This window comes from Aptenodytes patagonicus, chromosome 1, assembly GCF_965638725.1.
Source record: "Aptenodytes patagonicus chromosome 1, bAptPat1.pri.cur, whole genome shotgun sequence".
NCBI classification, from domain to species: Eukaryota; Metazoa; Chordata; class Aves; order Sphenisciformes; family Spheniscidae; genus Aptenodytes; species Aptenodytes patagonicus.
The window spans coordinates 62,135,096-62,633,846 of record NC_134949.1 but is presented as its reverse complement, the minus strand read 5'-3'; the positions used below and the strand labels follow the sequence as shown (position 1 = coordinate 62,633,846).

Sequence of the window (498,751 nt, the reverse complement as noted above, 5' to 3'; positions counted from 1 at the left end):
TAGTGGGGTCGCTGACCAGGCGCAGCTTTTCCCCGGGGCTGTGGTAAAGGAAACCCTGGGAGGTGGGTAACGGGGGAGAGAGTGGCCTTCCCGGCTGTGTCCAGCTGGCCTCGTCCCTGTCCTCTCCCCCAACCGCCTGAGTAGCGGGAGTCTGCTGTCGGTAGGGCAGGCACCGTTTTTATTGAGGGTCGAGAGGTTCCTCAGCTCTATTCAAAGCTGTCCTACACCTGTGTCTAGGTTCACCGGTTGAGAGGAAAACACATCCTCCAGTGACTTCCTAGGTCTCACATAGACTGAGAAAGCAGAGGCTGATGAAGAAGAGGAGGTCGATGAAGGAGGAGGATGGCCCTTGGGACCTAGGTCCCAACCAACCATTTAGTGGAACAAAGCCTTGGGTGAGAGGATTTGTGGTTCTGTGTTGTCCCTTCCCTCTACGGAAATAAAATCTCACTGCAAACCTGAAAGGATCATTTCGCCCTGGTGATACAGGGCCTAAAGAGCACATTTTCCTTCCACTTTTAGGCTTTGTTCTGAAGAAATACGGGCTGCTGGGTGAAGATGATAGCTAGACTGACTTCTCCACTGAGACTTATAAACCTCTCTTATGAAGCGTTTATATGAAACACTTCATAATCTACCAATCCTGCCATTCACTAGAATCGGAGAGAGGGATTTTTCTTCTAGGTGAAAGCAGCCAAAGGCATTCCACACATCTGCCATCAACACGTGTATGTGCAATCTCCACAATGGAGGTAACAAGAATAATTTTGTTTTGTGCAGTTCTTAATAATCTATAGTCATTCTTTATTACTTGAGGGTCTTAAGTATTTTACCTAAACTGGTATGAAACTCATGTTTCATAATGGCCTCTGCTAGCATTCTTCTGGTTAATACTGATACAGTACATTCCTCTCCTAGCTTTCTTCTGGCATTTGGATTTAAACAAAGGAAAACTCAATAAAGCTTACACATTTCACTTGGTTTCACATAACAATGTTAGTTTCATGTGTTTCAATATATCTGTCATGGTCTAACCCCAGCCAGCAACTAAGCCCCACACAGCCGCTCGCTCACTCCCCCCACAGTGGGATGGGGGAGAGAATTGGAAGGGTAAAAGTGAGAAAACTCGTGGGTTGAGATAAAGACAGTTTAATAGGTAAAGCAAAAACCACGCACTCAAGCAAAGCAAAACAAGGAATTCATTCACTACCTCCCATCGGCAGGCAGGCGTTCAGCCATCTCCAGGAAAGCAGGGCTCAGTCACGCGTAACAGGTACTTGGGAAGACAAATGCCATCACTCCGAATGTCCCCCCTTCCTTCTTCTTCCCCCAGCTTTATATGCTGAGCATGATGTCATATGGTATGGAATATCCCTTTGGTCAGTTGGGGTCAGCTGTCCTGGCTGTGTCCCCTCCCAACTTCTTGTGCACCCCCAGCCTACTCGCTGGTGGGGTGGTGTGAGAAGCAGAAAAGGCCTTGACTCTGTGTCAGCACTGCTCAGCAATAATGAAAACATCCCTGTGTTATCAACACTGTTTCTGGCACAAATCCAAAACGTAGCCCCATACTAGCTACTGTGAAGAAAATTAACTCTATCGCAGCCAAAACCAGCACATTCTCTACTCCTTATCCCATACCATTTACGTCATGCTCAGGTCCTACACTATCCAATACATCCTCATTAACCACCACCACCCTTCCCATCCTTTGATATAATACGCAGATATCATTCCCTTAGTCTATGGACCACCCTTGTTGATAAATCATCTAGTATAATGCTTGTTGGTTTGTTATCTAGCTGCTTCTCAGTTACAGTCTCAAATTCCCCATCATGTCATTTAGATTTTATATTCTCTGGGTTCATATATAATTTCTCCAGTCTGCAGCGTGTTCCTCATATTCTGTACCCAATCTACCTCTCCTTTTAGGTCAGCTCAAATTCTGTCTATACAAAAAGAGGGGAAGAATGTTCAAGAGCAGGTGGAGTTAACTGCAGTAAGATGTAAGAGAGTTTCGTGAGGTTGTGATCTATTTCATGAGGTTGTAATTTTGTGTCTGAAATTTTCAGTAAGGAAATCAAAATCTTCAGATATCTTCTGTTCTACTTAGTAGGTGTTAGCTAAGAAAGCTGCCAAAGGAGAGCAAGTGTGCTTCTTTAAACCAGAACAGATATATTGGCCTGCTTGAAAATGTGCCTTACTTGTGGTCTGGACTCTGTCATTTGGAAAAGTATGTTTTTGAAATAAGAAATTACAATTTTTGTAGAAATAGCACTGGATGTAGTAGGGGGTTCATCTAACATTCTCCAGAGTTCTCATTACTGTGAAATTCTGAGTGTTAACAGACTGGAAATAGGTCTGTTGTCAAACTATGAACTCCATGGTGCTTCAGGAATTTATTTTCATTATTAACAGTGATGTTTCTAATGCTCGTTATCTCTTTTTTTGTAGATTAGAGCATTCTTATTTGTATTAGACAATCCTAATTAAAAGATACTTGGAAGATGCTACAGAGCCAGGCAATGTTATGTGAAAAAAGATTGAATGCAGAAATCCAGAAGAAATTATCTACAGGTAATTAACCAAGTCACAGTAGGATGAGATCAGATGGAATTAATTGAAGTTCAGGACATTTTTTATTTTTCCAAGGATCAGTAGCTCTCAGTTGTGTTGAAAAATTCTTTAGCTACCCAAGTGTACCTTGCTTTTAGATAGTACTGCCTCTTTAACAGTAAAATTTCTGCTACACTTGGAAGGAGCTAGGTGCTCAGGTGGCCTTCATGCTGTATGGTCCCACAGCTCTGAAAGGGAGTCCTGTATAGGGTCTGTGCTGTGACAGTACGCCTGAGAGGCAGAGCTATAATAGTAGCCAGCTTTGACATCCACACCATGAGGACCAAAGGATGTGTTTATTCACAGCAGACTGGCATCTAGCCAAAGAGGGGGCTGGGCAGAGTGTGATTCTGAAACTATTACAGCTCGTTTGGGAAGTATGGTCCAAAGAGCAGGGTGCAAGCTTGGATTCAATTTGCAGGTCTACTGCACGCTTCTTCTATGACCTTGGGCAAATTACTGTAAAACCAGGCCATCAGATTTCAATTGAGAGGTGCGTAAATACCTTTGAAAGTCTGAATTTTAATCATATTTAATCATATTGTGCCTCAACTGAGGCACACTGAGCTGTGTGCCATCTCTAATAAGAGCTGAACCCATTTTTGAGCCTTTTCCTCGCCACTGCTCAACTGCCTTTCTTTCACAAGACATACAGAAATGTGGTATGTTGAGACATATTCCACTAAGTAAATTTGATTAAACTTGGCCAACGTTTCCCAAGTTATTGGGGAGGTAAGACAGATAGGCAGTGCATGAATGCCTAAGTCTTGTTCCCTTAGATAAAAGAAAAATCAACTTACTGTTTTCACCAGTGGAACAGGTAGTCAAGCAAGTAGATTCAAAGATACCGCTTGAAGTTTAGATGTGCTTGTTCATCTCAGCCAGGTGGGGTTAAATGTGGCTAGCAGCAATTCCTTTGAAATGTACCTGGAGCAGAACTGACTTGTAATCAGGTAACGTATATGTTAAAACATGTCTAAAACATCAAGTATAAACATTCCACAACAGCAACAAAGAACTTCAAAGTACACGTGCAAGATGATGGTCCAGACAGAACCATTTCAAGGATTGGAAGAGATCTTGGCAAAAGCCTCTAACTTGTCCATGAATAATACAGCAACAGTTGGAGGTGAAACTGTAACAATATATTCTCTGCTTTGTTTTCAACAAAGCAATGCCACAGTTTTGAGATGCAATCTGACAGGAGCCTTGCTTTGCAATTGTGCCATTACAGCCTCCTGGATAAAAACATTTGCATTGGTTTTGGCTCTTTTCAAAACACAGGGGGGAAAAATCAATGCTCATTTTAAATAGAAAAGGATTAAATCATTTAGCTTTTTCAAACCCTGTGACAAGTGATACAAAGTATAAAATGAAAAACCTAAGTAGCTCTAGTAAAATTTTAACTTAATTTTTTGTAGCTAAATTTATGACACATTTGCAAGTGTCGTTCACATGGGTTTATTTGTTATCAGCTGCATTCAGCTGCATTCTGGTTATGTGTTTTGGGTTTTCCCCTATTATCAGCTACATGTGGGATTGAAATTTCTCAGTAGCACAAGTAGGGTGAAAGATGTCTTACCTAATTCTGCTGTGCAAGAGGACAAGCAGCTGCTTAATGGCTATGCAGTGAAACCCTACATCTCCCATGGGTGGGGAAGCTGTGTTCCATTACGGTTCTGTTTTGGATACTGCAGAGGGAGCACAGAAGGCAGGTCAGATGAAGATGGGAAGTGGGGAAATGTGGACTATTGCCCAGTTCAGTTCTGATTACAAAGTTACAGTTATGAAAGCCCTGAGGCTGTCAGTGCTGATATACTGGCGTTATGGAATAGGGGCTCTGGAGGACTACAGAACTAAGTTTTGCTCTGTATCATGGACATTTTTTCATAAAGCCTATGTTCTCCCATTTTGCCTACATGGTTGAATTGCACAATGGTAATAGATGTGAACACTTAGTTTTGCTTGGCGTGACTGGAGGAATTCAGGATTTTCCTGAAAGTATCAGAGGTTTCCAGAGGCTGTGGCACTTGTCAGTGTTTGTAGTTTCCGTCCTGTAGAGGTGATTCTATGGGATTCCAAACTGCACTGATTCAAAGGCCTGTGTACGTTACCACTGTGTCAGCGGCATCACTAAACCAAAATTGTTCTCTTAGAATCTGTTGCACTGGGTGGATCTTAACTGTGCCCCTTAACTGTCACCAAGATACTGAGAGACGCTGTCACATTTGCAGTGTAGGCAGAGACATAGATTTCTTCTGTCAACTTCAACATGAAAGCTGGAATTCTTCTCACTTGAATTTGTCCAAACGAAGGGCTAGGGATAGGCTCGCTCTTTAGAACTGCCTGTCTTTGGAAGGATGAGTTACCATCTGGACATGCCTGTCTTTCTCTGTTGGCTACAGAAGGAGCTTAGATCAAGAGCTTACACGAGAGGCCAAACCTTTAGGTGGCTGATGTAAGGTAAGGGGAATCTAAGCTTGCAAAAATGACTGGTGGTATTTCAATGACTTTAATATTCTGAAAAAGCAAGGACTGTGTCAGTTTTAATAATGCTAATAGTTAGGTGACTTTGCATTCAGCCCCAAGAATCCTGTACTTTATAAGAAGGTGGCACTGTGGGCTCTTCATTTACTGAGACAGCCTTCCTCCCAGTTTATATATAGAAGGAGTATCTAGAAATCTGTGTGGGAACAGAAATTCCAATATTATTTTAATGATCACTCTTATAATAGCCACAGGGAGCTGGGAATCAATTATCTCAGAAATAACTGAGGGACTGGTCCCGTTGACGTACCATTGAGATTATTGCAGCTCTGTTACAGGGTTCTTCAGCAGCAATCATGCACCGAATACGTTTGCTATAAAATATCTTTATCGAGATTTCAAGACAGAGTAAAACACCTTACATTTCATCTTTATAAAGAACATTATCAGTTAAAATCTTAATGCAATTACCATTTTTATTAATAATTCAAGTATTTTAAAGACTTTTTAAACATAAATTGAATTTATCACAGCTGATCTCTTAATCCCAATGCTGGTAGCTTATGCAGTCTATGCCTTCTAATAGTCCAATATTGAAAACAGGATGCAATGTGACAGATTTTCAAGGCTTTCCTTTGTTCTGCAGATATTTCTAATGAGACAGTCTTTGCCATCCTGCTTCTTAACACAGCAGTTCTGAAGGTCTGCACTAAATTTTCATGTAGATGAAACTAACAGACAAACAGACAAACCCAAAGCACATTTAAATCAGTGCTTTGGAATCGGGCTGGAATAGGCTTTCAGCCTCCCAGTGACTTCAGTACACAGACTTATCTCCGACTCCAACAGGGGTTTAAGTTGGTGTCTGTATCAAGGAAATATTACAGGATCCAGGGTGTCCTTCAACTTTATGATCCTGAAGACTGCTTTCCTATGTGTGTCCTTGCTACTGGAAAAGGACAGCATGAAGATTATTTATGAGGAGGACAGCAGTACAAATTGAAACATCGAGTGTTTTCTAAACACAGAGGAAGATAAAGTCTCTCTCCCAAAGAGTCTAAACAGGGAGAGAAAGGCAAAGACTGACAAAAAAGTACATAACATACAGACAAGGCATCAGGAGATCACATGAGTAATAACTGGAATATTTTTCTTCCATCCTCTTCCTTCCACTTTCCATTCTTCTTGTCATCATTTTCTGCTTACACTTCAGTGGTCCAACACTGGACCTCATGTATGTGTGCAGTTCAGTCACCTAAGAATAAATTATAAGATAAATTGATGTACTTGGCTTTTCAGAAGCCTCATAAAAATTTCTAGGCAAAATTTAAATAGAAAGGGGGCAAGATACTTTTTGGGTCTGCCCAGAAAACAGATTTAACATGGGGAACACTGTAAGAGCAAACAGAAGACCTCTATGGAGAAGCACACAAACAAGGTAAAGAAATAGGTAAAACTGGAGAGAGGATGATCTGGCAAGATAATAAGAGTAAATCAGCCAAAACAAAAGAGTTCTGTAGGACCTTGGAGTTGATCACAACCGGTGATTCAGGAGAAAGCATGAAGCCTGTGGAAAAACGGGAAAGGAGTTACCTTTTAAGAGGCCAAGATGAGAAGTGGTCTGATTAAAATAAGAGTTAAGGGATGTAAGTTCTCAGGCTGTACTTTGAATGGCCTGAAGGTAGTATTAGTGAGGAGTTGTGATAACTAACGTAAGAGGTGATGTGAGCCAGTAAAACTGGGAAGAAGCAACAGATTTGGAGGAGTGGGGTAAAGAAGGTGAAAATGAATGCTAGTCTTCAGGTGCAGCATCAACATTCTGTTCTGCAGTGACAGACCCCTTGGTTACTGTGCTTACTTAAAACTTTTAAGTAATTTTGGATAATTCTGATTTTTTGATGCACTGGTTTCCAAACTTACAGAACATCTCAAGTGTAGAACTTCATTTTTTCCACTGCTTCAATGGATCTTCACCACAGCAACCTTTTCTTAATGAAAGGGAATGGGATTAGAACATAATTGCAAAACAATAAGCAACATGAAACATTAGGAACAATTTCAAGGACAGTAACAGCACTCCAAGGTGTTTTTTTAAACTTGATTTTTCTCAGATTGACTGAATTGCCAGCTGGTAGTCCCCATTCAATGAAAGTATTGAGATGGGGTTTGGTGGAATAGAGTTCCTTCCCTAAGCTTATTCAGCAAATTACTTTAATAACTTTATTTCTGAAGCTATAATAATCCCTGAATGCCTGTAACAATTATTATCCTCATTATCATAATAATTTTTGCTATTATAGACATCTATATTGAAGACATATTTCTAAAATCTCAGTGATCATTCCCACAGAGAGTTCAGAGACTTTTTCCCACTTACAGTCTTAAGTTTAGTTGTGGGGTTTTTGGTATTAGAAACTCCAGCTGGCACTGGAGATACCACTGCGGAGTGGAAGAGCCATGCAGCACCAGGTATAGGAACTGCTGACGTCCTCTGTGCAAAAAAAGCTGAGGACTGGGAGGCAATGCCTCTCAAACCTCAAGACTCGAAGTTACTATCCTGTTCTCTTCCTTCCCTTTCTTTTGGTCCTTTGCTGTCGCTCGTTATTACTATCGTGGCAGAGTACTGAGAGCCGATGTGGTTGGGGTCCTGTCCTAAAAGCGTTATTAAGATAATCACAACTCTAAAGGGCAGACATGGCATTTACGTTTTACACTGGGGGACACTTAGCGTGAGTGACTTACGCAGGACCAAAGAGCAGCCCGATGGTCGTGTTAGGAACTGGACTAGGAGCTCCTGAGTCTATAGCATGCGTTTTGTTGCAGTGCTTTAGCGTTACAGCAGCCTTCACGCTCACTCAGCCTACAGCCCAGTAGTCAATCTGTGCAACTGAAAAGAGGACCCATCCACCAAAAGCATTAACGGTTGGTTTAGCGTCTTTTTAAAACCTTTCAAACAAATGTCAGTATTTGCTGTAAGCGAGAATACTGATCAGATAAATTGCCATGTTTGGTATAACAAGAGTGAAGGAAGCTCAAATTGGAGCCGACAATAACAGCAGACATTTGTGTGCGGGTTTGTCGGTGGTTTATAGGGTCATGGCTTCCATCTCAGCCTGTCTGTCTTCTCGGTTTATGCCAGAAATCCTTCTTGTCAGGCACTCCTCTTGCCACATATTCGTGTGAAAGCCACCACAATGGGGCCACGACCTGGGTAGCACTGCAAGATGATGATGACAAATAATGTCCAGAGCCCAGAAGGGAGCAGCGTGATAAGCCTCATCAGACTTTCTGCCTCACACACTTAATCTTTCAGTTAGAGTGTCTTCTTTATAGATTTCTTAGCATGAAAGTTGTGAGAAAAAAATATTTCTAAAACACCTCCTGGACGCTTTTCTAACGCCAGCATCCCTTAGATCGCAGCGGGCAGGTCCGCTCGGCGGTGGGAGCCGGCAGCGACCTTCCCCCGGCCGTCCTGCGGCTCCGCCGAGAGGGTCAGCCCCTCGCCCCGTCCCCGCTGCAGAAAGCGCTCTCTTCAGGCAGCATGTCAGTGCTGGGAGCCTCCCTCCGAAGCGCCCCAGCCGGTGCTTGGCCGGCATCGCCCCCTTGGTTGCCCGCCTCACGGAAGAAATAAGAAAAACGAAGGGAGAACTCCAGGGTGAAACTCGCCCGCTCCCCACCCGCGGTTCCGGCTCGGCACCGCCTCAGGCGGCACCGCCTCAGGCCGCCCGGCCTGGCGCCAAAGGCCGCCCTCGGCGCCCCGCCAAAGCCCGCCCGGCCTCGAGAGCCGCAAGGGGCCGCGCCAGCCCCGGAGCTGGGTTTGCGCCCGCGTCTGTCGCCGTCGCCACGGAGCCGGGCTGGGCGCGCCGAGGGCCGCGGGGCTGCGCGGGCGGCGGAGGAAGGGGCGGCCGCGGCCGCGAGGGGGCGCCGCCGGGGAGGGGGTGGCTGCGCGGCCGCGGTGCTGCGCGCTGAGCCGCGCCATGGGGAGCGCCCTGCGGAAGAGCAAAGCGGTGCGGCAGGCGCCCGGCGGCGGCCCGGAGCGGCGGCGCCCAGCAGGTAGGCAGCAGACGGCTGCCGGCGGGCAGGCACCTGCGTGGTGGCGCTTCGCAGCGGGGCGATGAGCTCCGGGTGCGGCCGTGCGGGAGGGCGGTCGAAGAAAATCACTTTGGTTTCCTGGTAAAACACCCGGGAGGTCGGAGCAGGGCGCAGCCGGGCCGGGCCGGGCCCCCCTCCCCTGCTGCCGGCCGGGCGCCTTCAGGTGCGTCTTCTCAGTACGGAGTACCGCACTGCAAAACAACTTCAGTGTGCTTTCAGCTGGTGTGACCGTAGATCCGACCGCGCGTGTTCGTTACATGTTCCCAAACGCAACCTCAGACGCTTCATTTTTCTCCCGACTTAACTTTGTTTGAGGCCGACGTAGATGGCTGTGGGGCTGCGCAGGGCATTACGCATCATCTCACGTACAGGAGCAAGGGGAGATGCCGTGCGGCGTCAGTCAGGGTGTGGGACCCTGGCCCTGAGGATGTGCTGGCAGCAGCGCTGGGAGTGGGGCTCCCAGGGCATGAGGGTCCTTGTCACAGCCGCTGCCCGAAGGGAGACCGCGGCTTGCGTGAGTGTGCGCTGCAGAGGGAAAAAGATGTGGAGTTAGACGGGAGCTGGGTGGCCCTCTGGTCCGTGGAGGTAATTTCTGTCTACTGGGATTGAGGCATGTTGCCACAACAGCAATGGGGAAATTTCTGTTTCGGCTGTCCACTTTGTACCTCTGTGGAGTCAGAACTTCAGTCTCCGATGCTCTTTGGATAGAGTATTAACTGTGCTCTCACTGGGTCTCTAAAACCTGACGGAAAAAAAAGACCCTGAAGTAATAAATGCCTGAAAATTAACCTATGCTTACATCTGGCACTGTACAGCAGTCCTGCATAAATGGAAAAGCACTCTTAGGATGTAGTATTTCCTTGACCGTCTACTACTGGAGGAGTGTTTTCAGCTCTACCAAATCCTTGGGAAAGGGGTCTATTTTTAAATGTATTTTTAGATACGCAATAATTGGAGAGCATCAAAGCTAAAACGCCTTGGTAACTTTAATATATAATATAATATATATTGGCAAACAGAATAAAGATGTCTGTGCTGTAAGAATTTGCATAAGGTGGGAGCACAGCAGGAGCTGGCAAATATGAAGATGAGGTTTATAACAGTTAAAACTCATGAAATAGGCCTATCGTTATGGCTCCATATTGCTTAGTATTTTTCAATTATACCAACATAAAATCCTCCGATCTGAGTTAAAGGCCTGGTATTGGAAGCACTGGATGTTCCTTGACCCTAGCGGGAAGGACTGGAAAAAACCCCAACTCTCAAACCGCTGTCAAGAGAGTCCAGTTGTCCGTGTACTTTCAGGGCAGTGCGGCGCCCTGAGACCAGTTAGGGTTAACCAACAACAGTTCCCTTACCTAATGCTGGCACTACCACAATATGATTTAGAAATACCCAATTTAGCTTTAAGTCAGACACTGAAAGCTAGGCAGGTGTGATAGCACAGAGTTTGGGGCTCTGGAGTTACACTCAAACCTAGTTCCTCTGAACGATGATGTATCTGCTGACACAAGCTCAGAAATGAAGCCTGCATCTTAACCAGCTTTTTCAGCCTTGTGAAGCTGACTCACTTAGGCTAAATGACTTAAAAGAACATATTGTTTGGGCTTCGGTTTATATGCTCTACTGTATCTTTGGTTTTTCAGTTTAAGACATTGCTACTCCCTGCAGCCCATTCTGCAACTCTGGTAGCGTCTTAAAGTAATTCTCCAGGAAAGTTGGTTTAAACTGTGATGTCAAGGTTTATATTGCAGCATCTAGGCGGCTTTGCTTCTGGGATGGTCGTGTACCAGTGGATTATTATCTCAAACCCAACGTCCATTTCCCGAAGGAACATGTCAAATTTTTTAATATCCATCAAGGACAAGAGATGAGGAGAGTTGTGGGTGCTGTTGAAGAGGTTAAATAGAAGATTAAAACCAAATAATTGCAGAAATACAAATAGATACACATAATTTACTTAAAAACGTAAACATAATTCAAATAAGCTAATTACTCATTGTTTAACTGACTGTAAAACATGAACCATTTTAAATTAACCCCTTTCTATAGTTAGTCATGCCAGGCAGTGGTTTGGTTTTTTTTTTATATCTACATACATCTTTTGGACAAGGCATATTTAAACTTCTGAGTGTAGTAGGAGGAAGAAATTGGGCTGTTCCTAGCTGTAAGAATTTCTTAATTACTCTCTGGATCTGTTCCCACCCTTCCATCATTTTGTCAATGGGAATAATAAATTCAGAGTTATTAATTCACTGTAAGATCGAAAAGGATGTTTAAAAAAGCAAACAGTAGCAAGCTGGTAATGAACAAAGCTGGCAAGGAAAATTATGACTAACAGGAAAAAGTAAAAATGTTAAGATTAAGTGCTTATATATATTTTGCATAACATAGCTATTAAGACATTCTCTTGTCCTTAGCTTGTGCTTTCAAAAAGGTTATCCTACAGTCTTCAAATAGCATTCAGTTTACTTTACCAATTGCATTTTGCATATGCAGTATTTATGACATTTTGTGGGTGTAATGGTATGAAAATTGGAAATAACTCAGAAGATAATGCTTTTCCTGACTTCTTGTTAATTTATCTCCGCACTACTTTAGTTTTCTGTATTATAAACATGCATTTTACTGCAAAAAGGATTAATGAAAAAAGTCAAAGCTACACAATAAGGGGCTAAACCTACACTAAGACAGCCTGGGTTGCAGCTTTTGCTTTATAAAACATATTGTTTGTTTCTGGGGGACTCTACCTTGGTATCACCTCAAGTGCTGCTTTTTTTCCCCCAGATCCTCTTGCTAGATGAATTTTATGAGCAGCTGTGTTTTCAGTTCAGTTTGACTTTCACGTAAGTTGAAGTCGCTCAGCTCCTTTCAGGACTGGGCACTCAGGCCGTGGCACACGCTCACTGGTGGACCTGGAAAGTTACAATCGACTTGGAATGAAATTTGGGTTGGATTCAACAAAGTGAATTAACAGAGTATTGTTAAAATAATTGCTCCTCATTTTTAGTGCTAATACAAGAGCCTCTGAATACAGCATAACCGTGAGGTAGAATAACAGGGGATCCACTTTGGTGGTCCTAGTTCTGTGCTGGAGTACAAACACTGATGGTGGTTAAGTTGTGTTGACATTTACGTCTGGTGAGTGTGTGAGTAATGAGGCCCCAGATACTTTTATTTTTGCAGTATTTCCTGCAAATGTTTTGACCATATAATTTACATGTGAACTGCTCGGGTGCAACAATAACAGATGTGTCATAGCACTCTTTGTGGAGAAGAGTAGAGTGGACTTGACTCCTGGAGGTGGTGTCATGGTTGCCCAAGTTCTTCCTCTACCCTTGTTTACAGTTATGCCAACCCCTTGATTTCTGCTGTGAACAGGAACAGTGCCTGGCCCTTACAATGTATGGTACTGGTGCCTTTTTTTCCAGTCCACTGTTACAGTTTCTCTATTCTCAAGACTTCCATGGAGATAAAACTCACCGCTTGTTCCTGCCTGAAGGTTGTTCCTCCATTAAGCCCATCTTGGACATCCTTTGATAGGGTGTCTTGCTATCTTTTTGGTTGTGCTTGCAGAAAACAAAACAAATACCAGATAAAATCATGCACTTTGTCTTATTCGGTATGCTGAATTGGTAACTTACACTCCTTTTTCCACTGGTTTAAAATGAGTGCACTTCACCACTGCTATCTCCTGAGAAAGTTTTTTATCTTTGGTACCTCCTCTGTTTTTGGTATCTGGTTTTGGTATCTGCCTGTTGTAATGCAGCTGCCTTCTAGTCTGTAACATCTTGACTCATGTATTTCCTGTGAAATTCTTTTTCAGTGCTGTTCAGGTTTTTGCTTGTTCATACTTTTCAGTAACTTCCTTTTTTGAATGTGGCATCACATTGTAGGTCTTCCTCACAGAGCCATCCTCTGACTTGCCAAGCTAGATCTGATACCATCTCTTTTTCCTCCTCTTCAGCTTGGTATACCTTCTATTTTTCTTGCAAAAAGGTCACAGCTGTTGCTTTCCTTCGCATATTGCCTTTCCTATATGTGCTGTCTGTGCCTTGCACTGTTGACTATGTAGTCGGACTCATCTATAGCAAACCCTGTGGAACTGTGCGACCCCCCCTGTAATTTTTGGCTGTTACAACGCTATCTGACCCAGCACTTTTATTTACATAAAAGAGATACAAATGCAAAGGGAGGAAGTAAGTAAAGTATGCCAATACTTCTGTTTCCATAGAAAATAATAGTAGCTTAGTCTAGTCTAGTCCTAAGCTTTTCTTAAGAATCTGCTAATGAACTGGTTTTATGTAGTGAGCTGAGATATCATCTCATTTCATCTTCTATTCTAGCAAACTTGCCTGTTTTACTTGTTGAGTCAGCTGCTCGGAGAAGAAAGTGTTGTTTGGCACGGTCACCTCGCCTGTGTCCTGGCATTGCATCCCCAGTATGGTGGAAGGAAGCTCTTAACTCCCTTAACTCCTCCACTGTTTGGACAGCCTGACGCAAAGCAAGCACGTCTCCAATTCTAGCTCACAAAAGCGTAACGTATTTACTGTTTTCCACCCATCTTTCACAACCGTTTCCAGCTAGACCTTTGTCAGAACCTGTATGCATCAGATTCGTTTGTTGTATCACTTAGGTGGCAGGACAGTTTGGAGGGCAATGACCTGTTAGGTTATCCTGCTTCGCTCACCTCGTAGAAATGCTATGTCATTGTTTGCTGGGCTGCTACAAGCAGGATTAGATTGTTCCTCCCAAATCCTTTTGTTTTTCAAAGACAAGAAACTTTGATTACTCTGGACTAAAATAAGTGGTTACCCCCCCCCCCCCCCCCCCCCAAAAAGCCCTGCTTGGGGGAAAAAAAAAATCACAGGCTTCTGAGCCAAGTACCCAAGTACTTTCCACGGTGCAGTACCTGCCTTAAACTTCATGCCCATTCTGAGAGATTGCCTGCAAAAAACTTGTTTTCCTTTAACCATGTTCACTTTTAATACTGGATTGTTTGACAAAAAAACTGATTGTGAGCTGTTTTCCACCGGTTTTTTATGTTCTCTGTGACTCAAATGCAACCCTGATTACAAAGAGACATGTGGGAATGAACAAATGGCTTCAGTTGTGGTAGAGACAATAAAGGCATGGCCGATGGTGGTAGGGACTAATGAATGGCACCAGCACCAGGAGATCCTGTTCCAGCCCTGCTGAGTACTGTTTCACCTCTGTGCCTCAGGTGCCACACTTGTTCAAGTGTGGCTGGTGATAACTTCCTCCTCTTGTCAGAGAGTTGTTTATTTACTGACCAGGAAAAAAAAAGTAGCATGAGAGTATTAATCACAGTTTGTGGGAGCCACAGGTTTGTGTTGGCCGCAGGAATTTCAAGAAAAAAATCAGGAAGCTCAGCTTTTTCACGTCATCCCAAATGAAAGGTGAGCCAGTATGGATGGCACTATGAGCACGATAGACCTACAGGTAGTCATACCAGAAATCAGCTTCCTTTGTTTTGGTTTGGATTAGACAAAGCATTATACTAATAAGGGTAAATCCAAAAGCAACAGTGACTTTTGAAGGGAATAGACAAAAATCCATGTTAAAGTTACCAGTATTGTAAGATGATGTTTCCATAAAGATTGCTATAAATCTTTATATGAGATGTTACAGCTTTTACTACAGTTCCAGAGGCAGAGAAGCTTTATATTAAGTTTTTTGTAACCTAGTTAATTTAGTTCACAATGAAATAAAATGGAAGATGGAAGTGGTCAAAGATACCTAATTAATTTAGCATTACCTGCCTTTTTACTGAAGAAGAGATAATCTGAAGTTTACCTTTGCTTAACTTATACAGTTTGTTCTGTTTAAGCCAATAGAGTTTGTATTGTAGATGTTCTAGAAATATTTGGGGTCAGCATGTGATGTTATGCTCACAGAAAACATCCCTATTAGTGCTAATTAGAGCAACCTGGCTAATTCCTGTATGGTTTACAATTACATAAGAAAAGAGTAAAGGCTGAAGACTTTCTAGGGCAAGTTCCAATTGTCAGATACTGCTAAGGACTTTGGTGAGAACACTACTAGGAAAGTCTGCAAGAAAGCCTGGGTCTTGTTGGAGTGGAGTTTCAAGTTCCATAATTATTATGGCAGAAACATGTCTTGTAGGACTTTTGATTAATGAGCCAAGGAGTACAATGATGTCCCTGTTGAAATCAGTAGAGTAGAATACTTTTTTGTATTATGGTTGGACTTCCGTGATAGCTGCATGGATAGAAGAGCAAAAGGAAAACAAATGCCTGGAAGTAGGAATTACTTCTTTTGCTAGGAACTAGGAACTGAGGCCAATTTCAGAACCCCTTTTGCAGACTATCAGGGTGTGACAGCTTGTGAGCTTGAGTGTCTGGTTGTGTAGAGGCTGAGAAGGAGGTATTTTAGTGTTGAACTTTGTCGTGGTTGCCGAAACCAGGACAAGCTTCTTGCCCTATGTTATCAACTCTTCTCATTCTTCTTGGATTGCAGCTCTCAGAACACAGTGCTGACCCATCTTGAGTGAAGAGTAGATTGGAGGATGTTGCTGAGTCAGTCCGCAGATGTTCATTAGAAAATTGAGCTGAAAGGGGTGAATTTTGTCACTTCAGGCCTTCATTTGGGTGGGAGCTTTTCCATTGGGTATAGAGAACTTTGAATCAGGCCCTCAGATAGACGTCACTTGAAAATTTGTCTTTCGTTTCATCTGGCATTTGTCATTCCTCTGTCAGTATTTCTTCTTTGGCTTGTCTTGGTGTTGTAATTCCTGCCCTGCTATGTAGAGGTTAGATTACAAGTTCTCAGTAGACTTCTATTGTCCTTTGAGAAAACAGCGAAGCTCTCTGTCATTTTCTGCCTTTTTCATATGTTAACTGCATTTGATTTGCTGAGAATGATGAGGTTTTTTTCTCCTCTGGCTTAGAGAACTTAACGCTTAGGTTGAAAAGTTCCCAGAAGAAAATTTGTATCTACATGTTTTGCCACTTATGAAAATGCTTTTAAATGCCTTTTATACTCAAATAGTTGTGGTAAAAAAGAATTTATTATTTCATGAAGGAGATAGGAGTAATGTGGAGTAACACTACGGATTAGAGTCCAGGACTCTGTTAACAGAAATCTGTGCCAAAGTAGAGCCCCCCAGTTTCTGTTCAGGTACCCTGCTTCAACTAAGTGCAAAGTTAAGTTATTCCACATTATGTCTTGATGTCGATCCCATTTAAGCTTTGCTTTATTTAAATGGAAGAATTCTTAAGCTTTTATATGAAAAGCGGATTAACAAGAATACAATGAAAACTAAAGCAATTTGCAGCAACACACTGAATAAATATAAGCAATAACATAGTTTGGAAAACTATTTCTTAGGAAAACGCACTTTACTCTTTTACTTGTCAGTCTTGAAGCTTGGTGGTTTTTGAATTTGAGAGTGAGTCAGAAGCAAACTTTGTATGAAACACCCTGTTCACATTTGTTCGTGAATTTGGTAGACTTAGGGAAATGAGTGTAGAAAAGGACATCAGTGACCCAGATTACACAACCAGTCTCTTAGTGAAGTCAGGGCTGGTTTGGATCAGCTCTCATTTATATCAATAGTCAGGGATTGCTAAGAAAAACGCAATTAACTTAATGAAGTAACTCTCACCGATGGTTTTAAGGGCTTCTTGGTCAGACATGGAGAGAGCATAAAGCCAAGACAACCTGTGTATCTACTTTCTGATGGGATGCTTCCTATCACAATCATTTCAAACACTTAAACGCCTTTTGGACATTTCAGCAATATGTCAAGCAAGTCAGCGGCAGAACCAGAGGATCATCAAGGCTGTTTTCTGGGCTTATGCATATGGTGCTTTCTTTGTGCTACGTGAAGACTGCATGCGTGGGAAGCCAGCAGATAAGAAAACAGACCTGTGATCCAGGGAGAAAAGGATGAAAGTGATTTCACTGTTCAGTCTCCTCTGTTAATGTTTATGCACTTTGCAGGTGAAGGAGCTATTCAAATGCCCAGAAGTTCTTTGTTTTTCACTTGAACTGCACCAAACAGATAAGTGAACAAGGACTCTTAAGGACTGAGTGCATAGCTCAGTCTTTCTGAACTTCTCCTTCCTCAGTGCTTACATATGCAGACAGTGAGATTCTTTGAGGAAAAAAACAGCCTTTAGCCCTGGGAAAGTTGCATGTTTTTGTGGTATTGGTGAAGTGGTTTTGTTTGTTCCACTCACCATGGAACTTTTTCCTTGCAGGCTGAAATTACAAACTATAAGGAGTATATACAACTGTTGCAAGTTTCTGCTTATATAAGTAGGTGCAACAGATGCTCCGAGGTAGGTTTTTTTCACCTTCTGGGTTTTGTTTTCTTAATATTTGACAATTAGGAGGGAAAGTAAAGATTTTACTCTAGCTATATAATTTCTGTGCAGTGATTGCACATGGTGCTTTACACATAGTTAAGGACAAGTAGCTATTTCAGATTGAAGGCTTGAGGTACTTGTAATTGGGTGTAACATATATCTTGGTCCTGTGTGTAGACAGCAGGATTCAAGGCTCACATATACCATCCTTCAGAAGTAGCATTCATGGGGCATCAGTGGTTCTCTCTTGATTAACAGTGCTTGTCAGTGAGCATTGAATTCTCTGTGTGTAGGTAATGTCGGGTTGGCCTGTCTTAACATTAGTGACTTGTTATGGGTTCAGACTTTGGCAGAGTTCAAGTGGGGAGGCAAATGTACCTCTAAGCTATCTTTATACTTCTTCTGACAGGGCAGCCAAATGCTGAATCAGCACTTGGAAAGAAAGAGAATAGCCACAGGGCTGTGCTAGTTTATCTTGTCAAAGGTACCAGTGGTTCTTGGCCAGGATCACTAGAGCACAGCTCATGCAGCCCTTACCTAAGCAAGCCCTGACACATCTCCTATAGCCAGCTCTGTTGCTTCTCTTGATTAGCCATAAGGCTGCATGGTGTCTCTGTCACAGTAAAAAATAAAGTGTATGAGGTGGGTTGAAGGTCTAACTTACATCCACTCATCAAAGTACAGTTTCTAAGTATTTTTTTTTTAATTTCCCACCCACTGATCCTGGCGCTCTGGGATTGTGCATGCAGGTGCATTGTGATTCCTCTAGGGGCAAAGGCAGTTTAAGAGGTTCTCCTCCTTCTCTGCATCCTGCCCCAGGTTTCCATTCCTTCGCAGTTTTGTCAGTTCAGCTGATAGCAAGGCACGTTGATAACGTCCTGCAGTGTGATACAGAAAATCTAGGTAAATCAGTGAAGACCTTTGCCTTGAAGTGCCACTTACAGACCTTGATGGCAAGTAGTTGAAGGGCAGGTGCTTTCCGTGGGTCCCCACGTCCTGCCTTGGCAGCCCGTTGGATCCCTGGGTGGACACTTTTGCAGAGTAAGGCAATTCTTATTCTGGAGCAGTTCTGCTCACAAAGCTGGTCCGGGCTGTTGTGTTGGGCTGGTCACGTTCCTGCCCGGTCAAGGCCTTCTGAAACCAATCATGCCTTCTTTCAGCCCAGCCAGAAGTTACACAACCGACAGTCGAAAGTTCAGAGGCCTCAGTACCAGGGAGGACTTCGGTTCCTGAAGAAGCTCACTCCCAATAAGGAAGGATATGGATTTAAAACACCATAGTTGTTTCACTGTTTGGTTTTTGGGTTTTTTTGCTCTGCTCAAGAAGTGGCAGTGAGGCTTAGTGTAGTCTGTTTCAGAAATGGATTCAGGTAAATGCTAAAAAGGTGGGGTTTTGCTGAGCAAATCTGGCAGTTTTGCTGCCACCAGGGAGAGAAATGTTGCTGCCTTGTCTTCCTTCACCCTGGTCTTCATGGATATGCCTTCTGCCTGGCACTGGCTGCGGTGCTCATAGGATCCTTCCCTGAGCTGGCTGAACTTGTTAGGCTGCTGGGAAACTGTCCTCGTCTTTTCTTCTCCTGTGCTAGTTTTCATCGAGGTTAGTGAGTTGATTTAGCTCATTTAAGGGTCTGTTGGCTGCCAGAGCTGGTGCCAAGTACGCAGACAGGGTATTTTGTCAGCAAGAAGAAGGAAAAAACAGTGTGGTGGAAGAGAGTAGGCTTGTTCCCTTTTGATAGTAATGATTGTTAGACTGGTTCATCCCATGTGAAGGAGCACTTGGCAGGTCATAGAGGAGGTAGCACTCAACAGCCACTATCTTCTAGATTGTGACTAACAAAAACCAAGGACAGTGGTAGTGCGGGGTAAGAGCCTCACTGGATCTTCCTGCAGTGGCTGTGAGTTGCTACAGACTTGCTGAAGTAATGCTGATGCTTATGGGCAAAGAAAGTTGTCCTCACTGCTACATCTCTGAGGATTATCCAGAGCGGCTCTGTGGTCCAGGTTCTCCTGAGCAGTCTCGCTCTGCAAAAAGGTACCTGCTGATTGATTTCTGGAAAGTACCGATTCACCAGGACTGTGCGTTATTGTAATTGCTGTTAATGGATGGAATTTTTATGGAGAGCAAGCACGTGATGCACAGAGCACTTTTTGCTTTGTCATCCTGCCTGTGGCAGGTTGCCCGAACCAACAAGGGAGAGGCTCCTAGCAGCAGCAGCCTGCATGCAAACTCTTTCAAGTCTCTGCCAGGGGTTATGGTTGCCTTTGGGGTTTGGGGCTGTTGGTAAAGCTAGGCACCTCTAGCACAGATCTACCTGACAATAATTAGAGATGTTTATATAAATGCCTGTGTTGTCTAATGACTAGATTTTTTATGTCATTGAAGATAGAGTTTTATGTGAACATTCCTGAGGTTGTCCAAACTTGTTACAGGAATAAAATACAAAGCTTTAGTTGTCTCAGGTACCCACAGGACTGTAGCTTTGATAATATATTGAAGAAAAATTTCTCCTTTGTGCAGATTGTGACCGCTGTTCAAAACCTGTGTTCTTGCTTTTCCCAGGTGCGTGTGTATACACGCAGATGAATTCCTGCGTTCCTTCCCCAAACGAGACTAGGCCAAGTGTTATCCATCACTAATATTGCGGTTAACTATTACATAATGATTCTGATCTTTAAACCCCTTTACCAACATCAGCAAAATACTCTTCCCAATACCTTTGTGAGATAAAGGAATTTTATCACCAAGTGTCAGAGAAGAAAACCGAGACAACAAGATTACAGACCAATTTTCAATGACTGCCTTTTTGCATTTGTGTGCATGTGTGCGTGTGAATGCTCTTCAGGTTTTTGGGCTCATTGTCCAAGAAATGTATATGCATTCAATATGGCTGTTTGTCTAAGTATGTGCACGTGTCAGAGTTTGCTAATTAATGCTGGTTGTGCAGTGCAAAGTATGTATGTGATTAAGTACAAACAAATGTGTACTGACCCATTTATTGGGAATTAAGCTTAATGTAACTCAGAGTTATGTGGAGGAAGGCAGAGCTGATAATGGATTCCAATCAAGTATTAGATTTTCTTGTCTTTTCTTTTTGCATGACATATCAAATAAAGTATCACCATGTGTAAAGATGTTAATTTTTTCCTTTCCACTAATATGCTTAACTTTTTCTATTATTATTTCTATTATTAACTTATTCTATATCTCCAATATATATATAAAATCAGTTATGAGCAGTGGGCAAACAGATCTTTTCCAGACTTTTGAATACATTTATTTAGAGGATTTCATAGTATGAGCAATACCATATGGCAGAAATTATTAGGGGGGCGAGAGTTACCTCGAAAAACCAATTATATCAACAAATTGAACTGAAAGAAGTTTCTGGGGAACTAATTGCAGGAGAAAAATAAAAACTTTTAGTTCAGTTTAAAAAGTACGAGACTAAAAAAAATGACAGCACATTAGCATAAGAAAAATCACTTTCTGGGCAAGAAAGGTAAAAATCATCATTTTCCTTTAAGACTGAAGTTTCAGGCTTAGCCACAGAAAATCTTATTTCCTTGCTTTGTTCCAAGCATATTGTTAGATTGGCAAAAAGTACTGAAATCCCAGCCAACTCTCGTATGGGTTTTTATTAAAGAGAAAAATATAGCAAGTCATCCTAACGTTGCAAATGAGTCATTGGCCGCCTTAGGAAATGCTCCCCTGAGACAGGCATGCCGCTGATGAGGAAGCGACAAAGCCACCAGGCCACTCCCCCAGACAATTTCACTTGAGGAGCACAGCCTTCATAAAGGAGGTCTCTCCAGACACTACGTTATTTTATCCTTTATTTCACAGAGGGAGCACAGAAGCTGCAAGAAGGGCAGTGCGAAGTAACAGCAGAAACTTCACAGCCAGTTGGTTTTGTACAGGAGAAGCAAATAAGAGATAATGAGAAAACTTTAAAGGTAGGGGGAGATACATTTTAAACTCTATAATTTAGTTTTGACATTGCAAAATGATAAGCATGTAGGCTTTCTTTTAAAAAGTGTAGTTCTTGGGAGAAGAATGGAGATCTGTTCTCTGGATGGGATCACAGTCCTAATTCACAGTCATGAACAAGTTGCCTTGGTAAATGGGAAGCAGAGCTTGACAAGATCCGGGCTGCTTTGGAGCAGGGTTTTAGGAGATGGTTTCAGAGGGAAAGGTTATAATCTACTTTGTGTGATCTAAACTTTTAATATGTTTTCATGAAGAATGGTTGTGAAGAACTGATGAAAAATGAACCAAACAGTAGGGAACCATTGATGGAATGAAAGCTGAAGTTTCTTAATCCACAGGTGAAAATATAAATTGTTTTTCTTAAAAGAAAAAAAAGAGTAGCATGATGTACATAGTGATCTAAACAAACTTCGTGAGTAGGTATTGTGGTTTCTTTATACTCTAAATGCATCAAAGAGATACCGTACTTGGTAGTTGGGTCTGATGACTGTGTGGGAGTTTGAGTCTGCCCTTAAGCTTCACACCATCCTGTTGCCACTGAGCAAACAAGAAGGTGTGCTTTGGAAAAGAATGGCGCGCTTTCTCTGTTTTATGTCCCTAAATACGAATAAAGTGAAACTGCATACCATAATACAATATATGCTCCTTTTTCACGCTTACTCTCATTGCAGTAGGAAGTTTGAACCGGGCCAATGGCCGTGTTACAAAAATAGAAAAAAGGGGAACTAAGCGCAAACTAGATTTAGTGATAGGGTTATAAATCGGGGTGGCAGAGTAGGAAGAGAAGAGGAAGGAAGACGAGGTATTTTTGGATGTCTTCACAACAGCCACGGGTGTTTTCTAGGTTTTGTTTCTACTGTTAACATGCTACCCAGGGTTATGAAAGATTACTGAGATGTAACTTGCTACAGACAGATGCACAGTCTGAACTTCTGCTGACATTGCTGTGTAATTTGCTGGAGGGATAGGGGATTTTTGTCACTGATATGGCTGCACTGGCAGCAGTTGCTAGGGTAGACACAGGTATGCTTGCAGAGAGGGAATTATCTAACCCCAGAGGAAGGTGACAGTAGAATGGTTTGAGCACAAAGGGCTGCTTAATGCAAAACGAAATTAAGATGAAAAGAGAGGGGAAACTTATTTGGCTTTTTTTTTTTCTTTCCTTTTATTTACCATGACTATTCTGGTAGTACTGAAGCAACTGCCTAGTTAGGCAGGTAGAAACACTTGAATAAAAGCAAGCAGATTTGTAAAGTGACTAAGTATGGGGTTTTTTATTTACTTTTTTAGTCTTAAAAGTTTTATCATTACTTTAATTGATACTCACTGATTTTACATCAGCTGAGGAGTCTGATGCTTACTGACTCCAGATCTTGTTGCCAGCAACTCCAAAGGCTTGAAGGTCTGAAGCCCTGATAAATTGGAACTTCACAAATTAAGTACAAAGGCTCATTTTAGAGTATATGAAGACAGTGCAATGTTCTTTGTGGCATACAGCTGTCAAAATGCATTTTAGGACTTCAGGGTTGTTTTTCTGTGGTAGTAGTCGTCTCATCAAAATCCCTGAATCTCTTGTGAAACTGTAGTGATCACACTTAATCCATTTGACTCCAAAGTTAGTTACAATGCTAAACCAAAGCAAAAACACAGGCATGTTACAAAAATGTAGTTTTCAGAAATTGTTTTCTTCGTTCAGTTCTGTTCATTCAGTTTGTAAGGCTGGTGATTGCAGATTATTACAATGTTGTATATGGTTGTTGCATTTTCCTACTAATATATGCAAGAGGAGGGGAAGAACATTAATTAGGAGAGCCCAGGGCAGACGAAAAGAATAAAAGAAATTAATGGAATGCCTGTGTCAGCAGGTATGTGTCTCATCCTGGAGTACACAGTATGAGGAGGCACTGGAGTGGCGTTGATGTGGAAAACTAAGCTCTGCAAGGAAACCCAGGGCTCCAACGAACAAGAAAATTCATAGTTCAGTTTCTAATAGGTACTGAGCTATTCAAGGATGGATTAAGAAGATGAAATTTAAAAAGCTAATTAAAAGCAGAGCTCAGAAAATCCAGATGCACTTATGTTCCCTTATCACAATATTTGCTGCTGAAAATACCAATTTTTGAGCCCTATGGGTAATGTTTCAATGTTCTCGAATCCTTTTCTTTTTCTCTGTTCAGGCACATAAGGAAGGCAAGCCACAGAAACTGCTGGAAATGAACGGGCATACGCTGGTGCCGCATTCCTACAACTATGATCTCATTGTCATTGGTGGGGGCTCAGGTGGCCTGGCAGCTGCCAAGGTATGAGAGAGAAAACACAAATTTATACTTTCCTTGTAAGTAGGTGGGTGACATCCTCAATGTCTTGGATCTGGGTATCTTTAACACTGTAGGGGCATAACATTTCTGCCTCATCAGTGGGATTTCTTTTGAGGTTAGCCCCAGTTATACAGTATTCTTTTCTTTTTCTTCTTCAGAACATAAGCATAAAAATGTCATTATATACTTCTTAATAGAATGAAACTTGGTTCCTCTGTATCCCCACTAATGGAAGATGATGCTGTTGGAAAACAGCAGGTAGATATCTCAACAGTGTTTATTAGTAGTTGAATTAAAAGTCAACTCACGATTGAAAAAGATTTTTAAAACTATTCAAAATTAACACCAGGAGGTTTCTAGTTTTATTTGAAAGTAATATCTGTTCAGAAATAGTTGCGTATGTTGTTTTAATTCTTGACAATGGGGGAGATTTTGTGATTTGTGAGCTTATATAGTTGCATAAATGGAGATTTTGCCTATACTTAAGTAGAGTTGGGATCTCACCCTTCATTTCTAGGGTCTGGTACTTCCTGCCTGTAGCCAAATAATTTATGACTTTTGGTTAGGATATTGTTTTTAGCAGCATATCTAGAATAAATTAAAATAATCCACAGCGGTGCAGAATATACCAGCTCTTAGAGTTGTCATTATCCCAAATATTTGAAACTTGCCAAAATTTAATGTCAGTAACTCTCCTTTTCATCAGTAGTTAGATGCATTTTGCCTCTTCTCGCTGTGGTAGAATTAACTATTTAGAAATGAATTGAGCATTCCTAGGAATAAAACTATTTTGTTGCTCAAGACCTTGAGCTGGATTATTCCTCCAGACAGGAAGCATTTCTTTTGTTCTCGAGAAGTGAAGGAGGTCATTGAGGAGTGAAAGAAAATGAGGAGAAGATATTTCAGCATAGCATTGGATTCACACTAAACCTTGGTCCCTTAGAAGAACTTCTGTTATAATGGAAGAGTGCAGTGCTGAGTGGTGGATTGTAATGTGCCGTACGTCCATAATCTATTTCAGTAGTTTACTGCTTTCCTATTGATAGGGGAACTATTGTCTTGGCATAGGATGGAAGATAAGATAAGATCTGTAAAAATTCTGAGAAGCTGCTAAGAGAAGCAGACACTGGTTTTCAGAGGATAGGGATGTTTTAGGACAGAAGAGAGTAACGAGTGAAAGGGAGCTTGCAGTAATGCAAAAACAGTTTGCAGTAATACAAAGCCATCTGTTGAAATTTCCATAAGGAGACTGCTCTGCTTTGTTGTATACGTACGCTAGGTTGTGAAGCTACAGCAGTGATGTTTATTGCATCACTTTTCAGCTGTGGGACAGAAAAGGTGTTTAGCTAGGAAGATAAATTTCCTTATTCCTTCAACTCGGTGTATGAAGTATATTGCTTCTTAGTGTTCTCAAGTGATTGTAGAGTAGAGCAGAAGATGGTGGATCAATAAAGTCAATATCACTATCAGTAGTAATGTGTGTATTTCAAATCAGTTTCATGAAGTTGAGGTGAAACTGTTTTACACGTATAAGCTTCCGACTTACACTTAGGTTATTCAGGTTTTTTTAGTGAATTAACAAACAGTGCTTTAAAAAGCAAAACAAAACAAAAGGAAAAAAAAAAATGACTACACAGCTCTCATACCACGTTCCAGATATCTACACTCAGGTTTGCAGTGGTTTAACTAGGTTGATTAAATGCATGCTTTTCACTATGACACATACAGCTTTGCGTGCATGTCTTCCTTTTCCTCTCTATATTGTGCTCAGAGCTTGTTATTTTGGAGGCATGTCTCCACGGTGAGTGCAAACGCTGCCAAGCTGACTCTGTGCATCCCAACTGCAGACCCAGACCAAAGTGCCAGGCCACTACTGTCAGTTCATGCAGAACAGCTCCAGCCCTAAGCAACCTTGTTGTGTTCATGCAGCACCGCACTGAACCCAGTAAGGTTTGAAAGCCTACAGGGCAGGTTTTGTCTGTGGGCATATCACTCTGCAGAAGTATTTATATCTGTTTGTGATCTCTACTGAGGTGGCAACGCAATGCTGTGCTGTATTATGTGAGTGTATAGCTGAGTGTAAGCTTGGGAATCCATACATTCTAGTTAGCTAACACTAGTAAAGCTCTTTTGAGCTGTGTATAAGAGTTGTCATTATAAAGGAGCATTAATAACGCATCTCAGTCCCTGAGCACCTTTCTGAGGAACTTTCTCAGAGGTGCTACTAATGGATAGAAATTAGCTTCTTGGCCAACCTTGACCTTTATCAGAAGCAGAAATCCAGTACATTAATATTTTCCAAAGGTATCTACAGCCTACGTTGTTTGAAATATGATTTGTATTTTGCATGAAGATACACTTAAAATTGAAATTCTGATTGTCAACTATTTGGATTAACAAGTATTACTGGTAACATAATGCTGAAGGCTGTGCAGCTCCTCCCAAACCAAACCCAAGGCCTTAGGGTATCCTGTGCCTATAATTTTCATAGCTTACATGTCTAAGAACTCATCACGTGATGCAGCACAGTTGTGGTTACTCCAAGTATCGAAGTTATTTTGCTGCATCTCATGGGGGAATCGGCCGTTGTTGTTTCCCAGCTATGTAGTGCTTACTTAAGTGTTTTTCTTTGGTACCAGTTATCGCCATCAATTTTTGCCTTTTTCTTAAGAAGCACAAAGGGAACAACGGAATCAGTATAGAAATTCCAGTTCTCAGTATCATTTACACACATTGATTGTAGATTTGCTAATGAAACTTCTCAGGGGAAATATAATGAAATAAACCATCACTTTTCTAGTCTGGATGATATCTGCACATTCTGACAATAAAGTCAACTTGCCGCAGGCTGACTAGCTTGAAGAGCAAGAGCTGATCCTGACAACTACAGATTGTACTCAAAATCGAATGTTCCCTTCTACTACAAGAAAAAAGATTGGATAAGCACAGTTGTAATGCTTGTCCACGTGACTTCTTACGTCATTGTGTGATGTGGTTTCAAATAAATGTTTGAGAAACCATCTTTGAAGGGAAAACTGGATTAATGAAGAATTTGTTAAATATGTTAAAAGTAAATGGCATGTTGGGAAATAGTGCGAACAAACTGACAGGATGGAGGAGAGAAGAGGAGGTTTAACTCCCAGAATCTTCTGTGTATCAACTCGTGCCATGCTGTTGTGTAGCAGGATGAAGGCCTATTTTTTTTCCTTTCATCTTTTTTTCCTACTGAGTGCACAGATTAATTCAGAAGATTAATGACTGTCTGGCTGTTCACTTGCAAATCATTCATTATTACTTAATTAAAAGTCACAAAGCTTTTCAGCAATGCATGATGTTATCATCTACTCCAAATTTAACTTCTAATATTTAGATACGTGTCTTATTTAATTTGTTTTGCAGGAGGCTGCCAAATATGGAAAGAAAGTGATGGTGCTGGACTTTGTCACACCTACACCTCTGGGAAACTCATGGGGTAAATTTCTCGTCATTGCAAACCTGTTATAAAGGAGCTTTACTCAGAGACTCTGATTCTCCTTTGAGATCAGACACACTGATGTGAAAAACACATTCTGTTCCTTTCTCTCAGGTCTTGGAGGAACATGTGTAAATGTGGGCTGTATACCTAAAAAGTTGATGCACCAGGCAGCTTTACTGGGACAAGCCTTGCAAGATTCACGCAAATTTGGATGGCAGTTTAGAGAAGAAGGTAAAGGAGGAGAACTTTTTTTTACTGTTTTGTCATTTGTGCTGAAAATCCAGAGGTTCTTTTCACAATCAAGTGCTTGTTGCACTTAGGCATGTGCTGGCTTTAACAGTGTGAGGCAACTTCAGAGAGATTACACATAAACTTAAACGCTTTTCAAGTCTACAGCCATGGGGCTTATTGCCTTGCAGTGTTTGATCTGTTTATTAATAGCTTCTGATCATGTTAGTATTTGATAAGATTGCTGTGTGAATAAAAGCAATAAGGTACTACTCCATTTCTGAATGTAACACAATGTCTAGGGGAATACCCCAGAATGTCCCCTGTTACAAACTTCCTCATAATTGCAGGCAAGGATTTCCTTTCCCTCAGTCTCTGTCACTACTACATAGGAAGATGAATTTTACTTTATATGAGCTCTAATGTGCATGGTTATAGGATTGGGATTTATTTAGGGTATAATCCTGTAGTGGGGAACATGCAGAGGCACCTCTCAAAGATGCATCCTTCTATGACACGGTGACCCGCTTAGTGGACAAGGGAAAGGCTGTGGATGTTGTCTACTTAGAGTTTAGTAAAGCCTGTGACACGTTTCAAACTGCATTCTGCTGGAGAAGCTGGCTGCTCATGGCTTGGACGGGCGTACTCTGCGCTGGGTAAAAAACTGGCTGGATGGCCAGGCCCAAAGAGTTGTGGTGAATGGAGTTAAATCCAGTTGGCGGCCGGTCACAAGTGGTGTTCCCCAGGGCTCAGTACTGGGGCCAGTTCTGTTTAATATCTTTATCAATGATCTGGACGAGGAGATTGAGTGCACCTTCAGTAAGTTTGCAGACGACACCAAGTTGGGCGGGAGTGTTGATCTGCTTGAGGGTAGGAAGGCTCTACAGAAGGATCTGGACAGGCTGGATCAATGGGCTGAGGCCAATTGTATGAGGTTCAACAAGGCCAAGTGTTGGGTCCTGCACTTCGGCCACAACAACCCCATGCAGCGCTACAGGCTTGGGGAAGAGTGGCTGGAAAGCTGCCCAGCAGAAAAGGACCTGGGGGTGCTGGTCGACAGCCGGCTGAACATGAGCTGGCAGTGTGCCCAGGCGGCCAAGAAGGCCAATGGCATCCTGGCCTGTATCAGAAATAGTGTGGCCAGCAGGAGCAGGGAAGTGATTGTGCCCCTGTACTCGGCACTGGTGAGGCCGCACAGGCTCAAATACTGTGTTCAGTTTTGGGCCCCTCACTACAAGAAGGACGTTGAGGTGCTGGAGCGTGTCCAGAGAAGGGCAACGAGTCTGGTGAAGGGTCTGGAGAACAAGTCTTATGAGGAGCGGCTGAGGGAACTGGGGTTGTTTAGCCTGGAGAAGAGGAGGCTGAGGGGAGACCTTAGCGCTCTCTACAACTACCTGAAAGGAGGATGTAGCAAGGTGGGTGTTGGTCTCTTCTCCCAAGTAACTAGCGATAGGACGAGAGGAAGTGGCCTCAAGTTGCACCAGCGGAGGTTTAGATTGGACGTGAGGAAGAATTTCTTCACCGAAAGGGTTGTCAAGCATTGGAACAGGCTACCCAGGGAAGTGGTTGAGTCCCCATCCCTGGAAGTATTTAAAAGATGTGTAGATGAGGTGCTTAGGGACATGGTTTAGTGGTGGACGTGGCAGTGCTAGGTTAACGATTGGACTCGATGATCTTAGAGGTCTTTTCCAACCTAAATGATTCTATGATTCTGTAGTCTTCATTTGTTGAGCAATGTCACCTGCTCACAGCATGTGTCAATGGAAAACTATCGATAATGCAGTAAGTCTAAATTTTCCATGTTTTAAGTCATATGCGTTCCACTGTGACCTCTCATGTTGTCTACGCTGATGTAATTCTTTGAATTTCAGTAGAGTTACCCTGGAATAAAAAATGAATGACAAAGGTGACTGGGTCATGAAAAAAATCTGTCTGAGAATACAAGGTTCGCTATGGAAAAAGAAGAACTCACAGACTGAAAGATGAACCTTTCTCTTTTGTATCTAACAGTCAAACACAACTGGATGACTATGACAGAATCTGTTCAGAATTACATTGGTTCACTGAACTGGGGCTATCGGGTTGCACTGAGAGAGAAGAATGTCACGTATGAGAATGCATACGGAGAATTTGTCGGGCCACACACAATTAAGGTACTCCCTAGCCATGTTTGCTGGGTCTTCCTATAGACCTTTCTGAATAGAGATGCTTTTCAAATAGAATAATTTTTCCCTTGGCACGACTGCGAAATACTCACTTTGGAGTAATACTTTGTCCACAGGCAACAAATAAAAGAGGAGTTGAGAAGCTGTACACGGCTGAGCGATTTCTCATTGCCACTGGTGAACGACCACGCTACCTGGATATACCTGGAGACAAGGAATACTGCATTAGCAGGTAAAACCAGGGAGAAATATGAAGTCATTCACCGTGTGTAAATGTTTCATCTGTAAGAGAAAGTGGTGAAGCATGAACAGGGCTGCTTGGTTGCTGGTTTTCTTTCCTATGTAACTTTTTGTTAGGGGAAAGTAAGCACAGGAGAATAGTTATAGACAGATTTTAAGGTGCCAAAAACATTGGTGTCTCATAGACACCACAACACTGTGGGTGGCTGGCTAGGATGATTCTGTTTCTGACTGATAACAGCAGTAACCGAGAATACCGTAAATCATGTGTGTGTCCATCATAAAATTATTCATCAGCTCTGCCCCAGTTACAAGTACACCCACTTCCTCACTATTCCTTATGGTCTTTCAGTTCATATACTGAAGTTTTTTTGGTAATGAAGAACATAGTCTGCTTGGAAGAAACCTCCCTGCTCAAATATCAGGGAAAGCGGGAGTTGCAAAGCAGTTGATGTTGTGAAGCCGGTAGAAATCTATCTGTCTTCATGCATTGGGGCAGTCTTCATACTCAACCTGATTTTTTTTCCAGCTACTCAGTGAAGTTAATTCAACCAGTTTCAAATGTCTGGTTAATTAATAAGACCAAGCAATTCTAGCACAATTTTGACAAAAACATGTGATGTGCAGATGAAATGTGTTTTCATATCAGGGTAACTTTTAACTTACTTAGTGTAGAAACAGAGGTTGGAATTACAGGCTTGTGAATCTACAGCAATGAAATAAGTAACTGGCATAATCCCTGTGAAACCAAAACACCGTGTTGTATGTTTCCCTTCTAATAAGTAGTAGTGAAATTAAAGGTAACAGATAATATAGCCTGTAAAGTGGTGCTTTAAAAAACATTAAGGTGGAAGAGTCAGGAATGCCAGAGTTAAAGACTATCAGATTGAGGCTGTCTGTGTAATCTTCACTGGGTTCCCTGGGGGATAGGAACTATGATGTAGCCTTTAATTACACAAACACATTTTGTCCCACCACAACATTTGCAGAGAGCATCTTTGTTTAGCCTTTGCAGTTGGTGCCTGAGAAAGAGACACTTATTTTAGATTTAAATCTTTGTAGAAATGCATTGCCAACTCTGCCTAAGTCTCTGCTGAGCAAGCGTGGTGCCTCCATGAGTCCCTGCTTCCTTGAGAAGCTCTGGTTTTATAGTCTAGGTCCAAAGCATGGTAGAACTGACGTAGCTTGATGAAGCAGTTGAAAGAAGTGGGAAGCAGGCAAATAAACATGTTTTCCATAATTTCATACTTCTATCTCTGCCTGCTACTGTGGTTTGCATTAATTTGTTTTATTGTCTGTGTATATTTGGCACTATGTATAATGCTTTAGCAAAAGAATGTCTTCAAAGAAGTGAAGATGGTATTTTTATCTTAAAGCTGAACCCCTTCCTCTTCCTTTTAGCTCTCAGGAGCTAAAATTTGCAGCAAAATATTTGAAGCAAGATTCAGAGGAAAAAAAACACAACTTACCTTTTTTTAACAATTTGTTATAAGTTTCTGTAAAAAAAAACCTCAAAATTTTTGTGGTGATCAAGAATTTTCATACTTTTTTTTGTGTGTACTCCTAATTACAACTTTTTAATCTGTCATGTACTGATCTTGTATTCCAGCTGAATTTCGAAAAGATTAAGTTGTTGGGTTTTTTTAGTGAGCAGGAAGAGGAATAAAGTCCTATTCTTACAGAAGAAATTAGATAAATATACAGCACAATACATTCTTCTGGTTGTCTCTAACTTTCTTTTCTTTTTTCCCTCTTCTTTTGCCAGTGATGATCTTTTCTCTCTGCCTTACTGTCCAGGGAAAACCCTGGTGGTTGGAGCTTCCTATGTTGCCTTGGAATGTGCAGGATTTCTTGCAGGTCTTGGATTAGATGTCACTGTAATGGTGAGATCCATTCTCTTAAGAGGATTTGACCAGGATATTGCAAACAAAATTGGCGAATATATGGAAGAACATGGAATCAACTTTATTAGGCAGTTTGTGCCGATCAAGGTAGGCTCAAAGTGGTATATGACTACAATTGATTGCAGTATACCTATCATAATGTTTTAAGATGTAAATTATTTTAGTGAATACAAAAGTTGAATTTGCAATACAGGATCTGCTACGATATAGTATGGGTTAGTTTCTGTTTTAAACTGAATAAGTCCATGAATCTTATGTAATTGAAAGGTACAATTTAGTCTTAGTATTAAAATTTTGTGAGATTTCAGAATGCATTGTTTTTATCAGAATTAGATGGGTTAGTATATGTTGCATTAAAAATGTTGTTACTCCTGCTCATCCTGGTCCTGCAAATGTTGAATATACTTAAATTCAGCAGCTGTCCTGAAATCTGTGAAACTTCTTGCAGGCTCGTAATTAAACAGATATATAATTTCCTGTAAGATCAGGGCCAGTGCATCACGAATAGTCATATTTTTCATTGTCAATTCTCAAATTCTCAGCCAGCAAATACTGCTTATGTGCCCAGGGCCAGTGGACTATCCAGAAAAGTAAATGGGCTTTATAAGTATCCATCTATATCCTTTGCTGGGCAGGTTACTTAAATCCTTGCTCAATTTTCTTTGAATTCAGTAGGAGTACTGGTGCAGCTATTTATATACATGTATAGGCAAATTCAGGTTGAAAAGCAGATTAGATAAGCTCTGGAGCTTTTCTAATGTAAAATTGCCTTATGAAAGACTTCAGAGGGTGCTAACAGTATTTTTCTTGAAGTTTTTTCACAATAATTACTGCTTAATTATTATGAAATAGGAAATAATGTATTAAGCAGTTTTCAATTTCGCGTTACGCCAGCGTGTTACCGAGTTTAACACTTTGCGGATTAAAGCATTAAATTGAGTGAAGACTGTTCATTTTCACTCTTAGCAATATCAAGAGTAGCTTAACATCCACCACACTGTGGATCTGACCCTCTCTCACAGAGTGTAAGAGATTTGCTGTGAGAAGTCAAAGTGGAATGTTTCAAGGAACTTTGGTTTTTATGCTTGTTTGCGTTGTAGAAATCTCACGTTGTATGAAAAGCAGGGATGATTATCTAGCTTTTGTTTCAGATGTAGCTTTTTGTAGGCTCTTCTGGGGGATGTGAAAGGAGGAAGTTGATCTTAGAAGAAACGGATCATTTCAACGAACTAGTGAGTGGTCTCCTCCAGATGCACCCTGCGGAGAGGAATCCACCACCCTAGTCACAAAATGCACTTTTATATATTTTACCCTGCTCCTTCACTGCATGTCTTTGATTTCAATGGGAATAAAATACTTGTCCCTGTTTTCAGTTGAGCATATCCTTAAATTGCTGGATATGTTTTTAGCAGGTCTTCTCATCTCTTTCAAACATTGTTTTTGAAGTTATGCATGTTGCGCTTATTAAAACCCTTTGCTGGGACGTTTGAAGATGAATTATTATAAATAATGCTGCCTTTCAATAGGAGCAGTTTAACACAGTGATCCTTTAAAGTTGGTAGGATGGCAAAGAAGGTTTAGGGTTTTTTAAATTAAAAAAGGGGAAGAGAACATCAGAAATTCTGCTTTTTCTGTCTTCAGATACTGAATATGAAGTAGGAACTAGGGCAGCTGTTGAAAAGTACTTTTTCTTCTGTAGAACGAACACTAAAAAATTCTCAGAATTAAGCTAAGTGTTGCACACGTACATGTCTCTTGTATGTACAGCCAGCCTTGGGAAGCAGCTGGGTGCCTTGCCGTTCCTGGGAGGGTAAGGGAAGGACTGTAGCTGAGGATATCCAGTCCTTTCCTCGCAGTCCAGTGAATGTTCGTGAGGACAAAAGAGAATCCACCTATGTAGCTTCAAAGTCCATTCACTTGTTTAGTTGATTTATTTATCAGAGGAAAAAGGAGTTTTTGGGAAAAAAAGCCAGTGGTATTGCTCTTTCTGCTTTTTTTTTCTGGTTTATGGAAGGATGGGGTGTGGAAGGGGGAGTATTTTGGGTTTTGTTTTGTTTTGTTTTAAACAAACCTTTATTTTTTATTACTCTGAACAAAGAGCACAGTTGCAAAAAGATTCACTTTTTTTTTTTTCCTTTGCTGGAATAGGCAGTATCCTGCTGCATTACTTGAGAGAGAGTGCAGCTGGATCCATAGCTAAAAATAGGAATATTCATTTCAGCTGACTCTGGGGAACTCTGAAGAGGTTTGTTTCTTAAGCTGCTGGTGTTTTTTCAGCCATTTAGAGCCAGCTGCTGCCCTCTCCTGCAAGGCCATGGCAGCTTTACATGTTGGACTAATATCATTCAAACAGGGCAAAGGCCTGTACTGCTAAGGGCTGGGCTGTGACTGTGGCTTCCCATGGGTGGAAGGCATGGCGGTCCTCAAGGTGCGGTTGAAGAAAATGTCTGATGCTGTTTCCAGGTTTTCCAGGAGTTCCCTTCCTCCTCACCTCCTCTGTCCCCACTTGATACTAGCAGCTCACGTGGTGGGCTTGGACAAGAACTCAGCTATAAATCAACTTTTACGAACAGAAACAAAGTCTTACTGTGTTGTTCATAAGAATAAGTGCGTAGAGATAAACCAAAATGTTTAAACGTGCAAGTAGTAATCACAAATCTAGAGAAAGGTGAAAATATCTTTGGAATGAATGCATGAATTTTAGGTCATGGTTAAACACTCATTTTCAATGATAAGGTATGTGGTGGGACAAACATAAATTTGTATATCTTTATTTGAAACTAAACCCTTTTTTTTTTTTTTCCCTAATGTTGTAGGTTGAGCAGATCGAGAAAGGAACTCCTGGAAGATTGAGAGTTATAGCCAAGTCCACAAAGGGGAACCAAATAATTGAAGGGGAATACAATACTGTGAGTCCCGTCTACATACATAAAGAATGTGAAATAGCCTTCCATTTAATGTTAAGATTTTGTGGGGTGTTTTTATCCATAGTTTAGATTTTTTGAAATTATTTTTAATTGTTACAGTATGCTAATTGCACACAATCAACAGGTAATTAATGTGACAAAAGTCCCAGAATCCATGGGCATGAATCCCATGTGCCTGACCAGATCACTTGCATGCTTTTGAAACCTGTTTTTTAGCTTAGGGATGTAGATGAACTTGATCATGTGCAATCAGTTGCAGGATTTTTCCCCAGTGGGATATTTGTCATGAACTGTAAGTAATGATTTATAATAACTTTCATAGTAACTAAAGCATGTTCTGGAGTTAGCACAAAGCAGTGGTCTGTGCAAGAGCTAAACAAACAGGTGTCATGTCTTCTCAAGACCTGTTGTTGATGCAGCATCTTCACAAAAACAACTAACGCCCCGTGGCAAGTCAGTCAGGGAACTTCATTACACACTTAAAACAGTAAAATTGCAGTGTGCAGGTATGCCATTATATGTTTGATTGACTGTTTGCATCACCACTCACCCCACTCATTTTCTTAGGCCTTGATGCTGAAAGGAAAAAAAAAAAAGGTTGTGAATAAAGTATTTGGAACTACACAGAATGCATCAAGACAAGCATTTGCCAGCCTGGGATTTTAGACTGCAAATACTGTGTGCCAGTGACCTCATTTACCTGTATAGTGCATCAGTCATCCCATAATAAGGACATGCCTCAGTGCATCTGAGGGCTAATATTATGAAAGTTTAACAATAACAACAGTGCTGTTACACAGTGTTGTAATACTATTTTTACTGGTCCATAGTAGTGAAAGCTTTTCAGCTAGCAAATCAGTGCCATCTTTTCAGTAAGGAAACTTCTGATTTCTTATTGCTACTACATCTTTCACTGAAATGCTGTCACTCCTCATAGAAGCTATGAGCTGTGTGTGATGCATTTTAAGGCCTTCGGCTCTGAAGATCTGGCATGCTTGGTCATCTAAAAGACTTGAAGCAGATCTCTGATTCCTTCAGCACAGTTCTTAGTTGTCCTGTGAGAAGCATTGTATAGTTACCTGGGCGGTTGTCCAAGACTTGCAGAGCACATAGCACTTTTCCTTGTGATAGTATAGGCTGGAACTTGTTTTGCTTGTTAAGGTAGCCAGTTTGATAGGATGAGTAAGAATTTGGCCTGGTCTGTCCATCATTCTGAACAAATGTTCAAACAAATAATATTCAACAAATAATATTCTTTGGCAGTGACGTGGCTGAGAGCCTATATAAGTAAATTATGTTTTCTGATTAAAACAAAGATTATCTTATGGTCTTTTTATTTGCCTAAGTATCTGAGTTTCTTTCCTGAAGAGCCGTTTCCTTCTGGAGCATTTCAGGGTCATCTGCTCTGGTAGGGATATGGTATAAGACTTCGGTGTAAAAGTGCGAGGAAATAAAATAAAGAATCTGACCCTAACGAATTTGTTTAGAATACTCTTGGTATATTTTTCCAGGGAAGGCTATTTGGCTGTATTTAATCGTATCATTAAAACCTGATATTGTTAGGTCATGGTGATGGTGTGGCTTGTCTTGAACTCTATGAATGTACAATGGGTAACAAACGTATTCATCTTAATGTGACCGAGCCTTAGCTACTAATCCTTAGCTTATAATGAAAATAATAAATAGCCACATGCAGACGCACTTTTGAGGTTTTAAAAAATGAGTAACGTGTACATTGCTGTTTTGCAGGTGTTGTTAGCAATCGGAAGAGATGCATGCACAAGGAAAATTGGTTTGGACAAAGTTGGAGTGAAGATCAATGAAAAGTAAGGACAGATATCTGTACACCACTGACTACTGAGCTTGTGTCATTTACTATTGCAATGGTAGTGGTGCATAGATATTCAAATGCTTTGAGGAAAAATTTGTTTCCTGTTTGCATATGCTTGGATAGGAGACTGTGTAGCAGACAGCTGCGTTTTCTCCCATAGTACTGTCACATTTGCTTTTTTGATACTGAAATGTCAGTTCCTAAATGCTGGGAGTCAAAAGTGTCTGTTCCATTCTGTCTAGGTTCACAGGTCAGTCTCAGCTTCTTCCAGTGACTGGGTTTTCTAGCCTCTGTCAGTTGTTGCTTGTACTCTTATTCCCGTCTCCTTTTTTTTCTCTCTACCACTTCTTGGGCCAGAGATCTGCTTGTTCATACAGGCTTTTAGTGTGGTGGGTTTTGTTTAAATTTTTAATGTAAATACTACTGTATGTTTATTTTGAAATACAAGGTCAAAGTAGCATTCCTTAAACTCGCAGTTGGAGTTGGTGATGTGTTTTAGTTTTTGAAGGAGTTTATTTCTTGCCTTAGAGCAACCCTCGGGAACAATCTGTCTCCTGTAGAGGAGCATTTCATGTTTAATGTAGTGAGGTTGTTGCACCAGGGAGTGGAGCTATCAGTAACATTTTCAATATTGGTAACTAAAACATCTTCTAGGCATGTGGGGCCTAGATGATGTTCCCGTTGAAGAAAAGACACAGGACCATGAACTTGACTTGATAGTCTATGGAAAAACAGTGCAGAGGGCAGCTTATATATGAACGCAGTGACTGATGTTGCTGAATGAACTGTTGCGATGTTCTAAATAAGTGGAAGTTTTGGTCCACTCAAAATTCACAGATCCATGTTGTCTTGTAGAACAGTACACGTCTTTCTGACATCAGGACACCTATTACTAGCTTAATAGAATGAACTATAAAATTAAGAACGTAAACTGTAGATTTGTTAACAAAAGCAAAATTGAGGGAGTTGGATTTTAATACGAGAATCGCCGCTGGTCCCTCAGGTAACTGTATGACTGTTTCTGTGCCTGTCTGATTAGGTTTCCCTGTTACATATGTTTCCTGCAGTGATTACTGCACTATCTCATTTATTAATGAAGTGGGAAATATTAATAACTAAAAACTTCCATTAGCTCAGTACAAATATAGCTAAAAAGCTTGCTGGCTGTCCCTTAAGTAGAGTGTCTAACAGCTTGACCCGTCTCTGTGTAGAAGCCTGAAGGGTAAGTTTATAGAAACTGCTTCAGCCACTGGACTGGAATTTCAGTAGTGGAGAAATTCTTTTGTCCGACAGCTTGAGTGGGATAATGTCTCTTCCTGTCATTCCTCAACGTTGCCAGTACACAGCTCAGCTGGTAGTAGAGGGTGTTTGAGGAAATGGTTTATGCCTCACCAAAGAATTGATTCAGGAGATGAATTGCAACTTCACAGGCTACCTTCTTATCCAGTGTGTAAATTCCCATAGTTTTGGTCAAATTTGCACACTTTACATTCTTGCCCAAGATTGTAAGATTGTGAATATGACTTCTTTCTCTCATACTTCAAATATGTGTCTTTCTCTTAAAGCTAAAGGGCCTAACTGCTGCAAGGTTATTTACATCTCCGGTCTTCACAGCAGAACACTTAGATCTTTTTTCTTGCTAATTCAAATTGCAGAACAGGAAAAATTCCTGTCAACGATGAGGAGCAAACAAACGTGCCGTATATCTATGCTGTTGGAGATATACTGCAGGACAAGCTGGAACTCACACCACTGGCAATCCAGGCAGGAAGATTGTTAGTTCAAAGGCTTTATGCTGGGGCAACCAGTAAGGTAAGGAACCAGTTGCCACAAAACACTGTCATTGCTCTACTTCTTAGTGCAGAGTGCAAGTCTGCTTGTTTATGGAAAACTCAGTAGGCTTTTAAGGATTAGCTTTGATGATCACTTTCATTTTCCCCTTGCAAAGATATTACTGCAGATATATTCTGCTAATTGTGTAGGATGAAATTAATACCTTATGGATTAAGCAGTAGTCTCTTTTTTTTTTTCCTATTAAGAGGTTTTATTTTTCTCAGAGTATAATGATAATAAAATTAACTGAGATCATGTAACTTTTTTTTAACTCTACCGCCTTCCCTAAAAGTCAGCAATCGTTCCCATCCCATTAAATGCTTTAACTCTAATTCATAGGCAGTTTGCTAAACCTACCTACGGTCCCTAAATAGAGTGTAAAAGGGATTTGTGATGCTCTTCATTTTCAATGTTATTTCCACTAATTTTTTCACTTCTCATCCGTATGTTTTCAATGTAATACATAGTTCTGCTTATAATTGAATATAGACACAAAGGAAGATCAAACGTACCTATAAGTTAGCACGTACTTATACCTGAGATGTTGAGTTCCTCAATTCAATGTTTACGTTTCATACTATTGCAACTGTGGGTTTCAGCCAAGTTATGCTAGTCCAAATAGGAGTAGCATGGGTACTCATTTACACCTTATCTTTAAACCAGGAGGAAGAGAGAGTGCCTTTAAAGAACTGTTATCCAAGCACCATTGATGTGGGTGCTTGTCTCACCTTCATAACCGTAGGGCATAAGCATAAATGTTTTTCTCTTTCACAGCCTGCTGCATTCATATCAAGTTCAGCTGTCGGTCACATTTAGAGCTTGATTGAGTTGTTTATTTTAGGTTGGCAGGTACTGCGGTAACAGAATCCTGAATCAGTGTGCATAATGTCATTACATCAGCCAGGCAAAGTTTAAGAAAACTGTAGCCGAAGCCAGATTTTTTTTTCTTGCTGCAATACTATGGATATATCTTAATTTACATTTCATGCCAGATAACTGTCTCTCTAGGTATGAAAATCCTTAGGCTGCCAAAGAAAGCATCATCTCTTTCAGTGAATCCAAGAAATGAGTAACTACTTAGATGGGATCCTGGCTTACGTTGCTGTTGTAACAAATCCGGAAAGGGTGATTGTGTGAAATATAATGAGGTGTTATGGATAGGTGGGGAAAGAATGGTAAGCAGCATCTTAGTTGATCCCCAGTCACAAAGGAAATTAATTAGAGTGTAAGTCCACAGAAATTAAAATTACTGGAAATTAAATAGAGCTGACCAGCCTGCTAGTCTGCTATGGCACAATGACTATTTGGTGAATATGGGGAGAGCAGTGGATGTTGTTTACTTTGACTCTAGTAACGCTTTTGACACTGTTTCCCATAACATTCTCATAGACAAACCGATGACGTACAGGCTAGATAAGTGGACAGTGTGGTGGACTGAAAACTGGCTGAACTGCCAGGCTTAAAGGGCTGTGACCAGCATTGCAAAGACCAGCTGGAGGCTGGTCACTAGTGGTGTGCCACAGGGTTGGATACTTGGTCCAGTACTGTTTAACATCTTCATTAATGATCTGGATGATGAGGCAGAGTGCACCCTCAGCAAGTTTGCAGATGATACAGAACTGGGGGGGAAGTGACTGATGGACCCGATGGTTGTGCTGTCACTCAGAGGGACCTCATCGGGCTGGAGAAATGGGCTGACAGGAATCTCACGGAGTTCAGTGAGGAGAAGTGCAAAGTCCTGTGCCTGGGGAGGTGTAACCCCGTGCACCAGCACAGGCTGGGGACCCACCAGCTGGAAAGCAGCTGTGCAGAGAAAGCCTCGAGGAGTCTGGAGGACAAGTTGGCCATGAGCCAGCAATGTACCCTTATGGCAACGAAGGCCAGTGACATCCTGGGCTGCATCCTGCAGATGCATCCTGGCAGACCATTGCCAGCAGGTGGAGGGAAGTGACCTTTTCCCCTCCACTTGGCTCTGGTGAGACAGGTCTGGATTTTGCGTCCAGTTTTGGGCTCCCCAGTACAAGGAGGACAGGGCAAGTCCAGCAAAGGGCCATGACTATGATAAAGGGACTAGAGCGTCTGGCATATGAGGAGAGGCTGAGACAGCTGGGAATTTTTATACCCTGCAGAAGAGATGGCTTGGGAGGCTCTCATATCAATGTGTATTTATACCTGATGGTAGAGAGTAAAGAAGATGGAGCCAGACTCTTTTCAGTGGTAGAATGTGCAAGGACAAGAGGCAATGGATTCAAGCTGAAACACAGGAAAATTCCATTGAAACATAAGAAAAAACTTCTTTACAGTGAGGGTCGTCAGGCCCAGAGGTTGCCCAAGGATGGAACTTCTAGAACCCTGTGAAGCTACAGTGAAGTCAGGGGTTATTGTTTGTCTCTCATGGTATATGATTAGGCACACAGTATCAGTTCTAGTTCTAGCTGTCCCCCAAATGGCTGTAGTTCATGTCTGTGGTTCTTTGGCATTGCCTAGGCCACAGTTGATAAAAAAGATGATGGGTTTTGATGGTGGTGGTGTCTTTGCAGCATTCCCAGCTAAAAATAGCATGCTTTGTAGAGACAGTTGAACAGTCTACTTTTTATCTGTTTTAAAAATGTACCAGACCTTTGATCTGGTACATTTTTAAAACAGACACTGAATTTCCTCTTCCTTTTAATCTATGCATGTTAATGTCAGTGTGGCTTTAAATTGTCTTTCTGTTCTTGCCCTAGTTAACGCCTCTGAGAGGGACAACACCAAAACTGTAGTTTAATTTAAAACAAATTTTTTTATTAAAAAAAAAAGTAGCTTTCAGAATTCTGAATAATCCAACTTTTCTTCCTGTCTGAATTTCAGACTGCTGAATCTTTACCCATTGTGCTGATTTTATTACTGATGTTGTGTGGGTTTTTTATTTGTTTTGAATGCCACACAGTGTGACTATGCGAATGTTCCAACTACTGTGTTCACTCCTTTGGAGTATGGAGCCTGTGGGTATTCTGAAGAGACTGCGGTGGAGAAGTTTGGGGAGAAAAACATTGAGGTAACTGCCTTAGTTTCATCTGGATTTTAAGTTCCCAATTTGTAATTTAAAATAATGTTAAGAGTTGATTAAAACAGCATTCTGTGTTCTGATGTAAGGGCAGGAGGTGACTAGGTACATTTTTGTCTTCCTTGGCAGTTTCTAGGCACGTTACAAAAATAGTCCCCAATTCCGATAGCTCTAGTTGCAAATATGTTCTATTTTTGGCAAATAGGGCTTGAAGGTGGAATATTTGGTTAAAAAAACAAAAAGGTTTCTTTGTGTCTGCAAATATTTCAGGATAAATTAAAGCTGGTTATGTGTTGGAAGCAATACATTGGTTTTAATATCAAAGTGGAGCTTTTTGTAGCTACAGTGTGGCAAATTCCTTGCCATGATGATTTTTACTTTATAAAGCCAAATGTTGTTACGCTCATTTTTCCTGTTTATTTTGACTATGCAAGGAGGTATGTGCTTAAGTTTACTCATGTGAGTGATCCCTTTTCATTCACTGGGATTGCTGGTCAAGAGTGAAATTAGACGTATGTAAGCACTTAGTGCCTAAGGCTGTTCTTACAAAATACTGTACAGACCACATTACAGAAAGTGTGAGGGGACAAAGTCTGACAATAAACTGAACTTTCACGTCCCATGAAGATCACCCGAGGAGCATTATTTGGGGAAATAAGCAGGTAAGTGGTGGCTCATAAAGTTGAGAATTTGTCTCCCTCTTAGCTTTGTCAATTATATTTTTTGACTTGGACTGTGGAGAGAAGAAGTAAATATGACTTAAAATGGCAGCGTGTCAAGTACTGTTAACCTGACTACAGGGCAGGGGTTTAAATTCTGTTCTCCCCACAAAGTTTGTACATACGCAGCCAAATTTTTGTTATTGAGTCAAATTCTTGCTGTTACATGTGTAACACTGGACCTGTCTTTGCGGAAAATGCACTTTCCATTTTCAAAGCCATTTTTGAAAATGTGCATCCAAAAGCATTTGTCTCGTGGCTAAGTCCTAATTTAGTTTATTCTGACCTCTCTATCATGTCACCATATTGGCTTTTGCAAGCTTCAGTAGGATTATTGAGTTGCATCTGTCATTCAGACCTGTTAAATTTCAGTTTCAGATAGCGATGCTTATAAATGCTTTGTAACCCCATTAATATGGAAAAACATTGAACTGTCTCTCCTAGTTTGTGAAGGGACATATTTTTACTGGAGTTGTGATCAGTTAAAAACGTCTTTCAAATAGTAATCCATTTGAGGTTAGCTTGTAATGGGAGCTGTTGAGAGTTCTGGGTAGAACTGTGCCTCGAAACACCCTGTCGTTTTCTGAAATATGTGCTCTACAGGTGGGTGAGCAACCTTGTCTGCAGTTAGGAATCTGTCCAGTGATGTTGGCTGGGGCAGACAGAAGAATGTGGTTTTGGGGTTTTTTTTGTTTTTGGTTTTTTTTTAAATGTACTTTCCATTTTGCAGTGATACGTAATCTAAGAGAGCATGCAAAAACAATGCCCTCATCTTTCCTAAACCCGGGCTCTCAGGCTATTTCTTCCCTTTTTCTGCTTTGAGAAATATTTTTGCCTTCATCCCGGATAGACCCAGAGACAATACAGCCTTCCGTGAGGGAAGCTCATATTTGTCTAGTTTAATGAGAGTGTGATGAACTGCATCCTGGAAGTGTAATACACTTTTATGGCTTCTTTTTTTTTAATTATTGGATGACACTAGCACTTGTTTTGTAGAGGCTTCCTTCTTTGGCGTTCATCAAGGGGAAAGAGTCTCACCCTGATTTCAAGTATTCCCAATTCTACGTGCATGGCTGATTGCTAATGAAGAGTTATTAGATAACGGTTCCTCCTTGTGCTGCGTCACAATTATTGAAAGTTTTTACATGTGTGATTTCCAAAAGCAATTGCAGTCAGTAGTAAAGCTCCACCTTTGGAGGTAAACGAGGCAAATTTAAGATAATCTGGCAGTTTTTGGAAGGTCGTGCTCTCCACTGTGAAATTACATAACTTTTTTTTTTTTAACCTGTGTTGTATTTCCAGGTGTACCATAGCCATTTCTGGCCACTGGAATGGACTGTGCCATCCAGAGACAACAACAAATGCTATGCGAAGATAATCTGCAATATTCAAGATAACGTAAGTGCATCTTTCCTTCCAGGGAAAACAGCAGCCATATATTCATTATAGGGACTGTTGATACCACAGCTATAAATAGGTTATTTTTTAACAAATTAAAAATTAATTTAAATTTTTCTACCTTTTGAAATTTAATAAATATTAATAGTGATGCAATACTTTTGTTTATACAAAAATGGCCCTCAGTAAAATAGAAAATTCTGTCATTGCCATTGGTATATGGTACTTGTTCATATATGTAAAATAAGAAGTAGAGATCTCTAAGACTGTTCATTAACTTTGAAAAGTGAACAAATCAATGCATGTAAGTCTTACGTGTTTATCTTATTCTCCCCTCCCCAAACTGGGACATTCTTTTCTGGGAGATTCTTCTCTCTGAAATTGAGGTCACTCAGAAACCATCACAACTTGTAACTTCTGCAAATCCACATGTGTCTATAAAACTCTTGAGCTCATTCTAACAGGATTAATGTATCTTGCCTGCACAAATCTCATTTAGGGTGATAATGCCAGGATTATCCTTGGACTAGGTTAAAACTTTTTTTTTTTTTTTTTGTACATTTGGAAATGTACAGTACCTGCTGAAGCACAAGCAAAATTACTAATTGGTCAAAAGAATTGGTATGCCCCCCTCTGAATGATCATCATCTGTTTAATAAAAATTTAGTTGATTTTAATAATAGGAATTATTATGAAAAATAATAGGTTGTAAAGATGTATTCCTGCTAAGATAATGGCATGGAGTTACCAGTCCTAATAAAATTTTGGATCTACTTTATCTATTTTCTTTTCTCATCAGACAGATTTATCTTACTGCAGCCTTTCTAAGCATCACGTCACCATTTTGTAAAATTTGAAAACCTGTCTGGTTTTGCCCATCTCCTCTTTCTGGAGGAGTTTGCACTAGTGTGGATGCTATTTTGGAACCCATGGCTATGTTCCTAATCCAAAGTTACTTAAGAAAATGAAAAGGCTTAATGGTGATTTAAAGTGCTTCATTAATTTGTTTCCATTTCTTGTCCTGAAAATTGGGAACGTGTTTAAACATGTAGAGGTAGAGCTGAAAGTTAGCCTGGATGAAAAATTCATTCAGTAACTATTTAAAACTGTAGTTTCCCCATTTTTTTTACTATGGTTTTATTTTTACATATGTACATATTTTTAAAGGAAAATAAGGATAATTCCATTTTAGTTATTACCTAATTATAGCTTTTCTTATTTAAATAAACCCTGTGGTAAATCTCAGTCCTCAGGCTTACTCAAAGGAAAATAACCTTTCAGTGTAGTGAGTATCCACACTCCCTTATATGTGATATTTAGCGGGAGGAGCAGATAACTTTTGATACCCAACTGGGCTACATGTATGCTCAGCAAAATCTGATTAATGCCCTGAAAGCCGCTGAAGCCCACAGCAGTTGGCATTTGCTAAAGGAGACTTGCTTTTCTTAGAGAAGCAAGCTTTTCTTTAAGAAAAGCAGGTCAAGTCAGTACTTCTGTTGAGTGTTTGCTGAGGATATATGTGCAGTTTCACGTATTTTGCAATTGAACAGTAGTATAGATGTGAGAGGTGTGAAGTAATAGTATCTTCCTTGTAACTGGATGTCTTTCAGTTTGTTTTGCCGGTCTCTAGGTATATTCTCGCCCAGTGACAGCAAACACCGCAACAGGAGTAGTTGTCAGTTATGATGCACCTCTTGCTACGTCTGTTAGCCAAACCTTTAGCTTGCGGCCCTTTCCTGTAAGCAACTATCAAACTGAAATGTCTTTAATAAATACGCACCATGTGCCCGCCCAGCATAGGCCTTTTGTTGCAAACCTTTGTGCAAGGTGCTCATCTTTACTTAGGCAAGCAGTCTGTTGAAATGAGTGGAATAGTTTGCCTGAATAAAATTTAATTTAACGTAATTTAAAATTTAAATGCATGTTTGCAATTTGGATATACACTATAATCAAACATAGAACATGGCGTGTGTTAAATTTGTATGCTGTTGATGTAAACAGAGGACTCCTGCACAAAACTTTGTAAGGAAGCTGATTCTTGAGTTCTTAGTTGAATCTTTTCCTTTTCGGAGAGAGAACAAAATTATACCCGCTATCTCCCGTCTGTTGGTGCTAACGATAGTTCACATTTGTGTGGTTACATTAATTTATGGTAAGTTTTGTGAACTGATGAAATTATACCCTCTGAGTAAGAAAATCTTACACGTTATCTAAAGAGAACTGAATGCATGACTCTGCTTGTATTTGATTCCCTTTGGTATTTAGGAGAGAGTCATTGGTTTCCACGTCCTTGGTCCAAATGCTGGAGAAGTCACCCAAGGGTTTGCAGCTGCTATGAAATGTGGGTTGACAAAAGAACAGCTGGACAGCACCATAGGAATTCATCCTGTCTGTGCAGAGGTTTGTATATGAAGTCACCTCGTATCTCGGCTTTCGTAGTATTCTGGGCTTACGGTGTTGGAAATCTGAATAGCAGAGCTCTATGAAAGAGGTCAGAATTTGGGGGAATGTAGGAGGGAGGGAAGGACAGGAAATTATCTGGTTTTAATATTTAGAAATCTAACATTTAGGTTTAATCTGGGATTTTATTTTTTTTTTAGTGTGTTCATTTGTGAAATGTTTACGGTCTCCGCTAATCCAGTGCTCCCTCTACTGGGAAGTACAGAATTTTCCTCCCACTCAAAGATCCATTTATGAAGGCTTCAAATACTATTTCTGCTAAAGTGGTTGTCAAAGCTAATTTTTTTTGAGATACATGTATTCAAAATAGGCTCATAAACTGGTGCTATGGAAGGGGACCAGCTACATGACAATTATTTCTATTAAATTCTACCCTTTTAAAGATCTCTTCTTTACTCTCCAGGACTTCACTTTTGAAGTGAAGTACACGAGGCCACACAACCATTTTTTTTCTTGTGTTTGTCTTGCTGTTCCTCTTTAACGAAGAACTTAATTTTCTCTAGAGGGCGGGGGACAGCTCCTCCCAGGTATAAATCAGAGCTGCTCCACTGATTTTAATACTATTGGGACGAGTTATATGAGCTGAGGATCCCCGTGAAAGCTGTATATCACCTTTGTAGGGCTTTGTACAGAATCTGTGTTTTTACCCGCATGTGTTAGCTACAGAGTTTAATAGAGAGCACCAGGATGGTGGTCTGCAGAAGCGAAGTCCGCTTCTCTTGTTTTGTGTTTCCAAAGTGATACAGTATAAGCGTCATAATATGAACTCCATTAATGGAATGGACTGCTAGCAAGCTGAATCATCTTCAAATGAGATTCTGGGTTTTTTTCTGTAGTATCACCTAGTGGTGTTCTTGGAAGCCCTTGAAGAGGGGTAGCAGGTCCTTATCTTACCAGGGGCCCTGTGGAGGGGGAACTCTGAGTGAGGCATTCAAACCTGTGAACTCAAGCGGGATATTACCATATGCAGTGTGAAGAGAGGATGATAATCATAATTTATTCTGGACATCTGAGCTGCTAAAATTGAAACTGAATAGAATGATGATTAGACATAATTTAGGGAGGTAATTTCAGATAATCATATTTGTTTGAGTGGGGGAGGAAGAAATTGGCTCAGGAGAAATACACTATTTAAAAGCTCCAGGGAACAGCAATCATTTTTAGTGCCAGTCTTCAAAAGGTTTTTTTATGCCTGTTACTTAATTTAATCTCTTCAGCAGTAAACAAAAATCAAAGTGCAAGATGGTACTCTTTGATTTAAAAAAAACTCTTAAAAATTGTTTGGAATTTGTGAGGACTGCATATATCTGGATGAATAGAATGATGGATAATATCAGCATTATTTTTATCTTACATCCGTGTAAAAACTAAGGCAAATGAAGTCTGATCTGAGCAGGAGGGACAGTGTTGCAGGGTCAAATGCTGACTTCTTCACTGGCATTAGTGCTAATTCATTGCTCAAAGAGTCTCCTGTGAAACATGGTATTACTCAACTTGAAGAAGACTGTAAGACTGAGGGTCCCATTTCTCACTGCTTACAATTTAGAGCCAGATTTCACTTCTCTTATTTGAGCAGCATTTTATTTTGCAGAAAGCCCGAACTCTGAATGGAATTGCTTGCAAGGCAAAGTACAAATAAGTGCGAGCACAGATTGGTAGGACCTCAGCCTTACAGAGAATTTCAGCTTAGACTGTACTGCCCTGCTTGAAATACAGGAGCATATAATTGAGCATCTGTGGTGAAGGGAAGGTGTCTTCTGAAAGCTGGAATGATTCTTCGAGTTAGCTAATGATGGCTTTCCAGTCATTGGATCTAAGGTTTTGTCTTCACTTGAATAACTAACAAGTTCTGTCAAAAAACTCATGTTTCCAATAATTATGAAATGACTCCCAGCTGGCTTACTGGAGTTAGGGAGCTGTGTGGTCCCCGCAGCCGTTGGAGCTGTCTAGCACACCCAGAGCTTGCAGTCGGGCCAAGAAGAAAGCAGATAGATTTTGCGCTTTTTAATCTTTGTCTTTGAAAGTGAAATAATAATAAATGTTGTCAGTCTGTGGATCAGAACCGAAGAGTTAGAAACCCTGTGTCAAACTATGCATGATAGTTTAAATATATTGCTGTTCTTCTGCCATATATATTAGACATGCATCTGTCTTCCTGATTTGTCCATAATGCTTTACATGCTTACAGAAAGTGGGAGAGGCATATCACTTATTGATGTTGCTCTCTGAAGAGCTGCTAGCAGCCTTAATGCAGCAAAGCTGCTACTTAGAGAGCTGTAGGGTTTCAGATCCCCGTTATCTTTAGATACTTCAGTATTACTTGCATAACTGAAACATGTATATACTTTATTCTGTGCTAAGTTTATTCCTCTTGAGAGATGGCTTTGATCGCTAATTATTGCAACTTTGAACCATTTAGATAGAAGTGGTTTTGATTTCCTTTTTTCCTTTCTATATTATATCTATGCAAAACTATGCAATTATTTGCATAGTAAAGTTCTAATATTAAACAAGGTTTTGTCGAATTTTCCTTCTTGAATTTTGATACCTTTTAATTTTACAGTAATTATTCTTGAAAATGTTGTTTTCTTTAATGTGACTTGAAAGCAGTAAAGATTGGACTTTTTCAAACTAGATTTACTAAGTGTTTCTTAGCTACTGTCCAGAGGATACAAATCCCAGACATAATACCTACATCAGCAATCAGTTCCACATTTCTATAATATCTAGAAGGGTACAGAGGCAAAATTTATGTTCTCTCCAAATGCCGTAGCCTTGAGTTAACTTCACTTTCCCAACAAAGAAGTTATCTTTGAGCCATAAAGACACTTATTCATTAGGTGTACAGACCGGAGTTTATTACTGCTGAGCTCGTTCCCACTGTAAAAACGTAGGAGCGTTAAGACGAAAGGTGGTAGAAAGCTGTGTGATTTCCTTAATTCTGTCTTTCCCACTGTAAAAGGAAGACCATAAGGTAAATGAAGAGAACAAAGGGTATTTGTATGCGTGGGTGCTATTTAGTGGCAAGGATTTTAAATGTATGTTTTTCATTATTATTTTATTACTTTACGAAATGGCTGTGGTTTTGAAGCATTATGCCCAAGTTGATCTTCTAGAAGAGAAGATTCATTCTAGCCATACTAAAATTTGTCTTTCTTTCTTTCTCTTAAGATATTCACCACTCTGTCCGTGACTAAGCGTTCCGGTGAAAATACCCTTCAGGCTGGATGCTGAGGTTAAGGACCCCCATTCTTGTTATTGCCAGAGACTGACTTTCATCGCAGTGTCTGACTTGTGCAATTCAGAAGAAAGGTTTGGGGAGAAGTCATCCTCGGTCCTCTGCAGGAATGTGTAGATCTTAACCAGAGCGTTCCCTCAGGCAAAGGGGAAGAGCACTGTGGGAGATGGTCACTTGCGGTGATGGGCTGGCAATTAGCAACGCAATGGGAATATGGACTATCGAGCTGTTGCTTAGCAGGGCATTTAACGAATGCTTTCATGAAATCATAGCCTGAAGCCTGCATTGTCGGGTGGGCAGTGATGGAAGAACTGCTGGCACAGCTGGACAGCAACTGTTTTGGTTTGGTTTTATTCCTCTCTAGTTTCTTACCTGAACAAAGAACTTCCGAACTCAAGAAAATTATGACAAGCTCAGATAGTTGTAGAGTGCCCCTGTGTACTAGGTTGCAACACAGCAACTGCAAGGTCTCCTCATGAGCGTGCATTTTACCAGCTCGCATGCCTATAGAGGGGAAATTGTATCTACGTGTTTGATCGTGAGGAAGAAGATATCCTTGGAAAAAAGTTTAGTACCATCTAGAATAACGTATTTCTTGGCTTCCAAACTGACTCTGTTGTGACTTTTTATTTTAGAGAAACTTATTTGTGAAAACGATCTCCTTGGTGAGAAAGGAAAATACTTTTTATTAAGGCCTTGTGATACAGAAAGGTGGTTTTTTTTTCCCTGACAGTAACAACCGTGCATATAACACAGATGTGGTGATCTTAGCTTTATCTTGCAGCTTACGTGATTATAATTAATCCAGTTTGGAACTGACAGAATTCCAATGTGGAATTAATTATACTTCCAAGAGCTCTGAACTTTATTCAATTTGAATACATTCTTCCTTTCCAGGTGAGCTATCGTACGCTGCACTGTTTCAGGTATGAATTGGCCACTTTGAACCACTTTGACTTTCCTTCAGATTAGTGGGCCTGTAGAATAAAAAGAAACAACCAAAGACACACCCCCCACCCCCCCACCCCCCCAAAACAAACAAGCAAACACCTCCAAAAACCAATGGTGAAAAATCTTCTATGTAGGTACGGCCTAAAAGCTGTATTTAGTTCTATGTATGCTTTGTTTTATACTTAATTAAGAAAACAATACTTTTAAAACAGAGTTTCCATGGAAAATAACAAATGTACTTTCTTGAATGTTCCTCCTCTGCTGGATAAACTGCATACATATTTATCAAGAAATGGTAAAAATGTCTCTTTGTAATGGAAATGAATGTGCTTTTTGATCTGTTTTTTTCATTTCCCTCTTTTTAGCAGAAGGGTTCCGATTACTTTTATTAAATGGTTCTCAGGAGTTTAGTAGCGTGGTGTGAGTAGGGGGTAAATTCTCCAGCCCTCTGGGCAAAATGCCTTATGCCTAAATTTCTACCCAGTAACAAATTCATGTATTTCTACTGAGATTTCTAGAATAGTGTTGTAAGTTATTTTTATGAACTCATATGTAACTGAAGGATTTTTAAGTGTTTTGTATGGTATCAAGAATGGTCTGTGGTGGTATTTTTCTGGCCAGTTAATTAAATAAATGGAACATTTGCACAGATGCTCATTTTGATGCCTCTCCCAAGCAAAGAAACCAGGTGACAGCAAGACAATGGTTTTTTTAAAGGCTGGAAGAGGGCACCTTGATAAACCCAGCTGTGATTTGTTTCCGTCTTTTGAATTTTGAAGGTAGATATTTCCCTGAGGGGGACAGGGTTTGGGGCTATTTTATGTGCATTTTGTTAAACATATGAGAAGGACATACTTAAAAATAAGGAATGGATTAGGAAACCAACCTTCCACCATTTGCTCTAGCTGCCATCTACATTAACTTCTGAAAACCCAGGAGTACAGGTTCCTGAGCTGTTCGGCAGCGTAGCCGTTCATATTTAAGCACGTGCATAGCAGCATTATTTTCAAACAAGTATGTAAGGAAGTCAGATCCTGGAGCGTAGGGAATAAAGACATGTATGAGCTTGGCTTTGCAAGATGGACCCACATGTATCTGTTCCTATGGGTCATGTCATCATTAATAATGTGCATTTTTACCCTGGTGACTTTACAATTCAGTAGTTGTTTTTAATTACTTCTATTTTTACTTTAAATTTAAAACTGGGAGGCTTTTTTTTTTTTTGGTAGGGCTTTTTCTTCTCTTTCTCCAGAAGGAAAACATTTTCTGGTGTGTATTTCTGTGTCATCCGTGCATGATGATAGAGATATATGATAACATCACATAAGGATGTATTAAATGCCAAAGCAAAGTATTTAATGTTTATATCAAACTAAACATACATTTGGTGATGCATGCTTTGGAAGTATATACTAGAAAATGTAGTAAGTTAAATGGTATTTGTATTCAGCTCATATTCATTAGTTATTAACATTTTTTTTTTGGCACTCTTACCAGAGTGTAAGTGAGAATCATCTTAAGGTACTACAGATAAAAATGCAGACAGCAGATTTCACTAACTTCAGCAGGGAATTAGTAGAGTTTCACTGACAGCTCCAAGAATTACTTGTTTCTGGCTTTTTTTTTTAAGCTCCCCCCCCCCGCAGCTGATCATTCCCCTTTTAACCCCTCTCCCCTTGGTGCAAGTTGTTGGCGCAATCCTAACTTTCCTGTAAGTCTTGTGTTCAAACTTGCATCCTGCCTTTCCCTCCTTCAAGAGCTGCTGCCTGCCCGGAGTCCCAGCGCAGGAGGCTCTGTAGCTGTAGAGCCGTACGGAGGGGCAGGAGCAGTTTCGGACAAGGTGGATCTCCTGAAGATGTCGTGGGCGCTGGCGGTTTCACGGCAGGGTAGGTGTCTTGCTGTGCCTTGTGGGAAGACCTTGCACTCGTAGAGCCTGCTGGGTGTGCCACTGCAGCACGTCTCTTGCTCTACGGTGCCACGTGGCAGCTGGTGGATGACTGTAGGAGAAAAGCCACGGCTGCGTGCTGCCGGTGCACGCCGTGCCGATGCAAGAGCGTGAAGAAGAAGGAGCCAGATGGATGAGTCTTTTACATAAGACTTGATAGACTCCTTTCAGGTCAAAATACGGTATAAATCTTTGTGGTAAAATGGCAGCTCTGCCGAGAGTGAAGTTTCAGGAGCCCTTTCTCTTTGAAAACTGGCTTTTCTGATTGCTCGGTTGTCCTGTGTGTGGGATGGTGTGAGACTGCTTTCTTGCCAAGGCCTATTTGGCCTCCAAAGATAAATTAAACCTATAAAAAACAGAAAAGAAGGCACCAAGGGATCAGCCACACCACTAAGCCTCCCTTCTGCATGTGCAAAAGGGTCCCGAAAGATTTCCATTTTGGTTTGGGGGCGGTGGGGAGGTGGGAGTGGAGCAGGGGCTTGGGCATTTATCAGGCAGGGTGGGAAGGCATGTGTGGGGCCGTGGTGTGAGGTGGGAAGGGTCATACGTGGGGAAAGGAGAAGGCACAGTGCAGAGCAGCAGCTGTGATTGTTGTCTGTGAGGGGAGTAACAGAGGGCTTGGGGGGGTGGGGGTGCATGGCTGAGAGCCCTCCCCAGAGGCCACCGAGCTTGGGAAATGCGGAGGGTCTCTGCAGTGACGGGCTGCCTTTCGGCTGAGCCCATCCTGCGGGGCGTGTGGGAGCCTGTGGATCTGAGCCACGCGTTTTGCAAGGCTGGGGTGTTGGGGACCGATCCCAAAGGTGGCTCCAGGAAGTGCTTGTTGCTGAAGGGTCAGGGGACGCTGCTGGCTGCGCTCACCGGGACACTCCTTTTCCTCCCCATGCCGGGTGAAAGCTGCTCTTTCAGGGGCAAGGGGGTGGCTTTATTCTGAGGGACTGCAAGGCCTCGGGGCCAGGCGTCTCGGAGGTGGCATGGGCAGATGGCTGATCCCAAGGACTTGCCGCCAGTGCCCAGAGGAAGGGCCGCGTCCGTTGAGGCAAGATGTCCGTGACCTGCTGATCCACCATCTCATCCCAGTGAAAGGCATGGCCCGTGGGCTCCCAGGCCTCGCTCAGCCCCACATGGCGAGGGCCCGGCTTGCCCATAAGGGTCACCCCACCACAGAAACCGTGTGCTGGGGGCTGCAGGACACTGCTGATGGGTGAGTCGCACCTCAGTGGGGGAGCAGCTGCACCTCCTTGCAGGGACCTGGGGAGTCACCGGGTTTCAGGGACTCACTTACCCCTGCATGGTCCCTGTTTCCATCCCTCTTGCTCTGCTCCCACACTCCAGCCAGAGCTCTGCTGAGCTGTTGGGTTTTTTTTTTTCTTTTTATGTTAGGGAAAAATTACATGCTTGTTTTCCTTATATTTGCTAAATGCTCCTGACCTGTGTTCTGTTGGGCGGAATTTGACTTTATGCATACAATTTCTTTTTCATTCAATCGCCCTTTTTATATCTCTCTTCCCATGAAACTTTCCTCGTTACAGACTTGTCTGAGGGAGTTCTCCCACAGCGTTTTTACCTCTTAAAATTACAAACTAAGCTGACACACAGGGGGACATATATCAGGACAGAGAGGGAAGGCTTTCCTTCCTCTAGCAAAGCTGTGTGACTGGCCTTGCTCAGGACCACCAGTGACTCCTGACCTGCCCCACCGCATTGGCTGACCGTCAGGTTGCCTGCAAGCGATTGCCTTCTGCCAGGGAGGCCGTGCTGTGGCCAGACCGCTCCACGGAGCATCCTCTGCTGCTGAGCCCATCCTCTGCCGCAGCCGGCCACTGCAGGCCCGGACAAGTGTCCATCCCCATCTTTAGACTTTAATGGGACCTGACCTGGGCACACAGTGGCGAATCTGCCGCTTAAAACCAGTTTCTTCTTTCTTTTGTATATACTTGTCTCAGCAAGCACTTCTTTTCTCGAAAATAGGTTTCATTCTAGGTTAGGCACAGAGTAAATTGAGCTCTGCCTATTGCTTGCTTTCAAAAACAAACGGTAACACCTTTAGCCTAAAGATCTGATCTCCCTTTTAATGTAAATTGGCAGGCAATGCCACCCACGATGAGAAGCGCACGTGTGCCATGCGGTGTGACATGAGGCAAACAAAAGCAGTGACTTGCATTTGGTTTTGACTAAGTTGATCTTCCTGCTCTGGGGCTTCTGCTCCATTACATGCCCATGGTTGTGGACTGTGGGATGGGGCAACTCAAGGTCTCTCCAGGTAAATTTTCCCTTGGGTGGCACTTCGGGGTCGCTACATCACGGAAGGAGGGAAGATCCCGGAGAAAGGAACTGCATGATGTAGGTGAATGCTGTTTAGTGTTGTAGTGTAATCGCCTCTTGCGAGGAGGCTGGTTATCCCAACACCACCAGCATAGTTGAAAATCAAAGCGCGTGACTTTTAGTAACTTCCCCTGCAGCGCAGGGGGGCCGTGATGGAGCCGTGTGTGGCAGAGGGCACGGCAGGTCAGCGCTGCGGTGGCAGCGGCAGGAGGGATGCAGAGAGACTCGCACTGTCCTTGTTTTTGTTTTTCTTGGCTCTGCCAGCACTGTTTCTCCCTTAGCTCTACAGCTGCTAAAAATAACCACCTTAGATTGATGGCTTATGTTTGCATTAAACTGTTAAACTTGCATTGGTCACTCCAACACCACACAACAAAACTGCTGCTCATTGCGCATTTATAGCCTAAATGAGATTTCTCGAGGTTTCTTTTCAGTAGCTGAAGTCAGACAGGTAATACCGATTGCACAAGTGTTTGCTTTTTTGTAGGGCAGCGTTTTCTCTAATTAAAAAGAACCTCAACTTAGCTGAGCTGGATTTCACAGCTTGCGAATCCCAAGCCTTGTGTGTCTCCCAGAGCTCTGGCAGGAGTCACGGATCTGGATGTCCTGAAGTCAGGCTGGCACCTGCCCCTCGGGGGCTTGATCCGCTCCTGGCCCGGCCCCCCAGGGCTGCCGGGGGCACGGGGGGCTCAGTGCTTTGCAAGGGGCAAGAGATGGTTCTTGATCACGTGGGCTGAAAGTCCCTATTTCTACACCTTGTTTCTGTGCTCCTGAGTGGTGCGTGTCAAACTGAGGCGGGAAATGCGAGGTTTGGTTCCAAATGTTTGCTTCCAGCAGCAGGCTTTAATTCCCTCCTGCCGCGGAGCTGTCATTCCCCCCGCTTCATCATTAGCTTGTCATTTAGACAGGTTGAGTAACGGCCATCATAGTTGTATCCCAAGTACATGCCGTGTCCTGTCTGCTTGACCCAACACGGTGGAGCATTTGTGGAGGCTGGGCCAGGAACCTGTGGTGCCCTTGGCCAACGTGCTGGTCTCACTTGGCTCCATCTCTCCATCCCCACATCTGCAGGCTGCGTCACGTCTCCTGTGTGTGGCAGGAAGCTCCCCTTGAAGGGATGTGTTGGAGCAGGGTCAGCTCAGGAAGGGTAGAAAGGTGCCCACGTCTGAGATGAGAGGTGCTCCCTGAGGGCTTCAGTGCCAGACTTGTGGGTTACTTCTGGAGGATGTTTGGTGGGCAGAACCTGTCCTGAGGCTGGCATGGGTGAAGGCAGCTTCTCAGGGCTATCGCTGCAGATAACCTCACCTCAGGATCACTCTGAGCAGCTCTCACTGCAGAGCCAGAGGAGGAAACGAAGCAGAGATGCTGCTAACCCCATTAAATGTGTTATTTTAATCGGTCTGAGAGATGGGTATCAGCCTATGTTTATTTCTCCACTATCTGAGGTACAATGTTAGAAGAAAACAATGGAAAATGTATGTGAGCTGCGGCTCTGTGCTCAGACAGACAGCTGTTGGGCTCAGTTTAACGCCAATTAGAGCACAGTCATTAGGCTGGGACACTAGATGGGAAATACATCAGGGTGTGTGCATGCGTGCCTTTCAGTTTAGGAAGATAAAAATGAAATATGCGTGTCAAAGCAAGAGCTAGACTCTTGACTAGGCTGGGGACGTGTACACGAACCATCAGCTGGGTATGCTCTGAAGTACCTTTGAAGGTAAAGTCATGGTGGAAATCAAAGCAACCTGAAAAGAAAACTGGTGGGGAAGTTGCCATAAAGCACCTTAAAGTGATGTCTCTGTTTTAGACATGCTGCCTCTTACAAATTAGAAGAAAAGAGATGCACTCAGGAAATGTGAGATGCTACTGATTTTCTTAGAACAAGAGGAATGGTACCGACTCCTATTTAAATCTTGCAGAGCTTTAAAACTCTGTGTTGATACGTATTTACTTTTGCTTTAATCTGCTTCTCGCTTTTCTCCCTTTGTTTCTTTACCAGACTTGTCTTGGGGAGTTCTCCTAGCACATGCTTTTGGAAGTCCTAAAATCATAAAACGTGTGGGAAAGGCAAACAAGGAGCAATGAGTCACCGTTTCTCGCCATATGAGAGCTATGGCTAAAGCAGTTAAGGAAGGCTGGGGGTTTTTCTGCATTACACGTAACTAAATGGAAGTCACTGCCACAGGATGCTACAGTCTAAAAATACACCTATGTTGAAAAAGAGATTAAATGTATGCACGCAGGGTGGGAGGTTAGTAAAATAATGATCTGGCTGTAGCTTACGGTGCAGGATGCCCTTAAACCACTGAGGGCTGGAAGCTTGAGTGGGAGGAGAACCTACAGGAAGCATCACTCTGTATATTCAATGTGGGTTTTTTATATAACCTTTAATTAATCATCTTGTCCTGGGAAACAGGATATCACGTTAAAGGGACCTATGGCATAGGCTCTTCACGCTTAGTATTCCCCTCCTTGGGGTCTGGTTTACTCAAGCCTTCCAAAATGGATTTATAATTCCTTGGTCTTTTTGAGGCTCAAACTTTTCATGCCTCAGAGCTTTCCCCCACAAGTTCTGCCATGCTCTCTGCCCTGGGGGTGAGTTGGAGGGAAGGCGATGTGACGGCTGAACCACAAAGGTTTCTGCTTGGGCCTGTTCCCCAGAGACACCTGCAGTCCGCTCAGACCATGCTGTCCCTCAGACGGCATCTTCACTTTCCACTTCCTAGGGTCAGCATTGAACTTCCCGAGTTGGGGCATTGCCATGGGAGAGCCCACCTTTCAGCCTCTCAACCGAGCCAAGAGCATGTCTTTTAGATTCTCAACGAGCAGCCCGAAGTAATAAGGGATGAACTTAAACTAAACCTCTGCAAATCATATTGAAATTTAATTAAAAAGCCTCCCAGGATATTTTTAATAGTTGAACTAAATTGGATTGAATGGCATCTTTCATTCAATCTCTGCAATGCGCAATACTGACAAGGTGTCTCTTGCTTTTTCTTTTAAGTATAAAAAGAAGCATTTTTGAGTGAAGTGTTCGAGTTTACAAAAGATTTGCTTCCTACGAGAGTTATTGTCAGCCCTGCAGTTTATGCGCAAGGTGTTTTGTTTCCATTTTGGAGTCGTTCTGGTACGGCGCAGATGTTGCAAGGTGTGTTTGTACTGTTGCTAAAGAGTATTCAGTTCTCCTCCAGCGGCGCCATGAGCTGAATCGATGGTTCTGGCATGCAAAAATGGCATTATCCAGCCTAAGATGTTTCAGCCAAGAAAGTTGTAACACTTCCTCTACATGTGGATGCTCTTGTACGTGGCTGCCAGGGAGTCCCCCGTGTGTCTGCCCTGGTTGTCGACATCAACCACGGTGGACCCAGAAGGATTGTAATTGTCTCTGGAGCGTAATTTGTACTGGAAACCACAAGCTCAGTTACCTACGGAGCTCACTGCCAACACACTTTTGTGGAGAAAGGGGTTGTCCCCAGCTGGCCCTGCGTTCACCTGTTATTCAGTCTGGTGGGTTTTCTTTTCAGTCCTTCTCCCCTTCTTTCTGAAGATTATTCCTGAAAGGGGAAAAAAACCCACCAAAAAAAAAAAGATAAATAGGTTAAGAGTCAAAACTAGGAAAAATACAAATTGTTAACAGAGCTGTGTTCTGCGCTTCTTTTCCCTCCCCCAGGTTAACTGAGGACTGAAATGGCTCATCAAGCAGCCACACGAGCAGTAGAGGGAGTGATGGGGTGGGAGGAGAGGAGAGTAGGGTCAACCCTTTTGGTGGCAGAACTAATCTAACAGATCAGCTCAGCCTGCTTCACCTCCAGAGAGGACAAAATTCAATGCCTAATACCTGGTGGAGTGGGAACTTTCTTCTTGAATTCCCCTTGTGCGTCCCCTTGTAATTTTAGTTTTAAGGGAGATTTACTCTGTCTTCCAGTTCATAGTGGTTTGGAAGCAAACTATTTAACCTGAACACTATTAACAAGCTCTTTGTAGCTCCAGGATAGCGTAGGTGGGCTAGACACAGAATGACTGTCTCTCCACGGCCTGATAGCTCAGTAGCTGGTTTGTTTGAAAGCTTTTCCACGCAAGGTTCTTGACTCCATAAGGTGTGAGTCTCTAAATCTGCACTGCTCTAAAATAAAAAACAAATAGGAAATCTCTACTGCTTGCGATTAAGGCCCCATCTGTAATCAGCACATCTACTGTAGAGCAGAGGCCCTCATTCTTGAGTGTTGGTTTCCTACCACTCAACCAAGGGACAGGTAGTAGTTTTCTTGCTGACTTGGAGTTAAGGAGACGGTGGCCCTGTCCCACAGCTTCAAAGAGATGGTGGTGGTGTTCACAGGTGGGGCTGGCCATCTCTGTTCTGGGCCACCAGGCTGCAGGGCAGGCAACCACAACAGCAACTCAGTCACTGCAGAAATTCTGTGGACGTTGCACATTTGTGGAGAGTTGTCAGAAATTTCAGCAGCTTGTTTCCTCATGATTTCTTCTCACACTCACGGTTGAGCCTAAAATCCCACAGATACAGTCTTTTGGTAGCATTTGACCCTTTCTTTGTGGTGGGTGGAAGTGTAGAGATTTGTGGATTAGTGAACAACGGGATAGAGACAGACATATCTTGCCCTTGAAGATCTTTGTTGTTACTTCTTAAATAAAATTTTATCTGAATTTTACATGGCGTAGGAGTTTAGCACAGAGAACCAGCTTTATCCACCTGATTCACAGCCATTCCTAATCACCAGACTTGACAGCAAATACTCAGAGGACAATGTCATTTAGTAGAACGTCGTACTGAGACTCTCACATTTTCTACTGCAAAACTGCTTTTTCTTTCAATGAATGGCACCAGTGGTATAAAACTTACACAGCTGGGAGAGGGCTTCTCTCCCACTGAGGTGAGTCAGAAGTGGAAGCCATTTAAACACAATGCAGATTTTTGTATTATTTTTGTTGCGAGTCCAGTGTCAGCCAAGACCCAAGTTGGCTTGGCATACGGCAGTACCAGTAGCAGTCCAAATTTCTAGGTCATCCTGTGCTCTCTGCACCATTTGGAAACTGCAGATGCAAGTGTCTAAGGCAGGTGAGACGTCTTGCTGTCTGGAGATACTGGTATCTTTCACGGGTTATAGCAGAAGCCACCACTACCACTTAAGATAAACACCTACCTTTTAAATGGCTAAAGACAAGACAATTCCCACCCCAGGGGATGTGAAGCCTTGGCAGAACTGACTGCTCTGGACTGTGGTATAATGATACATATTTCAGTGGAGGCGGTTTTCTGTGCTCTGAGTGGAGATGAGCCGTCTCCACGGATCAGTTACTTAATCCTGTTAATATAAATAGAGAATTTTTGTTGCGATGGCAGCAACCTCATTCCAGCTGGCATTAAAAGCTGTCACTCTGGTAAGCAGACAAGCCAAGTTAGGAACAGCTACAGGAATTGATTTACCTCTCATGTGAGGCAAAACTATATGTCACAACAGAGCATCATGCAGAAATACCCAGCTCCCTCTAAACTACACCTGCTTCTCAGCCTGGGCAGCGTGTTCAGCCAGCGCGGCTACACCACTGCTACCACCCAAGTCTGAGGCTCTCAAGGCTAACTTCAGCATCTCCGCTTGGTGCTTCACTGTGCTGTGTTGTTTCAGAGCACAGGCGGAGCGGGAAGAGAGGAAGGCTGCGGTGTGCTGCAAATAGGACAACCACATCCTCCATCAGGCAAATCAACGTATTGATTTTGCTCTCAGCTACATCAGATAGGGGATCTGACTCTCGCTCAGTCCTGCCCTATGGTCAGTACCCAAGGCTGACCCTACATTGATTTCTTCCAGCCTTTCTTTCAAAGCTTGTCTTTGTAGGAACGTTAGTTTGGTGTTGCTAGTAAGAGACAATCTTTTCTTTTAATGGACTTTGAAGACCAAACGGTCTAAGCTCGTATGACTTGTTAATTAAAATCATAGTCAACAAGCATAAAATTGTACACAGCCACCCAAAAAGGGTGAGACTGTACTTGCCAGTCTGTGTGATTCAACACGCATTTTAATTCACATCTATTAATAACCAACTTGTTTACAGAAAACAGACCAGTAGAGCAGTTTATAACTTTAATAAAACTTTACAGAAACTTTTTCTGGCTTTTTCTTACCTTTCTCTTAACAAGCTACTCTAGGAGCACAGCAGAGCTGTCATTATTAACTTGCCTGAAAATTGCTGAAAATCACCCGTGGTACCCGACTCTCTGGTATATTTTTTTGGTGTGTTTCCTACAAGAAATTCCCAGTTTAGTACAAGTCCAGAGTGTTCCTGGTTATGCAGCTTGGCATACAGACAAAGCGTTCTGGGAGTACATAGACATTGGCTACCAAAGGCAGCGTCCCACAGGCAGCGTCCTCCTCTCCCTCCAGGAGCTACGTGGAATTAGAGCTTCATTTGCTTTTGCATGTGGAATCGGAGCTTTGGTTACAAAATCTACAAAATAATTTTGTTTGAGTATTAACTTAGCAGAATGGAATCTTGTTTTACGGAGGATATATTTGTACGCTTTAAACAATGCTGCTTTTTCAAAAGACAAAAAAAAAATAGCGTTACTATTCAAACGTGGAAAATGACATTACTTGCAGTGGAAAATGTCATTGCTGTGCTGATAGCTGTTGACAGATACTTGTCGTGGTTGCATGCTGTGATGTGCTAATTATTCTGAAGTTCAATCAGATGGCATTTTGTGTTTTCATTTCAACTGTAAAAACACAGTGTTTGTGACATGTTGACAAGCACGTGTTTAATTGCTCCATGGATATCTTCCAAGCTCCTGTGTTTTCCACTTACTTTGTGAAGAAAGATGCGTAATTAGCTCCAAGGCTACAGAGTATGTTGCTTATTATTGTATTTTCATTTCCTCTGCACTGGTAAATACAGAATGGTGACAAATATGAAAGCCCATCTTTGATGGTGAACGCTACCTCAACCGGATTGCAAAGGTGGAGAGTTCTGGCTGATTTTGCAAACCAAGGTCATGAACCACCCATGGTGAGACCCTGTCCTCCTCAACTTCTCTCTGCCTCACTTCCCATTACAGGTCTAGAGTCAAAAGAAAAGGATCCAAATTAATTAGACATTGAAAAGGTCACCTGATGTGTCTGTGGGGACAGACTTTATCATTTGTACTGCTCCGGATTATATCTGTTGTCTTCCTTGCTTATTTCTTTGTGACTGTGTTTGTTCATCTCATCAGTGTCAGGGTTATGGTGTTCAGTGATGAAACAAGCCAAATGTTACAATTGCTCCAGTCCAGCTGAAAGCACATGAATTGGGCAGGTGTAACTAGAAATAGAGTTAGGCCATCTCTAAGTCGAATGTGGCATTTCCCCGAGCTCAGTGGAGCCTGGATCTAAATACCACAGCTATTGACTCTTGCAGGTACAAAATGCACATCCATGTTTAGATACTGAATCTTGACCCTAGAAGGAGATCAGGATAGATGTTTTCTCGATGATATATGAGCTGCAGCTGTACAGGCCTGGACTCGGTGACCGAGGAACTGCCTTCTGGTCCTGCCTCTTAGGGACCTGCCCAGTATTGTAAAGCATGGTAACAAGGCAATTAACAGAAGACTGAACTCAATGTGAAAGTTATTTATGGTAATTCCAGTTTTCACTGGTGCTGAAAGCTGCCATGTTGAATCCTAGCAAGGAGAGCTTTGAATAAATCTGGTAACCAGAGAGAGATTCAGGAAGAAAAAAAAAATCAAGATTACTTACTCTTCTTCCCTTACAAGGATATTCTTCCATTGCTCCTACAAATCAGGCAGAAGAAAAGGGCCTTTGGGTGCACATTTGCATTAGGTTGGCATCAGTCAGGACTCATTATATGCAATTGTACAGAAATGATAATTGTGACCCTTGGTTGTTTTTTTTCCCAAATGCTTTATATAGATTGTTTTAAAGACAGACACATAAATCTCTTTCCTCAGTTAGAAAGTAGTCTAAGTGCAAATTAGGTTAAGTTTTTGTTTGCTGCTTGGTTAGCAGAGCCCCTAAGCCAGCCCTCCAGACCCAGGAGTATTCAGACTCATAGGCACATGAGACCAGCCCCAAAGCTACTGCTCTGCAGCCTGTCTTGGTTTTGTCCTTTCAGAAACTGTCTAGATTGGAAGCGTCCATGTCCCTCACGAAGTGGTTCACACTTGTTGAAAACCTATGTATGTGACAAGGAGAAATGATGAGCTGGTGGTAAAAGTCATTGTTGTGGTCTTTCCTGGAAGAACCAGGTACGTGGTTATGACTCAAAAAACTTCCTTCTGCTCTCCTTCCCGGTGCTGTCATCCCCTGTTGGCTTGGTTAGCTGCTCTCTGGGTTCAACCTGCCTGTTCCTTGCGACGGTACATCAACATGCTCCATCACAAGTAAGTTTAAACATACCTGTTTGAAAGGGAGACTGGTTAGGTATGGCTATGTGAAGGTGGGTGCAGGAGCTTGCCTTGTGTTTCTTCTGTGGTGTTCAGTGACAGAGCATTAACAATTCTAGGGCAATTTTAACGTTGAAGGACAGTTCTGCCTCATTAATTCTCGCTATATTTAGAATTCAGAACAGCCAAAGTGTCTGAAGGACCAGTCAATCAAGCTGTTCTCTTCTCCTTCTTCCCCTTTAACCTTATAGGTCCCTGCCTTTCCTTGGCTAAAACTCTTACGCTCCAGGCAAGCTGGGAGCAAAGCAGGGGCTCATCTTAAAGGGACAAACTTTGGGCCTAAATTTCAGTATGCCTTCCCTGAAACTTGAGCTGGGGGAGGAAAGAATCTGCCACTCGGAGGGGAGGAAAGAATCTGCCATTTGAGTTACAAGCTTATGCAACATCACAATGAGCTTGCCAGGATCCTCCAGCGAAGAGTATGCAGCCAAGGTTTAATATTTATAGCCTACATAAAAGTACAGGGGAAATAATTTAATTAAAAACACAACAAAGAAGAAATCGGACATATTTCTCCTGTTTCTTTCTTTGCTGGTGCAAGGACCAGCCACTGTGGTATGAGAGTTATTCTCATCTGAGCCTTCAGCTCTTCTTTTGAAATGACTATAAAGTTATTCTGTTCTGCTTTTCTGCCTCCTAATGCTATTTCTTTAAAAATAGCTTTTCTTCTCATAAGACTAAGTCAAATGGTTTTGATATGTAGGCTCTTACTCTGATACTTGAGGGAAAATGCATTCATTTGTTTTCATACACTGATATATTGGCAGTGATCACATTAAGGATATACAATCTATTCCCTGCTTCCCCCTGTACTGTGACAATTTTTCAGTATAATAGCTAGTGAAATGAGTATCTTGTGGTAGAATTAGGAAACATGAAAATAATTAGCAGTGCCATTGCCATGTCTCTCATGTGGCACGTGCAGTTTAATGCCTTTAGCTTGTTCAAAACTGTAATATAGTCTTAGTTCCCTGTATTGTGCATTTGCCTGTATTTATTAGACAAACAAGAGAGTAACTCTTGTCATCTGTACACAAGAATGGCGTTTTCCCTTCCCTCCAGGCTGATGGAAGCGAGCCAGGTCAGGAGTTGTGGACTTTTGTGTATCTCTGTTTTGCATTAGGTTTGTTTATTCCTATAAGCTTGTGGATGTCTTGTGTCCTTCTGAGCAGCACTATGCACAAAAACAGACAGGCAAAGGTGCTGAAGTTTCTACACCACCACCACCACCACCCCCCGCCAGAGCCAGAGCAGGCAAACAAGCTGGAAATTAATCAAATTTTATCTCCAATGTGCTGCAAGGGAAGAAAATGTTACCACTGCTTCAGAGCACCTGGGGGGACCTGCCATACTCTAGAGATGGCGGGACCACAGATATAGATAAATTGAAGTTTGTGTTGCTACAGCTTGTACTATACCTGTTCTGCATATGAATGGAAAGCTTGAGTCCCTGCACTTATCATTTTGGCACCCTTCCTGCATTTAAATACTACTGTGTCAAGCCTTTCAGCTTTTTAAAATACAGTGATTGCTGTTCTCCAAATGGCTAAGGAATACGGGGGAGAGATGCCTCTTTCAACCAGTTCTTGTGTCAGTGTTTTGAGGCTGTACTGGCATAGGCACTGATAAATATTTGCTCTTTTGAAAGTGGTCTGGCTGGTTATGGACTTGCCCTCCTCCTTGCTGGGGTGTTTAAGGAGTCAGTGAATCGCCCTGCTCCTCCATGGTGGTCTCTGGTCTTTGTGGTTACGACCTGGCCTGGCTGCCTTCGTGTTATGAGGATTCAGCAGTCCAGTGATGCGGTGGATGCTCGCCAGCCCTGAAAACCATCACGTCTCCTATGAATGACTCATACCAACCATCCAATGTGCAAGCTGGCTCTTTCGAAAAACTGAAGGTACAGGCATTACCAATATTGTTACCCACAGTAAATCAGTATTATTTGGTCTGTGGGTTTTACTGAAAGGGAAATAACCTATACAGTTGGTCCTTGGCCTATATACAGGTCACTGGAAGTACTTCTGATGTGCCAAATCTGGCATATTTGAGTGATATTCTGCCCCATAAATAATTGTTCTGTAGTAACTCAGGGTAGTTACCTATGTATGCTCATAAGATTTACAGTATTTCCCTACGGAAGGTTAGGAGACCTAGCATATTTGTAGTAAAGGCTGGAATATTTTTCTTCCTCATAAATATTTAGATTGTTTGCTTAATGGATGCAGCACTAGTAGATGCATCAGCTTACTTTTATCTATATTCTGTTAACTCAGGCTTAACGGAAAAGGTCCTCATTGACTTTGGTCTGGAAAACAACGTTTTCTATGCAAAGTAATTTCAGTTCCATCCTCGTTTTATCAAGAAACACGTTCAAATTGCTTTGGGGGACTGGAAGATAATCCAGCTGTATCTCACCATGGAGATATTGAAACAGAAAGGTAAACTCAATAGTGATTGTTGTGGTTTGTAGCAAAAGGCAGCTATACGTTTAAGGGTTCACATCTGGACTCTCCCATCCTACATCCTTGCAGTAGAGCAACTCCAGAAATGCTTTCTTCAAGAGAGCTGCAAATGGCAAAACCCAACCTTAGCTGCGGTTGTGACTCTGGAATAATGGGAGATGCCTAGAAAATGTTAATGTTGATGTGGCCCAGAGTTTTAGCTGTGAACTCCAAGCACGGGTAGGAGTTGGGTGAAAGAAATGCAGTTAAGCATGAACCTAAGCATGGGCTTTCTCAGAGGATCATTCAGCTGTTGTCAGTGAACCAACACCAGAACAGTCTTTAAAGTAGCTGGATTGCATTTAACTAGGAGCCTATTTAGTGTTGCAATGTTCACAATTAACTTTTTCCAGTCCTATTTTTTAATAAAGATCTCAGCTGCACTTATGGTAATGGCAATATAACATGTTGTTGGTTAGTGATATGAGGCCTGATTTTTATTTCTTTTTCTCAACTTGCTTCATTTCATTAGTCAAAAACAAAACAAAGATGTGCTTATTAGGATACGAGGTTCTTTGCATAGATGTAACTTATTTCTCTACATAGAGTCAAAATAAGGTATGTCAGGACAAGCCAGCCCAAAGCTGAATCAAAGGGTATAGTTACAATGATACTGTGGTCTTTTGGCTTAGTCTTCTGAAAAGGTTCAGACTGAGTGGTAATGGTTTTACCAATCAGGTTAAAATGTGGATTATTGTTAATGAAGGTCGCTGGGATCCTTTCAGGCCTACCAGTTGTACCTGGTCAGAGTTACTGGGTCAAAGACTTGTACTTCAGAAGAGGATTCATGTCCCCTTGCTTCAGACATCTAAAAATGTGCTTCAAATCTAGGTTAGGCATCGGGCTCCCTTCTACAGTTGATGTAGAGAGAGAAAGGTTGAGAGAGAGGCACCTACAAAGGACAATTCTTCCCACTTTTCTTAGACAGAGTCTTAAAATGGGCTGCTGGATGAGGTGACTCCCCTTGTTCTGCTGATGAAGCTATAGGCAGCCTCTTGGAATCTGCTCCAAATATAGGCTAAGTTTGATAAAAAGCTCAACTATAGCATTAAGCAATCTCTGGACTGTCTTTCTCAGGCACGAACAATGTCCCAGGCTTTTGAGGCAGGATGACACTTGTGCTGATCTTGTACAAAGTCACTATTGCCTGGTATTGGGCATTGAATGCTTAGAGCATCACTGTAGAGGGATCTGGCCCCATCAGCGAGGGTCAGTAGCACATCCACATGTCTGCATATTTAACCTTATTCAAGATGTGACAGTGAGGAAAGTCACGTACCTGTTCCCTGGTGTGGCAGCTGGGGAACGAGCTTGTGTCTTCTGTCATCTTTTTTTATTTTATTTTATTCTCATTTTCCCACCCTCCACACCTGACTGATGCTGAATACAGTCCATCCCTTGGGGAATGTAACATTCATTTTTAGTAGGGAAATGGTCTTGCAATCATAAAAAATTGATGGCTGTCTGAAGCAGCAGTTAATCTTGCTTGAGAACCGCATCATTAACCTACAGCACAACGTACACATTATGGACATATTTATAAATGGGAGAGAGTGTAGACTTCAGTTTCTAATTTCCTTCTTGCAGAGACTCATAAAAATCTCAGGGAAAACACTGCCTTTGACATACTGCCATGACAGACCTCTCCGCTTCTGTAGTTCCTTTCAGAGGAAGGATGGTTCTCTGTGGCCATGTCAGTGGACTAGGACAGAAGAGAGACCTTTTTGCTCTTCCTTAGGCAGGTGGGTGACTTTCGGATCTCTGTAGTCATGCCAGACATCATGTGGACATCTGACTATCACCATGCACAGCAGCCCAGAGGTAGGTGCAAGCAATCTGTCAGGCTCAGCGGCGTGAATAGCTGGGATCCCAGGCATGAACCGCCCAGCCTGTCAAGCTTTGGTCACCAGATGTCTTGGCTGGACCTGGACACCCTGGAAAATATTGTTTCTCATTCTCACAAGTTTCTGAGATGCTATTTTGTCCCAGATTTTCAACCGGGACATGGCATTTCCTGTCTGACCCTCTCAGCCCTCACAGAAGGCATTTGCCAACTCGACCATCTCAGTCAAGTAACTTTGTGAGTCATAGCCATGATGTGACCTGAAACAGTAGGTGTGTCCTGAGCCTCACGTGAGGTCACATCACTCAACATGGGAAAAGAAGGTGGGGAACATCCAACACAATGTTGGGTTCTCCCTGCATTGCATTTACTGTAAACAGTGGTTTAATATCTTCACCCACAGCAGTAAGCCCACACATGTATGTCCAGAAGCACCAGGTGCTCTGTCCAAGTCAGGAAGAGCTGGTCCATGTGGATTTCCTAGCTCAAGAGAGACCTGTCATCCCTGTCTTGATGCTCCATTTCTCCACTCGTGAAAAGACAGCAACGGTTTTTCCTTTGTCCACCTTTTTGTTCAGATTGAACAAATTTTATCATTTATACATTATGTAAACTATAAGTTAAGCTGATAATAAATGAGTGAACTTAGACCAATTTGCCCTAGCCAATGACTGAGACCTGCTGTTTGTTATGAATTGGTAAACTTTTCTGTAAGGCATTTCGGGTTTGGGGTTTTTTTGAGTGACAGATAAAGAATTTTTCTGTATTTTTCAAGTGAAAGACATCAGTTTAAAGAAAAAAAAATCACCATTTCACAGCATCCCACTTCTCAGGTGTGTTCAACCCATTTCAGTAGCGCAGTGGCAGAAACACAGCTAAATTTGTCCAGCTATGAATTCTCTCCAAGATGACCCTATATTTCCTTCCCTTTCATATAAATGCCAACCGCAGATATCTTTGAAAGGGACTAGAAGGTCACAGCTAGCAACCTGGTTCTCAGTTACTCCTAAATACAATGGAGTTAGGGTTGCTGAAGAAGAAGTTAGAGGAAGAAGTGGAAAAGGTTCTGATCTGTGGCAAAAGAGAGGAGGACTCCCAGTTTTACTGCAGCTGGGTACCTCAAGCAATATACTTTGTCGTCTTCTGCCTGTTTTTCAAAGACAGTGACATTGGCTGGAACTGTGAAGAGTGGAAAGCGGTAGCTGAGAGCTTACTGTCAACAAACGTCTTGTCGAGCTGTGTGCATGTGTCATTTATATATAACCTCAGAGGTGTTTCCTGATAAGACACAATCTGCCTGCCGTTCTCAAAGTTTAAAAACAATGGCAACAGTACTCTGGTTATGCTGTGGCCTTATATACTTTAGAAACACATAGGTGAGTGGACAAAAAAAAAAATTTTCCAGGGCCTGTTGAGAGCCTATAATTGAAAGTCTTATTTCTCAAGCATACTCCTAAAATTTCCATTCCCCCTTGTACCTTCACTATGGAAATTGATGTGGTACAGAAAATTTATTCTTGGCAAAACAGAGATCTGTCTTTGGGAAGTTTCATAGTGCAGCCAGTCACTAAAACCAGACTTTGCTGTCCCAGCAGCATAACTGTAAACAACTGGGAGTGAATAGAGAGCTTAGAAATATACCTCTTCCTAGTTTTTATTTTTTGTTTAGAAAACAAACAAACTGGAAAGATTTCTTTGCTCAGGGAAGGAGAGCACTGAAAGTTCTAGTGAGAGCTGAGCTTAGGGCTGGTAGGAAACACGTGAATTACATTCAGTTCTACTGATGCCCTGTGTACCGAATGTACAGAAGCCTGCTATTTAGCTGGACCACTCCTAAGCTGTAGGATAAAAGTAATTTCCTTACACCCCCAGCATGCCCTCTTTAACCACTGACATACGCATCTTAAGGGACTTACATATTAAAGAAAGAATCCTACGAGGCTGTGCCTGTCAGTAAACAGAAGGGAGGACGTTTCAGGCCACAGATCCACCCAAGCGCCCTCACAAACTCCGAGTGTTGCATTCAGGATTTTGCGTGTCAGCACCGGTGCCGTTTGGGGCTTGTCTCTGGGGAAGGCAGTGTGCAGGAAAACTAAGCTGCTTTGCTCTGCATTTGTCTCCTGTGCAGGCACCGCGTACGCTCTGTGTTTGTGGGAGGCAGGTTACTTCACTCCTCATGCAGTTCAAGCGCAACCATGTCGGAAGTTAATATGCTGTGCACTGTAACTCACCATCTTGCTTGCTGCACACAAACTTCTTCTCTGGAGGTGCTCTAAAGGTGATATGGACATCCTCTGTGAGGGCAGAAAGTGCCTGTTCCCAGCATGTGCTTGTCGGGAATATTCTGGAGTCCTGCTGCGGGGCTGAAGGTTGTATGTACTACAATAATACAAACTGTAGTGGGTGACCGGGGCTTTTCTCTCATCCCGGTCACTGACCTGCTAGGTGACTGTGGAGAATCATCTCACCCTGCCTCCATACCTTGCCTTGTCTTTGTCTGTCTTGTCTATTTAGCTTTTAAGTGCTGCAAGGAATAATAAATATTTTTTATCATGTAATTATGGAGAAAAAAAAAATTCAAATTGTTAGTAATGAGGGTCATGGGGGATTCTCCCTTTGGGGCAAGCTTATTACAGTTGTATGTAAGTGTCAGAAATGGAGCCAGCCACTCGCAGGTGATGGCGTCAAAGCTGTGCTGGGAAGAGAGGGAAGATGTCACCTGAGCAGAAAGAAAAGCCCTAATGTGTTTGCGTGCTGTGGGTTTTCTCCCATCCATCTCTGCTTTCAAAGTAGCTGAGGACATCTGAAGCTGAGCCTAACTTCTGCCTTTAACATGCTCTGCACTCTACATCTGCCCTAGTATAGTAAGCCATTATCAGAAATATTGGCATCCCAAGGAAATTTAGAGCTACTAATCACGTGAGCATGCTCTGTGGACCAGGGGCTTACTATGTCGCCAGCACAGTTTGTAATCTCCATAGGTATGGATCAAGTACTTTTGGGCTCACTGTTCCCCACTGCACCCATTCTCCAGATCCTAAATATCACAAGAGGATTAATTCCTCTTCCATGTGAGACAGATCCTGCCATCTTTCACCAGCAGTACAAGCCCCACAATCCGATCTCGGTAGAAGCGGTATCTTGGTCAGATCTGTGGTAAATGGCAAGTTAGTGGGTCCTGACCCTCCGGCCTGGTGATTCTCTCCAGAGAGCGAATAAATTTGCTGTTGGCAAGGGGGGCTTCTGTATCGCAGGTGAATGTCTGTTAGAAACCAAACTGGGACCAAGCCAAAAATAATTACTAGAGGTTTAAGAAAGTATGTCAGGATTTTGCCCTATGGACCTTAACAAGAAAGCGAAAACTCCTTTACCTTGCTTTAGATGGAAGCTTATTTTTCTTGTTACAAATTAAATAAAAATGACAGAAGAAAGTATAGTGAGTTATTAGAGCTGGTAGCTCAGTCTGACCTTTTCCACTCCAAAATCTAATCCCAAAGAAGCAGGGTTCCTGGAAATCTAATTTTGCCTTCGAGGCTGATTAATTATTTGATCATGCAAGCGTTGGCCAGCCAAACAGTTTACCTTTCCTGCATGGCTGCTGTTCCAGTTAACAATGTAGCCTCAGATGATAATCAGTTTAGAGTTTAAACTGAGAAGCTGTAGAGAATTTCACGCATTATAACTGGATCCACTCCCACACCTGTCTCTCAAGCAAGCAAAAATAGGTGTCTGTATAAACACAAAGAAACATACAGCTTTTGGAGGGGTGGGATATTATAAACCCCAGCTAGTTTGATTGCTGGTGATAAGATAGAAATTTTGATGTGGTAGATATTTTACACAGCATCCCTTGTTTTTAGGTGATGTTTGTTCAGGACCTACAACCACTCAAAATGTCTTGGTGACAGGATGGCAAAGCCAAGTAGCTCCAAGTGCTGAAGGGAAAAGGCACTTTAGGCACAGGTCACTGGCAGAAGACCACTGTTACGGCTCTAACACAGGGTGAAATAAGGCAGAGCGTGAAGCTGGGGGCCAGGGTAACCCGGTGATGCTGGCAACAGGAGCTGCTACTTGCTCGCTTCCTCCCACTGCTAAGGCTTCAGCCACACAGCAGTCCTTGCACCAGCCTCGAGGAGTCCTCTGCATGGGAGCTGTGCTGTGCGGGTAAGATGCACTACTGTGCTTGCAGTCCGCAGGCACTCAGCCTATCCTGCAAATGCAGAGTCTTGTGAAAATCTCTTCCTTAAAGTGGGTAATACTGGGTAAAATGGCAATTTTGTTTTTTACTTGGCATTGTGGTTTTCCGCAGTGCCAATGGAAAAGTGCAGGGATAGGTATGGCATGCATTTGACATCCTTACAGTTTCTGTGCCCAGAAATTTTGCCAAGTGGAATTTGAAAATTTTGAATATTTGTTTGGAGTTTTGAGATGGCCAGCAGCCTTGCTGGGTGCAAGACCATGCACCACTACTGGCCACACCACGTATGTGCACTTATTTCTGTCCCAGGAATTGTGCTTAGGCATCTGGAAATACCTGTCCCTGAAAGGATAGTGAGGCACTGGGTTAGATCATCCAGGAAGACTGTAGTATCTTCAGTGCTGGAAAAGGTCTTTAAGTAACAGGTAGAAAACTGTCCGTCAAGCATGGCATATACCTAGTTCATCCCTGCAAGGATCAGGTCCTTTCCAGCTCTGCATTCATGAACTCTATGTACAAAAAATTCCTAGAGAAATGTGGGGATGCCCACTGTAGCACGGACGTTTGCCTTGCAGCCTCCCTGCAAATAAAATCTTCTCTGACAAGAAATAGCAATCCTGGAAAAACCTCCCACTCTTCAGAATAACCCTCTTCGTAACTTGTCACACATCCCTCTCAATGACATTTCTCTTTCTGCTGAGACAAGGGCTCGTCTGTAATTCTCAGTAGAAGTCCACATTATAAATACTACCTCTCCCCTGGGTAGTCCACCCAGGCCAAAAGGTAAAGATGGGAAAAGCAAACTGGTTAAGAAAGGCATTTGTTAAAAGCATATTTCTCTGTATGACAGCGTGGTTTGGAGAATGTTCTGTTTATGAAGAGGGCTTTCTCCCAAAGGTGACTATCTGCCAGGGAGACTAAAATACTCTGGTGTGGGTTTCTCCCTCACCCCTTTCCATATCCTGAAGTCACTACATATCAGTTCTCAGTGTTGTCCGTTTCCCCATGCTATCCTGCTCTGATTGTGGCTTGTGGGCAAAGCTTGCTCACCTGCTCTGAGCTCAAGCTGACTGTAGCAGAGCATACAGCCCCAGCACAGATTGGAGACATTCCTTATCTTATGCACCTCTTCCTGATCTCTGCAGTCATCCCCTGCGAAAAATGCAAAAAAGAAAACATTTTCAAAGGATTTGTAATATCTGGGGCAAGAAGGAAAGTATTTCCAACCAACCCCCTCATCCCACCTCCTGTCAAAACTCCCAAAGGCCACATGGGTGATCACATTTAAAGTAGTAATAGAAGAGAACGTTTACTCTGAAATTACAGGGAATACTCGCGATTCCTTTTTCAAGCTGTACACGTGGTAGGAAGCCCCTTACTTCTAAAACAATGTCACAGTACCTGTTGAGGGGTTTGGTAAGTGCCTCTGTGCCTTTGGTGTGGAGCAGCTGAAATGTGGTGTTGATGGTAGTCCACCCAGGTCAAGGCCTGGTTTTAAGGTTCAGGTGAGCATAAGATCATTGGTGCTGTGTCCGCTCTGAGATGTTCTGATGTGACAGCAAGGACCATCCAAGTGTATTTATCAATGGAAAATGACAAAAAGAAAAAACAGACTAAAGGAAGCTTCTACTGTAAAGCTTTGTTTATACAGACATGGTCACCTTCAGCATAGCGATGTTATACCACTGCTTTAGCAGCTTCAGCCTTTGTCCAAGCAGAAAAAAGCCCTCAGATCTTCCCCGCCATAAAATACTGCTTAGGTAAAACAAGCAGACAAAGCTCCTGCATCCCTGAAATAAGCTTGAGGTTGTGGATAATTATTTTGGGAAGGAGTAAGGTGAAAGCAACTGAGATTTCCCCCGCCCGCTCCCTTTTTCATTCTTTCATTCTTTTTGCCCAGCAGTTCCGATTTCAGGAGAAACCTTCAAGTGAATGACACTGAATTACTTGCTCTTCTCTCCGCTTCTTGGTGGGACCGACATGAGTTTATTGCAGAACAAAGTGGTGGTCACACTCGACCGCCAGCCTCCCGCCGCAGGCGGTTATCCTATGCTGATGAATGTCTGGGAACAGAGGGTGCCCAGAGCTTCCTTGCCATGGGCCTTTCTCCCGCAGCTGTGCGGTGTCCTTTGTCACGTTAAGTAACCCCGCTCCCACTGAGAGGCCGTCAGAAGACCTGTCATGGTTGCCTCTGCCTGGACCTCAGAGACCTGTCTCTCACAGACCTGACCTCTGTCACCTGCTGCCACAGCGCACGGCCAGGGCTAGCGATGGGACTCAAAACCCAGCTGGCAGTTTTGGGGTGACTTCCAAGATCCGGATGGGGACCGGGCTGGCAGCAGGTCTGTTTCAATGGCAGGCTCTGATGCGGGTGACCAGAATATGTGGTGGCAGTTGGCCCTGAGGGGGCCTGCAGCTCCCCAGGACCCCACTCCCCCCGATAGGCACATGCAGCATTATCGCCGCTATTAAATCGTCGGGCAACGTGACTTTACATCCGAGCTCTGCAGCCTGCAGGTGGTCGCTAACAAACCTCCCGCCGGGGCAGAGCGGTGCCTCGGTGCCCCGGCCCGCAGCGGGCGGCGCGGGGGCAGCGCCATGAAGCGGTACCGGCAGGCGGCAGCGCCGCCCCGGCGGGCCGCCAGGTGGCGCTGCAACCGCGCAGCCCCGGCCCCGAGGCTTCCCCGGTCGCCTCCCCGGTGCGCCGCGCCCCCGAGGGCTTCCAGCCCCGCCGAGGAGCCGGCAGCCACCCGGCCTGCCTGTCCTACCTTTCCGGCTGAAAGGTAAAACCGAGGTTGCGTCTTTCCCCCACCCCAAAGGTATTTGGGTTATTCATCACTCGCGTTCGAAAGGTTGCCATGATCCTGCGCAGCCGGCCCAGTTTATTTAGAATCCAAGATGATAACGAAGCTACTATAAATCTAGAGAGGAATGGGGTATCTTGAATAACTCCTCCTGAAAGCTCGTTTATCACCGGGGAAGGAAAAGCCTGGAGAGCTCCTGTGAGGGGGGAACATGGCGAGGAAACCAAAGGGAAGCTGCACCAAAGGGAGAACGGCAATGGGAGGCAAATGGTTAAAAGCACCCCTGCCACAGGGCTCACCCACAGCTCTTTTTAGAATCATAGAATCATAGAATCATTAAGGTTGGAAAAGACCTCTAAGATCATTGAGTCCAACCATCAACCCAACACCACCATGGCCACTAAACCATGTCCCTAAGCACCTCATCTACACGTCTTTTAAAAACCTCCAGGGATGGGGACTCAACCACTTCCCTGGGCAGCCTGTTCCAATGTTTCACCACTCTTTCAGTAAAGAAATTTTTCCTTACATCCAATCTAAACCTCCCCTGGCGCAACTTGAGGCCATTTCCTCTTGTCCTATCGCTAGTTACTTGGGAGAAGAGACCGACACCCACCTCACCACAACCTCCTCTCAGGTAGTTGTAGAGAGCGATGAGGTCTCCCCTCAGCCTCCTTTTCTCCAGGCTAAACAACCCCAGTTCCCTCAGCCACTCCTCATAAGACTTGTTCTCCAGACCCCTCACCAGCCTCATTGCCCTTCTCTGGACACGCTCCAGCACCTCAACGTCCTTCTTGTAGTGAGGGGCCCAAACCTGAACACAGTATTTGAGGTGCGGCCTCACCAGTGCCGAGTACAGGGGCACGATCACTTCCCTACTCCTGCTGGCCACACTATTTCTGATACAGGCCAGGATGCCATTGGCCTTCTTGGCCGCCTGGGCACACTGCCGGCTCATGTTCAGCCGGCTGTCGACCAACACCCCCAGGTCCTTTTCTGCTGGGCAGCTTTCCAGCCACTCTTCCCCAAGCCTGTAGCGCTGCATGGAGTTGTTGTGGCCAAAGTGCAGGACCCGGCACTTGGCCTTGTTGAACCTCATACAGTTGGCCTCGGCCCATCGATCCAGCCTGTCCAGGTCCCTCTGCAGAGCCTTCCTACCCTCGAGCAGATCAACACTCCCGCCCAACTTGGTGTCGTCTGCAAATTTACTGAGGGTGCACTTGGTGCCCTCATCCAGATCATCGATAAAGATATTGAACAAGACCGGCCCCAAAACTGAGCCCTGGGGAACACCGCTCGTGACTGGCCGCCAGCTGGATTGAACTCCATTCACCACCACTCTCTGGGCCTGGCCGTCCAGCCAGTTTTTCACCCAGCGCAGAGTACACCTGTCTAAGCCGTGAGCCGCCAGCTTCTCTAGGAGAATGCTGTGGGAAACAGTGTCAAAGGCCTTGCTGAAGTCCAGGTAGACCACATCCACAGCCTTTCCCTCATCCACTAGGCGGGTCACCTGGTCATAGAAGGAGATCAGGTTGGTCAAGCAGGACCTGCCTCTCATGAATCCATGCTGGCTGGGCCTGATCCCCCGGTTGTCCCGCACATGCCTTGTGAGCGCCCTCAACATGAACCGCTCCATAATCTTCCCCGGCACCGAGGTCAGGCTGACAGGCCTGTAGTTCCCCGGATCCTCCTTCCGGCCCTTCTTGTAGATGGGCGTCATATTGGCAAGCCTCCAGTCGCCCGGGACCTCCCCCGTTAACCAGGACTGCTGATAAATGATGGAGAGTGGCTTGGCGAGCTCCTCCACCAGCTCCCTCAGCACCCTCGGGTGGATCCCATCCAGCCCCATAGACTTGTGAGCATCCAGGTGGCGTAGCAGGTCGTTGACTGCTTCCTCTTGGATTACGGGGGGTTCGTCCTGCTCGCCGTCCCTGTCTTCCAGCTCAGGGGGCTGAGTACCCTGAGGATAACTGGTCTGCCTGTTAAAGACTGAGGCAAAGAAGGCATTAAGTACCTCAGCCTTTTCCTCATCCTCGGTGACAATGTTCCCCCCCGCATCCAATAAAGGATGGAGATTCTCCTTGGCTCTCTTTTTGTCATTAATATATTTGTAAAAACTTTTTTTGTTGTCTTTAACGACAGTGGCCAGATTGTGTTCTAGCTGGGCTTTTGCCTTTCTCATTTCCTCTCTGCATGACCTAACGAGATCCCTGTACTCTTCTTGAGTCGCCTGCCCCTTCTTCCACAAGTGGTAACCTCTCCTTTTTTTCCCCGAGTCCCAGCAAAAGCTCCCCGTTCAGACAGGCCGGTCGTCTTCCCCGCCCGTTCTTCTTATGGCGTACGGGGACAGCCTGCTCCTGCGCCTTTAAGACTTCCTTCTTGAAGAACGTCCAGCCTTCCTGGACCCCTTTGCCCTTCAGGACCGTCTCCCAGGGGACTCTCCCAACCAGCGTCCTGAACAGGCCAAAGTCCGCCCTCCGGAAGTCCATGGTTGCGGTTTTGCTGGCCCCCCTCCTTACTTCACCAAGAACTGAGAATTCCACCATTTCATGGTCGCTAAGCCCAAGACGGCCTCCGACCACCACATCTCCCACCAGTCCTTCTCTGTTTGCAAACAGCAGGTCAAGCAAGGCACCTCCCCTGGTAGGCTCACTTACCAGCTGTGTCAGGAAGTTGTCTTCCACACACTCCAGGAACCTCCTAGACTGCTTCCTCTCTGCCGTGTTGTATTTCCAGCAGATGTCTGGGAAGTTGAAGTCCCCCACGAGAACAAGGGCTAGCGATTGAGAGACTTCTGCCAGCCGCTTGTAGAATGCTTCATCTAACACTTTTCCCTCTAACTGTGCTTCATATAAAGGAAAAAAATAAATAAATAAAGCCGGAGATTTGGGAGCTTCTCCTCCCACTACCAAAAACATCCAGCTGAGGTATCTGTTACCTTATTTCTGCAGGAAGCCTGGTTCTGCCAGAGTTTTTTTGTGCTGCCAGTTTGAGCAACTCCTGACCACAAGCAGGCCATAAACTGGGAAATGGAGCAAAAAAAGGCAGGTTTCTTATCAAATCGTTGTTACCTGCGATACCGGCAGCTGCCAAGGGCAGGTGGCCCAGCCACTGGAGGAAACGAAATGGCTGTACTTTGGTTCCCCCCTCAGCGTGTGCCTGAGACCCAGGGAGCCAAATGGGCTACTGCGGTGGTGAGGGTGTGTGGGGCACGGGGGACCGGGGTCTCCCCCTCCCTGCGGGCTATATGCCACCTCCTCTGTGCCCCACAGCACCTCCAAGGGCAGGAAACCCCGCTGTCCCCTCTGCCTCCAGCTCCTCTTCCCAGGGCTGCAAAATTCAGTTTTGTCCATGCCGCTGCGGAGCCTTGATCTGACCCTGCTGCACTATAGTTGCAAAGGAGGAGGAAATTGCAGTTTAGCAAAAGGCCACCCAGTTAGCTGTGATCCAGGGCCTCCCTTCTGGGAGCAGCTCAATGTGAGGGAATTCCTGTCCCTTTCCCAGCGGATCTGGCTCTGCGTAGGCAAGAGGGCAAAAAGAAGTTCATTTTCAGGCCTGAGTGCTTATTTTATATTCATCCTAAGGGTCTCTGTTTTTCATTATGATTTTCATTATATGTAGGACTGCCTCTGGGAGCCTAGAAAAATCCCAAGTGCCTTAAGGGTATAGAAACACCAGGCTCTCCTTCCTTTGTGGGGATCTCTTTAGTAAGCCAGATTTTCCAGCTGAAGTTCAGCACTGATATCTCCCTAAGACCCAGAAGCAGCACTCAGAACTCTTCCCCCCACCCCACCCCACCCCCCCCCCCGGCCCCTGCAATTTGTAAATGTGTATCTGCTTGGGGCTAGAAGACGGAAGCTGCTCATTTGGTCATCAAGAGTTAAATGAAGGGGCAGCACAGCTCACCTTACCTCATCTAGACCTAACATAGCATCCCCTCAGGTTGCATGGGTATTGCTGCCCTGCAGGTCTCGCTTTCCTCTCTGGTGGGGAGAGACGGGCAGTCCCTTCTGTCTTAGTCTGCTTTAATCCTAGGTGATGCAGGCTGTCCCCGTACGCCATAAGAAGAACGGGCGGGGAAGACGACCGGCCTGTCTGAACGGGGAGCTTTTGCTGGGACTTGGGGAAAAAAAGGAGAGGTTACCACTTGTGGAAGAAGGGGCAGGCGACTCAAGAAGAGTACAGGGATCTCGTTAGGTCATGCAGAGAGGAAATGAAAAAGGCAAAAGCCCAGCTAGAACACAATCTGGCCACTGTCGTTAAAGACAACAAAAAAAGTTTTTACAAATATATTAATGACAAAAAGAGAGCCAAGGAGAATCTCCATCCTTTATTGGATGCGGGGGGGAACATTGTCACCGAGGATGAGGAAAAGGCTGAGGTACTTAATGCCTTCTTTGCCTCAGTCTTTAACAGGCAGACCAGTTATCCTCAGGGTACTCAGCCCCCTGAGCTGGAAGACAGGGACGGCGAGCAGGACGAACCCCCCGTAATCCAAGAGGAAGCAGTCAACGACCTGCTACGCCACCTGGATGCTCACAAGTCTATGGGGCTGGATGGGATCCACCCGAGGGTGCTGAGGGAGCTGGTGGAGGAGCTCGCCAAGCCACTCTCCATCATTTATCAGCAGTCCTGGTTAACGGGGGAGGTCCCGGGCGACTGGAGGCTTGCCAATATGACGCCCATCTACAAGAAGGGCCGGAAGGAGGATCCGGGGAACTACAGGCCTGTCAGCCTGACCTCGGTGCCGGGGAAGATTATGGAGCGGTTCATGTTGAGGGCGCTCACAAGGCATGTGCGGGACAACCGGGGGATCAGGCCCAGCCAGCATGGATTCATGAGAGGCAGGTCCTGCTTGACCAACCTGATCTCCTTCTATGACCAGGTGACCCGCCTAGTGGATGAGGGAAAGGCTGTGGATGTGGTCTACCTGGACTTTGACACTGTTTCCCACAGCATTCTCCTAGAGAAGCTGGCGGCTCACGGCTTAGACAGGTGTACTCTGCGCTGGGTGAAAAACTGGCTGGACGGCCGGGCCCAGAGAGTGGTGGTGAATGGAGTTCAATCCAGCTGGCGGCCAGTCACGAGCGGTGTTCCCCAGGGCTCAGTTTTGGGGCCGGTCTTGTTCAATATCTTTATCGATGATCTGGATGAGGGCACCAAGTGCACCCTCAGTAAATTTGCAGACGACACCAAGTTGGGCGGGAGTGTTGATCTGCTCGAGGGTAGGAAGGCTCTGCAGAGGGACCTGGACAGGCTGGATCGATGGGCCGAGGCCAACTGTATGAGGTTCAACAAGGCCAAGTGCCGGGTCCTGCACTTTGGCCACAACAACTCCATGCAGCGCTACAGGCTTGGGGAAGAGTGGCTGGAAAGCTGCCCAGCAGAAAAGGACCTGGGGGTGTTGGTCGACAGCTGGCTGAATATGAGCCGGCAGTGTGCCCAGGCGGCCAAGAAGGCCAATGGCATCCTGGCCTGTATCAGAAATAGTGTGGCCAGCAGGAGTAGGGAAGTGATCGTGCCCCTGTACTCGGCACTGGTGAGGCCGCACCTCAAATACTGTGTTCAGGTTTGGGCCCCTCACTACAAGAAGGACGTTGAGGTGCTGGAGCGTGTCCAGAGAAGGGCAATGAGGCTGGTGAGGGGTCTGGAGAACAAGTCTTATGAGGAGCGGCTGAGGGAACTGGGGTTGTTTAGCCTGGAGAAAAGGAGGCTGAGGGGAGACCTCATCGCTCTCTACAACTACCTGAGAGGAGGTTGTGGTGAGGTGGGTGTCGGTCTCTTCTCCCAAGTAACTAGCAATAGGACGAGAGGAAATGGCCTCAAGTTGCGCCAGGGGAGGTTTAGATTGGACGTGAGGAAAAATTTCTTTACTGAAAGAGTGGTGAAACATTGGAACAGGCTGCCCAGGGAAGTGGTTGAGTCCCCATCCCTGGAAGTATTTAAAAGATGTGTAGATGAGGTGCTTAGGGACATGGTTTAGTGGCCATGGTGGTGTTGGATTGATGGTTGGACTCGATGATCTTAGAGGTCTTTTCCAACCTTAATGATTCTATGATTCTATGATTCTGTGATGTGATGGCTCCAGGAGCTGCTGGTCCTGGAGCTGCCGTGGCCTGTCTGCCCTGATCTAAGCAGGCTGAGTTGGTGTCAGGAACGCACTGAGATGATCCCTTATGAGGAAGCCAGGACTTAAACTGTCTGGTGTGTTGTATGCATCAATCTAGGGCTGATATTCAGGAGGAGAAATGGGTTTCACAATTCACACATGAGATATGGAAGCAGGAGGGGAGAGCCATTTACCTAATCATCATCTTTTACTCTTACCTAGAACTCTGTGCATCCGCATATTGACCCATGGTCACCTGCAGATTGTATACCCTCTGGGAGAGGGGCTGTCATTCAAGGTATATCCAGTACAAGATACTGTGGTGGCCTTTTTCACTGATGAGAGATCTGTAATGACACCATGGGTAATGAGCAATGATAAACATTGATTGCAAAAGCAAAAGTGCAGAAAACAGCCAGGAAACTTGTTCTGTTCCGCATTACTTGGAGAGTAGATGAGACAGACCGTAAAGAGCTTTTAAGCTGTTACTGATAGTGGGTGTACTGAAATAGTGCAAGGAGGCTGCTGTAGGAGAAATAGCTAAGGTTAACGTGAACAAGTTCATTGGGATGGAAACATTTAAATGCTGTATTCTGTCTTGCTCTTCCACTTCTGGTTAGTCCAGAAGTCTTCACTCTTTCCTGAGGCATCGGTGGCCACATATGACAATACCCATGTTATCTGTACTTTGGAGGTAAAGGAGCTGAGGCACAGAAGGTGAAGCACTGGCCTTACATAGCATCTTAGTAGTAGAGGTAGAAGCAGAATAAAAGTGTGCTGATGACAGTATTAGCAATACTAGCCTACTAATGATACTTCTGTAGGGAAGAAAAGACAGTTCCTGGAGGGCATGGTGGTAACATCTCACTCTGTGTGAAGGATAGTGCTAGTCCAGAATTGGAGATCCTCTTAGTGTGTACTTGTCGTGGTTTAATCTCAGTCGGCAACTAAGCACCATGCAGCCGCTCGCTCACTCCCCCCCACCCGGTGGGATGGGGGAGAGAATTGGAAGAGCACAAGTTAGAAAAAGTCGTGGGTTGAGATAAAAACAGTTTAATAATTGAAATAAAATTATAATAATAATATGATAATAATAATAATAATAATACACAAAACCAGTGATGCACAGTACAATTGCTCACCACCCGCCGACCGATGCCCAGCCAGTCCCCGAGCAGCGGCCCCCCTGGCCAGCTTTCCCCAGTTTATGTACTGCGCATGACGTCACACGGTATGGAATATCCCTTTGGCCAGTTTGGGTCAGCTGTCCTGGCTGTGCCCCCTCCCAGCTTCTTGTGCACCTCCAGCCTTCTCAGTCAATAGAGCATGGGAAGCTGAAAAGTCCTTGATTTAGTGTAAGCACTGCTTAGCAACAACTAAAACATCAGTGTGTTATCAACATTGTTCTCACCCTAAATCCAAAACACAGCACTGTACCAGCTACTAGGAAGGAAATTAACTCTATCCCTGCCAAAACCAGGACAGTACTGAACATAAATAATTTGCCCGCGAATCGGACGGAGAAAGAATTACACCTACTTGCCTTTGAAAAACTGCCTTTATTAGACCAGTCTTGCTAAAATTGCTGGGAGTAACAGATTCTAAAATTGAGCTACTGAATTAGTCTCAAATGGAAACTGTGACAGCCAGCCTTAAGTAGAGAAAATAGGATTTAAGGATTGGACCTTGGGCATAGCAGGATGTCTAGGAAATGGCTGTGCTATAGCTGATGAACTCATATGGAGCATGGATTTCATGCTGGTGAATAGCAATGTTCTACAGAAACATTAGAAACCCAGGCTGGAGAAATTCCCTTTAAAGAGGTGAGAAAATGCTTTGTAGACAAGTAATCTGCTGTGAGCAAACTGCAGCCCTGGAGGGCTACAGTCACACTCACAACGGTGTGTGGTATCTTCCCAGCGCATGAAGGAGCAGAAGGAAATGCTCTTTGAAACAGAGTAGTGAGAGCGGAACGGGCAAATGCTTTTGAGTGATTTCATGTGTGCAAAAGCATTTCCAGGGTCAGGCCTCAGTTACAAAGACTCTTGAAGGACAGCACCTCTGGTAGATCAGGAAGCCCTGTAGCAATAATAACAGCTATGCCCTTAGAGTGTAGTAGGTTCTGGTTCCAGGGGAATGGATAAGGAAAAGGTGAAGGTAGGTGTAGAAAGTTTTGAAAGGGGCTGAACACTTAGATAGGTTAGGTCTGAAAGGCTTTCTGGAGAAGACAGTAAGGTTTATTAATCTCCTCCTAATATCAGCTTGCTTCATTCACACAAGGCAAAAAAAATCCATTACTATTACCCAACTCACAAATCATAGTTTCTAGTCTTGAAGAATCCAATTCTGTAAGTATTTTACATGGAAGAAGAATCTCTTTGAGGTATACTTGTGAGCACCTTTGCTTGTTGGGTGTAAAAGGGTGTAAGGGTTCATAGGACTAGCGCCTTGTCCTGGTTTAGGCTGGGATAGTTAATTTTCTTCCTAGTAGCTGGTACAGTGCTGCGTTTTGGATTTAGGATGAGAACAATGTTGATAACACACTGATGTTTTAGTTGTTGCTAAGCAGTGCTTACACCAGTCAAGGACTTTTCAGTTTCCCATGCTCTACCGACTGAGAAGGCTGAAGGTGCACAAGAAGCTGGGAGGGGGCACAGCCAGGACAGCTGACCCAAACTGGCCAAAGGGATATTCCATACCATATGACATCATGCTCAGTATATAAACTGGGGGGAGTTGGCCGGGGGGCAGTGACTGCTGCTCGGGGACTGGCTGGGCATCGGTCGGTGGGTGGTTAGCAATTGCACTGTGCATCACTTATATTGTATATTCTTTTATCATTATTATTATTATTTCCCCTTCCTTTTCTGTCCTATTAAACTGTCTTTATCTCAACCCATGAATTTTACTTTTTTTTTTCTGATTCTCTCCCCCATCCCACTGGGAGCAGCGGGGGGGAGTGAGTGAATGGCTGTGTGGTGTTTAGCTGCCTGCTGGGTTAAACCACAACACGCCTAAAAGGCATTAAGGATAAACACCCCCCCCCCCCTTAACAACTCTACAAAACCATTTTTCCAATGGACTTTCCTACTGATATGCTGTATAAAGAAATACAGCAGCTTTGTGGTATTAAACTAAAGGTTGTTGCTGGTTTCTTAGAGACCCATATTGCAGTTCTCCATCTGCTTGCTGGTTTCCATATTTATATCTGGTATTAGGACTCTCTCTAGAATGCAGTAGTCATTCTTGGCACTAGCTATCAGTATATTCCTTAAAATAATCAAATGAGGTCATGTGTTGTTTTTTTAATTCCGGAATATAAATTCATAGTTTCAGCTTTTTGTAGTTCCTCTGTGTAAAGAGTCCACATCCATTGGCAAGCGCTGAGCAGAATCCTGGGTTAGCTGTCAGTTCTAGTGCAGACTTTCTACGCATCTGGGGTGACGTAACTTAATCCATCTCCCTGTCTCAACTCCTTATCGGCAAGATGGAGGTGATAACACTACCCCATAGGGGTGACATGGGGATAAATGTAATCAAGAGATTGTGCAGTTGTTATTGTACTAACAACCACAAAATACCTAAGATTTCTTATCTAAATATTAAGGTTAAGCAGGCGCTAATACAATTGCACCCTTGAGAGGTAGCTGGTTTGCATTCTTTTTGCTGATAAAAGGGAGCGTGCTTTGTCCAGTTTCAGATTACTCATCAAGAATGCAGTCATATATTACTGGACTTCTTTTTAGCTGCAAAACGAATTGCAATGGGCATAGCATGTGGGTATGTAATGCTATCCAAAATGCTAAGGATCGGATTTCCAACAGAGCTGCACTCTAAATGGAGATTTGGCATTTTCTAAAGGGTTCATCTCCCATTAAGAACAAGAAGAGACTCTGGGAGCTTAAGCACTTTTGAAAAAAAACTGGCCTCTCTACAGGAGCTGAGCTTTCTTAAGACTGAAAAAGTGGAGGAGGGGTGTGTGGAATCAAACCATAAATGAGCTCGGAGCAGCAGCACCCTGTGACCTGGCTGGCAAATGGAATAGCATGAGTGTAACGTGCAATGCTGACGGTGAGAGAGAGAATTATCACAGAACTGATGAGACACCTGGATCAAAGCTTCAAAAGGTTAATACGCTTGTCACAAGACAGAAGTTGGTCTCTACTGGCAGCAATAGTTCTTCAAAGGTCTTCTGACTATTTGTTTTATCAGTGCTGTATGCATCAGTATTGTGCTTTTCAGCCGCCCATGTGGCCTTAAAGTCCTAATCCTGTTCTGACTAGGGTCAAATTCAAAGGCTTTTCCCTGTCCCATCCCCTTAAGCTTCTGATATGACTTTTATTGTGAGGCAGTCAGGCATTATACTGATTCCTGGGTATAAAAATGCACACCTACATTTTCTTATGAGAGGCATCCTGCTCTGTTCACACACAATGACCACTCTGTAGAAAGCTTTTTACTTTCAGTTGGACTGAAAAGCTTTGAAACTATCCAAATAATAGTATTTTTTTCTGTTTCTCAGTCACTCCTTTTTTGCTCCTGTCCTGAAACTGCATGTCACAGATGTGCTGGAATACAAGCACACATTGAAGTGTAGCTGTCGTTCTTTTGTAGCACCCTTGCCTTGGAGCTCTGCATGACAGAAAAGGACGCCCATCATCTTCTTCTAGATGGTCTTCTATGGAGGGAGCCAGCTTGGATTAGTTGGAATTAGTGTGGTATATTATGCCTTCTATCAGATAATGGGTATCTGTTTCTGTAGGTTTTCAGTGGACTTTCCCCAGAGTTCCTCTCAGGTCTGTATGGATCCTCCCTCCAGACACTGCTGGGTTATGAGTCTATATACTTTTCAGGAGAATGTTTGCTATTCTCTGTGCTGCCATGCTTCCTTCCATCTCTGCATCTTGCCCTGAAATTCTGACCTTCTCGGCTGTATAGTGAAAGGCTGTTTAGTACTGGTCACTGAGGAATTTGAATCCTCAATATATTCCTAGGTGAGCTACCTGTCATAAATGGAGGCGGCCTCCCAAACACCTTCTTTGAGGGGATGAATTCTGGTAGAGATTAAACAGTGGTAATGGCTGGCTTTTTCATGTAGATGAAAACCTTAGCAACTGCTTAACAAGGTGATTTGCAGCAACATCCACACAGTCCCTTTCCTCCATCCATGTTACACCTGTGTGCAACCCCACCTTATACAGTGCTCCTCAATGTCCACTTCACAGGCAATACCATGGATGAGAAATCAAGCTATGAAGAGCTGCTATATTCCCTCTGTGGAGCAGGCAAACCAGTTTCATCCGAGAACACTGGCAGTGTGGTTGCATTTCTTACCCTCTGTGCAGATCAGCTACCAGAGCCAGGTACACCCCTTGCTTGTGGCCTGGAGAAGATCCAGCCCAGCGTGCATATGGGGATTCTGAATTCACTTTCTTGTCTTTGTAACTGAAAGGTTTTAAACTGAAATGCCAGACACCATTAAACTGACACTTATTTGCCTTCTGTCTAGGGTAACTGGTAGATCAATATTTTGGTTGAGAATATATTTTATGCTAAATACAATATTTTACAAGATAAGTCACTTGAAAATATAGAAGATTTTAAATGGTTTGCTTTTCAGGTTTTATGTGCAATAAAATGATGACTGGTATCAAATAGGTGTAATTTAATTTTTATGTGACTGTTTCTCCCTCTCCAATTCTCAAATAAAATGCTCAGCACCTTTTAAAAAGCCCACCTGCACTAAGAGACTGGTTTTTGTTGGCCTCTAGAGCACTAGTTTTAATTTGCTAACAGGAAAAAATCTATTGAAGGAGGATTATACAAGCTAAGAGACATTTTTAGAATGGGAGAGAGAAAGTGAAATAGCAGGCAATGAACTCCAGGAAACAGACTCAAGCATAGGACAAATGGGTGCAGCCTTAACTGTGTGTCCTCTTCTGCAATGTGTGTTCAAACTGTTTAAATTCTGCCCCTTTTGCTTGCTGCACAGGGGAGGTCCTCCAGCCGGATTGTCCTGCTGTCCCTTGTGTTGCAGCTAGCAGGAAAAGCAGAATTGCAACTGCTCTTTAAAAAGGTGTTTCAGCTTCTTTAAACCATTTGGTCCCGCTCAAAGGAATCTCTCTGGCAGACTGTATTACCTCGCTCTTCATTCAGTCCAGGGTGACCTTCCTCCCCCATTTTCTTCATCAGCATGTCCAGGATGCTGTGCACAGAGGAGTCAAAAAAATATATATCTGGAAGTGCAGACGTGGGAGATGTTCTCTGAGCTCAGCAAAGGGAACCCACTCTGCTCCTGGAGCCCTCCCTTACTGTCGGTGCCCACATCTGTACCATCCATGAAGTCAAGCAAAGGTGGCAGGAGGCCTGCATGGATGAACGAGAAGCTCCAGACAAACCCCAAATATAAAAAGGAAGAATACAAGAGGTGGGAGCAGGGACAGGTGACCCAGGAGGAATGTAGAGACGCTATCTGAGTGTGCCAAAGCCCACCTGGAGTTGAATCCGGTGAGGGCTATGAAGGGCAACAGGAAGGGATTCTACTAGTATATCTGTAGCAAAAGGAAGAGTAGGCAAAATGTGGGCTTGCTGCTGAATGGGACAAAGGACATGGAAAAGGCTGAGGTATGCACTCAATGCCTTTGCCTTGGTCTCTACTGGTAGAGATTCCTGAGTTGCCTTCAGGAATCCCAGGCCCCTGATACCAGAGGCAGAGTCTGGAGCAACAAAGACTTACAGAGGAGGATCAGGTTAGGGAACGTGTATACAAACCGGGCACATATAAGTCCATGGGACGTGATGGGATGCATACAGGAGTGGTGAGGGAGCTGGCTGATGTCTCTCCAAAGCCATTCTCAATGATCTTTGAAAGGTCATACTGATCAGCAGAGGTTCCTGAAGACTGGAAGAAAGCAAATGTCACTATCTGCAAGCAGGACAAGAAAGAGGATCCAGGGAACTACAGGCTGGTCAGGCTTACCTCGATACCTGGGACAGTAATGGAGCAGCTAATCCTGGAAACCATCTGCAAACATATGAAGGATAAGAAGGTGATTGGGAGTAGTCAGCGTGGATTTATGAAGGGGAAAACATGCTTAACCAACCTGGTAGCCTTCTACGATGAGATGACTGGCATGGTGGACAAGCAGAGAGCAGTGGATGCTGTTTATCTTGACTTTAATAAGGTTTATGAAACTGTCTCCCACTGTCCATCCTCACAGACAAACTGATGAAGGGCTGAGACTTCCAACCCTGGTGTTCAGAGCTGACAGGTGTCCTGAACTCCAGTCCTGGCTGCAGGGGTTGTTAATACCTACATGACTATTGGATAATATACTTAACTGCGGGCTCCCAGGTGGACGTGGCTGCAAAATGAAGTCACTGAAAAGGACAAGATATAAGATGCAGCCTCCCCCACAGCACCCTCTGAGGACGGCTCAGCACTCTATTCCTTGTCAGTCTTGAGCATCTCTCTCTCCCCTGCGAGCATGAGGATCCCTCTGCAGTGATAAAACGCCTAATTCCTTTCACAGGTTTAGTCCCCAGAAGCTCCTGGTATACAGCTGTGGTAGCATTGTGTTACTCGTACGTTACCTGGTTTTCCAACATGAGGATTTGCGGAATGGAGTGTATTTCTTTGTTCTTTGAACAGTAAAAACCTGGAAGCCATCTTCTTTATTCTCAAAGGATGTATGCCCACACAATTCTTACCAATATAAATAAGGTTTCAAATAGTTAAGGATTGCTGAACTGAGCTCATAGTGTACTACAAATAGTAAAAAAAAAAAAAAATCTTACATTTTTTGTTGCTGTTTAAATGGCTCAAGTAGACCATCTGCTTCTGAAACAGCTTGTGTATTTTTTGATTTGGTTACGACCTGACCACAGCATTGCAAACAGCACTCATCTGTGAAGATATCTGTTTTTATACACAACATGAGACTGACAAGAGAGATGTGTCTACTCAGTGTTTTAGAAGTCAGACAGGAATGGTATGACTTCAGATTGGCACAGCCATGTCCTTGTCATTTCACTTCACTACCACCTAATTTGTATAAAACAGAGAAAATTTTAAATGGATGTTACCGTAAGAGGAGTATCCAATGAATCCCTTATTTGTGGCAAAGAAAAGCAGTCTTCTAAGGTGACTTCACTTACCGTTCTGTGATTCACATAGGATGTAGAATTACAGCATTTGTTCTTAAGCAGAATTATGGATGAGACCCAAGACTAACTGACAGCTCAGTTATTTCTTCCTGATGCGTTTCATTAATAGCTCCTGCACCTCTCACCTCTATGAAATTGGCAGCTAGTGAGGTGCCTGTAAGAGGCTAATTGCCTCCAGAGTCAATTGTCCTGGAGCCAATTGTTAATCTCCTGGTGTTAATTGCCAAAAGCAGGAGTAATCAAAGTAGGCAAGGGGCATAGGAGCTGCATGCATATTAGAGCTATGTAGCAAAACATAGAAGGTGTTCAACTCTGCTCCATGACACCACAGCAGAGCTTAGCAAGTGGAAACATGATGAGGCACTAACTAGGTGTAAATCCTGAATGTTTTGCTGCATTTTTCATTCATCGCCTTCAGATTGCTATTCTACTTGTGAGCTATAAAACAGGTGGGGTGAAGTCTGGGCCCTGAGGAGGTCAAATAAAAAGTGTCAGAGATCTGACTGGGGTGCCTGTACTACTTGATGTTGGGATGACACTAGCAACGTTGTGATGGGTTTGGAAAGAAAAAGAATGGAAGTGCAACAGTTGTATAGTTTAATTCTCTGTTTTGCCCTGGCTTTTCAATTTGGTGTTTCCAGACAGAAGACTGAATTTAATCCTAGGGTTAAATGAATCTCTGGAACTCTTCTAGTAACTTCCGTTGAGTTGATCCTGTCTCCATCAAGGTATATCTATAGTGTGTTTGACTCATGCTGTTGGACCTGGTTTCCTAACATAAGCTGACTGAGTACCTTACTGAGAAAGAAAGAGAAAACTGCTATTTTTTGGATAAACTGAGATGCATAAACAACTATGAAATTATACAGATTGTAGTGTGGGCCAAAAATCTGACCTGTATTTATTGTTTGTGTCGTGGTTTAATCTCAGTTGGCAACTAAGCACCACGCAGCCGCTCGCTCACTCCCCCCCCAGTGGGATGGGGGAGAGAATCGGAAGGGTAAAAGTGAGAAAACTCATGGGTTGAGATAAAGACAGTTTAATAGGTAAAGCAAAAGCCGCGCACACAAGCAAAGCAAAACAAGGAATTCATTCACTACTTCCCATCGGCAGGCAGGTGTTCAGCCATCTCCAGGAAAGCAGGGCTCCATCACGCGTAACGGTTACTTGGGAAGACAAAGGCCATCACTCCAAACGTCCCCCCCTTCCTTCTTCTTCCCCCAGCTTTATATACTGAGCATGACGTCCCATGGTATGGAACATCCCGTTGGCCAGTTTGGGTCAGCTGTCCTGGCTGTGCCCCCTCCCAGCTTCTTGTGCACCTCCAGCCTTCTCAGTTGGTAGAGCATGGGAAGCTGAAAAGCCCTTGATTTAGTGTAAGCACTGCTTAGCAACAACTAAAACATCAGTGTGTTATCAACATTGTTCTCACCCTAAATCCAAAACACAGCACTGTACCAGCTACTAGGAAGGAAATTAACTCTATCCCAGCCTAAACCAGGACAGTTTGTTAAGTTAATGGGAGGACAGTATGTTTGATAAGATGCCTATTTTGCACACAACCTGTTGCAAAAATCCTGCTAGGCTCCTCTTTCAGTCTGTCAGACTGATGGCTTTTGAGCATCCCAGTTTACAGCTTCTGTCTAGACTGTGGTTTGACCTTTTGTTCCTGGTGTCAGATGGTGACTTTCAAGAGCCTCAGTCTGCTGCTGTTGGGCAGAGATGGAAGTGGGTATTCCACTAACCTAAGCAGCTGGAACATCTGTTGGGGGGATAAAATGATCAGTTTTTTGTCTGGATGGTTAAGTGATAAGAGACTTTGGCTGGGGGGGGTTGTCAGTATGCGTGATGAATGTTTTATCTCCCAGTTTACGGTATAATGATAATTCTTCTAAATAAGTACAGATTACTTTAGACTTTTTTTTTTTTTTAAATCCTTTTTTTTACCTGCACCTGGAGGAGAAGAAAACAGAAGTCTTCTGTGACTACTGCATATCGTAATGGACATTTTGCAAATGAATAACAACAGTGATTAAGTCAGCTTATAAACTGTGGTCTGGAAACTCCCTGCATAACTCAAGGGACTGAGAAACACTTGAAAAAAAACCTCAAGATTTTTGTGATGCTGGTGACACAAATTGGGGTGGGGGGGAAGAAGGAGGTAAGATTACTGCATTGATAGCATTAGGGTTAGTGAGCAGCATAACGATAATTGATTCAAAGAGCACCTCTGTAAAATACACTTTGTTTTGATTCAGATTTCAAGTTGGCTGCAAGCTGTACTTGTAACAGCCAGTGTAGATATGCTGAAGAGCCATCTACAAAGTCCTGCCCTTCAGTGTATTTTTTGCTCTGTGTAATAACACAGCACTAACATATATAGGAGCTATGAAGGAGGGTGAGGGGAAGAGGAAATAAGCTTTGTGACCCAGTTTTATAGACAAATTAGAAGGCTTAATTTGAGGTACAATCATTTCATCAGGTGTGTGTTGCAACTTAAGCTGGCAGGATGATTGGGTCCCTCGAGAGAGAATTTATTTTTAATTTTTTTTTCCTGCCCTAAATGCAAAGCTACTTGATATTTGCTTTAGTGCACACAGATTTGGCACCTGCTGCTAGCATTGTGACAGATAGAGGTAGTTACAAAAATTAACATAAATTTATAAATAAAGTCATGAAAAGCACATCTGCAAAGGTTAAGCTAAAGGCAGGGCCTGCCACTGGACTTAGTTATTAAAGAAACGACCTGTTTTTTCCTTTTTTCCCTCAGCCCTCTACCTTCTGGTGAGTCTGAAACTACTGAGTGTGACATCAAACCGAAACAACAAAGTTTTTAGGGAAATCTCCCCCACGGAATGGAGAGGAGACCCTCTTCCTAGGGAGCTTCTCTAACTGTCCCTGAAAGTGCAGTAAAGGGAAGTGTAGTCACAAGCCTTCACTTGTTGCTTTACTCTCGCTTGCTACCAGAAGAGGAAAGGCAATCCCCAAGCATGCGACAGTATATTCCCTCCCCACTGAGGACCAAAGCCCATGAGGTCAGCTGCCTGCAGAAACATACCGGTGGCTGCCCGTACTTGAGTACCTGTGAGTGCGTTTTACCATAATGGCTTGTACGCCTTAAAGATGACTCTCTGCCTTCGATGCTAGAAGAAACCTGTGATTGGCCTTCAAAGGGAAGAGCTCTGCAAGGAAGCAGCCAGCCTGAAGAAGACCAGACGCACTGGTTGCTAGTGCTGAGCCCTTCTGGAGGAAGGGATGGTGTGGTTCCTCTGCCTCATGTGGGATTTGTGCCAGTGGCACGGATTGCTACTGGTTCAGCTCTGTAAAGCCTCAAATCTCATTTCAGTAGAAGTTATGTTAATGTGTATCCAAAGCTGTGCACACACTGCTAAAATCCACTTCCCTAAAGTGCTTTCTGGTCATGGTTTACATTCTCCTTAGAATGAATCACAGATGGTTTGCATTTTTTTTTTTTTCCTTAATCCCATCAGTTACATGGTGGGCTAGCAGACTGTGGTTTGAACTAGGTCTGTTTAATTTTTTACTTCACAAATAAACTGGTGGTAATGTAGGAAAGGGAGAAGGAAAGGTTTATAGTCCAAACAACCAAAGGATGATCATATCTACTTCCTCAGTGTATCAGACTTATGTGTCCAGGTTTTGGTAGCAGGAGGGCTGCAGGGGTGGCCTCTGTGAGAAGAGACCAGGGGCTGCCCCCATGCCAGACACAGCTGGCTCCAAAACAGACCCACTGCTGTGCAAAGCTGAGCCCATCAGTGAAGCTGGTGGCACCTCTGTGGAAAGGTATTTAAGAAAGGGTAAAACATGCTGCTCAGTTGTGAGAGAGAGGAATGGGGGGCGGGGAGAAGAAACAGCCCTGCAGACACCAAGGTCAGTAAAGAAGGAGGGGGAGGAGGTGCTCCAAGCACCAGAGCCGAGATTCCCCTGCAGCTTGTGGTGAAGACCATGGTGAAGCAAGTTGTCTCCCTGCAGCCCATGGAGGACCATGTCAGAGCAGATATCCACACTGCCGCCCGTGGAAGACCCCACACTGGAGCAGGGGAACAGCATGAGGAGGAACTGTTATGGACTGACCACAACCCCCACTCCCCATCCCCCTGTGCCGCCTGGGGGAGGAAGAGGAGGTAGAAGAGTCAGGAATGAAGAAGTGAGGTTGAGCCTGGGAAGAATGGGGTTTGGGGGGAAGGTGGGGTTAGTTTGTTTGGTTTTTTTTTTTTTTTTTGTTGTTCTGTCTTTGTTTCTCACTGTACTACTCTCTTTCTAATTGGCAATAAATTAAATTCATCCTCCCCAAGCAGAGTCTGGTTTGCCTGTTACACTCATTGGTAACTGATCTCCCTGGCCTTATGTCAACTCATGAGCTTTTCCATCTTATTTTCTACCCCCTGCCCTGTTGAGGAGGGGGAATAACAGAACAGCTGGGTCAAGGTTAACCTACCGCACTCAGTTACAGTATGGCCACACAGAAAGTTGATTTGGTAAATGACACACACAAGGGTAATAGAAATCGCCAGTCTTGGTGAGAATGAACAGCTAGCAGCATGCGGAGACACAAACATCCATGAGTGGATCTCCTGACAACACAGCAATCTCTCGGTCCTTCAGTGGTTGATCTCCTCTAAGAAAATATCACACTCCCTGGTTATGCCAAATGCTGGCTCAGTTGTGTGGTGTGATTTACTGCAAGGGTGGCACTCTGTCAGTAGATCAGTTTGCTTTTCAATAGTCTGAGTTTGAAGTTCTCTCACTCAAATGGACACTGTACCAGTAGTTGTTATTTATAAAGCGATTTGAAGTCCTTTTTGTGTCATTGGAAAGCATGGTCTGCAGTTGCATTGACAGAAGACTTTATTCTCAAGGGTCAGCTAAATTTTTTTTGGGGAAAAACAATGTGTTTTTCAGGATTCATTTGCAACATTATTTGAGACCAGTGAAAAGGGAATTAATGCAGGTTTGAAAGTCATCAAAGTTGTAAACTTCTGCAGTCCAAACTACGTATATGCATTCTCTATTGGTTTCACTTAACTATTGACTACAACAAAGTAATGAGGCAGCATGGAGCCTCCAGAAAGCGCCTCTGAATTTTTTTTTTTTACAATGAATCATATATAGCAAATGGCCATTCTTCTTCCTGTGCAGGGTCAGACAGACGGCTTAATGGTATTCATTCCTCATCAGGCTTTGATAGAGGTTGTAGAGTCAATATGGATATGTTATCCTAGCCCATCTCCAGGAAGAGATAAGCTTTGATAGAATTATGGCTCATGTTTCATAAACCAGATCTGAAACCATACCAGAATGGATAAGAAAATGTGCTGTAGTTGCTGCTGTTGCTCTGTAAGAAGTTGTTAACTTGCTGTTCAGAAGAAAGGTGACATAAATATCCCTTTTTGCCTTCTAGACTGCTGAAGGAAGACTTATCAAATTACTAAAACTGGGTAACCTTTCTAATTGTGCTAATTTTTCTTAATATGGTTAAACTAGTGGTAAACTCAAACCTTTTCCTTAGGTCAAGATATGCTTCACCATGTAAGCCGTGGCTTTCCATAGTCATCTATCAACAGGGTTTATAGATTCTCTTTGCTGGAGCTGAGTTGTGTTCTCCTTCGCAGAGACTTCATAGCGCAGTTGGAATCGTAACTCCAGTGTAGGCGGTTCACAAGAATGGGGACCCACACCAGAGGGGAAAGGTAAGGAGTAATTCCTTATGCAGATGCAATACTGGTGGAGTGACGAATGTGTGAAGTGATTTGGAAAAATGTCTTTACAGGTTGGATAATATTATTTCAACAGCTGCTGTGTGATTTATTATATCTGTTCCCTCTCCTGTAATATCACCTAGACATCCTTTAAATAGAAAGAGTCCCTGAAGTCACACCTTTTAATTGAGGAGGGATGGTGAAAAAGAAAAAAACCTAGCATTTAATTAGCTCTAGAAAATGCTTTTCTTTTAGATGTGTTTCTAAACTGCTCCTTATAATCCCATAGTGCTTTTCAGTTAAGCACCTCATAGCACTTCTCAAGCCTAAGGTCACTGCCATGCAGACAGTGAGAAAAGTCCTACCTGTAAGTATGAATTGCTGCCTCTCCTGTTTAGTCTGATGATTTTCAGTAGTGCAATTGTCCTTTGGGCACAAAAAAACTTGTTTTCAACCTTGGATCTGTTTTTTACACCTGTACTTCTACTGGCTTCAGTGGATTTTTTTTCTCCTAGTGCAAACGTTAGAGGAATGAGACATAGGAAAAGCGTAACAACATAAGAGGTATGTGACTTTCCACTTAAGACTATGTTGACTTGCTGTTGATTTTGGAAAATCTTCAACACACATAAGTACTAAGGACTTTAAGCATACATTTAAATCAAATATATGCGTAAATTGAACATGTAGTAGTTACACATGTAAACTAGAATGAAAAACTGCACAGAACTTGTTTCACCACTGAAAAATAACAAAGGATTTTCTCCCAAGTGCAGCCATTTGCATTGCAGGACAAAAGCCAAGCTCTAGCTAATAAATGTCGCAAGCAAACATCAGTCTTTTGGCAGACTTGACCACTGCTACCTGTTGCGGGGCTTACTGATGTTTCCTCTGAAGCCAGTGACATTGTCCTGGACAGTGTTGGACCACTGGGTTTGATCCACAGCTGTTGATCACAGTGGGCAGAGGTGTAAGCGTCCATCACCTCTAGAAATTGCACCCTCCAAGGAAAAGCTTAAAAAATTGCTTCTATGCCTATCTCCTCCAAGTCTTTTAACCAAGAGCTTTGCAATTAATATTGCAGTGGTCTTGCATCAACCACAGATTTTGCTTGTAGGTCCTACCTTAATCTTGAAATACATCATATATTGCTTCTCCTGATTGCTTCTCCTTATGAATTTAGTTAAGCCAAATGTATGCTTGTCCTTTGATGTACCTTGTTTAACTTAACCATGATCCTGTATTCTGCCACCTTTAAATCAAGCCAGTTCTACAACAGAAACTTCTGTCAGTATTGTGAAGTCATTTAAATGAACAGCGTTGTTCTTGGTTTTAAGAGACACAAGCATGTTCATCTAGTCTTGTCAGCAAACTGACATGAGCAGCACAGTTTAGTGTGCTTGCAGACCAGGTATGTACCATTCTGGCAAAAATGTATCTTGCAAGGGTCTGCACTAGAGGGGAGCTTCCTAAAGCTTGCCTGCATATTTTTCTATTGAGGATAATAATAACAAATAGTTAATAATAAAGGTAATAATAAAGATTACTAATAGATAATAATAAAGGTACCGCATGCATTTCGAAGATGGGATCGGCTCCATATTTAGCCCTGGAAATGCTGTCCTGCTCCCTGGCTTCTCAAACTCTCCTCAGAGAAGGGAAAAATCTGCTCCCATCACAGGACAAAACTACTAGTGAGTTTTGTGAGGAAGGGAGGAAGCTGTAATTCCTTAATGGATAAATAAAGCACAAAACTAACCTGTGGTCTATCAGTACAGGGGAGGTGGAGACAACAATGCCCTTAAGATATGACTGTTCAGATAATACACATTGCATTCTTAGAAATGCTGCCTCTCATCAGTCTGGTTTGCATTACCTGAGAGGCATGCAGTCCAAGAAGCCATAAACTTGTTCCATCTAGAATGAAGACAGATGAAATCCTCTCTGAAATATAGGAGGAAGCCGGCTGGGGAGCAGAGTGACGTCTAGTACAAAGTATTTTAAAATCTGAAAAGGAAGATAATGCATATATTCCTGGAAAAGGACACTGGAGATCTATCTGGAACCAAGAGTTAGATACTGCAAGAACGTGGGCTTTCCTTCTAATTCAGTACTTCGGGTTGCACAGGGTGTAAAGGCATTAAGGCATTACCTAAGGCATCACCGTAGAAAATGCAAGATGCAGGACAAGGTATTTCAGAAACGCAGCAGATTCTTCAGCTTTGGGAACATGTTAGGTGTGGGGGTTTTCTTATTTGGAGGGGAGAGGAAGGGGGCAAGACATCTGCTTAGCTCCAGAAAGGATTGTGTTTCAGTTTTCTATGGTGGTATCTTCCTGGAGGTGGGTGGCCTTTTATTCATGCGTACAGTGAATTGCTGACTGAGAAATCTGTGTAGGTAAATGAGCTTTGTCCTACTTCCACTGAAATCAGCTGCGGTAGGGAGGTTCTCAGTGACTTTTTTTAATGGGATCAGAATCAGTATCTTAAAAGACTGTTATCATAAATTAATAGAATAACATTGCTAAACACATTTGGACTGACTAGGTTGCACTACAGGGCCCTACAAGGTATGAGGTAGGGGGGTGCGTGCCCATTAACATGGGTCTTTTTTTGTTTGACTTCCTACCTTCAGACAGCACAGTTCAGGGCAGCTGGTCAAATGAAAGGTCCACGGACTGGCTGGAATCATTAAAGCAATGTGCTTTTTCCCTGGGGGACAAAAAACAAGACCTGGTCTCTTTATGGCATGGCTAGTTTAGGCAGAGGAAATTAAAAACTATCCCCACAGAATACAACCAGAAGACATGTCCAGAAGATTTTCTGATCCACCTAACTAGACTGCTTCACCCTATGGTGGTAAGAGTCGTGTTGGGACTGGACTCATAATGGTCTAAGGATAGACAGGGAGTCTGAAATTTGCTGTTTCTGTTTCAGATCTGAAGACGGCTTACATGCCTAAAAGCTTGTGCATATTCCTTCAATAATACTAGTTGCCCCCCCTTGAAGACGTTCTCTAAAAATTTCACCTTCCGTTTTTAAGAGGATGAAGCTAATCAGTGTAAACCACAGTAACTTTTTCTGAGATTCTTTCATTACAGATGTCTCCCACAGATACCTCTATTTTCTAATGGTTTTCTGTTTCACATTTCAACGTGCTCTTCAATATTAGCCTGCTTGCCATTTTTTGATAAATTGCACCCTGAGTTTACTACACACTGTATTTGTGTCTGTGCTGTTTTTCAACTGCGGTTTTGTTATTTTTAGAGCTTTATCAATAAATAGTGATGTGGGTGGTTTTGTTTTGTTTTTTGTAAAGCTTTTTTGTTATACAAAATAATCTACAAAACACTGTCTGGACTTCTTTTGATGTCACTGGCATCTGGTTCTTAAGAGATTAAGTCTTTCTTTCCAGAAGCCTCTTGGATGACGAGACTATTTTTATTCAGAGATACTGAACGCTGGTTATTATCATGGGAATGGTAGGTGATCACACCTACAGTACTATCCGGACTCCCTACTGCTCTGCAGCTGCTGAAGTTTCCACTCAGAGGTATGCTTTAGAAGAAGTGCCTGAGCTGTTCATGTACCTATTCCGTAACTTGGCACTCGTCTGGAAAGACAACTGCGTTTCCTTGTGTTCCCTCGATTATGCTCTTTTCTGTAGGAAAACCAAAGCACAGCTGTCTCAAATCTCTAAAAAATAGGCTGCTGCACCAGACATTAGAAAGGTTGTCATAGTTTGAAATTTGCAGAGATGCTGCATGCGTGCAGGTGGATGTTAAGTTTGTAATCGCCAATGTCTGTAATGCAAGTATCGTTTTATAATCTTCTTTTAACAGTTAATGGCAACGCAGCTGGTGATTGTCTTCCTGCTGCTTTAAAACGCTCCATCGTTCCGTCAGAGGATGATGCTCATAAAAAAAGAGTAACTATTGTTAAGCCACTCTGAGCAACTGACCACCTTCTCTAGCAGCGTAAAGCGTTTTCTTGTGTTACTTCACTGAGTATTGAGTTCGAGGCTTTTGCCCTCATCCCTCGGTGTCTGATCCACGTTCCTGGATACAGTCCAGTTCTTTCTGTTAAAATACTGCAGCTGCTATTGTGCTGCAGCATATGCGTTGATGGATGGATGCTGAAATGCCAGGCTGTGCTTCTGGTTGACTTTTGTTGACTGACTTACAAGATTCCCCACCTTGATGCGTTACATATTAGTACTTCTCTTTATCTAGTGTTTTTGATAGAATGCTTTTGCATTTGAGGTTTGGATTTAAAAGAGAAAAATCAATGTAGACTTTCCTTTACATTAGGAAGACTAGAAAATAGTCACTGCATATCAAAACTGCTAAAAAAAACCCTGGAAAAAATCTACAGAAAGTAAGCAAAATTAATATTGTGTAAAACCTTAATGAACAATGGAAATTATTTCTAATAAAAGGAACTCTAGGCCAAGCCTAAATAATCTACTCTGTTACAAATGTCTACCTAATTATTGGTTTACCCTTGAGGTAAAATCATTTTAATTGGTTTTCGGAAAGTCTGAATGGAAAACCCTGATGACTTTACAAGTTTCTGTCACAATTACCCACGAAGGAATACTCATACCTTTTGGTTTTGTTGGTTGTTTTTTTTTTTTTTTGGGGGGGGGGGGGCGTTAGCTTAAAATCTATTTTACCCCACTTGCTTCCCAGCTTTGGGCTGAGTGTGTTTAGGGCTATTTTAATTTTAAAGACCCCTCCCCCCAACCACATTGGAAGAACAGACCGAAATCTGATGGAAAAAAATCCTTACACATGAAGATGGTATCAGCATCACCAAAATGATTTTCACTTTAGCAAAAAGAAAAGCAACAGCAAACCAGTATTTGGGTGCATCAGGAGAACAAATAGAACAGTTAACACAGTGCAAGGATAAAAGGTGTGTTGTTAAGAAGCTGATTTCATTCAGCAATGTACTTTTCAACATCTGTCTAGTTCCGAGCAAGTGGATAGTCCCAGTTTGGGAGCTCTACTGTGTGGTTAATGGTAGAAACCTCGTTCAGGACTTAGCTGACCTGCAGTTGCTCGTGCACCCCCAGCTCACCAGAAGCCCCAGCCCCAAACCCCGATGCACGCGTGGACAAGGCAGATGCCTTTTGTTCTGTTGCACTAAGCTCTTCTGCATTCCTCCCACGTACGGTCTCGTATCTCATTGCCTGTTGTTGCTTTCTGACTACTGAGAGGTAGACTTCGGTGGAGGAACCGTGGGGGAAGAACCTTTTGTTTTCCACAGACAAATGAGCAATCAGTCGGTTAATTCAGAAAACTTGGAAGTCTTGCACTTAAAAACAAAAAAGCCTTTCATTTCTGGCATGCCAGGTGGCACTGTTTTCGTTAGGGATGATTCAGTGCTACTGGAAGTCAGTGTTTACACAGATTATAAATATTAACAGCTACCGGTCGGGACAGCGCAACACCAAAGAAGAAATGACAGGGAGGACTGGCTATAAAATTATGTCTTGCGTAACACTAAAGCGAGAGAGGACCTGAAGAAGGCATTTAGGATTAACAGAGTGACAGGCACCCCCCCCCCCCCACACACACACACACGGCGGGGGGTGGGAGAAGATAATTTCTCTCCACAAACGGGGTGCGGGGAGAAGCCTCCTTCGCGCGGGGCGACGGCGGGCCGGGGGGCAGCCCAGCATGAGGTGGCGGCCCGCTCCTCGCCGACCGGCGGGCGGGCTGGCGGACCCAAAGCCCCTGAGGAGGGCGAGAGTGACCCGGAGGTGGTCAAGTTCACAGGCAGAGGGGCCGCAACGACAGCAGCCCCCGGCCGCCGTCTGGGAGGACGACCGGGGCCGGGAGGGGCCCGAGGGAGCCCCCTCAGCCGCCGGCGACGCCCGTTAACTATTGCGGCGCCCGCACGCGCCCCGCTCGGCGCGCCCCGCCCCTCCCCCAGCGGAGCGCGCCCCGTGGCGGCGGCGGCCCCTCGAGGCAGCCCGGCGCGTCCCCGCCCGCCGCCGCCGCCGCCGCCGGGCGGGACCATCTCTCCCCTTGGCGAGGGGGGGGGCGCGCTCCGCCCCGGCTCCCCGCCTGGCCCGCCTCCCCCCCGCGCCGCGCAGAGCGCCCCTCCGCCTGGCGCGCGGCGTGGTCACGCCCAGCGCAGGCATTAGCGCCCCCCGGTGCGGGGCGCGGGCGCCCGGGCATCCTCCGGAGCGGCGGCGGCGGCTCCTCCCCGGCACCTCGGAGCGCCGCGGGCGCGGAGCGGCTCTCAGCGCCAGCCGTGCGCGCTCCGCCGCCCCTCTCTGCCGCCGGACAACGCCATGAAGCCGGCGGTGCTGGAAGTAATGAGGATGAACCGGGTGTGCAGGATGGTCCTGGTCACTTCCGTGGGCTCCTTCATCCTCGTCATCTTCTATTTCCAAAGTATGTTGCACCCAGGTAGGGCACCGGCACCGCCGCACCGGCACCGCAACGGCATCGGCACCGGCACTGGCCCCGCGGAGGGTAGCGCCCAGCTCCGCGCCGGTCCCGCTACCCGCCGGCGCAGGTGGCGGGCGCCCCGGGAGCCCTCGCCGGCTGCCGCCGGCCCCGGCTCTCGCCTCCGGCGCCGCTGCGGCAGGCGCGGGGCTCGGCGGCGTCGGCGGGCGCAGCGCCCTGCGGTCCGGCCGGCAGCCCCGTCCCGGCCGCCGCCCGGGGCAGCCGCGGGAAGGTCGCCTCGCCCACCGGAGGAAACTTCCCGCGAGAGGGAGGAAAGTTGTTTTCTTTATAAATTTTATTGTTTTCTGCCTTATATCGTGCGTTTGGGGGAAGAGGGACGGGGGCCGGCACTGGCCGGCGAGCCTGCCGCGGCGGAGAGCGGCGCCGGGAGCTGCCCGGCCCCCGCGGCTCCCTCCCCGCCGAGAGAGGGACTCCCTCCGCCCCCCCGTCCGCCGCCGGGACTGCGGGTCCTCGGCTTCGCTGCTTTTCGTTTTTGGGGGTGTCGGGGACACCCGCGGCCGCGGGCGGGCAACTTAGCGCCGGCTCGCCCAAGTTGGCCGGAGCGGCGGGGGCGGCTGCCCGGCCCGGGCCGTCCCGTCCCGTCCCTGCCCGCGGCGCAGGGGAGCCGGGCGCCCGCAGCGGGGGCGCTTCTGGCCGGCCCTGCCTTACCCCTGGGTGTTTGGGCGGCTGAGGCGCTCCTGGTGGTGCTCCTGGCTGGGCACGGGCGTCCGCACAGACCCAAACTGCGGGGTGGCATGCGGGGGCGTGATAAAGCCCTGATCCAAACTCCTGACTACCTAATGCGACTTGAATTTTCCAGTTTACAAGCGCAGCGGACGCGAGGGATATAGCTATACTGGGGGTAGCGGATACTGGCTCCCATGGAAGTCCCTGGTAGGTCGGCTATTGATTCACACAAAGGTGGGATTGGGCCACGGAAACTTCGCGCGGTATCTGCTGCGTGCACAGATCCATCGTGGACTGCAGTGAGACTGCTTTGTGCAGCTTGGCTGCAAAATTTATCCAGCATGGCAAAAAAATTAATTTTGATCTGTCTGTCTCACTTTTTCCCCTTCCTGCCTGAGAAATGAGGTGGAAATTGTACTTGCAGTGTCTTTTTGGAGGGATCTGACAGCTGGGCAGCGGAGTGAGGCTTGTAAGAGGGAGTGATGCCTCTTAGCATACCAACAGCTGTTGCTGGCATAGTGGCCGCACTTCTCGGCAGGCGAGTCTTCTCGGCCGTACCTGTAAATCTCTCCTGCCAGCTCTCGAGAGCTGACATAGCTGTAGCAAACAAGGGAATCGCAGCTTGGTAAAAATAAAAAGGACATACGCAGTTTGATTTTTTTTGCCTTCCTTTCTTGTGGCTACCAAACCACAGTTGATGCAAAATGATTTTTCCTTAAAGTTTTTGGAGTCAGAAGGTTGAGGCTTAGTGCGCTGATAGGATTAAGAATCGGTAGATCTGCTGTTCCATGGTGAAGCCAAGTCCCGTTTGGCGTTTTTCTATCAGCTGTCTGCTCCTCCAAAGTTGGTATCGTTTGCTTGATGAATGTGTTCTCGTATGGTGCCCATCTGTGCTAATACCTGCCAACTCCTTGGAAAAATTAGCATATTTTTACTTTCCTGCTGTGTCTGCTCCATGCTTACTGGTTTCACAAGGAGTGCTCAGCCCTTAGCAGACCTGGGGAAGGCTTTATTTCAGGGCGTCAAGGCACCATGTGGAATTGTTGGTGGTAACACAGCTTCAGCAATTTAATAAAAGTACGATATTTTCACTAGTTGCGTTCCACAGGTAGTATAGTTTGCATACATACTCAGAAAATTTGGCCAAGTGTTATTTTTTTCCCCCTTGTTTCAGATGAATTATACTGCTGGAACACAAACTCAGCGTGCAGTAGGTGAGAGATTAAATTAAATATTCTTCTGTGAATTTTTGAATGTAGAAAAATCGCCTTTCAAGAATTCTCAATGTGCTCTATAGCTAACTGCTGGAGATTATGGCTTTATATTCGTGCTATTGTGAAACTATAAATAGGTTGAGATTTTAGTACAATTCAAAGGATTTACCATAAACTCCGAGTAGAGAATGCGATGCTGTGAAATCACTGGGAGGATAATCTGCACCCTTTTTCCGTTTGACACGTATTTAGGTTGTTAACGTGAGTAGTGAAGTAGGTCTGGAAATAAATGCGATCACAACCTGTCCATTTTTATTGTACCTTTCTGATCGTAACTGATTCTGCTTTTTTTTGTGGGCTGTTTCTATAGTGGAAACTGCTAAAAAATCTATGAAACTCATCTAGACCCATATAGAGTGGGGTCATTCCGTTTACGTGCAGTTTGTAAAGCTCAAACAGCTATTTTCACCAGGTATCTATTACGTGATTCTGTGTATTACCATCTTGGTGGTGCAAGTGATAGATTAATGTGGAGTTCTTGAAGGGGCAGGAGAGAGGGAGGCAGCAGACCTGCCGATGCGATATACGTCAGGTAGCAGATCATTTGAGGCATTATATCCTTATTTTAAGATATGTCAGTAGCCCTTCTTGATGTATGTCTGAACTCACTGGAGCTGAACCCTGGGCAGAGTGCATGTCAGGTGGGATGGGGCTGGAGGTATTAAGAGCTTTCAACATCTTGACCGATGCCCTTTTTGTTGTGGAGGGTGTTCTAAATTTTAGCTGGTCTCTGTCGGAGTATGTGTCTTAGGATGGCTACCGGAGGGAGCTGTCTCTCATACCCTGGCATGCCTCCTGTCACTGTAGCTTGCAGTGCTCTGTACGATAGGCACTGTGCGATTGGAATTAGCTGAAAAATTCCCACCCAAACCTTTTGGATGGAAACTAAGGTTAAGTTCTTTGCAAGAAGTGTCAGCTCCTCATTCAAAATCTGGCAATTTCTTCACCCACCAAGTTCTCTTGGTGAATTTCAGGAGAATTGTTCTCTGCCTACAGAGCTTTCCAAACAATTTTAGGTGTGACATAGAAGGGGGACGATGCTGGAAGGCCATCAAGTGATGAGCCTAACCCCCCTGGGGGACAAGACAACTCTTCCATCTGTTAGATGAGCATTTTCCATTTTAGGAGGTCTGAATGTGGATCTCTTGCTAGAAACATTAGAAAAACAAATTTCTGCTGCCAGTTTTTTTTTCTTTGGGATAAATAAATAGGAAAATGATGTAGTTAACAGAAGCCTTTCTTAAAAAAAACAAACAAAAAAACCCCCTAACAACAAAAACACACCCAAAGCCTGAAGTGGGGAAGGTGAGCTTAGCCTTATCTTCGCTAAAGAATGTGATGTTGTGTCCCTTGCGCTGTATCTCAGATACCAGCATATTGGAAGGAGATCAGGTGCTTTTTACTCCTTGTTCTTTTTGGCTCCATACCTGTTCTTTGTTGGGAAGCCGGTGGTAAACGTGCTGTCCGGTTAATGCACCTTTGCATTGTCTGAATTTTGGCAGAGCTTGCCTCTGTGCTGGGGGACCCACCCTCCCAAATTAGGTTCCCTGACCAGTTGTTGTTGGGGGAAGGTGAACGGTGCTGCTCTCCGGTGCTCAGGAGCACTGTAAAGAAAACTTTGGAGATGATCCTGGCTTTTGTGGCTGATCTGTGGGTTTGGGGGACTGTTCCTGAGGGAGGAAACGGCAGTGGGGAATTCCTGTTGCCTGTCTAGCCTTTTCTGAAAAGAAAAAAACATTCTGCAGTGTTTGCTATAGCTGGATGGAGATTTTCCCCGGCTCTTTGCTCAGAGTATTTCCCCCCTTCACGCTCCTGCCATGTGTCATCCGCATAACTGAGTGCAACCTGATGATGGCTCCATGCTCCTGGATCTTCTGTCTGCGTACAACGGGTCAGTTTTGGGGTTTTATATGACAGCCCATCATAGTTGTATCTGCTGCCTTTCCTGTGAAATCAGTTTGCTCACTAGTCTTTAGCCTGCCTACACTTTCCCAGATGTGTTTGCTTTCTTCTGTAGACATCCCGGCTGCAGTGAGCAGGTGACTGTGTGTCCGTAAGTGCAGGCAGGAGCTGCTCTGCTAGGCTGGGGTCAGACTGGCAATGTGCTGGCATCCTTCAAGATGAAAAATTCCACATAAAGGTAGAATAATTAATACTGTCTTTATCTTACCTGAGACAGGTTTATGAAACTAACTTCTTATAAACCTGATACTATTTTTTTTCCCCACTGCAGACCAGAATGTTTTTGCTCCATTTTTCATCTCCTGTTTTAGACTTCTACTGTTTTCCTATGGATGCTAACAAAGGATAGATCCTCAGACTTGCCTCCTGTCCACGATCATCTCAGTTACGCATGCAGCACTGTATGACTGATAGCTGCTTGTTCCTTACAGAAGGCTGATGTCTACCTTTGCTCAAATGTCAGAACAACTCAGATCACATGAGATTTTTTTCCTTATGTCTGAAGATAAGCTCACCGTTGGTTTTGATGGAAGATTCTGTTTGAAAATCAAGGCAGCAGTCTCCCATTTTGCAATTGATCCTTGCTTTCTCCCCTGCTTATAAAGGGGAATGAGATCTGCAAAGCAGTGGGTGTGTGGCATTCCTTTGTAGGACTCCGTATACTGGTTTTAAATTATTCTGTTTGGGATACTGAGAAATGGAGTTCGTTTGACAGCCACAAGAATCTGGCCCTCATTTAATTGCATGCGGTGAAATCCATCCCCCAGTCGCAGGCAGAAACCCTGCTGTGTGCCTGCGAGGGGGCCGTGCTGTATCCTTCTGTCGGTGTCCTTATAAGCTTTTCATTGATTTCCTTGGGACTGCGTCATCAGTGTGAGCAAACTTATTCTGGTCCCTCTTCTCAAAGGTACTGGTAGTCTGTAACTGCTTTAAGTTGAGAGTTAAACTGCTCTTTGAGTCTTCTGAAAGTCTTCATAGTTAGTGAATATTAAACTTACTAGCAGGGCATCTTTTTCTGTCTTAGTACGTATGAGCGTAGCTTTTTGCAACAACTGCTTGCTGACCGTAAGAAATAAAAATCTGTTTCTGAATGTATTCAAGCAAAAATTACCTCGCGCTGTCAACAGTAATGTTTTAATAAATTTTAATTTTTCAGAATGCTTATTGCTCCACAGTTACCATTTCTACACTGTAGATTTTCATAAGCTTTTAATTTTTTTGTTACTATGAATCAATATTGGGAAACTGTGTGCTGACTTCCGTAGCATTAACACTCTGTATTCACAGCTTTAAGTGTCATGACTTGGCTAAAGTCTAACTTTTTCAGGTATAAAGTCAATGTGAATGGAAACTTTCTTTTTCCTTTAGAAATAAACATACAGAGCAGAAATGCCCAGTGCTTTTTATGAACAAATTTATACAGTTGATAGAGTGCAACTAGTATGTCAATTTTATCTCTGTATAGGGTGAGCATATTTCTGAATTCTTAAATTGTTTCCATTACTTTTTAGAAGTGACAGGTAGTTTATCTTGTACTGTACCATGTAGCTAACTCTAAAAGCGGTTCAGAGATTTGGAAGAAATTAGATCCATGTTACTTTTCCCAAAGCCAGCACTACTGTATTTTGTTTGACTCTGTTGCCAGATGTACTGTATCAAATCCAGCCTGACAAAGCTGCTGCAGTTGTCCTTGTGTGAATGTCATTTCAGCACAGTTTTTTCCTCTCAAGCCTTTTGGGCTGATGCATATGTATTATGTATCAACTCTAAGGTGATCCTGAGGGAGTTAAGGACAGGGTTGGGGGATGCAAGGATTTGAATCTGATGGTTTTTCTTGCAGATTGTTCATGTTGTTCAAGGCAAACTTTTGAGTTCTGTGTGTGACTTGTCTAAGTGTCAATGTATGTAAAATCAAGTGTGGATGTATGAGTGAAGGGCCCAGTTCAAATCAGTAAACAGAGCAGGATTTTTCCCCTTCACATTAAGGAAATAAAATTAAGTTCAGGAATTTTGTATTTGTGTAGACCTGGTGTGTCTGGGATAAAGACAGATGTCTGTGGTGGGTCATTTAGATGCCACCTACTGTATTACAAGGATAACATTTCAAAGCACGTTCGTGTTTTGTTGGATGTTCCTGTTCCCTGTGGAGCCCATTCATGTAAGATCTTTGTGGGTGAGGTAGGTATTTGTCCTTACAGTCACAATTCAAACTGTAGAGTTCGGTTAATTCCTCCTTATTTCTGTTTCAGTATCCAAGTTATAGATAGCACCCTTTTGTTGTGGGCAGAATGCTTGCATGTGACGAAGTGGTGTTTCTGGCACAAGCCTCATGCTCTAACTAGAAGATGAGACCACCAGAGACTACAGCGAACCAACAAGAGAATTCAGTTCCTAATTATCTCTGGCTCATGCCTCCAGACAGAGGGATTTTCTCGGATTCCAATTTTGTGAATGTAATCAGTGGAGGGTGCAGAGTGTTCCCCTTTCCTATAATTGTTTGGCACCTGAAACTAAGGTTTTATGAATAAATCAAAATTCTACCGCATATACACTTGGACTCTGTGTCACTTCTCTTGCATAATGTTGTTATCCCCCATTTTTCATTTAATGCCAGATCGATAAATGTGGTTTGTTGGCTTGCCCTCTCAACATACTCCTTAATAAGAAGTTAGTTGTTGGTGAAATTGTCTGGAGTAGATCCATTCCCTCCTGTCAAACTGAAGCCGTAGGTTTTCAAATGAACGGCCCCTGTTAGATTTCAGCTCCCTCCCCGCTGTCCTCTTAGGTTGTCACACCAGCTGTAGCATCACTAGGAAGTACCTAATGAAAGGCAGCCAGCGCACAAATAATGTGCATTTATGTGTAAGGAGTAAGTGCACGGAGGGTGGTGACCATCCCGTGGCAGTGTACATCCTCTGCTCTGCCCCTTTTGCGATTCCCTGTTGGGTCCCTGGGGGCTGGTGGGGAGCCCCTCGCAGAGGACATGGGAATTGCAAATGTGTCTGTGGGAGCTAGCTTGTTTTACCTGTTCCACTCTTTGAACTTAGAGAGTTGAAAAGCTTTGTGCTGGCAAGTCTTGGAGAGCCAGAGCAGATGACAGGATCCTCATTTCTGTCACATGCTAACAGGACTTTGACTAAACAGCATAGTATAAATAGGTGCAACACAAGCATTTGTTTATTTGCAGCAAGCAAACTTTGTGTCTGTGTGGGTCAGGGAGGCTTCCCTGTGTTAAAGAAATTTCCCTGCCTTATGCATTTCACATTTAAATACCCAGTTTGTTTTTACTTTAAACTAATACGCTCTTTTTGGTTGCTTTTTACACCTTGCCCAATGTTAGCAATGAAAGTAAATGGCAGCTTTGCTTTTGGCCTTATTAATTTTACACGTTAGAAATGAGGTCCTAAATGAGGCATTAACATTTAGCTTGTAAGCGTCAGAAGGGGATGTTTTATTTAAAAGAAATAACATTAGATGGCTGCCACTGGAAACTTTGGAGTAAAATGTCATTAGAGTGTACTGACTGACACCGAGGCTAGGTTTGGAAACTTAATATTTCACCTTTTTTCCTCCTCATAAATTCGAATCTCTGGATTAAAAAAGCTGAGTATGAGCACTTACAAAATGCTGACTTAAAAAAAGAGGGCTGCGCACACAAAACACGTGTGCATGTGCACATGTACACACCCATCTTCTCTCTCCCTACAAAATCTGTAGTTGGTGGCCGAGGTAATGCAAATGCATTGATTTCTGAAGTGCAAACCCTTTTCTCCTAACAAGGCTGCTGTGAGGAATATGAAGTTCTTTGTTATTAAAAGAAACCCCAGAAGTGCCAAGGGCTCCACGTAGGTGCCTTTGTTATTTTACTAATTGAAACGTATAGTCAGTGTGGTTTCTCAGTTCTGTTATTTCTTCTCAACTTATACAATGTTTGGAAACATCCAGCTTGAGAGAAGTAATGATTTTATGAATTCTTTCTAGGCTGCGGAAAAGCAGGAATTTTTATGGGGGTATATCAGCTTAAACACTGAGAGTGCCTCTTCAAGGTAGCCTTCATCTTGTTTGTGCCAGGCTGTAGACACTGAAGGATGACTTTGCATCCGTTACTATCAATCACTGCTGCAATGGCTTCACACTCCTATGAAAAAACTTAAAAGAAGGTGCTGGGGGAAATGGAAAATACAAACAATGCGATCGAGCAGAATTTCTCACGGCACTGTGATTCCAGGGGTTTGGGAGATGGTAACTCTCCAACAAACGGCATGAAGGTAGGTGGACCGCGCCATGGAAAAACAGGTGTGAAATGATCACATCCTGTAAATGTTTTCTGCTCTTAATTTTGCAATGAGAAGTAGCCTTGATTTCAAGGATGTGAGTGAAGTGATCTGCATGTGGTTTTGCAGGATCTGGCTCCCCTTCTCTCGGTTCTCTAGTAGGTGAAAGGAGGATATGGTCCTTCTCAGCCGTGCTTGGTCTGCAAAGGAACTGCTGCTTTGAACGTTGTCTCAGGCTAAGAGATGCCATCCTTAGTCATCTTAATTGCAAAAGATTGCATCTTTTTATGTCACTTGGCTGGGTGGTGGGAGATGATGATTTTTAATTGCGGAGTCCACACATGATAATCCACAAGGAATAAAAGGCTTTGTTGGGTTTCAATCCACTTCTCAAACACATTGTACTCTGTAAAAAGCGGAGAACTGTGGGGGGTTTTTTTCCTACTTTGTTTTATTTTAAAAGCCAACACTTTCTGTTCATTTTTAAGACATTCTGACAATTCAAGATACGTTTTGTAAATGGTAAAAAGGTGGGTTTCAGGAGCCTCAGTAATGCCTTCTGAAGTCACTTAACAAATGACATACTTCGTAGCTAGTCTTTTTCATGCTTTTTTGGCTGATAAATGATTATATAAGGGGGTCAAAAAGTTTAAAATGGATAACTTGTAGGGATTTTTGGATTAGGGAAGGTAGACATATAATTAATAAGGTGGTTATAATTGGATCCCACGGATGATCTCTGCTGTAATACCTTGTCTTAAAACAAAGAGCTTTAGGTAGTTAAAATCCTTTTAAAGACTATTTGCATTATTGTGCTTTAAAGTTGATTGGTATGCTGGCAGAACAAAAATGTCTGTATTATCTGAAGTGACCTGACATGGAATAGCACGTTCTGCACCCACACTGGTGGGTACTAGGAGCTGAACATGTCCTTCTAGTAATCTGTATTTTTACAGCCTGTGTTGGAAGTGAGAGCAGAGAATTTATAGTAACTGAGGGGGAGGGAAGTAACACTTTTTAAACACTTGGTGATTAATAAGATGTGTCAGTTGGGGTCATAAATACAAAACTGATAAAGCCTGTCTTGATTATATATTTTGGTCTTGATTAGCTTCTAAAATATATTTGAGTTTCCAGATGGGGATAGTGCTTTGTCTTTGGAGTTAAGTATGTGTATGTGTGCACATAATTATGAAGTTGTCGTAACTGCTAATCAAGTGGGACAAATACACCAGAGAATCGGCGTGGCTACTGACACATGTACTCTGCCTCCCAAGTGTTGCTGTGTCCCACTCCCTTGGTTTAGCAATTGCTGCAAGATCAGTCAGCTGGACGTTGTGCTGAACTTTCTGCTACCTTTGCACTGGCAATCCTGTGGACCACACCTGCTGATCTTTGCCCTTCCACCTTCCTTCTTCTCTTCCCAAACCAGACTTGGTGATCCTTTGTGGTAAGTTTAGGGAAGCTCAAGTAGGATGAACACAGCTGCCTGCTAGGCTGTTGCGTTTGGGGTTTTGTTTTGGGCAAGCCATAAAATTTTTTGCCTTTTTCTGAAAAGAGTACATTGATGAGTGGTTTGAATATGCTGGTGGATTGATTGCGTGAGGTCTGCGTGATTGGCTGGTGGAGTCAGTGGTCGTTTTTCAGTTGATTTTAGTGAGCTCTGGGTCAGTTCTACTGTGCCAGAGCAGAGGCTTTTTGAATTGCATAAAGGGCACACATCCCCCGTGGTGGTAGAAATAAGGATTGCAGGCTTGGGTGGAGCTCTGTACTGTTTCTCCCCTGTAAATCTGGGTCAGCTCCATTGACTTCGTTATATCGATTCTGGATTGAAGCTACTGTAACGAAAAGCAGAATTTGTCCCTCTGTGTCTTCCTACAGATATACAATAGAATAACAGCTTTGCTTTTCTGCTTTCTCACTTATTTGTCCTTCATGGAATACTTCTGCATTCAAGTGAATGGTAGCTTTTTCCCCATAGAGATACATGCTTGAAGTATTGAAGCGGGTGCTGTCTATTTTCGTTAGTTTTGGTGGAAATGGCATTGACAGATAAGCTATATGTAACCATTAGCATGCAGGCCATCAATATGATCAAAGTCTTCTGGCTCTGCTGTAGAGCTTCTCTATCCCACGCAGAAGAGGCTATTAATATTTCTGGTGTGACAGCAAAAAGTGTAATTGCATTAAAGAAAAAACTGGGAAAAAGTTGGGGCTTCTGGAGCTGTTAATTATTTTGAGATAGAACTCTTTCGAGATGCTAAATGAGCTGAAATGGATAATATAAGACAGACATGATTTAATTAAAATAGTCTTCATATTTGGCTGTCTTGATCCAGCTTGTTTTTCTTTTTTCCCCCAGAACCCATCAGTGTTTCTGGTGAGTCTTTCCCCATTCTGTTGCCTGTTGCCCGAATGCTTTTCTTAAAATCTTCCAAAGTAGAGAAAGGAGAATTTTTGCAAAGGATGCCAGGACAGTTTCAAAACAAAAATATACATGGGGCTATTGTGTCCGAATGGTTAGTAATGCACAAAGCTTATACATCAGTATAATGTCAGTGACTTACAGCCTCATCTGTCTCAAGAATGCTGTAGCCAGTGTGGTAACGTGTTACTGTGAGAACTCTTTGTGCAACTAGAAATGCGTCTCATTTCCTCCAGTGTGGTTGAGCACCAGGGTAAACAGGCCATAATCCTTGCATGTCCAAACTAGCTTGGGTTGTTTCCCATTGCCAATCTTTACATAGACTTTTTTCGCCTTCGTTTTAGTTTTCTTTGTATTCTTTAGACCTTTTGCTTGTTTCTACATTCATTGGGATGTGATGTGACCAAGAGATGGTCATGCTCCCTTTCCAGCTGTGAGGAGATCTTTTGTCCATCAGATTGTACCTCAACTGCTCTTACCTTGCCTGGTGCACTTCTCCAGCATTGTGGGAGCCTGGAAACACTGTTGAATGTCAAGCGATGTGTGTTGTATATTGGTTAATGGCAAGTCTGTGCTTTCCTGCTATCTGCTGCAGTTGAAAGCTTTCACTAGCAGCAAATTAGGAGCAATATTTCTGGAAATCTTTGAGACTTTGGGCCCAAGTCTACTTCTGTGGTGGTAATACTGTGCTTTTATCAGAAGGCTTAAAAATGTTCCACAAAGTAGGTCATACTTTCTTTTTTACTCTACAGTTAGGGCAACTGAGGCATGGAGAGGAAGGTTATATGTGGAGGGATTTGGTTAACAGTTTCCCACCAGGTTAGTGACGCATTCAGGAATACAACTTGAGGGTAGGATGGTTTTGTGGAGCCTGATGCTTGCATGATCTGAGGGCTGCAATCCCCTTTAGGGTTGGAATAGGTCGTAGTGCGAATTAGATGTCAGGCATAGCCAAAGTCCCGGCACTCAGCCCAAGGGACACCACTGCAGCCCCATCTAGGTGTGCTCTAGGCTTGTGAGGATGACTGTTGTGGACAGTCTTATATGTCCTTCATGGTGCTCCTGCCAGGAGAATCCTTCTGTTGCAGACACCTGGGCTTAGAGAGCTCCTTTTGAGCTCTCCTATACAAGGTGTTGCCTCTATGGGACCATGAGTTGTGCCCCAGGTCATCTGAGTCCTGATGCTAAGCTACAGATATCCTCTGCTTGGTTTTACTACAGAGTAGAGACATAAACGGTTCTTGCTTCTAATTTTTCCACTGTGTTTTGTCTTTATGTTTAGGTTTTTAAAGTGTAAATCTTCCCTGTGCATGCCCTGACAAATGCTGGATGGCCTTTCTTTTCTGGATCAGAAGTTGAAGCGATACTTGAAGGAAGAACATCAAAGGCCCTCACTAGCTCTTAGGAAGTAATTCTAGTTAGTGGCTTCTAATACTTCAGCATTGTGCGCCCAGCTTGAAGCCAGGTTGGATAAATGGAGCTTGGAAGCAAGCAGCAAAACATCCTCCTTTTCAAGTTGAGTACGGCGAAGTTTGCGTAAGGACATCTGACATGTTTGGTGCTTCCATCACTCGAGAGATGTAGTCACTGACTAGAGGCGTAGTGTTGCCTAATGGAAGAGGGATGCTGCAGCTCAGGAAATTGGGGTTCTCCTGCTGGTTCTTTCCTGCCCTGTGCAGACAGCATTTCAGCTATCTTATTCTTCAGCTACCTTCACCCTTGTACTATTTAAGCAACAGGCAGCCATTTCTTTGTCTGGAAAGGTTATCCTCTACGTAGTGTTCAACACAGAAAAGTGGTTGTCTAGGTGCAAGTGTCGTGACAATGCCATTATGCAAATGTCTGTGGAGATGTCACGTTATGGTTTGGATGTAGACAAACTGAGATGGAGGCCATGCCTGTGCTTAGAAATCTCTTTTCTGGAATAGCACGCCTGTCTTACTCAAGATAGCGTTGTGCTTGGACAACTTTTGCCAGTAAAAGATTTACTGGATTGATGATCAATATAGGTGACAAAAAGGCCTGCCTCTGCCCTTTTTGTTTTCTTTTGCCTTTGTGCCCAGGTCTGCTAGAGGTTTTGCTGGCAAATCTAAGTTTATTTAAAAAAAAAAAAAAAGAGAGAGAGAGAGAAGAGCACATGCAATAGAACTATACCCTTTCTATGGTCTTCCTATGTCAGCAAAGATTGTAAGTGTCGATGAAGGCTGATGTGCATGATCCATCCTGGGTTTATACTCACACACCCATGATTAACATATCTGTAAATTAAAATATTGCCTCTCTGCAAAATATATTGTCCCTGCACTTGCTTATTCTTATTTTATTGCAGTTTTAAGGTCAAAGTTCCTATCACTTACCAAAAAGGTAACATCAGTGATCTGTGGGAGGGGCTGCAGCTGCTGGCTGATGGTCTCCCAGATCCTTCCCTTTTAGACCTCCGTGTTCTCTGTGGTGGCTGTGGGACATTGCTGGTGTTCATTCCTTGAAACAGAAACCTCTGGTATAGCATTTCATGAATACTACTGCTCAGAATGGCCTCAAATTTAAATCTAGCATCTCTTTCAGTTCTCGTGGAGGTCAGGGGCATGAGAAATAATGCTTCATGCAGTGCTGTTCAAGGTGGGGAAACTGATGCTACTTAACATGTTTGAAAGGGTATTTTCTACCTCAGTCTTGGAAATGTAAACAAAAAACTTCCCATCTATCTTGTTGAAGATGTGTGACTGTTTCCCACAAGTGCACAGGACTAACAGCTGTAGTTTGAGCTGCAGTGAGGCATTTTGAAGAGACAGACCTTTTGTCAGCACTGTAAGACATGTAGGAATACTTTTCTTCCTGTCTTTTCCCTCCCCTGCTGATCTGTAAGTCTCTGACCCCCCCCTTATAGTCAAACAAGCATAGCCAAAAATGTACCTGTGTCTGTGAAATTCTGGGGTTTCTTTGCTTCTTGCTTGTCTGTCAGAGATTAATTTTGCATTGAATTATGAAAAATGTTGCTCTGCCACAAGTTGTGGCTGGTACTAGATTGCCAGCACACTACATCTGCATTTGCATGTTCAGGAGAGGGGCTACTTTAGAACTTCAGTTATAGCCTGAAAATACATGTGGAGTCTTTTCTTACCATTTAACTTCCTTGCTGGAAAAAGCAGGGTTGTGTCTTGTTTGTGATCTTTTCTAGCTGTAGGCAGTTTTAAGCATGATATAGTTATGTAGCAAACTAGAAAAACATACATCGATCATCCTCAAGTGAAGGCATGTAGGAACAGCACTATGGCCGCATCATATACCACATACATGGAAATTAAAGGAGCTGATTTTTGAGCAGACAACCAGTGTTTACATGTTTAGTTTATGTAGTAGCCCTTTCAGTTCCCATCTGTTCTGTGCCCTTTGGCAAGCGGGTTTGCCATTTTTTAACAAGCGAAGATGTTGTCAAGTTCAAGGAATAAGAGTCAGATTTTATTTTACTTGCTGCTTTCTTTGTACTGTTATAAGATGATCCTTAGGGAGAAGAGGTTGACCCCAGGAAGGAAGGAAGCTTTGTCTTCCCGGGCTGCCAATAATCTGTCGCTACAATGCAAGGCTGAGAGGTCAAAATTGCAAGTTAAGCGCTTATGACCCGAATGTATCTGACTTCCTCAAATGCAAGTGAGGCAGCTGCAAGGGGTCATGCTGTAAATGAGCATGATCTGAGAACCCCGTGTTTGTGCTTCTGCATCCATGGCTAAAGTATGGCTGGGATTTCTTGTTAAGGACTTTCATCCAGAACAGAGGGTGCAAAGATCGGAGTTCATATTCAAGTGGACCATAGCAATTAGCTGGCAGGAAGGAGGGCTTGGTTGGTTCCCGCTTTGCTTTAATCACTGTCCTTGCTCTTCTGCAGTACCAGCATACTCTCTACCTTTGTGGCTCTGCTGAAGCAGAGTCCTGTGGTGGGCACACCGCAGACCAGATCTTGAGGGCAGGAGTCTGTCGTGCCTGACATGCAGCGGCAACACCGACATATGTAATAGAGCTGCTCTGAACCTGTCTAGTTCAACATAGGTAGGGGGTAGCCCCAGCACAACAGAATAGCAAGTTATTGCTGAAAACAGTTGCTGGCTACCAAAGCTGGTAATTCTGGCAGATTTATTCAAACTCAAGTGTGAGCCTGCGCTTGACCCCACTTACCACTTCACTTCTGAGTTGCCTTGAAAAGGGCTTCTGTGCAGATACAAGCTTCATGGGAGCTCCAAGGTATGGATGGAGAGAACACTCACACTTTCATTACTGCTGAAGTAAGGATACATACGTCCCTGTCTGTGGCACGGGTGAGCCAAGCATAGATTGTCCACAGCTTCCCACTTGTGTTCTTCACTGCCTATCTCATACTGCCTTATACCAACACTGTGAGCTTGTGCTAGGTAAGTTGGTCAGCTGGCCTCCTTCCTAGGATAGGCAGATGTCCTGCTTTGTAGGGAGTTAGGCTGAACTGCCACTATGAGCAGTGTAGACTCACGGCATCTGTGTCAGGATGAGCTGTGCCCCAGCACTGTTCTTGGACAGTGCTGCTAACACTGGTGTCTGTGGGTAATCTGCTTCTTTTGGAGACTAGGTTTCAATAAAAGGCCAAATCAGTAAAATTAACCTCCTTCCTAGCAACTGCCTGCAACAATCCAGGAAGCTGTTGGAGGAGCTGGGAGTTGACCCTCTGTCACCAGGACCATCTCTTCCCTCCTGATTTGCACGTCCCTGTTCTGCTGACATTGCCCAAAGACATGGTCATTCAGTAACAAACCTGGAGCTTAGTAGGTTGAACAGACCCCAGGTGGATTACTTTATACTGTGGTTGTGATTAAACTAGAGGCAGAAATCATTAATAGTGTCTGGTACTTTCCACCTCTTTTATTGTTTGGGTCCAGAAGATTTTTACTTCCTGGTTAGAAAGTCAATGTGTTCCTTGCAAACTTTTAATGAGTTATTTTTACTGCAACTTTGCTTCTGTTTATCCCTTTTTCTTTTAACGTGGGGGAATATAGGTGTCAGGGAGCAGCAGAAGCGGGGCTCCCCACGAGGGGCGATGAGATGAGAGTCGAGGGTGAGCCCAGGGTGGGGAGTGCCCTCAGTGATGGGGTGCAGCCCCACGGCACCCAAGCAGGGTCGTGACAAGCTCTGGCCATGGTCCCAAGTAGGGTGAGGTAACAAGTTGAGAATATGTCCACCCAGAAGACAGGGCTTAACCATAAAAAGTATGAGGTCCATCCAGGAAGACCAGCCAGTAAGTTTGGACATCAGGAGAAAAGGCTGGGCATAGGGTCACCCATGACATAGCTTAGGTCAGGACTGGATGCCCAGGCCTGAGCTTAAGTAGACCTGCAGGCTTGTGGACTGGGTGTGTGGATGGGGGTTCCTAGGGAGGTTGGTCAGGGCAACTAAGGCCTGTTGGTGCCCTTGGGGCCCTGGCAGTAGGGTTGCTAGCTCATTTTTATGATCTGCTGATTTACCAACTTCTGAAAAAAGCTCTTCTGACAGGCATCACAGATGGCCTTGTGCTGCAGAGGAGCCCGGAGACAAGTGGTAGGCAGTGAGAAGAATTTGCTGTGCCGGTTGTTCCACCACCATGATCATAAGGGTTTCATGTTTTGTGCAGATGTAATGCGTTGTGGTTAGTCACTGCTTTTAGACTTCCTCAATTTTGCATGGTAAATGTGAAAATGCTTTGGGGGGGGGGGGGGGCGGGGAAAACATCTCAAAACAACGTTGAAACACGTTATAGCAGTTATAGCCAGGAACACTCCATGCCTGATGAGCAGCTACTTCTTCAGACCTGGTAAAGTTAGTTATCCTTCGGATGACCAGAACAGCATCTCATGTAATCCTGGGATTTGCGGCATTGTTATAACATTTAAGCCCACGGTTTGGGTTTAAATGGATGGGTATAAGAGGATAAAAAGTTGGTGGGATATGGACATGTAGGTTATCTGATGTTGTTCTGTTGAGGGGGAAGAGTCCCTAGTAGGGGAATCTATTTCATCATGAATATTTATTCAAAAGAAAATTAGTTACTTTCTGCTAAATGGTTACACATAGCATGGTACATGTTTGTAGAGGGGCAGGACTGACTTTCCAAGTGTGCGGTCCCTGGCAGCGTTAGCTGGTGATGTGCAAGTACATTGCAGGTCATGCCTTTTGTTGCTTCCTCTTGTTCTGCCATGAACCTGCTGCCCTCTTGGTCTAGTTTGCTGGCTCTGGTGATGCTGGCATGCAAACTACACCGGCATGCAAACTACACCAGCATGCTACTCCATGCTGGGCCATTCTTCACAGTTAATGTTAGTACCAGCCTCTCGACCCGGAACTGGTGGTGAAGCAGGCAAAACCTGATGAAAGCACATGCCTAATTGGATTTTTAGATCATGCTTTAAAAATGTTGGATTTTCAAATACTTCCGTTAGTGGGCATTAGTACTGAGGAGAAATGTGTCACCAGGTAGTTTTTTGAGTCAGAATTTAAGTATAATTAAAAAGAGATTACTGAACTCAATAATATTAAAATAAATGCTTTCATTAAATAAAGAACACCACTGGAACCTGTGGATGCATGTAGGCAGTGTGCTGACCCGTTGCCTGCAGCTTGATGTTAAGGCAAGAGAGGGACAAAGGGAACTGATGCTCACTGGGACTTCCTTACTGTTGGCTGTGCAGAAGGTTCATTTGGAGGGAGGGTAGTGTAATTCCACAGAAGTGAGCAGAAGAAACGTACATGGGTTCAGCCAGGAAGTGTCAACCTGGCTAGCAACAGATTCCATGGTCTGCATTGGAATAATAGGCGGAGAAGTAAAATTATAATTATTAATTTACATTTTTATCCTTTTGCTATGTTGAGACAGCCAGCATGGCTTCACCAAGGGCAAGTCCTGCCTGACTAACCTAGTGGCCTTCTGTGATGGAGTGACTACATCAGTGGACACGGGAAGGGCTACAGATGTTGTCTGTCTGGACCTCTGTAAGGCCTTGGACACGGTCCCCCACAACATCCTTCTCTCTAAACTGGAGAGGTATGGATTTGATGGGTGGACTGTCCAGTGGGTGAGGAATTGCTGGGATGGTCGCATCCAGAGGGTAGTGGTCAACGGCTCAATGTCCAGATGGAGACTGGTGATGAGTGGTGTCCCGCAGGGGTCCATATTGGGACCGGTACTGTTTAATATCTTCATCAATGACATAGACAGCGGGATCGAGTGCACCCTCAGCAAGTTTGCAGATGACACCAAGCTGAGTGGTGCAGTCAGCACGCCAGAGGGATGGGATGCCGTCCAGAGGGACCTGGACAAGCTCAAGAAGTGGGCCCGTGTGAACCTCATGAGGTTTAACAAGGCCAAGTGCAAGGTCCTGCACCTGGGTCGGGGCAACCCCCAGTACCAGTACAGGCTGGGGGATGAAGGGATTGAGAGCAGCCCTGCCGAGAAGGACTTGGGGGTACTGGTGGGTGAAAAGCTGGACATGAGCCAGCAATGTGGGCTTGCAGCCCAGAAGGCCAATCGTATCCTGGGCTGCATCCAAAGAAGCGTGGCCAGCAGGTCGAGGGAGGTGATTCTGCCCCTCTACTCTGCTCTGGTGAGACCCCACCTGGAGGACTGTGTCCAGCTCTGGAGCCCTCAGCATAAGAAAGACACGGGCCTGTTGGAGCAGGTCCAGAGGAGGGCCACGAAAAGGCTCAGGGGGATGGAACACCTCTCCTGTGAAGAAAGGCTGAGAGAGTTGGGGTTGTTCAGCCTAGAGAAGAGAAGGCTTCGGGGAGATCACCTTGCAGCCTATCGGTACTTAAAGGGGGTTTATGAAAAAGATGGTGGCAACCTCTTTAGCAGGGCCTGTTGCGACAGGACAAGGGGGAATGGCTTTAAACTAAAGTAGGGTAGATTTAGACTAGATATAAGGAAGACATTTTTTACGCTGAGGGTGGTGAAGCACTGGCACAGGTTGCCCAGAGAGGTGGTGGATGCCCCCTCCCTGGGAACATTCAAGGTCAGGCTGGACGGGGCTCTGAGCAACCTGATCTGGTTGAAGATGTCCCTGCCCGTGGCAGGGGGGTTGGACTAGATGACCTTTAGAGGTCCCTTCCAACACAAACTATTCTATGATTCTATGTATCCTAGTTAATTTGCAAATGAATATTCTTTTGCAGTGTTGCCTGTCAATCAGGTGCATTTCACTCTGCCAGTCACCACCTTAGGGTTGGGTTTTCAGTGCTTACAAATACTTCAAATTAAACTGGGAGGTAACAGGCACAAGTGAGAGAGTTTCTCACTGGTTGTAAGGACAAATTCCCCTAATTCTCAATTATGTGTCTCTCAACTCCATTATGACGGAAATTTATTAACCTTGTCTTATGAGCAATTTAGTATGCCACTTTCTACTGCTAAAGATTGCATTTTTATGATGCATTTTTGATTAATATTGTTAGTGTGTGTGTTTTACCACCAGTTATTCTTGGCTGTAGTTTCAGTCTTATGCTTGACTGCTTTTCCCTTTTATTTTTACTGAAATACATTATGCAGGGGCAATATCTTAAGGAAGACACTTCCACTTGTGCACAGGACTGGGAAATGTAAGTAATTACTTGACAGGACGGCCAGAAAGGCTTTGAAGCCATAGGAGAGTTTCTTAGGACTTTTCTAGCAAGACTGACTGAAAGGTGAGATTTGTTTAATATTTTTATTTTGATCTTTACAGCATTGCTGTAAAACAGCAGTAGCATAGAGGATCATGCTGCTTGGCTTTGCCAGTGCTAGAAGTAAGCACTTACTTACTTCTTTACAATGCTAGAAGTAAGCTGCAGGCTACTGGGGTTGCCAGTTCTCTCGTCTTGAAGGGAGGCAAGAAGAGAAAACAGATACATCACTGACATGAAAAACAAATGCTTCTTGTTTTATCTTTATATAGTACCAAAAAAATTCTCCTGATTTATGTTAGTCTGAAAGAGACAGATTTTATGGCATCAAAGACCTTAGTCTGGAGGTTGGAGCTCTAGTGAAGCCAAACTTTAACTGGAGTTTAAGTGGAAAGTTTGTCAAGTGATCTGGCTGTAAGAACTTAGATCTCAGGAAAGAGAATTTAAATTTATTTCAGTTTATACAGTGTTAATCTCTGCAGAGCAGATCTTAATGCAAGACTGACAATTTGGGTCATGTTTGAAATTGATTCAGAGATTGGTCCTTGATCATTTTAGATCCAGTTCCAAAGCTGACTTGTGAGTTGGGATTGAGGATCAAAGCCTAAATGTCACTTCGTTTCAAGCTTGAGGGTCAGCCTGAAGGGTCTTGTTTTAAAGTGGGGTTTTGTTGCATACTGTAACATCAAGTGCAAAGTACACCATTGTACTGAAAATCTCCAGTCTTTGAGGCTTAAGACTCATTGAAGATGAAGGTGAAGCTGTCTGTGTACTTGTAAGTATTATGAGAAGAGATTTCAGGAAGAATAAAAAAGTGCAAGTGGCACAGAGAACTCTGGCAAAAGAGAAACATTGCTATGGAGTTAAAAGATGAATGTTTGAAGGCAATGGCTCTGCCTGTGTTTGAAGCTGTAGCATTTGTGAGTAGGGACGTACTGCCCTCTCTCAGGGAGGGAGGCTGGGCAGGATTTGTTAGCCTCAAGAGGATGGCAGCTTTGGTAGGATATAGTCATTTTTAGCTGCTACTGCATCAATACATAGAGCTAATGTGCTTATGGCTAATACAGTGAGGAAAAGCCAATGCAGAGAAAGTTTTTAGAAACATGCTTACAGACACGTCTGTAACTGTAAGTTACACCTTTAAACCACTCTTACAGACACAGCTTTTAAAACCAAGTCATTGGCAGAACTGAAGGGGAGATTGGAGTCTTCTGTCCTTCTTGGACATCAGGAAAAACACTCATCACATATTATCATCTTCTTGCCTTTCCTCACCTGTGTGATGTACCACAGGTACTGCAATGCGGGCGTACAATGTGACAGCCGGGAGGTGAGATCGAACAGAACGGGACCGTCAGGAGGTCACGGGTGGAGGGCATAGGGAAATGCTGCGGAAAGAATTAAGGGTAAAACAGTTAAACGCGCATGTGAAGAGGGAGTCTGTTCATTCGCTTGAACTCTTTCTGTGTTTCTTACATTAGTTATCTGTGTATCATCCACTGTGTGTCACCTACATACAGTTGGCTTTGCCCTGGTCCTATCTGCTTCTGCTCCACTGCTCTGCTAGCTCTGGCACTTGCCTGTTTGATGAGGCAGTTCATCAGAAAACTTTTTTTTTTTTTGGGGGGGGGGTGGTGGTGGTGGTGTGTGCATGCGTGCATCCCAAGTAGTTGTTAGTGAGTTTAATGCCTTGGGCCCGTAGGTCAGTGTGGCGCGGTGAGCTGTTGGGGAAGCACGGGTGCGAACAGGCGGTTAGGTCGGAGTCGCTGACACCGTGCACAGTCGCAGCCGGATGGACCTTTCAGTGAGCTGTCAGTGTGGCCCTACCCTGACTCCATCAGAGCTGATGAATTTCAGCAAGAAGCAGATTTTTGCTTTAAAAGATGTCTGCTTTTAATAAGTTTCTTCCTTCTATTTTCCCTTTCCAGTAAGTCAGTTTTGAGTGGACTGTAACAGAGCCAGTTAAAGATCAGTACAGTGAAGAGGCACGTCTGTTCAGAAATTGCAAAGAATAAAACATTTGGCAATAACGGATGTGTCTTTTCTGGCAGGATCCAAAGAGCTCGGAAAGTGTTTTTTCTTCAGTAGCGATCCAAATTTTATCACCGCTCCTGTGTTTTGGAAGCTCTTTCAGCGAGGATGAGATGATGTAATTGCATAAATCCAAGCTTTCCTATTTTTTATGAAGGACACAAGCTTTGGATATGGACTTGGTGCTGAAACTGTGCTGGTTCTAGGTCACCTTTACATCTCCCTCGGGCACTGATAGTGCTGAAAGCCAAGAGGATCTGTGTCGGTCTGAGCTGCTTTAGGTTCTGCTGTCAAGCAGAGGCTTCCAGGGAATGCTTTGTTATGTGGTCACAGATGAAATGAAAAGGGTTTTCTTTTATTTTTATTTAATTTTTTTATTCCAAGCTCAGTGTAAGCTCTCTGCACCTCCAACATGCCCCTAAGAACATACTATTTTTGGTGGTTCTAGGAAAACTTAGAGGCTTTTGTTTAAAACTGTCTCTGGTAGCTTTGAACTAGCCCCAGAGTCTTAATTAAATATTTTTGGTCAGGCGTGACTCCACAGTGAGTCAAATCCTTTGCCTTTGGTGTTTTGTTTTGTTTAATCACTAGACTATTTCTCTATATAAAACACTGCAGCATTCCCGGTCAACTTCCTTTGTTAGTGTTAGGAGAGCTTCCATTAAAAATTATTTTAACCAACCTTTTTCTGCCTTTATTCAACTTTTCATTCTTAGTGACCTATTCCTTCCTGAATCTTTCCTTTTTCCTATCTCCTGCTGCAAACTAGATTGTTTTCAAAGCATATGTTGCTTTTCTGTTCTTTGTCCTTTTCCCTGAACCCTTATTTGTATTCCCTTCACTCTCTCTGGCCTTGCTTTACATAGAAGTCAGCTATTGCTCAGCCACCCACCAGTGGTTTTATCACAGGAGTAGGCGTGGGTAAAACTTCTTTGAAGAGTGAAAAGTTACACTGTCAAAGGCAGCTTTGGGGTCCCTGTAATCTATTTCCAAATTTGATCGGTAGTTTTATCTGAATACATAAAAATATCTGAACAACATACACAGAGCAGGTTTTGGAAACATCTTTCTCCCTTCTCACCAGGCTAGATTTGCAAGCTCTGTGCTTTCCGACAACCCACTAACTAGTTTGCTTTCTTAAGGAAATTGAAACTGAGAGTTCTGTCTGGTTTTACCAAATTGAGGTGAGGATCCTCAGGTGGCTCCCAGCGAGGTAGAGGAATTAAAGTTGTGACTCCCCATTTTTCAGAAGGGAGCCCATGGCACTGAGCTGTGGGGATGCTCAGGATTGGCATCCTCTCCATCTTGCAAAGCTGTCCTACTTGTCGAAGAGGGTCAGCCAAAGTGACTATATCCTGGTGGTTACGCCATTTCCCTCCAGCACTTTTAGTTGCTGTCTTCAATGAACAGTTTAATAGTTTCTTGCTTTTGTATCTACTTTGTGTTAGAAAAATTCAGCAAAATGAGAGAGGAAAAAATGTAAAACCTTTTTTCTGGGAAATTCTGATAAACTCTTTATTTAAGAACAAATCAAAAGAAAATTTTGTCATGGTTTTGCCACTGAACTCAACAATCTTATTTTTATAGCATGGCTTTATAGGATCATTATCAGCTGGCTCACCTACAGCATCTGAAACTGCCAGTTCTCCATGGGGAAAGTTCAAAGTGCTTGGCAGCTCAGTTCTGGGCTCTGCCTTGCTTCCATGTTTACTGTCATTAGGCTGGCTTGATTACACTTTTCAGACTCCACGATTGAGGTACTGAGATTGGAATGTGGCCCATCATCTGAGAAATCAGAGAATTTCATATGTAAATATTTACAAAATGCTAATGAGTTCTTAGACCTCTAACTGAATGGTAGTCTCATATATTATTTACTTAATACAAAATCTGCCCTTCTGAGCTAACAACCAGTCCTCCTCCCCAGGCACCCCTGTTTACTCGTCTAGCTACATAAATCTTAAAGATCACCCACTGAGTCATCCTGGTCCATGCTGAGCGCTTCTCGACCCACCCACTTATCTGCATTCTTTGCTGCTTATATGTTGTGCTGCTGGGTATAGCTGTGGTTATATTAGGATCTCTGTGCAGTGGGAAACCTGCGGGCAGAGTGGGACCTAATTTGAACCCAATCTCTGAAGAAAGCATGCAAACTTGAATTCAGGACTCCTCTGTAAGCCAACCACTTAAGTGCGAGATGCCTCCTTGCATGTTTCATTGCAGACAAGAGAGAGATTGGGTTTGAATCATTAGAGCAGCATTTGTTTTAGTGTCTGGACCCCATCAGGACTGTCTGACAGTAGGCCTAGGAGGCTGTAAGATTAGTAGTTTAAACTGCTGAATAGTCCCAGGATTACTGGTTGAGGGCCTCATGCTGGAAACATTTGCCTGTATCGGTACATTTTGCACTTCTGTGCAGTGCCATGATGTATTTTTGGTTTATTTTGTTAGTAGGGAACCTGAAACCTCTTCTAAGTTGATGTAAAATAGATTACACTGAACGATGTTGAGATGAAGAACTAGAATGTAATCCATGTTAATTTTATTGGTGAATTGTGCACGTAACTTCTGTATCTAATATAAGTGAACAACACTAAAATAGATTTAGCATGTGCTTTATGTTGGCTGAGGGGATGCAGGGTATTAATGCTAATTTGTGACAATGAATATGAAGTATTGGTTGGCAAATGAGGGTGTTCCCTTTATAAGCATGTTGTTTCAACATGCCATGCTTTTCCTGCTGCATATAGTGCTTATGATGAAGTTTAGGAGGTTATTTGAATATAGGTTAGTGCTAATGTAATGAGCTGGAAGCTTAATTCGTGTTGTCCCTGTTGTATTTAGGAATTTCCTCTTCTATTCTTTCCCCACCCCTCTCCCTGGGTATGTGATCACAGCGACCAGTTGTAAGTCATCCTTTTTATCCCTTAAGTTTCTATTGTGTGATTTTTGGTTTTGATGTAATTTGGCAATATCTGAGTTCAATTGACGAATGTATCAACACCATGTGGGATCTACAGCAGTGTCTGGTAATAGCTGTTCATGCACAGTGGTTTCCAGCATTGCATTCATAGTTCCCTGGAGCTCTAGACAACTTCAAAAGAGCCTAAACCCCAATTTAAAGTAAGCAAGTTTGTATGTGCTGTTAGACCAAATCTGAAACTTCTTGAGGGGCTGCATGCTTACTGGAAAACTTCAAGGACTGCATATGGAAAAACCTGAAATTCACTGGTGTTGGCACACTTTGTCCTTTCCTCCACACTGCAGGAGCAATGTGGTACTGAAGCAAGGAACTTCAGTTTTCCACAAATATTTTTTCCTTTACAGATTTCTAATAGTGTTTTGGATATAAGTGGGGATGGTGAACGGGAGAAGGGAATTTTGAAGGCAGACCCTTCGTGTAAAGCTTTATGCTCCTAAGAATCATGATTGTGTTTTGAGCCTTAAATTTAATAGGTCTTTGTCCATGGTCACCTTGTGGCAGGTATTGTATGGCCTTTCTTGCTCAGGAACAAGTGTCACCCTTCTCCCAGACAGAGGGCCAAAGTGGTTGACTCTGCCTTAGCAGAACTGGTGATTCCAGATGGATACCAGGATCCTAGAAAATGCTTTCTAAAGGAAAAGCATAGGAAGTTGGATTTCAGAGCAATAAGATGTAGCTGCACTAAAAAGTTGTGCAGGTGATTTAAGAAAAAAAAGGTAAGTGTAATTCTTGGAGAAGTTAAGTGTTGATGGCTAGGACCTGATAAAGTGATACATATTAAAAATAAAAAACCTATTTCATATTATATATTTGGAGAAATGAGGTGGTTACTGTGCAGAGGGAGTACCTTTATGCTTTCCACAAAAAAAACCCACGTAGAGTTGGAGAAGAGATGAAGAGCTTATGGTGTTGAGCTACATTTCAGATATGATTATGTTCTAGGGCAGACGACTGGTTCAGTATGACTTTGTACAGACTGTTGTTATTCCCAAACCTAGCCTGTTTAGTTATGGGTAACAGAAGCGAGGCGCTGAAGCTCAGCCTTGACCCTCGGAGTGAGGTGTGGAAGGTGGTGGGCAGCATAACGGGTATCAGCCACAGGTACTGGAATGCTCTTTGCAAACAGAAGTTTCCAGAAAGCAATTTTCCCACACAGAGAACCATGAACCAGACTGACCACTTCCAGAAATTTAGACCATCTCTCCAAGACACTTGGCACATTTGTTAATCCTTTTGTAGACAGGGGTTGCAGCAAGTGAAAATGGTGAAGATAAAAATTTAATGAAAATTGAAATCCTGAAAGGTACTGGGGAAACCAACAGCAAGAAGCTAATAGATATTTTGTTAGGGTGGCAATTTAATGCTGAAATGAAGAGTAGACTTCAAATGCTACAAAGCAGAAAAAGCTGCTGGCATACTTCTTTTTTTAAGCCAGTATTGTAGGAATGATAGTTACAGTAAATAGTTTTCAGATGTGCAAATCTTAAGAACAGTTAAGTGATGACTGTGTGGATGTGGGGTGAAAGAAGGGGAATGAGCCAAACTAAACAGGACCTCCTCTACCAGTCCCAGAAAAAGAGGTGGTAGAAAATCTGAATAAAGCACAAAGAAGCAGTAAATGGTGTGGGAGGAGAGGAGAAGGAAAATATGATAGTAATATCCCTGAACAGAGTGGTTGCTGAAAGAGGTGCTGAAGCGTTTTACAGATTGGTGAATTTATACTGGCCAGAGCGCTTGTCGGGAGTAAATGAAGAAAGGCTTCATAGCAAGGAGCGGAGACAGCCAGCTAGAGGTACTTGCTTGTATTTCTGCTTAGACCAGCAGCGGTAGATGTTGGACCCAGATGTGGAGTCTGTAATGTCTCCTATCACAGGGAAAAGCCACATGGTAAAAGCTGATTCACCAAGGAACCTTTGGAGACTTGTGGTGATAGGCACAATCTTTGGCTGTATGAGTTTGAGCAAATTAAAGTGACTAAGATAAAGCCGTGTAGGTGGAAGAGCAAGGTGAGTTCAAAGGTGTGTCAACCAGGTATGCACCCTGAGAGCACTGAATGGTTAAAAAAACCCCAAAACCAGCCCTACTTGTGGTAGGCTTTGCAGTCTGTAATAAAGCACATGACAGATTTTGTCAGGGTTCGCTGTAGAACACCTGAAGGACAATGAAACACTAATAATAATTAATGTCTTCAAGGCTGAATTTCAATGTGAAGCATAGACCATTAAAATGAATGAAAGCTTGAGGGAATGGCTGAGATCTGTTTGTCAAACAAAGGTTCATTCTTTCAGATCTGCAGTGTATCTCCTTGTAAATAGATGATAGGTGTGTAGGTGAAGCAATACCCTGATAGTATTATGTTAAAGAGATTTCAAGTCTGATTTTTTTTTTTAATAATTCATTGACCAGTATTTGAGTAAAGACCAAAATGTAGTGGAGCATAACAAAAAAGGCTACATTTTCCTCTCCCTTAGCTAATTATTAATGACTGCCCTAACAGTTCCCAACTCATCCATTCTGTTGGATGGTAGAAAACAAAGAAGAAATTTGAGTCACATACTGCAAGTTGTTGAGTGTATTCAGTGGAGCGGGAGGTCAGCTGGCCAGTTTCCAGTTTTTAGCTCGTGGCAGAGTTGAGCCATGGCTCAAACAAAGTGGGTTCTTCACTTTATTCAAAACTTGCATGTATTGTTTATACTGAGTGTGCCTCATGTAGGAGTGGAGTCCCAAAATACCAGACCTTGCGTATCTATATCATAAAATTTCAGGTTTTCCTCAATGTAGAGAGGGAGGCTGGTTTCCAAAGCTTGGCATCTGGCTGCAAGAGGAACCTTCTTCACCATCTTTCTCAGGTCGAAAGCACTAGGTAAAGCAGCTGTGCTAGGACTGCTTTATGGGTCCCCAAGCGTAGAGCGTCATGAGAAGACTGATGATAGCTGATTCCACTTGTGCCCTTGTTGGAAAAGCACAGAGCTCCTTGCTATGAAGTGCCCAGGTCTTTCCTTCAGTGTTAGCTGTAAGTGCTTCACTCTAGTGTGAGGAGACTGCTGTCTGCAAGCGTGCTGACGAGAATGGTGCAAGACAAGGGAGATTGATTAGAGTTAAAAAGGATGGACAAATACATGTACATTGGGTATGAATAAATTTAGAACCACCACAAGAGCTTTTGCAAAGAAAGAAGAAAAAACCCATATTTTAAAGTTTGGCACTTGTATGATATCTTATAAAAGATAAACAATATGGCTATCTGCAGTAGCAAGAAACAATGATCTGTCCTGAACACAACTCCCTAGAGTTAACTAACCTGAGTCATGCCTTCAAGAAAAAAACCCAACCAAGCCCAATGAAATTCATGATCACTTTATTCTACGTGGCAAATATATGGGTTATACTTTGAAAGATAACACTGAATTTTGGATCTCTGTTGTTTTGTTTCACAGTCTATGTGCCTGAAGAGAAAACACAATGAGATAGTTCAGTTCCATACCCCAAAGGCTGATGGAAACCATGTCTTAGATCTGTATGCCACAAAATACATAACACGTAAATAAGTGATAGCTGTTCCTTTTCTTGGGTCTTTCACACAGTGTTGTAATTCTTTTGAGAACTTTACCTATTTTGCTCATTCCAAAAGTCTAAAATACCACAAGATAAAGGTACAAGTCCATGGTGATGTTGCTAAGGGCTTTCTTTGGCCAAATCACAGATACTTTTGGGGATCCTCCAGCTATAGGGCAGGAGGTGGGCATAGACTAAAGCACATCCTGAAAATGTGGAAAAATCTCAAAGGTCTTGTTAGGTTTCTGACAGCAGATTTTCACTCTAAATCTCTCCTGTGATATGAACCACTGCCATTCCCTAATAAAATTAGCTAAATGAACACTTGGCTGCATCTCTGGCTAGAACCAGTTTGAGCTACTGGCTATGGTCAAGCACTCAGATGCTGTGCTGAGCATCTGAATTTTCTTGCAGCCTGTTCCAATTGAAGTCGGTCAGAATCCTAGAATCATAGAATAGTTTGGGTTGGAAGGGACCTCTAAAGGTCATCTAGTCCAACCCCCCTGCCACGGGCAGGGACATCTTCAACCAGATCAGGTTGCTCAGAGCCCCGTCCAACCTGACCTTGAATGTTCCCAGGGAGGGGGCAGCCACCACCTCTCTGGGCAACCTGTGCCAGTGCTTCACCACCCTCAGCGTAAAAAATGTCTTCCTTATATCTAGTCTAAATCTACCCCCCTTTAGTTTAAAACCATTCCCCCTTGTCCTGTCACAACAGGCCCTGCTAAAGAGGTTGCCACCATCTTTTTTATAAGCTCCCTTTAAGTACTGATAGGCTGCAAGGTGGTCTCCCCGAAGCCTTCTCTTCTCTAGGCTGAACAACCCCAACTCTCTCAGCCTTTCTTCACAGGAGAGGTGTTCCATCCCCCTGAGCCTTTTCGTGGCCCTCCTCTGGACCTGCTCCAACAGGCCCGTGTCTTTCTTATGCTGAGGGCTCCAGAGCTGGACACAGTCCTCCAGGTGGGGTCTCAGCAGAGCAGAGTAGAGGGGCAGAATCACCTCCCTCGACCTGCTGGCCACGCTTCTTTGGATGCAGCCCAGGATACAATTGGCCTTCTGGGCTGCGAGCGCACATTGCTGGCTCATGTCCAGCTTTTCACCCACCAGTACCCCCAAGTCCTTCTCGGCAGGGCTGCTCTCAATTCCTTCATCCCCCAGCCTGTACTGGTACTGGGGGTTGCCCCGACCCAGGTGCAGGACCTTGCACTTGGCCTTGTTGAACCTCATGAGGTTCACACGGGCCCACTTCTTGAGCTTGTCCAGGTCCCTCTGGACGGCATCCCATCCCCCTGGCGTGTTGACCGCACCACTCAGCTTGGTGTCATCTGCAAACTTGCTGAGGGTGTACTTGATCCCACTGTCTGTGTCATTGATGAAGATATTAAACGGTACCGGTCCCAATACGGATTCCTGCGGGACACCACTCATCACCAATCTCCATCTGGACATTGAGCCGTTGACCACTACCCTCTGGATGCGACCATCCCAGCAATTCCTCACCCACTGGACAGTCCACCCATCAAATCCATACCTCTCCAGTTTAGAGAGAAGGATGTTGTGGGGGACCGTGTCCAAGGCCTTACAGAGGTCCAGACAGACGACATCTGTAGCCCTTCCCGTGTCCACTGATGTAGTCACTCCATCACAGAAGGCCACTAGGTTAGTCAGGCAGGACTTGCCCTTGGTCTCTTCTTGTCCAGCAGCCTGATCCAAGGGCCATCGCTATAATAACAGCACATTGTTCTTCCCACTAGGATGTGCCCATGAGATGTTAGCTGCTGTATAAAAGCATTATACTCTTAAAATTGATTGTTGAGTTGAACAAGGTAAAACAAGCTGTAACATTAACCACTTGTCTTCAGAAGTAGGGAAAGTCTAAGAAAGTCAGTTTAACTCAGTATTTTCGTTGAACCTTATTAAAGTAATCTAGTCTAAAAGAAGATGCTACTCTCTGATAGATCCGACTTCTGTGAAAGCAGTTTGGAACAGGGACCACCACCTCTTCCTGCCTGGAGGCCACTTAGGGCAGTGCTTCTCTACCCCATGACTGGGGCTTCTGCAAGCAGATAATCATCTTGCAAGCATGCATCTCTGTGTTATCTTGACCTTGCAGCTGTCTCTCTGATCGTAGACTATATAGTGAGACAAAAACTTGTTCTTTATAAGTTGGTGGCAGTTCTCCTTTTTCAGTATCTGTATGTAGCTGTAACAGAAGACTGCTTATTGTCACTGTTTTGCCGACATAAGGCCTAGTTAGCATGATATAACTTGGAAAATGTCAGATGTATAAAATACCATAGCAGATAGTAGATAAAGCTTGCTGTGTGTGGTGGTTTTTCTAGTTGCTGTTCATCTCTCTAATTTTTCGCTAGTAATTTAGGCTAAGTGTGTTTTAAGTATGACACTGCAAATTACTCATCCTTGTGTTTTAAACAAAGCATCACTGGTTACTTTTGGTCATGGGAGCGCATAGCTTTGAAGCACCTTCAAAAAGTGAAACGAATTTGAAAAACTTCAGGCAGAGATTTGCTCTGTATAAGACAGAGACAATCTAATTGTTTTTCTGTGTTGTTTTTTTATCAGACTTTGTTAGGATGCGGTGATATGTGCTGCTTATTTCTTGTTAGAAACTAGCAAGTCTTTTCATAACTCGGTAACTCCACTCCAGGTATTTTGGTCCTCCCAATGGAAATACTGATTTCTTCCATCAAAATTTCAAATTCACTATTCCTTTTCACGTGGAACTTGATCCCTGCATTATTTCACTTGCGGTCTCCGTCCCGCAGGTGCCGAGTCGGCTCCTGGAGGTGAGAGCTGTTCCCGGTCCCCAGGCTGCAGTGGGAGGTGACGGCTCCGACAGCCCTGCAGCGCGGCGCAGGATCTGGCCTCCTTCGCCACAGGCTGTGCGGGTGTGAGGAGGAGACTCCAGGGTTCAGACTGCGGAGGGGTTTGTCATTTATCATCACAAGGCTAGAGCATCTGAAGCAGACTGACTCATCCCCTTCCTAGTGACTCACTACATGTTTTCGTTTTCCTGGGTGGAAAAATAACTCCTATATTCCTAACGGGAATGCAAAGTGAGAGCCAGACCATAGATACCAGTTTGTATCAGTAAAAGGCAAATACATATTTAGAAGTATTTTTATTACAGGAGTCCTGGTATCCTAGGAAATGCACGCTCATGTGGTTTGAGGCAAGAACTGAGTCAAAATGTGTATTGTTTCAGCTGTCAGGACTGGGGAAGGATGCCCTGGCACAGAAACGAAGTAGCTTGCTCATGGTCGTTCGAGGTTCAGTGCGTAGTCAGGCAGCAAATACATCTCCCCTGATTCATCTCTGGTCCTGTATACCTTCAGCCACCACACCTCCCAGGGTATTTTAACCGAGTTTGTCTTTTCTCTTATATAGTATGCCAGTATAAGTGAATTTCTTTTTCTATGTTACCTATCTGTGTTTGATAGTTTTGCTTGTTTTTCATCTCCGATGGTCCAAAGAGCCTCTTCCTGTGCCAGTTTCTATTTACTTGCTTGTTTTAGTTAAGGGACAAGAATTTTCTCATAGGAGCTCTTATGCTAGTCCCTCACTTCATTTAACTAGAAGGTCTGCCTCCACTTGTTTTGTAGTGTGACATTGCAGTCACAACCCTGCCCTCCTCCATGCTCAAATGTTAACATTCTCATGTAACGTGTAAATAGAGGACCTGATTCACCAGTGTCTTACTGTGCATTTACACAGGGGCCTCTAATAGGGTTAATGAATTTGACTTTTGTGTCAAACCAAATAATGCTGCCCTATATCTTCATAGAATTTTTCTCTCCTGATTTTAAATTAGCTTTTCACATATATTTTTGTCTATTTTCTGACACTTTCAAAACCACACCACAGCTGTCTCTATTTGGAAGAGCTGCCGCAGTGCTTTTACGTTACCCTCTAACGTAAGCTCCCTGGTAAGGCTGCATGTACGTACGTGGCCACCCTCTCGCTGGGGAAAGCAGTGCATCGCTGGAGCCTGTTCCAGATGCTGGATCCGTAGCCTGGCTGGGGAGCCGAGATGGTAGGGTGGGAGCAGGCAGCTGACATGAGCCATTGCAATTACACAGCCCAGTTAAAGTAGTTTAGCTTTTGAGCAAAAATAGGTGAATAATTTTGTGTAAGGAAGATGCTCAGAGTTCAGTTTCTTCACAATAATTCTGTTTCTTTCATATAGCTCTAAAATAAAATCCTCTGCTATTCCTGCTTGCTAAGACTGTGCAATCAGATCTGCATCTGTCTGGGGAGGCATTTAGCGAGGCAGAACAACATACCTTAAACATTTTTCTGAAGAATAGAAAGTGTTTTAAACGGGAATGAATAATACAGATGCTGTCCATGTTCTCTTTGGCTAGTCAAGATAGCAGATTCAGACTTTTCTGTTTCATCAAAACGACTGCGGTGAAGCATTGAAAGAAGGCTGGATTCAGGTTGTGAAGGATGATGTGCTCTGATCAGGAGCTGAAACAAAAGTCTGTCTGAACCATAACAGTGTTTTGCAAAGATGACACTTTACCTGGCCTGACACTGCCTTGCAGGGCTCCAGTATTTAGACTGAAGTACCTCAAACTGTTCTCCAGCTCCTTTGTAACTTGAACAGCACTTCTCCCCCACACATACATGACCTTCAAAAGTCAAAGTGTCTGTGGAATAAAGATAAATGACTTTCAGTTGCAATAGTTTTTTTGTTTGCTTTGCCTAAATTGAATTGTCTTGAAATCAATAGCTGATTTATTTGAGGTTCACTCTGTGTCATTGACTTATTGATACTTTTCTAAGTGCACAGTTTATTAAACATTAGAGTAGTCCTCACAAGATTTGCTCGTTTAAGTTTTGAATTTTCTTGCATTAAAACTTCCTTTCTTTTCCAGAACTTTTTAGAAAGTCATTAACAACCTTCAGCCCACAAAATTTATATAAAGAAGTTTTTGTTGACTCTGAATTTGTTAAACCTACATTAGTGCGAGATGTTACTTGTTTCTGAGACAGTTCTTGTAAATTTAGTTTAAAATCTTGTTCAGAAACATGAGACAGACTGTCTTTAACTTGCAGAAAGATGATTCAAGATACTCATATCTCTTCTAATGAATGATTGGCAGAGATTGCTTAGAGTTCATCTAAGGAACCTTTCCCAAGTAGCAAGTATGGAAATGTGACATATGAAGGAAACATTTTTTGAGAAAGGTTTGGGCATTCATTCTTTATTTCAGGATTTCAGCACCAGGATTTGAGGTTCTCTTGTTCTCTCTTCCTTCTCTTTTCCAAATGCTCAGATTTGATGTAGGTGGCTAAAAAGGGACTAGATTATTGAAAAACTCCATTGTAGAATTTATTGAGGTTCTTTTGTAAATCTGGCTAGTGGTGCCTAAAGAAACTGCCCCAAGTCCTGTTTCTCAACACTTTTTTTTTCTTCTAAATGGCTCTAGGGGATTTCAGGACATGTTAACTTGTTCTGATCTTGATAAGTAGCATTTACTGTCTTGTTGCAATGAACCAGGGGAGCTGCAGAGTAGCAAAGCATCTTGCTCCTTTCAGACAGCATGAGAGGTAAAAAGTTGAGGATAACCTCTAAACATACTGACTCATGGGTGCATATTGTAACTGTTGAGGAAAAACATTCACTCAGCATGTACTGAAATGGAAAGTTTCTATTTTTTTTTTTTTTCTAATCACTGTACCTGTCCTGCAGACCCTCAGGGTGACAAAGTATTAGCTTTGTTTTGGGCAACCCTTTCCAATAAGCCCCGTGGTACAGAGACTACATGGACATGTAGGGTACTCAGAGCAGAAATAGCAGAGCTTTTTTGTTGTTGAGCGTCTTCAAGAATCACAGCAGAAGATAAAATCCTAGTTAATGATAAATCTGGCATTTGCATATTATCTTTTTTTTGAGTGTGCCTTTTGGGTTTTGTTCTTCAGTTGCTGCTTAGCCCAGAGGGAGGCCAAAGTGCATATCTGCCGTGTTGTGTCCCTTATTCTGCCTCCAGTGCAAACAATGCCGTGATGACAACTGACAGAGAGGCCTCGAGATGCTGGTCAGCAATTTAATTTTCATTTGACAGTGTCTGCTTATGGCATAGGTGGAGGAGGGGGGGAAATGGCATTACATTTAAGACCAAGCTGTATTGTATCATTTCTTTCCCCTATTTTTCCTAAACTCTTTGGTTTTTTTCTCTTTCTCACTCTCTTCCCCTGCTCCTTTTCCACCCAGAGCTGGATGCCAAGGTGGAGACCTTTGCATTGCTGGGTTTTCCCCAGTACCATTCGATGCTCGGGGCGTGTAGCTGCAGGCAGCGCAGGGGCAGCAGTTCCCGAGCAGGCACACTGCTGTGCTTGGGGCTGGCTGAATCGGTCACATGGTTTCCAAAGGATCATCTTTGCCTCTGCACTGTTAATGAGATTTTTGAATAGTAGCTACCGCTAATAAATCTTCCCTCCCCTCCTCCCTCTGGTTCCTGAAGTTTGATTTTTCTGAGGCATCTGCATACCTGAACCTTTTCCTTTTCCACAGGGCAACTAAGGGCCTAAATACATGTTTGGCTCTGAAATCTTCAGGCTTTTCTGAAGCTGTATTTTCAAGCTTTCCCTCCAGAGCCCCATTGGTATCCCCTCCTCTTCATACAAGAGCTGAGGTCCTTGTGTTGTTGAGCAACTCTGTAAGCTGGTGCTGGACAAAAAACACAGTATATTGAGAAGGGCGAGGAGAACTGGGGAGAGCAGGGGCTCTCAGTGGGTGCCGAGGTGTGCGAGGTGCGCCTTGGCGGGCCGGCATCCGGACTCGGGCGAGCAGCTGGAGGCAAGGTCGCACCTGGAGCTTGGCCAGCTTTGCTGCACAGTGTCTGCTTGAGGCTATCTTTCTCTTCTCACCCATCCTGTCCCGAGGCAGACGGGCTCTCCAAACCAGCATCTCGCTCGGCTGCCTCTCCGTTCCCCTCCTTCCTCTTCCTCGGAAGGCGAGGCCGGGCATGATGCTGTCATTTGATGTTAGTGGGGACCAAGCTAAACAGCCTCAGACTGCCAGGGAAGAAGATGGCTTCGGACAGGCAGTAGCACGAGAGTCCTAGGGGGTTTGCTTGCAGTTGCTTCAGTGCTCCCGTTTCTCCCAGCCACTGTCCCCTCTTCTGACCCCCTGGCAGCTCTGCTGGGAAACACCATGGGTGAAATATTTACGACTTTCCAGAAATGGGGCTAGAAGCTTTGCAAGGGTTGCATGCGAGCAGGCGTGAGGCTTGCAGCGCTTCCTTGTGATATGTAGGGTGGACAGCCTGGGAAGCCGCCTTCCAAATCCCTGGCTTTCTGCACGGCTGGCTCCTGCAGCTCCCTGGCAGATGTAGCAGGAGGAGGGCCTGGGCTGTGCAGGGGCTCCTGCCACCGCATGGGCTCATCTGCAGCCCCAGGGTGGTGGCAGCAGGCCTGTCGCTGAGAGCAGCTGCCTCCGGGAGGAGGGAAGCAGGAGGTGAACGCAGCATCCAGCCATCTGCTGCCGAGGCAGAGGCAAGATTTATTTGACACTGCTATGGTCCAAATCCCTGGGTGCTGGGAGGAAGAGGGTGGGGGAAGGACTGTAATTAGTTTAACTGGCCACAGGTGTGTAACAAGAGGAAGCTGGAGAGAAAACAAATTATAGGGCAGATTCTGGCCCCGGCTGTTGCTTTAAACAAATGGATCCTGTGTTGCCCTTGGGGCTGGATGTGTCTCTGCGTTGGGGCTTGGTCTATGGGGAGAGATACTTAGTGATTCAAACTGTTGGAGGGACGTTGTGACAAGTAGAGAGACTGACCCCACAAATAAGATGCATCTTCCAGTTAGTGCACTCCCCAGAGTCCAAGGGAACTCTTGCTTGTTCCCTGTGCTGCCTATGGATGCATGCACTCCCTTCATAGGTCTTCTCTGCTATGACACGGGGTTGGTTGTGGAAAACCTTTGCATGACTTTCCTAGGCTCCCTAAGCAGAAGGCATTGCATGCCACAGCTGGCCAGCTCAAAGAGGACCTTTGCTCAGCATCCAGCCTGCTGAGGGCCTTCACATCTGTGGAGGGTTTGAAGGCAGGGCACATCTCTGGCTAACATCTGGGGCTCTTCTGTGGCAGCACTTCATTGTACCAAAGACATCTCAATCCCTGTCCTAAGGGCTTTTCTTAAACTGATGAGAAAAAAAGGTGGGAGAGGCAGCATCAACATGCTGGGGAGTGCAGCCGGCCATAACAGATCCTAGGTTTCTGGGCTCTTCCTCAAAAACCTATTAATTAGGTTTTGCTGCTGCTTTCTAAGCCTCTCATCATTAAAAGGCTTGGCTCTTTTAAGAGCTAATGCTGGTTTTGAATTCCATGTGGAGGTTACTGTTGAATTATTTGACGTGTTACAGACTTTCTCATAAGAACTTACAGGAAGCTTCATTGTGACTTCCCATGTGTTTAATGCATTGCCATTTTAATTTTAGTGGCTGTAAAGGAAATACCTTTGTGGAACACTAACCTTAATTGACTTTCTTTTAAAAAGCCAAATACAGAGCGTAGTTTGTTACAGCTCACTTTTGATCTGTAAAAGATCATACTCAAGTAGAGATCTTGTCAGAATTTTGTCCCAGACTCGCAAAAGAACTCTCTTGGGGTGGGGACAGAAGAGTGTGAAAGAGGGGAAAAACTCTAACAGAAAAGATAGGTGTATTCTGGATCTAACGCATGATTGGCATGGAGTTGGAAGGCAGGTTTAACTCCTCTCCTTGACTCAGCAGTCTGTTACTACATCCTGCCCCCAGTGCAGCTGTCTCTTGAGTGTATAAATGACTGAGTGTCCTATGCAACGGAGGTACAAGACTACTATGCATGGTAGGTAGCACCTTGTTCTGTGGGTATTCCCATCAGCTTCAGTGAAACTACTTGTAGTGAAAGGTACTAACTGGTACAAGTAAGGGCACGGTTCATCAGCTGTTCCACTGGCACCAGCTCAGGGCTGTATGGTTGCTGCTTCTGCTTGATTATTTTTGCTGCCCCTCTATGCCCCCTCTGTCAAGCAGCCATCCTTGATTAGTCAGCTATGATTTATCTGATTGTGCTCTGTGAATGATTTGCGTTTGGTTTTCAACCCAGTTCATTTCACAGGACCAGATGAAGGCACAGGTAGGCATATTTTTTAGTGCTCCGCTCAGCTTTGCAAAGAGTTGACTCTGTCATCCCTGTTTTGGGGACAGTGACAGGAATAAGTTATCACACAAGCCATTTGTTCCACTGACTAGCCCACAACTGCAAGTAAAAATTCAGGGTCTCTTCTGCATTTGCAGTATGTTTCCTCAGTCTCCCTGTGGCGGTATAGACCATGCTTTTCTGCTCCTCCATCTCTTCTCAAGAGCTGGTGGCCCGTGAACGAGCAGAGAGTTGTGCACCAGTGGTAGATCTGCTGGCCAGTGGTGGATGTGCCTGTCGAGCAGGGGTGAGAGAGAAGGGCAGAGCTGGACGGCAGCCCCGGGATCATGCGTGCAGCGCTCAGGGCTCGGAGGAGTCCTGCCAGGAAGGTAACTCCTCAGCTGCAAACCAGCCCTGCAGCCACCCACCTGCCTCGTGACCCGGTGTGTTGCTCCTGCATTGTGAAAGAAGACCCTGGCAGAGCCAAATGACTGTATTGAATGTTTGCTGCAGTGGGCAGTGTCATTGCCAGATCATCTCATGTGAGCTTCTGCCTGGATGTCCTTGGATGTAAACTGTAGGGTACTGACGTTTTTCACAGTCCTTATGCTTTAATGACAATTATTTGTCACACTTCTGTTTTTGTACTGCTAGCATACAGCACTGAGATCTCCTGCAAGGCTCAGATGGATATCTTAATTAAAAAAAAAAAAAAATCTGCCGTACTGTGTACAGGTACATTTAGAAGTAATTTAAGGGACTTGGAAAGCTGCAGATCTCCGTGAGGGTATTCTCTGTTTCAAAGAGATCGCTGCTACTTATGGCAAGACATCTGTTATCTGAGCAGCCCTGCAAGGCACCAAACAATAGGCCTGTTCTTTGGCAGGCCTCCATAGTCACCAGCATCTAAGAATAGCATATGGAAGGTCTGCGCTCAATAGCAGTTGATGTTGATGCGTGTGAGCAGGTACGTATTTTAATTCTTTGTCATATAGAGTCTAAGACGTTAGCTGGTACAGTTTCTACCTCAGGACTACTCTGTTCATAGTCAGATCCTGTTACACCGTTGGAGAAACAACTTCCACGTCCCTTGTATTCAGATGGATAAAAAGCCACTTGAAACAGCAGAATCCACTTACCTACCACCAGCAGGATCAGGGGGAAGCTTGCTGATGCAGCTACGGATTTTGTGCTAAGAGCACTGTCTCTTAACATCTTTCTTTCATCTTACCTGTCAGCATCCCCTCCATGCAATGTTGAATCTCTGGTGTGTAATGAGGGCTAAGACACGCAGCAACTTTTTCCTCATGGGGAACATTGATAGTATCTCTCCTCTGCTGCTCATGTTCCCAAGACTTCCAGGAACTAGAAGACTTGGAGATTCCTATATCAGGTTTGGTTCAAAGTTGCCCTAAACTTAATGGGAAGAGAAACACATGCATAGCTAGGGCTAAGTCTGCACAGAAATAATGTCTTATGGTTGGAGCAAAAGAAGCTTCTGGCTTACAAGGTATTTTTTCCAATGTCTATCTTCAGAGCTGGCAGGAACTGGCAATTTCAGTTCCACTGGAAACATTGACCTTTGGGTGGAAAAACCTGAGACTGCTTCAATGCAATCTAGAAGCCAAAGACTTTGAGCATTGCATTGGTTTCCCTGATGCTGCTGATTTCTCTGCAAGTATCTTCCCGATGCCTGGAGGCTCTGAGGCCCAGGGCTTCGAGTCCAGGCTGGGTGTGCACAGGGAGAAAAGACTCATGTGCCGTTTGAAAACTAGTATTTGTGATTCTGTAATTCCTTTCACCCCTGATTTAGTTAGGTTTTCTGAGAAGAAGAAATCACCTGATAACAGCCCAACGCTAAGAGGCAATAGAAACACCATGCCTGGAGGCTCTTCTAGAGACCAGCGAGGTCCCTGGAAAACACCATAGCTGAGTATATTCTTGTTTAGGGACAAGGGATCAGGGGAGGGAGCCAGAAATGGGGGTGAAACTTCAGTTGATATGAGCTGATGTCATTTGTGATCAGGCTTTCAATAGTGAGTCTGGTCTAGAACAGGCAAGCCGTTGTACAGATGGTCTAAGGGAATGGACAAATAAAAGAAGCGAAAACTAACACAAACAGACAAGTATTTTCTTGTGCTCACAGTTTGGAGAAGTATCCTATTTGGGAGTATAGTTGCTTCTGAGTACATTTTCTCTACTAAATGGAATATTTTAGAGCTCAAATCTGGTCTAGACAGTTTAGCCACAAACTTTTGACATTCTTTTGAGATCATTAAAAAAAAGTTCCAGCCATCTTTGAACAAATGGCTTTTCATTGACTACTCACCCTTGCTTCAGCCATAGGACTAAAACTAAAAGGTTCTTTTTCTCCCTAGTGATCTGGCTGCCAAGGAGGAGAAGGATTGTCCTGTGGACTAGATGTGGGGGAACGGGAGGAGGTATTTTCTTTTTGATAACTGCTCATTTATTAATTGTCAGCCCAGCAGCAAGCTGCAGGGGTTCAGGTTACAGCTCTCTCTGCTTTGGGGCAGAATCTGCCCTCGTGAGTTCCTGTGTAAATCTCCAGTAGTTCCAATTGCGTCAACACTGATACTGGTTTAGAAGTGGCTCCCCCAGAGCAGGCCAGGGGTAAAGATTGCCTGTCTCCATTTTAGTAATTGTCTGTCTCCAACCTTAGTAAAGGTAAGGATGAAAAAATGGAAGTTTAGTTAAAAAAGCAAACAAACAAACCCCACCAAAACCAAACCAAAAAACCCATCAGTTAGCCTTATATAGTTTCTATTGCTTGTAGTGAGATGGTTGGTATGTCTGAAAATAAGCATCCGTTTAAGTGCTTTCAGAATTGGAGCCTAGAAAAGGCGTACAGCCCTCAGAAAAAAAGAATATTAAGTTAAATTTGCCTCCTTGTTTTCCCAGCCTCTGTTCTCAGTAGTGGAATTTGCAGGAAGGGCTGCGAGATCAGGCCTACCGTTGCCCTGAACAATAAATCCTGCTTGAACACTGTTCAGTGTTAGTCCTTAAAAAAACAAAAAAAGAAGAAGAAAAAAACCCTGCCCCATCCTGTCTGATGTACATAGAATTGAGGTTCCAAAGATAGTTTTAAGATGAAGGGTTATTCTGTATAGGTTTTTAAAATATTTTTGCTTGCATTCAGTTTCCAGGAACATTAAGAAAACCATTCTTGAAAAAAAGCCACACTGCTATTTTTTTTCTGGGTTATCTCCAGAAAGCTGTGCCAGAGTGTTCAGGTCCAGACACATAAAGTTAGGCACCTGCTGGCACACTAGTTCAGTTGCAGGCTGGAGATAGGGCTTCCTCCCCCGTTGCTGCTGGGGAGTTATTGCTGCCATTATCAGTAGGAGCAGCAGGTACTCAGTGCTCTACAAAATCAGGCTACTTTTACTTTATAAAGTAAAAAATGTATGCTGGAAGTGTTAGTACATATTGAAGTCCTGGAGTGTACAGTGGCTATTTGTATGTATTGCACTGCAGTGATTTGACAGGTTTTTAAAACATTCCCAGATTTTTATTGTTGTTGTTGCTGTCTCCATGCAAAGCAAAGCTGGGGAGGATTCATTCTTGCCGCAGTTCCCTCTAGTATTTCTGCACATGGCTATTCACTGGAGCTGTAGCTGAGCCATGGTCTGTGAAAGAGGGTAAGGACTGACGCCTGGGGCTCACGCGTATGTGCTGTTTAGGCCCCTGTTTCTATTTTAGTACGGATGAAATACTTCTGTTCCTGTGCAAGCATTTGTTTTGTTTCCAAGTTTTGTGGGCACTAGGGCAGGCATCAGCCATATCCCCGTCCAGGGGGGCATTTCACAGTCACTGGTCAAAGAATGGGTACTGACACGTCCAAACTCGGCCACCAGAAGGAAACTAAATACTTGAATGTGAAGCGAAAAGGGCACTTGTGCACGATGAATGAAGTGAAGAGGGAAAAAACCACTTGGAACGTTTGTTGCTCTGTGGATTACGCAGAGATTGTGGTATCCCCTGGTGATACAGAGTAAGGGACAGGCAACCTTCCCTTAAAAGAAATCAGACCATCAGAAGATCCTTTTAAGGAGGGAGTGGGGAAGAAATGCACACAATGTGGGAAACTTCCCGTCTTTTGGGGGTTTCAAAGGGTTTGCTGTCTGACAGAGATCGGTCCCAAGTTAATGAACTCAGGGCGAGGATCACTGAGTGAGAGTGCCGGTGCTGTTGGCCGGTCAGGTCAGATGGTCATCATGGTCTATTATGGCTGTACAACTTCTGAACACAAAAAATACCTTAAAAATGGGTAAGGGTATGAAGATGTATCCAAGCTTCTTGTCTGATTTCAAGCTGTTTCTTTCATCCATCACATCTGTGACGGGCTGTCCTTTTCTTTCTGGTTGAGTTTTCTCCCTCCTGTCCCATGCCCTGGCGTCAGCTGCGAAGCTCGGCGCCAGCCTGCGTGGGCTGTCCTTTGCTGATCGCCCCTTCCCTCTGCTCTTGGATTTCTCCTGTCAACGAGTATATTTTTGCAGTTTTGTGGAGCATGTGGTCAGACTGACAGCTCCTACCAACGCTTCTCAGGCGCAAGTACAGTGCGGTCAGAAAGACCTTGGTGCATCCCCAGCTACTGTCTGCAGTGCTGGGTGAAGTTTACGCTACTTTTATTTTGGGAGCTGCATGTCGCTGAAGGGGAGCGGGTTCACCTGTTGCTTCACACAGATGTTAAATAACTGCTGGTGATGAAAGGATTGCTTTGTTGTAACTGTCATTGTCAGAAAATTTGTCACAAAAAAGTAATTTACTCTTTCTTGTCTAATTAACTTTCATCCTGAGGCTTTCTTTTTTTAATAATTTTCTTTCTTTCTTGTCTGGAATGAAAGTTTCAGAACCAGATACTAATATTGATGCTCAACACTCGGGAAAGCGGAGAGCTTATATGAAATGTTCTGACTATATCATTGACTTCGCTTCAGATATCAAAGCAATTCATCTTAGAAAAAGAAAAGAAAAAAAGGAAAAAGATAATTAGGAAAGCATGGAAAGTACAAGAGAAGCATTGTTTAATTAAGAACAAGATTCGTAGACCACTCTATATGGGGAATTAACTCCAGAGAATTTAGGAAAACATGTTTTTATAATGAGAACTTAAACTAAACAGATTTTCTTTTTCATAGAAAAGAAAACATTTGATTGTCGGGTATAACTGCCTCCACGAGGAGAACATCTCTGATCCTGGGGGGTTCTTTGCTTCCTGTGGTTTCATGTTAGTCAGCAAAACTCAGTCAAGGTGGGGGGGAAAGCATATTTTAACAGTGAATGCAGTGAAGCAGTGGAACTGATTATCAACGATGTGATAAATCCTCAGTTGCTTGGAGTGTTTATTTAAATTGGATGGGATTCTAAATAATATGCTCCATGTTAGCTGAAGTTGTCGAGCAAAGAAAGTTGTAGTGAAAATGGAGGCTTGTTTTATGTAGAAGATCAAACCCAATAACCATCAGCCCATTTTACTCTTGCTGCAAAGTGAGATCTGTCAAAATCTGGGCAAAGGCTGCAGTCCGTGTTCATTTCTTGGTTGAAGCTCCCATGGACTATATGAGACCTCTGTGATTTGGTTCTATTTTTGTTCCATAGCTGAAAGCCAAATGTGATTTTATGGGTTTGCAAAGCTTGCGGGTTCTTGGATACTTCTGTTATGTTTGATACTAAAGGAGAAAGATTCTGGGTTGTCTGTTTGAAATGTTTTTAGCAATGAGATCACTGTAAAACTGAGAGCAACCAGGTTATTATTCCTTGAAATCACATGGAAAAACTTCCAGCTTCTGTGGAGTGACTTGTGGTGGGAGTCGCAGATGGAGAATACATTTGTACCACATCTTTTAAATTTATTCTCCATTTCCAGGAGGTTTGGTATTAATTAGCAAGTGTCTTGGGAGTTTTGCATCGTAAGGCCAGAGGAGGAGTGACCCTGTCACTGTGGCCTCAATGCGAATTTGAACTCCAGCTCTGCAGCGTGCTCCTGATGGGACCTGGGTTGCCCAGGTCCTCAAAGTCGAACACCTGCCTCTCCTTGAAATCAATGAGTGACAGCTGCCACTCTGCCTTTGAAGGGCTCAACCTTCATCTCTCCCTGCATCAGCTGCTTTCTGTGGAGTGGCAGCTGGTAAGTGCTTTGAAACACCCCTGTAGGATACAGAGGGTGGTTGGGTGGTGCACCAGGATGCATTCCTGAGAGGTCCTGTCTCATTGGGGTATGTGGGCGTGCGGTTCTCTAGCATGGCAGGTCCCTGGTTCTGCACTGGGGCTTGTAGTTGAAGTTACTGTATAAATGATTACATGATAATCAATCTGTCGCCCCCCACCCACCCCCCGATGTAGAATTTGCCTTTGCAAGATTAAACTGTTATGTTCTGCTTCTCGTAAAAACAAGGACACTATAAAATCAGAGAGAGAAATCATGGTGTCTTTTGATCACACTTGGATGATTTACACTAATAATTTTGTGGAACTGCACTAATTCCTTTTATAAGCCGGGCAAGGTAATCGTCATGGAAATTTTGGGAATAAACTAAAGTGTTCTGTGAAGATTAAATGATTTTGATTCCCTGTGGCAGATTAAGTAGGTTAGTGTGGAACATTAATATTTATAGAGATTGGTAGCGATAGAATTGATTTTGATGACTAATCCTTGTAGCTTTGTAACCATTACAGTTATAATTTGCTAGCTGTGTAAATATATGATATCAGTGTATACACAAAATGTTAACACAGATAAAAAATACCCAACTGTTCTTATGCTTTTACTGTTTATTCAGTCAACAGTCCTATCTATTTTGCTGTTGCAGAGCAGTTACCGAAATGGCCCTATCTTATTCTAGTGGAAACTATTAGCAAAAATGTCTGTGACCTTTAACAGCAGCAAAATCTGTTCCAGTGCTAACACTTTCAAGTAACCTTTCTCAGGATAATAATGTGCTACAGTTACATTGTGTCTGTCTTGACATTTAGGGGAACTTTTATCTCGCTTTTTGAATCTACTATTTAAAAAAAATGCAGGGGAAAAAACCAGAAAAAAGTCACCTGAAATTTTGAATTTAATTTTTTAAATGGATTTTTTTTGGATAATGGTTCCATAAAGATGGGGGAAGAAATAAAAAAATCACAGCCTTTTAACATGTTCTCCTAATAAAGGTATGTATTCCTGATCATCCACTTACTAGTTGTACTTAACTTTTAAGCTTCCTAGGCTTGTTGATGTGTAGGATCTACAGTTTACTTCCCAGTGAACTTAAAGTTCAGAGACTTTTGTCAATTTATTTACATTGTGTATTTTGAATTTCTTTCATGTGTTGATGTTTTAGCTTTTAATTAATCTAAGCTCGTGCAACTGACTTACGGCTCATATTACATCCACTTTATTTAAAATGTTTAGCCCCAGACATCTGCTAATAATGTATCTAATTTTTTCATAAAGGTGGATCTTTAGTGACTTCAGCACGAGTCCTCTTGAAAGATAATTGGAGATACTCTCCTGAGTCCTCTAGACCTTTTCAAACCTCACCCAAATTATTAAATATTTCTTAGACAGACGTGGTGCGTTGGAATAGCTCCCTTGTTCATAGAGATTGGAGAGCTGCTCAGAAGAAAATGTCCCCTTGAGGACCTTGAGAATATTTATTCTGGTGCAGTGGCCAAATCTTAGGGAGAATAATTTTTAAATCAAGTTCCTCCCTACAAAGAGTTTCTCTGTGGTTTTAACTAAAAACTATGTTTGTTTTGTTGTGCATTTACTTACTCAGTCCAGAAATACAAGTTTGATTGTATATGCAGGAGGCATTGCTGGGCCACTGAACAGAAAGCCAGAATGTGTGGAGCATACTGCGCCCTGCTCTTCTGTGTCCTTTCGTTCTTCTGGTGGCTTCACAGCTCAATTTTTGGCAGCAGCAGCTGGAACAGAAAACTTCTCCCTTTTTCTTTTCCCTCCTGCCCTGCAGCTCTTCGGGACGATGAGTCTGTGGAATTCAGGCTGAGGGACATGCACACTAAACAGTTGTATGTTGCAGAGTAAGGGAAATGTGGAACAAATTGGCAACCTAAGAGGTCACTCATTTTTTTGTTTAAATTCTTTTCCTCCCCTTTATGCACTGTATAATAAAGAAAATACTGCCTGGAGAACAGGAGACTTCGGGGGTAAATTGGCCGAGATGAAAACTGGATTATAACAACAGTGATTTTGTTTCTTTTCAACCTTATCTTGACTGGGTGGTTTCTGAGTATTACATTTACCAAAGATTGCATATAGAGTTGTACATATGTTCCTCATTAACGGGCAAGGTAAAGCTTCTCCAGCCGAGTCCTGTGCAATCTGCCATGGGTTTTGTTGGATCTGGAGGTCCCAGGAGCTACATGACACGTTCTTGAGTGCTGTTTACTGGCACCTTTGTCTGCTGGCTAATTACAGATTATGGACAGAGGGATCGTGGGCCAAAACCAGGGAAGGGAAGCACAGTGAAGCCTGAGCTAGGTCTACGCATCCCACATCTGCGGTGGGGTACTGCCACATGGCAGGAGCAGGCAGGGAGGGCGATGTGCTTGCCACGGGCATCTCTCATTGTGGCTGTCCCTTCTCACCAGCCTGCCAGGACTTGCACAGGAGAGGCATCCAACAGGAGCTGGTGCTGGATGACATTCGACAGTGTTCAGTGTCGATATCTCTTCGTTTCTACAGTTTCACGATTCTCTGATTTTGGAGAACCTCATCCTCAGTTATAGCAGTTTAGAGGTGAGGATGGATACCAAATCCATATGGGGAGAAAATATAATGCCCAGACAGAAGCAGAAAGCATCTGAGTGGTATCCCTCCATGTCAAGGGTTTTCTTTTCCGTTAAAATTTTATTTTTTTATATAATAAGTTTTATGTTTTTTAAAAACAAAGCCAAGATATTCTTGTTTTTTAAGGATCCAGATTGTGTGGATGTTGAAGTTCTAAAACTTCATTATCCTGTTCTCTTTTAACTGGATCCTTGTTCAAATTACACCTCTTACAAGTGTATGAGGGTCTTGCCCCCTGCGTGGTAAAGTCACAAGGCCACAGAGCATGTTGGATTTAAAGCCCACCTAATGAAGTAGTTCAGTCCATAGAAGATAAGGCAGTTGTAAGGCATTTGTACTCTCTTCTATGAGAATAACGCAACAGCAGTTTGAAGTACTCAATATTTTGGGTTTTGCGTTTTCTGTGAAAACCAGATACCAATGGAAGAATTCACTTTATACTAAAAAAACCCGTAATTTTTCTGTTACATAAATAAACGCAAAAGTGAAAATTTTCACCTGGCCCTGATAAGGAGGCAGTTTTTGACCATTACCAGTACTTAGATTGCAATATACTAGTTTTTCAGAGCATCGCCAATAGATTGCCTAGCTCTTTAGTGGCTGTTAATGACTGTTCCAAATTAAGGCTTTCCTTGGCTCTTTTCAGGAGGCAACACCCCCCACCCTCCCCCATTTAAGCTCCTTTTGTTTTGAAGTTCTTATCTCCTTTTGGCCACAATTTCCTCTTCTAAAGCTTAATTGACATAATTTGCAGCTGTACTCGACATAAAACCCACCTGTGCGTAGAAGGGGGCGAATGCACCAACAGCCGCAGCCAGTGGAGGGACGTTGTGTGGTGCCGGAGGGTCCAGGCAAGGGGAGTTGTTTGGAGGCCTGAGGAGGTGCCGTTCACTTGCACCGCTGCCTTTCTGAGGGATGTGTGTGGGAAGACATCAAGGCACCTCCCAGACGGTACTAGAAGCAGGCCTCGTGCTGCACGAAGGCAGCTATGGGGGAACGCAGGGCTTCCCCCAAAACAGTGCTGGCATGCCAGGGGGTGTCGTCTGAGCTGGGTGTGAGCGTGGAGGATGTGGTCCGATCGGAGGCTGCTCAATCCCCATCACCAGCCTCAGTGCAGCTGCGCTCTGCCTCATTTGGGGCAGCTCATGGGCCAGCCTCACCCTTTTAGGACAGATTTGTGCTTTTCCTCCAGCCATAGACTGTTCAGAAAGGACCATCCATGAAGTTTTGCTGGTGATGGGATGGTTCCTCTAAAATCCTTTCAACTTGCTTTTCCAAAACCTGACATCTTGTCTCACTTTTGTCTTGACATACTGTTGGGTGCAAATATAGGTGCATTAAAACTTGTTGAATTTTTCCTCTTTTTCTGAACACTAACGTTATTGAAGCCTTTTTACACAGAATCACTTCGGTAGCTGTAGGACTTGCGTAACACCACAGCCTAAATTTAAAGAAGTGCTGGGGAGGCATCATCTTTGACAGCCACTCAAGAGCTTAATGCTGTGTGTTTTGCTGCTTGTCTGGGTGACAAGTACAAGCATCGTTGTGCCCCATGAGTGCAAAGATAGGCACAGGGCTTATTGCCTTTCAGCTGCTTTCTCTGGAGCCCATTGTTACAATTTTTCTTTCAAACATTCTGGTGAGATACTGGTGGAGATGAAGGAGTCGTTTGGGGTGGTATAGAAGAGGGAATAGTCTCAGAAAGCCAGTGAGGATAAATTGGGCCAAAGGCCATATCTACTAAAAATCTGTTTCTGTGTGTGTATAGTTCATGTCAGTCTAACGGAGTAAACTAAAGTGACCGCCTGATCACTTGTAGGTGACAGTTCAGGGTAATCCTTTATAGCTTATTTATTCACCGTGTTCCTGAGAGCAGAATTGCTTGGGGCTCCTTACTGATGCGAGCCTTTCCTTCTTTACCTCTCACTAGTCTCTTGGAAACAGGTGTTTTTCTTCAAATTATCTATTTTTCTTTACTATTGCTACCTTACGGTCCTTTCTTTTCTGCTGAACTCTTCAGCAAGGCATTACAAATGCCATGGTGCTTAGGGTGTGCTCTGTCATCCTTGTATTGGACATTCATCCTACGCTACTCTGCCTTTCACCCAAGATAACTGAGAGAGGCAGCGGCTAAGGGAAGTTTTAACCCAGGTATAAGATTCAAAACTACTTGTAACAGAAGTACAGGAGAGAAAAGCGTAGAGGAAAATCAGTCTGGATGGCGTGATTACACCAATACAGGTGTGGCTCAGCACTCGTGAATGTAGACAGTCCCTTTAATGACAGGACCATTTAGTCATTGCATGCAGAAGAAAATTATTTCTTTCTGCCTTATCTACTGAAAGCCTCTATCTTCGTTGCCATCTTTGTGACCTTGCTTTTGTGGAGTGCATAGGTATGTGGCTAAATCTGTGCGTATATGTTATCTAGCTGGGGGCAGTGGGAGCTGAGGTGGGCAAAGTCCTGAGCTGAATTGGATGAAGTTTTAGTAATGAAGTGGGAAGAGCATTTACCTCCACAGGGAGGAGCAGAGTGTTTTGGGAGCTCTAGTGAAGATGATGTCGGGCATTTCAGTGTCTGCACTGGTGTTAGTGAGGAGTTTGATGATGCAGACCAAGTTTTGTAGTAATGCTTACACTGATTAGCACTTCTTGTGAAAAATACCCTACTGAAGTCCACAGGCTGTTGGATGAAGAGGTGCAACTTGGCAGCCAGGCGTGGGTTCGTGAGGTGCAGTCTGCATGTACGGTGCAGTGTGAGTGACGCTGATGTCAGTTCCTGGTGGAGGTAACAAGGTGGGTTCCTGGCACTGTGGCACAGAGAAATGTTTCATCCCTGCTTGCAGTAACACTTAGTGAAATATTTCAGCAATCAACATGATTTTATTACATGTTGTGTACATTAGGTATTTGCCAACGTTTTATGTAGAAGGAATGGATTACACTGGCACAGGTTGCCCAGAGAGGTGGTAGATGCCCCGTCCCTGGAAACATTCAAGATCAGGTTGGACGGGGCTCTGAGCAACCTGATCTAGTTGAAGATGTCCCTGCCCATGGCAGGGGGGTTGGACTAGATGACCTTTAGAGGTCCCTTCCAACCCAAACTATCCTATGATTCTATGATTTGGACATTTCCTCTAGGAAGTCGAGATTTGTAAGAGCTGGGTAAAGTAGGACAGGCTTTTGGGAAACACAGAAAAGGAAAAGTAATGTGACTGTTGCTTCTCCTTTCTTACTAATTCATGCATTTCTGCAAAAAGGGATGGAAAAGTTCTGCAGAAGTTCTGAAGAAGACTTCTGAAGAAACTAATGCAGAGAAACTAGAAAGACTTGTCCTAGGAAAATGAATGTGATTATGAAGACACTTGCAATTTTACCATATTGGAAGAGAAAACGAAACATCTTCTCACAATTTTCTTCAATATTATGTGTTTGTTTCTATAGCAGTCTTCAAATCTGAAGAGTAAATGTCAAAAAATGGGCATATGTAAGACCATATAACGTACAATTTGAAAACAAAGAAGAAAACACACAGCAAAATACTACTAGAATATGTTGGATAAACAATTATCTTAAGTGGGTCTTGTGGATGTTTATCGATTTCCTTGGTTTTGTGGTGCTGAGGAAATACGCTTTTTAGTTTGTGCAGCTAATTCAGTAATGTCCAATGTAAACCTACAGAGGATGCTTCCCAGTCCTTTCCAGCTGTAACAACCTCTGTTCTGTGCCCTGGTTAGGAGCCATGGGAAGCCTCTTTGTTGGCTTTCAGACAACTGCTGGGTAACTTCGCTGCCTGACAAAGGCAGCAACAGAACAAACTTCTTTCAAGAGTACAGATTCGTTATAAATTTTAGGAAGTGCCTCCTCTTTCTAACAAAAATTAGTTTAAACTTGAGAAAGCAGTGTGTGCCAAAATTTTAATGTTGGAGGAAAGATTTGCTAACTTCATCATGCTAAGCTGCACGGCAGCTGTAAAGAATTTCCTTCTGTTTGGGGGGAATCAAGATCTCTTCTGTGATCTGGGTTTGGTAAGATAATTCCTTATCTGTTGCATGCTGTATGCCTGGGCAGCATTTTATGAAAACATGGCTCTGAACCTACCTGAGAGACCAGTCATACTTGCCAAGCCACAAAATGGGTGACAGATGAACGATGAAATAAAAGCCTGAGCAACGCCATCCGTTGTTTGAGAGAGACAGCACTGAAGGAGTCAGGTGTGCACGTACGGGGACGCTTTGTTATCGGGGGGGCTTCTCTGCCAGGGCAGCAATAGGCTGGTGAGGAAGCAGCATAGATGTGTTATTTATATTTGAGGAAAAGAGTGTTATATATCTGTCCGCCGTGGAGTGCAAGCATGCCATCAGTTGCCACCATTCAACATCACAGCAGGACACCGTTATGTGATAAATGTTGTTGAAGGAGGCTTTCCTGCTTTGGGGAAAGTGGCATCCACAATCTGTTAACCACCTCTTCCTGACACCCTTTGTACAAGGCATCCAAAAGCCCAGGTGAAGGGTATCTTTCTTCTTTTTTTTTTTTGGGGGGGGGGGGGAATCAGCTAGCAATTACCAGCTTCACAGATTGAAGTTTTTATAACTGCCCTGAACTGTCATCAGACGACCCTCTCCCCCAAAACAAGCAGTAAGAGTAAACAGCTGGCCAGTGTGCTAGATGCGTTCCCTGATATGCCTGCGATAGGCAGAAAGCAGACTGCCTTGGGCTGTCTGTTACAAGGCAGAATGTAAATAATTTTTCTCAGATTAGCAGTGTCTGAAATGCAGAAGCTCCAAATACATTCACTTGCTTTGAGAGAGGGTGACAAAGAGTAATTGCAAAGGCACCACAAATTCCCTGGCTTGGTCAGTATGTCTTAAAATTTCCTTTTCTTGGTAATGTCATCTCTTACCCCGGGAGTGCCTTCTTTGCGGGAGAGTGTGCATCAGTGGGGACATGCAGGAAAAGTTACCAGGCATTTTGGCAAAAGGTACCCTCAGATGTCACTGCAAATGGAGACTGTAGCTCTACAATATGAACATAGTTCAGTAGGGCAAAGTAGTTTAGTTATAGAAAACCAACAATAACTCTTCTGCGTTTTCTAACTAACAGTTTCAGGAAATCTTGTTTTATGTCCCATCTTTCACCTTAGACAAGTAGTTTAACCAAGGGAAAATAAAATCCTCTTTTTCTTTTATTTGAACTATCCCGAGTTATTGACACTTAGAATTTTATTCATCCAGTATCAAACGACAGCAAAAAGCCAGAACAAAGTGACTTTAGTATTCCAGCCCTCATGCTGTAGCAAAAATATCAAAGTCACAGGAAGGAGAGTATTCTAGTTATTTGTGTGATATCCTCATATCCCCCAAGTCTCTGTTGCAGCGCTTTACAGCTGCAAAGAGCTGCGTTTGGAAACTTTGGAAATTGCAGATTTTTGCAGAGAAGTAGCAAATCCCTCAAGTGAAAGCATGTTCAACCTCCTTTCTAAGTGATGTTTGCAAAATCATTATAATTCGTCTAATTAACTAGCATATTCTTTTTATGCTTTTGTGTCAGCAAGTGCGGTATCCAAATTGGCAGGCACGGTGGAATAAAGTCGGTTTTAATATATCACCCAGAGGATAAAGTTGGCTTCAGAGTCTCATTGGGCAAGGTTGCTAAGACTGACTCTGTTTCATGGACCACACGACAATTTATTTGCTTACACTTTTCCTTATGCCCCCCAAATTAAAATCTCTACTGCAGAAACATAGTAAGTGCAGTAAACAGTAACCACTCTTGCTTCCTTTCACCCCAAAAGTAGGGTTAACAAAGCCTGGGAAAGTGCTTGAACCAGACGGTGAAGGTTGAACTGCAGAAGCATGTACAAAGTGGTGAGAAAATCTTTTTTGAGAAATTAAACCCTTCCCATGTAATGTCTTCCCTTTCCCTGAGCAGACAGTGGCTGCGTGTCCTGCGGTTGTACTTTCAGCGCAGAACCACAGCCTGTTGTTAACCATTTCCTGAAAACTAAGGAGTACCCCTCACTTCAAAACCAAAACAAATGTGAAATAAAGGTAGTTGAGTGTGTGTGCATAACACCTGTGTTATTCCTCACATTTAGCATGCCCCGAGTGCTGCTTTGGTTCTTTGAGGAAAAAAAAAACCCACCCAAACAAAAAGCAACCTAAAAAAGTGATTAATCTGGCTTTGCTTGGCATTTGATTACTTCTGTAATAAATATTTATATGCTTCTCCAGTACACACATATCATCTTTACATTGTATTAAGTGGCAAGACAATCAATATTTAATTTGATGCAAGCCCTAAGCAAAACATGAAGTTAATGAACTTCACATTCTTGCCAGATAGCCGTTAGGGATTAGCACATGTATTTTAGCCAGTGTAATGAATTGGTATCTTGTAGGCCTGATTAGTTTCTAACAATTTTCTGCAGTTTAAGCAGCTCTTTAAGATGGAGGGACATGGTTTATGGTCCTTTAAATACATAAGCAGAAGAAATCTAATGGAAGTTTACATTTGTTATTATTTATCATTGTAAGATACATATTTTTTGAAACGGATGCAATGTGTGTTCTTCTGAAAACGATGATTTTTCCAGAGGATGTATGCTGCCTCCCCTCCTCTTCCTCCACGCGTGGAAATGATTGATGGATATTTCAAACAGGTCCACCCAAACGCATAACAATGTCACTTATTAATATCAGCGGAACAGGGAGGCTAAGCCTTGGTGATCTTCAGGACGGGGTTTAATCCGTTAAAAGACTCCACCTAATCCCTCTTGCCGTAATTCCAGCAGGCGAGACGACCCTCAGTGTTTACCTTGCCCTCTCCTGATGCGAGCATCCTGCTGACCACCTGCGGGGATCACACCGGGCGCAGCAGCCACCCTCTCCCAGCGGGGCCCGGCTGAGCTCCCAGTCCTCCACACTGACTGGCCGGAGGGTGTGTGTGGGAGAAAGGGGTCCCATCGTAGGTGCAGGTCCCCTGTGGGGTGCGAGGCCTCCAGATCTGTGGCGGAGGTTTCTGCTGTTTGGCTAACAAGCCCCCTGCATGTGCAGAGAGGGATCCCGAAAACCAGGGGGCAATGCAGAGATGCTGGACCACACCAGCTGGAGATCATTTGGTTTCTTACAGAAGCCCTTTGCCTCCCCCCCCCCCCCAGCAATATTCATGTTGGATAATGAAGAAGTCCGTGTTGGAGAGGTCAGAAGTACAAAAGAGCTTGATATAAGGATGGGAGGAAGATAAAAAGGTGGAGAGAACTGAAATAATGTGACAGCTACGGGAGCTGTAAAGGAAAGGCAGTTGAGCTTCTGAAGTGTGATGAGGAAGGGGGTATGATTTGTGTCCAGCGGGGCAGGAGGGCTTGATAACCTGGTTTTGCTTTTCTCTTCTTATGAAAAGTACCTCAGAAATGAGCTTGACTTGCCATAATTCTTGGTATGGCTAGGTGGTATTTATTACTAAGAATCTGTATCTATAATCACGGGCAATTTATGGAAAGAAAACAAAAGTTTTCACCCTAGTTCAGCCATCGAGGCTGGAAAAACAAGTTCCATTTTAGTGAGTGTCCAAGCGTGAAAAACTGGAACTGTTTCCTTCCTTACTATGTTATTTCTCATAGATAAGATTTTGAAGTGTTTTTAAAATTATGTTTCTTTGAACATGCTCATCAGAGCTAAGCTGCAGCCCTGCCGTGTGCTAACGCCTGAAGGGTGTGAGCAATGCTGTGCAGCCAGGTTCTGCAAGGGTTCCTTTAATCTGCAAAGAATGATCTGAAAAAGTTAACAAAATGGTAAATAAAGCTGACCTGGAGGCTGTAACTAATATGGATATTCAAAATTGAAGCCTTCCTTAAAAGAAGCTGTTCTGGAAAATAAATAACCACAGGGGAAGGAGGCAATTTAGCTAGAAACTAGGAATTAGGTTTTTGATAGAGAGCCGGTGTGAGCACAGAGCAGGTTCTTGAAATGTTAAGTATGTTATTGCAGGTGGGTAATCCAGGGCCAGGGCTGATGCAGCCTGATCTGAGAGAGATCTGAAAAGATCTGTCTGAAAGAGACTTGAATATATGGCTGAGCAAGAGTGTGTAATGAATTAGCATGTGCATGGTGTGCACGGTATTTTTATCCTGGAAGTAGAAGAGCAGAGATATCTTGATTAAAAAGAGAAAAAAAAACCCTAACATTCTTCATTCTGACCAGTCAGATTCCTTCTGCCAAAGTGAAATTAAAATATTGTATAAAAGAAGTTGTTTGAAGTAGAAAGTATAAGAGGTCTGGTCTGGTATTCTTCCTCACAGTGAGTTCCCTGGTCAAATATCTAAACCTTAGATTCGTTATGGTAATGATACAATCACCACTAACACTGCATTGCTGCAGACTGAGATAATAACCCTAGCTGAAGCTCACGACTGAAAGACCATGGTGGGTGTTAGGAAATAATTTTCTCTTTTGTGTTCAGCCCAGCACCAGATGTTTAATTGGATACTTTGGCTTTCTGTAGAAACATAGATGGGGTCACAGTGAGTTGCAAGATACCCAGTTAGATGGACCAGTTATCTTCTACAGCAAATTTTATATTCCTGTCCAAAGTTTTGCATGTTTTGTGTATTCTTGTGTAGGTCTCCTGCCCAGATTATGGTATGGCAATGATGTGAGTCCACATCTTCCACTTGATTTTTTTCCTTCTCAGAAAGCTTTCTTTCAAAGGCCTTTTAGATCGCTAGATCCTTTATTTCTCCTTTTTAGCCTCCACCCTGATATATGCTATCAGGTTTCCCAGACTGCTCTGGCTTTCTACTCTGGCAGTGTCGCTCCACGTGTGCCGCCTGTCGTGTTTTCATCAGTGAATCCAGCCTGTGCTTCCTCCAGTGTTTTGTCCCAACACGTTCTGTCATTCCTCCATAATGACAGCAGCTTTTTTTCACGTTTCTTTTTACTTCTGGCTCCATTCAGTGCTTGTGATCCGACCAGTGTGAAAGCACTTGCCCTTTCTTTGATCCCAGTGTGTTCCCTGGAAGTGTCCTTACCTACCTTTGCTGCATGGGATCGCAGTTCACGTCCTTCGTTTCGCTGCCGAAAGCCTTGTTCACCAGTTACAAAAGTCCGGGCTCACAGTTGCAGCTGTAGCTTGGTGCATTAGCTAGTTGTTTTTCCTCTCTCTTGTTTTCCCTGCCTGACCTCTACCTTCCTCAGTTCTGGCTGTTCAAGCTGAGAAAGGAATCTCTTGTCATGTCTCGCCTGGTCCTTATCCGAGTCCTGTGTAGCAGTTGAAGTTACGAAGTCTAGATTTACAAACTGCAGTATTTTAAGTGGTGTAATTGTTGATTTTTTAAAAATAAAGACCGCTGTAGAGACTACGTCTTTTGTTAGTACTTCTCATCTTTCATGATTCAGTTCTTGGTGTTACTTGTATTTCCTTAGGCCATCTCTGTAGAACAGCTTAAGCTGGTTCAATTCATGTGCTAAAAGCAGAATCCTGTATCTTTCCATTTCACAGCTTGATTTATTTCAGTGGCAGGTTTTAACAAGGCAAACTAAATTAGAAAAATCAAGTATTTTAATCAGGGTAGTTTTCTTAATTTAGGTTTAGAAATTTGGTAAATAATTTAAAAATCCCGGATTTACTCTTACCTTTTTGTGCTGTTATTCGTTCTATTTTTATTATGTAGAGAAAGAAATGTCAGTATTTTTCTGGCTATGCCCTGAGTCAGGAGAGCAGACAGAGCTCAACCCATTGAACATGTTTTTAAATGCTATCGTACTTTAAAGCTGTAGTCAGTTCCATTTCAGATCTTGTGCATGTCCCTAGCTCGGTTGCATAGGCTGCAGGAGAATGTGCTGGTAAAAAACAAAATTAGTATTTTTCACCTTTTTTTGGCATAGGTTTGAGAGGAATTAGTCCAAGATTCAGATTTTCTATATAAGATTTTGAATTGTAAGGATCCCTTTAACATATCTACATAAATCTGATTGTTTGCGTATGGCCTCTACTCAGCTTGCTTTTGACAGTATCTGTGGTCGTTGTGGCCCATGTTAAATACAGCCACAGTGACCTAGCTCTCATTTGCTTTGAGTCTTGGATCAAGACCCCATGCGGGAACAAGCCCAAACCCTTCCCTCCTGGGATGGAAGCGCAGCTATGTTGTAGCTGAGTCTCCCGTTTGACGGCAGGAGCAGGCTGCGATGTGGGGTGCTGGCTCCGGGCTGCAACCCAGATCCTTTCCTCTTCCCCCCACCCCGAAACCCAAGTCTGCTTGCCGGCAGGCTTCACCGTGCTGTCTGAATAACGTCCCACCACACTTTACCTCCTTGGTCCGTGGAGCTCCAGTATTTACCTTGAGCAACTGTGAGATCTGCCTTGGCGCAGAGGATTTTGATCTAACACATTCTGCATTCACTCGTACAGGTGCAACCTCATCAATTCAACCTTGTTTGTGATGCTCTGTCCTGTTAAAAATATGATTTATATAATCTATGTGTGGTTGAGTTATCTAGGGAAGCTGTAGTTAGACATTTCACAACACATCCCTGGGAGGCATTACTTCTGTCAGGTTTTTGGTGCTATTTTAGGGTCTTTGTGCTATTTTTGGTGGCTTTTCATTTACTGTGGGAATCCTGTTTTGGAATTAACTAGATGTTTCAGCAGTTTGTGGGATTTCCAAGAAAAGTTGTATTATCTTTTTTTGTATCATATATCTTTCCTGCAATTGTGGTTTCATAGTCTTCCAAATTAATTATAAATGGGCTTTATATAAGTTTTGGTTTTAGAAAAGTTAAACATTTTGGCTGCTGTCTGTAGTACATTGCTATCCTATATTAGTAATAATGAGTCAGTAACAGTTTTGAGGGAATCAACATGACTAATGTTTAACTTAAATAGCTCAATATGTTTGTTTTGTTTTAAATATTTTGTTCTTATATGACCACTGTTTCATTTTGTCTGTTACGGGTTTGTCCAGAAAACTTAAGCACAATAACTGCTTGCTTACAGTAACAGAAGGTAGCTGCAAGAGTGGTAGCAGCAGTCAGTGGTTGCTGTTGTTTTAAGTAGCATGCAGTTCTTTGTGTTAGATTTGGGAAAAGCAGGTTTTCATTTTTGCCTGGGTGAGCAGAAAGTGAAGTCAGTATTTTCAGTTTTATAGGGGGCAGTCAGTGGGTTTTTAAACAGGAACCAAAATTTAGGGTGTTATTTTTTTATTTATAATTGTTAAGACTTTGGAACCAAAATCTCAGTTGCTTTAAATTCATGTAGTGTTGTCAGTCAGTGGATTTGCTGAGATTTGTACCAGCTGTAGATGTGGCTCTGTGTCTTTTGATAGCACTGCAAATCATTAAAAAGAACAAGGAAGAAGCCTTGTTTTTTTCCCACAGATACCAGCACTTCTCTTTTCTCAATTGGAAAGAAACCTCTGCTTGTTGGCTACGAGTGCTAGCATGTGTGCACATCGAGCGATCTCGGACCATTCCTTGCTTCCTCCAGCAAAGAGTTTAATCACCCTCCCAGGGTGGTACTTTGTTGCTCTGTTTAATGAGTTGGTCAGGAGAGAGTTAGCAAAAGAGCTAACTGGAAGAGTCAGGCACTTGCATAGGTTAGTCGGTGAAGCCCTGCTCAATAAGAGGTTGATTAAATAAACCTTTATTATTCACCAGCTTGCTGACCTCACACCGTCTTTTGCTCCTCACCCAGTGGGACAATGCATGACTTACAAAGAAATTCAGAGGGAAGGGCAAAGGAGTGAAACCCACCAGCATTCACTACTTGTGCTATGCTGTTGACTGGAAAGGACATGAGTTAGGGCAGGTTAAGAGGTTATTTCCACGGTGGGCTTATGCAGTAGACACACATAACCAACACTACCATGATAAATGTAAAATACTGCTCATTGTGGTATGGCTTTGATATCTGTGTTGTATCAATGTGGCATCAATCTCTGCATCTGTATCCCTGATATGTGAGTCTGTAGGGTGGGCAAGAAGATTAAAAATTAGCGCATATTTAAGTGAAAGGTTAAAACTCTTGAAAAGAGTTGTTTTACCCAGGCCTGTTGGCTTGCAAATGGTCCTCTGAGAGGTTCGATCAATGTGGCTGAGGGGTTTCTTTCCCTGCAAATCAGCAGACGTTGTCTTTGTGGGCAATGGGGATGGGAGAGGGCACCTGGTGAAGTCATGAGGACCCAGCAGAGAGAATTGCTTGGAAGGGTGGCTGCCTCCCCAGTGTGTCTGTGGCATTGAGGAGAGCAGAGGTGGGGCAGTGGAACACGCGTGCTCACTGCGTGTGTTGTGTGGATGCATAGGGAAGGCTGCATCTGGCTCATTCTTACCTGTTTCTCACCCAAACTGAAATGATTCAGGAAGACCCAAATAGCGGGGAGTCCCTTGTGTTGAAGAGACAACCTAGCATTGGTATTCATGCTTCCTTGATGAAGACCTGTCCCATAGCTCTGCTTGACTCTCATCACACGTGTTACTGATGTAATGGACATGACTATAGTGCTTGCAGTATTTTGGTAGCTGGGATTTTAATGAAGGTTAGCTTAAAAAAAAAACCAAACACAACTCTCTTTTTAAATCCCACAATGTGGCAGTGGTCATCCTGTGACAGTGCCTTTCACCTTGCCTCTCTCTCTTTACGGGAAGCCTGCTGACCCATGGAGTCATTATGTAGGTATTGCTGGCAGTAATTTATCCTGTCACACATGCAGTAAGGAATTCATCATCAGAAATGCGGACTCTTACATGTTTCTGAAGTGTCAGTTTGACAGAAGTACCGACAGCTGGCGTCCTTCCAACAGACCAGTAATTCCTTAACTGTGAAAAATGGCAGAAGATAGACAAATGTATTGGAAAAAGAAAATCTCTAAAATACAGAAGTGGTGCTAATGTGATACAATTCATAACTGGTTGCTATTACAAAGAGTCACCTTCAAGCATTCGGGTCTATTCTCCTTTCTTCTCTGGCAAGTGATTTACCTGATGACAGGTAGCTCAGCAAAGCTATCTGACTGAAATCAGATGGTTTCTTACCTTGTTTGGTCTTTGTCCACCTTCTCTTGCCCATATTTTGAGAGCTGGATGGGGCTGACTGGGCTAAATGCATTTTGCAAATGCTTTTGTCAGGTTACAGAAGAGCAGATATTAAACATTCATTTCTACTGAGGTTGAAGTGAGATTTTAAATATTTAAAGGAGTAATTTACGTAAAGGGAATTCCTACAGCTTCCTAAAATGATCATTTCTCATAATTTGGTTTTGGATATCCATATTCAATTAATCTAAAATTTCAATTGCTTTAGTCTTGCTCCTTTCACATTAGCTCTTTATATTAAAATGTGTTCTCAATACATGCCAGCAGGCCTGTATTTTAAGCTAATTTTGATTGTCATCCTTATCATACTTGATTACTTTTTCCCAAGGACAGAAATTGTTGGGCAAGTGGCATGGGGGTGGAAAGTGGAGCTCTGAGCCAACAAATGTAACAATGACAGAACTGGGACACATTACCTGATCACTAAAATGATTCAGACCACTTACAGATGAATTGTTTCCCTTGTTAATTCATGCAGACGTGGCCTGGAGGTTAAAGGAATTGATCTTCAGATTGGGAGGTCTCTGTTTTATTTCCAGCTCTGTCACCAGTTTGATTTCTGACCTTCAGCAAGTCACGACTGCGTCAATACACTTGCATTGATTTTCAACTCATATGCATGATGTGAAGCGAGTACTTTAGTATACTGCTGAATTTGGGCTGAGGTCGTACCCCCAAGGTTACACAGGAAGACTGTGAGGGAACCAAAAGTAGAGTCCAGAAGTAAACTCCAGTGGGAGGTATAAATTGTGGGGCATCTTCGCTTCCTGGGCAAGAATTTTGGTCCAAGACTCAAGCCCGTTGACTTTGACAAGTGCATGTTCAGATTTAAGAACAGGGCACAAAGTATATGATGATGATGTGGAGAAAAACTGTAATGGGATTAGGCACTCCTCAAGCTGGATTGTTTAGCTCTTGCTAAATAAATAAGAGCTGTTCTATAGGAATTTTAAATACAGACAAATAATAACGTAGAGGTGGATTTTTTTGGTAGGGAATCTGAAGTCTGAGCATTTTTTGCTGAAGCTGTTCTTGAGTGCTCAATTTCAGATGTGGTATGTTTTATCATCAGCTGTATTCTTTTGTTTTTAAATACCAGCTATTTTGCAGTTTAGTAACTCAAAAATTCTTCGGGCCGAGAGTAAGAGTCGTTGAAGTCACTCATAGTGGAGGAAAGGAAGGTGAGAGGTAAGCAGTGCTGAGTAACCTGAGTAGTTGCTTGGTGTATAAATTTGAGAAAGACAATAGATGTTGCTGCTTTTGCTGCTATCTGAAAAAAATCCACAGTTTTTCTCTTTGTTTCAAAGTGAAATTCAGATTTTACACATGGAAAATTAATCCTATCTACCACTGACTAGTTCGCTTCTGTCTTCCATATGGATATAATCCTCAATAGCATTTTTTACCCTGGTGGCATTGTTAACTCTATTCTGGGTCTTCCCCCATGTTTTTTTGGCCCAGCCCCAGGCTTTTGCTCTAATGGGGATACCTTTCTCGCCATTTGTTGTGGTTTAACCCGGCAGGCAGCTAAACACCACACAGCCGTTCGCTCACTGCCCCCCCTCCAGTGGGATGGGGGAGAGAATCGGGGGGAAAAAAAAAAAGTAAAATTCGTGGGTTGAGATAAAGACAGTTTAATAGGACAGAAAAGGAAGGGAAAATAATAATAATAATAATAATAATAATGATAATGATAAAAGAATGTACAATATAAGTGAAGCACAATGCTGTTGCTCACCACCCACCGACCAATGTCCAGCCAGTCCCCGAGCAGCGGTCACTGCCCCCCAGCCAACTCCCCCCAGTTTATATACTGAGCATGATGTCATATGGTATGGGACACCCCTTTGGCCAGTTTGGGTCAGCTGTCCTGGCTGTGCCCCCTCCCAGCTTCTTGTGCACCTCCAGCCTTCTCAGTCAGTAGAGCATGGGAAGCTGAAAAGTCCTTGACTAGTGTAAGCACTGCTTAGCAACAACTAAAACATCGGTGTGTTATCAACATTGTTCTCATCCTAAATCCAAAACACAGCACTGTACCAGCTACTAGGAAGGAAATTAACTCTGTCCCAGCTGAAACCAGGACACCATTGCTGAGGGCAGATTGGTCGATGTTTGCAGAGAAGATGTTGCAGTGTGACGGCAGTGGTACCAGCGGTCTTGGCTTGCCTTGTCCGGCCCGGCAGAGCATCCTGTGTTCCCTGCACTCCCCTCCCGACGCCCCATGCTCACTGTGTAAGGCAATTTCTCCATGCCTTGCTGCATGATCTGGAAAGTCCAGTTTGGTCTGAAGCCAGCGGACTCAGAGCTGTCATCACTGCACGGAAGGTGACAGTGCAGTTGGCTTGTGGCTGAGCTCTGCTTGCCTCAGACCCCTCCGTCGCTCTCTGCTTTCCCCTGGAAGGGCTCTGCGGTGTGCGTGGTGGCGGGGGGAGCCAGCTGGGTGTCTGTGTGACCTGTGTCTCTGTTCCCTCTCGCCCAGGGCTGCGGTTGGCAGGCTGTGTCTGCCTGCGTGGGACCCCAGGCACCGAGCAGCACAGCCTCTCTGTGTGTGCCTCCCTTCAGCTGGGTGCTCCTCCTCGCTGCGGAGCACGGGCAGCAGCTTGCATCAGGATAGGCGGATGGTCCGTAAAGTACTGTGCTTTTATTTTTATCTGGTGTAGCCAAGGCATTGGTAGTATAACTCAAAAGAACAACCTAATAATAAACCTGTGCTTGCATTCAAAATCTGGGCTGAGTGTCCCTGTTTGGCGGTCTCTTCTTGCTGCCTCCTCTTTTGAAGCGGCTTGGATCGACATGGGTTGGTCATGCGTTTGGCTGCAGTTAGCAATGCGGTACCAGCCCGTATTTTAGGAAACAGCCATAATTCAGGAACGCTGCTGTGTTCAGTGCTGGATTGTGTTATTTGTATTTTGAATAACCTCCTGGGTGTGACTCCATGTAAATTCAGTAACACTGGTGCCTGTGTAATGACAGCAGTGAACTACAGAATCAGGTAAGAAAGTGGACAAATCTTTCCTGTAAAGGGCTGTCACTGAAAAGAGAAAGGTAGTAGAATTTGGTTAGGTTTTTTTTAAGGAACTTTCATTTTTTTTGAAGCTTGTTAAATTTTTTTTTATAAAAAAAGCTGCCAAATAGATGCAGCTTTTTATAAGTCTTATTTTTGCTTTGTCATTTTGTCCTCATTTTCTTCAATTTTTTAAAACTAACTTTTACTCCATTGCAGAGGAGAAAGGTCATGGGAAGGGAAAAGAGGTGATTTAGGGAGGAAGAAGTGTTTGTTCTTGCTGTGTTCTACACTTCTCAAGTCAAACAGTAATGCTGGTTGCTGCAATGTCGTATCTGTTAGAAATAAATTGCATCATTAGTGACCATTGCAGGTGGCCTGCAGTTCATCCCACTGGTCTCCTCTCAGTGTGATTTGGGGAGCGAGATGTATTTAAGTGCTTGTTTGAGGCGTTAGCACATAGACCGTGATTTCACCAAGTGACAAGTGGTGGGACTGGCTGTCACCTTGCGTGCGGTTAGCTTGGTGCCTGGTCTTGATGACTGCTTTTAATGGCTACTTTTTGCTGGGAAGCTGGAAATCTTCCTTTGGCTTTTATCATTCCCGTCTCGCATATCGTACTTTATGTGGCCAGTAAAAGACCTTTTGTGTTTCAGACATTCTCCTCCCCCCCCCCCGCCCCAATCCTGACCTGAGCTTTGCTGGGAGGAGGAGAAATGGCATTGCTGTGAGGGAGCTGCTGCTGTGGAAGGAGATTGCAGAGCCCGGGTGACTGGTGTGACCATGTTGTGTCTGGATGGTGGGGAAGAAAAATGCTGTTTGGGTTTGGAAGAACCATTTTGGTCACTCGCTTCTCGATGTTAAAGTCTGTCTGAGTATCTTAATCTCTAGTTGAAAGGGAGGGAAGAAGCCTGTGTTTTGTTTTGTCTGGGGTGAACAAACAGATGCTATTTGAAAAACATGGGAGAAAGGAAATGAAGTCTTGAGGTTTCTTCCTTCAGTGTTGTCCTTGCAATAAAAAGCCCGATGTAGCTTGTTGACTTTTTGATTAGTCAAATAGCGTCGGGAAACACCTGGTGCTGGAAACCCTTAGTCATGTGTGTAGCTTAACTCTTGTGTTTTGGCTCTAAGAAGAGCTAACAAATGAAGGAGAGAAACCCTTATGTTTGGTTGGGACTCGCTGTGCTTTTGTTTTGTTTCTCCTTTTCTCTCCCTGCCCTGTGTGTTTTATTTGGGGTTGACTTGAGGATAGGGATTACTGGACCGCTAGCTACTTTTTGGGATGAGCAGGTTGGGATGTGCCCCAACCTGCCCTGAGTCCTGAGCACCATCCGGAGGGAGACCAGAAGATTCAGCTCCCATCTGGCCATGAGGAGGCTTCTCCGAAGCTTCTTTGCGTGGAATTGGGTGGGAATGCAACTGGAGGTTTCTTTTCTTCCCACGCAAAGAAGCCTTGATGCAAAGAACCAGCTCCAGTGAGGACTTTTTGAGGCAAAACAGGTCTGGAAAGAGATGGTTGATGCTGCATTGTCCAACTGAAGACTGGTGTTTAGCAGTAGCTGTCGTGGGGGTAATATTTGGAAAGTTGGATGATGCCATCAGGGTGTTTTGAAGAAAAAGCCATAACTGAAAGCTTACGGAGGAGCTCACACCACATCCCCAAACACATATTGTTCCTAAGAACTTGAACTTTAGCCTAACACAGCTTATTTGAATTCCAGTACTTAGTAGCATTACTAGCATGGCAAGAGGATGGCAAAGAGAGCCTCCTACTTAAAAGGACATTCTTCAGTGAGGCAGGAATTAAATGAGCTCCTCTGAATGCTGGGGCGGGCTGATGGAGGACGTAGGCATTAGGGCTGTTGTCCTCTCTTTGAAGGGAGGTAGCACAGCTGCAACAGAAACAGTTAAATTGTCTTGACGTTGTAAGAGAGTATACAGCAAACCACCCTGTATTTTAATTTCCCAGTAGTATAAGCAGGACACAAATGAACATCTGCAGCATGGAATTAATCCTGTTCATGTGGGAGGATCTAAATAAAATCACTGGTTACTTTTACCCTGCACTCTTTTTTTTCTTTTTTTTATAGTGCAGTTACCTCAGGGTGATTAGAAGCTCTGATTTTTCAGGTTCACACACGTCCTCATCTACAGCCTTTGTATCCCTCGTTATTTTGTGCGCAATGCAAAACAACAACGAAAAAAGAATATAGCTAAGGTCTTGAGCAGCAAAATTAGTCGGTGCTAGTGGTTTGGGTTTGTTTTTTTAAATATGCATATTCAGCGCTCATTTGAAATTAGCACACATTTCGTGGAAGACACAAATGCAATATAGCAAAAGTGGTTTCTGCAAGGTTAATGCCAGTGGGGTTATCATCCTGAGGTCTTCTAATTTTCTTTTCTATTCAGGGTTCCCATTTCAAGAAAACGTTCAGAGCCAAGGTAAAGGCAGTCTTCATTTCTAAGGCTGTTTGTATTTGCCTGAAATCTTTGTTTTTCTGACACTAATTTTAGCTGGAGTGCAGCCTTGGTGGGAAGACTACATTTCTTGTGCATCCTCTCAAAAAGTAACATGTAAAGTCTTGGACTATTTTCCATACTCACGGCCTTTAATTGTATGAGGGGATGACTGCTCTTCGCTTAAACATTTAGGATAGAGAATTGAAAGCGAGTATATGAAATGGAAAGGAAAAACTACTGTTTGTTGAGAAACAGGAAAGCACTCAGCAACATCGCTGGCGAACCTCTCATCCAATCGTGCTTTGTGCACCTGTGACAATGCTCCCGACCTCAAACTCTGTCATCTTTCTTAACTGCTTTAACTGCAGGAAAAACAAAGCGCCGAGTAAAAACTATAAATAAAACCAGGCATGACTCCTGGCCTCCCTGTGCTGTAGCTCTTGGCCTTGTAATTTGCCTGCCTCTCAAGCCTTTTGTTCATTATTCTGTGTTTTATGTATTTTAGCTAATGCGGGGCCTCTGGGTGGATGGGGTCTCCTGGGAATAGAGGAGGGGAGTGCACAGAGTGACAGTGCTGAGCTGGGAGCGGGGCACCGAGATGATGGAAAAGGGGTGCCAGGCTCAGGGATGGGATTAAAGCCCTGGAAACCTAGGAGGGTACACGGGAGAGAGCTGTTTTCTGGTTCCTCTTGAGCAACTGAAGCCAAGCGTCCGTGCCTTCAGCACCTCCTCTCCCCACTGCCCCTTGTGTTGTGGTTTAGGCGCAGCCGGCAACTAAGCACCACACAGCCACTTGCTCACACCCCCACCTTTGGTGGGATGGGGGAGAAAATCAGAAGGGTAAAAGTGAGAAAACTCGTGGGTTGAGATAAAGACAGTTGTTTATTATTATTATTATTATTATTATTATTATTATTATTATTAATAAAATGAAAAGGAAAATAACAAAAAAAAAAAAGAGAAATAAAACCCAAGAAAGACAAGTGATGCAAATGAAAAACAATTACTACCAACCGACTGATGCCCAGCGTGTCTCCGAGCAGTGGCTGCCCCCCGGCCAACTCCCCCCAGTTTATATACTGAGCATGACGTCATATGGTATGGAATATCCCTTTGGCCAGTTTGGGTCAGCTGTCCTGGCTGTGCCCCCTCCCAGCTTCTCATGCACCTCCAGCCTTCTCGTTGGCAGGCCAGTATGAGAAGCTGAAAAGTCCTTGTCTGCTTAGCAACAACTAAAACATCGGTGTGTTATCGACATTATTCTCATCCTAAATCCAAAATGCAGCACTGCACCAGCTACTAGGAAGAAAATAAACTCTATTCCAGATGAAACCAGGACACCTTGCCACCTCCTCTGCCCCCTTTGCCACCCCTTGCTCTGGGTTGAGCGCGCCCGGGTTCCTGGCATGGTGGCTGCGTTAGGGAGCAAGTTCGGGTTTTTCTTGGCTCGTTGCTTTGGGAGAGCAGTGGGAGGGAGCCGGATGGTGATGGAAGACTAGAAGAGGTGAGAGATGAGAAATGGTTAGCAGGGAATGAGCCTAAAAGATTGGTAGGGATGTGTAGGGGCAGCTGCAGAGTGCCAAAGGGAATAGTTTGGTGGTGGTGGGGAAAGAAAAGGTCAGGGAGGAGAGGATAAATGTTTTGGAAAAATAGAACAGGTTTTGACAGGAAAATACGATGTCAAGAGCTTGATTAAATAGAAGAGTTGAAAAGCAATGTGTTCTGGAAAAAAAAGGTTATTAAATAAGAGACTACTATTAGGTGAAAAATTCCCATTGCCATTTTCTCTGAATATTACTTAAGCTTTCAGCCTGGAAAACCCTGTAATGAAATAGATAGGAGCAAAAATACAGAGAATGGAAAGGCGAAACTAAAATAAACTGCCATTTAATTGTTGGATTTGAACAGTAAAACATGATGCAGCATGTTACAGCTCTTGAAAATAAAGTAATTAAAAAATAAAAAAATACCAGCATCTGGTGGTGGGTAAAACACTGGTGTGCCACGTCAACGTCAATAATGCATGTATCTATTCACTCATGTATGAATGTAATATAGTCACTCATATCATACCTGCATGAATAGCTGCACATATGCATGCAAATGGTGTCATTCCCAGCTGAATAAAATACTTTGGCTGCTTTGCCTGCTAAGAACTCAAGCAGTTGATCTCAGTAAATCTTCTTTTCACCGTAGACAGTTCAGGTGCGATTCCCAGCGCATGTAGGACAGAGACCCGTTTGAGTTCATGGAGCTGAGATGATGTATCTCAGCTTGGAAAGGGGTAATATGTGACAATTCCTTATTGTAAATGTGAAATCAAATAATTTTTTTTCATTTGTTGGGTTTTATTATTCAACACAGCTTTTATATATGCCTTCTTGGTAATGGCTGATTAATATTTAATCAAGACAAATGGAGTTTTCAGCATAAAATGTAAGGATTACCCCAAAAGCAGCAGCCTTCTGAGATTTCTCCCTCCAGGTCAGTCCTGTCTGCCATTCAACTCTGTGGCTTGAGAAAGCATCAGTTAAACTGTAATTTTTATTCTGCTTTATATTTTTAAGCTGAAAGTGTAAAATATTTTCAATTAAAATGCAGTTTTGCTGTTTCAGCTTTCAAGAACTTGTGATAAAATTAACCCACGCAGAGTTGAGAGCAAAGCAAGACTGTAATATATCACAGAAGCCTTCTCTGCAGCCTTGGAAGGTTAAAGATAGACAACTAACCTAAACATTTTCCACAAATAAATGTTTTAAGATGAATTCTCCAAGCTGATGACCCTCATTGTTTTAATGATACAATATTTGAATGTCAGAATTACTCCTATACAGGTGCATATGGGAACAAATAAACCAAACATTAAATTGGCAAGTGAATGCATATCAATCTGGCACACATAATACTCATTTAAAAAATGTTTGACAGTTTGTAAAAATAGCTGTAACTGGGAAATCATCACTAAGCAGATACATTTCCCATGGGATCCTCAGGGGACCAGATTTTGGGCTGACGCTAGTTAAATGTTCTAATTTATGATCCAGAACAAAACATAGTCATTTATTGATCAGGTTTACAGATGATGCAACAGTTAAGGCAATGATAAATGGAGGGGAGGAAAACAGCAAGTCATTAATACAGAGCTGTGAATACCTGGTGACTTGGGTGGCAGCAGATAGTGTGAATTTTAGTAAGGGCGAGTGCGCAGAGGAATAAAATCTAAGTGATGCTTACTGAGTCGAGGGCCCTTTTCTGTTGAAAGGGAGGTCTGAAAAGGGTTTGAGGATGATGGTTCACTAGCTGGCCTGCCTGCTCCCTGGGCCACAGGAGAGCTCATGCCGCCTGGGCACATGTAAGGGTGGAGTACAGGGCCGGAGCGGGAAGCTTATACTTGCCCGTCATGTGGGTCCTGCCGCAGCCTTTGCTGCGGTGCTGTGTGATGTGGGGGCACCCTGGTTTCAGAAAGTTGTGGTGTTATCTTTGAACGTGTTCAGAAGAAAGCAAGAGAAGTGAGGAATTGCCTAGAAAACTTGCCACAGAACGATGGAAAGTTAAGGGGTGCCTTGATCACAACGTATAGGTTCCTGCGTAGAGAAGAGAGCTATGGCCGTGGGGAGCAGACAGATGTACCACAAGATCCAGTGGCTGGAAGGCGAGTCAATTCAGCTTAGCGAAAGGGTATGTTTGGAGAGGAGGGTTTGATATCAAATCAGTTTCCCAAGGTGGATTTTCTGCTCCTGGCAAATTTAGAAAGAAGATGAGTTGTCTTTCTGAAAGATGAACTACAGCTTAATTGGGCATTATTTTAGGGAAGTCTTCTGGAAAAGATGCTTTCCTTTTTTTCCTCTCTCTCCTGCTCTTTCTATCCCTCTCTGTATGAGACCTCACAAGTGCGAGAACAGAATTTGTTTCCTGCGGAAAAACGTTTGAGTCCATGGTTCTGCCTAGCAGTTTTTTTAGATACTTACCAGTCACCAGCTGCAACATTACTAGAAATTTCACAATGCATTTGGCAGGCTATTAGTGACTGAAACCAAAGCCTATTATTTTGCATGCTAATTATGAAATAATATTATTACCAATAAAGGTCAGATAGGTATCCAGTATTCTGGAGCCTTGAAATAATGTGAGATTCCTTCATTCCTGTTTATCTCAGAAGAAGGCTACTTACATAGTGGCCTCATATATATTACTATCACATGCTTTATAGCATGTCCATAACATTTGGAGGAAGAGTCTCAACCAATTTAAAATTTTTAGTCTATCCAGCATCCTGTTTGGTAGTGATACCAGACGACGTGTCATTTGCAACTGCTGCCTGGTTTGGTTCTCCTTTAAATGCTCTCATTGGAAATAAAATCACAGAAAGATCTTTCCTCATTCACTCCTTTTTCCTCTTGGATGTGGAGTTGGTGTACTTGGCCCATCCACTCGGGTATGTGTGAGGCATGACTGCGTTTCCTCGCTGTAGACAAAGTGCGTCACAAGGTTTTAATTGAACTCATTGAAACGATGGGAGCAGTGGAAGGAGATAGAGGAAGGGAGTAGAACCGCTGAAAGATAAGTGGGCACTGAAAGCTCATACATTCACCGCTCTGAATGGTTTTCTTGTGTTTGGGGAATTTCTCCTTAGAGAAAGACAGATCCAGAGTGCTCAGCACATCACCCGAGGTTGGCTGTAAAGCTGGGCTCTATAATGGAAATACAGATTATGCTAATTGCGATGAAGTTTTATAGTGCTAATGTGTATTTTACTCTTCTGTGTGCTGAAGTGCAGCCTGGGTCTGAGGGAGCTGACAATGTCTTATTCATATGTAAAATGTTTTGAAGGATCTGTGGTTTGGAATATTTCAAAACTGCCGCATGAGGGGATTCTTACATCTGAAAGCAATATTATCTGTGTACAGCTCGTTGCTAACAGAGAGAGAAGAGTGTGTGAAAGCAGCTTCCAGCCTCCGTTTACGGATGTACGGATCCTGCTGGAAGAAGGCAGGAGCACCGGAGAGCTTCCACGGTCCGATGGGCCTGGACATGGCCCAGCAGTGCTCTGCAGACCTGGACCTGCCCTGATCACGGTCAGCTGAGGCGATGACCAGCTGCTGGAAAAGTAAAAGATCTTGCAAAGAGGCCGATGGTGTCTGTGTGCCTTGGGATTACTTGGAGTTTAGAAGTATTAAACAGAATAAACTTTTGGAATAAGACAGCAAAGCCCGGCTGTGCATTAATTATTAGTCTGGACATTTTGCAAATCATGGAATCAGGCCTTTACTGTCTGTGGTACTTTTTTCCTTTTAATATCAGCATTTGGCCTTTGCATTGCCAAGGAAGTAGTATCCTTAATTTGTAAGAGCTCATCTGCTTATCAAACAAGCTGCAGTCGTAATCCTCTTTGCCATAATGAATGACTGCTCTGGAAGTGATTACTGCAGGATTTCATACTTTCTTTCCCGCTTATCAAATTTTTTGCTTTTCTTTTTTGTAAAGAAAATTACTGTTCATAAATCACAGTAGAGTATCAGGAGGATGTGATTACACTAAAAATATCAAGGGCACTGCTTCAGAGGTGGTAAAACTTGGTCCATCTGGACATGCTGCTGGGACAGAAATGACTTGTGTCCCTTGATTTCTGTTTGTGTCAGGTCAGGTGTGCATATTTGTGTGTGCAACAATTCTGCCTGAAGTTCAGAGACTGAAAGTTTGAGCCTTTCATTGCTCCGGGTTAAAATGACTGCTGCAGCTCTATTTTCTATTCTGCTTGGCTTGTGAGAAGACTTGCTGTGCATTTGAGTATATCCATAGCAAATACGATTTTGTGTTTCATCTTCAATGCACATCTGTTGAAGAACAGCAAAGAAACAGTAGCTCAAATAGACTGCAGCTGCAGCAGCCGTCGTTCTCATTTTGACCGTGATTCAAGATAAATGCTTTTAAAATTACAGCTTTCTGAAGAAAACTTCCTCCTTTAAAGGTTTTTCTCTCACTCACGCTTTTTTTTTTTTGTAGCGAGCTCATACATCATGTTTGTTAAGTAGACTGGTACTGACAGTGTAATGGAAGTAGTGGGAAATACAGAAAAAGAAATCTAGCTTCTCATTTTTTAGGACAATGCAAATGTAGGTTTTTTTCCCCTGGACCTACATTTACACAGTTTTCGTTTGAACTTGCATCAGAGAGATGGGATATAGCCAACTATCTACAGGCTTGAAAACTAGGCTGATAAGAAGAACAGAGTAGAGCATTCAGCTCTTTTCTATAAAGAGAACCCAGCACTCAGCGGCAGATGTGCCTGCTGATGTTGTTATAGTGCGTATCTAGAAATTGGAGGGAGGCATGTTTGGAAACGTGTAAGTGTCACTAGAAATTTCCCAGCCTTCCCAGATTATTGCAGTTTCATTTTGCAAAACACATGGCTAATTTGTAGTGGAAAAGTAGGAAAAAGTGTAATGTCCAGAAAGAGAGTTTTTCTTTGTGTTTTGATACACTGGATCCACAGTGTTCCTTCATGCAAATTCATAATACACATGCTTGTGAAATACATATAGTTAAAGTTGGTCACAATTCCATAGTTTCTTACTTCCTTTGTGGAAAGTCGTGTTTGAGAGGAAGAAAAAAGAAAAAAGGAAACAAAGAACAACTTCTTAAGCTGATGTGAATGGTTAAAAAAAAAAAGAATTTTTTATTTACAAAGACGTAGAAATAGTTCTGGGAGAAAAGAAGTAGACCATTTTGATCAATGTTTTGGGACATCTGGCTTTGCTAATGGATGGCGTAAACCAGGGCATACACATAGATGAGCAGGCAGCTGAGGTGGTCAGCAATCCATGCAGAACTGACCCGTGAAATATTGTGATGCCCCTGAATCTGCATTTTGTGCCAGAGAAAAGAAGGTTGGATCAGAAAAGTTCTGACCAAGTCTAATATAGTTTGTAGTTTGCACCCACAAAAACTTGTGTTAAAAGCAGTGTATGCCTCTGTGTGGCAGAGAGAAACAAAACAGAGCTCTCCTCGTGTGAGAAGTAAAGCCTATGGAAAAGTCTCTTTTGATTTAGGTTTGTGGATAATTTCTTGAGACTTCTAAAGGAATTCCATATGGATTAACATTTTTAAAAAATTACTGGAAAAACGTTGCTCATTGTTCATTAACAGGAAAGATGTTGTGCTAATTTATGTCACATGCAATGTGCGTAGGGTGGCCAAGGATCTAAGTCTCTGCATAATTTCACCCAAGGATATTAACTTCCCCACTGTGCCCAATTAAACCCATCCCCATGCTAATCTGAGAACAAACAGGATAAAATACAAATTTATTTCTGGAAATCTGTCTAAAGCAAAAAGCAATTAAATATCTCTCTGTTCTTTGGAGGGCATTTACAACCTTTGTAATTAGTGATTAGAGCTTAGAAACAAATGTTAAGATTCATTTCCTTGCTGTGCCAGGATTTATTTCATGTAACTTCAACCATCAACCCATCTAGGGTTGCTGGTCAGTTGAAAGGAGGGGAGCCACCTCCAGAGGCACATGGGGCGACCCATCTCTGCAGCTGCGTCTCTCTGTTAATTGTAGGAACTTAAATGAGTAGCTTAGAATAGACGTCTCACTTCCTAAAATGAATTAGATCTGTAGCAACTAATTTGCTTTGTGGAAGTTTTTAACCTCTTTGCCTCTATGTTTCTCATCTGTGAACTGAGGACTGTTACTTTGCTGGTCCCTGGTCCTGTAACTAGCAGCTTTGCGGCTCGTCTCAGCCAAGTATACTTTCGCTAAGGTGTGATCTCTTCTTTATTTTTCATCCTTCACTTTTGTCGTATCCATCCACAGTCTTACTTTAGTAAGTCCCTCTGGTACACGAGTGGGAGTGGAAACATCAGGGGAGGATAGGATGGACACGTTGAATCAATGAACCAGTATTGCTAACCCAAAATACAGCATCTCTGTTCTTCAGGTGGAGCTCTAAAACATCGGAGCTTTGGGATTGTTTCTTTGCTATGTGCATACAGCATCCAGCTCAGCAGGGTCTCTAGTTTGTCAGTTTGTCTGTGAGGCACAGTGGTGTTACATGGGGTAAGGTGCTCTGGCCACAGATTTTTGCTTGTTTCTCATGCTGAGTAAAACCCTGTGTTACCAGTTACTGTTTGATTTGAGGCAAAATCTGATTCTGCATTAACGTAGAGAATAAGTATTGTCTCATTCTCTGCATTTGAGACTTTGGCATGCTCACATACAATACCTAATCTGATTTTTACTTTCTAAAAATAGATCTCCCAAGCTCCAGCAAAGAAAGTTGCGCTTTTGCCTTAAGAAAACAAAAGAGGCCAGACGAGTTTAGTCATAAATCCTTGTACCTGTGGACTCCGGATGAAGGACTGATAATTTAGTCTAAAATCCTGAACTGAACACAGCAAAGCACAAGGCCCCAGATGTCACAAGATGTTGCTATCAATCCGTCAATCTTTGTGAACCGCTGCTGAAGGATTAGTGTTCATAAATCATTGCCAGGAGAGCTATCTAAGTCTCCTTACTCAAGCTCTGGAGCCAGTGCTGGGTGACAGCATTTGCATTCACTCCTCATGCTCCTGGTTGCTGATTAAAAATTAACCCTTTCATACCGTTCGGTTTCCTTAGCCTGATTAGTCTGTAGAAGGGAGCATAAGAATTTTAATGAAGTTTGAAATGTGGTAGTCTTTTTTTCACTGAGTTTCCGATTTTGCCTGCAGTTTGGACTTGGCTGTAGTCTTGCAGAGCAGATTGTTGTAAATTATTATGGAAGGCTTGTTTTCCTGAAGCAGAACGAGCTGGTTACTAATGACAAGCTTGTTCAGCATGATTTTAGCTAAGTGTCTGAAAGGTATGTGGACAGGATGTTCCAAATTGCAAAAAATTCAATCCAAGAGCCCCTGATGAACTCTGGAAAAGGGCTGCTTCCTAGGGTCACTTACTTCAACTTTGCCCTGAGTATTTTCATGCTTCAGGAGTGTTGCATGTGCAAAATATTGTTGGATTGAGCCTTGCTTGGTTTGGATTCGGATGTGACCAGTTTGCCCTGAGCGTAATTCTTGCCGGTACAGATGGAGCAGTAGTTTTGTAATATCGTTTACAGATGTATGCTTATGATTGAGCTATGGATGTCTCAGTGTCTCTGAGAAGGTGTTTAGTGTAGTACTTGAATGTGTGTTTCAATGCTTCATCCTATGTACCCAATAGAAGTAATTTTCTGTGCTGCTTTGGGGTCATAGCAGAAGTCTATGCAAGAGTTTGGAAGACAAACCATGTCCAAATCTTTAGCCAAAGAGAATCTCTAAACCTTCAGTGTGGGTAAAATTAATTATTCTGGCTTTGCTTTAAAAATTCAGGAAGTTTGAGGGCAGTGGCTTATTTAAACATGGCTAGAGACTCCAAAGATGTAAGTAACTGTTTTGATGCTGCTATCTTGCCTGAGCCAAGTGGCACTGATTTTTCTGTCTAGGTTGGGTAGGGAGTGTTTAGGTGACTGTTGAGCCTTAACCCGGTTGTTTACAGCTCTAGGAGAAGGTACTAGGTTATGTACCTGCTCTTTGCTGTCAGTAAGATGCTCCATGGAAAGCATTAACCCTAGCCTGAAATTAGGGGCAATTGGACAGCAGTGTTAGCTGGAAAGCAATGTACTTCAGCCAAAAGAAGGAAGCAGACTGCTGTCAATTTTCAACCTTTCATACAGAAATCAGACGAAAAAAGAAGAGAAATCAGACCAAAAAAGGGAATTTATTCGACTTTTTTCTTTAAAACAAGAACAGGATCCCATCTTCAACCAGAGTTTCACCATACTGCTGCCAATGCTTTTGCCTCAGCGAGACAACTTGTATCCCAAATAGGTGGAATGAATTATGTATATCAGCTTCAGGCAATGCTGTATTAGGGAATTTTGTCTTTGTACTTTAGACCAATGTAATGAAAAATTAAATATTAATATGTCCTCAGAACTTTTCTCAAATATTTGTAGTATGAGACAGTTAATTTAAGAGGCAGTGAACAGAGGTAAAGTTTTTACATTTGGTTTTTGTTACCGTGCAAGTAATTAAAATAGTCCAAGCAATGTAAATGAAACATTACCAAGTAGGAAAACAGTTGCTAGATAGCAGTTGGGGAACTTTTATTCTACAGAAGTCTTGGAAATGGGAGCCTCTGACATTTATGGGATTGTAGGATGGTAGCGATATAGGGGGCTGCTGAATGCACACACCCAGCATTTGAAATGTCACTTGTTTGTCTCTGTAAGTCCAGTGGAAGAAGTGACAGCTATTTTGTGTGTCGCTTCCAGCAAAGTCTCCTTTGTGACTTGATCCCACACAGGCTTGTGAGAAATGTTTTCATTTGCCCTTCTGACGCTGTATGAGAAGGTGACCTTTATGGTTTTAAGTCTCCAAGAGTCTTCGTTCCCATGATTCCCCCCCCTCCCCCCTCGCCCCCCCTTTCTCTTCTGTCTAGATAGTCCCAGTGTTCACATACCTTTTCAGGCCAGTAGTCTCCCAAGAGAAGTGCCACCATGTCCCCTCTCTCAGTTTCTCTGTAGCTCCTGATAGGGAGAGGCGGAAATTGCATTGATGTGGCTTCTTATTTTTAGTATTTTCTCCTGTCATTGCTCATCCTGTGGGAATACCAGAGGTCTCCCATTCTGGGACATGGTCTTTGTAGGTTACCAAGTGCATTATAAACACCTTCTGCCAAGTAGAGGTGACAACATAAGCCTGGTTCACATGTTTCCATGTGAATAATTTTCAGTCTCTGAAATGTCACACAAAAAAATGAAGGCTTTATACCATGCCTGCCTGCCTACACGTTCCCCCTCCCCACCTGTGCCCATTATTCTAGGCACTGTTGTCTTGCATTTTTGGCTAGATGCAAGCTGGAGGTGACATCCTCTCTCGTAGATGCCAAGATCTAGTGGGTGCCTTGCCATGTAACCCTGCCTCTGCCATCACGGGTTCAGCACCCGGGGGACCAGGGGAGGAGATGCTGGTAAACACATTGATTGTTGGGCCATGGCAGGAGTTTCAAAGGCTGCCTGGCCTGGATGATGACCTGCAAGCTCTCAGTGTGCTCCCAAACGTGCCTTTCCAAAGGGTGTTTTTAGTTTGAGAGATCTACATTTTAATTCATAGTCATCTAATGGATCAAGACTGTCGCAAAACCTCTGGACTTTTTTTCTGCACAGATAGTAGAGGAAGGTTTGACTGAAGAGCACTGTGTTCTCATGCTCAGCGCACTGTAATTCACAGGTCAGACTCCTGCTCTTGGTACTAGTGGGTCTAAATAGAGTTTTCTAGAACTTGTGCATGGATGCTTCTGTTCTGAGATAATTTAAGGCCTGCACGTGTAGTTTCCTTTTCTCTATGTATATATACACAGATGATTATTATGTTGATAAGCTTTCAATTCAGCAACTGTTTACCTTTCTCTCTTGAGAAACTGAAATTTGGTGCCTAGATAACATGCTCTCCAGACTTGCTATTAAATTAATGAATAGTGATGCCACAGATTTCAACAGTGATGGGCCAAGATTGCGTTTTGGACAAATCATTCCTAGAGATGGAAGAAAGGTCGTGTTCTTACAGCTCTTGTATTTAAGTAACAAACTAACAATTCATTCAGTTGCTCGCAGTCCTGGCTAAATTCAAGGGATTGCTGATTTTGCTGCAGTTGCAGTATTAACACCACTCTTTAATCATTAAAGGCATTAAATGCTGCTGTCAGCTGCTTCGTACACTTAGGGTGCATAAACGTGATCTTTTAATCAGTTCTTGGAGCCATGCATATGCAATACTTATCATTAGATTATAATTAACTGTAATTATGAATGGAGATCAGCCTAAGCCATGAAATGTAAATTTAGATATTTACTATGTTAATAAGAAGATTTGGTGAAGATAAAGGGCTTGATTTTTTTTAATTTTCACTACCACAGTAGTGTGATGGAGTCTTAGTGAAAGTGTTGTTAAAATTAGTATAGCTGCAGTTAACGTCCATATTACGGTTTTCTTACTGCAGATTGCTATAGAAGAGATTCAGGCCAAAAAGGTCATGTCATTCACATAATGAAACACTGCCTCAGAGAAGCTGAGACAGTAGAAAACTGGTTGCAGGAGCCCTGAGAAGTGAGTTTGTCCACAGGCACGCCAGCAAGTGTTTTGAACTATATATATCCATTCCTGATAGTTAGTCACCAAAGGAGAATTTTGCAAAAGGTGCGAGTGGGATTTCTGCTGAGGAGAGGGGAGTATTCCCCTTTATTTCGATGCTGCAGTTAAATTCCAGGCACAAATGTTTTCCAGGTGTGCGCAGAGGTGCTGTGTACAGCTGCATCAGGGCGTGCTGTTCCTGACACCGATAAACAGGGAACTGAGTGCTGTGTTGAGCTGCTGTGTTGGCTATGCTAACGCCGCAGTCGTCTTCTGAAGGCTTTATTGAAAAACCAAACCAATTAAGTAATATTGGGAATCATAAAAAAGATTTAATGGCTTCTGTGACTGAGATTCTACATTAGCATTTAGCTTTTGCTGGGGAGACAGTTGCTTTTGTTTGTTTGTTTGTTTGTTTACATCTGGGAATCAAATCTTGCATGTTGTGCAAATAATTTAAGCTTTATGGCTGTTACTGCTGCATATAAAGTGTTGCTGTGTTGATACCTGCTGGCTAAGTGACGCAGGAAGGGATATATTTATGCATGTTACTGTTTACTGTATTTAATGGAAATGAAAAGTGAAGTAATAAATTAGGGAACACCGCGCTAGAATTCTTCTTCTTCTTCATTTTGGAACAAAGCATCAGTGTTTCAAGATCCTGGTTAATCACAGTCTAATGACCAGGATACACTGAAACGTTCCCCTCTCCCTTTCCCCCTGCTCTGGTGTTTTAAATGGAAACGATGTGTTTTGCTGTTGACTGGAAGGCTCCATTTTAGAAAGTTTTCTTGTAATAGTGAGGGAGCTACAAAATTATTTTCAAAGCATCCCTGGACACGGTTCCTGGTACAAGAGTATGGAGGGGGACAACAGATGGGGATGGGATGGACAGGCATTCTGTAGTTAGAACGACTGCTGGATGTCTCACACCCTCACTTTACTGTTTTCTTCCTAAAACCACTTTCAGACGCTGGAAGCTGACATTACTCATGCAAAATCTTTTTAAAGTTTTAACTGTTTCAAACACTTCCTAAGTTAACTTTTAAAAATGCACATTAGCACAAAACCGAAGGAATCGCAATACTTGGCTGCGTGAATAAAAATGCTCAGAAGTTAATCAGGTATGTAAATATGTAAATTAAAATTATAGCCTTTAATAACATTACTATCCTAATTGTGAAGAAAATCAAAACATTTAGCCAGTTTGTTTACTAGGCATATATGTCTGACTCCTGCCACAAGACCCATGGGATTTCTTTTTGCTCAGGGGAAAAGCAACACGGCACGTTATTAGATAATTACCTTCAGTTGAAAAACAGATAGGAAGCGAATGAAGGAATCTATTATGTTTCCAGACCGGAATTGTATACAGTTTTCTGTGGTTCATGCTACTTGACATATCAATTATGATTGCCTATCAGCCCTCTGTATTAAAATATTACTTGACTGTATTCTTTGACTCTTGGCTTGAAGCCTGCAATATCACATCTGCAAGTCCTGCAGCTCAGAACTGTTGCTATAGGACACTTCAGTAGTTTCTGGTTACAAAGTGTGGCAAGCGGTGGCAAAAGTGTGCCTGACTGCTTAATGCCTTTGGATTCCCAGCAGGATCATCTCTTCTTTCCTTTTGGTTGTGTCTTAATTAAACCTTGACAAGACAAATCTCCCCTCACGGCGATGCCTGATGCGGGCGTCTGATTGCCTGATGCTCCTTCCGTGGCTAGCAGAGCAAGCTGGGGCAGAGGAGCGTTTGCAGAGGATGATGTGGGCCATGTGAGATTAGAGGGACAGGCAAGCTCTTGTTTTCCTCGTGACTAGAGGGTGATCGGAGCCAAATGGCTTCTTATGTAGACTTACGGCCACAAAGGTCTAACTTGAAACTGATGATCTCTGCGCCTGCTGGAGCTCAGATCGAGGTCTCTCCTGGAAACACTTATCATCCAAAATGCCCCTCAGTCAGACCTTTGACAAAGCCTTTGGTTTGAAAACCTGCTGGTCTCCAGCTGGGATGTAATAGCGTATGTTACTTTTCAGATCAGTCAAATACTCAGTTGCAATATGTAGAGCGAAATATAGTTTGCAGCAATGATTGACTGTATGTGTGTCGTGTACTGCTGAGTGTCTGTTCTAGGAGAAACGGAAGAGTTAGGCCAAAAGCTTTAAAATCAGATGGTTTAATATTAGGTTCCTGTGTACTTCTGTATTTAGGCTGAGAGAGGCTCAAACGTTGCCTCTCAGAGATGCTGATTATAGGAATCCATCCGACTCCTCCCTGATGATCAGAGAAGCAGGTACCTAGCACTGCTGAAAATTGTGTCGCCGTGGTCCCTATGCTTGAATTTTTGTGCACCCAAGCTGGAAGTTGTTGGATAACAGCTTTTATAAGAGGGGAACCAGAGAGGGTTTTTTTTAGTAACTTCCACAATAGATAAAGCATTTAGCTCTTGGATGATTCCTAGGGAAAGTAAAATTAGGAATTACAACGCAACACTGTCTAGAATCCCCTGATCTGTCGGAAAATCTCTTCTTGCTGTAGGTATTGCAATAGGTTACTGCTAACCAATGTTGCTAACCTGTATTAATTTCAATTTCCCCTTGCAGTAATGCGTAGAAATCCATTTGGGATGGACATTTGCTGCCGGAAAGGATCCAGAAGCCCGCTCCAGGAACTGTATAATCCCACCCAGGTGAGTGTCTCGTGGCTATGATCAAACTTCCCAGTGCAACGTACAAATACATTCTCTCTTGAAGGTATTTTGGTCTGTTTTTTCTCATTTATATGCAGTAGCTGCCTTCAGCTTGGAGAACTGATCCTGGGACCTGCATAGTTTAGCCATAAAGTTCTACAGTTTGAGCTAAGGGCCTGATTTTTAAAGGTTTTTAGTTGTCTAATGGTGTGGACTCCTCTAAAATTTTTTCTTAGGTACCTAAAAGCCTTAAAAGAGTACCTTTTAGATCTCCTAGCTACAAGCCGAGGCATCGTAATTTAATCTGTCGATCAACACATAGAGTGGCAGGGTGAGGTGAGAGAATGCGACATGATATACATGAAACAAGGAGTGCGGTAAGACTGTAAATTGCAATAATAATACATGAATATTATTTATATGGCTTTCAGGTAGCCAGCTGCCCTTCCTGTCCTGGTTCATTGCTTGTATGGAGTCTAGGCAAACACAGTAGCTCATACTCTTCCTTACACTGTGTGCTATTTAACACCTGATGGTCTTGATGGGAGCGTAGGATAATCTGAGCTAGAGTTCTTCTTGTGACAAGCAGCGCAGGAAAGCTACCTGAAATTTGTGCTCCCGTTTGCTCCTCTAGATCAATTTATTCCCTACATGTGGGCTGAATTGGCACATTCAGGAGCAGCATTTCCTGTTGGCAGCCGAGAGGAAGTGCTGCCATTGAGAGAAAATGCCAGCTGACTATTAAACATATTTATTAAGGTTTAACAACCGCCTATTATATATTTATCCATCAATGAATACATTGAGTTTTACTAAATTGGCTATTAAGGAAAGTGACTATCCCAATAAATCTAACTTGTTAGATTTAACAAGGCAGTAAATGTTTTAAATACTATTTGATTATGAAGAGACTCACTATATAGTGTGCAAAATGAAGTCTAAGTGATTTAAAGTATTTATATGAAGAATTGACAACAACCCAAAGATATGTGATATCTGTTACGTAGTGCAGTAAAGCTCCATTTGCTCGATAGTGTTGTTTTTATGAACGTAGGCTGACTGTAATTCAATTTGAATTCTGTGCATGGCTGGGAACATGAGTTTATCATACTTAATATACTGGCCTTTATTGACCATTATGGGAGTTAGCATTGCGTAAATGGAAAGCGCATGTAAAAGCCCTGAAGAGAACAATCCAGTGCTACAAAGGAAAAATATTAGCATTTGCAGGTTAAATTTAAAGACTCTTTGCAGATGCTCTAGAAGGGTGGGGAAGGGAAAAGAGGCTGGCCGACTAATTAGTCTCTCTGGGGTCTGCTGTGTGTCAGTCAAAACCTCCTTGCCCTTTAACATCGTTAAAGGCCATCCCGTAAGAAAGAAACATCCCCATCCATTGAAGGGCCGTAATCCCACAGCCCTTGCAAGCTTGGTCAACTGAAATTTCCTGAGCTTCCTGAAGCAGGGGACGCAGCTGGCAGCTCCTTCACCGCCTCTCCTTCCTTTCTGCACCCCCTGACCAAGCAAACCATTAGCATCCCTTTCTGGGCTTGCCTATGAGCCAGCCAGAAAAGTCGATGTTTGAGGAAGCGCGGCAATTCTTGCAGCCGATGTTGAACTAAGCGGATGATGTTTTTTATGCCAAAGTGTTTCCATCAGCTTGCTGACACCTGTTCTTATCAAGTTTTTAGTTTTTCTTTTTTTCTTTGTTCTTGGTAATTGTTTGCTTTTCGGATGGGGCTTTGCATGCTGTGCTCAGTCCTAGAGGGACTGGCAATATCAAGCAAGCAAGTGCTTGGATTTTGGGAAAACAGTAACAAGAAAAGGCAGTGAGTAGAGGCTGCCATAGAAGACAACAGACTGGAGATGACCTCTAGAATATTTCTTCAAGTACGTGGGTCATCTTTCTTTTTCCATTTTTTCCCAAAGAAATGTCTGTCTCACCTTTCTTAAGGTGGCAGATTAGAGACTGGTCTATATTTTGGCAGCAGGGTGCTTGTTCCTCAAGAATTCACCAGCAGTTGTGAGGGTGGGGGGACGGAGATCAGACCCCTAATCTTTCTCTGCAGTTCTTTGCTGAAGCAGTTGTGATCAGCCATTTATAAAGTCAAGTCAGAAGTTAATATATAATAAATATGCAAGAAGACATTTTTGGCCAAAATCTCTCTCTCACTGATCTAGATAATCGAAAACGTTGGTTAGATCTTTAACCCTTGAGCGTCAGAACCTGTTGGACTCCTGGTGTGGTGAATCCCATGTTGTTCTCCTGGATGCCAATGGCTGTGTGTGCCATCACAGGAACTCTTTGGCACTCAGTTTAGCTGCCTCAGAGGAACGGTGGAGCTGATCGAGCAAATATTTATAGTTCTTGTAGTTCAAAGGAGTCTGTATAATTCAAACACCAGACTTAGGCCGCTGAAAGATGCCCTGCAGCTATGGCTTTGGTTTACTACAAGCTAGGTGCAGTTGTGATTTTTTTAAGGGTAGGAAACTTTAAATATTTAATGTGTCCATGTTTTTTACATGATCTAGTATAACAGGAGAACCCACCTATGGCTCGCCATCCTCTGCTATAGAGTGCACTGTACATCTCACATGCTTCAGGTTTCCTCGCGTAGGCAGCAGCGTGCAACCATGACTGCTGCTGCTGCTGTTCCTGGGAATGTCTCCAGGACCCCCGGGAGAGGTGGGCAAGGGAGGGGACTGTATGGGGTTCCCTGCTTTGAGATGGTATTAAGGACCCATATATCCTCGCATGGAGCGTGCTCCTGGCTGTTCCCTATTAGGGGAGATGAGAGTTTGGCCATCAATTGAAATAGGTGCCAGATAGGGTCAATACTCTCTCAGATTTAAAATGTTGTAGTTTAATATCAGTAAGGTTTTTCTACTGTGTTCAGCACCAGGTTGCACTGCCCTCATAAACCCAGATGGAGACAGGCTGATTTACATCAGCTGAGAGTTTGACTACAGGTATTTACTGTGTTGACACATAACAGCCTCTCTGATCCTGTTTTGTTTTGTTTCCTTCTATGGAGTTGTTAGAGTTGTTTGCAGACACCATCATTTGTCTCTTGAATCTCTTTTGGCTTGGTAAATGATTGTGGGAAGGGAAGGGAAGGGAAGGGAAGGGAAGGGAAGGGAAGGGAAGGGAAGGGAAGGGAAGGGAAGGGAAGGGAAGGGAAGGGAAGGGAGAGAGAAAAAACGACAAGAAAAAGAAAAAACCACGAAAAACAGAAAGGAAGATTTGGCTTGAGTAAATTAACATGTAGCAATGATCTGGAGGTGACTAAAAGAGTGGACTGGTGGCTTACAGGAGCTGAATGTTAGAATTGCAGTCAAATTTTCAGTGGGCTGATCATAATTGTTCATGTATTTGGTGGAGAAGGAGAGGATAAATGGATGGAGGTAGCACTGAATTAAGGCCAGAGAAAGTGTACATAACAAAGCCCATGTGTTATTTATGTCTTAGCTGAGTGTCTGGCCTTGTGATTATTGTAAAAGTAGGAAGAACACTTTTGCTCTTTTGCCTGTTGTAATAGAGCAGAATGTGGGAAGTGCATTTGTCTGTGGACAAAAGATTTTTTTCTCTAGGGCTTTCGCTGCAAGATTTTTCATGAGCACTAATATACCATGAGGGAAAGAAAAGTCAATATAACTGAACTGGATTTACACTGAGTAAGTGGATTGCCAGGCTGTGGTCTCCGCGTGCATGACAGGCAGCATGCAGCGTGTCTTTGAGACCCTATTATCTTTTTTTTCCCTTTCATTTTCAGGTTGAGGCTTAGTAATAAGGTGCAGAGGTACCTGAGGCAAATTTTGAGGGCTGAAATGGACCATTTCTTTAATGAGTTTATTAAAAAGCCAGTTTGGATCTGTATTAAGCAGAACTATTTTCCTTCTGCCACATAGTTCTAAATGGAAAGAGAAAGAGGATTCAACACACAGCAAGTAGCAAAGGAGAAAATCTGGACGTAACTGGACACAGATGAAGAGCCTTGCAGGAATGTGACATAAGCTTGCATTGTATCTTGGGTGGGGTTTTTTTTGTATGCGAAACCCCAGGAATTTAAGAATATGGGTAAACAAATATTTGCAAGATGTATTCTTAGAAGACAACGTATGCAACTGTGTCTTGTAATTTGCATGACTGAGTATAGCCCCACTGCTCCAAAAATAACAGATAATTGTGGATCAGCCCATTGAGCTGGAGTTACCGGAGGTTCAGAATTGGGCAGCAGCATACTTGAGGCTTACACACTTTAGTGGTTAACATTGATCTGTTTAGTGCAATGAAAGTGCTACTGAATTACAAGAAACTGCAAACCAAAATAGACAAAATGTTAAAGGAATGGGAAATAATTGCATCTTTAAAGTTAGAATTTGTCTTCTAGTTGTCAAGATTAACATTTAATTCTCATTAAATACAGGCTGCATCATTGTCTGATCTGACTATCTAGACTGCTGAGAGAAACACAGCAGAGATCCAGTCCTGTATCCATTAGGATCCAAATCCAAGGATGAGTTTGTTTCAGTTTCTAGTTTGACCTTGCCTGACTTCAATTTGTGAGTCCACTTGACTCTTTCACTAAAGGTCACGCTGTTTGCTATTAGTTACTTGCCTTTTCAAACACGTTTCTTTTTGTCAGGGAGATGTATTTCTAGGTGGCTGCTTTTGGTGTAGCTGGAGCCAGGATGTCTGGTGATTTGCTAAACCTGGTGAGTCAGAGCTGTGGACCTCACGTTGCCTTTGTGTTATGAAATTGTATTGGACTGTTTTGGAGCAGTCATTCTGAAATGGCCCATTTCTTTTATTACTTCTGCTTTTTTCTCCCTTCCTTCCCACCAAGTGAAAGCAAGAAAGTGAGCTGTTGCCTTGCAGACAGTGTTTATACATCAGGCCGCAAATGCTCTTTTTTTAGAGCTGCTGCATTATTATCTGTGGCTCAGGCTGCCTCGATAGCATCGGCAAACATCAACCTAGTTCAGCCCACACCACTCAACTTCCATCTGGGTTGGTAACTTCTGATCTTCAGTTGATTTCCACTCACTAGGATGACTCTCTGGGCAACAGTACCGGTTCCTGGACAGAGGTTTGTGGTGAGCTTTGTGGTCCAAGCTCTATGTACGCATCTTCCACAGCACTTTGAATCAAAGGTTCAAATGCTTAAAACCTGGTACTTCTGCCCTTGGTGACCCTGAGGCACTGAGCACTGTGTAGTTTGTTTGTGTGCTACAGCTTCTCTTTCTTAGAAGCATGAGAACCAAAGGGCAGGCCACTGAGTTAGGATGAAAGGTCCAGTTCACCTGATGTTTTGTCTCCGGCAGCAGGTGACCAGGACAGACTACAAGCAGGATAAACAACTCATGATACTCTGCCAGCGCACAGCAACCTGTGGGGTCATGAGCTTCCTGAGCCAGACATGTGTCAGCTACATCATGCAAGAACAGCCTGAGATGCCAGACAATTACTATATCAATCAAAAGGGGTAAAAAAAGTAGGTCTCCAGAGTTACTTGCCAATTTCAGTAAGACAAGAAGATTACACCAGCACTGTACACCAGTGCTATACACTACTTTTTCTCCCTTTTTCACATATATATGTTCTGCGTGCTGAATTTCCTCCCAGGGACAGCAGGACAGATACCCTGATGTGAACTTTGGAGTGTGAGAAACAGTGCAGCTTATGTAAAGAACAATACATTAGAATTTATTGATGCTTTGCAACTGAGATGATAGTCATAAATATGTGTGTCCTTCCTGAGGGTAAGAAGTGGCCTAAAAGTTTTACCAATACTGAAAACATATGTTGTGTGATTGATGCTGATCTTTATAGGCAAATCTGTGCAGATAACAACAGCATGGTAAGTGCAGCTCATAATCACTGTATTTGATTGATCATAGATTAAAAACTCCTTAATGGAAAAGATGCAGAATGGGGACATAGGGAAGAAAAGTCAGCGTACAATGCCAAACTTTGGGTACATACTCCTGTTGGTAAACAACTTTATATCTAATTAACCTCCCTTGCTGCAGCAAAATGCCTGCTGATGAAAGAGGAGCTAATTGATTTACTCTGTGGATGACTTCTTATGCAAAGACATTACTTACTGTCGTGCTTGGAAGTCGTAAAACAGCAGCTGGCCTGGGATGAAATATTACATTAACCTTAGCAGAAAAATTGCACTAGTGAGAATGCTTTGTTATTAATTACTGATTACAAATGATAAGAGCCTGTTTTAGATGCTGGGGAAATGACTTGGGGAGGGGAGGGTTTCAGGTACAGTGTGCTTCATAGATCATTTGTTGTGACATGATGGATGCCTTTGTAAGTCAAGAGGAATTAATCAGACAAGTATGTACAGTAACTACCAGCACTCAAGGCCAGAATTATCCCCAGGACATGCTCATTCAAGTTACTGCAGTGCATTGGGATGAAATTTTGGGCACCTGTGTTTAATAAAAGACTTGTTACCTGCATGAAATGGAAAAATACAGTTGTCACTCAAAATAGCTCAGATTTCCCTGACAGAAAAAGAAGCAGCAGAGATACCTCTCTTTAATTTCTCCAGTCCTTGACTCATATTTTATTATTTTCAGAGCATATGAATTTTAATATAAAGGCCTATGTGTTGGAGGGGAAAGAGGACAACACAGCTCTCAAAACTGGATATCTGTATGCAATGTGTGGACTCCCTGTTAGGGAGGGCTGCACTTGGGCAGCTGGGTGGAGAGAAGACCTGGGCTCCAGCACTCTGACCTGGTGCCATTCAGCAGCTTTTTGTGTTTAACTGTCTCCAAATCAGGCCTCTGGTGACCTGAACCACGTTGGTTCAGTCAAATGCTTGCTCCGAACTGAGTAGTGTTCAAATGGGGCACCTGCCTCTTTCTCTGCATTAAGTTCCTTTTTTTTCCTCCCCACTTGAAAGTTATATACCAGAAAACCTGGATAATCTTACCTCAAAATGCAGGGGGATGTGGCGGTTTGGAGGATTAGGAAGCAAAGGACAGTGGGAGAATATCAGTGTTTGCAAATAGGTGTAATGAGCAGAGATTTCTGCCACCAGCTCCTGCAGAGGCAGAGTGCATCCCTTCTGTCTGCGCTTTAACAAGCGCTCCAGCATAGAATCATAGAATAGTTTGGGTTGGAAGGGACCTCTAAAGGTCATCTAGTCCAGCCCCCCTGCAATGAGCAGGGACATCTTCAACTAGATCAGGTTGCTCAGAGCCCCGTCCAGCCTGACCTTGAATGTTTCCAGGGATGGGGCATCCACCACCTCTCTGCGCAACCTGTTCCAGTGCTTCACCACCCTCAGCGTCAAAAATTTCTTCCTTATATCTAGTCTAAGTCTTCCCCCCTTTAGTTTAAAGCCATTCCCCCTTGTCCTGTCACAAGAGACCCTGCTAAAGAGGTTGCCACCATCTTTTTTATAAGCCCCCTTTAAGTATTGAAAGGCTGCAAGAAGGTCTCCCCGAAGCCTTCTCTTCTCTAGGCTGAACAACCCCAACTCTCTCAGCCTTTCTTCACAGGAGAGGTGTTCCATCCCCCTGAGCATTTTTGTGACCCTCCTCTGGAACCGCTCCAACAGGCCCGTGTCTTTCTTATGCTGAGGGCTCCAGAGCTGGACGCAGTCCTCCAGGTGGGGTCTCACCAGAGCAGAGTAGAGGAGCAGAATCACCTCCCTCGACCTGCTTAGCCAGCATCACTGGCTTAGTAGCTGTATCCCAATATTCTCAGCCTAGACCTTGTAAACTGTAGCCTCTCTTGCTTATTTCTGGTGCAAGTAGTTTTGGGGCAGCTTTCTCCATTGTGTGAAGGGTAGCAACTGTGTTTAAATGTCTGCCTTTTTTTCCCTGTGTTTTTTGTTATCAAAGAGGTTTCTTAACTCTATGCAGAAGAATCCTAGCCCGCTTGCAACAGGGCCAGATGATCTCTTTAAATCCTGAGAGCCCAGCTGCAACCTCTCTCTCCCTGAGGGACTGTAATGTATCCTAACAGACATAATTATGAAAATGGGAGAATACAGACATAAAACCTATCTACTGGTACTTGTAATTCTCATTTACTATCTAACTGTAATGTTAAGGAGGGGCAGAAGTTGTTGTTAAATCTGCAATTATTTTCAAGAGATTAGATTCCCCAAGTCCCATTTTTACAGACTTAACTGTATCTGATGTGGCACCTCAAGTCCTACAAACTGACTGTAATATTCATTGATATTGTATGTAATACTGATATGTATTGTTCACTTTTTAGCTCTGTACAATATAAATTAACCTCAATAATGTAACCAGCTGCACCTTACCAAAGCTTTCCTCCAGTAAAAGTGCAATAATCTGCTTGTCCGTTTATGCAGAGACGTTCAGGAATGCTTCTCTGTAAATACCACAGACAAAGCAAGATTAAAATACTGCCCCTTGAAAGATGTGGCTGCAGAAGCCAGCGTGCTTTTTGGGACTAGTGTGCTAAGGAAATTCATGGTACTGCGGGGAGGCAGCCTGTAGAGTTTTTGTGCAAGTGTGTAAATCATTAAATCAAGCACAGATTATTTAAGGACGCTTTCCAAGTAAGTTTCTCTTTGCTGAAGTTTGTGGGGAGGCGTAAGGTGGGTCGAGCCAGGTGCTGCGGTCCAATTGGTACCGCTCACTTAGTGCACTGGAGAAGCACGCTTCCCCCTCCGCGGGGCTGCACCGCATGGTTACGGACAGGGCTGAGCGAAAAGGTCAGCTGGAAAATACGCAGTTTGGGGACGGCTGAAACTGGCTGTGAATTTGGGCTGAGTTCTTCCAGTAGTAGTAGCTGGGAAACACTTGGGTTGACTTGGGGTTAATCTCACAGGTGTGTGTGGGGTAATGACGGACTTGAGGCGATTCGACTGTGCATCTCACACTTGGCAGCGGGGTGCTCAAATCATGTACACGGGTGACACAGTGCAGTGAGTGTCTTCAGTCTCTCCTGTTGATGCTGTCTTGCGTTCTGAAACTAAATAGAAGAAATGAGCAGGATTTCAGGCTAACAGGCTCTTTATTAAGCCTCTTGTCATGATGATCTGAGGCTGTAATAGAGTAAGAGCCATGGTCATTTTAAGACTTTGTGTGCTTGTCTGTTGGTCTAGTAAAACAAGGAGAAAATTGTGCCTTGCTCTGTCAATCTTGTTTGTCTGGTATAGTCAGACCCTCATGACAGCAGTAATTAAGAGTTCACTGAATCCAGAGTATGAACTGGAGGGGCCTGGGCTGTCGCTGCTGATGGTCAGGGCGCTCTCCCAGAACCGGAGAACCGGGAGCCGAATCCCTGCGAGCAGCAGACGCGTGCCCCATGCACGGGAAACACCCTAACTGCTGGTTGTTGGAGTTGTTCTTAAGTCTGCTTGTTTAATCGTCATACTGAAAGATTGGTTGTTTCAGTAATCATCACCTGGGCCAGCCGCACTTAAACTGCTTTTATTCACTAGTTTTCAGACCTTGCTTCTTACTCATATGGAGGAGGTGTGGAAAGAAAAGGAAAAAAAGTATTTTTACATGGTAATACCTATGCAGCATTTGAACACAGCAAAACCAGTGTTTATATTGTGTATGTCTTTTTTTCCTCTATAAAAATAACATTGTAGCAATCATACTGGGGCCAGTCAAGTAGATCTTTGTTGCTCAACTGACCTGTAGCAGTCGTATATCCTGGTGTGGATGGGGTCTTAGGTTTCAACCATCCCTACGTTCGTGGGGCAGTGGCAAAATGGGGGGCGCAGAATGAAAACAAAATTTTATTTCCTTCACACTGAGACTATTATGTAGTTGCATTGAAGGGGGAGAGTGGCTTTGTATTCTAGGTTTTCCAGCATGCTGTCAGTGTAGATGTTTCTGTCCATTCATAACCTTGGGAGAAAAGTGAAACCTGATCACTTGAAAATTGATGGCAAAACTCCTAAGCTCTAAAGAGGCCCAACTTCTAGTTAAAAGGTCTGATCCAGGGGATCAGAAGGGAGCTATAATTGCAACTCTTTTTTTATCTCCCTTTTCACCATTCCATACATTCTATTGCACTAGAAAATGCTGAAGAGTGTAAGTCTGATGCTGAAAAGATTTCCCTTTTTTTTTTTCTGGTAGTGACGTAATAACTATAGCCAAACCAAAGAGAGTTGGCAAACTTACAGTGCACTGAAGTTTACATGTATTTCTGGTGCCTGGAAAATCCAGGAAGGAGTGTTCCTTTCTTTTCGATCTTAAATCACATCTGAACAGAATTCTGAGTGTGGTTCCAGCACAGGGCTAAAAGCAAAACATTACATCCAAGCTTTAAAGGAACAGTAAAAAATCACAATATTCCCGCAGCCAGATCTTCTGGCTGCACAGCAAATTAGCAAACCTCTGTAGCTATCAAATTGATGCCCTAATATAAATCTTTTCTCTTCTCCCTGTAAATGCGGGCTGTGTCTTAGATCATTTCAGACAAGCATCTGGGGATTAGTAAGAGGAAGTGAATATTAATTCAATTAGAGGACAGAAGATGAACGTACAAGCTGGCGCAGGGAATTGACATCAGGAGCCGAAGTAACAAAGACATCTCTAGCTGGGAGAGGGCAGTTTCATCTATTCAAGTCAGGCTTGGCTTTTGCCTTGCATACATTTTACTTATGAAATGGTAGTTGAAGGAGTTGTATTTACATAGCAATATAGTTAATGTCATGTTTTGGGAACTAAGCCTTGATGTCAATAGATGGGTAGAGAGCTGGAGAGCAGATGCACAGTGGTGGTTTTCAGTTCATTTTGATACATTAAATATTCATAATAAGCTCAGCTGAAGGAGAAAAGAAATGTTTCATTGAGCTGGTAAGGAGAAGCTGAAATCTTTGGTACTTCTCCAAAGCGTAACATCTTACTTAATGTAAATTGAATGAAGGTTCCTGTGGTGAAGGTGAGATGCAATATTAGGTACTTGCACAATTGCTGCTTTCTTTCTGTAAGAGATTGTTGTGCCAGTGACATCACTCTATAAAGTAATAGCTAAGAATGACTATTCTGAGCAGTTTGTGTAGGCACAGGAGAGGCTTTTCCCTTCTTTTTTTCCATAGCTTTGGACCCACAAAAGCCTGTGTATGGACTTTCTTACATTTAAATGCCACACATTTACAGCCTGGAAACAAATCCTTCCACACTGCACTTTCCAGGCACGGGCACACTGTCACTAAGTGGGTAAGTCCTGTATCTGTAGGCTTCTGTCACCCCCTCTATGCGCGCTCACATTTGTGCATGGTTGGCTGCTAATCTGAGTCTCCATCTGAAGAATGTAGGTGCTCTGCTCTGCTCGCTACCTGATGCACAGATGTGAGTCTGCAAAGATGCTTTCGCCTCTTGTTTCTGTGCAGTTTCTGGCCCAGGTAGGGCTTGGCCTCTGGCAAGGACGCAGGGGCTCTGGGGTAATGCTAAAAACTAATGCAATGTGCATGTACAAATAAGTGGTTGTGTATTGTTTGGCAGTAAATTTTACACTATAGAAGGCTCTGCATTGATAGTATGGTGGTGGTGCACGATGCACACAGCTGAGTCATGTCCAGCTCCCAAACAGCCTCTTAGGGCTCAGTTACACTGCACGCAGGGTGTCCAGCTGTACAGATAGGAATGATTCCGCTGCTTTCTCTGCAGGTGTTTTTATCTTCTTTATTTCATGTAAATATGGGTTAATAAACTGTTGCTGAATTTGCAGCTGTGTGCAGGGGGGTAAGGTTGTCTCCTTGCCAAGACCTGCTTCTCTGTTCTTGCCATTCCTCCTCCTCATTTCCTCCAGCCCTGAAGTCTCCTTCTCAGCCTGATGTCTTCAGCTTTGCTCAGTCTCTCTCTCCCATTCCTACCTTTTATCTTACAAAACGAGAATGTTTTTACATGCGTTACTGTGCAGGTTTATGGTCATAGCTTTGTCAGGAAGTGGTGGAGCCAGACAGTGAGAGAACGAGGGTGGACAGTTGATGGTAAAGCAGATAGAGAGGAGAGACTTGTCCCTCTGAAAATTACGCTCTCATTTATTTGTTTATTTTTAGTCAATTAGTGCAAAAACAAACCAGGCAAAAGAAAAGACGTTTGTCTGTCTGCTGGTAAAGAGAGCTTGGTGTCTTCTTTTGAGTTTATAAAAAGAAGTATTGCTTTTAGTGGGAATGTAGAAAAAAAATCTTTTGTGTCAAGAAGGTAATGGCAGGCCAGGTCTTGTGTTTATTAAAAATGGAGGAAGCTAGAAAACAGGCAGCGCAAGATCTGTGGTTTCACCTCCAACAACCTCTAAAGAAGTCATGGGACACTGAGATGTAAATGCACTGAAAGGCTTTGTTTTCAAAAGGGATGTAACAGATCGCTCCGTGCGTCCTGCTTACGATCCCTGAATTACACAGCTGCTGATATGTAGCAGACGGATTGGTGGAGTTTTCAAGCATCACCTCCATGCCTTGCACAGAGTATCATGTCTTGGTTCTCTTTGACAGATCCACTTCAATTTTCACTTGGGCTGTTAGGTGAGTTACTGTATAAAATATTGACGCTGAAGGAAGAAAACTGCCTTTTTACCCAAGTGTAAATGATCTTGAAACAAAATACATGGGATAAAAGAATGATTTCTTAGGCAGGTTTAATGAATAATTCATTTCTGCTTCTCATGACATTATCAGTGTAATTAAATCGGTGGCTAAAGAAGAAAGACAGAAGGTATCATCTGCTAAGACACCGAATCTCTCTATCTGACCATTGGCAAAGTACTGCCATCTGTTATTAAAGGCTGTCCTGCGGTTGTGCAGGTTCAAGATCTATCTTGTCACTAACAAGTCAGTCTTGTGTAAGTACCAACATGATAAAAATCCATGTATTCAGTCAGTTATCTGCATCCAAAAATAACCTAAATAAACTTCCTTCCTTCCCTGCCAAACCTGCTCCTGTCTCCGGAGGCTGTACATTGAAATGATTCCTGCTTTGTGCAGATTGGCTTTGCACAGCGTATGTGGGTATTGGTGTGTTTTTCCAATGGACCTGGCACAGAACTACTGGTGGTCACTAACTTGGGTCACTCACCAAGCCCCAGAAAATGGTTGCTGTTGTGATTCCTTTTGCTCCATTAAAAAGCATGCTGAAAAATCGGAGAGGCCCGAGGAATAATAATAGGGGATAGGAAAGCAGTCTGGATGCAACTGGGCTTGGCCGACATGTATATCTTTAGAAAACATACTTATATGGGACTGTTGTTTCTTCACATGGGCTCTGCGTTGGAGAAATAGGGCACGGAGAGTAATTGCAGAGGCCAAGCAAAGATAAAACTAAAGGGGAGACCTCAGCCTTCGGCTGCAGGCACTGTAAGTAAACCACTCATTTAGAAATTAGAGTTACAAATTTATTACAATTAACAGCTATTGTTGCTTTATTCTGCAAGATTAATTCTGAGAAGCAGCTTCTGACTTTCCTCTAAGTAACATCTCCTGGACACGGCAAGGGTCTCTTGGAATAACGTGCTCCCTTGTGCGTCCTCACTGTCGCACCCATCAGCCTCAGATCCCTCATACAGTGAGGTGCTAGAGTAAATTTCGCTGCAAAGCTACAAGTCCATATGGAATAGGAAATCTAAATACCGCACTGCTTGGTAGGTCAGTGTGTAGGTGATGAAATGGTCTGACGTCTTTTGAAAGTCAACGGACATCTTTTTGCCGGCTCTTGCAGACGTTGGAGCAGCCCCTTGTATCATGCGTAAGAGGAGTCTCATCCAGCGGCTTCTGAAGTCAGCAGGACGACTCCCTCAAAGCTGCTTACTTTGCTTTGGGGTCAGTCCCTTAGTTGCACAGACTTAAGGAAATGCTCCATTCACGTTGTTAGCAGCTCTGATTGTATTATAAATACTACATTGAGCAACTGGTCCCAGAGAACTAACATCTGTTCAGTGATACTCAGCCATGCATACTGTAGTCTGTGTCTCTAAGTGTGGGAACATTAATGCTTTCATTGAATCCCCGTAATGATAATACAGTAATCATCATCACGTCAAAGTCGCAGCAGTAGTGGCCTGGCAAGGCGCAGTTCTTGCATCCTGCTGTGCTGCAGCTATGTTCAGCCAATGCTGTTGCCTGAGCTCAGTGAGCACACCCTACATTTTAATACTGGTTTTGCCCATTAGTATTTTTTGTCATCAGATCGTTATGTCTCTGATTCCACAGTTGTAAAATGAGTTATGCCTGTTTATCTATTTCTCAGGGGCATATCGGTGGTATAATTACTGTCTGCATAGTGTTTTGATTGTAGAAAGTGACAAGTGTAATTACCAGTTACAAGTTAAATTGTGCACCTACCAAAACTACACAGCTGCCATGAGATGTATCTCTTAAACTCCTCACTTACTTGAAGGCAAGCCAAGTATTTGGTCCTAACTGTAATGAATCTAAATCAAGATGTACCCGTTTGATTTTCTGACATACAACATTGTCACTGCAGCATCCACCGATATATACTGAGTCTGAAATGTTCATCTAAATGACATCAGGGAGAGCCAGTGCTTGCATGGAGGCCTTTATAGACCAAGGGCAAACTGCTTTCTCATGCACAAATATGAACATGCATGTGTGCATACCCCAGCTGCCGCTAAAACCTATGAATAGTGATAGGATGAGAGGAAATGGCCTCAAGTTGCACCAGGGGAGGTTTAGATTGGACGTGAGGAAAAATTTCTTTACTGAAAGAGTGGTTAAACATTGGAACAGGCTGCCCAGGGAAGTGGTTGAGTCCCCATCCCTGGAGGTATTTAAAAGACATGTAGATGAGGTGCTTAGGGACATGGTTTAGTGGGCATGGTGGTGTTGGGTTGATGGTTGGACTCGATGATCTTAGAGGTCTCTTCCAACCTTAATGATTCTATGATTCTATGAATTAGGGATGTGCGCAGTCCTGCCAACAGATTTTGTACCAGTCTTGAAAAGTGTATGTCCAATGCTTTATTATGCATACAAAATACATATTGGTAAACCTGAATTTTGATTCCACAAGATGTATTTGCATGACTGGGTATGGTTGGCTTTCTGTACTCTAGCTGCTGAGCTTTGAGCCGAAACAAGTAATTCTCAATGGGAAGAGTAATTGTTTCAGTTCAGAATTAAGTGGCTAATCATTAGGAATTCAGTTGGCATGAAGTGCACAGCATTAATCATGATACACTAATGTGTCATCGATGTGGATGTAGTGTGTACTCCACTGAAATTTGCTAATTAATATGTGTGGTTTTTATTGGAAAGGGTTAGTGTATGCTCTGTTGTTAAGCAGGATATGGGAGTGTCAGAAGCTGAGAACCAAGGGGTTTTCAAGAGACTGCCCTGCTGTTACGTAGTTCAGAGCACACATTAGTGAGGGCTGAAACCCTTAGAAAGGCACCTTTTTTCTGAAATCTGATGCTAAAGTTGACACTGAAGACATAGCTTGAGCAAGGTAGTGTACAATGCTAAATACTAATACACTACATTGCCCTGAATGTCCCTATGTCATGACCAGGGAGTCCCAGCTTGCACCAAGGGTGCAGCTGGGTTGCATGTAGCTGGGACATCTCAAGCAGGGGAGGGAGATGCGGGTGCTGCTTTCGAGCAGGTCTGTCCACTGTGGAGGGGGGGACATTGCCACCTGCCTGACAACTTTCACCAGCACCCTTAGACCCCAGAGGCATGGACCAGCTGTGATCTGCATCCCAACAGGCTGCGCTGGACCTCTGCATTGCAGTCCCGACACAACAGAGCCAGAGTCCTGCACCTGGGGCTGTCTCTGCACGTTCTTGCTACTGCCTGTGTTACCCCAAAATGTTTTTGATCTCTGTTCTGAAACTACTGAAAATATGATACTATAACATAATGAATTATGATGAATATTAAACTGAATAGCATCTGGCTTATTCTAAATAACTTCGGATAAAATGTTGCTATTTCCCTATATTGTGGAAAATTCCCTACTTGCTAACCAGCAGTTACTGCATGTCTGTGAAACAAAATTATTCATTGTATTCATTTGCTTTGCAGCAATGTGAACTCCCGTGTTGAGAATTAAAAACAGTCTCCTCTGTTTAATGCCTGAGGGCACAAATGTAACCTGTTTAAATATCATTCTTCAATTATCCTTTGAATCATCTGCCTTCCAACTCTTCCCAGACTCCGTAAAATACCCTTCTGACTACCTATCAAAAAAATAGTACATGTGTTCTTTCAGTTCATTTCCCTAAACTGTAATCAAGCACTGTCTGTGTAATAAAAATGAAAATAAATGTCTAGCTGAAACAGCATTCTTCACTTTTATTATTGAAAAATGCATTAATGTTCCCTTATCAAATATATCCATTTAACAAATCATTCCATTTCCTTCCATTTTCAGTTTTTTTTTTTTTTTAAAAAGGCACAGAGAGCCATTCTTTCCCGATCGTAAAGACCGGGCTCAATTTGTTTCTTATGCTATAATTTAATGAAACCTAAAAATGGATTATGGTAAATAGCCTGTTGACCTTTCTTTTGCTTAAATATAGCTAAAAGATTATAGACCCTTACTATATCTGGTCTAAGTTGCCATTTACATTAAAGCAGCGTAGTACAGGCTGTTAGTGGAAATTGTATTTAGGCATAGGGTAAAAGCTTGTGTGTCTTAGGTTGAAGTCTATTTCCAGCCTGGCTTTGGCAATTGGAAAAGTGAGTGATTCATTGAGGTTTCTGGTGGTTAAGTCTCAGGGACAGGCACTCAAGCACTTTTGAAAGTGCTTCCTTTTCTATCTCTATTCAGAGGAAAAGAAACGGAGGGAGCACTTCAACTGCTCAACTTGGAGGCTTATTTTTTTTCCATTTGTTGTAGAGGCTTTATGAAGTTCCTTGAGTCTGCAAAGGGATGCAGACCAGGCATCTTCATCTGCCAAATTTGAACAACGTCATTCTGCATCCACTCTTTGCTCACTTTCCACTGGCGTGAGGGTTACACCAGGTTCAGGGCAGTGGAGGGTTGGCCTGAAACAGCCATGGCCGGGTGCCTTCTTGTGGGTCCTTGCAAGGCAGCAGCAATATCTAGACATGTGTCCGAGTGAGGTTTGCTTTTGGGCAGATTCCAGCCACATCTTTCCAGGCGGGATCTGTTCAGCTGCAGGAAACGGCGCGCTCTGGTCCAGCTGTCTAAGGTATGAAGAGAAATGGCCAACCACCCAACTTCCCCAGCAGCAAAACGCAGGTTCCCCAGTGCTCTGTCCCAGTGCTGGGTGAGCTGATGGTCAGGAACTGCTGGTGTGCTACACCAAAGGGAGCTGAACAGACCAAATGGACCAGAGGATCTCCTTCAGTGGTGGCCAAGTGCCATTAAAAAGCTGTATATAATGCCTGAGGCCTGTTTAGCTCAGGAAGAGGGGAAAAATGTATTGGTTTTAAGAACTGTAATTAAAGAGAGTAGCTTGGTGGTGGTTTTCCCAAAAGACTGAGATACCATGGATTTTCTGAGATTCCCAAGTCTCTAGGATATGTAGACACTTTGAAAATCTCACCTGGGGACTCTAGAAGGCAGTTAAATCGCACATTAACATCAGGCTTGGTGGGCATCCAGCAATGTCAAAAGCCAGGCCTGGAGTTGAGTTGAATCAGCAGCTTTCTGGGTGGAAAAGGCCTGTGAGCAGCAGAGCTGCTGCATGCTAGCATGTGAGATGCTTCATCAGGTCTGTGCAGAAGCGAAGCACTTGGCTCCAGCCCATTCATAGCGTATATCCTTTCAATAAAGTGGAGACAATTGTGTGTGCATATTCAAGGCAGTAGTCATCTCCATGCAGTATTTGGCTCTAGTAATTATCAGCATTTGGCTGTTCTTAGAAGTGCTGAAATCCTGAGGAAAACACAAGGTCCATTAAGACTTGCTGCTTCCCCGGGCATACAGAGAGCATACAATGTGCAAGCGCTAGGATTTCCGAGCTAGTTTTTTAATCTGCAGACATCACACGTGTACTTATTTTAATGTGTCTGTAAAAAAAAAATCACACAAAAAGACAACAGTTGTGGGGAAAATAATATTGTGGGGAAATTAATAGGGTTTTTGGACCACTAGCTTCTGGTAAAATTTAAAATCCGTGATTATTCGGTAGCTTAGTAAAATAAAGCCATGGCAGAAAAAAAATTCCTGTGGATATGCCCTTTTAGAACAGAGTTAGCATCAATAATTCTTGCTTTGTGCATTAAGTTTTAATGTGTAGACAGGCACTCTGTGCATAGCAGGGTGTCTGGAATCATCAGTGAGAGCTAATAAATGCTTGTCATATGAAGAATACATTACAGAGAGAGCCCAGTTAAGTAAATCATTTAGTTACCATTAGTCATTTTTCATTAATATTTTTAACTGTAGTATTATCCACTACGCATTAGGTAGGATAGAGGGGATAATGCCTGTCATGTGCTTTATCCTGTAAGCAAAGGTTTCTTCCAAAATTGGTGGTGGTGGTGTAGATCAGGATCACTGTTTCAGCTCTGATCTCACCAGTGTCCTTTTTTTTTATTTAAGGCTATAGAAACCCAGATGTGAAAGGAAATAATTTCATCACATGGCTTGGCATTAACCAGCACCCACCATTTACATTAATGGCAGTTGAATAGTAATAACTGTGCTGGAAATGGAATATCCATAAGCATGTTTAATACTGCGTATTAAAAATAGCATCTAGAAAGGAATTTCCACAATACCAAATGCGTTATTCCAATCCGGTGTGTCCCGTTTTGGTATATGCATCTGCTGCTGTGATCCTGTTCAGCCGTAACCTTTGAAGCACAACCAAACTGGGACCGGCCGGGACGGAGGCGGGAGAGTGCCAGGGAATTGGCGGTGACCCTGCAGGTCCTGCTCCGGTCTCAAGCTGCCGCTCGGCAGGACTCCCTCTTCTGACACGTTGCTCGCTTGAGGGCTGGATGAAACTGGGTTCCTGACGGTCTGTCAGCATGAGAGAGCTACGAGAATAAATCGTTTGATCTTACGTTCATAAATTTTTCCCCAGGATAATGTACCTCTGCCAGCTTACACTTTTAATCTGTTATTTTTAATCACTTTCTGTTCTAAACCCCCAAATTCTGAATTATATATCCCAAAATAAGGACATGGTTGGGCATACATGTGAAGATGTATCCTTCCCAAAATGCTGAGCAGTTAAGAGTAAGAGGTGCACACTTCATTTGTATGATATAAAGGCTTGTCAGCATGGATTTAGGATTACTCTCAACTTTGCATCTTTCTCAACTTACATCAATACTGTTCCACTTTGTAAAACTACTCTCCAGTAACCACAGAGGCTCCAAGGAGAGAGGGAAGACATTAAAACAAAATTTTGGAAACTCTTACAAATTACTTTACACAGTTTTTTCTCAACTGTAACAAAATTGAAAATAAAGTTTGATGATTCAGTATCTCTGAACGGTAGAAAAGGACATTGTAATTCTCTTTGGAAAAATGAGACATTGCCTTTTAAAGCATCAAAAGCTTCAGTCTCTGCTTTTGATGACTGATGAAATATCATCTCCAAAACATGTAATTGTCTTGGAACTAAAATTTGCACATATTCCGACTCAGGCTAATATTATCCAGTGGGAAATGAATTCACACTGTAGGAGGAAATACATACAATTTTTTTTTCTTTGTGAAGCAAATTACCCTTGCTACTATTATCTATGTAAAGTGTCCCAAATTATTTTATTATATATGTTCCAAAAGTAATTTATGCATATGTATGGACATGAATTTTTTATTTTTTGAAGGATGCTGAACTGTCAGATGTGGATTTAACCACAAATCAGATACGTTACAGCTTCCGCTGCTATTCTCCGGGGACAGTCACCCGGGCAAAAAGAACAGTATCCAGCCATCAGTTCCTTGCAACATTTTCTGTGACTGCCAAGTAATGCTGTGCCTTGAGGATCAGGACGTGTGTCCGTGGTGAGTGGGACGGCAACCACGGCGTTTGTGTCTATGCACCACTAAATGACTCCTAAATTTTAATGCTATAGCTGGTGCAGAAATAACATTTGTCTTTACTGCTTGATTTTAGAGTAAGGTTCATGGGGGTGATCCAGAGAGCCCCAGTCAGCTACTGGGGTGTCATGTGAGCCCTGTGGTGCAGAGCAGTGATTAGGACATGGCTGTAAATCTTTGGGGGAAATAAATTTAAGGGATGCTATCAAGCTGTAAACAATTTGCATACCAGATGAATCTCAGGAAAAGTGATTGGGGCACATAAATATTCCACCTTTCTGGGCTGTTTCTGTGTGCTGATTATCTAGCACCAACAGCTTCTTTAATGAGTAGAAATATTTCATTGTTTCACATTCTCCAGGGCTTAATTTTTGTAAGTGAACTGCTGATTCAGTTCTACCTCACAAAATAACTCAGTTTGGCAATAATTCAAGGCTAAAAGTGTGAGCTGTAATTGCCTGCTATTTATCAAACAAGCAATTACACGGAACAGTGCATCATTCCATCGAACAATGTTTAAATTCTTCTAATTGTGTTTTATGAAGTAATGTCTCCTGGTTTTGCTTTTGTTACTGGGCGGCTCCCGATACTCTGGCTGTAGGCAGCCCGGAACTCATCAGAAACTTCTGGCAGCCCACCGCGATGGCTCTTCGTGATAGCATTTTCTCCTGGCCTCTGCAGGTTTTGAAGGGTCAGGGTTGGTGAAGAAATGCTAATGTGTTTTTGTTGCTACTGAGTTTATCGATCCTGTAGCTAGATTGAATCATCCAGCTGGGTCTTGATCTGCTTTCTGTGTCCTTTCCCTCACTCAGCAGCCACTTGGCACCATGTGTTTTACCGGGGTATTGCTAGCACAAGGTCCCCTTGTATATCATATCCATACATCATCTATATATCATCTGTACTTCTTCAGATCTTATATAGAGAGCTGCAGGGATTTACACTAGAGCTTAGATTTTGACTTTAAGGCTTGGATGGACCCCTTTGTCCTCAAAGCATCTGTACACCTTAAATTTGAAGGCCAGCATATGTCTTCATTCAGCCCCATCTTGCGGTGGTGTTGATGTTATTCACCATATTCATGTAGCCAAGCCCGACCTCCTCTTGGCTCTGATGAGGTAAGAGGCCCGTTGAGTTAATCGGTGTTTGGATGGGAACGTCATGCTGTGGAGGTGGCGAGAGGAGCATGTTCTTCCCTCGCATGCTCATTTCTGAAGCTGTGGTCCCAGGACAGAGGTGGAGGTGTGTTTTTTAGGATTGCTATAAATAGCACTCCAGGCAGACAGCACCGTAGGGAATTTGAAAGCATAACTCTGGCATAAAATAGCTGCTCTACAAAAATGTTAAATACGTGAGTTGTATGCTCTCAGCTGATGCCGGGAAGGGCTTCTCGAGCTTCTCCTTTTGAAGCTCGGTTTGGGCTCTGAGAATTGGACAAATTTCTCTCTCTTCTTCTCCCCTCCCTCGCCGTGTAATCAGAAACAAATGTTCAGCAGGCCAAATAACATCCACAGGGAGGCTGGTGCAGGAACTGTAGTTTCCAGTTTGGCCTCTTTTTGCCCCCATTGCCAGTGTCTCAGAGGATGAATGCAATAACTTTGCTGAACTCCTTGCCTTTCATGTGGCGGTAATTGTCTGAGTCTGAAGTACTCTGAACAGGATTGTTTGATGGTGCAAAAGGAGAAATAGGATGTAAACTGGGCTTTTTTTTAAATCAGGACTGATTCTGAAGGGTTGAAAGCAGCAAAATCCTGCAGAAATTTGGGCGGCGGGGCTTGGGGTTTATTTTTAATCACTTAGGGTTGTGTATAAATAAACAGGTTTGTGGAGTAGTGTGGTGCTATTTTTGCATTAATGCTTTTCAGAGCTCAGGCATGTTTCAAAGGAGGGAATTCTCATTTTTAATTTCTGTAAATGCTTCAAGGTGGTTTTGTGATTTGGGTGGATATACAGTGATCCATCGTTAAAAAATTCAACATTTACTACCAATTTAAGGCTAAACCTGGAACAACACAGGATTTCCCTGAATTTGGAATACATAATGCTTCTGTCAGTTGAGACACTGTGATCTGATAAATAATGATCTCTGTAGATAGCCATATAAATTAATATCTAAGCTCATGTGGAAAACATGTCCTTCATAGATAATTCTCTATCTTTTGATAAAATCCTTGAAAAACACTGACAGAATACCATTTCTCTTGCTCGCTTATTTATCCCCAGTACTGCAGACATCCTAGCAAACCCAAAATTGAAGTCCTAAAAATTGTGTTACGCTGTCAACCCCTGTCATGAGAGTACAATAGTTGTTTTATCATTGGTAGTTGCTACTGTAAGTAATGATTTCTAAGCTATACCCCTAAATTTGAGCAGTATGCAGTAAGTCATATATCCTAAATCAGTTTAAAATGGAACAGAGATGAGATTCCTGCCTGTTAACATGAGACTAGAAAGGGATTAATAAAAAACTGAAAAAAGAAGTTCATTATGGCCGCTGCAGTCATAAATAAGCTTTATAGTTATGTCTCACCACCAAATGTCAAGGAACTTCTGGTACTGCAATGTAGTAATTTTCAGTCTTGTTCCTTTGCATTATAGAGATGGAATTGGATTCGCTAGGTGTTGTTTCTGCTGTCTGCTTCCTGAACTCCCTCTTTTGACCCTTTTTTTGATGGGTTGACTGCTTGTGAGACACCTGACAATTACTGTTCTTTAACGAGCTTGGGCTCATATTAACAGGTTGGGAGCCTTGGTGACGTGCCGGGAGCTGATTAGGTGTGTGCACTAAATAAATATTGTGATATAGGGAATGCTCAAGTGAAAACCAACAGAGAAACCCCTGCTACCTTCTAGCAATGCAGAGCACGTTTTAATGTATTCTTCAATACATGAAAGGGCTGGACCCTTCACCAGGGTGCTGTTCACCTGTGAAGCTCTTCATGCTGTATTGAGTGAGGCTCTTGGTCAGTGTTTTAAGGATTTTTATTGTGCCCCTCACCGTAATTCCTGGGCTCTGCTGGCTTGTGTGTTCCCCTGGCTTCATGTGCTGCTGGATGCTGAGACCTTCATTCAGCGGCGTTCTTAGGCAAGTGCCGAGCTTCAAGAGCGAACTTGAATAAATTGCCAAATTGAGGCTTGTATGGGGAATGCTGTATTACTAAATCTCCGTCCTTTTTACATAAGATATTAGCTGCAGTCGCCGTCTGCCAATCTGACTGTGTGGGTGAATACTGAAGAGGCTGTGATTAGGGAAACTGAACTATGTGGTTGTTCTTCCTTGCTTTCTTCATTATTCATAAATTCACAGTTAGTGTCTGTAGTTAATAATTCTCTATACTTCTGTACAGCCTTCAATCCTCTGATTGGATCTCTAGTACTGTGTGAACATCAATGAATTAGCATCCTCTCATCTTGCTGTGGGCACTTTTAATCCTGGTGCAATTTCTTGCCCAGTGTGCAAGTGTGCTCTGTGCTGGCCTCGGAGCACTCAGCTTTTGTTTTTTGAAGTCATTACTCCAATGTGCTAAAACCAGCCGTCTAACCTTAAAGTCAAACTCATGAGCTAGAATATAATTTGGACTTGTTTCATATCACTTTATGGGCCCATTTAGTAATCAAATCCAAGGGAATATATGTGTATGTATTTTACAGACGGAAGATTCAAAGAGGGGAATAGCAGAAAAAGTGATTAATTCTCAAGTTTTAAATAACTGCAAAACCAAAAAAGGAAATTTTGAGTTAAATCTTTAATGTACACCCTCTCTCTCTCTCTCTACCACTCAGTGTCTAAATTACAGATTAATTAAGATCAGAGTTGCCGGAGCTTCTGGCTGGTGCAGATGGGAGCGAATGAAGGGTGCTGTTCGCTGTGTCTGTGCTTTGGAAGTAAAACCCAGTGAATTTTTGTTCCATACAATACACGGTGCATTTACCAACAAAACTTGTTTTTCAGGGTTAGATTCACACACTGGCAGAAGGAGAATTACTGGTGGGTTTCTCTTACCTGATAGCTTGGTGGATGTAACTAATGTCTCTCAATATGAAGGACATAGCATCAGGTCTGTGACTTAGGACACTAGCTTTTGGAGTCAAGGCACCTTAGATCTTCTTTTCACTAGAATGGATGTTAATTATTTGTACAAAATGATACTGACCACAGAGACTGGGAAGGCTACAACCATATTGCCTGACAGTTAAGCTGTAAGAGTGAGTGAGCAGGAGAGAGACAGTACCATGGATTGTCCCACATATTGCTCTCTGCCCTTTGGAGTGAAATGACAACCTTCGTTTTCCTGACTGCTTTGATTTTCTCACACATGACCAAAATTGTTCCAACTTTGTGTTGGGGAAAAAAAAAAGACATCTGGTTTGGTTGAAAACTTCACATTTCTCAGTGGGCAATAATTTGCATATTTCTACAGATGTGTTTCAACAGCCCTGGGTGTTTGTTATTAATGTGCTGTTATAAATAAAGCAAAGGATGTTTGTAACAAACATAGCAGAAAAGTTTTGGTCTAAGAGATTGAAATAAATGAAGTATTACTCAAGAGAGAATGAACAAATTAGGCCAACTGAGTATCCTTAAATTCGTGGAAACCTTCATTCTGGATTTGCCTCCGGTTTCCTGATTCGATCAGTATCCCAGCAGCCTTCCTAATGAAGTTATGTCTTATCTAATAAGCTTTCTAGGCTTATGAAGCAACGCCTAAGTTTTAAGATAAGATTTGCAGCTAAGGAGGAGAAAACTAACCATTAGAAATCTCTCCAACAAAGTGGGTAAGTTTTCTGTAGCACAGAGCAGACTCACAGTTGGCAGGATTTGAAGTGGTCACAATATTAAACACTGAAAACTGTAGAAAGGAGGGTCAGTTTAGCCATTGCTTAGAGAGGTGCTACAGCGACAGTTTTGGCTGTCTGTACAAAGGTTTAATTTCGAGCTTCAGCTTTAGAGGACTCACTTCTCCCTCATGTTTGATTTTCTTCATTGGCCTTTGCCCGGTGCCCTTTAGCGGGATTGTTTAAATGCTGCTCTAACGTGAACCTACGCACACCTTCATCAAGTAAGGTGTTTCTGATGTCGCGTTCATTGAAATCTATCCCCATTTGCCTGATCTTGATTTCACTCAGTTCGCAAGGTGATGTGTTGTGTGATTCATTAAATGCCTGACACGTGCTAGGCCTTTTCAAGACTGACAAAATAAGCATGGTGAAAATGTCAGTAATCTTCACCATAAATGCCAGTCATTTTCTTACCAGCACGCTTCTGTACAGCTATTGTGTTTCAGTTTTTTCACTTTCTTCCTGCTCAGCTTTCATAACAGAGAAAAGTTGCAGTGGTAGCTGGAGGTAAGTCTGCTGTTTCCACCCTGGAAATTACAGCGTCACGGGATCTTTTCTCTCTCCCCTCCTTGTTTGCTCCCGCTTTGCTCTTTCTCTCCTGCTCTCCCTCTTTCTTTCAGTGCATTTGAGAGCTTGATGCTGTTGGGTCAATAGGGTTTTCTATACAAAGAGATGGAAGGATGGGGCTCCTGAGGTCAAAATCTCTTCTCCACTGAAACGTGCTTGCTGAAGTTTGCCGAGTGGCTCAGCTGGTACCCTCTGCCTCAAGACCATGGTGTTTACCAGCGAGAGTCAACTGTTGCAGCAGTTTCAGCACAGAAGACGTGAGTGCTGCAGAAGCTGCACATCATGGTTCACTGTCTCCTAAACAGTTTTTTGTGTAAAAGGAAAATTCATTTGTCAGCATAACAGCTGAAACAAAACGTATTTGTAACCCACACGGGGTTCTGAAGGAAACAGCAATAACATTTGGTGACAAACCTTAATGTAAAATATACTGTTCACCGAGTCCTCCTTTCAAATCATCAGCTTGCATTAATCTGTTACTAAGAAAAACATGCAGGTTGTATAAAATTACTATTAATAAAAGCTCCAAAGGTAGTGTGTAGGTTTTTACAGCAAAAGCAGACAGTGCCTGGAGGGATATAATTCTTCCTTTTGTACATACACATTGTTTCTCTTTAAAACACCGAGTTTATATTCTAATGGAAACGGAGCTAGTCCTGCCTTTGCATGGGCTTTATAGGCTCCTTAAAGTCAGTGGAAGCATTTATGGGAGAGCAGAACCGGACCCCTTGTGTGTCCTGCTTCTGTAGCAACTAGACTAATATGTATTTGTCCAGAGGTAAGTATTAAAGGCACCAATTCTTCCAGAAATGGGAGAATAAATACAGAGTGTGCTGCTGTACCTGTAATATATGTTGGTGACGCCTGCAAAGTTCAATGTTGTATTATTATCTGTCATCAATACGTGGCAACCTGGAAGTTTAAGGAGGTGGAAACCTTTCACTACGAAGTGAATTTCTTGTTAACTGTTTTTTGTGTTGTGTTCACCCTGTTAATGCTTCAAGCAGTTCGGAGAGCAAAGAGAAGAGACATGGCTGCCAGGCTGGGGAGGCACGGGGACTCCTTCCACGCTCCCCTGCGGCATCTTTTACAACCTGCCGTATTTTCCTGGTGTTTTAGGTTGGGGAGGGAAAAAAAAGCTGCTTTCTAGGAAAGGATCCAGAAATATGTTTTCAGACTGGGTTTATCTGAAGGATGGTAATGTTTTCAGTTACTACCCCGGGCAGAGCTTTGGAGTGGACAGGTTGCATGGAAGGGACGCTGGAGCTGAAGGCTCCTCCCTTGGGCTGTAGCTGAAGACAGTGAGGCTGCTCCTGGTTGGACATAGGCAGAGTACGTTGGTATTATTCAGGCTTGAAGTGTAGGGGGAAAAAAGACAGCTCGAGTCAAAAAAACCCTAGCTTATTAGGCTAGGTTGAATGTAGCAGCTCATTATGGCTGGAGTGCTTTACCTGTAACAGCCACCGTCTCTGGTCCAGGGGACTCCCGATTCCCCATTTGTCAGGATTATGGACGTCCTGCTTGGAAACACTATTACTGAGTGTGCTTCCCCTTTTGGCTTATTAGGAGCTGCAAAAGCTCTTCCAAACATGCTCCCCATGTAGCCTCAAATTTGTTTGGTCTTTGTGCTGTCCAGATAACATACTCCATGGTTACATTTGCCAAATTGGTACTAAAATGAGAAAAATATCAGTATGGTGCTGGGAAAATAAATAATTTTTTTCTTTCTCCTTTTTGTGTCCTAATCTATTTCAGAAAAAATCATACTTTAAACTCAGGACCCCACTTTGTGGGGCTTGACTTAGTCTACCTCTTAATAAAGCTTAGAATAATATATAAATCTCCAGTCAGCATTTTGCCTGTACAACATCACTGTTCTCTTTTGCCTCATCATACTTCAATTTCTACTCTCTAACAACAGCAATCTTCATCTCTTCTCCATCTGAAGAGACGAGAGAGAAATTAAGACCTTCCAGCCTAGCCTGTATGCTTTAATCCTTCTCCAGCACGATCAATTCCTGTAAAATAAAGAAAATTATGTTAGGCAAACATTGCCAGCTTATTCCAATTGGATGATAAAAGTATTAAGAACAAAAGGTCATATACTTAGCTGACATAAATAGACATAATACTACTGAATGCTTCTACACATGACAGTTGATACAGAATTTGACCTCTGCTTTTATTTTAATATTTGCTTATCTCCTGCTGCTTCTGGGAAGATAAGTTACTTTATTCCAGCCCTGTAATTGAAGTGTTAGCATTATCTGTCTACCCAGTTATAATTATTATTATTGTTAATATTATGCACTTACAATAGTGCTTGAAAGGTGCAAATCAGGTAAAAATTGTGCTTAGTCAAGAAAAACTCTGCGTTGCTCTAATGGATCGGAGATAAAATTCCACAGTCAACTGAGACAAGTGGTGTTGGAGGCTGCTTTGACATTTCAACTTTAATTGTTCCTCCAAACTTTATATTTGCATGAAATATTTAATCCTAACACATGACTTTTGTTTTAAAATGACAGTTGCTTCCTTTTAATGTGCACAAAGATATTGCAAAAACCACAGGAATTTCTGTAATGAACTTCTAAAGTCCCCCCTCTTTTTCTCCCTGGATCTCCTGGTGAGGGTAACAGTTACTGCCCTTCAGTGTTACTGTGTAAGAAAACCAGATGACAACATTACCCAGAGAGAGCTGTAGAAAATTTATGATTTAGTCTAAAACATGCGCTTGAAGAAAAGGTTGCTTTTAGGTCTCCACTCATGCATTTAAACACTAGTTTAGGAGCCTCCAGAGCTGAGGTCTGCAGCCGTTCCCTGGCTGGAGGCACGCTGCTGGCTGCTGGCACCCTCCTAGGCAGGGGAGCGGCAGCAGCCCCCAGCCCGGCAGCTGGCAGGAGTCCTCTTAGGGACTTCAGTGGGACCAAAATGGGGCTCTGGTGATCAGGCAGGCTGCGATTTTCGTATCCAAAGAGTTGTTAACTGAGAACTATGGAAAAGGCTGAAATGCATGCAGGCAAAGCCATGAAAAAAACCCAAACTTGCTCTTTTACCCATCTTCTTTCTCCCAAGAAGCCCAGATTTAAACACAATAAATGAAGAGTAGAGATTAAATCATGTCCTGGAATAGGAAGAAAAATATGACCAGCATGAGTAACTGTGGACAGCTTTTGCCACTCCATAATGAAATAAATTGTAATGGGAAAAACAACAGAGGCCATACCCCGAGGCAGGCAGGAGACAAGGGAGTAGAAGACAAATGAGTATGAGCTTTCTTCTCCATGAGGGAGGAGAAGAGTGACCATTAAGCCCTGCATCCATCCCGGTGCTGCAGCCTGGAAGGGGCATGGCGTGGGAGTCCAGGAGAGCCCTCCATGGGGAAGTGGTGGGGCAGGACCATTGTTGCTGACAGCAGGCGCTCATTTGGGTGTGAGCTGAGGGGAGAGGACATGCAGACCTGTGGGACAACCTGGGCTGCAGCCCAGGGAATGAGTGGATGGGTTATTTTCTTGTGGTCTGTCTTCCCATTGCCGTGTTTGTTGTCTGCTGCTCCCTGTGTGACAGCAGTGGATTTGCAAAGTACAAAGTATTTGTACAAACTGTCCTGCTGGAAGTGCCTGCGAGGAGACCCATGTTGACCTGGGTCAACTCATAGGCTTGAGTTTGCCCTATGCCTTTGTTAAACCACACATATATTACAGGAGCACTTGGGAGTCAGTTGAAACCGTGGCCCGTTCTACAAGGATCTCGTCTTTTAAGTTGGTGAGGCAGATGAGAGGTTCTCATCCCTGTTTTACAGATGGAGAAATGAAGTGTAGAGAGATCACATTGCATGGTGGAGATCACAGAGGAAGCCAAGGGGAGAGTAACAACTGAATCAAGGTCTTCAGAAGGCTGTTCTTCGCCTCTAATTAGTCTGTCAGAAACACACCATAGTTTCTTATACAATGTATCAGTAATTACAAAAGCATACACAGCAGCCTGTCTTTGGAGGGATGCCCAGGCAGGAAAACAAAACTGTTTGTTGAGCAAGTAATGGGATTTGTATGAAGGCATAATAAATGAAATTTATTTTAAGGTAGCTGAGTAGGTAGACATTGGTGCGAGGGGGCAAGGCGTACTCCGTACAGTGAGAAAATGTAGTAGTTATCATTTTATTAAATTACAGTTTGAACATCCCTACTGCTTTATTAACAAGTCTTTTAGTGTTTTTCTAGGTCTGGAAACATAATTAATGTTGCTGGCAACAAATGCCACATCTGGCAGTAGAGAAGAATGTAGCACCTCTTATTACTGTGTTCAAGCAGAAGTGGAGCTTGCTGCGTGTGGCTTTGCTGCACAGTGATGTGCAGAGTGGTAGGCAGTGTCTGTCCCTGGGGACGTGCTCATCTCACCCTTTTGAGGCAAAAAAAAAAAAAAAAAAGGCAAACTTTATAGATCCTGCACCTTCTGGTAAGGAGAGTGATAAAAACTTGGACTCATACCTGCTCCTCTCAGTGCCTCAGGTACCTGAGAAGAGTTTATTTCTGTTAACTCTCTAGGGGCGATTGGCTGACTGGAGCTCTCTGAATCGGCAGCATTATTTAGCACTCTGTATTTTGTAAAGATGATCCCATAAAAGGTGAGGGAGACCAGCTGGTGGCTTTTTGGTGTGTCTGTATGGCAAACAGTAATGATTTTGATAGATTAAATGGCTCTCCTAATAGTTTCTTTACTAATGCTGACTGAAGTTGTGATGGCAAAGACAGACCTGTCCAGGTGATCTGGAGGACATACTGAAGTGTGGGTGGGTTGGAGCTAGTCCCCTTAATCTGTCCCTTGCCATGCCCCTGGTAAATCTGGCTACAAGGACCATTCCGCAGTAACGACGCTGAGCTCAGGAGCCGCCATGGCTGCTCTTGGCTCTCCTGTCTTCAGCAGGGCCATGTTGTAGCTCCGCTCAGTGAAATTTGAAAAACAGTCGTGCAGGACCTCTACACAGAGCTGAGCCCTCTCTTAGCTGCAGGTAGAAGTTGACTTCGGTGCAGTCTGCTGAGGGTTTTCAGTAGAAATTTCCCGAGAGTTCACTGAAAGCCATTTTCCCATTCAGTGTCATTTCCACACACGACAGCAGCCTTTTCTGAAGGAACACCCTAAATGACTAGGAAAGTTGACTCATCTGCTGCCTTACCGAAGAATAATCTTTAATTCATGATCTGTTCGCAGTGGGCTGGGCACTACTTAGCCATGGATTTGCGGGGGAATTTGGCTTGTTTAAAGGCTTCAGTATTAAGCCCACTGGGTTTAGTTGAGTCTTTCTTGGCACATAAAAGCTTGAGAGGCTGATAAGGTACACAAGTTCTGTTATTAATCAATTATTTCTTCTAAAACTTACTTTTGTATGTGATGCAGTTGTTGAAGAATAAAAACGGTTTAGAAGAATAACCAGGAGAAACAGAAAACTAGAGACAAGCTACGAGCTGTCCCGTGCCTCTCTCGAGATTGTTGGCATTTTGCAAAGTCATACACTTAAAGGATTAAACAGTTAATATACAGCTGATGATAAGAAGCAGGGCTTGATTTAAATCCCCATTAATGTCAATAGAAATAATTCTTGTTGACTTAAGGGCTCGACTTTAGATCTGACTGTACACTCCCTAGTGCAAGACAGTCTAGGTATTTGAAGTAACCAGGCTGGACAGTCCTACATGCAGGTTGTCTGCTGCTGACAGCAGAAGTGCTGGAGCATCACTGGGAGAATTTCTCCGTTGCTTGGGAGAATGACAGATGCAAGCTGAAGGGCCGGAGGCCAAATGTTATTTTATCTAATAAAAACTCTCAAAGTATTCAGAACTGTCTCTCCAGTTTGTACTGTCTAACTTCCCGGACTGTTTGTTTTGCAGAAAAGAATACTGGGAAACTTCTTGGATGTGTTGTTTCGATGTATTTTTTCCTTCCTAGTCCTAGAGGAAGTTGTTATTGATAATGTGTTCTGGCAGCTTAGGAGACCACACTGCAATAGCCTTATAAGAATATTTCATGTCATTAAATCTCCATGAAAAATCACAAATTGGATTAAAAAAATCCAGTTTATTCAAATGCTTACATTGTTGAAGTAACCTTTTTTAAAAAAATCTGTTGTAGTGTGTGGTAGTTAGGAATCTCTCTCCTAAGTGAACAAAAATGAACTTTACCAGGAATTTAAACTAAAATATTTTAATTATTTTCCTTCCTACTTCTACATCTGATTAGAAGTCTGCAAGGGATAAGGACAACTCTCATGATCTCATCCTCTGTGGGATACCTCAGGAAGTGATGTAGCCCTGGTCTGGATAAAAGGGAAAGGACGAGGGTGTCTGCAAATGAGCATACGTTCGAGTCTGTGCCCTGTAGCTGTATCTCATACGTCTGGCTTGTGTAACTGCAGGGTGAATACCTGCATACAAAGCAGCTGGGAAGTTCAGACCTCTGTCCTAAACCTAGATTGGGATTCATTAAGTCATTCTCCTTCTACTGTATCTCGGGGAATTGCCTAAAGTACACTGGGACTCGCCAAAGCCAAAGTTAGGGTTTTTATGATCACTGCAAGACCACCCAGTGCCACACACGGCAGCACCGAAATGAGTGGCTGTTTGTTCATCCCACAGCCTAAAGAGGGAGAAAGCAAATTCTCCTGGATGAAACCCCAAATGTCTCTTCATTCTGAACAGCTCAACATGGGCGGGAAAATTTCCTTTTTTATTACATCTGTGGTGAAATGTGCTGTTAAAACCAATTTCCCGAGAACCAGCACAGTTTAATGGTGATTTATGCACTGAAGCAGGTCTGGCATTTAGATCCCTACTTGGTTCTTTATTATAATGTTATCACCCAGGCCACCTCTAAATTCAGGGGAAAAACGGCTTTTTGACTAAAAGTAAATTTTTGCAAAGGTGTTTCATTTTTCATTAATGATGCTTAGGATTTTGTTAAAAAACAAATAGCCAATTAAAAGTCCTCAGCCCAACACAGCAGTCAGGCAGTGAAAGACAGAGGTGTGTGTTTGCAAGTCTTTATGCTTTCAGCCATAGAAGGGAAAATACATCCAGCAAGTAAAGCACAGCACCGCAATCTGTGCAGCAACTTCACATTTGGGTGATGGTAATAGTCTAATGATGGCAATGTGAATCTCAGAGCAGGTCAATTTATTCTGCCCAGCAGCAGTGAATCTGTTGTAGATACATCCATAACTGAGATCTATCAGAACTGTAATGTATGTGGGGAAGAGAAAGCTACATACCAACAAAACAAATTTCAGCAGAGTATGCCAGGCACCTCCTAAATGGGCGCTGGGTATCCAAACTGCTCATGCCAAGCCTTGAAAGTTGCCCCCTTGACACATGAGAAAGGATCTTTTAAATGAAATGGAAAAGACTATGGAGATGGTGTTTAGTTAAGCAGCTGGATGCTGTGGAAATTATTAGCATTAGTACATTAAAGTCCCAGTGTCCTAGGCAATTTTCAGTTACCCAGCACACGACAAAGTGAAACACTGGTATAAATGTGTTAACAGTGAGAGCTGAGCATAATAGCAGGCATTGTATTCTCATCATGCATTCACCAACACACTGTAAAAATTATCGGAGGAATATGTCAGCAGGATGTAAGCATTTGCTAGTCATCTGTCTTTTGGGATTTCAGCCTGGCAAAGGCCCTTGGTGACATATCTTCTTACTTCCCAGTATCAATACAACAAGTATTTGAATATTTCCATATAATTTGTTCCAAGGGGAATATAGAGGATATGAGAGAAGGAAAAGAGACCGAGATTCCTGTTCTACTCCGAGTGGGTTTTTTTTCCCCTCCCTAGTAAACTGAAAAACACCATCAGTTTTGGGGAATGTTTGATATGAAACAAGTAGTGGAGATGTCATTGTAGCATTTTTCTTCTTCAGAGCTCTGCCCACCATGGCCCATAATCCCTGCACAGGGGGATGCTGGCTTCTTTGCTTAGCTGTCTTAACGTCAACCACGTTTTTAGGGGATTTTTGTCAGTGGTTTCAGTGCCTGGTTCACAGCCTGCTGCAGAAAAATTGGAGGTGAGATCCTGGTGTATCACAAGACACCACCTGAAGGTGCGTCCCTGCCTTCCCCTATTGAGAGGGGTTTAGTATCAGCGAACATGGGGCACAGCTCCTGACACAGATGGTGTATTGTGCACTGTCGGGCAATGAACTCTGTAATCAGGGAGTCCGTCTCCATCTCGCACTGCTATGAACAGTGTTTTAAAGGCCCCTTTCAGCACTCCAGCACGGCTTTGTTGCTGCAGCTTGCAGCGCATGCTGGGCTCCTTGGAACAGCAGCGGACGGTGATAAACACGGAGCTAATAAGGAAGTATCTCATGAAGGTCCTTAGTGATCTGCTGATGGAGGAGAGCTACCCCCAGCGCTCTTAAATAAAGAGTAGTTTTTTGTAACCCGGGACCTCTCAGGGAGAGGAGGAATAGGAGTGTTTGGGATCGGATGCTCTCTTGACCCAGTATTGTTTGCTCAAGTTTGGAAACTTGGCAGCCTCGAGCTTTCATTAAATTTTGATTCTTGTGTATTTAGAAAAGGCTACAGGAAGAGGTACAGCAGTTTTGGCAGAGTTTTCATGCTGATTATTAACTGTAAATTTTAATACGTGCTTTATGTTTTTTTAAGGTAGGAAAACTTACTAGCTCTTCTTCTCCTTTAAGTCTTTTGCTTTCTGTGTCCTTTCAGGCAGCTGTTGAGTTTGTTCCCATTGAAGCAGTTTTTGCCTCAAAGAGCACATGCCGTGGCATTGCAAATGGGCAGTGGGCTCAAACTCTCACTGATGTTTTGGGGAACAGATAAATGTTTTAGTTTAGTTGCTACAGTGATCCTTAACTGATTGGCCTTGGTGTCAGTCCTTGTGTGGAAGGAAGCCTTTGCTTTACCACAAGCAACTTAACAGCTGCTCTGCTCAAATACTCTGATTTTAAATACACTTTCATCTCCCTCTGTACCATTTTTCACCTTGCAAAACATCTTTTAATTCTTTCCTGGTTTCCACAGTGCCAGCTTCTTGATCACCAGTTGCGTACCGTAGTGTTTTCCTTGACTGCTAATGAATTCCCATCTCATTGCAAGTCATCTTGTCCTGGAAAGCTGTCAGCCGCCTTCACCTCGCCAGGCAGGCTTTGCAAGTAAGAAGTAGTAGATAGAGAGGAATTGAAGTGAGGTCACTCAGCTTTGCCTTCTCATTCATTCCTCTGGTTCCCTCACACTTTAGTAGTCACAAGTGGTAACATATTTTTGTGGAGACCAATCATAATGAGATTTTTTAGAAATCTCTGCAGCTGGATGTTTATATTGGCACCAAGGTATGCTTAATGCGTATTTTACAGGCCAAAGAGCTAATTTTGAGAATCTGCTAGCAGCATTTGAATGCCCCATTATAATGCCTGCATTTGTAAATTGAGGCTTTGAATAGGTTTGGTTTAAAAGCTGAGGGAATGAGATGATCTTTAGATCAGTGCTGCAAGTTTGGGCCCTAATACAAAGTCAGTGGAAAATCAATTCGTCTTTCCATTTGCCTTAATGGACTTTTGGATCAAACCCATATTCTTAAAAGCATTTGAGTGCATGAATAGTGTCAGGTTTATAGCAGGTTTTTAATTCGCGAGCCTGAGTGGTTGCTAGGGGAACCCCAGGTATGTAGACGTCTGCAGATGGGGTCTTCTGCCTCCGACTGACTGAACCAGAGCCCATGTATGCTTGTATCCGAAAAAAGGGAAGCCCTCTTCAGCCCGATGTAAAAATTGGATGCTTTTCTTTTATGAGTGGTTTATTAAAGAAATTATACTTTATAAATAATAGTGTGAAAAGACAGTCTGCCTTCCTCCTTCCTTAAGGAATGCTGGAATTTTGGGAAAAAAGGGGTTTCCTCTGTGTGGTGGTTCGGTGCTCTGAAGGTCTAACGGTGAGATAGTGCTCTGAGCCTACCACTGAAGTCATACAGAAACTGCCTTTACTGGAGTGCCACAGAAGCTGATAGAGTATGAGCAGAGCCCTGTAAAAGAGAACAAAAAGTTTCCCTGTGTTAAAAAAAAATAAAAATCAACAGAAGCACTACTAATCTACATCATTATGCTATAGATCCTTCAAATGCAAATGGTTTATTATTTTGCCCGTACAATAAATTCACTGCAAAAACAACTCCACACATTCCTTATGTTTTTAACCTTGGCCTTGACTGCTGAAAATGTTCTTTATTTAATGCTTCAGCATTCCTACTTCTTGGCAAGCTTATGGTTCAGCACATAAGGGGAATTTGATTGAAAGGCTGCGCTACATTTAGGATCAAATTCTCAGTGGCCAATTCACTAAGGATGCAGCACAGCTCAGTGAAGGAACTGCTAAGGTTTGTGGAAGCTGAGGTTTGTTCTGCTGAAAAGCAGTTGCCTTTTTAGTTAGTGCAAATTGGCAGAAGCCTTCTCTAGCAGGCGCCTTGTTGATCTTGTCCTCCGTTTGTGTGAAACCGTCTCCAAGAGTGGCGGTGCCTCCCAGACATGCCGAGAAGCCTCTAGGAGCTGGGATTTGCCATAAGGTGTGGGAGGGCAGCTTTGCACGCTGCATCTTGCACCTCCTATATATAGATCACGGCAAATAAGAGATAATATGGTTCTGCAAAAATGTCATAGAAATTGTAGTGCCCTTCATGGTGCATGTGTGCACGCCCACGACGTAAGCAACTACCGATAAAATACTTTGTAAAGGGTCTTCTGAGTTGCGATCTTACATGTGAGTTTGGTTGGTTTAAGTCCAGTCTGACTGCTCCTGGATACTTGATGGTGCTCTCTTTTTTTCCTTTCCCCTCCTCATTTGTATGAGCTTTATGTCAGAAATCAGAAGTAATGAAACAAAGAGAAGATAAGATGCTTGCATGAAGAAAGTCAAGGCCATTTGAAGCTTCTTGTATGACTTTTATATCTCCTTTTGTTGCATTTGATTGTTTGGCTTGAGGCAGGAAAGGGAGGTAGTAAATTTGCATGAAGATGGAATTACTTCTACTCTTTCCTCTTTGAATTTACATGGGCTACTCAATTTTTTACTGTGGCCTAAGGGGTAATTTCATCAAGGTCCACTTAGGCAGGAGACAGCACATGAGATCAGCCTTCCTGGCCAGCCAGATGCTGCGTGCAGCTTCGGTGCCGCACTGCGCAAGGACAGAAAAAAACCCCACGCTTGCCTGCATGAATGCAAGAGACGTTGTTTGTCTGGGACTTTGACAAGGTCTTGGCAAAATGCGCTTGCAGTCTGGCACCTGAGGAGGGTCTACCTTACATGTAGCCCTTGGATAGCCTAAAGGAAGCCTGAGGAAGTCTTGGGAGTCTTCTCAATTCTGCCATGATGAAATATTACCTTGGCCCCCATCCTGGAGTGCTTACATGCTTTGCCAAATTTGAGCTATAAGCAAATAATGAACCTGTATCACAGGCATGTTCCTCATCTTTAATCATTCTTGTGTCTAAAGACCTTTGATATTATTTGGATGGAAAGTTCCAGCTGTAAAGAGCAATCCTTGCTCTTATCAACAGTGTTTGCAAATCCTGTCAAACTTTTATTTTAGGGGAGTTTAAAACTACCTCATTATCCTCATTTGAAATCCAAAGAAACAAAGTGTTCCAGCACTTTTGCAAACGCATTGCTGGACACAGAAATACTTATAAACTTCCAACTGGCTGCCCAAGTCCATACAAAAAGTTAGTGGTAGAATGAGGAATTTCACCAGGTTTTTCCCCATCCCAGATTATGTCCCGAGAGCTGCGTTACTCTGGCTGTAACCGTTCCGCCACTGAGGAGGAAAAAGCAACCCCTCTGTTATTTTAAAAATAAATAACTTGCAACCTTCCACAATTACTCAGTTACTTCTTTTCAAGTTAGTAAAAATCTAACTTTCAGTAAAAACAAGGGCTCAGGGAAAGGTGCACAAGGGAGCTCGATGGCCAAACTACCTTGAAATTCAATAGAAATTGGGTACTTGAACTCCTTCCATTTCTTCTGAAAATCTCAGCCTTGGTCCCTCCATTGCAGTGGGGTTTTCTGCAGTCTGGTGAAAAATTGTTTCCTTTCAGAGCTAAGTAAATCCTAATGATTTAAATCCATCTTTTACATGTGTTTGGAGGCAGGGGGGATGTTTGTTTATTTATTATAGGGTACACTAGCTAGCTGTCTGGCTTCCACTGGCACAGAGAAACGCAATGAGAGACCCTATTCAAAACCTGTATTAGCGGTGGATCGAGGCTGCAGGGAGCAGCCTGCGAATTCAGAAAGTATTGGAGTGAAGGTTGCCCAGATTACCCTTCCCCACTCTTTTTTTTTTGTTTTTGCATACACCATCAATGTAATTTTAAATAATTACATACTTTTTTGGTTTGGTTTTGTTTGTTTTGTTTTTTCCTGCAAGGCACTGACTTTGCTTCAGAGCGGGGATTGAGAAGCTTGCTGACACAATGCACCAGGACTGAACATGGAGGACAAATCTGTGTGTTAAAGAGCTGCTTTGCATTTCATTTTGTCTTGTCCCTGAGCCAAACTGTATCTGGGTCGTTCAAGAAAAAATCCTGAACGATCACCAGCAGTATCAACGTTAAGTTCACTTGATTTTTGCACATTTCACTTTGCAGCCCAGTTTACTTGCAATAAAGGCTTTCTATGAAGGGTTGTGTGGCCACCCTGTCATAGAGTCCATGTCTAGCTTGCATACCTTTATACGGTTTCTCTGGAAAAGCCATGTTTTGATTAGGGGTTTTCCCCCAATTTTTTGTTAAAAGCTATTTAATCTTGCAGAAAGCTTTGTTTTTAGCTGCTGACAATTAGGACAGCTAATTAAAAACCACTTCTGGAATGGGTTTTGGCTTACTTTGAGGTATTATGTCTCTGCAGAGAAAGCGGGAGCAGATCCTGCGGGGATCTGCTGAGCACAGCACCGCTCATAGACTACTAGGATCCAGCGGCGAGGCTGCCTGTTGCGATCGAAGCACCGCAGCCCTGGCCCCATGGGACTAACATGGCTTTTAGCTGTCTTTGCATCCTGCTGCTCCCAGATTAGTCGACTACTGACCAAGCGTATGTCAGCCTTCCCAAACTGAATTGCTGGGAGCAGCTGCAGGGCAAAGAGAGAAAATTAGGGAACAGTTTGTCTGCATGGATTAATACAGACTTGTCACGTCTCATCTGCTTGCCTCTTGGTCCTTCATGCAGTGTGGTGCCTGGTTGTGCCATCTCAGCGCCTCGGGAGCATGGGGCGTCTCAGGTGGTGGAGTGATGTGCCACTGAATCCATGCCTTCGGAGCAGGACCCAAGGTTCAGATGACCCGGTGTTCCCAAACCCCGGCCTCCTGCCATATGGTCCCGCGTGCAGCTACAGTGTGCCCTTATAGTCTTAAAGTCATTTGACTCATTAGAATCATAGAATCATAGAATCATTAGGGTTGGAAAAGACCTCTAAGATCATCGAGTCCAGCTGTCAACCCAACACCACCATGCCCACTAAACCATGTCCCTAAGCGCCTCATCTACACGTCTTTTAAATACCTCCAGGGATGGGGACTCAACCACTTCCCTGGGCAGCCTGTTCCAACGTTTAACCACTCTTTCAGTAAAGAAATTTTTCCTCACGTCCAATCTAAACCTCCCCTGGCGCAACTTGAGGCCATTTCCTCTCGTCCTATCGCTAGTTACTTGGGAGAAGAGACCGACACCCACCTCGCTACAACCTCCTTTCAGGTAGTTGTAGAGAGCGATGAGGTCTCCCCTCAGCCTCCTTTTCTCCAGGCTAAACAACCCCTGTTCCCTCAGCCGCTCCTCATAAGACTTGTTCTCCAGACCCTTCACCAGCTTCGTTGCCCTTCTCTGGACACGCTCCAGAGATTGTGGTGGATTTCATTCGTTTGAGTTGAGTGGGCTGTAAGTAAACTCTGCAGGGCTCCTTCCTTCACTGTTGATAGCTTTTTTTTTTCCTTCCTGAAATGACAAGTAACTCAGTGCCACTTTTTTCTTACCTCAGTCATTTTCTCCAGCAAAAGTCAGGGGACAACCCCTTTGGATGGAGAAAGCAGCTCTGAGGTCTGAGAAGCCCAGGGCAGTGCTTCATGGCACTTCAAGTTTTTGAGGTTGGCTCACCTCCCTCCTGCCCTCTGGCCCCCAGAGAGGGGACCTTTACACATTGCAATTCCCACCAAAGCCTCTTTGCTTCTGCTCCCATTTTAATAATTTATTCACAGAAATTGTCTGTTCAGAAAAATCTGCAGGATGTGCCCTGAGCTCACCTATGTATTTTTAAAAAGCTTTTAGCTGATGCCCCTCGTGTGAATGATGAGATTGATTAGGGGAATAAAGACCTGTTAAAACAGAGAAGTAAGAGGTCATTCATTACCCTATACCACCGCATACTGCTTGGTTTCCAGCTATTAAGAATACATGAGATACAGGGCTGTTGGAAGTGGACACACAATCCTTACTTTTATACCAACGTAGACTCTAGCCCATGTAATTTAACAGTGTCCTAAAAGTCCTGCTTATATTTTACAGGCTCCCGCTTTGAAGCGTGATACTGTTAGCACTTGATACACAATGGGCATTAAATTTCAGCACTTGTTAAATTACGAATAATTGTCTTCACACTGCTCGGTTTTGTGTAAGGAAAGAGCCAAGCAAGATTTCCACATTAACCACCAGAGCTCGGTTGTGCCATGCCTGTCAAGTAGTGGAATGTGCTCAAGTCCCCCATTGCATTTCCACCGCTTTTTGGGATTTGTAGATGTTTATTCCCAGCTAAGGAAGTTTGAGGACTTCAGGGTAACCTGTTGGAAACGTGTGGGAACATCTCTCAATAAGCAATCTGTGACTACTTTGGCTTAAGGTAAAATTTAGCATCCAGGCGAGCCTGTAGAGGAATAAAGACGTGCTTTCTTTCCCCCTGCGGCACGTGGAGCCGAGGCTGGGAGGTGAGGGTGGAACAACGCCGACAGTGTTCCTGGACACCCAGCTGCCTCCCCTGCCGTAGTTTTCCACAGTGGCAGAGTGAGTTGAGCAATCTGCAGAGGCAAGGCAAGCCTTTAAAGGAAAATTATGTGCATAGAGAAAAAGAAAATAAGGCAGGGTAGTGACTCCCAAGCCGGCATCTTTGCCGTGTGCCTTCAAGTCAGTCTCCAAGCAACCGGCAATGTAACAAGGACACAATGAGTCAGACTCAAACAGTGCCGTTTCTGCATCTTCATATAGAGGTCTGTATATATTCAGTCTCTATGAGCCCAATCTTAGCTTCCTTATCCACACTAATTTATTAAATGCGAGGAGCTGGCAGGCGCCTGGCCACCCTGCATGCTCGGTGCAGGCTCCTCAGCTAGATCTCCAGCTGGAGCGGCTGGGTTGCAGGTCATCGTCCCTGCTTCTGCCAGGCCTCCCTTAAAGCCTACAGCTTATTTCCCAAAGACTCCTTTAATTTTCCAAGGCTTTGTGCTGAGTCTGTTTGTCTTCCTCCTGTAGATTTGCAGCTTGCCTGGGCTTTGAAAGATGAAGGTGCACGGAGATGGGTAATGACTTGTCTGTGAAAAGAGGTCCCTGAACTTTTGAATGCACACGGGGAGGATAGGCAAGAGATGCACAGTGTGCTTGGATTTATTGGCCCCATCTTGTCGGCGATGTTGGCAGTACCTGTGCTTGGCACAGGTAAGCGCTTTGCTGAATGCCTGGTCTTGATGCCGGCGCTGCTGCCACAGACAGCACGGCTTGCTGTTCGGCGGTAGGAAAACACACTGGGGTAGTTTCATCTATTTTAGGTGCGTCATTGGAACTGGCTCAACACAGATATAATAAAAGCCCACTTTATAGCAGAGAGGAAACTACTGAAAGAGAATACTGTTGCAAAAAAAGCATGAAGGAAATTTCCACTCGTCGCAGAAGCCCAGCTAGGTATGGCCTCCAGCGGTACCTTCTTCAGTCTCCAGTACTATTCTTTCAGAAGTGGTCAATATTTATGATTTTTTTTTTTTTACAGTCAGGACACTTTGGAGGTGATTGATAAATTTAAGAAATCAGAAGTACGGTTTACATTGGTTTGGGTCTGAAAAATGTTAACGGGCACACCTGCAGCCGCTGACCGGCCCCGAGTTGGGGTCCTGCAGGGAGGCCGCCAGACATGGGGCTCTCCATGTCTCCTCAGGCCTGGCTGTTTGCTTGGCCACCACTAGCTCTTGTAGCCCCAGTCCCGTCAAAAAGCTCCAGCAAAAAGAGCAGGGGGAAAGAAGAAAATTAAAAACCAGCATTTATTGTTTGCTTCAACTCATTAGCCCCTTTCTGTTGGCAGTAGTTGCGGCAGGCTGGTAACGAAAGCCAACCCAAACCAACAGCACTGTGGAACTGGTAATTTTCGATAAAGACAGCAGTCCAAGCACTCGGGACCCCTGCAGTATTTTTACTGTAAAAAAAAAAAAGCTCCTCTTCACAGTAAGTGTTGGCCCTCAGCTAATGAGTGGAACTAAGAAGCCCGGGGCAGAGCCCTCCCCTGCTAGCAGTACAGGCAGTGCCCACCTCATGGCACCCTCCCAAGAGCTTCTTGGTGGAAAAACTGTGCGAAGTCACAGGCTCCCGTGCCCTTGCGAGGGGAGGCGGGAATACCTTGACAAAACCTCAGGATTTTGGCATGGGTAAAACCCAAGCCTGGGCTCTCCGTGGGATGCACCGGCATTGCTCTTTTAGCTTTTAATGGGAATTAATCGTCAGGTTCTCGCGGTAAATGCAGTGATATGTGGCCTCTCCTTGCCAGTGCCGGACTGCCATGACGGTTACAGCATATCACCCCTTCTGAAGAGAAATGCCCCCTTTTCATCAGGGGTTGCAGCAGCCGAGACACTGATCTTAAATTTAGGTAATCTCTAGGTCTGTTCATCTCCATGTATTATGTTTTCACCCGTCTTGCCAAGATTTGTCATTTTCTTTTCTTGAATGATGCAAACTTTTTTTTCCTCGTCTTGGGTGTCAGTTAAAAAAAAGGCTTTTCTGGAAAATAAAAATGCCTTTTGAGGAAAACAACAAAAAAAGAAGTTTATGTATTAAAATAGAAAACTTTACTTACTTTAAAACACCCGTCTGTGAGGTTGACTCAAAATAGATTTGTTAACCATAGAGCCTTAATCCAAACCAAAAGATTACACTTCATGGATAAAGATTCACATTTATTTTGTAAATTCTGGTACATGTCCTTTTAGTCTGCTGGAAAAAAAAATCCCTGTAATTTATTTTACCTTTTCACTACTTCTTTCCCCCTCCCTCATTTTTTGCATTCACCTTTAGTCTCCATGATCTATAAAAATAACCCTAACTCTCTTCTGCTCTGGATAAACCAGTAGCTATTATAAACTAGAAGAAAAAGCCCCTTTCATATTGTTGATATTGGATGTTTGTTTAATTTCAGTAGGGCTTTCTAAAGGTGTAATGCAAGTAGAGTTTATTACTATTTGAGTCTTTAATTGCTGTAGTAATATTTTTTTACAGCTCCTTATTTTTATGTTTAAGAGTCCCCAGACACTTTGATTTATTAGCATTGGTGAATGATTGATAAATGATTGAGGTTAAACAGAAAAACTGAAGGCATTGTATGAAATAGAAGTGGTGCCAGAATGACCATGCAGGACCCACCAGTGTATTTAATGTGATGCATACTACACAGCTGCTACAAGCTACAGCCAAAGCTACCACAAATATCAACTGTTCCCTGGGAAGGGAGAAAAAAATGTAATAACAATAAGAGTGGGATTTTTTCCTGCTAATCAGGGGAAGTGTAGTTTTTTCTGTTGCAGTCCAGTTTTTCATTTCAGTGTCTCAGAGTGTTTATTTCTGGAATATCATAACCACAGGGAAAAAAAAAAAAAAAGAAAGGTTACAGACAGGGTTTTCACAGGCGCCTAAAGCAGTTAGGCACCTAATTTCTGTGACGTTTCAATGGGAGTTGGTTATTTTTGTCTCTTACGCTCTTTTGAAATTGCAAACAAGGGTTTCTGTTTCAGGCTTGTTGAGCACACACAGCTTCCGTTGCCATCAGTCGCTATTCTGCTTGCAGACAGATTTTGGGCTCAGGTGCCTGGCAGAACCCGTATTTTTATCCTAAATTACAAACGGTGTACACTTAGCAGAGTGTACTGTGTATTTATTCCTGGGTGAATGCAGAAGACACTTTGCTGAACAAAACGCTTCTGCTGATAGCACTTTCCATGCATAAGGCAGCACACGCTTGGGTTGCTTTTCTTTCTTGAGGTCTTATAATATATAGAAAAGTTGGTGCTTTAGGATGAAAAGCACAGGGATAAGTGCCCGATGCCTGTGTTGGAGAGGGAACCGTCAAACACCGCAAAGGCTGAACAATGAGCATTTATTGTCAACTTTTCACGTGCCCTTGGCTTGTTACTTAATTCCTAACTTTTAAAGCTCCTGATATCCTTCCCTCTGGTGTATGTTTAGGCAGGCAATAGCTCCTGGGCTGGGCGGTGGGTGCTCCTCCAGGGCCGAGCCCCTGGCGCGGTGCAGAGCCAGCCCCGACAGCTTTGCATTTGTGTCAGTGTTTCGTGGAGACGTGCAGGTAACTGGGCACGGGCTGTACCCACCAATGCTTCTGTCCGATCGATGAGCGGATCTGATTCAGGCCGTGCTGGGCAGGGCAGGGCAACCAGGACTACCTGCTTCAGCAGGAGTCCCCCGATAAACCGAACGAAGCGTGACACAGAGCTGCACCCTGACAAGCACCAGCTGACTTCAAGCTAGGATCTGGAGCAAGCCCAGCTACGGCATATGTTCGCAATCAAAAAGTCATTAAAAATTCACATTGACAAGTTACTCAGCTTGGAGCCTGTCTGTGAAACTGTGCGCTCCGGCCGATGCAGTAGCTCAGGCTCGATGTTCCTGGTAATCTTTCCTAATCCTATGAATCTGCAGGAGCTGGGAGAAGGGTACTTGCTCTGGTTGGATTTTCATTTCCTTAATCTTTAGGGAATGATTTCCCTTCCACCAGGCTTGGCACAGATGTCTTCTGAAGGGCTTAGCTCTGAACATCATCTTTCTTGGCACACATTCTGATGAAACTCGGTGTGGAAAAAAGAAAAGAGTAATTAATTTTGTCCCTACGTTAATCGTGTGGGCCAATGCAGTCATCTGGTTTGGACTCTGATTTTGGTTGATAAATATAAAGGTCATTAAAAGGGTTGTGTGTGAGCACCCCCCACCTTGGGATGCAGCCGTAGGAAATCCATAAGGTCATCTGTAGACCTTAGAAATGGAGTGAGGCACATGGTAACGTGCGATGAGTTAGATCAAAACAAGTTTATTATGGGTTTATACAGCACGCTGGCAATGAAAAATAATTTGATACCCAAAAAGCAACAAATTAGAGGTTACGGTAATTTGCTGTTGGCAACCACACTTGCACTTGGGTGTGGCGTGATTGACAGGTACTGCAGGCTTTCCATGAACGCCGGTGCCACTTGAAAGCGCGGTGGGCTTCACCCTCCTCTGTGGGGAGCTTGACATTTCCCACTAAATATTTCTCTTGGTCCTGCCCTTCTCTTACAGAGCGTGTCACCGGCGCCTGCTTCCCGAGGGACTGGGTTCTCTCTGGTGGTCTCCTGTAACAAGTCAGAAGGGATTCCCTTCTGGTTTCCTACATGGCGGCTTTCACCGAAGGTGGAGATGTAACTGAAGTTTGTGCTGCCCTACTTACCAAAATCTCTGTGCCACCCTTCTGTCACTGCTCTTCCAAAGGTGCAGACAGCCCTTGAAGGAAGCAGAGGAGAGAAGTAGGAGAAGATGATCGAGAAGTCCACTTTTATTGCACCCCAGGGAGAAATCCAGCCCTGGAGCAATTACTTAAGAAGCCAAATTCTTAGCAGCTTCTCTGTGGTATGACAGTCTTTGGAAAAATGAAAATCATTAAGTAGTCAATCCTTGCTCCGAGTCGAGCTTTGGATAAATTAGCAACTCTTCAAGGCACAATTCTGTTAATGGCCGACAATTACATACTTTGTTTTTACATTAGGCCAGCTGTGCTGAAAGTTCCTGTGCCTCTGGTGCATTTTCCATTTTTTAATGGGCTTGGTATTAAACCTCAACAATCAGGAGCTTGTTTTTATGTTGGAAAAAGTTCCGTGTGTGATCTTTAAAATTAACTGGGTAATTTTAGCTCTTCAGTATTATTTGCAGAGTTTTGTTAGTTTGTTTATGAATCCCTTCTTCCCTCATTTTGGTTATTCAAGTACAGTCTTTTTGACTTTGAGGTTATTTTTATGTGACAAACACTTACTTGATCCCAGAAAGAGATGCTTCTAGTTTGGATTAATGCAGGTCTGAAAAACTTGGCTGCATACTTTTGGAATATTAAATGGTTTAATAAGGTGTGAAAATACGTTTTTTTATGTTTATTTGCAGATCAGTTAAATGCAGTGTAAACCAATTTCTGAGTTTATTTACTCACATGCATTCGCTCTGGCACACAGACTAACCTCGCTTTTGGGATGTGGGACAAGGACAAACACAGGACTGTGTAAATGAAATGGGTGTGTTTGCCACAGCTGAACATGCAGTTCCCAAAGGTTAGGACGTGTAAAAATACGCAGTAAAAACACTGATGGCCTGTGCCAGGCAGACAGTGCCTCTGAAGGGTGGGGCTCTGAAACGCCTGTATAGCATTTAGATTTCTTTCCTTTCTTTTTCCTCTTTAGAAAGGGGAGTCGGCACAAAAGGAAAACTCTCCCCTCCCCTTAATTAAAGAGCAGGCGTGCAGCAGCCGAGAGCACCGTGGCTGAAAGGTGCAGGTTGCTCTTGGGGGAGAATTGGGTAATGCCAGCTCAAAGCATGGATACTGAGCTCTATGGGGCTAAAATGGGCAGAGAGGTCCTCAGCATGACTTAATGTCAAGCCCGTAGTGACCACCTGTGGTGTCCACATCACAAGTGGAGGACTGAGGTCCCCATGTGCCAAACCCACAGTGCCTGGACAGGAGTGGGGCGAGCAGATGTTCCGGTGCAGCCCAGTCATGTTGGGCTGTTGCTTGGACCTCAGCGAACCTCGCTTGAGTCTGGTCAGCATGTCTGTGTTTCAGGAGGTGTGAAAAGTGTGGATAATTCCCCGAAGTACCAGAGTATGCAGGTCCAGGTAAGGGCATCCAGGGGCTCTCCCAGCCTAGCTTGGTAATGGGAAGTCGACCGAGGCTGGCGATCGTTGGACTGACTCATCCTTTGGAGAGGTCACCAGCAGAGATGTGGTGACCTGCATGAAGTGAGTTTGGATGCCAGTTTTTATCACAGCTGTGTTAGGTGCAGGCTGGCATCTTTGCCAGCTCGGCGAGCACAGAGCTTGCTGGGGTTAGTTAGTGTCTTCTGATGGTGGCAGGGGAGAGCAGGGAGGCGCGCTGCCATGCGTACTGTCCCTGCCTCCTTACCCTAGCAGCTCTCACAAACCTCAAATACATGCAGGAGTTAAAATAAGTGCCCTATTGAGAGGAGGGCTGACTGTATTGCAACCGTGAAGCTTTACTCCTCAACAGAATAACTCTTCTTTCTTTTTAATACCCAGTGCAGGAAGTTGGTGCCCTTATATCTGAGTAATAAATTTATGGTTTTCTGAGACCCTCCATAAAATGAAACCTGCTGTGGATCCGGTCCAAAGCCCGTTTGAGTGAATCACATGGACTCCCATGGATTTGGAGGAGTTTATGAATCAAGCCCTAGAGCTTTCAGTATATTGCAAACAGAAGACACTGTGTTACTATTTTTGGTGGGTCACTTGCTCTTAGATAGCTCTTAATGGGGGAGCGGCACCTTCAGTCAGTGCTCTTCTCCAAGGAATTACCTCTCCGCCCCTTCAGAAAAGCAACTTCTGTTCTTTGGAGCAGATTTTCATTTTTGTAATTTCCGTAGGTAACCATTTAGTGGAGAAACTCTAGTGACTTTTTCTCTTTCCTTGCCCCAGTCCTTACTGTCTCATATGGCAAATCTCTGCCATGTGATGACATCCAGAAGAGTGAACGTGTTTGAGTGTGTGTGCGAGAGAGAGAAAGATGACCTCTCTTTCAATTTACCAGCATGGCAGGTGGCCTACTATGAGTTCTCCAGTTAAAGCACTAAATCATTTTAATATTGAAATCTGAAATTTTGTTCATGGTGCATCTGTTAAATCACCCCTTTAATCTCTTTTACTTCCACTAAGTAATTTGGCCAAGAAAAATTTGTGCGACTTCTTCCTCTATACTTGTCTTCACCACTTTAATTATAGTATATTTTAAAGTCATGTATTTTACACATAGCCTCAATGTAGTTTTCAAATCCTCTACTCATTTTTAATTTGCACTACAGTTGTGCATCAGGTCTCTGATCTAACTGGAATATAGCTTTACTTTGATTTTCCCTTTGCTAAATACTGTTGTTAAATTACAGGTCTGAACTAAAACCTGGTAGGATTAACGGGGGTTTTTTTCTGACTTACCTGGACCTTGGGAGATGCCGCTCCACTTCTAGGGGTCTGCACGCAGTCAGTGCTGAGTTTTTCCTGAGTTTCATGTTAACTTAAGCTTAACTGATGCTAACAAAAGCTTTATTTTACTGAGTCCAGTTGATATTTGAGGCTGTATGGATATTTGCAAGGGGAAAAGCTTCTACCTACAAAAAATTCATGCTTTGACTATCCTGCTTTGACTATCCCCTGGGATATTCCTTCAGGCCTTTCTGGCATAGTCTCATCCTGAATTGCTGACACACTCCATAAAATTATGGTCAGATCAGGGAGTCTTTCCCCCAGGTCCCAATGGAGATGTCTGACCCCTCTGCCCCTCGAGCAGGAATGTTGCCAGACCTCTGTAAGGAAAATCCATTCCCACTCTGTAAAGAAGAAAAAAAAGTGCTCATCCCTTCATGGTATTTTTAGATACACCTTAAAACCTGTCAGCTGATTAGGTGTAGATTGCCTCTTACCCTGTGCTTCTACAGCTCCTGACTCAGTGAGACCTTGATGAAGTTTTGGGGCATTGTGGGCATCGTGAATCTTGATGTCTTTCCCAAATCGTGGAATATCACTGCCTGCATCTTCCACACTCAAAAATCAGGTAGCTTTACAAATAGCCAGAATGTAAAGAGGTCTAAGGGTTGTTTTCTTGATGCCATTCCCTTGTTCCTCTTGCACACTGGTCTTCATTTGCTCTGCCGTAGTGTCTGTGTGCCATAGATCTGGGCCCATCGTCCTGGATCCTGTGCATAACTATACAGAACGAAAAAATTGTTCTGGCCTAGAAAAGAGAATCATTTTTATATGATGTTACTTGGTATTTCCAACAATTTGGGGGTTTTTGTTGGTTTTTTTTTTTTTTTTTCCTTTCTAAAATGATAATGAATTTCTGGTTTTGTTTTGGAAGCGCTTTCCTCCTCTGTTTCAGCACGAAGTGTAAGTAAGCGTCTCTTCAGCTACTCTCTACTCTATCCATTTCACCATTTAAACTGTTGAACTGAGAAGTTATTGCTGCATATTTGCATTCTGGAAGTGTCACCAGAGCCCGCAAGGCATTGGATTTTGTGAGGATTTGTTCAAACATTTATCACTGACTGCTGCTCTAGGGGGATCGGAGTTTTAGCTGCTGCTGGCAAAGGACACGCCGACAGGCTGCCCGAGTCTGCTGGAGGCTGCAGCTTGAAAACGTCCTCTGCTGCCTTTGCTTTTGGGTTTCGGCGTGCTTACAGCTGATTAAGCAGACCCCAACCAGTGAATATATGTATTCTCCAAGCTCCACGTCCTTCCCTTTGTGTCAGCAGCATGGCTGGAAGCACGCTGCCTCAGAAGCGGTCTTGAAATGCGACTTCTTTGTTAGAGACAAAGCATCACCTGTGGTAGGCAGCGTGTTTACGCTGAAGGGTCCTATAAAGCGACAGCCACGTAGTGAGGCAGACTGGCAGGTCTTGCCTCGCACAAGGCACCGCTGTTTGGCAGCCTGGTAACAGGGCAGATTCAGGCACTTCTCCTCTCTGCTCGCCAAAGCACCGTGATCATCTCTGCATCTCGGTTCTCTCACCTGTTAAGTGTGGATAGTGGTGTCTGCTCATATTGGAGAGGCTTTGTGAGAACGAACGATGGTTTTGCAAAGCACAGTGAATAATGGGAATGTTTAGGTAGATGTTATTTTCATGACCCATAATGATCTAAACAGTGATTCTCTGTGTGTGCAAAACGCTGTCGTCACGTAAGCCTCGAAGTGAACTTTCCAACATGCTGTCAGACTGGATACGCTGCTAAGTAGTGTTCCTCTGCTTTTTAGCTTTCAAAGGCAGCTTCCTTGTCACTGCTGCCCATCAGGAATACCTAGGGACCAAGTAAAGCACAAGCGGGATTCTTAATTGGTCAGTAGCAATAACACTGTTTTTCTTTTATATGGCATCATAATGCAAGGATCTGAACAAAGCATTCCTGCTGTTAATTAATAACACTTAATAAACACCATGGGGTAGATGGTAATTATTACACTCATGTACAGGCAGGGAGGTGGAAATTCAGAAGGGTTTGGTGAGTGTGCAGTGTCACACCCGGTTATTAAATCCCATGTCTTCTGGCACCTGGTCCTGATTTCCAGCAACAGACATCCCGTTCAATCCCTCACATGGAAAAAGACAAAAAGCAAGTTGCTAAACTGATGAGCTTTTCAAAAATACAGATTTGGGGCTCTATCTTTGTTAGCAATGATCCTGTCCCTAGTGCCTCCCTCAGAGTCAGAGGCCTCAGCGTGAGGAGGACTGCTTATCCACTTAGGGGATCGTTGGCCCAAAAGGTTTCCAGATGCAATTATCTGCTCTTAAAGATCTTTTTGATAACTGGTTACAGTGTTAAACAGGGAAAATCGAACCATCAGAGAAACGATGCTTAAAAGTGCTCTTTGGAAAAGCGCAGCAATCTGGTCCTTCTGGTTTCATGTGGATTGGCACGGTAACAAGCATCATTTCTCCCTTTACTACCTCCCTCTCCCCCCAACTTAAACTTTATGTCTGCTATAAAATGTTGTTTGAGAAATGCTGTCACATCCCTGGCATGATGATATATTGCAGTAGTAACACAATAGGGATTATAAGTGTCTGGAGTGGGGGAGAGATCTTGGGAGCAAATCCAGAGGTGAAACCAATGGAAGATTTATTTTGCTCCTGTGCTCACTTGCTGTCTGGAAGAAGGCTCTGCTGCAGCACCACTGAATCATTCCTTATAGCCAAGTTTTATATTAAAAGCTGGCTTGAGTCAAACTTAGCACAAGCAAGCACTTTATTTCCTTCTGTCTGAGACACACATTAACCTTGTTCTTCTTTCATATTATAGGGTCAGCCCCCATTTATCCAAACAGACCAGAAGCTCCACTCTGGAGGCCAGGACTGCGGCGAGCCCTTGCACCCCTTCCCCGTCCCTTGCTGCTGCAACCTTTTTGCTGCCAGCTGCTGCACAGGGTTGTTTTGCCCATATGTGCTGAAGGGACATCTCTCCTCTCCATTGATGGAAGCTGGAGGTTGAGATTGTCTCCTGTTTTTCCAGAGGGAACTGTTGGCTGATGGGGCTTCTGCCTCCACTGGCATCCAGAGGCATGCCAAGAGGGAGCGACCATCTACCCCCAAATTTGTCCTTGGCCCAGCCCTATCCTCAGGTGCCACCCTAGCATGAGGAAAGGTGGGATGGATTCTGTCTTTTTCCAGTGTCGTATCTTGTGTGCTGGGTACAATCTTTCAAGGGGTGATAACAGGAAGGTGATTTTGCCTCTGCTGAGGCTCTCTGAGGGTGATTGAAAATACATAGGTTGTCACTTGCTACCTTAAACTCTTAGTGCAGTCCCCAAGGGCCACATTTCCCAGCCATTTTTGGCTCCCAAATAATTAAAAAAGCAATGGGTTGCGTGATTTAAAAACAAAACACCTAAAGATGTGTTTGCTTTTATTTCCTGTTTAATTTTTAAGCCTGAGGATGTGCTTTTCATATCTGTGTGACTGCAAGCATCAGGGAAGTGTCCTGCTTTCCCCCACCTTGGGTGGCTGGTGAGAATCTCATTTAGGTATGTCAGCTAGGTAGGTATGTCATCTAGGTAACCTAATCCCTTCTCCCAGCCACTAAGGCTGTAAGAATATACTGGTATTATGAAGCTTGCTATATAATCAAAGCAGCTAGCAGCGAGGCATTCCCAGATACTGGGTCTTCAAAATGCAGTCTGTGTTTGAAAAACTGAAATTAATTCAAAACAAAATTTTCTTGGAACTTCAAGAGCGCATATAAACCGGCTCTGACAGAACCATTGGTCCTTTGTAAATTGGATTCTTGGAGGTTCAAATAGCTAGAGGCTGAATTATAACCAGTACATCTCTCATGCACAATCCAACTTTGACAAAACCGGTACGTTCGTAAAGGCTAGTTAGGGTTTGGGTTTTTTTCTTCTATTCTTATTTTTGTCTGGATTGGCTGCAGGAAAGAGTGACCATTTTGAAATGGATGAAAGTCTGAGTAATTCCTAAGATACCAAACACAATCTGCAAACTTCGATTAAATCAATGAAGCAGCACAAGTTGTGCCTGATGCACAGGGAAGTCTACAAGAGGTTTGCTCATCCAGACCTCGATCATACAATTTTACCAGCGCAAATGGAAGCCTCCACAGACGTGGGATGTGCAGACTGCGCAGGCTGCATAGCACTATCAGCCCCTTAATAGGCTGCAAACTGTTCTGCAGTGGAACATTGGAGCGTGACTGCTCTGCAAGAGGGCTTGGAGCTAAACTCCCCAGAGCAGCGTTTGGCTGGTCATTTGGATTGAAACAAATGACACATTGAAATTACACACACACACACACACACACACACACCCCGCTCCTGCAAGATTTCAGGAGGAAAGGCAGTCTTGCTTTTATTTTTGTTTGTTTGTTTATTCATGTGTTTAAAAGAGGAAGGTATTTCAGTAGTCATGAAAAGCCAGTACCCAGCAGGACTGAGAACAGCCTGAAACGATGCTGGCAAGCACCGGGCATTTCCCTCACCCTGCCAAAGCACCCTAGGCTTTCCTGACAATAGTCCTATTCCTCCCTCGTGCCCCTCCAGAGCAATGCTTGAAAATTGCACCTCTGTGTTGATTTCTTGTTGTTGTTTTTTAAATATAAAGCATGTATGTGTTTTAGTCTTTATTAGCCACCATTAAAATTAAATGAAACAAGAAACAACAAATGAAGCTTTTATTTCAAGCAGAGCTGGGTTAAACAAATGATCGGTCCTTCAGCTGGAGGAATGAATATAGTGGTTACAAAAAGCAGACCAGAAAACATACAGAACTGCTTTAGAAAAAGGAAAAAAAAAAAGCCTGAGACACCAGGAAACAAAGAGTTATTCATTGATCAAGTGATAGACGCAAGTGAAGGGGACAAGGGGTGCAAGACCTTGTGTCAAACAGCATTTCATTTTAAATACCCCAGCTTAAGCCTGTTAATTGGAAGGGAGTTTATATTGAGAAAGGCAGGATATATTACTGTGCCTATCAGCAGTGACAGGGCATAAAGAGCAGCAGTGTTTGATCAGGCTTTCACAGGTAATGTAATGTTTCCACTAGGAATTAAACATAAAACTTTTTTAGGTTTTATAATGCAGAAGAGGGGGAGACTTGTAACAAACAATAGTTTAGTGGATGTTTGCAGCTCAAAACAGCGCACTAAAAAGATACATAACGGTTTTATTGCTTTATAGAAGTAAGGCAAAACCCCCATCTGTGCACAGATCTGTATGATCCGTGCCAATGTGCAGCAGCCCAGGACACAGGGCTGTAATAATTTTTAAAGCTTAAAAGACAACTGTAAATGTTTAAATGAAAACCATAGCAATGGTATTATTAGTATGACTCCATAGTTTGTATTAGCGTGCCCAAATGAAGATGAGGGCATACACTGTACACGTTCAGGATGAGGAGCCATCTCTCTCGTGGATTGTATGTGCTAGAGGCTGCTCAGAGTCTGAACAAAGAAACCACGTTAGGAGCAGCCTGATGGAGATGCAGGACTGAGACAGGAGCTCTTTCCAGGCTCCCAGCGTGGCCCAGAGTGATGCACTGCTGGCTAACTCCTGCACTCTGTGCTGTAGCTAAACTGCCAGAAGACCAAGCAATGGCCACGGGGAAGGCTGAAGATCTGCAGAACCCAGCCTTTCTGTCTTGGTGTTCCCTCCCCTGTAAACGCAGGAAAAAAGCAAGCACCTGAAAAGCATTTTTTTTAAATACATGAATGATTTAAGACTTGCAAAACAAATCTGCAGATTTTCAAGGCTGATGTGCAGCAAGAGCACATGGGATGAACTTTCTTTAATTAAAATGTTGTTTACATAGCCCATATCAAGTCAATGACGGGTTGGCTTCAGTGTGTCACAGATTTTAGAGTTGGTGGACGCCCTTGTCGTGGTTTAACCCCAGCCAGCAGCTAAGCCCCACACAGCTGCTCGCTCACTCCCCCGCGGTGGGATGGGGGAGAGAATCAGAAGAGTAAAAGTGAGAAAACTCGTGGGTTGAGATAAAGACAGTTTAACAGGTAAAGGAAAAGCCACGCACACAAGCAAAGCAAAACAAGGAATTCATTCACTACTTCCCATCGGCAGGCAGGTGTTCAGCCATCTCCAGGAAAGCAGGGCTCCATCACGCGTAACGGTTACTTGGGAAGACAAACGCCATCGCTCCGAATGTCCCCTCCCTTCCTTCTTCTTCCCCCAGCTTTATATGCTGAGCATGATGTCATATGGTATGGAATATCCCTTTGGTCAGTTGGGGTCAGCTGTCCTGGCTGTGTCCCCTCCCAGCTTCTTGTGCACCCCCAGCCTACTCGCTGGTGGGGTGGTGTGAGGAGCAGAAGAGGCCTTGACTCTGTGTCAGCACTGCTCAGCAATAACGAAAACATCCCTGTATTATCAATCAACACTGTTTTCAGCACAAATCCAAAACATAGCCCCATACTAGCTACTGTGAAGAAAATTAACTCTACCCCAGCCAAAACCAGCACCTTTAAACCAAAATTTCTTCTCCAGTGGGGATTGCATGATAGCAGACTGAGCCAAGTGACCTGTAGGAGAGGAGGAACCCTGAGCCCATTTCCTTCCATCGACTCCTTCCCTGCCTGCAGATTAGCAAACAGCTGAACCGCATGGCTTAGCCTCTCTTAAGGTTTTGCTAAGCAGCAGGGTGCAGGGATCTCTTGAGATACCCAAGCTAGCTCTGAAAGGGCTGAATGAAGTCCAGGAGTCATGTTATGACATGCAAGATAATTAGGATAAGATTTTTGCACAGATATCTTTGTTTCTAGTGTCCAGGTTGCCAGTATAGGCATCTCTGCATGGTACTGTGTTGTATTATGGAGAGGCCATAATGTCTCTAGCGATCCTGGAGATGGAGGCATGCTAGGGGATGTGGCCTTTCTAAAACTGGATTTGGATATCCACAATTGTCCCTTCCTGCACTGGGAATCTCGGTCCTTAGGAGCTACCCAGTTCGCTGTGGGAGTTTTTGTTCAAGCACAGGAGGATGCGCAGAGCATCTTCTCCTTCTGCCCTGACTATCATAAGCCACAAAATACGTCTCAACACCATGGTTTTGAATCTATAAGGGAACAGCAGAAGCCACAAGCATGGTGACCACAGAAAAAGAGCCTCCAGCTCAAACATGGATGATGATAACATCCAGCTGTAGTAGTTCAGAGAAGAGATGTGAGGACCAAGGAGAACCTGGCCGCTTTGGGTTTTGTTTTTTCCGTGATTGCTAAGCTGGCTTCTGGATCGCCAGAAGTGTTTTCTGGCACTCATGTGTTAAACTTTCTAAGTTTAATGCTGAATTATTTGAGCTGGCATTTGACTTCCCACTGAAGTATTTTTAAAGAATTTCTTTGGCTAATCGAAATCATATGCTAAAAGAAAAGAAAAAAAGCTAAAATACACAGTGAGGGCTGGAGGATAGAACGACAGACCAAAATAGAGTGAAATCCAACAAACTGCATTTAAGCTTGGGTTTAGGCACGTAAATAGTAATACTGGCTTCAGCTGAGCTGTTGTCATGAAGCTAGCTCACGCTGGGGCTTAACAGGGTTGTCATCCAGATAGAGACAGAGGAGATCCCAAAGGTGGATATGTCTGATGACAGTCAAGAAGTTAAAAGTTTTCTGCTCCAAAATGGAGTCAGAACTGTGCAATAGGCATATATAAAAATTAGGGCAAAATTCTGCCCCAAAAGAAGTCATTAGCTACCCTTATAATTACGAGGTACAAGTTATGTTTCTTTAGAAGACACAACTTGCATTTCTCTTTGCCTTTTTAAATAAGGTGCCGACTATTTCTTTTCTAGTCTAAAAAAGACCAGTGTATTCCCCTAGGTATGTCCCTACTTTCCTCTCTGAAGATTTCCATTTATAGTTTTTGAAATATTGGCAAGTATGCAGAAGATGTAGGCTGTGCTATTGCAAAACCCAGCACATGTCATCACCAAGCAATTGCCATACAGGAACCTTAAATTAGAATTATAACTGGCTTGGTAGTAGTTGAGCTGAATACTTGACTGGCCAGTCCAACAAAATAACAGCGTATGTATCTGAGGTGAACAAAAGAAAGGAGTTTCCTTACTTGAAATGAAATCCAAAATGAAGGGGGTTTATTTTTTTGTTCCTCAGCCCAAGCTGAATGATTTTTTTATGGAATAGAAAAATAATTTTTTGCATGTTAGTTTTCTTTCTCCCACCAGTGACTTTAAAATGTTTTTATTGATTAAACATTTTGACTTCTTAGCCACTAAAAACTTGCCCTTTTTGACTGAAAAAGTTTGTTGAATTTGTGGACAGATTGTTTGGCCTGAGGTATATTTTTAAGGAAAAAGAATTGCTGCAGAAATTTGCCCTACTCGTAGCATTTCTACAGTCCTTTCTGCTTCCCTGGACACTAGTTATTTGTTTCCATTTTACTTTGTTTTCTTTAGGGAGAAGATGGAGGTGATTCGAGTCTTTTTTAATACAATAATTATAATTTTAAGCAATGAGCAAAATTATTTGGTGTTTCGCTATGTTCGGGTGCTTATACTCTAACGTATATTGTTGGACTGGCTGGGTCCTGGCATTAGCTTCTGGACCCACCATCTATAAAATCAGGCCGAGTTTCGATCAGATCGTCTTAGGGCTGTTAAGATTTCCAACCTGTGCTATCATGTAATGAACCTGCAATACTTTAGGCACTTGCTTATTTAGATTGGAAACTTTAGGATGGCAGCATATCCCCCTCACCAACACAAAAAGTTGATACTCTGATAAGCTGGTGTTTCAATGAGTTGTTCTCACCTGTGCAGGGTACACATGAAGAAGGAGGGAGTTTGTGCAGGTGCATAATAGCAGCTCTCAGAAAAGATAATTTCTAGAAATGTTTGTTTGTTACTGCTTCCACAACCTGAGAACAGAATGAGGGCATTCAATTTAATATGAAAATAAAACCTAACAAGGGGTGCTCTTAAGTATGAAAATGTGGCAGGTGAAAGAACTGTTTGGGAGCAGTGACATTATCCTAGTTTCCTGCTTTACTACAGCTTGCCTAGACATAATTAAGGTTGAAAAGTGCTTGTTTTTCTTCTTCTAAAATATAAAATGTCTAACAGAAATGGAGGACAGAATTTTTGTGAGAAGTGTTGTCCTGTTTTCAGTGCTGGCTCAATGTAGATCTATTGTCATGTGTCAGACAGAAATGTCTAATTTCATTAGTTCTTGGTCAATAAATACAGTCTCGGTATGAGGAACGTGTGACATTATATAGCCTACATTTCAAAGAAATGTTTTAGCTGTTCAGGAAGCAGCAGATACTTTATTCTTTGACTTCTTAATAGCGCTCCATAATCTGTTTAAGTTCCTCTCCTTCACTTGTGGCTATGGTTATTTCAGAAAATCAAGCTTTATGCAATTTGATATAAAACCTGTGCCAGGGTAATAGGCGGATAATTCACTGCTGTTTTAAATTTGAGAGCAAAACTAGTATTTTCTGAACTCCGATTTCCGTGAGTTAGGTGTCTGGTATCTTGAGACCTCAGCTCTGAGCAAAGGGTGACATTACTACGAAGGGCTTGACGAGAGCTGCGGGGCTGGGACGGGGCAGGAGGCTCGGGAGCGCTCCCAAATCCCGCCCGAGGACTGCTGCCGGGAGGATGGCTGCCGGGAGGGCCAGCGCACGAGGACGGCATCTTTGCCAAGGGATTGCACTTGACGCAGCTCGGAGGCGTGGAGGAGGAGGGAGGGTGAAGGAAACCATGGGACTCGGGAACTGTTTTCAGACCCCGAAAGCAGACCGTGGTTTCAGACAATAATATTATTCAGCAACGTGAATGGGAAATTGTTCCTGCCTTTATACAGATCCATGCCCCTACTGCATGCGGTGCTGCATGGCAGAACAACCGATGTTTGGCCAGGTACTTAACCTGTTCACTGCCGGTTTTGTTTCATGACAAACCCGCCGTGCTGTGGAGATGTTATGATTCGGAGGCTGAAGTTATGTCTGGATGTAAAAAAGCCTGAGGGCTTCCTACAGTACCTTCAGCAAACCAACACCGATGCGTGGGGCTTGCACCATGCCCTCTCGTAGGTTTTAGCAGTGCTAAGCGCACCATTTGTGCCGTGCCCAAAGTCACACGGACACTTCCCTCAGCAGACCTCGCTGCACGTGTGCAAGCGTGTGTTGTGTGCACACACACGCCGCTGCCTGGGTACCTCTATTTGCTTGTCTTGTAGCAGTGGTTTGGGGGTTGTCATCCTGGCTGTGTGATCACATGCCCCCCAAACCACTCCTCGACCCCTCAGACCTTAGAAACCTGAGGCTTTGCTGTAATGTAGAGATATTATCTGCCTTTTATGTGGGAACGGAGGATTATACTTGAAGTAGTTGTACCAATTCAACGTCTCGTGTGAATGTGGTTACACTCAGTATGTGCAGGATCTATTTAACTAAAGCAGTAGGAGCAGAGGGCTCATTTGGATCTCCTATCTGCATGTGGATAATCAGCTCCTGCTTGTAGGCTGCCTGATTAGGCATGATCTTGAGTCATGACTATGTCCATTTAGTGCTTCTGAACTGAAGCTCTATGGACATGTGCAGCAATCTCAGTCCTGTGTATTCACTGGATAAATATATATTTAGCAAATGCAGAACGTGGTGTGTCGGGGACACTTAGTGGCACTTGCTCCACAGGTGGCCTTCCCAACGCTCCTCTCCATGCACGGTGCCACGGAACAGCGCCTGGGACAGGCTGGTTGTTGCATGGTTGCACCGATGGGACAACCTAAGCAGGAGCATCCCGGCAAGAGGGATACCCGCTGCTGGGCGGCAGCTGCCCTGCTGGCATGGTGTGTTGGGGGAAAGGCTGAGGTTTGGGAAGCTGCCAGGAATGGATGAGGCACAGGCAAAGGAGGCTGCTGCAACCACCAGCTCCAGCCTTGGAGAAGGCTGGGTCTTCAGCCTCCTGCAACTGTCCCCACTTCTCCCCCTTCCTCATCCTCAGCCCGTTTTTCCATGTGCTGAAAATGTATTTGTTCTTCCTTTTGCCTTTACCAGTGGTTGTTGGGGGAGGGAGGCTGGTATTTTGTTTCTAATTCCTGCAGGAGCTCAGTCCTCATTGATACTTGCCAGGTCTGAGCTGTTAAAGCAGAGACGTTTTGAGCTGAGTGCAGAAATGTCTGTGGGGGGAAAACCAGAGCTGGTTGGTTTTGCTTTAAAAATAAAATAAAGGTCCCGCGAAAATTCACCCATGGGCCAAGGAACAAACATGATAAATTGCAGCCCAGAGGGTAATTCTTCTGGAAAGGTAAAATAATCTAAAAATAGCACCTTAGAATGAAAGTGCTTCATTGAAAATAACTACAGTGTTGCTACGGTGATGCTGGAAAAAAATGATCGTTGATACTTAGACTGCCACAGAACTGCTCCCCCGCCCTCCCATGGCATGAATCAACTGCTAGTATTAAAATTACAGACAAATTTTGTGTTATATTTCAATTTTTTTCCTTGTCTGAATGCTTTTCTGTTCTATTGCCTGTCCCACATACAAATGAAACACCATCAGAGAAAGGCATTGAAACAAAGTTTATTGGTCAGCTTGGTGTGATCTATCTACATTTTGTCTCAATTGCAACTTGATGCCATTTCTTTTTATCAGAGCAGCTTGCTTCAAGAGCGGGGAGCTGGCGGTCAGAATGAGACCCAGAGATAATAGCTTGATGGGACTGCTCACAGCTTTTTTTCTTTTTTTGCCTGCAGCAAGTAAAAGACATAGCACTGGTGAAATCTGGAGCCTTTTGTTTCAACAAGTTTCAAGTTAAACACCTCCCAAGGTACACGCTATCCTGCTTTGTGAGGATTATGAAAGAAGAGAAAGTTGAAACTCCGAATTTCTTTTAAGAAAACATAGTTTGGCGATAAAGAGTATTTCTTTCAGCATACGTACATATCAACAACAGAAAAGCTGGGTAATACCCTTTTGATATACTCAGCCCATTCAGGCCCAATTTAGGGGATTTGAAATGCAACACGGCTTCAAAACATTTGTGGCCCTGCAGAGACTATATTTGCAGGCAAGTAAAGCTTCACAATCTTTTGTGTAGCAGCTGAAACCTACTTAACCGTCTGCGTTAGGTAAAACTGGTAAATGGCTCTGTTTATACGGCAGCTGCATCTCAAATGTGATCCATACAGCTGGCAGCAGACCAGTTGCAATGTAGATGATATTTTAATTTCCCCATCAAATGCTGTCTGTAATTTGTGGGGCTTTCCTTAGACAAGCGAAGCGATATTAAAACACACAGCGGGTACTGTATGATATTTTCTGCCTTTCTTGAAGAGCCCGGAGTATGCCAGTTACACTGTAGACAATGTGGTATGAATGTGAGAGAAAAATATATCCACGTGTTCTTAAAATTAAGCTTAATTTCTAGGTGCATATAGAGTCTCTGACTTTCTCCATGTTGATGTTGGGCTAGAGCCACCAGTATGCAAAAAATCTCTTCTATATGGCACCTACCCTTACCTAAAGAAGGTACAGCATCAAAGTCTGTCTCATGGGTTCAAGAAATGATATAATTAGACTTCCAGAGGATTTGTAGCCCTCTCAAGCTAGGAATTAAATTTTATGAAGGGTAGTTTTAAGAGTGGTTGACTGGCAGTGTGGGAGGGAGGATGGAGTGTTAGATGGCAGAGGAGGATGGTTTTATTAGCTGGCTTTCTCTGTCTTTGCTCCAGGACAATTATTGGGCCAAATTGCATTGAATTCGGAGGAGATGGAGGCATCGGAGGCTTTGTCATGTTACATAATCTTTTTCAACAGTGAGTCAAACTCTGGTTTTGCTAGCTGGAAGGTTTAGCGCTCTCCTTTGTAGCTGGTATTCCAACGGTGAGGAAAAATAAGAAAGTACAGGAAAGTGAGGCTAGATTTAGTTCTTCACGCTTTATGCAGGAAGATAATGATGGGTTCTTATTGTGATGAGGTGCTGAGTGAAAGGATTCAATTCACAAGAGCATTATAGGAAACTTATAAAGAATTTCGTAATGCTTTCCTCCATATGTTTATACATAGCATATTGCTTTTGTTCAGCTTCGCAGTGTTCGGGTATGAAAGGCTGTGTTTAGAAGGTAGCGTGATTAAGGTTTAAAGCGATGCTGATCCATGCTCACTGAAAATAATGAAAGACTTCCTCTGACTTCAGCAACCTTCAGATCAGGCTTACAAGGCAGGAAGCTCAGACACGAGACCTCCCTCATACACCCTAATGCTCTGACACAGATTGCCCCAGCTGATAGCGCTGGTAACGGAGAGCAGAATTTACACTTCTGAATGTCCTTCAGTGCAGATCTGCTTTGCTGCCTGTGGATACACGGAGAGAAACAGTATGCCAGGGGACAGCAAAATTTGGCACAGCTGCCAAGATGGGATGCAGAAGCTGGGAGTCGTGGCGTCCTGTCCAAGGAAGTGGCTTCCTCTTCCGACACGGTCTGAAATTCAGTGGGAGCCTTGCAGAGAGGCAGAATACTGCCAGGCAGCTGCCGGGTGGCATGGTGCCCCCTTAAGAGGAAGCTTCTCCCAGCCGCCGCTGAGGTCCTGTTGGTCTGTGCAACTCCTCATTTGGAAAGGGGGAAAGCACGTCCATCACCCTCCTGTGCTGCACTTGCTTTGATTACAGCCTTCTTTGTAGCTCTGAAATGGAATTGGATCAATAGCTTTGAGTACTGAAAAACAGCATTTTAAAGGGCTGTTAATTCTTGAAGAGCTGATCACTTACACAAAGATGTAAAGGTGTCTGCCATGGTGGACCAAACTACGTCCTCCATGTCAAAACTGGACAGATTATGAAATTGCAGGTTTGCTGACCGTTGTGAGTAGATCAAAAGAAAGGTCGCAGTGGAAACTTTTTTTCCTGACTGGAAGCTTAGTTCTAAGTATGTTAAACAACCATCTACATATTTCTCCTTCCCTTAATGACTTACTGACTTTTATCAATGTATATAATTCCCTTCTCTTCTGCTTTGATGATAAGTGAGTTTGTTTAGCAAATGACTGCCCTATGATGGCCTCTTAGCTCTCTTTACCAGGCTTTGAAACTAAACATTTGCTCAAAAATTTGTAAAAGGTACTGTGGTGTTAGCTCAAAGCTTGAAAAGGTTTGTCCATCCTTGGATGAATATATCTGAAGGAAAAGTAACTCATAGAGGGCTCGATCTGTGATTGCTTCCAGGAAATGGGCAAGAGACCCTTTGTGAGTACAAGCCACTGAGGAGTTAACTCTCAGCTTTCACAGGAGTACAGGCAGAGTGTTTTTCTAAATAGGGCTAGAGGGTAAAAACAGGATCAGATACTTGAAGGGAAGATAGGAAATGGCATGTGAAATTCACTTCTCCATGGAAGGGTAGCATATAATGTGTCCTCTTTTAAGACCCAGAGAAGTCCTTTTTGCTAGTAGGCTGCCTCTTCTGAAAGTTTTTCCCTTTTTTGTAGACTCAGTGATTGCAGCCCTTAAAAAAGCACATGCATATACATATAAAACATGTGCCTGACACGGAGCCGTGTGCTCACCCCAAAGTCCCAGTGTGGAGTCATGTTTTTAGAACAAACGGCAAAGACCCCATTGCCTGCAGTGGGTCGTGTCAGTACATGCTCCATCGAAATACCTCCCCAGTCTAGCTTGAGAGGCACCCTGAGCTCTTCCACCCGCTTCGAAGCAGCACCTGGGCATAGGGCAGCCCTGGTGCGGGCAGGGGAACAGAAGCAAAATGAGTGAAAGTCAAGTACTTTTCACCAGGAATGATGTATCTCAGCCTCAGTGAATGTGTCTGCCTCCACTTCTGTGCCTACATTATTCTCCATCCTCTTCAGTTATTTCAAATAATGGCAGGTTGAAGGCAAGTGAGGGGCAATGAGGACATGACCTAGCCTCCCCCTGCCCGGAGGCTGATGGGCTTCTTCCCTTGAAAGGACCCCCACAGGCCCTGTGTTCCTGTCTCACTTCCTACAGTAATTACCATGGCTGATGTTAAGGGCCTGTAATATCCAGTGTATAAATTGCTGTGGCAGAATAATTGCATTTTATATCCACTGGGATTAAACTAATCTGTTGTGTTACTCTGAGAGCTCAAAAAGTAAGGGGGACCCTTTCATACATTTCAACCTCATTTAGTAGAGGTTATCTGAAACTTGTTTCTGAGTCTTGCTGTACACTGTTATAAAATAGTGACCAGGAAGCGCTGGTCTACAGTATATTCATGTGATGTACTATGCTTATGCTGCAGTTAGTGGAGGTTGAGGAACATGTAAACAGATGTCCTTGAGAGTGATTTCAGCCTTGGCCTGAAAAACAGTGACCTCTCATAGAGTGAGATGCGGTTATGTTAATTGCTGGTCTTTTAACAGCTCCAGCCACTGCACTAGATAATTCCCAGGTGTGTGAAATATCATCCTTGTGTCTCGTGTTTCTGCAATTGAATTCATGTAACGGAGAGCTTCAAGTGGGCTGCACACTGAGATTTTATCTTCTCTGCAGCATCTATCAGATAATTTCTGAGTCCTTGACCACACAAAACCTGCCCTTCTGGACGTAGTGGTGCTTAGGAGGTGGGGCAGCAGGCCAACCTGGCAATATATTCAGATACTGTTTTGCTTCCAGATGCTTACTGAAGCTCCCTGCAGCAAGGGTCTGGTAAGGACCATTCCCTTCTCAAGCAATGATGTTCTCATATTGCCTTAGGGTCTTCTGCTGTTCATAGTGTGCCCAGAGGGACAAACAGGACTTCACCCTGTTGACTGCTAAAGGGAAGCCCAGGAGGTTAGGCAATTTTCCCCTACAAGGCTTTGCTATGTCTGGTGCTCTGTGTGATGTATCCATGAGGATGTACTCTCTCAAGTAAAGTTTTGCAGGATGGGCACTCAAAACCAGCTTCAGCTAAGCAAGGCAGCCAATCACCTGAGTTAACTCAGCAGCAGAGGCTTATCTTTAGTGATCACATCCAGTGCAGGCTGTTTGTTGTCTTGAAAGTGGCTTTTGCTTAATAAGAACACTGAATAGGAATATAGATATAGCTCTGGCTTTCAGTTGTAGCTTTGTAATTCTGTGTAAATCTCCGTAAATCTTACACTCTGACTGAGATCCTGACAACTCGTTAAGGCTACAAGCACTTGCCTTCACGGACAAGACAGAATAGTTTTTGCTCTGATCTTTCTTTGGTATATGTATGTCTTTTTCTAGCTGATTGCACCAACAGCAGAGGTGCGCTCTTGGGTTAGGCTTTAGCTCTGAGTTTGGTGTCATCCCAATATCACTGCTCTCGACCTTGAGCCTTGCTATTCCATCGAAGGCAGCTTTTCTAAACATAACCATCTTAGCTACTTTCCAGAGAAGAAAACCGCTTTCCCCAGAGCCCTTTTTTTTTCATTCTATCTCAGTGAAACTGACCTTATTCAAGCTTTTGGAGACCACAGATCCACAGTTCAAAGCCCCTGCTGTACAGTTAAGTACCTGATCATTGAGCAGAACTGACAGTGAATAATCCATGATCAGTCAAGACAGTGGTTAGTCTCAGGTTGCTTTCACGTCCCTCCCTTAGTTTCCAAGAGATATAACGGTCTCCTGGTGTTGGTCTGCCAGAGGTGAACTTCATCTCAAGGGAGTCTCCCTTGAGCAGTAACTAATTTCCTACAGTTGAGCTATATCTGGGAACATGTTGATATTGATTTGACTGACAGGTCTCTGAGTCAGTTTTGTGAGTTCAGCTTCGGAAATAACTGCATTTGGTTCCAAGAATAAGAGCTCTATTGTTGCTCGTGACACTAGACATGCTGTCCCCACTCAAGTAATTGACCAAAATGGTCAGCATCCTGAAGATTATGGATTTTGGAGCCTACGTTATTCTTGCAGAGAGAAAACCTCTTTGTGTCTATAAGAATTTAGTGTGTTTGCATGTGTTTGTCTTGGTAGAGCGCTTAAGGGGATTAGCAAAGGATCCTTTATTGTGGGCAGTTGGCTAAAGGAAATATTTCTAGGAAGTAACTGTCTCCTTCATCTTTGTCATTTTCCTTATATTGATACGTCTCATTTTTTTTTTTCCCCAAAATAATGTAATTTACAACAATTTTCTTAGCAAATCTGAGGATGAGTCTGTACTTCTCTTTGGAGCCTCTCCTGTTTCCTTAACACAAATGCTCCCTTGACTCTTCTTGGTTCTATTGCTATTAGAAGTCATGGTCATCACTAACTTTAAGTCAAACAGGGCTGCATGCAAGAATGCATGAAAAAAAGTCAGTCTCTCAGAACTTAGAAAAGAGTAGGATTAAAGATGGCTGGTAACCTTAACACAGTCCCTCTGGGTGTTATAAAACAGACTTTGATTGTGTAGTTATATGTGGCCCAAGGGCTTTTCTAACTTGAGCCAAACTAATGTGTAGCTCAGGACGATAGCCAATGTGGCATATGCTTCACCTTTCCTTCCTTGTTGCTCCCAACATCCTTTCTTTATGCTAGAGGTGTGAGCCCTGTTTGGCCACTGTTCTACGCATGGGAGCATTTGCTACCATGCCCATGGCATTCCCAGTAGGTTATAAGGGGAGGTTTCCTCCCAGTATGCACTTTGACAGACATTAGACTGAAAATAAAAGTAGCATATGGCATTATAAATCCTTTCTTGTCTACCATGTAGGCAATAGGGCCTGTTTTTTCATAAGCAAAGCACAGTGCAAGCCTAACATTTTGGGAAAGCTGTAGCTAACTGTCCCAGTAATTGAAGGACAACTCTGTACTTATCCATCCCTAGCATTATTTTTCAGGGCCTACAAAGAGGCTTTCTTTGAAGCAAAAGTTTAAGAAGACAGGCTGGCTAGCCTTAAATCCCTCTGAAATGTCTATTTGTTTGAGGCTAATGCTTGTGTATTAAGGATGTGAATGCTTGGTCTGCACAAGTTATGAGAAGACATGATTTTGCTGTCACACCTTGCCGATGTGGAATGGACCTTGCACGAGAAAGAGGTGGGCAATGCGACTGCTCTCAGCCGTGCCTCGCGGCAGATCCACTGCTGGAGACAGGCAGTGGTGGTGGCTAGCAGGACATTTGGCACGGGAAAAGGGCTAGTCAGATGGTGCTGGCTCTCCTTACTGTCGCATCTGGCTGTCAAAAAACACTCCATAAAGGAGCAGTAAAATACATGGACTACTGCCCAAGTATGTGATGGTTGCAGTATCACAGGATGCGTTTTTCTGTTTGCTTATGGGAGTGAATGTGGTTGTAGACATCAGTGTAGGAAAAGCTGGTCCCCTGCACCAGAGTCTCAAACTAAAGCCATGATGAACCTGACCAAACCAGAAAATTTTTGTCCTGAAGTTCTGTTGACTTAAGTGATTAATTCCACTGACTTTATCACCTCAAGCAAGCCCTTCTTAAACACATCAGCAACCAATTTCAACAAAGCTTCCTCAAGGAAGGTGCATTCTTTGCAAATATGTAATTCTCCATCCCCACTGCTTAGTTTGGGAAGGTGGAAGCTATGAATTTGTATCTAGTGCAGCACTACTTCTGGGTCTCCATCTCCAGTTTGTGGTGACACTTTATATAACAAAACTTTCCTCAATCATTTCTTCAGCTTTTAAAGGGAGTAGCAATAGAGGAAGATAGTAGTCTAGGAGCTACTACTTTTTATGTGACATCCAGTGGCACATACCACATGGCAACATTCTCTGGAGTCACACATTTGCCCTCAAAATGTGTGGATAATTGCACTCTTGTGTGTTGAGAAACTGCAGTAGTCATGTAAAGAGATGATGATGATGATGATTTTGTAAGGGCCTCAAAGATTCTTAGCACATTATGGGGGATTAAGTAACTTTTTCTACTACTTTTTGTAGCTATTTCTTAAAAATCAGAAGGCACAGTTCTGCAAAGTGACAGAACAGCTGCTTGATTTTCACAACAACTAAGCATAGGCTTAATGTTAAACGCACACTTAAGTGCATGGCTGCATCAAGATGATGAGCTAAGTTGGAGTCTGATATTTTCTCAAAAATGCATGTGAATAAGACAAGCTTTAATACGTGATCTGTTGAGGCCACTAACTAAATCAGCTGAATGCCACTTCTTGGATGTGTGCTCTGAAGTAGACAGTGCCTGTAATGTCCATCCATACAAACAGCTCCCTTCTCTCCTGAATGAAAGGAGAAGCTTATTTCAGCTTACAGGGTGATGCCAGTTGGAGTGCTGAATGTCTAAAATGGGTCTGTGTTACTGGCTATGTCTCTGATTTGCTTCTAAATCAGTTGTGATGAGAAGAATTTACCTTTATGAAAAAGGCTAAATGAAAATCTGCAGTTGCTTTTTGTGAGTGAGATTGGAAAGGAAGCCCAAAATAGCCAAGGACTGCATCTCTCCCTGTAATGGTCTGGATAAAATGGATATTTAGTATTTAATTTTGGGGGATATGCTGATAGCAGTGAAAGAACTTTATGTTTAGACATGGTATAACCTGCTAAATGATAATTTCCCAGCAAGGAAAAACTATAGCCATGCAGAATTGGGCAGGATTTGTTGTTGCTGTTGTTTCCGTGATTGTTTTTGTTGCCAAAAGTCCAGTTTGACCAGGAACTTTCTACACACACTACCATACCAGACTCAGAGTACGGTAATATACATGGAGTTTGTTTTTTTTTAAGATTTACCCAGTGGATTTCTAATTCTCTTGTTAACTAAAATGAGAGGAATTTCTCTGAAGCTGCAGAGCTGCTTTAGTGCAGTGCAAATACTGCTGCTTTCTCTGCAGGGAGAGGAGGACCCTATGCAGGCGTAACGTGGTGATGGGTGAGGGAAGCTCAGATGGTGGGGTAGGAGGTTCACACCATCTGATACAGAGCTCAGCTTCTTGGGGCTCCTGGCAGGAGGTTTTGAAGGGGTGGAAGAATGTTCCTGGGTTCACTGGCTGTATCCTGAGCTGCTCTGGAGCCTGGCACGCTCACCCTCCACGTGTCCCCACCAGACACCCAAGGTGCTGACAGAGGCTGCCGGTGCTGCAGCCGGCAGAATCGGCCGTGCCGGCCCAGCAGCCTTGTGGCTGGAGGTGGAGGCCTCTTGGCAGGGCTCAGTAAGATGGTTTGTCATGGGATCCCAGGGTTCCACCCTCTCCAAATCCCGTGGCGCCCTTCAGTGGAAAGATGAGTGATCCATCCCCAGGGGACCCACCAAACCCACAAACAATGAATAAGCCATTACAGTAAAGCACAGAGGAGCAGCGAGTCAGGTCCTTTTTAGCTTTCTGTAAGGAGATTTTAAAGCTATGATCCAGTGCTTAGCAGGTTCTGGTGGTATTCACTGAATTTGCTGTGCTTTGGATGCTGTACGTTGCAGCTTCTCAAAAGGACCATGCCAGCACCCTGCATTTCCTCCTGCCCAATAAAGGACAATGCAGTGTGGCGGGCAGCGATAACGCCGAGCTGTAAGGAACATTCAGAAAGCAGTCAGCAGGTGCTGCGTTGCTGTCATGAACTGCTAGAGATGAGCCTCTGAGACATCAGACAGTTGTTAAAATAAGGAGAGATGACAGAGAAGCATGAGTCAAATCGGCAGCTCCTGTGGAGCCTTAATCTGTGCATTGGCTGTCCGATGCTTCCTCCCCAGGAGTAGGGGTTAGGTAACAAGGATGGTGCTGTTGTCCCATCTGGATGCGTATGTGAGGGAGGTCATGCAAGTTGCATGAGAAGTCTAGTTCAGATAAGGTATCATTACAGCAGGCTGTTACCACAGTGTGAAATAGGCTCTTGACTACCATGAAACAGGATTCTTTGTAAAGGTTTAGCATCTAAAGCCCAATCTTACAATGGCATCTAAGTGAGTAAATGTAGGACTGTATCTAGCATGACTTACCTGCACTGAACTAATTACAGGATCAATATTAAAACATGAATCAAGGTTTTGTGTGATTTGTATCAAGAGTAACAGAAATAAATCAAACAGCGTGGAGTATTAAATCTTCTAAATGCTGGGGAAATGCATATTATTCTCCATGTCAAGCAGCAGTAGGAATTGCCAACTGCATTTTGTAGGAGGGGAAAACTGTGGCTAACGGTTAACATTCCTTGCTCAGAGCTGCAAAAGGAGTTGGTCAAAGCGGCATTATTCCCAGGTACATTTTTTTTTTTAAATTAAAATCCTGGTTTTCTCCTGAAATGTGCGTGCCATCTGCCCATTCTGACCTTGGTGGGAGGCAGCCAGGATGGGAGACTTTCCTTTTCTACCACAGCATTGGGGTGCACTCCATCCCGGTGCCTGGATGTAAACAGGGACCGTGCCTCTAGGTTGTCCGTTCTGCTCATTCAGTTTCTTTATCTTTGGGCTCACATGGTTCCCCTTACTTTTGTTTCATTTATTTATTTGCCTTTAACTGTCCATATTATGGTGGCTCCTGCCACCTAGTCCTTGGCACCATCCCATGTGGCATCTCCTGCTGGAGAACCTTACCTTGGGAGTTCTTCCTGCATAGGTTTTCCAAAAACCTGTGGGGAGGCAAAAAAAAAAAGCTGATTTAACTTGTTTAACTTCTCACAGGGCATGTTTACCAGACACCAAGGCACGTGCTCCATGCACCTTCAGCCTGGAGGAGAAACCTGCCTTCCAGGCAACGTTGCATGAGGACCTCTTTCAAGAAGCTTTATGGGAACTTCTGAAGCTTACTATGTCAGACAGTGCAGAGGGCTTAACACTGACTCTCCACACTAACCCTGGCATGACTGGGGCCTTGCTGTCCAGCAGTGCCCAGTCCCGCCCTCATTCTCACAAAAATTCAGGATTGTATTTGCATTATTGTTGAAAGACCCCCCAGAATGAGTACGTTTCCTTATGAGACTAAAAGATGGTAGTGAACACTTTGTGCTCAGATTATGCGAGGGGGATATCATGTAACAGAGGATGGCATTTAGAAAAGTGGGCATTATTCAATGATAGTAACGATACTAGTGGGGTCTCAGTTATCTGGTTCCCTCTGAGCAGGGCTGCTTGTTGGAAGGGTTTTGCACATGTATTTTGGACTTCTGTGCTTGTAGCAAGTTGCTTCTAATTGCATAAACAAGAGTTATGACATGGAAGTTACTGGTGTTATTGGCTAAACAAGAGTTAATTAAAAGGAACGTAAGGTACAAATTTTTCAGGCTGAAAAGAAAAGATTGGGGTGGAGGGGTGTCCCTAAAGCAATGCTATTTTATCTAATGCCAGCTATGTGAAACGTATCCAAAAAGCATTGATTTTTCCATTGGAGGTTGTACTTAATTCACCTCATTTACCTAAGTATTCTTAAACGCAAAGATGTGGTAAATTGACTTTAGATAATAAACCACTGGGATTTGCAATCTATGGTATGCCAGGGTTAACTGGCTGGAACTGGGGAAGTATCTCCATCCTGCTTCTGCAACTCCCCTGTCCTCGTTCATAGCAGTGTGATTGGCACTGACCTACAACCTGGATTACTCGTGCTGTTCCTATCCTCAATTCCTCACCGGTCTTCCAAGAATATCTCCCAAACTCCTCCTCCACCCACTTCCTCAGCTGCTGAAATACCTGGGCATAGCAGTGGAAACCACTCATGCATTCCTGCCGCTGAAAGTTCCTCCCAGGACTGCCGGGGAAACTTGCTAAATGGAGAGAGGTTATCACAGCCTAAAGGCAGCCTTCAACTTGAGTTATTGTGAGACTAAATCAGTATTTTTTTGTATGTGAGGAAGGTTTATGTATAGTCAGCTAAAGTCTTTGAGCTCTTTCTCTGCAGGTTCCATGGGCCAGCCACACTGCAGATCGTTTCATCACTAATCCTAATGACTTGCTGAGAGCACTGCTTGCATTATGCTTTGTGAATATTGCTTTGGGCAAATAACCCCACCATACCAGAAAATTTAGTGCATTAGAATGCATGAGATTTATAAAGGTTTTGATGAAAAGGTTAAAATGATGGGCAACATCAACTATTTTTCTTAGTGAAAACCAGAAGACCAAAAAGGCTTTTAAACTCAAAAGCGTATCAGAGTATAAACCAAAACATTCTGCTTTTTAGAGCAGAGAGCGCAAAAAGCTTGGCATTTAACAGTGGGCAAAGAGAGCCAGGCTCCGCTCTCTGGCCCAGAGATGAACTGCCATGGCACAGATTGCTTCCCTGCAGCTTACCCACCTCACCTCCAGACCAGGGCAGCCGTATCCAAACCGTCCAGATAGCTCAGGTCAGGGCAAACCCTTGAACCGTGCCCAGGGACTGTCTGGGAGAGGGCTGCACGGCGCTGGCCATGGGGATGGACAACGCAGACCGGTGCTCAGGTGCAGGGATGAGTTTGTCCAGCCCAATTGGTATATAGAGTAACTTTGGACTTGAATCGCTTTCCAGCTGACAAAGGCTGGCATATTAATGCACTGAATTAGGTAGCTTCATCAAGTGGTCTTGGTATTTGACCCATTTTACTATGACTATATGTGACATATGAGTATATGACATATTAGTGGCGAAGTAACCTTTCCACCACTACCTTGGAAGAAAGAGCAGGGCAGGACAAACCTTTCCATTACCCCAAGTCTTGCTATGCTGTTGGATCGTTTTAACCTAAGAAACTCATCCTGTCAGCCAGCTGAGAGCACAGGGATAGTAACAAGCAGATCACAAAGGGGTGTTCGACGTAGCTGCTAAATGGATGAAACCTAACGTGGAGTCACAGTTACAAGAGGTGAAGCGTAGTGACGCTCCATTTTAATTACAGCACTCAAATATGGTGGTAATGGACAACCTTATAAATCTCTCGTAGAGTTAGGTTTTTCATTATGTGTTTAATGAAATACTGATTACCCTGTACTAATTGACGTGAGCCCTGAGCAGACAGAAGCAAATGAAAGCAATCTGGCAACTGGCTGCTGCCATGCATTGATATGTCCAGTCCTTCCTCACTGCTCAGTGAATGCAGGCTGGTGGGATGCCAGGGATGAAGCGAGGTGGTGGCAGTATTATAGGGTCTGTTCCATGGATTTCACTATTTAAGGTGTCTGTCATCTTTTTCCTTTCTTTCTCTTCTATTTGCAAATTAATTGAGTTCGTTTCTAGTACCTGCTTCACTTACATTTTTGTTTACCGACTTGTCTGGGCAAGCAATGGTTTTAGGCAGCCAAGTAAAATAGAGTTGTCCTTAAGTCAACTGTTGGTGAAGAGATTTTGTATCTGGCTTGGTGGGTTTTCATGAGAGTTTTTCAAGCTCAGTTCCTGTTTACGTCTATAGGAGTTCTCTGCTTGCTTCCAGGAACAGGATTTTGTACAAAGTTAACATTTTTGTTTAAAATAATCAGTATATTGTATTTATGGTATGTCTATAGCTGAAATGCAAGTACTGGATGAAATATTTCTATCTAATTCTGAGGGTAGGCGCCTGACAGCTTTAGTAAGATTGACCTTTCACTTGGACCCCTAGTCCTTAGGATTGACTGTCAATTAAGTGGTTGCTTTGGTCTTAAATGAAGATTTTCATCCTAAGCACATAAGCCCAAGTTTCATCTTGAATCATCTTAACCTGACTTTCAGAAAGTCAGGTTAAAAGCCCAGTGCTTGCTGAAAATTAAGCTACTTTAATTTATCTAAAGTTGATTTTTGATGGTTTGTTGCCCACTTTAAAATATATAGGCCATTATCCGTTGCGGTGTAAACACTGTGGAAAATGTCACATTTAATAAAAACTGTGACCTGATTCTCAGCCTTATTTTAAATGAGTTTCATTATTTTACTCAATATATTATTTATTCATGTATTCAAATATATTTATTCAGTGAAGGCAGAGATATTTTGATTAATTCAAAGACTAATTGCTCTGTACTTCTCATGCAAATTGCCAAAAAAAAAAAAAAAGAAGGTAAAACTCTCTTTGTACTCCGAGGGCTAAATGCATCATCAGAATGTTATGAATGCCGCCGCTTGTGCGCATTCGAGTGAGGATTCACATTATCATGAATCTCTCTCCATAGCTTTTATTATTATAGCAAAAATAAAATTCAGCATGTGGGTTATATATCTGCTCGATGCTTATTTACAGACCCCATTTAAATGGGAAGTAGGGTAAGTGGTCAGATGAGCCATGCCAGTTACTCAGTTGGGTATTACGGGACGACTCCAGTATTTCTTTGCTATTATTTCTGTATTTCTACCAGCTTTGCCTTTCTCAATTGAAATGTAATAATTAAAAAAAGCCAAAACTGCGAAGCAAGAGAGGTGGGATTTTCAAAAAGCACTTGCCATTTTATTAATTAATTTCCCACTGAAGTGGGGAGTTAATCTCATTGACCTGACTTTGGTGGGAGCAGATCTCGGGCCGATACTCAGCACTACTAACCACGCAGAGCAGCAATGTGTTGTAAAGTTTGCATAGCTTGACAGTATATCGAGGGTCCGGGAATTTGAGCAGGGTAAGACATTAAAGGGGCTTTGGACCAGACCCGTTACTTTCAAGTAAAATCACTCATAGAATTTCCATAGACTCCATTTAGCTTAGGAAAAAAAGCCTGGTGAATTTGGTTTCTTTTGGGTTTAATATGTATTTAGGGCAATACATGTACTTTCTGTCCCCTCAGTGCTGCGGCTGAGAGTCAACCCAAACCAGGGTGTTTGCTGGCCCCTTTGCACGGGTCCCAGACAGAACCCTGATTTGCCACGACCGACCTTGGCGTGCCTGACCTCGGCGTGCCCAGCCAGGTCTGGTGACGAGGGTGACGACGAGGGTGTAGCAACCATGGGCTCTTGTCCAGCTCGTGCACAGTCGAGCCAGGGTCAAGGTCTGGATGCCCAGGGACCAGGAAACCTTATTTTGCACCACCCCGATCCCGCTGTTTCCCCTGTCCATCCTATGGTTCCCGACTGAAAGGGAGAAGTTGGTATCGCATTGCAGAGAAGTTTTGTTACATGATTCCCCACCTGGTGGACCTGACCTACATATCGCATCTGTGAGACGTACACTGAATACCTCCACACAGCCTGCTGTAACGCAGGTTGCCATTCATGTCTCTGGTGCGAGGCGCAGTTGCGTACCGGGCTGCCTGCCTGAAAGGCTGGCGATTTTGATCGGACCCTCTTTGCAGATATGGCTGGAAAAGGGACCACGGTAGTGGAAAACTGGTGCCTCTTCGCTATGCAGTGTTGTGCAGAAAGACTGACGGTGGCACGGGCTAGGCATTTTCCTGAGCGCCTTCCAGAAAACAGCCTTTCCAACTGCAGGGCGAAAATTTCGCTCTCAGATCTCTGTACCCATCTTTCTCTCTCATGTTGTATTCGGTCCCCAGGAGGGATTTCCATTGACATTAACTGATCCTCTGTGCGTTACAGATCTGAAAGCAGAAATTTTGTGTTCAGATTGCCAGACTCTATGCAGACACAAAAAAATGACAGCCTGCTGCAACCTTGTACAAATCTCCGGTAGAAACAGTGGGCTTTTTGTTCTGGGTCTCCATAGATCAGCCCTTAAATACCAGTTTGAAGGTTCCCGCATCCTTGCGTGCAGCACCAGGCAATATTCTGTCTTGTAGCAATTTTGTACCACAATATGGAAATTAATGTAATTATATAATATGGACATTTCCAGTAAAGGTGCCTGTTCCCCTTACTTATGATAAGGCTTCCCTAGTCATACCATTTTACAGACATGTTATAGTTCATCTGAACCATGAAGTGCAAAGCAGTTGATTTTTTTGGTCAAGGTCCAAATTAGAATATTGCAGTAAGAGCATTTATCTTTCGCTTAAAATATGTGTATTTCTGGATTGCATTAACAAGATTCTGCATTGCACTAAATAGTTTTTAACATATCTGTCTAATAACAGATTCCATAAGCTATATCAGTAAGTTGAAAGTATCCATCTGTCTACCAAGGCATGTCCTTCACATGGGATTTGCCCAAAATAAGAACTTTCTGTGCAAAAATCTAGTTACAGAAATTGGATTGTTACTGAGAGCATGAAATACTGCCTTGGCATGAACTTGCCGTTGGCTCCTGGTGACTGAAGAGGCAGAAAACATGACCTACAAGGTTGGGAAAAATGTCTCCAAGTCAGAACTTACCAAACCTCAATGTCTCTATTATGTTCTTCAAAGTGAGAGAGCTTAAAACAAACACCAGCACCGTGGGAGGCACCTGCAGAGCACTCTCGGTCTGTTGATCTGGATATCAAATTCCTCTCATCTGTTTGCAGTCCTCAGTCACATCACGATGTAAACTTTCAGGACTGGACTCATGCTTAGGATATCAAAATTGTTGCCCTTGTCATTTTTTAATTCCTCCCATGTGAAAACTTTGGTATGAAACTTAATAATAAAACCTGTGGGCAGCTCTCCTAATAATATAAATCTCCCTCATGTTAGTGGGTCGTCTGCTCAGCCCTCAGCAGGGTGCATTGCATCCTGCCAGAATTGTCATAACTTTCTCAGGTGGATATTTTCATGATAGCTACTGGACAATTTCCATCATTTGAGACTGATGAAATACAGCAGTCCCATAGAGGCATAGAGGTTGGAAACATTTGTAGATTTTTTGTTAGGGTTTTTTTTGGTTTTTTTTACAAAACTCTGCTATGCATTCCCTCGTTATAAAAAGTGTCGCTTTTCTCTGAAACGGCTGTTGATGTACTAGCCCTAAGAAAGAAGAAAACCTTTCATACCTGGCTTTGCAATGGAAAGAACATTGCCATGAAGAGGCAAAGCATTTTAATATTATTTGTCTGTATTCTCACTGTTGCTTATTTTCTTTGCCTTTTAATTTGGGTCTACTCTGTTTCTCCATTACTTTCATTAATTATTGGAACACTGGTCTTAGCAATCAGCCCTTCACGGCTCTGGACATTGCACACACACAGTGGAGGAAATTCTGAATTCCTTGAAGTCACTGGCAAGCTTGACATTAATTTTCATAAGGCCCATGATCCGAACCACAGGCTTCTTGCAGTGAAATGTGGATGTGGTAAAAAATTGTGCTGTGCTTAATTCCAGCCTTGTCAATGGCAAACGCATTTTTCATCGAGCGCTGAACTCAGTAAGAAAATTGAAAAGTGTGATACAGAAAGGGAAATGTTGGATTAGAAACTGGGAAACCTTTATTTTGATTGTCTTGTTACTTTGGTAGATTTACTGCTGGAGAAGCTGGTGTTAATGACAGGAGACCGGGACACTGTTGGGTGTCAAGCTTGGCTCTGCCACATAGTCACCATGTCAGCTTGACTAAGTTTCACATTTATTGAATGGCAATAATGTTTACGTGCTTCACGGTGGGGCTGAAAGTTTGTAATTGTGGGGACCACATATGCTCCTACACAGACATAAGCTGTCTGCTTGTTCACAAATATCCCAAATGAAAGGCTGCTGATTTATGTTTGGATGACAGATGGGTCCGGTCTAGTCATGTTTTTGGTGGTGTTCACCTATTCAGTGTACAGCAGTAAGAGCACTGCTGAGTGCTCTTCTTTAATCTCTTAGGTAAAATACGTGTTTTCTCTCTCTGAAGGTCTTTCTAGGTTAGATGTAAAAGATAGGTTAGTGTGACTAACTGTAGTGTAAATTACCGTTGTCTAGATTTAGACTTTTAAGAACTGAGTCTGGGAATAGTCTGTGGTTTCTTGACTTTGTTGGGCCGCAGAGGGAGCAAGCTTGCATCATGCCTGACAACCACAGCTGTAACTAGTTGAGTGGTTTCTTTGATACAATTAGAGATTGCTTTTAGTTTTAATCACTTGCTATTTAAAGGTCCAGGAGAGGAACTGATTTACAAGTCCTCTCAAACTTCACATAAGGTTCAGGAAGGCCATGAATGCACAGAAGGCAGGGCCATTAAAAAAAGCAAAGTGAGGGTATTTGCATGTGCATTTTAAAAACACATCTATAAATTTTCCATCTAAAATTATATTTGTTATTCTTTGCAGTAGCTGTATAGTTGTGAGCTGCCTATTGAATGACTCTAGCATCCTTGAACATAAAATTTTATTGCATAAATAATTTCAGAAAGTGTTTTCTTATGGTGCTGGCAAACCTTTGAATTATCCCATCTCTATATATCCACCCCATCTTATCTCAGATGCAGAGCTTTTTAAATCTCCATGAAGTGATACGTTACGTCCCTAGCTGCATTCCCACAATTTCACATATCCATGCATTTCACTTATTTTATTAATTTGGCAGCAAACCCCTCAGATTGGCCAGTTCTGGGAAACCAGATGGTTAGAAATGCTCAAGGGTCCTTGAGTCACAAAACACCAGGCCTGGTTTGCCACAGACATGTTCATGAGTTTGGCTCTTCCAGTGCAGCCAAGCTCAGAGGATGGGTCACCACCACCACCTCCCCCAGCTTCGGGGCTCGCTGGAGGCCAGGTCAACCACAGCTTCGGTCCTGCCTGCCAGTTCTCCAAGTGATTGGGGTGGCCTTGGGTGGGTGAAGGGACCCATCGCTGCTCCTTTCCAATGGCACAACAGGGAGAATTGGGCTCCTCCGTGGGCTCCTCTGCCACGGCTCCTCACGAGGGGTAAGGGACAGCCCAGAGCCCTTCTTGAGCTGTACGTCCCGCTCCCACCGATGGCGGCACTGGACAAGGGTGTTCACAAGCCAACGCCACAAAAAATTGTCAGGAGTCAAGCGCGGTTCATGGATTTTCTATAAAAAACTAATTACAGACTTTATTGCAGAGTGCCAAATCCATTTTCCCCTCTTCTGGGAGCCATTCAATAAACTTTATGTTCTGAGGTAGAGCAAAACTGCCGTAGTTTAATGCAGTGTTTTATGCCTCTTCCCTGCGCTCTAACACCTGATTTTTGCTAATAGCCCAGCGTGGATTTTCTTTTTCTTTCTAAATTATATTAATAGGCCTGAAATGCTCCATGACCTGGCATTTCCCTCTAGAGGCTCACTTCTTCCCGGGAAGGAGCTGGTATTTCCAGGAGCAGTTACCTGTGTGGATTTGTCACCCAGACGGCCATGGGCTCGGGGTGGGATCAAGCCATGTGGCATCCCCACTGCACCATCATGCCCACGCAAACCAAAGGGATGAAGGTGGGTTAGCATCACCCTCACTCCGCTGCTCCTGTGGGACACTGTGCCCCCTCCCCTGACCATGCCAGGTGGGAAGAAGGACCCTGTGGCACCCCACACAGTCTTGACCCAATGTTGCGTTGGCTTGGGGTAAGTATCCCTCTCCAAGTTGGTGCTGGGTGCCGAGGGCTGCTCCCGTGAAGAGGGTCTGAGCAGAGCGTCTGTGCGGTTTGGCTCTCTGTGCATCATGAGTACCCTGGGGTGAGGACACGCTTGCTCCTTGCCGGAGCAAACGCTCTCTCTGCACCACCAGTACCCTGGCGTGAGGACACGCTCACTCCTTGCCAGAGCAAACGCTCTTTCAAACATGATCGCTTGTGAGGAAGGGATGCCACAGTTTACATGGCATCTGTAACTCTGAGCCTGGGGACCCAGGCTGCAGTTACACCATCTAAAGGCCTCGATCTGGGAAGCGCGATTAAAGAAAAGAAATAGTGCAGAAGGTAACATTTTCAGATGATTAGCATCTATGTTTATGCTCCTTTCACAGAACCGTAGGACTTTGTTAGTGCAAGTCCTTGGGCATAAACCGGAGCAAACCATGCCTGGAAATGAAAACCAACCCTACCTAAAATGAAAACCCCATCCAAGAAACGAACCCACAGAGAAACAAACTCAGAATTGAGGTTGTCACAGTGGTTTTCATTCAGCCTTTTTTAACTGACCCATTTCCACATTCCTGATCTTCTGGCCATGGGTATATTTAATGAAAAAAAAAAAAATCAAAAAAGAAAATATAAACTTTAGCAGAATATCAGAAGAAATGCTTCTCAACAGAGAGATGCACTAGGATTATAAAACATTTTCCTCCCCAAAAGCAAACAGGCTTTAAAAACAAGACTAGACAGTGCATTGAATATGGCACACTATGATACTCCATAGCAGGAGGAAGGTCTCTGAGTGAAAACATCTTTTCTAGCTCACACCTGTGACGGGGGAAGATTTTGAAAAGCTTTAAGAAGCCATTGGTGCAGTAACTCCCATATGCAGTTTCAAAAATAATCATCTCCGTAACAGTGCAGATAACACCCCCCAACGCCCCACACCAAGATTTAGGATGTGCCATTGTTCTCTATTGAGCAGAGAAGCTGTTCAACTTCTGGCAGTAACCCTTCAGCTCTATAGCATCTCTCTGTGCCACTGAGTGAGCAATAGGATTTCTTTAGGGGGTGATAGTGGTGGTTTCCAGCTCTTAACAACATCAGAAATTCCCAGAGAGTCAAATCAAAAGCTTTTGGAAATCAAGAGAGATTTTTCCATTGACTACACTGGTTTTTGGATCAGGCCTATATGTGGGGTTTTTTGTTTTGACATTGCCTGAGACAGAGGGGAATTGGTTTCTTGAGAGTCCAGCACCAGATTGCAGGCTCTGCATATTGTTTTTTTTAAATTCAGAACAACTCTGCTTTTATTAGGTTTGTGTTATCTCTTTTTTTACTACAATCTTTTTTGTATTTCATAAATATTCATTCCCCAGACAGTCTCTTTTGTTTAGTAGTTTTCATCTATCACAGCCTTTTCTGTTTTCCTTTCCTCTCCTGTCCCAGGGAGATGTCATCCTCTGCCATCAAAAGCAAGAGGTTCTCAAAGGAACCTCTTCAGCCCAGAGATGTAGGAGCAATATTTTTACTATGTATCGGTTTTGTTTTCTTCTGTGTGTTCCTTCCCCTTCACTTTCTAACGCCAGGATCAGGCTCTGATTTCACTTGCTTCCTTGGAGGGGACTTGTCGTGGTTTAATTTCAGTCGGCAACTAAGCACCACGCAGCCGCTCGCTCACTCCCCCCCCACCCGGTGGGATGGGGGAGAGAATTGGAAGAGCACAAGTTAGAAAAACTCGTGGGTTGAGATAAAAACAGTTTAATAATTGAAATAAAATGATAATAATAATATGATAATAATAATAATAATAATACACAAAACAAGTAATGCACAGTACAATTGCTCACCACCCGCCGACCGATGCCCAGCCAGTCCCCGAGCAGCGGCCCCCCCGGCCACCTTTCCCCAGTTTATGTACTGAGCATGACGTCACACGGTATGGAATGTCCCTTTGACCAGTTTGGCTGTGCCCCCTCCCAGCTGCTTGTGCACCTCCAGCCTTCTCAGTCAGTAGAGCATGGGAAGCTGAAAAGTCCTTGGCTAGTGTAAGCATTACCTAGCAACAACTAAAACATCGGTGTGTTATCAACTTTGTTCTCATCTTAAATCCAAAACACTGTACCAGCTACTAGAAAGGAAATTAACTCTATCCCTGCCGAAACCAGGACAGGACTGTAATGCTTTAAAAACCTGTTCACCAACTTTTTTCTCCTGTCATCCATGGACAGACATTTTAGCCCATTCATTCATCTTTGTACCGGTGTCGAGGTACCAGACTGCTTTACCGGATGCCATTGGAACCCAGAGGGCTGTTCCCAGGCAGCCTCTGGTTTTGTTACTGGGTTGTTTTTTTTCATGGAATCACTCAAACTACTTGTTTTCCTTCATGCTTCCCTTCACCTTCTCTACTGTGTTTCTGGCTGTTTTTAATGCAGATGAGTAAGATGTGGTAGGCTGAAGCAGGCAGGCAGAGTTGTACTACTTCATTTAAGCTGTACTCACGAACCACTTCTTAATGCTACTTCTCCAAATTGGACTAGTGTGGCTTAATATTGTCCACCTAGTAAACTGTTTGCTAAACTGTTAACGCAGTTTCAAAAATAATCATCTCCGTAACACTGCAGATAACACCCCCCAACGCCCCACACCAAGATTTAGGATGTGCCATTGTTCTCTACTGAGCAGAGAAGCTGTTCAACTTCTGGCAGTAACCCTTCAGCTCTATAGCATCTCTCTGTAGAGGGCTCTTCTCACGCCCCTGATTCTTGCAGTGAATCCAGTACTTTTCCAGAAGAAATCAGATGCTGCCTTTTACTTCTTGCCATGACCTTTATAGATCCGTGAACTTTGTTTTTCTTAGTGACATACAGGTTGGTTTTCAGGGGTGTGGCAAACTCATATTATCAAATTAAAAAACAGACCAACACATGTAACCCTCCTTTTCTGTACTTTAACATCTTGCAGTGCTCTCAGTGCTCTGACTGTACTGAACTTTGATGACTTTCCATTAGATTTCAGTGGCATATAAGATAGTTGTTTTGATAAACAGAAAACTATAAGTGTTGCTGCAGTACGTGCCATACATTTTCACAACAGGCAATGCCAAATGTCTGTTATTAATTTCTCATAGACACCAACTGGATATGGAAGTTACACCCAATGGTGAATCTCACAAGTGTTGGTCAGGAAAGAAATAACAAAGAGGGAAAGGTGTAAGTCTAAACCAAACGCTTTGAATATCTGTAATCTGCTGATACCAGCATTCTTTACTGCCACAGTTTCTCAACCTGAATTTTGGGACTCCAGTTTAATCCATTTACTTCACCTTTATGTAACTGGGAGGACTAGAAACTTCAGGGAGGACAAATGTTTAAAGAGATATTTTGTTCTGAAATTCTCCCAGAGAAGTACCAGGAACCAGGGCTGAAAAATAAACCCCATCCTCCATCTTAAAATATGAGCAGAATCTCAGAAAATTGAAAGTGCTGGTAGCATTGGGTTGCCTTGCCTTGAAGCCGGCAGAGTTGTGCTTGGGCAGGGAAGAGATACTGGGAGAGGACAAGGTTCAGCTTGTGAAGATGGTAGAAAAATGCAGCAACACTGGACCGGTTCTTTGTGGCTTGCTTCTCACATCTGGAAAGCGGGGATGATGCATTATGCTTTGAAGTTTACAGATGGAAAAAGACCAGATAAGTACTGAGTGTTATTTTTATCCCAGACCTCAGTCTGCCATAGCGGCTCCAGATGCAGCTTCAGGAGGAATTATCCATCCTGCCACACCTGCAGATCCCTCTGCAGTTTATCTGAGGTTTATTTGGGAACCAGCATTTATTCCCATTGAATGTGTACATCTGTTGCCTTCAGTCCCTAACGAGGCAGGTCATAGCTAAAATATGCCCATATTTTAGTGGACTCACTCACCATAGGGAGCTGAGAGATCTCATAGTACTTCCCACAAGCTGTAATTTTAGGCTACAGTTGAGGTCCTAAGATGTACTGATCTCAGTTGATCCACAAAAACTAAGTGGGGAGGGGCGGACGAGAGGGGCCCAATCCTGTCTGCAATGTTGGGGTGGGTGAAGAGGGAACAAAAAGTGTTATTAGGCTGATGTGTAGGCTCTGCGTAGCCTAGCTGGCTGTTCAGCAGTTCAGTTTTTCTCAGCTAATCTTGGCAAGTGTTTTCTCCTCCTGGACATGGTATAAGCGAACCTGCGGTTTATCTCTGCTCAGGTGGTCCTTCTCTCTCTGGAGCTGCAGACAAGAGAACATGAATCATTAAAAGCAAAACAGGAGCAGATGTTCTGCATCAGGTTTAAACTAGTAGTGTATGGTAGCTGCTTTATCTCAATCTCATAAGTACTATGTGTGTTTTGGAGCAGCCTTTTACTCATCCTGTTTAACATTCCTGTCTTCCTTTGAAAATGTTTGCATCTCCCCCCTCTGCTCCCAGCCCTCCGTGGGTTTGAAAGTTCAACTTGAGCTCTAGCGGTGTTGAGTACAGCTTGCAAAAGGGATGCTGGAGGGGTTAAATGAAGAGCAGCCAAGGAGAGTGAGGAAAGAGCAGGAAGAGGCACAAGTGAAAAAGAAGTTCAGGCAGCATGAAGAGTTAAGGCTAACAAAATAACTGGGATTACCTTGGACCCTGTATTGCATTAACCAGGGGCTGAGAGAGCACAGTGGTGTTATTAAGGTGAGTTAGGGGGCCTTGACCACTTCTGAAGAGCACTGGGGAGAGGAACTGAAGTTGGGGGCTTGCACTTGCATGTGCATAAAGAGAGGTGATGGCGAGCTGGAAGAAGAGAGCACCCAGGAGGACAGAAAAAGTTGAATGAAATTACAGTTTGTTCCTGGAAGCAGTGAATCCCACGTATTGCTTTCCCCTGTGAGCAAAGCTTATTTTTAAACAAACAAAGCCAGAGATAAAGTTAGGTCGTGGAGCAGGAAGAGGTGGTCTCTAACAACAGTAGGAGAAGTTGGGAAGAGGCTTTGTGAGACTTCCCTGCTCATGCTAGCTGGGATACACAGCATTTGGAAGATACACATGGGGTTGGATTACAGGTATGGATATGGGGTTGTAGACACCTGATCAAAAGCGTTTAGGTGTGGTCCTTGCAAATGGGCCTTCACATGGTAACCTGCTCCAGCTAGTATTAACCTCCAGAAGGGATTTAGAAACAACAGGATAAGCAGACTTTCATGAAATCAGTTTTATATTTGAAATGCAAAACTAAAAGGGTTGAGAGCAGTTGGATGTCATTGTTAATCTCTAGGTCAGCTGTACTGATGCAACTCGTAAAAGGCAGGATATGTTCAAAGAGCAAAATCCACTGTTAATTATCAGCATGTTTGTGGGAGGCATTTGTGCCATGGAAGCCCCGCCATGGGGTGAAGGGCACGGCGGCGCTTGGCAGCTCTCCCCTGCCTTGCAAAGACGGGTCCTGCAGCAGGTGACACTGTGGGTTGGAGGAAGAATCATTAGCTCTTCATTCATGGATCCAGTGGGTGGAAGTTACTGCATAGAGAATCTAAAACGACAGCTGTCTTAGCTGGAAACTGTAATTTAGGTTTACTTCTCCTGTCAGGAATATCAGCTCTTCCCACATTATGTGAACTTGTCACTTTTCCCTGCTCCTAAATCCATGTCACCTGGCAGCTCTGGAGAAGGACAACCTCTGTTCAGTAAGCCAGAACAACATCAACTCCCAGTGTTTCTCAGGAGCCATCAGGTGCGTCTGCTGTCTTGATTGAAATCATCAGAGAGGTGACAGTGGTTCCAGGTACTGACTGGTTGTGGGCACTCAGACCACCCTACTAAGCAAGAGCAGCAGCAATGCATGCTTTCCCTCCACTGTGCTACTGAATTTTTTCAGTCCCACCTACTTACGCGTGAGAATGTCTGTCAGTGCTTCAGTACTGCCTGGAAGCATCCATGCACCCTGGTCTGTGACCCACATAAGCTGGTGGGTCCCATCTGGGTGCTTACCACTGGGATGTGGGCAGGGATGTATATATGCGTATGCGTGCATATGTACATAGGCAGATGTATGTATTCCCGCCCTGCTTACTAGCATTATTCGTTAATCAAAGAGAAAATAAGCAGCTTATAAAAATAAAAAGCCCTGAGAACATTAACAGGCTGGTAAGCGTGGGCAAGCAGAAGCCAGTGGTAGCTGGAGGTATTGATAGCTGAGCAGTCAGTTCTCCCATAAGTACGTTTCCAAGGCTGTAATACCAAAAAGCAGCCTAGTGGGTGTAAACCGCCGGGCTCTACATTTTACCTGTGCTGAGGGGAAGCTGTCCGTGCAAGCAGCTTAAGGCAAAGCACACCCCTCTGCCACGCGAGGAGCCCTGTGGGAGATGGAACAGCGCTGGCCCTGTGTATGGGACAGAGCCGTCCTGTTCCCCGCTGCGCAGGAGAGGGCACGTTTCCATCGAGGGCACGCTCTTGGCTCCCGTCGCCCGCACAGCTGAATGCCTCGACTCACTCCTGGCTGTCAGACCATGTCCCTGCGGGCCAGAGGGCTGCGGGTTGGCACCTCTCCGCCGCTCGCCTTGCCCTGCTGCTCGGGGAGAGGGGATATCTCCCCGATCTTTCAGTGCCCTCCATGCTCAGAAATGCTGCAGTCAGCTCAGGGACAGCAAGGACCCGCTTTGGGGGATTTTACATGCAGAGCAAGAGCTAGCTGAAAACTCGGTCCTGGAACTCCTTTTCCTTCTGATCTTTGCTGGCATGCTCAAGCTGCAGGTGGGACAAGGCGGATGACAAGGGTATGAGAGCAGCGAAGAGGGAGCCAGCCTTTTCAGCAGATAGAGAGGGAACTGATGAGATTCTGGCGCGCGTTCAGCATCCGTGAAAGGAGCAGAAAGCAAGGAGACAGTGCTTGGCTACTGCCGGAGAAGGATCCCGAAAGCAAGAGCTCAGTGGCCTTCTCTGCTTGTTTTCTTTAGGAAGTTTAAAAAAGAATAAGCATTAAAAAAAGGGAAAAAAAGATGATGTGCAATTTCTTTCAGGATGTAGCTGAGGAACAGTTTCAAAAAAATAGCTGCCATTTAAAGAAATACGAAGAATTTGTTCTTCCATTTTAAATTAACATTTAGTATGCAGTCCCTAAATGGATCTGTTATTAGATGAGACAGAGAACCCTTAGAAATCGCAGTAAACACAGCTGTAGAGATGAGGAAAATTAACAAGGCATGCTAATAATTGTACCTTCCAGTTGTCTTAAATAGCTGATGGATGTTACTTTTAACATGGCCCTCATGCTCCAACGTAAGAAGGCTTAACGTAGCAAGTCAGATGCTTAAAAATACAACCAAGACACTTTTAGGTTTGTCAGCATTTAAAGAAGATTACCTAGGCATGTTTTCTGTTCTTTTATTGCTGTGCTGAGGTCTCCCCCACTGCAATTCAGAGGGTCCCAGGGAGACGGGAAGTTTCCAGCAAGGGCCTGGTGGTCGGATCCGCAGAGCATTGGATGTTGTCGTCTGTGTAGAGCTGGCACAGTGGATGGAGCACGCTGGCATTTGGGAAGAGGTGTCGGTGGCCAGCAGAGAGGGCAGCCTTATGCAGATGCTCTTTGCTTCCCAGAGAAGCCTGTGGTGGAGTCATTTGTGGTTGGCTACTGGCAGTGAGTTTCTTTCGGTGCACAAAGACTGAAGCATCTGGTTTTTTAACAAAATCAGAAAATACTGCAAAAGCAAAAAATTCCCTCTCCTGTGTCATAGTACATCTTCAGTCTTTTGCTTTGGTCCCTCTTTGGGTCTAATCCTGACAGCGTTGGGGTTGGACTAAATGACTGCTGCTGGCTTGTTTGGGGCTGAGCATCCCTCAGGGTCAGAGTCATTGGTATTTATCTCAAGGCAGAAGAAATCAGACCTAGGAAGCTATTGATGAAACAGGCTTTCCACGTTAACCCAGAATCTTATTTCTGTACTACTTCATTCTGCGGCAGGAAGGTTTCCTGGGAAGCCTGTTGTAATTAAGATTATAAATGGATGCTAGCATTTTAATAGAAAAGGTCTTTTGTCTTTTCAAGCAGGGGGTCATCTAATTCTTTTTGTACAGCAGCAGAAAGGTGAAAAGTGTCCGGTTAACTGTAATTAAGGCTGTGGAGAAAGAGCAACCCTGGTTAGTTGCCTTCTGTGAACATTAGTGAGCAGCATGGACAAATGTGCCAGGAAAAGTTACCTTGGAATAGCAAGGTTTAGTCTGAGCACGATATAACCTTCCCAAAGGGAAGTAAAAGAAATTCAATGTTAATTTGTAATAGTTTAGTTGAGGAGAAGAAAATCCATTATCCAAAGGATTTGGGTGTTCTGCCAGTCTGTGTCCGGGGTTATACACTGTCAGGTGTGATCACTCCTACTTCCAGTGTCTTACCTTAAAAAAAACAGCATGGCGTTTCTTGGTGGGGGCCTGAGCCTGTATCCCTGGTTCATGGGAGGGAGGAGATGTTAGAAGACATCCTGCAGCGTCCCACACAGAGTGCCTGCCCCGATCATGGGGGACGGGGACTCAACACAGCTAAACATGTAATTATGGGGTTCCCATCTCCTCCAGTGGGTTGCTAAAGCCCGTGAATTATATGTGAAGAAACTAGCTATGCAGCAACTATCTTCTGTTTTTCCTATTTGGGTTTCAAAAGCTTTGGAGCAATATTAGTGCGTTACATGCTGAGTTAAAAATTGGAAACTTATTACCCTGATTTAGCATGGGACTGAGTAAATTGTATTCAGTTAAAATAGCAGATATCCTGCTGAGAAGAAAATAAGTATTTCTACTTGACTGTGTGACACCTAAGCTGCAACCCAGAGGTACAGGAGGAGGATTTGTGTTACCGAGAAATCCATTAACATCGGCTGCCAGGTCAGAGCTGCCGGGGGTGAGCGGGACACGTGTGTCCCAGGCAACTCTGGGCGTTCAGGCTGCCTGCATCGCCTCCACCATGTCCTGTGCAGGGTCTGACACGGTGTCTGTCATGGTGGTGTCTGAGCACCTGTCTGGCCTCTGCCCGCCCCATAGTTTGATGTTGTTGCCTTTTCCCGAGGGAGGTTTCATTCAAAGCACTGACTGGCCTCTCTGCCTGTGTGGCTCTGCAGCATTTGCTGAAAGCCTTGTTCCTGAAGCGTGTAGCATACCTAGGTTTGCAACAGTGAGCTTAGCTTCCAGAAGCCACCGTCCCAGGTTTGTGAAGCTTGAAGGACTCGCAAGGAGACACCTGCCTGCCTGGCAGGATCATTTAGGTCACTCTGACACCTTCTTGGGCAGGTTCACGGAGGTTCCCAATGCTGGAGATTCCTCACTATTTTCCAGCACAGACATATCTTATCCTTGCAGTTGGGATTTTTCCTACATCTAAACTGACCCTCTCTTGTTTAGCTTTATTACTACTTGTCCTAGCCACAGTGAGTCCAGACAGAAGATCATTCCTTTCCTCCTTGTGGAATTTCTTATGTATTTTTGTATTTATGTATCTACTTCGTCCTGTTTCCCCCCTCCACCCAGTTTATCTCACCCCTACTACCACAAGTTCTTGCAATAGAAAAATAAATGTCAGGTTTTCCATTGTCTCCTAGATACCAGCTATGTTAAAATGCAGTTTCTTACTCTGTTTTTTAACAGCTACTCCCAGCTCCACCCTGGCTGACTCCATGCATCCCCAGCCCAGTGCTCCTCCTGCTGCACCATTTGCAGATGTCCATGGCATGCCTGTTGCTAACCAGTCCTCAAGCCTCTCCTTGAAAACCACATCTACAGCTCCCACAGTAGGGATGTAATAGCAGAGTACAGCAGCTACAGGTCACTCCCTTGGCTTCGAGCTTCCCAATGCATGTGCTTGTCCCCAGGCTTGGGTTGTCCCAGTTTGTGATTCATCTATGCCTTGATTGCAACCTGGGAGTCATAAGATAAACAGTGGAAGTCCCTTTGACCTTACCTACAGTCCCTGGTGACTTGGAGGCAGTTCTGCAAGCCCGGCCCTTTCCCAAGCAGCTGCAGCCAGCAGTAGTGTATCCTCAGGAAGGAGCTTTCCCAGGCGAGGCCAGATGCGGTTGGCTCCCCCTGAGCCAAGAAGATCGAGTGCAGCCTTGTACTCTCGGATGTGGCATGCTGTTGTGTCCCACCGCCAGGTCCTCACTCCCTGTCCCCCAGCTGTGTGAGAGCAAACTCACTCCTTGCTGCTGTATGTCTGTTAAATCACCCATTAGCGTAATTAAGTCCATCAAGAGCGATAGGTAGGGGCTCCTAAGGGCTACTTGAGGCAGCTTTGAGTGACCAGTGGTTGTAGCATAGAAGTGAAAGATCCATGCCTGGAGACCAGGAGGGTTAGAAAGACCGTGGTTGTGTCCCTGTGTGTTACAAGTTACACACACAGGTACAGAAAGTGTGAGCTCAGCTCCAGCCATCACATGTGTGCACATCTCTGTGTGTGTGTGTTGGAGGGGAAAGGCCAGAAAATTTTCATTTTAAAATCAAATTCGTAAGATAGCCAGACCTTTCAGCTTTTTAATACAAACAGTGATTTATGGCTGCACTTAAAGAATGAACCAGGAGCGGACAAATTCATCACGTGCCGTCCTTTTCTGTCAAAGCGGCGGCAAGCCGCTTCAGCGGCAGCGCGGGGTGGTCGGCTCCCGGCAGCAGAGCCTCCACCACGGGAAGGCACCGCAGCTCCGTCACCCTCACCCCGCTGTGGCAGCTAAGGTCCTGGCCCGGGGTTTCATCCGCTTCTTTCTGCTGTGAGGAAAAAAGGGTTGGCCATCTGCCAAATTCCCCTTCTCGCCCTCCCTTCCAACAGCTGGCGTCAGCCACTGGAAAGATGATGCAGAGTGCTCTTTGTACACACAACACAAGGACCCAAACTTGTCTTCTGTAAATTAAATCCCAAGAAACCCACCAACATGAAGATTTTTTTGCTTTCATTATTCCCAGCTCAAGGCTCCTCCCGCCTTCCTGGTGATTTCTTACCTCTCGGGTGTGTTGCACTTCAACTTGGTCACTTCGATTTTGCCTGCCCTGTGTTTGTAAAATTCCCCCAGAGCTTCAGAACAGCAACACGCATGGTGGCATGTCCTTCACCCCCTGTGTGCCCAGGCCATAGGTCTTTCCGCCTGGTCTTCCTGGGGACTTCCAACTTTTCCATCTCCTTGTTCAGAGGAGACATTTTATAGCGTGTGCACATTCATCTTATTAGCCCCAAACCCTACATACTGACAGCAAATAGTTTTGAGCAGGGAGAATGGGAATGGAAAGGCTTCCAAAGATGTTTGGGATTATACAGGAGAAGGTGGCATTTAGAAGGAGGCTCCCTCTTTTCTTCCTGAATCCATACATCATTGTGTGACAGAGTCTTAGGCTGATTAAAAAAGCTGGTTTTAACATATCATATGGTATCACTTGGTGCCAGGTTGTGATTTTTCAAGGAGATTTCACATCATTTAGGCTCTCCAAGACATAAAAGCCAATACTTAATGACTTAGTTGTGAAGTTTTCCCAGGAAAGCATCAGCATCTGCGGCTGCATGTGTGTCTGCTGCCGGATTTTGACTGGTTTAGTGTTGTTTCTTTTCTAGCACCCAAATCATGTTCCTGGGCAAAGAAGAGCAAATGCCAAAGTTGATGCAGGTTTGAGGTGTGTCATTTTTCAAATAATGGTAGCCTCCAGAGCCGAAGTAATGCAACTGCTGAATTATTTCACCCTTCCCTTCTACATACATGCATACGGACGAAGTTGGGACCACGTATGGGAAGAAGGAGGGAATATGTGAAGCAATTCAGGATTTTTGACGATACAGTGCTAGCAGCTACTGTGTATGACTGTTTTACTCTCAACAGCTTTCTTTCCTTAGCCCTGGTGCATTCTGTACAGTGGGAACTGAAAATGATCTGGTTATCTTGGGTCGCAATACAGAGAATTACTTGAAAAAAATGCATATTTGGCCTTATCTTCTCTGTGGGGCAGTAAGTTCAATGCATGAAATGGAGAAAAGAAAGCAGCTTTGTAATATTCCAAGAGTTTCCTTCAGAGGATATAATTTGTCTCTAAAATTTTCTCACTTAGTAAAAATGCTCCTAAGTTAATATTAGTTTTATTATCTTCTATTATCCAGCCACTCTGTAGAGACATTTTCATAGCAAATTTGTATCCCAGTTTGTCTGTCCTCAAGTTGTCGGGGAAGATGTTAAGCATTTCCATCTCCAGTACACACGATGTGCTTTCTAGTCTGCTTCATTGAACTCTGAACAAATATTAATTGAGGTTTTGGTGGGGTTCTCATTTGAGTGCTGGAAATTTTTGAAAAAGTTAAGTCAAGAATAATACGCTATGAAATGTGAAATAAATCAAAGTATGAAACGTTGCAAAGCTATTACTTAAAAAAATTATTGCAGCCCAGGTCAGTTTAATAACATCCCTTTATCTAAAATGCAATTGTTCTTTTAGATTCAGTGTTTTGATTCACATAGCTATAATTGTCTGTCATCTGTAGAAATCTGAAAAGTGTAATAATTGTTTGTGATGATTTGAGAAATGCTTATGGACTGTCAAGTATGAAAAATTGCTAGTTCCCCTTTATTGTCTAATGCTGAATGTTTTTAAGAAAACAATCTAGAATTTGGTGTATAGAATATATATACACCAAGTAGGGTAGTTATGGATGCAAATTGTAAAAGCCAAGTATTAAAATAGTCTAAAATATGTTTGTAACTTCAAGGCTGTCCATCAAGGTTGCAAGAATCTTATTCACGCTTTTTATGTGAAAACAGGATTGGAAACGTGCTTGCATGTAACCTCATGCTCAAAAAAAAAACCCTTAAGCATTTGGGAAAATACAAATAATACCGAGAAACATTTTATATATTGAATAACAAACACCTCCTAGAACTCGGATGGTGTGGTTGATGGGCTGGGGGAAGGAGAGCTGATAATACCTGAGAGATTTTAGTCAACTGAAATACCAGTCTCTCTCGATGTCACATAACTAGGACCATTAGTGCCACCTATAGTTAGTCTGTCTGACACTTTTCATGTTAAGACCTTGTTTCCAATGGATTATGAGCCTGCTGCACACACCTTCTAAACAAATACCATTAAGAAGAATTTGGTGGAGATGAGCTCTGGTTTATGCTGAGCTTAACAGTGCTACTGGATAGACCCGACTGGGTGTTCAGCAGAGATACAGCTGATTTTGATTGATAGCTGCTTGGACCACAGATAAGGGGAACGCCGTGGCAAGTTGCATAGTTCTAGCATGGGACAGAATCCAAACCTCCAAACACAAGAGTAATTGAAGAATTAAAGGCAGATGCAAAGTCTTCGTTAATGCAAGACTGAAGAGAAAAAGCACTTTAGCAGGGCATGGGACTGCAAACCCCATTCACAATATTTACCCTCCTTATTCCACTCTAAACTAGTTTGGATAATTTTGCCCTTTAGTCTGCCATGCCCAAATGTCATGTTAGCACTCCCAGCATAGGCTGTTTGTGAGCCTGGTTACAGTAATGTGCAGAACTAGCAGCAGCTGTAGGCAGTGCAATAGAAATAAATAAAACCCTGCCTTATTGTAAGTGTGTGGGATACTTCTTTGCACACTAGTTTTTTATAGCGAGACAAAATTTAATTTTTTTCTTTTGAGTGACACAGGTATTTCCATCCTTCTATTAAAAAAGTGCTTTCAGTGCAGGTACCTGTGAATTGGATTGATCTCTGCTCCTAGTTTGCAGTACACTACTATATTCAGGAAAAAAAAAATTAATTAGAAGTGTCCTGTGTTTAAATCTGAACTTGCTGCTTGGCCATCAAGCTTGGAAAGACCCTCAAAGATTTTTTTATCCTGCTGTGCCTAAGTAACCAGAAGAAAATACCTCCCACCTCATTACTGTGATTTACCTTGAATAACCTTTGCATGTCATGGATTGATGATTGTCAATTAGTCAGCATATATATTTCTGGTCAGTATATTCTCTAGTGCAGTACACTCAAAGCCCTCCACCCCTACTGTACAGAAGACATCCACATGAGCAGAGTATGCTGGACTTAGCTTTCCTCCCTCGTTGTTAGTTTGGGACTGGAGGAGATGAGAAGCTTCTGGGATCAGAGTGTCTCCAGACTACTTTTTTTTTTTTTTTCTTCTTTTAAATGCCGCTGAGCTTGGGAGTCTCCCGCTGCTCGTGTTGCCTCCCTGTTCAACTCGGTTGCTGCATCAGAAAAGGAAGAAAAACTTTGATCTTGACATGCCCTTCTTCTCTGTCTCCCATTACAACTTCTGCAGGAAAAAACCCCGTGATCTAGTGCATCTATGGTGTTGTCAGTTCTTTCAGGGAAGAACGGATGCTTTTATCAGATGTCTTCCCAAAATCTTTAATGCCCAGCTGAAGTCCAAGTTGAACTGTCAGAGGACAGACCCGAGCACTGGCTTTATCACCATCCCCACGCTGCTCTCAGGGTAACCTGCACACGCTTAAAAGTGCCCTTTCTGAAAGAGGGGTGGATTTAGGCCATTATTTATTGTGGCTTCTTGAACTGTGGGATCAGCAGGGACCTCTGGTAATGACCATAGATGCAGCAATCAGTGTCCAGGCAGCAGCCGTGCTCTCACAACTCTGCTGTAGCCACATCTATAACAGCTTTGGGGGAAGACAGTCTGTGGCCCTAATTGTTTGACTTGCCCTTCACCATCCACGGGTTTAAAGATATGTGTCCTTTGGATCTTATCTCTCTGGCTGCTTAAATCTGTAGGGTGTACTTTCCTCGTTAGTTGTGAGCACATTTTCACCGGCAAAGTGAACCTCTAGTTTAAATAAATGTAGTTCCAGTCTCGTGTAATCTTATTCTTTTCCCAGTTCCACTCACCAGCTTCAGGAGTGAAATTATTATGTGGCTTAAAAGCCTTGCCTGTAACTTAAAATGAGGAAGAACCATATTAGCATCAGATAACTCAGTGTTAATATATAATTTCAAAATATCAAATTGAAAAATGCTGTTATGGTTACTTTGCATGGTGCTGTAGGCTCTGGGGACCATGGAGCATGTCCTCTGTGGTCTGCAGTTTACAAGGAAGAGTTTGGTGGTTCTGCCGGAGCTCCATCAAGGGCACGCTGGTGCCTTACCTGACTTTTCACTAGTGCAGTGCAAGTGTGGCTTTCATGTCGCCCACTCCTTCAGCAAGAGGGCTGTTACCATTAAACCTCAAGGAGAGCCAGCAGGACTCTGCTCTCTGGGGGAAGCAGGTAGGTCAGCTCTTCCAGGGTGCATCGGGTGTGTTAGTCAGCTGCAGAAGAAAATGGTTTTGATACAGTTGGCATTGTTCTAGGACAGTGTCCTGGTTTTGGCTGGGATAGAGTTAATTTTCTTCCCAGTAGCTGGTACAGTGCTGTGTTTTGCATTTAGGATGAGAATAATGTTGATCACACACCGATGTTTTAGTTGTTGCTAAGCAGTGCTTACACTAGTCAAGGACTTTTCAGCTTCTCATGCCCTGCCAGCGAGAAGCTGGGAGGGGGCACAGCCAAACTGGCCAAAGGGACATTCCATACCATGTGACGTCATGCTCAGTACATAAACTGGGGAAAGGTGGCCGGGGGGCCGCTGCTCGGGGACTGGCTGGGCATCGGTCGGCGGGTGGTGAGCAATTGCACTGTGCATCACTTGCTTTGTATATTCTTTTATCATTTTTTTTTTCCCTTTCCTTTTCTGTCCTATTAAACTGTCTTTATCTCAACCCACTAATTTTACTTCTTTTTTCCTGATTCTCTCCCCCATCCTACTTGGGGGCAGGGGGGAGTGAGCGAACGGCTGTGTGATGTTTAGCTGCCTGCTGGGTTAAACCACAACAGCCAGTCACTAAATTGGCCTTTTTTTCCAATAAGCTGAAGTCAAGGGGGGGGGGGGGGGGGGAGGAGGAAGTAGAGCTTTCGACTAATTCTTACATGGTCCTTCATCCATCAGCCATACCAAATGGTACTGTAATTTATGAGAATAGGGCAATACCCTTTTAGTGTTACACTGATATTTAATGTGTTCTGTGTGCCACCAGATGGGCCAGAGCACGTGCAGAGCTGACCGCGGGGGTGTTGGTGTATATTTAGTAAATATAGCTGACCAAGCCTGTATGCCATTTCTTCATATTTCTTCCATGTTAAGAAGAGTGGGAGACAAGTACCACTTCAAAATGCACAAGTATCATCTTTTAAGTGAATTTAATGTAGTACAATCTCATTTGCAATTGCAAATACTAAGGCTGCATTTTTCCCCTTACTCAGAATGCCTGAAAATCTCATTGATGTTAATGTATGGGGAAGAAGTGCTTAGCCTATTGGTGTAGGAATGAAATCAGGAGCAAAGCACGGCTCTACAAAGATTAATCTGCAGGTTAGGGTCTGAAGCAACCATTAGATTATCAAATCTGACCTTCTGCCTAATACAGGCTGTAGAATCTCATCCACTTAATTCTGTATTTATCCCAAGAACAGCACCAGAAAAGCAAATACTGTGCATTAACATATTGTAATGTAGCAGTATATTCAGGCATGTCTTTATTTTTTTAACTCTAAAACCAGAGGCAAACAGCAGTACTGTGCTATACGATATTGATGAAAATCTGCAGGAGGAGAGATTTCAGCATTTTATCTGTTTGCAGAGGAGAATTTGTATGCCTGTGTGTTTGCATAGGGTTTTGTTTAGTTCTTTGAAAATTATTCACTGGTAACTCTAGCCAGTATAAAGCTGACCATTAGTTCTGTTTCTCTCTGAGGACAACATAAATTGAAATAGGGATTTTATATTTTTTTAACCAAAAAAAGTCATTTTCTTCAAAAATCTGTGTGGTCCTTGACAACTGCTTTCTAACATCTTATTTTGGAAACTCCCTGCCAGTCAGTTTTCCTAGGAAACATGAAGCACATTTCACATCTGGCTTCTCATCTCTCAGACTATAACACAAAACTGCCCTTGAACTGCACCTGGGAGGTATTCAGGGGGATACCACACAGGCACAAAAGACAAGCCAAGCTGTCTAAAGGAGCTGCACTGGGCTACTGCATGTTTTAACCATTAGCCAACGTTTTGCTGAACAAAGGGGCTAAAGAGATGAGATGAGGAAAGTATCAAGGAATTCAGAGGAGAAGTGGTGGGTGGCACTGTACAAAATACAGAGGTCCCAGGCTTGGCATATAAATGCTGTCCTGAAGAAAAAAATCCTTCTGCCCAAGTCTGAGGTGCACCAGCCCCTTGGTGTTGCCCATCCCACGAGAACATTCCTCTGCAACCCACCGCAGCTCAGAGGGAGGGAGAGTCTCTGCTGCTCACGTGTTGCAAAAGCTTTTGCTGTCCCTTGGGCGGGTGAAACCTGGGCTCTTAGGTCTTGTCCGTAACAATACAATTTCTACCTCCTTTCCCTCCAAAGCTCAGAAATCGTACAATTGGCTTGGTCCCATCTTGGGGTTTGGTTTGGGTTTTGCCTCTAAAGTGCAGTTGGATCCTGTTCTTTGAGGGTTTTTTTAATATGAATCAGGGTTAACTACCGATATTGAAAACAGAGATTTGACCCATGACTGCAGGAACTGGAGGTTCAGTATGAACCCCCAAGCTGGTGCAAAACCATTTGCCAAGGGTATTATACCGTCGAGGGGGAAGACCCCTATAACGAAAGGCTATACAGCCCCATAGCAGATGTATGCAGTCTACATTGCCTCAACTGCTTCATTGCAGTGTCCTGTGATTCATGTTAACCTAACTAGAAGGTATCAGATAAACCCTTTTGAAAGACTCAGCGTTCAAGAAGGAATCTCAGACCTCCTTGCCTATCAGATAAGAAGGTCAATACTTGCCTTAATACTTGGCTTTGAGGCTAAACTAGTTATTGTGCGTAAGGCTCTTTGAAATCCACAGGTAAGTGGGGTTAAGTAAATGTAAATAACATTACCAAAACCTTCCCCCTGTTGCTTTGATGCAATTTATTCAGAATATGTAAAAAGGTGTTTGTAGCAGTGAGGGTAGAGCTGCACAGCAAAACACCGTGCCATGCAGAGACACCTCAGATGACTCTGAGTAACCAAACACAGGAGCCCTGCATCGGCATGGTCCTTTGCTTGGGCTAATATTCCCTGTTTCCCAGAGGAGCTCATTATCTGCCTTAGCAGAAGCTCTCGCTGTTGTCGCTGGACACAATCTGGGCAGAGTTGGCGAGACCGTGGCCATCTCTGTGCAGCTGCCCTGTGGGCCTCACCAAGACAGATTACAGCCTCTCCAAAGCATCCAGTAGCGGTAATAGTAGGAAGTTAGGGGGCTATTAACAAAATAATAAAAGTCTATGGGGGAATATAGTGCTGTGTGTGTTAGAAGGCCACACACTTTTTTCTTTCTTTGTCAGTATGGCTTTAGCAGAGAGGCAAATTTATAGCTAATAGTCTCCCTGCTCCTCAAGAAATCACATCTGAGTGAATGTTCCCCTTGGGGAGTAGCAGGAATCTCCACGGGCTTCATTTCTTCTGCCAAGGTCATAGCCAAGAAACAAGCCACAATTATTAATTCTCTAGCATAAAAGACATCAGCAACAAGAGCACATACTGTTTTCATTTTGACAAATTTTCCAACTCTGGTGTCTTCCTACACCATCTCAGCAGCAAAAGGTCAGGCAGGGTCCAGCACTGCTGTAGCCAGGGGTGGACTGCAGGGTAGAGGGAAGATCTGTTTTCCAGGATTATGAAAAGCAGTGACCACATCTCAGGACGAGGGTGCTGTAAATACACTTGCCACCAGGCTGTGTGAGCACTTGTGCTCCTTTGTGTTGGCTTCAAAGCAAAGGCCTGGACACTTTCTTTGTGAACAGCATTTAAGCAGCACATATCAAGAAGTTTGGAGACAAAAAGAGTTTATCTTCTAGCATAGGAACAATTTTACTCAGCGACATAATGAACTGTTCTATGCAGGTAGTAATCTACTTTTCTGTGAATTTGTATAATAAGCAAAAAGGCAGTAAGAGTTTCCCAGCCGCTTGACTTACTAGTGCCTGTGCTTTCTTTGCAGTTGTCCAACACAGCAATTCTTCATCAGATTAGACGAGACCAAGTGACAGACACATGCCGAGCAAACAGTGTATCTAGCAGGAAGCGCCGTGTGCTGACACCCAACGATCTCAAACACCTGGTTGTGGATGAAGATCATGAAATGATCTATTGCTATGTTCCCAAAGTGGCCTGCACAAACTGGAAGAGAGTCATGATGGTTTTGACGGGAAGAGGCAAGTACAGCGATCCGATGGAAATCCCAGCCAACGAAGCCCACGTGTCTTCGAACCTGAAGACCCTCAACCAGTACAGCATCCCAGAGATCAACCACCGCTTGAAAAACTACATGAAGTTCCTCTTTGTTCGCGAGCCTTTCGAGAGACTGGTGTCAGCCTACAGGAACAAGTTCACCCAGAAGTACAACACTTCCTTCCACAAGCGATACGGCACCAAAATCGTGAGGCGCCAGAGGAAAAACGCAACCCAGGAAGCTCTGCGTAAAGGTGATGACGTGAAATTTGAAGAGTTTGTGGCGTATCTCATCGACCCGCACACCCAAAGAGAAGAGCCCTTCAATGAGCATTGGCAGACTGTGTTCTCCCTCTGCCACCCTTGCCACATCCACTACGACCTCATAGGAAAATACGAAACGCTTGAAGAGGATTCGAATTACATTCTCCAGCTGGCCGGAGTAGGCAACTACCTGAAGTTCCCCACCTATGCAAAGTCTACGAGAACTACTGATGAAATGACCACAGAGTTCTTCCAGAACATCAGCTCCGAGCACCAAACGCAGCTGTATGAAGTCTACAAACTTGATTTTTTAATGTTCAATTACTCAGTGCCAAGCTACCTGAAATTGGAATGAGGGATGGGTCGGGGGGAGAGAGGGGAGAGAAAGCCTGTTTTATTTAAGATTTTTATTTGTCATAATAAATATGGAGAATGGGTTATTTTGTAAATTAATATTTTCTTTTTTTGAATGATGCTGCGAGCAGCACAGTCAAAATTATTTAAATCATCTGTAAGAAAGGACAGCTCTCTTTGCAGGGTAACAGGATTGTGACGATCTAGCTGTAGAAATGAATAATACTGCTACACTGTTTAAAAAAAATGTTAATTGTGTTCTGGTGAATTTCCTTGATCTTGCATTCCTCCAATTCTAATTAATGTTATTTATACTTATTTAAAATATGGTCTCTTGGTAGGTGTCACTTCAGCAGCAGAGATAAGATAACGCTTGGACGAAAGGAGTCTGGTTTTGTGCTTTCCTCAGTTGAGCTTGTCTCTGGGTAATAATATTCTTCCATTAGCCCTTGGTGCAGGTAAATACGGGAATGGTTCTTGATACCACACGCTTTGAGAAGAGTGGTGGAAATAATTTCTTCAGAAAGCGATATTGCACTTAAGCGTACTAAAAAAAAATCTATCTTTCTAGCCCTGAAAGGGAAAAGTAAAACAGATTTTGATAGATTCATGATACCTAAAACCCATGACTGAAAGAAATGTGAATGTATTCCTTGGGAAGAGAAACCATGAACTTTTTGTAAGTCTGGACTTAATAATTTTATCAAGAAATGACCAGTCCCACTGTCTCTTAATTTAAAGCCTGCCAGCCCAAATGAACGCAGATTTGCAGATGGTCCATCAGAAAAAATCAGCATTTTGAAAGTGACTGCAGAGATTTTTGAATGCCCAAAGCAATTGGCATTGACTTAATTCATATTCAGGATGGGGGTGGGGGGAGCTCCATCCTCTGCAAGTCATGCCTCCTTAATTGATCTTAAGATGGGCAACCAAAATTGGCTCAAAAAGCACCAGTCACAATACGTTGCTATAAAGGATGCGGGCATGTAATTTGAAAAGTCAGAAAGTCATCTTGGTGTTGATCTCTAAGCATGCAAGGCAATAAAAAAGGTCTCTCCTCTTCCTACATGCTGGTTTCATGGCTTTTTCCTAGGGGGACGGGGAAGTCGTCTTTTTTTAGTTGATGCCTAAATACCGTTGACAGGGATGTTTCTGATTGCCAGTGGATTAGTATTTCATCTAAGTCAGCTCTAGTGTGAGGCCATGACCTTTGTGTTTAAGGTGAACATCCCAGTAGCGGTTGTTTTGTGTATAACAGCTGGTTGGGGTGGCAGTTTGTACCAGGCATAGCACACCGAGCGATTGTTTTGGGCAAGCAAGTAGTAACCTATTTGCGGCAAATAAATAATGAAAAAATGAGATTTCAGTGTGGCTCTATTAGCAAGCTCAGTGGGCAGAAGTACAGGCTTCTCCAAATCTTGCTTTAATTTGATTCTTGAGGTGTGTGGCCAAGCGGGCGGCAGGCGCCTGCCTGGGGAACGGTCTGTAGCTTCTTCAAGCTGTCCCGTCCTGGGGCGGCAGCGCCGGCAGCCAGCTGATGGGCAGAAGGAGGCAGAGGCTTAAGTGGAGGTGCTTGTGGGAACTTAAAATCTGTTTTAAAGTTGAACGATTGTTAAAATGGGGATTTGACTTGCCTGCGTGTCAATCTTATGAGCAAACCCAACCCTTTGAAAAATTAGTGAAGATTTAAATAAACTCAGCTGAAGGCAGAGCTGTTTTAACAGTATCAGAGCCAGATCCTGAAAATGTCGTATTGTACAGTAGCCGATAATACCCACTGAATTACATTAGTCTCCAGGACACATACATGGTTAAAGAAAAATAAGTTCTGTCTTATTTTATAAAAATAAGTCGCTGAATAAATCTCAGCGAAGAACAAATTAACATAACAAACAGCAGCTGAAGTCCTTTCAAAACTGGATTTGTTCTTAGCCAGGATTCGGGTCATTAATTTTTTTTATCATAGCCTACAAATAAATCTGTCATCCATTCTGGAAAAGCCACAATTTTCATAACCCAGGTCCTATTTGTAACCCGGAGCGCTGACCCGGTGGCTAGTGAAGAGCTGTCTGTCTGCTCCTGACAGCTCTGAATTCCTGAGCGGTTGCCGATCGCTGGCTGGTGTTTTACTTGAAAGCAGTTTTTTCTCGTTTAGAGTATGCAGAGCTGTTGCAAGTGCCTATCACAGTGTGCCCTGGCTTTCTTTTGTTCGCAGTTCAGCGGTTGTATGTTTGTTAAAAAAAAGATAATCTGTCTGAGGGTAGATTTCCCCTCTCCCCCTCCAGTATTTCCTGCAAGCTATTTGTGTGCTTGTTTGGTCTTGTATCCAACAGTGCTCATGTTTTGGTCCAATTTTCTCTTCAGTTAACTGTTAATCCCGCCAACAGATTGTGATGTGAATTTTTTCATTTAAGAAAAAAGTTGCTTCAGAAAGTAAATATTTTAAAAATGGGATGTGCTTCCCCCTTTCTTTTTGTACTTTCCTCTGTCGTCACCACGTTTTTATCTGTTCTGAAATACTGTCTTTAGTTTCACTGCTTTGGAGACACAAAACCCCTATTTGACAGCTGTGATAGAAAAGCTTTAGGAGAAAAAAATGTTCAGGAGATCTGAGGGGTGAGGGCTGCTCAAGCCAGGATTTTTAGCAGCAGCTTTGGGTTTGATTACCCAAATTCTGCCTCCCTGCAGAGGGCTGCCCTACAGGCAGATGCTCAGCACTGAGATGGCTTTTATGTGGTCTTAAGCCAGTACTTAAAAGTCACTTGCTTTTTAAAAACCTTGATCCCAAACTACTACAAACTGTCCCTTTAGCGTGTTATGTCTGTTTTGGGGTGCTGTGGGTGGGCTGTAGATCTGTGTTTGAAATGAACAACTGACATGCTGGATATGATCATGTCCTGCGCGTTGAGCACGAAGCCCTCACCAGGTCAGAGGAGGACCACAAATGTTAAGGAATAGCCTTTTTTTTTGGTCTACTGGGTGTGTTGTTTTGACTGAGCCAAAAAATAGCTCTTTTTACTCCCCCCGCACAGGGGGATGTTCAGGGTCATTCCTCCTCATCTCAGCGAGCTGGCAGCCACCACCTGCAGTGCGGGGACAGCCGGGAAACCGGGTTGGTTTTACGCCATCTCTTCACTGGGTTTCCCAGCCAGAGGAACCGAGGGGCTGGTCTGCTCCTGAGCCCTGCCTCCCTCCCTCCCGGGCTCATTTCTGCTGCGGCCACAGCTGATCCCGGGAGACGAACAGGCAAAACTGCAGCCACAGCAAAATTCAAAATGCAGATGTGCCCGTGGGGCCGCAAGGGCCACCCGAGGAGCTGCTGTCTTAGAAGGATGTGTATGAGTTGAGCAGTGGTGAGTGCAGAGAAGACCCAGCAGGGAAGATCCCTCTCCCCACCTCTGCCCCCAGCCCCCTCAAAGCCGCTGGGCTCGAGGAGCAATGATTCCCATCTCTGAGCAGCCGGTGCCTCCCCGTCATTTGGCAGGGCCAGTGCTGAGCCCAGCAGCGCCCACGGATCCTTACCCAGTGCAATACCCACAGATGGGGGCTCGTTCCCGCCCCGATGGCCCCAAGCACCTTAACCTGGAGCCCAGGCTGGATTTGGCCCATCTGAACACAGTGGTGACTCCTGGGCAGTGGGAGGTCACCCCAAACCTGACTTGGTCCATGCTTCAGCCTCTTCATAAACCATGTCCATTATCACAGAAACGTGCAAACTGCCTGAACCATGCGCTGCATAAGACAAGTGAAATAAATAATCCGCAAGCAGAAGTGCTTTTAGAAGTAAGTTGACCCCAGATGTTTTAGGGTTTCACTGTAGTCTGCTGCACTTTTCAGGTACAAAAAGGGACTGTCCTTACTATTACTCTTGTTACAGAGAGTGTTATTTTCTTACATGCATGCACAATACAATGTGTACGAATAATTTAACATCGATGTGGGGTTGGATTTTTTTTTTAACCTATTTGTATGCAGTAGAAGGCTTGTTGTAGAAAAGTATCTCCTCATACCTAAATATACTGTTAATAAAGAAAAAAGCTAAATTATACATTGCCAACACAAGTGTGAACTGCTCATGAATCTTTCCTTAAAAAAGCCGTTCAAGCCTGATTATTTTTCTAAGTAACTTCAATTAAATTGAAGAAAGAAAGTTCCTCTCTGTGTGCTTTATTTCTAGCTCATTCTTTCACGGCTGAGGGTGGGATTTTTGTCTGCATAGCTTTGCTTTCTCACAAGGGTTATTGTGGCAGGACAAGCAGAAGATTCAAAATTATCTACTGCTATGGAGCAGGAAAGCTAAATTCATCTGAGAAGATCCCTCTTGGTCCCTTCCTCCCCAAGTTCCCAGCCAGCAAGGATGAGGGCTGTCAATTTAAGACCTGTCGCATGCCCGGAAACATCGTCCCACCTCAAGCAAGGGTGTTTTAGAGTCAGTCAGATGAAATAAACTCCAGCTGTCTGATGAGCCATGTGCTTGCCCACCTTCATGTGAATTCACTACAATGGCTTTGAGTTAAACATTTCCAGCAGTCCCCAAACCTGCGTGGTCTCGTCCATGGTTTTCACTGAGGCCAGAAAGCTGGGCTTTGAAGACAAACTTGGGTGAGGAAATCAGCACCATAAATTATACTTAGGAAAAAGATACATTTAGAAAATAACTGCTCACCATCGTGACCGTGTTGTTGGAAGGGACCCCAGAGGTCAGCTGGGCCACCCTACTGCTGAAGGTCACCAAGTCCAGGTTGGCCGTGGTTTTGGCTAGCCAAGGCTTCAATACCTCTGGGGATGGAGGGCTCAGCCCCTCTCTGGGCAACCTGTTCCAGTGCCGTACTACCCTCCCAGCAGAGATGTTTTTTTCCTAGTGGCCACTGTGAGACTCCTGGCCTTCAACGTGTGTCCATCATCTATCACTACTGGAGGAAGAGTTAGGATTCACTTTCTTTGTAAGTCCCCTTCACGTAGTTGTAGACTGCTATTAGATTCCCAGTTAGCCCTGTTGTCACCAGGCTAAATAAGGCCAGATCCCTCAAAGTGTCCTTTTCGGTTATATGCTTTAGATCACTGAACACCTTGGTAGCCCTCTCCAGCATCTCAACATCCTTCTTGAATTGGGGAAGGCCCCAAAACTAGATGCCATATTCTGGGTGCAGCACTGCCAGTGGCAAACAGACCATTTAATGTGCCAGCCCTGCTCCTCACAAGGCAAACATTGTTCACAATGAGAGCAGAGACAAACAGAAAATAGGAAATCTGCTGAGAAGGTGTCACAGCACGTGGTGGGACATTGGCTATCTTTAGAGCCCAAGCCCGTTCCCACCTCAAACACCCCACCACCCTGCACTCACTCATTAAGAGGCAGAACTGCAGCACAGCTTCCTGAAATCACAGCCTGGCTGTGCAGTATTAAGACAACAACCTTCACATTTCAAAACATCGGTGATTTGTCTCCTCTGCAATCTCAATCAGAGAGGGAGATAATTAAGAAGGTCTTGAGAAGGACTTGATCTAAGTGAGCGATTAGCCTGGCTCCAGCCACTGTGCTCATCACTCTGCCTCCCTCTGCAGCTTGGCCGGGCAAGGATTACATACGCTTCAAAGCAATGCAATCCTGTTGGGGCAGTACATGGGTCTAAGCAAGCCACTACACCACCCTGAGAGAGCCCATCAGCTTCAGTAACATCTGCATTCACAAAGATGTAGTGCGGTGTCACGCAGAAACGAAGGCCAGTAGAAATCCTCTGGCTGCATGGGGACAGGTGGGTCAGGGCACGCCAGGGGACTGAGCCCAGGCAAGCGGGGAGCAGCAGCTGCAGAGCTCAGCCATGGAGGGGGTGAGCTGGGGGGCTTTAGAAAGTTCCGTTTTTGGGATAATGGGGTAAGAAGTGGCCTCTCCGCACAGCTCTTGGGTGCACAGCTTTTGGACGAATTTCTTCATTGCTTGTAAGATAGCGGAGAAGAGCCTGATACTGCCATAGGGACTGACAAAATTGGATTTGCTCCAGTGGAAGGAAGCATGAGGATTTGTCTTTTTGGCAAGCCTCAATTTTTCCATTAAATAATTAAAAATTTTACAAAATTGCTTCCCATTCATACCCAGCATACAGCTTCTGCCCCGCGGCTGCTCCCTGGTACAAACCACCGCTGCTGCTGTATGACAGGAGAGCTGGTGGCAGCAGGAACACGGCACCCCGGCCACTGGAGAGATGAGTGTGGAGCACTGGGGGATGCAACGAAGCAGCAGGATCCTACACGGCTGAGGTGTCCTCTCGCCTGGGCAAGTGACAAGATCGCACAAATAAGCCCAGTGGAGATGATGCAAAGTTCGAAGAAAGCCTGTCCCTGTGGTCGTAACGCTCTCCATGCGGGCACGAGCTCTGCCAACACTTCCCAACCTTTCTTTGGACGAAAACACATTTCATTTAATTCTACCATAATTACAAAAAACCTAAATAAATATGGGGAACTGGATAGAAGAGAGAAAAAAAATTAAATAAATGCAGCCGAGTGGAAACTAGAGCATATGCTTCCCGACCAGCAGTGCCGTGCTTTTCTTGCTGGCTGTGTTACACATCATCACGTAAAGACTCCTGATGCCACACAAAAATAGCTTGCTTTTCCAGTTGCACTTACAACTTTGCCAAAGGTTGAAAATTTTGAAAAATTAGAGTCCGGTTTTATTCTTCGGTGCGCTAAAGGACAACATATCCAAAAGCTACCTCCCCAAATTGCATGCAAATCAGTTTTTAAAAAAATCTGTGTTAAGAAAAGAATCAACTTTATTTTCCCTATTGAAATGATGCACAGCAGACCTTTTTGCCCCGTTACTTGAAATGTCAATCTACTGGAGTGCTCAAGCCTCCCAACTGTGAGATTCAACTCACTGTCATTAAATGGCTTCTGTTGGCTAAGTCAGGGGCATTTAGGACTGCAAATAGTGACTTATTCATGGAAGAAAAATACAGATAATATTTTCATTCATTTGTGAGTTTTTAAAAATACCTTTTGCCAGTATTTTAAAAAAAAGTTACTGACTTTGACATTGAAACTGTTCCTCTGTTCCTACTTTTTGAGCAAATGCAGAATGGAGATAACATTTCTTTAGGAGTTTAGCAGTATACATCCTATCAGTATGTATACTATCCAACAAATGGACAGGGTATTTTGGAAAATGAGACATAGCGTTTCAAGTAGAATTACATGGGTTTGAAAAATCTCATTTCAGTTAGAGTTTTTAATTAAAAACCAAACAACAAGCAAAGCTGTTTTCCTCAGTAAGAGAAAAATCAATCCAAAAGTTTATGCCCTCGTTTCTATTTTTTTACTAATACATAAAGCTGTCAGGGTAACATACAGCTGAATAATAACAGTTAAGCCATTAGGCTTCAGCTTATTCTAAAAACTAGAATTATACTGTGGCAATTCATGACTTTTTAGCTAGCAAGAGGTATCCGTGCTGTCAGCAAGTATTTGCAGCCCTACATCAAGTCCAAACCTCCAACCCACAAGAAGCCCCAATTTCCTCTAAAAGCTTCTGCAGAGACAGGGTTTGAGCATTGCCTAGGCCTTTCTTAGACTCAGTTTAGTCAGACTTATCTTGGCAGATAACTATTCTAGCTGAAACAGGTTTAGTTTTATGTCTAAAGTAGAGGTGTTGGGATTTTTTTTAAAAGTGATTGTTTGCTCCATTAATGCAATCAGTTACTGCATATTTTTTTACCATTTTTTTGAACCTGAAAGAGATGGATGTAGGAAAAAAGTCAAATTGGAGCAAGCAGCCATGCTCTGGAGAGGCAAGTGTTGTTTGCAGAGGCAGCCAAGTAAATGCTGAGACACCCATTCAAGAAAAACAAAATAATTTCCTTCCTGGAATTATAGCTATATGTGATTTACTAAGAAATTTGCCTTCAGTTATATGGAAAGACATAACAATTCAGCTATTTTGTATTAATTTTACAATGTACTTTGCTATTTTATCATAAAAATGTTACTGCTGTGTGCGCAATATGATTTTATGTGCAATATGCATCATTCCTACAGCAGATGCTTTTAAGCCTCCCTTTGTCACTTAGGAAAACGTCAAAAATTAAATCCACAATTGTTTTTTTACGGAAAAAAACCCTTGAAGTCAATGGTGCAAGGATTAGAAGGAGGAACAGCTGAGTGCAATTCGGGTGAGAAATTAAGTCTGTATAACTATGGAAAAGGAATGCAAGATAGGAGGAAATTTAAGATGGAAAGTCTCAGTTTGGGGAGTCTCTTTATAGAATCATAGAATCATTTAGGTTGGAAAAGACCTTTAAGATCATTGAGTCCAAGATGTTGAGAATTAAATTAGAGGAAAGCGTTTAAGAACACAGTGAGGTGAGTAATCTTGCTTTGCTTATTGTAGCATGTTTCAGGTTACCTGGCAAATCTTTGCCAGGGCTATTGGAAGCTGGTTAAAAACTATGAATGACTCGCATATAATGTTAATGAGTATTTCCACGCTGGGAAATGCAGCCAGAGGAGAGTACATAGGCTCCGTCCCACTTCCTAAGCAAGGTGTTACAGACTTAGTTTGCAGTGGCTGGATTTCAGTCTTCTTTTTCACAAGTGTAAAGATGTCAGATGGAAAGCATTCAGGTCAACACTTCTCAAGTAATTAACTGGTTTCAGGTTTCAGACATTTTGTGCTTGGTTTTGAACGGCAGAGGCTCCATCTAAAGCCCTCAGGAACCGTGTGTGCTCCATACCTTAAACCAGGATAAGGCTGCAATCAGCCTTTTGCTCACGGGTGCTGTCATAGTCCCTGTGATGGGTGTTACTGTTAACTCCTCCTTTATTACCAAATTATCATGCAAAGTGAGCTTTTGAGGTGCGTAGATTTCCAGCTGGAGACAGAGGTGTTAGCTTTCCCTCTAGCAGGACGTTTCAGTAGATGTATTCAACCAGGTGTGCTCCTGCTTCCAAGTAAAATAACAGGTTCACATTTTTCCTTTGATCAAATAAAGAGCTTCAGGATAATCAGCTGAAGAGATGATGGTGATAGCTAATGGTTTCCTTCTGCATCAGAAATCGTGCTGACGTGATCTGCATACACGTCATGATAGACGTGAACTGAATGCTGCTGCACGCTGCATTGCTAGATGCTTCCCCCCTTTCCAGAGGCTGTCAGACAGTGGAGGAGCATCCTAAACCCGGGCATCCTACCCACCCCCGTCACTCACAGTGGTTCATTTCCATCAAGTGACCATCAGTCTGCCATGCAGAGCAATTGTGACTCCCTGTATTTTTGGCCTGAACTTGAAAACGTTACATGAAGACAATTAAATTTGTTGTGGGTTGTTGACTAAGGATTCCAGGCCATATCTCCCATTTCACAAGAGGAATTAAATTGGTGTCAGGGCTATAACAAAGCTGGCTCTACGGCCATTGGCATCCCCACCCCGTAGTCGTGAGAGGCAAGCACGCAGACCCCCTCCTAACTCCACGGGCAAACCAGGCTAGTTACCGAGTTCGCGCAGCTGCACTTGACACCGCAGCCCTCCTACTCCCGATCCTGAGGGCTCATGTTGGAAAAGGGACTCCAGATTATCTAGGGGCTTTCAGAGGATGCCTGCAAACAGGAGACAGCCGCCCTCAGAGCATACAGAGGATGAACGGATCTCGCCTAGTCCACAGGGCTGTAACCAATACCCTCCTAAAAACAGGAGAAATGGAAAAAAAAATCTCCTTCTCTTATGTGTGGCAGGAGATTTCTATATAGGTATGAACAGGACTAAATGGATTACAAGACTTGGTCCTTATCTAGCAGGACACTTGACCATGAACATATGTGAACGATACACACAACCATGACATGGTCGAGGTAGCAGGGTATCTGCAGGTATGCTGTGGCTCTGAAAAAAAATCAGATAACTAAAAATGAGCTTACGCTGAACACCTCAGTTCCATAATATGCCAGAAAACTGGGTGCAATGTTGTTAGAGTGGAATGAGAATCAACAATCAGAAAGGTGAACAGTTATTAGTTTTGTCTCATGAATACATTGTTGTGAGAGGCTTCCTATGATAATAGGACATTTCTCTGGTTCTTGTAATGAGTGCTGAAAATGTTCAGGTTTGTTTCTCTTAGTGCCAGTCTGAAAGCTATACATATTCCGGAGGTACATATGCATTAATCAGCGCTTAAGTGCGGCTTCTGTATCTATTAAACATTTATGTAATGCAATAATCTCAAGTCGGAAGGACTTTAAAATATTTACAGGTCTTAATAAATGTTTAAAATGCAATTTTTGTAGTGAACAGCAGAACTGAACTTCCTTTGAACTGATGGACATTTCTGCATCTTCCTATGTCCCTAGTAAGACATGAAAATACAGAGAACATGGATTGCAGAGGTATCTGCAAGTTCCCATCCCATATGACGTCAACAAGGTAAAGGAGAACCTAAGCAGATGGTTGAGACACCTTGCATGGGGCAGAACGAAGGCCCATGGAGCAGAAGCCGGGGGGTAGCTCAGTAAATACCTTTGGATGGGTTAGAGGAACTGTTGCGTGGACAGTTTTTCTTTCCCAATTTTCAGCCAAGTCTTACTATGTACCAGCAACACTGGGGGTGTCTCGGTGACGGCTCTTCCAGCTATAGAGCTGTCTGAGGTGAAGAACCCCGCACAGCCAGTACTGCATATTCAGCACAGTGCCAATCCTGTATAATGCCATATTCTGTTTAATGCCAAGACCATATAGTCAGCCTTTGCTCAAAGCAAGGGATTTAGTTCTCTCTAAGGGGCGAGCATAGTCATAGCTCATGTCAGTCTCATGCACAAAGCACATAACCAGGCATGGTGTCTAACAGAGCCGGGTTTCATGCTCTTTGGCAGGGTAACCTTACAGTGCTTTAAAAAAGTCTTTAAAAAAATGAATGGGCTTTCTAATGTGGGAATAGAGCAAAGGCCAGCTGGAAATGAAACCTAGGAATGAGCGTGTCTTTTTGTATCTGAATTCGCAGCGTTTTAGATCTTTCATTTTGCACAAATGACATGCAGGTTTTGTAAGGTTTTTTTTTCAAAGGGTTAATGTCTTCTGTTACAGAGGGGGACCGCAGTTTCCATGCATATGTGATAAGACTTACACTACCATAGTACTTAGTGGCCTTAATGGATTGGCTCTAAAAAAGCAGCAATGGCAATCTCAAAGTACTGAGATGCAATGAATGAAACGGAGAGGAGCGATCAGCCAACCTTCATGTATTAGGTACATACAGAGCTTGCCTACATCTCCAAATCGTCTTTGCTTTCGTCCATAAATTCAGATGATCTTGGTACCTGAGCTGATCTCAGTTACCTAATGTGGTCAAGCTTAACGAGCTAAATTCTGTTTTGGAAATGCTCCAAACTCCAGAGATACTCTTCTATTTTAAGTGAAAGCTACCATTCATCTCCCTAGAACTGGAATTAATCAAACGTCTAAATTTTCCTACGTAATGAGTAAAAATTGGTTCAGTCTTCAAAACAATTGAGATGAAGCATGTTCTAATGTTACTCCAGAATCTTGGATACTATAAGAGAATAAAATAATCGGTTGTGTCAGCACAGGGAAAACAACCTGCTTCAAAAACAAACAGGAAAAAAAGGTCTTTGGAAGATCTAAAGCTAACCATAGTATGAGGATTCAGAGGAAAGTAATGGATGATTGCTTCCCAAGTATAAAACAAGTATTATTGCTCGTAATTTTTTGGAAAACCATTTAGAATGTCAATTTTATTAAAATGCTGTTCTACTGTAGACAGGACATGGCAACAACTTCATTAATCAAAACCAGGAGATGACAGAAAAAATTAGTAAACACACAAAATCCTTTTTAGTTCCTGTTAATAGTAAAACTTAGAATGTAAATCTGAGAACTTAGAGATATTAAATCTCGAGGAACTATTCAGAAGTCAATTATTCCCAAAGATGTCTACCATATAAGTCATTCAGGACCCTATTTCACTTGCAAAAAGCAGATTTAAAATTATTCAAGGAAAGCACTTCCTTGACCTCTCAAGACTTTTAGCAACTCTTGAAGAGAAAATCTTCCAAAAGAGCAAGTTGAAGAATGCTAAATAAAGGAAGAAGCAAATTTCAAGTATACTTTGAACTGAGAAATAAAAGCATAAATAAAGCATAGGATTAACTATCCTGCATATTAAATAAACAACTAGCAGGACTTGAAATCAAATTAAATTTTTAGCTGCAGAGAAAGTAAAGCCCATCCAGCCCTGCCAACGCTGAATGACTAAGGGGTACACTGCTGCTCTTGGGTACCCACCCAGAATATGGCAATCATCGTGTATATTTACTGAACATGTTGGTTCTTAGCTTTAATCGTGAATTAAATTCATAACATGTTTTGTTAATACTAGATTCCCTAGAGTATCCATGCACAGCATGCATGATTTTCATTGACTTTAACAGAAAGACTTTCCTTTACGGCTATCAGAATGAGGCTTTAATGACAAAACACGCCTCTTTAGTAGTTCTTCCTCCCCACCCTTATATACAGAAAGCTGACTTTTTAACTTTGAGTATGTATGGGAAAATGATAATCCAAAAGATAACTGAACAACAGACTGACTTGATTAGGAATGGATTGGAGAACACAATTAAAACGATGTAAACCTAGAAAACAGAAAATCTAGCCAAAAAGAAAAGAAAAATCCTACTAAGAGACTTCACATTGCTTCCCATACCTTCGGTACTGTTTCCGAACATCGTCTTACTCTTTAAAGTGGGTTATAATTCAATTACCATATTCTATTGCCATTTTCTGCACCTCTAAAGAGACTATCTCCTCTGCAATAGCAATTTCACCATTATAATAATAATAAGGAATTTCAAACACTTCATTTCACAGACTGCTTGTACTACTGTTTCCCGATGTGTGTATTCTGGGTTATTCTTGGGTTTAAGAAAGCTTTTCGTGATGCTCAGAACTGAAGTGAAATAGCAAATCCATTAAAACGATGACAGGTCTTATTTTGAGTCCTGATTCTGCAAACTATTCTGCATTTATAAAGCCTTAATCCTCATGCTGTTTTAATCTTTGTATAAGAAAAGTCAAATTTAGTTGGCAAATTGTAAAAAGAAGTGAAATTAATTTGCTGCTCGCCAGTTTCTCCTCAGCATTCTAAAAGCCCCAATGAAATTAATATGTTAAACACGGTAGTGGAAGAGGATATTGCAAATTTAAACATCCCAGATTAAGGCAAGATGTACAGTGATGCTATAAAACTCAAAATATTGATCTAAATACATTAAAAGAAGAATACTCCCCTATATCAAACAGCATAATAAAGCCGTGGAACTACCCTGGCTATATAATCACTCTAAAAATAAGCTGGAGTCATTCAGTAACTCACTAGATCAAAGATCATTTCAAAGCATTACACAGAAGAAGAAAATAAAACACCTATGGTATGAAATGCTTCTGACTCCAAATTTTAAAGCTGCATTTAGTTGTAGTTTAACAAATGAAATTGTCCCCTTTCGTGCATGCTCACAGAACAATTGAGATGGTCACAAACCCCTTCAGAATGGCAACTGATACACATTTCAAGTGTATCATATCAGAAGTACCAAATACATTTCAAATAACTTGCCCCTACTTCTATTTACCCTAGAGATATTTCTGAAGTAGAGAAAAAAAGAGTAGGCAGTAAGTATGGCCAAGCAAGAGCACTCCAGCAGTTACTCAGCATCAGGTAACAGTAACTCATAAAGGCAAAGCAGCTGGAGCTTCTGGCTGGTCTAGCTCGTCAGCAGAATGAAAATGGTACAAGAAGTTGCAGGAGGAGCTTTAAGATGACCTGCAGCTTAAATGAGGGTGAATGAGCCAATATGAGCAAGAGTCAAACAAAAAAATGCTACATGCTGACACAAAAGCAAATAGATGTGATCAGCCATAGCCCTAATTAGGCTAGAAATTATAAGGGGAGGTGTGAAAGAATCTTCTAGCAGGTGGAGGGGAGGAAAACACTTAATGAGTTTTAATATGAAGAGTGATCATTTTATCTGCAAGATTATAAAATATGGCTGCTTTGATAACAAGAGACAGAATAGTATCTCAGGATGTCCCTTTCAGCTGTATGCTTTGAGCAGTACAAAAAGCACACAATTTGTCTCTGATAGAATTTTTGGTAACATTTCTTACAGACACATACATGAAGTAATTGACTATTACTGGGATACGTTTAAAAAATCAAGTTGGTGGAATACTGTGGAGAGGTTGACTTGACTAGAGTTAAAATTGGTTTAGGGAGTACAGCTTTTGAGCAGATGACAGATTCTCTGGTGTCCAAGAACTCTTTCGTGCCTTCCCCCATATTATCCTCATGTAGTGGAATAAAATTGCCCCCGAAACTTGGTGGTAAGAGCTTTTTACCTTCATAACAATAGGTAGCAGAGTTAGCAAACCCTTTAAGTTTTTAAAATGCCCCTTCCACATAGGAATCAAACCCCTTTTCACATCGTAGGTATTTACTCCTTGCTCTTCCAGATGTCAAGGTTTTCTCTGCTTTATCAATGTCATACTTCTTTCCCCACTCAAACTCCTCTTTAACCACATCTTACTGAGAGCATTCATTTTTTTCTCACTTCCACCATTCCCCGAAGTATCTCTTTTTCCACCTCTTCCCCAACTCCTTTCAACACGAGTTACATTTTTCTTCCCTTCCTGAAAAACAAGTCTGGCTGTGCCTTTTTATTCTTTTCTCCAAATAACTTCCTTCTGTTTGCTCCTGCCTCTCATAATGAATGCTGTGGGAAAGTTTGCACCTCTTTCTTTCCCACAATATGGATTTTGCTCTCTCAACCATGCAATGAACTTTCCTCCTCTTGAAGTACCAAATTGACTCATTGCACTTTTCCATCACTTATTGTTTCCATGCCCAGATTATTCCAGTCCGTCAACGTATTTCCCCTTTTCAAATTTCACTGAATTTGTCCCATTTAACATTTCTTCCCCAATTCTGCAATCTAAACACTCACCCATTTGTCAGCAGACTGTACCAACAGTGGTTGTATATTTACTGGGAAAATATTTAACACACTAAGGATACTGCCATGGCTAAATACTACAACGCCCTCACGCATCAGATAAGCACAGATCACAAGTATCTCAAGAAATTTTAATTTTTAAAAATCTTGCAATTTGTTTAAAAACAACCTTAAAATCCAGTAACTCTAATGAGAAAAGTGCTTGAAATGGCAGCTTAGTTGATTCAGATGGCAGTTCTATCAGAATAAAAAAAAAAATGCATCTACATCTGTACAAAAAATAAATAACCATTATTGAAAAAAAATTTAAAAATGAGTTACATCTAGTCCATTTTAAAGAATTTAATAGTATTTCCCGCAATGCTACATACAAGAAACTATTTTAAATAACATTAATACAAACTAAGAAAAGTCAGAGAACCTGAAGTTAGAAAGATTTCATCTTTCTCTCACATAATAAAAGACATAATACATATGATTCATTCAAACAACTGTATTATCATAACTGTAAGAAAAAGCTTAAATAAAAGGGTTTAAATGAGGGAGCTAAAAGTCAGGCATCTAAATCCATGTGTAGGCACTGAATAGCTGGTTTTCAGAATTGCAAACACTTTCCACTTCCACAGAGTTTAAGGTGACTGACACCTATAGAATTCCCATTAACACTTATCCACATAATTGATTTAATTCATCTGAGTAGGTCCATCAAATTAAAAGGGAGGATTTCTATGCATAAATCACATGACTAATGTTTACAGGATTACAACATATGCTGATATATGGATTTAGTTGTCTAATTTAAGTCTCAAAATTTAAAACTTTCAATCACAACATTTAAAATATGAGTTGATTATTTAATTATGCATCTAGGATGTATGCTACAGTCTTTAAAAACATATGCCGTGAGGAACTCCCACTACATTTTAAAACAGAGCAATTAGTACATTTTTTCAAAGTGGCAACCAGAGTCCTCATGATCAATGTATATTTGAAATATTGAGGTATACAAATAAGAGAAATCATTCAGAAGCAGTAATTTTCCTTATTGACCATATTATTTCCACAGTTTGAAAGCAGAAATCCTGTCAGCAGAGATTTCTGCTTAGAAATGGATGACATAGATAGCTCTGAAATTTTAGAAGTTTATGTAACTTCCTAAGTGCCTAAAAAGGAAACATAATCTTTCATACCCCACGTTTTAGTCAGGGATCAGTATTTACATTTGAATCAACACCTCTTCATTAAAATCAGGATACTGCCCGTCACACCACCATTAATATCAGTTAGTTAAACATGTCTTCAGTTGCTAAATGAAAATGCACTTTCCAACACAAGGAGTTTTAATCATTCATCCATTATTATTGATCAGGTCAGTGTCACATTATTTGTCTTTACTATGCTCTTGTTCTAATAAATCACAACAGCAAAATAACTAGGTTGCTCTTTTTAGCACAAAGAAAAAGGGCTCAGTCCTGCAGACAATTTTCAAGTGTCTAATTTTATAAATGCTGATGGTCATATTAGTATACATGAAATAAAACTTGTGACAAAATGTTTAGACAATCAGGGTTCCAATCACCATAACAGTTATTATTGATATCAAGTCTGCAGTGGTCAGAGAGCTACAGCACTGAAACTGCAAGATAAGAACATGTCATCAACTAACCAGGTAATATCTATGAAACTGAATTCATCTGAGGTCTACTAACCACTTCTGTGGCAAGATGAAAATACATACCCACTTGGTTCCCGGGAGGGAAAGACAAAGCAAGCCACTGATTGGGTCTTACCCTCTTCTTCGTCACCACTGAATGAGCAATTAGAGATTGTTCTGGTTCGCAATACAGGTAAGGAACTGTTCTTTTTAAAAGACTAGATGTTTTAAAAATTTAAAACTTGATAAAGGATTGATCTGCCCTTCATTGTGTCTACTCAGATGTTTTCAACTAGCAGCAATCCACCTGTTTTCAGAGTAAAGGTCTCAAGTATCCTCCCAGTTCCATACTATTTTTTAAAAAACAAACCAAACTAAAATCATTAAGGCTGTTTAATATCTGTGTTAACTTGATTTACTTATACCAAATGGAACAACCACTTTGAGGACCTTCAAGAGGAATGATCGGTCTTGTCAATATTCCAGGAAAAGTCATTGCATCCATTGGAATAACTAGTCTCCGACATCGCCATCTCTGTCACCTATCAGCCACAGAAAATGAAAACCTATAGCTAATAAGGCAGTTCCAAGCAGATCTCCCAGTGCAGTAAGATAAGGTATAGAAAAACTGTCAGGATCTTTTCCTTTTTTCCAGAAGTGGTGTACCATCCAGTCAGCAATCCATAACAGAGTAAACACCTACGGAACATCAAACAACCAAAATCTGTATTACTATCACTTAAGTTACATTGAAAGGAAGTCAACAGTCAACTTTATTGTCTCCTTAGTACTTAGCACTATTGTATACAACTGCTTTTGAAAAATATAAATAATTACTATGAATTAATTTCAGACTAAAACTCCCCACGACTAGAGACAGGGACACTTAGCCAACTTCACTCAGTCAATCACATGCTCAGGTAGAAGGAACACATTGAATCATTGATAGCATTCTTCACCCAGTCTATGCTTGAGGACTTCTGAAAATGGCAACAAAAAGCAAAAACTCCAACCAAATGTTCGACTGCACTTCTCACACAAGACATCGTTCTGTACAGTGAGAGCATGAACGGGGCTTCGAGATCATTCAGAACCAACTGATGTTGCCCCAGATGAAAACACTCAACACAGGTGTGACTCTTGTTTCCACAGATCTAGAACTGAGCTGAAATCAGAGGTGATATAAAGAATACCAGGTCAGATTAGGAACAGTTTTGTCTGGATTGTATGAACTGCAAAAAATGGCCTAGAAGCTACTTTTATGCATGAAATACCAACTTCAGCCCTTCTATAATAAGGCACACCTGCAATATGTATTATGAAATTGTCACTCCAGGCTGAATTTGTCCCAGAGTAAAGGATTTCATTCCCAAATATGACTGTCTGAACATTCGAGAGGTTTGATCTTAATACCAAAGGTATGCATAATCATTAATCCAGTTTTAGAAAAGAATTCTTTTAATGTTGCGCAGCTGTATGATAAGAGATTCTGGTTCAGTGGAATCATGTGGTGTGGCATAGCACGAGATCAATGGAGAAAGGACCACTACTGAGCTTCCATTTCTTCTTGTCTCTTCTAAGGAGCTGCTTAAGATGAAATAAACACTGTAGTTTATGTATTTTTAGTTAATCAGATCTTTAGGAAGGGTAAACTTAAGACAGTTACCACCATAATTCATTTTTAAAAAGTCTACTATGTACATTTAAAGGAATATGCAGTATCAAAAGTCGTAAAAGGTATAAAATTCACATTTTATTTAGTAAATGATCAGTTACTGGTATCAAAAGCATCTTTATAAAGGTATGCACTCATTTACTGAAATACTGATAAGATGGTTGCAAGACACTTCTCCACAATACAAAATACAGTAAAATAAATGTCATAAAAAATTGTGTTGAAAAAAGTTTCTCAATTAGTCTTTGCAAAAGATTATGTTAAATTATACTTCGCAAAAGTATATGTTAAAATACAAGCTGGAATTTCTAATTAAAAAAAAGGGAGGAGTATTTGCTTAATGAAAAATGCATGGCTTATTTATATAAACATATCTTCTGAAAAGGGAACTGTGTAGTCTAACCTAATTATGCAAGTCCTAGGTGTGCTGACTGGAATCCAAACAAATATATTTAAAACAGATGTTTTCTTTGGAAGACTATCAGATTCTTTGAGTCAGCTCCTTCTTCTAACAGAAACAAAAAGAGGCCTGTTTATAAAAGATACTGTACATTAACATCTCCTACAGGATGTACACAGAAGACTCTGTAGCGCCCCACATCAACAATAGTTATGTGTGTTCTATCAGAAGATGACAGCATTCATTCAAGAATAATTTACAATGCATTTATATGACACAACCAATTAGACATAGCATATACAGTTCAATTTAAATGACAGTATGCACTTTTGGCTTTTAAAAATCATGACATGAAAACCTTTAATTTGTCTGGATACTTTCCACCCTAAAATAACTGAGTTAGACTATCGTGAAAAATGGGTAGTTTGGAAATTAAGTTTTGTGAACCTTCTCATATTAACTTACAGGTGCATAACACAGAACACAAACTGTAACAAACCTGGCTTCTCTAAGTAATAGGAAAAAAGTTATAGCATATTATATTAACTGATGCTTGTGAAAGTATATGATGGCAGTTAGGACATACTGCGTGCGGAATGAGACTGCAGTTCCCCAGCCTGTATCCGGTGAAGGAATAATGTTGTTGTCATGCATTTGCATGGACAGAAACTCCAGTGAGTTTCATTTAAGAATTACACAGATCAGTCTTTGGAAATGGTTACTTATTTGGCCACAGTAGTTGGTGTTGCAAGATCACTGTGACTTAAATCTTTAATGAGATTTTACTTCTTATCAGTGTTAAAAGGGGCGACCAAAGTCATTGATCAACTGTTATTTTTGGGGAAAAAAAAAAAAAGCAAAAGCCCTACTATGAGTTTCCTGATTTTTGAAAGTAAGACAGTCCTTGAATTTAAAGTGATAAGAAAAGTCACTCGCAAAGATCTGTCAGAGGTAAAAAGAAGAGAAAAATCATACAAAAGACATCGCAGGACTTGTTACTTTAAGTGGCACAACACTTCACATTTTCTGGGATTTATCAGTGACCTATACTTATTTCAGCAAAATCACACAGATGGCATAGCAGCACAAATACTGTGTACTTCTACCCTGCACTCATGCTATGAAGAAGAAAGCCTTCATACTTCAAACTGAAAACCAGCTGGTTTTGAGGGAAAAAATAAAGGGATCAACATTACAGAAAAGCCTAGTAAGATAGTACAGAAATGATCTGTTTAGCATGAAATGCTGTAGAAAAGTGATAAGAAAAGCTTGTAAATATATGCAGAACTGTTCAAGATGTGAGCTAGTATTTTTAAATTATTCAGTACACAGAGGAAGAGAACAATGACGTGTTTTTTGCAAAAAAGAGATGAGTAGTAGTAGAATTATGAAACAGCTCTTCCAGACTGAAGAATTAAATAACCTTGAGGTTTAAGAAAGGTAAAAAATAACTAAATATCTATATACATAAAAAGATCTATCTAAGAAAAGGGAGACACTCTATAGTCACTGATCAAGAAAAAAAAGCCCAGAGCAAGGATTGCAAAAATACAGGCAACATTCCAGATCTTTTGATATTTTAAAAGGAAGATCATGCTAAGTTATTACTCTTCTGGAAAAAATTACAATCAAAGTTGAGGAAAATGAAACTAAAGATATCATCAGTTTTAGACTAACAAAACATGAAATAAGTATCCCAATAATGACTGATTTTTCTATTTATAAATGTGTATTTGTAAAAAGACTTATCAGTCACATTGTCAAAAGGACCTCAGAAGACAGAAGAAGCAGACAATAAGAATGAGAGGGAGGGAGGGAGGGAGGGAGGGAGGAAGGGAGGGAAAGAGCAAGAGCAAAGTCTTTATCAAACCCTAATGATGAAGAATCTGAAAATAAGAGTATAAGTACACATACTATTTTGTACAACAAAGGACAGAAATAGAGAGTAATTCTTGACATTGAACTTTGATTCAAATTATGAATATCAGATTGAAACTGAAACTGAATATGAATGCTTAAATAAGAGTGAGCCTCACTATTTAAACCTCAAATCTTATGATTGCAAGACTAGAAATGGGAACATTATACACTACAGAGCAGTTTTTTCCTTTGTTATTTGGCACAAAATTTACTTTCATTCTTTGCAGGTCTTTAGATTCAAATAACAAATTTAGCTAAAGAAAAGTTATTTTTGGTCTTCTGCATGTAGTAAGGACCCCTAAAAGCTATCTGCATTTTCTCATGTAATTAATTTCTCATGACTTCTGAAATGGGAAAAGAATGAAACTCTATTATTTAAAATAAAAATATGTAACTCTGTCCAAACATTCTTAATACTGTCTAAGCTTCCTATAGCCTAATTGATACGTTGCAGGATGCTATAATATTTTTATTGTTTCTTTCATCTGGGATGACCATATTTCATCAGTGAATGCATGTCAAATTCAGTGATAAAAAGTATAACATTCAAATGCATAATATTTGTAAAGCGGATTTGAATCTTTCATGTTTATATTAGTTTATACATTAGTTGCTGTGATTAGTGAATCCCAACACCAAACTGGAAAGAGAAAGTTTAGGTTATATATTTGCGTATGTTTTTTCACACAGGCATTATCAAAATTCTACTATAAGTTTAGTATGTAGAACCGAGACCTTTTACCAGTTTATTTAGCATGCCTTAGATGGACAGGATATCCTACATGTTACTAGTACTGCTGATTCACCTTAAATCATTTCCATGTGAAGGTGCATTACAAAATAGTTTCATTCTGTTACTTTAGACAGGAAACACAGATGCAAATAAACTGTGATAACCTCTTTTCAAATGTATTTTAATTCTGCTTTACTCTCAAACTTACATTGACTCAAAATTCACCTATAATGTAACCATGACAAGATCTGGTAATTACTGCATAAGAACTCTTATAAAACCCTGAAATTCAAAGGTAAGTTTATTTTTTTTAGTTATGAGTGAAAAACCCCAATTGAGGATCTCTAAAAACTACTGTGTCCTGACTCTGACATCATTCTCACCAGATTTATGGTTTAGGTCTTACAGTGGTTTTAACCCTTCATTAAGTTGATTTTTAAATTACATATTACATTTGTCAGATTTTAAATGGCTTTTGATGTCTTCATGTGAAATTCAGTAGTAACTGTAAAGCACTCATAATAGATGTACACTGAACTTACTTGCTGAATTTCCATTCTCTTCAGTCAGAATTCTGTAGTCGGTGAACTCTCAGAGTAGGGTCTACATACATTTTTCAAAATAAATTTTTCTCCACTGTCTTCTCAGGTAGCGTATCTGGTGTATATCATGTCCAGGGGAAACAAGTCACTCTTTCCTCCAAACATACAGAGATTTCCTTCAATGTCTGGCTGCAAAGAAACCACTGAACAGCAAGTCCTTTCTTGCTGTTGTTGTTCGTGTTGCAGCTAAGTGGTATTAGCTACACTGTGGTATCCAAGTACCCAGACAGCATAACATAGATTTGTGTAAGACTAAAACCTCATCTAAGTAAAAAAGAGCATACCATTTTAACTGAAGCTGTTTCTAAATCAATTTGATTATATTGATGTCATTTCGTGGGAAAGAACTTTTTTTTATTCCACAGTTTAAATCCGAATTCCTCAGACTGTCTTCTTGATTTCTTTGTAGCTTTGCCAGACACCCTGGTTTGACCAAGACAGCCCTAATTTCAGTCTGTTTGTCAGCTGTCTGAACGAGGAGTGTAACCCAGACCATTAAGTGTTCAGGTATGCTCAACCTGCACTAGCTGCAGCACAACTCAGTGTGTCATGCTACATACGTAAGCACTTTGAGCTCAGCCTTCTGGAAGCAAAAATGATATATCCCTGCTAATGAATGTGGTAGGAGCCAGGCTTCTACCACAGACAGCAACAGGCCTGGAGGTGAAAGAGCGGGTGGTACCCACATTCAGATCCCAAGGATTCTGGCAAGTCTGCTTCTCATGCTGCAATGAAAAAGCACTGAACATGCAGAACGGTCCATGTTTGGACCTTAGTTTCCGTATTTCCTTGAATCATGTAGTCTCTTTAGCAGTTATATGCTCTACCTTTCTGAAGTAACCTTTCCTATTAGAAAAAGCAGTATTTAAAATGCATCAATATTTTCTCTATAAACACAACCTTCCTTATTTCTCTGTAATGTACAGTATACCCCATGAGTTATTTTTCCACACTGAAGAGGCCCATACCATCATTAGAATCCTCACACTAGTGAGAAATCCAAGACGTTTTTGATGTGAGCAGGAAGTCATTATGAGCACTGCTGAATTCTTAGTTTTCTGTTGCCCGAAACAGCCCTGAAGCACTGCAAAAGTTACTTCACAGTAGTATACATCTGACCTTCATTGGATAAGAAAGACCACATTTTGGAATTATTTATTTGCTTGATAATAGCTCTGGGAATCTCCTATTGTTTGTTTATTCCCTGAGTCTTTAACGTAACTGTGTGCTCAGATTTGGTTCGGAGGTGTGAAAATTCCTTAGAGGGCATTTTACTGGCTCAGTGAGAAGATGAAGAACAGAGGCCGCCTTTGAATGCTCAGAGCGCTGTGCCAGGACTGATGGCTTGGCAATTCCAGTGCTGCTCTCATTCTACTGCTGGTTGACAAGACAGAGGATGAAACTTTGCTCAGTGCATAGCCTCTGATGAGAAATTAAAAAATACTTGTGCCTTTGTGCGGTACAAGAGGAGGACTGTTTTTCAATTAATATATTCTTTGTTGGTCAAACGCCATGTAACTGCATGTAGCATACTGGTATGTGCTCGCGTGTGACTTGTTTTTGTAAAATTTTCAAGAAAAGAGCATTCCTCTTAAATAGAGGCCACTCACCAAATCCAAAACACATTTAAAATCAACATACTGGTTTTCATTAATGCACATTGGCTTGCCCAGATACTGTATGCTACATTATGTGAAGTACTCTACATACTTAGAGGGCATAATTTTTTTTTTGTATTTTCCTCTGATGCTGCCATTCATAAACACAGAACAGACTTCACTACAGAGCTAATTCAGACCTTTTGAACTCAGGCCTAAAAGTTCTATTTGAATGCAGATTAATATCAATATTTGTGCAGTTTTCCCCACCTTTATGAAAATATAATTGTGAAATCCTAGCCCCACTAAAGTTAAAGGGAGTATTGCCTTGGATTTCAATAGAACCAATTTATAAATTTAATTGAAGAACATTTCAAGAATATGTATTTATTTAAAGAACAGAAACAACTGTACTATTAAAGGTAGGGAAATTAAAACGTAAGAAAATGAAACAAAACACTTACTGGGTATTCTTAAGTCTAGAAACCCAGAACTGTTTTGTTCATAGAGAATCAGAGAGAACGCAGATCATAATACTGGCTACTCATATTATTTTAAAAAATCTTCATTTAATGATGTTTAGAAACAACTACACATTCAGTGAAACTGTCATTTGTTTTACTACATAGTGTATTTTTGCTATGTAGTAATCATACTATTGCTAATATACATCATGTCATATTAATTACTTACTTATTTCCCATAAATATTTCAATTAAATGACATGCTGGGGAGAGAATATCTAAGAACAGGTAGGGAGAAGAGAGGAAAGAAGCTGGTAGGCATGGGTGGTGAAAAAACAAAAATCAAACAATGGAAGTATCAGAATTGGATGAAAATGAAATTAACTATCTGATTGGAACTTCAGTAATACTGTATAGAGCTTGCAATGCAAATAAATTCTGTTTCACCACTTTGGGAAGAATATTGAAGTTTACAGGCAATCTGAAAAAGTCTTGCTAAAATGGCAAATAGAATTCATATACATGTTACAAATTTACTGTAGAGATAATGTGGAATAGCATAAACTGACAGAGGAAGAGAGAAATATAAAAGTCATAATTAAAGTTTTTGTATTAACATTTCCTTGATTTTTTTCAGCTTACTATAACATTCCAGTTCTACTTTTGTCATTTCCCTAACCTTTTCCTCTCCATTTTAAACAAACACAGAACTGGACAATCAGAGATAATAAACAGATCTTGACGTTAATTAACAATCTATTTCAGCCCACTATAAAATATGTCATTAAATAATTTAACATCTTATAATAGTCACTTGAATTTTAAAGATAGAAAATTCACTTTGTTGCTGTTGTTGTTTTTTAATTTAGCATTAATTTTTTAACATAGTGGAAAAAATGTAAATAAGTGGTATATTGCCTTATCATTATTCAGCTACCCTTTCCGCCCCCCAGCTCAGTATAAGTAAGGAACTGGAAAGGGCAAAGTAGTGATACCAAACCTCCTCAAACACAGGACTGACCATAATTAACTCCTACCTTTGGGAATCATTATGTTCTATTAAATTATCATCTACCTCCTCAAACATAAAAGATATAGCCTGCAAGCAGGCTTGTAATTTTTGACATCCATTTTCATATGCCTTCCATGCAAAGTGAAAATAAATGCAAAGCCCAATATATTATAAAAATGGCCTAGAATGCAGATCTCTCACTGCTCAAAAGACTGTCAATGGATTTGTTTTGTTGATAATTGAAATGACAATAATTATCTGTGAGGCTTTTCAGTTTTACAGCAGAACTGGAAAAGCTCTCATTGGGAGGACAAAAATATAAAAGAATTCTGGAAAAATGAGGTCAGTAGATGTTGGCTCATGCCAAAAGAAATGGCAGCTTGAAAATTGTTCTTTACTATATCCAGGTGCATAGATGATGTCACTGAAAAAAGGGAAGAGGAATGAGTACAAATATTTAAGTGTTTTCCTTGAGAAAGGAGAAACTTAAAAGCACACAACTGCAGTAGGGAAGTGCTTCAGACCAACAGGTAAATAAAATATGTTCAAGATTTAAAGGTTAAAGCAAGAATCGTCTCTCTGAAAATTTTAAATCTGCTCTAATTAGAGGTATGCAAAACTACAATAATCACTACTAGAAAAATGCCAGAATAATTAAAATCGGGAAAAGAATCTATTAAATATTTTCAGAAGGTGTTAAAAAACATGGGGTTCCAAATTGTAAATCTGTCAAGACCCATGAGAATTTATAGTGTGCAATACTGTTACTCAGTTTCAAAGTAAATACATACCAAACTGCCTGTTATGGCTAAAGACAGAAGATAAAGAAGAAAAAAATCATCTATAAAAGGGAGCAGGGAAAAAAGAAAAAAAGCTGTATGTCTGCTTTCTAGGTGAAAAATCAAGAAAATCAGGTGTGGCCTTATGGACTGCAATGGAGATGCATGACTGCAAAACTGAATACTCTAATCAGACGTTGAATTTATAAAAATCAACTTTACACGTGTATATGTGCCGATGCTGGGTCTGAATTACTGTGTGATCTGAAAGTCCTGCTCTAATGCCTTAACTTGCTTTTCAGCTGAACTTCTGCATTTCTCACATCTTACCCTATCCTTTGCTGCTGAAGGAAAGGTTTGCATCCCGAAACATATTATGATTGCAGTTCTGTGAGCAGGAGGACTGTATGGATTTCATATGGATTTATGAATTCAGGTTGATTCCCATGTGAAATCTCTGAAGTCTAATAATGGCTGAAATCACACTTCAGCAGAGGCATTAACAGGGACTCTTTCCCCAACCTGTTTTTGTTAAGCTTATAGGAATTTAGTATCACTGAGGGAGCCAAGGCTTAGAAAAACTTGACTGAAATGGGCCAAAGGATTAAAAAGTTATTAGAAAGGACAGACAGACAGACAGAACAGAGAGAGGGAAGGAATAGCATCATTTCCTCAGGAAAACATTTTATAAAAGACAATTCAGAAAAATAAAAATTGTAATTTTTGTTAAGGATTGACTGATGACAATGTTGTTTGTATTTTAAAACTAAATTGGTCACATTTTTAGAAGTAGTATATATATTTAACTTATGGATACTTCAACTGTATTTTTATTGTGTAACATGAATGGTCAATTTTTGTTTTTAAGGTACAAGGAAACATTATAGTCAATTCAGCCAAGCTGTAGCTAAAAATTGGCTGTGGATTTAATAAAAACATTTCATTTTGTATTACTGATGTCTCTAGGTGAAATTATTTCACCTTAAGACATTGCTATTTCAAAAAGCATCTTTCAAGAACTGCCCTTGCTGGGTGTGAACAGGCCACTAGGTAAGACCAGCCAAAGGAACGTAACAATGTTTGACAATTAATGCAATTACAAGTTCTTGTACAGTGATCGCTGTCAGACTAATTTCAACTTTAATAAATATTAAGAATGCACCAAGCAAGCCATAGCATTCTCATCTATTGCATTTTTGACTATGTTAACTAAAAGAGTAATGTAAACTACTTTAGGAGGTTTCTTTGAGAGTTTTCCTTGATGTATTCATTATTCATAAATGCTACTTTTCCTTGTCTCCATCTCCACACTAGTTGATTAAAATGATGGGGGTTCTAGATGCAATGGTTCCAAGAAGTATGTGAAAGAGAAAGCGCAAGATGCATGACTGGGAAATAATGCAGTCAAGTGTCTTCTGAAAAGCACTCACGATACAGATACACCTGTGTAAGCTGTATACATGTGGAGATAATTAGTTACTTCAAAACTGTACTGAAAGCCTGTATTAACACATACCTTCTTGTACTATTCATGAGATTTCAGAAATCAGATAAAACATTATTTTCTTCAAGAACTTGATTTTATACAAGCATTTTCAAGTTGTGCTTGTTCTTACCTGTAGCAGAGCTGCAAACAAATATACTGCTATAAAGATAGGAGTTAAGGAAGTGTGGCCGCTTTTCATTAAGTGGATAGTGTACAAGAAAATCAGGTGTCCAGGAATCACCAAAAGAAGCAGAACTTGGGCTGATTTGTTATTTACTCCTACAACAAAAAAAATCCAAAATTCAGTTAAGCTCTTCAATTACTGTATCAGATTTTTATTAATTTTAATATAAAAAGCAGTTTTGGAATTCCACAGCATTGACTATTGTGGAACAGCAGGCATTATTTTCTGCTAAAAGACTCCTTGAGGATTTTCACAGGGGGGAAAAAAGCCACCCCTACTGTCTGCCAGAAAAGTTAAGCAGGGCCCTTCCAGAAGAGGGCGCAAACTGTCTGCTTTCATTCTGTACTCCTGTAATACCATCTACTTTTTTGGAGCTGCAGTGACCTCCTAAAGCCTTCCTAGGAAAGAGGATGTTTTGGACACCATATTCAAGACATCCTCAAAAGTACCTTATATTTCTAAAAAGTAATCCCACATTTATCATTTTCTCATCTGTTCCATTTCATTTCATAAATATGAAAGTGTAATACATGCTGTTGACACATCACATTTCACCACAGTTACTACATTATTAAGAAAGGGGGCAATACAGGGGAGGAATAAGCTGTGAAGCAAGAATCGAGAAAGAAAATGACAAACGGGAAACGGAAAGCAGGGACTTGGCTTAGTAATAATGTTAGATATAAAGTTTGGTCCTAACAGGAGATTGGTTTGAACTTACGGAGTTGAATGACAAAGGTTAGGAGCAGGTGAACAAGCTAAGGAAAGATGAAGGTTGAAATCCTTCTAAGTGGGTATCATCAGTGTCCTGCTTCATCAGTCCCTATCTTTGCCCCTTGCCAGGGTTGCACCTTTCTCTGTGTTCCTCTCTATGCATTGCCTCCTGCAGGGAGTTCCTTGTGATTCCCACAGGCAAACAGCTGCAGGCAAAGGAAACCGCCAAGCCTCTGCTGCCTTTGAATTGCATACAAGTTCCGTTTGTTGCTGTTTCTCACTGGGGGTACAGTCTGGCATACATTGGGGGAAAAAGGAGACATGAGATGGTAGTTTTAACAATTAACTGACTAATACATACCTGTACCATAATAGGTTCTGCATGGATAATAGCAACCCTTGGCTTCTTCTGGCAGTTCTCCAGGAATGCTGTGTAAATGGAGGTAGGTAGAAATTCTGCTAGCTTGAATAGCTACTAGATTACCACCAATACCTGAAATACAAAAGGGAAGAAGTGGTGAATTTTCAACTATTTTTTTCTTCTAGTAGGCAATATTTTTGCAAATTTACCAACTTCCTCTATGTTTACCACAGTCTCCTACATACAAAAGTCAAGAAGAGAAACATCTTTAGAATGTATATTTGTTATAGACAGGCTAACACCAAGCACTAAAATAAGTCAAAAAACTTGGGCTACAATTTGGTGTACCACTGGATATTTGGAATATCTGTATTGCAAATTTGGATATTTGGAGATCAGTTTTAATTCATGATAAGTGCAAAAGATTCCTCCAAAAGGTTTGATCTGATGCTTTCTCATAGGTGAAGCTCCCTTTTATTGCTCCCTCTTCTTTGGAAATCCCTCTTGGAACAATAGAAGTACTACATAGTTGTGCCACTGCTGGATTACCTTCCCAGGTCAGTATTGCTGGCAAGTATAAATAACACAAATCAGATGCACTCACTACCACAAGCATAAATGCAGATTTCACACACAGAATCATAGGGCTGGAAAAGACTTCAAGAGCTAATCTATCCATTCCCCTTTGCCACAGAGCAGGATTAACGATAATCTTCTGCCATTCATAATTCAGGATGAAAGGACAAGACAAGTGCCTCAATAACTAATTTTTAAAAGAATGGTAGTGATGGAGATTCTACCTTCTCCGTGACAACTGTTGATATACTTCCCATTAGAAAAAAGATTTCTATGAAACAAACCACCCTATGATGTGAAGAGAAGTGGCTGGCATTGTTAAAAGGCCACTGTCTATAATCTTTGAAAAGTCATGGAGAACAGGGGATACCCCTGATGACTGGAAGAGGGCAAATGTCACACCCATCTTCAGCAAAGCATTTGACAGTTTCCCACAGCTTCCTCCTAGACAAAGTGGCAAGTTACAGACTGGATGGGTAGTCTGGGAGATGAGTAGGAAATTGGCTAACAGATCACACTCAGAGGGTGGTGATCAATGGTTTTTACTTGGGCTGGCAGGCTGCCACAAGTGGGATCCCCCAGGGATTGATACTGGGCCCCTTACTGTTCAACATCTTCAAAAATGACCTGGATGATTGGATTGAAAGCACCCTCACCAAGTTTCCTGATGATACTAAACTGGGTGGTGAGGTGGACATGTCAGAAGGGAGAGCCATCTTACAGAGAGACTGGACAGGCTGGAAGAGTGGGCTAGCAAGAACACTATGAAGTTTAACAACGACAAGTGCAAAGTCCTGCACCTGGGACAACATAATCAAAAAGCCCAGTACAGGCTAGGCTAGGATCTGTGTGGCTGGGGAGCATCCTTGCTGAAAGGGACCTGGGGGTCCTGGTGGACAAGATGAACATGAGTCAGCAGTGTGCTGCTGCAGCAACGAAGGCAAATCGGATCCTGGACTGCATCCACCTCTACTTGCAGAGATAGAGACATGATCATCCCACTCTACTCAGCGCTTGTCAGGCTGCACCTGGAGTACTGTGTCCAATTCTGGACCCCACAATTCAAGAAAGATGTGGACATACTGGAGAAGGTCGAAAGGAGGGCCATGAAGATGATCAAAGGGCTGGAGAACCTGCCCTATATGGAAAGACTGAAGGAGTTAGGTCTTTTCTCCCTGGAGAAGAGAAGGCTCAGGGGAGACCTCATCACAGTTTTCCAGTACTTAAAGGGCGGCTACAAAGAGGACAGAGAATCTCTTTTCACAAGAAGCCACATGAAGAGGACAAGGAGCAATGGGTACAAGTTGCACCGGAAGAGGTTTCATCTCAATGTAAGAAAGAAATTTTTTACAGTGAGAACAATCATTCACTGGAACAACCACCCTAGGGACATGGTGGAATCCCCTTCACTGGAGGTTTTCAAGATGTAATTGGACAGGTTGCTAGACAATCTCATCTAGGCTCCCTTTCCCACAAAAGGTTGGACCAGATGATCTTTCGAGGTCCCTTCCAACCTAGGCTGTTCTATGTTCTATGAATTTTTACTTCAATGAATAGAAAACTAAACCAGCTTGTTATATCTACATTACAGAATGCAGTGGCGCTAGCATGAAATTTTCCTATTTTCTATACTCTAGAGTTGTCTACTTGCATATCAAGCATATACTTTTTTTTCCCCCAGATGGTTTACATAGCAATGGGCTGCTCTGAGAAGATAAGCTTAGGCAGAAGTAATGCAGATCTTGTCCCCACTTAGGAAGGAGAAAGTCCTTGTTTATTGTAGTTGAACTGATTTGTTTTTCTGATGCTTAGGGCTTTGTTTGGTTGCAGAACCAAATCTGTGTAATCTGTGCTCACCAGAAGACTCTATTTGCCAAATTCCTTTGGTGAGTATGGAGTGGTTAAGACAAAGATCTAATACTGAGAACTCAAAGATTTCCTGCCTCACCACTGCTTAAAGACAATTAATGGCGGAACCTAACAAGGAAGTAGGACTTTTAAGCAAAAAGCTTCAAATGCAAATCAGGAAATGAGGTATTAGAAACAAAAAAAATTATGTTGCTAGAAAGGACTGTTCATCAAACTTACCTGCATCTTCCCAGTCAGAAGGGACAAAATATGAACTACCAAAAGGTTGAGTCAGTCTTTGCAAAGAAAATTAAAATAACAATAGCTTTTTTTCAGACAAACTACAGAAAGAGCAGTAAAATAAGGGATTTATATAAACTACAAAAGGGGTTTAAACAGATTAAAAAAAAAATCTAAGCAGGGTCCAAAGTCTGTCTTTTGATTGAGAACAATAAGTGAGACTTCTGACTAATAAGAATAAGGTATGGAAAGGGAGGCAGAAATAAAATTAAGGATCAATGCACTATATTTGGATGGGGATCAGATAATTTCTGAGACTGAATTACGAAAAAGCTGTTATGTAAAACTGCTTCTTAATAAAGCTACAAAGCTGGGGATGGTGCCATATGACTAGAAAATATGAAACTGTTTCTACTTAAGAAAGAGGGGATAAAAGCAATCTGGGTAATTACAAGCAGGCTAACAACTGCAATAACTGATATATTCAAAACAATATTACAAGAAAAAAATCGGTAAACTCTTCTCTCACTATCTATTATAGCACTATGAGAAGAAACAAAAGATAGAAGTAAATAGGGCTGTTTTTCAAGGCATGCTTGCGGTTTGTAGCAATGCAACCACAAACCATGTTGGCACAAAAAAAACAGATTTCAAGTATTTCCTAGGCTGTATGCAATTTCCTCTTGTGACTGATAATTATCTGCTTCAACAAATTCAGACAATCAGAAATATGATAGATGATCTGGACCTCCTTCCCTAATTAATAACAAAGGAAACTGAGTGAGAGAAATGAATTAAGGAAAATGGAAATTTGCCCATTTGAAACGGCAATAAAAAACTGTCTGGACAACAGAGACATAGACAAGTCTATGAAAGAAGGTATGAGATTGATTGTCAATCCTTTGATGGGTAGCTATTAATCAAGAATCTTTTTACTTTTATAACCATCGTTTAGAGAAAGTATGCCCCAAGCCCTATTGTGCATGTAGATAACTCATTTTTCTTAAGTGAATTAAAAGTAGTAATAGTGATTCTAAAACAAACTGGCCAGCCATGGGACGCTGGTAAAAAGGAGGTGATATCTGCTCTGCAAAGGAAACTGACATGCTAACAAAAACAGCCAGTGATTTCAAGAGGTGTAACATTCTCTTTTCTATTTTAGCTACAGCTAAGCTGAACATATACAATCTATTTTAGCTAACTGGAAATGCAATATTCATATGTTAAAAAACATTATTTTAAATTTCATTTGGTCTGAGTCTCAATAATCTGAGTGGTATTTGGATATTTTTAAACTCACAGAAGACAGGCAGGTGTAAAAAGCTTCTAGAACCCATATATCCTGCCCAGTCTCAACCAGCCAACAATGTATGGTGATGGACAGCAGCAGTCATGCTGTCTTTTAGTTCTGTCCACCCATCTGCCAATTCTTCCTTCTAACTATTTGTGAACCTTTGGGCCAATTTCAACCATGTCTGACACAAGGATTCCTAGAGATACTAACGATCTCCAAGTATGGTTAAACAAGCTAACAAAAAGGAAACAGTGGCCAGGTAAATAAAGAGAAAGATTTAAATCCATGCCCTCAGTGAGACAAAAGCAGTAATATGGCTGTATAATTAACAGCATAAGCATGCCAGCTGGCCAGTCAGCACCAAGCTTGGAGCTAGGCATGATGCCTCTTGCTCAGCCAGTAGTTCAGTGACACAGAAGAGGAATGATGATGTTGTGGAAAGCAGAGGGAGAATGGAGAGAATGTTGTGAGCAGCGGGTGTTGCAGGGACACGAGGCCATAGGGAACACTGGGGGTTGAAAGGGCTATCTGGTGCTCTAAAAACTCAGGATACAAATCAGCATGGAATCAGGTTTTATTATTCTTCTGGTCATACAATGACTTATATAAAGCTGTGCTCGCATTGAATGAATCACTTCAATATGTACAGAGATATTCAGTTTGTTTTGTAACAGCAGTTACTGGGCATGTGAAGGTATCTCAGCAGTATCAGATTAATCAGATCCCTGCAAGAAGCAGAGAACAGATGAAACTGCATAGGCTGACAAGATGTCAATACACAAAATTGACAGCTTCTCAGCATCTTCTGAATGCATAAAATGGTCGTGTGCTCAGTAGCTACTCATATTATGAAAATCTCTGTAGACATATATGAGGACTGTTTCCATGAACATTTAAGTCAGAAATTTTTCTTCCTGGAAAACAGTATTGCAGTCATCATAGCAAATACTTTATAATATAGACTAACTTTGTTAGCTTCTTTTCATTCTCATGAGAACTACAACACAGAGGAAAATAATTTCTTTCAAAAGTAAAATCCTGCAACTGTTACTGCATTCCTCTCAGAACAGCAGATGTGTTTAACTTCAATATGAGAGTGCTACTTCGTCCATAAGCAGAAGAGGTATTGTCTGCTAAAGTGTGAAGGATGTCATGCTGACTTGCAACATTAAAAGAAAATTGAAAACCTCATCATTTTATTGAGCCAGTTAAGGGCTAAGCAAGAATAAATACTTCTGAAAATTGTTATCACAGTTCTTTTTTGTCTAACAAGCACAGAAAACCATATTCAAAGTAGAGCCAAAACCATGTCATGTATTTGCGAATAGGCCTATGGGTGTGATTCTATTAATCATTATGTGGAAAAAGGACTTTTTTCTAATAATAGAAGTAATCATGCTGTTCGGAAAACCACATTAAAAGTACTTTACATCAATGCATCTTAAAGAATATTTCAAAGCAAATCTGTGTCTCATAACCCTCCTTACAGGTAAAAAACCGGAAGTTAAGGGAAGCTGGATGGGTGTTGCTGATGCAGACTAGTCTGAGACCATCCAATGCTCTGGGTAACACACTGGGCTGTTTTTTTCCTCAGGTCTTATACTGCATGTTTTGATAATCAGGGTAACATTTTCCAGAGAAAACTGGGAGGAGTGGCTGATAAACCAGAGGGTTGTACTGCAATTCAGAGGGTACTGGATAAGCTGGAGAATTGGGTCGAGAGGAATCTCATGAAGTTCAACAAGAGGAAACTCAAAAGTCCTGCATCTGGGTAGGAATAACCCCATGCACCAGTACAGGCTGGGAGTTGACCATCTGGAACGCAGTTCTGCAGAGAAGGACCTGGGGGTCCTGGAGGACAAGCAGTTGACCATGACCCTGCAATCCACCTTCGTGGCAAAGAAGGCCAACAGCATCCTGGGCTACATTAGGAAAAGCATCACCAGCAGGCCAAGACAGGTTATGCTTCCTCTGTACTCTGCACTGGTGAGGCCACATCTGGAGTACCATGTCCATTTCTGAGCTCCCCAGTAGAAGAAATGGACCTACTGGAGCGAGTCCAACACAGGGCCACAGGGACTGTAGCATCGTTTATATGAGGAGCGGCTGAGTGCTGTAACTGTTCAGCCTGGAGAAGAAAAGGCTCAGGGAGATCTTATCAATGTATATAAATACCTGAGGGGAGGGATGAAGACAAGGGAGACAGGCTCTTCTTAGTAGTACCCACTGACAGGACAAGACGCAATGAGAAAAAATTGAAACACAAGATATTCCATCTGAATACAAAAACCCCCACTTTTTTTACGGTGAGGGGGGGGTCAAACACTGGAACAGATTGCCCAGAGAGATTGTGGAGTCTCCATCTGTGGAGATATTCAAAACCCTACTGGACACAGTACTGGACAACCTGCTCTAGTGGACCCTGCTCAAGCAGGGGGTTGGACTAGATCTCAAAAGGTCTCTTCCAACCTAAATGATTCTGTGATTTTATAAAAAAGTAAATAAAGCCACCTCTTCCTCCCAACTCTATTTCAGCTATGTTTCAAATGAGCAGAGCAAGCACTACTTACTTACTGCTTTTGAAGAACAGATCTATCCACCTAACCTTAGAAAAGGACTCTAAATTTTGAATCTTGAGCGGGCAAGGTACTTGTCTTCCCGTGATTTTCCAAGGTAGCTCACTGTCTTTCAGACACCGTTGGGAGCCCCTTGCTCAGGGTTTTAGTTTATCTGCAGAAGGCCAGGCACCCAGAATCAAGATGTTCCAAAGCCAAAGTTCATAGTAGATGCAGCCCTCTAACCTATCTATAAATGGTCCATAGGTAGAATTGTTATAAATTATGATGCAGTCAAATAAGACTGCATCACTACTATTCTTCCTCTCAGACCTCTAATTCAATGCCATAAAGTATTCCTTAACTAAACATCACTTTGATAATTTTCTTTATCCTTAGCATATAATGAATACCCAACAGTCTTATTTAATATGCACTATTCAAAGCTTGGACTGAATAGAGACTTACTAAGTTTCTTTCTGCTTTTCAGTGGTGCTTGTCACTATAAATCTGAGTGCTTTACAAACATTAATGCATTTATTTTTAAAACACACCTTTGAAGTGATATTTTTGTACTCTCTGCAAAGAGCATTTTTCAGTTTTGGATATCCAATGTAAAATATTTTGTCTCTTTTTTTCCAAAATGTTTTAGTATTTAAAGCAGACTTCTCAATTATTTCATTTGTACCAATAAATGTTTAGTATTTCTGTGGGTCAGATGCAGAATCTCTAATCAGGGATTCCAGAAAAAGAGAAGAATTAAGTTATTACTAATTAATAAAAAATCCGGTTTAAGGTACTTGTTTAGCACCAGGGGAGAACTGTATGATAGGTAAAAGCAATTTTCCAAGCAGTATTCAACTGCCTTATTTATAAAGTCACTTCCTCTCCTGTAGGTCCCCATCTCATTCTTCCTTTTTTCTTTCTCTTAAATATATATAAATTAAGAAAGGTTCCTGCAGAAAACTACCTCCGACGAAAGCACTGAGACCATAAGGTAAAGCCTACATACTGAGCTTTAATGACCAGTGCCAAAACTGTTCACGAGACTATAAAGAACAGTTGCATGATGGGGCACACAAATAATAGTGTAGGAATGACAAACCATATGCATATCAATTCACTGAGATTAAAGATTTTTAGCAATCCATTTCTATGGAGAGAGATTAACCAGCAACAGAATACCATGTCGTTCCCAAGCATCTACAATATAGCTTGTGCAATGGAACAAAAATCAGTTAATACCCACATAAAGGAAGAATTAGACCAACACAATTCCCAAACTGATTTTTCTTGTAAATCTATCAAGAGAAGGAAGGCAAGAACATTCTCACTTTTGTGCACTCCTGTGTACAATCCGTAGTTCAAAATAGTCAATTGTGCCAATTAGTCTTTCTGGAGTTCAACAACAACTTGTTCTTTGATGTCATTTGTATTACAAAAATGAAATGAAAAGGAAGGAAAAGAATCTCAGTTACAATAGTGACCAAAACCTCTGAATTTTTGAATAACTGGATTATCTTTCAGAAAATTCAATATCAATTTTTGCCCTGACCTCTCTATCACTAACTTCAAAAAATCACGTTTTATGCAAGTGAAATACTTAGAATAGAAGCCTACCTTAACTAGGTATTTTTTTATGTTGTTTTTTTCATCCATATTTCTTCTATCCTCCTTTGCACTTTGTAGCATTTCTTTTAATACTTAAAAATGTTTGGGGGAAACTGTTGGAAATTATTAGCTTTTCCTCTAGGAATGTTTTTTAAGAGAAGTCTTTGAGACAACATTATGTATGCAAACTATTACATTTTAAAATGGAGTAGTTTATGTTTCATTTGGCTTATAAATAATTTCTTTCTTATGCCTAATTAAAAGTTGTTCCGTGATTGTCAAAAAATTAAAATATTCTGGATATAATTTTGACATGAAAACTAGTAATTACTGAAATCTTGTAAAAAATTTACAAGTAAGACATAAAAGAAAGAACACACGTCTCTAATAGCATAGAATATGTAGATTTACATGTACAGGCTAGCAACTAAAAAGTAGTAAAACTATCACCCAATAATGCATCGGAATTAAATATCCAGAATCAAAACCCTCCTCCTTTTTCATGTGAAAATAAAGACTGAATTATAAAGTTCTCGTACAGTATAGGTGCCTTCTGAGACTATCACATTCTTTCCAATTCAGGATGCAGAAAAATTAATTTGCTACCCGGCCAAATTGCTCTACTACCATACAGGTACACTAATGCTTTCCCTTGTAATTTACAGAGGCAAATTTCAGATGCTCAACTGTCTGAGACAATGGTTATCTTCTAATCAAAGCAATTCTCTGTTGTGTGAAAGCTGAGAGTACAACTATGCTATAAGAGATTAAAATATACAAAGTTATTAAAAAATGCATTTTCTTTTTTGAGGAGGAATGGTTTCTGGGTATTTTCTTTCCATATTCTCCAAAGCACACAATTTACAGCGAAAGCTCTCTGAAAAACCTGAAAGTTTGTCATTCAATTTATCCTACTAATAGATAAAAAAAGTATGGTTTGGGGAATATACTATGTAAGCTTAACTTTCATCTCCCAGACAACAGACATTCAATAAGTTTTGTGTTAGATTTTCTCATGTGGGTTTCTCATATTCCTTGATCTACATTTATTCCCTCCAGATATCAAATAATCTTACAATATGTACAGCCAAAGAGTAACAAATACCACAACAGTTTACGTTACCCTTAAAAAGTATTGCTTCAAACCATCTGTAAAGGCAAATTTTTCTACATAAAGCCTGCAAAGCATTTCTGATTTTCAGATGTTTTCAGAATTAATTTGCAGAACCTCCATTCTACAAAATGCATAAAAATGGGGTAAGGTCTACCAACATGTTTGTTATTATGCAGTAACTTCTGAAATGCAAATACTTAGAAGATATCTCACAATGTTTTGTTTAAGCATACAACGAAAATGGAGAGGAAAGTGGCTCTATCTGGTAACTGCACCTTAGTTCATTTCAGCTGCGTATTCAGAAGCATATAATTGTTTAAGGCATTATCTTTTTTCTGCACAAAAGGAACTGGGTTACTTGCTAATTGCAATTTCTGAGCCAAATTCAACACGCTGTGATGCTGTAAGAGGATCTGCAAACTTTAACCATCTCATCCATTAGAAAACATAAAGATCAACTTGAGTATCTAGGCTGAAGCACAGCCATGCTTGGGCTTAGTTATTTTATTCAGAACTTCAGTACATCAGACACAGACATCTGAATCTCAAGAAGTTTGTGAGTGCCACAATGGCTGAAACCACAAAACAATTTATTTATTTTTAAAAAGCAAAGTTACAATTTAACTGAACCAACCATAGAATTAAAAATAATTATTCATCTCAGGAAATGTGTTTAACGGGAAAAATGGAAAAGCGGTTGTGAAATAGTTCTGGCCACCAGCAGTAAAGTTGACTATAAATGCCTGACTGCTTAAGAACTATTTTAATATTCTTGGCAAATATTTGCAGTTATTGTTAATAGGGGTGGGAACCTTTGAGTTTGCTCAAGTTCCAGACCAGTATTTCTTAACCCAAAAGATTTATGGCTCCACACTATAACATATGTGATGAAAGTAACTCACATCTAAGAAGATGCAAACCATCTAGACAGGACCAGGTTGAAAGCTACTTAATGGTGCACACAGGAAGCCTAACACCTTACAACTTTGCAGTGCATACTGTTCAGGATTTCGAGATATGGCAACTGGCACTGAAAAAAACAGTGACAGCTTGAGATCCTGGACAAATTTACACTCCTCAAATTTTGGCTGGACACAATCCCAATAGGTTACAATATTTCTTTCAGGTTTCCCTGGTTTCTTTCAGGTTTCCTGTGTCATAGGAGCAACAAACTTTAAAGTAAGAGAAAGGAAAAGACACCTGAAAAGCATTTTGAGGGGAAAACCCTCAGCTCCTTTCGCTACTTAGGCTTACAATGAGAATTCCAAGGCCAGGAAAGCACTCATAGAGAAAGCTTTCTGCAACAGTAATATCTAAAAAGCCATCTGTTAAGTGCTCTAGCACACCTTTTATGTTAGTAAATGAGTGTCCATAGATGTGCTTTTTTAACTGAAAGATTTCCTAAACTCCAGTTTACTACACTATACTGACCAGCAATATCCAAAGGTGCCAGTAGAATTATGAAACCCAGGAGAGGCTAATCTAACAGCAACAAAAAAAATCACTTACCTACAATTTCCTTTCCACGAGGTGTACCATAAAACAGGCCCACTCTGCATCCTCTACGCAGAAAATATTTTCTCTACATTTTCCAAGAGAAATGCCTCTATCTTTTGAGGGTTGAGGGGGTTAGCACACATACATACAACACTTACACATTACTCCCCTCTGCTCTTTTGTGGATGAGGGAAAACCAGAATTCCTTAGTGCTTCTGTTGTCACCCACTGGCACTGCAAAAGCAGTATGGCTATCACGAGTAACAGGCCATGGGCCTTAGGCTAACTTTAACTTGCTAGTGTTGCAAGACTCTAGCCTTGGCCTATTAGGCTTGTTGTCAGCTCCAAAATAGAACTTGGTATGAAGTTTCTCTTCTTACAATGTGGAGTTTAAGTCTGGGATAATAGCGAAGGTCCTGAAAATATGGACACAGGGCTATAAACAACTTGCTGATGGTCCATTACTAGTCACTGAAAAAGTTTAAAATTTGAGAGCTGGGAAAGGACTGCTTTATGCATAACAAGAAAAGAAGGAGCTAAGCATGAAAAATCCAGATGAACAATGGAGTAAGGCACCTGGTGTGGCTTGGAAAATATCATTCTCAGGCATTGTGTAGTAGTCCAGGGGGCAGATGACAAAGGCTAAGAACAGTCTGGAAATACAAAACTTCTTATGAAAAAGCAACATTTTGAATGGAGGTGGTACAATAATCACTGCAGGACCACTGTGGGACTCCCACAGCTACAAGCATGCCTCTTGCTGTCCCTGCCTTCTAGAAGGACTCTTTCTCTCCCTGCCTGCTCCAATAGTGTGTCCAAAGAAGAGCAACGAAGCTGGTGAAGGGTCTAGAGCACAAGTCTTATGAGGAGCGGCTGAGGGAACTGGGCTTGTTTAGCCTGGAGAAAAGGAAGCTCAGGGGAGACCTTATCACTCTCTACAACTACCTGAAAGGAGGTTGTAGTGAGGTGGGTGTTGGTCTCTTCTCCCAAGTAACAAGCGATAGGACGAGAGGAAATGGCCTCAAGTTGCGCCAGGGGAGGTTTAGATTGGATATTAGGAAAAATTTCTTCACCTAAAGGGTTGTCAAGCATCGGAACAGGCTGCCCAGGGAAGTGGTGGAGTCACCATCCCTGGAGGTATTTAAAAGATGTGTAGATGTGGTGCTTAGGGACATAGTTTAGTGGTGGACTTGGTAGTGTTAGGTTTATGGTTGGACTCAATGATCCTAAAGGTCTTTTCCAATCTAAATGATTTTATGATTCTAATAGCCCCAGCTTGCCCTCTCTTGACTTGCCTAATTCTTCAAGGATCTTTTGGCCTGTCAGCTAATCATCCAGGGCTATGCATAGCTTTTGGCTAGTTCTCTTTCTCTAAAGATCATTCAAAAGAATGTATGCATGCTGCCTTAATTCTGTTGATAAACTTATGAAAGAAAATAAGAAACAAAGTGGTACATTTACCCTTTTCTCTAGAGGCATGTTTATAGTAAGCTGTCATTCTTCGCAATTAAAATTATTTACTTAAGTCCAATCATTAGCTAAAAATGTTAAAAAGGTAAAATGTAAACACGGGAGGCAATCCAGGTTTCACAGTCAATTTCTGTGAAAGAAAATGACCTTGAACAGGATGCATAGTTCCACTTACAAGAGCAGTCCATAACTGCTACAGGGTAAAAAACCATCATCATTGCAACATCTAGTGGGAGCAAGAGGCCTTGAGAAAGGCATGTATCCATGAGACCTGTATCCATTGTAGGTAGCAAGTCTAGAATAAGTGAGTCTATAAAGGAACAAGTGAGTTTATAGAGAAAATCCAGAAGTATTCTGGTACTGTACTGGAGCAGAGATAGAAGCCTACGAGGAAACAGTAAGAAACAGTCACCAGACAGTTGTTGGCTTTTGTAATCAAAGGATGTTATCTAGGAAAGCAGGACCACTGGTAAGAGTACTGGTTTGGGTACACCTGCCTAAAAAGAAAAAACAATCCTCTTCTCTTAGGAAGCAAATCTAGGGGGTTACCCAAAAGGACTATAATAAGAAAAGTTTCAGATGTAAAGCAGAAAAAAGTTGAAGATCAATGTGTCTGCCCTGTACTTTAGGTATCTGGAAATCAAAATGGAAACACACAAAAGGTAGATGCAAGTAGTTGCAATTTCGAATGAATATAAAGGCAAGGCACAGACAAGGAAGCATAAAGGCTGAAGTGTAAAAATGAATTTACAGTTAGCAAGGAACAGAAGTGGCAACACAGAAATGCTTCATATTAAAAGTAAGAAGAAAGGAAATATAGGACCTCAATGGGAAAGAAGAACAAGCAACATGCTCTACGGAAGATTGAAAGACTCAGTTCCTTTTGTCTACTGCCTTCATAAAAATGGTGATGTCTGATCACAAACTGATATGTATTAAGTCTGTAGGACCTGAGGGTAAATTAAATTTAGTGCGTCCTTAGAGAGCTAGATGAACAATCCATGAATTATCAGTGATCATTTTTGCAAACTGATTATCTTGGAGGTTAGAGAATACCAGAGGGCTGTAATGGGGCAAACAGAAAATATATCTTTAAAAATGGCTAAAAAGGATGATCTGGGGAATCTGTATATCAGTGAAATTTATATTCCTACATAAGTATTAGAACAAATTATTAAAAAGACAATTTATAAGCATCTAGAAGATATGAAAGCCGTAAAACAAGAGCTAACGTGAATTTGCCAAGAACATGCTTCTGTCAAAACAATACGATTTCCTCCTCTAACTGAACAGCTTGCCTAAAGGGTGCAGCAATAGATATACTAATTCTCAACTGTAATAAAGCATAGCAAAATGTTTTGGTGCTATCCCATGCTACATTTCCATTAGCAACCTCTGGAAAATTAATTCTATCAGGGCAATGTGGTTCAAAACTAAAACTCAGTGTCCATATTAACATTTTATTATCAAAGTGGAAAGCAAGTGGTCATAATTCATTTAATTGATAGCTTAGATATACCCATATGGAATTTGCAAAGGCCAAGTTAAGCCAAAAGCACTTTGTAAGCCAAAAATTAGAAGTCATAAACATCCTGATAATTGGAGAAATGTTTTAAAAATCAACAATACATAAAAGCGCAGAATAATATAAGAAATAAAATGGAGAAATACAAAAGGGGAAGAGAACAGCTAGGCAGCAATACAGTGGGAACAGATCTGGTAATTATAATTATTGCAAACTAAATATGTATCAACCCTGTGATACTGTAGGGGAAAAAAAAAGCTCAAAAGTTTGCATTTTCAAACTGCATCAGTCTAATAGGATATTAACTCTTCTTATAAAATTTGCCTTGTTGTTACCCTTAGATGATAGAACACTTAACTTAAGAACCAAATTTTCACAAATACATTCTTACACACCTGGAAAGTGCGTACCAAGCATGGGAAACAACACACATTTTTCTTGAGAAATCTATTTACTTGCACGTAGCATCCCTGTTAGTTCTTATATCTACAGACATTACATGTAAATAGTAAATTACTATTTTGACAATTTGTCCTTGGATGTTCATAAGAAAATCCTTTGAAATAAAAATTTATCTACATTTTCCTCAGCCATAACCGTTTCAATATAGTATTTGATCATTTAATATTTGAATATACTACTTCAATATTTACAGTTTCTGTTTCTTAATGCTGTAGGTTCCTACTTCTCACATTCTCTATCATGTTTTAATGGTTGTAGTAAATAAGATCAGGAAGCACTCCTTAGGTGTTCAAATAAACAACTGTTGACATCAAAATCAAAACTTGAAATTAGTATAGCAGATGCTAATTAGCATAACAGAAATTTACTGTAATAGACTTTTCTCAAACCAAGGTATATCAATTGATATATACTAGCACATAATCCTATCAGAGCCTTACCATTAATTACTGGGGTATAAACAACAATTCCAACCAAGTTAGGATCAGATACAGTTGTGTCCAGAATAAGGCCACCAATACTGAAAAACAAAGTACAACATTTAGAATAAGGCAAGCAGGTACATTAGTTAGTACTTAAAAACTTTTTTAGCAATCTGTCTTAGAACATCTTCAAGCCACAATTTTCTTCTCAATTCATTCCCATTACCTCATTCTCAGCTACAGACTAACATTGCTATAGTTATTTATATATTAAACTCAACTTCTTGTATAACAAAGCTCATAGAATTTCAGCCAATCACTCCACTTTTAAGATTCATAACTTTCCTTGGATTAAAACATCTCTTAGATCAGTGTATAATCTTGATTGGAAACTGCAGGAGATGAATAGCTCACCATTTTCTTCATTTGGTACGGCACACTTGTGCTCAGTCGTTGCCACAGGCTACTGCTGCCTCCCCCACTCATTCCCATCTGTGACTTAACTTTGTAACTTCCTCGTTTTGGGAAGATTAAAGTTTATTCACACTCCTCAATCTAGAGGCTCCTTAGATGTTTCTTTTAAGCACAATCAGGTGTTAAATAAGATATATAGAGACACGGGGTGACTATCAAGACAAAGGAAGACAAATAGACTTACCTGCTTATAACCATGGCAGTTATAACAGGCTCCCATCCTGAATGGAGAACAGTTCTGGTAGCTGGGTGTTTGGCAGCTATGACAATCCCTATCGGAGTCAGAGCCAAAAAAAAGGCACCAACCAAAGGAGATACATAGTAATACGTCTCTAAAATAATAATATAGAAAAAAAAAACACCCTGTTTTACTTTCAAAAGTACATTCCTCTACATTTTTCTTAATTTAGAACTCTAAAATAAATTCTAATCTACATCATACAATTGAGGAATTTTAATAGTCTCTATCACTACTGTACCTAAAGTTTCAACTACTGCACTAAACAATATGGTTAACATCTGCCATCTGTGATCAGTCTCCCACCTTCTCACGGACAGCACTATCTGTACAAAGAAGGGATTTTGAAGAAGATTTTTGTGTGATGCTTTATGAAAAAATGCAATAAGGGTGTGGAATATGAAACATTATTTTGTAACATATCTACTAAAAAAAAAAAAGAAACTGAATATATTGAAAATGCGTTTTGTTTATACACAAATTCATAGCATATGTGCACCCCCTTCTTTCCAAAGCACAGATAATACGGTAATCTTCCCAGAAATAGCATATCTAAAATGATGCAAGCACAATGTGTAATATTGAGACATTTATATCTGTAGCTCAGTTATTTTATAACCAGTCTGAGCCTGAAAATTCACAGCCACAATTCTGCTGCTTGCACTTATCCATCAGAATTGCATCATATTTCATAGGAACACAACTGCAAACACCAGTGAGTACCATCATAAAGCTGAGCTTATAAGGCAAACAGCTGCCTCCACAGAAATCATACTATTTTTTCAGATTACTTGGTTTTATAATCCCATCCACACAGAAGCTATTACTTCCAAGACTTCCTAATTCAACAGTGAGGTAAATAATGTAAAATTTATCCTAATGACAAATATATATATAAAAATATGCAAACATTTCACTTTTGCATATATTTAGTTTTATGAGAAATGTGGTAATGTATTTAATGTTAAATACATTTTGTCTAAACTTTCAGAATTTGGACAAGTCTTAATGCAAAATATATTTTAAATTAACAGGTTGAAGTAGTTAATGTAGAACACACAAACACTTTACAAAAGAAGAATATTTAGTATATAAAAAAAGTATTCTCGCCCACCTATTATGGCTTATTACAAAGCAATTGCAAATTCAAGCAATTACTACTTTGATGTTATCTTGGTGGAGCTGAAATTACTCCTAGAAGAATTGCTGTAGAGTTTTTAGTAGTTACTACCCTTCTGCATTGACTGGTAACAACCTCTGCAGCACAGCCAGCAGAAAAGATAGTAAGATACCTTTCACTGGGTAAGCTAAAAGTAGAAAGCTATTAGAATGAGACAAAGGCCAAAAGAGAAGTAATTTTTTTCCTTTCCTTATCTAACTATTCTACAGTATATTATCTCCTTCTTCCTTTGCGGTGCCTTTTTTTCCTCCTTTCTCCTCTTTTTGTGAACTAAGAGGTGGGCCTAATGTAAAGAGTTCTTACTCAAAAGGGTACACACAATACACGATTCCTTTATTTGATACTTACAGTTTTTCTTATCAAACTTAATAAAAAAGACAACAATGTGCTGATGTAAAGTTCTTGAACTTTTTGTCATGTAGACTACTACTTACTGCCCAGGTAAATGCATCCTTCCCTCCACTTGCAATGAAGAAAGATCCCTGTGTGCACTAAAATTGGTCACATGGAAAGGCATCATTCATTCTACATCTATTTATTTAAAATTTTGAGACTTCACTCCTTTCCCCCTCTCTTTTTTCCCCAAGACATAAATCATACTGCATTCCTGCTGTGTATTCTTTCTCCATCTCTCTCTGTTCCTCTCATATGGAACCAAGGTGAGGCATTAGTGTGTACCAGACACCCGATAACTGATTTAAAGGTCAGAATGAGAGAATAATTCTAATGTAGTATATTTAGTAAAATATAAAAGGGCACAAAATAATGAAATCCTATTAATTTCACAAATTTCCAAGTCTTTGCCACATTTTTGGAGAGGTTGCCAATTTTATTAAAAGGTAAAGTCTGCTGCTCAGCAAAGATCCTCTGTTGCAAAAAAACACTGAACAGCAAAATACAGATGCAATGGTGAGCATTATCCTAATTATTCACTAATTTTTGAAAGTCTTTCACTTGTACATTGACAATTAGCCCACTGTACTCTTTATTACAGGATTTCTACCAAGTCAGGAAAGGAAATAAAAGTTCAAAAAAGTATGCCTTTTATAATAATTTATTTTTTAATCCCACTAACAACTTAACTTGTTAGAACACGTTCATGAAAAAAAGGGAGAGTATGTAACTATCTGCACCAGTCTCCAAGCTTGGAGAGCTAGTCCAAGAATGTAGTCCAAGAATTACAAACTAAAAATAAGCAAAGTAAAATATATCATATAATTCCTTTCTTCTGAAAAAAGGAAAGAGCACATAGATAAAACTGAAATCAGTCCAGCAAATGAACAATGAATACTAACCAAGAGTTATTTAATAGGTAATTTCTAAATAAATAATAATTATGTAAAATACAAAATATACATACACGTCATCCTGCCACAGAAATGTTTTGTAAGAAGTTTAAAAAAAAAAGGAAAAAAAATGACAAGACAGTCTCGCTAGTGTATAATGATTCACAAATTATAACCAAAATAAATATAATTTCTATCTGCAGTGCAACAGGACCATTTCAGAAGTCAGCAAGTAGCCAGTAGCAAGGGCAGCTTTACAAATCTTAGAAAACACGACTAACCCATGGCTGATTATCAAACCTTTCACTAGTTGAATTCAACATATTTTAAGTTAGTTAACAGCAGCTACAGAAAAGAAGGAAATATGCATCTATAAAATGACACAAACTGTCATTTTTACAGCAAACAAAGCAAAAGTTAGTTGAACTTTCAAGACGGTGAATACATGTTTTATAGCAATAAGACCAAAGTGCATAGTGATATAAAAGACAATGACATGAAACAAAATGCAACAAGTGGTTTTTTTTACATACTAAGATAGGACTTTCAAGACTACTCAGCAATGGCTTAGCTTTGTTCCTCTGAGTCAAAAACAGTGAGAGGAGTTAATTTTTTTGGCCTTATTGTTCAAAATTTTAAGATGTACAAATGTCTTAATTTCACTGTGGAGAAAAGTACAGATAAAACTTATGAAATAGGTTTTATACCCAAGTCCTTTAAATTGAGTTGGACAGAAACTGGATTATAAAAGCTACCCCATTGTTACAATACTGTCACAAGTTTCTTCTTGAAAGGGACAAAAGCCAACAGTGGCTCTCAGGAGTGGGGAATCTCCAAGGACAGGATGCAGCCAGAGCTTGTATTATTTTTTTTAAAAAAACTTCTGCTATGATAATATACTAGCACTTTATTGGGATTCCTTGTTCTAAAAGTGCTAGAGGGAATAATAAATAAACAAATAAATAGACCACCAACCATCCCCATGCTGCTAAACAAGTTGGAAATCAGGTATACATATTAATCAGTTTAGAAGTTTTAGACTAGACAAGTGAAATTCACCCTACTCAGGTTTTAAGGCAAAGATGATGCAAAAATTAAGGCAAGGAAGCATCAGAACTTCATCCCTACCAGAACTTCAAATTCTACCGCCTGTCTATTAAGTTAAATTAAAAACAGAACTATAGAAGTAATTAATAGTTTAGAAACTTATCACAGAATCTGTCACGAGTGAGCAACGATAGACTCCAGCTACCTACAGGACTAGTGAAACTACTCAGCTGCAGTCTAACTCTTGGGAACAGAGCGCAGGACTCTTTTTTTTTTTTTTTTTTTAAGCTATGGGGGAGACTACTTGTAGAACAGCTTACTATAAGAATCTAAAAAGGCATCAACCTTGAGATGCATCTTTTGAGGAAGGGTGGGCCATCTTCCTCTTCATACATAATTCACAGAAGAAGAAAATGGATTCTACAATAGCTGGAGAATGGGAAGAGGGAATAAATGACTCCTCTTTTAGGGCTCACTTCACTCCATTTTTGATAGATTTATAGCAGGTAGCTTACACAGTATAAGGAATCTCACTCAGCCTGGCTCTGCGACAGAGTTTGTACCATCCAACAGTGGAAGATCAACTCCCAAAACCACTCAACTCTTCAATGAACTTCTAACTGTGACCTTAAATTAAAAAAGGAAGGAGGGAAGAGGAAAGAGACAAGGTTCTCAACTGAGCCTTTACTGATCTTCATTTACTTTAAGACCTCATCCCTTTAGTAAATAGTGACACAAATTAATCTTCTCGTTCAGAGAACTCAGATGCTTAATGTTTTACTCCTTGTGCAGGGTATCTACTGTGACATACTGTTCAGTGCAGTGCCACTGAAAACAATGCAACCTCTAGTAGGAATTAGAGGCCAATTGGAAATAAACTACTTCAAAGCAACTGGTAGGAACCTGAAAATAACAATGTGAATCACACAATTTGTCTTCTCAACACGGATCTAACATGCACGAGAGATAAATGCACATGTTTAAGCCATGTTCTGTGAGAAAAAAGGAAAGCTTTAAACGAAGTCTTCATATCATTACTGACAAATGACAAGCAACGCGGACCTCCACATTTAATATACTGGGCCTTCCTATTCCAAAGCATTCCCTGCTTTCTGGTCGAGGAACCGGAGCCGGGTCCCAGTGACGGTCCTGGGGAGCCCTCTAGTGCTTTCCCCCAGCTATTTAACAATGATTCACAGATCCACTTCTTTTAAGGGAACTGTTAAGGCAGAAAGAACTGTTAACCTTTTGCTATTTAAATCCCCATATTTGAGGGCTTTGCCATTATTTTTAAAACACTCAGATGAACTTCTAAGAAATTATATATATGATGGTGGCCAAACAAGATGTTTCATTTGGCCCTAGCCTAGGTAAAAATGCTACAATCCTTTTTCCCTACCTCTTCTGGGTATGCCATGAAGCATCGTATCAAACCAAAGGCTGAGTACAGGTGTACAGCTCTGTTACAGACAAGCATAAAGCTTGTACATAATTCATTTCCCCCCTTCCAGTCTCGTTATCTGAAAACAACTCTTCCCATGGAGAGAGAAACCAGAAACTTACACTTTTGTTTCAGTACATGTGAGTAGTTAGGCTAATAAATCACAGGGAAAATAGTTAATTCAGAACACAGTTCAGAGGTGAATCCCACCTGCTTCATTACTAGCCCATAAACTGGGGGTTTCTTTATAACGTTCCCATTGTGCTTGTTATTCTAGCATTGAGAAAGCAGGAAGCGACAGAGAGAACATAAGAACATCCATGCTGGGTGAGGCCAAAGGTCTCATCTAGTCCAGTATCCTGTGTCTGACTATGGTCAACAGTTCAGGCTTGTGGAAAAAAGAAAAGAAAATGACAAGTTTAGAGTAATGCTTCTTCCAGTGTGCTCTGCCGGCTTCTGCTGCTGTTTGCCTCAGGGATTTCATCACTCAAGTCTCTGTCTGTATCTGTCTGTTCAATACTCCTCAACGGATTCTTCTCTGATTAATTTATCCAAATAGTTTTCTAAAATCACTTTGGTCCTCTTAATACATCATGGCAGTAAGTTCCACATCCCAATCAGGTACTGTGGAAAAAAGTTTCTTTAACTTTTTTTTAATCCGTTGCCTAATCATTTTCCAAATGCCTCTTCCTTGCCATTCACAACTTTGTATACTTCTCCTGAGCTGAAGCTACTCCATACTTTTACTCCTTGTTACTATTTCATAGTTCAAATACATGCATCTTGGAAACCACACATTTCCAAGGGCTTTGTGGTATGTTCCTACCTTAGAAAGACTCTCTGTTTCCTAAGAGAAAGAAATACAAAGACATTATAAAAAAATATAGAGCAGAAGCAGCCATTTTAGCGGTAACTAGATAATTACATATATCACCAAAAGAGAAGTATTTCCAGAAGACCATATAGAAAGAAAATTGGGAGTAACTCTTTGAAGCGTACTTGAGTGCACTAATCCTTCCCTGTACACATGTGGGATCTGCTTTCCAGCTGCAGTGTCTGACTAAAATATGAGTGGCCAAGAGAGCTGTAAAAGTAGCAAAGGATCAGTTCAAACTGGCCCCACTTCTTTTTTTATTCCTCCGAGATACATTAGGCCATCTGTAACTAGAGATGTAAATTTCTGGAAATGTGTGAAAGGAAGAAAGAAGTCCAAGTTTCTTTACCCCTTCTTTTTGGGGTTGAGTGCTTTTGTTTGTTTTTTTTAGATTTAAAAAAAAAGCAAAAAAGCAAAAAAAAGGCATGTTTTAGGAGAAACTGAAATATTAGTAGTAATTAGTTACTCCTTTAAAAAAAGGAAACATATTACCTGTAATTTATATAAAGCATAGGAAGCAGTACTAGATATATTCACAAAATAATATATGTTGTTTATTTACAAGTGACAAATGTAGCTACTATTAAAATCCAGCTACTATTAAAATGCCAGCACATGTAACTAAGTTTTGCCTGTGGCCACAATTTAAAAGAAATGGAACGGAGTAGAGGAAACTGTTTAAAAACAGTAAGACTCAGTATTAACGATTTACTGTCTTTGAGTCATATGGGTTCAACTTAGGCAATTATATAGAGAACATTACAATGCAAATACATAAGAAACTAATATTTGTAGGGAAAAGGTTTAGGAAACAAATGAAAAATCGCTGGCCTATTCATTACAATGTAGTTTACAAAGCAAAATTTTAAAAACCAAAATGGAGTTTGACCTATAGGGCATAAGTTTCCAAGAAACTTCATTTGAAATACTTACTAGTTAACATTTAAAGCCTGAAGTCGAGCATTAATTATTTTAAATGAGACACAGTCCTGACTAGAATAAATTTTAATCATAAGCCTAGCCCCAAATCTAATCTCAGTGTTAACCCAAATTTGGCAACCTCTTCCAACTCCACACCTACCCAGATAGCTAGTATATGTCAATCATCCTAGCTAACTCTCTCCTAGATAATTCTTTTCCATCTAGCTGGTATACCAACTTCTCTGGTACTTCATTGACTAGCATAAACCCTAATTTTTAACTGAATTCCAATGAAACGTATCAATTGTTGGGACCTGAAAGCTATTTTAAGCAGAATATCCCAATGTTCCAGTCTAGTAAGACTTTTGGGCATAGCAATAAATCTAGATAAACAGTCTCTAATGAGCTAAACTCTAATTATTATCCCAGTCCTAGCATTAGCTAGAGACACCAAATTTCATGAGAATAGAGGCTTCCTCTCTGATCTTCTCATCAGGAGAAAAGAAAGAAGAGAGGTTAAAAAAATCTTTACTAATTTTCTTTTCACTGTAAGTCTATAAACTTCCTTAAAAGAAGTATCTAAAGGAAGTATTTGAAAAATAAGTTATTAGAAGATAATATAAAGTTTTTAAATATAGTTATGAAATAAACAATACAATTTAAGTTTTAAAAAATACAGAAAATATTAAAAATGGCTGTATTGCACACTGATACATTTAAGCTGACATCATGTCAACACTTTCTAAATATGCAAAATCAAATACTGAAAATATAAAATCATCAGTTGAAAACTAAGAAACAAAACGGCAAGTCACACCAAGGTAGCTTAAGTCTTATTAGGTACCTTTTCTGACTGATGTTGTAATACTTACACAGAACAGCTCAAATTTTTACATAAAAAGGCTTGAACAATGAGCATAGATGTAAAGAATGTATGTGGTGATATCAACATGTCTGGTAAAAGAATTATGGACAACACAAAATTTGGCCTGTGGTATACTATACTATAATTGTCTACAATTACATCTTTTGAAACACAATATACTTTAAATAGTTTCCATGGAAGGAGTCAGTTGCAGCAATAATTTAATTTTAAATATTGTTCTGAACATTCTTCTCCTCTTATAAGAAAATGCTTTCACGCTTTTTGTTTCTTCACGGGGGAGATGAAGAAACAGAAAGAAAAAGACTGATTTTTGAGTTCCTCATTCTCATTTCCCAAGCTCACATCTCCTTTGTGACAACCAAGCATTTCATTACATCAGCTGCTATCTGAGCATGCTTCTAATAATAATAATAATAATTATAGGCATATTCATTTTTAGCAGACATTGTGACCATGAACCTTCTTCAGTGGTCTGCTCCTTTAAGAGAGTAGGATTTAGACAGTACAGGTCCTAGAAATCAGAAAAACAGTTTCAAAGGGACTATAGAAACATGCACATAACTAGTAGAAGAGAAGAACTGCAGACTGAAAAAAAAAGTCATTCATAAGAAAATTAGTTTGGAGCTGTTTATGTGTAATTCACCTGTTCAAGGCTATTAGTGGGAAAATAAGCAAACAGTAAAAAACTGTCATCAAGAAGCCAGATAGAATTCATGCATGAAGTAGGATTAGATCATTGCCCTCTGTAGTCAGTAGTCAGAGAAGGCCTCTCCTTTGCTGCTTAGCTATTCAGAGTGGTTATACATTTTTTCATCTTTCATGGCAGAACTGCTGTTCTGAAGAAAGCTACAGCTAAATTAGCAGATTTATGTTTGACATATAGTCACCAAATTTATAAGACAAAACAAAACAAAGAAAACGGAAGTGAGCAGGGCCATTATTTGGAGAAGCTGGAAGTGGTTACTTCATTTACTGAAAAGCAGACGGGAACGCTGGTAAAATCAAGCACAGGCGCAGGGAGCAGGAGGGAGACATGAAGTGTCACACTGCGAGGGAAACGAGATAGGAAAGAGCTGAGGAAACTGGTATTGGAAGCTGGAGTAGGGGAGATGAGGAAACAAGAAGGTATTGCAATGGGAAAAAGCACTGGAAAAGCACTTGGAAGGAATCAGAAGGAAACTCACAATAGTCTGCGTAACTCATTTGAAAGTCATAGCAATCACAAAGCCCAAATCTATCCAAAATTAGGCTTCACTTCTTTGAATACATACCTGTTGTAGACTTGCTATTGTTACTCAAATTACTTAAATTATTTTTATTTTGATTTCTGGGCATAGCTGCAGCTCAAGATATATTTGAACGGTGTCTAAAACCACACCCTAAAAAAAAAAAATTCTCAAAGCAGAACTCCTCTCCCAGCAGCTTATCAAGATAGCCAGTTCAACTCCTTCCCCTTAGTACAAGGGGAGAACAATTCAAAAGGGCTCTGGGAAGCAAATATTTGATTTAGGGGTGGGCATTCAAGAAAAGTTGGATGAATACAGCTTCCCTCCCCCCCACAAGAAAGCAGAGTAAATTCAGTAACTATAGTTTCTAATTCACATGTAAGATTGACTGTGATACTGTGAGAGTCTTTCAGATATTAGTAGATCATGCCAAGATTGTGGTTAGTGACTTCTATCATCTTAAAAAAAGAAAAAAAAAAGAAAAAAAAAAGAAAAAAATATTATGGCATAATGTTGCAAGCCAAGATTTATCATCCAACGATATAAATGTTGACAAAAAAGTCAGTCAAACTAAAAGGTTTTCTAAACCTTTCCCTCCCTGCCTTCTCCCCACCCTCCTAAGCCAAAAGAGGTTCCTAGGGAGACATATACACTTAGAAACATACTTACCAAGGCAAGTATAAAGACCCTGACTTATCCATGCTAGTATAGCAAGAGTGATAAGATCTCCAAAACTTGCTGCTATAGGAGTGGCAACGTTGTCAGGATTAATACCAGTCTTCTTTGATCCAACAATAACTCCAACCATTATTATACCTAGATTCAACAAAGAAGACAGTACAGTAACCATATCTACTGTTGTAACTCCACAGAAAATTCCAAGATAATGGCAATTTCAAACTTGATAAATACGAAATCAGTGCTTTTGTCCCAGGATGAGTGTTCTTCCCACCTGACTGATGTCTGTATTTTTAAGTTTTAGCCATTTTTAAAAATTAGGTTATAGACTAAAAAAATACAGTAAGCACACCAAAAAAAAAATCAAGAACCTTCTGTACAATAAACTATTTTGCTTATGATTAGAATTTGCACTATTGAAATTATAAATCAGCCATTTCCTAAAGAAAAAGATATGCAGTGTATTATTTCTACACCCTCTTAACTTTAGCTGACTGAAATTTAAATTACACTAGGCTGAAAACAACATAAGATTAAATACTTTGACATCTGATATTGTGAAAGATTTCCAGTCATGGACTTAGCACCAAACATCAAGAAGCTACATCATAAATTAAAACCAAGACAATATATAAAAATGTTACTTGCTACACAGTAAAAGAATTTTAAATTAGGGATATTGGTTTCTGTTTTTTTCCTATAAACAGCAACACTACCTTTTTAAGAGGCATTTCCCTGCAGAATGCAAGTGGCTACTAAAAATAAAATTCACATTGTTATTAACAGTCTTTGGCATAACCTGAGTAATTTCCCTCTCATCAAATAATACATATAAGAGTTTCAACTGTGTGTACTATCTTTTATGTTAAAGAATTTTTGAAAAATTGGTATTATAATTTTCACGTATTTTAGCAATATTATGTATTTGTAGGCTACATTAGGAGTTCACTTTCAGAGAAACTGCCTAAAGAGTTACACTCCATGAAATTCTCAAAAGACAGAACTGAAATGATCCTGCAGGATCACAATATTTCAAAAGCACCTGTTTCACATGTAGGAGGATGAAGCTTAGAAAGCAATTTGCTGTGCTGGCTCATCACCAGATAACAACAAAAGTTTCTCTTCGTGTCCAAATTATGTATGAGAAGTGGAAAAAATGCAGTCATATTCCCCAGTTCTCTTGCTGCTCTTAATTCTGCACATGATCAAACTCAATGGCTTTGTGGTCACTAAAAAAAGTGTGTGCTCTTAGTTCCATGCAAAACTTTAACAATTTTGTAATTTTCACATAAGTAAGCATACCAAATTAGTAAAAAAAGGAAGTTAAACACTTTACTTGACTTACTATTATTAAGTACTGACTATTAACTACTGACTATGTATTTTCATTAAGAATATGTCACAAGTAGAGGCACTTCTTTTTTCCCCCCTTCATGTCCATTAAGGACCTTCTTTTATGGTTAAATGTTTCCTGACAAATGGGAAGAGAAGATTAAATTCATCACACCATATGGCTCCAGACAGACATTGGCACTGTTTGTAGAGGGGGACCTGAACTTGGCCCAAATCCTTCACATAACAAGCCAATTTGTTCACTTCAGATACATAGCAGAGCACAAAACTAACAAATATGCAGCATGGACAACCAGGGAGTTTGGATTCAGCTGAGCTAACAACCAGGCCCACTTGAGCTTAGTTACAAATAAGTTCTACCTCTTTAGTACTAAGAATATATTTTGTACATTAATGAATATAGAAAGCAGGGGAAAAAAGTTCTCCATCATATTAGGCAAAATCTAAAAATCATACTTTTTGTTTTAGATATGCTCAGGAGGTCATGCAAATCAAACCTTTTCAAAGAATATGACAGGAGAGGAATGCAATATGCAGGCCTGTATGGAAATTGCAAAAGGGCGTCCTACCCTCAGCTGTGTTTCAGACATATTACACCTTACTGGATGTAAATTTTTAAGGATTAGCAACATAATATACATTCATCACCCACAGAAAACTAAATAACTGTAAAAAGTAACATATATACCCCTTTTACCTTGTAAAAGAGAAGCTATGAAGGCGGTTGCTACACTGCTAGAACACAGAAGGATTGAATGATCAAAGCGGTATTTGCCTTCTGGAATCCAGCCCAGTATAACTGCTGCCACTGCTGCCAGAAAACCAACCACTGTTGCCTGAACCTGGAAAAGAAAAAGATGGTGAAAAATTCTTAAAATAATTGATAGACTTAAAAGGACTACAGAATAATTTTCTGTTATTCTTTCCTCCTATCTACATTTATTTGCAAGGTGTAAAGGGAAGATGCTCATCCATTTTGTATAGATGATGATAACCTTGGATGATCAAGGAGAAGAATCTTATGCCAGCAGAAAAGGCTTTACCAGCATTTCAGAGGCTCAAGAATAACAAAAGTAAAATCAGGGAAAAGAGCTGAGGATTTACCAGGATCCAAAGCTGAAATGCCTAAAGAGGCTCCTAAGGCCACTTAAAACAGTGAAGTCACAGTATAAACATTTCACCTATTTTTTGAGCATGTTGTATTATAACATATGAACATGAAATAGTTCTTAATCTTAAGAAATAGTTGCTTTGGAGGACAAACATTCCTCAAATGACCCAGCTATTTAAAATACTGTTTATTGTCCAAAAGCTCCATCACATACTTCCTTTAAACATTGAATCCAATGCAAATACAGTACTGAAAACATTTGAGAGGTCAAATTTAAAAGGTTTTGCCAAACCTGAAATTTTTCTCTAATCATGCTCAGATCCTCTCTCAGAAAAATTAAAAAGGAATTTTTTTTTGTGTACCCTTGGTACAGTCACAAAGAATACTTTACCTCTTCTTCTGATAAATATAAGCTCATATTGTTTTAGAGAACTACACTGTTCAAAAAAAAAAATCAGTCATGCAAACATTATATGTTAAGTATGAGCCAATATAGTAAAGCTGGTTTCCCATTAACACTGTCCATCTCCATACTTACCAATGTTTATGATGGTCTTTTTCAGTAACTTTGCCCACTTACAAGAGTTAATCAAGTAAGTCCATTATATTTACCTGTTTTAAGGCCAAATTGCCAATTATTAGGTTCCATTTCTCAATGGGAGAATCCATTTTTCCAATATTTACCTGTCAAAATTACAGAAGAATTTCAGACATTTGGGTTTAAAATTGTATTACTTGAAAATGCACTAACAAGGCAGTAACCCACAAATAATTCAACTTATACAAAAATAGAGACATTTTGAAAGCAAGTTAAAACCAAGCTATGCTTTTATCAAGTCAAGCATTGCTGTTGATTTTAAATTGTACTTACAGTATCTATCCAAAAGTGGCTAAACTTGAAGTTTTACATGGTAACTTGTTTAACGTTAGCTTACTGTGCAAGACATACTAGCCACCTTACATTCCAGGAATGTCCAAGCACCACCAGTGATTAGATCAGTGGCTGGAAAGGAAACTTATCAGTGTTCGGTCACTTTAGACTGAACTTGTTTCTCTGGCCCGTAAATTCTATGAGCCAATAGAAAAATGTGTAGATACGTGTGTGGACACACACTCTCATGCAAGTGTGTTAATCGATTGCAATGAAACTACCCGCATAGAGAAACTGCAAGTGCTTACAAAAGATCAGAAAACCACATCTAATACCATTTAGTATTCTAACTTTTCATTTATACAATACAGCTAGAGACTTATGATGCTGTAAATGATGTAAGTCCAGTCCTAAGGCAGTAGCTGGAAAGACAGCAAACAAATTATTCTAAGAAATGAAAAAGTACATACATACTCTTTTATAATGTATTTCCTACTTTTACTTATTTTTTTGAGTTAGAGGACAAGATCTGATGAACAGTACATACCACTGCAGTATGACTATTTAAAATAACTTCCTTTTTGAGATAATTTTTTACATGTTGAGCATAAATTTTAGTGTTTTTCCCCATAGAATACTAATTTATAAGATAACATACTTCTCAAAACACAGAAAGTCTTAATGCGTGTTTTTTTCCTCTTTTGATAATTTCTTTCCAGTTGTTTTTACTTCCATTTCTTTTCCACTTTGTTCCATTTTGTGATAGTAGTGACTTGCGAGGAACAAAGTATTAAAAGAAATGCTAACTTAAAAACTTAGAAATATAAGATGACACTTTATCTCAATCTACACTATAAATATTTTAGTGTTCAAAGTACAAAGCTCTGCAAATACATGCATTAAATTTAAATATTACAGCAATATTGAAGGGAGTGCAGATAAGAATCTCCTTTGCATCCTTCTTAAATATATATGCTAAATGAACGAAATGGCAGGCTATGGAGAGCTTTACTCTTTTTCTCCTTTGAAGAAGTTTCTGAAAAGTATTCAAAAAATCCCTGTTAAAACCGTAATCTTGCAAAATGCTTAATCCAGCCTAAAAGTGAGCTGCTGCCAAATGGCATAGTTCTTCTCTCCCCTACTATCAGCTACACGTTCACGTTTTCTTTCTTGAACCAGATCTACCAACTCCATGAGTGAGTTCATGGCAACATAAATTTGCCTGCTGATTTGATGGAAAACACTTTTTTTCAGGGAGCAAAAAGGGGTTCGCTTCTACAAAATGATCTGATCCATCCCATGCAACCATGTAGCCATGCACAAATGCTCTTAGCGTTTGGATGGGAGACAAAGAGCAGGACGACTCCTTTCAGCTGCAGATTTCCATAAAGTAAGAGCAAGTTTATTGTGAGACTGTGGAATAGATGGACCTAAACAAAAAGTTTGTAAAGTCATATTGCTAATGCCTAACCCTGATAACACACAGTCAAAACAAGAGTCTGCATAAGTTTACAGGGATGACTGGATGAGTGGTGTTTTGGTGTTGGATGCTTGTTTTTTTTTTTTACTTCCTCTTAAAAGAAAGTAAAAGGAATAGGGAGAAAAGGCAACAGTGTGAACCGAGACAATGAGAGTGACTCAAACTACAGAACAAAGCCGAAGAATACAAAACACACAATATAAATATTGTGCTTGAATGGGCAGTTGACCTAAGTACACCTCACACACTTATGCCAGCACAGCAGTGGGGGGAGGGAGAACGGTTTACATTAACACTAACATCAAAGAGAAGTACAAGCTATGCCCTGAGGTAGATTAAAAGCAGTCTTGAGACAGATTTAGTGAAATGACTGATTCTAAAGTGGATGGGAAATTGTGAGTGACCAGTAACAAGCAGCTAAAGTAGGAATTTGGGCAACAAGATGAATGAAGGTGATCAGGCAAAACTTGAAACCAGATGTATTATGGATAACAGAAATTTGCTAACAAGACATTACTTTTTGGCTGACTACATAATTACAATGGAGTAAAGATAAGTAGTTTACAGCCCCAACAGCATAGACATGTCTACAAATTCAGATGCAATTATAAGCTAACGGAGCAAGAAGGGTATGAATTAGCTCCAATACTGAACTCACATTAGAAATTTCATCCTCAAAGGTAAAGCTATTCACAGGGCACAGTCTTGCATTTACTGTAAAGACAGTATCTGGTGGGGAGCCAGCTAGTGCAAATTTAGGTCAGAGAAAGGTAGATTAATCATACAACTGCCTCCAAATAACTGTTCAGATATGCCCTGAATTAATATATTCCTTCAGTTTTCACCCAGGATGAGGATGACAGTACTAAAGATTGGATGGCTAAAGAGAGTAGTGGGTCAATGAAATCATTGTGAAGAGTACAAAGGTCAGAATAACCTCTGTCACAGAGGTCTGAGAGAACTGGCACATAAATTACAGGTCCAGTAGTAAGCTTTTTGATTGGACCCTCCAGTAAGGAATGATATAATATGACACAGCACCTGTTTTAAAACCTGGGGGAAGCAGAGCAATCAAGGCAACTGTCCTGGAGTTTAAATTTGTATCAGGCAACTAAGCCCAAGTTGTCACCTGTAAGGAAGTTACATGTAACATACAACAGGTTTCCATAGTTCCTTGTTTTGTTTTTGTTTTTTTTTAACTAACAATTAGAAACATTACTGAGTTCTTGTGTATTTGTTTGCCTTTGCAGTAGCACTCTGGGGGATGCAGCTGGCTATCCACCAGCTGGCAGAGCTCTGCACATTGCAACTGATGTTGAGCATGAAAAAAGACACATAAGAGAAAGTTGGAAGGTTCTCTGCAAGATAAAAGCCATTTTTTTCTGGTTTTTCACATGTAAAAACTAAATATAATCTTGCTAGCATTATCCTGATAATGAATGATCTATATTGTTCTTATTTTGTACAGTATTGTTCTCTTAAACCTCCACTGTGTTGTGCACATGCGCATACACACACACACACTCTACAACATTTACTGATGAGCTTTTCACCCGCTAGAACAAATTAGAGCCACCAATGGCAAAAGAGAGAACATTCACTGAACCGTGACAAGCCTCTACCTGCTCCCCGTGAAGGATGTCCAATGAAATTAAAGTATGACTAAGGAAGTTCCGGAAAGTATTTCAATCACCTGTGTAACTTAGTCCAGGGTCTGTCATGATTCTTGAAGAAAACAGGTCATACAAGGAAATCAGAGGCATCAGAAAACAAACAAACAAACAAGTCTGTTAATGCAAAGCTGGGAAATAGCTCAGTGCCAGTGGTGCTGTGACTGTGACATCAGGCAATGCCAAAGAAACTGGAAGTCCCACACACCACATAGCACTGCTGAAGAAATGTATACTTCACGGACTTCTTCTTAGCCAGTTAATTAACCTTCATGGTGGAAGGACGTGAACAGAGCTGGCTAACCTGATTTGGCCAAGACAGACATACATGGCATTCATGGCATGCTTGAGTAAAAACCTCTGAAGCATTAGCTGATTTATGTCTTGGTGAGACTTAATGACAGTGGTAAGTGGCACTGGTAACACTCCTCAAACTAAGCCCTCTCAGAATGGACTGTTTGAGTCTTGGTAGGAGCTTGGACTTCAAATGGCCAAACTGGCTCTGAAAAATCACGTTCAAGACATCTACAGATCATGTTAGCACACAGTTACCGGGATACTCTTAAGAATGCCACTTTGGGCTGAGGGGAGTGGCCTGAACCTCATGATGCCAACTTTAGCTAACCACTGAACATGCAGCCAGTGTTGTGGAAACTCCAGTATCCTTTATCTGTGTGTATGAGAGGGGGATCAACTCCTTGACTTTTGGTAACAGCTGATGTATAATATGAACTGAGGTCAGGATTCCCAGTGCAGAAAAAGGGTCTGCATGACCCTTTTCCAAATGTCCCCTTAGAGCTGCGAGGTTCACAAATGAGATGGAATTGGTGAGGATGGGGAAATCAGCCATTGATTGGACCAGACAAGCAGTTCTGGAGCCGTGATCTGGCAAAGGTCATAAGGTCAGTTGAGACGAAGAATTAAAGATCCCATTAACTGAAGCAGAAGTGGCGGAGCTGATTCTGACCCTCTTTTTTTAAGCCTTCAGTAAGGCACTGGTAGATCTTGGACTTGGTGTATTTTTCACTATGCAATACACGCACTTTCAATCCTCAGGCCACGAACTGTACCAGTCAGGAACAAATTAAGAAACAGGTCAACACAAAAAAAAGTAAGGTAAAAGAGAAAAGTATTCACGCTGACAGTAAAGGCAGTAAGGTTTAAACACAAAATATTGTTAAGAAACAGTAAGAATACTCAGAAAAGTAAGAGCATTAAAATCAACCAGAGAACACGACTGAATAGATAAAGCTGCCATTGACAAAGATACAACAAAACATGTCAATTCTTATGTATGAACGAATGGATATGGGGCAAAAGTAATCAATTTCTATAATGGGCATGACACAAGCAAACCTTCATAGGACTGCTAAGGCTATGTCCATCACGGTGTGCATTTGGGCAATGACTCAATATAATGTGGCAATGAAATTTATTAATGACAGAAAGCTGGGAGACCTTGTCAATATAAAGCATTGTAATATCATACAAAAACTGGATGACCTTGAGGATTACAGCAACGAAAACAGATTAAATTCAAAAGTAGAAATGCAAGGTCATGCACTTACGGACTAATAATATTTCTGCCAGAAGATGGGAGTGACAGCTGGAAATAACACAAAAGGAGAAATACTAGGACACAGTAATTGATCACAAAGTGACTGTAAGGTCTAAATATGACACGGCTAGGAAAATAAGCACATATAAACTTAGAAAGTTTCAAGAGCAATTTTCGAGAGAAATAAGGAAGTGCTAGTCTACAAAGCCACAGTGAAGTCTCATCTGGAGTTATATACACCTTTGACCAAACATTTTCTAGAAAGATTCATTCATGCAGGAACAGGCAGAAAGAGGGGGGCCTTGCTGGAGAACAGAAAAATTATCTTACAAAGGAGAAACACAGCATAAGGCAGTGTCATACGGAGATACCCAGTTCAGGTACCAGAAATAGTTTAGCCACGTTATTAGAACATTCTGTTAACGACAGTTATCCACACACAGAGCAAAGATATATGGTAAGGTAATCTGGCTTGCTCAGGCTAAAAAAAATGAAGGGATGGAACTTCTCCTGAGATGTAGAAAAGAACTATGACAAATACACAAGAAAGAAGACATAAAGAAAACCTAGTTATGCTATGTTACAGTGTTGACGCACACAAAAAAACAAGCACACCCAAAAAAACCCACCACAACAACAAAAAAAAGAAATAAAATTATTTAGCCAGAAAGCTACAAAAGAGTTTCTTACAGTTTGATCAACAAAGGTCTGGAGTAGCAATGGGAGCAAAGCTTCATTTTGGTGCCACACAAATGGTCTTTAGAAAAATGTGTTCAAAATGTACACGTTTTGTTACCCTATTCAAACCCCATCAAGGCCAAAGCGATCCATCAACCTTACAGAAGACACATTTAAATCTCAAAAATCTACTTTATCTGTTCTGAATGATGACGCAGAAGAGACCAAAGAAGTAAAATTTTGATGTGTGGAGATTAGAAGAGGGTCGCCTTTTCAAACTTTTCCAATTTAATAACAGATTTAAAGAGCCCCCTTAACAGCCAGATTAAGCCATAAACATAAAACACTTGTGTTCCAAAGATTTGTTTTACTTTTGAAATATTTCCAACATGTATCTGGAGAGGGAAGGGGAAAAGAAAGTTACTCACAGCAGTTGACAGCCGGGATGCCAAGGTCATTTCCAAATTTCCTTTGAGACCAAGAAGTGCAGGAACCAAGATAAAAACTTCAGTAACATTCTTGAACACATCCCAGTGCTATTTAAAGGATATAGTGGGAAAACTTCAATTGAAAAATTCTCTTTAGACCATCTGCAAAGTATTAAAAAAATTCTGGACTCATAACTTAAGCCTCTAAAAAAATCAGTATTTTTATACTAGACCTAAAAGTCTAAAGCCAGAACTGTTATCTATGTAGATAAAATAGATTTATGACTGTATATTACTACTTCAAAGATGAGAATACCAAAAGTAAGAGATACAAAACTTGGCCTTAAAACAAACCTAGTTAAAAAAAGATGTCATTAATTTGAAGGTTTTTTTTCCACGACTTTAAAATAGTACCAGGTGCTATGACCGCTCTTGAATTCTGCTCTTAATTTACAAAAATATTTTCATCTTTTCCCTTCCAGCTATGTAGAAACCTCACATAAAAACAGCAAGGAATTAGTTGTCAAATGGACGGAGCCTATAAGTGAAAAATCTTCTCTTAATTCTTTTACTTCTAAGTGTGAAATTTAGAAGAGTACAGTTCTCCAAAACCCAGATTTTATAAAGCAAACAAAGAGAAACTCTCCCATAATCTTTTGTGTGCGCTGAGTTCTCAGCACAGAAATGCTGTGCTACTTTATATGTCTGTCAATCCATGCATTTAATTTGTAATCATCAACTTTAACTAAACTAAAATAACAAAACTGTAAATTGTCTTTGTATTCAGGGATTTGCAACGATTTAAATTATTAATTTAATTTTAAAAATTATTCCATTCTCAAATGTAAACAAGATCTGAGAATCTCCTATATGTGAAGTTAGATATGCATTTACTACTGGAAAGAATAGCTATGAAATGGTTTGTAAAAAAACAAGCTTAGAATGCTTTGTTGTCTTCAAATTTTCATTTTCAAAACATGTCCTGTCACATTTCAATATCCTGCTGACATCACAGTTTAATGCTTAGTTTAAGGTGAAAAAAGGTAGTACTGACACTAGCTATTTATTTTTGCCTTTGTGTCACATGTCTCTCGCACATGGTGAGCTGGACTGGGAAACAAATGAAGATTAAAAGTAACACAGAAGGAAAAATCAAGATATATCTCAATCCAGCTCAAAAACCAGCTACACAAATACTTACATTCCCTTAAGGGAAGGAAGGCAAGGTGAAACATTGGGCTGGAAGCCAGTAGTGGCAGTAGGCACAATTGCCTCTTTTGGCTCATCATTATGCTGTATCATGAAGTAAATTGTATATTAACAGAATACAAACAAAGCATCTGTATGAAGAATAAATCGGTAAGATGTAAATGAACAAAGCACAAGATTGATGTAAAACAGTGCAAGGAAGCAGTAAAGTTTGCATGTGTCGTGGTTTAACCCCAGCCAGCAACTGAGCACCACACAGCCGCTCGCTCACTGCCCGCCGGTGGGATGGGGGAGAGAATTGGAAGAGTAAAAGTAAGAAAACTCATAGGTTGAGATAAGAACAGTTTAATAATTGAAATAAAATAAAATAAAATAAAATAGTAATAATAATAATAATAAAAGAATATACAAAGCAAGTGATGCACAATGCAATTGCTCACCACCTGCCAACTGATGCCCAGCCAGTCCCCGAGCAGCGGCCCCCCCGGCCAGCTTTCCCCTAGTTTATATACTGACATGACTTCACATGGTATGGAATGTCCCTTGGGCCAGTTTGGGTCAGCTGTCCTGGCTGTGCCCCCTCCCAGCTTCTTGTGCACCTCCAGCCTTCTCAGTCGGTAGAGCATGGGAAGCTGAAAGGTGCTTGATTTAGCGTAAGCACTGCTTAGCAACAACTAAACCGTCACTGTGTTAGCAACATTATTCTCATACTAAATCCAAAACGCAGCACTGCACCAGTTACCAGGAAGGAAATTAACTCAATTCCAGCTGAAACCAGTACAGCATGTCAATTTTTATTTTCCTTTTTCTTGATGTATGAAAGTGTCTTTTCATTGCAATTGATTGAACTCCAAGCTTCCTTTACTCTCTCAAGATTTTGAGTGACAAAGATGGTCCCCTCTTACTCCTCTTTAAATTAACTTTGTAAACTATTTACATGTAGCTAAAGAAAACCCTAAAGTTGAATGAAACAAAACAAAATGAAAGAAAAAAGATTAACTTCTCTACTGTCTTTCAGTTTGAATACTGTGTTTATTTAATATTTTTTGAATAATTTTTTGTGAATCTGCTCATACAGAAAGAGAGAATCCATGAGGTTTGTATTTATAAGAAATTTCTGGTTTTTAAAAAACAGAAATTAGGTAGGAAATAAAAGTAAGTATAGCCGTCAAAATACAAAGACAAAGCAAGAAAATAGGCTAGTCCAATAAACCTTTCTTAACCATTACTTTCTCCAGAATTTTCTTCAAATATTACTGCACAAAGAATTATTTCATAGGCAACTGTTACTTTTAACTCCACTGAAGTGCTGCTGACATCTACAACTGTGTTAAGCTAGAAATCAGTCCTAAAAATGTTCCATATCAGTAGGGTTTTAGTGATATAATACTCCAAAACAGGTTTTAAAAATATTATTAAACTTAAATCTTAAAATTCAGAGAAAATTCTATTTTATCTTAACCCTGAATAACTAACATCAGTTAAATCTGCAATCACAAATCAAGATAATCTGGCTTCTCTGGACCTACTACAATTATATTTCAAGGTGGACACGACTTTGCAGCCCTGTTCACACCACTCATGTTTGTAATTCCAAGTGTTCAGTATGCCTAATGTTATATAAAAAAGTCACTTATATACACCTGAATATTCAAAAAAGCTCTCAATCACTTCATATGAATTTCATATAACATATGAATGTAATGCACTTTTCATATACCATATGCATTATCATGGACCAAATCTACACAGTATTTCAGAAATTGCACAGACTCAAAGCACACAAGGAGATGAGATAATGCAGTAAATTCTTCTAATCTTTTTAAACTCCTATGTATTGCGGCTTCACAGTTAATTACAACTTCCACTTGACTATGTATACGTTTACTAGTGTCAACAGAATTTTGCATCGTTACTATATTTCTATCCTTAGTTAAAGCAGAAGGTAACAGGTTTATTCACCAGCTTACTGTGGCTAAGCGACAACACTTACCAAGACTCAAATGACTCCAAAGTAAACATTGGAACTGTTTAAGATGAGGTTTGGGGAAAAGGAGTTCATAGTAGCAGAATCATACACAGACCTAATTACTCCCCAATATTGTAAACATCTACAGTATCACGCGTTAGAATTATAAACCCCACAGACTACCTGTTAAAAAAAAAATCTTCCAAAGCAAATACCAACCTGTACAATATCCAAAACCATGCCAGCAGAAACTGTTCCAAATCCTGCTAACAAAAAAGGTACGAGTATCTGTAATGCCATAATACTACTAGATTCTTTGGGTTGTTTTCTACTCCCTTCCACAATGATATCTTCATTACTGTCACTAGATAGGTTGTCTTCCTGCAACATGGCATCTGTTTCTGAAGTGTCCATTCCATCACAGTAATTATAACTGGTAAAATCATCATATTTAGGGCTACAGCTAGATGGGCTGTGTCCATTACTACCATGAAAACTTGGTTCTGAGAAGTGATGGTACTCTGTGTGTTGTTCAGACCTAACACTAAAATTGTGGCCTGCCTGTTGTAATCCATCTTGCCAGACACCATTCACTTTTTTGTGTCTTTCATCCTGGTTTATTTGGTAAACAACAGGAACCATACTCAAAAGCAGTCTCAAAAATTTATCAGACTGAATTGTATTAAGATTTATGGTCCAGTTTACAAAACCTTCTCTGTCATGAACTTTGCTATTTGTTTTGGAGATGGTAGATCTGCCTTTACAGTTAGTCATAGTGCTACAGAAGTACAGGTTGAAAAGCACTTTGTTCTTCAGACGTCAGTGAAGAAACCTTGTAGATGAGTCATCAAGTGCCACACTTGATTTTAAAACAGGTAAACCAAAATGATCCTTTTTTGCATGCAAAAGTGTTTTTTCATTGATCTCAGATCTTCAACAATTCCATAAGCAAGACTGGATCTGCAAAAAAGTAAAAAGTATATATTCAAGCTTTAAAATATTTTAACTCTACAGAAGACACAAGATACCGGTTTAAATTTTCAGATCACCCAGTATCTTTCCAAAGCAAGTATTGTAGAAATGCCAATCTCCTCCAACATTCAACTGCCTAAGTTGAAAGAAATCTGAAGGTAAAAAGGGAAAGTTGGTGGGTGAGGAAGTTCCACAAACAGGTGTACTTTCCAGTGAAAGAAAGAGACAGCAATGTGGACTGTAAGTGAATTGGTAAGGGCCTAGCTTTTGCCTTTTTAAAGCCCAGGAAGCCAAAGTCTTCAGGCTTTGGAAGCCCAGGAAGCCAAAGTCTTCAGGCAGATACTGTGTGTAGCCCTAGACTTCCAGCGGCCTTGAAAGCAGTAAGTCCCCAAAGAAACGTATTTCTGCAAGGTGCAAGGATATGGACAAATGGAACCCACATGATGCACTGTGGGGCCACTGCTGTTCCTCCTACTCGATGCTAATGGCAAGGAGCATGGAAAAAATAAGGAAAAAAAACCCCTAACTTTCAAAACACTATCAGAGGTGGTAAGCCCAAAGCAATATTCTGGGTGGCAGAGGCCTGGATGTTAACAGTCGCTGCCCTCCATGCCCATAAAAAGATGACAAACCGATATTGATACGTACAATTCAAAAGCATGCTAATTTAAAATCATAGTAATTGAATTTTCTCTGAAGCAAGCATACAAATTACATTAAATATAAAGAGCTACTATATACATAATAAAACTGGACATTTTTTAATAAAATACTACAATATCAAGGAAAGGAGACAGTAATGAAGTTCAGACCAATTAGTCTAAAATAGCTTAAATTAGTCTAATTTAAAAATAAACCTGCAGTACTATATTCATAAATGTGGCATATTAAAATTTAATTAAAATTAGAAAAAATGTTAGGAGTTAAGATAATTAAAATAAAGATATTAAAAATCTGATTTTAATTTAATTTTGCATGAGGTGTAGGTTGCAGATACTTCCTGAAAGACAGGTTATTCTGATGTCTAGTAACCACTAAAATGTAATTATTTGATCAATATTAACACTTGATGTGGTCAGTTTGTTTTGCTTTCTGCAAATCATGCAAATATATCTTTTATGTTTAATGTGATTTAATGTGCATTTATTTCTACTTTGAAATTTCCATTATGGTAGAAAATTAAACAATTATATGTTGGCAGCCTCAAGTCATTTGACATTTCCTCCATCAGAAGCCACTTTACCATCCTCTTCTTCAGTTTTCATGTTGTGATAATAGTTACAGTAATTTACTAAAAGAACAACAGTTTTCATTTGACTTGAAGCTTTGTTGACTTTGGTATTTATTACTAGACTCCATGAATACAGGTAAATGATTGGCATAGACAAAAAAATAAAGGTCAGGCAGACCACACGAGCATGATGTGGGATAACACAATTCCACAAGCTCAAGACACTGTATCTATGCAAAGCTGGGAAAACAAATTTTTAAAGACTGCAGGAAATAAGAATAGTTTAGGGTCAGAGGATTTTTAATCTATTTTTCCCAAGGAAACGAGGCTCCTAAGATCATATCATATCATTTATGATCAACTATACTTCCCTCCGTTTCAATGTTTTTAAGTCATCCGATATTTCTGGAGCAATTTCAGATAGATTTGACAGACAGTAGAGATGTCAAAGCTTTCAGTAACCAACGGCCTTACAAAAGATCCAAATTCGTGCCCTTGCTGTAAGGCATCTTCAAACATTAGTTAGGACAATTCACTCATATATGGCCACAGCAAGTCCGCTTCAAAAGTCCTGCTGGTCACAGAATTACTTATTTTGGTTTTGTGAGTGAAGAGACGACTCAGACGCCACATGAAGATTTTCCCTTATCAATGGCTTTCTCCAAGGGAGCTCTGACCAAGAAACGAATATTTAAAAAATGACAATGGAGTTTATCGCTTGATTTAGAAAGAAGGCAAGTTTTGCAAGAAAAAGCAATCTTTTTTCCACAAGACCAACAGAGGAATTAAGTAACCAAGATTCCTGCAATATCTTTTGCCTTTCTGTAGCGGATTGTGCTACGTTGAACCTTTTAGCATAACTGCATAAAAACTCCTAGGCCTCAATTCTGGTTTCCACACACTTTAATTAGGAGTAACAAAAGAACTTTTGCTGCTATCCCAGAGGAGCTCTAACCACAGGCCAAAATGGTGCTCTGTTAAGTGCTACAGAAAGACAGAACAAGAAGAGGTAATTTTGTTTCTTCCTGGCCCAAAGGTGGCATTATCTAAGTAAAAGAAAAGAAACGGTGCCTAAAAAAAGACAAGCAGAAGCAGATGTATCATTAAACTAGCAAACTAACTATTACCAACAGCATGACAGCTGACAACAGCAAAGAGCTTTATAGAAGGATTAAGAGAAATACACGAGAAGAGAAGTTCGTGGAAGCTGAGGAAAATTAAAGTTTCAGGAAGGGTATAGCTTAAGGTGCTGAAGGTTGCCAACTGATTTATGACGATGAGAAGTGGCACACTACTTACGAAGCTTGCAGAGGGAAAAGCTTTGGATCACTTTAGCCGGCTGAGTTTCAGTTGGTCACAAGAAACATCTAGATTAGAGAAACTTTATGACAGAATTCAAGAATGGGATGTAGAATTAAGATGTAAAAGTGTCTGTGATGAAAGACACATACTTAGACCCACAGCAACCTCACTGGGTTTTTTTGGGGGTGGTGGTATTTTTTTTGAGGAGAGGTGGAGGAGTAACAAATGAAGAATTTTATTTCACTCACGGCAAAATACATTTGAGAAAATTTCCCAATAGCTTTAATGAGGCAGAGTCTGGCTCTCATTGTGGTTTCTCCAACATGTCCAACAGTCACACCACCAGAGTGCTAGACCAGTGGCTCACGGAAATTATTCATTGGTCTGGAACTCTGGCCAAAAATATTTGGGTTAATTATCCATATTTTTCTAACATATGGAATTTTTTCCTTTTAAGTTGTTACTATCTTTTTTTTTTAAGAAACAAATCCTTTGGGAAGATTGTGGTTTCATTTAATAGGAAAAAGTGTTAACAAACAGAAATGGCACTTAAAAGAAAAAAAAGAGGAACAGAAAAATAATTTGGTCAACTAGCAAGTTACAAAGGGAGGAAGAGGTTGGCATGGACAGCTAAGAGTTGAAATAGTACAAAGCAGTTTGGATGACAGTCATTTATGTTTTCCTACCAAAAAGACTTGGAATGACAAAAAGTGAGCTAATGATAAATGCTGAAAAATGAGAATGTAAGAAGACAAACTGAAAAATATACTATACAGTGAAGAGTAATTACTTCCTCTGAGCATACAGAGAGGAGATAACTATGAAGCCTTCTGAATGTAACTCTTTATTTCTAAAAACCTATTCCAACAAAGATAATTTTCCAAATGTCATCTGATGCAATAATTTTATCCTGAGTTATGGGATGCTAATATTGCTGTACTTTTAGGGTTTTTTTTGTACCTATAAAATGCAGCAAACCTTCTAAGGAACAGTATGATCTCAGGGACAAGAACTCCCTAAGAAGCTTTATCATTGACAAGAACAATGCGAATTTTATTGTGTTGTCTAGAAAAGATATAGCCAGCTAAAGAAGCAAGCTCTACTCAAGTAACTCATATGAGGAAAAGGAGATAAAAATCTCAAAAATCCCATCCCTGTTTTCTGTAGGAAGAGGAGATAAGTGAATCTGGTTTCTTGCCATATAATCAGGAGGTTACAGAGAAAGGTGAAGTACTAAAAAAAAGGGAGAGAGAGAGAGACAAAGATCGTTTGAGAAGCCAGGAAGCAGCCTCAAATTTATCCTACCTGGAATGTTATATATGAAATGAAAGGACACTTTGTCTTTGTCCCTACAAGCAAAATAATGAGCTATGCCCAGACTACAAATATAATAATTTCCACTTCTTTATTGTTTCCTAAGTACCTACTTTTAATAGTTTCTTCTTTTTCTTCATACATTTTATAACACATAACAATTACTGTGTGTTATTCACCTCTCTTTCTCAGTCCTGCAAACATGCACAAGCATAAACAAATAGTCCTGCACACATACACAAATAGGAAACACAGCCATACCCTGCTGTTTGCTGAAGACATGTTCCTGAAAAGTGAGACACTTAAAAATCCAGCAGATAACAAACCAATTTTCCCCATAAGAAGTAATACAACCGATGCATATAGCAATTTAAAAAAACACAGAGAGACAGTATATATGATGTGGAAAATGGTCAGGCAGAAGCAGATGATGTGGAAAATAGACAGGACCATGAGCTGGAAGAGATGCTGACTTTTGGAAATGGATAGCTCAGATACTTCAGCTACGAAACTGAACACCTGATCATTACCACATTTTTCCATCCTTCACCTTTGATTGGCTTGATTGGTCTTGATTCATCTGAGGAAGATGAAGATGACAAGGAAAATGTAACTGTTCAGGAAGAGGCAGCAAGAACGTTCTTCATTATTACCCAAACGAATTGCCAACACTGCTTCAGACACACTCATGATTCAGTTCTCAAAAGTATGGGAAGGAGATGCTTCTTCCATACTTTCCTAAGGTTTAAAGAACATCTAGCACTAGCAGGATTAAGGGACTGGATTCTACAGCTAAATTTGATCATTTAGTGATTAGACTGCTGATAATTTATTTAAAGCATGAAAACAATTAGTAATTAAATCACCGTGCTTTTTTAAGTACCTTCAAAAAAAGGGGAAGGGGAAGAGTGGTGAATCATTGAGTATGAAACTTTTGTAGAGTCAACATTATGACAGGCTAAACCAAGTATTTATCAAAGTCTAAGTCCAGGAAAATTAGTTTCTTTCAGAGTTTAGCTAACAAAACCAAAAGATGATACTTATCTAAATAATACTGAGGGCTTTCACAGGATTGAAATCTAATCACACCATAGTCAAAACCATAGTCAAAACACATTTTTCATTAAAGCTGCAAACATTTTTTACAGGTAATCTTTTAAAGAAAGCAAGATTAATCTCTACATTGCACTTCTAAATAGTCTACGATAAAACACAACAGCTTAAACATGCCTGCCTGAGAAACAACCCTCAGTACAGGAACAAGCCTCGGAAAGGGATATTCAGGAAAGTAATATGAAACATTAATGAAATACTGAGCTTTAATATTTTGCCATAATAAGCAAAGATGATCTTTTCTGGCTTCAAAGATGAAGCCAGTTTCTTTTCAGTGAAAGGATGAGAGGTAGTGGGAACAAATTGAAACACAGGAAATTCTATTCAAACGTAAGAAAAAGCTTTGTTATGAAGAAAACCTGAAGAAAAACAGGTTATGGACTCTCCATCCTTGGTGATATTTGAAACCCAACTGGACATGGCCCTAAGCAACCTGCTCTACTTGACCCGACACTGAGCAGAGGTGGTTGACTAGACCATTTCCAGAGATCCCTTCCAACCTCAACAATTCTGAGACTCTGTGAAGTTTGAAATGTGAGGTTTTCGGGGACTTTTTAAAGTTCAGAATAATATTTAGACAGGTGATACAGGGATCTGCATGGCCTCTTCTCCACTATTTTGTCCTGCACACATAGAAGTTCCCAGTATAGCACTGACATCCTTGTCACAGCTGTGGCTACTCATTTACATCATTGTATCCTAGTGAACATATCAGCAGAAAGTGAAAGCTACATCATATCACCTCAGCATGTATGGAGAGTAAACAAACAGACTGTATTATCATTAACCATTTTGTAGAATCCGGAATCCAAGGTGGTGTGCTGGGCTATGATTATTTATACCAGATATTTAACATTTGGTATTAAAGACTGGAAAACATGCTGAAAATTAACAAATGTTGCATACAAAGCACATATATGGGCATTACATATCATTTCTTAAATACTATGCAGTAAACTGGTTAACACGGTGTTTATTGTATGGCAGTTGTAGGTTAAATCAATAGCAAAAGAAACAAAAGAAAAAATACCGAGAGGAAAAAACAGATTAAAGAACCTCCAGATGCCTTCTTCAATATAAGACACTGAAAGAGCTGCCAGCCTCAGGCTCTGTTTTCAGACAAGTTTGAGACTGCTGCATTCCACTTCCTGAACACGGCAGCTTTTGATTTTGGCCCCAAGGAAGAGAAAAGCAGCTGTCGGAAAAAGATTTGGTTTGCCTTTGCACTTTTAAGGCAACTCAATTAGAAGAGACCAAAACAGAGCCAGAACCAAGATAGCAAGGCTGTGAAATGTGGTCACGTTGTAAAATCACCCAAATGGAATGCCAGCACGAAACATACCAGGCAAATCACATCCAGCCCATCAAAAGCAGGTGGGAAAGTTTGAAATATAAGAGATAATGCAGTCCTATAGATTAAGTAACCAACAGGTACTTACCAGGATGATTCCTAACTGTACTATTTGGGATCCCACTTACAGGTTTCTACTGTCATCACCATAAGAGGGATGAACTGCTTATTAACTCAGGCACTAGGATACAGACTTCACACTGTTTTTCATGGATAATATCCTAAGGTATTTGGAAAGAAAATGATACACTTATTTTTCCTTCTGAAATGTCTACCAGTCATACTGTAGTATTTATGGTTCTAGTTTCACAATCTCTTTATGTATATGTAGGGAATGCTGCCAAAACAGGTCTTCCCACCTGCTCTCATCTTTTTACCAGCATTACTGAACAGGTAAAGTGAGGATAACTCAGGATGTCTACTAAAGCCTGCTAGGACTCTACCTAGAAAAGATATATGAGCAGACTTTTTTTAGGTATTTATGTTTTGCTCCTGACACTAAGACTAAACAATTATTTAATTTTATATGTTCCATTTATCAAAGCCTGGCTAATGTAGTGTGGTCGATAATCTAGGATCAAATGTGAGTGAAGAAGAGACACAACTGCATCCCGGACAGTGGGGCCGGGGGATGTGGAATTATAATATTCACTTAAATTAAAGAGACAGAGCTACAACCTGAACTTAATTGAAAATTAATGACAGAGTAGAAAGTAAAGTAGAGTAAATCACAAAAAGCTCCTATGTTTTGGCAGAAAAGTACGGAAAGAGCTTAAATGTACCACCACATGTTAATTACAATGCTTGTAAACAAAAAAAGATGATCATTGAAATCTGTATGCATGCTGTTCAGGTACAGGTTCCATGCTTGTCTAGCAACTGCATCTGCGGTGGCAGATTCTGGCATATTTTTATAGGTGCAAAGGTGGGAACAGGAATGCAAGCACATAGGGATGTACAGAGTGCCAGGGAATAAGGGCCACCTGAAATGTTGAGCAGATCTTGTGCACGCATAGAGAAACCAAAGAAAAGGCTCATTGTCCAAGCTACCTGGAGCAGTGCATAATTAGGGGCACATGACGAAAAGAGCTGCGGGGGTTTGAGGAGCGCAGGGTACCGGGCCGCGGGCGGCCTTACGCCCTTCAGCATCCGTGGGCCGGGCGCAGGACACCCGGGCGGGCCGGCCACGAGCGGAGCTTGCCCTGGCGCCGGGGGGGCGGCTGCAGGGCGCGGGATGCGGCTGAAAGAAGGGCGCAGAGGAAGGCTGCGAGGGCGGGCGGCGGTCTCAGGGCTCGGAGTACGGGGGACGGGAGGGGGCGAGGCACACGGGGGAAGCGGGCCAGGGCCGGGGCCGGCACCGCGCGTGGGAGGAGGACTGCCGGTCCCGGCTGCCCGTAAGACCTTGGGCACTCCCCGGCATTTGGGGTGGGGCAGGCGCATTGCTCCCGGGGGGCGCAGCGCCTGCAGGGCGGCGCCTGGCAGCTCCGCCACTCGTGAGGAAACTTTCCCGCCCGCCGCCTCTCTCGCCCCGGGGCGGCAGGTCGCCGGCCCGCCCCGGCCCCCTCCCCTCGCTGGCGCCCGCCCCCGCCGCCCCCTCGGGCCGCGCCTTCCCCTTACCTGGGCGAGGGCGATGCCGGCAGCGGCCCGGGGTCCCGCTCCATCGCTGCAGCGGCCGGGGAGGGACCAGCCCGGCGGCGGTGACAGCTCCGGGGCTAGGTGAGCGCCGCCGCCGCCACTGAGCAGGCGCGGAAGCGGCTGGAGGGCGGGCAGCCCCCGCGATGATGTGGCCCGTGATGCGCAGCAGCCGCCCGCCGCCACCGGGTGTGAGCGGCCGGCGGCGGGCGGGGGAGGGGCCGAGCGCCAGGGGCGCGAGCCGCCGCCAACCGTCGCTCCGCGCCGTTGAGGGGAGAGGACGGGACAGGGCGCGGAGGTGCGCGGCGAGAGGGGCCGGGCCCGGGCCCGGGCCCGCCATCGCTCACAGCCTGGCCCGGCGCCCCGGGGCGAGCTCCGGCCGCCTGTCACCCCGCTGCCGCCGCCTGCGAGGGGCGCCGCGGGGACGGCGGGGGGGACCCGCGGGCTTCCCCTTCCCGCTGCGCGTTCTCGGCCCCCTCGGGCAGCCCTGTGCTCGGTGGCGGCACGAGGCGAAGCTGGGCCCCCGCCTCGCTCCCTCCGCAACGGCCCGGCTGGTGCTCCGCAGCCTGATAAAACAAGAGGCTGGGAAGCAGGGCAAGCGGCACAGGCGCTCCCCTGGCAGGCGGCGACGGTGCCTTTGCTTCCACTTGCAGAAGCTTTCTTGGCGACGTAGCGCGAGAGTCAGCGTGTGGTACTGGCTCCAGAATGCCAGCTACTAGGACGCTTTTGTTCTTTCCTGCAGCTTGGCTAAAAATAGCTTCCTCAGAAATCCTTTTTTTTAAGTATTTGGGTCAGTTGGAATATTCTTGTTCTTGCCCAGCTAGTCTGTATACCCTGCGTGCAACGCCGAGTGCTTGCATATGTCTGCAAGTAACTCCCTTGAAATCAGCTGGCTGTGTCAAACTAAATACAGAGTCGAGGCCTTGCTGGGCCCTGTTAATCAATCCTCAAAACTCTTGTTTTGAAACACACTGTATATTAATACATTAAAATAGTCAAGCCAGCTAAATCTGTGCGGTTATTATCATCACTAGTATTATTCCTCGATTGTTGCTCAACACTTCAAACTAGTGAGGATGCCTTAAGTGGAAGGTGAAAGGGAAGAAAGAGCAAGAAAAGAGAACCGGGATTTAATGATGGTGACAGCAGCCAACTCTACAGCATCTCTTTTCCTTTCTACAGACGGAACAAAAGACAGCATGGGCAAGTCACCAAGTGTCTGCCATAAACCGGAGCTAGCTGCTGTGGGTATGTGTGGAAAAGCCGAAACTTAAGCACAGGAGAATGTACTTGCAGGACCAGGGCCAAAAAAATCTGCACTGCAATAGTGAAATATACAGCATCATCTTGAACTCCGAGTCAATACTGCATTAAGTGAATGAAGCAGCCCAAACCTCAGCGCTATCAATTTGGTGGTGAATGCTGTCTGAAGCCTGAATTTATTGGGAATTTGGGCTACGGATGCTGTTGTCCCCTTACCCTAGGAACAACCATATATATCCATGCCTTGTGTGTGCTCACATGTCGCGCAGTGTAGATACATAGTTGGGCTGCCTTGCAAGTCAGATAAAGATAACATCTGCCTCTGTTGCCAACGGGTTAGAATATAAACCTGAGGTTTGGGAATAGCACCTGAGGGTGCTATTTCTGGCTTTTCTAATTGCTTGTCTGGTGATCTTGGGCAATCATTTCATCACTCCCTATTACAGGTTCCTTGACAGTACTATGCCCCTCCCTCCACTGAAATCACGTAATACACATGGATGAAATATATTATTTGAGGTTCACACACCGTTTTTTTGGGCTCTGTGCAAATTCAGAAGGACTCACTTTTGTGGCCCAAGGCAAAAACCTCAGTCCTTGAGATTTTTCAGTCGTCAAAGCTAGCAATAGGGCTTTTCTGGGAAACCGAAATTCTGGAGCCCAGTTGGGTAGAAAGGTGCAAACCAGGTAGCAAATTCAGTGGAATGCAGCTGGCGCTGGAGGTGGCCTGGGAAAGTGGCAGGGGACACTTGTTGGGCCAGTCTGTCAGGAAAACAACAGTGCAGTCTCTTGCTTGGGGCCTTGCAGGTGGTTTGCTTCTTATTCCTTTGTATTTGTTAAGTCTGAGATACTGGGATCTGTTTTTTTTTTTCTTGTGTTCTTTGCAATGAGGACATATAAACACCACTTACCTGATTACTACTTGTCCTGCTTTTGGCTGGGATAGAGTTAATTTTCTTCCTAGTAGCTGGTACAGTGCTGTGTTTTGGATTTAGGATGAGAATAATGTTGATCACACACCGATGTTTTGGTTGTTGCTAAGCAGTGCTTACACTAAATCAAGGACTTCTCAGCTTCCCATGCCCTGCCAGCGAGAAGCTGGGAGGGGGCACAGCCAGCACAGCTGACCCAAACTAGCCAAAGGGGTGTCCCATACCATATGACATCATGCTCAGTATATAAACTGGGGGGAGTTGGCCAGGGGGCAGTGACCGCTGCTCGGGGACTGGCTGGACATTGGTCGGTGGGTGGTGAGCAATTGCATTGTGCATCACTTGCTTTGTATATTCTTTTATCATTATCATTATTATTATTTTCCCTTCCTTTTTTGTGCTATTAAACTGTGTTTATCTTGACCCACGAATTCTACTCTTCTTTTCCTGATTCTCTCCCCCATCCCACTGGAGGGGGGGGAGTGAATGAACGGCTGTGTGGTGTTTAGCTGCCTGCCGGGTTAAACAGTTTAACTGTCCTGTTAAAGGACAACAGTCCTTTTTGGCACCCAACGTGGGGCACGAAGGGTTGAGATAACGACAGATCTGACCAGTGTGTTAAGGCAAATTTGTTATAAGCATTCATCATATTGGTTTAACAGTCGCTGGTCACAATGTTGATTAATTTACTTTCAAAGTTGTCGTGCTTGCTCTCGAAGTTGTGTTATATAACACCTTACTTGCTGTATACGTTCCTTGTTGTGCTGTTAATCACCTCTGGGAGCTGGATCAAGATATCATTTTGCTGCACTGTGTAACACTACTGACTTATGATGTGATAAAATTTTTGGTCGTGAGACTAATTTTTGTATTTGTACTTTTGTATTTATACTCAGCATTGCCATCATCTCCGTACCTTGGGAGTCACTTTTCAGAAATATTAATAATTACACGTTTTACCTTTTCTCCTCGGGGAACCAATCTATGGGGGAGATGGGGGGGGAGACTTTCCCCCGCTCCTTCACCTTCCCTTTCTCCTTCAGGCTAGTTACAGCAGCTCTTGAGAATTTTGAATATCCTTGGGATGTTCAAACCAGCATGGTCCTATTGCTGTGTCTCCTGAATGTTGTTCACATCTTGTTTAAGTTTAAACAATTATTTAAGAATACCATCCACAGATCAATCCCAGCAACAGGCACTGTGGCTACTCAAACCCTGCTGACAGGCACTGCAGTTACTCAGACCCCAGCGACAGGCACCATGGCTACTCCAGCCCCCATGACAGGCACTGCAGCTGCTCAAATCCCGGTGACAGGCACTGCGGCTGAACCAGAGAACCAACCCGTGCTGGTATCAGTCGCCCCTATACAGAAGAAGAAATACACAAGAAAATCACCTTAGTTAGTAAGGGATGAAGATGAACCAGGGCCATCACGAGAACAGGAGGAGGAAGAGGCAGAACCCATAAATGAGACGGTAACCACCCGATCCCTATCCCTGAGTGAGCTGCGAGATACGCGAAAAGATTTCAGTCGTTGTCCAGGCAAGCATGTTGTCACCTGGCTGCTCCGATGCTGGGGTAACGGGGCCAGTAGCCTGGAATTAGAGTGTAATACGAAGAAAGTCTCTCTTCCTCTCCACGGGCCTGCATCTCGGCTGTGGAGAAACTGTCCCAGAAGGTCCAGCAACTCAAAGAGGGTATGTCCTACGCCCCACCTGTATGGGCCAGTATCTCAGCCATTAGGAGTAAGTGTCCCTCTGCTCAAGACAGAGGATATAGTGGATACACACCACGGGCTACCTTGTGGTTTTACCTACGTGACCACGGAGAGGACATGAGGAAGTGGGATGGAAAATCTACCTCAGCCCTAGAGGCACGGGTACGTGAGTTGCAAGGAAAAACAATCACAAAAGGGGGTTCTTCCAGGAAAATTGCTGCTCCAGTTTCCAGTGGGCAGTTCCCCAGACAGAGTAGAAGGCTGATCTTACTTCTGATCTTAATAAAGGGACTTTTGATTCACATTTACAAGAAGTGACTACCGGATACTATGACCAGGACTAGAGGGGCCCACCTGCCTCCAGCCAGGGGGAGGAAAGGGACGACCGGGTTTACTGGACTGTGTGGATTCGATGGCCGGGCACATCAGACCCACAGGAGTATAAGGCTCTAGTAGACACCGGTGCGCAGTGCACAGTGCACCTTAATGCCATCAAGCTGTAAAGGGGCAGAACCCATCTGTATTTCTGGAGTGACAGGGGGATCCCAACAGCTAACTGTGCTGGAGGCTGAAGTAAGTCTGACTGGGAATGAGTGGCAGAAGCACCCCATTGTGACTGGCCCAGACGCTCCGTGCATCCTTGGCATAGACTACCTCAGGAGAGGGTATTTCAAGGACCCAAGAGGGTACCGGTGGGCTTTTGGTATAGCTGCCTTGGAGACGGAGGAAATTAAATAGCTGTCTACCCTGCCTGATCTCTCGGAGGACCCTTCTGTTGTGGGGTTGCTGAGGGTCGAAGAACAACAGGTGCCAATCGCCACCACAACGGTGCACCGGCGGCAATATTGCACCAACCGAGACTCCCTGATTCCCATCCATAAGCCGAGTCGTCGACTGGAGAGCCAAGGGGTGATCAGCAAGACTCACTCACCCTTTAACAGTCCCATATGGCCAGTGCGAAAGTCTAATGGAGAGTGGAGACTAACAGTGGACTATTGTGGCCTGAACGAAATCACGCCGCTGCTGAATGCTGCCGTGCCGGACATGCTAGAACTTCAATACGAACTGGAGTCAAAGGCAGCCAAGTGGCATGCCACAATTGATATCGCTAATGCATTTTTCTCAATCCCTTCGTCAGCAGAGTGCAGGCCACAGTTTGCTTTCACTTGGAGGGGCGTCCAGTACACCTGGAACTGACTGCCCTAGGGGTGGAAACACAGCCCCACCATTTGCCATGGACGGATCCAGACTGCACTAGAACAGGGTGAAGCTCCGAACACCTGCAATACATTGGTGACATCATTGTGTGGGGCAACACAGCAGAAGAAGTTTTTGAGAAAGGGAAGAAAATAGTCCAAATCCTTCTGAAAGCCGGTTTTGCCATAGAACAAAGTAAGGTCAAGGGACCTGCACAGGAGATCCAATTTTTAGGAATAAAAAGGCAAGATGGATGTCATCAGATCCCAATGGATGCGATCAACAAAATAACAGCCACGTCTCCACCAACTAGCAAAAAGGAAACACAAGCTTTCTTAGGCGTTGTGGGTTTTTGGAGAATGCATATTCCAAATTACAGTCTGATTGTAAGCTCTCTCTATCAAGTGACCCGGAAGAAGAATGATTTCAAATGGGGTCCTGAGCAACGACAAGCCTTTGAACAAATTAAAGAGGAGATAGTTCATGCAGTAGCCCTTGGGCCAGTCCAGGCAGGACAAGATGTAAAAAATGTGCACTACACGGCAGCTGAGGAGAACGGCCCTACCTGGAGCCTCTGGCAGAAAGCAGCAGGGGAGACTTGAGGTCGACCCCTAGGGTTTTGGAGTCGGGGATACAGAGGATCCGAGGCCCGCTATACTCCAACTGAAAAGAGATATTGGCAGCATATGAAGGGGTTCGAGCTGCTTTGGAAGTGGTTGGTACTGAAGCACAGCTCCTCCTGGCACCCCGACTGCTGGTGCTGGGCTGGATGTTCAAAGGGAGGGTCCCCTGTACACATCATGCAACTGATGCTACGTGGAGTAAGTGGGTCGCACAAGTGGGTTGCACTGATCACATAACGGGCTCAAATAGGAAACCCTGGTTGCCCAGGAATCTTGGAAGTGATCATGGACTGGCCAGGAGGCAAAGATTTTGGAATATTGCCAGAGGAGGAGGTGACATGTGCTGAAGAGGCCCCACTGTATAATAAACTACCAGAAAATGAGAAGCAATACGCCCTGTTCACTGCTGGCTCCTGTCGTATTGTGGGAAAGCATCGGAGGTGGAGGGCTGCTGTGTGGAGTCCTATACGACAAGTCGCAGAAACTGCTGAAGGAGAAGGTGAATCAAGTCAGTTTGCAGAAGTAAAAGCCATCCAGCTGGCTTTAGACATTGCTGAACAAGAAAAGTGGCCAGTGCTCTCTCTCTCTACTGACTCATGGATGGTGGCAAATGCCCTGTGGGGGTGGTTACAGCAATGGAAACAGATCAGCTGGCAGCACAGAGGCAAACCCATCTGGGCTGCCGCATTGTGGCAAGATATTGCCGCCCAGGTAGCAAACCTGGTTGTAAAAGTCCGTCACGTAGATGCTCACATACCCAAGAGTCGGGCCACTGAAGAACATCAAAACAACCAGCAGGTGGATCAGGCTGCTAAGATTGAAGTGGCTCAGGTGGATCTGGACTGGCACTATAAGGGTGAATTATTTATAGCTCGGAGGGCCCATGACACCTCAGGCCATCAAGGAAGAGATGCAACATATAGGTGGGCTTGTGATCGAGGGGTGGACTTGACCATGGACACTATTGCACAGGTTATCCATGAATGCGAAACATGCGCTGCGATCAAGCAAGCCAAGCGGTTAAAGCCCCTCTGGTATGGAGGACAATGGCTGAAATACAAACATGGGGAGGCCTGGCAGATTGATTACATCACACTCCCACAAACCCGCCAAGGCAAGCGCCACATGCTTACAATGGTGGAAGCAACCACCGGATGGCTGGAAACATGTCCCGTGCCCCATGCCACCGCCCAGAACACTACCCTGGGCCTTGAAAAGCAAGTCTTATGGCGACATGGCACCCCAGAAAGAATTGAGTCAGACAATGGGACTCATTTCCGAAACAACCTCATAGACACCTGGGCCAAAGAGCACGGCATTGAGTGGGCGTATCACATCCCCTACCATGCACCAGCCTCTGGGAAAATCGAATGATACAATGGACTGTTAAAAGACCACACTGAGAGCAATGGGTGGTGAGACGTTCAAACATTGGGATACGCATTTAGCAAAGGCCACCTGGTCAGTCAACACGAGGGGATCTGCCAATCAGGCTGGCCCTGCCCAGTCAGAACTTTTACGTACTGTAGAAGGGGATAAAGTCCCTGTAGTGCACATAAAAATATATGCTGGGGAAGACAGTCTGGGTTATTCCTGCCTCAGGCAAAGGCAAACCCATCCGTGGGATTGCTTTTGCTCAAGGACCTGGGTGCACTTGGTGGGTGATGCAGGAGGCTGGGGGAGTCCGATGTGTACCTCAAGGGGATTTGATTTTGGGTGAGAATAGCCAATGAATTAAATGGTATGATGTTAATTGCTATGTAATACTGTATATCATCACTTCTATGGTGGCTATATGCCATATTAACAGTATTACAGTAAGAATCACCCAGATTAATGAAGAATGAACTTTGATGAAACCGAGCAAAGTGCAGTGATGATAGAACCAGACAAGTGCAGCGGTGATGGAACCCGAACTGGCTTTATCATGCAACAATCCAACACCACACACCACCCGTCCTGCCCTGAAGGACTGTTGTGACAGATGGAGCCCAAAGTCATGGACTAAATGAACTCAACGAACATTTTATAGGGATGGCCCATAGACTAAGGGAATGATATCTGTGTGTATATATCAAAAGACAGTAAAGTGGTGGTGATTAATGGGAATGTATTGAAAAGTGTGAGACCTGGGCATGACGTAGATGGTATAGAATAAGGGGTGGATACTGTCCTGGTTTTGGCTGGGATAGAGTTAATTTCCTTCCTGGTAGCTGGTGCAGTGCTGTGTTTTGGATTTAGGATGAGAATAATGTTGATCACACACTGATGTTTTAGTTGTTGCTAAGCAGTGCTTACACCAGTCAAACACCTTTCAGCTTCCCATGCTCTACTGACTGAGAAGGCTGGAGGTGCACAAGAAGCTGGGAGGGGGCACAGCCAGGACAGCTGACCCAAACTGGCCCAAGGGACATTCCATACCATGTGACGTCATGCTCAGTACATAAACTGGGGGAAAGCTGGCCAGGGGGGCCGCTGCTGGGGGACTGGCTGGGCATCGGTCAGCGGGTGGTGAGCAATTGCATTGTGCATCACTTGCTTTGTATATTCTTTTATCATTATTATTTTCCCTTTGTTTTCTGTCCTATTAAACTGTCTTTATCTCCACCCACAAATTTTACTTTTTTTTTCTCCCCGATTCTCTCCCCCATCCCACTGGAGGGAGGGGAGTGAGTGAACGACTGTGTGGTGTTTAGCTGCCTGCCGGGTTAAACCAGAACACTACTTTTTCTCATTTTTGGCTTGGACTTCCCATCTCGTCTCTTATGAACCATTTAGCTCTCTTTTTACAGTTTTCACGTTGTCTAGATGATAAACAGATAGGGACAGAAACTGCAGAACAAATCTTGAGTAACAGGTTGGCTGGTATGAACTGAACTTTGGAAAAATTTCTTTTCCAAAAGATAATTAAAATTCCCTCAGTGTCTGAAATTTAATTTTAGGTGCATTTATCAAATTCTGACACTGGAAATGGGAAAGTTTTGGAAGAAAAGCAGCTGCTGGCAGGCATTCAAGTAATGTTATCCGCTTGCAGCTTCGTTTCATACTCTCATTTCTCCTCCAAGTGATGGGATGTACTTTCCATGCCAAATCGTTTCATAAAGATTTTAAAGTGGTTTTTTTTTTTCTTCGCAACGTGAATTATTTTCCTTTCTGCATTGTGGACTGGGGTCCTACACGAGCGTAGGTGTTTGTGCCGGTGACCCGACGAGCGGCGCTAATTGCACAGCGTGAGGAGCGGCGGTAGCGCCGCGGAGCCCCGGAGGAGCCCCTTACCCCGCCGCGGCCTCGGGGCGGCTCTGCCCCTCCCGCCCTCCAGGGGGCGCTGCGCCGCGCCGCGGCGGCTGCGGCGTCGGCGGCAGGGCGAGCGTCCGGCCCGGAGCCGCTTCCGGTTCGGTCGGCGAATGGCGGGGGACGGCGGTGCGGCGGGTCCGGCCGCTTCTCGGGAGCTGCTGGCCGTGGGGCACCGAGGAGGTGAGCGGCCGCCGCGGGGGAAGCGGGGCCGGGGCCGGTCGGGGCGGCGGCACTCTCCAAGCTGACCTGGGCCTCCCGCCCGCCTTTCGGCCGGGCGCCGGGACCGGCGCTGCGGGGCCTAGGCCGGCGGCCCCCCGGGCCGGGAGGTTGGGGAAGGGCGAGCCGGGGAGCGGGGGGGTTGGCTCGGCTCGTGGTGAGCCCCCGGCCTCGCCCGCCGGCGGGCAGCCCGAGGGAGGGGTCTCTCCATCCCAGCTGGCTGCCAGTACTGCATTTTTTATTCTCTCTCGCGTGATTTGAAGAGCTACCGTTTCCCCGGGCACTGCTAGTACAGTACGAAGTAAATACAGGGGAAAACCCCAGGTTAAACAGTCGCAACAGCATTTCTATGAGGATAAAAAATGCTAAAAAGAAATACAGCTTCATTTTAGTTAGTGATAAAGGGCTGATGGCTGTGTTGGTGGTGGTAAGAACTCACTTGTCTAATTAACGCGGAGTTTCCCTACATCGTTTGGATTTTATGATCCTACTCTTGAAAACGCTTACTTAGGTCATTAGCGCCACCGCGTGTGGCCTGCTTTCACTGGCCGCCACCACAGTCACAGACGTGAGGGAAGGGATTTAAATCAGCGTAACCACCTCGCGTTAGCTGTTACCTCACTATGTTTTGCTGTGGGTTATTGCAGGTAGTTCCTCTGTGCGTTGATATCTGTCGCTAAATAAATCAATGACAAAAGACTTTAAAAACAGTGGGAGCCTGCAAGAAATGACCTGCTGGGTCAGACCAGCGCTCCGTATAGCCCAGTATTCTGTCTCCCATCAACTGCAATAGCAGGTGATAATTACAGAGAACTAGTTAGCTTAAGCACTGTGTGCCCCCCCGTTCTTGTAATTGCCCAGTATCTGCAACTGAGGGGGTGGGGATGCGAGGGGGTACGCTCCTGCTCAGTCCTTTTAGTATCTGATTATGACTCTGCTGCCCTGAGTTTGTCTAATTCCGTGTTGAACCTGCTGATCCGCCCGCTTTCACAGCCTCTTGCAGTAGCAAGTTCTAGACGTTCACTACCTACTACGCACGGAAGTACCGAGATGACCACCCCAAACAGGCATCAAGAAACAGTATTTGCAGGAAAGCAGAGTGGAATTCCTGGAGGCAGAGACAGCTGAATCCTCATTTTTAGTCTTGCTGTAGGAAGGTGGAAAAGTAGGGGCAAGAAGAGAGCCTCACAGTTAAAATGTGACATTTGTGGTTGACATAGGTAAACATTCAAATACTTGTTTGTTTCCAGGGCTGGAAGAAACTTTGTTGATTAGTTCAAAATGTAGCAGCAAGAAGGCCACAACTTTACAGACGGTTAGGATGCCAAGGAGTAACGGTAAGTAGGGCTTTGTTATTGGAACAGCGTCAAGCAGTAGGTAACATATTTGACAAAACTTTTGCTTCGGTGCTTTCCTTGCATTAGTAAAAGGGAGAAACTCCGGTGTTCTGTTTCTGCTGGTGCTAGGTCCTCCGTTGCAGTCGCACGTCCCACAGGTTAATCACATAACTGCAAAGCTAGATTTTGCCATGCTAGGCGTTACAGCTGTAAGTTTTAGGGACTTAGTTCTCCTTGCAGAAATACTCGCGCTGTCTGCATATAGTGAATTTGCCAGGTTGTACCTTTGGTCTTCATTTGGTCAGCTACTTTCAAATTGATGCAAGTTACGTAGATCACTTTCAGAACTTTATTTTTGATGAATGTGCTGGCAAAATTATTAAGCCAGATCTTATAACCGTTCATTCATAACAAGTTAATTTGAATGCATTAAGAAAAGGGTTTTTTCTTTAATCGAGCTATGTTCCTTCTTTCTTAGTCAAGGCTACATATACATTGCTAGCATTGTCTTCAGTGTAATTCCGTGCATAAGAGGACATAGTGTAAAAATTGTTATTTTTTGAAAGTAGTGTATCTTCAGGAGTTTTTCTCTTCATGAAAATATGCCAGAGTTCTTTACTCTCAGATTCTTCTTTCCCAGTATAGAGTTGTTGCTTTTTTGCTGATCTGGGCTTCTTACCTCTTTGCAGAAGTAATTTCTCAGTATAAAATATTTGCAGTATAAAAGCATTTAATTTAAAATGGACTCCTGTCAAATTACTGTATTTTTATTTTGTGATTGAGCTGAGATTTAAAATGTAATAGAAAAAACAATTTGTTATATCGAGTTCTTCCTTGGATAAAAGTCTCCACAAAGGTGACAGTGTTTCAAAGGTAGATTATACCTGTTAGACTTCTGTGGAGCTCACTCAGAACAGTACCTCTTATTTCACAGAGAATGAAATCTAGTGATTGGCTCATCTGCAGGTGTGGAGCAAAGATTATTTGAAGAAAGATATTCCCTTCCTCCATGGGAGGGAAATGGGTGGGATTCTCCTAATGACGCTGATTATCTTAAAATTGTTGGGAAGTCCCACTGAGCTTAGAGGGGTATTTCTGTAGAGCGTAAGTGCTTTATACTCCAACCTAAAGCATCCGTCTCTCTCCCACCTTCTTAATATCAGAGCCCCTTTTGATAATTATGTTGAACTTTCCTTAGTGTAGCACGACATCTGTGGCATCTGTGCTACAGCTAATTTTTCCATCTTCTTTGAGACCTTCAGCCTATGCTTTAATAGGGAAGAAAGGAGGACATAATTCTATTTCCGTTGGAGATAATACTGATGTGGAAGTTTCTCAAGATGGCACTCAATATATGTTTAAAACCATGGAATTTACAAGCAAGTTTTCTGTAAAGTAGTCACATTTTGTCTTAAGAATCCAAAAGGAATTGTTGAAGTGATTTCTTCCTGCGCCACATGCTGACCAATAGATTCGGTATCTTTTTGCGGTTTATGTCTTGGAAAATCAAATACTATAATAAATCCTCCTATTAAAACATCCTAAATATGGTAGACAGCTGGAAATTACAGTTGAAATGGAATCTGTTTAAATGCTCAGATTTCTGAGGTATAAATCTGAAAGCTAATGTGTGTCTGTTTGTATATATATACATGCGATGACTATTTCTTTTTCAGTTTTGGACCGAGTACAGAGCTTCTTACCACAGATGGCCCATGCAAATGATGAGCTAAGAAGAAAAATGGTAACAGCACCAGCTCATCAGTTTGATATTGAAAATCTAGACAGTGCAACAGAAAAAGTCATAGAAATGGTAAATACTTACTGTATTTTTTTATTTTATAAAGTAAAGCTAGACGTGATTAAAATAATTCTCTGATCTTAGAATGAGCTAATTTGATAGATAAGACTAAGTCTTTACCATTTTAGTCCGCGATCTGCAAATTCAAAACATAGATGTAATAAAAATGCTTATTTGGTTAAAATTTACTACTTGGTTTTCATACTTGCAGAATTTAATGACTGGGGATGAAGTAGTTTAAGGCCCGAATAAGACATACTTTTGAATCAGCAACTCTGAATCAAAAGTAAGTCACAAATTGTATTTTAAATATCTCATGGGTAATTTGGTTTAGAAATTGGACAAGGTAAGGCGTAGTAAGGCATAACAGAAGGCTTTAGTATAAGAGTAATAACTGGCTTTCAGCTCTGCTTTGTAGGTAATTTTAGGACTGTCTATAGGTCTTAGGTTTAGAAAAGTTGTTAGTGGTGTTGTGTTCCTTTATGGCTGGTATTTGTCTATTTATTTACATTCACATCAATATTTTCTTTCTGTTTTTGACTGAAGTGCTGCAGTCACATTCTCATGTAAGAAAATTTTAATACAAAGGTGATGTGGTATGTGCATGTCCCAGACAAACGCCTTCTGGCCTGCAGACCCACAAGACAGAAGGCAGAAATAAGGCAGCCTGGGGCTTGGTGTGTGAGCTGTCCGAGCAATCTGTTGGCCACTGGTTGGATTCAGAGTTCTTGTAGGTTGTATCCAGCCTACAGGCAAGAGGTTGTCCAGTGCCGGTGTATGCTGAAGAATTCCAAATAAATAGTGAGAAAACGAAGCGGATCATGAAAATTGTTTGTTTTAATATGCTGAAGTGGAATGGGTAGCTGGGACAGGATTTTTAAAAGGTTTTTCATGTGACAGTGTCTGACAACTGTCTTGGCTTTATAATAAACAAGCCAGGAGACCTAGTGATTAAGAGCTCAATGCTATTTGCAAATCACTGAAGAAATTTATTTGCATCTCAAATTCCTGTATTTTGCTTTGCTGCATACAGGAAGTTTTTGAGGTGGGGATTATCAGTTTAAGACAGGTATTTTCAGAGAGAAAAACAGACCTCAGAAATCATGGCTCTGCATATGGAAATATATGATCACTTTTACTTCAGAAAATATCCTCGTGGTCTAAACTACTTGCTATTTTGCAGTAATTGTAGTGCCATGAATATTACTAAGTTATAAGAGATGAACTATATTAATAAATATATATACACACACACATTTGTATATACGTCATGACCTCTTATACACTAAACGGTTTCTTTTGAATTCTTTACTGAAAATTAGTTTTGATACCTCCTGCTCGTCAGTTTAAATATCTGATTTAGACTATCTGAGTTCAGCTATTAACTCATTTCTCTCTGATAACGATATAAAAATGGCCTTTTATTTGCTATAGGGCAAATATAAATTACAATTTAAACATTTAGGAATCTGTTAATGATATTTGTCATAATCCTAGGAGAACCCAAAAGTCTAATTGTGGTTTTCTTATGGTAGTAGGCAGTTTCACGTGTTTGCCTTGTATTTTACTCAAATGACAGAAGTGGTATAGAAATGTGTAACGTGTTAACTAAGGTCTTTTTTTCCAGAATGTGGCCGTAGTTGAACTGAGTGATTCCGATACAGATGAAGAGATACTAACTTCAGAAGATGACTCGGAATCTGAAGATGACTGTATAACTGATGAAGTGACAATAGACAACATTAGGTTTCCTAAACAAAAGGGAGAAAAGGGCAAAATAGAAATTTTGGACAGCAAAGTGAATGAGTAAATCCATTTTATTTTACTTAAAAAAACCCAAACAAACCAACAAAAAACCCAAATCGTGTTTTCTTACTTTGAAGACTTGGCTCTTAAACTACCTTGTTTCCCAGTGAAGCATCCCTCAGGATCATGTGAAATGCTATAGTTTACATTGTGGAGAATTCAGGATCCACTCATGACTGAGGCAGGCTGGATTTCTGAAGAATTAAGTAGAGTTCTATTCATCAAGCAACATGGAAATGAACTTCATAGTAGGTTAGACTAAGCAGCTAGAATTTGGGGCACTTGAACTAGCTAAATTAAAATTCTTGTTGTGTTGCTTTGTTGAAGAAAGATTTTTGTAGTGTGCTAGAAGTCGTTTTTGCTTCAAGGGCAGGAAAGAGTTAACTAGGAAAAAAGCTTTGTTTTTTATATTCCATGTCCTGTGCAGTGTTATGTACGATGTCTTCAATATTAAACTATCTTAAAGTACATTAGAGGTATGTCTACATTGCATTCATGACAGTAACTGTTGAACACTAAAGCAGCGGGTGAGGTCATTTCAAGATGAGCTAGCATGGGTAAGGACAGCCAGGACTCGAGGGAGAGTTCAGCAAAGGATTACTTACCCTCTGTGCCTGCACTGAGCTCCGTATCATTACGGGTAGGTTACTACCTCTATCTGGAACTTTTGTGGCTGTAGTGCAGATGCCCTCAGTACTTAAACGGTCAAGTCTGCCTCTGTGGTCTTACAATTGCTTTAAGCTACACTTAAGCTACGCTTTTCATCTCCCGCTTTCCCTTTCTGTCCTCTCCATTTTGTTAACAACTGTCACTGCCAGAAGAATAAAAAGGTGAATTTTCAGCTGGCCTGTACTTAGGTTAGCTTGAAACAATTGTGAAACCAAAATCAGTGAAAGTGTGTCTCATTCATACTTAACCTCAGATTGATCAAATACAATGATTTGGGCTGTTGTATTTACTTCATAGATCGGTTTGCATTTCAGAAGTATCTATCATGCTCCTGGAGGTCATCGTTTGTTTCTTAAAGGAACTTTGTGTTTTCTACACCATTAAAGTAAAATTTTCTATATTGTATTTGCTCAAATATTAGTGTCATGACTTGAAACCTGCAATTATTTACAGAATTTATTTTGAATCCCATACCTAAAGCTATAGTTTCGATAATCCGTTTCTGTAATATTTGCGGTAAGAAATAATGAGGATTCTGGTCTTTCTTTCACAATGCGGCTTCTTAAAAATAGAACGGGGGCATGATTTACTGGGATTAACTCATTAAACCACAAAATATTTTAGCGAAGGGGAAGGATGGGAATCAAAGAACGGGACTGCTACTTTTAATGGCAGCCCACAGATTAAGCTTTGGGTGGAGTTGCACTCTAAGAAGAGCAAGTGGTCTTGGTAGGCTTAGTTTGTTAGATAAGGTCTCAATCTATGGAAAATTTCCTTCAGACTGCAGAAAGTTTGAAAGCCAACATCTTAACTCAGACATTTTACAAGAGATTTTCCCGTAGATTAAAACAAAAAGCAAGTATGAAATACAAAGTAATAATCAAGCTGTATAAACAGTCCGTGTGCACAGACACAAAAAGTGATTTTAATCTGTTAATGTAACCACCTTTCAAATTGCAGGCAGATCACACGTTCCATATCAACAAAAAGATAGAAAATATTTTCAGTAACTTTACCTTGATATGCATAGTTTAACACCAATGTTGAACTCTGTATGTACTATACAAAGATCATAGTAAGTGCACTTTCTTGCATTTATTTACTTCTTATGGCACAAAGGTTTTCTGTACTGCTGAAGAATCACCAGAGCAGAATGCTTAATTGCTACTGTAAAACTTGAACTGGTTTATAGCAAAAATGGCATAATAAGTATATTTTAGTTCAACTTTAAGAGAAGCCTGATGACTAAGGATTTAAAATGGTCATGTAAATATTATGTTCACACAAGTAAGAAGTAGGCATGTGAGAACTCATTCTTCAGTTGTATATAAAAAAATAAGCCAACCCATGTTCTTCTTTTTTTTGGGGGGTATTGTGCTGACTGCTGCTGCATAATTTAAATAACTTCAGGTTAATTTCCAAATGCTTTTCTCTTTCAGTGAGACTAAAATTTGGACCTGATTGATAGGAACTTACCCATGGAATGGGTGTTTTGGTTGGGGTTTTTGTTTTTTTGGGGTTTTTTTTTTCAGTTGTAGCACTGCAGACAGCATATCCTGGGCATGGTATGAAGTGTTTCATGGAGTCATTAAGATTCAAACTCTGCAGGAAGTTTACGTCCCAAGTGAGGCTGTTACTTTAATATTCCACAGTGATAGCCTTGGTTCTAAGATATTCATGAAGAGCTTCTTCACCTGTACAAGAACAACGTTCACCAGTTAGAATAGCAGCTAAATGAGAATGTTGCCAGAGACTGTAACTATATTATCAAGAAAAAAATCTAAAATGCTTTAGCCAGTATTTGAGTCCTTAAGGAACAATGGGAGACTAATTAACTTACCCTCCCACTGAGATTTACGGAACTGGTTTGACAAGAAGAGGCCAAACCCAACAGGTGCGGAAAGAAAAAGGAGCTGGAATTTAACAAGCAGCCACCTGGGTGGGACTGAAGCAGCAGCAGTAGCAGTCTCTGGATGGCCATTGGGGGCTCATAGCTGAATTTACGAACTTTGGTTTGCCTGTGTTAAGTTTCTAGGTAAAGAAGCTGTGTAAAAATTGGTAATCTTCTTTTCCTGATACTATTACTCATTTTGGTTTCAGGAAACGTCCGATACTTGCTAGAGATTCCGAAGGCAAAAATCTGTTGTGTCACTGAAATTTTTTTTTCTTTCATTTTTCTTTGCCGCAAGGCTTGATCTGTCCAGACTTGTGAAGTTTCTCTGACAGACTAGACCTCGCTTTTTTTAAAAACTGGTTTTGAAAAGAAAAGATTTTTTTAATGCATCTTTCTCTGTGGCTGTCGGCAAATTTTCATGACATTTTAAGGCAAAAAAAAGTTTCCCGTGCTCTTCCAAGTTTAGAGGAGAAACCTAAATTAGCGTTCTTTCTGAGGGAAAGGAAAGAAGATTTTGGCCAATACCTTTGCTGCTTGACAGCGTTTCATAGCCTGTACGCGGCTCTGGACAAGCGGTAATGTGACTGCTTTTGAGAGGAGGAATATTCCGCATGCCCTAGCGTTATTTAGCAAATGTACAGGACGGGTTGAACTGGAGGTATTGAGGTGGGAATGTTGTAGGGATGGGAGAGGAACTAGATTACTGTAATTGGAGGCATGTAGGAGATACAGGAAATGCATCCATAGCTCATGTTTTACTAGGTACACTGTACACAGGTAGGGTTGTTTTTTCATTGATTTGGACTGTCAGATGTGAAATGAGGGAGGGAGAGAACAACTTACCTAAGTCTTTCCCAAAGCCAGACTGTTTAAATCCACCAAATGGTGCTGCCACATCGGTTTTGTTATATGTGTTAATAAAAACTGTTCCAGCTTCTAGCTTTTCACTGATGTAGAGAGCTTTGCTTATGTCTTTTGTGAAAACTCCTGAAGCTAAACCATATTCTGTGGTATTTGCCCGTCGCAGCACTCCATCGACATCCCTACGGGGGAAAGACATTCTTTAATTGCACGCAGGTAAAAAAACCAAGTGTTGGCAACCTTCAGCATTCAATGTCACTGAAGCACCTTTTCCCATGCTCTCTCTTCTCCAGTTAGCTTTTTTAAAGACCATTTATTAAAGACTAATCTGTGCGCCAATCTGACAGATCTATGGAAATTCATACCCTTACTTCAAACTTGTAAAGCTTGTAACCTTACCTTTCAGTGGTTAACTTCTACACTATGTCAAAGGAAAAGTTGCAGTAGGCGTACCAACTTTGCTCAGCTACAGTACAACTTGGGAATTGGAGCAATACAAAAATACCTATAAAGCAGAGTTTGGCAGCAGATTATGAATCAATTCGCTAAAATTTTGGCCTGCTTTACAAGTTAATGGAGAATAAATGCTGAAATTCAGACTTCTATTGAGACACAACTTTTCAGGCCAGGTCCAGAGTGCTATTTTCTATTTGCATCTCATCTCCATATAGCTTCAAAAATCCATAATAATTTTAAACTTTAAAAAACTCAATGTAGTCCCTTATCACCATACATAATTTATAGATGTGAAGGGTTATCTATGTGGCTCGCTCTTAACTGCATTGTCAAACTGCAGAAAATGAAACCTGGTGGAAATAGTTACATGAAGTTTCTACATAGGGTTTTAATCTCATCTATGTGTAAAATACTTCTTATGATTTGGAATGAAAGCTATTAAAACGGCAGTCTACAAAATATACAGGGGGCTTTTCATTTGCAACAGTAATGTGCCAATGTTACACAATGCACAACAATGCTATGTGGTCTTTTGTGACAGAGAAAAATAAGCGATTCCACTGGAAAAAAATACACATGTTGTAATTTGATCAAACTGTTGCAATTACCACATCAACTTCAGTAAAAATGTTTCACTGAATACTAAGTCTTATTTAAGAATTGGCACTTATGGTTGCATTCTGTCCTCTCAGGCACTGCTAACAGCATTACTTCTATATCGACATGGAGCAGGACACCCTGTACTAAAAAGGGCATTTTCTCAGAATTTAGCTGGAAGAGGATCTAGGGATTCAGACTGGTCTTACAAGATTTAATAAAATCATACCACGTATGCTATCATTTCTACACTTAGGGTGAAAATGACAAAATAAGGTTTTTAACAGTGAGCAGAGGAGAACATACCCATTTTTAAATTTAGAAATCACCATCACAGGACCAAAGGACTCCTCCTGGGCAATATACATATGGTCTTCAACATCTGTGAATACAGTGGGTTCCATGAAGAAACCTAAACAGAGGATAGAGCATCATTTGAGCATGGCGAAAATGCTTCATGGTTTGTATTGTCCAGGCCATCTCTTTTCCATACTTTGAGGTCATAGATATGTTCAGACTTGAAACAGAAAATATCAAGATTGATATGAATGAAGTATGAATGGAAATGTGTGTGTAAGCACCAAAGAAACAGCAGAAAAAAGGTTAAAAGAATGGCCTGTATTGATCAGAGCAACAACGTGCTGTTCCTGTGCAGGCCAGAAGGTCTGCAGGCCACAGCCCCGGGGGACTCCTCGGGGGAAGACCCTGCACTCTGACAGCAGGAAGACAAGGTTACGGCATGTCACAGAGGCCACTGTTTTTCTTGTTACCCAACAAGAAGATAGACTGTAGCCATAAAGATCTGTATATTCCAAACAAGGGAAAATATGCGATGGGCAGCAACTTTGCCTAAGATTTATGGATGCTGAAGTAAAGAAAATTCTGAGGCAAAGGACCACCTCATAATGACTGTTCATTTCTGAAGGGTGTAAAGACCTGTCCAAAAGCTAGCTCATCATTGCCGATCAAGAACTGCCCTGGTGTTACACACAAGCGATCCTGGTCACCTACATCTTGGTGAGTGAATGTATTCCAGTTTGAGCGGGTAAAATCAGCTTCAGAGATTTTATATAAATGCCGCCCCCTTCCGTAAGATTTCCCATTTAGTTTTGTTACACTGATTTCGTAGTTATGAATCTCCACTTTCATTTTATTTAGGGATGCAATCACTATGTTTTGAAACTGATGCAAATGTTTCTCCTTCATTATTGATAAAGGACAGATGTCCATGAGAAAATGTTGCTTTCATGCCTGCCCACTAAACTTAGCATACATATTGTCTATATAGCAAAAAAGGCTTTTGATAATAATACCTTATGCAAATTCTGCTAGTAGTTTCCTCAGTCAGCTTTAGCGTTAGTGTGATCTAAATGGATATAATTATACTTACGGCTCTTGACAGTTCAAGGATGTCGCAAAAAAAGCCTCAATGCCTCACAAAAAACAGGAATAAATGAGCAAAAGAATCCCACACAGGCTAGACTCCGATTCAGTTTCATATGCTATGCTTCAGTTGCACAGCTTCTCTTAGTATGAGACTTGAAAGTGATGTTCTCAAATGGTATCTTGGGCTTACCTGGTACTGTTCCCATGATATCGCTACTCCACATAATGCAGCAGAGACAATCATGATGGCTTTTGTTTAAAGTGTAAAAGTTCCAAACACCTCTGAACAGTATTTTACCTGGTCTACGTACTTGTCTTCCTCCATACACTAGAGTGGCTCCTTCTTTTACTCCAGTTTCACAATATTGCAGCAGCTTTTCCAAATGTGCCTTGTGATTTTGTGGACCATGATCTGTAGATCTATCAAGTGGGTCACCAATTTTCATCTTTTTTATTTCTTCCACCTATGGGTTACCCAATTAAAATGAAGTTATATAACATAGCAAATAGTTGTTAAAGTGACCAGTGATTCGGGATGCTTCATTTTTTGTACTATGGAGTTAGGCTCTAAGAAAGGGCTGGATTCTTAGAAGGTGGAATCCTCCTCCCTTTCTAAAATGAGGCTTTGTCTTAGGTTTGATAACCTCTGGTTACTTCTGAAAGTTTTTGATGCTGTTTTCATGTGTTCATTCTCTTCGGCTGTGGAGGACAGGGCGGACAGGGAGGTGATTTGAGACAGCCAGCATGGCTTCACCAAGGGCAAGTCCTGCCTGACTAACCTAGTGGCCTTCTGTGATGGAGTGACCACATCAGTGGACACAGGAAGGGCTACAGATGTCGTCTATCTGGACCTCTGTAAGGCCTTTGACACGGTCCCCCACAACATCCTTCTCCCTAAACTGGAGAGGTATGGATGTGATGGGTGGACTGTCCGGTGGGTGAGGAATTGGTTAGATGGTCGCATCCAGAGGGTAGTGGTCAACGGCTCAATGTCCAGATGGAGATTGGTGACGAGTGGCGTCCCGCAGGGGTCCGTATTGGGACCGGTACTGTTTAGTATCTTCATCAATGACATAGACAGTGGGATCGAGTGCACCCTCAGCAAGTTTGCAGATGACACCAAGCTGAGTGGTGCAGTCAACACGCCAGAGGGATGGGATGCCATCCAGAGGGACCTGAACAAGCTCCAGAAGTGGGCGCGTGTGAACCTCATGAGGTTTAACAAGGCCAAGTGCAAGGTCCTGCACCTGGGTCGGGGCAACCCCCAGTATCAATACAGGCTGGGGGATGAAGGGATTGAGAGCAGCCCTGCCGAGAAGGACTTGGGGGTACTGGTGGATGAAAAGCTGGACATGAGCCAGCAATGTGGGCTTGCAGCCCAGAAGGCCAATCGTATCCTGGGCTGCATCAAAAGAAGCGTGGCCAGCAGGTCGAGGGAGGTGATTCTGCCCCTCTACTCTGCTCTGGTGAGACCCCACCTGGAGGACTGCGTCCAGCTCTGGAGCCCTCAGCATAAGAAAGACACAGACCTGTTGGAGCGGGTCCAGAGGAGGGCTATGAAAATGCTCAGGGGGATGGAACACCTCTCCTGTGAAGAAAGGCTGAGAGAGTTGGGGTTGTTCAGCCTAGAGAAGAGAAGGCTTCGGGGAGACCTTCTTGCAGCCTATCAGTACTTGAAGGGAGCTTATAAAAAAGATGGCAGCCAACTTTTTAGCAGGGCCTGTTGCGACAGGACAAGGGGGAATGGCTTTAAACTAAAAGGGGGTAGATACAGACTAGATATAAGGAAGACATTTTTGATGCTGAGGGTGGTGAAGCACTGGCACAGGTTGTCCAGAGAGGTGGTGGATGCCCCCTCCCTGGGAACATTCAAGGTCAGGTTGGACAGGGCTCTGAGCAACCTGATCTAGTTGAAGATGTCCCTGCCCACGGCAGGAGGGTTGGACTAGATGACCTTTAGAGGTCCCTTCCAACCCAAACTATTCTATGATTCTATGTAAAATGTTAGCTTTTACCAGTGGTAAATGAGTTATGACAGTGATTTCCTGTTCTTGGCCTAAAATTAATTCTCCAGTGGTACAGTGTGGTGACTATTGGATTTTTAATAATGACCTTTGTATTATTCTAGCTATGCTTCCAATATGCCTTTTTTTAAAACTTCACAGCAGCCTTCAATCACATTGACCTAAGTTCAGTAATTTTTTTAATCTTACTTTCCTAGTCAAATATGAAATATCACTGAAGGTAAAACATCTATTTCAATGTCACTTATCTGTGCGTTACTGATGAAAATATCTCCCTTCAGTGCCTTCCTTTTAACCCTGTAAGAGGTTTCTGAGAAGCAGCATTGCCTATCATAAGCAATAATGAGAAATTACACAACTGAAAATAAGAAATGCAAGTGTCTATAAAACCAGTGGATCTTTGTGCCATAGTAAAGTATCTGCTTAAACTTTAGTCCTTGAATATCTTACCACTTTTCTAACAAATTCATCATGGATTGATTCTTCCACAAACAGCCTGCCAGCTGCAATGCAGTTTTCTCCTTTGTTGAAATATACTGCTCCCATACCCTGATCAGGAAAAAAAACCATTAATATTCATATGCATCCTTTTGTTCAGTCTCCCTTTCATTCTCTTCCCTTGGGTTGCATTCTGTGTTTGTGACCCTCAAGGCGGAATGCTTTATGTAAAGCATTGATATGTTATCACTGCAACAAGCAGACTAATCTTATAACTGGCAGACGCACTTCCATGGAGACAAATGGCTCAGAATGAACCCATTAGCACTGCTCTTTCCATTTCCATCAGCGTTCCACAGAAACACCTGCACAGAGAAGAGGGCTGGCAGCACGACCAGTGAATATAAAACTGTGCTAATCCACTGAGCAATACGGCTTGTGTCAAAAGTCACACGTAACTGGGTGAACACTACCCAACTCTAATCTGCAGAGAACCTCTTATTTCAAGAGTGTGGATTCAGACCCCGTGTGGTTTGTTCCTTTTTATTTACCAAGAACTGATACCTGCCATTGTTCTTCTAGGGGGATAGGGAGGTGGGGGAAGGAAGAGCGGGACAAATAAAATTCCTAAAAAGTAGTTTTCTGGCAGCTGCAAAGGCCTAAGGTCCTGGTGTTAGTAGGTACGACCGGGATCATGTGCTAGTGTCAAGTGTGTGGCAAAAAAGCATTGTTTCACAATCATTTAAAGCCATCAATGCCAGGTATAGCTCAGGCCTACCTCCGCGTCACCCTCTCACTTCTACAGCTGAGAACAGTGGTGGGGCCAAGCAGTGCGCTGACTGCGAAGTTTCAGCTTTTATTATTTATTTTCCACATATACTTTCACTGTGCAGTCACTCAGACTCTTGTCCTGCCAAAAGACACTCCAAAAATGGGGAAAGTGTATAATAGTTTCCTCTGGTAGCAGTACCTGCTTATGCTGGTTTAGAGAATTCACAGAATTAGCACTTTGGGTAAGTACAGTGTGGAAGACCTTTGTTTGCTTCTTAGTGAGCAAACTGCATCTGCTGTCATTTTGATGAATCAGATTACCTGAGCAGGAAATAAGCTCCCTAAATCCACTGAATTTCTCATTTGCACATCTTACTTATGAACTTTAAACACATTATGGCTGGTTGGGAAGGTGGATTATGATAATTGATAGTGAATTAAGAAGAACTATATGGCAATAGGGAGCTCAATGTATATTTTAACTCACTTTCAGGCTTTTATTGTTTAAGCGCTTTTTTTTTTTTTGAGTATCAGATTTTGACAAATCAATTTTAATGTGTTAACTTGGCTAGTGAAAATACTTTTCAGCTGTATTTCTTTGTTTTGTTGTGTTTTCTAATGTATATTTCTTGTAGTACTGATCCCCACCTTTTTGGTGCAGCATGAACAGTTTAATTGTGCTGGCATAGAGGAACATCTTGCAGAAAAAGAGTCTGTTTTCTAACAGACTGCATGATTTTTCATGCAAGGGCTCCCCACTGCAGTTTTTGGCAAGTCAAGAAGAATATCGCAATACTGTGAGGATGTATCACAAAGGCTTTGAATATATTCTACTTCGAAGTAACATTACCATTTTTACGGCTCTGTCAAGTTCACAGTCACTGAATATGATCAAAGGTGATTTACCACCAAGTTCAAGAGAAACTTTCTTCAGATTCGTGGCTGCACTGTAAAAAATATAAATAATCTTTATATAAATATATATATAAAAATATAAAAACAACTTTTAAATAGCTTATTTCATTATTTCCTTTGAATCATATCTAGTGAAAATGTATAAACCTCTATCTACCAATAGTGACTTAGTAGAATTATACATAAATGTAAACAACCATATGTAGTGATGCTTTTCTATTACTGCTACATGCACCATATGGCTAATAAGATACTTGGGAGCTAGATTAAGCAGTGTTTATTTAGGAATCTTTTGCTGAGAGTACCTCTTCATGATCTGTTTACCAGTTGGTGTTGAACCAGTGAATCCAACTTTGCGAACATCTGGATGTTCAGACAGGTGCTGTCCCACTAAGCCACCTATCGGGGTGAGGAAAACAGCTTAACTGGACAGTGCATAGGCAATTTTTACTACTCCAGCAGCAGCCCTGTAACGCAGAAAGATCTAACAATATGTCAATCCAGTACAATATCACATCCTTATTTGTATTTACAGCTTTATTCATATGACGATGAAAAATCTCATATTAGTTAACTTGGATCACATTAGCGTCTCCAAATTCCCCCATCCGTCTGGACTAAAGAACTTCCTTCCTAATATTCCAATGTAGGTGGAATAACCTAATTTGTAAGAGAGCCTGCCCCATACAGTTACTTTGTCACTTTTCTTCCTTAGGGGAAAGAGGAAAATGGTGACATCAGGTAACACAGTGTGGACCATGACTTACCTATAGTGACCAATACGCATCTTACCAGCTTGCTCTAGGTCTCACAGTCACATTTAAATACTTTCAAGTGATGACAAGATTAGGAGAAAAAATGAAGTTTTGCAGTCAAGTGAAAGCTATTTCTCTGTAATACATTCTTTTTCAGAGTGTTCATGCTATTTGTGTGAACTTGTAAAGGGCTGACAGCGCTTACCACTAGCTAGAGCCAGCTGACATACAGATTTTTCCAATTCTGTTCTGGAAATATGTGAAATCACTGTATGACATAGATGCAAGCCTACTACCTATGAAGATACATGCACTTATGTAATAGGTCTTCAAACAGGTAAAATGCTAGTTCACCAGTTTTAGCATGACCTACTCTTCCCAGAAAAATGATTAGTTGAAGTTTTACCTGAACCAGGCAGAATATTTATAACGCCCTTAGGAAATCCAGCTTTAGCTGAGAGTTCTGCAAACTTCAAGGAAGTCAGAGGTGTGACCTACGTAGAAACATTTAGATTAGGTCTCCTATTTTAATTAAATGTGTGATGGTATCTTTTACATTCAATGCATCTTAATTTTGATATTCATCTTCTTACTCACAGTATTGACAAATTAAAAGTGATGGCTTCTTGCAGAAAAGAATTCATTCTTGAAAATGAGAGTAGCATCAGAGCAGAATTGAAGACAATCAGTACCTTGTATCATCATGGCAATTTGTATTATTATACACACACTTTAAAAAATATGACACGGTCAACCTATGGGTGAAGTCTGCTAGATTGCCTTAATTATTTTGCCTGAGCAAATAGTGGAAGACCTGAGCCATCTGTACATTCCTTTTTGTTTTTACCTGAGCTGGCTTGAGTACAAGTGTGTTGCCTGCAGCCAAGCATGCTGCGCTCTTCCATGCAAGCATCATCAGTGGGTAATTCCAGGGGATAACAATTGCACAGACACTTTAAGGTAGGGAAAAACAGGGAAAGATTACATTTTTGATGGCAGCTTTTGAATGGCTTTTCTGTATGTCAAGGCTGTTGCTAAGAAGAAAAAAGTGATACTTACCCTATTGGCTCTTTCTTGGTGAATGTTAGATTATGGTTTGGCCGAGCCTGGTTAATTGGAATTGTAGCACCCTAAAAGACAGACGAGGAACAAATCTTGGTACTGTTTAATCATTTTTATTACAATTATATTTGCCATATAAGTATGTTTTGGAAAGCCACAGAGTAGGCTTCAAAACCAGAAGCATTTTTGCATCAGAGAAGCATCATGATGCTTCTACTGCATGATTTCCTACTATGGATACCGTAGTCAACTCCTGATTTTCAGCTGGATGAAATAAAAGCATAGGTTACAAAGGTATGGAAGAAGATAAAGTGAGGGTATGATGGACAAAAAAAAGCTGAATGATATTCTTGATTGTGGATCTTGAAGATACTTGAGGAAATGCTGTTGAACCTGTGCCACGTGCTGTGCCATCGAGCAAAATCACCAGCCTTGGTCAGAATGTAATATAGCACATGAGTCTCTGCACTTACCCGCACGATGACCACGACGACATTCTGCTCCATGAATAATCAAGAGCTGACTAAGCATGCATATCCACTGTGACACCTCAACCGATTTCTTACACATTTAGAGTCACATTCTAAACCTGTATTCTCCAGTTGGAAGCAGACTGTCCTTTGTATTGCCAGGGAGACCCATTTTAGGTAAAATTCTAATTTTTATTTTTTGATTCCTTGATTACTTTTGCTAACACTGCTTTATGGCACTGTGTCAGAAAAAAAAAAAAAGTGTAGAGAAGCACTGCCATTGACTATTTCCGTTACATATTCACTTGCCTGAATTTTGTCACACCATCCAGCGAAGTATCTGAATGTTTGCACAGACATTCCAACATGGGTCTTCAAAGCTAAAGTGTAGACAGCTCCAGAGTCGATAGACTCTATTGTTGCTAACTCTTCTTGATGTTCTTCCATCAGGTCTGCAAGTCTTCAATAAAAACATTACAAATCCACATCAAAGAGAAGTGGCATCTAACCACTGACAGCCTAAAATGATATTTGGTATGGCAAAGAACCGTAATTAAAATTGCATTCCCACTGAATTTGGAGGTGGAGCACTGGAGCCACTGCTCATTAATATCAGTAAGAGCTTGAACAGTTGCCTGTTAAAATTTGCAAATGTCTTCACATTGGCTGTAGTAGACACTGGATGAAGACATGAACAGTGCAAACTTACCTGATTATTCAATTACGGTTTTGTAAATAAAATAACAATTAGAAAATTTGTACTCTTTTTCTGTTGTACTACAAGGAGCCAATTACAGAAAATCAGATCAGTAAGTCGAAAGCAAATACACAATAACATAAGAAATGTCACGTAATCAAAAGTACCAAGAAGGAGTACTCAGAGTCCCAGCTTAAGATTTGGGTTTAGGAAACCTAGCTTCATAATGCTGTTTTGTATTGTCTGAACTTGGACTAAAATATTTAAGTGTTAGATACTTCAAAGGCACCCAGATGTCCAAAGACAGAGCTCCTAACCTGTAACGCAAATTGAATTTTAGATGCCTTGGTACATTTGAAAATCTGGCCCATGGTCTCCTTGGGCCTCAAGTTCTCCATCTGTTAGATTTATGAAGCCACACAGTGAGGTGTAAGACTGTGGTAAATATTATTGAGTTAATAGCAGCTATCAGAGTGTCTCAAAAATGCATCTGCACAGACAGATACCTGTACTTATGAGGAGCTCCTGTAATTTTAGTGGTCCCCTGCTCAGGCAGAAAGGTCTGTTTGCATGAAAGAATTTTTACATTCAGGTCTTAGATCTCTCACATGGCAGTGAAACAGATGCATCAATGTCTTTCTTAAGCTTCTGTCTGTGTTTTGGTACTCAGACGTATAATCAATGCTCCCATGTGATTTTAAGAGCTTAACCAAGTGCATTTTAGATCCTGAAAAGAGTATTCAAAACTGGGTGTGAAACCTCTTTTTCCATTATGTGAATTCTGCCCATTTAAAGCATTTGCATAGATGTGGAAAAATGCTCTTTAATTACTTGTTTTAACTGTATCTTGGAGACCCAGCTACAGATCAGGGCATCAGCAGTAGCGTGTAAAAGAACGGATATGGCACGTCAGGGACAAAGGAGAAAGTTCCATTTAATGCATGCCTAATATCTTCTATTAATGATTCCTTAAGACAAAGCAGCAGAGCTAGGGGCTTTAATGGTACCAACCTTCCCTCTGGTTCAGCACTCAAAAGCTCCAGTTTGAACAGAGACCAGAGAAAAAGGGGCCTCGTTTGAATTAAGGTGGACCAGAGCGATACTTCATTCATACTGGGGACGGTTTGCAACATGAACGCTCTGGTATAGCTGTCCTAGAGAGCCAGTAGCCTAAGCAGAGAAGAGTTTAATGCAGGAATAATCTATGCAGTGTAGGGGAGTTACATTTTCCATATGCCTAACGTAGTTACACATGCAAATCTTTCAAGTGTAAAACACAGAGCAGTAGTTCTAAGACCTTAAAAGTTTCTCTTCAGGGCAGAGTTAACTTGGGCCCTCAAGCACTCTGTGTTCCTAATACAAATTAAGCCCAAGTTTGTACATGCTTTGAATCTGTGCACACTTGTGAAAAATTCAAGTGATTGACCATATTCAATTTTAATATGAGTTCTGACTCAGCCACTTTCTGTTGTGATGATTACTCAACTTTTTTACCATCCTGCAGGCCTTTTTCAAAGGCCTGGTCACATACTTTATGAGACAAGCAGAATTTTCAGTTTCGCTTTCATTCTCTCTTGCCAAGATGCCTGCAATGTCTTGTAAAATATGTGGCATTTTTTAATACTTTTTTATTTCTAATTACATCTACTTGGTCCATATGGATATGGTAAAAGAGGGGAGGGGAATTTACATCTAAGGCATTCAACAAAGTAAAAATTACAGCTATATTAACGTGATAACAAATGATCTGCTGCATACACTACGGCGGACACAGACCCATGCTTCCCAAATGCAGCATTACATTTCCCCATGCTCCTCTTCCTTAGCTGCCAGAGCACAGACGTACAATGGATTCCCTACTCCTTACTGTCTTGCTAGGCTAAACCCAGCCTTATAAGAACAGGATCATCTTCTAGTTGCATATTCCCAAGCTCTGAATCAGCTGGATCTTCAGTTACCAAATCCTCACAGAAGTTATGCAGAGAGCAGTGTGCAACAATAAAAGGCAGGGCAGTGACCCACCCCTTGGTCACCCAACCAAACTGCCAGACTGTCTTGCCATCCAAATACATAGCCTGCTACCATCCTGCAGCTGCTCACCGTGTAACTGATCCTTCTTCTGCTGCCTATTCTGGTGTCCAGGGCTAGCCTCCTGGCACAGCACAATAAAGGCTTAATATAGCAGCGGTTATGGGCACACTATTGAAGATTATATTTTTTGAAGGTGAAAAAAATTCCTTCTCTTCCCTATAGATAAATATGCAGTCTCCTCAGTACAATTGACTTGGCCAGGACATCCAATAGTAACGTTGATGAGCCTGCAGCTCATCGCCCTGCAGAAGAAAGGTGTTTGATACACAGGACCTACTCCTTCATGAGTTCCCTGGGACAGGAAGTTTCAGCTCTATTCAAGATTCTAAGTTCTTTAAAGCCAGCTGCTATGTCAAGCACAGTAACTAAGCTCTCCACCTACTGAATAGGAATAGAATTTGCCTAGTACTCCTCTGTGCTGACGCTTGATTTTCCATCATCGCATTAGCTAAACATGGACCTGTGGCAATCAGGAGTAGCAATCTGCTTCTTTACTCATCTCTACTCTACTTACTCATTTTTATGTCCTGGAAAAGAAAAAGCAGCGAAAACTTTTCATGTACCTCCACAGAAGAGGCTTTCTTTATAGGGAAGCTCTGGAGCGTCTAGTCATCCCAAGTCTGCAAGACAGTGTTCTCCCTGCGCTTGCTGTAAGGCACCAGAAGCATCACGCTGCATATGGAGAGTCCGTAGGAACTGGCCTTTTATTAGCTGCCTCCAGTACCGCCCTCACAATACGTAGCTAGCATCATCATCCTCCCAAGACCACCTCTTGCCCTTCAAGGATCAGAAACCACCGCTAAAATACCATTCACTCAGCATAACCTCCGTTTAACTTCTGAAACAGTAACAACACAGCCAAAAAAAGAACCAGGCACTATCTAGGGTTGACACAGTGAAACAGATACACATAAGAAATACTGAGCTGAAAGTGTCTCAGATAAATGTGGGATTCAGCTTAGAGCGTTTCTACACAGAACAATTCTTCCACAACAGACCATATCACATCTCCTAGAGTGGGTCTTTAGCCAGGTGAGAAGTATGCTGGGATATGATCCTGGAAAGTCTAGCATCAGTTACAGTGTATTTCAAAATTAGTGGCAATGTGGCTGTATGTTTACTGTATGGAGCGCAGATGCAGGCAGGCTTAGCAAGGTCAAAAGTCTCTGCCTACCCAACCTAGGTAGACTCTGCCTGTAAAACTTAGCCTCATTTATATAGAAGGAATTGGACTTTACAAGGGAATTTTCAATCCTTGCAACAAAAAGCGTATAGATTAAATGAAGCCATCAAGTATTTAAAAGACGTTTTCCTCAAATTCTGTTTCCATTCATAAATAATTTTAAAAAAATGGTAGCAGTGAGAGATCACAAGATTTTTCTCTGCCACAAGAAAGGTTAGCCAGCTAAGACCCGAGGCTGGTACACTGAAGTAAATTAGGGGATGAAAAGATGGCTAGTCTGGTTCCTCTGACAGTGGGATTATGAATATCTGTCATATTCAGAAAATGTATGCAACAATTCTTCAGAGGAACAAAACAGTAAGATTTAAGAAAACAAACCAAACACAAGCTGCCCTTCACATACCTGTACATGAGTCGCCCTCTTTCCCTTGCATTCATTCTTCCCCATTCACCATTTTCGAACGCCTCCTTTGCTGCTGCCACTGCCTTGTCAACATCAGCCAATGAAGCAGAAGATACACTGGCTATTATCTGTCCAGAGGTAGCATTGTGTTAGCTCAAACTAAAATGCTGGGATGCAGAGTGTTACTCCTTCCTCCTAAACTTCTTGAGTGGGTATAAGCAAATACTTGATATCCTCAACCTCAGCACTTGGCATGGGTGAGTCAGGCTGCAAAAAGTTCTGAAACAGCTGAGGTGGCAGAATTTGGAGGACACTGCAGGGACTCTGGTTCCTAGATCTATCTTCTTCTTCACATCAAGGTGCATCGCCCTGCTTGATTTCAGTCTCTCTTTCCAGATGTAAAATCAATGTGATATTACAAAAGTTGGAAGTCTTTATATGTGATATTATGATCTAATATCCGAACATGCTAAAATGACTCCTGCATGTTCCATTTCTTAGGAATGGAGCTTCTGTTACCACAAGGCATTATATACACATAGTGTTTTGTGATGATTGAGTACTATAAATACACACATTGTAAATTCTAACACAGAATTGTTATGGCTTTTATTCAATTCCATAATGAGTTTCAAAAAAAGTACCAGAGTCTGACTTCTAATGATAATGAAATTTGTGGTATTGATTTCAGCAGAATTTATTTACTCCAGAATTAAATGTCAATTACGTGAACATCAGAATCACTACTCTTCTTTATAATTCATAGTTATGAGTTGCTCAACCAAGATTCAATAGTTCAGGACCGAAGTGCAACTGCATGTATTTTCCTATTGAAGAGTCATTTTTCTTACTGGGAATTTAAAGGGACTTTTTAAAGTTACACTTGTCCTAAGACATCAGATTTGTAAAAAAAGTAAAATAAAAACTGAAGGTGATGACTGACAAGAAATATATACAATATCCTAAAAGAAATACTTCTTTAGCAACTAAACTATAGCAATTTTTGTTTGCAAAGCTAAACAAGAATGAAATCAAGGTAAAACATAGGGCTGGGTATGGAAATTGACATAATAGTTGAAGTGGAAGTAGGTTATTTTTACTGTGCAGCTTGACTGAAATGCAAAAACTGTAAAATACACAGACTGAGAAGTAAATTGAAATTTCAAATTATTTCTAGGGGTTGTTTAATGTGTACTGTATGGTTTTGAAATTGGCAATATTCAGTTAGTGTTTTAGACTTTTTAATAGGCAAAGAAATTGAAGTAAACTGGTATTGATCATATTTAGAAATTACTCACTGATCCATCTGCTGGATTTATAGTGTCATATGTTTTTCCATCATCAGCATTTATAAATTGCCCATTTATGAAACACTGGTATGGCATATTCACAGTCATGTTGTTCACATTTTTTGAAATCTAAGATTGAAATAAACAACAAATTAATTTAAACTTTTAATAACTAAGATTTTAATGTAGCTTAACAAGCTTTTGATATCTACAGCCAACATCCAGTCACATCTTACAATGTATATACAGCTGTTAGAAGTGGACAAGAGAGTCAAATGAAATGGAAATCATATTCTCCCTGAACACCAACGACCATGCTCTGAGAGAGTTAAGCAGATTTCTGTATTTTTTATCATTGGATATATGTTCAAACCAATACTAAACCCTGGTTAAGGCTGGTCCTAGTGGACTTCAATCAAATGCGTAATTCCCAAATTCAAGAAATCCTGACTTCCTTAATGACTTAAAAAACACGCAATCCTCCTTTCACACAAAGTTTTCGAACAGACTCTTAGGAGAAGAATCTAGCACTGTTTGCCTCAAGAAAGCAGAAAGTCTAGAACCGTTCTGACTGAAACATACTGGCAGGAGAGTGCAAGGGCGGTAAGAATATCTGTCTGTGTGTGGTCTACTCTACCACATGTTCTTGATCTCCTGGTTTCTGGTACACTTTAAGTGACATTATACATATACTTCCATTCCAAAATGCAAATACATAAAAGCTGCAAAAAAAAAGTCACAAAGAAGAGTTTGTATGACCAAATATTTGTTTGCTATTCCTACTGCATCAAGCAGTCTAATAAAATGCATTGTCTACCCTCCCCCAAAAAACAAGAAAGAATAAGCAATAAAGGCAAAATAAAAGGTCTTACGTAATCAATGACTAACTCTTCTTCTTTGTCTTCTCCTCTGTATTTTCTGACAGCCATTTGAATAAAGTCTGCAAATTTAGTGGCCATATACACATCTTCATTCTGTAGTTGAAGTCCACTATATTTCTGTTTGATCTCTTCTAGCATTCTAAAGATTTTGAAGAAAGAGTAAGTTTAATTACAAATGAAAGAATTATTCAGATAACTGAATCATTAGAAGGTTGAAAGGTGTCAAAACTGGGCACCAGTTTGTATGCATGTGAATGTGTGTGTCTGTTTCTCTGACAACAGTGGCACAGAAGTTGTGCATTTTGCTGAAATCTGTTGGTTTAATTGGGGGTGTTATGGAAAAGAAAATGTCGGTTCTGGAATACTTTTAGGTAAACTTTTGGAAATAAATGACAAATAGAATATATTGATTGATAAAACAGTATATGGGACTACGCTAACCAATACACGGAGGACATTCAGAGCTCTATGAGACTGGTAAGTAATAAGGACAATAATTAGTTTGTTTAAAAAAAAAAAACACCCGAAATGCTGTTCTTATAGTATGGCCTGGGATATCTGAGTTGCAAAAAGAAGGTAACTGAGGTGACCCAACACAGCATGAACTCAGTGCACTTGTAAGCATAGGCTCAATTCTTTCTGTGAAAGGCTCCTCTTTCCCTCTGGGGAGTTCTTTGCTCAGCTTCCCAATCAGCCCCCTGGTCTTGAGATACCTGTCACTGCATGCAGACAGGTTTGAGCATCACCATGCTCCCCCATGTGGCTGACGTTCCTGAAGTTAAGGGGAATTTTCCTTCAATAGAAAGAGCAGGATTATATCAATATCTCCTAATTTTGGGAGCAGAACCGTACCACATTTTCAAAGGTAGGAAAGGGAATAGTTAGAGTATTGGAAAATATACGGGGATTTTTTTTTTAACACTACTTCATCAACCCTGATTTAAGAGCACCATGACAACTTTGTTTCCATTAATTTTGGCTTCAAAATTTTTTTAGTTTGGGCATTTTTTACCTGACAACATGCATAGAGGATGCTCCAGATTTGAAGAAGTCTGTGGAATCCTCAATTACAGCAACATTGCTCAAAATTCCCTTCCAAATAGCCTAATAATACATAAAAATAATGGAGGCAATAATGAATAATCCTCTAATTGCAAGAAGTATTTATCAAACTGTATTTTCTATGGTATCTGTGCCTACAACGTGTATTGTTTCAAAGGATTCTAAACCAGAAAGTTATTTTAAGAGGGTCTCAAACTGTCTAGAGACCTGATGTTAGCCAAAAAAATATTATTTTGTCCATGATAATTTCACCTAATCAGGCAAGAAACCTGAATGGTACAATGCTAATAATTTTCAGGCCCATTTTTTTGAGATCTTTATCTTCCAAATAATAACTTCCCATTGCATTATGGAATACGTCGTCAGCAGAGGCAAGGACAGCCTGGAGCACTTTGTGTCTGGATTGATGGCATTTCTGGCACCGGGGCAGAGCTGAGAAGTAGTTTAAGCTGCATGCATGAAGTGGAGATTTCCGCTAACGTGAATAGTGAAATAACTGGTAACGTAATATTACAATTAATTATAATTAGGTTTCAGAGTTAGCAGGTAGTGTCATGAACTGAAGAATTTATATTTCTTTTTGCTATTTTCTCAGTCAGTCAACAGCTCCAGGCAGCTTTTAGGTTGCTGGCAAGCAGGTTCAAGATAATCTTGAAGCAGCAGTTTAAAATATTAGTGCATCAAGCTGCCTGACATGTGCCAGAAGTTATTGACCCTGTAACAGAGTTAGCAGAAGGGAAGACATCTGTGATTCACTTGCTCTGGCACAAAACTTTAATGACAAATGTGGCTTTCAGCTAAGCCCCTGACACTCACTACAGAGGGATGGATTACATGAGAGGGCAGCAAAGTGCCTCTCCGGCTACGAGAGCTTTCTGCTCCAGCTGCCCCATTGCTGCATCCCTCTGCCACCCAGCCCTTGTGTGCGGTTGCAGCAGAAGAGAGACAGCGCACACAGGCACAGGGAGAAAATTGCTGCCTTTCTCTTTCAGACTGCTGTTCCAAGACTCCCTGAAGCTTGTCCAACAGGACGACTCTGAGCACATCCTAGTGACTAACAACACAGTGAAGAAAGGATTTCAGAACTGACCAAGTCTGTCAGTGTTGAAAACCTCACTATTGTGAGGCAAAGGTCCATTTGTTTTTCCTCACTCCCACCTTCATCATTCATAAATATTTATCATAACTGACCCCGCAATCGCTGTCTTTGTGTCACTTGTATCTGAAAGAAAACTTTCTAAAGTGACGTCTAAGTACTCTAGTGAATTCCCAATTCCACCTGAATTAATGTCCATGACTAAAGATTCAACCCCATACTCTTTGAGTACATTTTATCAAAAAACAGTCTGCATGGCTAAATAAAAGATATGCCTTGCCTATAATGAGAAGTATGTAATGCTTTTGTCTGAAGTAATACCCTACTAAAGCAGTTTACTGAATTACCCTAATGTCTTCTGCCATCTTTTTCTCCTCTTCTGTAAGTTCCAGGGCAGTTGTTTCATCAGCAGAGAAGTATTTAGACGCAGGGATCATTTTTCCATCCTCAAACTGCAGATTTCTCACTAGTACCTGAAAAATGGGAGGATATGATTTTAAATTATCTGGGAGGCAATACATCCTTGTGTGAAGAGTTTTTAGGCATTAATATGGTTATTGAAGTAGTAAAATAAATGGCTTGCTATGATGCAGGTAATTTAACACAGGCCACTCCTACCTGTCTTTCAGATTCTCTCCTAGTATTAGCACATTTTAATCCATATTGGAAATAAATATGGATTGAGTGAGAAGCAAAACATTAATGTCTTCTCTATAGGATAGTAGAGGATTGATAAACTCCAAACGAATTAGCTGTCTGTCATTAGTAGCTGGATTTGTATAGCCTGACAATTCCACACTATTTGCACTTCTTGCTAAAGTTATTCCATCCATGCTCATGTTTGCCAGGTTGAGCACTTACCATCTTCCCATCATTACCAAAAACGACTAGACCATTCTTGGTTACAAGTCCAGGTCTTGAAGCACCTTTTATTGCCAGCTCTTGTCCAGCAGGCACTGAAGCATCGAGTAATGATGACCCATAAAAAGTAACCACCTAAAAATAAACGGAATTAAAAGTGCACAGATTCTAAACATGCTCTAAAATTCTAATAATGAAATTATACTGTTTTGAAGCTTTAATATAATAAAAATAAAATATAAGTACCTACACATGGAAAACATGTTACAACATTATTCCTGTGTCTTTACAACCCAGGACGTGTAAAATTTTGCAAGCTGCCTAAACCTGCAAAGCTGCTTAGCTGTAACAATGTGCGTGCTGGAACCAGTGCAGAAAGGGAAGCAGCTTTTGTCAGTGCATGCCCAAAGTGAGAGACCGGCAGAAGCCTGACTGTGACTGGTAGAGTCCTGCTCTGCTCCCAGGCTGGCAATGCTGAACACTGCTTCTCTCTTGGGCTCTTCTGTTCTTTCTGGGCTCCCAAATCAGCAACAGTTCCTGGACATTAGGGCAGAACCAGGCTTTTTGGAGCGGCCTACCAGCAGATGGCTAATAGTTAAGTAGCAAAATCTGGACATCACAGCCAGGAAAGATAATGTCATTTAAAAATATTTTATGCAAGTATAATGCGGATCAAATGCATAGTACTTTTAATACATTGAAAGGAAGTAGTTGGTTTTGGATAAAATGAGATATATGTATTTCTGCAAATGACCTAAGCCCCAACTCTCTTTAAAATAAAACCTCCTTTGCTATTTCAGTAGCTCACAGTGTTTCATTTTGCTGTTAATACTGTGATGTTGCCCACTGTACAGCATGGGTTGCATTATACATGTAAAGCATGCCTACTTCCCAAAATGACTGGCACAGTCTGGTTCTACCCTTCTTACTTACTGCTTTGTACCGTGCCCAATTTTTTTTTTCAGATATTGCTCTTATCTTTCTTTCAAATAAATGGATCTATCATAAAAAAAATCTTAACTATTGTGTTCTGTACATTTGTTTAGGTGCCTGTTCTAGATATATACAAAACATATAGTCGTCAAATGGGGGCTACTCCAATGTAACTGTCACTTGTATTCACCTGTATGCAGACACCTTTAGTTTTATAACAAAAAAAGGTCAAAAATAGGGTATAGAAAAGAATAATATTCTTCTGGTTTTCAGAGCGTACCTGGCCATCTATTGTTGCCCATGCTCCAGGCACTTTATCATGCCCACGAATCCAATTGTGCAAAGCTGCTGCAGGTTGGTCCCAGGAGATCTAGGAAATGAAGACATGCTAGCTAATTCTTCTCTGTTTAGTTATAAATCAAGTTAGTAATGTTTTCCTACATAAGAATCACAAATTCTCCCTCCTCCTCTTTCGACCGTTCATTTATTTAAGAACACAGAAAGGGTCTGGTCTAATAAAGGAAGATCAGTGATCTCTAGGTGGCTAATCATCAAAGACCTATCAAATGGGATGCTCTCAGCACGCCTGTGTTCTGTACAGCCTGTATCTTTTCATAGATTCTCCTTCTCACACTAATATAATGACAAAATAACTCTTGCTACTAGGTATTAATTCATAAATAATTAATATTATGATTAACAAACTTAATAAGCACAGTATAAATATAAACAAGTGTATGTCTGGGGTATCACCTTCTGCTGAAAATGATCTATTTATTGCTTGGATCCTAAGTTTTTTAATAAATCTACAAGCTTTTATTAAAATACTTTCTAATAATTTACTAACGCTTTATAAATTGTTTCATAAATGGAATCCCTACCACAACTTGCAATTCCTGCAAGACTTTGAGGAAAATGGAAATAATGTTTTGTTAAGAATGTCATGTATAGTTAATACACAACACCAGTGAATACATTTGTATTCCTTTATCTTTGCAGTATTGTGAGTATATGTACAAAATGAATTAAAGAAAGTATCAGAATAGCTATTAAATAACAAAACTCAGGTACCCAGCACCCTTCTTAGTTTAAGCACAAAGAATATTTAAAAGCAAGTTATAAGGCAATGAGAATAGTTTTACAGCAAGGAGATTAAACTAGTTCACTCCAAGGAAGCTCCTTATATATTATATTAAAGGGATGGATAAAAATATCCTTATGCAAAGCTATTTGCTTCTAAGGTAAGTCAGGAATTGAAATATGATAAAAAGCATCGTGTACAATATTTCAGGTGGAAAGGACTACATTCACCATGGACAAGTGACTGAAATTATTGGAATAATTTTTACTTTTTCTTTTCTTTTTTTAAACTTTTGCACTGGTCTAGAAAAGGAAAAGAAGGTATTGCAGGCAGCATTCACTATCATTTGATGGTGGCCTTCCCAACCACAAAGAAGATCCAGCTAATGCAGTGGGGGTGCTTATATAATATAATTATTATATGGGTGTTTAAATAATTTTTTTCTCTGTTGTTTGTTTACGTGACCTATATTTTTTTTTCCTGGTGCCAACAGGAAAGGTGCCAACACTTGCTTTTCCTAACACCACATCTATTTCTGGTAGAGAATTTAGTATGGACTGTTGGTAAACAAAGAGAGCTATCTCCATTCAATGCTGTATTTAAAAGTATGGTAACATATTAAGAATCCACTGAAGGCGCAGCTGCCACCTAGCTGTGTGTAGATGATCCCAAGTAGGACATCAAGTTTCTAAATATATGTAACTGCTGAAAGGGAATAGGAACTTAACCTGGGGCTCCATTACACGCATCCTTGAGTTATCCCAGGAATAAGAGGCGGGGAAACAACTGAGTTAAAATTCATGTTAACTTGGTATCACTACTATTGTAATCTGAGTTAATAAGAGCTTTTCTAGTAACATGCCCAAAACACAGTGTTATTTAACACTACCTCTGCATTTTCCTTTTTCTGGATCCCTTCATATGTTGCCCCTTCTTTAGGCTGAGGTATACGAGGGGCCTTACCGTCAGCAATTAGATGTACAGCTTCCACCTAAGCGAAAAAGTAACAGATTTAATGTTAGCTTGGCTCACCCCTTTTCCTCATTCATACTTGCGAATGACAGCAAAAGACTTTCTGCCACAAGGGGAACTGGTTTATTTTTAAAACCTAGGATTTCCAAAATCTAGGGGACCAATGCTGCACTGATTAACATACATATATGCTTAAACTTCTTTGAGAAAAGAAATAGCCTCAGAAATTTGATGGGAGTACCTAGTCACCAAACATATAGCAGCTACCTAAATTCTGCAGGACCATAACGTGGCTCTGTATGACTGCATCCAACTCTTTCCTTTTTCTTTCTGCAAATAGTTATTTCTCTGCATTTAAACAGAGAGAGAAAAAATTTCTCTAACGATCCATGCTGAGTATTTTTTATGCATTTTCTTCTCTTCATTTCAAAACAAAACAAAAAAGGACAAGCATACAAAATCCAAAGCCAATCCACCAGGGCTCTGAATTTAAAACACCATCCCCCTTTTTTTTTCAACCTCACCCCTAACTTTCTGTTCTCTCTGAGCCTGTAAAAAATTTCACCTTGTAAAGACATTCAAGAAATCTGTGGAAAGAGCTGCATTCCAGACAAATCTGACTTCTTGCCTCCTGTGGAAACAGGATATGCTCTGCCCGCTGCCAGCAACAAATATTCTGAGGCCACCTCCTCAGCTGTCGTGAAGCAGCACAGCTCCATTGAAGTCTAGGATTCGGCTGAGCACCACAAGCTCTGTCTTTCCAAATGTATGCATCTTGTCTATATTTCCTTTACTTTCAAACTCCAGCAGATGCTTTTCTTTTACTCTTAAAATGTTGGTAATTAGTACAGCTAAACATACCATAGCCTTTATTCCTTCTGGGAAGAGAAAACGGTTATACAGGTCATCCACAGTATCGTTTTGGCCAACATCACATTCTCGCTGCAGAAGTATTGGTCCAGTGTCCAAACCATCATCAGCCCAAAAAATAGTAAATCCTGCTTTCTTATCTCCTTGAATTAAAGTCCTGGACATAAAAAAAAAACCTTACAGTAAATACAGACAGTGTGAAAGTAGTCAGGGATATCAACCCATCCGTTACACATTCATTTGCTTTAAGTAGATACAAAAGAAAATCCTAACCGTCTTTAATACTAGTTTCATTGCTCATTTCATAGTCAGAAACCCAGTTTTGATACTGTTGATGTGTGATCACATCTGTGATGTGCATCAGAAATGCTGCAACTGAATCCAGGGTGTCTATCAAACAGTTCATTGTGATAATTATTTTTAAAGTATTATTAGTGGTAAGACACACAGAGCAAAAGGTGTGCAATAATTATGACATAATTGAAAGATGGAAGCATCTGGACAGCATATTATCCGAATAATTCATAGTTTACTGTAATTAGCTAAGCCTCACAACTTATCTGTAGGTCAGCAAGGGAAGTACAGTTGCCCCACAGCTGAGAAAGAGCTAAACCCAGAGTGGAAAATGATGGATATGCAACTGTTTAAGGAAAAGTTATTAAGGGAATTTATATCCAGCCAGATTCTCAGCTGCTGTGAATGAACATAGCACTGCTTACAATAGACCTATGCCGATTTACATCAGCTCAGGATCTGCCTCTGAATCTGAAGGGAACTTCAGCCACTTAGATTTCCAGTTCTCCTTTGGAGCTGCATGTGCCTCAGAATGATGTATAATCAAACACAAGTGTGTTTAAGGGAGCAGCCAGAAATGGAGAGATCTGTATCTTTCCTACATGCTTTTAACCATTTGTCTGCATGCAAACACCAATGCCATTTTCTGTAAGACCTATCTCATGTAAATATTCCCTTGGCAGTCCATGTTGTAACAGGATCATCTGAGATCTGGCTTATACACATGAAAAATCACTATTAATCGTAAGCACTGAAAACTACATTATTAAAAGGAGTAAAGCACACATTTGTGCAGAACGAGGGACAAGCTCTAAAGACAACTGGGGAAGTTGGCAGGTTCACAAAAGTGAAAGCTTACAGATGTTTGGCTAGCCCATATCATATCTTTCACACATTTAAGCAGCATCTCTTCTGTGTTATATTATGTACGAATGCCGAAAGAGCACCCTGGTGAGAAATGCACGTCCTCTGCATGGCTGGAGGAGAAGAAGGCACCACGGGCAAATGTCCCTGATGCTGAATAGGTGACAGGATGAGAACTGCTGTGTGCCCTCTCCTCTGCCCACCAGCTCCCTCCGCAGACAGCTGCTGGTAAAGTGGCAGTAGCTGGAAGAGGCTATAAAGGATGGAGTGAGAAACCCTCAAAGGCCCAGGACCCTTGTTTGTGCCTGGTGCCCCTTTAGCCATGCCTAATTCCCACAGGCTTTCTCGGTCATTCTTGGGGGGGGGGGGAAAGAGTCTGATCAGCACGAGGGCTGTAGCCACAACAGCTGAAAGAAGTTGTGATGAGAGCAAGGGGTGCGAGGGTGAAACACGAGAATGGTCAGCCAAGGCCAAACCAAGGCCAAATCCGAGCTTAGTTTAAAGGTCTTACGACAACAGCCTTTACCTGAGAGGGGCAGGAACAGGTGCTTACAGAAGGAATATGCAAAATAGGGCAAGACTCGGTGATACACCATCGGGATACATTCCCGTTTGCGGAAACCTTCACCTCAGAAACTTCCTGAAAGAGAGTTTGTATCTACATCTTCCTGGGGAATAGATCTTGATGAACGTTTCCTCCATGAAAACATCCTTCTAGAGCTCTCTAGATGTGCAGTTCCACAGTTTAATAACAGACTGCATGGAGTAGAAGTACCTCCTTTTTTAGTCAAATCCTACTACCTGATCTCTTTGCTGACTGCCCCCTAACTTTTGATTAAGAAGCAATCATTCCTTATTCACCTTCCCATGTCTTTCATGGCTTAAATGCACTGCTGGCATATTTCCTTCCCAATGACCTCTTTTCCTGTCTGAAGACTCCTAGATTTCTCTCCCATCATGTGGAAGCTGTTCTATACCTTTGACCATCTTTCTTAGCCTTTTCTGAAGCATTTCTAGCTCTTTCATGTCCTAACTGAGATGCAGACAGTATTTAAGATCCTTCCATGGTCTCATTTCCGAGTAACAACAACTAACTTAAATTTTATTGCTGCTTACATATAGTTAGTTTTTCTCCCCCCTTATGTACATTATCTTATATTTTTTAACTTTGAATTTGACCACCCATTTTCTTAATCTCACTTTCACATTATCACCTTTACCCATTTGTGTAGAAACTGTATTCTTTATTACAGATTGAAATCAGAGTGACTGGTCTATAGTTTCCTGGCTTTTCCTCTGAGCCCGTTTAAAACTGGTATTGCTCTTGTTGTTTTCCAGTCCCCTGCACCAACACAATCTGAAGGAACAGAAACCTGCGGAACCTTTGCTTGAAAGTCCCGAGAAGAGATTCTTATTCATTCATCGGTTTATCTAAAATCTCTTTCACTCACAGTTCAGCTCAAGAGAATTGTTCTGACTTATTCTACACAAAGAAGGGCTGTATGGTGGTAACGTCTTAAATAGCAGGAAATACAGATTTCCTGCTATGGTGTTCTCTTTGATAAGCACCTTTTTTATGTCAAACACCTATATCACCCTATATACCTCCCACCTTGAATGCATTTGAAAAAATGGTTATTATTCAATTTTATGCCTTTAAAAGCTGGTTCTCTGTTTCTTTTCTGGACTGCCTTACTCTCATTTTACATCTAATTTGCCAGAGTTTATGCTCTTTTTTATTTTACGCACTTGGACACAACTGCCACTTTTTGAAGGATTTCCTTATGTCTCTAATAGTATCCTTTATTCCTCTGTTTAAGTACTTCAGTTTAGCATTTTTTCCACTAAGGATTTAAAAAAAAAAAAAACGAAATATGCCTTTACTTTGAATCTACAACATTGTGTCTTTAGCTAATCATCATGCTGCCTGTAAGATTCTTTTAAAATTGTTTCTTCATACTTAGACAATTTCTTATTGAATTTAAACACTGTGATAATGGCATTTCTGTTGCCACAAGAATGCTACATCTGAGTCTACTGTGGTCATTATTGCAGTGTAGTTCTTTCACAGTAACATTTTGAATCTATCCGTGCATTGCCTAGGAAGACAGTAAGATAAGGTTTTACTCTTGTGGATTCTTTTCTCTCTTCTCCCTTCCCTTCCCTTCTGTGAAATCTCAGGCTCTGCATCAAGCCCTGTTGTGACAGTGACCTAGTGTTTGTGGGGGACGAGCTAGGAGGGCAGTGTCCTGCCTATGAAAACTACAGATTGTCGATTTGCCTGTGTGAGTAAATTATGTGAATGTATAGATCACATCACTGATCTTCCCAGAATAACAGCTGCAGTTGCACTGGAAATCACAATGAATCTTAGGTATGAAGTGCAGTTCATGAACCAAATACTCAGCTGCTTCAGAGAAGTTCCTTCAGGGCAGTTGCAAGTCAACAGAACCGTGCTAGCATTTACATGAGTAATGGGTACAGACCAACATCCTAACATGACATACACAATAGTTTTGATGAACAAAACTCACCAGTTGATTGCAGAAGCTCCTCGGTGGCGTGGTAGGATGGATGGATGGTAAATAATTGAGCCATGTTTTGGGCAGTCAATAACATCCATGGGGATGAACTGTGTACAGAAGGGAAGGACATTTAGCTCTGCTCCAACCGATTTGTAGGCTGCAACTACTTCCTGGATAGGCTTGCCTTTAGCTCTCCATCTGGGGAACTTAAAAACAGGAGTGCCGTCCTTCTCCGCTGCCAGTGCTGAGGGGCAAGAACAATTTTCTTTTTTAATTCATATTTTGTGTTAAAAATTCAAACTTGAAATCAGAGAGATATTGCATGACAACTCAAGCAGATCATCAAGTGTATGATTACAGAGTGCCCTTTGTACTGTTCTGTTATTTAAAAACCTTTGCATTTGGATATATTTTATTAAGTCTGTCTTTGATTCTCACTCCTACAGCTTATATCATTCTCAACTTTAAGTGCACTCTTATGACTTGACTAATAAGTACCAGTGAAAGCAGAAAAGAATGATGAATGCTATTGATTATTTAACAGTGACACTTCATTTCCTGTCCAGTCATTACATTTGCCTGCAACAGGTTTGTTTTAGCAGAACTTAATTTTCCACATCAGCAATTTGTATGTGAATATGACTACGTACAGCTAAGATTCACTCAAGTCAGCAGCGTTTTGCCATGTGGTGCAAATAATTAGAGATGCTAGAGGCCTTCAGTATTTCTTCAAAATTCTGTTTATTGATGCCTTCTGGATATGCTTCCATTTATCTGTGAGACCCACAGCTACACCCAAAATTAGGCTCAAAGGTGAGAAAAAACAACTGCACTAATTGCAGAGAGAATTTTTAGGTATTTAATAAATTCTATTGTGCAACTGCTTAATAACTCAACAGAGAGAGTAGGATAGTAGAGTCAAACTCTACTTCTGTTGAGTTGTACGTGTAACAGGAAGAAAAGGGAAAACAAGAAGAGGTGTGGAAAATTCACCTAATTTAATTTGTATTTCTAAACACATTTTTGTACTTTCCTTTCTTTTTCATTTCTGACACTGGATCTTGAGTTTGACCTGAAGTATCTTTAGCCTACTAACCTAGGTCTTAAGTAAATACTTAAATATCATTCCACGGACATTAGCGTGTACTGCAATTGCTTTTAGAAATAAAATCGTAGCTGTCTGAGGATATAGAAACATTAGCAATTTTCACTTGCGACTTAAGCTGTTTGAGTCATCTGGAAGTAAAAAGCAACAAAGTATCTAGTAATTTTTTTTTTTTTTTCATTAGGAGAGCAATAAACTAATTCTATGGTTTAGTTAAAATAAATATATGATTGAAATCAGTGGAAGATTTGCTTAGTTACATCTGCTAGTGTAATAACTGTACAACAACAGTTTATATCATGTAACCAAGTATTATGGTATGCTTCCAGAGCTGGATAGTTGAACTGTCTTTTTCTAAACTAATAGTTGCCTTCTCTAACTCCTCCAAAGTGTGATTAAATCTTTTAATGAGGTAGAGTTACAGAATATAATAAACTTGAGAACTATATGCTCGTTTTGGAGTGCCATAGCCCAAGTAAGCAAAATTTATGTTTGATTCTTCCCTCATAAGAGTTCTGTAAAAACATGTCAGGACTTGAAAAAAAAAAAAAAAAATTACTCAAGGCAACTCATGGAATGTAGTTTTAATTTCTGATTATCCATAAAGGTATATTCCATCCTGGCACTTCTATTTCCTAATCATATTAATTCACTGGTTTTGCGCCATTGAAAAAAAAAGAAGTTACAATTCAGATGATTCCAAAGTAGCTTCTTTGTCACATTGGGTTCTGCCGTATGAGTACAATTCTGAATACCTGTCAGGCAACAACTCTTCCTTTAGGAAGTCTAGAAAATCCTTATGCATCCTGGCAATGGGAAAAGGGAGAGCAAAGCCTCCTCTACCCTTTCCAATGGGTTTTCCATAGTCCTGGTGGAAGAGAAATAGGCTCTGCAGGTACACTGCCGCATGCGAGCTTGTCAGAAAGGGCAGAAAGCCAGGGATAAACTGTCTTGGCTTCATGCCTTGAGTGTCCCAGACAGCACAGTGAAACAGGTGACAGACATTTGTGCTTGAGTACAGGCTCAGCAGCTATTTGCTTTAAGATACAGATCTAGTTCAGGATGATTACCTCTAGGATGTTCATTCAAATAAGGTACCCAGATTAATTTATTTTTTAAATATCATAATGTATGGCCCTGTATGGTTAGAAACAACTTTTAAATACTGACTAACTAAGAAAGTTAAACCAGTTCTGGGAGTTGTGTTTGTTAAAGCATAGTTCTTGTGCTGAATCCAGTGTAATAAAGGCAATACATGCAAGTCATTCCCATATAGATACCACCTTCTCACGAAAAGGCATGTTTGTTATGTATGCCTGTAATTTTAACATTTGGATTAAGGTTACACTTACCCAAAGGATCAGCTTGTCCATTCTTGTCAGGCACTGTGAATACTCCCACGACTTTATGGCCCTCTTTTCTCAGCTTGTTGTAAACTTCTTGTCCAAAAATACTTTGACCTATAAGGGCTAGCTTTAGCTTATGTTGATAAGCCTGGTAAAAAGAATTAAAACAAGCCATGTTCTAGGATGCAAAGAAAATACATTGTTGCTTACATTTCTCTCTTGCTCCTTCTTGATCAATGTTCATTTCGATTTAAAATGGAATAGTCTTTTTACGCCAATCACCTTTGAAGGAATAATAATCAATTTTTTGAGATCAATGACAGGCAATGTGCAATTCAGAGAGAACACACAACAAAAAAGTATCATCTGATACCGTCACTGATATTTACATTGCTTTCCCAGTATTTTCCTTAGACAGACCCACTGCTTGTTACAAGAGGCATAACAGGCTGCATGATCTTATTCGTAGCCAGAACTAATATGACAAGAAATGAAAATACATTTTTTTGAAACATAAAACACTTTTTCTAGGCACAACTTAGGTGCCTGGAACATGCCCTCTAAATCCCTATAATTAAATGGTGGCATATTATTTGTGGTTAACATGTATAGGCTACAGAAGACAAGCCTGCATTGTTCCTGCCAAGTTAAAGGTAATGATCATCCATTTGATCCTCCTACAAGGAAATACTGCAAGGTTCCTTTGTTTGACTTCCACTGCCTTCTGCGTTTGCATCCCGGTACACTGGACACATGCTTTTAAGCTTCTTCAGACTGAGTGGGTGCCAATAACTGCCCCAACTTTTTATTTTTAGGATAGTTAGAATCACAACACTACCATGATATGAGGATATTACGTACTGCTATGTTAAGTGCTTGCACCCTGAGAAAACTACAAATTCCTTCAGAGTCCCTTCAGGTTTAGGGGACCATTGTGCTCCTCTCCCACCATACCTCCAGTCCCTCGCCTCTAACACCTCCTTTATCCCAGAACTGGTATTCCTGTAGCTGCAAGAACTGGATTAGGGTACTGAGGTAGGGAGGCACTGACCTGACAAAACGCAGCTTATTCTTAACTGGATCTATTCACTGATCTAGTTCATTGCACTGCCACAAGTCCTAACGCAGGTCCAGCGGGGGAGCAGGAGTGAGCATGCAGGCACTGGCAGAAGGGTGGAACTGTCCCTATAAGCAGTGCCTTTGCATTTTTCATCAGCTTCTGGAAACTGAAAACTGGAAACCTTTGAAAAACAAATGTACTAGCAGACCTGGTTATGAAGGAAAGGTCCAGACAGAATAAACAGAAAACTTACCTTCCCCAGAGCTGAATCTAGTAGAAACTATTCCTAGACTCAAACCATTAAAGAACCCTCCTCTCAGGAGGCCTGAATCAAAGGTAGAAAATAAATCCACATACTCACCACCTTTATTCTTAACTTCATCTTTCCCAACTGGACTTTGAATTTAATTTTTTTGAATGACCGATCAGATGCCATAAGCTCAGAATGACAGAGAGGAATCAAAGCACTGTTTGAATATCTTAACCACCAGCATTTGTTCTGTATGTTTGCACTTGCACGTTTTCCTCTTCCCTCCTCTTTTGCCTTTCCTACGGTGGCTGGGACATGAGGATACCTTGACTAAGTGGGTTGTTGATTGGATACCAAATGGTCTGGACTGCCCATCAGATCATACGACAAATTCTATGACAAACAGAAATGTCCTGAAACACAGGATACTCAAAACCACAATCCATTTCACTGCAATTCATTCCACAGCTGAAATATTATGGATGTATTTTACTGTTTTCAAATTACATTTTAGTGGTGCAGCTAGCCTCAGAAAAGGGAGTTATGAAATGGTAGGTTCCATTAGAGGAATATTGAAGTGTGCTTTTTATTTTTTATATAAAAGAATAGGAGATAACTATTTGTCCAGAGACAATATTTGCCCTCAGAATGAAACTGCATAGTAAAATTGTCCCTTAGTCAGCACTAGAGCAACTGCAGTAGTAACAAGTAGCAAGATGCAAAGGTGGACATAGCTCAGGCTCTTGCAAAATCAGATTGTTGTAGTTGGCTGGTAAAAAATGTCTGTGAGACTGGTGATGATAATAGTACTAACCAATGCTGCACTGTTGGCAGTATTGCCTAAAATATGTCCACTATTTTGTTCTTAATAAAGACAAGAGCTTGTTCTGAATTACAATAAGAACAACTTATCCTTGCAATCTTTGTCTAGCAAGGCCCAATGGATGCAGGTAGATCTCATTACCAATGCTTTATGACTGATACCTTTGCTTTTACAGCAGAAATGTTGCTGCATTATAAAAAGTAATAATCAGATTTTCCTAATCACTTAATTATTTTAAATATAGCAGGCAAGTTGGCGAAAGATTAACCTGATGGATAACTGAACATGTTTGGTATGGTATGAAATCCTCTGATTTCTGTACAGTGCTAATTTGCAGCGGAAGCCCAACCAGTACATTGAAGAAACATTAAAGATAGCACAGATGAGAGTTACTTATTCTACTTTCGCCCTTTTGTTAACATCTTTCAGTAAGAACACAAGACTGGAAGGGATGTCCTTAGATAACAAATCTAGTCCTCTGCCATCACAAGCAATCATGTCATATGATTGCTTTGGTAAATTTATCCGACCTCCATTTTAAAGTATTTTACTCACTGCTGTACTCTGTTGCTTTTCTGATACTTGGCTCATCTTCTTGTAATTTTCAGTCCAAATTTATCTCCACTTTAAGAGCTACTTTTTCTCCACTTATTCACGAAGTGTTAATAACATATGCATCCCCTATTCCTAAACGTAACTTTTAGTTCATGTTTCCCTGTTAATAAATCTGATTCTCATGTTACATGGAACTGCATACCAGTTTCTGTTCCAAATCATGAGTTGCTGTAAATCAACATAGTTTCAGTAAAGCTACACGTGCTTAACTTGTGCTAGTTGTGGAACTGAGTCAACAAATGGTGAGAAGTAACCAGAGAACACAGACTCCAAAAGAACAACAAAAAAAAAAAACTGGCAAAATTGAGAAGATTGCAGCCTGGCTAAGTCCCATTTCTTCATTGTAGTGCACAAAAAGATTAGCCTAACAGCAAATCAGCTCTGCTGTCTCACACTTACATAAAGTTACTCAAATGGAGACTGATTTCAATTGCAAGATGGATCTCATAACTGTGCTATGACCAATGATTCTTGAGTTACTTCTCCAATGAATGATACATGTGTATTGCATGATTTCTATTAACATCTGGCTTAGACGTGGCAATTTGCTTGTAGTGCATTAACATGTACACTGTCACCAGTAGAAAGCAGGAGCCAAATCCATAAGTCAGCCATGCACAGGATTTCTACTGAGTTAAAAAAAAAAAAAAAGAAAAGAAATCCCGTATGTGGAAGGGCTTGCATGATCTGACCACAAATTCAATCCTTCATTTTTTGTCTTATTTGAAAAATGACAGTTGAGCAACTGCACGAGATCTTATAGCCACCCTGTATCTTATTTTGGAAATTCTCCTCAAGCATTTTTAGGTAAGATAAGTTAGACCTGTGAAGTGGGAAATCCTTTTAGAAGAATTTAATGTGGACATAACACCCAATTAAAATTGAAAGTTCTACAAGATTACACAGAAATGAAAAACATTTTGGTGTTTTCTTTCTTATAGAAATGGCACATTTTGGCCAGCACACCATCACTAGTGTTCATCAAGAAGATGTAGAAAGGAAGCTCATTAAAGAACAGTAAAACAACCTTGTTGTTGAATAATGTGCTACATGGATACTGGATCATTATCACTAACACGTACAAAGATTAAACTTTTTATTGTTTCTGTCAGTGATGTTAAGAGGGTATATTAGATTTCTTTTGCAGTTACCTGGCTGACTACGGACGTACAACATTCATTAACAGATGCACGGGAAGGTTAATGGTCACGTAGTATCAGAGTGGATCTTTTGCTGTACTTTTGTAAGATTACCCAGTTCCTAGTTATGGCAAACAATGCAGCTCCGGTGGCTTAAAGAGGTCTGGCCTTTCTTTTATTACTTTAGTAATCACAGGAGAATGCAGTTGTTATGACAAGTGCTACCAAAAGAGAAGAATTTAGAAGTTGGTGCTCACTCTACTGTAATTCTGTTGTTTTCATTGTCTGAACTTTTAATTTCTTCTTTAACCTTCTATTTTGCTTATATTATAACACACATTAATATTAATTCTGTTTTCCTGACTCAAGTGCTCCCAATTTGGATGAAGAAAATAAAATAAAGGTAAGGAGCACAAAACCTGAGAACTACAAGCCTTGTACAAGCAGTCTTATCTTGAACGCTCAACTTCTCTGAAAGTCCACTTTTTTTTCACTGCATCAATATGAAAGCGCAGATTTAAGTTTAACTTCCCTATTTAAAAATTCTGGCCATATCATCTGTTGACACAGTACTGGAATTTATTTTGCAATGGCTCATTAAAAGATAAACAGTATTTTAATGTTTGCTTCCATTCTGGTTCTTTTTTCCCTCCAAAACACCTAACCAAAAATAAAACTAATAAATACAATTAAGCACTGCATAGAGAAGCAGCCTGACAAATGCAGGTAACTATCTTGTCAAGTTCTAGTTCCTAAAAATGGAAGACAAGTCCAAGAGCTACATTTTCTTCTCTCAGAAGAGTCTAATGTTACAAAACCTATCCATGGGAGAATACTTATTTCATAGATAAAAATAGTTTTCTGTTACTGCCTCTTTTCTATGTGTGTCTAACATTCAATTGGTTATAACTTTCTAATCAAATTTCTTGAAGGTTAACATTTAGTAACTGCTACTCTGGTTATGAAGCTTACTATCAAAAAGATTACAACATTTTATTTATTCTGCATAAGAATTTAGTGAAGCTAGTAAATATTTTAATGTTATATCTTTTTTAAAAATGAATGTAGAATTATGCCTCCTTTGAAAAGCAGTACTGCAACTTTATTTCTATTGAGGACCCCCCTACATGCGCTAAATTCCAGTGCCTCCAAATAGAAACCTGTTGTAGAGCCTCCCCTCCCACCTACACATCTATGGGCAATGCGTTCTCATCAGTCATTCATTCTCATTTTTTGGTACTGCTGATTGTATTTCCAAAAAGCTTGTGTTAAATCTCTTTATTCTAACCCCTTCCATGTAGATATCTTAGTAGGACCGCTGTCCTCACGCTAAATCAGGCAGTCAAACATGAAACAAAGAACACTCTTTAGGAAAGAAAAAATCTTCTCCCAGCCTTATTCAGCTTGCCAGACCTACACATCTGGACAATTTGGATCGGGCAAGGCTTTTGGGGAGCGGTTACTTGCAGGAGTTCTGCAGTCTATATATTTAACAGGACGTAAAGAATAGCTTGGAACAAATGCGCAGAGCTGTAAAAAACTAAACCGTGGGGTGCAGAGAATTTAGGCCACAACTTCAACCCTGAGCAACCCACCATCCCAGAGCTAGGAACTGGCGATGAGAAGGTCACAAACTAAACACTCCTCCTAGGCCAAAGTGTGGGGCTTCTCTGGCACTGGAAAAGGGCATGGTCCTTCCTAACTGAGAAGGCAACCTTCAGCTTCTCACAGGGCAAATCCAGCATGAGGGAGGCAGCGAACAGCCACACTCACATTGTTCTCGACACACGATTACTGGGGATTACCACAGCATCGCTGGTGCCTGTTCCCTGCAGCTTCCAGGCACATCCCTGCAAGATGCAGCGCCCAGATGATGGCTGCGATCCCGCTCGCAGACCAGCCGGGCAAGATGCTGCTGCACCCAAACCAAGCCCTCTCCCGAACCCTCCCGACCTTCCCGTGCCTGTACGCGCTTTACCAAAACCCCGGCAGCGACAATACGCATCACTCCTGATGCCCCCTCCCGCCACCTCCCCCTCCTAGCTCGGCCCCCGGCTGCCCTCCGACCGGGGCGGCACGCCGAGGAGCGGTCCCCGCCGCTCGACCCCGGCACGGCACGGCACGGCACGGCACGGCACGGCACGGCACGGGGGGGCCCACGTCCCCCGCTGCCCGCCCCACACTACTCACCGCGGCCGTCGTGCAGATCGTCCGCAGCAGCCGGGGGGCTGTCCGCAGCATCTTGCGGAGCGCCGCCGGGCCCCCGGCTCTCTCGGCCGCCCGGCAAAAACCGAGCCGGCACCGCGGCCGCGGCGGACCGCCTCGTCTGATGCAACCCGCGCCGATGCCGCTGGCGCCCCGCCAGCGCATGCATCCGCGGCCGCGGCGGCGCGCCCCCGCTCGGGCCCGCGGGGACCGGCGCGGCGGGTGGAGGGGGGAAGCCCCGCACCTGCCGCTCCCGCTCCCGCCGCGCCCCCCCCCGCCCCCGCTCCCTTGGCGGCTGCACGGCGGGACCGGCCCCGGCGCCGGGGGAACGGCGGGGGTCGCAGGGGGCGTGCAGCCCCGGGGAGGGGCGTGCAGCCAGGCAAGCGCCTCTGCCCCCCCCCCGCCCCGGCTTCCCCCCGCGAGGCGCAGCCCCCGGAGAGGGGCTGTGCTCTGCCCGCTGCTGCCCACGGGGCCCGAAGGCAGGGACTAGCGGGGTGGCGTGAGGGGCTTCCGGCCCACGCGGACACGAGTCACGGCCACCTGGGCGGCATTTTGTGGTCCGAGGCCGCCGGCACTGCCCTGCCGGGGGGGCCAGTACGGCCCCTGCCCGCTTACGGCCTCAGAGGGGGCAGAGCCGGCATCGCCAGTTTCGTCCTCTCTGCCCGGGTGGTCGGGGAGACATTCATGAGAACCTGCTGTGACAGTCGAAGGATCATGTAGATTATCGACATTAATTTTCAGTTTATTGCATGCCAGAAATGCCAGTAACGAGGTTAAAAAACATTAATGACTTTCTGGAACTCCGTATCGCGAACATCGCCAGGCATTTTTAAAGCAGCTCATTCTACTTAATAATTAAAAAAAATCTTCTAGCATTTGAGGTCATCTATTAACATAACTGTTTCAACATCAATATTTTTCTAAAGTCGCAACAAAATCTTCTTGTCAGAGGTACGGAGAAGATCTTGAAAATACAAATTCAAAGTGCTAAAAAAAATCAGAAGGCAAACGAAAATGACCCCCAAAGGGGTATGAATAGCAAACCCGAAAGCAGGTAGCATGGCAGTAGTATAAGCATCACTGCAAACTGCGTCAGGTTTAAACCCCAGCAAGACTTAATCTTAAAGAACAAGGGTGGGCAAAAGGCTGAAATACTCTCTGTTCCTGTCAAGAAAACAAGGAAGGGAAAACCAGAGAAGTTGGTCAGCATATGGCCGAGTTGTGAACCACATCAGAGAGGTCAGAAGCAACACTGAAGCCAAATTTATGGCCTTGCAGAGATCTTGCTACAGTAGAAAATGCAGTAGACAAAGTCTTGCCTAGCACTGGCAAACATCCACGTCTCGCTGATTTTTTGATGCTTTCCTGCAAATGAAGTGTGACAGTAATCCCCAGAGTTTAATTCCAAGGTCCCCACCCTTTTCTTCAGGGTACTTCAAATGCTCAGCTATACCTGAAAGCAGAGCACTGCTGCAGAACTGCTGCTCCCTCCGTGTTCGTGGGACGCGGGAAGGAGAGGCACTGCAAGAGGTAGATTGTGCCGGTCCCCAAGTAAGTCAGGCTGGCACAACACAATTCCCCCATGGAGTGAAGTTACACAAGGGCTTGCATTATGACTCTCATAACATAATTCATTCCCTGATTTACTCCTGTGTAGCAAAACTATATCCTGCCCTTTATTCAAAGCTCGTGGTAGTCCCATAAGTGTAGGTGGCATCGAGTGGAATCAACAGAAATTATAATAAAAACTTTTTAATTAAAATGAACCACTGGACTTTGCTTTTGCAATGAAAATTCAACAAAGAAAACCACTAGTCAGTCCCTATAATTTCCTCTCTATGGAGTGAAAAACCTAGGGGAGTACTTGGCCCACTTCAGTGAAGATTCTTCTCATGATGCCTTCATTTGGAGTATGTGGTGATTTATTAGATTATGGAATAGTCAACCAAGGGAATTAGTGAGTTTCTTTGCTCTGAGACAGTAAAAACTAAACTAGTAGAATTCATCAAAAAGTCCCATTAACAGGGGGTGACAATATGTTTATACAAGTGGTTCCTTCTCTAGTATCTGTGGTACTATGGGTTTAAAAAGAATGGTGTACAGTAATTCCAGATTTTCATTAAGAAAGCTAAAAGATTTTGCTTTGTGGCTTATTTTTAAAATAGTATATATTCTGTTGTTACTGGCTACTTCTATGGGCATGTGGTCTTGTACCTTCTAATTATCTCACATAAAATCTACCAAACTTCATTGTTAAAAGCGTTTCTTTAAAATACCCCCTCTTTAAATTGTACAATAAAAACATTAAAACTTATAATTTTGTTGGACTAAAATGCATCATTTAACTACTACAGGCACCGTTGGTCTGAAATGCCTGTTGTTAATCTTCTTTTTGAGTTAGCAGTTTCTTTAAGAAAGATTAACAACTGCACAGTTTGATAGGTCATGTTGTAGCAATACAGGGACTATACACACACATGCACACGACAGTCATGCAGCTGACCAGAACCGCTATGTGCTCAAATAAAAAGTATAGACACCTAGTCCTTACTAAAGGAACTATCTCACTGCCTCAGACAGTAGGAGGAATCGGTGTGTCTTCCTACGACTTGATGGAAGTCGCACAAATTCCATCCAACAGAGTGCAAACAACTTCTATAAAAGCTGGCATCAAAATGGTCCTATACTGCAAAGTTTGGAACTGGATTCAAGCACTGCTGAAGTTCATGAAACTCCAAACCCTAGTTCATGATCCAAAATCCTCTCCAACTAGAACACCACATACTTGGCATTTAAACATTGACACACAGGCTCACGGCAAAATACCTGGTTTTCCTAGGTAAGCAATTTGTAATGACTTCTGGCTCTCTTTGTTATACACACACAACACAGACAACACAACAACGCATGTGTAAAGCACCAAGGTTTTAATTAGTTGGCATACCTTCATCTCCAAAACACAACTCCAAACCTATTGAGACAATAATGTATCTTCATTTACTTCACAGACTACTAAAATGTTAGGTGACAGAAGGGAAAAATCCCAAGAGAAGGTGCCCGTTGTCAGCAGAATCACGGTATAAAGAAGAGCTGGGGAGTGAGATGTGGGCTTCACTTCAGATTTCATAGTAATGGAGAGGGGCAGGGAGACGAACACGGGTAAGGGTGTGCTAAATCACATGCAAGGATGGTATCTGCATACCATCAGCTTCTTCCTTATGATCAGAGTGATGAACTCATATGCATGGGTTTTAACAACCACTTAACAAATTGACTACTTAGAATTTCAAGGATCAGTGTAAACATTTACAGTCAATTCAAATCATACGTTTTTTGTCACCCAGAAAATTATTAGGTTGACCTGTCCATCTGAGAATGAGCAATAGGTCTTGAGTGACATAGTAAACTCCAACATCAGTGTTAAATATTATAACGGTTACAGTGCACTCCTCCAGGCTTTATGTTGTTTGGAAAAAGTGACACAAGGTATTCCCCACTGATTTCTGTATTCCAGTCAGGAAAGTACCTTGGAAATCATCAAAGTTTCTTGTTAATCTGGGGAGAAATCCTAGCTCCAGTGGTATCAGTGTAAATTTATGCAATTGGTTTGGAGCACATTTTATACATCAAGTTTTCTCTCTTTATTTTTTTCTTCCAGTTCTGGTCCTTGTTTCTTAAAGCCAAAGTTTAGCTTTGAAAAAAACTGCAATTATCCATAGTAAGCTTTCCAGCATGGGCTTCCCCCTTTCTGTTCCCTAATTTTCCAGAGATGTATGTCAGCAAGTCGCAAAAACAGATAGGGGTATATGTACACAAAAACTACTCAGGAGCTAAACATGCTTGTTCAATAGCATGCTCACAAAGCAAAACGTGTTTGTATGTGCAGAAATGTACGGAACAAATGTAACACCTAATCCAGCTGAACATTATAAATACTTGTTGATTTCTGTGCAGCAGAAGTTACTCAGTGTCTTTGAAGATACCATCGAGACTTGGCAAGATCATTAGGGAAGGCTGTGTTCCACAGGACGCCGAGCACATGCACATACTGAAAGTGCTCGGAAAACTGCTCGGAATCTTCCAGGATTTGCTTTCTTTTGAAAATCATGCCCTGGGATTCAGTAATCAACTAAATTAGCTCTGCATAGGCTTTTTGTTGTTGGAAATCAGCCTTGATGGGGCTTTTCATGATGAATAAAGATTTGGTCATAGTTCAGACTCAAATTCCTCAGGAGTACTTCAGCGTTCACCCAGTTTTAAAGATTAATTAAAAAAAATAAAGTAAGGCTTTGTACTGGTTATTCCCTAACTATGTTAATTGCATGACAAGTTTCAACTCAAATTTTATACAACAGGAACTTTTCATGTTTTTCCACTTGCTGAAGCAATATTTCATGGGAAAGTTATTTCTTGTTTTCTCTCTGCAACATTCATATTTAAAACTTGCTTTTCTTATTTTTTTTTTCAGTGGGTCTTAACTTCATTTCAGGCCAGACACCACATGACAGTGAGGCTTTCACAACCTACTGATACGGATTTTCTGCCATCTAGGCAACCTTAAGCTTGACATTTCATTTTCCCAGAGCAACCAAAAGGAGGCATACATTTGATCAGGAAAGGGAATTATTTTACCAATTTAACCAGTAGAAAGAATTATCATGTGCAGATGCCTTACTCATATGCATAAATGGAAGTCTCTCAAATTCCATACAATGGAATAGAAACTACTTCTGCAGAAGTTGGTGTTATCTTTGTGGAACAGAGTTGCAAAGAGCAAATCTCAGATAGTAAATCCTTTCTGGGAATCCTGCCACAAAAACTTTGAGCAAGAACTTTATTTTAGTTAAAATACTCAGAGAGCTGAGCATTAAATGTTCCACAGACAAGGAACGTATAGCGTAGTTGGTTTCCTGCAGATCCAGCAAGCCAAATTCTTTCTCCTGTAAGTAACTATAATTCTATCAATCTTGGTGGAGCTTTGCCTGTATACGCGAGAAGCAATGTTTGCTCCGGATGCTTTTCACCATTTTATTTTTTTTTATAGAATCATAGAATAGTTTGGGTTGGAAGGGACCTCTAAAGGTCATCTAGTCCAACCCCCCTGCCATGGGCAGGGACATCTTCAACTAGATCAGGTTGCTCAGAGCCCCGTCCAACCTGACCTTGAATGTTCCCAGGGAGGGGGCAGCCACCACCTCTCTGGGCAACCTGTGCCAGTGCTTCACCACCCTCAGCGTAAAAAATTTCTTCCTTATATCTAGTCTGTATCTACCCCCCTTTTAGTTTAAAGCCATTCCCCCTTCTCCTGTCGCAACAGGCCCTGCTAAAAAGTTGGCCACCATCTTTTTTATAAACCCCCTTTAAGTACTGATAGGCTGCAAGAAGGTCTCCCCGAAGCCTTCTCTTCTCTAGGCTGAACAACCCCAACTCTCTCAGCCTTTCTTCATAGGAGAGGTGTTCCATCCCCCTGAGCATTTTCGTGGCCCTCCTCTGGACCTGCTCCAACAGGCCCGTGTCTTTCTTATGCTGAGGGCTCCAGAGCTGGACGCAGTCCTCCAGGTGGGGTCTCACCAGAGCAGAGTAGAGGGGCAGAATCCCCTCCCTCGACCTGCTGGCCACGCTTCTTTTGATGCAGCCCAGGATATGATTGGCCTTCTGGGCTGCAAGCCCACATTGCTGGCTCATGTCCAGCTTTTCACCCACCAGCACCCCCAAGTCCTTCTCGGCAGGGCTGCTCTCAATCCCTTCATCCCCCAGACTGTATTGATACCGGGGGTTGCCCCGACCCAGGTGCAGGACCTTGCACTTGGCCTTGTTAAACCTCATGAGGTTCACACGGGCCCACTCCTCAAGCTTGTCCAGGTCCCTCTGGACGGCATCCCATCCCTCTGGCGTGTTGACTGCACCATTCAGCTTGGTGTCATCTGCAAATTTGCTGAGGGTGCACTTGATCCCACTGTCTATTGATGAAGATACTAAACAGTACCGGTCCCAATACGGACCCCTGCGGGACGCCACTCATCACCAATCTCCATCTGGACATTGAGCCGTTGACCACTACCCTCTGGATGCGACCATCTAACCAATTCCTCACCCACCGGACAGTCCACCTACCAAATCCATACCTCTCCAGTTCAGAGAGAAGGATGTTGTGGGGGACCGTGTCAAAGGCCTTACAGAGGTCCAGATAGACGACATCTGTAGCCCTTCCTGTGTCCACTGATGTGGTCACTCCATCACAGAAGGCCACTAGGTTAGTCAGGCAGGACTTGCCCTTGGTGAAGCCATGCTGGCTGTCTCAAATCACCTCCCTGTCCTCCATGTGCCTTAGCATAGCTTCCAGGAGGATCTGTTCCATGATCTTCCCAGGCACAGAGGTGAGACTGACTGGCCTGTAGTTCCCCAGGTCTTCCTTTTTTCCCTTTTTCAAAATGGGGGTTATTTTTCCCCTTTTCCAGTCAATGGGAACTTTACCAGACTGCCATGACTTCTCAAATACGATGGATAGTGGCTTAGCAACTTCACCTGTCAGTTCCTTCAGGACCCACGGATGGATCTCATCAGGTCCCATGGACTTGTGCACCTTCAGGTGCCTTAGATGGTCTCAAACCTGATGTTCTCCCACAGTGGGCAGCTCTTCATTCTCCCAATCCCCACCTTTGCCTTCTGCAGCTTGGGCAGTGAGGCTCGAGCACTTGCCGGTGAAGACCGAGGCAAAAAAGTCATTGAGTACTTCCGCCTTCTCTGTGTCCCGGGTAACCAGGTCTCTCATTTCATTCCATAGAGGGCCCAGATTTTCCCTCATCTTCCTTTTATCCCCGACGTACCTATAGAATCTTTTCTTGTTGCCCTTGATGTCCCTGGCCAGATTTAATTCTATCAGGGCTTTAGCTTTCCTAACCTGATCCCTGGCTGCTCGGACAATTTCTCTGTATTCCTCCCAGGCTACCTGTCCTTGCTTCCACCCTCCGTAGGCTTCCTTTTTGTGTTGGAGTTTGTCCAGGAGCTCCTTGTTCATCCATGCAGGCCTCCTGCAGGACCATTATAAAATGGTTGCTGTTTGAATGCTATGTTAAAGTTTTCAATAAGCTTTCAAACATCATAAAAATACTGTTTAAAAATACCAGGTAACTGTATTGTTCAATGTTGAATGTATTTCCAACTGGGATAATTTCAAAGTAAAAAAGGTTTTTAATACCTCATGGAATCAAGCCCTTGTTGATTTATGAATCCATGGATACCTAGCCACTTCACTCCATAAATAAAACGGTCATAATACCATATTAATTCTACTATATTTTGGACTTTATTCTCTCACCTACCCTTTCTAGTACTCAAGTGTAACAAGAATTTAAGCTGGAACATATTTATGTTCACATTTCACTCAGTTCATATTAAAGTCCAATAGGAAATTTTACTTTCATGATCATTTTGGTCTCGTCAAAAGAAATTATTGTTTTCTCAACTATGCCTGTGTTCAGTAATATTCAGCTTACCAAAAATCACTGTATTAAACAAAGTCTAAAGACTTTTCTGATTACTGTATTATGTGAAGATACTAACAGATATTTGAGCAATCTTAGTAACTTCCTATAAGCATGTACCAAATAAAAGCTTCCTGGTACAAATGGAAGCCATGAGTGTCACCCAACTTTCAGAAATGACGCTTATAAAACGTCAATAATTTCACATGAGCAAACAGCATAAAGCCATTCACTGATAAGACAGCACAGAAAACTTATTAATCAAAGCTGAGCTAGACTTGATGTCACTAAAACAGTCAGCTTCAAGATAAAGTCTAAATCAGATTTTCAGAGGAAACAAATTCTAGCAGCATCTAGAATTGACCTAAACAACTTCAGTGTACGCAACAAAACACTGCCACCTAGTGAGCCAAAGGAAAACCCAGTAATAAGTCATTTAAATAACTGCATCATGAATGGCAGCATAAAATTTAACTGGTGTACTTACTCAGTCTAATTGTGATATTTTCAGTTATGAAGCCTCCTGCTCCTTTTTAAAAAATGCACTATTTCAGTACATTTTCTTTTAAAATAATTTTCTTTTTCCATATTCAAAATAAGGGTTACAGCAGCTTATGCTGTGGGGATCACAGTGCGCTCTTTGGTGTGCCCATTGTATAGACCAACCAGTGGGGTTACCTTGCATGCAGTTTTGATGATCTCACAACCTTGCAATAACCAACCCTACCGTATTTCACTCTTTACAAATTTAGTTCAGATGTGGGGAAGGGAGGGCCCTACCAAGTGCCAGTTCTACAAATTTCTCTCTTGTACTGTCCTGCAGAATTCAAGGTCACGTTTTTCTGAGACAGATAACAAAAAGCCTGGTGACTACTTTTTAAACAGTCTGAAAGCCTCTGTTTATGTGCAGTCTTCCATAACTGAAAGAAACAGTATTTGTTTCAAAGAAAGCATATATGGTTTGTAGAGAAAAGTTTTCTATTGTTTTGTTTTGTTTTTCAAAACTGGAAGACATACCTTGACTTTGAATAAAAGTATAGCAGCTCTACCAAGTTCAATGAAAGCTGCATCTACATGGCTGTAGACAGAATGCAATCCTTAAAGTCTAGCATAAATTGTGGTTTCGTCTCATGTGATACTTACCATCTCCTTAGAGACACTTGTGCTCAATGCCAGCTCTCAACATCCTGCACAATTAAACTTCTAGGGACTTAAAAACCCCAATATGAACATTTGAAGTTTGCACAGAAGCCAATGAGTGGAGGAGACATATTTACATTATGATTATCTGACAACATTTACCAAAGCAGAGTTCTTTCCCTTAAAAAAAAAAAAGTTATTCCAAACATTATTTATGTCATTTCACACAAAACTAAATTTGATCTCTTCTTTCCCAGACCCAGGTTGGTCTCTTAGAATGCACTTTAAATAGGTAAAAACTGATCAACAATAAACCTGCCAACCAGATCTTTCTTCCTTAGAAACTTTTAAAAATCAATAGATTCCAAAGGATGGATTCCTTTTAATCAGAAAACAATTAGAGTAGGTGCTATTTTCAGACCTGCTGCCTTACAGAGTTAGCTTTTATAGATGATGTTGCACTTAACTGATACATCTCTCGTCGGAGTTGCTATTTTTGTTGCTCTTTCCCCACTGAAATTGCTGATGCTCCTGGTGACACTGCTTTTGAAGCCATTTCCTTTTCTGCTGATGCTACAGATTCTGCTGAGGTAATGTAATTGCTGTGGTCATTGTTAATGGCCCTGAATGGCTACTTCTCTTGCTATCCGAAGTACTTCTATTTTTATTCTCTGATATTACACCCGCCAGGGCCCTGAAAAAAAAAGGTGACTGACCGCATGCAGGTAAGTACCTCATGATTCCTGTGACAACAAATGACGGAGAGATGATTAGATGACACTATTGCAGCAGTCACCCGTGCAGCTGTCTCTGAGCTCCAGACCCTTCCCCAGAGCTGGGATAGTTCCTCCCACCGCTCCCTTTCTCCAGCATCAGAAAGGGGAAGTGCTGGGGGGGGGGGGGAGGGGGTGGGTGTCACACTATCGACTGTACCCGGCAGAGTTTTCCCTCTTCTCAGCAACGTGACAGAGGTGTGGAATCGGTGCGAGAGGGACTCGGGCTGGGGCCCTGTACACCAGGGGTAAATCAGAAAAGCTCCCAAAGCACCCGCACCTCGGAGATGGGCCCTGCCTCAGCAACACGATCAGTTCACAGATGCAGAGGAGTCGGAGGAAAGAGGGGAGAGAGAGGACTCCCCTGCCCCACCGCACCTTTGAGGCGCCGCTGCCCGCTCCGCAGGAACCTCGGCAGAGCCACCGCCCGCAGCGGTTGCCGCCACGCTCTCCTCCCGCACCACGGGGCCGAAGCGCGGTGCCTGCCTCCCCCCCGCTCTCCCTCTGCTTTACTCCCCCTGACCTTCGCCGCGGGGAAGGCAGGCACTTGGCGGCACTGACACTTGAGAACCGGCCCGCCGAGCCGTGAGGGAGCCGACGGCCGGGAACCGCTCGGGGCAGGCGGCGAGGGGGAGCGCGGCATCACCTCAGGGGCGCCCGCGGGGGAAGGGGGGCGGTGGTGTGCAACGGCTGTCCTCGCGGGGGCGCCGCCGCCCGCCCCGCCGCCGCCCGCCCCGCCGCCTCCTCCTCCCGGAGTCCAAAGGCCCCGCCTCCGCCTCCATTTCCCAGAGTGCGGCGCGGGAGCGGGGCAGGAAGTCTCGTGCGCCTGAGTCAGGGGAGGGGGGGGAGCCGCTGCCGGGCGCTGGCGGCGGCGATGGCGCTGGAGACCCTCTCCCCGGACTGGGAGTTCGACCGCCTCGACGACGGCTCGCAGAGTGAGCGCGCGCGGAGGGCGGGGCGGGAGGGGCCATCCCGGGGTGAGCGGGGCCGCGGCGGTAACCGCCACAGAGCGGGGGGAGGCGCGGGCTGAGGAGACCCTGGTCCCCTCCCGGCCCCGGACCCCTCCTGGCCCCGCTCGCCGCTGCACCCCCGCTGAGAACGGGAGGGGGGGAGGGAGGGAGGAAGGGAGGGAGGAGGAAGCAGTCGTGGGTCACCCTCCCCGGCTTCCCTCACGGACCCTGCCCTGTGCGGGGAGCCGGGCGCTCGCCGCGCCCCTTCCCCCGGCCGCCAGCCGAGTGCTGCTCCTCCTCCGGTCGGGCCTGCGGGGGTGGACTGTCGCGGTGACCTTTTTTCCTCCCACCGCCCTCTCCGCAGTTGTCGGAGGTTGTTTGGGGTGGGAGAGTGGCTTTTTCCAACCCTTCATCCTTTACCCCTTCTGGGGAGTCGTCTCCAGTGCTCCGGCGTGGCAGGGAGGGGGCAGGCAGGCTTGCGTGACTTTTTTTTCCTTGCACGAACCGGGCAGGAGGAACAGACGCTTGTCGTGGGGATGGTGTTTCTTTCCTTCCCGATCATTTCTCGTGGCTCACAAATTTTTGCAGTTGCTTCCTCGGTTAGCCAGAGAAGTCATACCGAGATAAGTTAGCTGTATGCAGCTTCCGTTGGAAACGGCTTTCTGGCGTGGAGTTGGGCAGTCACTTGCGGTTTCGCCTTTAAAAAATAATTAAATAAGACCTTGTCATGCTTAAGTCTTTGACAGTGGGTTTGCGTGCCCGTCAAAATCCATGTCGTTCTCGGCCTGTGGAGGTGACCTACTTTCTAAACAGGGAACGTATATGGTTGTCACACTGTAATACACACTGTAAATTGAACTGTGCCAAATTAATTACACCAGGTGTTGCTGTGAAAATATGTCACTCATGGACCAACTGTTTCACGTATAATGTTATCCCAAGGGATGATACTGTTTATGCCATATTCATTTAATCGGGATTTCAGTGGAAACTGAAGCTGACCTGAGCTGAGGTTTTTACTGGTTCTCTAGCTGCGGAATGGAAAAATGTAGCTTTTACTCAAAATGCCAGATCTCTGCTAGTTTGACTGTGACATGAAGTGCAGCTGGGAGAACTTGACATGACATAATATGCTCCATTGCCACCATCTTGACGGTGAACAAATGGGCTGATCTTCCGCTGAGAACAGCACACAATGTTCTCCTAGAGAAAAGCCAAAGAAAAATCCTGTGACTTGAAAAACATTTTTTGTTGTTGTTGTTGTCTACTTTCACTTTATACCTATATCACTAACCTTTAGCAATTATAATGTTCTCAACTGAGGATACAAGATACTAAGTGAGTCTAGTTTGTTGCATCTCTGTCCTAGATATTTATGGACATAGCACTTGCAAATCCTGCTGTGGCAATAAGTCTGTTGAATATTGATATTGCTGATTTTATGGAAGAAGATAAGATTAAGTTGGGGGATCTGTACTGCTGAGTACATCTCTTGCATTGTTCCAGTTGTAATGCTTTCATTTTACCACCTGAGGAGAAACTAAATCAAACTTTACTGTAAACAGATTATACCTTATGAAGTATGTCTGCTGCTCTGAAGAAAAAGAAAGTACCTGCTTTCTGTGACTTCTTTTTCTTTCTTCATGTGAGCCAGTCTATTTAGGAAAATTTTTCTGCTTCTTAAAAACTTCCCCCGTTTCCAAGTCATTTTTTATCAGTTCAACCCTGCCTATCTCTGGCTAGCTAATAGCTTTCACTCTCTTGTCTCTCTAAAATAGTGAGAAATTATTCACATCTGTCTCTTATTTTATATATGATCAGTACAAGGTGGCAAATTGGTAGCTATCAGTAGTTAACTATTTGGAAATATTAAATATCAGTTATGTTGAGCTATAGCACTGTTCAAATCCATCATTTGGCTGCTGGAAAGGTGACGGTTTATGGGTCTCTAGCAGAGCGCTGCTGCGAGATTTTGTTTGAGAAATGCTGCCTGTTCCATAGGGAATTGATTTGAACAGCAGTGCCAATTTCCTACTCTTGTATGACTGGGAAGCTTTTTCTGTTCTTCCTATAAAGCCCCAATGTCTCTGTCAGTTTCTCTGCTCTTAGTTTGTCTTTTGTGCAAAGGGAGGAGGTGGGATTGGGGGAATACTGCAGCATACCTCTATAATAATAAGTCTCCATACTCCACATTTTCTAGCAGTAAAGTACTGAAGGTGACATGGTGGCTAGTTAAACTCTGTTCTGCAGGGCTCTGCATCAATCAGTGTTTTATTGGTTTTCTGCAGCAGAGCTTCCAGAAGATGCACTGGAAGGAACCTGAAAGATGAGATGAATTTGATGGAATAGAATAATATGATGATGCAACTCAAGGGCTGCACATCAGTGTCTGGAGTGCATACTGCTGATAGAGAGTTTTTTGTTCACTTGCTTCTTATCTGTTTACATGAAATTCAGTCTCCTTATTTTGACAGTGCCTGTGCTCTGTCTAGGCTGCAGGTACAGGTAGAACCCAATGGCACTAATGCAGAACTTAGTGTGGGAGAGTTTACTGTGCTTCTGGGATAGGCTTTGCAGTCCATGTGCCCTTATGGTTGGCATTGCTGCTGGCTTCAAAGTAGTAGCTTAGAATTAGTTCAGGACTTCACTGCAGTCATTACTCCTTCTCAGTCTCAACCTTCCTGTGCATAGTGCTTCTCATCTTTTCCTTATTAATTTGTGCTTACCCATTCCTTCCCTTACGCCTGGTGCAGTGTCTCAGTCAAATATTTTCTTTCTCCAAAAAATGTCTAAGTGATAATTGATTCAGCAGTGCTCTCCCACTGAAGTAGCCGTGAACTACCATTTGACTCAGTTATTGGCAACATGGATGAGTAAGAGGTTAAACATGCAGAATAAAAGAATATACATTTTTTCACTTTCTAGAGCAGCCTACTTGCTGAAATGTGGAAAAAGGCACGTATAAAGTTATGTGAGAGTTGAATTCTTGTTTAGGAAAAGTTCAGTTGTTCAGCTGACTTACATTCTCTAATTTTTTTAGATAATCCTATTTTCAACAAATAGCAGAAGATCACAAGCTATTGGATTTGTTATCTAATTATGGGGAAGACGCTTCAGTCTTCACATGAAAAAGGATTGTACTTCCTTACTGAGCATAGAAGCCTTGAGCTGTAATCATTCATTCCGTAGTTCAGATTATGCAACTAAGTCAGTACTTGTATATAATTTGGAGAGGAGGGGGGAGTGTCTTGATGTGGGAAGAAAAAAAGATCAGGATTGAGTGAATGAAGCTTTTGTGGACCAATTGTCTTTAGACTTACTTTGTTAATTAATGCCACTATTCTTGGTGTTTGACCAGCTGAATGTTACCTTTTGAACATAACAACCTACTTGCCCCTAGCAGTTAACAGGACGGCTGTGCATTTCACTGTCCAGGTGCTAAGCAGAAGAAAAGTTCTGCTTGAAGATGGTGAATTTGCAAGTAGGAGGAATGATTGAAAGCCAAAAACTTCCCATGTAATGCCCAGATGACTCACTGAGAGGTAGCTGGGAGAGAGTGGAAGGGGGATTGCTACTAATGCAACTGCTGCTCAGGCCGAAATGATTAGACCCATTGCCTCAAAGTTCTAATATAATTGCATATGTACTGGTTCAGCCGATGGGTAGAATCACCTGCCGTGTTACAATTTCTACAGGCGTTTCTTTGCTCAGCATCTTGATGTGATTGTTAGGTTTGTTAAGATCTTAGTTTGAAAATATATGTAAATTCTAAAACTAATTTTCTGCAAACCTCTTAGGTGCTTGATATTCTTTAAGTAGTATTTGGATTTCTTCTAAACTGACACTGAGTTGTATGATTGTTTTTAAACAAATAAGAACTTTGTATTAAAGATGCAGTTGTACTAAGGACAAATGCTGCAGCAAAATGAAGAATACAGTACTACAAGCTAAATAGCAACAGAGTAAATATTTTTTATAAATTTTTTGATATTGCAGTTTACTGAACAGTCTATAAAACTGTACAAATGTTATCAATTCTCAGAAATTCATGCTGAAGTGCAGTTGAAGAATTATGGAAAATTTCTTGAGGAGTATACATCTCAGCTGAAGAGAATTGAAGATGCTTTGGATGACTCTGTTGGAGATGTTTGGGACTTCAGTCTTGATCCCATTGCATTAAAGGTCTTCATATATTTAATATGCATTGCAACTGTTATTTTCCTAGTTCCTCCTTCCCTTCAAAACCTGAGAAGTAAAAGCTTGATGCATTTGTGCTCTTAAAATTTTGAGGTTTGTGTTTGAGAAACCTATCCAATACTATGTGAATTATCAAGTAATTAGTAAATTGGTGCACATCATAAGAGAAGATGTTTTCATATTATTCTTTTCCAGTCTTTTGGATACTAGTGGAAGTTAAGTGAATTTATAGTTCTTCATGTGTTGGGAAGCCTAATTCCAGCAAACTTCTTCCCTGTGGGTGTTGGTGTTTTTGTCTGGGGGTTGGGGTTACAGAAAAGCTCACTAATACTTGTATAACTGCAGAGCGAACTGTGTGTGTATTTATAGTGGTGTTTTGACTTAATGGCCTTGGTACAGTATTTTCTGTCCTCCAGAGGTGGCTATTTCCTTGGTCATGAGTTCTCTGTCTTCTGTGGAGCATTTTTGTTTTTCCTCTTCACTGAATTTGCAGACATCATTTAAAAACACTTTGGTTACCATATGGAACTTGTCTGTGCTAAAGATGCACTGAAGTAATCATCTGTCTGAATAATTTGAATAAATTATGTGTAGGGCCAGCACAGTGCTGGATGTATATGAACTGGTCAATATAATGGCTGACTTCAGTATAAAATGTCAGTGTCTGCATACATATATACATTATGCATCCTATTTCCTGCATTTGGGATTCTTAATTCATGTTTTAGGTTTCCTGAGCTGTTTTTTCTACATATACCATAATGACCATGCTTTTGCTTTCCAAGTTTTGTAAGTAAATTGTAGTAAATGCTATATAGTATAGCTAGTTATTTGCCTTTCTGCCTAGAGTGAAAGGAAGGGTATTTCCATGTAAATGTGAAGAGCAAAGGTTTCCTGCAGCGTAGGTTGCCAGTAATGTGCAATTATTGCTCTCTTATTACTGAGCTTATTTGAGATTAAACTGGGGGAAAAAAATGACTTAGTTGGATAAATGTATTTTTGACCAATATTTTCTAAAGTTGTTTGGTTTTGGTGGTTTTTTGTTTTTGTTTTTTTTAATTTTAGCTTTTGCCATATGAACAGTCCTCCCTACTGGAGCTCATAAAGACAGAAAACAAGGTAAGCACTTTATGCTTACAAGAAAAAAATATAAAAGAGTTATTCTAGCTAAAACCAAGCTCTCTAAACATGAACCTTATCTGTAATCTGTGTGGTTTTTTCCCCTTCGAGTCTAGGTTCTAAACAAAGTAATAACTGTGTATGCTGCCCTTTGCTGTGAAATCAAGAAGTTAAAATATGAGGTAAATTCAGCTGACTTTTATTACTGTGTATGAAAATGTTTGCAGATTGGCAAGCTGATATATAGATTTATTCTTTAGCAGTAAAGAAACAAGATATAATGTCTAAATTTTTAAAGCATGATTACATATATCCTATTTATTAAAAAACATTTCTGCTTTTGTTGTTAGGCAGAAACTAAATTTTATAATGGCCTCTTGTTTTATGGAGAAGGAGGTAAGTAGCTCCCTTTACTGTAAAAGTTTGTAGTTTTACGTTATTGTTTCAGGTTATGTTAAATGCTACAGTAAGTGTAATTTTATAATACGGATACACGCTTTCTCTGTATCTTTGACTGACGAACACCAAATAATGGACTTTGAGGTTATAGTGATCTATGTTAGTGTCTTGTAACTGTCCTGAGTTAGCTTAAGATAACAGTAAGATTTATCTGTTACATTAACAGAAAGTTTTGTTGCAGTCTTATTTACAGGAGAAATAGGGAGTATGGGCTGTTGAGGTTGTACTGAATGTATAACATGGAAACCTGAGCTTGTATACTGTAGCAGCTGTTTTTCAAAGTATGGCATTGAAAACCTATTTTTCACATGTGAACACACCCTAAACCAACTTATTTCCTATTGGGCTAGATTTTACATTGGTTGTAGTAAAACAATAAATCTGTAATTTGATTGTAATAGAACAATGAAACCATTAATAAATAACTTGGACCAAGTCCTGCCTACTCTACTTATGCAATCGTAGTTGTTCCAAGAGAAGTTGCAGTGTGTTAATGTCATCTGCTCTTCAAGTGCAGGTAATAGTACTTGTACTGCTATTTAGACTATGACATAATAGAGGGGCATAAGTGATTGTAAGTCAATTCAATTGACAAATCATGAGACCCTGCTTTAGGTTAAACTGGTAACTCCTTGGAAGGGTTGGTCTTAAGCTTCCACCTTAAAGGATGCTAGTCTGGGAATAAGCACAGATCTTGGTCCCGAGGACTGAATATATTAATGAGTTGATTTAGAGACATATCACCTAACTTTGTTTTCTATTTCAGAAATTTGAGAGAAAGGGAAAAGTAGTAAAAAGGGCTTTTTAAAAAGCTTTTTAAGAGCCTTGACTGTGACAGAAGTACTGGGGAATGTGAAGTCTTTGAGATAGGGACTGTTTATCATTCTTTTAGATGCTATGTAAGATGACTGTTGTGGTTCAGTTAAGGAACATGAAAAAGTGTTTTGATTTTTTTCTTTGTTTTTTTTTCTTAGCAGATCCTCACTTCTTATAAGATGTGGTTTTAAATATCTTAAAAGAAAGTGATGTGCTGCCAAAATGATACTAGGGGATCCCTCAAAACTTCTCCGTATCTCCAGCATGAAAAAAGTCAGACTGTTGCAGATTAACATATTACAGCAGCAGTTTGTTCCTGATGGGTGTTCTGCAGGGAATGCTTGAGAATGGCAGGAACTGAGAGGTCAGCCTTCTGTGGGTTAGGTGGGGATGCAGAAATCATGTTCTGCACTTCCATATCCCTCCTTGTAGCATCTACTTTGATAACAGCAAGCTGGCTTACTTAAAACAGCTGGCAAAGTTACTGGCTCAAGGATGGTTGAAATTTAAACAAATACTCTGCTGGCCTTTTCCTTCTTTATACAGAAACTTTTTTTTTTTTCATTTTGTCCTTGGAGTGGCTAGGGCTAGTCTAGGAACTTGAAAAAGTTAGTTGGATTGGAGGTTTTTTGGGATATACACTAAACAGAGTAAAGGTTACATAAAATGTGTAAAGGGGAAGCATGCAAGACTTAGAATCTTGTCCCAGAGCTCCATCTTACAGAAGTATGGAGACTACTTTAGTCTCTGGTGACTGCTCTAAAATAACATACTTTATGAAGTAATAAGACCTGCATTTCTTATGCAGGTAAACTTGCAATTGTAAGCCATTTTTGCTCAGAGTGGCCCAATAGAAAAATCTCAAGTCTAGAGCGTTAATCTGTCATCACATTAAAAGGCTGTATTTTGTCAGGTAGTATTACAACTGCTCCAACTGACTGAAACAGTTTGGCATTGGTGATGTGATTATTGTATTTCATAGTATCGTGTTGGTGTATGTTGTCATACAGGTAATGCTTTGAAGCTATGGTGATGAGCCCGTTCTTTTGTGCAGGATGATACGTAGGAAAAAGAAAATCAATTTCTTGAGAAAATTGTATGCTACACAGCTTTTTCTTCTGATTAAAGATGTAGTATATTCTTTCAGTAAATAACTACCAAGGATGTTCCTTGCAATATAAATATCTAGTGATTTCATACCAACTTTTTAAAATGGAAACTTTTATATTAAGTTATGTAATATATATACCTTTAAAGAATTACATTTCGAATTATTTTCTTTCAGGTGATGGAGACTTTTTTCCTGCTTTGTGTCTAACTTATAAACAATGTAATTTTTAATGAGAAAGAAACTTCAAAAATAAGTCCGGCTTAGGAAAGCAAAATTAAAAGTTTTTAAGGCTCCATCAGTATGCTTATAATAGTGCGCTCCACTTGTATGACAAACAAATGGTTTGGAGGGCAAGCTTCAATGTTATTTTAACAGGTCTAACACAGGCTTTTGGAAGTAGTGACAAATATTTGTCTTTCAAGCCACAGATTCTAGCATGGTGGAGGGAGACTGCCAAATACAGATGGGAAGATTTGTTTCTTTCTTGCAGGTAGAGTATGTTTTGGGTTTGGTTTTTTTTGACAGCAATTATAATCTGAATTTTACTTGTAAAGTGGATTTAACAGTCCGCAGTATCCTGCTTGCAACTTGCTGAAAGGCATTGCAGTCGTTTGATACCTTACTATGTTTTGCCTGCAGACCTGTCACAACCAGCTGATATATCACACGTTGTTTTGGTTTTTTATACTTGTCTAAACCTCTGGAAGCCTAATGAGAGAAGAAATTACAGTTTGTGTAATCATTGTTCAAAGAAGTTAGAATTTACTTAGAATTTCAGTAAGAGAAGATAAATTGAGGTTGTTTCATTTGATGGTGAAGTTAGATACCTATTTTTATGGTATTGATTAATAAGTTTTAGTTTTCATTGAACATTGCAAATGGATTAATTGTTTATACACTTTTTTTAGCTGATAGAAGAAAGTAAAATTAAAACATGTACCTGGAAAAAATTGCTTGTGTCTCGCTCAAACTTTCAGGGAAGAACATTCATTTCGCATACAGTTTCGTTGTTATCAGGGTCCTTTGCATGAAAACAGGATCTGCATGAAAACAGGATCTGTGTTTCTTCTGAGGATTTCCTGTGCTCTTGGATTTCAGTCTACTGTGGAATTTTTTTGACTTTAGTATAGCTTAAATGACTGTCCTGTTCCCAAAAATGTTTCTATTTTTATGCAATATTGCTTGTAATGAAATACCTATGTTGAAGTAGAGAATATACAGGAAGCTTCCAGAATGTTTAAACAGATTCTAGTTTAACAAATGTTAAAATTCCTGTTCTTGCTGTATACTAGCATGGCAGGAGTCATTTACTGAGTCATAACAGGTTGAATGCTATAGGAAGTTGTTTCTCAACCTCTTTTACCGTGCCCGAGTGCAGTTAGTTGTTAGGATATCTTGGGGGGGGGGTTTCCCCCCATTTTTCAAGATTTTTGTCCTACCAACTTTTGTCAGTTTCTTCCTTCATCCTCTGTTTCTTTCCGAGCAGATGTTTGAGAGACCTTTTAGTAGTTCTGAAATGGGGCTACTGTACACTTGTGTTTTTCCAGGCTTTTTTTTTTTTTTCCTGCCAGGATGCTCTGTCCAGGTGGAAGTTGAGAGCAGGGTGACTGGCTGTCTGGATATCTATGAGCATTGCAAACCCACTCTGTAGAACAAGTTTATGTTTATTTATGGGGTATATGCTGATCTGTATGTTCATAGGGTAAACACTACACAAAAATATAGCAGTATTGCTTGTGAGCCCGCTTTGTATGTATGCTATGGTGGCTTGCTGATTGTTAGGCAACTTGGGAAAGAAGGGAGATGCAGGATGTTGCCCTAAAGGGAAGACTACAGTGTGAACAGGTGTATGTTGCTTTGGGTAAAGCTATGAGGAAGACTTTTTCCTTATTGAGTTTGTTCTTTTTCAACTGTTGTGTTCCTCTAAATCCACTCAGTAGTAGTCTATATCCATAGACTGGGAAATGCTGTTCTGGTCAATGTTATAAGCATATCCCCAAGGGCAGTGTGAAAAGATGAATGAAGATGACAAAAGAGGTGAAATGTTGCTTTCGTAGAGCTAATGTCCACATACTGGTTTATTTGCTCTTCTGAGTTCAGGATTTCTTGATTAACTAGATGTAATAGCTGCAAATTTGCTATACCAAAACTTTTTTTTAAATTATCAAAATAATGCTGTGAAACACTAGTTAGGTACTCTTGATCCTGCAGAAGACAGTGTATTTGAAGAACTCTGATAAAATTATAGTCTCATCTGTATTATGTAGCTGCTAATACACGTGCTGTTAAATTGGACTATTTCCTGGAAGTTCTAAAATGGCAGCTGGTGCTCCTTCCTCAGGAAACATGACCTCAGTTGTCTATTAATCCATTCCTCTGGAATCCATTGGCTTGTTTCAGCTGTATTTGATAGAGCAATACAAGTATAAGAAGTAACAACACTTTTATGTTTTGTGAAAACTGGTGACTAATAGAAGGCAGAAGCCCAAATAAGATCTATTTTTGATGGAGAGGAAGACAGAATTCAGCTGTTAGCCAGTCTTCTGGCAGGAACGGCAGGCTGGCTGGTTAGCCAGCGTGGGCTGTCTGCTCTGAAGCCATCTGTGTGCTGACTGGCTACACTCATCACATGCTGACTTTTCCCTGATGGGATAATAGGGTGCATTAATGAGAAAATATTATTGCAGTTAAGGGAAACTCAGATTCATTTATCCCATTGCTCAAGGAATGCCTTGTTAAAATCCGTTATAGAAATTAAAATAGTCCTTTACGTGGTTGGAGTTGACCTGTTCTTACTCGTTTTGTACTATATAACTGAGCTTAAGTTCTGTGTTAGTCAAACATACCTCTCAAAGACATTGTTTTCTTTTTTTGAAAGCAGTATTCTGTGGCTAGTCACTCTTACAGTAGATACAGGCTTCTGTGTTAATTTCTAATTTGAATTCAGCTATCACCAGCTCGCAGAGTGCGACTCTTGAATCTAATAGCAAAGGCTGTGCGTTTTCCCATCAGGGATATCTCTCTTAAGGTACTTGGGCACTGTTGTCAAGTAACTTCTTACTGTCTTTGATAAATTGAACTCTTGAAAACTTTTACAGCAAGATAATTAAAGTACATTGAACCTGTTATGGTGACTCTTCTCTGTACCTTCTTTAAAGAACCAATATCCTTTTTAAAATGTGGCCTTGGGTATCAATTCTGGTATTTTAGTATCTAGATTGTCAAAGCCATATGCTAGTGTGAGATCTCTTCTGTTTTCCTTATTAGGCTTTTCTTTGTGTCCAAAGTGCATATTGGTCCCTTAATAGTCCAATTTGTACTGGGAGCTTGTGTTCAGTAACTTCTTAGCTCAGTCCCAGATCCTTTTTCGGAGCTGTTAGTTACTAGGGTGTTTTCCATCCTGCTGTAGGTCTGTCTGTTGACTTGGATTAGGAATGTAGTTGGAGCTTGGGCTGCAAGTTCAGTGGTTTATGTTCAGTGTTTTGGAAGTAATGACAACTTGTGTATGAGGAGGGTCTATACATATATATGCATTTTATTTTCTTGTATTCCAGGAGCTGTCTTGCTTTGTTACCCGATGTTACGAAGTGGTGGTGAATGTAGTGCATCAGTTGGCTGTTCTCTATACCAGCAACAAGTAATTATTCCCTAAAATGCTCTTTGTTTTATGTAGTTAAACAAATGTATAAAATATAAATGTTCTGCCTAAGGCATGGTCATTTTTGGAATATTGTTGTCTAGGGATAGCGAGAGTGCTTTGCTGTGCAAGTTTGGGCTTTGTAAGCCGTTACGAAAGTGGATTTGTTTTATTTTCAGAAAAGGTGGTGCTTTTATATAATGAGATACAAGAATTTTATTTTTTTGCCTTTTTTTGATAAAATTGGTGCTTCAGAGGCACTTAGTCTTTATGATTAAGAGATTGTCTTATTACTCTTTCATCCTTGCTCTGTTTGAGAGAGTCCTTCTGTTGACTGATACAGTGGATGCCAGTAGCTTCAGAAGCTTAAAAATTAGATCACTTCACAGTCTGTTTCAAATATGTAAATAAATATGGTACATATTCCTCACAGAATAACACCTGAAGCTGAGCTTAGTAAGGGCTGTTGGGTTTAGCTCCTTTGAAAACTCTGAGGAGAGTTTAGCTTCGAATAGAATTGTTGGGTTTAGCTCTGAATATAACTGCGGGGCTCTTGATCCTTCCCCCGCCCCCGATAGGATAGCATCATTCTTCTCAGTTTTATTTGTTTCTTTTCATTTTTGTCTTACATTGTAGCACAAGGTAGGCTTTCTGTATGGTGCTGAATGAACAAGGCTGCATGCGTAGCTTGGATGTGGCTTGATTAAACACATGAAGTGATTTTGTACTTTTGGGCCACAAGGCTGTATGTATCAAGGCTGCTTGCTGTTAGCATAACTGAATTGGGAATTGCCAATATACATGTGCACTGAATGAAATCAATGGTTTGAACCAGTCTCATGCTGTACATTCAAAAATGCAATATTAACTTTGATCATAGCACACAGATTTCACATAGCATGTACTTTTAATCAAATTTTGAGGTTCTTTTGTTTTCTGAAGTTACTATGTTAATGAAGAAAAATATACCCCAAGAAACAAAGAACACAGTGATACAGAATTGATAAATACTTTCTGTTCTAAGGACTAAAAAGGCATTAATATTTTTTATTTACAGGAATGCACCTAAAATTATAGAGACATCTGGAGTTCATTTTCAGGTGGGAATGATTTGGAACCCTTTTGCTTATGTTAATGTATGTATGTCTTGATTATTAATCCTGAGAAAAGCAGCAAGAAAGTGAGTTTCAAGTACAGCTTTCAATCTGTAATCTCCTTCAAAGGTTTTATTTTGTTAATCAGCTTTTTCTGGCCTTTATGTGGAAAGGGCTGGTATCTCCATGTCTGTCATATTCTAGCTTTCTTAGCTGAAAAGTGTTTGCACACTCCTGTGTTGTGTGCAATATGTGCTTCTGCATGTAGACAATTTTAAAAATTCTACCTTCAATGTTGAAATAGATCAGTGAACTCTAGTTTTCCTTGTGTCACTATAAGAAATACTAAATCTTTAAGATAACAAACCAAGAAATCTGATTTAACTCTCTAGCTGATAATATATTGATATATCTCTCTGATAATATATTGAAAGGAACTGAAATTTTATATGCCATACATGACTACAATAAACTTTTCAGTAACTACAGTCCTGCCCTGGGTTTTTTGTGTGGTTTTTTTGTTTGTTTGTTTTTTAAACAGGCAATGTACGAGCATCTGGGAGAGTTGCTCACAGTCTTAATCACTCTGGATGAAATAATTGACAATCATGCCACTCTGAAAGATCACTGGACCATGTATAAGAGGTGTGTCTCTGAAGGTGTGAAAAATGCTCCCACAACATAAAAGATAAAAGCATGTGTGTGTGCCTTTGTTCCAAGAAAGTTAGTGTGGGAACATGGATTTTGGTAGCCCTGAGAGTTTTCCAGAAATCTCAATGAAAAGCAGGGCTAAGCTCCCACTTTGTCCTTCTAACAGCACCAGTAAGTTTTTAAAGTGCTGAATGTTACATTTACAATACACGGTAAGCATCTTGACAAATAGAGTTATGGTTGGTGGGGTTTAAAACATATTCAATAACAAATCTAATTTTGTACAGAACTGATCTAAGACTATCCCTATCCATATTGATCATGGGGATGGGCATACAGATTTAAGTAAGAACGCTATCTTAAGTAAAAGCTGAGAGTCAACAATTATAAAGGTTGTTAAATTAGTGGAATAATAACTTTCAATGAAAACCTAAATAAATGGGAGTTATTCAAATGCATATGGCTTATGAAGACCTAGTAGGTTTTTGGTTTTGTTTTTTAATTTTGGAGTTGCTGCTGGGCACAGATGTGAGCAATTAAAACCTATTCTCAAAATAGTACAGGATATGATTAAACTGTTAGCATGTTTTAATTGTGTTTGTATGTATGTGTTCCACGCCTACTCCTTACAGGCTGCTAAAATCTGTCCATCACAACCCTTCTAAGTTTGGGATACAAGAAGATAAACTGAAGCCGTTTGAAAAGCTGCTGTTAAAACTGGAATGCCAGTTACTTGATGGAATGATATTTCAGGTAATGAAATTAATGTTCCCCAGTATGATAGGGGAAACTATTACATTAAAGCCAGACTCTTTTTAGAATGTTTTGTTAGTTTGTTTTTATTTTGTTTTGTTTTGGATACAGTGATGTGTGAATTTGGCTCTTGCATCTGTGCATAGGGGGGGGGGGAAAAAGGCTCTATTGTAAGATCTTTCTTTGCTCTTCTCATGTGCTAGAACTGTGCCAGGCTTTGAATAGTAGCAGTTAATGCTTACTGTTTTGCAGAATTAAAGAAACGCAGACAACTTGGCATTGAGACTGTGTATTATCAGGGAGTCTCTTTTTCACCAGAGATTTTAATAGTGGTCAGGCTTATATAGCATAGGTCCACTTTATTTTAGTTGCAGGTTAAAGTCTCCTCAGTAATCTTGAAAATATGTTGTGTGACCTTTTGTTATATATTTTATCTCGTTCCTAGCATATGAGACAGGTAGCTGTCATGGGGGTACCACTTCAGTGGTGTATACCCCCAAAACATGCAAGTGTACAGGTGGATGAGAAGGATTATTACTTTTTCAATACAGTTAATTTAAATGTATTCATACAAGAAGCCATCTTTTTTTAGAAAAGTGTGTATTTGAGACACTGAAATCGGATGTTGTGGCACGGTGGGCAGAGGATAGCGTTGCTGAATCTGGTCACAGCAGAGTCAATTGAACAGGACTGTTGCTCAATTCTTACTGTTACATCTTAAATGGCATAGGGAAGAAGGTTTTGTTCTGTAAAAGCCTCCAAAAAGGAAATTGTAAGTAAATAATTAAACACAATTTGGCTTATTCTTTCAAAGGACACTGCTACCAGCTATCCATGTTTCATCTATATTTCTCTAATGTTGCATTAGGACAAAGGTGTCATTATATGTTTGAGGCATCAGTAGGATTTGTCTGGTATTCATTCAGGGCGTTTTCCCTCCTGTCCTGCCAACACCCCTTCCTAACAAAAATACATGAAAAATATTCTTATATACAATTCCATTAAAGACTTTTCTAATATCTTTAGAAAATCTGAAGTGTGTCTCTTTTTTTTTTTTCTCTTTTTTTACTAATGTGTGGATTTTGGCAATTTTTTTTAAACAACCACCAGTGGTGTGGGGGTTTTATGCTACAAGTTCATGAACCACATCCTACAAGCGACTTGCATGATAATTTTGTGTAGTTAATGGACAGCTAGTAACATATTATAATGTAATGATGCAAATATACATCTAGTTTCTTATCATTAGCACATCATGTGGTTTCTTTAAAAATGCCCCTTAACAGAAATGTTAAGTAAATAAAATGTTTCTTTGAATGTTAGGTATAAGAGAGGTTTTTAATGTTTTCTGTTATACTAAATAATTTAATTATACTTTAAAAAAATTTGTATCTTGTGAAGTCTAAGACTAACTTCAGGTTAGTGCTATACCACATAAATCAGTGTGCTCTTGCAGTATTCTTCTCTTGCAAAATCAGTATTCTTTTAAGGTTCAAAATTCATGGCATTACCATTATGCTTTTTTTTTTCCCTTTTTGCTCAGGTCTGTATAGAGCAACAGTTTGATTCTGTAAATGGTGGAGTGTCAGTGTCGAAGAACAGCACGTTTGCTGAAGAATTTGCTCACACTCTTCGCACAACTTTTGCAAATGTTGAAGCCAAACTTGGTAATGCAAGCTCATGCTTATCTTGCCAGCTTCACTGTTTCTAAAATTGTTTGTATTGTTTGTCTGGGAGTAGCCTTCAAAAAAAATATTTTTCTTTTTGGTGTATTTCTGCAGGTGAACCTTCAGAAATTGACCAGAGAGATAAGTATGTGGGCATCTGTGGCCTCTTTGTACTGCATTTTCAGATTTTTCGGACCATAGACAAGAAATTTTACAAGTCATTGTTGGATGTCTGTAAAAAGGTGAATGCTTTATTCTTTTGTCAATAAATAAAAGGGGGGGAAAATCTTTAGTAATGAAGTAGATAATTTTCTTAGTTGTATAGCATAGCAAAGACTTGGGAAAAGAAAACACACAATTTACCAAAACAAGCCAGAAAGTAGAATTAAGATTTTTCTACTTATTGTAATTTCTTCCCCCTTGCCATTTTCTTTTAAAGATGCTCTAAAACCTGCCCACTCACTTAGCAGCAAGGTAAAATAACTTGAAATTACCATTAAAATGTTTCTTCTCAAGATTAATGTGGCACTGAGGACAAAAAAATTGTTTGAGTTATGAGTATTGTGGGACTGAATAAATGCTTTGGGTTTTGACTTTGGCTATAAACATGTATCTTGAAAGACCTTGTAAGTCCAGAGGTGATGGGGGCTTTTTCATATCAGGTGGTATTAAGAAATTATTAAATTCTCTAACACCGTTTAGAATCACTGAGAGTGATAATAACTTTGCCTGTGGTGTCCTTGGTGGACTTCTAGGGGAGAAACCTTTTTTTTTAATGTGAACATAATACTTTGTAGAAACTAGTTATGCAGAAGTAAACTGATTTGTGTGTTATGGTTCGAGAGGCATAAGAAGCATTCATGGTGGCATAGTATTTGTTGTAGTTACTTATGTTTATTGCTACTTGTAGTATTTTTCCCCCTTTTTTTCTTTTCTTTCCCCCCGCAGGTACCAGCCATCACATTAACTGCTAACATCATCTGGTTTGCTGACAACTTTCTGATTCAGAAAATACCAGCTGCTGCCAAACTTCTGGACAAGAAAAGTATTCATGCAGTTAAAACACAAAGGGAGAACTTTCTACAGCAGAAGGCACAGTCACTTACCAAGTATGCTTCCTAAATATTGTTTCATGGTGATGTTTGGCAAATAGTTTATAAACACATGGGTTTATTCATTCAGTGTACCAGCATGTTGTGTAATGTTGCTCAGCGGTGTTAAACAACTCTTCCATTTCACTGCAGCAATATGTGTGTGTTAGTGTTGCTGAAAAAGTGTTGGTCAAAATGAAGCTTTTTTCATGTCATGCTTTCAGAAAAATGTGTATTATGTCACCAAAATAACAAAGTTCCTGGCAGTTCTAAATATTTGATTGTTTCACTTATTTTTACTTACATACTTCCAACTTCCATTTTTTTTAAACTAGTGTCTAGTAACCTGAGCTGCTCTGTTTTCTATTAGGGCTCTCTGCTTTCTATGTGTTTGTGGAGGTAGGTCGCTAGTAGGCTTATAAAGGGTTTTTTCTCTGCTTGGTGATGATGCTTTCTTTGCAAGTATTTCTTTTTTCATGACTGTTTTAATTGCTTGTTTAATGGTCTTTGAAATTACCTATATTTGAAAAGGCTTCTCTTCTTTTGTGCTCTGCGTGTAGTTTGCAGGTCACTTCCTTCTCTGTTCTTTCTAAAATACATTTAAAGATGAGGTGGGGTTTTTTGGTTTTTTTTTTTTTAATTTGTCAGTCTTATGAACAAGTGTGCTGCACTCCATAGGGAGATAACAGGGCTAAGATTTCTGTTTATGTTGCAGACCAAAACAAGAAGGTGGAAAATGAGGTCTGTGGAATAGAAGTAAAAACTTATATTTTGCAGGTTGTCTTCCAACCCTGAATACAAGCTGGCAGAACTGGGTTGGAGAAGAGGGGGGAGGGGGGAAAAGCAGCTCCATGCCTACATGATCCTCTGGCAGATTATTTTCACTACTGTCCTGTTTCTGTTTAATCCACTTCTTCCTGGTTTACATTCTACATCCACAGAAGAGTCAAGAGCTCTGACTGAGTTCTTTCATAGGCTTTAATTCCTGGATGGAGCATAATAGCACTGCTGCTTTGCTTTTGGTCTTAGGCAGTGGTAAAGTCATGTCTTGAAGCTCTTAAGATTAAGAAAAGGTTGAAAAAGATCTGGGTATTCATGGACATTTTGAGGATATTGTAATACAATGCAGATTTTGCATCTGCTGATTTGAATTCTGTCAGTAACTTTTTCTTGCTTTTTTATGAGTTCTTGCATTGCCTTTGATAATTGGACTGTTGCCTTAAATATGAGTGCTCTTTAAAGTGTAATTTTTTTATGTCATAATCAATGACCTGAATACATTCCTGCTATAACTACTACAATAGGTAGTATTGCAGTGTCACAATTCTGTAGCATGGAATAAATAGCAGTTTTAAAAATGAACTCTATTTAAACATTTAATTACAACTTGTGTAATCAAAGAAGATTAACTTCTGGAGAATTATGCTATTTAAGAGCAGTCCAGTTTTGGCATTGATGTAATGAAAATATTTATTTACATAAACACTAAAAAATTCAAACTTGGAGAAAAAAATTAACATAAGTGTAGGACTCTTTTGTCTAGTGTTTAAAAGCATTTTCTAACAGTTTTATATACTGTTTTAATTTAAAGAAGTGTAATATATGTACTGCTAAGACGGCTCTTTGTTCTCTTGAAAGGTAGGTGATTTTGACTCTTTGGGGTATGTTTGTACAGATTTAATTGGCAGACTAATCCTTACCAATACAGAATTAAAATGTAAATGAGTATGAGGTTCTGATACTTTTGGGAACAGAGAGTTGTTACTTTGAGGACTGAAGATTTAACATATTTTCCCTTGGAAGAATTTAAGCTTTGGAAAGAGAAAAGAAAATCCTCATTCTTCTCATTTGAAGTGAGCAACATTGTTTGTTTCCTTCTCCAGAGATATGCAGTCATATTATGTTTTGGTGAGCTCGTGGATGACAAAAATGGAATCTATCTTGTCAAAGGAGCAACGTGTGGATAAGTTTGCAGAATATCTTTCTAACCGCTGCAATGTCTTCATCCAGGTGTGCAGTCTTTTAATGTGGTGATACAGCAAACGATGCAGCAAACTGATGTTTTGATGCAATTTGTTGAATATGAAAAGAAATCACAGAAGTTCTGTGATCATTGGTGTGTTATTTTACAATGTGGGAATTCTTCTAAAACTTTAAATACCCAGTAGATACTCTTTTAAGTAAATCTGTAAAAGATACTTCCATAAGGTGTGTGTGGGAAGCGAATCTGACCAAATATTCAGTGGCTAAAATTTTGAATTTTTCTCTTGACTTAGGAAATCAAGAAAGCTTCACTTCCTCTGTAGTAAAGGTTTTGGGTTTCTTTTCTTTTGAGTCAGTCATGAGGTACATAAGATGGACTGAACCAGTGTCTAATTTAGTTTTATTTAGCACAGTGCATACTTCCAGTAAGGGTTGTGTTATTCCGTTGTGCTTTGCCTAGTGATGGTACTTTGCAAGAATCTTACTACGTTCCAAGGCAGCTGGTTTTCTTTTGGCCTACTAACAGCATGTAGTCTTAATGTAAGATGCATCTTATTTTTGAGTTTAGTTTTTGCTAGTTTTGATATGTATCTATCTGCCTGACAGAAATCTGATGAGAATAGGTGTGTGATAGAAGCATGATCCTGAATCTTCCATATCTAAAGACATACATGTACTAGGATCTGTGGGTTTTATATTAGAATTATTTGCAGTGGACTTAAGTAAATTTTGCTCTGTAGCAAATTGAGTTTCCTAGACCACTTGCTGTCTTTTCCTAGTCTCTTTTTTTTTTTTATTGTTACTACTTTTCCTTTGAAATAAGTTGAATAACATTTTTGTCATGTTTTATGTAATCAACATTGTATTTAAAAGCTTAGCATCCATTGGTTTAGAAATGATTGCTTTTTTATTGTGGGATGGACAGTTCTATTTAGACAGTGTAGAACTGTAAATTCAGTGTATTTATTCCACGGAATCTGGAAGTTTTAATTTGGTTTTGTGATAGGCTGTTTTTTGGGGGAATGGGAGTTGTTTGGTGGGTTGGTTTATGATAGGTCTGAAATGATTAGACCTTTGAGGCTGTGCAATTAATTCACTGACCTATGTTTAATTTGAATGGCTCTAGAAGAGGTCAATGATCAGGTGATCTAATGACTTGTAGGCAGTTTCATAATGTCTGCCCAATAAAAGGGTCTCACTCAGCTTTGGGATCTCGGGCTTGCTTATTAGGTGGAGTGGTAGGTTCTCTAGTGTGAAGAGACAAATGTTAGTTCTGTCATGTATGAAAGAAAACAGAGGTGACTTACTTGATTGATATGTTGTGAAAAAATTCTTCCCCTCCCTTTACTCATTTTATTTTTAGGGTTTTCTTTATGCATACAGTCTTAGCACCATCATTAAAACTACAATGAACCTCTACATGTCAATGCAAAAACCTATGACCAAAACCTCGGTGAAAGCTCTATGCAGGCTTGTAGAACTTCTGAAGGTAGGTCACTGGATGAAAACTGTTTATTTCGTGTAGGCCTTTACAGACAACATTGACCAAACATCACATATTAACATTTCCTCGCGCCGCGCCCCCCCCCCCCAAAAAAAAAAACCAACCCAAAAAACACCCCAAACAAACAAAAAAAAAAAACCCAAACGGCAAACAACTCAAAACTGAGTGGGGACATGTCTTTGCATGGCTTCTTGTTCAAGACTGGATTTGGTTAGAGAACAGGAGATCTGGGAGGCTATAACTGATTTATTTAACTTCTGACTGCCTTCCTTAGTTGGTATCACAGAATGATTGAGGTTGGAAAGGACCTCTGGAGGTCATCTGGTCCAACCTCCCTCTGCTCAAGCATGACCACCTAGAGCCGGTTGCCCAGGACCATGTCCAGATGACTTTTGAATATCTCCAAGGATGGAGACTCCACAACCTCCCTGGGCAATCAGCCTGTGCCAGTGCTTGGTCACCCTCACAGTAAGAAAGTGTTTCCTGATATTCAGAGGGAACCTCCTGTGTTTCACTTTGTGCCCGTTGCCCCTTGTCCTGTCACTGGGCACCTCTGAAAACAGCCTGGCTCTCTTTGCATTTTCCCTTAAGCTATTTATATACATTGATAAGATCCAACCCCCCAAGCCTTCTTGTCTCCAGGCTGAACAGTCCCAGCTCTCTCTGGGACACAATACTCCAGGTGTGGCCTCACTAGTGCTGAGTAGAGGGGAAGGATCGTCTCCCTCAACTTGCCGGCCACACTTTTGTCTAATGCAGCCAAAGATACCGTTAGCCTTCTTTGCGGCAAGGGCACACTGCGGGCTCACGTTCAACTTGGTGTCCACTAGGACCCCTAGGTCCTTTTCTGCCAAGCTGCTTACCAGCTGGATGGCTCCCAGTATATATTGGTGTATGGGATTGTTCCTCCCCAGGTGCAGGACTTTGCACTTCTCCTGGTACTTTTTCCGAAAGGAAAAATACTGTTTTGAGATAACTTCAGAAAACAATGTTGAACAGAGCTGGATTATTTAAAAAAAATAAAACAAAAAACCCAATAAACTTAAATCAGTCCTGAAACTCTTTTACGCTCCTGAATGGTTTGATTTTCTCAGTTTCTAAGGGTTAATTGCAACTGCTACTAACAGTACATTACAAAATGGAAAGAGTCTGTATTTGCAGTGTGGATGCGTCAGCCAGCATAAAGCCAAATTCTAAAGGCAACAGTTTCGATAACTACATGAACTATTGTGTTTTGGGATTGACTTTAGGCAATAGAACACATGTTTTACCGAAGAAGTATGGTTGTGGCAGATTCTGTGACACACATAGCTCAGCATCTGCAGTATCAGGCTCTTCACTCTATTTCTGTAGCCAAGGTATGTAAACCGAGTTCTAATAATTAATCTTCCTATCTGACTGTTTAAAAAAATCTTAATTTTAAAGTATTCTTCTTACTTTTGCAAAATCTGTAGTGTAGTGCTCTATCATAATCAACAGATACATAAACTTTCCAGTAGGTCAGAGCTTTGCCCTAGAAACTGTACAGCATAGATGGTTATCGGTTTTTGGCCAAGAATGGTTCCTCTCTTCCTCTAAACTGCTGCATCTCTTGTCATGTTCCTCTTGTGTTCTTTTTAGGTTTTATTTCTAGTGATTTTCACAAACTGACCTTTTCTTACCTTTTTTCTGATGCACATTCTTAAAGCAATCTGTTATAGGTCTAAGCAAACAGGCTGTTATTTATTTAAGTCTTTGTCTACTTGGCAAAATAGCAGTGGTTAATACATGATGGCTTATAGGAGTTTAATGCGGGCATAAATTCACTATTTCACTGTGGAGTAAAATGGCTTCTGATGGCAAAACACTGTAATACCTACATATTATATCTTTCTATAAACAAGATCAGTTTACTACACATTTTGCTTATCAAATCTTGAATTTCTGAATTGAGGACAAATGGGAAAATAAGATTTTAATATACCTGTTCTGATGTATTAGTGATTGTTTTATTCTTTCATCACATTCAGTAGTAGAATTACAAAAGAGGTATGCTATTGATATCAGTGCAGCTATTAAGTTTTCCTCTTAATTTTTTTTGTTTTGGCCACGCTCACATAAATGGATTACAATTTTAACAGTAGACTTTTGTATTCTGGAAGTTTGATATGTTTGAAATTTGGCTGTAATCTCAATTTATGTATCTGGCATCTCAATATTTTCTAGCGTAAGAAAAAAACGAAACTTGTACTTTTAAAAAGCTGATATATTAAAAAATCGGGAGTAGCATGAACTGAAGAAGTTCAAAGCTTCTAAGAAAAACTGTATATCTGCAAACAAATGGTTCACATATATTTAGATAACTTTCATAACCTTTTCAAATGATATCTATAACTACATTATAGATTATTTCTAAATGCATAGAAATATGCTGAGACGTGTGTATTGAGTGGATATCAAAGAGAACACATCTGTGAACAAGTCTTGGTATTTTGACTACTTTTCAGAAAAGATTTAAGAGGCAAATGCTGGTAAATAGAAGAGTTCATTAGTACTAATCTTTTTTTATCTGCTCCACTTAGAAACAAAGTGGTGTAAGGTCTAAGGCATATACCTAACATAGCTTTAGCATGTAAGGTTAGGAGTTTCATGTTGAACATACTTTCTTATTATCGGAAGAGGTTTTCTTTAACTCTTTAATGAAACTGTACCTCTTCTGAGCTATGCTGCTACTCACAAATACATCTGTGACTTCAACTTCTTAGCCGGAAGACTTGGTTCCCTTCATTTGTTCATGCAAATGTTTTTGCACTTCATCTTTCTGATAAATTAGAATTTGTAGAAAATTGCAAGTCGCTGTTATTACCATGTTTATACATCTTCTGGCTCTTCAGCTGTAAACTGGATTTTGTTACCAACAACAGGGAGTCACTGATTAAAAAATAATTTAAAAAATTTAAATTACATATGCCTTAGAACTAAAATTGGCATGCAGTCACATGCAGCTTGCACAGTATTTGTATACTGTATGACCTGACCCATGTTCGTGCTGAACTGCGCATATTCCAAGTGTATAAATAGGTAATACCACTGAACTGACAGAGTAAGTGAATCTGGATTTGGTTAGTTCTGTTCACAAAACATAATTTGTTTGCAGAAATACTCAATTTATGACAAGTCTATAAGCTTTGGAAAGAAGAGGTAAGCTATTGCTTTTGGGCTTAGGTAACTTTTCTCTGAAATTCTGTGTCTTTCTGTCATCAAGAAAAGAGTTGTTTCTGATAAAAAGTATAGTGAGCAACGCCTGGATGTCCTATCGGCTTTGGTGTTGGCTGAGAACACTCTCAATGGGCCAAGTACAAAACAGAGGCGACTAATTGTTTCCCTTGCACTGAGTGTGGGAACACAGATGGTAAGTGCCATGATTGTTCTAGACCTTTACTTGTTTGGTGTAGTATCTTATAAAGAAATATAATCTTTTTTTTTTTTTTTTTATTTGCACAGAAAACTTTTAAAGATGAAGAACTCATTCCCCTTCAGTTAGTTCTGAAAAAACTAGACTTGATCAGTGAACTTATAGAGCGGTAAGCAGTGGCACATGATATATAGAAGGTAGTGTAGTGTCAGTGGGGGAGCTGGATCTTCACTGTGCGAATTGCAAAATCTGGTAACTGCATGCTGGTGGTGATTTTTGCATGTATTGTAGACCAGGGTGGACAGAAAGAATTCCAGAGCTAAGCCTGAAGTTTGCTGGTCTTTGGGCAAATCATATTTTACCTAACTGTTGCCAGTTAGGTAATCTACTTCTCTGATTGTTTAGAAATTCTGTCACTACTTTCTTGGATGGCTTGGCTTTATGTTCAGCGAGTCTTCCTCTTAACCCAAACCCAAAAGTTATGAGTTAATACTAGTCTGTTTGGGAGATCAGGCTGTTAGTTCACATGTGACACCATGTTTTACTGCTGCTGTAGTGTTAGTGGGCACTCAATTTCTATAACGTTGGCCATCTGAAAGCCAGGTGAGTATCTGGGTTCCATGCATACTTTATGGAGAGAAACAAACACCTTCAGTGGATGAGTCATGGGATAAATTCCTGGGACAAGTGCTGTACACAGGTTGTATCAGGAGAGGCCCGTTTCTCTTTTTTGACTTACAGGAGAAACTTAGAATATATGTTTGACTTCTAGGCTACTAATTGCACGCAATAGGAAAATACTTATTTAGGATTTTGCTGTAATGTAAGGTTCAATTCTTTCCAAGACTGAGTAAACCTTTTTTCTAAAGCAGGTACCTTTTGTTGATAAATAGCCTAGTGGAAAACAAGGAGAAAAAAAAAAAAGTTCTTTATTCAAGAACTTTCTTTTGAAGGACAATGCATCTGGAACGTTAAAGTAACCATATAAAACTTAGGCTTGCAACACAGTTGTCTTTCAGTTTATACACTAAAATAAATATCACTGTGTTAGAAGAATGGCTTCTTCCAATTCTGTGTCTAATAAGTAATCTTGTATTCTAGAGTTCGAGCACAATGTGACTGTTGTTTCTTATACTGGCATCGAGCAGTGTTTCCAATCTATTTAGATGATGTGTATGAAAATGCTGTTGATTCTGCTAGGCTGCATGTAAGTAACCATGTTAATAACTTAGTTTAACAAGCCACTGTAGTGGGAAGGATTCAGAGGAGGAGAGGATAAAGCTTAGACTGAAACTCTTAAGGAAAATGCTAAAAAACCCCCCACCCCAGGCCAGAGTTACTACCGAGGCAGAAATTTCATTTCAATCTGGAGGATGTAAAAGTAGTCTTTGTTCTAAATCTAATTAAAGTATATCTGTTAGATTGCTCTAAAAATCTCAGGTTGCTGTTGTTAACTCTGGATCTCTGTGCGTCTGTCTTTGTTCCTCCATTCATTCTAATCTGAAATGAACACCTTTTGCTAGACATGCACATTAAAAGTCTTTGTTCCACATTGTGGTTATGTATTTCTAAAGCACATATCGCTGTGTTCAGTGATGCTGTGTGGGCTAGTTGTCCTCTAGCTTTTTCCACCCCCCATCTCTCCTCCCTTCTTTGAAGTAGCAAGTATTTGCTGCCAAAGTGAATCATGCTTTGGCATACTAATCCTGATAAAAATCAATCATCTATTCCAGTATTGTGCATGCCATGGTCAATTACAGTACTAAAATGGTTATAGTGTAAATAATTTCAGATAAAATAGCTAATAATTACAACCTTCCAGTAAACGGATCAGGAGCAACTAAGTACTTCAGATGAACGCAAGGACAGGAAACTTCAATAGTGTTTATGAAGTCTATTTTTAATAAAAGTGGGAAGACTAGCTTGGAACACTACTTGAGATGCTGTTGACACGTCTGTCAATCTGTTGGTTAAGCATAATAGTTTCTTTTTTCAGTATATGTTTAGTGCACTACGGGACTGTGTACCTGCTATGATGCATGCAAGACACTTGGAATCTTACGAGATGCTTCTGGAATGCTATGACAAAGAAATCATGGAAGTGCTCAATGAGGTAATTTGTTGTGAATGGAAATTAAAGGCAACACTATGCTTGGAATATCTTGCAGGCCAGAATCTATTGTACCAACCTGATCTGATCTATAAAAATACCACAAAGACCTTTGAGATTGTTGTGAAGTATTTTAATAAATAGGAAAGTGTTCACTGATGATTTTGGTTATTTAAGACCTTTTGTTAATGGTATCTGTGTTGGCTGGGAACATGAAAATACGGCACTCTAAATTACATAAATTGGCAAAACGTCAGTTACAGATTAGACGATGCAGACAGAGGAGTGCTTTTTGTCAGATTAGCTTCTGCTTGTATGAATGCCTAAAATAAGTACTGCTGTTCTTAGTATGTATGCATGGCTTTTAGTAGTGAAGGCGCTGTAAATGTAGGTGGCCTCTTTAGTGAATTATTATCCAGAATTACAAAGGACGTTTGACAGAGAGAAAATGTGAATTCAGATTTCCCAAGTCCTAGGTTTTAACCTTTGAACTACTCTTTTTGTTTGACTAGCTCAAAACCAAACATTACATATTCTGCAGAAAATCAGGCCAAACTGCTTATTGCAAGACTCTTCCTCGATGATTTAGGTCTTGCTATTATCTAGATAGATAGCCCTAAGCCTAGTTCCCCTTAAGATGAGAAGTGAGAATACTTAAGTTGAAATTGTGTTAAACTCCTACGTGGAAGTTTTAATCATGTACGGAATGGCATTAGGTGGCTAAACCTTTACTTTTTCTGAGCTGTGTAGCTTTTTTTGATGTTGTGTACGAGAACAAGAACACAGGAATTAAAAATCCTTCTGGTTCCTACGTATTGATTCACTTTGACTTGTATGGCCCTGCCAAAGCAAAGCTGTCTTCACTAGTTTAAAACATCTTGTATGTGTCTCTGGAGAGAGATGTTAGTTCTGCTTAACAGAACATTGTAAGCGGACACTGAACGTGACTTTTCTTTAACTTCCCTGAATAGCACTTGCTGGACAAATTATGTAAAGAGATAGAAAAGGACCTGCGCTTATCAGTTCATACGCACTTAAAGTTGGATGACAGAAACCCCTTCAGAGTTGGTATGAAGGATCTAGCTCACTTCTTCTTTCTGAACCCAATACGTTTTTTCAATCGATTCATTGACATAAAAGGTGAGGAGTTATACATTTTCTTGATTCCGTTACTTTCATCTCTGTTACACTTTGGCTTAGTGCATCTTTTCACTTGTTTTCACACTTCCCTAACTAAATAGGCAGTATTATTTTAGTTCATCCTTTTATGTGTTTACAGCTTATGTAACTCACTATTTGGACAAGACCTTCTACAACTTAACGACTGTAGCTCTCCATGACTGGGCCACCTACAGTGAAATGAGAAACCTAGCAACTCAACGCTATGGTCTAAGTATGACTGAAGCACACCTTCCTAGCCAGACTCTGGAACAGGTACAGTGCCCACAGGATATGAATATCATTTGTTCCATTACACTGTCATACTAGCTAGCTATTCAGAGGACTGAGTCGTTAAAATGAAAGTACCCAAGATTAGAGAACTGTTTGGAAAAAGTGACCTTTAATTTCTGGTTGACTTCTGAGATAGGATCTTTATCTGCCTTTGGAGATAACACCAATATCAGTTAATTTCATGCTGGACTTGTATCATTCATTTTTTAACATAAGATTTAGTAAAATGAAAATGGGGTATACAAAGTCAGAGAACGTTTTCTTGAAAATTCAGTATCAGCAATTTGGCAAGCAATACATCTGGAATACAACTGTCACAAGTCTGGAGTGACCTTTGAATGGTGGGTCTTTTCCCTGGTTTGTTGCTTGCTTCTCAGCAGGTTCTGCTTAGTGATCATCAAGAGAAACTGTTTCACAGGCTGCACATTGAGGACTTTGGGACATCCATGCTTAGCTTAATAGGAGAGTGACTCAGAGCCTCCTAGAAACTGCTAACATAGTTACATATAGACTAAAGTTGTAGTTTCATCAAGTTCATGGTAAAGGCGTTCACTGTTACAGGGCCAGTGCAAAAGAAATACAACTTGCATATTTCTGAGACTTCCCTTCAAGAGTTTTAATATCTTGGATATTTTTGGCAGTTAGCTTCATTCCCTCATTTTGGTTAGCACATTGGTGAAAGCTCTTGGAAATACAGCCTCTTGTTTTCTAATGTTCATGATGGCTATGTCTTCCTAAGTTGGAAGAGGGCATAGAAGTAAGAACTCTAGCTGCTTCTTGGTACAAAAGTGCTGATTAGTTTCTATTTCTGGCTTCGGCTTTCTATTGGCAATATTTGGCCATCATATTGTTATAAAGAATTAAATCATTTCACAACATTGGTTTCATAACATTCATTCTGGTATGAGCTTTACTTCAAAACAAAGAGACCCCATGCTCCATTCCCCCCCCCCCCCCCCCCCCCCCCGCAAAATCCTGATAAAATCATTGGCACAACTGGAAATAGGGTGTGTAGATTAAATAGCATCCTCTCTATGCACAATGATACTAAAGGGACTCCTTCAAGCAAAACAATTGTAAAACCTACATTGTAAATACAAAACTTCAGTCTTCTAGACAGGTTGGGCAAAATGATATCAAAAAGCAGCTAGTTGCTTATGTCTCTGTAGAAATCTCTGTGTCTATAGAAATGTCTAAGGCAAGATTCCATTTTCTGGAATCTGAGAACAGCCAAATTTCAATTTTATTTTATTTTTTAATTGGGGCTTGTGGAATAGACTGGAGGATTTCTTACTTTCAGGGGAAGTTGGGAAAAAAAAACCAGGCAGAAGTGTAAATGTTAAAATGTGAGCTGAGCTTCTTTTTTCTCCTCTTAAACATTGTCTTACAGACACTGAACAGAAATTGTTATGAGACTTCATTTTGCAAGGCGAAAACATTGCTTTCTAAAATGCTTTCAAGTAACTACAGAAACAGTATTTGCGCGCACCTTAGTGGTTAGGCATGTCAGGAGTTCTTGAGAATTTTTATCATAGTAATTCTCAATAGATAATATTGTTTCAGGGTCTGGACGTTTTGGAAATCATGAGAAATATTCATGTTTTTGTATCCCGCTACCTCTACAATCTGAATAATCAGGTAAGGTATATCCCATACTCTTTCCTGGATTTGGCTCTGATTTGAAGGGATTAAGAACTGCAGAGTAGTATATGTGGAAGAAAAACCCAGGCTGAACACACATAAAACAAGCTGTAAAATAGCTATTGCTGCTCTAGAAAAACATCTTTGGGGATGCTGTAGATAGGTCTCAGAGAATGTTCTCTAAGCATATTTTGAGTACAGTGTGCAAGTAGGATCACTCCTTGTCAAATACTCCAGTGAAGCTAGGAGAAGGCAGCAAGGATAATTGGCTGCTATATAAGGACATACTAAGTATGTGATTTTTCAGCTTGAAAAAAGAGTATCTGAAAATGGGTTATTAGAGAGATGAAGCAGTGAATGACATGGAGAACATGTACAAGGAACAATCCTTTGTGGTTTCTCACAATGTGAGAATGAGGGGCCCACTGAAAATGAGCGGCCTCCTTAAAGAAAAGGAAGTACTTTTTCCTCATAACACATAATTCAGTAGTGGAACTCATTGCCATGGTATATAGTGGGGCCAAAAGTACAAACAGGTGCCAAAAGAGTTTAGACCAATTAATGTAGGATATAGTCTCAATAGATATGAGAGTTTGGGTACATCTGCCTTGGAATTGTTGAATTACCGCTTTGCAGAAATCAGAAGAACGTACAATAAAGTTTATTGTATGCATGCTGTATTTTCTTGGTTCTTTCCCTAATCACCAGTTATTAGCTGCTCTCAGAAATAGAATATGGGCTACCTAGACTGATAATTTATCACAGAATCAGTTTTATATAACTAATATAGTTTATATAACTAATTATAGTTTATATAACTAATTTATATAAATAACTTTATTTTCTCCCCCCCGCCTCTCAGATCTTCATTGAAAGAACAAGTAATAACAAGCACTTGAACACTATCAATATTAGACACATTGCTAATTCAATTCGAACTCATGGAACAGGAATCATGAACACAACAGTGAGTATCTTTTGCACTGTTACTGGATTTTTTTTGTAATAGTGCACACAAGCCTACAAACTCTTGCATCTCCTAATGGTTTATTTGGTTGTGCAGTTTTGATAGTGCAATAATAATATTCTGTGTGTATTAATAAAACAAATCAGTTCTTGGACATGACACAAATCAATATCACAATCTCTTGGGAGTTATGCCACTTCCAGTTGTTACATAAAAGTTAATGAAGAGATCTAAAAACCACATCAAAGAAGATACAGATGTGGTGGGACTCTGAATTTCAGTAAAGATAATACTTATCAAACTAGCATAGTAAAATATTTTGATTTATAAGCTGCCTGCATAAATCAGCATGCTCTAAGTTTCTCCTTATTGACATAAGTATTGACAGATACTTTTGCTGCAGTTAAAGTAAATCCTGAAAAAATGCAATGTTGATTTTTTTTTTTAAAGTTCCTCTTGTAATCGTTAAGCTTAAGAAACATCAGCTTTTCAATTTGCGAAATAAAAGCTACAGATCTCTGATCATTTATTGGAAGACTGCGACTTCTTACTGCAATGCTTTTAATGATGTCTGTAGTGTAGGTGGTCATTTTAACCAGCCGAAGGCGTTTACCTCTTTGCAAGGTAGATAAGGGCACTTCCTGTGGCATGCCTACTGCAGCAGGAATTTATCATTGTGGTTCTCAGGTTTGGATACAGTGCCAAAGCTATTTTCAGGTTGGTGCTTTCCAACCTGCTGTTCAACTTCTTTCTACCTTTTTGCTGTTTTTTTTCCCCATTCTTCTGGCCCTATCAAAAAAAAAAAAAAAAGGAACTTGCTGAAATATTGAACCCGCTCTCAAGTCATTACTTGAAAAGTGGAAATGATTAGAAAAATAAGGTTTTCATGTTTTCTTGCACTATTGGAAATAAATTCTCTTGTATTATTCTTCTGAGAATAACTATTCCAGTAACAAGAAGAAAATCAATCTTGGGGACTTTAGTTACTCAAACAATGCTGTTACTTGCATTATTTCCTGGTGATGTAGATTTATTCACTTCAGGTTGTGAGTAAAGTTGTTTATGCAGACATGAGAAGTAAGTGAGATGTGTAGGGTAGAAGTGTGCTTCTGCCTTATGAGAGAGTGTTTTAGAAAACTTTGAGGAAGTAGAAAGGCGTGTCAAGAGGCTATGCAGATTCCGCAACTTAACTGAGGAAGTTGAGCTTGTCTGCCCTTTTCAACTTGAAATGTTTGTATTGCTTCAAAAGGACAGTTACAAGATATTCCAGACACAAACTAATGTCTGTGTAGGGCAGGTCATTGAACTGAAATAGCTAACTTATCCCTTGGTCCCTCTGCCCTTCCTGGAAGAGAGTAGGCCTTCCGGGAGAAGGGTTTTCTTTATTCTTTTAAACCAGTGAAATTAAAAAATAAGTTGGGAATAACAAATTGAAGTAAACTGAGTAGAAGGTTCCATTTTTGGAACATCATCATAAATACAAGTTACTCTGGAATCTACTGAAAATGGGTTGCTAGGTACGCTTGTTACTTTGCTAACTTTCTTGATTTGACTATTTTTTTTTTTCTTCTAGGTAAACTTCACTTACCAATTTTTGAGGAAAAAGTTTTATATTTTTAGCCAGTTCATGTATGATGAACATATCAAATCCAGACTTATCAAAGACATTAGATTCTTCAGGGAAGTCAAGGATCAAAATGATCACAAGGTATAATAATTTTTGAAGGATTGAGAGTAACTTGGCTAAAAGAAGTGCTACTTTCATGTGACTGAAGGTGCACCAAATCATAACGTTCCTATTATTTAAATGTGTATCTCCAGACAAAATGACAACTTCTGTGCTAGCAAATTGCAGCATTACAAATGTCTGTGTTCTTTTGTTCTGGCTGCTCTGTAAACATGGGGTTGGCTAAAATAATTTTCTCAGTGACTTGAAAATTATGATTTGATGGAGTCATGGTCTGTTGAAGGTTCTAAGCTTCTGGTCCAAACCATGCTTAACAGTTGTTGTCAGTTTTGAATAATAAGATTATTCAAATTGAATCCAAAATGATGTGAATATGTAGCACTTATTCCAGTATGTCAAATGACAAATGTCATTTGGGGTCTAGGGTCTGATTTTCCATGCTGGAAAATTGATGTCTCGAAAATATGAGACACAATGTATTTAGTAAAATAGGCTGCCAGCTTCTTATATGTCAAGTACTTATTTCTTTTAGGAATGCTTTCTTGTTCACAGTAAGACTTCCGTTTCACTTTTCAGCTTGCAAAAGTAACTTAGCCAAATGACTTTTGCAAACTAATATAGACAGGCAGGTGTATAATTTATAAAAAAAATGAAATTGCAAATAGAATTGTATTGACATGATGAAAACATTTAAATTTTTTTTTAAGGGTAGGTAATTATTCTTACAAATTATTCTAAAATATTTTTCTAGTATCCCTTTGAAAGAGCAGATAAATTCAACCGTGGCATCAGAAAACTTGGAATAACCCCGGATGGCCAGAGCTATCTTGACCAGTTCAGACAACTCATAAGTCAAATTGGTATGAAATGCTATCTAAGACAATGTTATAAATGTTATTAAATGAAAGAGGTCTTCACAGTCTAGTAACTGAACTTTTAGCTCAGGCTAAAACTAGACTTAACTCTAGTCAGATGGAAAGTACTTCAGCTGTATCCCATGTGAAATAAATACTCTCATCTAATTACATAGAAATGGCCCTTGCATGTCTTAATCTAAAATATAGCTACAGCTTGTGCAGATGTCTGTTCCCTTTTAAGTTCATCTTTTCTTTATGTTATGGAAGTGACTTTGAGTGTATTTCCCAGTAAGAAAATAGTACTCTTAAGTTCATGTATTTCAGAGAAAGGCCATATATCCAGCTGCACTAACTTTGAGCGATGCATGACATTACAATGGTATTTTCAGCCATTGATGCTGTAGATGCGCAGGACTGACCTGAACTTGCAAGTGTTTAATGTGTCCAGTGAAAAGAGTTTGTATTATTTGGCCCGTATGCTATCATGAAAGTGAACACAGCCTTGCTAGATGATGCATTTGTGTTTTATATCTCTACATAGACTTTTGATACCGGGGTTCAATGTAACTTTTTTAACTTGGCTTTCAGAACAGTTTCTTTGCCAAAATAATATGGCAACTTTAATGTACATTTCAGAGCTTACAGGAGTTACGAAAAGTGTGTGTGTGTGTGTATTTAAATAATTATAAATTACTTGTTTGTTTTTTTTTTTTTTAAAGGCAATGCTATGGGTTATGTACGAATGATAAGATCTGGTGGACTTCACTGCTGTAGTAGTGCAATTAGGTACTTCCACAAATATTTCATTTCTACGTTTGCTCCTTCTCATTCCTTTACTCCCTATTCATGCTGATATTCCCTGGGTTCTTACCCATTCCCCATAAATTTTGATTAAAAAGGTCCATTTTTATGCCTTCACTGAAGTGGAATTATCAAAAACAGTGCTGGAATTCAGAACTGTACAATCACGGCCATAAAACAGCAAAAATCAAACAAATTCTATGGAAAAACACTGCAAAAGAGTTAACAGAATGTACATTTAAGTCATTGGTCCTTAGTTAAGTCAGTAATTCTAATATTAATCACTTCAAGAGGGTGCATTAAGGAAAAAGAGTACAAGCCCTGAGGAACTTGGAGAAAACATTTCTTTGATACTTCTTTCTGTATGGATGATAGTGTTTATATAAAGGTCATTAAAACATAGTGACTTTTACATACAAAGAAATAGTTGGTTTTCTTGGAAATAATAGTAAACTTAGTTATCAAGTGCAGCAGGTGCTAGAGAGAGGAGATGGTATGATATAACTTTAAGTAGTTCAAGCCCAGAAGACTAAATTAACTAAATTATAAATTATGGTCAACAAATACTTCAGTCAACATAGACGGTTGTACATAATATTAACAAGGTTTGTTTCAGGTTTGTTCCTGATCTGGAAGATATCGTTAACTTTGAAGAGCTGGTGAAAGAAGAAGGACTCTCGGAAGAAACACAAAAAGCAGCAAGGTACCCTAACATCATGCTTTTGAGGTCTGGGGCAGGGATGGGATGAGAGAATTGTAATTTTAAAGTTGTAAATGCAGCTGTTAGTTGCATTTTTGTGTGTGCATGTGTTAAAAGTTCAACTGATTTTACACAAAAAAATTTGCTGCTCTTAAAAGCAGAGAAAATAGAAGCAGTTGTTTTAAATGCTGAATGCGAAGCGGCATTTCAGGAAGTTCAGACTGGACATTAGGAAAAGATTCTTCACTGAGAAGGTGGTTGGTCACTGGAACAGGCTCCCCAGGGAAGTGATCACGGCACCAAGCCTGTCAGAGTTCAAGGAGCGTCTGGATGATGCTCGTAGTCATATGGTTTAGTTTTAGGTAGTCCTGCGAGGAGCAAGGAGTTGGACTTGATCCTTATGGGTCCCTTCCAACTTGAGATATTCTGTGATTCTGTGATTTGTACTGATAGACTGTTAGAACCTGGTTTCTTGATAAAATCCTTGTGGTTTAAAGGCTAACAAGCTTTCCTCACCACGTGTCTGACTTCTGCTTTTAGAATGTTCAGGGCCTTAGGAAAGTATTCATAAACCTTTTTTGAGGAAATTAAATCAAGAAACATGATTCAAGGTGGCTGTAGAGGTAGGGTGTAATCTTGGACACTGGTCCGAATACTGGGTTGTAGGTGCAGCCAAAGAGTGAAGAGCGGGTTGTTACCCTGAAGGGTGAGTAAGCACGGAACCTTCTAGCAGAAACCAGGTAACATGTTTCTTACCCTTTGCAGGCAGTTGGACTCTGTCCTCAGTGACCTCACGCGTAACTTTGCAGAAGGAACGGAGTACTTCAAAATGCTTGTGGATGTATTTGCTCCTGAATTCCGCAGTCCAAAGAACATGCATTTGCGGAACTTCTACATAATTGTTCCCCCACTGGTTAGTATTTGCACTATGTGTACCAGTACTTATTTTAAAAAGTTTATCAGATCAGGTTTGTGTTTCAATATTTTGTATTAGACTGTTGTTTATCATATTCTACTTTCTTCCCTGATTGCAAGTGGGATTGCTCTGAGCTTGGCTTTGTTGTCCAAAGCCATGTGTTTCTTCGTTTACATCAATTCATGTATGAGCACTCAAAAGGTAACTTTAAAAATTTCTTCTCATCCTGTTTGAATCAAATTTGGAGAAGCCAAGATGAAAAAGGAGGAATTGGAACAGCAAGGATGAAGGGAGTTTAAAACCGTGTTCTTCAGCTCTTTCATGTGTGTGCTCTTTCCACATCGCATTAGCTGTCTTCAGGTTCTTTTAATGTCATGATCTAATGCAGTACAACTGGGGCATTCCCTATTGCAATTGGGCCTGCTTTTGCTAATAAGCTTTGTTTAGAAAGAGTCCAACTGAATTGAGGCGATGCACACTCGAGTGCAGCATTCTGGGCATTCAGAAGCAGTTCAGTTTGAAGGCCTAAATGATCTAAACAGACTAATGTGTAATATCCCATTTTAGAAGCTAATTTATGGCTCATCGATGTTCCAAAACTTAAGACTGTGAGAGGACAGGTATGTCATGGTGATAGAAGTGAGGGAAAGTAAAGGCTCATGGCAAATACTTTTGTTCTTTTTCCTTCCCATTTGTAGAATTTTTTCTGATAAATACAGTTTCAGGAATATACCATCCATTTTAGTTTTTAAAAAGGCATTTCAGTGTAGTTAAATTTGAAACTGTCATAGGTTTTCGAAAAGTTGTTAAAAGTACACACATTTCCATGTCTCAATAGTAGTTATTGCATGCAAACACATACCCATCGCGCGATATTACTACCTGGATCTATTGTTCAACATCATTGTAAATGTAAGACTATGGAAATATTTTTACTATTTTCTAAATAGAATGATGTAACATACTGTAGCTTTAAAACACTAGTATCTTTAAGCTTTCCAGGAACCTGGACTATTTTAATTATCCTTTACTTGTTTACATGTTTACCTCTAGTAATTGCCAAGAGAATGCGAAGTAATAGAGTCTGACAAGAACAGTGAAGATGAAGATGTACCTTTTTGGTTTTTTACTTACATATCTGCAAATATTTTCCAAAGCTTAACTTAACTTTCTTCCCAAAGATCTAGAAAAAGGACAAGTTTTCATACAAAAATGCGTAATGATGGGGGACACAATTAGCATAGTTTTGGGCGTGGAATTATATTCATAGGTAACAGCATGTATGTGAATACCTTTTAAAATTTGTGAGTCTCTCTTGATGATTCCAAGACAGCTTTTCACTCTTTCAGACCCTCAATTTTGTAGAGCATTCAATCAGTTGCAAGGAGAAATTGAATAAGAAGAACAAAAGTGGAGCAGCTTTCACTGATGATGGGTTTGCCATGGGTAAGTGTCAGCACACTGACTGGCCTTTGGGTAAGCCAACATAATGGATATTTGCGAGAAAAGTTTTGTTTATATTTTTTGTGTTCCCATAATTAAAAATTCCACAATTTAAATTTGGGTTGTCTTGGCTTCAGCACAATGGATTTGAGGGCTATGTGTTCAGAATCTCCTAAGCATGGAATAGCTGAGCATGGGAGCAGACAGTTTTGTCGTATCTTGGTGCTCCCCTATTTCTTTCAAAGCTTGCGGATCTCAGCAGATGAGAAGGTGTGCAAGTCTTTGGATAAGTTGTGAGGTTTTCAACAATTGAAGTTTGTTCTTTATTATAATTTTTTCTTCCTGTTAGATTTAGTTGTAAATTAATTGCAATTTAAATTTTATTTGTGTGGGAATTAGACTGATCCGTTAAAGACGTTCACAAAACGTTTTACAAATTGCATGCTGACTTTGGTACATGGTTTGTTAATGACTATAGGTGTGGCTTACATTCTGAAGCTTTTGGATCAGTACCAGGAGTTTGATTCTCTGCACTGGTTCCAGTCTGTTAGAGAGAAGTATGTGAAGGAAATAAGAGCAGTAGCTAAGCAGCAGAATGTGCAGTCCACTAATCAAGATGAAAAACTACTACAAACTATGAACCTTACCCACAAGCGACTGGAAGTTTGTTTACAGGTATAGCATGGGTCCAGTTATCTGTTCTGTATTGAGTTCTGCACTTACCCATCACAATTCGGGTATGTGTTTTCTGATGGAGCTTATCAAGAGCAAAAAACATAGAGCATTGTCTACAGCAAGAATACAAAAAGAGTATAAAGACTTGAGGTGTGCAATCTGAAGGGGGTGTTGTAAGTGTTTGTGATATTTGAGTGAGGCGGGAACTTGACCTGGATGATTGAAAGTCTTTGTCCCATGGATTAACCTAAATGCTTAAACAGGAGAGAATAACTTTTTGGTTAAATTTCTTATAACAAAGATTTTGCATAACACTGTGAACCCTCAGAGTTGCTTGGGTGTTAATTCTGAGCTGCTAAGTCAAATGATGCACTAGCTGTCAAATAGAGGAAAGACGCATTTGAATTTTGAAGCATAGCAGTTCAGGTTTCATCGGTGGTGTAAATGCTTTCTCTCTCTCTCTCTCTGCTCTTGATTTGAAGAGGCTATGGGACAAATCTGTAGCTGCCTGTTTTTGAATAGCCCATGATTACATTCTGTAACAGCACATCTGTTGTTGAAATAGATAAAGCCCTGTAGGTCCTCATGACTCCCACGAGTGTCCACTGTGTTTTGGTCCTCTGTTGTTAAAAAAAATACATCACTGAACCTTGTTCAGAAACTGATCAAGCTTGTGGCCATTCAAATTATTGGCTTGCATGATTTTCCATGGGCAAGTTGCTCCAAATTCTCACTGCTGCTACAAACCTCATTTTCAGCCTCAGTGGATTAGTGACAGATTTATTGCACTGCTGCTGCTTTGCCTAAATTGCCCTTTAAAGTTTTTGGCTGACATTTGCTTTGTAAAATGCATGTCAACAAGGTATGAATGGAGGAAGATTTTCAAAAGCATTTAAGTGATTTAGATATTGAAATATAGTTGCCTTAGATGCTTCTGAAAAAATCCCACTTATCTGTCTACAAATTCATTCTTGTGATACACTGACACTCCTCTTCTGTATCTTTTCCCCTAGGAATTTGAACTCCTTTATTTCTCACTAAGTAGTGCAAGAATTTTTTTCAGAGCAGATAAAACTGCAGCAGAAGAAAACCAGGAAAAGAAAGAAAAAGAAGGTGAGTGAATGCTATTCGTAGAACATTTTGGCTCATGAGAGTGTGCCTTAGTAGGGAAAGTACTTTTTTTTGGTTTTTTCCATAGCTGCTTTCTTGCTAGTAGGTTGATTCAGTATTCCAGAAAGAGTTTGGGGTGATTGTGGAGTCAACAGCTCACAGAGGCCTTCTTTGGAATGGGTGAATTTCAAGCTGGGCTTCTGGGGGCGGAACCTCCCCCCCAAAAAAACCCAACACCACAAAAAAACCGAACCAACCCAAAAAAGTCTGGGACAGGGAGAATTGCATACTTGTAGTAATATTAAATTCAGTAACTTCAGCATCGTACTTTACCCTCTCAGTTACCAGTTTTGACAATGACAGCCTTTTCTGCACAGCCTTAGCTGGTGTGAAATAAGCTGGTGTTTTTCACCTGTTGCTTACCAGCTATTTCTCAACTGATGTAGACGGATGATGCAGATACTATACCTGACTTTCAGATGTTTATGGTATGTTTTGGTCTACCACTGAATTATATTCAAAGGGTAAGATCTTAATTTGTGGTACGGTCTCTTGACTAGGTAACATGGGTATTTTGCGTTTTATATTCATGCTTATATATTCTCCCTCGTGAATTCTGGAAGATGTTCTTGGGTATGGGAAAATTCTTTTCAAAGAAACAAGAATGCTCCCGAGGGTTAAGATAGAAGTGCAGTTCAGTCACAAGTTACTTAAGACACTCGGGTGGCAGTGTATTAAAAATGAAATTGGTAAATAATCTTCCACTGTAGTTCCGACAAAGACACAAGTGACCTGTGAGGTGACAGTCACTGAGCCAAAGATCAGTTTTCTTCTGTACCAGGAAAACATTTCACAAAGAAAGAAGTCTTTTAGCATGAATGTGTATTTGATCATGTTCAGTGAAGTTGCTCAAATAATTGTTTAACTCAAAAAAACACCTACAAGCATCGTGATGAGTAAGAATAGACATATTACCCTGGCTTCTTTAGGAGAGTATTCTGTAGAACGTCAGTTACTTAATTGTATTTTAGGTTAAATATTCCCTGTTGTGATATGTGTTCAGTTCTCTAAAAATGTGTTTTGTGGTGAGAAAAGCTTGAAATGCGTACCAGGGTGAAAAGCTTTGAACACGGTGATATCTTTGCCTTCTACCATAATATTTGGACTTGGACTCTGCAAAATGTGTGAGCATGTGTATGTAATCTTTACACAAGTGCTACTGATTGAAGAAACCTTTCACCCCAAATACAGATTTCTTCATAGGGCCAGGACCCTTCGTGCTGCAAGGTCAGTTTGCATATGCTGACCATGGTATACTGTATCAAGTGTGTTATGACATCAGCATAATAGATATGCGAAGACTTTGTTTTTACTGCCTTGAATAAAATGTTAAACATGATCCATGTCTTCAATTTTTATTTTTGTAGAAGAATCTGTTAAAGCAAGCAACGGAGATCTTTCCAACTCTACGACTGCAGATCCTGTTGTGAAATGATATGGCTGGTATGGGTGATGATTACTTAAATGATTCATGTTCTTGTCGTAACCGGTAACACTCTGGAGGGGTAAAAGCTCTAGATTTGATTTACTTGCTCTGTTAAACCCAAGAGAAAATGTACAGTAGTTTACTAGCATCCAGTGAGGCTAGGTCTGTGTTTGTCTATATTTCCTGTAGAAACTCCTATTTTTCAGGAGTCTACATTATTTACAGCACTTTCTTTAGATTGAAAATAATTATGTAAAATGTTGACCTTGGAGGTAGTTATTTTAAAGTACAGATGTGCAGATAAAAAAAATCTTACTACTTTTTAGATGCATTATTGCATCTCTAACATAGCATTTAAAAAAAAAAAAAAACAACTCAGACCATTGGTCTAAGATTTGAACTGGTGCATCTCTTCAACCAGAAAAAGAAAAAAAAATTGAGTCAAGATACCGTGCGTATCTGTTGTCCAAAAAATAATTCAGACATGTTTTAATGCAGTCCTGTTTTGTGTTTAATGCAGTCACAGATTACACTGGAGGCGTAACAGTGTATGTTGTGAATGTATGTTAAAGCTATTACACAAAATGGAAATCCTTATTAATGTTTTATTCCACAAACCCTTGTTATTACTATAGATAGTATTTGCACTGTGGGAACTTAGGATCCTGTCAGGCATTTATTTTCCCCTGCTGTTTTTTTTCCCCCCGTATCAGAGAATGGGAAAATCAGAGAAGTTAACATAATAAATTCTCATTTCGTACCGAAGGTCTGATTTGCATCTACGGAAGTAAGGAAATCCAGAGCCAAGACAGAACCACAATCAGCTCTTCCTTTTATGACCAGACACTGTGTGATGGGTGTCTGTAACTATTAAGTGATCTTACACTTCATGAATATGTTGTGCCTAACTGCAAGTTTCAGCCTCAATTCTGTATTTCCTAGCCTTTGTAGGTCTGTTGTACCGTCTGTGTTGTTCATACAGTCTTACATGCCTCATTATTAACAGTAGTTGCACTGCAGGCTTCAGAAGCTGCTGAACACTGTGAGAACTCTGTATAAATACAACATCTGTTAATGCCTGCAAGTAGAGGTTCTAGATTATGCGAGAGTTACTCAGATTCCTAACTCAAGTAAGTAGCTAGACTTTGCTTAAAAGTAAACACCACTTTTCATTAAAAGATACAGTTGTGTTTTAGTCTCCCAGAACATAAAACACTTCTAGGTCTTATTAACTAGAATAAACTACTCTAGTCCAACTGAGAATTACTTTTGGGGGGGGGGTTTGGTGCACTCAACCGTATTTTTTTTAGGCCATACTTGCCAGCTTCTTTCATCTCTTGTAATTACAAAAAAGGTAATGTTTTAATGGTTCAAATTGTCCCGCCCACCCTTGGGTCACTGGTTAAGACAGTTCCTGACGTACTTCTGATTCGCCCTTTCCTGCCAGTCACTTCAACGTTCAGAAAGCCAGGACAAATGCTTTGTTGCAACTGGAAAGACCAGACTGGTATGAAAGTCCTTTTGTTGGTTCTGAAAACATGACACGGAAGCTTCATGGACTGTTTAAATCAGCTGGGCTCATTAAAGTTTTTATTTTTAATTCATTATAACTGCAGAGACTGCCCTAAAGAATGCTGCATTACTTGATTAGTATTTTTGCTTTTTTTTATTTTGATACAGGTATTTTTTTCATAACTTGTGTACACTTTCTTTTTTGACCAAATTGTGCCCGCACTGAATGCTCAGTAGCGCTGCCGAGATCAGCATTCTTGCTGCTGCTGCTGCTGATTTCCGTACTGTTGCAACTGCAGAGTACATATTTCCATATTCCTATCTCATCCGAAGGCACCCAAGTTCTTGGCTTGGAACGGCCAAGCACTGCATTTCCTTCTTCCACACAGCTGCAGAATCACGCATAGATGGTGTTCGTTTCCCCCGGGACGGAGGGGCTAGGTAGCTATGTACAGCCAAGACATCACCCGCGCTCTGATAAAATCTGCACTTGTATTTTCCCTTCTCCTATTTTTTTGGGAAAGACACTATCTTGGATAGGTAATACTTTGCAGTTGAATATAAACGGAGCTGTGCGTTTTCTTAACGTATGGTGGTTAACAAATTCACGTGGTTCTGGTGATGGAAATTCTACAGGAAAGACAAGCCTATTTTTATAGAACCCTGTTTAATCTGGGAGACCTGAATGTATGCTATATGTGGCAAAAATATATACATACACACAAATATGTACAGTGATAATAGAGCTATTCTTGCTAATACAGGACTATAGTTTATATTTCCTTTTCTTCCTGTTGTGTAGCAGCATATACATGCAGAAAGCTTTTCTCATCTGAAATACAAGGTGGGTCCTGGATTGGGATGTCACACACTCATCTGTGTCAGAGTGAGTCACATTAAATCCTTTTTTTTCCCCCCAAGGATCTGAAAGGGGTGCAAAATTCTTGCTGTGGTGCTACTACTATTTTCATTGCTTTTGCCCTCCTGTTCCAATTATAGGAACAAAATGCACCCCGCCTGGTTGTCTGGAGATGAGACGATGGAGCTAAAACAAAAATCCCCCAAACTAAACCAAACGTGCTCACTCAAAATTCCCAGAGGTGATAAAAGGAAAGCGAGGCTGATGAGTTTGCTGCAGGGACGTAAAACAGACCTGTAGGGGGCGGAACAGGCTGCAGGCCAGTCTCCCTCCCCGGGGAGGGAGGTGCCGCCACTGCCCTCCTGTGTTCAGTCTTGTGGCGGGGCTGTTGCCGCACGTAGAGGCGGTAGCGGCTGCTCTTCCCGAGGTCTTGCAACCCGCCTCCGACAGGGCGCTGTGCAGCCGGGGGGGGGGCTGCCTTGCCCTTCCTCCTCGCAGCACGGCGGTTAGGGGGAGCAGCGCACAGCTGAGGCCCAGCGCGCTTTCAGCCCCAAGGTCAAAAGGTGTTTGCATCGATGGGTGGTGAGTGACGGCTGCAGCAGCCCCCAGCTGGTCGGCCCTTCGCTGGGGAGGGAGCTGCTGCTGCTGAAGGGTAGATTCTGGAGGTCCTAACGTGGCCTGTAATCGGAAGTAAATTTGAGTTTTCATCATCAACAACGGCTGTTTTCAGCTTCTCAGGTACAAAGGACCAAATGTAACACTTAATGTTTCCTAACTCGTTGTACAGAAGGGTATTTTGTTACCTCAGTCTCTTTGGTTTGTGAGTAGAGAACATTATGTACATAAAACTGTGTTAATAAATGTCATTTTGAGAACCTCATTCTTAGTGTCTTCAGTAACATCAGCAGGTGTCCATTTTCTTAATAAGAAAGCTTCAACTTTTATTTATGAAGTTTTTGTGTCAGTTACTAACAGTTCTCTTCCATGGTTCTTCTAAACATTCAACAACTAGCTAAACTGAACTTATTCCATGTCAGATGCTTGCAAACTGGGATCTTTCAGATGCTGTAGCAGATTCCGCTTACAGAAAATCTAGTTTCCTAGTAAGTGCTTGAGACGAGTTAAATTAAATGTGAAGAATTTCAACCATTTGTTCCAGTTATCTTACCTTGATTAATACAAACTATGCCACAGATTATGTGTCGTGTGTTGTGTCCCCCCCCCCCCCCCAATAACTAGTGTTTATTTTATTTTGGTTTGTTCTTGCAAAGTACAGTTTCTCATCTTTTCAGGTTAAACTGGAAGGGAAAAAATCCTATCTAGTGTCTAATTTCAGGAAGGTACTATGAGACTAGTCGATACATTGTAGGCTTATAAGCTAGCATTTTATTGCTCAGTTTCTTAAAACCAAAGATTGCTGGTAGACTCTGCTGTTGTATGTCACCATAATGTTAAAAATACAAAGAATTCTTATAAAAGTACTTATTCGTCCTACAATTACCATCTCTGGCAACTTAACTTTTAAGAAACCTAACCATAGGGAAAACTGCACGCAACTAACATGCCACATTCATTGACTACTTCTGATGTCTGCATGTCAGTGGTATTCAGAATAATAAATCAAGGAGGTACATTACGTCCATTATTTAATTACAGAATGTGGGAGTGCGGTCCCCACGAAGGTAAGAGCAGGCACTTAAGATTTGTTTTGTAAGCTTATTCTAGATGCAATATAAAAATAGATTATATTAATAGGAAAAATTTAGTGTTTAACAAATTGTTTTGTGAATAGGCTAGCACAAAAGATAGATCTTGTTACACTTAGACTAGACTAAAAATAACTTCATCTGAAAACAAAGTAAATAGTGCATTTTTAACCTTCATTCAGATGCACATAATCATGCAAACTATGAAAACTGACTATGGTAGGAAATTTGAGGCCTGATACTTGTTAAAGGAGCCGACAGCTTACAACCTGCACTAATTCCAGTGGAACTGTAGGCCGCTCACCATGTAAATCTGAAGAAATGACATTAACCCTTTGTGGCTGACAGCTGTGCTGTCCTAACTACCATCGGCGAGGGGCCAATGCTGAAACATTCCCGACGATTGTCAGCTTCCCAGGCACACCTATACACTACACCCTCACAAATGCAAAAAGCCTCGAAGGCCAAGTCCTGCTGCTGTTCCATTGTAAATCCAGAGGGAACTCCACTGCAAAGAGGCCGCGTTCTCTCTAGCAGGAAGACAGCAGCTGGCCTTGTGTGCGCGCAGACGGCTGAAAACCAGAGATTCTTGTAAAACGACTCCCTGCTTTTCCTGCTCCCACACAGGCTGCAGGAAAGGACAAGAGTTTGTTATGCTTCTGACTCCTCCCCTTCTTCACGTACGGTTCCATCCTCTTCTGACTGATCATTCAGAAGCATGAACTTTCCATCGCTCGTTAATGGCACAGACTTCATTAGCTGAGCTAATGCTTCTGGGTCCTGAAGAAAAACAAACGAGAGAGTTCAGCAGGCTGCAGCAAGCTTTGAGGAGCACGCAGTTTTCCCAGTGCTTCTTGTTAAGGTTTTGCAACTTTTTTTTTTTTTTTTTAAATGACAACCTTTAGTCAAAGGTTTGAGACATAATCAATCCCTTTTCGTTCAGTAAAACCAGCCCTTGGGTATATAAGGAGAAAAAAAAAAAGTAGTCATTCATTTTGAGCCTTTATTTGGCTGTTCTTATCTGGCATTGATATAATTACTGAAAAACAAGGAGAAAAATAACTAAATAAGTTATTTACCATACCTGTGCTTATTGCCTGTGACTAAAAGCTCATTCCCCCACCTTGTTCTGAAATCTTAGCAGCAAAAATACAGAGCAAATATTAATGGATTAGTGTCACATCTTTATACACGTAAATTTAGCTACAAGGGGCTAGGTAACTTTGCCATTCATTTTAAGTGGGAAAACACCTCCTAAGGGAGGAAGGAATATGAGTTTCTAAAAGTGAAACAGCGATGCGTGTGATTTACACTTCATCCCAAAGAGTTTGTTTGGGGTTTTTTTTGAAAGCTTTGCTCACAGCTTCCTTTCAAACATGAACAACTGGATTTGTATAGTTCTGAATTTGATTTAGGGTGGCAAATTTTATCTTGAATCAAGCTGCTGCCAAGTAAAACTGAGTTTCTTTTTGCATGAACTACCCAGGGGCTGTGTTAAATAATGTCTGCAGAACCTTGTCATTAGGAGGAACAGCAGTTCCTTTTTCTCAGGCACACCAGAGGTACCCGGACAGTGCAACCAAAAGCAGAATATGATGTATCATCACAACACAGACATGGGGAATGAAACAAACTTACCTTTTGTGCCTCAATGATTTCTTTTCCCAAGCTAATGGCATAGCAAATCTAAAAAAAGAAATGTACGTAAAGTTCAGTTTTGGTTTGGTTTGGGGTTTTTTTTGCTCCTTAATTGGGAGTAAAACACAGAAGTGTCAATGCAAACTTAGTCTTAAATGCAGGTCTAAAAGCAGAGGTGGGATACCAATTCACCACCCTAACTACATAAAAATAAATCTATCTTAGGTTCTGCTTCAAAGCTCACTTGGGCTGGTAAGTCTTTGTACTCAACTCAGTTTTATTCACCAAACTTTATTTCCAAACCTGGGGGATCTTTGCCAGTGCGTGTAAGAAAGAGTGTTACTGGGTTTTAAGACAAAAATTCTCCAGCACGTTCCTTATTTCTAATAGTCTGTTACTACCATACGCAGCAAGCACCCAGTGGTGTTAACACAGTATGGCTGTCTTGTCTTTGAAAGCTTTACAGATGTACGTGCTTCAACATAGCTGACACTCATTTTTGTTCGTGCTGGTGCTAGACGTGCACACTTTTCCCCTATCTCTTAACGTTGGTATTAGCAATCGCGTCCTTTCCTCCTTGTTGTACATGCTGCTGCATTATCTGTCAATTCGGTCCTTTTTAGACGTAAGCCATCAAAGGCTTGCATGTTAAGGCATGTTTTCTTGGCAAGACATGGAGCTGCTCTTGCTTCTATAGCACCGTTTCCCGGATGTGTAAGCCGAGAAGCCCGAGACCTGTTTTCTAAATAAAGTATTTTATTAAATGTTACGCAAACCTTTTCCCCTTCTGTGTTGCTCTCAAAAATATATGCGCTCATGGCTTCTTCTCCCAGAGTCTCACTGAGATGGACCACAAAGCCAATCAGTCGCCTGTTATCCTGATGAGCAGCAAACTGTGTCACAGTGGCGAGCTCAAACTGGGAAAGTATAATAAAGAATTGATTTTTTTTTTAGCCAGCATATGGTTAGCTTGGTCAAGAGCTCAAGTTCATGTGACTGAGTATTCAATGCTGTCAAAAAAACAGATTCAAAACAAATGTTACTTACACTTGTTCGTGTAACTTGGGTTTGAGGATCTATTAACCTGCAGTTATGTGTAGAGGGAGGAAAAAAAAAAAAGTAAACTATTTTAGAGTCATTCTTAGTAATTTCTAGGTGCTTTATAATATTAAGGCAATCACTATAGCAATTTTACAGATGAGGAAACATATGCACAGAATCAAATGCTTTGTCTGTGATTTCAGGTCAGTCGACAGCGAGGTTCAACTCTAGACCCTGACTCTCAGCTGCTTGACATATATAGGTCATGGCATCTTTCTGAATCACTAATTTGGTAAGCATCCTGAATGTATGGGATAACATACATACGGACATAAACACACTCCAGCTAAAGCGAATGTCTTGTATCAACACACTCTACAGTGACAATACTGACAACAGGACGGCGATGGCTCTCGTGCTGTTACTACGTGTAAGGAAAGAGAATCTTCCAATGCATTTTTTTTGCACCTTTTTCTGTATCTTTGCAGGGCCTCACAGCCCCACTGCATCCCCTAAATTTTAGTAGGATGTTCTTACAACTTAGTCAGGAGGATGATTTCTAGACACTACAGAGTAAGAAAAGAGGCATTTTTACTAAGTAAAGTGAATCTCGGGATCTTGCTCCCTAAAGGGTGTATTTCTTGGAGAAACAAAACCAAAAATACTTTACTAATCACAAGTAGTATGAAGAGAACAGAATGTTGACAAGTTTAAGGTTTTACAGTACCTCAAGTTCTTGCTGGTGACCATGAGATGGGATTCAGTCATACGGAATATGTTGTGAATGGCACGAGCAGCTAACACTTGTCTCATAGCTTCATAAATCACCTCACTTGTGTCATCTGACTGAACAGCCATAGATCCTAAAAACCGAACTATGAACATCTGCTGCAAGAGTGAATCTGGAAGATAAAAGGCGTGACTTCCTTCACTGTGCTACTTCAATTTTCCAGTAGCTGAAGTTATCAATGAAATTATTTTTTTCACTTTGGAAACTCAACACTAAATCTGTGGGTGGTGACTTCCTGCTACGAGCCAGGCAGTGCTCTGACCCAGTTTTAAACAGTGCTTGAACTGGCAGCGAGTGGGGAGGGGAAATCACAGTTGCTTGGAAGCTTTAGAAGTGTAACTGGTCCTTTATGCCTTATTTGATTAGCTAGTAAAATTCACTTGCCTATCTTCTTATCAGGTGCACGTAAACTGTGCACATAAAATGTGATAAATTTAGGATTGTGCACAAGCCTTGGCTTCCATCAAATTAACTCCTATCTTTAAACCTTATACATTCCTCGCTTTCTTCTATGTCCTTCTGACCTTCCATGCAGCTGGTTCCAACGAGGTTTTCATTAAATCCTTCCTTGCTCATTAACTATCACCATAAGACTCCTATTTACAACTAAGTAGCCATTATGCGACAAAGACATCATCGACTTGTGCAGTCACCTAAGCACTGTACTCTCTTCTGCATGCTGCAGCCGAGCAGGGTGCTGCTGCTGCTGCTGACAGCGCGGAGGTGGCTGCTTGTCACAGCTACGCTGCTGTCGGGCACCTTGCAACCATCCCACCCCGCAATGGGACAGCAACGTGCAAGTGAGAGCGTTCAAATCAGTAGCTTCTGCGAGTAGTTTTCTGACAGGGGCTGTGGGTTCCAGACAGCGGTTTGTAACTGGCACAGAGGAAGAGGAGAACAGCCAGGGTCTGAGCCCTGCGTGTGCTGGTAGATGCAGGTCAGAACTGCTGACTTTTCCTGGCATGTCACTGGGAGGAGGGAAAGGGGGCAGCGGTAAGAAACTCCCTTTGCTGAAAGAGACACGTTGCTGCTGCCGGCTATATGCTGGGCCTCTGTGAGGTTTAGATTGGGGATTTCAGAGTACATGTGGGTAAGAAATGGCTACTAAGCAGCCTCAAACTTGAGCAGAATTGTAATACAGTCCCATCAAACCCTTTCTAAAGAAGTCAAGAGCTACTTTTTTAAAAAAAGAAAAAGAATGAAAGACAAAAAACAAGCAAACCAAATCTTTTTGCCTTTAAACATTTGAAACAAACCTAATCTGGAATACAGCTTGGACTGTCAAGGAAAAAGGTGTTTGTTTTCACAGGTAGCGATGTTTAAAAGACTGGCTTCTGAAAGGAACTACCTTCAACTGTACTATGGATCTGTTACCGCTGCTCCATGGAGTCAGGTGCTTTCATTAAGAGATACTGGATAGCTGACAGCTGAATTAGGCCTAAAATCATGACTAATTTTATCTGGAAAAATGAAGCACTGACCTTCCTCCTCATCTTTGCTGCTGTCTTCAGATTCCCCAAAGGGGTTTGCACGCCTATGAAATAAGAATAAAAACTCTAATTACAGATTGTGGTCATCACATACACATGCTGCAATACCTAATTTTCTCCCCTGAAATCACTCTGTTAAAGTGATCGATCACTGTCGCTGGCCATACCTGCCACCTCTGTTCTGGTCCAGGAATTCTGTGGCAGGCAGTACGATATCAAATTGAATTGGTGTTCCAGGAGCAATGAGTTGTGTGGAGTCTTGAATGCCAGCTGATTCATTGGGAATTATTTTATCATTTTCCATATTCTTTACATTCTGGCTAAAGTGAAAACAGAAAAAAATGTTTCAATCAATCAAGGACACCCTATCTTTGCTTTGGAAGGGAGACAAGATTATTCAAAAATCCAAAGCGGGACTGAACCACTATACATAAACATAACAAAGAATATTTTCCTAATACCTGTTACTGAGGACTCTAATAAAAATCTCTGTTTTATTTTTTTGTACCTAAAATTACTTAGGAAAAAAGTAAATGCTGGAATATTAAACCTGAATGCAGATCAACTCTGCGTGTGGGCAGACTTTCAGCAATAGGTTGCTGTTTGCCTCCCTGTCCTCTAGTGGCCATATTTACAGCCGCATTACCAGTTCAAACAGCAGACACCTTGTGCCTACAGGTGTCAATGGCAATCCTGACATCTTTTTCAGATCTTACTTGGCCACAGGCTTGTTGCAATGTGATAGCTGAGAAGAAGTGTTACATACTGGGTCAGATTCCTTCCTGCACCTTTTCTCAAAGAGAACGAAATGCTAAGTTTCCCACAGCTACAGAAGTCGTAACCGTACACATCACTACATACGGTACACTGGGTTTACTAGCAGCATCCTTCTATTTCTAGAAAGTTTTCTGGTTGCATACAGATGTAAAAGTGACTTGGGAGATTAGTTGTCAATGAAATAGCTATTTCTTTTGCTCAGTGAAATAGATGGCAATGCTCTTCTATTTATAAATCTGTAATCAAAGTGAAACAGCTGTACTGTGAATAAAATGAGATTGACTGACATTCCCCATGGCTATAGGGAATATTTGAAATCTGTAAGCAATCATAATAAAGGGAATCATAAATCATAGTAAAGGCACTGGCCTGAGAGGCAGAAGATCTGGAAAAGGTTTGAATTTCTAGAAGTAAATATCCGAGTAAGAATTCACAATTTTCTGACAAAACTTGCAGAGAAGTCTCTTCATGCTGAAGTCAGCATGACACAAACTTGCCCTACTTTATTTATCACACTGCTTCTGAAAGCAGGATTTCAGTCCAGCACTGGGCTTGAAAGCCAACTCTGATGATGAAGTCTGAAGAATTCCCACTGAGCAAGATGCTAGGATCATGTGGACACAAAGAAACAATACATAAAAATATATATTTTTAATATAAGCCTATCCTAGAGCATTATTAAAATTTTTTGAAGGAGGGGAGCTTTATTGATTGACCTGAATGAGCACAAGAGAGCAACAGTAATTATTCTGACAGCTGTGTAAGGCATATTCCTGTGACAGACCAACAGGAACTGCTTGAGGTAATATGCAAGAATATACTTACTTCGGTGTATACTGGGGGCTCTGCTGTATTACCCAGATTACAAGTCATTCCCTTACAGCAAAGCGCTTACAAGTAAAGCATTGTGTTTGTTTCTGAAGAAACGGCAAAATCCCAATGGCAACCGCAAGGAGCTTCAAAGCTGTGATGTGGAGCAATAAGCATCAGCCTCAACAGTTAGCATCTCTTACAGCTTTCAGTAGGAAACACCCAAAGTAGAGGAATTTGCTGGAACACACAGCCTTATAAAGCCAGGGCCTAGACAGGGCTTTCTCTCGGGTGACTGCTGCCCTGTGAAAAGAGCGTGACTGAGCACACAGCCCATGCAAGTGAGAATGTTACCTGGGGTGGTGAACTTCGTGTTTCTTCCCAAAGCTGGTAATGGGAGTCACTGCTTGTAGGGCTGTCTGATTTAACTTGATTGCAGCTGCCTATGAAAACAAGACCGAATTGCTCTTTTACACACGTACTTTACATTGCCATGTAAAGAACAATGGGAAAGCAAGTTGGAAGGAACGGGCTGAAAGATGGAAACAAGCTCCCACCTCTGGATTGTCAGTGAGATAGATCTGTCTGGAGATGTTGTTGATGGCACATATCCACTGGAAGGGAAACATGAAATTGAACTCTGCAAGCTCACTTGCATACAAGAATAACAACATTAAGAAAATATTTTTACCTCCTCGTATTCTTTCTTGCTTTCTGCTTGAAGGGTTATACCCCTAAAATGTAAACATAGTGTATCAGTGCTAACAGTGGACACCGGGACTGTTTGACTCCAAGTCTTACAATAACGTCACCAACCTTTGTATCTATTAACCATCAAAGGAACAAAAATCACAAATAAGCTGCAGCTAAAGGATACCACATGTGCTGTTCAGGCAGTTGTGGGGGAGGATGGGAAGGAACATGCTTTTAATTTGGAAACACCCTTCTGGAAACCCAGAAAGGCTTACTATTATAGCAGGCGTGTTTTACATGAAACAGCAACTGAAAGGGTAGGTGTGACTGGCTGTCCTCAAGTAAAACCTGTCTCATACGCTTTGCCTGTAGGAGTAGTGATCTGAAAGCAGTATCTTCTGTCTTCGCAGTCTACAGCCATAACAGAGCAGTTGTCCAGGTCCTGAATCAATCCTCCAGCTACTGCTCCCCTTGGCTGACACATCAAGTTGCCACCTTGAGTGAAGAAATACAGTCTTTCCCAAGTTGTAGTCACCAGACCTGTTTTACTAAAGAGAAGATGCAGTGATACTCATTACTATTTAGAAATGACTCCAAACATATACAAAACTGCAAACGTATCCTGATGCTAATCTGAACTTTATGTTCAACCCCAGAATTTTTTTTATGATGAGTCTCTGTTAAGAAATAAAAGCATCACCTATTCCTAGCAGAGACTAATCCTTAATGAAAGCTGAAGAATTAAGCTAATTCCAAACATCCCAAGTTAAAAACATTCTCTGCAGTATCTCCTAGTTGAGGAATAAAAGAATTATTGGTATTGAGTAACTGACATGAAATACTATTAAGCTGGATAAAAAAAAAGAAAGGCATTTTCAAGCTGAAGAGCAGCATGAGCAATTTCAGCACAAAGAATCATCATTAAAAAAAAGTATCTTCTGCAAGTAGTATCTCAGAGTCCATCTTCTCCCTAGTTATGGAGTCCTATTATATTGTAATCCAGCTCTTAAAATGCTACGAGAAATTAATAAATGTCTACTCGCAAAAAAAAAAAAATTACTAGTCAAACAGAAATAAACTGATATTTATCAATCACATCAACAGGGTTACTATGTGCCACCAATATACACAGCTCCTGCAGAAGCTGATGAAAGATTTTGTTTGGAAAATCTGCAGAGGTAACTCTACATATGGTATACATCGAAGTTATGCACTTTCATTGTCCATAAAGCTTTTATTTATGTAAAGGCGATTGTTCACGAAAAGATGTATTAACTACAAAATATAGCTGTTTATTTTTGTAAACACTATGTTTTCATTAACCGTAAGAACTGGCAACGATCTGAACCCAGCCCCACCAGTTTCTAATTTTTAGCCACTTGAATGCGGGAAATCGTCCCTGTAGGTGAATTCAACCAGAAGTAAACTTCTGTTTTCAGGAAAACGGTCTCAAATGCCTCTAATTTGGTTTAAGCTTCTAAAACACATTTCCAAAGATGACAGAGATACTTAGGAGCTGAAGAGTACAGCTACCACAGTGATTCAGGAGCCTCAAACATCATTACCTGAGGAGTCTTTACGACCTAAAGAAAAAAAAATGTAGCAACTAGTCAGCAACTAAACAAAACAGCAGGTAGCAACAGCCTTCTTACTTTCTAAGATTAAGGTAGCCAGCCTTCTGGATGAGATTTCTATTGATAGCAGGTGAAGTTACATCAGAATCTGGGGTATAAACAGATTCATTAACTGCAATTAAGTCCTGCTGGGATACCCTCATTTTTTCAGCTTCAGCATCCAGCTCTCCCTGTATGCTGGAAAAAAAGAACACAACAAGAAACCCAAAGCCATCATTAGTCAATTTATACCAGGATATAGCTAACATCTGTAAGCCAAAATGAACAAAAATACCAGTTGAGATTATATTGGAGAGTAGTACAAAGATAAAGTTTATTTTTAGAATAGACTTCGTAGGAAATGTAATGTAAGACTACATGTCCAAGGCTTTCTCTAAGGACTAGATAAATCAATGCAGTTACTAGATAAATCAGTGCAGTTAGGAAAGAATGGAAGGAAGAGGCATAGAACAGGGAACTACTCCCAGAAAATGTCATCTGAGCCTAAAAAGACAAGATGCATATGCTCTGAAGGTATTAACAATGGTTTAAGGAAAATATGGCTCTCTTCGGCAGGCTGGCAGCAAAAGCATAGCCAGGATTTCCCCTTGCTCTTTATTTTGAAAGCCCAGCTTGAAGAAGTTACTCTCAATATGTCTCATACTGTAGCTATGCTTTCTTTTTTGCAATTTGTACTAAACATAGTTATCTTCTTTCCCCAAACAGTATAGAGAGATAATGATCAGAATTATGAGATTGTTTTGTAAGACTGAAATGAGCACACGAGAAATGCTTAAGTATTGACACTGAAGAGTTAAGTTTATTTTTTGAGAGTCAGCTTCTAAAAGCAACGCTTGTATGAATTCACACTGCTGACATACATAGGTGTTGCCCAAGTATAGCGGCACAGTTCAAAGTAGGCTTTACTGTAGTATCTCTTGGCTTTCACAGAACTCTGTCCGATTCCTGCAACTGTGTCACATGCAGGAATTCCTGCCATGAGACCACCTATTAACTGGTCACAGATTTTCAACAATAAGTTTTCCATGAATTCAGAACAATACAGTAACAAAATCTATACCTCAAGTCTCATTTTAGCTTTAATTTTTGCTTATAATACTGTCTTCCACTTCGGTGCGATTCAGAAAACATCCTTGGTGCAGGCTGGCAAAACTGAGTTCTTTTTGAACGTATCTGTAAAAATTCAGTTTGCTGACAGTGGTAACTGTGAAGGGGTATCTGAGTGCAAAATTCAACTCAGAAACTAAGTGATAATTCATTGCAGAAGCATTATACAGATATACGCTGCAGTGCTGAATATCTATGTATTCATAATCTTCCCGTAAGACACGTTTGACATGAAGGGGGAAACAGCAGCCATTTTACTGGAACAAGCAAGCAGAGAGGTTGGAGTCATCATTATATGCCAGTGAAACACCTTCATCATTTTTTATTCAGCTCTACTGTCAGACAATCATTGGGAGCCACTTAATTTTCAGAGGTTCCCACAGACCACTTGACAGTCCCATCACACCGATAAACCTGCCTTGTTTCCATCGACCTTAGTAAGCCTGTGTTTCACTTGCAGACTCTTCTGATCAATACACATCAATGCAATGGGCATAATCGGAAAACAACTAAAGGCCTGCCATTTTGAAAATGTGACATTAATTAATACAATAATTAAATTTTATTTTTAAAATTAAATTTAAATTAAATATAAAAATTAAAAACTATTAGATAAACTATACATAAAAGGGCTTCGATCTCCATGTCAGCTGCAAGCGCTATTTGGTGCATTTGTGGACAAGGAAGTAGAAAATGGTTTTAGACCATCTGTTCGCACTGCCCTTCTGTGAACCTGAGGTCTGGCCACATGTCTGTGAAGTGAGGTCCTGAGGGAGATGGCTAATGTCCCCTGCAAGGCTGGTCTCTATCATCTTCAAAAGTTCACTGCAGTCAGGGAAGGTTCCTAGTGACTGAAAAAAAGGCAAATGTCACAGCTGCCTTTGAGACAGGCAAGAAAAACAAACTGGGGAACTACGAGCCAGTCAGCCATACCTCAGTCCCTGGGAAAGTTACGGAGCAAATTCTCCAGCCATTTCTGAACTCACAAAGGACAAGAAGGCAACTGGGAACAGCCAGCACAGATTTACCAAAGGCAAATCATGCCTGACCATCCTGATTGCCTTCTGTGATGCAATGACTAGCTTGGTGGACAGAAGAGCGGTGGATGCTGTTTCATTTGACTTCAGCAAGGCCTTTCACGTGGTCCCCCATAGTATCCTTATAGCCAAACTGGTGCAATACAAACTGGAGAAGTCGACTACAAGATGCGTAGAAAACATGGTTGGACTACTGGGCTCAAACGATTCTAATCAGTGAGGCAAAGCCCAACTGGTACCCAGCTGTTAGTGATGTTCCTCATGGGTAATACCAAGGCTTACAGGTTTACAGTCTTTAATAAGAGCTGGACAACCCATAGCAGCAGATGACACCAAATTGGGAAGACTGATTGACAGATACAGTAGAGTGGAGGGCTGCTGTTCAGAGGGACCTTGACATGCTGGAGAAATGGGCAGACAGGAACCTCATGAAGTTCAGCAAAGACAAATACAAAGTCCTGCCTGGGATGGAATAACCCCATGCAACTGTAAAGGATGGGAGGCATCTGGATAGAAAGCAACTTTCAGCAAAGGACCTGGGGGTCCTAGAGGACAAGTTGAACATGAGCCAGCACCATGCCCTCATGGCAAAAAAAAGGACAGTCACATCCTGGGTTGCATGAGCAAGAGTATAGCCAGCGGGTCAAAGGAAGTAATTATTCCCATCTGTTCAGCACTTGTGTGACTCAACAGGACTACTATGTCTAGTTTTGGTCACCCGGCACACGAAAGACAGAAACAAAATCAAGTGAAGAGCCACCAAGATGGCTAGGGGGCCAGAACATGCGACATGAGAAGAAGCTGCGAGAATTGCTTTACAGCCTCATGAAATGAAGGCTAAGGGGGGGATCTTACTGCTAGCTTAACTATCTGATGGGAGAGTATACAGCAGATGGAGCTAGACCCTTCTTGGAGGTGTGCAGTGATAGGATGAGAGACAATGGACACAAGCTGTAACCAGATACTGTGTGTGCCATGTGTGAGAGAGAGACAGACAGACAGAGAGAGATGTTCAAAATTTGGGCGGACACAGTGCTGAGCATTCTGCTCTAACTGACCCTGCTCTCAGCAGGAGAGTGGACTAGATGACCTCTTGAGGTCCATATTGCAGCAGCTGTTCTTTGACTTTCAGACAAACAATACTGGTAAATATTTATTTCTTCACTTTTCCAAACTTGAGGAGTTATTAACTGTATCCAAGCTACTAGGAAAACTCATGGGGTGGGAACATAAGAATACTTGTCATTGCATGCCTTAGAAAGTCGTTAATACCTGCACCTATGCAATAAGCAACTTTCTCCCTACTTCCTGCCCAAGTGGTTAAATCTTTTGGAGAACATGAGCACGTAACACAGGCTGTACACAGCAGGACCAGCGATCCATGTAGTCCACTATCCTGTCTCTGACAGTGGCAAAAAGCCTGTGGAAAAGTACAAGGCAAGTACATACGATTCTTCTCCTGTTCTCCCCAGTCTTTTGTAGAAGTTGGTGACATCCTCTAACTGTTGAAGTAATCTAGAGATGCAGTGCTGCATTTAGGTCAGCACTAAGCAGTATCTGACTGGCCAGATGAAGAGTCACTCTTGCATCATGGTGTTAGTCTGTTTCATGTTAGCTTATTTCCAGCTTTTCCGCATTTTTAGAAAGCTGAGACTTCCTAAGCTTGCACATCACTTCCAAAATGAGACCAGCTGTGTGCATCTTACCACCTAGCCAAGTCATATAAGAGGCTGAGTTACGAATGCTGAGTAATATCAGATCTGAATTAAATTAGACCATATTTTGCAAGCTAGTGCCTTTCAACATTATCATTAAATGTCAGAATAAGAATTACTTAAATTCCATTTTGAAGTAAAATAGAACAGTGCTGTCAGTTTTTACATAAGCGCTACTTCGATGAATCTTTTGATCAGTCATTTCTGTTGCACCACAAATTGCTTCCAACACCACCGCCCTGGCATTTTCACGGTTCCCAAGACTGGATTCCTCTTCCTAAGGCGTGGTTTCCCTTATATCCAAGGTAGAAAGGAGAGAAAAACTGACAATTCTAAAATTATATGCATTTGTGGCAATTAGACCAATTGGTTACTGAGAATATTTTAATGATCTGTCCCCTCTTACGTGTTTTTACACTGTTAGCAATAAAATGTAAATACTTTTAAATAGGCAGACTCAGTTTCACAATCAGCTTGAAAAGATGCAAGACTACATCACTGCTGAAATTCTGTAACTGCACAATGGGTCTCATTGGCTTGTTGTTCCAAGAAAACAAATCTGACAAATAAAAAGCTTTTAGCTTGATTAGCAAGCAGCTCTGACTCACTGAGGCCTTGTGATTCCCAGGACTAAAGAAGGAAAGGAGTGGGCAGCATGGTTTTCAGTGGCTATGTAATCTTAAGTCATGAAACCGTGTCCTGTGTCAGTAATTGCTAAGCTGCACAGCGTCATTCAGAATTTTGCAAGCTTCTCTTTTGGTTTTTCCAAAGACGTCACACTCCTGTACTAGTTACATTTGAGTTGTACTTTTCAAGCTTTGCTGTGTGACAGACTTGAAACACAAAAACCAGACTCAGCAAACCAACTGAGCAACCTATTTTTGCATCCATTTACTACTGTGTACTACCCAGAATTCAAATCCATCAGACTTTGGAAAACAAGGCCTTATTCTATGGTGAGGATCCAATGGCAGGATCCTCACTGTACCTGTAAGACACAAGCAAGGTGCTCTAACCTTAATAAATAAAGGGCACTGTTTCAAGGGAGTTTAAAATCCATCTTCCAGTTTGTACAAATGCTATGTAGACTGTGGAGGGATTTATTTCAGAAGTGAGTGTGAAAAGATATATAAATAAGCACAGAGGTACAGGAAGTAAAGAATCATTTAGTGAAAGAATCTACTATACAGGGAGATTACTTATAAGACTGTTCCCAAATTAACAAGTGTGCGTTATTTAAAATGCCACCAGTGTCAGAGTAAGTAATGATTTGGATACAGTCCAATATGAAAGGTATGAAGAAATAAAGCGAAGGACTCGGTTTAGTGTTCCAGCTGATTTAAAACAAATTATTAATGTTCTAATATGATTACATTTTAAATGTAAAGTTTACATTTACAGGGACTTAATTATAAAGAAAATGTCAATCTTCACTACAAGCGGCGGGTGGGGAGGGGAAAGAAAAAATAATCACAAAATTAGGAGTACAAAAGTGAGGCAGTTTATTGAAATAAGGACTTAGCCAAAGCAGGTTCAACTCAGTGGACCGATACAGCCTATACTGGATGCAATGAATATGTTCTCTAGGGAGAGGAATTTTGTTTGCCTTGTGTAGCTACAACACCAAACACTATCGGCCCTAAATCCTTATTTGGGAGTTTAATGGGTTATTATTACAGAAGAACCAGCAAGTATAAATACCTCTAATTCAGAATGCACTTTAGCTCTATTATATTAATTCTGTTAATCCATTTCAAGCCCAGATTCCATGCTTTGTGTCCATGAAGAGACACAGGGATGTAAGAAAGCATGTGAAAACTTTACAGTATATAGTTCCTGGCTATACTGTAAAAATACTCTCTGCAGCGTACTGACAGTATTTTCCTTTACATGTACAAACATATCTCCTTTCCACCTGCTGCTTTAACAAAATATGCCCAACAATGCAATGCAAGCATGGAAGAACTCTCATGAGAAAGAAACAGAGGCACTCTCTGTTATGTGCTGAAGGTTACAGTGCTGAAGTATTGTGTTACCTTTGAACCATGTCTGAAACAGATGACAAAAAGCTGTCCATTCTTTTGGAAAACATCTCTGCTCCTTTCTTAAAAAAGTTGATCTGAAAAAAAAAAAAAACAAAAACAAAAAACGGACACTGGAAGTTATCTTGGCTTTGGCAGACAAATAACAGATTGTGGGGACTGTGTTAATAGTGATCCCATTATGATTGATACTTTGGGCTGGCGATCAAACACATGGTCGAAACAGCTGCGTTGCCTTTGTATTTCTCACTTTTGCAACTTTCCACCCTTTCACACACACACAAGCTATTGGCTGCTGACAGGTATGTTTCCAATGAACTTGTTAAATGACTGAAATAAGGGAACAGGGAGCCTTCTCCCATACTAGCACTGTGCAGAATTGGGTCTAGTGGTATTATGAGCCACCGCGTGCAATGCCACCGTGTCAAAAGGAACGGGACACAAATCATCCATTAGATTTAGTAGTCCAACCTGGACCACCAACTCCAACCTCGAAATTTTTGAACTGCTACAGCAAAGTCAGTCAGGAAAGTGATGAGGTATAGCTGTGCTAGCAGAAGCCTCCAGGGCAATCAGTTATATCAACTACAGATTTACCATGGATTTTGTTCTACTGAAGGAGCTAAAAAAAGCTACTAAGGCCAAAGTGCACATTTTGTGACAGAAGATGAATTCACTTAGCTAGTATGGCTCAGCAGGCACGCAACAGCAGCAAAGCACTCACTGTAGACTTGACCTTGGATTACCCGCTGTGGGGCACACAGTCATCATTAGGACCTACTGGCAACTGTGTGAAACATGGACACAGCTAGCGCGTGTGTGCAATTAATTAGCTTTTTTAAAAAAAATAAAATCAGTGAACTACTCCAGAAAGAGATGTAAAAGCAAATTCTTGACTGTTAAGCAATTTATTAGCTATTTCATCTGATTTTACTTGTGATTCCACTCCGTTTCCCTAACCTTGGGACGTGGGATTCCTCTTACCTGTAACTCAGATTTCTGCAACCATGTTATTGACCACAGACTCCCTTTACAGACAAAGGACAGAAAGCATGCTCTCTTATAGAATGATTCACCTATTCTATTTCAGAAGCCTACTTCAGGAGGGAAGAGCTCTAAATTCCACTAATGATAGACTGACATGCCTAGCTTAGATATTGATGTCAGTTTTCAGTCAAACAAACCCTGTACTAGCCACTGCTTCTTCCAAAAATTCCTTATGGCCTGCTCATTTGTTGGAAATGTGAAATATGAAACACGTTTTGAGTAATTAATAAAGAAAATATATACTTGGGCTGAAGGGCGGTTCACAGTATTTAACCATCAATATCAACTGGCTTCTGGCTACACAGTCATTCCCACGACAACTTAAGAGTTTCCTGTATAAAGCACTGAGATATGGCAGTTTTGCCAGATAAAATACAGGGAAAGGAAGTTCTGTTTGGCTTCCAGTAAAGGAAACCAACACAGTTCTTTCACTTAGTATAATTACAGCAGAGAAGCAGTGTGAACTCCCGTGGTGGGGAAGGTGACTGTATTCTCATTTATTACCTATTTTATATGGGGCACATGATCTGCAAAAGACACAGGACAATGGAGACGATGATCCACACTGCATTCTCAAACACAGCACTGCATCCATTTTTTCTGTTTTCCCAGCCCAACTCTCATTTTCCCAAGGCTTTCTTTCATCAATGTTGAAGCACAACAGACCCTTAAAATGGGTGGTAATGAGAATCAAGTGCAGTGAAAATACTAGTTTGTTGATCCTGCTGACATCCTGGAGACTCAGATTATCAGTATTACTACCGCATTTTACAGACTTGAGAAATGCCCTATCAAATTGCTGGCAGAATAAAGATTAGAAAGAGGATCTGCCAGCCTTATGCTCAATCCACTCTACTGTTCTGTCCTTCCAGTTCTCCAGTGCATGCTCTGTTCCCTATCGTGTACACTCCTCATCAGTATGCTGAACATTATGTGCCAGGAAGGGAACTGCTACATAGGAGAGTTTGTGCAGACAGAGTAAACAGTGGAAGTAAATGCTGCTGCACTGATAGCTTAGCCGTGAAAAAATTAACCCCAGGCTGATTTTTCATAAAAGCGTATTGGATTTTTTTTTTTATCTGTGCCTTTTCTGAATATCTAAACATTCAACTATCCGCCACAAACAAAATCAGTTGTCAGAATCTAGGCAAGCTGAATAAAAGTTCCAGCCCCCCGTTATCACTTGTCAGTTCTCAAAAAAAAAAAAAAAAAAAAAAAATCCAGAGCTACAATGTTTTACTTTTCCCAGGTACATGTCTAAATGATATAATCGCTTTACTGTCCATACCTGTCCTCGTGTATATCCCAGCATAGGTTCCATCATTGCCACTCTCTTCCTGTACTGCAGAGCATTCAGGGCACAGTAATATTGCAGAGATGAAAGGTGCTGCTTTCTTCTTGCATTTGCCACTTCTTTTGCCACTTCTGCCTTAAGCTGAATAAAAATCAATAAAGAAGTTGATGAAGTGTTACTGTGCATACGGATATATTTACTGATTATTTTCAAGTTATCTTTAAACAACTCTCATTACAGAACTTCTCCACATTAAAATGAAGGATGAGAAACTAAGAAAGCAAATCCAAAACCCAAAGTGAATACTTCAAGCCCTTCTCTGGCAAGACACTTAAGCAGTTGGGGAGCCCCTGTGACTATAAACTACATAACTACCACAACTAAAATTCTGGATCTGATCTCAGTGCAAGAAATTTATTTGCAGCTGACATCACAACACAAGCCTGCAAGTGCAGAATGCAGAAATGTAGAATTCACAATATGCTATATCACATTCTGTTCTGTAATGCATTTTCCTTTAAAGGACCATCCTGTAGAACTGATGCACTCTTAGGACAGGGCCAATCACACATTTTCTGGCATACAGGGATATATTTTGGAATAGTGGTCCAGTGGGCAAAGAAGAAGAAATGTAAAACAATCCCACCAACAGAGTTATGTGTACTGTAAATGGAATGACAATCCATACAGAGAAATTCAGCAGGAAGGTAGATGTGAAAAAATGGAATGCTTTATAAACAGCAGACACAAGGCTTCCTGACAGTTCACAAAGAATTGTACCCAGTGATACAGCATCATGACATCAGCTGTACAACAGTAGGCCTATACAAATCTGTTCATAGCTATTTGGACTGCCTCTGTCTGAAGAGTTCCCCTGGATCTGAAGGGCTCTAGTTCAGCACAATACTTGATCACTTGCCTAACTTGGAGAAAACAGGTATAACTTTGCTGAATTGATGTTTAAAAGCTTTGTGTCTGCTTGGAAACGAAATCACAAGTAATCTTGAGCTACTGTGAATTTAACTGATGAATTCTCCAAAGTTCGTAAGTGAACAATGATGCAGACAGAACAGCTGATGAAAACTTTTCCTTTTCCATTTCACATTCGTTACCTTTTCATTTTCTTTCCTTTTCGGTAACCTGCTATACTTTGCCATGGACACGTCATGTTCTGTAGACAAGGAATATTATTTTTTTTAGAAATGTGATGTGTGTGCATGTAGATTAAAAGTATCTTCTGTGATATAACAGGTGCACACCATTACAAACAAACAAAACAGGGAAACGTACCATTGCTAGCAAGGCCAAAAAGATCCTTCAACGTGCTTACTTCTGGAAAAGAGAAATCAAATATTCAAAGTAAAAACAGCTGTAAACACTTTCTTCAATTGAGACCACTTATGGCACATTTAATGCCTAAGTCACTCCAATCCTTTCAAAGCAGAGATGCATAAGTTGTGCCTGTCTTAAAAATGATAAACCAGATCATCTGCTAGAGAAATGAATAGGCAGATAGCAAATTAAGAGTCGAGTGAGTTTACTTGATTAAGTTATCACTATGAAAAAGATTCTTCATCTGCCAGTGTAATTTACCCAAAAAAGCACCATGTCACTGTGCTTGTTATGATAAAAGGCCCACCACTATCATGAAAGATTGGCAGTTCTGAACAACTTCCTGACAATGCTTATGTGATACCGAGAAATCTAAGTCCCAGAGACATATGAACTAAGCCCCTTTCCTGTACATGAATCTTCATCAACGTGGAACATTTTTTGCTAAGTTTCTCTGTGAAAAGAAGCAAGTATCTAACACATCTGACTGCTGGCTACGATGCTTACATAACAAACACTGGCCATGAGTTTTGGATGCAGGTAGAAGGAAGAGAAAGTAAACAGGCGACTCAACTTTGACAAGTGTTGGGCACAAGCTACTCTCAGTGTCCATACCAACGTATCCTGCAACTGGCAAAACCCTTCTCAAAAAGCTACAGAGAAAGCACATTCACAAGAACAGAACCAAGATCTTACCGTCCAAATACTGCTTTATATTTGACATTATGTTATAAACAAGACACCCATTGATGTCTTCACAATTTCAAATGAGATGCTATGATATAAGGAACCTTAACTAGTCACTATTTTGCTGTAGTTGTTTTGTCTCCCATCAAAATTGTCTTTAAAAAGTACATAAATAGGACTGAGCTTAGTGAGTTGAGAAGTGGACTTTTTAAAAAAAACAAAAACGAAAACGCTGCAGTAAAAACTCGTGTTTCTGTTGCATGAGTAGGTTAGAGTGTCCTTGACCTTGAATACGAACTTCTTTCTTCTCAAATTACACCAAATGTTTGCATTATTGCTCTGCTGTTTAAGTAATGAATTTCCAAGTGTGTGCAATCAGGTTACTTGGAACTACCCTTGGATGGCAAGGATTTAAAGCAGACTAATTCGTCAAAAAGGAGGGAACATACTATACTCTGAAGTTAAAAAAGCATTCTTGCTTGTGTTTTTCCAACAACCCCAAACTTCTGAAGTAGGATAAATACTGTTTGCAAGCCAGATTCACTGCTAAATTTTCCTTCTTTAAGCCATTATAACATCAATGACTTCAGTAAAATTACACTAGTGTAAAAGCAGAGTGACTCAACAAAGAACAAAGCTGTGTATTTTCAAACTTGCACCATATGGTGCATAAAACCTTATGTGGTGAACTTGCACTATTTAAGTCTGAGTAAAAGCATGCACCTGTCAATGAAATTCTGTAGCAGAAAAAAAGTAACACAAAAAACTTTTCTGTGAATCATCAAAGAACAAATTATTACATGACATTATGTCTCAGTTTATTACGAAATAAGCAAGAAGGAACACATGAGGAAAATTAAAACTTAAAATGAAATTTACCTGTGAGATCCTTTTCCCGAAATTGTATTATTGGTAGAACCATTGTATCTGCAAGCTGTTTTGCCAGTTCAGAATGAAGAATATTGAGCTGAAACAGAGAATAGAGGAATGCCCTAAGACACAGTGTAAATAAAAAAAAATAAACCTAACAGCACTCTACAGCTGTTGAAGAAGCACACCTGCCATTTGTGCCCAGCAGACAAAAAAAGGATATTATGTACTTCACTGTACTTCAGTGCTTAAAATACATTTCTCAAGATATGTGAGACAGATGGGGATTTTCCCCTAAATGCCTGGTGTTTTCCAAGGATCCAAGAACTTTTCAGTTCCCACATACCCTATTGGGGCAGTTCACTTGACCATTAATGCTAGTGCTTAACCCAACAGGATTTAATCTGTAATTAGCCTTTATTAACCAGTTTTTGTTAGTCTCTACACCACAGGGTTACAGTCCCACCACCATGACTAGAATCTCTTTCCATTCATGAGGGTTACCCAGGACACAATCACAACAGGGGGCAAACACAATGAAAGGTCCCATTCAAATATTTTACCTTCAGAGCAGTTTCCCATTCCTGTTTTTGTAAGTGTTTCTCTGAAATTCAGCACATCGAGACATATTTTAAAGCACTCGCGTGACGCTGTTTAGGATGAAGGCAAGGCTCTCATGTCAGCAGTGGCATGCTAAGAATATTAGATGGGTTCAGGTAGGACAACTATCAATCACACTGCTCGAGCGCCTGATACTACAAACTAGGAGTGTGCCACATGCTGACATGATATTCTGCCCGCTTGCTCACAGTATCCCGGAGGCCTCTAGGCTGAGTTATGCAGGTGAGGATGAAGTCAGTATTTCCCACTAGACAATACAAAACTAAACCAGGACAATTCAACGCCTGTAGAACAGACAACTGAGAAACAGGTACAGGGGGTAGCTAACACACAGAAAAGGAGGCTAAGGAATGGAGCGAGCTCTTGTGAGGGAAACTGTGACCGACAGAACTGAACAGAGAGGCTCTCAGCTTTCTGCTCCCAAATGGGATGGTTCTCTTGTACCTGGCAAGGAGAAAGTTCTTGTTTTGATTTATTCATAGTTCACATAGACAAGCACAAGACTTGTGACAATAAATGCTCCTTTCAAGTATCCCCTGAGAGCAGATGTGCAGTGGGAGAAGCCTAAGGGAAAAGTTAACCTTTGGGATTCCTCTCGCTATATTGTTAGAGTTATCCATGGGCTCTAAAAATTTTAACTTATTTTTTGCCCCACAACCCTCCTATCTCCTCTCCTCTCCCCAAAAGTAGACCTCAATACAGCCTTTTGCCTTCTTAATGAAAGTTGAAAGTAGACTAACAAGAAGAACAAGACTTTTCTGATGGCACAGCCCTGCTCACAACAGAAAGAGTGATGTGACAAATAATACTTAAGCAATAAGGACCTAGATACTAAGATTATATTGAAATGTTATATGGGCAGGTCTAACAAAAGCATTTGGAAAGACTCTCAGTACTCAGCAACAACCTGCAGAGAGTAGAAGTGTTCAGCGCACACAGCTGTAGTACCTAACCCGCCTTCAGTAGGCATTTCTGCAGCCTCCTCCAGATACCTCTGGATTCTGTGTGATCTCGCAGCAACTAAACGACAACTTTACTAATTCACAGCTGCCCTGCATCCATCCCTGGCAGGTTTTGGCTCAAATTGCAGTGTTTAAAGCTTAAAAATGTAAATGTCATTTTTAAATGGAACGAAATTAAAAACGGCACCAGCCTAGATGAAACGTCCTGTTTCAGTCTCTTTTCTAATTCCCCTGTTTAGGAAGTCCAGCTTTGCTCTGAGGACAGCATGTGGGACGAAGCCACAGAAACTGCTCTAACCATTATGAAAGGGTGATATTACACTTCTTTCCCCCCCAGTTAAGTGATTCTATAAAACCCAGGCACAATCTAGCCTTCAGTGGAAAGGCTCAGAATGAAAAGGACAAAGACCAAAAGAAAACCCACCAATATTCTATATTGTAAAAATAGAATATCGGCAATTCAAATTACCTCATCCACAACTTTTGAAAAGTAATGAAGGGTGGATATAACTTCTTCATCTCCTTTACCTAAGGCAAAATGCTGAAAATAGAAACACATGTTTGGTCAGTAAATCAATAAAGGTGAGTATAAAATACAACATGTGTTTTACTTCAAAGGTAATGAATACTCCTACAAAATGCAGTAAACGTTAAAACTAAATGAAAAAACAGTAACTCGCTAATACATACGCTTTTACCCTGCTCCTCTTGTTTTAAATAAATGGATTTTGGACAACATATAATTAATGCTTATTATACTCATTTTAAAGTCATAGTCATACAATAGGAACAAACTGGTTTGAATGTTCATAAAGTTATTAACTCACATTTAGCACCTTTTTTTTTTTTTTTTTTTTTTAAAGATTCTCAGAAGTGACCTGACTCCCTTGAACACGCTGGGGAATTTTACAACAGCCTTCATATGAAACCAAGTAAAGCCAATGCCCTAAGGACTTCTGGAAACCACACTATTTACACAGACTTCTTCGCAAATGCTGAGGCTGAAAAGAAATCAAAAGCATATGTTGAACATACCTGCTTTTCATAGGCAAGGAGCTGCTTTGAAAGCTGTTGTGTGGCAAGACACATTTCATTCTACAAACAAAAGTGACATGTTAATAGAAATAATGAAGTCTTTAGCTGTGCTGTTACTACTACTTTGTCACCAGCTTCTTGACTGAATCTGCAACTACTTACACAAACATTCAGTTGTATGTAAACAACCAGTCCCAAAATACCTACATAGAGAAGCAGTAATAATAGGTACACTTCAGACCTAATCAACACACAGTTCGTTTAACTACTATTGAATAGAGGTAGGATTTGGGATTTGGGTTTGGGTTTGGGTTCCCCCCCACACCCCCCAAAATAACAAAACTAGAACAACCTCAAACATGTAAGCTGTCATACCCGCATAAGAATGTTTCATGTTGGTTAATCATCTTTCCCCAAAATCTACAGCAATAAAGAGAACCAGCAGATGTGCCTTTATATAATGCATTCACGCTCAGGGAATGTACTGATGTAATTACAGTGCTTTAAGTTGACACAGGAGTACAAAACAGCACATAATTCTGTATTCTCATGGCTAAACTGGCTAATGAAAGTACACACATCCTTAAGATGTGTGTACGCAACACAAGACTTGTAGGGAGGTTGTATAATTTTGCTTGACAGCTGGAAAAAAACAGACAAGCATTTGGATGTGTCAATCTTTACTCAATGTATTCCTAACAATAGTATATCAACTCCTCTGTTCCTGATTTGTTAACAATGACTTAGAACTGGAATAAAAGAACAAGGGGAAGGGGGGAAGTGGGATCTGTCTTAACCCGTCGGATCCTTCTCTTCCTCAGTAATGCCGAAAACTAATCACTTTTCATTTAATTTCATTTTAAACCTTAACATAATCTATTTCTCTCTCCAAATACATAAGGCCATAGAGAGTTTGTAAAACTCAGAGCAATCTCTGAACTGCTTTAATAGCACACTTTATGCTGGGGCTGGTACAGAAAACCATTAAAACTGGGATAGAGTTTGTGTGCTCTCATGTTCTCCCTTGTCGTCCTGAGCACGCAGAGCATGGCACAGTTAACTATCTGGGCCAGAGATTCTAAAACACCCTTTACTTTGGCCTGATGCCACCTCTGACATACTGTGTTACAGCCTGGTGCTTCTGCATCACCTTGGCATGCCAGGAAGGAGGGTTAATATGGACAGCAAGGCCCAAACACTTAGCCAGAGTCTTAAGTATGCCCAAGTACTCAGAAAGAGACGTAGCCACAGCCTAGGTAACAGCAGCTGTATGTGAACACATGGCAGAAAAAGATGGGTGAGCTAATTCTGACCAACTTAAAACACTATGGTGATAATACTCACAGGTGGCTGGAGATGGGAGAGCAGAGGCCTTCCAAGGTACAAACAAGGGCTCAGAACCGAGTTAATCCGGGTCCAAACTCAGATCGTGTGTACCCCATGACTATTCTCACGTCACAGCGATGGATTATTCTTGTTTCTTGTCTCAGACCAATTAGTAATGAGCATTACACTTTCATACAATAATAATGCCAAGGATTCACTTAAGATTTGCAGGTTGGTTATGCAGACTGTGTAGTTTTTAATATGAAAAAGTTTTACACAAACACTTGGAATTTAAGTATTTCCCAAGCCAGTGGATGGGAAGGATGTCATGCTTTATAATAAATCAACAAGCCTTATTAAGGGCTCAGGCAAGGATAGGAATGAGCCTTAACCATCTGCTCCCAGGCTGTAAGAACACCTGAGAGACTTTGCCACCTTTGAAGTGGGAGCTAGCAAGCAACGACTTGATGACAGGAAGGATGAGACTCCTATGTGGACTGATGACATTAAAAGGGTTGGTTTGTTTGTATGCATGTGGGTGGAGTCCAAAGATGAATTTAAGATTACAAAAAGAAGCAGAGGTTCTCAGACCTAGAATCTTTTTCATAAACACAACCTCAAAGATAGTCTTCTTGCAGTTCTTACTCAGCTCTAAGTCCTCACACAGCAACTGTGATGCCATTTGTCAGTTGTACAGTTGGGTCAGGGTGAGAGAAATCTTTTGAAATAAACTGAGTGTTAGAAACATGCCTTTTTTTTGCCCCCCTTTTTGTTTCAGTTCACTTATTCCTGCAAAGTCTGCAACTGTGTGGTCTGTTCTGAATTTGGAAAATAAATGTTTCTGGCTTAAACTTGCTAACACTAAAAGAAGCTTCAGAATAATGGGCTGACACCAAAGGCATCGTATATCTTTGTGTTAGCCATCCTCAAAGCTTCTACCAGTTTGGTTTTTAAAGACTACCAGATCCTCAATTTCCTCACCCAATATCCAAAGAGTAATAAAGAACATCATTACTCATCTGTGCGGGACAGTTTGAGGATGGGCAATGCAAAGAGGTGTGTGGAAGAAGCATCTTCCAGCAATCACCACTCCCCAGGAGCAGTCTCCAGTATGTGACAAGATAATGGGGGAATACATAAACCCTGAGGGTCTCAAAGGGGTGTAATCATATCAAGTATACGATCAGGTGACAACAGTCACATATAGACCCCAAGCAGATATTCATGGCATGCTTCTCCAGGTACAGAACAAATTGATGGAAGGGTCTGACATAAAATTGACTTTGGGATTTTGGGACAACAGTTCCACACATCACTGATATCCCATCGTGCCAGCAGGCCACATTTTTCATTTATAGGCTTGGTTCTTTGTGTCAGAACACAACAAACTTGTTACTCAATCCCTGTCCACATGGAAGAGCTAATCCTGGGTCCTTGATCTTCCCTCCCAACCTCTGCCAGACTTTGTTCCCATTAGAGGTACAAAATCATTCATTATATCACTAGGAAAAAAATTAACAACCAATCACACACACACACACCCCAAGCAGCTGTAAACAAATCAAATTAAGCTAGCAAATTGAAACACAGCCACATTGCATAAGGAACAGGAAGCAGGCAAAGCGCTCTGCTGACCTAGTGGTAATACTGCATTGCTAAACACACTAATCTGGGAAAGTTTGGTTTAATCCTCCTCCCATTTCTTCCTAATCAGCCTTCTCCCCGCCCTCCCCTGGTACTAATCAGTCTCAAGACTTAAAAGTCATTTGCATTGCTTCAATTGACAGACCCACTAAATCCAGGCAAATTATTTTAACAGGTTTTAATCCATTTCCAAGACATTTTCCCATGGAATACAGCAACATTCACTTCTTTTATCCTGTAGTTACTGAAATTCAGTATACCACAGCAAAAGAAAAGCTACTATACAATCCTGACTGCCTGCTCGCATCTCTTCCACATTACTTTGACATTTCAGAATCCATCAAGCACTTCTGGAGTGGGACAGCTATTGATGAGATGATGTATCAGGCAGAAACCAAATAAAATCCTGAACAGAAATCCAAGTATTCTAAATGAAGGCAAAACTATCCAGTACTGGGCCTCACAAATACACTAATTTTCATTAATTGATTTTACTTAGCAGGGAAAACGTCATTGCAGCATTAATGTAAAAAAGTATACTAGAAGGAAAGAAGAAAGGACTGTATGCAAATAGGTATCAAGCAATCAGTTATGATTACAGATGTGCTGACTTTTTTTTCTTTTTTAACCTTGGCTGGCATGCTAGGGCATGCTAGCCCTAGGAAAAGATTTTTATGAAGTTCACTAACACCAGTTCACATAGATAAGGTAATGCAAGTGGTGTCTTGAATCTAGCATTAATCTACCAGAAATGAAAAAACAACAGATTAAAAAAACATTGTTTAATTCTCAAGTTATTTCAGTACCTCACCCTGCCTTCAAATAAGTCAGCAAGAAAATGTCCAACCATTATTTTCTATTCTAGTGCCAGAGCAAAGGCATGTGATTTTTCTGGGTTGATTCCTTCTTCATTATCACCTTTATTCACCAAGCTGTTCATATCATCAGAAGAGAGTATGATTTTTCTGCAACCCGTCTGTAATAAAATCTCCATGCCGTTAACCATTTACCAGTGATGCAGTCCATCCCTTTTTAGGGTCTCTTTTTGTATTTTTCCAACATTGAAGTCAGAAGACATTTCTATAGACAGTCATCTAACAGACTCCAGATTTGAGGGCATGTAAAGGATTAAGTTGAGCTATAAATTAACTTCTAAAAGACAGAGAGCTATTCCAGCATGTCCAATTCCAATCCCAATATAACGAAGCTTTCTGCAAAGCTACTTTCCTACTCCAACTAAAGCTGGCATTTTTAAAACTCTGCAAGTAACCAGCACACAGAACTGCCAAACGCTTCTTCATGTAAACAAGCAAGATACTGGTAAAGGTATTTATTCATGCACCCTGTACGTGCAGAATGACACGTAATAAAATTTGGCTTACATCTGGGAAAGCTTAATGCCTCATAAATGAGAAAAAAAAACAGGTAGGTGGTTGAAGAAGGAGGTCCATGAGGCAGCTGCAGCCTTCTCATCTTTTCAGAACTAGGGAACACATTTACCTTCAAAACCAGGCACAGTACAGAAAGAGCTGGGTCTTGATACAACAGTTTTACACAGCTCTGTCTACAAATGCATGTCATCTTCCCACAAAATAGAGTTCTCCAGCAATCTAGTAAATGTTACAGTCCTACAGGCTTAGGCTTGCATATTAAATAGCTTGGAAACATGAACCCAAGGGTGAGAGAAGCTAAGTCTCACCAGGGTGCTCAGGCTGCCCAACACTTTACAAGATCAGGCTAACATTTGGCTTGCCCTGCTGCTGATTCACAGCATAGCATTCAGTCCTCACAAACGTGAATGGTTCAGCAAAGGGTCATCTAATAGCTTCAAGAAATAGAAGACACTGTCAAAACTCTGCTGTAAAACAGCAAAAGCAGCTACAGTAGGATGGCTAGTTCAGTAGGGAAAGAACCTCTCCAGTTTCTTGCAAAACAATTACTATCAGCAGGGCACCCATACATTTATGCCTCCTTGTAGTACTCAAATCTCCAGATCCTGCTTAGCGCAACGTTAACTTGCTTCCAGGCATGGTGACAACTCCAACTTCATCGGCAGTATTAAAAACAACTCCCACGGCTTTGTAAATACATTAGTTCTCACGTGATAATGCTCTGCTTACCTCTGTTAGCAACATATGGTGAATATGCCTCAGGAAGTGCAGAGGTATATGATGCATACTTACAATGAATATGGAACAATAATATATACAGTATTTCACAGAAGTCAGTGCTGACAACTGTAATTTATTGCAAGTGTTTGTCCTACCTAATACTCTATTGAAGCTTCTCTACGTGGAACTGAAAGTTTACAAAACGCTAACTTAAACTTTATTGTTTCAAAAGGTTTTGGGAAAAAAAGTCTTATCATTTGAAAAGGCAACACAATTGTTCCCTCAGACATAAAAAGAAAGCAATTAAAAGAAAAACTGTATCAGTGCTTACCTGTTAATTTAGCAAGAAGTAATTTAAGAACTCTGAACACTTGGGGTTAGCTATGCAACATAACAAATATGAAAATATATGCATGCCCTAGAGAGCTTGACACCTATCTACTGAGTTATAGCCTAGTGAAGTCAATACGTAGGAAGATGAAACAAGCAGCACTGTTGAAAAATGCAGACACAAGGTGTCATGAATTTGGGGAGAGAAGTAACACCGGTATAAAGCACTACCTAAAATAGCCCTGGGCAGATACAAACTGTCCTGATACCCATGTAATGTGGTGCATATAATCCAAGACTATTCCATAATTATCAAGAGTCGCCTTAAGAGTCTGGACATAAAAAGGCAGTGAGCCTCAGAGGTTGCTGCTGTTTTGCCCGTGTCACTCCGGAATCACAAGACAACTGCTCAGAGACACAGATGCTGAACAGAATTACACTTCACAATTCCCATGCTGTTCTCTCTCTGGATATACTGCCTGGATAAAGGCAACATGGGTTTCTTTTTATTCCTCTTCTGCCATCACTGCTTTTAGTATCTAGACAGATTTGTGAGAAATTATGAGATTAAACCTCTTTCCAATGACAAAATACTGTATCTTACTTTCCTCTAACCTGCTTAACTGTTTATCCCTTCTAATAGTCAGCAGAGACAACAGTCTCCTGAGTTTCCAAATGGCATTTTGTTTCAAGTGAAGATCCCAGCTGCGCCATTTCTATAGCATGGTGAAGAACTGGAGATGATAGTAAAGCTCTGAAAATAATTCACTATGGCAGTGGGAAGTCAGGAATGTAAACTGGGCACACTGCTCATACACCATTGCAAGAGTCTCAGCATGCGACTTAAGTAAATGAAGTATTCTAACAGTCCCTGCTTGCTGCGTTACATATTGCTAAAGTAATAAAATGTCCAGAACGGTGAACACAGCATTCACAGAAATCAGACAGCAGTAATACCAGATGCATCATCAGGGCTTGCTTGCAAGGAGGAAGAACTACAAGAACAAACTGTGTAAGGAAGATTTCCTCTATTTCCTCTATAAGACCACTAACGTAATAACTACTTCAAGGTACCACAGCACAGATGGGAGAACTACAGCAGGAAGTACAATATGTACTCACATGGATGTGGTTTATTTCATGAAGAAATATAAAAATGCTTCACTGTATTTACATACGTGGGCTTGCCAGATCAACCTGATTCACGAATTTGTCCAAGTAGTATATTCTTTATTTGCAGCGCGCTGGATGCACGGGGGATCTCTCCACCTATCGTGCATGCCCACAACAAAAGTTACATCTCATTTATACAATTGAGTAATGAATATTCTAATAACGCCTATACATATTCATTATCTAACCACGCCTATCCTCGCTCCTCATGCTAATTAGTTGCTAATTAGTTGCGTCTGCGCAGATCTTCCAAATAATTCTGGGCCGGGGTCGTTCCGGTGAAGGCTGACAGTCTTCCTCGTCCCCTTTCACCTAGTTGGCGCCAGGTTTCGCTGATCTTTGAATATATTGCTGACAGCTTGAAGGTCCTTTACGCTTATCAGACCGTCTCATTATCCACCTTACAACAAACTGTTTTTATAGTTCCTGTGTCTTCTATCTTCAGAAGGTCAGGGTTCTTTATCTTTAGAGGGTCAGGACTAATTGGTATGCACAAACATCTGCTCTTTATCAAACACATGACAGAATATAAATGTAACACAAATTATCTACATATACATGACAGAGTAATGATTTACGTAAACACCTGGTTCACAATAATTGTCTAATTATTTGTCTAAATATATTTCTCTTGTTCTCCATCAAACCAAACCTCACTCCTTGAGCACATTTGGTTCCTGTGACTTCTCCTTAATCATGGCATCATACACGGCATCTGCCTTGTAGCATCACAGTCTCTTTCACTAAAGAACTCCACGTGTGAAATAGAGTCACCACCCCATCACATCTGGTGTGGGTGCCCAAAGAGGCGAGAGCACTGTCCTGATCCTGCACAACAACCAGGGGCTTGTCATGCACTGAAGGCCTTGCACCCAAAGGCGATCTGCTAGCAATACATCACCCAACCCAGTGTTATGAGCCCTTCCACATCAAGTGGCTCCATGTGCCTAGGCAGCGTATCCACCGCAACACCCTGCAACGCCTCCACCCCGCGATATGATGCTGCAGACCCCCTCCTTCCACTCTTGGGACAAAAGCAGTTTCAAGTCATTTCAAAGGTCTGTCTACATGGTTTACTGGGTGCATTCATCCCAACAGTTGCCCTACTGTCATTAGAAAAGTTAAAGGCATGCAAAATGAAGCCCTGCTTGAATAACATATGAGTCTGAAAAGTTAGGTATGCAGCACCTAGCAGAAATCTGTAGCTTAAGGGGAAAAAAAAAAAAAAGGAGCGTTCAAAAACATTCCTACTTTTCTAAGTGTTTTAAAAAACCCTGGGGCAAATACTTCTATCTTACTCACATTCTTTTCAAAGGCACTGATCCAAGTGTTTAGAGCAGCTTGAGCTGTCAATTTACAAACTTATTGCTGCCCTGCATACAAAGCAGTGTTTTGGGACAAATATATGCATATATCCACATGGATAATTAACAGCTTGCAGTTGGTACTAATTGCTACTCCCCTGAGACTTTGCACTGCATCCATTCAAAACCATCAACTATTGTTATTTGATCACAAGCTACAGTGGTTTGAATTACATGAAAATCTGAGTTTTCATCACAAGAAATGCCAAACTTCTAATAAACTTCTCCAGAAAATCTTGAAAATATAGTTGAGACACACCTGGGAATTTTTAAAGTTCAGAATGTAGTTAGGAAGAAAACAACATTTATGTTTTTAAAACTGTCCTAACTGTTTTGAGGGGGCATAAACCCTGATTTTTCAATACTGTGGACTGGTACAACCCACTGCTGTTTTGTCTGACTGCCATGACTGTGATTCCAGCCATTTTTACGGCTGTGCAAACAGAACTTGTGTCATTGCTTCAAAGTAGGTCAGTAACCGTAATTCCTATTTTACAGATAAGGAAATCAGAACAGGGGATGACAATGACTTTTCAAAGACAAAATTTAAGTCAGGAAAATAAAAAGGCAAGTTCAGAACCTGGCTTCTCGCTACTCTCAATTTTACACTCTACTAACTCGTTCCTTCTCAAAACGAAAAGGGTTGGTAGCACTTCCTAATATGCCGCTAGTCAGGCCCAGACAATGTGTCTCCTAACAACGCATCAGCAAAAGTTGATTTTCTCAAGTTGTGATTAGGCAGCAAAGAAATATTACACATAGATTTTTCTTAACTGTTCATTCATGTTTAGTGGGTAATTCAGCATTACACTTGTCGTTCTTTGTTCCCCCTTCTTCTTCTTTGTTCCCCAGGGCTCAGTTTTGGGGCCAGTCTTGTTCAGTATCTTTATCGATGATCTGGATGAGGGGATCGAGTGCACCCTCAGTAAGTTTGCAGGCAACACCAAGTTGGGCGGGAGCGTTGATCTGCTCGAGGGTAGGAAGGCTCTGCAGAGGGACCTGGACAGGCTGGATCGATGGGCCGAGGCCAATTGTATGAGGTTCAACAAGGCCAAGTGCCGGGTCCTGCACTTCGGCCACAACAACCCCATGCAGCTCTACAGGCTTGGGGAAGAGTGGCTGGAAAGCTGCCCAGCAGAAAAGGACCTGGGGGTGTTGGTCGACAGCCGGCTGAACATGAGCCGGCAGTGTGCCCAGGTGGCCAAGAAGGCCAATGGCATCCTGGCCTGGATCAGAAATAGTGTGGCCAGCAGGAGCAGGGAAGTGATTGTGCCCCTGTACTCGGCCCTGGTGAGGCCGCACCTCAAATACTGTGTTCAGTTTTGGGCCCCTCACTACAAGAAGGACGTTGAGGTGCTGGAGTGTGTCCAGAGAAGGGCAACGAGGCTGGTGAGGGGTCTGGAGAACAAGTCTTATGAGGAGTGGCTGAGGGAACTGGGGTTGTTTAGCCTGGAGAAAAGGAGGCTGAGGGGAGACCTCATCGCTCTCTACAACTACCTGAAAGGAGGTTGTAGCGAGGTGGGTGTTGGTCTCTTCTCCCAAGTGACTAGCGATAGGACGAGAGGAAATGGCCTCAAGTTGCGCCAGGGGAGGTTTAGATTGGACGTGAGGAAAAATTTCTTTACTGAAAGAGTGGTTAAACACTGGAACAGGCTGCCCAGGGAAGTGGTTGAGTCCCCATCCCTGGAGGTATTTAAAAGACGAGTAGATGAGGCGCTTAGGGACATGGTTTAGTGGGCATGGTGGTGTTGTGTTGACGGTTGGACTCGATGATCTTAGAGGTCTTTTCCAACCTTAATGATTCTATGATTCTATGGCAACTGCAATCATAAAGTTTTGCAATGAGGGGTATGCCTCTCAAAAATTGAGGGTGAGTTCAGCCAGAAAGCATGTCTTCCTTTGAAATATTCAGAAGTTCCTTAAAAGGATATATTGATATTTGCAAAGCTCAGTAAAACTAGTCAGAAATCAATGTTAGCCTATAAAACACTAACATTCTCTTGGGAATTAACCACCGTATATGGCTGAACTAATTATTTCCATTAATTTTTATTTAAAAAACAGAATTTTGCCCCAATTTTAGTGTGTTCTTTTAGGTGTCATGCAAAAAATATCAAGACTTTTTAAGGCGTATATAGAATAAAAACCACAAAAACTTTCAGTTTTCTTTTCCACTTACATAATTAATATGATCTACTTATGCTTTCTTGTTACTGCAATGTCTTTTTTTGCCACTACTGGATCCCAAGAACACAAACCCAAACTAAAGTCACAACACATGGTGATTCCCAAGGAATTAAATGGCAGAAGCAGCAACACTAAAAAACACTAAATGTTGAGCCAATGTCCTTGACAAAGTCCCTAACACTGGCCACTAAACCTGAATTTTCCTAAGTCAATGGTAGTATAGGGTGGCCTCCTCCACATCCTTACAAAGCTTGACTTTAAACAACTGCTGTGCACCTCCCATCTCAAAATGGCATCAAACATCTGATGAGGTATTTCAAGGAACACATCCAACATTCACAAGTGACTGAATATTTAGATCAAACTAAAGCAGGAAGTGTGCAGGAAGAAAGTGGCCAAGAAGTGCTGGGAAAATGAAGTAAGACTCAGTAGTACTGCAAAGTACAGATGGGTAAATGCGCTGAGACAGTGAGAAGAAAGAGGAAATGTCATAACTGTGGGGCAACAGAAATGGAGAAGGCTAAAAACTGAGATGGAAAGGAAGAGGCAAACAAAAGCAGACAAAGCATTTTTTCATGAACCACAGGCCAGAGTAACCGCTTCCTAAAGTGCCATCCTAAAAAGGCATCAGCCAGGCAAAGGGACATGTAGTCCACAAGCTGGGCAGTTAATAATCAAGCCATATTTATCCTCCGATTTCCTTCTTTCACCTATTTCAATCCTGCCTGCTCTTTGGTCTCAGATTTCTACCATCCAATGTACCCACACTGTTGCTACTCTTAAAGCTCAATGACTCTACCAAAACGCCTATTACTGACTTTCAGTGCTGATTTCACGTCACCTCTTCAGCCCCTGGCTATGTGCTGTATTGTTTTCTAAGTTGGAAGACTCTGATTGCTCTGCATTTGCACAGGATCCAGGACATGAAGACTTGGAGCTCTCCAAAGCTGGATCTTCTAGGTGTAGGTAGCTAGATCCTTGGCAGATGGCTCCTTCTTCCAAGTCATACTATCAGTCACCCAAAAGAGCAATCCCACCAAACGGATGTACACTTGCAGTAGTTTTATAGCTGAACTGATTCCTGGTAACATAAGAATCAGGCAATCCTTAATCTTCCAGTACATTCAAAATACCCCCATTCTCCTCATCTCTCTGTGTCCTCTGATTTACTGGTGGTGTAAGAATAGAAAAGCTGTTGTTTCTAAGGAACTCAGGTATCTAACTTACATCAATACTCGCAAACGTTCCATGAGATACTGTGTATGCCTTTAAAGACCTAGATATGGCATTTTGAAATACCTAGTTTTACGCACATGGGAATCCTAGCTTCACTGAAAATCACTCAGATTTATAATAGTATTTTCCAAAGCACTGACTTATGATTTACCTTACAAATTTTACTTTCAAAGGGATTTAGTCATCTAGATCATGTAAGTGCTTTAGAAAGTGTTATTTTTTTCTGCTCTTCCTCCCGTATTTTTTGACACCGACTACTTTAGGTACTCAACTTCAGTATGACTCAAAGTATACATTCTCTCTGTAATCAATGGACATAGACAGTTCCTTCCAAATGGTGAGTCACAGCATCTAAGTTAGATGCCTAAAGTCAGTGTGAATACCTATCTGTGTATTGTGTCTATGTTTAGGCAAGCAATTTTGTCAAGGCTGGCCTTCCAATGTACCATAAGGTAAGGACATACCACAATTTTTCTTTTATTAATTGTTTGGAGACAGACAAAGCAGGTAAGATTTTTTTCATGCATATGACTTTTCTGAACATCAAGGCGGGAAGGGGCTGAGATATCAGATGGAAAACACCCACAACTCCTCTTAAACCACAAGAGGTGCAGGTACTTGGCAACCTTCATGTAAATAACAGCATCATAATAGCAATTTATCTTCTACTGCACATTGAACAAAAGAAACACAAATGAAAAATTACCTGAGCACCATAGACTCGTTGCATTGCCTGCAGCAACTGGTTTGTATATTCAGTAAGGGTTCCTGCATCTTCTTCAAATACACTGAGCAAAGAACGAGTCTTCAATAAAAGAAAAAAAGCAAATGGTTTTAGTCCCAAGTGAAAATATTAAAAAAAAAAACCATAAACGACTGTAAATAGATGGTAGCAAAAAATACAAATCAATCAGAAATAATAAGCCTTAACTTTGCATGACTCTGTTTATTCAGAATCTCAAAACTTGTAGAAATTAGTCCTTCTATTATGGATAGGTAAACTGAGGCATTAGGAAGTGAAGTGATAAAATGCTATGGCCAAATCCTGACTCCCAGTCTCTTGCTCTAACTAATAGACATTCCTTCCAACATAATCAGGAATGTAAAAAATCCTGAATATCTGCCTGCTGACTACAGTAATCCAAACCACGTTAAGGACTCTGGGTCAAACACCACTGGTTGCTCATTTTACTTCTCTAATGTCAGACTGCACCCCTTTCCATGAGATAATTTACAGAGTATTAATCACTCTCAACTCTCTTGAGCAACTCTTAAAGGGCCACTGCCAAAGCTAGCTGACGTAATGGGACCAAACAACTGAGCGTTCATCTACAACAACAGGCAGAGAAGTATACACCCACTGAGAGATACCCTGTACTTTCTCCATTCTGCTAGCTCATTCTTGTCAGGGGGGAAAAAAGAGCATAATGACTTGTGTTATCTTAAAGACATGAATTCCCTTGGTTTGTTTTGGTGGAATCATCAGGAACAAAGAATTATGTTGCTGACACAGCTCCCGAGATGGGAAACAAAGATATCTCAGAATAATGCCGAGCTCCAGAATTTGCTAGATCAAGACAATAATGAAAGACGGAAGGCTGCCCCTTTAACAAAGTCATGATCCATCCTTAGTCTTAACTTTGGTAAATCCAATCTATTTGATGCTAACTGGCGATGTCTTTCCATCTGTACAGCTAATTTATATGACATTAATTAGTTTCATCTGCTTACGTGAGGGGCACGCATAAACTCCAGTACTTTGATAATCACGTCAGTCCTGCAACAGAGCAAGTGTTTTATCTATCCTCCTATTACAGGAATCTCTAATGTACCTAAAGTATCCAGGTTTGAATCTGGGAAATTTATTTCAAAGATTTAATATTGTTTTAAGTTGCTCCACTGTTTTAACAGAAGGCACATGTACTTCCCCAAGGCATTTATTTTTCTCTGCAAAACTCTGCCCAGACTTTATGTTTGTCCTGAAAAACTCAAAATCAGCATCCTTCAAGAAACCTGGCCTAAGATTAACTATCATTTCATCTAAGCCAGAAATTAGTGTTGCTCAGCAGTTAAAGTGCATGACGTGGGAGTCAGTCCTTGGGTTCTGTTCTAGACATTGCACAGGAGTACTTCCATACTTTGAGTAACTCTAAAGCTCTCAACATTTCAGTCTGCTAATGTGCTAAGCTGCTGCAATACTTCCCACCTTAGAAACACTACCTTAGAAACACTGGCAGCCAATGCATTTGGGAAACTAGTTTGAGATCTTAGCATGTAAGGAGATATGTAATAAAAAGTACTGTTTTCAAATAAAGATAACATAAAACCAAAAGAATGGAGAGAAGGCTGAGTCAATAAAATGGATACCAAGAACCCAAACTTATAAAGGACCTTTGTGCAGAACTTCCCTACAAGGACAGTGGCATGATTTTGAGAGTTTTCCCACACTAAGCTATTATTTCAGTAATTGAAAATATATTGCTTTTCAAAAATATCTGGTTTTAAATGTTTTATCTTCAATGATGCATTAAAACAAGCAAAACTAATGTCAACAAACTATCTTCTATCTATACAGTGCTCATCTTCCTTGTTTTGTGTTACAACAGCATATGAAATGCACAGGTTATGAAGATGATTAAAACATAAATCGAGGGAAGGCAAAAATTATAAAACTTGACACAATGTTTATCAAGACAAATCTCAAGCCAAGACTAAAAAGTTATAAAGAAATTGCCTGAAGTAGGTTACAAATCACACGTTTCTGCATGCTGGAAAATATTTCCAAACACAGGAATGTCAGCTACATCCCTAAATCTTACTGAATTTTTGCAGGTTCAGTTTTTCAGATGTCTAAATATGGGTTCAGGTAGAACAGCTCTGGGAAACAATTTCTGAAAGTCTTGGCCTCAGTTATTAGCACATTGTTCAAAAATAATAAAAACAATAAATGACTCAAGCAGTTTGGAAGTTATTCTTGGAAACTTTTATATTTAAGAACACCATTTTAAATCACTGCAACAAAATACCAGCATGCATATATTTTTGTTGTTGCTGTTTTGACAAATTCTGGAATAGCAGCTAATGCTGCCGAAATAAACCAGTAATCCAAATATTAAGCTAACATTTAGGAGGCCTCATTAATAGCACCATTATCTCGGCTTCTGGAAACACAGGGAAAAAAAAATTCTACTTTCATGTAAGTATTTCCCTTGGTTTTGGGAAAGCATGACTGCTTACGTAAATTTCTTTCCTATTTTGTGGCCAAACATTTCAAAATTAAGACACTTCTTATGGCCTTTTTCAGCCAGTGCCTGGAGACAAATCAAGACAAAAGTACTGTATTGTTGGGGAGAGAGAAATCAAGTTTCAGAAAACTGATGAAGAAATAACTTTGGCCTAATTCTCTTCTGTCTTGCATGTAATTTACATACTTCACACAGTTTATACAAAGTGAAGTTATATCCTCATTTTACCATCCCTTTGCATTGCTGTAAGTGACTGCACAGGGCAGAGGAGAATCAGGTCACTTTACGCAGAAGTAAATGATTCCATAAGCTGCTACGCTGTAAGTTCTGTGGGACAGAGACTGCCTTTTTGCTTTGATTTTGTAGCATCCAGCTCACAGAGGGACCCTGTTGTGCTGTGAATCTAAAGCTCTCCCCAAGAAAAAATAAAAATGTAAAAGACTGAAAAAAACCCCGTTTCCTTTCATGAAAAAATAGCTTTTAGCAACACTGGGCCATTATAAAAATTAAACAATGCCCCTCCCTCCCAAAGTTGTAGGACTTGAACAAAAAGTAATGACCAAATCAAGCTAAAACATCCTGCAAATACTTGGGTTTATGCACAGTCTGGTATTTCCAGTAATTGCAAAGGAGATGTTAACAGCCTTCATTTCAGGTCAGAAGAAAGATGAAGACATCCAAATTCAATTCAGTGCATTGTTCAGCTACTTTCAGTCAGTGTTACATTTTTATTCATCGAAGGAAGTGTTGACCGAAGGGGTAAATGAGTTCACTTATCCTGTGTGTCAAGTTCTTCAGCTCCAGACTGCAGCAGGGAGGTTAATACTAAAAACGTTAATAACTGCTCATAAGAAATCTAGCACATTTGGTAAACTGTGGAACACAGAACAGTTCAGGCTGGCAAGGAACTCTGCAGGTCATCTTGTCCAAACCCCTGCTCAAAGCAGGGCTGACTCTGATATTGTATCAGGTTACTCAGTTTTTCCAGTGGAGTTTTGAAAATCTCCAAGGATGGAGATTCTACATACGCCATATCAAACAGATGATGAAAATCATTCTTACTAGGATGGGATTTCATGGAACCACAAAAAAACAGGATAAGAAGAGGTGATCAAGATGAGCCCCAAGACTCATTAAGTCCTGACAGGTGCATATCCAATCTTTCCTTCAAAATGTCTCATGATGGACTCCTAACACCTTTCAGCAATCTGCTCCACAGCTTACCTATTCATTCCTCCTCCTGATCCATCAGCAAATGAGTTAGGATTATAACACAGGGCTACGTGGGAGCAGGATCCATGCCGATCCACCCTGTCCTTCCTTCTTTCCCTGCTTCACCAATTAATTTTGTATCTCTGTCTGCATCACGCTTTGTCCGCAAGTGCACCTACTCCACCCCTCTGAAATTTCCACTCTCTCCCCTTCCTCTTACTTCTCTCTTCCACCCAAACTTCCCTCCTTCCATCCTCCTTTCCCAGCTCTGCAGGCCTCACACCTCTGCCCCCTGAAAACATGACAACATTGCATGTTCTTCGCTGTGGGGTTTCCACGGTCCTCAGGGGTCACTTCTGCAGTTGTGTCGCATCATGGCTCCCAGCACTGGGGCACAGGGCGCTTACACTGGGCTGGGCGTACCACAGGGGCGAGGGGAGAAATGTTCTCCCCTGCCTGCAGGATTTGGGAAGGAAAGGGCAGCAACCGCCTGTCCTTGTTTCTCGGACTCCTTCAGAAGGAGGTCATCTTCAGTGCGATCCACCTCACCTTATCTATCCTCATGGGAAGCCCCTGTATCTGACCTACCACCCTTGGGATCCCTCACCAGGAGCAGGGAGGAGCAGGCATGCTGGCGGTGGCATTCCTTCAGCCCACTTTTGTCACCGCGGCCAGGTGACTCACAGTGCATAAGTCTCCCTTTCCCTCAGGGAGCTCAAGGAAGCCAGGGCACCAAGCCATGCCCACCTATCCTTCCCCAACACATGTCACTTCTTCAGGGCAACCCTTAGAGCCAGCCAGCGCACACCCAGATGGGACAGCGTGAGGAAAAAGCCAAAGGAGGGGTTACTCTGAGGGAGGTGAAGGGAAAGGGCGCCGTGCCCCGGCCTCCTCACACCCTGCCCCCCCCCGCGCGGGGGGTGCAGCCCTCTTCTCCAGAGGCCCCCAGGAGCAGACACAGCCTGTTTTTCCCTGACAGATGCCCCGCAGCAGGCCAAAGCCTTCCCCCGACGCCACACGGGTGCCGTTTACCTGCTTCGCAGCATCCCTGCTCCCCGACGGCTCCGACAGGCGAAGTCACCCTGACCCACTTCTCCGCCCGTCGGGAGCCCGCCCGGCTGCCCCGCCGCCCTGCCTTCCTGCACCGCCTGCTGACACCCCTCTCCCCGCCGCGGGACAGCTGCTCCCCGGCCCTCCCGAGGTGTTAACCCCCCCACCGCCCCGGCCGGACCCAGCGGGCTGCCCGCCGGCACCGCCAGCTCAGGTGAGTCACACCGGCGGGCGGCCGGTCTCTCCCCCCGAGCGGCCGCGGCGCGGCTGCGCCCCCCGCCCCAGCTTCGCCTTGGCAGCGGGCCGGCTACCTGCGGGCTGTCCTGCAAAGCCTCTTCCAGGAGGAGTTTATCGACGGCGGGCATGTTGGTGCTGCGGTGCGGCTGGCCACAGGGAGCTGGGTGCGCGGCGGCGGCTGACGCCCGCTGGCACGCCCCGGCGGCGGGGCTCGGCGGCGTCCCTCCCCGCGGGGGCGGCCGCGGCTCTCCGCGGGCAGCGGCGCACGACGGCTGGCTAGCTCCGCTGGTGGGGTGGGGGCGGCAGCCCGGGGCCGCTCACTCCTCCCAGTTCCCGTCCGCCAGAGGAAGCGAGTCACGGAGAGGGCCGGCGGCAGGCGGGGGGTGGCTTCCTGCCGCCATTAACTCTGCGGGCCTGGCCGGCGCTGCGGCGGCCTCGCCTGTGGGGACGAGGCCCCAGATGGAGGGCGCCCGTTCA

The 498,751-nt window shown here is 41.8% G+C and overlaps 7 protein-coding genes and 1 long non-coding RNA gene across 17 annotated transcripts; 5 read left to right on the top strand and 3 right to left on the bottom strand.

The window, feature by feature from the left end:
- The first annotated feature begins 9,072 nt into the window (after positions 1-9,072).
- On the top strand, positions 9,073-50,313 carry TXNRD1 (thioredoxin reductase 1). Of its 2 annotated transcripts, XM_076339409.1 has the most exons (15): positions 9,073-9,153; positions 21,390-21,499; positions 23,711-23,833; positions 27,251-27,323; positions 27,438-27,557; positions 29,565-29,707; positions 29,836-29,951; positions 31,725-31,950; positions 34,680-34,772; positions 36,540-36,616; positions 38,277-38,433; positions 41,384-41,491; positions 43,522-43,617; positions 45,883-46,017; positions 49,249-50,313. In XM_076339409.1, the coding sequence occupies exons 1-15, from the start codon at positions 9,078-9,080 to the stop codon at positions 49,309-49,311; spliced, it is 1,716 nt and encodes a 571-aa protein (XP_076195524.1). In that variant the 5' UTR covers positions 9,073-9,077; the 3' UTR covers positions 49,312-50,313. The 2 variants fall into 2 exon arrangements, with proteins under 2 accessions (XP_076195524.1, XP_076195532.1); XM_076339417.1 differs by lacking the exon at positions 21,390-21,499 and having other exon boundaries at positions 9,107-9,153.
- A 50,228-nt stretch (positions 50,314-100,541) lies between these two features.
- On the top strand, positions 100,542-282,107 carry CHST11 (carbohydrate sulfotransferase 11). 4 transcript variants are annotated; one of them, XM_076339371.1, is made up of 3 exons: positions 100,542-100,738; positions 179,911-179,996; positions 277,110-282,107. In XM_076339371.1, the coding sequence occupies exons 1-3, from the start codon at positions 100,636-100,638 to the stop codon at positions 277,956-277,958; spliced, it is 1,038 nt and encodes a 345-aa protein (XP_076195486.1). In that variant the 5' UTR covers positions 100,542-100,635; the 3' UTR covers positions 277,959-282,107. The 4 variants fall into 4 exon arrangements, with proteins under 4 accessions (XP_076195486.1, XP_076195477.1, XP_076195495.1 ...); XM_076339362.1 differs by having other exon boundaries at positions 100,542-100,753; XM_076339380.1 differs by lacking the exon at positions 100,542-100,738 and adding an exon at positions 134,608-134,697.
- On the top strand, positions 102,596-107,257 carry LOC143160962 (uncharacterized). Its single transcript, XR_012995459.1, has 3 exons — positions 102,596-102,693; positions 104,771-104,893; positions 104,987-107,257. It is a non-coding gene; the product is annotated as an uncharacterized LOC143160962 (long non-coding RNA).
- An 11,163-nt stretch (positions 282,108-293,270) lies between the features above and the next one.
- On the bottom strand, positions 293,271-352,762 carry SLC41A2 (solute carrier family 41 member 2). 2 transcript variants are annotated; one of them, XM_076339339.1, is made up of 11 exons: positions 352,648-352,762; positions 343,967-344,707; positions 340,570-340,677; positions 334,497-334,568; positions 333,471-333,615; positions 331,412-331,558; positions 321,828-321,975; positions 321,188-321,267; positions 306,556-306,687; positions 305,427-305,575; positions 293,271-295,326 (listed from the first exon to the last, which is right to left on the bottom strand). In XM_076339339.1, exons 2-11 carry the CDS (start codon positions 344,519-344,521, stop codon positions 295,141-295,143), a joined length of 1,722 nt encoding a protein of 573 aa, XP_076195454.1. In that variant the 5' UTR covers positions 344,522-344,707; positions 352,648-352,762; the 3' UTR covers positions 293,271-295,140. The 2 variants fall into 2 exon arrangements, with proteins under 2 accessions (XP_076195454.1, XP_076195463.1); XM_076339348.1 differs by lacking the exons at positions 293,271-295,326; positions 305,427-305,575; positions 306,556-306,687 and adding an exon at positions 312,620-312,688.
- A 9,010-nt stretch (positions 352,763-361,772) lies between these two features.
- On the top strand, positions 361,773-367,322 carry NOPCHAP1 (NOP protein chaperone 1). The gene is made up of 4 exons (XM_076339324.1): positions 361,773-361,869; positions 363,156-363,242; positions 364,919-365,055; positions 366,671-367,322. Exons 1-4 carry the CDS (start codon positions 361,800-361,802, stop codon positions 366,851-366,853), a joined length of 477 nt encoding a protein of 158 aa, XP_076195439.1. The 5' UTR covers positions 361,773-361,799; the 3' UTR covers positions 366,854-367,322.
- Positions 367,323-368,421: 1,099 nt separating this feature from the next.
- ALDH1L2 (aldehyde dehydrogenase 1 family member L2) lies at positions 368,422-404,957 on the bottom strand. Its single transcript, XM_076339311.1, has 23 exons — positions 404,778-404,957; positions 398,707-398,848; positions 396,259-396,493; positions 392,558-392,723; positions 391,614-391,715; positions 389,924-390,013; positions 388,711-388,845; positions 388,197-388,322; positions 386,704-386,795; positions 385,683-385,830; positions 384,820-384,939; positions 383,522-383,649; positions 379,457-379,607; positions 378,675-378,745; positions 378,463-378,568; positions 378,022-378,109; positions 377,166-377,259; positions 376,796-376,892; positions 375,187-375,285; positions 373,011-373,176; positions 371,633-371,738; positions 370,256-370,455; positions 368,422-369,212 (listed from the first exon to the last, which is right to left on the bottom strand). Exons 1-23 carry the CDS (start codon positions 404,955-404,957, stop codon positions 369,157-369,159), a joined length of 2,898 nt encoding a protein of 965 aa, XP_076195426.1. The 3' UTR covers positions 368,422-369,156.
- A 10,087-nt stretch (positions 404,958-415,044) lies between these two features.
- Positions 415,045-457,706, top strand: WASHC4 (WASH complex subunit 4). Of its 5 annotated transcripts, XM_076339273.1 has the most exons (34): positions 415,045-415,124; positions 419,182-419,321; positions 420,402-420,455; positions 420,572-420,637; positions 420,806-420,851; positions 423,264-423,331; positions 426,396-426,478; positions 427,536-427,578; positions 428,114-428,217; positions 428,856-428,976; positions 430,520-430,643; positions 430,758-430,885; positions 431,592-431,752; positions 433,618-433,744; positions 435,081-435,206; positions 436,472-436,579; positions 438,466-438,612; positions 438,705-438,784; positions 439,717-439,822; positions 440,612-440,728; positions 441,697-441,865; positions 442,005-442,159; positions 443,741-443,815; positions 444,681-444,785; positions 446,359-446,493; positions 447,224-447,332; positions 448,049-448,115; positions 448,747-448,833; positions 449,596-449,743; positions 451,096-451,192; positions 451,668-451,864; positions 452,878-452,977; positions 454,402-454,477; positions 455,227-457,706. In XM_076339273.1, the coding sequence occupies exons 1-33, from the start codon at positions 415,064-415,066 to the stop codon at positions 454,467-454,469; spliced, it is 3,522 nt and encodes a 1,173-aa protein (XP_076195388.1). In that variant the 5' UTR covers positions 415,045-415,063; the 3' UTR covers positions 454,470-454,477; positions 455,227-457,706. The 5 variants fall into 5 exon arrangements, with proteins under 5 accessions (XP_076195388.1, XP_076195377.1, XP_076195366.1 ...); XM_076339262.1 differs by having other exon boundaries at positions 454,402-457,706; XM_076339251.1 differs by lacking the exons at positions 454,402-454,477; positions 455,227-457,706 and adding an exon at positions 454,226-454,373 and having other exon boundaries at positions 423,270-423,331.
- A 484-nt stretch (positions 457,707-458,190) lies between these two features.
- APPL2 (adaptor protein, phosphotyrosine interacting with PH domain and leucine zipper 2) lies at positions 458,191-498,481 on the bottom strand. The gene is made up of 21 exons (XM_076339296.1): positions 498,349-498,481; positions 493,237-493,335; positions 481,160-481,219; positions 480,594-480,665; positions 478,551-478,638; positions 476,943-476,984; positions 476,765-476,823; positions 475,647-475,793; positions 473,306-473,388; positions 467,429-467,587; positions 466,136-466,324; positions 465,775-465,817; positions 465,641-465,697; positions 465,438-465,526; positions 463,664-463,816; positions 463,488-463,540; positions 461,944-462,118; positions 461,223-461,259; positions 460,952-461,092; positions 460,176-460,223; positions 458,191-459,317 (listed from the first exon to the last, which is right to left on the bottom strand). Exons 1-21 carry the CDS (start codon positions 498,400-498,402, stop codon positions 459,189-459,191), a joined length of 1,977 nt encoding a protein of 658 aa, XP_076195411.1. The 5' UTR covers positions 498,403-498,481; the 3' UTR covers positions 458,191-459,188.
- Between the last annotated feature and the right edge of the window lie 270 nt (positions 498,482-498,751).

Bases quoted from the DNA above. Each gene is read 5' to 3' on its own strand.
- TXNRD1 (XM_076339409.1), top strand. From the start codon at position 9,078: ATGGGGAGCGCCCTGCGGAAGAGCAAAGCGGTGCGGCAGGCGCCCGGC. The intron at 31,951-34,679 runs GTAGGCTCAAAG...CTAATGTTGTAG, and splicing joins GGCAGTTTGTGCCGATCAAG to GTTGAGCAGATCGAGAAAGG. The intron at 34,773-36,539 runs GTGAGTCCCGTC...GCTGTTTTGCAG, and splicing joins TTGAAGGGGAATACAATACT to GTGTTGTTAGCAATCGGAAG.
- CHST11 (XM_076339362.1), top strand. From the start codon at position 100,636: ATGAAGCCGGCGGTGCTGGAAGTAATGAGGATGAACCGGGTGTGCAGG. The intron at 100,754-179,910 runs GTAGGGCACCGG...TTCCCCTTGCAG, and splicing joins CCAAAGTATGTTGCACCCAG to TAATGCGTAGAAATCCATTT. The intron at 179,997-277,109 runs GTGAGTGTCTCG...CTTTCTTTGCAG, and splicing joins AACTGTATAATCCCACCCAG to TTGTCCAACACAGCAATTCT.
- SLC41A2 (XM_076339339.1), bottom strand. From the start codon at position 344,521: ATGACTAACTGTAAAGGCAGATCTACCATCTCCAAAACAAATAGCAAA. The intron at 331,559-333,470 runs GTAAAAGGGGTA...TGTTGAATCTAG, and splicing joins CATAGCTTCTCTTTTACAAG to GTATAATAATGGTTGGAGTT. The intron at 306,688-321,187 runs GTAAGGCTCTGA...TTTGTATTTCAG, and splicing joins TTATACCCCAGTAATTAATG to GTATTGGTGGTAATCTAGTA.
- NOPCHAP1 (XM_076339324.1), top strand. From the start codon at position 361,800: ATGGCGGGGGACGGCGGTGCGGCGGGTCCGGCCGCTTCTCGGGAGCTG. The intron at 361,870-363,155 runs GTGAGCGGCCGC...GTTTGTTTCCAG, and splicing joins GGCCGTGGGGCACCGAGGAG to GGCTGGAAGAAACTTTGTTG. The intron at 365,056-366,670 runs GTAAATACTTAC...CTTTTTTTCCAG, and splicing joins CAGAAAAAGTCATAGAAATG to AATGTGGCCGTAGTTGAACT.
- ALDH1L2 (XM_076339311.1), bottom strand. From the start codon at position 404,957: ATGCGCTGGCGGGGCGCCAGCGGCATCGGCGCGGGTTGCATCAGACGA. The intron at 388,323-388,710 runs GTAAGTGCTCAA...CCCATTTTTCAG, and splicing joins TTGGTAATGATGGGAAGATG to GTACTAGTGAGAAATCTGCA. The intron at 386,796-388,196 runs GTAATTCAGTAA...ATGTATTATTAG, and splicing joins AGATGGCAGAAGACATTAGG to GCTATTTGGAAGGGAATTTT.
- WASHC4 (XM_076339243.1), top strand. From the start codon at position 415,064: ATGGCGCTGGAGACCCTCTCCCCGGACTGGGAGTTCGACCGCCTCGAC. The intron at 426,479-427,535 runs GTAATTATTCCC...TTTTATTTACAG, and splicing joins GTTCTCTATACCAGCAACAA to GAATGCACCTAAAATTATAG. The intron at 438,785-439,716 runs GTAAGCAGTGGC...CTTGTATTCTAG, and splicing joins ATCAGTGAACTTATAGAGCG to AGTTCGAGCACAATGTGACT.
- APPL2 (XM_076339296.1), bottom strand. From the start codon at position 498,402: ATGCCCGCCGTCGATAAACTCCTCCTGGAAGAGGCTTTGCAGGACAGC. The intron at 478,639-480,593 runs GTAATTTGAATT...TCTCTGTTTCAG, and splicing joins TTTCAAAAGTTGTGGATGAG to CTCAATATTCTTCATTCTGA. The intron at 462,119-463,487 runs GTCAGTGCTTCA...TTTATCTTCCAG, and splicing joins CAGCAAAGATGAGGAGGAAG to ATTCACTCTTGCAGCAGATG.